Genomic DNA, 448870 nt, shown 5'->3' with positions numbered 1-448870 from the left:
CAAGACTGTTACAGTTCCTTACGCAAAAGAGGAAACCAAGAGAGATATACCACAGTGCAAACCCAGCAAAGAACAGTTGTGAACCCAGTGTGACAAAGGGGAGATTGGTATGGAGAGACTCTTTCTACTTCAGTGAGGAAAATGTGAGGTAATCTAAGAAAGATATTTCTTTAAATTGTCAGAAATGTTGAAAGACTTTCCATTAAAGAGTGAAGGAGCAGAATCTTTTGTGTATGTTGATTAAAAAGAAAATGTGTGCATAGCCCTGTGGGCAAGGAAAGAGCGGTAGAAATAATAACAGGCGACAGTATGTAGCAACCTACTCCCAGATCAGGAATAAACAGGAATAACAAATAAGGGATAAATCCCAAATGCATTATGAAGTGCTATTCTGAGCAGATGCTTAATATAGCGAATCTACCTCTTGCAGAGACCTGAGATTTCAGTCTCTTTTTCAGCTCCAAAATACTTCATATCTGTAGTTCCAAAACTCTGGTCGATAGAAAGCTGATGGTCAATAGAAAGCTGGCTGGACAGATAGGCCCAGATCCTCCAAAATATTTAGGCACTTAATTCCTATTTAAATCAATGGGAGTTAGATGCCTAAATACCTTTGAGGATCTGGGCCATAGTGATGGCTCTCTTCCTTGTTTCCAACTGCTACGTCATATTTAAAGAAGCTAAAGTTACATTAAGTACTTTCTTAATATTTCTTTTCGGTGAAAGCAATGTAGCAGCCATGAGGATGTTATCTGATCACAAATGGGAAGAGAGGTAGTCCACCCACTCACGAATGGGAAGGGAATTGGTCATGGAATAATCTCTATTAAGATGCACTATGAAAATATTTAAGAACTCATGTTTTATTTGCATCATGAATGTTGTCAAAGTATAACAAGGGACAAAGTGCCTCATACATCTCTGTCATATTTCCTTGAAGGGTTATGCACTGTTTCTCCTCATCACTTTTTAATGGAAAATCTTTTATCATTTCTGGAAATTTGACAAAATACTTGTCTCACACTTTTGGACATTGCAGTAGAAATTGTCTTTCCATCTCAGTCTCTCTTCTGTCACATTGGTTGCGCATTGGTTACTTTCTGCGTTTGCACTGTAACTTGTGTCTCCCAATTTCTAACATTAGTTTACAGTTGCCCACGTGAAGAGAGTCTGCTAGCATGATGGTTCTGTATAGAGAGCTGTAGCAATCTATCTTTTTATTTTTGATTTGTTCTCCCCAGAGATTAGCATATTGGGTGCTTTTTAGTTTTAAAGCTAATTATTTTAACATCACTCAGTTTCAAGTGGGATTGTTTGTCTGTTGGTCTGGAAGATAGTGGATTGCAGCCTGGGAATGATGTAGTTGAATGGATTATTTGATGGGGTAGTCTGCCGTTAAAGACAGTAGGGTCTAGTGGTTAGCGCACACTGACACTTGGTATGGCCCTTTAAGGATTTGAAATGTCCAACAGAAACATATGAAGACCTAAAAAGGGGATAGACAGAGAGAGGAAGAGGTCCCAAGAAGGTGTAATGGTTACAAGAAAGACAGCTTTGGTTCTTTAAGGGCCTGGGACCAAGAACTTAGCAGAGTAGGTGAGGCTAGGCTCACCTCTTCCCCAACTAATCAGGTATAAACTGGGAGAAGAGGATCAGCATAAAGGCTGCCTCCTGCCTCAGAATAGGGTAGGGCTGGGGGATCAGTTGGGCTGGGGCTGGATGGGAAGACTGTACAAGCTGAGCTGCTCTTTGTGGGAAGATGAAAGATATAATGGAGAATACTGAAACCAGTCTAGAAAACTATGCAGAAGATAGCAGAGAGGAAGACTGGTCACAGGTTAGGGGGGGAAAAAAAGGATGGACATGCCAGAGCTAGAAGAAGCAACAGCAGGCAGAAAGACAGGAAAGATTAAAGAGAAAAATCTCTTATAATAATGAAATCGCTAGTCAAGGATGTGAAGATAGGGGATATAAACTCTCTGAAAGTGGTACAGTGGATTAAAAAAGTCCTGGAGACATAGAAAGAGCTAGAAAACTACTCAGAGGAGGTCTATTAATCAAATGCAAAAGCAAGGAACAAGAGGGGAAACTATTAAAGATTAAAATGCTAGGAAAACTGAAAATGAGCTGCCAATTGGCTAGGTATGTGACAGAGACAAGAAAAGTTGTATATCTATCAAAATAACTGAAGAAGCAGTAAAGCAAGGCATAGAGAATGATAAGGTATTATGTGTTAAGTGGCTAATCAGCAAGAGAGGAAGGGAAAGGAAGTCTTCCACAGCTATTCTAGTTGGATTTAAAGGAGAAACCCTTCCAGATAGAGTAACAATAGGAGATTAGATTTTTCGGACAAATCCATATGTCCCACCTTTGGTCAGGTGCTATAGATGCCAAAGGTTTGGCCATGTGGCAAATATATGTAAAGGGAAAATTAGATGCAGTAAATGTAGAGGGGAGCACTCCTGTAACATTTGTGTGGAAGGATCAGAATTAAAGCAGCTGTGAAGGAAAGCACAGTGCAGCATATGGAGGTTGCACAACAGCAAAGCAAGTAAGAGAAATGCAAAAAACAAAAGTTAAAATAGCATATCATGCGCAGAAGCTACTGGAAGATAATCTAAGACCAAAAGAGGAAGAGGAAATGAAACTAAGTAAGGAGAAAGAGATAAACACAGAACAGAATAAATCAAAGAATATAATGAGTGATGCTGGGAAAATAGAAAAAGACATATGTATAGACAAAGAGATTGAAGTAATAAACTGCATATCACAGATGGGGGAAAAAACAGAGCAAATGAAAATTATAATTAAAGCAGCAGAAAAATACCTACATGTTAGCAACTTATCAGTAGAATGATGCCATGCTGTTTTAAATGAAGGAAATACTGAAGGATAAATAGAACCATACTAACTATTTACTGTTGGAATGCTCATAGCCTAATAGCACATGGACAGAAACTAAAGAAAAATATCCTTGATAAGGCTCCTAACCTGGTATTGCATACAAGAAACATGGTTAATAGGAAAACTAGATTTCAGAATCCCAGGATGTGGCATTTATAGGCAAAACAGAGAAGTAGGAAGGTGATGGGGAGTACGTACATTCATTAAGGAAAACTTAAATTATTTTGAAATTGATGTGCAGAAACTAAATATAAAGTACAATACTATCGAGATCCCAATGCAAAATAAATCTGCATTTTTTAGACTATATAACGTATATAACCCCTGTGGAAAACCAGAGATTAAGGATTTGACAGAGATAGTTGAAGATGCAACAGGCTCATATATTATATGTGGAGACCTAAACTTCCATAACTTACTGTGGAGAAGTGGAAAAAATAATAAGAACAGCAAATGTCTAGAACAATTCATTGATGAAAATAATTTAGTAATACTGAGTGATGGTACATCCACTAAGTTTAATGCAGCCAATGGAAATCTTTTCCACCTAGACCTGGGAATTGTATCCCAAATGCAGCTGGAAAATCTACAAAGAGGAGGGAGTGGGAAATGATCACTTCCTTGTACATACAGAGTATATCACAGTGAAGATAGTGTTGAGGGTGGAGGAAGGTTTCCTATTTGGAATATAAAAAAGCAAACTGGGATCTGTTTGAAAACAAAGTAGTGAAAATATTGATGAACAATGCACAATAAGTGATGACACTGCAGAGTCTGGTAGCCATAAGGGAATCATGATGGCACAAAGTTAGCTATACCCAAGTTTTCAAGTCACCCTACAGGTAGAAACAATGTACCATGGTGGAATGAGGAGTGTAAAAAGCAATTAAAGAAAGGAACACACCATATAAGAAAGTGAAAAATACAACAAATTGTGTGGACTTGATGAAACATAAAAGAAACAAGGCAATTGCACAGAGGGCTATTAAAAAGACGAAAGCAAGCAAGCTGGAGAGACTACTATGGGAAAAATACCACTCATCTGCCTCAACAGCTCGGGGAACTTGATGGGACAAGCAGTGAAACCTGGTGGACAGTCCCAGCAACAAAGGAGAGAGACACTGCTAAGGGACACTAGGTAGCTCCTCCCCCAGGAGTTTCTGGTACCCATTGGCTAACTAGGGAGTGGGGGAAGAGTGATGAATGGCCATTATTCCCCAGCTCCCAGGATATAACGCAGTGCAGGGGCCATATGGAGCCTCTTTCGGTTCCATTCCAACAGCCGCTCCCTACCCACCCAAACTAGAATAGGAATCCGGCCAGAGAGATACTGTGGTTCTAGCTAATCACTCATTTGGGAGGCAGAAAGTAATTTTTTTCTCCCATGGGCCAATTGGAAGAGGACCAGGGAGGTTTTTTGCTTTGTTGCAGCACAGCCTTGGGGAGACCTTGTGGCCTTTGCAAGCTGAGCTCAGATCTTGTGGGCCAAGGTCCTCACCCTTCTGCACCCTATGCCCCCATTGTGCATGGGGAGGGTGCTAGGACTCAGAGAAAGCTGAGTTGTGGGGGGTAGGCTGAGGAAAGCCTATCCTGAGTTATGAGTTATATAGTAAGGAGCCCTGTAAACCTCACATTGGAACAAATTAAACACCAGGTATAGGAGAGTAGTGCCCCTCCCCTATGTTAAAGTTTAATAAAAGCTGTAGCCTGGCACTTAATTCCATGCATGTGTCTGTCCTCATTTTGCTTCTGTGTTCACATCAATAAATAAAGATACTAAAACAACAAAAAGCAAAAACTGCGCCAGGCAAGGATGTTATATGCCATGAAATGACAAAACATCTGAATGAAGCAAATTTAAAAATACTGCTAAAACAGTACAACAGTATATGGGGAAAAAGGTGAGCTACCAAAGGAGTGGAAACGTGTTTGTAGTTGCAGTGTGGAAACCAGGCAAGCTATGAATAAGACCTGATTCATACAGACCAATTACATCATATATGGGTAAAGCCATGGACAGAACAGTGTCTGAAATATTAACAACATATCTAGAGACAAATGGACTTACAGACAACGTGCAAAATGAGTTCAGGAGGGGAAGAAATGCAGTTGATCATATAGTAAGAATAGAAGCAGGAGCACAAAAATGTTTGAGAAATAAAGAATATAAGATGGTAGCTTTCCTGGATATGGAAGAAGCATATAATACGTTATGGGGAGAGGGCTTATTGCATAAAATTGCATCCATGAGCATAAACAAAAGAATATATAGGTGGATAAAGGATTTTTTAAGTAAAAGAACTCTGCAGGTCAGGGTAGAGAAAATTACTTTAGCATATATACAATCACAAATAGCACTCCACAGGGGAGTGTTATAATCATCCCTACCCTATTCAACATAATGATAAAACAATTCTCAAACAGAATGAGTGCAGGAACAGGCATTCCCTTGTTTGTAGATGACTATGCCATATGGACTAAAAACAGAAATAGCGGAGAAGGGACTTAATTAAATATTTAGGAAAAGTGTAGAATGGGAAAATGTGGCTCTTTAAATGTTCAATTCTCAAAACTAAAGGATTAATATTTGCTAAAAGGAATATTTAAAAAGGTTGTAAACTGTCTTTATGTGGACAGTAAATGGGTATAGTTAAAACTACAAATTCCTGGATGTGACATTTGATAGCAAGCTAACATGGAAGGATCACATTGAAAATACTGTAGATAAAAGTAAAGTCATCTAAGGTCCCACGTATCTAGAACCTAGGTCTGTACAGCTACTAGTCACTTGACAGCTCCAGGCTGTCACCCATCAACAGCAGCTAATGTGTGTTTCACATCCCATGACTCACTGTGGACACAGACCATGGGTAGTTCTACCTCAAGGATTTGACAGACAGCAGCCCATGGCACCTGATTGGCTCCCTGCCCTGTATAAATCAAAGGAGCATGCTAGGAAGTGTCCAGATAACTGTGTGGATCTTCTGTAGCTTCCCTTGTATTCCAGCCCCTTACTCTTCAATTGTTGGCTTTACCTTGGTTTGATTTGGACTTTGCCTCCTGACTCAGACCCTGGGGCTTGAGTCAGGCTCTGACCCTTTGTATTGATCCTGGCCTGGATCTGACTATGAACTTCTCTGCTACTCCCAGCCTCAGACTTGCCCCTGCTTTGACCCTTCACCCTGTTTGCCCTTGTTGTGATCATGACAAATCAATCTATTTAAAAGTATTTCTGTGATCATCTGGAGTGCTGATAAGAAAGCAATGGTAATACTTTATAGCCTTTTAATAGGTTACTTTTAATGGGCTACTTCAGGCTACCAATCATTGAGGATGGATGCCAAATGGTTCGTTCAGCTCCAAAAACAAACCTAAGGAAGCTACACTTTATCCAAGCCTAGGCATTATGCATTGCATGGGGTGCATTCATCAGGACCCCATTGTGTATAATGCAGATAGCTGCTGCTGAAATGCCTGTAAAGCCAATAATTTAATTCTTAAAATTAATCTTTTTGGCAAAAGTCATAGGAAATAGGGAAGATGGAAACACTAAATAAATATCTGAAGAATGATGGGAATTCAGTGGACAACATCTTTGGGAAAAAACACCAGAAATGCCTCATGTTAATAGGATTAAAGTGTGGACAAAGTAACAAAGAAATTTTTTTAGCATATATAGCCTTGGGGAAAATGCATTATACATTGAAATTCACCCCTGATGTAACTGTGGAACTACATAATGAAATTAAAAGGGGAAAAGGAGAGGTAAATGTATTAAATACTGCAAATTGATATATATGGCATAAATGGGGCAACCATTTCTAAATATTTATGAATGGGACACTTGGAATAAAGAAATCCATTAGACTAACAAATTTTGTAGTCATTATGATGGCCTCATTACCAAGGATAATGTTGCCATTATATTGGATACTAGATGTGGGACCTACTTCCATTTCATCTTGTCATATTTACTATCGACTATTGGCAATCAAAAAAGGGACTTCAGAGAGCAGAAATGATATAATTGAGGAAATATTGGCACAGATGGGAATATCCATTGAAATAGCATGGATCCCGTCACATGTTGGAATAATAGAAAAGAGGTGGCAGACAAAGTAGCAAAAAATGCTGTAACATGAAAAAATTGACATAGAAATCCTCTAAGTAAGCAGGAGTTTAAAAATGTAATTAAAATGAACTCTGAGAAGTATCATGAAGCAAGGACAAAAGAAACAAGGGAGGAAAGATTTCATAAAACATACCTTAGAATTGAAAATGCTGACATACTACAAGAACCTGAGACAGAGAGTGAGATAACTCTACTCTGCAAATTTGCAAGAGGCTATCTTAAACAGCAACTTGGCCTTAATTAATAAACACAAAGATGGGCTGTGTGAGACATACAAGGGCAAAGAAAAAACTAATCACATCCTCTAGGAGTGTAAAGAGTGCAACATCGATAGGGGATTTTATATGACCAGGCACCTAAAAATGACAAATTTTACACTAAAATACCTGGTAAGAACATCAGGAAGACCATAAAGAACAGGGCAGATACTGACTGAGGAGGCTGCCCTGCTAAACTTTCTAACAGGCAACCCAGTTAGAAAGGGTGCTTTAGCTGAAGGATTTTATATGACCAGGCACCTAAAAATGACAAATTTTACACTAAAATACCTGGTAAGAACATCAGGAAGACCATAAAGAACAGGGCAGATACTGACTGAGGAGGCTGCCCTGCTAAACTTTCTAACAGGCAACCCAGTTAGAAAGGGTGCTTTAGCTGAAGGAAACTGGGAAAAGACATACAGCTGACTTACATAATGAACCCCAGCTCTAAGAAGAGGGCTGAGCAGTGCTCCTGCTTGAAGGAGAAGATCATAACCCTCAGGCAAGTGGCTTCAGACACCAGCTAGTTAAGGCAGCCTGGAGCTTGAAGTCTAATTAAAGAAAAGGACTGAGCTGAGCTGAGCTAAGCTAAGCTAAGAGAGAAGCTAGTACAGGTATTAAAGCTGGCTAAACTTCATCTCAGCTTTAGAGGGGAGAAACTAAAGAACCTGTTTAACAGAACCCAGCCACTTACTTATGTTTATGACTATTGTTAATAAATCAGGCACTTAGAAGAGGGGGCTCTTTGTTAAAGAAATTTTGTCAGCTGAAGAGAAGAGGGGCAGAGCCCACCTGCCATGCCATGCCTAACTGAAAGGGGGTGCTCTGGATGACCTCCCTGCCATCACAATTATATTTTCAGTTTCCTTTGGTTCTTTGATCGGTGAGTGCTTTGTGGTGAATTTGCATGCTGCTTTGATTGAGCTGACACAAGACACTGAATCTTTTTTTTTGTATATTGATTGATTCCCTCTCTCGACCATCCCAACTCTTCTCTGCAGCTAGTATTGAGTAAATTCATATGTATCCAAAATACCTTACTGAAGCATACGTGTAGACTTTTTATTGATGTTTTTGTCCCAGTTAGTGTAGTTGTATATTATATTTGAGCCTCAGCTATTGCTCCTATGTACTAAAGTTGGATTATGTTGTCATATAGTTTTATTGGGGAACTGTATTTATCCATTGGTTTCTTAATTGTGTGAAAGGCCCAAAGAGCTTTTCTTCTGTAGCCAGTAGGAAGTACAGTACTCTGCTGCTTTTGTTGTTGTTATTATTATTATTATTAGAAATGTACAGTTCAATATGTATTCTATCTCTAAGTTTCTAATTCATTTTGATGGTTTTTGGCTTTTTAATTAATATTTTTGGTATACAGGTTGATTTATGAAACTAAGTGTTAGCAGTATGTTTCTAGTAATTGTAGGTTCCTTTGGATTCCATTTTGTGTGGGTAATAGCCCAACCCCACAGAGCAGGTATTTTATGTCTCGGGTTTTTAGAGGCGGTCCCAGGTTTGAGGAATAGGGTAGATATCCCTGTCTTATTCCTTTCTTGTTTGAAGGCCTCTCTTTGTATATGTTTTATTTGTAGCCTATGTTAGTGAACTAGTATAGACATTTGTCGTATGTTTTCCAACCAGTTTTGCTTTTGTAGCAGTTTAAAGTTCAGACCTCAGTGCCAAACTGAGTCAAAATGTTTTGAAAAATCTGCAAGGCAGGCCACTATTTTTCATTGTCAGGTACCTTTTACTTGGATTTGTTCACTACTGTGTTTAAATAATTATATTATCTGGCCACATGATTTCTTCAGCCTGGGTTTATGGGCTTTCTTTCAGTTTCTGTATTGACATTAGTGTCTACTACTACTACTGGCGCACTATATCCCCCGTGTTTTTATGAGAATGTCAGTTTGCTCCCTTTAGAGTGACCAGATGTCCGGATTTTATAGGGACTGTCCTGATTTTTGGGGCTTTGTCTTATGTAGGTGCCTATTTCCCCACACCCCATCCTGAATTTTCACACTTGCTATCTGGTCACCTTAGCTCCCTTTGAGCTTTTCAAGTTGGATTTCTTTGTCTATCTTTTTTTGAAGTTTCTATCCAGACTTTATTATTCTGGATTCCTAGATTTTGTTTATATTTGTTGGGTTTGATTTTTTTTCATGTATAATTTTTTGCCTGATATTTATTTCTAGGTTTTTCTGATATTTGTTTCTATCAAGTTTTTTTGTTTGTGTCAGTTTCTTATTCACATAATCAGATTTGATTTGAAATATCTCAGTGTTTCATGCCACACATTGCATAGATTTTCCGTGTATTTTTGACTGGAGGAGTCCTTCACTTTCTCTTGGGTTTTTTTTTACAGTCCTGGTCAAAAAAACTTTTCTTGTTTTCCCACTCTTTCTAGGCAACAATTCTGGTCACTGGTTGTGAGAGGTGGGATTGCTTTGTGATTCTGTTCAGGGTCTGTAGTTTTTTAGTGGCGAGATTGATGTCCATGTTTGTGTAGGAATGTTTGGACAGATTGGCAGTCTGTTAGGAGAAGGCACTCCTCTGACTTTGATCTCTGCCTGCTTTGCCCTGTGGGACATGGAGTGGGCCTGCTGGGGTTGTGCTCCTGCCCATCCTGAGGCCATCTGGGCAGAGTTCCTCTGGGCTGTGTCTGCTGACTCCTTAGCTACCTTTGAGGAGCAGTGGGCACTGTCCAGTGTTCTCTGCTCCGTGTCCCCTTTCAGGTTCCCTCCCTTTAATCCTCTGACATTCACACCTGTTCCTGTTTTCTCATTTGTTGTATGGCCCACAACATCAGTTGAGTCGGGGCCCAGTAGTTCCTCCCCTTAAGATGGAGGAGGGGCTTTTAGCCCTGGACCCAAATAGACACACGCTCAGTCCCCGCTCTGTGGCCTGGGCAGAGCATTAGGCTGGCGCCTGGCTGGGTGGAACGAGCAGACCCTGGGCCCCGCCCCTGCTCTGTGTGTGGGGGGCGGGCCGTGGGCGGTCCCGGCCCTGGCCATCGGAAGCCCATTGCCCTGTGCAGGCAGGGGGCGGGGTGCTGAATCCCCGCCCGCCGGCAGTTCCTAGTTGAGTTGCGGGCGGACCCGGCAGGCAGCAGCAGCAGCAATGCTGAGGCGACCGGAACGCGAGCTGGGCTCAGCGCGGCTCCCGCTGCTCCTGTGCTGGCTGCGCCTCTGCCTGGCCGGCCGCGCGGCGCCCCCGCACCTGGTGGTGGTGCTGGCCGATGACCTGGGCTGGCACGACGTGGGCTGGCACGACTCCCTCATCCGCACCCCGCAGCTGGACGCGCTGGGGGCGGGCGGGGTGCGGCTGGAGCGCTACTACACGCAGCCCCTGTGCACCCCGTCCCGCAGCCAGCTGCTCACCGGCAGGTACCAGGTAGGGCAGCAAATCCGGCCCCAGCGCCGCCGGGCTTCGAGAGTTGCTCATATGCATTCCATGTAGGTGAGTGCGCGCCCCGTGCACGAGCCTGCGGAAAACTTTTCTGCCCTAGCAACCCAGCGGTCGGTCTCGGCGCCCCCTGGAGTGGCGCGCGTATAGCGCGGTATATAGGGCGCCACCGACCGCGCGGGTCCCCAGTTCCTTCTTTCCGCCCGTGACGGTCAGTGGAACGTCTGCCCCTTGCCTTTAATCAGCAAGTAGCAACCTGCATTGTATTGTATATAAGTTCTTTATTGTTTTTATAGTATATAGTTAGTGTAGTAAATAGTGTATATAGTTAGCCCCTAAGGGGCTCCTTAGGAGCCATGCCTGGCTCCACCGGGTTTAAACCCTGTGCGGCTTGCGGTAAGCTGTTCTCCGTCAGCGACCCCCATGACCGCTGCCTTCGGTGCCTTGGAGAACAACACCGCAAGGACAAGTGCCGCATATGTAAGGCTTTCAAGCCGCGGACGCAAAAGGACAGAGACGCTCGCCTCCGGGCGATCTTGATGGAGACGGCACTTCGTCCTGACTCCGAGCCGTCCAGATCACCCACGGCACCGAGCGTCTCGTCGTTCCGGAGCGCACCACCGGTACCGACGCAACCACCATCGGTACCGTCTAAGCCGGTACCGAAGAAAAAGAAACGGCCAGCGGCCGCACCTATGGACTCCTCCCTGCGACCGGTACAGCAGGGAGTGACACAGGAGATGCCCCAGCCACGTGCCGTTGAATCTGTCCCGGCACCGGCATCTCCTCGTAGAGAGCCTCCCCCGACCCCGAGGGGTGGAGGAGAGCCTCTACAAGGGCCGTCGACGCCGGAGGCGTTCACAGCGGCACGAGCCCTCATGGCCCTGCCCACGCCTCCATCCCCCCCTCGGCCGAGGGCATCGGGGATAGCGTCTCGGGGTAAGCCCGTGCTGGGCTACTCCGGTGGGAGGTCGAGACGGGACTCGGTGTCTCCCCCCAGACGGTCGGGGAGAGGGAGAACAACATCCTCCCCCCAGCTCCGACCGCGAGTCGTTGAGCCCTCCCAAAGAACGGCACCATAGCTGTTCGGGAAGCTCCCGGGAAAGCTCCGTAACCGAGGTGGGACTTTCGGAGCCCCGGCGCCACTCAACAAGGCGGGATAAGTCCCAGACGTCGGAGACACGGCACCGCTCCTGTTCGTCTTCGGGCTCTCGGCACCGATCTTCACCAGCCCCGGTACCGAGACGTGCGGCTGAGCGTTCCCGGTTATCGGAACGCAGTCCGGTGCGGATCCCGGCGCCCCAGCCACGGCACCGGTCTCGATCCCCGGCATTACATCTAGAGGGGCAGCGGGGCACACCACGCCGGGCTCGCTCGCCCACCCGCACTCCAAGCCCATCCCGCCATTCCTCACACGACGCCCCAGCGTCAAGGGCACCGAGGACTCAAGAACGGTACCGGCGCTCTGCTAGCCCGGTACGTTCGAAGGCGTCAGGGCAGGCATCTCGCCCCTACCACGCCTCCCGATCCCCGGTACCGACCGATACCATCCGGTACCGGACCAGATCGAGATCGCCAGCTCCCTCCCCGGCACGGCGTGCGGCACCGAGACAAGACACGGAGCATCAGAGGCACTCTGGGGCCTCGGTACCGCAGGGGAGCCGGTACCATCAATCCACGCGGGGCCGCTCTCATAGCCCGGCGTACAGCCATCGGCACCGGGAACGCTCTAGATCTCGTTCCCGCACCCCTAAGAGACCCTCGGTACCGGACGCCTCGGCACCGGACGCCTCTACGGTACCGCATTTTTCCTCGGGGGAGCGACGCTCAAGAAGCCCTAGGGCCCACGCCAAGCGCCGTTATAAATCGCGGAGGTACTCCTCCTCGTCCAGCTCGTCTCCTCGACGCAGCAGGCGCCACCACCGCTCGTCTAGTCGCAAGCGAAGTCGCAGATCCCCCAGCCCGGCTCATCCATCTGCGCCCACGTACCCGGCACCGGGCCCGGTACCGGCGTGGGGACAAGGCCCTTGGCAGTGGCCTTATTGGGGACCCTGGCCCCCTCAGACAATCCAAGGCACAGGGTCACTCCCCACCTCCACCAAACCTCAGCCACCCCCCACCACAGGGTGGACAGCAGGAGGAGCGCCCCCAAGATGGGGATCATTCGTCGGACTACGAGTCTGATCCTCTGGAAGGGCCCTCTACAGGCCCGTTGTTACAGTCCTCCTCCTCCTCCCCACCCGATACAACATCTAGGGACCAGAGGACCCCTTTGCCTGATTTTAAGGCTCATCAGGAGCTCCTTAAGCGGCTAGCAGAGAACCTTAACATAGATCTCAAGGAGCTCTCGGAGGAGGAGGACCCCATATTTGGCATGCCAGCCTCTGCAGGCCCCTCCAGGGTGGCACTCCCGGTTCATGACCAGGTACTCAAACGGGTGAAACCCATATGGGAGACCCCTGCCTCGGTAGCTCCAACTTCTAAGACCGCGGAGCGTAAATACTATGTGCCGCAGCAGGGGTTTGAGTACTTGTACAACCACCCAGCCCCCGGTACCTTAGTGGTGGACGCGGTCAATCAGAGGGAGCGTCAAGGTGCCCAGGCCAACACTCCCAAAAATAAAGACCTTAAAAAGCTAGACCTTTTTGGGAGAAAGGTGTACTCCACCGCGGCCCTTCAGCTCCGCATAGCAAACCACCAAGCTCTGTTGGGGCGCTATAATTTGAATCTCTGGGCCTCACTCCAGAGATTTACGTCGGCCCTTCCTCCAGATCTAGCACAGGACTTCACCACCGTCCTCCAGGAAGGGTCAACTGTAGGGGGAGCCACTATCCAGTCGGCCAGTGACGCGACCGACGCGGCGGGTAGGGCCATGGCGTCCGGCATTGTGATGCGCCGGTCGTCCTGGCTACAATCATCTGGCCTTTCCACGGAAGCACAACAGGCCATTCAAGATCTGCCCTTTGACGGTACAGGCCTGTTCTCCGCCAGGACAGATGATAAGCTGCACGCCCTAAAGGATTCTCGCGCCACTCTGCGATCCTTGGGGCTTTACGTCCCGCAGACTACGAGGCGCCAGGGCAGACAGCAGCCCCAGAGGCAACAACAGCAGCAGCCCGCTCCTAGGTTACCCCCCGCCAGACCCAGCCCAGAAGATCAGGGGACCGTTTCCGGCAGAACAACCGCCGGAACCGCCCCGGGCCTGCCAAGGGCCCCCAATCCGGGCCGCGCAAGAATGGCAAGCGCCCTTTTTGATGGGACGCTCGGGAGCGGCAATTCTGCCATTCTAACGACCCCGAGGGTCGACCAGGATCTCACCCTACCCTTCAAAGACAGACTTCGCCCCTTCCTCCGAGAGTGGCGAGGCATAACCTCAGACCGCTGGGTGTTAAGTGTGGTGCGGAGGGGTTACGCCTTACAGCTCTCGGCTTTCCCACCGGACTCTCCCCCTACCCCGTCCCTCTTCAGGGACCCCTCTCACGAGCAACTCCTCCTTCAGGAGGTCCGCTCCCTGCTCCGCCTAGGGGCAGTAGAGGAAGTCCCACCTATGGAAAGGGGCAGGGGGTTTTATTCCCGGTATTTTCTTATCCCCAAGGCAAAGGGGGCCTCCGGCCCATTCTGGACCTCCGCCGCCTCAACAGGTTCATCAGGCGGCTCAAGTTCCACATGGTCTCCCTAGCCTCCATCATCCCCACTTTGGATCCTGGAGATTGGTATGCCGCTCTCGACTTGAAAGACGCATATTTCCACGTGTCTATCCTCCCTGGCCACAGACGTTTCCTACGGTTCTTGGTAGCTGGTGGCCACTACCAGTTCACGGCCCTCCCCTTTGGCCTCTCTTCAGCGCCCCGGGTCTTCACCAAGTGTATAGCGGTGGTGGCGGCCTACCTGAGGCGCAAAGGGGTCCAGATCTTCCCCTACTTGGACGATTGGTTACTTCGGGGAAGATCCAGACTCCATGTGGCAAACAGTTTAGCCCTAACGTGCGAGACGTGCAACAGACTGGGGCTGCTCATAAACGAGCAGAAATCCACATTGACCCCAGTCCAGCGCATAGAATTTATTGGGGCCACTCTGGACGCAGTACAGGCCAGGGCCTTCCTCCCCCTACCTCGTTTCCAAGCCATGACCGCCATCATACGCGAGCTACAGACGTTTCCCACAACCACAGCCAGACGCTGCCTGCAGCTGTTGGGGCACATGGCGGCATGCACATACGTAGTCAGGCTGGCTCGCCTCAGACTCAGGCCTCTGCAGGGCTGGTTAGCATCAGTATATGCCCCAGCCAGACACTCTTTGGGCAGGGTAGTCACCGTCCCACCCCAGGTCTTAGCGTCCCTGAGCTGGTGGACGGACCAGAGACAAGTAATGGAAGGAGTCCCCTTCGCGGACCTGGTTCCCTCCGTAACTCTAATCACAGATGCCTCCGATGTCGGGTGGGGGGCGCACATTACACACAACCTGAGTACCCAAGGTCAGTGGTCGATGCAAGACAGACTGCTCCATATAAACATTCGAGAACTCCGAGCAGTCCTTCTCGCTTGCAGGGTTTTTCTCCGCTTTCTCAGGGGGCGGGTGATACAAGTCCTTACGGACAACACCGCCACGATGTTTTACATCAACAGACAAGGCGGAGCGCGCTCCTCGACCCTGTGTCGCGAGGCGCTACAGCTATGGGACCTCGCGGTGAGAAACGACTTTCACTTGGTGGCATCTCACCTCCCAGGGGTGAGGAACGACGAGGCAGACCGCCTCAGCAGATCGTTCTTTCCCCGCCACGAATGGTCACTTCATGGGGAGGTTACAGCGTTTCTCTTCCGCAAGTGGGGAGTTCCCCATCTGGACCTCTTTGCCACGCTACAGAACGCGAAATGCCCACTATTCTGCTCCCTGCGCGGGCGAGAACAGAACTCCATTTCGGACGCGTTCCTGATAGACTGGTCGGGCCCACTTCTCTACGCGTTTCCACCGACCCCACTGCTCCCCAAGGTGCTCTTGAAAGTCAAGAGGGACAGAGCGAACATCATCCTGATCGCACCGGCATGGCCGAGACAGCACTGGTACAGTATGCTGCTCGACCTCTCCATTGCCACGCCGATCCCGCTCCCGAGACGATACGATCTCCTATCCCAGGAGCAGGGTCGCCTGCTCCACCCGGACCTGGACTCCCTCCACCTGACGGCGTGGAGGCTCCATGGCTAACGGAAGGAGAGAGGGCTTGTTCTGCACAAGTCCAAAACGTCCTGCTGGGGAGCAGGAAACCTTCAACCCAGGTGGTATACCGGGCAAAGTGGAAACGCTTCACCTACTGGGCACAGTCACAGGGCATCGTGCCTTTGGACTCAACTATCCAGGCCATCTTGGACTACCTCCTACATTTAAAGATGCAGGGCCTTGCCCTGGCCTCCCTAAGGGTGCATCTGGCGGCCATCTCGGCCTTCCATTGCCCAGTGGAGGGGAGGTCTATATTCTCCCACCCGATGTCCATCAGGTTTCTCAAGGGAATAGAGAGGCTGTTCCCGCAAGTTCGTGACCCCTTGCCTCTCTGGGACTTAAACCTAGTTCTCACTATCCTCACAGGTCCCCCTTTGAGCCTATGGCTACATGCCCTCTTCTAGTCCTATCATGGAAGGTAGCCTTCCTCGTAGCCATTACATCGGCTAGGAGGGTCTCCGAGCTAAGAGCCCTAACCTCAGACCCTCCTTACACAGTATTTTTCAAAGATAAAGTACGACTGAGACCCCACCCGGCCTTCCTACCTAAGGTGGTGTCCCAGTTTCATTATAATCAGGATATTTTCCTCCCCGTGTTCTTTCCCAAACCACACGGATCGGAGGAGGAGCGAAGATGGCACTCACTGGATGTCAGGCGAGCCTTAGCCTTCTACATAGACCGGACCAAGCCGTTCCGGAAGTCCACGCAGCTCTTCGTCGCAGTGGCGGACCGCATGAAAGGCTCACCTGTCTCCACCCAGTGCATCTCCTCCTGGATCACCACCTGCATCCGCACCTGTTATGAGATGGCGAAGGTACCACTTCCAGGACCGATTACAGCGCACTCCACCAGGGCCCAAGCCACCTCGGCGGCTTTTCTGGAACGAGTGCCCCTACAGGATATCTGCAGAGCTGCAACCTGGTCATCGGTCCATACCTTCACCTCTCACTATGCCATCGTGCAACAAGCAAGAGAGGATGCAGCAGTTGGCAGAGCCGTGCTGAGAAGGGCTTCACGCCACTGACTCCTTCCCACCGCCAACGGTATGGCTATGTAATCACCTACATGGAATGCATATGAGCAACTCTCGAAGAGAGAAAACAGGGTTACTTACCAGTAACTGTTGTTCTTCGAGATGTGTTGCTCATATCCATTCCAAACCCACCCTCCGTCCCCGCTGTCGGAGTCGGCAGAAAGAAGGGACTGGGGACCCGCGCGGTCGGTGGCGCCCTATATACCGCGCTATACGCGCGCCACTCCAGGGGGCGCCGAGACCGACCGAGGGCACCGCAGGCTCGTGCACGGGGCGCGCACTCACCTACATGGAATGGATATGAGCAACACATCTCAAAGAACAACAGTTACTGGTAAGTAACCCTGTTGTTTTTATACAATGCTCATCAATGTAGAAGTTGTGCTTTTGAAACTTTAAAAGAAATATAAAGATCTTATAGTGCAAAGAGTTGATTTAGGCCTTGTCTGCACTAACACTTAGGCTGGAAAACTTTTGTTGCTCAGGGATGTGAAAAAATCATCTTCCTGAGTGACATAAGTTTTGCCAGTCTAAGCACTTGTGGACAGCGCTATGTAGAGTAGTTTTTGAAACTTTAAAAGAAATATAAAGATCTTATAGTGCAAAGAGTTGATTTAGGCTTGGTGAAATCTGCTACTCCATCTGCATCCTAGACCAAACATGACAAATTTTAAAAATAAATGAAGTCTTCTTAAATGCACGCTTAGACTTTATATTCAGGTCATAATGAGTACCCTACATTTGAAAGTCTTCTCTCTTCCTCTATCCCTGACTCTTCAGACATCGAGGATCAGTTCATAGCTTGACTCAAATATAAAGCCACATTTTGATCACTCTAATACACTAGGCCAAATTCACCTACATGGAAAAAACTTCCATGGAACATACAGAAACATGGAAATAGCCATGCAGGTTAGAGCGGTGGTCCATCTAGTCTAGTCTTCTGTCTGCAGCTTCAAAGGAAGATGCAAGAAACCCTGCAGTAGGAAGTTATAAAACAACCTGTCCATAAGGAAGGTTTCTTTTAATCCCCAGTAGTTAGAGGTTGTCTTGTGCATTGAAGAATGAAGGTTTGTATCCTTTCCAAAACTTATTTTTTAAAATGGTTAATTTTATAATTCTGGATAGCCACATTATCCATGGAAAATCCAAACTTTTTTTTAAATCAAGTTCAGCCCTTGATCTCAGTGGTGTCTTGTGGCAATGAACTGCACAAACTAATTATGCAAAAAGCCACTTCCTTTTATCAGTTTTTAAATTTTTTCCTTTTCATTTTAATTGAATGTTGCCTTGTTCTTTTATTCTGAGAGGTGAATAGAAGTTCCCAGTCTACCTTCTATCTACCATTTATTATTTTGTATATGTATCTTGTCCTCTTATTATTCTCTGGAAGGTAAACAATTCCAATGTCTTGTTATATGGGAATTTTTTCATGCCTCCAAATATTCTCAGTGCCCATCTTTGAACCCCCTCTATCTTTGATGTATCCTTTCTGAGATGGGGTAACTGGAACCGAGCATAGTATTCCAGCAGAGGAAGTGAATTGATTTATATAATGTTATATTTTCTGTACTATTCTGTACATATTACTTAAAATTATTATAGCTGAAATCTTGTGTCTGTTGCAGCCAATTGAAGTTTCATAATTGACTTCCAGTATGGTCAGGATTTTACACTATATGCTATGGAATAGTCTGGCTATTCCTAAAGTATCACCATACCGAGTTTTTGGTTGGCTACAGAAACATATATGCTGTCTATACTACTGATGGCTAGCCATGGTACAATTGCAAGCCAACAGTAGTACAAATTATATAGTGTATTTCTTAGGAAGAAAGTAGAGGGTTTTTTTTTGTGTGTGTGATCCTTGTGCATAGTCTAAAGTACTTTCAGAGTCTTCTAGCAAATGCTGTATGTAAGATGGAACCGTGAGACTCCAGACTCATTTTGTGATGCATATACTTTTAAATATCAGTATATGATATATATACAATGCTTTTATTGAATACATTGCCATTATGCTATAACTAATATCTGCATTGGGTTTGTTTTTCCAAGATCCATACAGGTTTACAACACCAAATTATTTGGCCTTGCCAGCCCAGCTGTGTCCCACTGGATGAGAAATTCCTGCCTGAACTGCTGAAGGAAGCAGGATATGTTACCCACATGGTTGGGAAGTGGCATCTAGGCATGTACAAAAAAGAGTGCCTTCCGACTCGCAGAGGATTTGATACTTATTTTGGTAATGGCCAGGTTTACTACTTTAGGGAAAAAAAGTACTTTAACTAACCATATTGAAAGATAATATTTTTCAAGAACAAAAAACTCAAAGTTAACATATAGTCAGTAAAACAGGGTTTTAACTATGGTTTCAGTACATGATACCAAAATACAGTTCTCTAATTTAGCAGACTATACTTGATAGATAAATGTTGATATCCAAAAGCCTGTTGCTGAAAATGGTCTGATTTTTAAACCCACAGAAGCAAATATATTTATATTTTAAGGTCTGCATTTAACTTGTCCCACTGTGCTCAGTTACTCCATGAGTTGCATGAGTATGCTCTTAGAGGAAGCTTTAACTGAATTTCTCTTGTTTCTAGGTGTAGGTAAGACCTTTAACATCACTATAATTTGTGTATTGCTTTTTTTAATAACATCATCTTAACTACAATAGCAATAAGCACTTTACCAGCTTATTGGTCATTTTTATATTTTTCTAAATACAATATCTATTTTTTGAATTTATTAGGCAGTGAGATACTATCATGATAAAAGTGATACAGGAACCTAAATAAAATTACATTTGAAAAAAAACCAGGTCAAGCACTCAAAGGCACTGCCATAATTAGGGTGCCTGCATAACATTAATTTGGCCAAGTTGTGAGTATGCATTACAATACAGTCTTTAATTGCATAAACTTGTACTATTTTTTTCATAGGACCCCTGCCTCATTAAGTGACTGGTTAGTTATTAAATATTTCCTTTTATCTTCCACATTTCATATGTAATCCCAGGCCTTAATGTACACCATCCAAACACTGCACTGAATACAAAACTATTTACTTTCTCTTGGGCTTTCTATGATGCTCTCAACAAAGTATCTGAGTGCTTCACAAATATTAATGAATTTATCTTCACAACGCCCCTGTGAGGTGGGGATAATACCATCCAATTTTACAGCTGGGGACCTGAGGCACAGAGGTTAACACCAAAATTATCAAGTGTCTTATTAATTTTGGGTGCCCAGTATGAGAGGGAAGTAATTCTTTTTCAGCACACTTAGCACTTTATATGTTCAAACCATGACTCCAGTTGACTTTGTTTACAGCTGTGAATGTTCAATGCTTCTGCAAATCTGGCCCCATGTGTCTCAGGCTGAGCACTGAGAGAGCTAGTGGCCCACTATGAACTTTTAAGTAATCTCACCCAAAATCATCAGATGCTTTTTTGAAAGTAAACAAAACCCACAATTTATTTCTTGGTTTGAAGAGCGTATTTTTGATGTTTCCTTTAAAAAGCACTTTTGTGTCTTTATTTGACATCCTCTGCATCTGTGGAATTTTGTGCACATGTACAGTATTATATAGCTGGAAGTTGTTTAGCTAGACCTTTAGTTGTTCGATTTGGCTGGAGGTTCATTAGATTTTAGATGGAGGTGTGCTGTCAGAAGAAGTGTTTTTGGTCAGGTTCCTGGATTTTGAAACAGATTCTCCCCCACACTGAGCTCAAATTTGGTAGCCTTCAGAGTATACTTTCCAAGGTCCACCTGTTGTTCTGGATAATTTTTGAGTGGTAATGTTGGGGTTGATTTAGGGATGAGGTTGCAAAGGTTTTTTGCAAAGGGCAATTTCATTGCTTCCAGTCAATGGGAGCTGCTCAGTACTTTGCAAGATTGGACCCTTGATAGAAGCAAAATTTGTAGGAGAGCCTTATTTTTATAGTTTCCTTTCTTAAGATCAATAACTTACTCTATAAAGAATTTGTTTCTTTCACCAGTTGGTGTCAGTAGCAGATCAGAAATCACCACACAGTTCACCTGGAATGCATCTGTTACCATTCTATAAATGTAAACAGTATGATAATTCCAGTGTTTATAGTATATATTTAGATGTAAGTATTCTCTACTAACAAATACCGTTTACAAAACCATAACTAAAAGTTATCCTCCTTAACTACAGGCTCAGAACATGTGCATCATTTTAACACTAATATCTTTGATTTTATAGGCATGCCAATTTACATGTAGATTATTTAACTGTTCTTAATTTTTCTGGTTTCTGTATAATTTTTTTGGATTTTTGTGCTTTATATTTTCAAATAAATGCAAGATGAGGAATGTTGGACTGATTAGCCGTGTTTTTTAAATAAGTGTTTAAAGTCTAATGGTTCAATTTTTCAAAGGCACAAAGGGCAGTTTGGTACTCAACTCCCATTGTGCCTTTTGAAGTCTTCTCCTGATGTATTAGTTTATATGTAGTAAGTTATATGTTGGGCTGCTCACTTTGTCACCTGTTTCCTGTTCTAGGTTATCTTCTGGGAAGTGAAGATTATTATTCCCATGAGCGTTGTGTGTTCATCAGTGCAAAGAATGCAACACGCTGTGCTCTTGATTTTCGAGATGGAGAAGAAGTTGCAGTTGGATTTGGAAACATGTACTCCACTAACATATTTACGAAAAGAGCTGTAGATCTTATAGCCAGGCATAAAACTGATAAGGTATAGTAGACAGCTGTTGCTTTTTTGATAAGTTATTTTACACATTTTTAATATTAATGCTCATGCAATATTAATCTGTAAGACTTGAGTTTGCTTTGTGCTGCATTTATGACAACCCTCACTGTCTTATCAGAGTAGCTGGCCTTGTGATGCTTTCTGACAGGAACAAAGACCTATGCTAAACCTAGAGGAAACTGATCTAAATAGGACATGCTCTCTTATGAGTACAGGTTTTACAAAATAGAGATTGATCCACTAGAAAATAGGCCCAGATAAGCAAAGTGCACTTAATTAAAAAGTTCAGCAAACAGAAATGGATAGGACTGCATTGATACTTTGCTATTCAGAGCCCTTATATTATATAACTTAATGTACATAATAGTTTAAAGGATTTCTACAGGAGATGCACAGTGTAGGATGGGGCTAGATGTAAATGAGGAAGATCTTAATTGTCAAGTGGAAAAATTATTAACATAGCTTTACTTCATATAAGGGATGATCTTTATACAATGTTCAAACTCACAAGCCAGGAATGTTTCCCTCAATACAATCAACTTCCTTGTTAAGATGCAGTGTCCTAAATGTAATATATCTTAATCTATATTATAAAAAGCAAAACTGAAGTTTTTAATTTAAAGGTCTCAGAAAAAAATCTAGACTCTAGCCTTCCTTCCTCTAATATAAAGACCTTAGACCATGGAAGAATAAACTTTTGTATTAAACACTACTGTCATGTTTTAAAAAAAACAACCCTCAAAACTAATACTTTTTTGTTATTAAATCTCACAAGAAGATAGTGCAAATGAACTATCTTGTTTTGGCAAGAACACATAGTATGCTAGTCTGGAGGCTAATTGATGTATTTATAACAAATGCATTCTTTTCTTTTTACTGCAGTTTAACATAATATTAACTTGTATATGCATGTACTAAAAGGGAAACTGCTTTCAAAAGAGAAGCATGACAATTTTCGGAACTGAAATGTGTTAAAGGCTGAAATTTTTTTGGCAAAACTTCAGCCAAAGCAGTTCAGCTGTTTCCAAGAATGAGTCTAGGGGAAAATGTATTGATGGTGCTTAAAAAAAAAAAAAAAAAAAAAAAAAAAAAAAATCTGGTGACTTTTATTTGAGGAACTTTAGTGGCCCAATGCTTGAAATTTGGCAGAAGGGGGGTGGACTTTGTAAGGGAAGTGCCTTTTGCCATTCTTGTGAAAATTCACCCAAGTTTTGGTCAAGTTATAAACCCTTGAAAAATCACAGTTCACACATGCTCAGTAGAGACTTGCTGGAACTTTGTAGCTACACTGAATGGAAAAGTCTGTCCGCACCAGACATGCTCAAGTCTGGGTTGAGCAGGACATTCCCTGCAATGGTAACTGAGGCACCAGAGCTAAGAGCAGGGAGCCTGTTCTGTCTGATAGGACTGGGATTGTCTAGGCAAGGAGACTGGGAGCTAGGGAGAGAAATGGGGAGGAAGAAGAGACTAGGAGCCAGTGTGTATGTGATGTGGGGGAGGGATGGCCCTGAGGTGGGATGAGGAGAGTGGGGCGGGCTGGAAAGGAGACTGGGAACCAGTGGAGTGGAAATGGAGGCGGTGAGGTAGATCTGACAAGGAGCCAGAGAGAGAACTGGGATTGGTTTGGCAAAGAAACTGGGCAAGGATTAATGGGGAACACTGAGCTTGGATGAGGAGCTCGGGCAGGGATACTGGGAGCCGGCTGGTACAGGAAATGTGGGTGGATTGGATGAGGATCCTGGAAGTGGTGTTTAGGACTGGTTAGTGTCACAGGGAGAATGGGCCCTTTAAAGGGAGATGGGGCTGCAGCAGCTGTGCCGTTTTTAATTAGCTGCATTCCAGCCCAAGAGGGGAGGACCAAGGAAGCATCAGGTGATAGTTCTTTTATAAGGTTCAGGTCTCCATTACACAGAGAGCTCATTCTGGGGGCTGGAATCACAGTGAGTGGGACAGCTCTGAGCCAGGGTTTGTGGGAGGCTGGGTACCTCTGTACTGGAGTGGAGGGAAGCCACAGGCTCATATGGAAGGTCCTGAGTCAGGATCTGAGAATGGTATTCCAGAAGAATTAGCATGGGGCAGGGTGCTCTATACGAGAGCAGAAAAAAGACTCAAGGATAGCCCAGAAAGGGGCTGGGAACAGGACTCAAAGCATGAGCTGAAGAGACACCCCAGAGCTCAGAACAGCCTCTTTTAGTTTTTTATTTCTTTCTGGGTTGTCTGGAGGGCTAAGCCACATATCCAGCACAGTCCCACCTCAGGGAAGGAAACTCAGGCACAGTTGGGGTAGTGCCACCTTCCCCCAGCAGGAGGTGCTGTGGGGCAGCTATGCCTTGACAGTTGGCTATGGTACTGGGAGCAAGGAGGGGGCGATTAGAACATGCTGGACAAGGGGACTGGGCTGAGAAGTTTGAGGAGTGGAGACCGGAACTTGTTATGTAAGGAGAATGGGACTGAGACAAGGAGCCAGTGGTGAGGAGACAGGAGTGGGACAGGACCGTTTGGAGAGGACAGGACAGAATAAGGGGGAATGAGCAGGACAGTGTGTGCTCACAAGAGCATGCTTCCCTCTAGAGCCAGTAATGGAACCCAAGGTTCCCGAGTTTTGCTATTTCTCAGCTGTTAGCAAATATCTGTGAAATCCATTGGTGAAGTGTGTGTCTCATTCCCCTCTAGTGCTGGTCCACGTAGAGGATAACATCCTCTTACTAGTATCAGTTACTCCATTAGCTCATGTGGCAGAGGTCAGTTCGGTGGATTTAAATGTTCCAATTCGGCTGATGACCCATTTGAGGGTCAATGTGATGCCACATTATGGAATTTGTCATGATTTTTTAAAAAAAACTTAGGAAATTACAGAAAGCTTTATTAAAAGAACAGTAAGATTGCAAAGTCATACACTATGCCAGAATTAAGGTTGCCTGTGAAACCTTAATTTGGACCCCCTTCTGTGTATGCGTTATCTTTTATTGTATGATCACATACTATTTTGAGTTGTTAGTTCACAAAACTTGTGCAAAGAATTCACCTTAAGATAAGAGTTATTGGCAAGCCAAGTTGTATTCTAGCTAATAGAACCAGCTGCAAGACGACATTTAGCAAAATGAAATGATTGGATACTGGTTTAAAAATAAACATAAAAACCCCTCTGTCCATGGTGAATTGAGCTCATCAGGTCCATAGTAGGGATGTAGTAAGAAAAATGTAATGGAGATTTTTTTGACAAGTGACACCACCAATAACTAGGATATTTTGCACATAAAATGTGATTATATTTTGTATGATGAATCTGGGATTCAGATTTTCTACCCAAATCCTGTTTACAAGTTGCTATTTCATGACTTACAGGTTTGAGAGACTTTGCTGTAGTAATACAAACAGTATTGTATGTAGTTTGGTCTTGCTTTTGGAAAGAGGATGGGAAGGCCAGCTGGGGGCAGGAAGATCATAAAATCATCTGGCTTTGCTGCTATTAAAATGAAAATATACACTAATATTTCAGTGCCTTTCATCAAAGCCACAATTCTGGCAAAGGTTGTCTTATGCTTAGAGAAATCAGGAGGAAAACGAAAGACAATTGCTGTATTAATTGGTTGATGTGATTTTTTGCATTTAATGCTTGGGTACTCTCTCATCTAAGTTGCATACTGTTCCCCTCCACCCTCCAGCCTCTGTTTCTCTACCTTGCCCTCCAATCTGTCCATGAGCCCCTTCAGGTCCCTGAGGAATACATGAGACCATACACCTTTGTCAAAGATGAGAAGAGACGTCGCTATGCGGGAATGGTGTCCATTATGGATGAAGCTGTAGGAAATGTCACTGCAGCCCTGAAGAGATACGGACTTTGGGACAACACAGTTTTCATCTTCTCTACTGGTAAGACTGTTTAGTCAAATATTCTTCAGGTGACTCATTAAATGTAACATCCAATAAACTGAACAGCGACAAATTAACCACTAAGTGATCCATTTCAGGTTTTAAGTGCAAAGGAGCTATAAAAATAAAAGAAACTTATCCTAAAAGAGAATAGATTTTTCTCTTCAACATCAATAAACAATTTTGAGGGAGTGTTTCTGAAAACGAAGGATTAATACCATTGTCTGGAACCATATGCAGAAAGGCACTGTACAAACTTATTGAGAGCTTTGTGAGAGGTGCTGGGTGTCTTCAGTTTCCTTTGACTTCACTTGCTTTTGAGATTACAGTACCTCTCAAGATTGAGCCTCCATCTCACAGCTCTGTCAGTTCACCTCAGTCCTGACTTGAAGTGCCCATTTTTTTAGGCAATATTCAAATAAACTTCCAACGGGGACTTGAGTACCCCGGGTAGTGACAGATGCCCTGTGGTACAACTGCCTGGCCAGTTTTTGTGGCCTCACGGTCACAGATAGGCACCAGCTGTTATCTTTCACAAAGGTATGTATTAATTCTTTTCTTACAATGTAATGCAGGCTAGGAACAAGGGGAGACTTCCCCACAGCTCTCCCTCCTCATCCTAGGCTCACCTGCTGAGCTTCCTTCTGAGCTCCCTCTTGCTTCCTATCCCTTCCATTTATATCCTTCCAAGTGCATCATTAGCCCAGCTATTACCACCCAGGTGCTCATAGTCCCCAGCAGTGAATAACTGGTTTCAATTAAGCCTGCACTTTTCCCAGTGCCTCTTCAAACTCAGTGACCAGGGTGCTACTAATACTGCGGTGTCACACACCACCTCAACCTTATTTCAACTAAAGTCTTTTCTTGCCTGCAGAAGAGGCTTTCTTTGCTGCCCGTGGTCTTTTGGGTTGGAGAGACGGGGGGGAGGGAAGGGAAGGGAAGAGAAGAGAGAAGAGATTCTACTGGGGGTTCCTGTGCCTTTTGGGGCTGGCCTTCTATGGGCCACTGATGAGGATCTCCATCCTTCCACCCACAAAAAGCACACTTTGAGGGTGGAGGTTTTCCCCACAGCTCCTTCTTTGCCTATTGGTCATCACACTAGTGACCTTCCACAGATCTTTCCTCCAGTTTGCTTGACTTCGGGCTTATATCTACCCACAAATTTTCCCTCTAGATCCACAGTCTCAGGATCTCCCTCTTCCTCTGACTTTTCTTGCTTCTGGTTTGGGACTGTTGTGGTAGGTTCACCCACCAAGGCTTCCTTAACACGACTCTTTCTCTCTCTCGGGCTTTCTGGCTTGTTCTCCATCCTTTGTCTTACCTAGAGCTTGCTTCTCTTGGGAGTCAGTCAAGCCTCTGCACGCCTTCTCTAGGTAGCTCTGAAATAGCTTCCTTGCTTCACTGCCCATTCTTGCTTTTTTCTCCTCCCCATCAAGTCCTCTAGTATGTCACATCTTTCTGAACTTGTTACCATATGTCTAGGGTTATCACACACTGGACCTGGAAGACTCATGGGCTTTTTACACAGCCCCACTGGTTGGGCTCCCTTCCCCCATTGTCTACCCTTTTTACATAAGGGGAGTGGGGTCCAGTCAGTTTCTAGCATTACTGAGTAAGGCAATGAATTCACTATTCCTGTTTGCTGCCATTTAAACTTCCCTTCTATTTCTCAGGGGATAGCTGCCACAGGATAAGGCTCTTCTCCCCACCCACCCAATGTATAGTCTAAATAGTTTTCGTCACCCCCTCCTCTCCCCACTGTAGCCTAACCAGCATGCTCTGTACAAGGGAACATGCTGTTGCTGAATCCACAACACTCCTTATAGTTCTTTAGCTTGCTGGACTGGAATCATCCTTATTCCAGGTCCCCCTTTTACACCTGTCCATCCACAGAACTCTGCAAACCTGCAGTCCATGTAGGGGCAGCCTCTCTTTATGTGCCATTTACCACCGCACTGGTAGCAAACTACTGCATGGGTAGCTGGAGCCATCTTATTCATCCCTGACACCCCCTTCCCATGCTATGTTGCATGAGGTTCTTCACCTTCTTTCACCTGTCCTTAGTCATAATGCTGCCTCTGATGATTCTGGCTGGTGCCTCTGCACCCAGACCCTTGTCTTGGGATGGCTCTATGTAAATTGTTCCAGAATAGTGGAGTCCATTAGGTCCTCAATGTCCTGTCTGTCTGGCCATAACCACCGAGTGGCTTAGTCCAACAGTTTCTGTGCAAAGGCCCTGGGATATATCCTGCTATTCCAACCAGCTGCTCTGGATTTTTGGCAGTATTTCTCCACTGACAGGCCGACCCCATCTAACATAGCGGCCTTCAATGTATCATAATTAAGATTAAGATTTTGTCACTGTTATTTTTAGTAAACGTCAGGGACAGATCTCGGGCAATAGACAAAAATTCACAGAAGCCTGTTACCTGTGACCTTATATCCTCCCAGTTACATTGTTAGCCCAATGATAGGCACCCAGGTGTCCATAGTCCCCCAAAAGAAAGTGTATAATTGACTTCCATTAAGCTTGAAGCCTTCCCAGTGCTGCAGCAAACTCAGTGACCAGGTGTTACCAATATTGTAGTACCCTGTCACAATTTGTTTGAGGCCAAACATCTCTGTTTTTAATTATATACGTTTTTTGGCTTGATTGAAATATTTCTTTGGGCCCTTAACCTCCTGAAGCAAATGTCCACTAATGAAAACAGCTTTTATACTTGCTCATGGATTCTTAATCTATCAGATTTGATTGAAAGATCTTCAGGGCAAAAACTGCCTCCTACTGACCCAATCTTGGTTAAAGCTTCTAGGCTACTACTATAATATAAAAAAATCAATAGTACAGTCTCCCATACTTCTGACCTGGGTAGAACTGAATTTTGTTGAAATCTGGATAGGATTCAGGGAAATAATGCAATGCCCTGCATCCTTCAAAATGTTTTTCCCCTCTCCCCTTTTTGCCGGTTTGGGAGTAGGAATAGCCCTTCAAAGCTTACAATCTCTGCTGTACCCAGGTTTTACCTAATATGGCTTGCTTGGGGGTGGGGCTGGAATTCCTGAACAACTCACTTTGTGCTCATTGAAATTTAAAATTTTAACAGTTCTGTTTCAAAGATTTGAGGCCCCTACTTATTGGGATTGTATTCATATTTGGATCCCAGCTCAAATTAGGCTTGACACCTGTATTATGAAAACATCTTTGTTCTGGGAGGAACCCCTGTTTTAAGATGTATTCATATTTGGAACTTAATATAAGCAAAGCTGTATGGAATCTGATACCAATACTTACTGCAGATGGTAAAATTGTAACCTCCACCCATGTGACCCCGGTACATCTATTTTCAGTAAAATTCTTTCAGTAGATTATGAACTAAAACTAAAGACCTCTGAGCTGGAAACATATTAGTGACACTTAATTGATTAAAAACTTAGTTTATCTTGTGCTTATAAAATGTAGTATTTTTCATACTGTAACAGTATACTTTTTTAATGACCGCTATATAAATAATCAACTACAGATATGTTTAGACAAGTGTTGGGCTGTCAGGAGAAGCCCAAGTCACAGTCTTATCCAATGAGACTTGAACTGTATTGACAATGTAAACTGCCAGAAGTGGAATTTAATTATTGAAACCCAAGGAAACTGGGCCTAGATCAGGCAAATCATAGGACAATTATTCACTTTTTCCAGTCTTCTCACTCCATTTCACATAGCTATTCTCTATAGTAAAAAATTGCATGCGTTAAAGGCACAGCTTCCCAAAAAAAATGTTGAAACTATTAAATATAAAAAACATGAAATCTACTCAGCTTCTTTGTATAACACTTTACTTTAGATCTTTAAAAAAACCATAGGAAAGTGTTTGAAAAGAGAAGCCCAAAGGCCTAAAACTTCATGTCATAGGGGGGACTTTGTGCTGTTGTATCACTGTAAGTTATTTACACAGCTTCAATCTCTCAAAGGTGCTCCCCATAACTGGGAGTGTAGAAGTTTATTTGCAGCTGTAACGTCAGTAAAATTAGATGCTTTAATAGAAAGGAAAATAGAAGCTCAGAATTAAGAAGGGAGTGAGCTACACAAGGAAGGAGGAACTGACTTAGGTTTAATTGTGGAGTTTAAACTCCTGCTGCATCCAAAATCTCAGTTTCCACTCTCAACCCTCCCTCAATGCTTTCTGCATTGTAAGTCAAGCTCTCCCACACAAGTCCCAGCCTGCTCAATCTTTCATGTTCTGCAGTTTACGATCCCTTTCCTTCCTGATCTTTCTCCCTCTGGCTTTTCCTCTGAATATACACCTTCTCTTCAGACCCCAAAGACATGACTTCTCAGGGGAGTCCATCTCATTATCCTCCTTACTGATGGAGTAGGACTTAAACCATAGACCCTCTTTCCCTCTCCCCTGCCCAGTGCAGTGCAATGGACAGATCCTCCTATAGCAGTGGGAGTTCCATCCAAGATGCCTCTTCCCATGCTGCAGAGATTGATTTTACTGACTCGTCTCCTAATTTTCTGTGACCTTGGCCATTCTGCTCTGAGCTCCTCACAACCTGAAGGATTTAAGTAGCAGCTAGGACAGAGAGTATAATGGAGAATCAACAGTGTCTGCAGTTTTAAAAAGCAGGACTCATCCCTTTCCCCCACATAGCAGTTGGACAGCCAGATACCTAAAAATTGGGCTTGTCTTGCCATAGTCCTAACATAATGTGATAACTTGGGGCATTGGCCCTGGTGAGGGAGGAGGGAGTCTTACGATGATGACTACTGCTCTGATGAACACCTACTTTGTCCACAATTCCCATTTAAACTGGAAATTCCTGAAGTCCCTTCTTCAAGGAGGTAAGATCTTGCTTGGTAAGCTCACTGGCTATAATTAGGTAAAAATAGTAAAGCCCACACTTAGATAGCTGCCCCTCATTGCTACAGATCCCAACACAAAATTTTGAATTGATACGGTTTGCTAATGATTTGCTGCTACTAGCTGAGTTGCTTGGTGTTACTGCTACAAATGTATAGTCTTCCTATTGATGACTCCTTTAATTATGGACTCTAATATAAAGAACACTTACACTGGAGTTTCACTAAATTATTACAGAACTTGATTTAATCTTCACTCCCAAATAGAATAGTAGAGAGTTCAATAAAAATTCTTTGTTTCTTCCTCTTTCCATATGATAAGGCCCAACCAGAGTTCCCTTGAAAACATGCCAGTTGGCAAATGCAATTACTGCACATTTTAAAAGGACCTTGTAAAATGTATATAGTGACTCCAGATCCTCTTTAAAGTAGCCTAATGGAAACCTCAGGCCAAAAATGAAGTAATCTAACCATTAATACAGTCTGTCTCCATAAGTACATCACGTAAGTCAACACTTCTGCTGTCTTACTGCTTTTTTCTACAGATGAACTTTTTGCACAAGTAAATAAGGCAAGAGTAGGCCAGTGAACTACAGTGTTACCCCACATTATTTTATATTACGAGCATTTCCACAGTTGCTTTCTGTTAGTTTGAAACCAGAAATAAATTAGCTAAATATTGATTATTTAGGACATGGTTTAAAAAAAAGTGGCTAGTAAATGATGCTGATACATCATGCAGTAAATTTAATTTTATAGAGCATCATACATATTCTGCTTCATTAATGAAATGCATAGTGACAGTGAAATGTCTGTGTGCAAACAAAGCAGATCATATTTATGCAGCAATAACTCTGATAGCCTTGGACATTAAAACATATGTAGTTGAAAAGAACAGGACATTGGGGTTACTTCCTTTCAAAAAGTGCCAGGGAGTCTAACTTTCAATAAATTGAAGGAGACCTTCTTTTAAAATCATAGATAAAGGACATAATCTCTACCAGTGCAACAGCCATCTATCTCAGTGCTCCATGTCTTGTTTGGGAACATGGATCCTTGAATACAGGTTGAACTGAGGCGTCCCTGTGTGTAGCACGTCATAATATCTTGAATGGAAACTTGCGCACTATAGCAAGCTCATCTCATTAAGTTCTGCGTAAGTTATTTTCCATTAAAATAGATACTTTATTTAACCTTCAAGTTGGTCATAATTGCCAAAACACAACTATAACTTTCCCTCCCTCCTAGCCTCTCCTTGACCTCTGTAAACTCATATTTTGGAAAATGTTGCAGTATCTGTTAATTATCACAAGATAGTCTTGTAAAATGTAACCTACAGCTTTTCCTTTTAAAACTTAATTTACATAGCTAAAAGAGAACCCACATGTTATAAAACCTTTCTATAATGGAGCATGTGATAGGACCATTTTTAGAGGAAAAATAATAGTCTATTATTTTACATATGATTAATAAAGTTAAGGGCATAAATTCTGTTCAAATGCTTATTGAGTGTTGCAGGAAAAATTTCTTTTTTTTCCAAAACTTATTTACTTTTGGTTTTTTGACACCTTGAAAAGGCTACTTTGAAAGATTACATTGCTTATATGAATATTAGAAATCTGTAAATGGTGTTTGAGGATTAGGTTAGATGCAGTTGTACAGAGTTGATTAAATATTGTTATGCCAAGGTTTCATTAAACACTACTCTGATTTCAAAATGCTTCCCACATACCAAAATAAAAAAAAAACCAAGTAAAACTCCCCTCTTAGTTCTGCCATATAAAAGAAAAGTAGCCACATTATAAAACAATTAGCTGTTTTAAAGCCCTGACCATACTAAAACTTTTAAAATGTGCTAGGATGGAAAAACAAGTTTAAAGTGGCTAACAAGTTTGTGTCCATAGTACAGTTTTTTCAACTGTTGCTTAGCTGTGTTTAAACAAAATATTTGTACCCTACTCAGTGCTCAAATTGGGGCTTATGAGCAGAGAAGTAAGACAGGTACTTACAGGGTCATAAGGAACATGAAGACACCTTCTATACCTGCCCATTTCCAAGAACTAACTGACCTTGAAAATTCTTCTGTCCTTCACCATCCATTTCCCCTTCTTACCTATTATCTCTCTCTTGTCATATGAACTCTCCCATGAAATTCTCTTTTGCCAGGCTAACCTCCTTCTTGACTTCTGCTCCAGATTAGGTTGGGAACTACAGTTTTGGCTTTACATGCTATTGAGTGCTGTCCTCCTGCTTTCTGGAAATAAGGTCCTAAGCATGGGCTCGAAGACCTGTAGGCCTTCCTCTTACCTTTTTTCCTAATGTCTCTGTATAGTCCATAAAGAGAACACTTCCATCTTTCTGGCTGGTGAGAGAAAGGTCTTCAGAGACTACTGCTCTGAGATAGCATGACATACCAGAAAGGCAGAATGACTCTAGCACAGGGGTTCTCAAACTGGGAGTTGGGACCCCGCAATGGGTTGCAGACTTATTTGAGGGGGGGAGGGGAGGGGGAGGAGAGGAGAGGGTGAGGGATCACGAGCTGTCAACTTCTGCACATGCCGTGGCTGTGACAGTCAGCCCCGTGCATGGCTGACAGCCACCGACCTTCAGAGCTGGGTGGCCGGAGAGCAGCAGCGGCTGCTGGCTGGGTGCTTTGAAGGCAGCGCCACCCCCAGCAGCAGCGCAGAAGTAAGGGTGGCATAGCTTGGGGTGGGGGGGATCATCACTTTTTTGAGGGGTTCATCACAACCTGAAATATTTTCAAAGGGGGTCCTGGGGAAAAAAAGTTTGAGAACCCCTAGTCTAGCAACTCAGTTTCTGATCCTGTAAGAATGCTGTGCTCTTGGACACAGGTTAGCATGAACCTGATTACTTGTGGCATGGACAAACTCTTAAAGGGTTTAAGAACAAAATTAATCAGCCTTCCTAGAGAATCTCATAGTGCACAGCAAGGTATCTGAATTGAGGCTATTTCCAAATTTAGAAATACAGTAGCAACAGGTGTTTTGATTTGAGAGAACTTTCAAGTAAACAGGCTTATTTGATTGTGTGAATCTCTAAGTATTACCCACCTATCTAGAGTTAATTAAACTCATTAAAATATATGCAGATGGTATACTGGGTTATAACACTTGCACTTAATTTAACTGGATGACTCACTGTATGTTCAATATAAACAACCACAGATGCATTTATTTGGATTTACATATTTCAGTGCTGACTCTTAATTTTTTTGTGTGGGAACTTTCCTTTAGTGAAAAGCAGGTTATTTTAAAAGGTTAGGAATAAAATGATATTATGTCACTTTGCAATAACTCTGCGCATTACACAGTACATCAGAATTGATTCCCCAAGGTACAGCGTGAGTTAGAGCAGTGTGAGACTCGGAGGTAGAGCTGGTTGGAAGTTTTCCAACAGAATAACAATGCCAATTCTTGAATGTGAAATATTTTGCAGAAATATTCTGCCCTGAGGTTTGGGTTTATGGTGAAAGCAGAAAATAGGCTAGTTTCACCTAGTATTAAGGTGTAATTTTTTTTGCAGACCTGTAGCGTGGATGCTTTAACTTGGCTGTGAAAAGTTGCTTTTTTCTGCAGTTATTGAGATGAAACTACCATTGATGATATTAATTGTGCTAGATCATGGGTGGCCAACCAGTCAGAGACAAAGAGCCAAAAAAACCTATAGATATCGCAAAGAGCCACATTTACCTTACCCTCTGCCGAAAATTCTCGCTGATCTGTCAATTTCGGGGGCAGCTTGTCAATTTCACTTTTTGCTCTGTGCATTGTATGGGGCACGAGAGCCGCAAAGAGCAAAGAACCACATGCAAAGAACCTCATGCAGCTCGTGAGCCGCGGGTTGGCCACCCCTGTGCTTGATTTTTTTCCTATATGGTCATGTTTAATAAGAAGCGCTTGAGCTGAACTTGGTAACTCCTATCCAGGGTTCTGGCACCCAAAAGTGAGAGCTCTGAACTGAGAGCTCTAAATTCTCCCCACCTGTCTTGTTTAGTTGAGGCTTATGACTGTTCTACCGTTTGTCTACACTGCACCTTTTTATGCCTGAAATTTCCCACTCTTACATCGATTGCTTGCCGTGGTGGAGGCACTAGTATAGATCAGGCAATACAGGAATTTTAACCATTAGGTCTATTGTGAGCAGGTTTAGATGACATGTTCCAGTGCAAACAGCCACTATACTAGGACTCCTACTATTGCTACTACTGGTAACTGCACTGGAGGTAGCAATGATAGGAAATTTCATGGGGAAAAAAGTTTGGTGTACACATAACCTGGGTTTATATGCAATCATATATGCATATGGCTGAAATGTCCTTTTTCTTGGATTTATGTATATCAAGCAATTATTTTTCAAGATTAGCTTTACTTTCCCATTTTCCTTCTAAAAAAATCATAAAAATCTGTAACATGAGTGAGTCTCAAAAACTGATAAACTATTTCATTCCAAACATGACCCTCCCAAAAATTATGGGAAATTTGTAGCGTTCTGACCAGGCAACAAAGAAGGACTAATTAGGTTTGAGTGCAATTGAATTATTTATATTTACATGATGGAAAATTAAAACATGCCATGGAGTTTAAAAAACCAAAACAAATTGCTGAAAACACATTGATGTGGATTTTCCTGCTTCAACAGAAAGGGTTTTTCAATAATTCTTTACCATGTAAAAGAATCTTTATTTAAATGTTGAGAATGTAATAATGCATTTGACACTACTAAAACATTTTTTTTGGCATATCTTTTCCTTAATCATACAGTACCAACAAAATGATAACTTTGAAATGTACAACAGACATTATCCAATAAGTGACACAGACTTTGATTAATATTGATGGGAAACTAAATATATCACTTCAGTTACCAGAGGGAGCCTATTTTGTTCTACGATAGCAATACAAAAATGAGGCACTGGCAGAGCGGTGCATTAAAGCTTTCATAGTATAGCACCTGCTCATAGTGTGCCTGGCTTTAGTTAATGCTATTAATCCCTCCCTTTATAAGCACTAAATTCACCCACAAAATTTAGAAGCTTATAATAATAAAAAAAACCCAAACCCTACATGCTAGTACTGCTGACTTTAGCAGTTCATTCTCATGCTTTATCCAAAAATTCTGCTTGTAGGCTTGCCTTCCTCTTATATTCAGTCCATAACCTCATGTTTTTAATAAGGAAATATTTCAGGAAGTAAGTGTTGGCATCACTCTGTTTAATTATTTTCAGATATTTTTTAATATTGTACTTTAGATTAATTTAATTGGTCTTTTCCCTTTCTAAGGTACACAGGACAAATCTAGCTAATATTTCCTTGTAATATAAATGTCTAAACCCTAGATATGACTTGGTTACTCATTATTGCACTTTTTTTTTAATAACAGCAATTTTCTTCCCACAATAAGGGAACTCCAGTTGTACATAGCATTCAGCTCTTGCCATTTGTCTTACGAAGCTTAACTTCTGATGATGTATACCAAATCTCTTTGCTTTAACTACTCCAAACTTCAGCATGACTTTAATATACTTAACCATAATGACATTTTTGTGACGTGTATTGCAGTCCTTCTGGAATTAGAGGCATATTTAGCCCCTACATCATTTTTAGCATGGGCTGGCAATAATTAATGCAGAATCCTAGTAAACACAGCTTTGCCCCAAGGAGGGGTTATGCAGTAATCTACGTTACCACAGCTGCTAGTACTAGGCCCTGCCCTAGGACTTACCCTCCTCTTGATCCACAAATTCTGAGGAAAGGAAGAAGAAACGGTGCATACAAGTTGTAGCCCAAGGTTTCCGCCTCTATCCGCAGCAGTGGCTTTCTGATGTGAAACTATGTACAGGCTGATACCTGAATTTGATCCAGGATATCTGATTTTTTTTTTTTTTTTAATTTGGTTGCTAATCTCATTAGTTTGCTTTGTGCAGATACCATAACAATAAGGAATTCCATTCATTTTTCTGGTGTGCTTGATTCAGCCATGTTTTCAGTGATGTTTTTAAAAGTCCTTTTTTACTCATAAAATGAAAAACACTGTAGGTGCTAGCCTTGCTTCCTTAGAAAACTTAGTTTTTTAACAGTTTTAGTTAACTACAGAGTAGTTAATAGTTCGTAATTAGTTAACGACAGAGTAATTAATAGTTCATAATAGTACTTAATAACATGGATCCCAATCCTGAATCTGTATGGGCAGACTCTCTCATTGGCCCAGTGGGACTCCACTGTCATATAAGGATCTACCTCCCATCATTCCTTTGCAGGACTGGGGCCTTCCCCTATAAAATTTGTAATAAATTGTTTCACTTTTTTTTTTTTTTTTAATAAAATGTTGCCTAGGAATTTGTGTGCAATCCAGACTGAGTAGCGGTGTCACTCGTGCCATCTAATGTGAGGTGTCATTTACAATGCCTTGCTGCTGTAGCTCCAGCCTTGACTGCTCACAGCCTCAAGTCACTCTCAACTCTGTGCACATGCTGCAGCCAGCTACACCTTGGCTCTTACTAGCCATGGTTATACTGGAGGGTGACCCCAAAGTACTCCCAGTCTCAGATTTTGTCCTGGAAAAGGTATTGCCAGCCCTTTTCCGGACAATACAAACTTATATAAAGACTGTTATTTCCTTAATAGAAATAATACCCACATAACTTGTCACCTTGCGTGGAGTTTCCCAGGCACTTCAATTTAAACACACTGGATTAGATAAATCAAGTTGAACTACAAAAAGAGAGATTTTAAGTGAGTACAGGTAATGAGGCATAAGTCAAAATGGTTACAAGAAAATGAAGTTAACACACTACTAGTGCCTAACATAATAACCTATATAAGATTCAAGCAAAGTTTCTCACTGTATGCTTTCAGCAATCTTGCTGACCAAACTGCTTAGGTCAGGACCTCTTCTCCTCAGAATCCAACAAATGCTTCCATTGTCTTGTCGCTTCATGTGCCATGAATGCGATGGACAAGGAGAGAGAGAGGGAGGGCATCCTGGGATGCTTTCCCCTCCTTTTTATAGTGTCAGTTCCTTCTTGAAAAATACTTCCAGCTGAGAGTCAGGAGACAGAGTCTTAAAGCAAGCTCATCATCTGCTTTACCTCCTGCACACTCTGATCACTGTCCGCAATACCAAAACCTGAAAGGTCCTAAATCCTCTTCTAGTATGCACCAAAAATGGAGGCTTCTTTAAAAGGTTCCATAGCATTTAGAAAGCTTGCCATTGTCAATAACATACCGGGATTTCCAGGTCAGCTGCAGCCTTGAGAGTCTTTTATTCCCAGAGGCCTCAGGTCACCTTACACCCATGGGTCTTGCGCATTGTGTGGTGGGTTGCAAGATCAGGTTTTCAGAATCTCCTCTGGATCTCCAACAACAGTGTTCTATGGGTCCTCAATATCAGCCACTTATGCTACAGGAAGTCCAGTCCCTCCTGGCAAGGAGCGTCATTGAACCTGTCATCAGTCAGAAGAAGGGGAATTTCATCCAGATCTCCGAGATGAGAGGAGGACTGTAGCCCATCCTGGATCCTAAAGACTGGAATTAATATTTGGTTAATAAATAGATATAAAATAAAAAAATTCTGGGTGGTCACCTTCGATGTCATCAGACATCTTACTAGAAGAAGGCAGCTGACTGTGTTCTCTTGACTTTATAGATGCTTTCATGCCTCTGCTAAAGGAGGAATTTTAAGTTAAGAAAAACAGCATGGGGGAATGGCTACTAATTCTAAACATTTGTTTTAAAAAACTTCCCATTGTACTGGATCTACACACGAGCCACCTCTGCCAGTTTTTGACAATGTCTGAGTTGATATTCAGGATAAAATAAAGGTCTAATGCAGAGTGCCTAATATTTGAAAGATCCATTTAAAAATTCATTTTAACATATAGACTAATTGATTTACTTGTAAATTCTCAGAAAACTCAATTATAGAGCAACAGAAGTTAAACCCCTCTTTTTTAAGTACAAACCTTTACTCAGCCTTTCCTATGCAGTCATAACTAACTGATGCCTTTATAATAAAATAACTTTATTTACAAATTTTGGGCTCAGGTAAACTCTTTAGCTTTCCAGTTTTATTCAGATTAAATTCAGTCATCTGAGCTTTAGTTAGGATGTTCAAAAACTTTGTTTCACACAAGAGAAAATGTTACTTTAGATGTTCTGCCTAATTGTGCATACTCTGTAAATGCAGTGAAATGTTAGGACTTGCTAAGAGTCTATTATGATTTAAAAATTGAAAAATGATTTTCTAATTAATGTCTATCTTCCTTCCCATCTGGAGCATGTCAATCTGTCATCAGTACTGAGTAGCTCATTTCACCCCATTTGATTAATCTGATTTCCTGATTAGTTAAAAAAGTTCGATTTCATTTGTGCATGACTGTTCAGTGGGTGTTGCTTATGATAAACAATGAGAAAGTTGTATGCAGTGATGGTGTAGCTGGATTGGTGCCAGGATATTAGAGAGACAAAGTGGATGAAGTAATATCTTTTATTGGACCAACTTCTGTTTGTGAGAGAGACAAGCTTTCAAGCTTACACAGAGCTCTTCTTCAGGTCTTACTCTCCGTGTACGCTTGAAAACTTATCTCACCATGAAATGTCCAATCATCATGAATCCAGGGCAGTTATATGGCCCTTAATGTCCAGAGGTGAGTCACATACACTTTTATAATATAAAAGCAAAAGCTTGGTTTTTTCTTCAAGTAGTGTCCTTAAGGGTGCTCCACTTCAAGTATGCATGCACGCCTGTGGCTTTGATTGAAGATATTTTGGTAGCAAAGCCCATTTGGACCATGCATGTGGTTTACACATTCTCATCCTCATGCCCTGTACCAAGGATATGTTGGACTGCATGGGCAAATTGCCCTTAGTTCCTTCTCAAGTGCTTTTGGCTTGAGACAGTCTCTAGTGTGCCTGCATCGACTGAGTGCTTTTGTATTGTTAGATAGTTTATAGTTTTAAATAGTTCCTTTTTACTTAGTTTTCCCCCTGTTTCAGGGTCATTTTGGACCTTTTATTTCTGGAGTATGCTGAGATTCCCCAGGTGTTAAACATTGTCTTTCCTGCCAGGAAACTATCCCAATTAGTGACAGACACTCTGTGTCTGAAGTGTTTGGGGGATATTCATATTCCCTCAAAGTATAAGATATGCACTTCATTTAAAAGCAGATGTCGTATAAACAGGGAGATAAAGTTCAGGCTCCTCATGATGGGGCAGGCCTTAAAATTGGCTTCAAACCAGGGATATATACTGTCATAATATACATACTGCACCATCTGCTTCCAGATCTTGTTCTCTCAGAGCTTCAGGAGGTAAGACTGCAGATACTCTGTACTTTTGGATCCCGGTCTCAGAAGCCTTATCCATTAAACTCTCAGATACTTCAGTAACCTCAGGATTTTGGTCACTAGAGTATCCAAGAGTTGAAGCAAAAAAATAGTGGCTGCCACTTCAAGATCCCAATCACCAAAAGTCTTTGGGGAGGCATTTGCATCTGTGCCTATGGTACTGAGAGCCTTGCATCCCATGTTGATGGGTACCAATCAAAAGAGGAGGGTGTTAAATCTTCTTCAAAGAGACCTCAGGCCTCCAAAAAAGTGCTATTGAAGCTCCAAGTGTTTTTGGTGCTTCTGTGTCAGGCTGCTTCTAAGTCTGATGCCTGTCTTAAAAAAGAGACAATACTGAAGACCTCCTCTACTTCTGGTGGTCATGTCCACACAAACAGGTTAGCTCTGTTTGACTCCTCAGTACTTACCATGACTCCCCGGTGTGCTGCATCTGAGTCTGTACCTGGCATGATCATTCCTCAATGCTGGATAGCCTGGTACCTACCTCAGTACCGACACCGACCTCCAACATTGCTTTGGTACTGCAAGAGTTCAGGTACTTGATCTTTGTCTCTGAACTGGAGTCTCCACTGCTTATTGGTATTGTGAACCTGTATGTACTGAGATCTTCTGAGTCACCTACTACTTCTATTTCATTGAGACCCTCTACTTTTCCGACATCCACCATCTATGGAGAATAAGTATCCCCTCCTTTAGGATAATGGGCAGGAATATTGTGATTCAGACTCTCATATTTCAGTTCAAGGGTCTCCTGTCTATTTGAGGAGACACTTCTTGCCTCTTCATGCTAAAAGAAGAGAGGATAGACAGCCTCCATCTTCAACCAGCTGGGATGATCAATAGTGCCTACCTCTTCCTATGCCAATGATCCTCCTCAGTTGCCTAATTGAGACCCATGGGCCCTATAACATCAATAGTTTCTTTGATGGTCTACATTCTTCGTGGGAGTCAATCTCATTCTCTTGTATCTTCACTCCCTCCTTATCAGCCAGAAGAGGAGAGTTTTGAGGAGCAGGAGGAAAGGGCTGATAAGCACGTGACACCTCACACAAATATCTCGTTGTTGCCTAATGAGGCTGTAATGCCCCTACCGCGCTCCATGGAGGCTGACTTTCTTCAGTTCCAGGATCTGATAAAGTGAGTTGCAGATACACTTCATCTTCCTGGACTCTGGACTCCCATCATAAAATGCTGGACATCTTATATACTTCAGCCTTATCATGGGTACCACTTCCAATTAATGAGGCTCTTCTAGAGCCAGACAAGACTATTTGGCTAATTCCTTCCACGGCACTCGCTACATGCAAACATGCTGACAAGAAGTACTATGTCCATCCAAGGCTTCAAAATTTTTATTTACTCAGCATTGATTGTGGATGCAGTGAATGAACATGGGAGGCAGCACAATAGCAAGGCTACCCCATGTAATAAGGACCAGAAGTGTCCTGATCATTTTAGTTGCAAGAGCTTCTCCCATGCAACATTACAGTTCAGAATTGCAACTGATCTGGTGCTCATGTCAGAATATGACTACTTGAATTATAACAAGTGTATCACTTTTACTTGAACATTTACCAGAGGAGCACCAGGAACAATTCAAAGCCATCCTACAGGAAGGTCAACTTTTACTGTCACTGCAGGCCTTCTTAGATGCAGTTCATGCTGCAGCCCAATCCATTTTCACCATGAACATGATGCAATGAGCATCTTGGCTACAGCTGCCAGGCTTATCTAGGGAGGTATAGAGCGCTACGGAGGATCTCCCTTTTGAAGGCCACAGATTGTTTTCGGAGTCTACAAATTACTTCCTTCACACCTTGAAGGACTTGAGGGCCATCCTCTAATCGCTTGGGATCTATATTCCTGGAAATAAAAGAAAGTTTAGCAGGTGTCAGTGGGTGCAGAGCTCTCTCCCAGCCCATTGTTCAATCTTCCATAAGCCATCTAGGCCACCAAACAAGAGGCCTAGATATTCAAAATGAAGCCAGCTACTACCACAGCTGCCTTATCCCAGCCATCCGGATCATCCAAATGCCAGTTTTGATGGCTTGGTCAAAATTCTGGATCACTCAGTATGGATTTACTGATCCACCATCCCAGCCTCCTCCTTTCTGCCTATCCCCCCACTTTTAGAAACCACCTCTCCTAATCTCAACCTGCATGGGAGCATAATATCCAACAAATGAGTTTTGTTTTAGTTAGTTTGTTCAGATCTAGTTACACCATCCATTGTCATCCGTCTTCCCTGTCCCTCTTAAAGGACCCATCTCACAATCAGTTGCTGAGACAGGAGGTCTTCTGTGCTTAGGGGCCATAGAAACATTTGCAGTCCAACACAGAGGAAAGGGGATCAATTACATGTATTTTCTGGTCCCTAAAAAGTAATGGGTAAGACCAAAATTAGATCTCAAATGTCTGAACAATTATGTGAAACGGCAGAAATTTAGGATGGTGAACCTGGAAGCTACAGTTTCCTCCTTAGATAATGAAGATTGGTTTGCGCCTCTCTACCTTTAACGGTCCTATTTTCATGTTATGATTCACCCCCTCGCAAGTTTTCTTTACTTCACTTAGTCAACCGTCATCACTATCACTACCACATGCTCCGTTTTGGATTCTCTTCTGCCCCAAGTGTGTTGTTAAAGGTCACGGGGGGGTTATAGCCACCCACCTTAATTGATTAGGGATAATCTGCTCTCATCTCAACAGTTGGCTACTCAGGGGTCAATCTTATCAAGAGGTCACATATGCAATGCAAATAACAAGGTCTCTGCTCCACATTTTAGACCTTTAACTCAATCTTAGAAAGTCTGTTTTGACACCAGTTCAATGGATAGACTTTTATAGGAGCCTCTCTAGATGCTGAGGACAGGTTCATGAATTTGAAAAATCTTATTGCAAGAATTCAGATAAGTCCTCAGACCTTGGCAAGAAATTGTCTTCAGCCGTTAGTTCATATGGCAGCTTTTGTCTTTGTAACCCAACACACCAGACTACATCTTCGGTGCTTCCAGGGATGGCCCAGAACAATTTACATACTCAACTACCACAGTCTCAACAGACAGGTTTCTGTTCGCTATAAGGTTCTAGACTTGTTCAGTTGGTGGAAGAACCATTCCAAGGTCTTTATAGGAGTTCCTTTCTTTCAGATTCTTCAGACATATCCCTCTTTGGATAGGGAGCTCATCTCAGACCACACACAGGGCAAATGGTGGCTCCCCAAGTGTCTTCTGCACATCAACATTCTGGAGCTGAGAGCAGTCAGGAGGACTTGCTTCCACTTCCTTCTGCTGTTCCAAGCCAAATCCACAAAGATCATGATAGACAGTATGCCCTGCATGTTTTGCATCAATTGCCAGGGTAAGGTGCTCTCCCTCTCACTCTGTGCCAAAGCAATAAAACTCTTAAATTGGTGGAGAACCAATCAAATAGTCATTTGAGCTTCTAATCTTCCAGGTATTCAGAACACCATGGCTGACAACTTCAGCAGACGCTTCTCCCAGAGTTACAAGTAGGGTTGGATTAATGAATTCTCAATAGTACATTTCTAACCTGGGGTTCCGGAAGTAGTCCTTTTTTTTTTTTTTTTTTTGCCAACACAAAGTACAAGAAGTTTTGTTCCAGAGGAGGACTCGCTCCTCAGTCAATACGAGATGCTTTCCTCATCTCATGGATGAAGGGCTTCCTTTATGCGCATCAACCCAACACCTTCCTCTTAAAAGTTCTCAACAAGATCAAGCTGAACCAGGCCAAAATCATTTTGATTGCCAGGTTGGCGCAGAGACAAGTTTGGAATCTTTACCTCATTTGACTTGTTTCTCATCCACCACTGCAACTTCCGATCATTTCCTGCATGTTGTGTCCAGATGCCCATCAGATACTTCACACCAGTCTGGAAGTTCTGTGGCTCCAGGCGTGGCCCCTTGATGGCTCTCTGGATTAGAGACTTCTTGTTCAACAGAAGTGCAACTAGTGGCATTAAACAGTAGAAAGGAGTCCGTCCAAGTGTCATAGTTCCATTCAGAAATGGAGGACATGCCACCTATAGTGTACCTGTTGACAGATTTCTGCTGCCTGCTTTTCTGTTTCCACTATCTTAGGATACCTGTTGGAATTAAAAACATCAGGTCTTACAATGAGTTCCATAAAAGTTCACTTGACAGCTATAATTGCTTTTCATTCATCTTAGAAGGCTGTTTAGTTTTTGCTCATCCCACGACATCAAGATTTCTCAGAGGTCTGATGAATTTATTTCCATAAATCAGAAAACCTACTCCAATACGGGACTTAAATCTTGTGCTTAATTGCCTCATGAAACACCATTTGAGCCATTAGTTCTGTGTTTATTGCTTTACCTATCAAGTGAAAACAGCTTTCTTGGTGACCATCTCTTCTGCCAGGAGGGTCAGAGAACTGGGGGCTTTAATGGCAGACCCTCTTCCTCCCCTTTACAATGTTCCTCAAGGAAACGGTATCATTATGAGCAAATCCTAACCTTTTTCCTAATGTGTGTTCTGCATTTTTTGTTAACCAAACTATTCATCTCCCCATTTTTTTTCCTGAAAACACATCAGACTAAGCAGGAAGCTGACTTCCATACTCTGGATGTCAGAAGGGCATTAGCCTTCTGTTTGGACAGAACTTAACATTCAGAAAGTCTACCAAACAGTTTCAATCACAGACAGATCCAAGGGATCCACAGTTTCTACCCAGAGATCCATCTTGAAACATGTCATGTTATGACTCCACCAACATTCCACCTCCTTTCGGAGTATAACCCATTCTGCAAAGTTGCAATTTACTTCCACGTTGAACGTTCCAGTTGCTGAAATTTACAACGCTTCAACCTGGACTTCAATACATGCATTCTCCAACCACTGTGCTTTGACTTCAAGCTTTTAGATCAGCAATGCAATTCTGTCTTCAGTATTAGAGACTGTTCTGAAGCTTCCTTCTCGTTCTCCTAGGGTGCTTCTCTAATCAGTGAGCACCCAAAAGGACACTACTCAAAGGAAGAGAGTTTACTCACCTTGTGGAGTTACTGGAGTTCTTTTAGATATGTCTCTGTGGGTGCTCTACTGCCCACCTTCCTTCCCTTCTACTTTGGAATTTCCTGTGTGGGACTTCATGGCAGAGAAGGAACTGAGAGCAGTTAGCTCGTGCAACCCTATAGATCATTGATACTGGGCATAAGGATCTGTAGAGTGCATGTGTGGTTCCGAACAGGCACTGCTACCAAAAATCTCTGATCAAAGGCACAGGGAGGCATGTGTACCTGAAGTGGAGCACCCAGAGGGGGCACATCTTGAAGAACTCCAGTAACTGCCCAACGTGAGTAACCACATGTCTTCCAGCCAAATACAGAATTATAGAAATTAGAGACAGGAAAGACATCTTCAGACTTCTAATTCCGTGATCCTCATATTTATTTTGGATCTGACTCCAGATATGGCTGAAAAACCATCCCAAAATACCCTACAATCCTTTGCAGGCCAAATAATTGTGGTATTTAGCTCCCAGAAAGGAACATCAGGATGGCTTTGGATGATGTCAGACTTGGTAGATGGGGCTGGTGAAAGGAGTGCTTCTCTAATCAGTGTTGACAATTTATGATTTTATTGCAAGCCTTGTGATATTAAGTGCTTTTCTTAAAGCCCAGATCCTAGACTCATTTGATTAGGGGAGAATCTCCACTTTTTTAAAAAAACCAAAACCTAAACCAAAAAACTTCTAGTTCTGAAGTTTTTTATGAAAGCTTAAAAACATGAATCCTAAAAGCTATAACACGAGAGCGAATTAAAAAAAAAACAAAACCCAAAATTATTTTCTGTAAGTCTGATTTAAAAATCATGACTCTCATGATTTTGGGGGGTTTGGCTTACTCATACTGAGGTTTGAGGTTGGCAGTTTTTGTCTCCCCCACACTTCCTTGCACAGTTTTGAGCTCTGAAGCAACACTGCTTCATGAGGCTACAAGGGAATTCCACAGCCTCTAGAATGCTACCACAAAGCTGAGCACTCCATGTGGGTGAGTGAGGTGGAGTTCCACTGGGAGTAGGTTTTGTGGGGAGCCAAGTCAGAGGTTGCACAGGGAAAAAGCAAGGAACCATTTGCTTCTTCCCTGACTTACCCTGGCACTTGGTAGGCCCTAGTAATTGTGTTTCTGACAATTTCCTACATACTGCCTGTCTTAAACATCCCTAATGATGGGACTTCCTCTGCTTTCCTTGCTACTATTTCCTAGTCTAATACTCTAACTCTCTCTCAACAATTTCTTATTCTGCCTAATTTGCCGTAATTTGAATCCTATTTATGCCTCTTTGCACACCTTTAAATACCTGTCCTACAGACTAGTCTACAGGTGTAGACTATTATGTATTAGAAGACTATCATGAGATGGATAGGTAAGGAGTTAATACCTGTTACCTCTGACATACAGTATCTTAACAGAATTGCAGTCAAGAAAACAGAGAAAAAGCAAATATTAAATTTCTCTTGTAAACCAACTATACTGGATAAGAACCTGCATTCCTTGCACACCTTAAACTTGAGCTTTGAGTGTACAAGGAATGCAAGATTAGATCTTTAGGACCATTAGGATTCACTTTCTGAAAAAGACTGTATTTGTTGCAAAGGACAGTAACACTTGTTTTGGTTTTTAAATCTGTCACTCCAGTATAAATGTTCTAAAAAATAGCTTGATTTGAAATCATCAGCTCAGATCAAGAAAAAGATAAGTATTCTTATGGACGTGCTTAGACCTCTCTGATGAAACACTGAAATCAGGGAGAAATACTAGATTACAGTTTACAGATTAATAGTGGGAATAAAAATGTTTAATAGCTTTTAAAATTTTATATTTTACAGACTTCTTTTGTAATTCATTACCTGTTGGCTAGCACTTAATATTGAGCTCTCTTATACATTGGAAAAATACCTCTATTCCAAAAGCCTCCATTTTGCCAATAAGTGGAATATCCTTGTCCTCATTGATTGATATAGTAAGAGGCAAAATTCCACCATTGATTATTGACTTAGGAAAAAAGCCTGTAATATTGTCTGTTCTGCATCAAGAATTAGTAAGAGGTTGAAGCTGTCACTTGGGTCATTAATGCATGGAGAACATATTACCAGATTCCTGACTGACTCTTGGCATTTATCCTTTCCTTCTCTCATTTTCACTTCCCTTTTTTTGTACCTATTTAAGTATAGAGAGGTTGTGGCTCTTGTTGTTACAGCTCTTTAAAGGTTCAATAGCATATTAATGAAACAAAACAGATATATCATTTCATGCTCTCCTTCCCCTCGGCAATTTTATTTGTGTAAGCACTACATTATTAGTCTGTCTGTTTCCAAATAGTGAAACTTTAACATGTTTTTTCACCTTCAGCAATAAGATTTAGAAGTCACTCTTACTATGAGTAAGGTGGAATTTATGCATGTCAGAATATAGATGTGCTAGATTTTTGCTAGTTCTGATTTTAAAAAGACTTGCAGGCAAGAGTGATACATTTATTCCTAATTAGTTACTTTAAAACTACTGCTCTAATCAAAAATTACTTTTGAATTGTGTAATTTTCTCAAACATTTTTTTAACTCTGGATTGTCTTGTTAGAATTCTAATTTTAAAAACAGTTTGGAAGAGCTATAAACCTTTCATGCTGCAAGTTATAAATCTTTTTCTTAGGAAACTTCCCTTATGGGCAATTTATTGCATAATTGCCCACTTCAAGGTTTCTTCCACTTTCCTGTGAAGCATTTGGTTTTGGCTGCTGTTGGAAACAGGATACTAGACAAAATGGGCCACAAGTCTGACTGTATGGTGATTCCAATGTTCCTGAAAATTCATGTATTTTAATTAATCAGCAAGGTAGAACAGGCTGTTTTTTTTCTTGGTCACTGATTCTTATGATTAATTTACTGCACCCTGAAATGTGCTAGGTCCATCACAATACAAATGAAAGCATGATCCCTGGGCTGAAAACTCTACAAGCTGTCTTTATACATGATAGAAAAGGGTCGATAGGAGTGGGTGTTAGGAAACAGTGGGAGAATTGTGGGAGGAAGGATAAGTGCAATGTAAATAAAATTGCATAGTTACTCAGTGAAATCTTGTGCATTGCATGATGGAATAAAAAATTTCACACCCAAAAAACAATAAAATATTAGCCAGCTCAGATTGTTGTGCATTGCTGAAGAATTGGAATTTAAGGAGATATTTAAGTAAGGCGAGGATAGTGGCTTTGCAGACCAGAATTGGCCTTGCACATATATGGGTAACCATGTGAAAAAATGGAGAGAGATGGTTGTGGGAGAGAAAAACAAACAAGATGTTGCCAAGTGGTGTCATTGGTAAAGCTGAGGAGATGAAAGACAGCACAATAAAAGACTAGGTCGAATAGGGAAAGGAAGACTTGTGTCAGGACAGGATTAGAATTCAAAATGACCTTGACAAACTGGAGAACTGCTCTGAAATCAACAAGATGAAATTCAGTTAAGACAAGGGCAAAATACTACTCTTAAGAAGGAAAAAATCAAATGCACAAGTACAAAATGGAAAATAACTGGTGAGGTGGTAATACTGCTGAAAGAGGATCGGGGGGGGGGGGTATAGTGAATCATAAATTGAAAATGAATCAATAATGCAATGCAGTTGCAAAAAAGGGTAATATCATTCTGTGTTGTATTATCAGGTGTGTCGTATGAGATATGCCAGGGTAATTGTTGTGCTCTACTTGACACTGGTGAGGCCTCAGCTGGAGTACTGTGTCCAGTTTTGGGAGTTACACTTTAAGAAAGATGTGGATAAATTGGAGAAAATCTAGAGGACAGCCACAAAATAATGAAAGGCTTAGAAAACCTGACCTCTGAGGAATGGTTTAAAAAAAACAAAACAAAACAAAAAAACAGGGCATGTTTAGTCTTGAGGAAAAGAGACTGAGGAGGGAACCTGATAGTCTTCAAATATGTTAAAGATAGTGTCCATGTCAGGACAAGAAGTAATGGGCTTAATCTGCATCAAGGGTTATTTAGGTTAGAAAGTTTTCCTTAATATCTAATAAGAATAGCTAAGTACTAGAATAAGCTTCCAAGGGATGCTGTGGAATCCCCATTGTTGGAGGTTAGACAAACACCTGTCAAGGATGGTCTAGGTATACATGGTCTTGCCTCAGCATGGGGGCTGGACTAGATGACCCCTCAATGTCCCTTCCAGCCCAACCTTTCTATTATTCTATGTTCAGGGAATTAAAGGCAAAGACAAGCTTGAACTTGATGTGGTGGAAAAAGAGGAGCCTTTGAAGGTATTTAAAGAGTTCAGTGATATGTTTGGATAGATAAGTGCTGAAATGAGAGGCCAGAGAATAGAAGAAGAGAGATTCAGTAATCAAGATGAGGAGATCCTAAAGGCTTGGATTTTTACGTGTATGGGCAGAAAGAAAAGATTGGAGTTTTTTTTAATGTTACAGAGGAAGTTGTACCAACATTTAGAAATTGACTGCTCTCTCTTCTTCAGCCTCCGTATCCAGGCAGTGAAGTTACCAGGATACATATTTAGATTTCTGAGAGGTTTGCAATGTGAGAAACAGATTCAGAGTAGAAAGGTAGTTTTGCAAGTTGTCAGAATAGAGCTAGTGATAGAAGCTGTGTGCATATGACGTTACCCAAGAAAAAGCTGTAATGAAGGGCCTCAGGAAGAAATTCTTCTAAGTGGGGACCTCCATAGAAAGTGATAGAGGGGAAGAGGAGGCAAACCAAAGGAAATCAGTATCACAAAAGCTGAGGAAGGGCAAGATACCTCTAGCATCTGCTGTAGGGCTGAGACATTCCAGGCAACTGGGAAAGGACAGATCACCACAAATTCTGTTGCAGATCAACTGTATTGGATCCATACCTTTATTGCCTGAATCCCCAGAAAAAGCAGATATTGTGAGTGAGCCAGGGTTGGGGCTTTCTGGAATGGATTTGGCACTAAGAGAACTGGGCAAAATATCTAGGGGTTGAGGGGAGAGAGTTCATTAGAGCGATTGATCTATTGAGTTGATAGAAAAGGACAGCAAAGAGGAGCCTCGGAGTGGCAGAGAAGTCGTACACTGCTGGACTCTATAGACATGGATGTGAATTGGAAATCTCTAATGATGAATTTTTAGAAGCCATTCCATTTTACCAGTAATTGAAATAATATATTAATTTTTGCCTTACTCCCTGGTCATTACATTAAAGGCTATTTGCAGCTCTGTTCTCTCTGTTCTTACTCTGTACATTTCACCTAGTCCTCTCTAATTCTTTTGCAATCTCCTGCCACCCTAGACACTTTTCTTATGTTCTTTATGACGGGAGCATTTCCTTCTTTATCATCACATTTCTAGTTCAATAACATACTTTTTACTTGGACTTTGGACACTATTATCTATTCTTCTGCCTGACCTTTTATTGTTCTTTCCTGAGCTATGATATAGCGAAGACCTTGTACATGCTGTGCAAGCTGACCTTAAATTCTGTGACAAGATTCCTGGATTCTTTGGCACACAAACTGGAAATTCTGCAGCAGCTTCATTTAAATTTTAAAATAGAGGTTTTAACAAATTAAATACAAAAATGAATAATACAATCAGTACAGTAGCCCTTATGTTTGATTATTAATCTGTTATTTTATGCAGTTCCCACATTCTGGGTGCGCCAAAGATTTTTGTATTCATATTTGCATTGTAATGAATTGTACAAGTTGGAGGAATAGATTGCTAGGTAAGGAATAATGAGGGGCTTTTTGATGTCTGGTGAAAGTTGAGAGGCATGATTTTTGTTAAATGAGCAGCAGTAAAATAGCTAACCATGCTGACATTTAAGTTGTCACTTTTTAAAGTTTCACACTTAACAGTTTTAAGAACAGTCAAACTGTTCTTAAACAGGGAACAGTGCTGTCCCATGGTGCAGATTTGCCAACAAATTCTACAGCTGCAAAATTATAACAATGTCTGTTGCATGCTTTTTTATCAAGTTTTAATTTTTTACAGCCAAACTTTTTTAAAACTGCCTTTAATTTTGTTCCTATAGCAAATTTCAGGCACAATCAATTAGTGGTTTAAATGATGAAAATCAATGTCAAACTATCTGATTGTGTCCACAGATTACCTCAATGTCAAAGTGTTGTGATTTGTACCTCCTCCAGTTGATTGTAGATGCAGAATTAGTGGAAGAGGTGAAGTTAGAAAAAATGTCCAATACAATAAATACTTTGTAATGACTGCAGTGGATGCGAGAACCCAAGGAAATACAAACAAATGCTGGTCTGGAGTTAGAATTGACTAGGAAGTTTAAAATAGCAGGAGAAATGTGGCTTAAAATGCCTGATATTTATTAAAGGAGATGATGCTTCATTTCTCACGGATTTACCATAAGACAGTGTTGATGAAAGTGGCAGAAAGGTTGGAGAAAGCCTCTTGGACTTGGCTGGCAAGAAGTCACTGGTGACTTTACTGAGCTGTCCACTCAGTGAAGTGGAGGAGAGAAAAAGGCATACTACAGCTCCTCAAGAAGAGAGGGAACAGTTAAACAAGGCAGCCTGAATAGACATGCTTGAATAGGTCTCTACAGATTAGACAAAGGATTTTATTCTAAAAACTGTGAACATTTGATAAGTGTATTTAAGAGCTTGACCTTGTTAGTCATTAAGTTGAATTTAATAAAGCGTTACATGCAAAAAGGACGTATGCTGTCTGTGTTTAATGAACAGAGCACTCTTGCTGCCATCCTCAGCTGCTCATTTGGATAAAGGGGGTCCAGTCCTTAACTAGCTTATCCCCATCTTCCACTAAACTGGACGAGATGTTGGATGGCAGGTGTAATGGCTAGAAGAATAAAGAACATTAAGGAAATAAATAGCAAATATAAAATATAAATGGTGTGAGACATTTTCTACTTAATATGCAGACACTGTGTGCTTTGCCATTGTGTCATAATAAATACCTGATCCAGCCCTTGATCACAGGTACGTTGCTGACTAGCTTAGAAACGCATTAACTTGTGTTAAGGTGGCTGTGTCCAGTATTCTAAAATGATTGGTACTAACTAAAGAGTTGTTTTATTTAAACTTGTTTGAACCAACAGATGTGTGGTTCTCACCACTCGCTAACTGAGCCAGGAAATTCCTGATGTAGCTAAGGGTCCAAATGGTTAAAAATTCAACCACTCCAGGCAGGAAGGGAGGTGATGTGAAAAACAGATGTAAATCTCTCTGATTGCTGGAATCTAGTCATAGTTCATGCTATATAAAGCCAGTCCATGTGCCTAACTTTTTTTTTTTTTTTTTTTTTAAAGGCTCCTGGCCTATCTTGTGTAGAAATGGTAACATTGATACCACAGCAGTTGCTCCTAGTTATTGCTTAAGAGGCAAAGAACAGCTGAAATTATGGCAAACACTGAGTTATGGCCATGACACAATCTGTGATTAACACTGAACTTTTTAATCCCTTGTTTTTATTGTTGGTGTTCCTGGACTGGTTTGAGAGCTTAGACGCTGGCCAGCTTTCATTGGCTGCAGGAATTGTTATTGGAGTGGCTGACAGCTGTCTGCCAGGTTGTCTGCACAGCCTTCCTGTGCTCTCTGCTGTTCAGCTTCATGGCGCTATTGTTCACGTTGAGCCTTTTTCTTAAAATCTTTCCCAGCTGTATCCTGATATGGTAAACCACTTAAATTAGCTCCAGATTGTTATGTTTATTTTGTGTAAGATAAGCAACAAAATACACAGTCACAGCAGTCTACCTTGAGTAAACGACGAGAAAGGGAGCACCAGGCATTTACAACTGAAAAAAGGTTGCAGACAAAACTATGAAGCATTAGCTAAGCACAGATTAGATCACTTGTCCCTGCCATTCACATGTGATTGTTGAGGGTTTGGCAGCCCCATGTCCTTGGAAGAAAGTAATATTAGTTTTTTAAAAAAGATTAGATCAAAGCATCTTTTTTTTTTTTAAGAATCCAAAGAAAACTGACACAATGTTCCGGATGTAGTTGGCAGCCTGGTCAGTAGCTCCTCCACATTTCTTGAAGCTCTTGTTTTTAAAGTTGGGGAAAACCTTCTGTTGTACATTACTATGATTGACAGTAGCTATAGACCTAAAACTGGCTCAGGCTGGTTCTGATTCTCACATGTGTTAGCATTTGGTCATATTTTCTTACCTTGCACCTGTGATTTAAAAGTAGAAAACAGTAGTTTTGTGTCACTGATACAGGTATTTTCCATGCAGCTGGGAGTATGAATGCTCAATAGACTTGGGTCTTTGATGCTCATACACAGCATCTGTGAAAGCGCAGTAATAGTGGCCTTACTTCCTTTTTTAAAAAATCCTTTATAAAGGTGCTATAAATATATATCCTAATTAGGCTCTTAATGTGTTTCAGATACCAGTAGATGCTGTTCAGAAATGATCACACTGTTTCCGTAAACATAGGAAGAGACCCAAATACAATATTCAAAATAAACTTCCGAACGCCTTAACTGAATAAAAACACCTAAAGGTGCCAGCAAGCAACCATATTCCAGCAGTTAAGAATTTTGAACTATGAAATTCATTACTCCCTGGAACAGGTTCACGACTTGCTATCAGTTATCAATCCTACCCAGGCATCACTTTATCCTGTTCCTATCTACTGTATGTATATAAAGGAATATTTTTAAGGAAGGAGGCTGCATTTTGAAAACTAAACTCAAACTTAAATTTAATTTAGAATAAATATTTACAAAACCTCTTTATTTTAAAAGGGGGGAAACTGTCTTCAATTGATTTTCCTTACAATGGACATGGAAAGAAGATTGATTTTCTTTTAGCAAAGTGAGGCAATCAGTACATCAGAAACCCTGAAACTGGACCCAGCAATATGAATTATTATTGACCATATTTTCCTTATTGTACACTGTCTGTGTGTATTTCATACAGGATTACAGGCAGTTAGTTGATGGTGTTAGTGTATCAGCAGCTCTCAGTTTCTGGAATAGCAGCAGTAGAAGATATTTATAGTATTCTGAAGACATTTTAATTTGTTCCTACATTAAATGTCCGAATATATATTATACAATTAAAATAAACAACCTTTTATACTACTGCAGGCCTTTAGACAAATCCTACAAACAGAATTTGGCATGGTCTCCATATCAGAAAGATGTGTGCAGGATCAATTTACCACAGGGGCCTATGATGAGAAATTCCAGGGCTGCAGGTGTTCTCTATCTCCCACAAGCTCAGAAAAACACAGCAGTTTTTAAATTGTAAATTGGGGTGCATAGGTGAAAAGAGAAAATTGTGTGTATTAGAATGCTGGGTATGAAAGTAAGCACCACGGATACAGTAAGAAGACTAGGAAATATTTTTTGTCAGAACACAATTCCAGGTGTTATAACTGGAGATGAACCTGAAACAAAATACTGAACCTAAACCCCCTCAACAAGCAAGAGGGCAGATCTGATCTACATGGACCCTAATCATATTTAGTTAAAATGCGTTCTTAAGCACCAAATTATGATATAAATTAAACTGTTGGTGAGATGGTTTGCAACATCTAAGTGTTTGTTTATATTGTCGCTGCTACCTAATGCTAAATTTTCTCCTTGCTCTGCTCTCAAGTTTCATTACTTGTAACCATTAACACTTTGTTCAGTAGTGTTATTTTGATTGCCTATAGAGGATATAAAGGTGACTACAGTTTAAAGGATCTTCTCGGCATCTGTGTCTTTATTCCTTTGAACAGAATAATACTATTTTCTTTAAACATTGTATATGACTGTCTGTTCCTTATTCTGTGTATGTAATTATTCCATACATTCAAATATGTATTTATATGTAATGGTTGGCATACAGTCCAGTTTGCAAACTTGGGTGCACAAATGGATTTGGGTGTGTAGCTGTAGGTGCTCACACTTTGAAATTTTGGCTATACTGTGTTAGGTTTATTATCTTCAGTTTTTAAAAACATTTAACATGTGTATTTGATGGGAAGTTAAGTTGTTTCAGTGTTTTGCTAAAAGTTCATTTTCTGGAGTGTTCTTTGAAACTGGGAACACACAATAGTCATGCAGCTAGACTTATGTTGATTGGTAGGTGAATTAGATGCTTTATAATATTGAAAACTGCAGCATTTTTCTTAAGGGAGGCTAACTGTATTTGTCTATATTCTTAAAATAACTTCTTTTAAAACTGTATCACTTTATTCCACAAATGTCAGACTGTTAGTAGATTTATATATTTGGCTCTGGCCTGAAGATGTAGTAAACAGCCAAATGAAAGGGTCTCTGACAGACATAATTTGCTTCACCATCTGTATTGCTGCTAATTCTTGTTTAATGTAATCAGAAGTTAGGCATTGTAGAAAATTGAAAAGGGACACAAAAGGCCACAAGGAGTAATCTATAGCCCACAATGTTAAGGATAGTAAGAAGGAGGTTTTTATTTAAATATAGAGGAATAAAAAAGAATCCTGACAATGGTATTAGTTAATTACTACATGAAAATGGTAGAATTATCAATAATAATGCAGAAAATACAGAAGTGTTCAATAAATATTTCTGTTCTGCATTTGGGGAATATATAGATGCTATAGTCTCACCATATGATGATGAGTATGACTAATATTTCTAGAGGATGTTAAACAGAAGCTACTAATGTTAGGCATTTTTAAATCAGCAAGTGAGGATGACTTGCATCCAAGAGTTTTTAGAGAGCTGGTCGAGGTGCTCACTGAATCGTTAATGTTGATTTTCAATAGGTTTTGGAGCACTGGAGAAATTCCAGAAGACTGGAAGAAAACTAACGTTGTGCTAATTTTTAAAAAGGGTAGACAGATGACCTGGGTAATTATAGGCCTGTCAGCCTGACATCAATCCCTGGCAAGATAATGGAGCAGCAGAGTTGGACCTTGCAAAGGAAATTAAATAGTAAAAGTTTCTATAGCCATATAAATAAAAAGAAAACAAGGGTAGAAGAAGTGGGACAGCTAAATTCTGAGGATGGGGTGGCAATTAAAGATAATCTAGACATGCACTTAGGAACTAGTAACAAGAATTTTTGCTATAAGCTGTGGACTTATCAGTTGGAAGTCAGGGGGGGAAAAGAACCTGGGTGTATTTGTTGATCATAGGAATATTGTGAGCTGGCAATGTGGTGCTTTCAGGAAAAAGGCTGATATAATCCTAGAATACATCAGATGAGGTATTTCCAATAGAGATGGGGAAGTGTTCGTACCATTATATAAGGCACTGATGAGACCTCCTCTGGAATACTGTGCAAGTCTGGTCTCTCATGTTTAAGAAATATGAATGCAAACTGAAACAGGTGCAGAGAGAGGCTACTAGGATGATCAGAAGAATGGAAAACCTATCTTATGAGAGGAAACTCAAAGAGCTTGGCTTTTTTAGCCTAACCAAACAAAGGCTGAGGGGAGATATGATTGCTCTCTATAAATAAATCAGAGAGATAAATACCAGGGAGGGAGAGGGATTATTGAAGTTAAGTGCCATTGTGGACACAAGATCGAATGGATATAAACTGTCCAACAAGTTTAGGCTTGAAATTAGACATATGTATCTAACCATCAGGGGAGTGAAGTTCTGGAACAGCCTTCCAAGAGGAGAAGGGGGGCAAAAAACCTACCTGGTTTCAAGACTGAGCTTGATAAGTTTATGGAGGTGATGGTATGATGAAACTGCCTATAATAGCATGTGGCCCATCTGCAACTGCTGGTAGCAAATATCACCAATTGCCAGAATCAGACATTAGATGGGGAAGGCTCTGAGTTACCTGAGAGAGAATTCTCTGTAATACCTGCCTGGTGGGTCTAGCACTCAGATTCAGGGACCAAATGATTGCTATATCTGGGGTCGGGAAGGAATTCCCCCCTGGGTCAGATTGGCAGAGACCCTGGGATTTTTTTGCCTTTCTCTGCAGCATGGGTCATGGGTCACTTGTTGTTTTAAACTAGAGTAAATGGTGGATTCTGTGTAATTTGAAGTTTTGAAATCATGATTTGATTACTTCAGTAACTCAGCCAGAGTTGGGTGTCTACTACAGGAGTGGGTGGGCGTTCTGTGGCCTGTAATGTGCAGGTCAGGTTAGATGATCATGATGGTCCCTTCTGGCCATAATGTCTATGAGTCTGAGTCTATGATATGGCACTCGATTTTAATAAAGAATTAAAGGACAATAATATAATTAATTCAAATCAACGTGGGTTTATGGAAAATAGACCTTGTCAAACTAACTTAATATTTCTTTTTTGATGAGATTACAAGGTTGGTTAATAAAAAATAATAACGTTGACGTTATATAGTTCTATAGGGCATTTGACTTGGTACCACGTGACATTTTGATTAAAAAATTAGAATGATATAAAATTAGCAGGGCACACATTAAATGGATTTAAAAACTGGCTAACTGCTAGTTCTAAAAATGTAGATGTAATCTGGGAATCATCATCGAGCTGGCACGTTTCCAGTGGGGTCCTGCAGGAATGAGTTCTTGGCCTTACACTCATTAACATTTTTTATCAATCACCTGGAAGAAAACATAAAAGCATCACTAATAAAGTTGAGATGACCCAAAAATTGGGGGAGTAGTACATAATGAAGAGGACAGGTCACTGATACAAAGTGATATGGATCACTTGATAAACTAGATGCAAGCAAACACTATGCATTTTAATAGCTTTAATGTAAATGTATATTACTAGGAACAAAGATTGTAGACCATACTTACATCATGGGGAACTCTATCAGGGGAAGCAGTGACTTCATAAAAAATATGAGGGGAGTGGTGGATAATTAGCAGAACATGAGTTCCCAATGTGCTGCTGTGGCCAAAGGTACTAATGCAGTTCTGGGATGCATAAACAGGAATCTTGAGTAGGATTAGAGAGGTTATTTTTACCTTTGTATTTAGCACTGGTGTGACTGCTCTTGGAATATTTGTGTCCACAATTCAAGAAGGATGTTGATAAATTTGGAGAGGGTTGTGAGGGGAGCCATAAGATTAAAGGATGAAGAAAACATGTCTTAGAGTGGGAAGCTCAAAGAGCTCAATCTCGTTAGCATAACAAAGAGAAGGTTAAATGGTGACTTGATCACAGTCTTTAAGTATCTTGTTGGGGTACAAATATTTAGTAATGGGCTCTTCAGTTTAGCAGAGAAAAAATATAACATGATCCAATGGCTGGATGTTGAAGCTAGACAAATTCAGATTGGAAATAAGGGGTAAATTTTAGCGGTGAGGGAAATCATTGGAACAATTTACCAACGGTTATGGAGGATTCTCCATCATGGACAATTTTTAAATCAAGATTGGATGTTTTTCTAAAAGATATGCTGTAGAACTTGGCCCAAAATTATTCCTATGGCCTGTGTTTTACAGGAGGTCAGACTATATGATCACAGTGGTCCCTTCTGGCCCTGGAATCTGACTGTGTGACAGATTAATTAGTCTGATTCTACTTGATATCAAATGGGAATTATTGTTAATTGATTAATTATATCAACCTTGCATCTTTACAAAGGGTGAATCCTCTAATCAAGACCATTTACTTGCTGAAGCATGGTCAGTAGGGCTGGCACAAAAAGTAGAAAGGCTTGGTAGAGGCTGCTTATTTGGGGGCGAGAGGATGCAAAGGTTGAACAGGAAAAGTGGAGCTGAAATTACATAGCATAGCATTTGAATACAATCCTGGATGAATTTGAGGACCAATACTGGGGAACGTCACTTTGGTGGAGGATGTCTGCTATGATAACCCAGGCACATCAAAAGAACTCAAAGATATAATAGGGCCATGAGAAGCAAAGACAGGAAAAAACCAAGAAGATGATGCCACAGACAGGCTGCACAATCAGAATCTCTATCCTTAAAAACCCAAATCATAATTAGCCCATTTGAGTCCTAGGTAAAATGTGCTGAAGTCTTTGAAGTGCAGACAACATTCTGATTTTTTCTGAGAGACAGTTTGGGGAAAAAACAGTGCCTCTATCCTAGAGCATTCATTTGAGGTAGTCCCCTAAGAATTTCCATCCAGACACAAGTTCTGATTACTTGGGGAATAAGGAAAGCCAGTGGATTACGATGAGTAGCAGGGCTAAGGGTCACATTGTGTCACTGATACTCCACTTTAATGTAGTTTAGTGTTTCTTTCATAATATTTTGACATATAAACAGCAGGAGAAAACATAAAGATCTCTTATAGGCTTCTCAAAATTCTTGCTTAATCAGCTAGCTCCAGGCATTATTTCTTATGCCATCTCACTGCTCTTCTGAAATGCATACTGATCAAACAGTTTACTAGCTATATATATCTCCCCCATTGTTAAATATATATGCTTCACCAGCCAGGAGGTTTAGTATCTGGCAGCTATTCAGAGAAGAGTTCGGTGGAAACAAAACTGCCTATCCAGTTTTATTTATTGATTCCTCTAAGAACCCTAGCAAAACATTGACTATTTACAAATTATAGATTCAATTAAATGTTTCTTTTAATAGAGACAAAAAGTCTCATGTGACTATGAATTAATATGAATGTAAATTACAAGAGCAGTTGTTTGCCAGGAGAAAAAAGTATTGGGCTTCCTTATTAAAGAGACATTCAATGTTTGAGCCTACACGTGAACAATAAAAAAATAGTGTAAGATTTGGGGCCTGTGTGAGAGGAGGGGGCAGCCATGCTGGCTTGGATGATGTGCTCTCTGGAGGTAATGAAGAGAGCATGGGCTTCTAAACATGCCCCAGAATCTTCAGAGAAATCTCTTGGATCTTGAGAATCTGCAGGTTATTATGGCTATACCCCAGCTGGCTCTCTGGGTGGCAAACTCTGCCCCTGCTCTCTGATCTCATGCTACGGCAAACTTGATGGCATCAAGGCTACAGAAATTTCACTTTCACTTTGGCCCTTTCTGCAGGCTTTCTGTGGTACATCTTGTTCTGGAACCTGACTACTTATTCTGCCAACCTTTAATTTTGTAATCTGGGCATGCAGATGGGAGGTGACAGAAGTATATGTTCTTCGAGTGCTTGCTCATGTCGATTCCGTTGTAGGTGTGTGTGCGCCCCCATGCATGGTTACCGGATTTTTTTCCCCCTTAGTAATACCCGTAGGACCAGCTTCGGCGCCTCCTGGAGTCCTGCGCACATGCCACGGTATATGAGGTACCACCAGCCCTACGCCCCCTCATTTCCTTCTTTCTGACACTGACAATTACTGGAGCTATGTTCATTGCTTGCTTTTGCAAGTGTTTCTTAGCCTTTTAGCCTCTTAGTCAAGTATTCTTAAGTAATTGTTAAGTAGAAGTAGTTAGTGTATTGTAGTAAATAATTGTTAATACTTTAGTAGTTAAGGTTTAGTCCCCTTAGGGACCTCCGCCCAGCAGCGGGATATGCTCTGATCCATGGGCTTCAAGCCCTGTAAGTCTTGCGGTAAGCGCTTCCAACTTAGCGATCCCCGTGACTGTTGTCTGAAGTGCCTGAGGGAATCGCATAGGAAGGACAAGTGCCGCATCTGTAAGGTGTTCAGACCAAGGACGCAGAAGGAGAGAGAGATTCATCTGAAGGCCTTCCTGATGGAGGCTGCTTTAAGAGCTGTCTCAGAGTTGTCTTGTTCTCTCTTGGTGCCAAGCACCACGTCGGTGCAGAGTGCCCCTCCGCTACCAGATCCTCCACGGCACTCATATTCTGCTTCATCTTTGAAGAAGAAGCAATGTTGAGAGAGGGGCCGCTCCCCCACACCTAAGAAATCCAGGGATGCGGGGTCAGTACCGGACCATCGCGGGTCCAACAGGCTGAGCAGACTCTGCAGGAGCAAGGCTCACTGCGTGGGGCCCTAAGTCCCCAAAAGAGGACTCCAGGGAGTGGCAGAGGGCCTCCTCGAATCATGGAGCCATGGATGCAGGAAGAGTTTCAAGCAGCCAGGGACTTAATGGCACTGCCCTTGCCCCCAACCTTCATGTCCCAGACAGAGCAAGGGAAAGGAAAGGTTCCGGTGTTGAAAGGGAAGCCCCTGATGGCTGCACTCCTCTCTGGAGCCCTGGCATGCCTCCCCACATCCCAGGTCATCGGGGAGAAGATCTCCTCCATCCTGGCACCGGTCCTCAAGGGTGCTCTCACCATTTCCGGGCAGATCATCAGGGAGGAAGAGCCGACAGCGCAGGCCCTCAGTGGCGTTGACTTGATACCAGTCTCAGTCAACGACCCCTAAGACCTCGGGCCCAGCGGGGCAGCACCGTTCTAGATCGAGGTCTCACAGACGTTCACCATCAGGAAGTCAGCACCAATTACTTTCCCCAGCACCATCGAATTTGCCTGTGCATTCATGGCGCAGAACCCAGTTGCCAGCATCAGGACGTCCTCCCAGGGAGGAGCAGCACCTGTGTCAATCCCTGGCACTGGGGCACTCACCTGCGGAGGGGCGACGTTCCTGATCTTCCTCCCACAGGAGGGCTTCTCCAATTTGGCATTGGTCTAGAGAGCATTATTGCTGGTCACCGGGCTCATGCTCCCCATCACTGAGCCGTCGGTCATCAGAGCACTGGAGGTCTCAGGAGACCAGAGTCTGCTCCCGCTCCCTCCCTGTGGCTTCACACCTCCCTGGTATCAGGAGCACCACAACGGACTGCCTCACCAGGACGTTCATGCCTTGCCATTAGTCTCTTCACCTGTCGGTAGCCAATATGATTTTCCAGAGTTGGGGGTTCCCCCAAGTGGATCGCTTCGCTTCCAGGATCAGCAGGAAATGCAGTCAGTTTTGCTCCATTCGAGGGCTAGATGATCAAGCACTGTCAGATGCCTTCCTGCTCTCATAGTCGGGGAGGCTTCTGTATGCTTTCCCTCCAAGTCTGTTGATTCACAGGATCCTGTTAAAAATCAAATGAGACAAGGCGAATATCATTCTTATAGCACCCACATGGCCCAGGCAGCACTGGTTTACAGCACTTCTGGAGCTGTTGGGTGCCCTCCCCCCTCCAACCCCCCAGATAGGCCGTGTTGGCACAACCTGCTTTCACAGGACCAGGGGTGCCTTCTGCACCCGGACCTGGAGTTCCTGCACCTGACAGTGTGGAGGCTGAGTGGCTGAGCCTAGAGGAATGGGCTTGCTCCTCTCAGGTGCAGGCGGTACTAATGGGTAGCAGGAAACCTTCCACCAGGATGTCATATTTAGCCAAGTGGAAGAGATTCACTTGCTGGACCGCAGCCTAGGCAGTCACGCCCCACCAGGCATCAGTCCAGACGGTGTTGGATTACCTGTTGCATCTTAAACTCCAGGGCCTAGCCGCTGCCTTGTTGAAGGTGCATCTGACTGCCATATCAGCCTTCCATCCACAGATTCAAGGGAGGTCAGTGTTCTCTCATGCCATGGCGGCCAGGTTCCTGAAGGGTATAGAGAGACTTTACCCCCAGGCTACGGACCCGTTACCCCCTTAGGACCTGAACGTAGTCCTCTACAGGCTCACGGGGGCACCGTTAAAGCCTTTGGCTAGCTGCTCCCTGTTGTTGCTCTTGTGGAAGGTAGCCTTCCTAGTGGCCATCACCTTGGCTAGGAGGGTATTGGAGATTAAGGCACTTACCTCGGAGCCGCCTTACACGGCCTTTTATAAGGACAAGGTCTAGCTGAGCCTTTCTCTTCAAGGTGATGTCACAATTCCATGCCAGTCAGGACATCTTCCTGCCTGTATTCTTCCCAAAGCTGCATGCCTCAGAGAAGAATGGAGGTGGCACATGCTGGACGTGCACAGAGCCCTGGCTTTTTACATTGAGAGGACGAAACCATTTTGTAAGTCCACGCAGCTGTTCGTGGCGATGGCTGATAGGATGAAAGACTTATCTGTCTCTTCGCAGCAGATGTCCTCTTGGATAACCTCCTGCACTAGGTTCTCCTATGAGCAGGCGAAGGTTCGCCTTCCGGGAAGCATCACAGCTCACTCTACTAGAGGGCAGGCCTCTTCTGCGGTGTTCCTGGTGCAAGTGCCTATTCAGGACATATGCAAAGCCACTATATGGTCGTCAGTGTTCACCTTTACGTCCCACTACGCCATTGTTCAGCAGGCAAGGGACGACGCCAGCTTCGGCAGGGCAGTGCTGCAGTCAGCTCGTCTGTGAACTCCAAATTCGCCTCCAAGGTATACTGCTTGTGAGTCACCTACAATGGAATCGAAAGGAGCAAGCACTCGAAGAAGAAAAGACGATTACTTGCCTTGTAACTGTTGTTCTTTGAGATGTGTTGCCCATGTCCATTCCATGACCTGTCCCTGCTGCCGGAGTTGACAGCAAGAAGCAACTGAGGGGGCGTAGGGTTGGTGGTGTCTAATATACTGCAGCATGTGTGTGGAACTCTAGGGGGTGCCAAAGCTGGCCCTACAGGTACTGCTAAGGGGGAAAAAAATTCTGGTAACTGTGTACGGGCTGTGCATGTACCTACAATGGAATGGACATGAGCAACACATCTCGAAGAACATCAGTTACAAGGCAAGTAACTGTCTTTTATGCCTTCCCTCCAGTTTTCTTTTGGGGTAATATTCAAATTATTCAGTATTAAAAATTTCAGTACTCTGCTTGCTCAGTACAATTGAGGAGAGCGGAATAGAGTTGTGAGAAGATTCTTGGTGCTGGTATATCTGGTAAGAGTTTCTAAGTGTTTGCAAAATAAATTGATTTTTTGCAGTGACTTTTTCATTAAAGTGGTAGATAGTTTTTTTTGGAAGAGATGAATTGCTTTTGCTGCAGTAATGGCAGATATTCACCGTGGATCAAATTTGAAAACCCTTGTAAAAATATTCTAGAGGAGAAGCAACTGAATATTTCTGAAGCAAAAAATGGTTAGTCTCCTACAGCTGTAGGCAGGCAGCTCACAGAAACATATGTCCTGATGTAGTTATTCTGTGGTTATATGCATACTGAGAAACCAAAATAAAATGTTTACATCAACCTTGTTTATGTAACATTTATGTGAAATAGTTAAATATGGCCAATTCATCAAGATTCATTTTCACTCCAGCATCTAGATTTTTATAGGAACATAGTATTAAAAAAAAAACAAACGGGCATAACTATTTCAAGCCTATAGAGTCTACCTTTGTAAAACCTGGGATGTCTTCCACCCAGATTCCTGGCCCTCAGAAAGGAATTCAGCTCCTTCGATAGGAGCTATTTCTTCTAGTTGCCTGGGTGTTACTGATCTAACTGGTGTGGGTTCACCCTTTTATTTAAACCTCACAGTATGTTTTTCCAATAACCGATGCTTTCAGTGTAGGAGAGACTAGCAGCTGCAGCCTGAAGGGGGTTATTTTGTCTCATTTTATATTCTCTCACTCACTCACTCACTCACACACACAATTTTAAAACTATAACAGCTGTGGGCCCCGCCTTCTTTTCTTACAACTTACTAAGTAGTCTTAGTTTCTATTATGTTTTTTCCTGTCTCGTATTCCATCAGGAATGGCACATCTTCCCAGGATCCCACTAGCATTATACATAACATAATCTCTAAATGATATGGACCGCCACAGTAATCCATGCCTATGTTACATATAGGCTAGGGTACTGCAATGCACTCTTCATTAAAAGCACCCAGAAAGCTAATGTTGTTTTGTAACTTTTGTCATTATTTTGCTCTCTACCCTGTATCCATTTTCTTTAATTATTTTGTTGGTGACATTAAGCAGATATTGCTGTTTTCAGATCCATTACACTAATGCTGGGTCAGCAGTGACTCTCCCCCTGCTTTTCCTTCAGCTGGTTGAAAAGCTGAATTAGTGTTGAGTAGTGTGGGTCAAAGTGTTTATCTAGTTTGTGTTTAGTGTAATGCCCTGGCTTTGCATCACTATCACTTAAGGCTAAGTGCAGTAAAAAATTGCCCTGAAATATATGTGAACATTCACTATATGATCTATTTGGATCCTACATTATAAATAGGATATTTATGATCCATTATAATTATAAATGCGATAACTTGGATATTTGAGTAGTACTCATATAAATCTGAAATATTTACCACCAAATGTTCATGTTCTATTATACTTAGGAAACTTCACTGATAAATAAAGCTATTGGGTAGAAAATTCCAATTGCTCTTACACAACACCCATATTTTGGTAGTTCTCTACTCTTTTGGGTTCCTATAATCACCTTAATTATTTTCAGCAGTAACTTCAGTTGCTAACAAATTATTATTCCTGTCTGCTGCAATGCCAGTTACAAGAAAGTCCTAGAGATTCAGGCTTGTCTTGATCTCCAGTGATAGAGAACTCTGTAGCTGAAGACCTTCCATTGTGAATGTCCATCCCCCTAGCGAGTGTATATGTCAAGTGAGTCATGGTGAGAGGTGGTGACTGACAGGGCCCTACACCACTGAGGGCTTTAAAGATCAGAACACAGACTTTGAAATTGGTCTGGAATTGGATAGGGAGACAACATAGAATGTGAACGACCAGTGAAATGTGCTTATGGGTCTGTTTGATCAAGGAGGCTGGCCAATGTGTGTGTTGACCCAGTGGCAACTTCCATCCATTCTGGTATACTCAGCGTGAATAATAATTGATTTTAAAAAAGGATTTTTTACAGTTTAAATTAAATGTTTATTTTTTAAAATAAACCTATTTAAAATTAAATTTAAAATTGACAGCCTATGTGAAAGCTTAAACTTATAATATACTAAAATAATTTAAATTAAATACATACAAATATTAAGCAGTATGTTTGTTGCCAGGTTTTCTCCAAAGTCAAACCACTGTACTAGTGAAGTCCACTGGCTAAGAGTTGGTTGAAGTGCTGCACCAGCTTTTTACAGCAGTAGCCTCTTCTGCAGGTGCAGAAAGAATATTTTCTTCATTTTGATGTATTCAGCTAGTTCAATTCAATGACTAGTTAATTCAAAGTTAAGAAATCAATTTGGAGTTGAAAAAGCAGGAACGCTTGTTTTTGTCTTCCAAGCTATCACTAAAAACTAGATGTGAGAGGATGAGATCTGCCAGTTTAAAATCTTGAGGGGCATGGTGACCAGAAACAATCCGTTAAATGCACTAATTATATAATACTTACTTTGTTTAATAAATAATTTTAAAATGCAAAACAATTTTGATAAATATTTTCTTGTATCTAGCATATTTAGGTAGTTTTATAAATAATATTTAATTTTAAAAACTGTTTTTATGCATTTTATGCATTTTTTATGCATATTTAGGTAGTTTTATAAATAATATTTAATTTTAAAAACTGTTTTTATGCATTTTTAATTTATTTGAATTTCTAGCCAAATAGAGCTTAAGCCGAATCCTAAGTAAAAAAAATTAATCCTCTAGTAAACAAGAAATGCATCATTCACCATTTTCTAACATAATGAAAAAAATTGAACCACGTAAATTAAGCTATATAGTTACTTAAATTAATGTGTAGAGACATAGTGTACCCTCCTGGTTAACAAAAAGAAGCACCAAATTGAGTGTAAAGACTACATTTAGTTTCAAATCAACATCTTTTAATGGTTATCAACCTTTCTTTAGGGAAATAACTGAAAAGTATTAGACACACTCAAAACAATTATTTAAATCAATGTTTTCTGCTTGCTGATTTAAATCTTGATTAAATTCAGTAATTTATATCACTTTAATTTAAATCAATCAATTTCTGTAATTTAGAATGGATGTGGCAAATGCTGTGGTTGGGTCTGTTTCTTGAAGGAAAATTGCCTGACTCTCTAATTTGGCATTTCTGGCTACTGCTCTCTGAACATCCATGAGCAGTCAGGGTCCAATATAGCTCCAAGACTGTACTACTATGACAACCTGAGGAGCTGTGCCCTCAGTCTAGGCTGAAGTCATTGCTTATCCAGTTTCTCAAAGTGCTTCCCATTAGCATTACCTCTGTTTGATTGTGCCAGCTGCTTTTCATCCAGATACTTATTTCTCTCAGGCACCTTGGTAGTGAAGGAAGGGAATTGGAGCTCATCTGGATGCTAATGTCACTGAAGCCCATACTGCCTTGACATTTTGTATTGGTGTAATGTACACATTGAATGGGAGCTGGGATAGGAGAACAGCACTCCATGTGAGAGAACTCCCTAGAAAGCTATCCTGACCCTCAGGTTTTGAGGAGGGTGCTCAGTTGGTTTTCAGTTTTTTATCAGCTTGATTGTATTTTCTAAGATACGTCAATGTTGTCTAGAACTCTAGACCTGAGCTGCTTTTGTTGTCTATAAATTGTCTGAAGTGAATGCAACTATCCATGCCGGCTATGAAAGTGAGTCAGCAGTCCCTTGTGATCAACTCTCAAAAACTGTGGATATATCTAACAGAATTAGCATGATATTTGCTTACTGTCTATGGCTGTGTGATCATCTGTTAACATATCCAATGACGTCTCAATACAGCCTGAAAGAAAGGGTGTAGGATACTGGTGGGGGATCAAGTGCTGCTTGAATAAACTAGCCACCACTATCTGCACAGGCTTTTCCAAGAACAGGAGGTTTGAGACAGGGCAGTAACTGGTCAAATAGTTTCTGTGTACCTTGAATATGATTGTAATCTTTCACCTATTTTAGCTGACAAAACTTTACAGAAGTATTTCTCATCCGCTACTGACCACAAAACTCTCTATGCATGCACACACTTGAATACAGTTTTCTTGGTTACTATTTTTATTTACAGTGTTTAACAGTATTAATATTTTAGCACTTTGATACTATGGTCTTTCAGGGGTATATAATTTGCTTTTGCTTTTTACATGCTGCTGTTCTCATCTCATTATTGATGTTTGAAGTGATAATTAAGACTAAAAATGACCCAGATGCTACAGAAATAATAGTTTTCTGTTCAGTAGTATGGGAGCTGTTACATCTATTTTTAAAACCATCAGCCAAAGTTGTTAGGGTTTTTCTCACTGAAGCAAACAATATCTGTTGAAATACAAATGATCCTTCCTTACTGTGTTTATCTAGGGGGGGAGAAAAACCAAACCAAACATCAACCTTTTCTCCTCCCCCTCCTACAAAACTTTCTTGGTAATTTAGTCAGGAAATGAAACAAAAGAGGTCTCTTGAAAAAGGATTCCTAATGGGGGGGGGGGGGGGGGAAGAGAAGGGGAAAAGTACTATTATCAAGAAGAAAATGAGAGGCAGTATAAATGAGTTTCATAGTTGTCTTTTTTTTAATTTACATGTTAGGTAAAAGTGACCAAGGAAGGAAACTGATACTGTGCTATTACTTTATGTTGATGTTGATGAACAGTCTGAGTGGTGACAATATTCTGAGCTCTGTGCTGGTTACAAACCAGACTGAGTTCCTGATCCAAATAGTCCACAGTTAATGAAACTGACATAACATGAAGATCCTGAACAAATTTCCAGGAGGACAGACATTGGTCTGAGGAAAATATTATTTAAATATGAGAGAGATTTGGATATGGCCTATGAAATATACAGCTTTTTTCCCTCACTATTCTATAATAAGATACTGTGATCTATCAGAATTTTCTTAATATTTAATTGCAGTTATCTTTCAAAACAAAGTAAACCTGGAAGCATAAACAAGATATATCTTTGTGTTACAAGCAGCAGGTTTAAAATAGCTAGAGTTTGATTTTCTGCTATATCCAAGCTCTGCTCAGATGTAGTGTAGATAGGAGCTGCAGGGAGTGGCTGGGTGATTCCCTGTCCCCGGACATCTGGCCCTAGCATAAATTAAAACTGTTAGTGTAGCAGACTAGAACCCTCTATGTCCTCTCTGTACTACTTATGATTTACCCTTCCCCTGGAATGCCCCTGACACACCCTCTCCATCTGCTTTGACCAAGAACGGAAGGAGCAGCTGTCTCCAGAGGTGGCAGACGTTTTCTTTGCCAATCAAAGTTCCCCAGGCACAATCTCTGGCTGCAGACTTCAGAATGCTGAAGAATCTAGTCTTTCCTGAAACCACAGTTCAGATCCCAAGGGATTCATCCCTTGGCCCTTATGAAGAGTGATAAGTTGAGTTACATGCACTTACTGTGTGGAGATCTTTGATTCCATAAAAGGTAATACGTGCTCTGTGTGTATGTGAGGGCCAAGACTTTCCGCTGTGTGACCATACTCCATATTCAAGAAATTAAATAAGTGGTTTGATTTTTCAAAAGTTGCCGAGCACCCAGCAGCTCTTTTTGAGGTCAGTGAGGGCTGCAGAATGCTTTGCACTTTTGAAAAATTGAGCCATTTCTTTAAGTACCTAAATAGGCCCTTAAGTCCATATCTTTAGGCCATCAGTTTTGTTAAATCTTGGCAGGGATCCCCTTTGTAAAACTTTGGTTTTGCTCTTGAATCCTTTGTCAAATTCCCCTCTCTTCGTTGCTCAGGGTCTTGCATACTGGTTCCATGCTTGGCTGCCACCCTCCGAAAACAAATGGCTGCTTTTCAGAAGTGTTTTATTTCTGTTTCTGAAGCACTTTGGGATGAAAAGTGCTATAGAAATGTACATTTCTATATTTAAAGTTGATTTTATTTATTGTAGGATCAAATTGAAGTATTCAATAAAAATTAGTTTTCATTCCCTTTGAACCCATGTTTGAGATGTCACACAGATAAAGCTCCTTTATCCCTTAGCAGAGAAAATCCCCCGTCTTGATCAGCGTACACTGATTATGTGTCTACAGCAGAAATTTGCACTGATCCCTAGTTAATTAAATAGGAATGAGATCATTTGGCTTTACTGTGGGGATAGTAAGGCTGTCTTCTCTGGTTAATGAGATGCAGCACCTCTTTGTTTCTTTGCTCCCACAATTGTTTCCATTCCTTTTGTTTAATCACAAAATACAATTTGTTATAACTGAAGTAGGCACTAGATGAAGAGGTTTGTGTAGAACAAAACAGCTTTGCTTTGTTTTCCTTTAAAACTTTTGAAAATAGTTCTGATTCTTCTAGCACAGGTGCCCTGAAAACAGTGCAAAGAAACTGACATGAGTGTGTTTCCTTGTATATCAAGTTTAGTTACATAAACCTTGTAGAGCTACAAATAACTGAAACTCACTCATCCACTCTTATAAATTTTGGTATGCTTTTTTGCACCTGAAACTAATATACACTCTTTCGCTCTTTGCTCGCCTCCCACATTGTCTTGTTCACATTTGAATATATAACACACCGCCTTTTACAAGATTTTGTGAGGGTTTTAGCTAATATTTATAATATGCTTTGAAGATGCAAAGCATCACATAAATGTTAAGTAGTATTGTATGTAACTGAAGTTGTTGGTAGAATTTAGCATTGTGCGGTTATTGTGATATCCTTGTATTATGTAAACTTATTTAAAATGAACACATTCTAAAATACTTGTCTTAAAAATAATTTCTTTTGCTTCTCTATATTTCAGACAATGGAGGACAGACTTTGGGAGGTGGAAATAACTGGCCTCTAAGAGGAAGAAAGTGGACGCTCTGGGAAGGAGGAGTGAGAGGAGTAGGATTTGTTGCAAGTCCTTTACTGAAACAGAGAGGAGTAGAAAGTCATGAACTGATCCACATCTCTGACTGGCTGCCGACTCTAGTAAATCTTGCTGGGGGACATATAAACAGCACTAAGCCTCTGGATGGCTTTGATGTGTGGAAAACTATCAGGTAACTTGTATTTCAAATAACTGAGTCAGAATCTTGCTAAGATAAGACTTTTATCAGCAAGAACAACAGACCTGAAATTTGAGAGAAACAAAGACATACACTTGAACCTACAAAATTAATTTGCTAAATAAAAGGAGAGGTTTACATCCAGATACATGTTTCCTTCAGGGGAGAGAACTGGAAGCAGAAAACACTATAAATTATTGATGCCAATCATGTTACTTAATGCATCTCTGGAAGGTGTGCTCAGATACCATGATGAGGGATGCAGCATGATAACTTGAATAGAATAGAAGAGACTAGATAAGGCACACATTTTTAACGATAAGGGTGATTAACAATTCGAACAAACTACTAAGAAATGGTGGATTCTCCATCCGTTGGTGTCTTCAAATCAAGACTGAATGCCTTTCTGGACATTACATTTTAGTCATAGACAAAGTATTGGCCTCAACACGGGGGTAATTGGGTTTAATTTAATGGCCTGTGATATACAAGAGGTCAGACAGGATGATAGAATTGTCTCTTCTGCTCTTAAACTCTATGAATATAGAATTAACTCTTGCTAAATGTTTATTCAGCCCTTTCTTCTTCCAAAGATACAGTTCCCTGAGGTTTACCTTACCACAAGTGGGTTATGGAGCCCTCAGAATCTGAGTTTTTTTGCATGAATTAAAAATCCTTGGCACTTTTTGCAAGAGTAGGGGTTTTCTTGGTGATCTTAGTATAAATTCCTTCATTCCTCCGCTCTACACGTTAGTGACGCATGCTATGTGCTAGCTAGCTAGCTAAATTCTATTTCCTTCTTTCTTAGAAGTGGCTACATTTCAGTGATATTTGAATATACTTTTGAGTTACATCAGGATCATTCAAGATGCTAGCTATATAGCAAGGTGAAATACTGCTAAAATTAAATGAGAGGCTAGACTTCTTAATTCCTACATAATGAACATTGCAGATTTAATGCTATGTGTATTAGTTATTGTTTATAATGCTTATTAAAGTTTTTGGTTCAACTAGTAATTTTGATAAAAGCCTATCACTATTATGGGGGACTCTGTAAGTGGGTATTGTATTTCAATAACAGAAATTATAAAATAGAAACTACATAGCTGTCTTCCCAACAAATTGATATCTGTGAAACTAAAGCTGAACTCCTTTTCCTTTTAGCACCTCACTACTTCCCACATTTTGCAACTTTAACACCCTCCACCACCAAGATACAGACTAACATACACTAACACATATTAGCTTGCACCTTGGTGGTGCTTTTTAGTCATGTTAAACTAACGTTCTACATGACCGACAAATGCATCCCTTTCGCCCATCAAGACAAGGCCCTTCAGGTGGATTTGATATTGATATCTGCATTTGAGGCACACTTGCTCATCTTCGATACCTTTTTTGGTGACAATCTAATTAATGCAACTGATCCTATTCTATTTGATATACACTGTAGTAATCAGTATGGTATCTGAGTGCATTCCAGTAGTATGTTAAGCAACATGACTACCATCTGTCATGTGTGGTTCTTTCTCTCGCCGTCTCCCCAGGGGAAAAATTGGCTGTGCAGTGTAAGGTTTCATTTTTCTATGATGGTTGTTGGTGTTTTGTTTTAAACTACACCTACTTTGTATATGTCAGAGAAGGCTAAGTCAAAAAAACGCGCTTTGTACTTGGAGCAGAAGATTGGAAGATTTATGATGGTCTTTCGTTTCTGTGAGAGTTTACCAGTCTTGGATTGGCCCCCAAGAAACTCTGCCTCTTGAGCTTTAGCCTTATAGTGGAAAGTTTCATTGAGCCCAAAGAGTTCCGTTATCTACCACAATCTTCATTCTGTAGCTTTAGGGAATCTTTTTGATATGCTGGCCCCAGGCCATTAAGCACTTTGAGAATAAGGTGCAAGACCTTGCAGTTGTCTAGATACTTTATGGGAAACCAGTGTAGCAAGTGCAGGACAAGTCTGATGTGCTCACAGTAGCCTGTACCAATTGGAGTTTCCCAAGGGCTGATAGCTTCATGCCCAAGTATACTGAATTGCTGTACTCCACACAGAAGGCGAAAAATCTGTATGTAACTGAGGCCAGGTCATTGTCCACCAGAACAGGATGAGTCTGCTGGCCAGCCAAAGATAGTAGAAAGTGTGTGTTACAAGCAAATGCTGTTGTGTGAGAGCTCAGCATCAACAAGGAATCCAGGAGCATTCCTAAGCTACAGACCGAATGGACCAGTTGTGCATGTGTCTTCAAGTAAAGGGGACTGTACTGTGGTTGCAAACTCTAGAAAGCGCTTTCCTCTGCCCATCGGTACTAGTGCTTCTCCTATGCTTGGGTTCAACTTCAATCAGTTGTTCCTCCTCCCTGAGTTGATCTTGTCCAAATTCTGGGTTATCTTAGTGGTATGGTCACATGTAATGAAGGATAGGTAGAACTGTGAATCATCTGCATATTGCTAGCATTTAACCCACATCAGCTTACCAGTTCATCACCTAGTGGCTACCTGTAATGTTTAAAATGACCGAGAGAGAATTGGTGACCCCAGATTGCTCTAATTTTGCCAAGTGGGAGGCCTCATTCCCAACATGACCTCTTCATAGAAGAAATTAATGTCGTTTCTGCGCATTGTTAGACTGCCCAGTGGTTGACCTATGATAGAAATGTCAAATTTCACCTTTTCCTCAATGAATAGTTCAAATTTCAAGACTGTAGCTCAAAAGATCAGTTGAATGTTGGATATCAGACAAAAAGGACTTTAATGACATCTAATAGAAAGTTCAAATCTGTTGGTTTTTAGTGATTAGTGGCCTATAATGGATGAAAATAACTATAATCTTTCTTTTTAAAAAAAGTAGTAACTTGGAAAATGGAAATTAAGTGCCAGTCAGTTACTATATCACAAGTCAATGTGTGACAGTACAATATAGTACAAACATGAATGCTCCTTGTGGTTTTTGATGGGCTTTTTACCAATATTAGTTAGTGTAGCAGAAGGTACAGTGAGAAAGTCCTGAGCCATAAATTGGGATCTAAAGACTGATTTCTTTAGAGGTTCCATTCAGTCCCATCTCTATATATGCATATTCAGTTTTCAAAATCCATGTTAGGTAAGTCTCTATGAGGTTCCCTTCCCCCCCCCCCACATCAAAATAAATAACAGCTCCAAATTCATAACAAGAAATAATAAATTTTCAAATGAAAAATAATTAATAGTATAAATTATGAATTATACTTTGCCTTTGTCTTTACAGGTTAGATCTAAAGGGCAAGTGGAGGGTCCAGGGCTCTTCACAGCAGCCTGGGCTCCTTGGGTGGCTCCTACCATGGCCTAGCTCCAGCTTCCAGCCTGACCAGGCGGTAGAGCCTTGGGGGGAAGAGGGAGAGCAGGGGGCAGAGCCCCGGGAGAAGAAGAGGAGGAGTGGGGGATGGAGCCAGAGTTCCACCACCAGTGGCTTCTCTACTTCTACACAGATTCCAGCACTCCTGCGGGGGGCCCCAAATTGGCTGGGGCTCCTCAGCATGGGCCTCATGGGCCCATGCATTAATTCACCCCGGAGTAGGAGAGAGGTCCTGGAGGCTAAATTTAGGCTGCTAAGTAAAAGAGTAAAGTCCAAGACCTCCTATCTGAAATGCTTCCAGTTCCATATGCTGGGCCAGAAAAACAGGCAGAATTGCAGGGTCTCAATACATGGCTGAGATGATGGTGTAGGTAGGAGGGTTTTAGGCTAATTAGGAACTGGGGAACATTTTGGGAAAGGAGGAGCCTGTATAGGAAGGATGGACTCCACCCAAACTAGAATGAACTGCTGGCATATAAAATTAAAAAGGTTATAGAGGATTTTTAAATTAAGGGCTGGGGGAAAGCCAACAGATGCGAAGAAGCACACAGCTTGGGCAGAGACATCCCTTAGGGATGAGTTCACTAAGAGACAGAGTTCCCCTTGTAATAAAGAGGAAAGAAAATATATTGGTAAAGTAGGTAGCAGCTAGTGTGGAACAGTCAAATGCGAAAGAGTCCCACTGAAATGTAACAGATGAAGTCAAGCAACTGAATACTGACAAAATGTACGTGGGCTAATATACAAATGTTAGAAGTGTAAATACTAAGATAGGTGAACTAGAGTGTCTGGCATTAAATGAAAATATTGATATGATAGGCATTGTGGAAACTTGGTGGAATTAGTATAATCAATGGGACACTGTAATACCAGGATACAAAATATATAGGAATGACAGAGTAGGTCATGCAGGTAGGGGAATGGCAGTATATATGAAAAAAAAAGCATAGAGTCAAATAAAGTAAAAATCTTAAATGAATCAAACTGTACCATAGAATCTCTGTGGACAGAAATTCAGTGCTTGATTAGGAGTATAGCAGTAGGAATATAATACCAACCATCTGAGCGGGATGGGGATTGTGAAATGCTCAGGGAGAATAGAGAGGTCAGAAAACGCAATAATAATGGAGGATTTCAACTCTCTCTCACATTGACAGGGTACATGTCACGTCAGGAAGGGATACAGAGGTAAAATTTTGAGACACCATAAATGACTGCTTCTGGATCAGCTTGTCTTAGAGCCCACAAGGGGTGAGACAATTCTTGATTTAGTCCTAAGTGGAGCACAAGATCTGGTCCAAGAAGTGAGCATAACTGAACCACTCAGTAATAGCAACCATAACGTAATTAAATTTTACATCTTTCCAGGGGGAAAATGCTAAACAAACACATCACAATAGCATTTATCTTCAAAAAAGGGGAGATACACAAAAATGGGAAAGCTGGTTAAACAAAAATTAAAAGGAACAGTCACAAGTGAAATTCAAACTGCATGGAGACTATTTAAAAACACCACAATAGAGGCTTAAACTAAATGTATACCCAAAAAAAAAAGGGGGGAAGTGAACCAAAAAAATGCGACCATGGCTAAAAAGCAGTGTAAAAGTGGAAGTTAGAGGCAAAAAAGCATGCTTTAAAAATTGGAAGTCAAATCCTTGTGAGGAAAATAAAAAGGAGCTTAAACTCTGGCATTAGAAGTATAATGAAGGCCAAGAAAGAATTTGAAGAGTGACTAGCTGAAGACACACAAACTAATAGCAAAAATATGAAGTACATAAGTAGGTAGACTGCAAAACAGTCAGGGGGGCCCGCTGGATGATCAATGCGCTAAAGGAGCATACAAAGAAAAGACTGCCATTATAGAAAAGCTAAAGGAATTCTTTGCGTCGCTCTTCCCTGTATTAGTTATGGGAGAGATCCCTACTCCCAAGCCATTCTTTTTAGGTGACAAATCTGAGGAACTGTCTCAGATTGAGGTATCACTAGAGGAGGTTTGGGAACAAATTGATAAATTAATCAGTAATAAGTCACCAAGACCAGATGATATTCACCCAAGAGTTCTGAAAGAATTCAGATAGGAAATTAAAGAACTATGAACTGTGGTACATAACCTCTAGCTTAAATCAGCCTCCATACCACATGACTGGAGGGTAGCTAATATAATGCCAATTTTCTTTAAAAGCTCAAGAGGCGATCCTAGCAATTACAAGCCAGTAAGCCTAACTTCAGGCAAATGGGTTGAAATTAAAGTAAAGAACAGAATTGTTAGACACACAAATGAAAATAATTTGTCAGGGAAGAGTCAATATGGCTTTTGTAAAGGGAAATCATGCTTCACCAATTATTAGAATTCTTTAAGAGTGTTAACGAGCTTGTGGACAAGGGTGATCCAGTAGATATAATGTACCTGGACTTTCAGAAAGCCTTTGATAAGGTTCCTCCCCAAAGATTCTTAAGCAAAGTAAGCAGTTGGATAAAAAGGAAGATCCTTTCATGGATCAGTAATTGCCTAAAAGATAGGAAACAAAGGGTAGGAATAAATGGTCAATTCTCACAATGGAGACAGAGATAAAAAGCAGGTTCCCCCAATGATCTATTCTGTGACTTATGCTATTCAACATATTGACAAATGATCTAGAAAAGGGGTAAACAGTGAGGTGGCAAAATCTGCAGATAATACAGAATTACTCTAGATAGTCAGTTTTGGATTTAACTGAGAAGTATTACAAAGGGATCTCACAAAACTGGGTGACTGGCAACAAAATGGAAAATGAAATTCAATGTTTATAAATGCAAAGTAATGCACCTTAGAAAACAATCCCAACTATACGTACAAAACAATGCGGTTTAAATTAGCTTTTACTAGTCAAGTAAGAGATCTTAGCGTCATCATGGATAGTTCTCTTGAAAACAACCACTAAAAAAAGGCAGTTAAAAAAAACAAACAAACCTAACACTGTTTGGAACTATTAGGAAAGGGATAGATAATAAAACAGAAAATCTCATAATGCCATTATATAAATCCATGGTGCACTCAACCTTGAATATTGTGTACAGTTCTGGTCACCCCATCTCAAAAAAGGTATATTAGATTTGGAAAAGCTGCAGAGAAGGGCAACAAAATTATTAGGGGTATGGAACAGCTTCCATTCCATATGAGGAGAGATTAAAAAGACTAGGACTTTTCATTTTAGAAAAGAGATGACTAAAGGGGGGTAAGATAGAGCTCTATAAAATCATGAATGGTATGGAGAAAATGAATAGGGAAGTGTTACTTACCCTTTCATATAACACAATGAAATTAATAAGCAGCAGTTATAAAACAAAGAAAAGGAAGTACTTCTTTACACAATGCAAAATCAATCTGTGGAACTTGTTGCCGGGGGATGTTGTGAAGACAAAAACTATAACTGGGTTCCAAAAAGAATTAGATAAGTTCATGGAAGATAGGTCTATAAATGGGCATTAGCCAAGATGGTCAGGGATGCAACCCATGCTCTGGATGTGGGACTGGATGACGCGACTGATCATTTAAAACTCTGTTCTGTTTATCCTCTCTGAAGCATCTGGCACTGGCCACTATCAAAAGACTGGGTATTGGGATAGATGGACCACTGGTCTGACCCATTATGTCTGTTCCTCTGTTCTAATAAATTTATTTCCACATAGCATTAAGAAAAAGCAAATCCACAATATTTTAGTTATTATAAAGTTCAGATTGCAAAGGAACTTATATTCACTTCCAGAAATCAAAATAAATAAGTAGCTAAAACCATAAAATTTATCTGAAGGTACTCAGAAATGTTGCCTTACTCAAATAGTTGTTGTTTCTACAAAATGTAATACATTTTTGTAACCTGCTGATGTTGGAAGATGAGCATATATTCTGTAATAGTAGTTCATCTTAAAAAGTAAACTTTCTTAATTTGTAGACTTTGTCTCCAACTGCTTGAGACATAGAAAACAAAACAATTTAAAATTACATACTTAAATACCAAAGGTTATGAATGATCCCACAGACTAAATATTTGTTGGGAAAAGATTATCACAGTTGATTGCATTGTGATACAAATTGAAGCTGAAGAAAATGATGTCTTAAGTCAAGCATGTCATAATATTTTTCCAATATGCATAAAAAAAGAATATTTTTAAGGAAGTGTGTGGAAATATGATCCAAGGAAATACAATATGTGGCAAGACAGTTTAAAAAAAAAAAAAAAAAAAAAAGAGCACAAAACATCCTTAGTGACACCAGGTCATTACCAAAAACAAGGCAAATAAATTTACTCTGGAAAATCTTGGACTTCTTCCCAAGGCTACTTTTTGCCTAGTTTAAACAAAACACTGTACTGTTAAAGTTCCTATACAAATGTGTATTCAAATTCATCAATGAATAATAACCTTTCTCTATGCTTTAAAAATATCTCAGGGTAGAAAATAAAGGGCCATACTCTTGGCTGGCATAGCATAGCTCCTTTGATTGTGTTGGAAAAAGATTCCAAATGAGGTTCGTTAGCCCTGCACCAGATAGAAAAGAGATCCACGCAGGTAGTTGGGCAGTCTCCAAGTTTTTATTTCTGCAGAGGTCGGACACTTCCCAGCAAGTGGTCAGTGTGAGACCTCGAAGGCATGCTCTTTTGCATATTTATACAAACATAAACAAAGAAATTACATATGCATAAATTCTTAATGCTTATTGGTACACTCAAATTATTATTATATTACTATTGGCTTACACTTTCTACATCTTCTAAATATAATGAGTATGCATAACATAAAAGATAAGGGCAGAAGATTTCAACTTATCTATCAAAATTGTCTAGTCTATTTCCCAAGACTGAAGAGAAAGCAAAAACTACTACAGGCTGACTCCTCATTTCTCCTGTTAATCTTTCTCTCTGACCTTGGCAGAGATAAGCACCATAAACAAAGAAAAGAGGAGGGGGTGGGTGATTTCAACAGAAAGCAGAACACTAAAACAACTAAAATGGAGTAACTGTGGTCAAGCAAACAATTATTTTTCTTCAATTGCTACAGACTACATCAGTTTACATTAGCTGAGAATCTGGCCCATAGGATCAAGTGCAGCTGTTTTTATATAGACAAAATTCCCTTTGAAGACAACGGGAGTTTTAGCCTTCATTAAGAACACAGAATTGAACTTGTGATGGAACACACTATAATAATCCCAACAAAAAAACCCACTTCCTTTGAGAGAGAGTGAGTGAGTGTGTGCAATTTCATAGAATATTGTACCTTAAAAACAAATATCCAAAAGCCAGAGAATTCTAAGATATGTTTATAGTTTAAAACAACCTAATCATTGAAATACAAAGATAAGGTGTTTCAGAGAGCCTTAATTGAGCCTTCATATCCTTGCTGTCTTGGGCACTTAAAGGGTCCCTGACAAAAACTACAGTATCCAACTGATAGCTGGATAACTTGCTGAAGCTCTGTATTGTGAGGAGCTAAGCTGTATAGGAGTGGAGCTCTGTAACTGGGAATGGTGACCACTTTCCAGAGGTTTTAAGTCCTATAGAAGTGGAGCTGTGCTCTTGTGCATCTTAGGAGCCCAACTGGCAGTCATCTCCTTGTGCAGGCTTCCACTTGCTTCCCCCAGGAGGATGCTTCTGCCCTTTTTCCCCTGACACTGTAGCATTTCTCCCTGCTTCCGCAGCTGGTCAGATTCCAAAAAGAGCTCCTATGTCTTGCTGCACTGCTGGATTTCTTCTACTGTGTAAGTAATGTGTATTGGTTATACACTCTCACTTTGTGGTGTGTTTAGAATTATTTAAATAATACCAAAGGTTACTGAATAATTTCATAATCAATTAATAGTGCTACAGAATTTAAATTAGGGGCCTTTGGCACTAAATTTAGGTATAAGGTACTGCAATGACACAAAGTTTTGTTTAACATTTCCCAGTTACAGGAAACTAATAATACCCATGTCCCTGCCATAGAAATACAAAAAAATGTAACAGATGTGGAGAAGAAAAAGTATGAAAGATTTCACACTGTTCCAGGCTTGATTCTGACCTTCAATGCCTGCCATTCATCAGTCACTCCAATGAAATCTTAGGTTTTTATACATTAAATATACAATACAAAATTAAAAGCCACCACATAACATATAAAACTATTCATAAAATTGGCCCACCATAACAGCATTAATAATCTCAATCCCAGCTACCTTGTATCTAATCTGATGAAACGATTTGCATGATTGGAGACTTTAAATTCCCTGATTATAACCTGTTCAGGAAGGTGAGAGTGGGTTAAAGAGGTGGGGAAGAGGCAGTCTACATTAAAGACACCTTTATTTGTTTTAGTTATGATAAATCAGAAACACAAGGTTTTAAATGCACATTGATATATGTGCCAACTAACAAAGCCCAAGAGGCTTGGCTGGTTGGGGGTCTAATACAGATCACCAAATCAAACTAGAGAACAGAGTTATTTCTTAAACACTTGTCTATAATGGGAGGGCGGGACCGGGGGGGGGGGGGGGGGGGAATTTATGCAGCCAGTAGTAAAACACCATTAGAGTTTCTAAAACTTACAATAATTTCCTAACACAAAAAGATATTGCACCCAACATAAGGTAAGTCTCTTTTGACACCTCATTATGACTGATAAAGGCTGAACTAGAAGTTGGTGGGTGCCCAGGGACCAATGAGCATTACTTGATTATATTCACTGTGAACAGAGAACTGTCCCTGCTAGTAATATGTACTTGGAGCTTCAAAAAGGCTAATTTCCCAAAACTATGGAAAATTATGAGCAAAATTGAGTGAAAGAAAAAATTTAGGCAGAAAAATATTAATGAAAATTGGAAGCTCTATAAGAAAAGTTTACTAGATGTTCTAAAAGTCAGAATTCCACAGTCAAGAAGGAGGACACCTAAAGAAAATGGATAAAACCTCCACTTGGTTCAGTGGCAGAATGCAGGCATCAATTAGAAATTTAAAAAACAATATATAACGGTTGAGCAAGGGTGGAAATAGATCACAATTGATATGAATTAGAATTATGAAGTGCAGAAAACTAATAAAGGGAAGCTAAGGACATCAGGAAAAATCCATGGTTGGCCAGGCTAAAGACAGTAAGAAGAAGTTTAAGTATATTATGAAAAAAAGAAATCCAAGAAATGGTATAGGCCTATTTCTAGAGGGAGGTGGTAAATTGTTAATGATACAGAAAGGGCAGAAGTGTTCAATAAATACTTTTGTATCTGGAAAGTACCAAGATGAGGTATTCATATCATATGAGAACAAAGAAGTGTCTTCTATTCCATTAGTAATTTAGGAGCATGTCAGACAATATCTACTAGGGATAAACATTTTTAAATCAGCAGGCCATGATAATTTGCACCCAAGAGTCCTAAAAGAATTGCCTTGGGAGATCTCTGACCCACTGATACTAATTTTTAATATCCTTTGAATAGCAGGAAAATTCCAGAAAACAGGAAAAGTGCTAGTGTTGTGCCAGTATTAAAAAAGGGCATGCAGGATGACCCAGATAACTACATGCCAGTTAGCCTGACAAAATAATGGAAAAGCTGACACTGGATTTAATTAATGAAGAATTAAAGGATAGGAATATAATTCCAATTAGCATGATTTTATGAAAAATAGGTTTTGTCAAACAAACCTGGTTTCATTCTTTGGTGAGATTATGCATTTGGCTGATAAAAGCAGATGTAATATAATTAAATGCCTTACAAAAGTCTAACTCAGTGCTACAAAATATTCTAATTTTAAAAATTAACACTATACAGAACGATAGAGCACAGGTTAAGTGAATTAAGAACTGGTTAACTGCCAGATCTCAAAAAAGTAGGTGTCAATGGAGAATCATCACTGAATGATGATGTTTAAAATGGGATTTGGCAGGGATTGGTTCTAGCCCCAATGCTATTAAACATTTTCATCAACAAACTGAAAGTAAATTTAAAGCCACTGCTGCTGAAATTTGCAGATGGCACAAAGATTAACAGAGTGGTAGTTAATAATGAGGACAGGGAGTCACACAACATGATCTGGATTCCTTGGGAACCATTAAAACAAAATGTGTTTTTAATACAGCTATATTCAAAGTTTTATACATCTAGGAAGAAGGAATGCAGGCCATATCTACGGGGCTATATCCTGGTGAACTATGACTGCAAATGATTTAGAGATCATAGTGGATAATCAGCTCAACGGGTGCTCCCAGTGAGATGCTATGGGATAAAGAGCTAATGCAATCCATGGATGCATAAACGGGAGTAGTGAGTCCGAGTAGGGAGGTGATTTTACCTCTGCCTACGGCACTGCTGAGACTGATACTGGAATACTTTGTACAGTTCTGGTGTCCACATTTTAAAAAGGATGTTAAAAAATGGGAGAGTGTGAAAAGAACCACAAAAACGATTCAGTACATCCAGGAGGTCAGACTAAATGCTCTAATGGTCCCTTCTGGACTTCCATCTCCAGAATCTATTAACCCACCTTCTTTCCAAATGATCAAAAGATGAAAAGGATGGATTTAGTAGCATGGCTGGAAGAATAACAATTTCAAGCTTTGTTGGGCCAAGGGGAGGTGAGCAGAATCTTTTGTGGAAAATATCTGTAAGCAGTCTCCTCCCTTTTAAGCCAGGGGCTATCTAGCTGAAGCACATCTATTCATTACAGCAGTGGAGCTATTTCATAGGAAGGGAGGCAGACTCACAGACAATAAGATCCTAAACCATTCAGAGCTTTAAAGATAAATCCCAACACCTTAAACTCCACCCCATAAATTTACTGGCAGCTGGTGCATATTACAGAGCACAGGTGTAATAGGCTTTCAGCCTGTTTGACACATCATTTAACAAGTGGGCATTTATTTAACAACTTTAGTCTGGCCTAACTGCAGTTTTTGGATAGTCTTGAAGTTGTAGCACTATGTAGAGCATATTCAAATTAATCCAGTTTCAAGGTGACAAAAGCATGGATGACTGTAGTGAGGGCTGCACCTGAAAGGAGAGGCCTCACTCTTCTTGCCAGGAATAGATGGAGAAAAGCACTGTTGGCTACAGCTGTAACCCGAGCATCCAGAAGCCGTTCGGATTTTAACAAAGCTCCTAAAATGCAAAGCTGTTACATGAGACTGAGGCTAATTTCTTCAGTCAGGAGTGCAACTTGTGGTGCTAATGAGGAATTAAAACACTAACATTTTTAATGAATTTGGGGGGAAACTTTCCTGTAGGGTAGTTTTTGCACACTGAATTTTTAACACTGGAGTCTGGCTGTATATTGACTGAAAGTACTGTGTGATTAGTTAAGTAATGCAAATAAATACCCTTTACTCTCTGAATCAGTCCCAGCAGTAATTTATAATTTCACTTTTACTCAGAATGTTTGGCTTCCAAAGACAATGATACGAAGAGGGAAAAGTACTAATTCCATAATTAGATATTGATACTGAATTATAAAATATTTCCTTCCAAAATTAAATGTTTATATAGTTGTAACATCTTCCTTTCTTCCTTTAAGATTTGCACTGAGTGTTATCTTACCTGTGTATTCTAGAGGGTAAATATTTCATTTCAGAAATTCTCTTTACTTGTGTCTTAAATGCTGTTGCTTAAAATACAATCAAATAAATAATCTAGTTGCTATCTGAATGGTTGCATTAGAAGTTCACTATTACATCATTAAAATGTGTGGTGTGATAAAACTCAGGTTTTTATTTTAATTTCCATAATGAAAACAAATGACTTCTAACTTGTATGTCTGCTGCTTTTTGTAGACAGTGGACCTTTTAAGTAATGTTGGTCATTTTCAGTGTTATGTTTGCATAATATGTAGAGGGCCAATCCTGCCTCCTTTATGAATGTGAGCAGTCTCCACTGACTTTATTGGGACTGCTCACGTGGGTGTGGGGTTTTTGGATTGAGCTAAAATATTATAACTACTGGATCAGTAGGCAACCTTCAAATTAAAATTTCATAATAGTTCATGGACACAATTGTTTCCTGCACATATAACAAAAGGAAGTATTAAAATAGCCCATGCAGATTTCTAGTGGGCTCTAGAAGGAAATTAATGTTTCCCAATGAACTCTGTTTTAGTGAAGGAAGACCTTCTCCCAGAAAGGAGCTGCTTCATAACATAGACCCTATGTTTGTGGACACTTCCCCATGTGAGTATGCAATTCATTGCTAGTCATATTACAGACATACAATTTGATATCTGCCTAATGCATGCTTTTTTCCCCTCAAGCAGAGTTTTCTGTTTTGTAGGTGAAGGGATTTAATTAGATGCCTTCCATTTGCAAATAAGCCACTGCCTTAAAATGGAGTTTCAATAATAGTATACTGTTAACTACACACTAAATCGCTGCCAGACAGGGCTCTCCATTTCCCAGTGTTCTGAAGCACTCTTATGCAAAGACTAATGTACTACAGCCTGTGGGGATGTTGAGAGAGAACCACATGCCTTAGGTGCATAGTAAGGCACGCAGCTGAAGACCAAAGTGCCTCCAGCATGCAAGATTGGCAGTTATCTCCTAACATTTGCATGTCCTATCCTGTGTTATTGTCTATAATAAGATTGTATTATTGACCTTGCAAGTGGAAAACTTAGGGTTGTAAAAGGCTAAGACATTCCAAGCCTTGTGGTTGCTTTTGTGCCATAGTAACACGAGTCAGAGCCTTTGTTAGCAAGTCATGCTGCTCTCTAAATGCTTTCTATTTTATAATTCGGCATTTGCTAAGGACTAGGAGCTTTTTAAAAATGGGGATTTCTCAGAGATTTTCATTGGAATGTTCCTCTTCCAGAGATTTTGTGAGGTTTTGTGTTAATTAAATTAAGATATACCGTGGTATATTAAGAGCTAAACACTGACTGAGGAAAGCAAGTAAAGTGGGGATAGTGACAGGTACCCCCTGAGCCTGGCACAAGTCATCCTGGGGTAGCTGGATGCAATGGCTTAGGATAGGCTGCCACAACGTACATCTCTACTCTAAGCAGGAACACATGATCTCATCTTAGCTGGTTACTGCTGCCTGCTGTGATGATAGTATAAATACTGGTGAGATTAAGACCTTGCCATGTCAATTTCCCTCCTAAGAATGCTCTGTAGGCTGTTAGGGCCCTGCAGGCAGTTCCTGTAGGCTATTATACCTTGGTGTGTTGTTCCAGAGGCATACGTTAGTCTACTTCTCTCTTTGTGTGGTATGGCAGTGGTTGAACTCCATGAGGTGCCCAACATAACAGATTCTAGATTTAAATGTGAGGGGGCTGGAGGCAAGAAGTTTTCACTGCAGAGTCCTAGGCTCAGGAATTTGCTCCCCGCATTAGTTCATCAGTGCCCGAGACTGATGATGTTTAATGCTCACTGCAAGGCCTACTGTATTTACTCAGGATCTCTCAGTGGTGGAAAATTAAGGGGAGCTATTGTATTGGTAGGTGAGATGTGAATGATCATTAAAATGGCTACTGAGCAAATTTGAAAGTTTTATGTATATGTACACATGCCTCTCTTGTGCTTCAGGCACCTTAAAAAGAAAAAATCTAAGGCTGGTCTACACTGGCGACGGAGGTAGATGTAACGTCACTTATGTCGACCTCCAAAAGCCTGCGTCTACACTGGCATGGCGGTTCCATTAACTCAAATCATGGCAAATGTCGACGTAATAAAACCACCTCCGCAAGTGGCATAGGGATTTATTTGAATTTATTGGGTTGATTTTGTGTCAGTGTAGACAGAACATAACATAATTCGACGTTAATGGCCTCCGGGAGGTATCCCGCAATGCCCCATTGTGACCGCTCTGGACAGTCGCGCTCTGCTGTATGTGGTCACGCTACCCAGAAATGGCCCCTCCCCTCATGCCCCGGGAAAATTTGAATTTTCATTTCCTGAGCAGCCAGCATGGAGAGAGCTTTGTAACTGGACTCCTCATGGCTACTGCAAAGCCCAAACACGCTCCAGCATGGAGTTGACAGGGAGGAGTCTGTTCTGGCTCAGCTCAAAGCCAGCAAAAGGAATTTGGACATTTATGGGAAGATATCCCAGGGCATGCTGGAGAAGGGACGCGCAGCAGTGCTGCGTGAAGATCAAGAAGCTGCAGCAGTCATATCAGAAAGCCAGGGAAGCTAACAGCCATTCTGGCTCCTCGCCAAAAACATGCCACTTCTACGAGGAGGTGTATGCAATTCTTGGTGGCGACCCTGCCACGGTGCCACCCCGCAGCATCGATACCTCCGCTAGATCACAGTCCATGGACGATGATGAGGACTCGGTGGATGAGGAGGAAGAGGAAGTGGCGGATGAGGAGAGCAGGGTGCAGGAGACCAGGGTGTCTGTTCTCCCAGGCAGTCAGGACCTATTCCTGACCCCAGAGCAGTCCAGCAGCACACAGGACAGCAATAATGATCCCGGGGAAAGCACATCTGGTGAGTTTTTTTTCTTCTTAGCAGTTCTGTCCTTTTAAATGGGGGGGGCCAGGAAGGGGATTTCAGGCGTTTCGCAGACTTTACTGGGGGCTTACCCCCAAAACAAATTATCGGAGCATATCTCATCACATAAATAATCATCAGTTGATATCTCACGGAAACTTTCCTGTAGGTAATCTGTTATCCTTCGCAAAAGGTTTTGGGGGAGGGCTGCCTTGTTCCTTCCTCACCGGTAGGATACTTTGCTGCGCCACACTGCAATCAAAGGAGCTGACGTCATGGCGGAACACAGCATAGCAGCCTAAGGGCCAGGCTGGTACCCCGCTGCGTGCCGCAAATCTTCCCTTTCCTCATGCGTTACCCTCAGGAGACTGATATCGCTCATGGTCACCTAGGGAAGACGGCGCATGTTTAAAATACCTGAGCTATACAGCAGATGCCCCGTACCTCTGTATTCCCCATTGTAGTGTCCTACCAAGTCATTTTAATAATTTTGATTTGGTTTCAGAAGAGACTATAACACAACACACACACACACACACACACACACACACACACACACACACACACACACACACACACACACACACACACACACACACACACACACCCCCCCCCCCCCCGCTGTCAACAGATCCCCTGGCTTACCATCTCTAGAAGGGCACAGCCAGCCGACCCTTCTGTGATGTTAGGAATGGAATGAGGGTCTGGGTTTGCTCTGTGCACTGCATGGGGAGTATTTTATACATTGTTGCAGTTGTTTCATTTTCCTGCCTCTGCTAACAATGGCTACCTTGTGCATTTCTCTTCATTCTGTAGATACCTTGGCCTTGGCCCAACCCTCTAGAAATGCTGCGGAAAAACTATCGCAGATTAGAAAGGGGGGGAAAAAAATCAAGAGACGATATGTTTGGCAAGCTCATGAACGCCTCCGTAGCCACAGAGCACCGAGCGTGGTGGCTGACCTTGTCCCAGAATATGGACATGGACAGGGAGAGTCACAGAGAAATCCAGGAGCATGATCGCAGTACCACGCAGGAGATGCTACAAATCATGCGCAACCAGGCAGACACGCTCCGGTGGCTTGTGGAGCATCAGAAGGAGCGGAGGCTGGACAGAGTCCTGCTGCAGCCCCTCCATAGCGCTCCTCCACCTATGGCTTTGCTGCCTTGCCCCTCCCCCATTCCCAAGAAGTCTCAGAGGAGAATGGCCAGGCTGCAGTACATGATGCACTCTACCCCGGTGGAGGCGAACAGAAAGCAGCGACGGCCTCGCTGACAGCTGGCCTGCAAGCAACCACACTACCCCTTGAGACTATGAATCCCTTCCCCCATGACTTGAATGTTCATAAATAAAAGTTTGCCTCATTTCAACACGTTTCTTTATTAAATCATATCTTATTTGGGAGGGATATGGAGGGTACAGATATCGATGGTGGGTGGGGGATGTTTAGCAAGGCAAACATACAAGAAGACAAATCAGTCCTGCATCTCATTGCAGAACCTGGTTTTCAAAGCTTCCCTAATGCAAAGTACTCCGCGGTTAGCTGTCAGTGTACTGCTGGCATCTGGCTGCTCATAATTGGCGGCCAGTCTTTCTGCCTCCACAGCCCAACCCTGGGGGAACCTCTCCCCCTTCGCTTCACACACATTATGAAGAACACAGCACGCAGATATCACTGACGGGAGGTTCTTTTCACTCATGTCCAGCCTAGTGAGGAGAGTTCTCCATCTGGCCTTTAAACACCCAAAGGCAAATTCAACAACCATTCTGCAAGTGCTTAACCTCTTATTAAAACACTCCTTGTTGCTGTCAAGGTGCCTGGTGTATGACTTCATTAGCCACGGGAGCAAGGGGTAAGCAGGATTCCCCAGGATCACTATTGGCATTTCCACACTCCCAATGTGAATTTTTTGGTCTGGGAAGAAAGTGCCCACCTGCATATTAGAGAACAGCCCCGAATTCTGAAATGCATGCGCGTCATGCACCTTCCCAGACCACCCCACACAGATGTTGGTGAAACGACCCTTGTGATCCACAAGGCCCTGCAGGATCATGGAAAAGTACCCTTTGTGGTTTATGTACTCGGTTGCTAGGTGGGCAGGTGCTAAGATAGGGATGTGCGTCCCATCAGTGGCCCCCCCGCAGTTTGGGAACCCCATCGTGGCAAACCCATCCACTATGTCCTGCACATTTCCCAAAGTCACTATCCTTCATAGCAGAAGTCTATTAATGGCCCTGCATACGTGAATCACGGCAGTGCTCACTGTAGATTTACCAACTCCGAATTGATTTCCCAACCCAGCGGTAACAGTCGGGGGTTGCCAGCTTCCACAGAGCAATGGTGACTCTCTTTTCCACCGTCAGAGCTTGTCTCAAGCGAGTATTCATGCGCTTCAGGGACGGGGCCAGTTCCGAGCAAAGTTAGAGGAAAGTGGTCTTTCGCATATGGAAGTTTTGCAGCCACTCATCATCCCACAGCTGCATAACGATGCGGTCCCACCAGTCTGTGCTTGTTTCCCAGGACCAGAACAGGTGCTCCACGGACTGCAGATGGTGCGTTACAGCCTGCAGCAATCGGTAATTGTTGTGCACAACAGCTTGTAGCAGAGCAGCCTCGGTGGCATCGCTGGTGCCTGTTCTTCTTCTTGCTCTACTTCGAAAATACTCGATAAGCTGCAATGTATTTGTGATGCTCACAATAATAGTGCAGAGTTGAGCTGGCTCCATGTCTCTGCAGCAATGGCAAGCGTGCGGCATAAGCAAACGGCATGAAAATAGGTTTCCTGTTTGTTTGGGGGAAGAAGGGAGGGGGAAGGAGCGTTGCATCATGGGACAATGAAACTCCTCCCAACAGCCACCGTGGCTAGTTGCACTGTGAGATAGCAACCCACAGTGCACTGCTTTGAATGTTGACACAAGCGTGGTGAGTGTAGACGCACGAGACCCGTGCAAATAGCATGGTGTGTACATGCTGCAGCGACTTCTAAAAATTGGTGGGTGAAAGTCGACTTTAAATCGACTTCACTCTGCAGTGTAGACATATCCTAAGTAAATAAATACTAATTCCTAAGACCTTATTTACTACACGTGGTTTCTCTGTCTCTCTCACTCCCCCCACATGCCATCACCTTGGTAAGTCATCTTTCACAACTCATTTGGCCATCCAGCACCCATTACACATGTGTACAGAAAAAGACCGAACTAAGCCTTAAATGTATTCCTTCAGCTTTTTCCTAGTTTTAATTTTACAGTATTATTCTCAAAAAGGTTGTTTAGAGTAATAAGATGTATAGCTCAGAGATATTATCTGTATTGGTAAGTATTATAAATATTTTCTCAGATGTGTTGTGTCAAAACCTTTCTGCTTCAAATTACCATTTTTTCACCTAATACATGACACTCTTCTTGTTTGACACAATGGAGCATATTAATTTATATTACAGCCTTAAGCGGTCTTAGTGATGAGGATCTCACCTATTCATATTTGGTCTAATTTTTGCATAGTACTGAATGCCTACAACTTCTCTTAACTTAATTGCAAATTGAAAGGGCTGTGTGCTTATCAGGACAAGCTCATTGTCTGGTTGGTGATTCTAGTTTTGACTGTGATAAATGTAGTTACATTCTCTCATAATGTCATAAAACCAGGTAAATTGAGTATTTATATGTCTGTGTTAATAAATAAATATATTTGTACACATCTCAGCCTGTCTTTCCTTAAGCTTCCTTTCTTTTTCATTTTCCAAAAAAGAGGAGTCACATGGTTAGGATAGGCCAGGACACTGATCTTATCAGCTGTGTTTTGAATACTCAGTGTGGGTGGCGAGGGGTGATATGAGACTTAGAATAAGCCTAAATTTAATCATAGCAAAGCTGACCTTATCTTCCCATTCTCTCCTTTCTCCATCACTGTTGACTACATGACTCTCTTGTGTCATGTAAGCCCATAAACTGGGTGTCGTTCCTGATTCTCTTCTCTTTCTCTACACTATACATCCAGGCTGTGTTCAGAACTTGCCTCCAAACAGATAATACTTCTGAAATTCAGCCTTTCCTTTCTATCCACACTGCTAAAATTCTCATCCAAGCCTTCATGATCTCCTCCTTTATTAGTGTGATCACCTTATCTTTGGCCTTACTGACATCCATCTTGCTTCTCTGTAGGTTCATTCTAAACACTACTGCTAAAATCATCTTCCTGGCCCATTCTTCTGACCATGCCTCCCCCCCAGGTGTAGAAATTGAAATAGAAAAGTTAAGGAGAGATGGTTGAGGGACAGATTTTGCCCTCTGTTCTACCCTGTGAATGTACAAAATATGGAGTAAACTAACATTGTTTGGGGATCTGGAAGCAGAATCCATACTTAACAGTTGAATTGGCTGGCTTTCTTCCAGCCATTGTTATTCAAACAAATATCACAGAATCTTTTTCAGGGGATAAGACAACAAGCCACGTTTATTGTGAATACAGAAATTTGGTAAATAGTATCAATAAAAAGAAGTATCAACACTAACAACATCAATATTGTTCTTTACTTAGTGAAATAGTATCAATAATGTAAATACTAGGAAAACCATATCAACATTGTGTCAATACTACAATTATAGAGATTCTTGTTAATTAAATATATTTTGTTGACACATGTTTCAATTGGTACTTTCATTCTCACACACACTGACAGGCATACACAGACAGGGAGACAGACAAACATACATAGGGGTCTCACAGATGTTATAGTTACCAACCTCTTGGTAGTCACTGGCCAGGTGACTGTGGCACAAGGGTAAGGAGCAAAGTTCTGCCAATGCGCACCAGTACTCCTGGCTGGTGTGGTGATGTAGACCCGAACCTCCAGCCTTCATCTTTCTGTCCCATTTTATAGGAGAAAAAGATTCCATGTGAGTCTATGGGTTTTTGCTCTGTCATGCTGCATCTGCATTTGGTGTGATCCTCAGTCACCCACATTGTTGCAAGCCTGATCAGATTTTATTCTTTGAAGTGGGCTGACTCCAAAGTTTTCAGGGTGGGCTCCTCTTTGGCCAGTTGAGTGGTAAAAATTATCTTTGCTCCTTTCTTCCTTCCTCAAACGTTATAGGTGAGGCTGGTGTTTTCTTCATCTGTTTGGACATCCCTTCCTCAGACCAACTGTTCAATCAATCACTCTCCCTGTCTACACCCACCTCAATTGCTCAGCCATTCACACTTCAATCACTCAGTGCCAACTCCTAGCTGAAGAAGTCACATTTTTAAAAGCAAACATTTCATTTTTGCCAGTGTCTTTCACAATTAGGTAGGTAGATTTCACAGTGTGGCTTCCTATACTTAAAATAGGGTGTTTATAAATATATTGAAAGTGGGTAAAATTAACAGATAAAATGGTCAGTGGAGTGATTTTACAAACAATCTTAAAACAAATAGAATTATAAAAAGTAAAGACAGACTAATTATTATGCAGTAAATGGATATTTTAAAAAGGCTGAAGTGAATATTTCAAAGGGTAGAACAATAAGTCAGTTGAGGTTTTAACTTTTGATTAAAGTTAGTGTATCAGGCTGAAGTGCTTCTTGGTAGGAAGCGGGGGTGGGGTGTTTGTGGCTCTGTTCTTTCATGTATTTCATGAAAACAGGATTGGGCCAACACCACTGGAAAATAGAGATCTTATCAATACATCTTCCACAGTTATGATGCAAACCATGAAAAGGAGGAGGCCTGAAGCCAAAAAAAAGGAAAAGAAAAGAATTTAACAGAACATGTGTATTCTTCTTAAATTACCAACTGAAACAAAACCAAATTATTGAACATAAATTTGTTAACCTTAGCTGAAATAACAAGCACTCAAAGCCTCTTTAAATGCTGAAAACTGTTTCAGTACCCCATGTGGGAGAGAACACAGCAGAATATAGAATGTTTAAAATACATATTGATCGAATATATCTTATTATTGGCCTCAGTACAAGCCAGGAATTCAATGAGAATTGGGAGGGGTCGGGCTAGTGTTAAATGTATATATGTTCCAGGACAAAAAAACCCACTACATTAAACTGGAGTGAAGGTTAAGAGTATTTATAAATAGAGATGATAAACACTATGGGAATAGTGTAATTATCCTCAAAAACACACATAGTAACCTGTGGGAAGTTAATGCTGCTGACAAGATGAAAACTGAAGCTTTTGAAGTATGGTGCCAGCAAAGACTCTTGCATATTTCCTGGATGGAAAAGAAGACTAATGCCGATGTTAGAAATATTATTGGAGAGCAGCAGACCCTGATGTCAGAAATCTATGTATGCAAACTTATGTACTTTGGAAATAACCTTGACAAAGCTATAATGGAAGGAATGGTGAAAGTCATTGTAGTAGGGTACAGCTAGCGAGGAGATAGATGCAGCATATCACTGAAAGGTCAACTGCTGAGTGCTTGAAGTTAGCGATGGATGTAGGGCTTCTGAAAATTCTGCTATGACATCACTGATGTTCAGACATGAATGTGTGAATTTATTTACTTAGTAACCCATGAGATTGAGTTCACATAAACATGTTAAGGATCAGTGTTTAAAACGGTGTGAAGCGATGGTCAGTCTATTTTTAAGAGGCTGCTTGAATTATTTTTGGCTTACAGGTTTAGTTTTCCTGTTCTGGATGTTCTAGTTTTGTGTGATGTGAGCTTGTGAGTGACTGTGATGTGATATGTTAATTGCTGTGGCTTGCTTTCTTTTGCTTTCTCTCTGTTCTGTCCAAATGACTAGGAAAAGGACAAATACATACATATGTGTCCAAGCTCCTGCTGGTGATTGTGTTGTTACTATTTACTGGAAAAGCCAGAGTAGCCAAGCCCTGCTGCAGGCACAGGTGCAGCAGGTTAACAGATGGGAACCAAAGGCACAAGAAACAGTATAAAAACAGATCCCTCAGGAGGCTGGAGACAGCTAGGGAAGCTCTGATTCAGAGCTGGCTAGTGGACCTTGCATAGTTGATGGGTAACAGCCTTATATTGATTATACTTAATTTATAGGTAGTTGGGAATGGGGGTGTTTTCTTGGCCCTTTCCCCAAGGCACTATTAAATTCAGCTTTTTTTCTTACTTGGACTGAAACCAACCCAGCCACTTAGTCTCTGACAGGCTGTCAAACAACTTTAACTCTGTCCTGTAGCGACACCAGTATCTAGTCTTCTTTTCATTATTCTTCTCTTAATTATGGTTTTATCCTGTAAACTGGTACTTGTGCAGTTAGGCACCTAAATACTTTTGAAGATCTGGACCTAACTCCCTTTGAGAATCTGGGCCTTAGTGTTTTGCAGAATCTACATGTTGTAATATGTCATTTAAGATCAAGGAATTTTCTTAGGATTTAAAGTATACGCAACCATAGATTTGTGAACTCCTTATAGTTTGAAAAGCCAGTGTAATTGTTCAACGATCATACAATTCTTTGGTCTCATTCATTGCTCATCTGGAATATTTTGACTTGCATGGAACCAGTATTTTCTGGCACATCAAGAATAGCGTCTATTTGGAGAGGATGCTACATGTCTGACATTTTTCTCCCTAATTTGAGAACTGTGATCATGTAATTTAAAAAATGTGTTATACTATAATACATGCACATACTGGAGGTGGAGTTAAGGTTACACATGCTTTCTTAATTTTATTTCCTGACTTTTGAGTGTTTAAACACGTAATGTTTATGTTCTTTTAGTATAGGTTTTTTCTTTCATGGATTGTGGGTGTATATATTCCTCTGTGCATACAAAAACAGATATTATATACCTCTGAAAATGCAGCTCATGAGGTTCTCGTATTGTGCATGTTTCTGATTCTGTATTTTGTGACTTTTGGCTGAAATAGGAAAACTGTCTGAGCTTTGTCATCTCATCTCCAATTTTTTTACACCAGCATAATAGTTTTTCTAGTAGAAAGGCACACATACGATGTTATTGATATAGTTGTCACTCAGTTGCTTACAGCAAATGATTTCAGCATAAAACTAGGTTAAAGATTGAAAATATTGACTATTGTCACGATTACAAAGTCAGCTGCATCTCTCTCCCTTATCTGGGATCTCAGTGCACCCCCACAGGGGCCTTGTGTCTTTACCTCTCCTGGAGTGACATCATTCAGTTCTACCATGCTTAGACTGGGCCTTGGATTACAGTACCCAGTGGATTCATCGTACTCCAACTGTTCTCCCCTTGGGGAATTTATAACCAATGGTAAACAGTGACTAGAAAACATTAAATAATACTTTGGTCTAAGAACAGTAGGAATAAAGTAACATAAGAGAAAAATACTTTAAAATAATGCACAGTCTGTACGCAAGCCTATCTTATCTATTGGCTTGCCATCATTTGGCAGAGACTCTAGGCAGGCCTCCCTTTACTGTCTCCCCCAAATAACTGCCCTGCCTTGTCTTGAGAGAGAATCACTTTTATCTAGCTTGTAAGCCAGTGGCACGGTCCAGCTGGGGCATCATGACCCTTCCTCGGGCCCAGGCTCCGAGGAAGGCCACAGCGCCTTCCCCTGAGTCGCAGGAGGCTTCGGGCCGGAGTTGGGCATGGAGAGTCCGAGCGGGGCCACCCAGAGTGCGGGCTTCCCTGTGCCCAGCGAGCCCAGCCCACAGCGCCCTCCTCGGACCAGACCACAGAGGAGATGATGCCCATTCTGCCTGCCTCCTGACAACCCCACCACCACCACCACGCCTTGCATTCTGCAGCCCTCCTCCACTGGGACCACGCCTATCCTCCATCATTGTTCCCATCCAGCTGAATGCCCTCTCCTACCTACTTGACAGTGCCCTCCTGGGGGCCTACTCTGGAGGCCACAGGTCATTGGCCACAGGCCACGGTGGGCCTGCCCAGCATGCACCGGGCTGCAGGTGCCAGCCACACTTCTGCTGTGCCCCCCAGCCAGTTTGTGCAGAACCCCAGCAGGCTCGAGCGGGGTGTTGTGTGTCTGGCGCTGTGAGGCAGAGCAGTGCCAGCTGTTCCCAAGAAGCACCAGGGGCAGGGCCAAGTGGCAGGACTCCTTTCCAAGATGTGATTAGCGAGGATCCCCAACATTGCCGAGGGGCAGGGGGAGAACCAGCGAGCAAGGGGGCAGAAAGATTTCAGTGGGCCCTGGAGCAATGTGGATTCCACCCCATTGAAGGTGGGGCTCTTGGACCAAGGGGCAGCCCTGGACTCAGATTATGCGGCAAGAACTGGACCAAAGATGGCCATCCCGGGGCAGAAGAGATGGACTGACTAGTGGCCACAGAGACGGGGGTCCAGCACAAGGGAAACTGAGGCAGCCAAAGCAACCGAAGAAGATGCCAAAGCCACCAAAGAACATCAGAAGGCAGATTATTAGGGGGTCTAGCACCCAAGGGAGTGTCGTAGAGGAAGCCAGGTCTTCCCAACCCAACCTATCATCTTCCCAAGGAGGAGAAGACTGGGAAAAGGAGTGTGAAGAGTCCAGGGAACCCCCCAGATCAGTGCCTGGTATTCCCCCTCTTCCAGAGGTGGCTTTGAAGGCTCAACCAGCCTCACTCCAGGAAAGGAGAATGCCCCGACCACCGAGCCAGGACAGCCTCTTATCTGGCTATGGCTAGATTAACTTCTCCAATCCGCCAGGGTGTCCAGCGCCGTCACGGAGCCATGCCAGGAGAGACAGCCCCCTGGGGCCGCCACTGAAAGTGGGACACGGCCCTCAGTAGGAGGTGGAGGCCGACATCACCAGGTGTCTGCCGAGCTTGGTGATTTCACGGCCAGGCATGGTGACTTCGTCAGCTCCGCTGTGAAGAACAAGCACAGAGCATGAGCCCTGGGCCGCGGAACAAGGGTCCCACCGTCCAAGCTCCTGTCCTGTCTGAAGCTCCGGTCTCGTGGGCTGGGAGCAATTTCTGCAAGGATTAGTTTGTTGATAATAAATTTAGAGGAATAAACTGTGGCCATTTACAAGTCTTTAGCCCTGGCTGGGGCGGGCTTCCTTCCTAGTCTGTAGCCCTCCAGCCTTCCCGTAGGGCAGGGCTGATTCGGGGTCTGGTGCCCCCTGGCCTTGCAGGCAGGACGAGGCAGGTAGAGCTTGGGACCCTCTGTCTCCCAAACACAGAGGGTATCAAGCACTCCCAGGGTGGCTAGGGAAGAGGGGGAGGGGGACTCAAGTCCATCCGACTCCACTGCGTCCCAGCCCAGGACCCTAGCAGTGGCAAAGCCATTTGCCACTGTCAGCAGGGATCAAACCGTAACACTCTGACGGGGTTTAGCCTCTGCCTCAGCCAGTTCCTTGTTGGCTATGCCTGGGCCACTTCCTCCCACCCTGTCCCCAGGTACCTGCTGGTCATAGTGTCCCTCCGAGTCACTGGGGTAGAAAGCAAGTGGCAGTCCCACAAGTCCCTCACCATCAACTGGTGGCAAGTCTGGAAATCCCTCTGGCTCATCAGCGGAGGGCAGCTACTCCAGGTCCCAGGGGTTCCTCCAGTCCACGGGGTTCCATCAGCTCCAGGGGTCCCCAGCGTCAGGCAGCTCCTCTAGGTCAGGGCCGGCCTCGGGGTATTTCTCACCCAGGAGTCTCAGGTGGCTCATTCCAGCTAGTAGGGCCTAGCGGCCCGGTCCAGTCACTAGGGCCCAGCAATCTGGGCAGGTTTTGGATGCACCGTTCAGTGGGGCGGTTGATTCAAACAACCACTGAGTCTGGGTCATGGCCTCCAGAAAGACACATCTGCCACCAGCAACAGCTTCCCCCCTACAGAGCTGTTAGGCCCGGTTTTTATAGTTCCCCTTCCTGCCTTGGCTCCACCCCTCTGTTGTCGGGCAGTTTGGCCTGTAGGGCCCGGTTCTGCCCAGCAGGGACATTGTGACCCTTCCTTATGCCCAGGCTCTGAGGACGGCCCCAGCACCTTGCTACAGGGAGCTGTGGAGCTCCTCCCTCTGCTGCAAGGCCCAAACCCGTGCCCCACACTCCTTGCTGCTGCTGCTTGGGGGCCCCTCTGGTCTGGGACCCTCCTGCCCTCCCCGGTGGGCCGGGAGGGGGTGAGTGGCCCCTCCACCACCACCACCACCTGTGGAAGGGCCTTTCTGGCTGGCTCCTTGCTTCCGCTGCTGCTGTGAGTGCCCCTTCCCTGCTGTGAGTGCCCCTCACCCTAACCGCCTGTGGACGCCCCTGACCTTCCCTTTCTCTGTCCCCCCTTCCCTGTAGCTGCCCCCGCTGACCAGTCCCCATCCTACCCCCCTTTGCTGCCCTCCTCCTCCCCCCCTGTGGTTTGGAGGACCTGGGCGTACAGGTGGTCCTCACCTCTGTCCCACCCTTCCTCCCCAATGCCGCCCTTCTGCCTCTCCTTTCCACCCTGGGACAGCCCCTCTCCACCATCAGCCCGCTTCCCCTCAGCTGCAAGGACCCCATCCTCCGCCACGTCCTCTCCTTCTGGGAGCAGTGGGCGCTGTCCGCGGTTCTCTGCTCAGTGTCCCCTTTTGGTTCCCTTTGTTTAAACCTGTGACCCCCATGCCCACTCCTTTTTTCATTAGTTGTCCCACACACTTAGTTGTATCCTAGGTCCAGTGACTCCTTCCCTTCAGGGGGAGGGGTCTTTAGCAGTGCCCACCCACTTCCCGCGTTACAAATAGTACATAGCTACAGATACTTTGTCTCAGTTTCCTAGGATTGCATCCTGCTACCCAAACCGGTTTGTTGAGCTCCTTCAGGAAGTCAAACCAGCATCCTCCAGGCCAGTTGTGCTCCCATTGTTTTGTAACAACCCCCAAGTGTTAGTGAGGGGTGTTTTATCCCAAGCCATTGTTTTACTTTCCTCTTTGTTTCCTTGCAGCCCTGTTGATTTAACCCAGTATATTCATACAGTAAAAATTCCAATGATTAGGTAATTGTACCATATTCATAAATTAGTACAGAGCAGTCCCATGTCCTTCACAAGCACATGAAAGCAGAAGATTAAAACAAAATGTCTACTCCCTGCAGTTCTTTTTTCGATCAGAACAGTCCCATTTGCAAATTCAGTTGAGTTTTTTTAATAACTCAACAAAATTACAAACAGCAGGGGTAAAATTATATTGAATTTAAATGAATACACATTCTTCTGTAACATTAATGTTATTGAGAAACCAAATAAGATGCAGAAAATAACTTTAAAGGTACTTCAAATTAACAGCATTTATGTGCATTGGAAGGAAACAGCAGAAAAACTGTCTTACACATTTTTTTAAAAATAATTTTGCTTCATCTCTTTAAAAAATAGCTTTCCAAATTGTTGATGGTTTGGCAGCTGGAAGGGTGACGTCAGCTCTTCCATTGTGAAAGATCTGCTTTCTTTTAGACAGTCTTATGGCATTTCATCAAGTTTTGGTGATTCAGCTGAATTAGAAACCCACTGTATTTCAGTCTGAATTCCCCTAACTGCTAAACCAAACATATTCCTTTCCACAGAGTCATCGCTAGATGGCCTGTCTTCAAGCAGTGCTGAAATTCTATATCCCACAGTAGTCAATTTTATTTTCAGAATCAGAATTAAATGACACAATTAAAGAAAATGTACTGTTTAATTCGGAGTTGTCAATCAGAATCTGTCAGTACCCTCTGTATTATCTTTTAATCTGACTAGCTAATTCATTAATGAAATGCAAAAGCTTTACAAAATCTTGTAGATTATTCTCAGGGAATCACTTTCTTCTCTTCTCAGAGAAGCAGCTTGAAATTTGGTTTCGTCAAGTGAATTTAAAGGATAGGGTATGCATCCAGAATAAACATGTTGATGGGTGGGGTTTTTATATTGAAGAAACTTTCACCTTCATTTAAAATTCCAGGTTTACCATAAACTAAAACTTCAAAGGCATAATAAAACTGTAGGTCTACTAATTGCAGTCAATTTATTTTGGAGAAAAAACATTCTTAAAGGCAGAAATCCAAGACAGAGAAATTCAGAGTTGTAAAACCATTTGTGACTTTTCTTCAAGTTCTTACTCGCTCTGGACCAAATTAATCCAAATTTAAATTATTCTCCTTGCCATTTGCAAAAAGGCATTACCTCATGTGTTGCGCTGTTAATTGCCAAAATAAATGGTTACATACTAAGGGGTTAGGTCTGCTCTATGGGGGGAAAAGTAGAACACTCATGTAGTCTACTATGAAGCAGAAAGCACTTCCTTTTTAGTAATACTTTATACATGGACATTAATTCATAATAAATTGCATTAGAATGGCTATAGCATTATATATTAGATCTACAGGAATACCAAAAGAATTCATCTTGATTAAGGGACACTGTAGACTCCTTTAGGCCCTATTTTTTACTTACTGTGACTGAATGAAAAACGATTCTATGAGTCATTACAGACCACGATTGATTTCTGCACATTCTATTCCTGATGATCTGGCAGTTTTGCAACTAATAAATGTTGGGAAAAATAACCCTCTGTTAGTATAGTGACACAGTAGCAGCCTTGTGTGTGTAGTAGGTATGTGTATGGATAAGCAATCTGCGTGATTGGATTGGGATAAACACGCACAGTGTCTATCTATGTCAGTGTCTATGCCAGATTGATACCTGGCATTCACCATTCAAAGAATCAAAATGTGAACAAAACCTATTATTTTAGTGTAATCAGCTGCTTGAATTTATATGTTGACTGTTTGAAATGGGAAAATGGCCTGGAATAACGCCCTCCCCACCTCCACCCCCAAAAAATGTTCCGTTCTCTGTGCTTCCCAGAACCTCTGCTTGTTTGGAAAAGAAAAACACACCAAATGCTTGTCAGCTAGCCTATGTTACCTTATTTTTACCAAGATACCATAAATTCAAATGATCTATGATTTATTACAAGGCATTAATTGCCTTACCTGTCTCCAGTGTCTTAGCTTGGGCCATTGTCCACCATTCCTCTGGTCACCCCGAAACCACTTTCTTTTTCTTGTAGTTCCACTCCACCATTTGTCATTTATGGGTAGCAGCATCTTTCCTCATAATAATACTAAGCATTTACATAGTGATTTGCATCTTCAGAATGGTCATAAACGTTAACCCTTGTAGTTCACCTGGGAGATAGATGTGTGTTATTCCTGTTTCAGAAATGAGGAAATGGAGGTAGAGAGGGTAAATAACTTGCCCAAGATCACACAATGCCAGAGCCATGGTTAGAGTTCAGGAGTTCCTAGCTTCTGGTTCTGGGCACATACCACTAGACCACACACCACTTTATTGCCAGCACACACACTAACATTTTATACTTTTGTACAAATCTCAATGTAAAGGCTAAACTACATTTTAAAATAAAATATTTTTGAGTTGGGAACCAGTTAAGTGTTAATCTAGTGCAGAGTCAGGGTGAAGTTCTAAACCTCTTAGCCTTTCATGGGAAAGAAGAGACACAGCAATTGAATGCCTCTCCTTACCTGATACACCTTAGACTGCAGTAGTGCAAATGGGTGTTTCTATTTCACATCTGAGTCCAAAGGTGTCCTTCGATATTTTTAAAAGTTCTAAAACAAATGCAGCTAAATGCACTTGAAATATAACTGGTTTCATAGATAAAATTAAGATTTCACACACCCTGATATTTTTCACATTTTTGATGGGCAGAAAGAGAAGGGGGCAACCTACTAAATCATAATGTTGAATTTTATGGAGTTTGAAATCATAACATTTATTCATAAATTTACTCTTGTTCTGATTTACTATAGTTTTTCTAGTGTTTAAATTGTGCCAGGTAAAATGTAATATTCTGAGTGAAATCTTGGCCCCCCTGAAGTCCATGGGAATTTTTCTGTTGACATCAGCAGGACCAGGGTTTCATCATCTCTGTATATTATTCTATTTTCAAAGCTTCTAATCCAGGGGTGTCAAACTCGCTGATGGTGACGGGCCAAATTCTGATAAACTGCACTTCACGGGAGCCATGCAATGCCCTCCACCAAAAAATTCGGGCCATCTTCCCCTTTTCGGCGGCGCAGCATCAGCCCTTTTCAGCGGTGGGATTTCATGGGGGACCGTGTCGCCGGACAGAGTGCATTGCCGCTTTCAGGGATTTCTCTGCGTCCGGCATCGACGCTTTAAGACATTTCACGGACTCTTAAACCGGCAATGCCAGATGCAGAGAAATCCCTTAAAGTGGCAATGCACTCACTTTGGGCGGCAGCACGTCTCAAAAAAACTGGACGGACGCGGGCCAGATCAAAAAGGTTCGCGGGCTGCATCCGGCCCGCGGGCCGTATGTTTGACACCCCTGTTCTAATCAATTAACAAAATTTGGGGAACAGAATAATTTGAAAAAAACGGAATGTTTTTACATATTGACGTGACCCTTGAAATGAAGCTTTGGAGAACACGCAGCCTGTAGTATATCAGGCTGGTGCTGCTAATCTACTATTTCAAATCCTTCATCTAGTCTCAAAACAGCATTGTGTAACAACTAAAATCACCATGAAAGGGTGATAAATAGTGGGATTTGAGTCTAAGTATCCAGAGTTGTAGTTCAGATACATTAGTTAGGATAGTTTGACTTCATTGTTTGATTGTATAGGTATAGCACAGATCTATGTGTTATCGACATGACAGTAAGAAATTATAGTCTGGATAATGACCAGAGAGCCTGATCGGTTCCTTCAAAATCAGTATTCTATTAATTCTTCAAAGGTCAAGGTCATGGCTATTCCTCAAACAGTCTTATTTTAATAAAGTAACTGAAAATCTCAGAGTTTTGCAGAAAATTCATTATCACCATAAAGTAGCAAAAGGTCACAAAATGTCTTTCCTCAATGAAGTAGCAAAAATATCTTATTTCTTCAATAATTCATTGCCTTAGAGGAGCCAAGAAGAGCCCTTGACATTTCAGCTTCCTCCTCCTTCAGGAGAAATAATTGTTTCATACATCATGGTATAAAAGATGACAAATTACAAAAAACAAAAAGAGGCACACAAACTTTGCTAGTCTGGGAACCATCTGCATTTACAAAAGCATATGTTATAGTGAGGGTTTGAGTTGTAATGAGTTTTGAACTTCCCTCTGGGATGACACTGGTAATCTGGTAATGAAGGCTGTACACCCACAAACACATGCAAAAAAAAATTTAAATAAATGTATCAGAAAAGAGAGGAGGAGAGAACTTTCATACAGCTGTAACTGGAATGGAAAAACCATTATTGGCAAAGCAGCATTGAAATCTTGAATTAATGAGAGGAAACATTCTGGAAATAATTTTTTTCCAGCATAAAGGGAAAAACTGTAGGTTTTAAATGATTTAGCAGAACAGTAAAAAATTATATATACTTTATCTGCATTTCTGTATAGAATACTGGAATTGTAGATGGCACAGATATATTATAATTCAGATGGATTTGGTACCTTAAATCTTCCAGAATATATACAATTCTTTGGACATTTCACCTTGGGTCACCAATCTTTCAGGAATGTTTGTGATACATAGGGGAGGATTTCATGTGTATGTGGTGTAGTTTAGACTGTCCACACAGGCTCTATTGTTGTTTACACTGTAGCCCTTTTGGAAGCAGTAACCATGAAGAAGCTATCTTGCTATCATGTTGATTATTTATTCTCTTATATAGAAAGAACATTGGGTAAACATTTTGTGATCCAATGTTACCACAGAACTTTTACCATTAGATTTATTAGAAGTTTTCCTGTAGCATCTTATAGGAAGAAAAAACCTGTAGCTAGAAGTGATTTGTTAGTCTGCTTTTTATACATTTAAAAATGCATATACATTAATATCTATGTAAAACAGATTAATCACAAACTGGATGCTATTTTTACATGAAACTCCATTTTAAACTGTTTAAATAGTGATACTGTATATAATATCAAAATAACTAGAATCGCAAAACATTATTAAGTTATTAAACTCAGAAAATAGATGTTTTTAATTTAAAACTAACTTTTTTCCATTATAAAGCAGTTTCTTGTGTCTCTAGATTTCCTTATAGATTTTATTTCAGAAATGGACTCAACCAATTGCAAATTAGTTATACAGGGCAAATGTAAAGTTTATCATAAGAAAATATTTCAAGACATGCAGTAGGAGCCAAAGGCTGGTCTTTTTGAAGTCAGTGGAAGTCCTGATATTGACTTCAGTAGAACTAGGAATTGCTCGTGGACTGATAGCTGATGCTGGGGAAAAAACCTGTATCAGATGCAGGCTTTGTTATACAGCCAATTTTTATTTAATGAGAATTAAATATACAATCATGCTTTGTCTTTTTTAACATAAATATTTTTTCTCCTGCTGACATTTTGCTGCCTATTGTTCCCCCCTCCCACCCTCCATTGCAAAACTCCCTTAGTAAAAGTGTATTCTAGTTGCAGAAATGAGAGTTCCATATTCTTTTCAGGCAGAAGAAAATATATAGTAGAGCTGTTACAAAACCTATATTTCAAGAAATGACAGGCTAAACATTTATACAGCACATCTCCGTCTATTGTTTAGGTTGTAATTATTGCTATATTTTTAAATATACACACACACTCAGCTTAGGATTCTGAAAACATCCCTCTTTAGGAAGAAAGTTAGAATAATTCTCCTGGGTTACGTCTCCTGCTCATTCATTTGTGGGGTCATTTTCTAGAGCACAAATAGGAATTAGGTGCCCAACTCCTCCTGACTTTCAATGGGCGTTGAGCACCTAATGGCCATTTGAGTTTTTGAAAATAACCCCCCTCTATTCATTTGTTTAAAAAAGCTGTTTTTGTTTGTTGTTTTTCTCCATCATCCTGTGCGCCAGCCTTTGCTTGGTTAATGTGTATTGATATTGTCTTCTTTTCCTTGCCTTCCATTCTTTCCTTCCCCCTTGTCTCATTAGTTCCCTCTATTCTTTAGGGATCTTGCTTGCGATTTTGTGCTGTTCATCTCAGAGGCACAGTGCACAACTTGTAGCCCAAGGCCAGGGCAATGTGGGCTAAGGTAGCATTAAGCCAACGTAGTGCTCACTCAATTCTAGGCCACCAGCAGAACTCAGAGAACTCGGGGGGTGCTACATACATTACGGATGCCAGCCTCCAACTGTCAGTGAGTGACAGTGAATTTCCTGCAATGCACAGCACAGCACAGCACATCTGTCCCCTTGCATCGCTGGCATGCCTCTCCTGCCCCCTGCATTTCCCCTATACCCAGGCTTGTGTCAGGGTCCTTGTAGGCCAGCATCAGGTTATCTTCTACAAAGCCTATGCCGGGGGAAATTCTCCTCTGGCCAGATCTGAGGCTTTACATTGCTACAGCATAAGAGAGCTGTAGTGGAGGATAGAATCTCTCACCATGTCTTGTATATCTTTGTTTATCTTTATTCAAACCTACCCAGCAATAGTGCTGTTAAAATAATAAACAAATGAGACATAAAAAAGGAGTTTAATTTCTCAAATTATAGGTAGAAGACACACACTGTAATATTCAAAAGCTCACATGGTATTGAATCTCTCAGATCTGCAAATTTTGGTTGCTCCCGCTGTCTGTTGATTTGCCTTTGTTTTTTTAGTTTTAGTTCCTCAGTAAAGAATTTTCTTTGGAAACTTAATCTTGCTTTTCTCTCACATATAAGTAGTTATGTTGGTCATCTGAGCGGTTAAAGATTTCAGTGACTAGATAAATTGTATTACTATATTAGGGCATATATTCAGGTCCTTTGAGGAGTTTAGAAGAGATCAGATTAAGATTCATTTTTAGATAGAAATGAAAAATGCAGGATTTAGCACTTCCGAAGTTTTCACAGTTTTAGTCGGGAAGTAAATGGCTCTTTCCTGAGATTGGGCTGGAAAATATAAGTATTTTTGAAGCAATGTAATAGTTTCCAGCTCAATCTCAGGAAAGAGCCATTTACTTCAAAAGGAGATCTCTGAACTGAGACATAAAAAGAACAAATGATCTGCCTTTACAAATTCCTTACATATTGACAGCATCTCCTGACAAACAAAGGATAGTTATGACAAATACTGAACGTGCAACATTTCAGACACAATTTTAATGATCAAAAAGATTTGAATAGGATATGCTTTATGTCGAAGTCTAAGAAATGCTTCAGGAAGGTCTAATTCTCATTATAGTTATATATGGATTAGGCAGTGTCTGCTTATGAATATATAATATTGTGATTCTTAGCAAGATTAACTCCACTATGGTATGCATTAAATTGTGCAGTGAGACATAAATTTGTATTGGGTAGTTTCTTACTTGCCAAAACTTACTCACATGAGCAATCCCATTTATTTCTGGGTAACTACTAACGTAGGTAAAGTCACTCTTGGTATAAGTGTTTGTGTTTCTCTGCTTTCAGTGCATCTGTGTCTCCATCCTTTTTTCACCTTTTTACTTGTTAATCCTTTTACAGGGCACTTGATAGTTACTGTGTTTATACAAATCTCATTCTGTTCAGTTTTTATTTAGCCAGTTACTGTCTTTGGTATTTAAGAGCATGAAATGAGCTCAACATTATATTATACTGCATGGAATCAGGCGCCTAATAAAATCCAAAGACCCTATTGATGGATGTAATTTCTGTTATGAAACTTACACATTTTATAACCATAGAATTTTGTCATCTTTTCTTAATCTTTTTTGCAATTATAGTTCTTTCTGTTTTGGAATGAGCTAGAAGTTTTGGTTTTTTATTAGCGATGTCTTTAATGGTAGAAGAAAACTGTAACAGGCCAATCAGGTGCCAGAGTAAAATGCTATTTTAATATTTAGATAAGACAGTATTGCTGTGTGTATCAAGTGCTCATGTGCAGTTCTCCAAAACATCAAATAACACTGTATTCCTTATTTTGGATATTTCAAAATATAATGCAACTACTTTTGTTTTCTGGTTTAGAGCCTGATTCTTTAAAGTTGCTGATGACTTCTAGCAAGCACCCTTAAATCTACTGAAGTCACTTCAGCGTCATGTAAAATCAGGCACTTGTTTCTGTAGTCAAGGTGAAATAAACTAATAAAGTGCATAATAGGGGTGAGAGTAACTTACCCAGAGTTCAGAAACAGTTGTTAATTTGGCTCTCTGCAAAGGAATATATTTACTGCAATGCACATGCCCTGTCATGGAAAAATAGCTTGTAACAATACACAGGGTGTTTGAATCGGAACCAAAAAATAAAAATAGCCTCCCAAAGTAATCTTATTTACATTTACTTTTTTTAATTTTTGCTATCTTTTATGTCATGTAAATGAGTGTAAAATCAGTGATTTAATACTCACATGAAATTATATGAAATGGATATCAGATGATTAAATACTAGAGTACCGTTTGCTGTAGCAGGTTAGTATCAAGTTAATACATTGAGCCCCTCTACATGTCATAATATACAAGTATAGTAATCCAGTATATCATGATTTAGCATGGTGGATCTAACTTGATCTGTCTTTTGCCATCTTGTGGTGTTTTAATAAAACCAGGAAGATATTTCTATTGCACAACAAGAGAGTTTAGTGGGCAGCCTAGTGCACATGTTCATTCCTGTAATGCAGGAGAGCTGGATTTGATTATTAGTCTCATTCTGTTACTGTTGACTGTGAACACACCAAAAAGGCCCCATTCATCAGCTTGCAGATTGAGGGTATGGCAGTCAGCTTGTTGTTTATAGGTATTGCTGATCATAGGCAGAATATGAACATCCACTGTTTTAAGCCCCTTACATATAAATAGTAACAGTGAAGTTTTGGGAGAAAAGGAGGTCATGACTAGTTTGTAGCCAGTTATTTTTTCCCTTTTCTATTTTTTATCTAGCTCTTTCTAGCAATGTGTTCATGACTGCAGTCTCCACTGCTGTCTATGGAAGTCCATTGATTGTTATTGTTTATTTTATTATTTGTTATTTCCAGTAATGCTCAAAATGTGCTAAGCAATGTAAAAGAAGACCTAGACACTAACCAAAAGAGCTTCAGAGTAAAATTTTAAAAAGCACCTATGTAACTTAGGCTCCTAAGTTCCGTTTTGAAAAATGTCTTAGGCATTTAAGAACCTAAGACCTCATTGGCTTTCAATGCCAAGCTACATCCCAAACTGCCCAAAGCACGTATGAAAAATTTACCCACAGTTGAAAGACCCAACAGCAACAGAGGGATGAAAGGTAGGAGAAGGGGGACAATATATAATTAAAATGGTCAAGGTGGCCATCAGACACATCTTGCTAATACAGTGTTTGGTAACACAATTATTGTGTTCTTTATAAGTCTGCACGTTAAGTACCCAGTGTGTAAAACAATTCTTTGTGAATTCTTAGCTTCAGTTCATTTCCTCTAGTTGGATATATCTGATGGTAGCAGAACCTCCAAACTCTTTCCCATCCCTGCTTATATCTCTTCATTATTCTTGTTTTACTCTCCTATACCTCTTTCATTTCTTTAATATCCTCTCTGCAGTGTGGTACCCCCAACTGCGCACAGTTTTCTATTCTGGCACATTTCTTGCTCAAAATATATGGTATATGAGGCCACTGGAGGAGATAGTGAGTTGGGTTGTGGTGCCATCAGTGTGTGAATTGTACACAGCTCTGCATCTAAAAGTATGAGGTTCTGTGTCTCCTTCTCGCCCAGATGATGTAATATCTCTGCTTCCTCGGTGACTGGCAAAGATACAGAAGTGAATGAATGTTCATTCAGACTCATTGTAAAGAAGAATGAGGTGTTGCTAGTTGGTGGAAGGAAGCAGCTTGAGAATATGGCGGGGATTGGTCTACCTACCCGTTGCCAATAAAATTCACAATGTAGGGAGTGCTCTTATCCCAAGTTCTGAGTATTCCATGTAGCATCTATATTGAGACTGTGACTGTTTTTCTTGGATGAGCCCTCAGCCTCTCTCATCTAGGTCTTTGTCACCTGCAGATTGAGATACTGCTGTTTGTGCTACATGACGCTGCATTTGAATATATACAAGCTATACTGGCTGCAGAGTATGGTGGCTTATGTGGGACTAACTAGGGATCATGTTACATCTGTGCACCATAGATTGCACCTGCTTCCTATTTGCTGCTGGGTACCGTTGAAGGTGTTGATTATGGAGCTATAAAATATCATGTGGTTTGGATCCCTGCTATCTGAGAGATGGCCCTTCTTTCTCCTGGTGTTTCATTACTGCAGAGGAGATCAGCTGATGTGTTTGAATAAAGAGTTTCTAGATTTGAGCTTCTGAGGTTGGTGCAGTGCAGGAAAATTTGATTCTGGAATTTGTTTTCCCTATTGATTCAAGGCACTCCACATCTGTTAGCCTTCAAGAGATGGTGTGTAACCTCACTGTCATCTTAGGCTTTTGACTATGAAACTGGGGACAGGATGTATTGGGTGTTTAATTTTGTTCTTGATTTCCAGGTTTTGAGAATCTTTTTAGTTAATACTGATTAATGTTTATGGTTTTAAAATAATGTTATGTGCTCTCAGAAATGACTGTAATTGATGCAATTTTATAAATCCTAAGTAGAGGCCTATATGAACCATAGCGTCAGTACAGAATTGCATGAATCAAAAGTGAACTAAATTTCATTTGTTTGTCCATTTTAAGTTGAAACCTAATGACCAAATTTTCATAATTGCAGTAATAAACCTCCCATTAATTTGTTCATGCAGATTGGACAGCTGTGTATGTCAATAGGCAATGTCAATAGGCAAGTTACCTGTGTGTTGGGTGCAAAAATGTGTCTGCCTCTATGTAATTTCTTTGAGTTTTTTTGCATTTAATGTAAAGCGTTTGAATACATAGCTGCTTTATCTACAACATTTTACATGCTTTTAGATTTTTAACTACTTTCTTGTGTATCTGATGATCAAGTGAAGGATTCATAGCTGATAGGGCGTGAGCTCCCTGCACATTACTTCTGATGCCTCAACAGCTTGGTCCAGAGCCCACTGAACTCAACGGAAAGACTCCACTGGAGGCTTTGAATCAAGCTGTTAAATCCTGAGCTGCATTATTTCTACTGTTCCAGATGTAGACATTAGTCAGAAGAAAATGAATCTGCCAAACATGCATGAAGTATGGTATATGTGATGACTAGGTGGGGTTTATAGAGGTAAAAGATCACCTTTACCACTTAAACTGTTTTTCTAGTTAATTTTTGTCAAGCTAGTATTAATTCCATAATATTGAAGATGTTCCGTCCTCCTTCCCCATTCATCATTTCTGATATTGTAGTGCAAAAACCAGACTCCGGTGGATTCATGGTAGTTTGCAGTGCCTGTGACTGGAAAAGTATTACCTCTGATTTTGCACCACTGGGGAGCAACTCTTTCATTTAATAGATGTCATATGAGTAGGTGTTTCGAACCCTGAGAAGACAGTAAAATTATTTCAATGAGGACAGCAGCTATGATGTGCAGAACCCTGGATCTGTTTTAATGGAAGCTACAGGAGACCATGTTACCATTTTTATAAGAACCTATGAACTGCTGAATACAGTCAAAATTTCTTGGGCAATTACAATGGTGTGACAGCTTTAAAGATGCTAATGGAAATACTAGTAAACATTCCCACTCCTTTCTGGTCTCATACCTGAATGGTTTTTGGTTTGCCAGTCCCTGACTTTTGTCTTAATGGATCTCCCAGTTTTATGGACTACTTATTATCTGCTGATCAGAAAGGGTATGAAGGATATGTAAATCACTTTTTAATGACAACTATTTCTTTGAGAAAAAAATCACAGTGACTCTGTAAACTATATGGTTTTATTTAAAGGTCCCTTTCAAATATTAAATAAGAGACTGCTCTGAGATTTAGCAATCCATTCATCCCTCTCAGCAAAAACATTGATACAAATTTACCTTTTTTTTTTTTTTTACTCATTGCTAATGGCTTGGATCAGAGTCTTGGCAGAATAAAAAGAAGTTGTAATTACAAGGTGAATTTATCTTTTCTGGATTTGGCAAATGTCAGGTGATGTCCAGCCTTTTGAAAGCTGTCTTTCCATTAACGCATGGAAACTTGCAGGTTTCAGTCTCTAAACACGGAAGAAGAGAGATCACTTTAAAGCCAAATTGTGACTTTAAGTAGCTTTTTGTTTTAGTTTTCACACTTTTTAGCCCATGTCAACTAAAAGATTAAGGACTTGATTGCATTTGTCCCTGCATGGCACGTGATAGCAGGGGCCTTCCTTTACACCCTTGTGCAGGGGCTGGGAACAGTCTGGTCCTTGTGTTCCCTGAGCATGTGGATTCCCTGAGACCCAAGGTTTATCTCACTCTCTACTGGCTACCTATCTGAATCTGTGTTGTGGGGGGAGTGTCCAGTGCACCCTTGCCAAAGGTGGTGCAGGCCTACACACCCTGGACCCTGCAATCTCTCACTAGGCCTCCTCTTCTTCCCCAAAGTAGGGCTGACTCTAAATAGCTCAGCAGTAGTGCATTGTTGATCTGTTTGTCCTAGTCAAGGAGAGCTGTGTCACTTTTATCTCTCCCTTCCCTCATTAGTCCACTTTAAGTGGTTTATACTGTACTGGGGAAAGACTTTTGATCCCCTGTTTGGATCTTGTTATGAGTTACTTGGATGTAGGTGAAGATATAGAAGAGGGAGTAAAGGGGGAGGAGGAGGGTCATGTAACCAGAAAACCTGGCAGAAAATTTCAACTAGCAGATGTAATTTTCTCTGTTAATTCAGGAGTCTCAATATGTAGAGATGACCTGTAGTTATTAAGAGAATCCCTAGGGAATCCCCTAGCATGGTACACTCTTTACAATTCCAAGGGGGGTGGTGGGAGGAGAGATGGATGGAAGGGGAGATGATGATGGCATCTCCAGCACTTTCTAGAATTCATTAAATGCCCATTATGTAACTGGCTTGTAGAACAATAGCACCTGTTTAGTATGTGTCTCCGATCTGTTTCTAGTTTTTACTGGAAAGAGTGAGAGTCAGTTCAGAATCCCATCTCATCCTGGATTTCAGTGGTTTTTCATAATACATACTTTTCAACTTTTTAAAGTATGACAGGATCTGTTCTGCGGTTATGCTAGAACAGAAACAGATCTAAAATAATTGCTTTATTCTCTCTTCCATCAACTGGTTTGTGATGAAGCTTACAGCCTTTTGTGATTTGTATTTTCCCTGTCATATAGTTGTCTGCAGTCATATTGTGTGGAAATATTATATTACTACAAACAGAAGTGTAACTGTGGAAAATGGTAATTCGCACCTTTTCTCTGAGTAAATGCAATGCACTTCCCAAAGATGGGTAACTGTTAACATCCCCACTTCATAGATAAGGAAATGGAGGTTTCAGTTTAATCTGCTTCTGCTTTCCACATTGGACACCATTTGTATCTAGCTCATTACAAATGCAGAAGTTTGTTGTTCACCTAACATTATGGAGGGTGGCAACACAGTGGAGAGGCATGGCTCGTCCAACAACCATTTTGGATTAAGTCCTTGGGCGGGGCTCCCTTTCCAAACTAAGTATTAAATTAACATTATTTCCTCCTAATCCACAACTATTCTCAAAACTCCCAGATTTATTCCTTACACACTGGAGTGTGAGACCACACTGCATAGGAATACAGTGTGCCTCAAGCAATGTTTTTTTGGACCCTCTAACTCTGTGGTTGAGATTTCACAAAATGCCATGTTAGAGAAAACTGCAGTCTTTGATCTCTTGCCATCTAAAAAACCCTCCTTCAGTGTGGTTCATTCTCTTCATCTTAATCATAGACTGAAGGATAATATTTTAGGTTAGTTTTCCTTTTCTTTCATAGATGTACTGGCTATTTATATCTCAACTCTTTAACATTCTACCAATTACTTGAACTAGCCTTATGTTTAGGGAGAGAAAAGGGAGGGGGGAGAAGTGAGAGACATGTACATTCACTACGTCTCTTGTAAGTGTTCTGTACACACACTGGTAAGTGAGGGACTGTATCCAATAGTACATTTTTGAAAAATGAAAACTTTTATCTGCTAGCTAGTCTTTTTATGACTGAAGATTAGAGAACAAAGTTCAAATTAATATTCTCTATAATTATTTTTATCACATTTTAATGAAACTCCTTCTACAAATGTATATATCTAACTGGGGGACAGGAATTTGAATTTTGGTTCAAAAGAGTTGAAGTTCCAATTATATCTGTTCTCTGTCCTTTAAATCGACTCAGAACAGACAATGGCTATTGTGAAACTTTTTATATAAATTGTCACAGCATATTTGTCTGAGATGTTTTGTTTGCCAATTGAAAATCTAAAGATTGAATCAATTTGAAACAAGTCATATGGAATATACATGATAAATGGAAGAGAGATTTGAAATTTCCAGCCTTGATAATAAATACCATATGTAGTGCTTTTTTTCACCATTTTCTGATTCAATTTGTGTCTGACATACTTTTTCTTACACTCCAATTTCATGTGGAAATGGTCCAGAGAAAGGAAATGAAGACTCTTACAGGCACAATGAGACAGAGAGAAAAAGAGGTGACACAAACCAGGATCATTGAGCCTGGAAAGGAGAAACATTAGAGAGGACTTGATTGAGATATTTAAAGATATAAAAGGTGGTCCCTTTATAATTGGATCAGTCCCTCCTCTCTGTATGTCCAATAAATAATATCAGAAGAACCAAACGGTCACTCAGTTATTTTAAATGGACTAGTAATTTAGAATAATTAAAGGAAATTATATTTTATGGAGCATATATGATGCTTGTGGAATTGCTGGACATCATAAGTGAGAGTCAGATACCAAGAAGAGATACTAAGAGCTGGATAAATGTAACCAATAACTATAACTGTACATGCTAGAAGAACACAAATCACATGTCATGTATGTGCTGATCACTTCAGGGGTCAGGAAGGAATCACTCTCCCGAATACCCCTCTCGATAAAGCACAGCACACTGGTTAGATGTGGTGTGTTACTCAGAGTTCTGTAAATGTATGTGGCACTTGATGGAAGTATGTAGAAAGATAAGTTCTCTGTCTGGAAGAGCTAACAATCTAACCTGAACAATGCATGGAACAGAAACACCTAGGGGATCCTCCGTGAGGAACAATAGGCAGTGTAAGGGATTTGATGTGGGGCTTTGAAGGAGGAAGGGGACGGAGCTTGGCACAAAGTGGGATGAGGGATATTCTTTTTCCAAGCATTAGGGATGGCATGAAAGATGATGCAAAGTCAAGTGAGAGAAGGTAACAGGGTGAGCAGTTAGGAGAGAAGATAAGAAGGGAAAGTAAAGAGGTTTTGGAATATTTTCACTTTTATTCAAAGCATCAGATATTAGTCATTTCTAGAAGCAGGTTGCTTGATTGGATGTGCCCAAGTGCTTTTTCTGTCTGGTAAATCCTATGTTTTTACAATGATAAATATTAATTATTAGTTGATAGTCCTGGTTTTGAACGTAAAATTGTACAAATATAACTAAAATATAATCTAAGGGGCAGGTTCTGCTCTCAGTTACACTGGTATTCATTTGTAATAACTCCACTGTCTTTAATGAGGGTATTCTAGATTTACATTGATGTAAATGAGATTCAAGCCTTAAGTGAATACCTGATTTGTTTCTTAGATTACATTGATATAATCTGTTGTTATCTGTGTGGAAAGCCATGGTCAACGTTCATGTGTTTGTTTACTCCATCGGTCCCTTAAAAATAACTCTAAAAGTTAAGGGTTTGTTAGCAATGCTGCCACATGCTTTGTGTGAGTTATGGCTCAGATCTCTTTGGTGAAACCACTTGTACAGGAAATGGGACTGTCTTTTGAGCTTTATTTTAAAATTATCATTATGCTCTATATTTAATTTTTAAAGATACCGTAAAACCAGTATATTAATATTGAGTTATTCAGTATTCTTATCTTCTTTGCAAGGATTTACACCTGTGCAAGGATTTTCTCACACTTTAAGATCAATGTACGCAAAAGTCTTTCCACAAATTCACTTGTGCACATAAAAAATGTATATAAACTATTTTTTTTTGGTTCATCCAAAATTGAGTGGTTGGCTTGTAAGTATTTCATATGGTTGTATACTAGCAAGTTGAATTACAGGTGTAATTAATTGGAAGATCATAAGCTTCTATAAAAAGAAACACCCATTCTGGTCAGCATTCAAGCTTTTATTTACATAATTTACTCGATTGTGCTTTTTTGGACTTCCAAACTGAAGTGTGTGTATTTTGAAATATACCAATGGTAAAATAAAATATGACTCATGCTAGTAATTCAGCACCTTAATTTTCAAAACTGATGCATTTTTGGATGATTTTTTTATGTGCAAGTTGACACATCTTAAAGGGGCCTGATTTTTCAGAAGTTCTGAGCACCTGCTCTTTGAACATCAGGCCCCTTTAAGATCCAAATTAGGCACCCAAAATCATTAGTTACTTTTGAAATTTTAGGCCCAACTGTGTAAAGTACATCTAATACAGAGATAGACTATGCACAGTAGTAGAAAAAAAGATCTAGGATAAAATTTCCAAAAGTGCATAAGTGGTTTAGAAGCCTGTGTCACATTTATTGAACTGACATAGGCACTTGGGAACCTAAATCCCACTGAGCTCTTAAGTGCCTAAGTCAGTTTTGAAAATAGGACATAGGCTCCTAAGTCAGTTCAACTAGGGATAAAATTTTCAAGTGCCTATCTTTCCTACATGGATAAGTTATTTAAATGTTTTCTTTCGTAACCCATCAAATATCTACACTAAATATGTTACATTTGATATCAATATATTTGATGCAATATATTGCAGCTTTTGAATGAAGCTTCACTTGTTTCTTATAACAGTGAAAATTCTAGTGTCATAAAACAGTCAGGCATTTGAGAGGAAAGAGTGCTGTTGGATAATGCTCTGTAGGTGAGCTGTAGCGAAAGGGAGGCTCCTATTTGGAATTAAGGTAACTGACGGGAGAGAGAACACTGTGTATGGAGAAGGTGGGCTGTAGTATTTCATCAACCACCAGTGCATCAGTGACCAAAGGGCAGAGAAAAACAATTTCTAGTCCCTTTTCAAGGTAGGTTATTCCAAATGTTATAATATATGCAGAGAGGGAGGGAGATTAAAGGCAAACTTCATTAAGCAGATCCATAGAAGGCATCTGTCATCTGGTTGTCAACATAATGCATAGGTTTGAGGTGTTAGTTTCATCACTGCTAAAATACCAGTAAATGCGACTATCTCCAGTTTCTCAGGAGAACTATGTCTGTTCCTTTTAGATTGATAATCTTTGTATTCATCCCTCTGGAGACTGAATTATTGTAAGGGTATTACAGTAGGTAGGTTAACATGACTGACAGAATTCTGTGTGTGTATAAGTTATTCAAAATACTTCAAACAAGTTGTATACAAGTTCATACTTTGTAAATGTGTTTGCTTAAACAAATCTGTATTAAGAGCCAAAAAGTTACACTATTTGAAAAGCTCATTTGGACTTGACTGGCAAAACAAAATTACTAATAAAATCCTGAACTAAACTAAACTACTTTTGTGTTCTTTTGAAATACATTTACCTTGCAGTAACAAATAATATATTGTTTAATGGAAATTTGTGTTTGAGCAAAAATTTTGTTTTACAAAAGGTATATGCGCTCTTAATTGATTTTATATCTATATCTATATATCTATAGATTTAAAAAAAAATAAAATGTATTTTACATTACCTCATGTGATTTGCAGGATTTGTTCTCTCCTTAATCACCAGTACTACTCTCAGCATCCAGTCTGACATAAAAGTCATGCCAGCTGTAACTCACATCCCACTGATTCTGTTGTGAGCTGTAGATGCAAAAATCAACCACACCTGTCCCTGTGGCTCCCTAATTTGATAGTTTATAACTCAGACCTTATAATAAAACTACCTTCTGAAAGATGCCATAGTACCAAACTGGGTTATTGTGTCATTTCTTCGTGTCATTGTTTCTGATCTTATCACAAGAATTCCCTTGTTAACAGTAGATGGTGGAAAACAAACAGAGGCTGATACATCACATCAAACTTTTAAAATTTGGGTTCTCAGCTGCAAAAATGCACATGAATAGGCTGTTACATATGCAAATCCTGTATTTGCATGCTAACTGGTATTTGCACATGCGGCTACCTAATGTGTACATATAAATATGTTGTTTGCACATGCAGTTTACCTGGGCACGCACACCTTTTGTGGGTATAGCTTAAGACCTGAGAATTGAAATATTAGACAATTATGTTTGAACAGGTGTATAAATAAGTATCATGATTGTTAGAAACAATCATCTTAACTTTCTTTCTTTCTTTTGGCTTTTTAGATCTAAATTGTAGTGTAGCCACTTGTACTTATATGGAATAAGTATCTTGCAGAATGTGTTTCTATTCCAATATTGCATAATATTGGTTTCCTAACAAAATCCTAAAAATATAACTAAATGTAGCTTATTGTTCCATTAAGGTCCTGGTATTGACAATAGGACATCTTCACCACAGGATAATTCTTTTTCATGGGAAGATTCAATCTTCAATATATCCATACATGCTGCAATTAGACACGGAAAGTGGAAGCTACTAACCGGGTATCCAGGTAATTAAATGATTTTTTTCCCTACAGGTTTACCTCAGCCGCCAGTTCATCCTATTTCATATGTAATAAACGTTGCATAATTTATTCTCTCAACTTTCATGACTTTAACATGTAATGTAAAAACTGAGAGGCCTCGTTTAAAAGTAGGCAAACATTTACAATACATACCTTGAAGTCATGGTTTTTGAATCTGGGTTTCTGTGCTTACATTGCATTGGGAAAACCAGATTCCTGGACAACTCTAGTTGAATCTCTTTGAAATTTAACAAGTCACATTAAACACTGAATCCCAAGTATGAGGCTACTTTTGCCCTGTGTGTCTGAGAACTAATCCCTTATCTGTTCCTTTTTCTATAGGCTGCAGCCACTGGTTCCCACCACCATCTTTGTTCAGTGAGTCAAAGATTCCATCATCTGACCCACCAACAAAGAAACTTTGGCTTTTTGATGTTGTTAAAGATGCTGAGGAGAGAAACGACTTGTCTGAAAAATATCCTGGCATTGTGAAAAAGCTGCTCTCCCGGCTGCAGTACTACTATAAACATTCTGTGCCTGTGTTCTACCCTGATGATGACCCCTGTTGTGACCCAGAAGCAACTGGAGCCTGGGGGCCTTGGATGTAGAATACTACATTTGCAACCTGAAAAATATAACTGTGGTGGAAATTGTGGACTCAAGATCCTAGTCACGTATTTTGACCTCGTTTCTTTCACCCTTTTAACTGTGATTTCATCCCTTCTGTTATTCAATTCTACTGCTTCTTAAGAAGTATTGGGGGATCTAATCTCACCCCTTGATTGTACTAGAAACACTGTTAAAAACATAAATCTGTCACGTTGATGTGCTTTGTCAGTGATATGGTCTCTAAATGGAGGGAAAATGGTGCCTTCCTCCCAAAGCTGCTGTCCAGCTGGGAAATATTACTTCACTTGGAAAGTTCTAATGAGTCACAGAGACAAGGCTATCCAGTTCTTTCACATTTAAAGTCACATGTTTGATTTCATACTTGCCAGCAGCCAAATCTTATAGAAGACTAACCCACAGCTTTAAAAAAAAGGAGAGAGAAGCTAGTTTCTGAGTTCATGTGGCATTACATTCTCTTACCTTTGCCATGAAAATCTATCCGATAATGGGAGCATTCAGAAATCTCTGAGTACAAGCCTCCTCACACTAGGCAACAAAAAATCTAGCTATAACCTTGTCCACTGTTGAAATATGGTTAGAGCATTGGTTTGATTATATGCTCACATTGGCTGAGAATACCAATTCTTTAGGGATTTTGTGCCTTTATTATCACAGCAGAGACTGCCTTCATCTAAGAGTGGGCTTTAAGCCAGCCCTTCATTTTGCATTGCCTTTTTCAGTTCTTTTCTTCTTTCTTCTGCTTCACAGCACAACTTCAGTGCAGTTTTGAACTCTCATCCAGGAGATTTAAGCACTTTTCTTTGCCAACCATGGCATCAGGTGGAGGTTACAAGTGATGCAATACTGCTTCATCTTTCTGGTAGCTATTGCATTAGCTCAATAAAGCTATCGACTTCTGCTGACATCTCTGGAAAACCTTTTCTATTCCATATTCCTTTTCTAAGGATACAGCCTTTTCTATTTTGTACTGATGTAATGTTTCTTACTGGTTTTTAGAGACAACTTTTAACTTTTGCATTAAAAATTATAGTTTTAATTTTCAGGTCTTAATTTTTTTGTTGAGATGAATGATGTTTCTTTATAAATGTGAATGTCTAAAGAATTGATTAAGAGAGGAGAGGAGAAATATTGATGTACCCCTTATATTTTAGTTCTTAGTGTTGTTGTAGCTGTGTTGGTCCCAGGATATTAGAGAGACCAGCTGGGTAAGGTAATATATTTTATTGGACCAACTTCTGTTACGAAAGAGACAAGTTTTCGAGTTCTGTCTAAGCTCAAAAGCTTGTCTCTTTCACCAACAGAAGTTGATCCAATGAAAGATATTACCTCACCCACCTTGTCGCTCTCATTTTTAGAGATATTATTTCCATCCATTGTAATTTATTAATTATACATCTGGGGGAAGAAATAAAATACTTCTTATTAAATGAAGCCTCTGATTGGCTATAAAAGGTTTCACCTATTTGGCTCTCATTTCTACATTTCAGTGAAGTCTTGTTGGTCAGTTTATCCTTCTGGAAATCATAACACCTCTGAAAGTGTGAACGAAACATGAGGGAAAGAATCTAAAGGTATTTTCATTATTATCATTTTAAAGTTATTTTTTCCCCGAAAAATATCCGTAGGACTCTGACTACAAAAATGTGTAAGACTAGAAAACCCACTACTTTCAGCTTCCAGTCTACAGCCACATTTGATATGTACAGATGTCATCCTGACAGCTTTTGAACTGGCTACAGGGCTGCCATTTGCACTCATGTTATCATGAGAATAGATAATGAATCAGTGAAAACGTAAGAAATTTGCAGTGGTATACTCAGAGCAGGTATTATGTTTATTGATCTGACATCCATTTTCATGGAAAAGAGCCAAAATAGTAGCCAACTTGCAAAAGGTCTAGCAGCTAACATGTTTGAACTTTATCAATTTCACTATCTGGCCTCTCGTTTAAAAGGATTAAGGAATTTGTAGACTCAGTTGCAGAATTAAATATAATTGTTGCATGTTTGTTCTCCTTCCCTTCCCATCTCACAATCTACACCTTTACATCATGCTGATATGACTCCACCTACTAGGAAGAAGGAGGTAAGCAACTGTCAGTCACTCAGCCTTTCATAGATTGAGACTTCACCTATTCTCCTCACTGTTTCCAATCAAAGATTTCTATTATATTTTAAAATCATAAGATTCATCATTTACTCAGCTTTTCTTTAGGCTGATTCCTCCTGAAACCTTCAAGCTGACTTGGGAGTGGGGAGGGGGAAATGGCTGTCATGTTCAAGCTGGCAGCAGCAAAGAGAGAATTTTAAACTCTCCATTGAGCTTTCACTTCTGGAAGGGCAGACTTCTTTCTACATTTTGTGGTTTCTTGAGTAACAGTCACAAACACAACCATCACGATCCCTCAGAATAAAACTTCATTTCATCACCTTCCAAGCCTGCCTTACAATCCTTTCTTGATCCAACAAAACTCTATACATGTTTCAAAATTGAAAGGCTTTTCTTTTTTACACATTAAAAATAATTATTACATTTTAGAAAATCAATTGCACTTCAGGAAGTGTGGTTATACTAGCTACACACTATTGTGCATTATTACTTAGAAAGATATAAGATGAAGGATGGGCATGGTCCAGGATAATGAACAGAAGAACTCAGGAGATCTGGATCCTATTCTTGAGTTTATGGTCCCATGCCACTCTGGAAATAACCTACTTAAAGAAGTGGAAACTCTGAATTTTTGTTTATGCACTTTTTTAGGAATTCTTTAGAGAGGTCTGGGAGGAAGCCTTCATCTTACTTCTCAAAATCTTATAGCAGAAAAAGCTAGGATTTTAACCTTCAAAATTTGCATAGGTTTAGAGATCCACCAGCAATCTCTGTTGCCTCAGTTCTGCCTCTGGGATTCTCTGCTCCCTATCTTGCTCCTTGGTAGTATAGCTCCATGAGAGTCATATTACTACAATGCTCCCACCTATTACTCTCTTCAAAATTCTCCCACTCCGTCCTTTAATAGGACATACTGGCCTTTGAGGTTTATGAAGAGAATCCTGTTGCATCCCTTTAAGAATACCGGCATGACAAGGAATGGGGGGCATTATCACTGAAGGGGCAAGAGTGATCTCAGGGAAGGAATCTTGGAAAGCTGGGCAGAGGAGGTTATGTATGGCAGCCATGTTTGTAGTCCTCGATTTTGGCAAGGCCACCTGGGAAATAGACATGCATGTATATAAACAGCACCATTCTCACAGACCAGAGAGACTTTGAAGGAGCTGGGCTGCTAAGGCAAAACAACAACAAAAAAGAGCTAAATGAAAATGGCACTACATGGCACACAGCGAAACTGCATAGGACTGTGTGGATATCTATCTTCAAATGCAATATAGTCTGTAATGGAAACATACTGCCTTGTGAACTGAGAGTGTTTTAAGAGACCAAAAAGCCAGTTTAAGATGTGGCTTAGTTTGGGAAGTGCTGATCAGTGAGTTATTTTGCAAACAGTTTTGAAAATGACTGTACATATCAAAACTACCACTCTCTCAATTTATTGCAAACAGCCCTCATGAAATGCTGCAAACATTCAATGAAATTTATAATAGAGATACAGATTTGGGTGTCATGTTCAAAGTTCTATTTGGAGATGTTGTTTATATAGTTTAGAGATGAAATTGGGGGCCAAAATACATTGCCTCCCTGTGTTTGGTGCTCCTAGATGTAGTCTTGCAGTGCTACACAATGCATATCTGAGATCATGCAGACAGATTAGCACTGCTACAGACCACAGCAAAAAAGATTTTGGCATAGGATAATCAAAACGATTCAGTCATCCAGTCATAGACCAGTACAGTTACAGCCTTTGTGATAATTACATACTGTGGTTAGCTGAGGCCAACAAGATGATGCATTGTTTTCATTGTGCTGGTCTTCCCTGCTGCCAGTGTTCTAAAAATTGAACATCTGCTGCAATCAACAAACCAACTCCCAGTTGCTGGTCCCTTTCTTTTGGCTGAGCTCAATGGCAGCAAAAGCTGCTGTATTTTGTCTGCAGAGCTATAGTTAGAATCAGTACAGTCTAAAAGAATCACTGGATTTGGTTGTAGGGAACATAGTGCTCATATGGCCCTGTCTTCAAATCCTCAACTACTCCAGCAAAGCCACAGTTCTGTGCTGACAAATTCTGGCATCCAGGACAGTGATAAAAATACAGAATTGTATTTTGTTGTAGTGCTTTTCATCCTCAAGATCTCTTAAAATGCTGTGTAAAGCAATGAGTTAGACTTCAGTGACTGTACAAGAAAAATAAGTAGGTATAGTAGTGCCTGACATACAGCCATGGGCATGGATCCTATTTTAATGAGTTAAGGAACTTTGACTAGGAGACCAAAAAGTGTCATGGGATTTTAACTTCTGCCTGGAACACCACTTGAAAAAGAGCATTAGAGTACTGAGTTAATGTCTCATTAAAAGGGTGGTCCTTCTAAAAGTGCAGCATCCTCTCCTAGTACAATATACATTTATTGGTCAGGACATGCTTAATTGGGAAATCCACTTAATTGGGCTATCTTCCAGAAAACCTGTTTAAGATGGAGATTTAAGATTTAATAGGAAGGAGAGCTACTTAATTGGGATGTCTTCTGATGATTTAGTGGTGCTTAAATCTTCTGGGTCTCACTTTTATGCTGGATCTGCCTTTTTGCTCCTTTGACTCTTGTCTCAGTTATGATACAGCTGGAAAGCAATAAATTTGATTCACCATTGCCCAGACCTGGATGTTAATTTGTTCTTTCTATGCCAGCAGGGCCAGGTTATGCATCTCTCAGCCGATTCTATCTATCTTAGATTCTTATATGGCCCATAGTACTGTCTTATCTGATCACCTCACAATATTTAATGTATTCATCCTCACAACATCCCTGTAGCGTAGGGAAGTGCTATTATTCCCTTGGGGAACTGAGGCACAGAGAAATTAAATGATTTGTCTAAGGAAGTGTGTGGTTGAGCAGGAAGTTGACCCCAGGTCCCCAAAGTCCCAGGCCAGCGCATTAATAACTGGACCATCCTGCCTCCGCTGTTGCTGGAACTGAGATGTGTCACAGATCCTAGCTAGCGCTCCCTGCTGGTTACCTACCAGGACTGCTGCGCAGGAAATTCAAGTCTCTGTGCTTTGGCTCTGCTGGAGTTTGTTAAGCTTCTGAGTCCTCAGCAGGTTGCAACACTGGTTCCTCCTGTGGCCTTTCTGACATACTTCCAGGGCACTGATGCTCAGTATGTTACCCCTTCTCAGAAAAGGGACTCCTTAGCCAAGCTGTGTAGGCCCCCAGGACCAGCACTGACCCCCAAGAACCCTAGTTGCCTAAATACATCACAGCCCAGAACTCCACCCCAAAGGCATGAAGTATCTGGTTATAATGTAACTCGGGTCAGACACACACACGTCTGTGCTCTTTTACACATAATCATATAAAGCACAGGAAAGTACAGTTCACACAAAACAAACACTGAATGCATGTCCTTGCCTCATTTTCATCACCATTCCAGAGCATTCTTTGGGCTGGGGTCGACTCCCTTGGGTTATCCAGAGTCTTTGAGGCCATCTGGGCTCAGGAAAGCAGGCAGGATCCTCCTGGCCCATGTGGGTGCCTTCTCCATCCTGGAGCCCCTAACCCAGATTCTGTGACAGGGCACTTTCCTGCCCCACGCTTCCTCTTCCTATCTGGCCCCATTCCTGTGAGTTTCTTTATTTAATCCCCTACTGGTCACCTGGTCTCTCTTTTCCATTCTTGTTAAGTTTCCGCTGCTCCTATCTTTCCCCCTTTCCCTTGGAGGATAACTAAACTGGATTTCCAAGGCTTGAGCTGTTTTTATGCATAAAAAGGTCTACGTTCCATCATTTTTCCATGTGTATCTGTCTGCATTGTATAAGCTACAGGCCTATCAGCAGTGGTGGATCCACCTACATTCATGATACAGCAGTCTTTTATACAACTTCACATTGTCAACCGGAATTCATAAATTATACAGACTATGGCCCTAACTCATCACAAGCAGGCGGCAAGCTTAAACCCTACCCTCATGCTGATGAGGCCTATTCCCAGCTCAATGGGCTTGTCCAGGAATATGACAGGTTCTGCAGTGCCTTGAAAAGCAGCATTACTCTAAAAATGTTGCCTTCCATTAGTTGTGAATTACTTTTTAATATGGATGAAAGGATGTTCACAGGGGCATCTTGATTAAAAGAGTTTTTATTTTATTGCACTTAATGTATGGGCAAGACACCCTGAAAATGAAATCTGAAGGAAATGGGGTCACATGTTCTCAGGGATGAGCCCTGGCTTCTAGGTTTCATTCTTACCAGAAACACATCTGAGCCCCAGCCTGACCACTTTCAGGGCGTGATGACACACATCTTTTCATCCATGCTTTTCTTTAACAGCAGACACTTACGGTATTTAATTTTCTGGATGCTGCCCACCATTCTGCATCTCTTCAAGAAAACTGAGTCAGCTTCTGTGGTGATTATATATGCTGCTTTACACTTTGCCCTTATGTCAAGTGCACCTGGTAGTAGGTGACTTTTAAATGCATGTGAAAAACAAATACCCTAAAGATCAGGAGAACTCTGTTGCCTAGTAAGTGGTCCTTGGTGGCTTCGCTGTATGTTCATTCTATTTCCTGTCCTCACCAATTTTTTTCGTCTTCAAAATGTTCAGTTTTCTAAGCAGTGTTTTAATTGGTTACTCTCTGAACTAAGCCCATGGTTGCTATTACCATTGCTCCAATCACCCTTCCGAGCACTGTTACCACTGATACAATATTGCAGGACACAAACTAATTCCTTCTGTTGCTCAAATTTGTTCCAGCTTTACTTTCTGGTGAAGAGGACAAGGTTACAGTAACAGTCAACAAATGGCTAAAAGCACCATTACATTAGTTATTATTGTGCTTCTGGCTTAAATTCATAGACTAATGCAGTTGGGAAGCATTGGTAAAAACTAGCTGATAGTTTTGCCTTTCCATAAACTCAGTCTAAAAAAACAAGCAAAATAAGCAAGTTGAAAAGATACAAGTTTTGGCTGAGTAAAATACTGAAGTTTATATAATGTCAAAGCAAGTTTAATTAATTAAAACATCCAGATTGGATTTTCTTTGAATGAAATTGGAGGGAACTGAATAGGTATGGGTAAGATATGGATAATTGTATTTTTCATTTATATTTGAAGTAGAAGCAAGTCCCCCCTGAAGGAACATTTACAAGATTGAATGGTTGAGAGATTGTCTCTCTTAGTGGCAATTAGGTATATACAGTGTCTCTGAAATTTCTCTGATGTATAATATCTTGTTAAAGAAGTGGACTTTTCTACATCTCCTCTGTCTAAAACACATGGGGCATTGATCTCTCCCTGTACTTTTGAGGCTGTATATGGAGAATTTTTTTAGAGTTTACATATTCTTATGACAGGGAAGCTTTTCCTTCCAAATATTTATTATATTTATAATGATAAACAAAGCTGCAATAAATTGCTCCGTTCCTCATCTTGGAAATGACCTAGCAGGTCATTGTTTTTATTTAATGAGCAACAGTGATTGAGTACCCTGTTAGAAAGAAAGTATATTTAATAATCCACAAATATTCTTGAAAACATTGTACTGTTCATGAAATGATACATATGTCTTGAGACACATAAAACAGAGATGAACCGAACCCCAAATCCAAACACCCTCAACCTCTATCTACTTTGTGAAAGTTCAGATCGGGTTCCAAATTTCATATTTTGGGACCATCTCTAATACCAAATGATTACCATGTGCATTAGCCACACATTAATCCACATAAACATTCATATTTTGTCTCCATTAGCGGTGATGATGCTGATTAAACTGAGATCCTGTTATAATAACTTGTATAACAATTATTCTTTTCATATCCTAGGGAAATACACTAGATGCCATTAAAACATATATTGTAGCTGTGAGCAAAAATTAATTTTTTTTAATGGCAGCCACCATTCATCTTTTTAATTAATGTGATTTAACATGATTTGTGTTTCAGCACAGCCAAACAATTTAATAGTCTTTTTATAAAGGTAAAGCTAGTTTTATTTATATTTTAGCCTCATTATATACTTCAGATAAATGTACTGCTGATGTGCATAAGAAGAAAAGAATGTATTCAGGATAATTGGTGGATTCAGTACCTTTAAATTTTGTTCTAAATGATAGCCAGACTTGAGGTGGCTGGAGTATGTGAATCTATTCTCAGAACAATAAATATGCTAGGGGTGACAGTGGGGTCTTAGTGGGTTGAGCACAAGCATTGAAATCAAGAGCTACTGAATTCCAACCCTGGCTCTGGCACTAGTCAAGTAAGTAAAATCTGTCTTTATAAAATAAAGAAAATTATAATTGCTTGTCCTATACATCACAAGAATATTGTAACAAATACAAGCACGAAGACCTTATCTATGCTACAAATACCATCATGTCAGGAAACATGGTTCAAGACAGTTATCCCCAAATCTGATTTCATCGATGGTTCCAGTGTGTGGTGTAGACTGGCCAAGGCTTTAGCCTCATTACAGAACTAAATTAAGATCCAGTCCATAGTATAAATTAGAATCATATTGGCTTAGGGAAAACAGTTTTGAGCCAAGTTTCCTGACATTATAGTGCAGCCAGAGTCTTAGGGCTTATAAATCATGCTGAAGAAGTAAAGTGCTAAATATTATCATTCTAGGATCAATGCAGGAGGAAGAGAAACTTGTGTTAGCAGTTGAGTATCTGATTCTATTTTAGCTCTGAGTGTTGCACATATTCTATTCTTATTTTATTTTACTTTATTTTATTTTCCAGTGTTGACTTTCTCTGTGTAGTTAAAAGCAATGTTATCTAAAGCTATCTCTGGATAATCTTCCCCCATTAGATAAAGATATCATACACGTGCATTTATTCATACAATTATTGCCTTGATAGTACCATACCCTCCAATTCCCCTTCCCCTCTTTCAAAATCTGTAAATGAAAGAAGTTTTTCATAAGGATCAAATGACAATAACTGCAAACCCTAGAGGGTAAAAGATACTTTCAAAACTGCATTTTCTTAGGGCAAAGGCATAAATAGTCCTTTGTAGACTGATTTGTAAGGTTTCTATAACTCTAAATCTTGTCCATATTTAATATGGTGATATTGCTCAGAAATAAATTTCCGGAGAAACATAAAGGTGACTCTTGTTCTGTCCCTCAGCCCTTAGAGTCTAAACACAGTTTTCTCTGGCCAGCAGTAAGAATATTGCTTTGCAATCTACTTAGATGTCACTGTAATCTCCACACTTCACTGAGGAGGTAAAACAAAAGATAGAAAGCAGTGCAGAATTTTTATATGCTGTAGCAATTGCAAATATTGATGCAATTAGATCCTTTTTATGTTCTACTGTCATAAGAGTACAGCGGGGTGAAAACTGAAAAACCTCATGTGCTTAGGGCCAGATTCTGCATCCTGAACATAGCGGGTCCATGTCCATCTCCCTCAGTATACGGAGCTGCTCTGTAGCTGCTGAGCTTTCACTGTTCTGAGTGGAAGTGCAGAATTTCAGTCCTAAAAACAGCCTTACAATATTGTTCCAAGCTCTTAGCAATGCTTCAGTCACAGTGTGAGCCAGCTGGTGTGAACTGATGTAGTTCCACTGCAGCCAACTGAGCTATGCTCATTTACACCAGCTGAGGATCTGGCCCTCTGCGTTCAGGAGGGATGTATCAGAGTCACTTTTCTGTAGCTCCAGTCTCTGGCTAATAATCAATGACATCACAAGCCTCCTGTATACTTCAAAGTAATATCTGCTATCATGATGACTCATGTAAGGAGCAGATCTGCTCCACCAATAAATGGAGAGGACACAGCATAGGAGAAAACTCCACAATCCTGCACGGACCTTCTGCAATTTCTTGCTGAGAGGTTCATTATTTCCTCAGCTTTTGCTATGGACTCCACTAAAGCCAGATGTGCAGAGTAAGATAAATAGCAAAACTCCTTGTCTTTTATCTGTGTACATTTTTAATGTGTAATTGTGTACTTTGAGCTCTTCTTCAGCATTTCTGATGCCAGAGGTCACAGGCATGAGGGATAAGAGAGGGAAAAAAAAAAAAGAAACTGCATCTATTCCCTGCTGGGTCCAGAAATGGCCTTGGAGAGGAGCAAAGAAGGAAAGAGAGAGTAACTGCAAACTAGCTTGTCACGTGAGACAGAAAGCGATGATGGAAAAAATCACTGGATTTCTGGGAAACTTGCAGGGGCTCCAGTGAGGTAAAGTATAATTTTTGGGCACAATTTTTAGAAATTTGAGTACCATTTTAGAAGCTGAAAGATACAACTGGACTCCCCAACCCACTGGAAAAACTAGCTGTTGGGGATGAAGTGCACTCCTACATCCCACATAGCCCTGTATGTCTGTTGCATAATGAATTTAATCTCTGGGTCCTTATTTTATATTCTGATGACTGATTTTGAGTTTGGGATATTGGTGTATTATTTAAGATTTAAAAAACCAAAGAAACAAAATTCTGAGTCAAAACTTAATTTTATTCTCAGTTCTGCCACTGATTCACTGAGTGGTGTTGGATAAGTAATTCAACCTCTCTGGAGCTCATTTTGTCTTTCTATAAAATGGTGATCATGATCCTTATCCTTTGTTTTTTAAGTGTGTTGGCCCCCGTGGATGTATATATTCTATGTAATTGTAGCATAATTCACTGGATTGAGATTCAGTGAATCCTAATACTTTCGCCATGAGTGGTCCTTATGTAAAACCATGTACATAACACCTTTTGACTAGTTTGGCTCCTGTCAAAATAGGTGGAGAATGGATGCAACTATACAACTGGTCTAGCAAATTAAAGCCTGACATTTTAGGGAGGGTATTGCTGCATCCGCATGGAACCCTGTTGACATCAGGGAGGCTGGCATAGCAAACGGTAGCATTAGAGTCTTCATGTTCACAGGAGATTTTCGTGGGTGTTATGCTGATGAGGGAGTACCTTATGACAGAAATTCACTACTTAAAAAAACTCAGACTGCTTACCAATAAAGCAGTCACTATACCATGGAGTCAGGCAGGGAGGGAAGGGTGTTGGGGAGTTCTGCATCCCCATTCATAATAGCAGCCAGATCCCTTAAGCTTTTTCAACACACCCTGGCACCAGAGAACATTAGTGGTAGCATGAAGCCTGGTGGCATGGGGAGAAAAGTCAGTATCTCACTATTTTCCTTCCCTTCCCCACCCAGGCTCCACACTGCTATCAGCGTCCCAGCTGGTGTCAGGGTCAGGTGAAAGATGACTTTGACTATGTTTTGTGTTTTGTTCATTAGTTTCCTGCTAGTGCAAAAAAGTCAGCTAAAACTGAAATACTTTGGAAGAAACATCAATATTGTCTTTTGAAGTTTTTTAAAAAGCCTTTCCAAACCTACTTGTTACGACTGTTCATTTGTGAGAATAAAACGAGTCATCAAACTGTGCATCACCAAACCAAACAAACATTATTGCATTTACATTAATAACTGTAATCACTTCTTTTTCCCACACTCTTTTAAAAAAAACTTCAAAGTCTCCAAATTCCTCTTGATTGATGCACTGATATTTTAACAATGTCTTTGGTGTGTGCTGCAATCAGACAAGTGCTAATCTTCATGAGGAAACTGGCAGGCCTGTGGGAATCCTCCAGCTATTATTGCATTGCTCAAAAGTGATGATATCATCAACTTCAGCTGAGCTGACATAATGTATTATTTGTGTTCAGGGTGTGTTATGGTAACTTTCATTGCTGACCTATATGCTCAAAGATCATTCACATATATGTTATTCAGTGTCTTTGGGATCTTGATTGCTTTAGTGTTTTTTAGGATGTCATGAAGATAACGCAAGTTATGTGTAAGTGTAGAAAAATCATAATCAGAAAAACTAAAAGAAAAAGGCAAGAAGAAGTCCTGAATTATTTGTTTAAGGTAAAAACTAAGTACTTTAGAGTGAGTGAGAGAGAGAGAGAGTCATAAACAATGAGTTAGAATCTGAATGAGCATACAGCAGTGGATAATTGAGGCAATTTATATTTGATCAAGAGGAACATTCTGAGAGCAAAATCAAGTAATAGAAAGATATACAATCAAATTCTGTCCTCAGTTACAGCCATGTGACCTCACATATTCCATATTCTTATCATAATATTGTCATCCAAGTTGTCTTAATTGAACTCTTTATTACATTATTTTACATTAGACCTTCAATGTTCTGTGCAATTTCACTGTTCAAGCATTTTTGTGTAAATGAGATCACAGCTGATTCTTAAACTCTACCTGTTTGTGCAACCATTCACATATATCATGATTTTGACTCTGTCTCCACCTTTGACTACCTGTATCTCTTCAAAATGAGGAATCCAGCATCCAAACTTGCCATTTTCCTTGTGAGATGAGGTGGGTGACTTAATGTCTTTTATTGGACAAATTTCTGTTGGTGAGAGAGACAAGCTTTCATAACAAGCTCTCTCTCACCAGCATAAATTGGTCCAATAAAAAATATTACTTCATCCACCTTGTCTCTCTAATATCCTGGGACCAACACAGCTACAACATTGTATTTTCCTTGTAATCTTATTGCTCTACCACAGCGTTTTTCCAAGTATGAAAAAATTCTTAGAAATTATTTCATGCTCCTTGACAGCCAGAATTTTACAATTCTGGTTTCTCACCACTCACATAAATAGAGGAAGAGAGTTCTGCCTATGATTAGCAATAGAGCTGGTTGAACTATATGTTAGCAAATATGTATTCACTGGATTCAGCCCTTTTTATATTCAGACTGTCCAGGAACTAAGCATAGCTTTTAAACATTGGTTAGTTATTTGTAATTGCATAATAATTAGTTTCTAAGAATACATTTGGGCTTATTGGTTGTTCACAAACTTTTTGTATATGGGACTTCAAGTGTATTTGGATTCCACTTATTGAACTGTGTGATTACTTAATAAATTCATGTGATATGGTTTCTGTTTCCTGATTGGATGACTTAAGTTGCACACTACCAGCACAGGAATATTCATTAGGATAAATAAAAGTTTCTTACCAAATATTCATATGAACAAATACTGCTGGCAGAATGTTCATGGAAGAACAAACTAAAATGATACAAAGGATTGAACTGCAATTCAGATTAAGCTAACACATCTACTTTTCCTCATTGTAAAAGCAACTCTAGCCAGTGGGCACCTGGCAAGGGACTTGAATAAATGTAGAACTTAGTTGCATATCAAAAACAGTAGGCACTTGAACAGCTCAAGAGGTAGAAAAGTGACTAGTGGAATGTTGTAAGGATCATATAAACAGAAGTTTAATTTCACAAATAAATCACTGGACTTGGGGGTTCTTTGAGGTGCAATAGAAACATTAAAGGACCTCATGTCTGATTAACATGACTGTTTGGTATTATTCATAGACAGCAGGGTGCTGTTCCAGAGATGGGGCTGGCAGCCCCTCCCACCTTCCTGGGTTAGGTGGAAGTCAGATTTTAGGATTAGACCTTCTCCTTCATTTCTAGGTTGCAGATCTCACTGAGGGAAGGGGAAAATACAGGCTCTATAGTACTGTTCCCCTTCCTTGCCCAACCCCTATGAAATGTCTTCAGTGGGGGGGCCAGGTTTGAGTGGTAAGGTAAGGAACAGAGTAGTAGCTGCTGTCCATGGCACTTTTCCATTAAGACCCCAGATATTGGCTGTTGGACTCCTCCGTGGCTGGAATTGCACTGCATTAGATGGGAGAGAGGTCAGTCAATGGCAGCATGGTTTCTTTATGGAAAGAGGGCTGACAGAGTAACTAGACAGAAGCAGGAGATGACTGCAGATCCCCTGAGATTCACACAAATATCAGGAGCTCTGCAGATTTAGGAAACTGAACCTCCAGTCATGGCAAATCCCAACACTCCCAAGGAATGATTCAGAGAATCTTCCAGGAGCCATAATTTGCAGAGTTTCCAATCCTCTACGAGTTTATCAAAAGCTTTAATAGCAAAGGGTATCTTGTTTCCATTAAGAATATTAGGCAATACCTTGAAATAGTGATGTTGGGAACTCCACAAATTTCTGGAAAGAAGCAGCATATAATGTAAATATTGTTGCCCCTTTTCATCCCAAGCAGCTAGTCAAATTTTGGGGGCCCGTGGATGTTATTGTTGGAAGCAGAAATTGGTGGTACTCAGCTATTTCTTTGATGTGGTTTTATTTACAAAGACTGTACAGAGTCCTGCTTCTCCAAATGCAGGAGGAACCAAGAACAAAGGAGCAGCTGTGACACATGTGAGACCTGAGATGCGCAAGGAATTCAAACAACTGAACTGAAATGTACCAGATAGGCATGGACTTTTTGACAATGTATTACATGCATTTCTTAGGGAATCTCTGAGGAGTGGTTATCGCATAGTCACACACACCCAGGTATGCAAAAACCCAGCCTTTTGAAGCTATGCCCTGATGAGAGAGCCATTGAGTGGTGATTATTGGTTACAGGACACTGGAGATCAAAGGCCTGAGCTGAACTGTCCAGTTGGGTTTTGGTTCCCGATCTAAAAACTGATGTGAACTTGTAACCAAGGGGACAAACCCAGCTGTGGGGTCTGGAAGATTGACATCTACCAGAGCCCTATGCTGGCATTGGAGGTGACTTCATATGCATGTTTATATTGTTTTTATATGTTTTCTGTGTAATGTTTTTGCCCTAAGAATAAATGTAGTTTGCTTTGTGAAGGCTAGTTGGCAACTGATGTACACTACTCTAGCCCCTATAGAAATAGTTAACCACAGATGCTGGACCTCACTGGGATTCCTATGCGTTCCCTAATGGAACTTAAAGCCACCCCTTTCCAAAGGAACCAGTGAAGAAAATTAGTGGTGGAAATACTGTCTTTCCTCCTATGGAGCTCACTTGTTCCTCTGGCAAGGGTGTCATTGAGTTCTATTAAGGAACCCATAGGAATCAGGCACTGCTTCTAGTTACAAAACCCCTTACTGGCATAAAGCAAAGCTCTTTCAATAAAGTCTGTCCTCCAGTGCTCCTGTTATTGGCAAGTGCTTTCAGGGAAGGTTCAAATACATGCTCACAAGCAAGACTTTCCAGAGAAAGGTAATGATGGTTAATAAGCAGCCAGTCACAGTTTAAATTCCTGTCTCAATGTTACATGTATCTGCAGATTGAAAATTCCTGACTTTTCAAGAAGCAGATGACCAGAATCTAAGAAAAATGGATCATCAATGTGAGCTTCAAACACTAACACTCTACCTTTTCATATTTTAAAAAAATGGACACTGAAGTACTTAACATGTCAGGGTAAGTAGGAGATCTCACTGCAGTAAGTCCAGCTTCCTAGAATGTTCTTCTCTAGGCCTCGTACTCCATTTTTTGTATTGCTCTGATCAGTGTCCTATCAAAGATGTGTAACTGAGTACAGCTTGCATAGAAGTCTCTAAGCAAAATTTAGTAATGATTAAATAGTACGACTTTCACTTATTTGGCATTCAATGGCTCTGCAAAATAAAAGTAACTCTCCCACCCCTGGAATGGAAGGGAACTATGTTATAGTCCCATCCACGTACCACTTTATTATACAACTAACTTTACATTTCTTTTCCTGCTACACTTTAATCTGTCTCCTCAGCTTGCACAGCTACCAAATACAAAATCAGTGGATGTTGGAACTAGATGGAAACTTTTCAACAAAATGTTTTTCATTGAAAAATGCTGTTTTGTCCAAACCAAAATGTTTAGCAAAAAACATATAGATTTTGAAAAGAAATTGATTGGATGGTTTCTCAGGCTAGAGTGGACTATCTGTAGAGAGAGGGATTGCAAACGTGAGAATCTTTCAATCTGAAAACTGACATTCTGACACAATTCTGTTTCATGGAAACATCTTGGTTTTATTCCAGTGCAGAACGAAAGAAATTTCAAGACCTCCAAGGTTGTCACAGAACAGAATTGTTGCTTTCCAGCCAGTTTTACTAGAAATTAAATTACTTTACCAGTTACACCTGATGTATAATTTATGCTATACTTTATGTTACCACGGAATTTGGACTTGTCTCGCCCTAAGGACCTAGGTGAGATTTTAATCAGATTTTATACTCTAAACATAGCACTTCCTTTTATTATGCATTATTTTTCATTACTTTTCAGCATCTTCTTTACCTTATTCACTGCAGCTGTTTATTGTCTTTTGGCACTGGGAGAACGCATGCACTGATAACACGTACTGTACAACTTCTGGTCAGCATGTGCATCATATTTTGCTATTACAGATTTCTTATGTTTTTTTCTCTTGGGTTTATAGTTCTATAATTATCATCATTTACTACATTTGCTTTTAACTAGCCCTGGTATTTTAATTATCTTCATTAATTTCTCTTTCATATTCTTTTCATATTTCACGGGGTTCTTTCTTGTTTGCTATGCTACTAAGATTATTACCATCTGCAGCTATTTGGAAATATTTATTTTATTAGTCCTGTCCAACCCATCTGTACAAATAATGAAAGCATGGGCTCTTAGTAATAACCACTTCAGTGTTCCATTAATGACTTCTCTAGCTAAGAGTTTTCAAATGTGTTTTAATGTTGGATAATTCATAATTTTTAAGAAGTGAATTTTGTGCTTATGAAAGCTGCAAAGCATAACAGTGCAACCTGAAGTCTTCCATTTATGCATAAAACAGGTCCAGCATAAATAGTGGCAGTGTGAGTTTTCTGACAGTGTTTTGCCTTGACTTTGATCTAGGTGGACTATTTTGGGGGTAAACATGTAGTTTAGTGCCTGCAACTATTCAATCTGTGATATCTTTGACAAAACTGTCAATAATGGGTGTGGTTTGTGGAAACAGTCTCGTGATATAGCCAGGGCTGTGCACCAGGACTGGACTAAGTCCACTAAATCTTTTCATATGTCAGGTCACTAACCATCCAGGAGTTGGTAACATTACTAAGTTCAAATTTGAATCAGTGACCTAAAATTCTTTTGTAATGGATTAACGAACAATAGCACACATTTTCATACTGAAGCAGTGACAACTTCCTTCCATTAGAATACCTAGTCTGTGTGTGAGTCAGGGAAACAGAAAGAGAATTTCTGCACAGCAAAGGAAAGGCCTGAGCTAAGATGCTCTACTGCATAACAAGCTTCCAAACTAGAGTATATAAACCAGCAAAATAAATAAGCAAGAAGATTAAACTTACAGAGCAGAAAGTAACCATCTTTATTGTAAAGCAAGGACCAAAAGTAAACAGAAGGAAAGAACTTTAACAAGGCTGGATTAATCAAAAGACTGATGGGCCTATGGTCCAGCCTCCCATGGGTGTAGAAGGGCCAAACTTGTCATATTATTTAGATGTTATATTTTTATACTAAAGGGCCACAACAGATGCCCCAACAGAGTCCCAGAGCCCCATACTTTCTTAGTTTTCTGTTCAGCATAGTACTTTAACATTTGGACACAGTAAACTAACCTATAATATGGGTTGTTTTTTAAATCAAAGAACTCAGTGAAGTGAATTTAGGTTAATAATAATGGCTTGTATTTATATTCAGTAAGCTGTCAGAGAAATTTCTTTTATATGAAATGTACAGCATTATCAAGCAAGTGCCCAGGAACATCACATACTAAGCTATACATGAAAATCAAATAAACAAAATTACAAATTAAAGTAAAAATCACAAATTAAAACATGTAACATGTGAAATGAAAATCTAATTATACTGTTTCTTTGGCCTTGGCAGTATTATCCAAAAATTATCCAAAAATAATTCCAATACTTTTCTGTGTATTTTCAAGTGTATTTTGTACTTTTCAAGTCCTACAACAATATAGGTTCCCTAACACAAGCTCTTGAAAAAACAAAGATCGCCTGTTTGAGCTCTCAAAATAACTTATGAGGTTTTATGTTTTTCCTCAAACTAATGTAATACTGACAAGTCTGTAATTTTCCTAGTTTTAGGAAAAGGTTTGGTCCCTTTTCCAAATTTCTTCAGTTTATGCTACTTGCAAACATTTTTCTAATGTCCAGCCCTACTGCCTTTAGTGTTGGACGATACACTATACAGTGAAGCTTTGCAATTTAAAAAGCTTTTGGCACATTTATATACCATACACAAGCTACCTCTTACTTCTCATTTGATTTTTTTCTCCTCCAAGTTCAGAATTCATGCCTGTGTCCCTAGAGCTCCCAAGCATTTTAAAGTTCTCTATTCTCCCCACTTGCAAGGACATCACCACATCCTAATAACTCTTAATGATTGATTGTGATTAGTGATTGACAGAAGCTCAGTCTTAGAATTGAGAACTGCTGTCAGTGACTAGACAACAAATGGAAAATACAGTGTGTAATTTTAAGGACATATTTTTGCTTACTTTATAAATAATTTCCTTTTAAGAGAGTATTTTTCTTCCTACTAATGAGACATTTATCTGAGTCTCCACATTGAAAGATAATCCCCAGTTAATAGCAATGTGTGCTGTGAATATCTTGCATTTTTTGGAAGAGATGTGTTGTAATGTGCCACCAGATTTATCTAGGACATCTGAATTTCATGTTAATATGACACGTTCCATATTACTCTAGAAAGTCTATAAACATGATAAAATTTGTTCCTACAGAACATGAAGATTAGCCATTTCATATGTTGCTACTTCAAGAAATTGTCACTGGTTTAAGAGAATATTTCATCTAAATAAATCATGACTTCTTTCCAATTAATATTTGAAGAATGGCAAGAGTACTCATTAGCTAAAACAAACCATGACATGATTTTTGAAATTATATCTGTAATTCTACCATATAGTATTGCATACAACACTATGGTTCTCCAGGTTTAATTCATGTGGTTTAAAGAGTATGTCCCCAAAAGGTTAATTTCTTGATGAGTCTTGATTATATTGAACTAGCTTTTGTGGAAGCGCTAGGGTTTGTGTGGCTGGAGAGAGAGAGTTATTCCTCAGGAGGCTAAAACTTAAATATGGAACAATCCTCTGTGTATTGGATTTATTTCAAAAGTTCTGATTTAACCAAAATATACAGACTTGGCAAAAGTTTTGGCTGCATTTCTTCAATACAGCTTTATAGTATGTAAACTACAAAACATAGAATAAGTATTCCCAAGCAAAAAAAGAGTTAAAATTGAAAGAGTGATTAAATGGAGTCCATCTAGCACTGAAAAACAATATTACACTTTCTTTTTTAAATGTCTACACTTTTAAAAAGGCAATATGTTACACTGTCTGGAAATGACCAGTTCTGAGATCCAGCTAGTACCCCACTCCCATATAATCCTTCATCACTTGCTATCAAAAGCACAGTAAAAAGAAAAAAAAAAACATTTAATCCTGCCACTTTAGGGAAGAGCTATCACTGTACACAGCATTTCTCCAACATCACAGATTAGATTTTATAAGGAATACATGAGACAGACGAAAATAATAACAAGCCTTGTTATGGTGATAAGGTTATGAGGCACAAGTATGAAGTTAACTAATTGTTAATGTGACTATTTGAAATAGTGACAATATATTGTCAGCTCTGCAGCCATAACTAAATTGTAACCAAAGAAGATATGTAAGCATCTGGCCACTAAGAGAGAAATCACAGAAGTATAAGATTAGTTTAGATTAGCTACTTATATTATAGTTATTTTCTTATATTAAGAACTATTATTTTAGTATTGCTTGATACATTTTATTAGTATTGACAGTTTTTATTTGCATATTGCTCTATCTTGATTATTTTCATTGCTTGGTTACAAAGGTAGGACTGATTTGCATTGTTCTGATTATAATTGTACTATATCACATTGCAATCATAAATGTTGCCCTATTGCTGCTACTTTGATGTATAATTCTATTCAGTTCGGCCATAGAATTCACACAGTATTACTTGCTGAGATGTTTCTCTGTAGTACACCAAATACATAAGGCCAAATTCAGAGATGAGTCTTGATGGAACCTAAATTTGATGTAGTACTTTTTCTGCCTTGCTTTTCCCCTCACTTCCCTCTAATAAGAACATTATACCAACTTAGACTTCCTGGATGAAATCTTGGTCTCTTATCTCTTAGTTGGCTCATTGAATTGGGGTCTTCGAAGGCAGTATCTAGGGCAGTGGTTCTCAATTTGCGGCCCAATCAGCATACAACTGCAGCCCATATGACATTCTCAGGGCCATACAGGTAGTACTGGATGCAGCCCACAATGGTAAATAGGTTGAGAACCACTCATCTAGGGCCTTGTCGTTTGCAGAAGTAGCGTTCAGGGAAAGGTGAGCATAGTGATTAGGAGCATAGAAAAACTCATATAAAGAGAGATTGAAAAGATTAGGATTGTTTACTTAAGAAAGGAGACATGAAAAAAGAATACAAAATAACAAATGGCATCAAGAAAGTAGTTCAGGAGCTTCAGTTCTCCCAGCTCCATAACTCAAGAACAAGAGAACATTCAATTAAATGTAAAGGTGATGAACTCAAAACTAAAAGGAAAACATTTTCCACACGCATGTTGTTAGTGTGTGGAGCTCATTGCTACAGGATGCCATTGAGGCCAGGAATTTAGTATAATTCAAAAAGGGATTAGACATTTATATGGACAACAAGAATATCCAGAGTTATAATAATGCTATGTGTCTACACAACAGTTTCCATTGATTTAATTAAAACATTTTTTTAAAATTTTGACTTAAACTGTGCAACTTTTGAGTTTAGACAAGGCCTATCGGAGTCTAAACTGATGTAGCTCACCAAGGATCAGAAGAGAGGGGATCATAGCAAGAAAAACAACAAACTGGAGGATGTAAGAAGGTATCTGTAAAAGTAGACTGTCCTAGTAAGCATATGTATGTAGGTATAAAGCATTCTGAGTTAAATAACCTTACATGTCAGCTCAAAATATAGCTGAAAGACTTTTGGACAAAAGTTATTAACTAATACAGGAAACTATAGAGTACTGTAGCAAGGCGCTGTGGCCTTCCTCGGAGCCTGGGCCCAAGGAAGGGTCACCCTGCCCCTGGTGGACAGAACCGGCCCCTGCAGGCCCAGCCACCCGGAAGCAGAGGGGTGGAGCCCGGCCTAGGCTTGGCAGTATAAAAGACAGGCCCCAGAGCTCAGTCTGGGATAGACCACCGCTGGAGGGAGATGTACTGCCCTGCCGGCTGAGGCCTAGGTTGGAACAAAGATGCCGACCATCCCCGGACCAACCCAGGCCTAGAGACTGGGTAGGGCCTTCCCATAGCTGGACCAGGCAACCCAGCCAAAGAGACTGGGCCGAGATACCAGAGCCCCAGGGCCGGACTGAGTCCCCTGAACCCCAGGACTGGACTGAACCCCCGGAGCAACCCAGGTGGGAGATCCCCCCTGAGGCTGGATGGGACCTGGAGGAGCTGCCGGCTGCCGAGCCCCCAGAGTCGGAGCAGGACCTGGATGAGCTGCCTGAGGCCGGGCGATTCCCCCAGCTGTGTGACCTAGAGGAGTTGCCCCTCGCCAAGGAGCTCCCTGCATTACCGCCTATGGACGAGGAGGGACTGATGGGCCTACCCCGGACAGAGTGCTCCAGCAACCCTGAGGAGTCACGTATTGGGGGATATGGGGAGGAAGTGGTCCAGGACAGCTACAGTGAGTGGCTAGGACGGGGGCAAGCCCTGTCGGCGTGTTGCAGCGGGATCCCCGCTGACTGAGTGGCAACACCTTTGCCACTACTAGGGCCCTGGGCTGGGACGCAGTGGAGATGGGTGGGCCTGCGTCCCCCTCTCCGCCCTTCCTGAGCCACCTGGGAGAGCCTCCTCCTCCTGACCCCTCCCAAGAGCGGACCCACGGCTCGCTCGCCCTGCCTAAGGGTTAGAGCACTTCACTGCTTGCTCGCCCGCCCCGCCTGAGGGCCGAGGCCATAGACTGCTTGCTCGCCCACCCCGCCTGAGGGCCAGGGCCATAGACTGCTTTGACAGCCCGCTGGTGGGAAGGCCGGGGGCTACAGACTCCTAACAGACTGCTAATTCCCCTTAGCAGAGGCACTGTGGCCTTCCTCGGAGCCTGGGACCGAGGAAGGGTCACCACGCCCCAAACGGGCTGCGCTGCCCACCTATAAGTACTAATAGAAATCCACACAGTAATTTAATTATGCACTCACGCTCATTGTGGTGATCCAAATTTATTACTGTGTCTAATCTGTATCTTTGAAACACATTATTGTAAGCAGTCTGAGGAAAAAAGACTATCTAGCCAAATAAATGCTGCATGACACAACAGCAGCAACAGCTGTTTTATCTTCTTTGCCATAATTTTAGGGCTCTTCGACAGAGTATTTTTAAGTGCACATCAAGAAAATAATGAACAGAAAATTAAATTACCCAAATTCCTTATGTTGGGCACACTGTGACATTCACTAAGAACAAAATGAATAAAAAGCATCAGTTTGAAATCTGACAGAATTACTGAAATTCTCAATACATACTTGGCTAAGCTTCCATATTTCTCTTCTAATGTCTTAAAATATTTATGCATATCTATAAGATATGAGATCAGAGAAAACATACACATCCAAATAGTTTCATGATCTTTTTGTGCAAGTTAATATGCACACAATACTAGAAATGATGCCATCATTTCATATGCATAGTTACAAAAATCAATCTCAATATGTTCTCCAACTACTGGCTTAGTTTATCATGAATGAGTCATTTTCTAGGACTAAGTCCAAAATAGACTTCAGAACTATTGGGTGTGTTACAAATTGTAAAAGGAAATAGTCCATATTGTTTCTAGGAACTGTATATCTCAATATTTAACATTTATTCACCCATCAGCATTAACATCATTAGAGGTATGAAAACCTCAAAAGGTTTAAAGTTCTAATACACTGTGGAATTTTTCATAATAGCTTAAAACTGCAGAACAATGAACAAGTTATATAAAAATTGAGTGTATGGCAGGGAGCAATTGAGTGAAGCTGTTTATGGGAAAACAGAATTCAATAATTCTGAAAAGAATAATTTTTCTAATCATATCGATAACATCTCCTGAATATTTCTACTAAAATCATCACTTGTGATGGAAAAAGAGAGAAACTCTGACACCATTGGCTTGCTGTCTGGAGTTCCCTCCTCTAATTCCATCCTAGACCTTCTCCAATCAGGCTTTTGCTCCTTGCACTCCACTGATTCTGCTCTTGCCAAAGTCCGTAATTACCTCTTCCAAGACAAAGCTCAGAACCAGTGTTCCATCCTCATCCTTCTTGTTCTGATTGGAAAATATGCTTTATAGTGAAAGACTTAAGAAGCTCAATGTAAGTAGCTTATCAAAGAGAAGGTTAAGAAGTTACTTGATCAGTCTATAAGTACCTACGTAAGGAAATTTTATACGCTAGCAGACAGAGGTTTAACATTGGAAGTCGAAGCTGACAAATTTAGACTAGTAATAAGGTGCAAAATTTTAACTGGGAGTAATTAATAATTGGGACAGTATTCCAAGGGTTGTGGTAGAGTCTTCATCACTGGAAATTTTAAAATCAATATTGAATATTTTTCTAAAAGACAAGCTGCAGGTCAACCACAGCTACTGGACTTGAAGTATAAATTAATACAAGGAAGTCCTATGGTCACTGTTATGCAGGAGGTCAGACCAGATGATCACAGTGATCCTTTATGGCCTGAAAAATCTATTCATCTATGTGAGCTGCCTTCAGCACAGTGGACCTTGCTCTTTTTTCCTTGATATCTTGTCCTTGCTTGGCTTCTATGATTCTGGCCTCTCCTGGTTTTCTTCCTACCTCTGCAATCGCCCCCTTCAGTGTGTCCTCCACAGGATCCTCCTCATTCCCCCTCCAACTTTCTATGGCAGTTCCACAGGGCTCAGTTCTTAGTTCCCTTCTCTTTTCTCTCTACACTTTATCTCTGGGTAATCTCACCTGCAACAAATTCAACTACCATCGCAATGCCAATGATTCAGAGATCCACCTCTCTGTCCAGACTGTTCTCCTTCTGTCCAAAATAAAATCTTGGCCTGTCTCTGACTTCTTCTTGTGGATGAAAACAAAAGCAGAGCTCTTAATCAGCCCACTGCCATGTCTTTTCTGGATCACTGTGGATAGCTCCACCATCCTGCCTGCCACTCGGGCCCATAACTTGAGCATCATCTTCAATCTGGAGCTCTAACTAGGTCCTAACATCCAGGCTATATCTAAATCTTGCAGATTCTTTCTGCGTAACATCTCTAAGTCTATGTCTACACTTATAGCAGTGTGCAGAGTACAGGCACTAAACATGTAGCTAGCAACATGTTGCAGTGAAAGACAGGCTGCAGCCACTCTTGTCACTGTGTTGTGTTGCTACACTGCTAAAAATTGCAGTGTAAACATGGGAGGCAGTGCTTGGGCATGTGGAGAACCCTGTGGGTTGAGGCATATAGGGCAACTCTACTCACCTAAGCTATGTCTCACCATCCACACTGCTATTTGTACCCATGCTAGGTGGGTGTGCAGTGTCTATACTCTACATGGCACCATAAGTGTAAATGTACCCTTAGTTAGAGTCTGTCTTATCCCTCCGCACAACTAACAATCTTATCCAGTCTTTCGTCATCACATACCTTGATTACTGCAGCAATGTTGTCTCTGGTCTTGACAATACAGTCTTGCCCCATTCATATCCATTTACATTACTACTGCAAAGATCATTTTCCTAGCCTGTCACTTTGACCATCTCAGCCCTCTGCTAGCAGCCCTCTGCTGGCCCCCTCTTCTCTGTCAAATCAAATGTAAGCAGCTTGTTTTAACTTTCAAGGCTCTTCTCAACTTATCCCCATCCTACCTATCATCTCTCATTCATTATTGAATTGTCAGTCATGCTGGCCTCCATTGCCACTTGTTAAATGTTCAAACAAGTACCTTAGTGCTTTCTCCCAGGTTTCTCCTCGATCTTGGGAAAATCTCTGTAAACATCCACAAAGCTACCTCATTATCCTTCTTCAAATCCCTTGTCAGAATTGTTCTTTACTGTGATGCCTACAAAAAACTTGTCAGTGGTTGGGTTGCTGGTGTGATGTTACCACTGCTTCTCATGCTGTCCAATATTTTAATTGTTTTCCTGTAATCCCTGTCTGTCTCCAGGGCCCGCACATGGTGGGGGGGAGGGAGAGAAGGGAATACTTTACCGGGGCCTGGAAGCCCAGCCCAGGCTGCAACCCCCATGGGTATGTGTGTATCACAAGTTTGTACTGGGCTTGAAAAAATTATGCTTGGACACTGTCTTCATCTGTCGTCTCTTGTCTTAGATTTAGATTGTAAATTCTTTGGTGCAGGGATTGTCCTTTTGGTCTGTGTTTGTCCAGCACCTAGCACAATGGGGTCCTGAACCATGACTATGGCTCCTAGGTGCTATGATAATGATAATACCAATAATGATAATAGATGGATTTCCCGGAGTCAGATGCTTCAACAATCCCCCCACCTCCCCTTTCTTTTTAACTTCCCTGCTCTCAAGGTTGGCCATGGAGTAGATGGGACAGATTCACAGTTTCTTTTTTCTGTAACACCATGTACTAGTTGACACTGGAGGAGTGAACTGTTACAAAGCTAAACATCAGAGATAAGGGGTTATGGATATAGGAGTCAGACAGACATTCTAAGGCTGTAAGAAATAAGCATTACTTTAGAAGGATAAATCTTCTCTAACAGCTCTTTCACTGAATGCTTCGAGGCTTGGTTTACCTTTATGTAAAAAGATCTCTTCATTCTCAGCTTCTGTATCTCCATCCTTTGCTTTCTGTATTTCGAAGGAGTTCAGTCTTCCTGTCTCTTTGTTCTCTTACATCTCACTACCCCTCCTTCTCACTTTGTGTCTCCTCTTCCTCACTTTCTTCTGCATTCTCAGGGTCAGTTCCGATTCTACTAAGTTCTTCCAAATACTATTCATCATTGTTCCTTGACAGAATCCTTTCCTCTGATATGTTCCCATATTAATGTGCTTCGCTCCAACAGGTATTTTCTGCCACAGTGAGATGTTTTTGGGTTCTTCCATATCACTGTGGAAAACCAGCAATGAAAAAAAATGTAATCAAAGGGACAGTAATGTGAATATATCTGAAACCTACAAAGTTTGGATGGGTTTGCTATTTAGTCTAATTCATTCTCACATTTGCAGTCTAGAAATGATACTCCCCTTGATCATTCTTAGGCTTTTGCATGTTCTCCAAAATGTCTCTAATAGTTTCCAATAAGTGTTCACATGCTAAATCAGTCCTTCATTTTGAGCCAAATAATTTTCCTCTGCTTGCCAAACTATACGTTGTTTGATAATTATTTGGATACAACAGCCTCTTTGGTTACACTTTCCGCTATCCTGTTTTGTCTGCCTGGTCTATATACTATTCTTGTATCCTCCGAATTATGTTCATGGGCCACATCCACGCGCGTGTGTGTGTGTGTATGTGTAAAAAAGCATTGTGTAAGCCTCTCTCTCTAATATGCCACCCTTGTCCAAAGTATACTTGTTTGTTTGATAACTGAGCTTCCTGTTTGTATTGTGCATTGCAAAAGTGTAGCTTCTGTGAGTAATATTGATTAACCGTTTGTGATACGATAATATCAAACTGAGAAAACAAGACCTTCAATTGTATCCATGTGGAACCCACAGAAGTCAAAAGGACTGTGGGTGCAAGAGTCTACAAGTACAGATTCAACTGCAGGATCAGGGACTAATTTATCAGTTCATGCGTGGGATCTTGTGCACAGAGGAACTAATGCCCTTCCTGCATAATAGCTACACCCATCAACACTTATGATTATAAAAAATATCCTTCTGACCATTAATGTTGATTTTTCAATAAGTCTAGGAGCACTGGGGAAATTCCAGAAGACTAGAAGAAAGTTAATGTTGTGCCAATGTTTAAAAAGGGTAAATGTGGCAAACTGGGTAATAATAGCCCTATGAGCCTGATATTGATCCTAGGCAAGATAATGGAGCAGCTGATATAGGATTTGATTAATAAAGAATTAAAGGAGGGAAATGTAATTAATGCAGATCAACATGGGTTTATGGAAGACAGATCTTGTCAAACTAACTTGATACTTGACTTGGTACTGCATGACACTGATTAAAAAAATAGAATGATATAGCGTTAACATGGCACCCATTAACTGGATTAAAAACTGGCTAACTGTTAAAGTCTCAAACTGTAATTGTAAATGGGGAATCGCCAAGTGTGTTTGTTTCCACAGGGGCCTCTCAATGTTTGGTTCTTGGCCCCATGCTATTTAACATCTTTATCAATGACCTGAAAGAAAACATAAAATCCTCACTAATAAACTTTGCATATGATTAACAAAAATTGGGGGAGTGGTAAATGATTGAAAGAACAGATCACTGATCCAGAGTGATCTGGATCTCTTGGTAAACTGGGTACAAGCAATACGGCTAAATGTAAATGTATACATCTAGCAACAAAATATGCAGGCCATACTTACAGAATGAGGGATTCTATCTTGGAAACAGTGACTCTGAAAAAGATTTGGGGATCAGGGGGCTAATCAGCTGAACATGAGCTCCCAGAGCTAATATGATCCTGGGATGCATAAATGGGAATCTTGTGTAGAAGCAGAGAGGTTATTTTATCTCTGTATTTGGCACTGATGCTACTGCTGCTGGAACTGTATCCAATTCAAGAAGGATACTGAAATTGGAGAAGGTTCAGAGAACCACCACAAAAATTATTAAAAGATTAGAATACATGCCTTATAGTGATAGACTCAAACTTAACAATGAGAAGGTTAAGGGAGTGACTTGATCACAGTCTATAAGTATCTACATGGGGAACAGATATTTAATAATGAGCTCTTCAATCTAGCAGAGAAAAATATAACATGATCCAATGGCTGGAAGTTGAAGCAAGACAAAATCAGACTGGAAATAAGATGTAAATTCTTAGCAGTGAGAGTAATTAACCATTGGAACAGTTTACCGAGGGTCATGGTGAATTCATCATTGACAAATTTTAAATCAAAATTGATTTTTTTCTAAAAACATCCAATTAAGAATAATTTTGGAGCAGTTCTTTGGTCCGTTATATAGGAGGTCAGACTAGATGGCCACTATGGTCCCTTCTGGTTTTGGAATCTATGAATTTATTAATTACCTCCAAAATATAACACCTAAAAAGGCACTAATCAATTTATTTTACTTTTCAGCAGTTCAGTGTATTTGAATTTTTTTATTTCTTTATCTCTGAGTAAGTTTTAAATTTTGTTATAGTCTTTGTAAGTGCACTGCTCCAAAAAAATTAAAGCAAAACAATACAAAACTTGCCATGCAAGTACTGAGTATGAACTCTTGAAGTTCCTTTCAGTCACTTCACATACTGCTCTTCCAAGCCCAAGAACAACTATTTTAGCTCAACATAACTAAAAAGTTAAAGAAACTGAACCTGACATTGCTGCAGTCTGTGGGAATTACTATTTCTGGGTCTGGATATAAGTCTCTCACAAGTGTTGCAATAAGCTAAGTGGTTATGATAGCCTTTATGTTGCTGTTCAAGGAGATCAAATGTCCATTCTTGAATTGTCCTCATAAAATATGTGTGACCTTTAGCATGTCTGGCTTTCTGTTGACTCAGTTGGTAAGTTTAGGTTATTTTTCTAATGGCCATCATGACCCCAGACAAAAGCTGTTCCAGTGCATGCATCACCTGGGCACATTTAACCAGGTAATTTACATATAATTAATATTTGCACACTGTTTTGAGGATATTCAGCACTGTATAAATGCTACATACTGTTATATATATATTATACTAACCTTCGGCCTCATCCTGCAACCTTTGCTTACATGAGTAGCTTTTCTATGCACAGATAGCTCCATTTAAATCAACGAACCAGAGTCACCAAACCTAACTAAAGAGATGTCATTTACATCTCCCTCTTCCAGCTGACCTTTCTGTGCTCCTACATAGAGACTTCATCTGAATTGAGCCCAGTGAGATTATTCATGTAAATAGAATTGCTTGCCTGCTTAGAGGATTTGGGATTTGTCACCTTATTCGTACAATTTTAGGATGCAGAATACAACATGAATGGAAAGAAGGGAGTGGACCTGTAACACAATGGAAGGTAACAATTCTTGGTCAGGTTCCTGTAAATCCATCTCTCTACCCATTTAACTTACTGGAATGACTCCCGTTGTCTGGAATGAGCTTTGGATCATGCCACCAGTGGGGATGATTTTTTCTTAATAAATCCTGATATCCTAGTGTAGCATGGCAGTGTGGCCTTTCTTGAAGCCTGGATGGGAGGAAGGTCTGCGATGCCCCTGCTGGCCGAATCTGGGAACTGCAGGGCTCAGACTCCAGGAGCAGAGGGCCGGGGCCAAGACAGGAAAGGGAAGTATAAAAGGCCAGCCTAGCAGCTCAGTCAGGGAGAAGTTGCTGCGAAAGAAGGATGTTCCTTCCCTTGGGCTGTGGCCCAAGCCCGACCTAGGCCCCCCGGCAGGACAGCGCGAGTCCTCCACTGCCCAGAGTCTCAAGAGCCTGCCAGGGCTACCAGGCCCTAGCGAATGGGAAGAGCTACCGGAGACTGCTGACTGGGAAGGACCTCCAAGGCCAGCCACGACCTAAAAGAGCTGCCTGTTGCCTGGGACCTGCCAGAGCTGCCTGAGCCCTGTGGGCTGGAGGAACCACCAGGGCCTTGTGACCTGGAGGCTGCCACCCGCTGACAACCGCAAGGAATTCCTGGACCTGCCACCAGCCAATGGCGAGGGACTGGTGGGACTCCTGCTAGCCACCTATCCCAGGGAATCGGAGGACAACCCCTGGCTCCAGGTACTCGGGTTCAGGGTGGCAGGAAGTAGCCCAGGGGCAGCTGACTTAGATCTGGCTGAGCTTGCACTTGAACCAGTGTCAGCGTGTTGTGGCTGGAGCCCTGCTGACTCAGTGGCAGAACCCTCAGCCACTGGTAGGGCCCTGGGCTGGGACGCAGTGGAGTTGGGTGGGCCTGTGTCCCTGTCCCTCCTTTCCTAGCCACCCCTTGGAGCGCTTGTCTCCTCTGGGCCCGCAGCTGCGGAGAACACAAAGTGTTTGTTTATATAGCCCAAGGCCAGAGACTGCCAGACTAAGGGCCCAGGCTATGCCGTTGCAAGCCCTATCCTGCCTGGGGCCAGGGGGCTACAGACTCTGTTGAAAGCCCTGCCCCGTCGGGGAGAAGGGGGGGTTTCTGTCGGATGCAGGCCTGAGCCGTGACCAAAACCACTAAACGTCCCTCCATCGGACAGCTGAGACTTTCTTGAACAGTATGGTGCGGAGATGTGGCCTTCCTCAGAGCCTGGGTGCAAGGAAGGGCTGCGACACCCCTCTGGGCGGGTTAGCCGCTAGCCTACACCTAGCAATGGAATACAAAAGGCTGGGGAGATAACAAGTAAAGTAGAAAATGTTAAAATAATGTGGTGTTCTGACATAAATCTGTTCTTTCTAAACTTTCTAAGTCACCAGCTTGCCTTATCTTAATATTCTTACAATGGCATTTTTAATGTCAATATTGCTCTTTCACTACTGATCCTTTTACTAGAAATACCCTGATAGTGTGCTCTACCTCATGGCATGATTCATTTGAAAAGATAAAATAACAACAGAAATCTGAGAAGTGCAGAGTGCCCTCAACGTCCATTGAAGTCAATGGGAATAGAAAGTGCTGAGTGCCTATTAAAAGGCATTCAGCAGTGCATAGGATCCATCTCTAAGAGAGCTAATTTTAATTATATACATAACTGCATATTATCTCAAATATGTAATCATGGGAATCCAGAAAGGATTCCAAGATCCTATGAAGAAGAGGGTTGAGAATGTTAACTTCCATCAAAGCAGCATCCCACTGTTGACGGATAAATACGAACTGTCTCATCTTGCAGTCCTAACATAAACATAACTGCCAGAACTAGGATTGGTCTCTAAAATAAAAAAAAGACAATTTTTTGTTTAGAAAATCTCATTGTTCTAGTCTCAGTTCCATTTACTGTGAACCACTGCAGCATACAATGAACATATTCTTGATACATTGTCATTTATTTACATGCATTATTGATTAGCTTTATTACATCAATAGTCCTGTTACTTAATATTATTTGGGAGTTTTTAGATTATCAATAACGTGGGAAAAATATGTATCTCAGAAAAATCCCATGTAAGAATATTTGCAATGCTACCCTTTTTAACTTAAGTTTTATGTTAGCTGTATGACTTGCCTTTGAGGATATACCAATGCTCTGACACATTCTTATCCTCTAGAAATGGATACCTTGTGAAAAATTATGACCAAAACCAGTAATATCCTATACTTACAGACACTGGCTCACCACAAATTTAGAGTCTGGAATGCAAGAGAATTTAAAGCCTTTCAAGGTTAGCAATTTTTCATTTACATTCTTTTGTATTATCAATAAATAATATTGTGGTATTCTTTCCATTTATCTGAAGTCTCCAGGGTTAAAATGCACTTTAAACAAATGTTTATTTTTGGACAGGCCTGTTGAATTGTCTTCCATTGTATGCGAAAGTAGTTACTTTCTGTGAGGTCAAAGAGAGTTCAGCTTTAGAAATAATATGTGAGTCTTTAATGGGAGCAAGCAAAATCTTTTCAGTAGAAAAAATGTTTTTAGAATATTTTCATTGATGATTTGTTCAGAATGAAAGAAAAACTTAAACGCAAAGATGAAAGTTGGGTAATAAATACAGACATTAAAGCTTATACTTGTTTTTAAGAAGCGTGCACTTCAGTATAAATTTTTATATAGTATTAAAGGATTATTCTTGTTTGTATATTCTGCTTCCTCCCTTTCTTTCCCTCCCCCCCACACTTAAGAAAACATTGTCTGGGGTTGGGAGTTTTGAGCTATTAGTTACAAATAAGGCCTAGAATCTGCAATGGGATCCACATAGATGGATCACTGTATCCACATGCAGCCCCATGGAAAGTCAGCAGAGCCCTGTTGTAAGCATTAGGGTATGTCTGCACCGAGCTGCTTGCAAGATTAGGGAGTAAGAGTGTAATTCAGGGCTTATTTTTTTGTTTTTGTTTAGTTAATTTAGTGGTCATGAAAAGTGGCATGTCAACCTTCTAGAGGGAATGGCTCCGGGATGAGTATGTCTATTTACCGATTTAGGTGCTGGTTTAGCTATTTCAACTGCCAAAAAGTCTGTCAACTGTCTAGCACCACTTGACAGTTTTGAGGTGAGTTGTATGATGTGTACACACCTTTTCACTTGGAACTGGACTGACACCATTAACACATTACATATAGGTCTAGAACACCAATCAAGCTGCTCTTGATTTGGGCTGAATTTGAACTGGTAGCTCCTGTGCAGCCTCAGCATATATCCCTTTACAGGTCTCCTTTTCTGAGAAGAGCAAGGTTGCACAATAAAGTAAAATACATTTTAAGGAAACATTCTTATTTGGTGTAGAAAGAGCTACTGCATGCTCAAAGTTGAAATATACATTCAGATAGCTCCTTCACTGGTAAAAGCAAACTGACAAACAATATTTTACTACATACGTAGAGTAGCAGGAAAATAGTGGAACAATGAACAAAGTGAACTGATACCTCTCTGGCCCAGATCCTCAGAGCTATTTAGTAGCTTAACTCCCAGAAGTTAAATGCCTAAACACCTTTTGAAGAGCTAGAACTCAAACTGTGGTGATAAGCCTAGTTTAAGAGTCTAGACCAGGGGTTGGCAACCTATGGCACATGTGCCAAAGGTGGCACGTGAGATGATTTTAAGTGGCACTCGCTGCTCCCCCCCCTTCCGGCTCCACCCCTTTCCCACATGGGCCCAGTGATGCCCTGGCTGAAGCTGTGGCGCTCCTGGGCCCCAAGCACTGCTGCGTGGCGGTTGCTCCCCCCTCCTGGCCCCGCCCCTCTCCCACGTGACATCAGGTGGGCCCAGCGCTGGGAGAGGAGCAGGGCCGGGATGGGGGAGTGGCCATTGTGCAGTGCTGCTTGGAGCTGGGAGAAGCTTCTGGCCAGGGCACTGGGCCCATGGCATGTGGGAGACGGGGGTGGGCTGGAAAAGGGGGGAAGATGGGGCACGCCACGTCCAAAAAGTTGCTGACCCCTGACCTAGATTTATGAGCAGATGGGGCTTAATTCTTGGTTGCTCTGCAACTTGTGTTGTCATTTGCACTAGTGCAAAGTTGGGGTAATATACTATCAAATCAAAATCAGAATGGTAGTGCACTGGTGTAAATGACTACACGTGGTGCAGAACATTGGAGAATTTGACCCCTACACTTTAATCACAGAAAAATCTAAGAACAGTTAGCATACTGTAAAATTGTATTTTGTATCTAAATTACTGAACATGGTTAGTGTAAATAAAGGACTCAATCCCTGTTTCCCCAACTTCAGGTATATTCAAAATCATCTTCAAGCTTGTAAGGCAACAAAACAAAAATCAGAGCATTTAATGTATATTGTAATATGCTCCATTGCAGGTTCATATTGGTCAGATTTTCCCCAATAGAAATACAGAAACTGTTCACAAGAAAGCTTTTACTATAAAATCTGGTTTAATTAATTTAATGTGTTTCTGCCATTATTATGGGCAGAATATTTAATGAATAGCACAGCATATTATTATTTTAAAGTGGTATAAATGGCTAGAATATAAGTTAGGAGTGCTTCAGCATATGGGTGTTAGCCTGGACCCACCCACACCTTTTTTTTCCACTGCAAATATTTTTAAGTGTATTAAATGAATATTGACATTAGTGGTCAATCTATATGTGCTTGGGGTCAGACAAAAACAGATTTTAGAAATTACAAAAGATTTGTAAAGTTATTGAAAAAAGTGCTGTCATCTTAACATTTTTTTTTTTAAATTGGGCCCTTTTTTACAACTGTAAACATTTTTATTAGGATTTATATGGGGAGAGCACAGTGCTGGGGGAATTATTGAGAGAAAAGCTCACACTGACTTTGAATGACAGCAGAAAGTGTTCATCAGAGCCTCTCTAAAAATTCAGCCATCACACAGCAGCATAACTATAATAGCCTAAATCAATGGCTCTCAACCTTTCCAGACTACGGTACCCCTTTCAGCAGGCTGATTTGTCTTGTGTATCCCCAAGTTCCACCTCACTTAAAAACTACTTGCTTACAAAATCAGACATAAAAATGCAAGTGTCACAGCACACTATTACTGAAAAATTTCATACTTTCTAATTTTTACTATGTAATTATGAAATAAATCAATTGGAATATAAATATTGCACTTACATTTCAGTGTATAGTAATATAGAGCAGTATAAACAAGTCATTGTCTGTGTAGCCGGTAGGGGTGGTCCCCCTCTGAGGAGGACCCAGAGGAGGAGCCAGACCCACCCTGGCTGACAGAAGCCTGCCCCAGGGAAACACCTGAGTGGAAGCAAGGGGGTGGGTCTAGGCCTTTAAAGGCCCCTGTGGCCCCACCTGACCGGAAGCAGGGGGGTGGAGCTAGGCCTTTAAGAACCAGGCTGGCGAGCTCAGTTGGTGGGAGGTGACTGAAGAGGAAGGATGTGTCTCCCGTGCCGTGCCGTGCCGTGCCGTGCCGTGCCGTGCCGTGCCGTGCCGTGCCGTGCCGTGCCGTGCCGTGCCGTGCCGTGCCGTGCCGTGCCGTGCCGTGCCGTGCCGTGCCAGGGCTGGGGAGTAGGGCTGAGAGGGAGTGGCTGGCCTTAAACTTAGCCTGGGGATTGACTGAGGTCTCCCCCAGGTACCCTACGGCCTGGGAGTTGGAGGGACCGCCAGAGACCCCCTCGGCCTAGGAGCCGGAAGAAGGCCTGTCGGGGCTCCAGCGGACTACGAGCTAGAGGAGAACCCCCTGGAGATAGAACCAGACCTGCCAGAGCAGTGCTGAGCCTGGGACCCTGAGGATCTACCGGCTCTGCCTGAGGCCTGGGGGCTGCAGGACCTGGAGGAGCTACCCCTGAAGATGAGCCCATGGAGCTACCGGACCTGCTGCCTGTGGACAATGAGGGCCTGGCCGGTCTACCCCACCTCAGTGACCCAGAGGAGGCAGGTACTGGGGGTTTCGGGGAGGAAGAAGCCCAGGGATAGCCGCACGTTGGTGGCTGAGTCGGGCAACCCGGGTGGTGTGTTGCGGCTGGATCCCCGCCGACCCGGTGGCAAACGCCATTGCCACTACCAGGGCCCTGGGCTGGGATGCAGTGGAGATGGGCAGGCCTGCGTCCCCCTGCCCCCTTCCCTATCATCCGTGAGGAAGCCTTCCCGGCTGTGTTGTTCCCAAGAGCGGCTTGCTCACCCGCCAGCCCTGCCGGAGGGCCTGGCTCTACACTGCTTGCCTGGCCAGCCCTGCCGGAGGGCCTGGCTCTACACTGCTTGCCCTGAAAAGGGCACAAGACTGCTCCTGGTGGGAGGTAGCCGGGAGGGGTGGTCCCCCTCTGAGGAGGACCCAGAGAAGGGAAAACCCGGACGCTGCTCCCCGGTTCCAGGGGCACGTCCACAGTCCATATGAAATGTTAGTTTGTACTGACTTCGCTAGTGCTTTTTATGTAGCTTGTTGAAAAACTAGGCAAATATCTAGATGAGTTGATGTATCCCCTGGAAGACCTCTGCATACACCCAGGAGTACAGGTACCCCTGGTTGAGAACCTCAGGCATAAATCAACCATCTATTCCCTTCATGGTGGGAGTAAAACTTTTACAAAATAGGTTGCAAGAATCAAAGTAATTTTTCTCTATTGTTTTACAGAAGCTCTAAGTGTAAAGGTGTGCTGAGAGGTGGAGGAAGTTGACGTTTTGCTTTTGCCCTTTGTATTTTATGCATCTTCTAAGAATAGGTCAAACTGAGAGAGGTGGAGGAAAAGTGCTATTTGGTGTAAGTTCTAGAAACAATAGAATAATTAGTTGTTTCTGCTAAACTGATCAGCAGTGCACTAGCTAACATTAGACCTGATCTTGTTGTCATTGAAGTCAATGGCAAAACTCTCAAAGCCAATGAGAGGAGGGATGACCCAAATGTTGGTATTTAAATGGTCATCACTGTGTGTCCTGGTTAACACTATATTGAGATACAGAGGGCAGCTCACAGCTCTTTTTTTCTCAGCACTGTCATTGGGATATATTTCAAAATCTTGTGTGCATAAATAATGATATGCAAATACTAGAACATACATATTTACATGCACCAGTAGAACACAAATCAGGCACAAATGGGTTTTCCAAAGGCATGTTCTGTCATTTGTACAGCAGGTCATCATTGCACATATGGAGGCCAGCTTGAGGGTTCTTTGAAAATATGCCAGTCCTGCACTGGGTCACATTTGGAAACTGTTTTTTATATCTCCAAGGGCTTAGCACATTGCCATGTGCACACTTAAGGACCAGTCCTGCAAACCAACTGCATGCATCTTTATTCTTGTACAATTTTATAGATATCAGAGATTCTGCTATGTAGAAAGTTACCCCGAGGGTAATCAAGATCAGCTTGTCCATTTGGGAACTGTCTTCTATTTCTTGGCTAATGCAGAGCATGCAACCAAGGTTTAATAATTGTAGCGACAACTAAAATGTTTTTTGCAACATTTAATTACAAGTCACTTTAAAAAAAAACCTAACCAACAAGGAGCAGGCTCTGCATGTGCTCTACACCCTCTTCTGCTGTTGGTGCCTGTAAGGGCACACCGTGGCCCGACAACACGGATTTCTTTAGCGTTTTTTTCCTTGGTAAGCATCCAGGGCTGGACGCCTAGAACTTTGTCCCCCTTCTCAGGGCAGTATTTGGCAGGGAGGCAGCATTAAATGCTGAAAAGCAGCAGGCGGGAGAGAAAGCTCTCGGTAAAGTCCGGTTGTGGGGGGGGGGGGAGGGTTTCCACCCTCTAGGCAGCTCTCTAATGACTGAATCCCTTCAGCTGCAGCGCTTTGCCAGGCACTGGGAGAGGCTGAGTCCGGGAGTTCCGTCACCCCGCGGCGCGCAGCCTTTTCTCCTGCTCGGTCCGTGAACCCGGATTGTGTCTGCCACGCTCGCGCTCGCTCCTCCCCCTTCGCGGCGAACCCGGGGGCTCCTAATAGCGCTACGCTTTGGCTCCGCTTGGGGGCCCCCCACCCTGCCATGACCCTGCATTTCCTCTGCAGGACCCCCCATCCCCTATCCACCCCCACCCCCTCCCTACCCTCCTCTGCACCCTCTCTACCCGCACTAATGGGGACGCCCCCATTTCCTGTCTGCCAGCCGCTGACATCCCAACCCCAGAACACCCCCTTATGCCCTAGGGTACCCCCACTGCACTCCCCCCACACTGCACCCTTCCCTCTCTCACTGCCCGCTCTCTGCCACATTAGGACACCCCCCTCTCCCCTGTACCCCCCCACCCGCCATTGCACCTTTTCTACCCAAGGTCACCCACAGACCCTTCCAGCTCAGGACACCCCCCTCCCTCCTGTGCCCCCAGGACGCCACCTACTCCGTGCTACGCGCCCCCTTCGATACTCCCAGCAAACCCGGCCTTGCTCCCCTAACCCCCACTCCCGGCTCCTCTCTGTTCTCTCACTCCCCCGCTGCCCAGCCCAGCAGACGCGCCTGTGTCTGGCTCGGGGCGGGGGGAGGCGATGGCGGAGCGGGGGACGTCAGTGTGAGTGGGCCGGTCCTGGGCAGGGCAGAGTCTCCTCGCTCCCTTCTCTCTCTCCCTCCCTCCCTCCCGCTGCAGTGAAGCAGGTCAGTGCTAAGCTCCCAGCCCTCTTCCTCCCTGAATGGTCCGTCCGGGTGCGGGCTGGGGGGGCGGGAGAGCCCGGCCGCCGTGGGGGGCGGCAAAGGCAGAGGGGAGCCGGAGGGAGAGGACTTCCAGCGTTCCGTGCCGCCCGGCACCGGGGAGTACCAGCCTGGGGAGCCTAGAGCAGCCGCACGCTGAAGTTGCAAGGGGCGGGCGGGTAAGTTGGGGAACAATTGGGCTCGTTTCCATTCATTGCGTGTGTCTGCACCACTAGCAAACCAGGGAGGAACTAGCGAGTGGGGGCAATTTACGCGGCAAGCTTTCCTGCATGTGGTTACCCTAGCTACAAAATAGACGTGAGAAACAGCATGAGAGCGCCTTTCCTTAGCTGGCGGGTGCAGACGGGGGTTTGGGGGCTCACAGGTACTGTGTATAGAAACTGGAATGTAGAAAGAGACCCTGAGTGCTTATTGTTCGGTGGGGGTGAGAAAGAGAGAGGGATGCCGAGATCCTGCTAATTTACAGGGTTTGGTGCATTGGAAACAGCTGCAGCACAAAAAAGTTGGGATCCCGCACACGGGTTTGGGCAGAGGCGATGGAACGAGTTAAAGCCTTTTACAATCAGTGAAACTCCTTTAAATAACAAAAACAAAACACTCGGCAAAACGGTGTAACTTCTCAATACATTTCCCTCAAACTTCAGATCACGACTTGGGCGGAGGACCCCTTCTTGGCATAAAACTTTTGCAGCTGCATCTCCTTTGTTGTAAAGCTGTGTGTGAGACTAGGTGCAAAATGCATAGTCAATCCAGGGTGCTTCTCCTGCTCTCTGGCTATAATGACTCTGGCGTGGTTGCTGGAGCAGTTCCCTCCCTTCTGATCCATGAAGCAAGCAGATAAATCTGCCACTCGCTTTATTGCTCTGCTGCCTGCTGTCTCTCCAGTGTGTAAAACGACTCTGAGTGCATTGTTTGCCCCTGTGATCCTTTTGGCTATGTCAATATGAAGGAACCCTTCATGTGGCACACACACTTCTGATTGGGAATGAAAGCACTTTCTGCAATATGAGCTGTTCTGTTATGCATTCTGTTGTATGAATGCACAATTAACAGCATGTAAGAAATTTATTTTTATATAATATATATATATATATATATATAGCACTGGGGTTTTGGTCAAGTCACCCATTAACAAAACATCTGCAAGCTGCTTTTCTTATTCCTGCTACATTTTTGTGGGTAGTACAGAGATTAAGGGAAAAATCACAGTTCAGATGGTTGGTTGGGTGAATTTAGTTTGTGTGAAGTGTTGAATTGTGCGTTGCTATAAAATAAATAATTGAATTTACTTAAGCACAGGTTTTTTGTTTGTGTGTTGCAGTATTTATTAGTTCAGGAACAGTAAAAGATCATTGTCTAACAGGATCCCAGAACTGTAATGGTCAGATAATAGGTTTTATGAAAGTGATGAAAATGAGTGAAGTTTCAAGTGGGGGTGATGGGGAAATGAGGGAGTTATAAGAATAAGGCTTGTCCCCACCCACACTCCCCAGGCCTTTTCTGTATTTTTCATGTATTCTGTTCTTAGATACTTACACTCATCAGTCACTGATTGCAGTTCACATACATGCTTTCCTGTCTCAGAGCAATACTTTGAGAGTGCTTGATAGAGCAGCCATGAATAAAACCAGACTTGGTCTAATGTTGGATTGTGTTGATAACTATGCCCTGTCAGTATTATCAGGATTCCACTTCTGCCTTGGGCACTCATTTGTAGTCACAATCCTTTCCCATGCTGTGTTTAGAAAGCAGAGATTCATATTTCCTTTCAAATCTCACTTTCTTCCCCACCTCCAGTATCTCTCCGCCTTTGGCTTTCTAGGCTTTGGTTTAAACTAAACTACAAGAAATGTTCAGGGGTGAGGGGAGGAAATGGATAAAATAAATAGCAATAAAAAGTGTATTTGTTACTTTAGTTGTCATTCAGGGAAAACTTATTAGTACATCACATGTATGCAGTGGTGGTATATTCGGTCTTAGTAATTTACATACAGAAAATCAAACCACAGCATGGTATTGACTCTGCTACATGCACATGCAGCCACATGAACTCACTCATTTCTACTGTAGTGGTAAGTCTTATGTCAGGATGAGGGTGAGGGGAAGGGAAAAAAAGGGAAATTTAGTAATTGTTTTGATCTCTTTTTCATGTTATGGCTTGCTGTCATGGAAATTACCTCTGTTGTCCTGTAGTAATCAGTTTTTAACTTATGATTTATTAAATGCCTCACTATTGGCTCAGTGAAAACTTTGTCTGTATTTTGTGGTGTTTGCACTAAACTAAGACCTCAATAATACTGTTAAACTAGTCTTTCATTGTCTTGCATACTCCAGGACTATAGAGGTTATTTAAATATTTATTACTTCTATAGGTGGATGCATTCTTTCAAAAATCAGTTGTCTTGAGGGATATCAAGAATAAACTGTTCTCATTTATCAACCCTTGAATTTTCAGTAATTTTATTTTTACTGTGTGAGGCACATCTGTGTAGAACAGTTTCTCTACCCATGGGTCATGACCCAAAACTGAGTCACCAGAATTTGTCAGAGGGTCGGGAGGGGAGGGTGGAGGTGGGTCCTTCTCTTGGAGAGGGGGGTAGTTGCGGAACCCAACCCACACTCACCCTGCAGTGTTGGTCTGCAGGGCTGGCTGGGCTCAGCTCCCCACTCCAGGCATGGGGACCGAGTGGGGACCATGGAGTTGCACTTTGCTCAGGTTTCACCCTGCTGCCCCTCTGTCAGGATGACAAAAGGCCTACTAGGCTAAATTTAAGTGAGTGGCACTGTGACCCAATGCATCAAGTTGCGATAACACTCCATTGCTGACTTTTTAAAAATCAAATGATACGCTTTAGGAATTATTTTGGTGAAGCTCTATGGTCTGTGTTCTACAGGAAGCCAGGAGATGATCACAATGATCCCTTTAGACCTTGGAATCTATGAATCATACAAATTGGGTCCAGCTGGGGGCTGATCCGAACCTGAGCGATGCTGAGACCTCAAAGGTTGCAACATCCGGAGCAGGGAGCTGGGCCAGCTAGCCTTGCAGGACAGGAGCTGCTGTTATAGCACATATGATACATTTATTTAGTACTTATTAAGTAATGTATATATTATATATCATGGGTAAGAAATATTTAGTAAACAGGTGGTATTTGCTGGGTCAGGACAGGCCACCAAGGTTTACAAATGGGTCCTCAGCCCAAAAAGGTTGAGAACCACTAATATAGAACATCAGTCAGACTGTCATGTGATGTGTGAAAAGAAAGTCTATTCCTCAAAACAACAACAACCCAAAACTAGGTTTTAAATGCCTGTTTTAACATGTTAATACACTGCTGAACTGATTTTTGTTGATATTGTAGAGATTTGTAGGCTTTTAATAATAAAGGCAATGATAACATTTTAAATAATTTTAATTTATGAAGAGGATGTAATTGTCTTAATACATGAATGATCTCACAAATTAAATGATAGCAGTTGGTGGTGGTATTACCCACAAATGTAGCGGAATAGTATTTCCATTATAAACTGACAAATATTAGCCTGGAGACTCAATATTTGGGGGAGGGGACTCATCCAAAACTGTCTTTCTTTTGGCCGTTGCTGGATAACTGAAAATTTATCATCTTATTATTGAAAAGTGTATGCGTGTGGGGAAAATATGTACCCAAACTTACTTACTTTCTCCCATCCTTCTCCCTGTCTATCTATTTAGATTGTAAGCCATATGTACGTACAGTACCAAGCTCAACTGAGTCCTCATCTCGGTTGGAACTTCTAGGAGCTATTGTAATACTACTTATAATAAATAAGAGTGCAGGTATTTAGTCTTCTCTAGTGCCTGATCTACATAAGAGCAAAGGTATACTATACTTGTCAGCTAATAGAGCAGAGTAGGTGGGTGAGGTAATATCTTTTATTGGATCAGCTTCTGTTGGTGAGGGAGACAAGCTTTCAAGCTTACACAAGAGTTCTCTTCAGGTCTGGGAACTAGAGTGCCACAGCTAAATACAAGGTAAATACAAGGTGGAACAGATCGTTTAGCATAAGTAGTTAGTTTTATTGTATTTCGTTAGTTCAAACAGTATCAGTTCATGCTTTTAGCACTGATGGTCCTAGTTTCAAACCCCATAGGTGACCAAAGTGAGAAGTAGTTGTGTGTGTGGGTTTTGGTGGTTTCTCATAACTAACATTGCTTTAGCAATGGATTTTTATTGTCAGTAAAGAGCATAGATTATATAAAGAATCATGATGTTTGATTTTTATATTGATTCAGCATGTAGCAGACAATCATTTTCTTCTAATATATGCTTATCAGTAACAGAGAAGAGTTGCAATATTGTGACATCTGATGAAAGAGGTTCTCATCACTATTATAACTTGTGCAAGTACAGAATTATTTTAAAATTGGGCAAACAATCAAGCATGTCTGTCTGGTGTGGGAGGAGAGGAGAGGTGTGCCTGGAGCTACTGCTCCTGGGGGAGAGGAATGTCTCTTTCATTGGCAGTAGCGGTGGTCCACTAGCTCTATTCCCAGTATCTGACAGATTTCTAGGCCCCCATTCCAAGCAGCAGCAAGCTTCTGGGAGTTTTCCCCTCCAGCATCCCAAAGCTGGCTCCTTACTAAGGAAGAGGAGGGGGAGCCTTGTGTCTTACATAGAAACAGCCCAAACAAAGTAGCTAGGGCCACCGTGCTGTTCTAACATCCCTGGATCCAGAACTGTGCTGAGTAGAGCCCCTGGTGCTAGGACCCATGCAGTGCTTCCCTTCCCTTCCCCAAATATGTGGCCTCTGGGAATGAAACTGTACAGAGAAGCTAGCCAGACACTGGACAGACTGAAGGACATTGATCATATTTCTACAGTTTTCACTGGATTTTCTCTGTGCTGCACTTACTGGCTGTTTGTTGTCTTCTCCCCCACTCCTGTCATCCTCCAATGGTCTCTTCACCTCAGCTTCACCCCACACTAGCCCCTAATACCGTCTTCCCCTCAGTCTTCTCGCCTGGTTTGTTCCCCTCACCTCCCTTTTCTTGTCTTTCTATTTAGCTAATCCCCTCTTAGCCCCCATCCAATCCCACAATCATGGAACTAACATGACATTTGCTGCCATCACATTGATTGCTCTGCTTCTATGTTGAATCCCTTTCTCCTACACTTTGTCTTGACCACTTAGATTTTAAGTTTCATAAGACACGGACTGATGACTGCTCCTGTGTTTGTACAGTGCCTGGCACAATGGGGTCCCAGACTTGGTTGGTCCTTAGGCATTACCGTAATAGACACGATTAATTACTAATAAACTGGAGCTCTGTTTGATTTAGCAGATTTTTCTGCCCCAAGGATAATTAGAGCAACCCAATCCTCCCCTTCCTCAAACCAGGAAGCAGAAAATTGGGCTGCAGCATGGGAAATTAGCTCTTTAACATTAGGCATAATGTTAATCTTCTTTTTAAAAGAAAGATAAAACCACCAGTTATGGGTCTAAAATACATACTCTTTACAACTTTACTGAATTTCAGTAGGATTAAAAGTAGTACTACCTCCATTTTAAAGATAAATTTAAAGGCTGTTTACTTCCTAAAACCAGAGTTCGGGGTTTTATGTGGCATCTTCTGCAGCAGCTGAAGTCATAACTTAAAGCAAAGTGGAAAGTTGTATTCCCTTCTGTTTTTATGGTGTTAGCCCTGGCATTAACAGTTGCTGGGGAAACTGGGCAAAAATTCATGGAAGTCATGACCTGTATGTGACTTCTTTTAAAAATAATGGGGAGAGGGGCTGACCAAATGCCCAGAGGGGAGGATGACAGTCCTAGCCCCAGTGCAGAAGGGGGCGGATGCAGCAATCATGGGGAGGGGCACTTCGTCCCCGGCCAGCGCTGAGGCTCCCTGCTCCCATCCACCCCAGCCGTGGGTGATGTCTCTGGGGTCCGTTGCTGAGGCTGGCGGCTGCGGGGTATCCCCACAGCCTGAGGCAGGTCAGGTGCCAGGTGTGAGCTATTGGGGGCCCTGGGGTGGCTAGGAGCTGAGAAGGCCAATGGGGCTCTGGGGTCCCCCCACTTCCTGCCATGGCTTGGGGGTCCCCTCACCACTGCCCCATCCCAGGGCTACCTGCAGCAGCTGGGGGCTTCAGGGTCCCCACCATCTGTGGCAGCTCAGAGCCAGGGGATCCCACTACCCACACCAGCAAACAGCAGCGGAGTCTACTGCAGGCAGTGGCTTGGAACCAGGGGTCCCCCGCTGCCCGCTCCGGCAGCAGCTCGGAAGTGCAGGCCCCCTGCAGTGGCTGAGAGCTGCCCCCCCTTTCCAGAGCTCCAGGACCCTTGCCACCCATGGTGACTGAGAGCTCCAGCATCCCTGCAGCCCTTGTAAGCTGAAGAGGATAATTTCACGGAGGTCTCTGGAAATCACAGAATCTGTGATCTCCGTGACAAAATCTTATCCTTGGTAATGATTTGTACAACTAAGGGGGTCATAAATTGGGTTGCTGCATAGATTCCAAGACCAGGTGGACCATTGTGATCATCTAGTCTGACTTCCTGTAATACTCCAGCAATAGAATTTCCCCAAAATAATTCCTAGTGCAGATCTTTTAGAAAAACATCTGATCTTCATTTAAAATTGTCAATGATGGAGAGGCCACCACATCCCTTGGTGTGTTGTTCCAATGGCTAATTACTCCGACTGTTAAAAATGTGCACCTTATTTCCAGTCTGACTTTGCTTAGCTTCAGCTTCCAGCTATTGGATCACATTATACCTTTCTGTCCTAGGTTGAGGAGCCCACTATTAATTGTTTCCCATGTACGTATTTACAGACTGTACGAAGTCACCCCTTAACCTATTTGTTAAGGTAAATAGATTGAACTCCTTGAGTCTTTCACTATAAAGCATGTTTTCTAATCCTTTAATCCTTCTCATGGCTCTTCTCTGAACCTCTCCAATTTATCAATATCCTTCTTGACTTGTAGGCACCAGAACTAACACACCAGTGCTTCTTTAGGCCGAGCCCATTGCATACACGAGGAGCTCCTTGTATATCTCCATTCTCCCCACTGTGCACCATCCTCCCTTCCCCTTCTATTTCAGGGACTCCCTGTAACCACCCTCTCCCCCCCGTCCTTCATGCCCAGGCTATATATGCCCCATTCCCCCCTGTCCTCCATGCCAGGCTCCCCAGTTATGTTCCCCAAGCTCTGTGTGTGCACGTCTCCTTTTTCTCTCCCCTCTAAAGTACCTTTCCTTCTCCCAGTCTGGAAGATCAGATGGGTGCCTAGTGTCTTCTCTTCTCTCCCCCCAGCCTGGAGCAGGCTTTGGGGAGGCAATGAGCTAGGAGGGAGGAAGCAGTGAAGTGCATCCTTCACTCTGCTGCCCCTCTGTCTCCCCCAGTGGTTGAGCATGCACCCCACAGTTAAGTGACTTGCTGCAGAGAGAGCAAGGAGCAACTTTGTAACTGCTAATTGCTTTTAGCCATGCTGGGTCTCTTTGTGCCCCTTCCAGCCCTCCTCTCCCCCAAACGCCAGGGGCTTTGTGTGGCCCCTCCATTTCCCACCCCTACCATTCTCCTTTCTTTTCTTTCTATCTGGGAGATAAGTTCTTCAGAGTGTCAACATTTATAAACTCAGTTGGAAAAAGGGCAGAGGTCAGATAGGGCATCTTGTTATGCATGATATAATGGCTCTGTCAACTGGATCTCTGATCTGTAAACGGTTGCAGATCTGATTATAGCTGTTCGGTCTGCTAACCATATTTCAGGAACAGTGTGTTCCCCATTTTTCCCCCTTTCGGTTTTCTAATTTTCACCAATAACAATAGGGTTCTGCCCTAGAACATTCCTGAAAATTTGGAACTGATTGGATGTGGTGTTCAAAAGTACCACGTTACATCCAAACACAGGAAGGTCATCAAATTGACTGTAGGGCCTTGAAAATTTTAAAAAGCATTAAAAAATTAGGATCCAAAAATTGTAGTGACATCCTATTTCTTTTATCAAATCTTTAAGGGAGCTTTGAAGTCTGATATTAACATGTCACTATTACAATATACACCACTGAACATTTACTTGAATGGTATGAGTTATGATGATGATGATTAATTTAAACTAGACAGTTCACTTACTTAGAAAATTATGTATATTTTGGTTATGCCTTATCCTTGCTTTTTCATTGTTTGTTCACCTACTCTCTAATTACTAAAGTACAGTAACTCAGCAATGGAGTCCCAGTCATTAGTCACTTTTACAATGTACTGTTTTCAAAATATGTTCATTTTTAAGTATAGGCATTTTGCTATTGATTTGGGGTCTTAAATAGTTTATGCAATTTCATTTTGATTAATTTTTAAGCAAACTCCTGACTTTTGCCCTTCTATTTAGACTTAGGAGGTCAGATATAGACAATAGGCAGATGATTGTTAAGCTTTTTAGGCAGTTACTTGAATGAATCCAAGACTCAATACAGTGCTCCCAAGGTGCTTTCATACAAGAAAGTACTTCAAGGAAGACCAAACCCAATTTTACTGTGAATGCCAGATATTACTACAGCTATACTCTAGCAGATCCTGGTTTTGAAAGTGTGAATATTTGTTGTTTGTTTCATACTGAATATATTTTAAAGGGGATAGTGATGGTGTTTGGGACTGGTCAGTCTTGACCATATGAGTCTAAAAATTCACCCCATTGGTACAAAGTGAGCTTATGCTTCTTTGTGGAAAGCAAAGGCTTGGAGGATAAATTTGGCGAAAGACTTCCCCAATTTTCCTTATCTTATTTTGTCAGTAATCACAATGTCTTTTCCAGCTTAAAGCTTCACATTGATCTTGGACATCAGTTTTTGGGAAGAAGCCAAAAGGTTTGGACACGTTTTTGTGTACAGAGCTGTACAGTAAAATTTGTTCCTATTTTCTTTTATTTATATGGTTTTTAATTTTTTCCTCTTTTTTGATACTGAAGATAGCAAGAGTGAAAACTAAACAAAAAGCAATATGTATAACTCTGGTAGAAACACGTTGCATACAATCAGGTATGGCTGCTGTGTAGCAGCCTACAATCTGCTGCAATCAGATATGGCTAACAATGACAAATGGACACAGTTGCCCGCCACCCCCCATTTCAAATTATTTTGCTGACAGTATTATTTTGTCATCTGACAGACTGAATGATAATTTTTTTAGTGGAAAAAATGCCTTTTATGTGAGATCATTACAATTCATGAATTTATATCTTTTTACTATCACCTGACACATTACATGTTTCATATTTATGTATAGTTTGATAACTCAGTAATTAAGAATAATGATGGTCTGTTTCAGATAAATAACACCAATAATTAAAAAAAATAATGGGTTTCCAGTCTAATAGCATAATTAATTAAGTTTATTAAATTACATTGCATATTCTTGGCCCTTCTCACCTTGAAAGAGTACCTCTGATTCCAAGCATTTCTTGAGCTCCTCTGTTAAGCTGGTTTTTATTTTTGTTTATTTTTAAATAATATTTCATGTGAGCTCAGTGGTGGAAAAATTGTCATATTGACAACCTTCGTGATTGTAGCCCTATTTTTTCTGCCGAACAGATGCGGATCATTCCTAGTCTAAACAAAATTGTAGACTGATTTATTTAAAGTTGTGTTTGGAAACTACTTCAGTTTCTCTGTGTAGACAAAGCCTTGAATAGGTGTAATACAAATTTCTTCACACAACTTCCAAACCTGTTCTGTAAAGACCAGCTCCAAGGTGGGAGGGTAATTCAGTCTTCATATTTGATTTTTCTGCAGAGATTGCTGATAGGGATGCTACTTAGTGTCATTTGTGATTGTAGCTTTTATAATATTGGCTCACTAGGCAATTAACTTAGAACCAACTAATTTTACATAGGTCAATGAATTGCTATTAGCAGGGATCACTTCGAAGAGGAACATAAGAAATATTGAGTCTTTTGAAAGACTTCCTCTTTTCCCCCCCCAAGCAAACACTATCAAATTTGCTGCATTTCACAATTAGTTAGTATGGCTTTTATGAATAATGCCTATTGAGGCTGTCTAATTTCATTCAAACTCTACCAGAATATGACATTTGTGTAAAGTGTCGCCCTCTGACAAGATTAATTTATTTTAGGCAGCAGGCAGAGCAATCAGTAATCTTAAATTAAGTCAGTCTAATAACATTTGTCCTTTAATGTGCACAGAAAAGCCTAGGAATAATTTAAGATTTATGAGAAAATTCTTGTGTGAAAAACTGAATGATTGAAATGGGATTTTCATTGTGTTCCAAAGGTGGCAACTCATTCTCCAATTTTTTTTAATATGTTGAAAATAACAGGGTATACTTGGATTTTGAATATACATTTTAAGTCAGACTTGGGGGTTTTCTTTTAGGTATATAAAAAGAACATTTAAGTTCTGTTCTCACTGTTATGATCTCAGCAATAATCTGTAGGCCAAATTCAGCACTGTAAATGAATTATATTTTATGCTCAATAGAAAACCATATACAGTTCTGTATGTTTTGTGGATTTTATTTTTCAGTAACATTCTTACTGTGATATCATCAGTGCAGTGGCTCTCTGGTATGGCTTACCTTACAGAGGTTAATGACGGCATCTATTCTGTTCAGCTTAGATATTTGTGCTCACAATGGGCATAGTACATTAAGACAGCTGGAGTGCAAACTTTCCCAGAGGCCACCCAGCTGATCATTTGTGAGGTGCAAGGTAATTTAGCAGGGGCTGCCAGTTTTGTTGAAATGTGTATGGTGTTGTGTATATCTAATCATTAGTCAGAACCGTGACTGCATAAAGTCAGCATAATTGCTTTCATGCAGTGCTTTGTAGACAGCTAGATGACACAAACACCATTACACAACAGCCCTGACAGCTTGAAGTAGAGTTTAGTTTTCCTTTCATTTTAGCACTAGACCTGAGCTCAGTGCAAGATTAGAACATGGCTGGTTACAAGGATTGCTCTAAGCCACCTTTACTCTTCTGCTGATCAGGGGGCCAACAAAAGCCAGTCCAGTCTCCCAACGAAGCATCTTTAGGGATATTCTAACTTGAGCTAGGTTGCTTGTGTATCCAAAAGATTTGTTCCAGCGGCTGAGGATCGCTAGAGCAGTGTTTCCTAATCTTTTCTGGTCTAAGGCACACTTACTTCAATAAAAGATTTGTGCAGCGCACTCTCAGCCCTGCACTAAAATTATTAAAACAGAACTTACTTTTAACGAGAAATTTGGGTTTGCCTTGATATGTAGAGTCATTTAATCCTAGCAGGAAAAGCTGATAGTGCAACTCAGAGCTCTTGCTCCGCTGATCTCAGATGGTCTCTTGGTTTGTTTTTGATGTAAGTCAGGCTTGAAAAAGACTTAATTTGCATAGATACATTGTTGAAAATGGCAACACAATAAATAGCATTGTCTGAGATTACTGGGTATTTGTCTCTCACTCTCAACCAGAATGAGTCCAAAGGCATGTTGCCAAACTTAATTTTAAAAGAATGGTCCATCCTTAATTCAGCAAGTTGCTTTTGAGCCATTATTGTAAGATTCTTACCACTTTCTATGGCAGAGGAAATCCAAGGATCCCAGACCCAGTTGAAATCTTTTCTATAGGTTGAAGGAAAATCCAAGCTGAATTTTATTTTAGACTTTTCAGATGCTCATAAATGACATTGACCAAAATGCTCCCAGTAGGAGCATTTCCAGAGGGAACATTTCTGTTGTGCCTTTCGCTACCTTTTTCACATCAGAGGGATAACTTGGTTCTAAACCTATGCAGTTTACCCATGTAGGAGAGAAGATTCCCATTTCTACCTTGCATTTTCCTGCTCAGTTCATTGAGGTGGTAGAATATAGGCAAGTTTTGCACACCATGCCACATCAGTGATCAAGTCAATATATACAGATTCCTCCAAAGTTAACATTTTTAACTCCTCTCTCAGCTCATACAAACATGAGAGAACTTTTCCATGGGAAAGACAGCGTATTTCTGTTTGCAAAAGTTAACTCTGGTGTTCTGATCCCATTTCCTCACACAACAGCGAGAAAAGGCAACCTCTTAAGGATCATGATTTTATGAAATTCACTATCTTTACTGCGCCATCTAATGTTAAAGAAAGTTCTTCTGTCCGTGTTTTGGCCACAAGAGCATTGCAGTGCAGGAAACAGTGGGTCTCCAGCACATCTGGATTTTGTTCTTTGACCTTGCTTAGAAACTCCTTCACTTTGCCTATCATGGAGGCAGTTCTGTCCGTGCAAACACTAAGACAATTTTTCCAGTGCAATTCTCCCTCCTCAGGGTAGACCATTGTCACCCTGAAGATTTCCTCTTCAGTTGTATGACCTGGCAGTTGTTTGCAAACTAAAAAAATTCTTTTATACTATCTCCATTGACGTACCTGATGTTAGCCAAGAGTTGAGCATAACTACTGATATCTGTTGATTCATCAAGCTGCAGTGCAAATTTTCCACTTGATTTGATTTTTTTCTCGAACGCAGTCTGTCATCTGAAATCATTAATGTGGCAACTTCAGATATTATCTGAAAGGGGAAATCTTACAATTCCATTTGCACCTAATATTACTCTTGCCATTTATTTGCATGCTGGTAAAATTAATGTTGCTGCGACTGTATGCAACTCTTTTGTCTTCTCTGTAAGCTCAGCAACTAAGTAACTTACTTCTAGTGGTTTATCAGAAACTGTTACAGTTTTTCATCATTTGCACTTGGTTTTTATTTTGATCCTTCAAACACTCAAAAAAAATTTGCCCTTGTTGGCAAGGAATGGATGTATGCTTGTAAGGTGTTTTAACTTACTTGGCACCACTGCGTTGAGCGTTTCTTGCCACACACGAGACTTTGTCGAAGAGGGCAAGATCTGTAAATGAAGGCAAGACCTGTAAATGAAAATCCAAATGGCAAATAACTCTCACAGTAGCATCGGCTCACCACTTTGACTTTCTTGTGTTCATGTTCAGCTTCATCGCTGAAAGTTAGATGTGGAGGTATCACAATCTGTTTTTCAAATATTTATCCATTTTTGAATCTTCAGTTCAAAATTCACCACTGTAACCTAACGGTTGATAAGAAAACGCAGCTACCACGTGATACCATGCAAATGGTAAGGTCATTTGAGCGTAATGTGTGCAATGTCTGTCTTTCACATGTACACCCAAAGAGCAACATCACAAAATGCAATTTGGTTATGATACTAATTAATTTTTTTTTTTTTTTTCTCCTCACAAGGGACTCTTCCAAAATTCTGTGGCAAACCTGTTCATGCCTGTCGGCACACCAGTGTGCCACGCCACACTGGTTGGGAAACACTGTGCTAGAGCACAAGGATGTCATTCATTTTCACCCCAGGAACACATCTTGAGTATGAGACCGGATGGAGGGGCTGGCTTTGGTAGTTTTACTCCATGTGTGAATTTCGGATGGAGGGGCTGGCTTTGGTAGTTTTCCTCCATGTGTAGATTTCCCTAAGATCCAGCATGTAAATTTTCATTCTGAAAGAATTTTTTGTTTCAGAAAGTTATGAGCAATTTAATGGTTTATAATGAGATGACTGAACTTTTACATATGCTACCCATGAATACATTTTTAAAAATTAGTAACTTTCCTGTGTTAAGGTCTTAATTTGGAAAATAATTTCACATAGCTAGTGTTTATGGATATTTCCTTCTGTGATTGTTTTATACTTGGGATACTTTCTTGAAGAATTATGTGATAGAAGCTAATTTATGGACCTAACTACAAATTCTGTAAGGATTTATGCTGTAGAGAAGTACCACCAAATGATATAGTTTGCGTAAACAATGCTATCTGGTAATCTGCTTTACTTCTTAATTCCTTCTAGGCAACATGGACCCATTTGGCCTGAGTTTATTAATCTGTGTCGGGTTGGTTTTGAGAATAAGTGATCATCTTTAGTGTTTGAAGGGGAGGCATGAGCATTTGTTGTATCACATATGTAGTTTATAAAGCTAAAAAATAATGAACTCTAATCTCGTTACAGATTAAATGTAATTTTATATTAGTTTAATAGTCATAAACAGTGCTCATTTGACAGCCTGGTGATTGAAGTCCTATGTATCCAAAAAACTGGAAAAGTACAGGAGCAGCAGTGTTTCTCCACCAACATGACTCCACCTTACTGTGAAAGGAAAATCTCTAGAGATGAAAGGATAGTTCAGACAGCCAACAAGCATGCCAATTATGTTACAGATTTCTGTGATGTGCATTGAAGACTACACGGAAATGACTATGCTTATTTCACTGACAGCTGTTTAGCTATTAGTAATTTTCTAGGCTAGATTTGAACTAGCAACCCAGAGGTGTAACGCTGTGTTTCATTACCATTCAACCCCTGAGGCATCCACCCTTTATTTTCTTTTAAACAATTGGTTCCCCAGTTCGAGCCTTAAATTTAAAAAGTAATCTTGACAGTGGCTGGCAATAGCTTTTAAGACATAAAATTTAAACCAGAGTTGACTAAAGGTAGAGAAAAGAGACACTTGGAACTGATGCTTTTCAGGGAGATTCTGTTTACAGGGATAGGAGAAAAGGACACATTATCAGATGGGGAATCCTAGTGCAAAATATCTCTCAGCATGCAACTGGTTTAATACAGCCATTAAAGTTGAAGAGCTATAATCTGGGTTTGGAAGAATGTACCAGGTTCCTAGCACATCAGGTAGAATAGAAGAAGAGGGCCCCTAGTAATCGGGTAGATTAGGAGAAGTGGTCTTCCCCCAAAGAGGTTTAAGGGTAAATCTCTGTAGAACTGCTTACCCTCTTTTTCCTCTTCAGCTGCCTCCAGCTAATGAACAATGGGAGGTGGGCAGGATTCCTAATAGGGAGGCCCTTTGTCTCTGTCATTGCTCTGTGGGATTGAACCTCAGAGAATTCCATGTACATACTGACATGAACATGAATTAAGAAGCATCTGAAATGGAAGAAGGGGGTAAAAATAAAAAAGGAGATACTTCCATATTAAATAAGATTTCACATAAGGGATGGAGAAAATAAGTTAACACAACTATGTCAGGATTATAAGCATAACAACTTAGATTTTCCTAATGAGAACTTGTATTATCTCATTTGGCAGTTTAGTATGGCTGAAATGAAACAATTTGCAGATGATGCCAATTGGCAGGAGAGACACAAATGTTCATGGTATTTCTTTTGTTTCGTTAAAAGTACTTCTGTCTTAAATTATAAAGAAAATGAATAGGAAGCATTTGGCTCATAAAGTACAACTTTTTGCCGACATTACCCTGAATCCCTAACTCTAAGCAGATTGATTCTTGCAATCTTTACAATTCAAAGAAGGATACACAATTATATTTTCTTCACTGAAATCTGTATTTTATAAATTGGCGTCATTAGGAAATTACCTCTGGCAATTTAAATACGAACTGACAACAATGCTGGGTGTCGCCTTTGAGTAACTCCACCCATCTGAGTATTAAATGCATAAACTCAAACTCTGAATAGTTCAGTGGTTTCATCCTTTAATACGTAACAAAATTTACATGTATAGCACAAAATCCGAAAGTGCTTTATATAATCCTTTGTATTTCACTCCTGGCAACTTCATATTATCATCTTTATCACGCCACATCCTTGCCCCTTTTGATACAGATGTTTTATTTGCTCAAAAAAAAAATTAATTTGTTGAATATGCTTTCATTAAACTGGATTTAGCTTCCTGTTGTCTCATAAATCCTATAAAACTGTTTGGAATATACACGTCAGGCTGCTTTTTTTTAAGTTAATTTAGTGCTTGTGCAAGATACTAACTTGATAGCAGGATCAAGTCTTAATAATGTAAAAGTTAAACTTATTTTTATTTTCATACCATTTCTGTCTTGTCTTTAAAATATACAGTTTATATGAAAATGCTACAGTAGGGTTCACTGTATAGTCCTATATATATTGTTTAATATATTCAGATTTGACAGATTCTTTGTGTTTTGAGCTTTGAGTGGAACTCAGAATTTGAATGTGATACTGATGACTGATGTATCTTTCACAATGTAAAATGTCTTTTATTTTTACATTGTTTTTATAGTGTCACTTTTTCTCTTTGCATAGAAAAACAGGGTTTTCAGAAGATAAACTAGAACATGGAGTTTATACATTCTTTCCATAAATACTTTATTTGAGCTTTCTGAAAGTATGCTAAAATAAATATTTAAAGAGAAAAATTGCGATGTCGGAATATGTTCAGCCCAGATGTGTCTATGCCACAGAGGTGGTTCCATTTCCTGAGGGGCTCCCATACTACCACAGCGGGGTAGTGGTGAGTTCAGCTTCATGCAGTGGCCTGTCCCCCCTTTTGAAAAGTCTTAATTCGGTTGCACTGTCACTCCCTCACTGTCAGCCAGATAGACAGAGTGGCCATTGGGTCAAAGGTTTCAGGTCATCTTCTTCTCTGGTTAACACGGAGTAAACACTCCCTTTCATCACGAGTCCATCAGTTTCTCCGCTCTTCTTGCACAGCAGCCTGTGTGGGTGTCTGTTCAGGGTCTGGTGTGGTCTCCCCAGGTGCCAGGAGGTAGCAGGTCTGTCAACACCTGCTAACCATTCTTGCCATTGACTGGGAATGGGGAGATCTCAGCCATCCTGAGGCATTATTTTTAAGTTTAAAAAACAAGCAATAAACAAATGAGTGGGCTAGGACTTGGTCTCTTCTTTCCAGCCTCATTGGAGCTCCGGTGGCTTATGACAGTCCTAGAGCTGTAACAACTCTCATGTCTTCAAAAGCTTTGCAAGGAAGAGAGGGACTGATTCAGAACTTGCGGTAGTGCTCGGTGAGTTGATTAATGTGTGTATTCCACCCGTGAGCCACTATGTAACTCCTTGCTGAGTGCCCACATTTATTTTTCTGGCCTTATGTGACAATCTGAGCTTTTTCTCTGAACCGGCTGCCTGCTTCATAGTTGTCATATAGGATCTTTGTGAGGTGGGGGAAGAAGGGAGATTCTGTGGGCCAGATGTCTGCATATATACATTTTCCTGGATAGAACCCATAGTGGTGTTGCTATCTATTATTGTGTCCTCTAAAAACTTGGAAGCTAAACTTCTTTCTGTAATGATTTGGTCTTTTCCATATGTTTAAACTATTTTCTCTTTCTGGTGGGAAGCCATGTTGTTCAGCTCAGCTGTAGTGTGCACAGATCTGAGCATGGTGTGAGTGTTTGCAACAGAAGTAGACAATGCACTCTTGCTCCATATAAAATGCGGGTTATTTAAAAAAACTTCTTTAAGGGCATGCTGCTAAGTGATGCACTATTGCTATGCAATTGGCTGCAAATGTAATGGGGTTTCTTGCTTAATTAACTTTTTAAAGTATATTTTAATCATACATGTTCATGTGATTTTAATTCATTTTTAGTGTATGAAAAATATGTAACTCTTGTCACTGACATATCTTTATGAATACTTACTATATTTTAAATCTTGCAGTTGACTTTGGTCTGGAGATAAAATAAACTTCCCCACAAAAAAACAAATACAAACTTGTTCCTGATATTGAACAGGGGACAACAGAGGACAGGAGGTTAAAAATATTAGTTAAAAGTTACCATTATGAGTTTCAGCTTGGACAAATGAAATTTCATACTGTATATCCGAGACAGTTAAATTGGAGCACAAATATTCAGTGGGATGGAAGAACCCGAAATGAATTAATATTGAGACCTGGGGTGATGGTGGACAGCAAATTAGAGATGAGTCTGCAGTGGCAGTGAGAAGGGCAGTTCCAGTCTGGCCTTGTATATTCAGAAGCGTTATGCCATGGAGCAGAGAGAGAGCATTCCCTCCCTGTTTTGACTGTGGTGTAACTGTATCTGGAATATTGCATTCAGTTGGAGACACTTTATTATTAAAATATATTGATAATGAAGTGGGGATATAATAACAGTCCCCAAAGAGCTTAAGTAGCAGGAAGGAAGGTTTATTTAAGATGGTAATGGGTTGAAATTGAGATAATTTAGGCTGCAGATCAGTAAAAACTTCATGAAAATGAGGTTTTCCTGGGGAAGAGTATGCGAAGAGACTTGGTGAAGGCCCCATTTTAGTTCTCAAAATAAGACTGCATATTGCAGTAACAAAATAAACTGGTAACAAACAATCTTGCACTGGCAAAGAATGACCCAGATATTTAGTTTTCATCTCCAGTTTCTAAGATTCTGTGATTTCCTTGATAAACTTCAGCTCAGCTATTAGAGCCCAATTCTGCAATCTCTGCATGTGGGAGTAAGCCCAGTGAAATCACTTATAGGCTCTTGCCCTTAGTTTGCAATCTTCCTCCATCTTTTCAATGAATTGGAAAGTAAGATTCTAGTGAACCATTTGATCTCTTGGTTCTAGAGAATTTTTCCCTTTCATGGAACTCTTTAAATTAGAGGGAAAAAAGGAGAAAATCTGACTTGTTCATGTTAAGGGTTGTGGCTGTTTCCCAGCCACAACCCTTAACATGTGGATTTTTTCCTTTTATGATCTTTTTTGTTTTCCCTACTAATTTTGTTTTGACTGCTTTCCCTAAGACTTCTGCTGTTATAGTATGATACAGTACATAGTATGCTTGCTAACTGTAACAGCAGTGATCCTTCTTTTCAAAGCAGGGATATTAGAAGTCAAATGGCTCTCTGATAGTAGGGTGACTTATTTATGAGTCTGTACCATGTAAAGAGTGTTGTGATACAACCAATAGAAAGGGAACTTTTTTCAAATCTCTAGCATTCTGTCTGGGATACTGCTAAAGTGATAATGCTTTATAACATCTTTTGGGCTGACGATCTCAATATGCTTTAAAAACAATGACTGGAGTAGGCAATTATTAACTCAGTTTTAAAGATGGGGAAACTCTGGTGCATAGTGTTTTAAGTAACTACCCAACGTGAGATAGTGGGAGCAAGTAATAGAACTTAGGACTCTAAATCCACTCCCCTTCTCTAACCACTTGACCAAACTTCTCTTGAGCCTGTTGTAAATTAATAACTATTGCTCACTATAGACTTTTTAGGTAAACATGGAGCTAATCACAGATTTGCAATTGTGCTCTTCTTCTACTGACGGTATTTTGTGAGTGTGTGGGAGACTGCTGTGTGTACACAGCAGTAAAGTGTTGTTTGTTAACTTAACTACCTACCACACATGTGGTTGGTTTTTTTTTTTTTTTAAATACCAGGGGCATTTACAACTACATCTTACTCAAAATCCAAAGAACTGTTATGATTTTGACCAGTTTTAATTTTTTAAATGATAATTTTACATTTGACACCTTTTAAAAACTAAGTTATGCTGTTTTTACTGTTTTCCTATCATATTGTTGACTTAAGGTGACTTCTTATCACATGAATGATTTGATTAGAGTGATTCAAATGAAACAAAGAAACCCCAAACCTAATCCTTCCATTTTATGGCATTGATAGTGTTGTGAAAAATGACTTAGTAGGCTGAGTCTGGAAACCTAGTGGTTTATGACTAGTAAATAAGCTCAGCAGGACTGTTTTCTGATTTTTTTTTTTCATTTATAACTAAGAATGCTTTTGGGAATAAGACGGTCTCAAATCATTTTCATAAACTAAATCAAACATTTTACAAATTTATTCTTAACCTAAGGTCTAATAGAACCTTTATTTTTTCTCATGAAAGCAGATGAAGATGTAAAGATATATTTGAAACTGGCCATTCTTTGGATTTAATGGTAATAGGGAAGCAGAGTGCCCTTATATGATCTTCACTGGTTAGCTGCCTGTGAGTTTCTAGTTATACTCTAAAACCTACCAGAGAAATATTGCCTCTCTACCCTTGTTCTCCCACAGTTGAGATCATTGAAAGTGCTTGAGGAGATCTCCCTTGGCCTAAATGAGTGTATTCTTCAGGAATGCACATCAACTCTAATACCTGTATATGCTTTCCTTTGATCCCTCTGATCCTTCAGAGCCTTGATTGTTAATCTTCTTGTCACTTTACAAAGTAGTTGTGGTTTTTTTCACTCTCTCTTGGGCATTTGGGGGGAAAAGTAGCTACAGAAAGTAGGTGAAATTGAGGGGGTTAGTTTTTGGTTTACTTGGAGTTCTGTTAAAAAGTAACTAAATTTTGACTCTCCTGCTGCCAATGTTGTATGAGCATATGCTCTGGGCACTCTTTTCCCATATGAGGTACTTTCAGATAGCTTTGTATTCCTAAAATGCATTGATACAAACACTGTTAGACAGTACAGAGGTGAAAATATAGCTGTGATGGCAGAAAATTTGTCTTTTCTCATTAAGGAATGAGAATTCTTGAAATTTGACTCATTCACCATCCTGACCTGGAGATCTACTATTTGTACTGTGACCAGTGATTGGACTTCATTTATTAAATCCGAGTGGTGTTACTTGTGAACAGGAGACACTGTTGTTGCCTTATTTATTCTTATCTGTTATCTGAAAAAGATCCACTTTCTGACATAACCTAAACTACCATTACTTTCCTTTGCATGTGAAATAAAACATGAAAGTCAACATATTGAATGTCAGGAGGTAAGGAGGAAAAGTTCCAATACTGGAGTTCCATGGGATTGTTAAAAAAAAGCATATTAAAAAACCCCCAAACAATTAATGACTGCTTTCATGCTCTAGCTGGGAGCCATATTCTGTATGCAAAATTTGCTTTTTATCTCCAGGTAGCCAAGGGAAAAGTTGACTGTCATCTTTCAGATTCAAATCTTCTTCCAGGAGAGAGAGAGACTTCCTTTACTAGATTGAGTTGGCAGATAAGGAGATTTTGTTCCTCTCTGTCTGTGATCTATTTTCATCTAAAAAGAACAAAAAATAAATGTGTATTTATTTTAGGGTTAGGGTAGACAATATCTACTGAATGCATTTTCTAGTGTATGTGAATGTTTAATGTACAGATCCTCTCATGAGAACCACAGGTGTTGGAGAATAAGGAAACTGTTCTCTAAAAAAGCAAACTGGACTATGTTTGTGTGGTGTTAAGTGCAGAACCTAGAAACACTGCATGTGCTTGCATTTGTCCTTGTGGGAAGTTTACTAATCAGCATTAAGTTGTCTTGATTCTTCTGTGCAAAGGAGCCAGGCAGTATTGATTTGACTGAGACAAGGTTGGTTTTATTTTAATTTTAGATACCAGCTGACTTTCTTTATAGGAAGGTCACAATGCAGCATCAACTATATGAGCTGATGCCATGGAATTAATAAACCTAGGAATAGTTGAAGATTCTCTAGAGTCTAGATCTTGGGAGCTTTGCTGCTATTGTAAGTGAAGTTTGCACTGAATATGAATCCCTTTGATCTGAAATTAAAGGAGACTGATTTTCCTGAGTGTTGAAAGACAGTGGCTGCCCACTTACCAGTGTTTGTGGGGATATGGGGTTGGATTAGAAAGGTAGTATGCAGACTAATGGGATATGAAGTGAAGAGTGGCAGTTTCCGCTCAACATAATGGATACCAGTAACACATTCAAACTCTGTGTGTACATGTATGTGATAAGAAAATAAATTCTGCATGTTCTAGAATTTCAAAATGTTTCACTATAATGTGAAAATACTTTTTAAAATGGTGGATCCAATGTGGAAAGTCTCTGAAGTGGAGTTACAAAGATACTATATTTAATTTTCCAGTTCAGTTATAAAGGTTTGAGGCTTATTGCATGGGTGGATCCTTCTTATTCAGTTGGCAGGATTTGGTGAGAAAAAAAAGTTATGCAAAAATCTTGATGAAGTCAGTATTAAGTCTCCTGTCTCCATCATCCTGGCCTATATTCTTCTTTCCATCTGCCATAAAAATATAAGATAGATCTGAACATTTCTCTTCACTATTTGTACATTTCTAATGCACCATCACTTTAATATCTAGGTGCCCATTAGATAATTAAAAAGCATAATTTCTCTCTTGGATGAATTCCTTGTATGGCAGTCTTGGATCATGTCTTAGTGCTTCCAGCAGACTCATCTTCTTTCATTTCATCTGTAAGTGGGCCAAGGTGATCTGTGGAAGCATTGCAGGGGACAGACATTTGGGTGCTGATAAGAACAGCCATATAACACATCAATGGTCTCGCCCAGTATCTTGTCTCCCGACAGTGGCCAATTCCAGGTGCTTCAGAGGGAAAGAACAGAAGAGGCAATCATCAAGTGATCCATCCCATCCCATTCTCAGCTTATGGCAATCTAGCAATCCTAGCTGACTATCTGATGTCAGTGATTGCAGATCAGGTAGCTGTAATATACAACTAATACTTGAATTCACAACTGCACAATGTTCTTCTCTAAATGTTCTGAAAAATCTTTGGGTCTTGTCATGGGGTGACCACTCCACATAGGACGGAAAGGGGCTAAGGTGGCCAGGCAGGTTGGTTGATGCCACAGGCTGCACCTGGAGGAAGATCCAGGGAGCTAATTGGAAGCAGGTTCAGCTGTCCAGGAACAGGTGGAGCCTGTATAAAGCCAGGTAGCTGACAATAGATGGGCTGCCGAGAAAGACCGTGGGAAAACAGGCAGCAGTCACTCTCTGGGAGGGAGGGAAGGTTTTGGAGTTGGTACTTCCAGAGGGGGAGGCAGGAAGCAATCCAGGGAAGGAACAGTGAGGGCTGAGAAATGAAGGCCTAGAACTGCTGAGCTGAGGGTCCCTGGACTCTCCGCCATTGAGGGCGTGGGTCCATGGGGCAGTGAGAAGGAAGGCTGCCTTGGACTGCTAAGGAGAAGGGACTTTGCTTCCTTGGAAGCAGGGAACAAGGAGTGACCTAGCCACAGGGCCATGTAACAAAGAGGACGCTGCAGACCTTGGGGCTGAGAGAGGGACTGCAGGCCAGGGGGAGGGACAGAGTGACAGTGTGCAAACTGCGGATGGGGGCATTGACCTCAAGAGCTAATCCCCAGAGTGACCAGGGGGAGGCACCAGACCAGCATCCACAGATCTCATGAGGTCCATGATTTGTTCACCATCTAGGGGTAAGGGAGATTGGAGGAGTTGTACCATGGTATGGTCCTTGTGTCAACACATAGACAGTTGATCAGATCCAATAGGTCTTTAGTGGTGGTTATTGGCAGAGAGAGCATCTGGACTCTAGCTTTGATGTGGCAGACGTAAGATTCTGAGTCACTCTCTCCAAGGCATAATAGACGTAGGTATTGAAGTCTTCTTGGATGAGGTATTTTGGGAACGCTAGAATCAGACTGGAAATCTGTCTAGTAGCTAATTAGGACTGATAGGAAGCTGGCATTGCTGCAGGATTGTCTGTATGCTAGTTAGGATACCCATATTAGGTGTGTCTCAAGATGCATGCCATAGAGGTGAGTGCATTCAGATGAATTTATTTTGGGGTTGTCTCTTCTGCATCAAAGATCAGATACACACAGATGCAGTATTACCCTGTTTACCTAATTTCTGATGAACCAAAACTCTTGGTAAACCCAAACAATATGCATTGTTTCCCCAGCAAACATAAATTTTTTTCAGAAGGGCATGAATGTTTCTAAAAACCAGTTTGCATTGAACTCTGATAATACTGGCTGCAGGACAAGAAAAAAATTGAAAAGGAGGTTTTATATTCGGGAAAATTCCACTATATATACATCTCTATAATAATAAACACTAGTAAATGATGACTGCTTTATTATCTATTTTTACTAAATTTTGGTCCCATTCTTTACCATAACATATATATTTGATTTCTTAAAAAAAACTTACACAGCTACCACACATGAACTTTGTTAGACAGAGAATGTGTATTTTCTGGAAAAGTTGTCAGTGTTGTTCCATGGATTGTCCATCATGGGTACTGCTTTTTGGCATGGTCTCAAGAAGCACACCGCGGTAGTGTCCGAATTCTCTTTGGGCTTGAATCTTTTTTTTTTTTTTTTTTTTAACCTCTGACAGCATAATTACTTCTAGTTCTTAGAAAGCAGGCAGAATTGCTGATTTCCTGCTTATCTTTTTTTGCCCCTCTCTGCCAAATTAGCTTTCTTTAAGTTCTGCTGTGGTTACTGTAAAATAACAACAAACCTTGATCTGATTTATTGCTACCAAAAAAAAAAAAATCCAATGTACTGAGTTATGCTGTGCATTAAAGATCATATAGTGTATTGATCTGAATTTAGATTGCTTTCAGGGACCCATCTGGAGAGTCAACTTAAAAAATAGGTAGTATTGTATTTTATTAGTTGATCTAATACTTGTCATGTGTTTAATAAAAAGTCAAATAAAAACATCTATTAGAATTTAGTGGTATTTTGAACAAAAAAAAAAGAAAAGAAAAGAGAGGCTAGAAATTTCAAACAAAGCCTGTTCATGCTAAGGTTACAACATGAACACAGTTTCAGACTTAATCTAATGTATATTTAATTAAAGAAAGAAGCAAAAAGTGGGAAGAGGAATCTACTGACTTTTTTTAGTAGTGAGTTTCTCTAGTTAGGTCACTGCTAGGAAAAGGTGTGGGTTTTTACCCTACGGTAGCTAATTCGCCTGGTGTAAAAACACGGTAGAGACAAGGCACTTTAGTTTTGCTGTGAGGTACTCTAGATGAGATCAACCACGGGCAGGGGTATAGTGCTGTCCTTGCCTGGTTTATCTTCTGGTAAAACTAAAATGAAGACAAGGCAGTGTAAGGTACTAATTAAAATGATTTATGTATGTAATGAGAGAGACAAGGTGGGTGAGGTAGTATCATTTATTGGACTAGCTTCTGTCTCCTTTTTATTTTTATTTTGCAAATCTAAAGTTTTAATATTTGATGCTTTATGAGCAAACTCCCACACAATTCCTAGTAAGTTCAGTTCTGTAAGAGAGAATAAAGTTTTCAAAGACACCTAAGTCACATAGGTACCTTAAGTACTGAAGTATGCTTGAAAATGTTACCCACTCCATAATAGAAAACATGGAATTATGCAATATTGTGTGATGTATTTGAAGAAGAGTGTCATGTAGATAGAAACTTTTTGTCTTGCATGACCTTGATGCGTTTCTAGGAATTCAGGGCTTAATTTTCAAAAGAGCTGAATATCTACCACAGCTCCATGGAAGTTGACAGGGAGATGGTACTCAGCCTCTCTGAATGCTTTTTACTGCACTTCAAAGAGAAGCAACCTTGATTTATTTACACTTGCTGGCGTTAAAGGTAAAAATGATCTATTACCTGTCTATACCCATTGCTTTCAGTGTCTCCTTAATGCTGTTTACTTGAGCCAAATCCTCCGCTGATGTACATCAGCACAGCTCCAAGACTGTGGTAAACAAGATAAGCAAGTTTTTGGAATTCAGTGATCTTATCCTGAATTCATATAACATGAACTTGTGCTGTCTGGTATTTGTGGAGTTCAGACTTCTCCACTGTCAGAGTTCAGATGCCTGTGTAGCAACCATTTTAGTAATTTTCTGTTAAGTGCAAAAGTGACTTTTAATCAAGAAAAATGTTTGTTGGTCTCTCCATAGCATGAAGGATCAGAAGCTGTATTGGACACCATGTTTTTAGTTGCTAATTACAAATTTTAATTTTTTTAAAAATTATTTTGCTGGATGGGTAAATATAGCCATTTTCTAGTGGCTAGTGTGCACATTTCCACATCAAAAGCAATGGACCACAAACAGCATTAGCTAGTTTTGAGGCTAAAAGGCTTATACTTGTTGCAGACTGCAAATGTTAATGATTAAACACATTGGGATTTTTTTTAGTGATCATTCAGGCTTTTAAAAACATTTTTTTAGAAGCGTTAGAGAGACTTTATCTGGCCCTCTCTCAAGAAAACATGTTAGAACATGGTCATTTATAGGTTACAGTTAGATCCCACAAGGGTTCTTTAAAACAAAGCATGCAGTCAATTAAATATTGGCCCCTTACAACAAATGTATTTCTCATTGCTGCTGAAATGTAGCTGCTTTTTTGTTTCTGAGCTGGATAGCAGGAACATTTTTTACGTAGTGTCTCAATGATTGTACCAGAAATTTTAAATCTACTTAAATGCCGACAGTTGTTTGTTACAAAAGATGATATGCATACAGATCCAGAAAAGGATATGTATTGGACTAATTTCTGTGCTTGTTTACATAATATTGGTGTAAATCTAGAGTAACTCACCTGAAATCAAAGGTGTTGCTCTGGATTTATACTGACTTAACTGAGAGCAGAGTTTTGCACAATATATTCTGTTGCAAACTATCACCAACCAATTGTATACATATTTCCCTGTCTGTGGCATACTGGTTTAGTGTAATGGCATTTTTGTGAGTTTCCATTGCTTTCAGGATCAAAGGATTCTCTGTCAGTAATTTGCCAGGGATAAGAGTTTGTCTACTTAATTTAAATTAACTCCCTTTGTAAACTTGGGTTAGTGGATAAATATTTCACCTGGAAGACTAGAAAGACCTAAAACAGCAGGATCTCTTTGTTAAATCTCTGCCCTCTCAGAGGAGGGATAAGCCAGTCTTCTTGCTGGGGGAGGGAGGCAAAATGAAATGATTTCTACCCCAATCTGGAGAAAGAAATGAGGATGGAAAAGAAAGAGGATTGAAAAAAAACTTGTCAGTTTCAGCACTTTGCATTATTGCCATGTGCCATGAAGTCCTGTTACTGTCCTTATACTAATGCTCTGGGAACTGAACTGGCTGCCTGTAAAATTCTGGATGGAATTCAATTGATAAGTGGTTTGAGGACACTTATCGGGGAGAGACCACCTTTCTTTCCTACCATATTGCGGGAGTTGAGATCCATGACGGTGGCTGAGCTGGACCTCCGTTGCTGTAAAACAGATGGAGGAGAGGTCGTGGCTTTGAAGTTTGCTCTCTTGACTCACCAGAGGCTGGATTTGTTGTTGTTCAGTGAATGCTGAACATTATCCCAGGCATTTGGGATAGGGAATTAAAACCAATAGCAAAAGCTTGTATAGCCATATAAATAGGAAGAAAACAAAGAAAGAAGTGAGACCACTAAGCACTGAGAATGGGGTGGAGGTTAAGGATAATCTAGTCATGGCCGAATATCTAAACAAATACTTTGCCTCCATTTTTAATGAGGCTAATGCTGAGTTTGTGGATAGTGGTAGGGTGTCTAATGGAATGAGGATATGGAGGTAGAAATTATCACATCCGAGGCAGAAGTCAAACTCGAACAGCTTAATGGGACTAAATCGGGGAGGCCAGATAATCGCCACTCAAGAATATTAAAGGAACTAGCACATGAAATTGTAAGCCCATTAGCTAGGATTTTTAATGGGTCTGTAAACTTGGGCTGTACTGTATGACTGGCGAATTGTTAACATAATTCCTATTTTTAAGAGGGGGGAAAAAAGTGATCCTGGTAAATACAGGCCTGTTAGTTTTACCTCAAGGTCAAGGTCTGGAAAAAATGTTGAAAGAGAAAGTAGTTAAGGACATGAAAGTTAACAGTAATTGGGATGAAATACAACATGGCTTTACAGAAGGTAGATTGTGCCAGACCAATCTGATCTCTTTTTTTGAGAAGATAACAGATTTTTTAGACAAAGGGAATGCAGTAGATATAATTGACCTAAATTTCAGTAAGGCATTTGTTACGGTTCCACATGGGGAATTATTAGTTCAATTGAAAAAGATGGGGATTAATATGAAAACTGAAAGGTGGATAAGGATCTGGTTAAAGGGGAGACCACAACAGGTCATACTGAAAGGTGAACAGTCAGGCTGGAGGAAGGTTACTAGGGGAGTTCCTCAGGGATCGGTCTTGGGACCAATCTTATTTAACCTTTTTATTACTGACCTTGGCACAAAAAATGGAATTGTGCTAATAAAGTGTTTGGATGACACAAAGTTGGGAGGTATTGCCAATACAGAGAAGGATCGGGATTTCATACAGGAAGATCTGGATGACGTTGTAAATTGGAGTAATAGAAATAAGATGAAATTTAATAGTGGAAAGTGCAAGTTCATGCATTTAGGGACTAATAACAAGAATTTCTGCTATAAGCTGAGGATGCATCAGTTGGAAGTGACAGAGGAGGGGAAGGACCTGGGCATATTGGTTGATCACAGGGTGATTCTGAGCCACCAATGTGATGTAGCTGTGAAAAAAGCTAATAATGCGGTCCTTGGATGCATCAGATAAGGTAGTTCCAGTAGAGATAGGAAGGTGTTATACCATTATACAAGGCGCTGGTCAGACCTCATCTGGAATACTGTGTGCAGTTCTGGTTCCCCGTGTTTAAGAAAGATGAATTCAAACTGGAACAGGTGCAGAGAAGGGCTATTAGGATGATCTGCAGAATAGAAAACTTGCCTTGTGAGAGGAGGCTCAAAGAGCTTGGCTTATTTAGCCTAACCAAAGGAAGGTTGAGGGGAGATGATTGTTCTCTATAAATACATCAGAGAGAAATACTAGGGAAGGAAAGGAATTATTTGAGTTCAGCGCCAATGTTGACACAAGAACTAATGGATATAAACTGGCCATGAAGTTTAGACTTAAAATTAGATGCAGGTTTCAAACGATCAGAGGAGTGACGTTCTGAAATAGCCTTCCAAGGGGAGCAGTGGGGCAAAAAAACTGACTTCAAACTGAGCTTGATAAATTTATGGAGGGGATGGTATGATGGGGCAGCCTTGTTTGGCAATTGACTGATCTTTGACTCCTGGTGGTAGATATACCAATGGCCTGTGAAGGGGTGTTAGATGGGGTGGGTTCTGAGTTATTACAGATAATTCTTTCTTGGGTGTCTGGCTGGTGAGTCTTGCCTACATGCTCAGGGTTTAACTAATCACCATATTTGGGGTTGGGAAGGAATTTTCCCCCATGACAGATTGGCAAAGGCTCTGGGGGCTTTTTGCCTTCCTCTGTAGCATGGGGCATGGCTCACTTGCTGCTGAATTCTCTGTACCTTAAAGTCTTTAAAGCAGATGGAACCCTTACGACTGCTGAGTTTAACTACCCATCACCACAGGCAACCATGTCATACACTCCAACTAATAAATTTATCAAGCTCTTTCTTAAAACTAATAACATTGTTTACCCTCACAACTCCTATTGGGCCTCACTCCTCTGATGGTTAAAAGCCTTCTTTTAATTCATAGAATCATAGAAGATTTGGGTTAGAAGAACCTCAGGAGATCATCTTGTCCAACCCCCTGCTCAAAGCAGGACTACCTCCAACTAAGCCAGGCCTAAAGATGGAGATTCCGCCACCTCCCTAGGTAACCTATTCCAGTGCTTCACCACCCTCCTAGTGAAAAAGTTTCTCCTAATATTCAACCTAGACCTCCCCCACTGCAACTTGAGACCATTGCTCCTTGTTTTGTCATCTGCCACCACTGAGAACAGCCTAGCTCCATCCTCTTTGGAACTCCCTTTCAGGTAGTTGAAGGCTGCTATCAAAACCCCCTCACTCTTTTCTTCTGCAGACTAAATAAGCTCAGTTACCTCAGCCTCTTCTCATAAGTCCTGTGTTCCAGCCCCCTAATCATATACTCCAAGTGTGGCCTCATCAGTGTCAAATAGAGGGGAATAATCACTTCCCTCGATCTGCTGACAGTGCTCCTACTAATGCAGCCCAATATGCCATTAGCCTTCTTGGCAACTAAGGCACGCTGTTGACTCATATCCAGCTTCTTGTCCACTGTAACCCCCAGGTCCTTTTCTGCAGAACTGCTGCTTAGTCAATTGGTCCCTAGTCTGTAGCAGTGCATGGGATTCTTCTGTCCTAAGTGCAGGACTCTACGCTTGTCCTTGTTGAATCTCATCAGATTTCTTTTGGCCCAATCCTCCAATTTATCTAGGTCACTCTGAATGCTATTCCTACCCTCCATTGTATCTATCACTCTCCCCAGCTTAGTGTCACCCACAAACTTGCTGAGGGTGCAATTCACCCCATCATCCAGTTCATTAATGAAGATGTTGAACAAAACTGGGCCCAGAACTGACCACTGGGGCATTCCGCTTGATATTGGCTGCCAACTAGACATTGAGCCGTGCAAGGGGGACTGAAAAACGGAGAGGAAAATTGGCAACATGTGACCTCCAGAAGAAGAAAGAGGGGAACCATCTACCCCCAATGCAGATAGAGGTAAGCAACTGTTTTCAGGCTCTCTACACAGGTACTAGTGTGGAGAAAAGTTTGGAAGAGTCATCTGAGGGAAGGGCTCAGAAGGAGACCCTATCGATAGGACAATGCATCCCATGCCTTCCGAGAGATGCGGGTTCCACAACCACCACTCCCAAGAGGAGGAGATGGATGGTGGAGGTCCAGGACAGAGTCTTCCATCTGCCATCCAGACCAGGAAGCTGAAGTATGCTGCTTGCCTGGAGCTAGAATTCAGGATGTGATGGAGAGTCTGCTAAGACTCATCAAGCCCTTGGACCACTATGCCTTTCTAGTTCTCCCCATGGGCACCAGTAATACTGTTAGGAATAACCTTGAGCGGATCACTGCAGACTATTTGGCTCTGGGAAGAAGGATAAAGTAGTTTGAAGAGCAAGTGGTGTTCTCGTCCATCCTCTTGTTCTTGCTCTCGTCCATCCCTGTTGAAGGAAAAGGCCCAGGTAGGGACTATCGAATTGTGGACGTAAATGTGGCTTACGAAGGTGGTGTCAGAGAGAGGGCTTTGGATTCTTGGACCATGGGATGTTGTTCCAAGAAGAAGGATTGCTAGGAGAAGATGGGATTCACCTATGAAGAGAGGGAAGAGCATCTTCACAGACAGACTTGCTAACCTAGTGAAGAGGGCTTTAAGCTGTGTTCACCAGGGGATGGAGAGCTAGGCCCTGAGATAAGTGGGATACCAGGAGGAAACACAAGGAGGAGGGTGCAACAGGGGAGGCTGCCTGATTGCCCTACTTTCTCAGTATGAATCGGCTAGTTATCTTAGGCGCCTGTACATGAATGCGAGAAGCCTGGGAAACAAGCAGAAAGAATTGGAAGTCCTGTTAACGAACTATGATGTGATTGGAATAACAGATACTTGGTAACACACATGACTGGAGCACTGTCCTAGATGAGTATAAACTGTTCAGGAAGGACAGGCAAAAGAGGAAAAGTGGAGGAGTTGCACTGTGTGTAAGCGAGCAGTATGATTGCTCAGAGCTCCAGTATGAAACTGGAGAAAAGCCTGTTGAGTCTCTGGGTTAAGTTTAGAGGCAAGAGCAACAAGAGTGATGTCATGGTGGGTGTCTACTATAGACCACCTTACCAGGAAGATGAGATAGACGAGTCTTTCTTCATACAACTAATAGAAGTTTCTGGATCACCGACCCCAGTTTCATGGGGGACTTGAATCACCCTGACGTCTGCTAGGAGAACAATACAGCAGTGCACAGACAATCCAGGAAGTTTTTGGAGAATATTGGGGACAGTTTCCTGGTGCAAGTGCTGTAGGAATCAATTAGGGACTGTGCTCCTCTTGACCTGCTACTCACAAACAGGGAAGAATTGGTAGGGGAAGTAGAAGTGGGTGGTAACCTGGGTAGCAGTGACCAGAAGATGGTCCAGTTCAGGATCCTGACAAAAGGAAGAAAGGATAGCTGCAGAATGTGGGCACTGGACTTCAGAAAAGCAGACTTTGACTCCCTCAGGGAGCTGATAGGCAGGATCCCCTGGGAGGCTAATATGAGGGGGAAAGTTGTCCAGGAGAGCTGGCTGTATTTTAAAGAAACCTTATTCAGGATGCAGGAACAAACCATCCCAATGTGCAGAAAGAATAACAAACATGGCAGGTGACCAGCTTTGCTTAACAGAGAAATCTTTGGTTTGGAAATCTTAATTACCAGCCTACATTTATTCTTGGCCAGTTTATACCCATTTGTTCTTGTGTCAGCATTGTCTTTTAGCTTAAATGGCTCTTCTCCCTTCCTTGTGTTTTACCTCCCTGATGTGTTTATAGAGAGCAATCATATCCCCTTCAGCTTTCATCTTGCTATCTGTTCATGACCATGACTACTAGTATCTTAGATGGAAGTGCAACCAAATTACACTCCTACAGGATTTTCAAAAACGAAAGTGTTTGATAGCCTTCAAAGGGGGATTGGTTCACAGGAGGAGATGCTGCCTTTCTTTGTCCAAAGCCTGAAATAAATTCTTATTTATATATTTGAGAGAAACAGATAAATTGTTCAAATCATAGAATCAAAAGATTGTATGAAGCAAACTTTTTATTAAAATATGTCCATATATTTCCTTCCTTTATTTGTTTTCTAACTTTCCTTCTCACTATTTGTTTTCCTGCAATCATTGTTTTCTGTCTTCCTTCTTGTTCCCAAACCTCCCCCCCTCCCTGCTTCCTCCTCCCCTTCTCCCTTGGTTCCTTGGGAATGCAGATAAGAGGGGGTTAGAGCTCAGCTCTTGACAGATCGCAGTTTGCTTGTGGTGATATTTCTAGAGGAGATACTTTTGAGGAGTGCCACCAAGGTTATTAACATCCATCCTGAAGGGGTTTAAATGACCAGAGGGTTTTAGACATTTAACGTCAAGGTTGGTAGATGGTCTGTGTTCTTACCTTTGCAGAAGGGCAGGTGATACAATCACTGTCATGTCATACTTTGAGGTACATGCAAAATGTATTTTTAAAAAAAAGCTTTATAGACTTGTCTACTGGGGGCTGGAAGGCAGGGGATACTAAGGGAACCAGACATGCAAATTACTGTGAAACTCACTGTAATCAAAGCTGCACACAGACTGGTTTTCCAGAAAAAATAAACATCTGTACTATTGAAGTAAGATTTTCCAGATGGGACTACGCTGAAGGAAGTCCCATTTTAAGCCTACCCACCAGGAATGGGTGTCTTTTTTTTAAATATATTTTTATACTGAAACCCCCAGATTATTAGCCAATTGTGTTACTTTTGTCTATTTAAAGATTAAATATGGGTACTTAGAAATTTTTCATACAAAACAATATCACTTAATTCCTGAGCAGAACTTGGATTCTGAGCATCTTTTATGGATATAAAAACCACTGAAGACAAACATTTATTTTCAATAGTGGGGAAACAATTTAACATGTGATGGCTAAAAATAGTTTAGGAAATATCAGAGACTTTTGAGTGTAACTGTTGAAAATTTCTATAGGAATACAAGCAGTGTGATTATCCAACTTGTTGAATTTTATAAGGGTTCCAACAGTAGATTTCTGTAGGCTGAATTTCTGCCTAGAGAATAATATAGTACACTTTTCCTTTGATGACTGAGTTCTGTAACTCCTCACTTTCTTCTACTTTCTTTCCTTAGATGTGCTCTGTAAATAACATAAAGAGTAAACAATGGTCTGGTTGCAGCAGACATCAGGAGTCTGAGACTATAACAGCAAAAAAGCTGACACTGATTCTGGTGTTACAAGGAACATCTGTCTGTGTTTTCAAAGAGCTGCCAGTTATCAGATAGAGAAAGGTTTGGCAATATGAGGTTTGTGTGAAATTGTCTATATTGTAGCTGCTATTGTTCTCCTGCTGTGAAGTGACAGATGCAGGTGTTCATTCTGAAAGAGCACTGGTAAATTTGCAACTTTTGCCTGGCTTGGGCTTTTAGAATTCCTACATAATAGGGCTTGCTCCATTATTTAAAAAAGCATATGGGGACCAGCCTGTGTCCTGAGAACATCAAATAATAAGGATTCCTTTCTCCTTGTAGGAGTAATCGGGGAGTTATTTTGAAACTTAAATTCCCTTTATATTGTCTCTGCTTTATCTATTTAGAACTTTTTAAAAAAAGAAGAAATAATGTGCTCATGTATTTTCTTTAGCTTTACAGTACTAATGTATTTTGTTTTTAAAGGTGATTTGATTTGATGGTATATAACTAGTGTGTGTAATTTCATGTAAGCTGTGCATTTATATATTTGTGTGTGTGTGTGTGTGTGTGTGTGTGTGTGTGTACGTACAGAGGGTTTATCTGGCAAAAATGTATTAAAACCAGTCATTTTTTACATTTACTTACCGAAGATAATTGTTTTTCCTCCTAAAAAATTGAATGTAGTGTAGTTTTTAAAAAAATGGAAGATGAATTGCAAACTCAGCCTGATCTTGCGCTTACTCAAACAAAAGTTTCATTGAAGTGGATAGTAGTGTGGCCTGAGAAAACATTTGAGGATCACATCCTCTATTTGCCTAATTCAGTGGGATTAACATTCTGAATAAAACTTAATTCATTTTCACTGGATGCTGGTGATGTTACTCATTGTGCTATTGGTTAATTCAAAAGTTGAAGGTTTTGCTTGTTTAATGTAGTTGTCATGGTACACCAGATTTTCTTCAGCAGATTTATTATTGTTGCGCTGTATTACTGAGCTCTGTGAAGATGATCCATTCTTCAAATATCCAATATCAAACTGGAAGCTACAAAAGTCAAGATCAGAGTGTGGTATTATTTAGACTTTAATATAGTATTGGTCGAAGTCCTAAACTCTAGAGAAAAATTAAGAACACAACAAGAATTATGTATTGCTGGGGGAGAAAGCATGGCCCAGTAGAAAGGGCACTGGACTGGGAGTTGGGACACTTGCATTCTTTTCCTGGCTCTTCTGTTGCCGTACTGTGTGACTTAAGAAAAAGTCACTTCTCCCCGCTTCAGTTTCCCTATCTGTAAAATGGGATTCATGAATACTTGTCCTTCTCTGTAGAATACTTTGAGATCTCCTGATGAAAAGAGATTTTTATCATCATCATCTATTTGTTACACTTAAAATACAAATACAAGGACCCTTAGTCCATACACACACTATAATATAATAAGCTAATACTGTGTTTAATTTGTCCATATAAAATAGCATCCACCATGCGGAGTAAGAACGCACAGTCCATCCCTTCCCAATTGTGTCAGAGTAGCCCAGGAGAATAGATTATGTCATTTGCAGTATACCTTGATTCATTGCAAAGATACAATACTATGTCTGGTAGAGGTTTATCGTAGCAAGAAGTGAGTTCCAGAGTCAGGGAACCTGCATAAAGGACAGCCTGCTCTCTCTCACTCCTTCTTAAAGCAAGGGGATCTCAGAATCTAGTGCCTTTACTCATCACACCTGCCGTGGTATTGCCTGAGAAATGGTATGTTCCATCAGCTAGTTGTGGCCCAAGCTGCTGTGATGTCAAAAGTATGACTTTAAATTCCATCCCAACCTAACTGAAAGCCAGGATAACTCTTAGAGCACAGTCTTCCACTGACTTCAGTGAATTTTAGATTAGGCTCAAGTAGACAACAGCATTCTGTGTCAGTTACATTTCTGAATAACCTTATGGTGTTACCTCCTATAGAACACATTTCAGTGCAGAAATCATCCATGCTTTTGTCATTGAAGTCTGCCTCAGAGTAAAGGTGCAGATGGAAAAATAATCCTGATCACCACTTCCTAGACATCTAGGAGCAGCTGAGAACTTAACAAGATCCTCAAATTACAAAGCTGAATGATAAAAGATGGGGCATGCTGTCAGTCAAAGGAACTGATCTAATCCATGTTTCTTCTGTCTCCCTCTCCCCATTTTACATGCATTTGCTTGGTTCGCTGCAAACCCAGTCTTCAGCCAATCATTATTCAAGTTCTATTCTTATAGATTGGCTTTGGGTAAGTCCCTTAACTGGTCCAGCAGGCTTATAATGTGATGAAGAGAGAGCACTGTGTATTGTCTCCATACTGGAGGTATGGAACCTCTACTGCCTCAAGGCATGTTGAACAAAAAGGGGTGATAAGCTAGAGCCCTGCACAAGACAGTCTTTTGGCATAGAGCAGCTGCTGGAGCTAAAAGAAGCAGCATGGATACGTTGATCTTCATCCAGTGCCAAGAGACTGACTAATTCTACCAGCTCAGTTTCTGTATCATGCTTAGGCATGAAGCCAGACTGAGTGGGGGTTAAGGAAATTTTGAGTTTGCTATTTTATGTGACAGCCACTGTAAATGCTTAAGAAAAATCTAAATACGTAAAAACTAACCACCTCAGGAAAAAAAGTGCTGAAACACATGAGAGGAATTTTGGAATGTATTCTCGTTTTGCACTTGAGTGCAAGTTCTAAAACTGTACAGTGTCTCTCACTCTTGCTGCTTTTGTTATCCTGTGAACCTCTCCCTTCCTCCCCCCCCCCCCACTCTTTTTTTAGGAAAATAAGGGAGGGGATTTAAAAACACCTACAGATCTAGTGGCTTATTTACCATAAAATGTGCATTTGTCAAACTATTTTTTTAAATATGCATATTTATGATTGCTACTAGAGGTTTTGGCAGGATCCTTCAATCTGTTAATTCATAACAATACAGATTGGTAGAGTAATGTCTTTCTCATACACTAAATCAACTGTTCAGGCCCTTACCTCATCATGGGTATCCTGCAATTTCCTTTTGTCTGGAGGCAGGTACTTACAAGTTGCTTTTTTCTCTGTTGCTGCTGCATGCTCCTTCTGCTGGCACCTTGCCAAACTGCTTGTGTGAAATCTGAGAGAGACAAGATGGGTGAGATAAAGAGATAAAGGTTGGTGAAAGAGACAAGCTTTTGAGCTCCACAGAGCTCTTCTTCAGGTGCCTCCACTTGTGTTCTCTCAGTTTAAGGCCAGATAGCAGTGAGATGCTATCTCAGAGAACTGCTCCTGTTAGACCCATCTGTTTATGTCTTGGGGAAAAAAACATTGGAAAGAGACTGTCCAGGTTGCAGTTAAGAGCTGACTGGGGATTTCCATTAGTACAATGTTCTCCCTCTGTCACAGTCAGTAATGCCTCAGATCGGAACTTTAAAGAGACACTGGCTTCCTGCCCTTTCCCAGCAGTGCTGCCTGGAGGAACAGACCAAGAGGCCCCCACTTCCTGAATATAGTCAAAGGAGTTTTCCAAGTAGCTCAGAAGTGCCAGGTTTAACATCTGTGTAGTCAGTCTGTCTGCTCTTGTCCCCCTCAGCTCGCCTCCCAAGCTAGCCACAAAGGTGAGCTTTGGAAAACTAATTTGGCCTATGGATAAACCCTCAACTAGCTACATTATTAGCTCCTTTTTGGCAAAGGGAAGTTCTTACTGCCCATTCTCTTACAATATCCTTTTCTGTACTCTCCAGGGACTTCAGTACACTTTCAGCCAGGGGTCCCTTTCACCCAGTTAATTTCACTGTCCCTTTCGCAAGCTGCAGGTTATCATCTACTTCTAATAGCTTGCTCTGCTCAGGTGAGGATCAAGAGGTTACTAAGCTCAGAAGTCAGCATGATCCTGCCACACTTTTGGAGAAGCCAAGAACTCTCTGTTAGAGCTACCTGTATTCTGGGAAAGACAAACCTGCAAGCTAACTGGCTCCTCTAGCCAGATCTAGCACTAGAAGAAAGGGCACTCATTCAGAGGATTTAAGGCCAGATAGCAGTGAGATAGTATCTTTCTCCAATGGGTCAGTTCATGAGCAGGACCAACAGAAAAGTATAAATAATTCTGCTCCTGTCATTAACTTCTTCAGGCAGGTATTATGGAGGCATTCTTATTTGCTTGGGCTGGTCTGTGAGGTTACATCATCCTCGGTTGTCTTTAATAATTAAAGTAGCCAGAAAAAAATCAGCTTGGTCAAAACTATTGTCATCCTGATCACAGCTTACTCAGTGTAAAAGGAATGGTTCCTGAGACTGGTTGTATATCTGTGTTCAGCTCTTTATTTACCTCATGGTCAGGGACTTCTGACTCACCCCAGTGTTCACAAGCTAAAGTTTTCTTCTTCCTGGCTATTTACCATAGTAGAGCAAGTCAGCAAACTAGGAGCCTTTTCCATCAAAAGACCTTATTTTCAGTTATTTATTGACAGGGTGACCTCCAGAAGAACCCTGAATTTGTCCTTAAAAAGAATGCCACTGTTCACTTATCAGACCATATTTTTGCTCTTTTTTTCTGCTCTTACACAAGTTAGAAAGACACTATGGCATCCTAGTGTGGTAAGAGCTATAAAATTCTGCCTTCACAAAATGAAACTGTGGAAGAAAGCTGATGCTTTGTTTGTATTATTGGGGAGGAGAAGCTCAAGCAGGGTTATAAGACATGCAAAGCATTCTTCTGCTGATTAATTTAGCTGATTGGTTGTCAGACTTTTAAATCAGCCAGTAAGAAATCCCTAATGAGAATTGTTACAGTCCACTAGAGGCATGTTAACATCTTGGGCAGAAAGGTAACAGAGCATTTTATAATGAAGTTGAGTACTTTCTTCTCCTAAGTGCGATAAGAGATGTGTATTAGTCTGGGAGAACCTTCAGAAACAGCATACAACAGCCTAGTCTCAACTCTGTTAAGCAAAAATAAAAAATTGAAAAATGTGTTTTGACTTAAAATGATTTTAAGCTTCTTTTGGGGGGAGGGGTGATTCAGGGGGTTTAGCTATTGATTTTAAGTTTTGGACCTCTGTCATTTTAGATTAGATGTCTTATTTCATTTGTTTCCCTAACTGTTGGCTGTCTGATCACTGCTTGTTTCCCAGCAGTAAGGGAAGTGGATCCTACATAAGAGACGTAAAATTAGTTTTCTTTTTGTAGATTTGGTTTCTCAAAGTAGTTATACATGGCTCTGTCCATAACCCTGCATTATATTATGTAATGCCATTTGTAGACATGGAGTTAGTTCTTGTTTGGGAGTTAGGAGAATAGCTGTCATATGTCTGCATAAAATTCATGCCTGTTACAACCATTCTGGAAGTTAAATCAAGTCAGTATCTCCTGCCTGTCTCAGCAGTTTTAGCAACATCCCAAGGCTGAATCTTGCAACACTAATCCTTGATACAGTGCTTAAATACTTTGCTGGACTGGAGCTAGAGTCCTCAGCACCTTGCAGGACTGAGCCCACCGTGAGCTGGCAGCAGCAACAAAGGAACAAAAAGGGAAGATCTTTTTAGTAACTAGCTCTGAACCAGTAAAGAAATAGGAAACCCAGCAATGAAAGCCAGAGCCATGGATACTGTCTGAGAGAAACAGAGAAGATATTCTTGTGGTTAAAGGACTGAGACTCAAGATCTGGGTTCAATTCCTGATTCTGCCACAGACTTTCTCTGTGCTCTTAGCCACTTTACTCTTTCTGTCTGTGTTCTTGATCAGTAAAATGGAGCTAATACTCTCCTTTCAGAGGTGTTGTGAAGATAAATCACTTAATATATGTTTTTAGTTACTACAGTGATGAGATGCCGTATACAAGTGTAGACAGAAACCAAGATACAGATATGAAAACTAATTTTCATAGAATCATAGAAATTTGGAGCTGGGTGGAAACTTGAGAGGTTATCAAGTCCAGTTCCCGAAACTGAGGCAGGACCAAATAAACTTAGACCATCTCTGAGAGGTGTTTGTCCAATCTGTTCTTAAAAGCCTCCAATGATTGGGATTCCACAGCCTTTCTTGGATGTCTGTTCCAGAACTTAACTGCTCTTAGAGCTAGAAAGTTTTTTTCCCTAAAGTCTGACCTAAATCTCCCTTGCTGCAGATTAAGCACATTACTTCTGATCCTATCTTCAGTAGATATGGAAAATCTCTTTATAACAGCACTTAACATATTTGAAAATTATTAGGCCCTCCCCTCAGTTTTCTTTTCTAAGACTAAATGTGCCCAGCATTTTTAAAACTTAACTCAGAGATCAGGTTTTCTAAACCTTTTATCACTTTTGTTGCTCTCTTCTGGACTCTCCAGTTTATCCACATCTTTTCTAAAGTGTTGTACCTAGAATTGGACACAGTACTTGATCTGAGGCCTATTAGGGCCAAGTGGAGTGGGACAACTTACCTCTCATGTCTTACATACAAAACTCCTGTTAATGCATACCCAAGAATATTAGCCTTTTTCACAGCTGCATCACATTGTTCACTCTCATCTGTGATCCACTGTAACCCACAGATCCTTTTCAGCAGGACTACCACTTAGCCAGATATTCACCTTTTTGTTGTGTATTTGATTATTTTCCTTCCCAGGTGTGATACTTTGCACTTGTCTTTAGTGAATTTCATCTTGCTGATTTAAGACAAATTCTCCAATTTGTCATAGTGGTTTTGAATTTTGTTCTTGTCCTCCAAAGTGCATACAAAATCTCCCAGCTGGGAGTCATCTTCAGATTTTATAAGCATACTTGCCACTCCATTATCCAAGTCATTAATGAAAATATTGAATAATACTGGACATAGAACTGACCCCTGTGAGACCTCACTGGATATGCCCTCCCAGTTTGACAGTGAACCTTTGATAACTACTGTGAGGACAGTCTTTTAGCCAGTTTTGTGCCTGATAGTAATTTCATCTAGACCACATTTCCTTAGTTTCCTAATGAGAATGTCATGTGGGTCTGTTTCAAAAGTTTTACTAAAATGAAGTTATATCACTTCTACTGCTCCCCCCTGTCCACTAGGCCAGTAACCCTATCAAAGAAGGAAATTAGGTTGGTTTAGCATATCTTGTTCTTGACAAGACTATGTTGGTTATTCCTTATAACTCTGTTATCATCTAGGTGCTCACAAATTGATTGTTTAATAATTTGTTCCAATATCTTTTCTGGTATCAAATTTAGGCTGACTGGTCTATAATTCCATGGGTCCTCTTTTTTTCCCCCCTTTTTAAAGATAGGTACTAGATTTGCTGTTCTCCAGTCCCCAGGAACCTCACCCTTCTGCCAGGATTTCTCAAATAATTACTAGCTGTTCTGAGATTGCTTCAGCTAGTTCCTTAGGTACCTTAAGATGAATTTCATTAGGCCATGCAGACTTGAATACATCTAATGAATAATCTGTCTTACCTTTCTCCAGTTGAATAATATTATTGTAGTTCCTCCCATTGATATCCTACATGTAGTTATTAGTGGTGGTCATCTGTTTGATGGGAACTTTATCTCATATGTGTTTTCATGGGGATTGCCATTGCTAAGATAGTGCTGTCAGGTAGCTATTGCTGTTAGAAAAAGATCATACTCAAGATGAAACAGTTAAAAACACAGACAAACTCAGCGAAAAGTGTGTATTGACTTTTCTTGGAAGATAATTTGGGGCCCTACCACATTCACAGTCCATTCCAATCTATTTCATGGCCATAGGATTTGAAAATCGGTCAATTTCATGATTTCAGAAGTTTTCATCTAAAATTTCAGTGTTGTAACCGTGGGGATCCTGTTGCAAACCTGTTGTTGGGGGGTGGCAGAATTGCCACCCTCACACTGTGCTGCCTTCAGAGCTGGGCTCTGAAGGCAGCAGAGAGCTGAGTCTGATCCCCCTGTCCTGCTGGGAGCGCCCCAGCCGGGCTGGGACTAGCAGCTAGGGGCTCCCAGCTGGAGTGCTTCCAGCAGCATGGGGGAGATCAGACCCACCTCCGGTATCTTCCCCTGCTTCAGGAAGCTCCGGGGCTGGGCAGCTGGATGTTCTAGGAGCACTCTAGCCCAGCCAGGACTAGCAGCTAGGGGCCTCCGGCTGGGGCGCTCCCAGCAGTGTGGGGAAGGGCCAGTTTGATGGCCCGTAAAGCATTTTTCATGGCTGTGAAATTGGTAGACCCCTAAAGATAATCAATGGAATCCTGTTGTAGTATATTGATCCGTTTAAAAAGGTCTTGGTGAACAATTAACTTAGTCAATAAATGTAATTAACCTAAAACTTCAGTTTGAAAGGTATAACGGAGTCAGCTGTTTTAGAGTTTTATTATGGTTTTAAATCAATTCATTTCTGGTTCCAGAAAAGACTGGAGTCGCTCAATACGTAGGTTAGAAGAAGCTAAATTATTCTACAGTATTTTAGAGAAACTGTGATAATACATTCTACTTTGTTGTATTGTTCATGCAGGGAAGTGTGGTCTATGTGCTTTAGATCAGTCCCAGGCACTCTTTTTTATAATTTTTACTTTTTAATTACTATTTCACATAGCAAAAGACTTTTTTATTTTATAAGGATTTATTTTAGATGATTTTCAATTAGCAGCTGAACACAGCAATTTAAAATTTCATTTTAACAGTGCATACCGGTAAAGTTGATGAAGGCTAATGTTTTATATAAAGAAAAATAAGTTGCCTAGTGGCAACATGTTAAGCCATGATGCAATGGACCACTTTATCGGTCCTTAGGGCTGCTGGGATTGACTGTTTATAGGACTATTGGATACATAATGAGGCTCTCAGTCCTAGGTTGAATGTTTTGTGCTTTGACCAGGGCATCCCTTGCTATACTGTTTTTGAGATTGTCCTTGCTTGACCTGAAATAGGGAGGACAAATGAGGCACTGCTGGAGATCTGATTAAGAGGGCCTATTAGCTAGGAACAACTTGTGGTAGGAGGTGTGTGTGTGTTGTAGTGTTGAGGTTAAAGTTTGGGATATTTTTTGCATCCCTTCCTTCTGTAAGTAATACTAAAAACAATTAGTACCCTTCATGCACTAATGGCCTGAGAAATTGTTGTTGCTGTTTTGAGTTACAGGAATGGAAAACAAACTTTAATTTTTAGTAGATACTCAGATTTCAGGTTCAAGCTGCTAGTGTGGTGATGTGAAGAATGAGTATTAACATCTGGCTTTGAAAATGAATACTTGTCCTATATACTCTAAATAACTTGGTTTACTTAATTACCTCAAGTCCTGTTTAACTTTGGTGATCCAAACCCACTGGCTAGCTTTGTTTTTAGAAATCATAGTGTTCTGGTTTCTTTGAAAAACAAGGTCCCCCTCACCCCCCAATAGATCAAGCACATGTAAAATTAAAATGTGAAAGTACTCTTCATGCTTTGAGGCTGGCATTTTCAGAAGCACTCAACAATGGCCTAAATTTGCTTCCTTTGCAGCTAATGGGAATTCAGTTAATCCGGCGCTGAGCACTTCTGAAAATCCTACTCTGAACATACAGTGTAATTTTGTGTTTACTAGATTTCCTTTAAATCTAGATCTTTTTTTCCAAACGACAAGTTTTGCACGTTTTTCACAAATGCAAAATAAGACTGTCTACACTATCACTTACATTGGCAAAACTGAAGTTGCTCAGGGGTGTGAATATTCCACTCCTGAGTGACATAAGTTACACTGACAAAAGTGCTGGTGTGGACAGCGCTATGTTAGCAGAAGAGCTTCTCCCACCAACATAGCTATTGTCGTTTGTTGGGGGTGGATTAATGAGCTTTATGTATAACTAGCGCTATGTCAGCGGAGAGCTTTCTCCTGTCGGTTTAAAATGGTACAGCTGTGCTACTATAAGCTCTCTAGTGTAGACATAGCCTTAATCTGTACTATAGTGTTATACTTTGTTGCTGTGATGTACCTGTTGTTTTAAAAGAACAGTAGAATGTGGGTTCTTGGTACCATGAGTGTGGCAGTTAAAAATAGCCTGAAATTGGTCAGTTATATCTGTTTATAACTTTTATTCACAGCAGTTATTTGTAACATAAGGACAGATGCTCAGTCTTTTGTGGCAGATAAAATATCTAAAATGGTTAATTTTTTCTCTTTCAAATCTACCTTTATCATTTCAGTGGCCCACCAGGGCTATTGTACATGTTCTTATTCTTGCTGAACTGTCTACAGTGAAGAACAGAGTTCTTCTTTGAGACCTACTCAAATTTGAGCATTTTTCTGCATATCTGAGGCTTCCAAAGAGGTTAGTGAGGTTAGGGGGCAGAGAACACTATAATTAATTATAAAGAATTCATAGAAGGTTAGACCTCACTGCAGTTAATATGAGGTGAAGAGTTTTCTCAGGATTGTTTGGATAAGCCTATGCTCTGATTGGATTCACAGTACCCATGACTGAAGTTTATGGTGCGTGGTAGATACCTTTAGGCAGAGAATGAGAAACCGTCTTTGCATTAATTTGTAACAGAGACTGGTGGGAACATTGTCCAATGCAGCTGAGAATTTTCAGTGAATTCCTTTGACATTAAGAAAGCAAAAAATCAGTGTTGTAGAAAATTCAGACTGTAGCTTAGCTCTTGTTTTTTCTTAACATTTGAGCAGAGATAAAAAAAATAGTTTAAGAAGTAAAAAGAGCTCTCTCTGCTTTTATTTTAATCTTTAAACTATTATGCCATTATTTACATTTAGGAAAAGAGATCTTAATTGTTTGTTAGTTCTGTATGCAATGTGGCTGTGATGATTTGAGGAATCTGAGCAATTTATGAAATCCAGTTTGATTTTATGAACTGTGTCCTCATGTCTTATGGCTGTCTTTTGCTCTATCTTTAGCTCAAACTCCATTGGCACTGGGGCATCTGTCTATGAATATGTTGGTTGTTAAAGACTGTCAGCACCTAAACATATCTTTCCTGGGAAAGCACAAAAGAAGAACTGTGTTCTAGATAAACCAGTTTTTTCCAACTTTTCTGCAGAGAGCTAGAGTTTGAAGGAACACAGTTTCTCCAGCAGAAGGAATAAATACATGAGATGTTGGTATAGCTCTTTAAGAACACAGTGATTGAGTGCGTCAGACAGACAAAAGAAGATTGGGGCAGGAGAGAGGAGACTTCTAGACTGCAGGACCAGCCAAGGCTGAAGAAAGGTGGCAATGGAAAAAGGCACCCTTTAAGTCAGAGGAGAAGCTAAGAGTTGCAGGAGGGAGATCCTGGATTCCTAAAGGACTCTGAGCAAATCCCAAAGAACATTCGAGTGGAAACTATGGTAGGGAATGGTGAACAGATGTTTTATTAGTTTTTTTACCTAGATCTGTGTATCTTTTGTGCTGTCCACAGTAAGGAAAAATAGTGTTAGAAGCCCTGTGCAAAGCCTGTATCTTTTTGCTTTCACTATCATATCTCTGATGTAAATTGTAAACTAAAGTGCCCACAGACACTCTGGGAAAGGATGCTTAAGCAACTGAGGAATCTGGGGGAGCCAGCACTAGTCCAAAGACCTGGGCAGTTGGACTGCTGGGTCTCAGCTTTTTGAAGGGGTGCTAGAGAATCTGTACCCCAAGACTGTGCCTAGAGAGGCAGAGCCTGGACTCTGCTCAGACTCAGAAAAGCTTAAAAGCACATGGGCCCAGTGTGTGGAACCCAAATAGAGTGGGCTGGTGACGCCCAGGAGTGGGAGTTTGTCTAGGGCTGTGATGGTGGCACACACAGATTATCTCAAAAGAGGATGAAATAGAAATGCTCTGCTGTTACATTACCCTAGGGCAATTTTCTTTTGCAATTTATTGAATCATTGGTGTGCTCTCTTAAATTCTTAATTACTGTCATAGTACTTGAGCATGCAGCTTTGGTAGGAGGAGTAAAGAAGGAAAGCAAAGCTAGAAAGAAATGATGCCAGATAATGAGTTAATCTTTTCAGGGGCCCATGGATATGGCAATAATGCAAGGAATTTATGCTGATTTTCTTTTTGAAAAAGTTATTAGCGTTGTCAGTTTGAGTGGATTTGAACATCTGGAGCAGAGAATTAAGCCAAAATTAAATATCTGTTGCAAAAAATGATTATAACAAAATAAATTGACTTTTTAAATAAATGCGTGGTGTTTGACATATTGTCAGAGGCGACTTTACTACTACTAATATACTTTCCATCTGAGTATTTAACTTTTTTAAAAAATTGGGTATTATCCATCCCCGTTTTACAGAAGATGAAACTGAGGTACAAGGAGGCTAAGTTACTTGCCCGAAGAGACACACTGAATTGGTGGCAAAACAAGGAATAGAATCTGTGGCACATACACTTCTAGTGGATTCTCAGCGTAGAGGATAGTAGCTTGCTACTGTATCTCAAATAGTAGAGATCTGTGTTGTAGATTTAAAATCCCTGAGTTCCAACCCTGCTGATGATCCTTGCAGGAAGTCTGTCTGGTTTCATGTCTTTGTACAGAACCTAGAGCAATAGGGTCTCTGAATTTATTGAGATTTTGAGCTCTATTGCAGTACAAATAAGTCATGGTTACTGCCCACAAGAAACCATATAGTTAACACAGTCAACAATGAAAATCAATTTCTAAAATATAGTTGAATTCTTCCTTTTTCATGTCGTCATAACCACTTCATGAAATCTTCTTGGGCCAAATCTGAAGTCCTTGCTCTGGCCTGCCCATTGAGAATTTTGGGGAATTGTCTAGACAGTAACCACCCAAATTGAATTTATGATCTTTCTGTGTTTCCACCTGGATTAAATGATAGGCTCATCTGTTTCTAATCCATTTCTATCCCCTTACAGTTTTATTTTCCAGCTAAATACAATTATCACCTCTTATTCCACCACTTCTGTTCATATCCTTTGATCTCTTTTGACTGTCATCTTTTGAGTGTCATCTGATCATCTTTTCTCTTTTATTGTTTTAACTGCTTACAGGTAGCATTCATGGCATCCTTCATTTTCTTACATTTCACCTTTATGCCATACATTTTATTTCTGCACTTTTTAGCTTAAGTATCTGTTTTTTCTCCATGTCTGAAAACATCCTTACAACTGAAAGGTTTTCTGTTTTCAGCAAAACTAACATTATTTTGTGACTGACCAATTTGTGCAGTGTCATATAGATATAGATAGTCATAATAAATTCAGTACCTTTAAGTGTTTGCAATGATTTCTGAGATTTTTTTTTAATTGTTTGTGGTTGCAGTTTTGGAAAGTGGCCTTCCATACTGAAAGTCCATTTTTCTCTCCCACTGTTATTATCTTTATATTGAAACAGGTTACATTTTTTTCTTGGGATGTGAATACATTACAAATAATTGATATTGTGGTAGTTTACAATGAAATCCCTATTTTTTTAATTAAAACAGAATGCTTATCAAGAGTACAAATGTAATATCCACACCAAATTATCAGAAATGTGAGAAATGTAAAGCTATGGTCAAAGAAGAATGACCTATTATCTAATAAAGCAGCAAGGGAATGCAGATATACCAGGGATTGGGAGAGAATGAGATTTTAGATTGGAACACAGAGCTATCTGCTTATTAATTGACTAGCTCATATCCGAGTTGCAACTTCAGCAAGACAAAGTGGACAGTACATCTGACTCAAGCAATACAGTCTCTTTAAAGGAGATGTAGCAGAGTCTCATCAGCATATTGATAGCGCTGCAGCCCAAACTGCCCGTCTATCCTAGCAACTTCACACATGTAAACTAGAAGCTTTCAGAATTTGTATATAATACCATCTCTAGAGACCTCCACCAAGATGGAGGTCCCATTGTATTAGGTATGCATTGTTGAGATGCCGAGAGAGACTTGTTCTAGTCTAAAGACCTTACTGTCTAAATAGACAAGACAGACTAGAGGTGTGAGTAAGGAACTATTATTATCATCCCCATTTTACAGTTGAGGAAATGAGGCACAGAGAAATTAAATGAGTTACCCAATGTCAAAGGAAGTCTGTTGGAGAGCTGGGGGTTGAACTCCTGAAACTATTCCAGTGTGTTAGCCAGAGAACAATCTTTCCTCTCCAGTCATCTGCCCATAACCGCATACAACACGGTCATAGTCTGTATGACCTTAGAAAAATCTACAGCAAAAGGGGACAAGTTAAACTGAAGATCCTAGTTAATGGTACGGCTACCTCTCCACAATCCACTTAATCTTCCCTGAAAACAGATTAGCGATTAAGTGACAATTGGCAAGACTGTTTAAAGAGTTGTTTTTTTGAGGATGGCCTTCACAATTGCACCAGCTAGGGATGCTGGCACACTGGCCTTCAAAATTGCCAGCCTGATCCGGAGCTTTCTACTTTAAGGTCACTGGTTTGAAAACTGTTGAGGTTGTTAGTAACTACAGTTCCTTAATATCTGATAACTGTGTAGTGGTCTTCATGAACTAAATTAGTTGGCTTGATCTAGTCTGTAGTGGACATGTATCCATATAACAAAAAAACCACTCTCTCTCATTAGAGAGGCCCAGGCTTTAACGGACATGGAGACTGAACTGTTCTCTGACCCACGATAGTGATGCTTCTAGAACACTGGCAGGACACCATGAGGAAACCTGGCATTGCAGCTGGCTTGTACATAGTCAATAGGTGAGAATTTTACTCTTCAGGTTAGTCAAGCTAGATCCTTTCTCTAGCACGAAATTTACTTTCAAACTCGTATGAAAGAGATGGGGGGTGGGAGAGGTAAAGTGTAATAATATAAGTAACAGAAAAATGAAAGGAAAATAAATAGAAACTAGGCAATTGAAATTACAAACAAGAACTTCGAGAGGAACAATTTTATGATTGGGGCTTATTGATGGTGGGTGTGACACATGTATTTTGCAGTTGAACTCCAAAACACATCATGAACCTCAGTAGTATTTTCTTAAATCATATTCTCTCTCCTGCCCCTTGTCTCCTATAGGGATAGATAATTGCTACCACCTTAGGGGGCCTGCCTCTGTTAGGAGGCAAAAGATCAGTCACTCATTCTGAGATACAACAGGGACTCTCTCCATTGCAAGCAGTTTTCCCCCTTTCTCCTTCTAAAGGCATATTAACCCCAAACCTCTGAAGCTCTGTTAGTCTTCTGTTTTCTTAGATTCCAGTGTTTAGAGACAATTCTGAGTGGTTTTCCAATTTGTCACTTCAGACTCAACTGACTGATCTCTAATGCCTTCAGGAACATTATTTGAGAGATTGTGTGATATAGGGGCTCCTCATTTTCCCTGCATACTGCTGGTCATAGACTCTAAGGTCTGTTATCTGTAATCTTGACTGTGATTAAGGGGATGCCTGGAAGAAAGACAGATTTCTCAGGTCTTGGCCACACACAAATTGGCACTGATTTAAATAAAGGTGTGATTTTTGTTTTTAAACCACCTTTTTAAACAGATGCAAATCCAGTTGTGGATACTCTTTAAACCTGGTTTGTATTGGTTGTGTTGGAAAAAGGACAGGTGCTAACTAACCCAGTATAACCAGTGATATAAGTGATTTGTGTATGTCCACCCGGGGTTTACACTGATCTAATTAAGTAGGTTTTTAAACCAATTTTACTTAAATCAGTGCAGCTTCTCCATGCAGACAAGTCCTCACACAAGAAAACTATTAGTCTTTTTGTTGTCTTCTTTTGGTACATATAGCCAAATTCTCTAGGGCCATGATAGCATGTCTGTTCATGGATTGGTGAATGGAAGGAATATGAAAACACCGTGCATTAGAGTAAGCAATTTTACCCTTAAAATGAATATTATATATCTATCAATAGTCCTTAAGCAACTAATTTGTACAGCAAGTAAGTCCATGAATAGTACTTCTGTCATTAACTCAGAATAAGGTCTGGCAAAGAGAATTCCTTGATCTCGTTCATAATATGCAGAAATAAAAACAGCTAATGTGCATTTATCAGAAAGCCCTTTCTTAAAATTAAAACAGGAAACAAATGAAAATCCCATTAACATTGTGTTGAACTAGGAAAATACCTTTAATTTGCAGATATCCTTTTGACTGAATACTGTAATGAGTTTGTTTTGCAAAACTGGGTAGAGTCATTGAATTTAAAAAGCTAGGTCCGTGCAGTGTAAACACATTACTTAATCAAAACACTTCAACTAAGGAAGTGTGCCCTTAGAGTGTGTATTTCATGCTTTCCCTTAGGAATTTAGTGCTGTAGTTAAGTGGTAAGAATTTTCAAGGGCCATAAATGTACTAAGCAATGTAAGCTAAAGAGGCTTTAAGGGATTTCTCCTTTCTTCATCTTTTTTAACTTTATCTTATTACTGCAGATCAGTGACACTCAGACCTCAGTGGTTGAGGAGCCAAATTAGCAATCAACATTAACCAAAAGAGCCACAATAGTGTGAATTCATTATTTCATTTACTCTGTGCATGCGTGTGTGTGTGTGTAGTATTCTCACAGCAAAATGACTGACAAATTATTATTTTATCAACTGCAATTGGTTAATAACATATAGTAAAAGCATTCTGATTGGTTAATAACTTAGATTGGTTAATAATTAAATCTCACAGTATTTTAATATCATGTTCTGCAAAGAGCCGCAGGAGACGCATTAAAGAACCACTTGCGGCTCGCAAGCCTCAGTCTGAATATCACTGCTGTAAATCATACTTCAGCCTTATTAGTAAAGATAGTTGATGGGTTTTTAATATTTCTCTAATAGTCCTACCACTTTGAATCCTTCCCATAATTTACTTCGTCTTGGGTGGACTACTTCTGAGTGCGAGTCTCCAAGATCATTGACCTTTCTCCTGAGAGTGCCAACAAAAGTATCAAGCAGTGATCGCTTTTATAATGTAGACATGTATCTACCTGGAGCCAGGGATAAAATCTGTAATTCAGCTGTAATACAGACATCATGGAAAAACTTTTGACTACTACTGACCTGGGCTGGATTAAAAATGGTTACCTAGAGGAGAAAGTTTGTGTTCCACTATAACTCTCCTGAGCCAGTCTTTCTTTCTTTCTTTTCACATCTCCAATCATTTTTGGTTTCTGTTTTAATTTTTATCCTAAACTATCTCTGAATATTTGTGTCCTGAGACTTTTTTAACACAGATTCTTTTGCATTATTGGTGAAAATTATCATTTTTAAGTTTGGCAAAAAAAAGCATGTATTGTATGCTTAGTAATGGAAATGTGTAAGTACTAATACAATTCAGAATTAGTAAATTACATAGCTGCTGAGAACCAAGAACAACATGGCAGCATGTTAACCACATAGACTTTTTGCAGTCTTTAAACTTGTGAATTGGCAATACAAAAATACTCCAATGTGTGAATTAATCCCCCTTATATCAAATTGCATAAATATCCCAGAAGAAGTTACAAATACCTTCAGTGTACCCATCAAGAGATAAGCTACATTAACAGTAGTTGTTCATGGTTTTTAGTGCCATTAGATTTATTAGTCTTTCACTCAGATTGTACTTAAAAATGATGTCAACATCTGAAATATTTTTAAGTGAGAATATCAGTTAGCCACTTTACCAAAGGATGAGATATATTGCTAGTTGAAATCCTAAACCACTGTATTTGCTGGGTAGTGTGAACCAAGGAATTCTTGCTGTATAAGGTTGCTTAACCTTAAAATACCATATTTACAGCACAGGTCCGGAGGAGCATGCCTTTCTGGATCAGCTTGTTGTTTTCAGAGATGTGGAAGAAGTCATAGAAGCTGCAATGTGCACACGTTTATGTGAATTCTTATTTACAGGATATCCACTGTGGAGAAGATCTTCTGTCCCATACATGGCCAAATAGATGTGCCTCTTCTGTTAACATAATGGGAGTGACCTCTCTTATCTGCCATGCACAAGGACATGTTTTCAATATCCCTTCCTTAATACATTCCTCAGTAGTTGTGGATCCATCAGTTTACAAACACGCTGGTATTGATTTTCATAATGGGTAGCTGTATGTATTGCATTCGAGGAGCCCTATCAGAAATCTGGCCCATAGTGCTGAATGTGATGAACCTTTGCAAATCCAGGGTCACTCAGTCTGCTAGGAAACCTACAGACTCGCCTGTAAACATCTGCATCTTTTCATTTTCTAAGTGTTAACAAGCATTTATCCAACTTTGAATTTGCTGTGATGACCCTTAATTTTATTGTCGGATTTTATCCTTTTGAAAACATTTAGTGTCAGTGATCATGTGCAAACCAGTAACAGAATTTAGTTTTGACTGTGCTTTTGGAATGCAAGAATGTGACCCTTCTGAGGGGTCATTAACATAAACCTGATTTCCTGGATCTTTGTGATAGACTCGTACAACAGAAAATACTGTCCCACTTTCATTGGTGTCCAACCAGAATTTGTAAGACTGACTGGGATAAAAGATATTGATGCCTGGTGGAACTTCAGGTGCTGTGGGAATGCTCTGTGGTTAATGGATTTGGTGAGGAGGTGAGTTCAAGTGTTCTCTTCGTCCTCCAAGTGACTGCTGTGTCCACATGAAAGCTGCTCATCTAGGTAGCAATTTCAAGGTCTTTGGCTTCAGGCTACAGAAAATACTGGCCTGTGTCTGCCCTCTCTAATGTCTAAAAAGCTAGTGCTGGAGAAATGGAAGGCATCAACATGTCCATGCAGAGGAGACTTAGTTTATGAACTTTTTGTCATTTTGCAGCCTATGAAATGGTTGTGTACACAAGATGTAACTCTCAAATATTTTGAAAGCATATGGTCTTCAGTCCTTGATATTTATGATCAATGATCTGTTATAAACTCTAAAGTTCTGCATCACACTTCCATTTTGCATGCCCTTTATATACCCAATACTTTCACTCCCTCCTCTTTCTCTTGTTTTCTTTCTCTAACAATTCCTTCCTCCCAGAGGCCATGAAAACCTTTCATCTTACCTAGAAGAAGTCGCAGGATGTTTCTTTTCCAAACCATTTAGGTGAAATTAAGTTGTGGATTTTTCATCTCACTAGCCAATATTTGGCTGATACTTCAATGGAGGTTGTTTAAGTCTCAGAGGAGCTGAAGAAAATGAAAGATGTCTTGTACAAGCAGGTCACATTATCAATTCATAAACTCAAAACTAATTAGAAAAACAGACAGAATAGTGAAGTGTGCAAATCAACCTATTCCTGGTAAGACTGATTCAGACAGCAGAATAACCAAGATCTTGCTGATTTTTGTGTATTACTACAATACTTAGAGAGAAACATTTCTTGAATGAATTACTCAGTGTATTTGGCATAAACAGATTTTCCTTCCATATAAATTGCACAGTTTTCTGTTGAAATTGTGAAAGTAAAAGCCTGCTAAATATTGATGTTTGTCCGTCTTTGTTCCTCTCATGTTATTCCAGGGTATCAGTGTGGAGTAGGAGTTAGTTCAACAAGTGTGTGTCTTGTAGATCTTATTGATCGAGTAGTTTCTGTTGGAGACATTACAAAATAAGGAATATTTGTTTTAAAGATAGAATATGGTGGTAGTCCATTGTTGAATGGAACAGCAAGAGATGTGAAGGCAGCTTTGTGTGTACATGCAGTTTGTGTTCCGTACGCAAGTATATGTGAATCACACTCAGTAACAGCACTTCTCATTCATATATGGCTGTTGAGCGGTATAGGCATGTAGCTGCTGCTGTCTCTCTGAGTTTTTTTTTTTTTTACAGTAACATCTGGACGCTTATCTTTTTTGCCTCATCAACCTTCTTGGTTCCCTTCTTTTCATCCTTAGAATCTATTACTTTGAGTCTTATCTCTCAGCTGCCTAGACTTAGCTCAGAAACATTATACCATCTGCTATGATGATACTTCAAAGTAGGGGTTGCAGTATCTGGGATAAATAACCCTTTCCTGGTTTCCTTCTCTATTTCAATCTGATGAAATTGATCATCAGTAAGTTGCATGTTATACTGGTGCTTCCTGTTGCTGAAAATTAGTGCAGACTTATCCAGTCCAAGACTGCTTTAAAGAGTCTCCTTAGTCTGCCTCAAAGTCTGTTTGAGTCTGAATCATTTTTATGAAAATATTGGATTGAGTTTCAGGCTTCTAGTCCCTGCTGGAGCATTAAATCCTTTGTGGTATTGGCAGGGGAAAAGGGGGAATCTTTGTTTAGCCGGATAAATATAAAAAAGCATCAACTCCAGATGCTCTTAGAGAGACTCCGTATAGGCTTTTGGTACAATTTCAGAGGGATAAAATGAGTCCCTTGGGACTACTGCATATATGACTTTCATGTAGCCTTTTAGTCATGAGGGCAATTGGAAGAAAAGGTGATAGGGAATCGATAGAACATATTATTTGCATTCACGCCATCATACAAATGCATATGCACACTCTCTCTTCAATGTAGCTATACGCATACTGTGGTTTTTAGGTTGTAAAAAAATTGTTTGGCATTTTCAGATGGGCTACCCTAGGTACATACGGGTCAAGTATTTTTTCCACAAAGTCAGGGCAAGCTGCAAAAAGGAGAGTAGATTCTCCCAAAACTGGGTGGCTAACTGAAGTTAGATTCTTCAACTAGTAGCAGTGCTCCTGATTCCCCACACTGGTTGTCAAGAACTCCCAAAAAAGAAATACACAGGCCCCTTTTATAGCAGTCCAGTCTCTGGCTCCCAATCAGCAACTAAATCCAGTAAAGTGAGAAGTTGTTTGAAACTCTGCTCACGGTATAAAATGTTCTCCTGATCCCCAAAGGATCAGCCACATTACCAGATCAATACTATTTGGGCTCTTACCCAAATACCACGCTGCCAGCCAGTCCTTCAGTATATAAAGCTAAAGGTTTATTATAAAAGAAAAGAAACAAGATGAGAGAAATTAAATGGTGAAAGCAATCAGATAATACAAATGACTTTGAAGTCCTTATATATCAGATTAGCACTATTGTGGAGATTGCAGGCTTGTTCAGTTCCTCTGGAGTACAACCAGTACCTGGATGGGTCTCTCAGTACTTTGTTTCAAAGCTTCAGTTATAGAGTAGTAGATTCAAAGGTAGGAAGCAGGAATAAGGACAAGATGGAGGTAGTGCAGCTGCATTTTATAGTCTCTCCCATGTGGCTTACTCCAAACAAAAACTCACAGCACGTGGGCAGAGGAAAGCACTTGCAGTTCTTCCGAACAGGGCTGGATTTACACTGTGTCCCTATGTACGGACTCTTCAGCGCCCCTCCCCCCTGCCTATAACTGACCTTTGTGTTTTCTGCAGGGTAGGGGTAGGGCTGGGGTGACCAGCTCAGTCAGCTGCCGGTAGGGGGAATATGCTCAACCCTGGGTTCCGGTTTCCAACCTGGCCAGGGGTGGGGCCTTGGGGAAGAGGAGGAGCAGAGCCCCAGGAGAGAGGAAGAGGAGCAGAGGGTGAGGCCAGAGTTCTGGCACTCATACAGGGCCCCCAGACTGGCAAGGGCCCCTGGGCACAGGCCCTGTTGACCCCATGTGGTAATCCGCCACTGTTTTGGTAACCCTAGAGCGCCACCACCCAGGCACATGCCTACTGTGCCTAATTGGAAGTTCAGCTCTGCCGCTGACCACAGGCATGTCCCTACATTTCCTGATGACTCATAGGTGCAGCCCCTGGCTTCTCTCTCTCGGCTCATTGTATAGCTGATTGCCCTCCAGGAGTCATCAAGCAGGCAGGATAGTGCTGATGATGATCTGCCTGGGGGTTGTCACCCAGTAGCACAGCACAAGTTTTTGGATACACATTTCCATAACTTACAATACAAACAATATTATCATAATTAGCAAATTATTATCTTTCCAATGATACTTTACATGGCATATCTTGTAATATCCATTGCAATTTTATAATATTGGTATTAACAATGTTATAAATGATCACTCATATTTCAGACAGCATCACAATGGTATCTTGCTTTCAAAGCAGAATTATGAACTATGTTAAAAATAGTGCTTTAATAGTGCAATCTTGTCTACTTGGTTTGTAGTATAATACTTAAGTGTTTGTCATTCAGAATTAGTACAGGCTGACCTGAGACACACCTCTGTCCTCAAGGTTTTGGCTTCGGCCTGAACAAGTTTGAGCAGACAGAAACCTTCTTAAAAGGAAACAACTATTTGAAGAATGTTAGAAAAGAGTGAAAGTACAGACTGGACTGGGTAAGTGAGGCTGAGGTCTCGTGTGAAGAGTAAAGCATGAACCACTGGATGAGCCAATATCTGTGTCTTTGGGTCTTTCCTATTTATTGTGATGTTCTGTTAATGGTTATACTTCCATCATGTGCATTAATTCAAAAGGGGCTTCAGATTTAATTTGGTGCATGAGAAACAAATGTATTAACTCCTTTGAGCTCAGGAAGAGAATTTTCCTACCTCAAAGTCAGTGACCATTTATACACATTTGCTGGGTGCAGTCAGCCTGAAAAGATTTAACAGCGCTTTCCCTTTTTTTGAAAGGAAATTGCTGTAGTGCAGCTCCACTCTCATTACTGTGCAACTTTTTTTTCTCTGGAGCACCTTTAGGGACAGAATGTCCTGCCCTTATTCATGCTGAGTGGCACCTTACTTTGAAAGTACTTTGTGGTCAGCTGAGTAGAAATCAATCATTATAGTATCTGAGCAGGTCAGTAGGACTCCCCACAGAGTGAGATTCTACCCAACATGAATAAAGTTGGCAGAATCCGTTCCTTATTTTGTTAGCATTTAAATGCAAGGTCTGTGATGAGGTAGACACAATAAATACTGATTTTTAATATGAAATGTTTTATATAACAATAATTTGCTTTATTTCTAAAACCATTTTCAGATACAGATTTTGGAAACCAAGGAGCTACAGGACTCTCGTTGTGTTTGCTGTATACAGACTAACACGGCTTATTAAAGAGAGCCCCTCTAGAACTTATTAAAGAAAGTATATCTCTGTAATTTCCATGTGTAGTCTAGTCTAAACCTTTTGGATCTGACAATTGTTCAATATTGATATAATTTTCTATTCTATTATAGTTTTATTGTAGTTCATTTTCCCTGTTTGGATCTCCATAGGCGTCTGTCACTTCCATGCCATTGTTACAGACTGACCTAACAATATAAAAGCTGGACTTCAGCTGGCTGAGTACACCGCCTAGGCCACTGGCAATAACCTATATAAACACTAAGTTCTACATATTTTTCTTTCTCAAGCAATTACTGATCTCCATCTGAGAACAGATTATTTTTTAGTATTTTTAAATGAGAGAAGAGAAATATTGCCTTTCAGCAAAAAGGCCTTTTAAGACTTACGGTGTTTGTCCTGCACTAAGAATACTGTTACAGATGCTTGTGATTATAATCTTTGCAAACAACTGTCAGAAAAATTCATCTGATTTCCAAAGACTGCAGAACAACAGATGTGGATTTAAGTTTCAAACAATATCCTTAATCACTTACATGTGGACACAAACAGAACTTGGAGCTCAGTGGGAAGTGATTGGATGCTTTGTTAGTCTGGTTTACAGTAGAGAGATGCATTTTTCATTTATCCGCCTTTCTTTGATTGCCCTTTTTTGAAGCAGAGCTAATGAAAGAACAAGAAAGAGGCTCATTTCAAGTTGACTTCTGACTCTTTTTGAAATCAAAAGCCTTTGGGACCACCTAAGATGGTTTAAAGTATAACCTGATAGATTCCTTCATCTCTTCCTTTTGATAGTTTATCAGCACTAAAAAGGATGTTGGAGAATAGAATAGCTCCGTGCCAGCAGCCCATTTTCAAAGGCAATGTTAACAATAGCCAGTTCTGCCTCTAAGAGGTCTTAAACGAATGTACAGCCACTGGACGCTAATACTGTAGGTAAGGAATGAAAATTTGCTCTGGTCCAGTGTGGAAACTCAGTTTATTAGAAAATCCTTTAGAAAGCTAGTTTGTGCAAGAGTTTCAGCAGTGTACATAACTTAGGGGGCAGAGGGAAATGGAATTCAATGGCTCTTCAGCTCAGTTTCAAGTATATGGCATAATTAGTATTGGCAGTCTCAAAGGCTCAAAAATCATGAGTCAGACCACTAAAAATTCATGAGATTTAATAAGAGTTTTTTACAAAAGAAATTCCTCTGCCAGTGTGTGATAATTAGTGTTGTCAGCATACTCAAATTCAGTCCGGTGATTTTTGGCCCCCAGTGCAGGAGGTCTCATTCCCACATCTGTCCATCCCCCTGCCCAGCAATTACTTCTGCCCCTACCACCCCATCAATTCTGTCTCCATAAAAGTTCTGTCCCACAATCTTCATCAGTTTGGCCTCCATATCAGTTCTGCCCTACCCCCAAATCTTCACCCCTACTCCTTCTGTAGTTCCTGGGGCTCTTCACTCTCCTCCCTCCTTCCAGGCCTGAGGAAGCTACAATGGGGCAGCTTCTCCCGCTTCTAAGGTTGGAGGGAGAGAGCTCTGCCTACTGCTGCAGCAGCTGTTTGATGGCTGTATCCCAGGAGGTGGGGCAGTGGGGAAGATAGCCAATCAGAAGGGTTTCTCCTAGGGAGAGTTGAAATTCATGAAGGGACTGGAGCGTTCCACATCATGGAGAAATGGACTCCAGCCCTGGCTGAAGCCACCATTTTTTTTTTTTTTTTTTTGCAAGTCAGCGAGAGTTGGCAACACTGCGTAATTGTCTTGAATGAGTGTCTTTAACTATATCAGACATGCAGAAATATTGGCTGGTTTGAGTTCTTGGAATTATTTTTTCTTACATATTCAGGAGGGATACAGTCAGGAAAACCAGGGAATTCTTTGGTATCTTTCAGAAGTTGATCCAGGGCATTCTGTATGTTTTTGTAGGCCTTGGGAAGTAGAACCTCTGTGTACTTCTATTCACCCATCTGTAGAATGGGTATAATACCTAGCCTCAAATCATTGCTGCTTTCCTGCTTAATATTTCCAAAGTGTTATGAGACAGATAATCAAGATGAAAGGTGCCACAGTACATAAGTGCAATGTACAATATTAGTATTCATATTTTACATGTGTGTATAATATATTCTTGGAAGTTTCAAAGCATTTTATAAAGTGTGTGTGGATCACTTAATCCATCACTTTAATATCACCTTCGGGATGGAATGTGACACTTGATTACAATGCACAAAAATTCCATATAACTTTTTAATATGATGTGGAAAAGACTATTATCGAGTTGAAATGGCATAGGGAATTAACTATATGCTGTATAGTTAACCAATTTGGAGTTTGGGCAGCACATATTAACATCAGACTGATACTACTCCAGCAAAAATTGCCATAGGATCATTAATGATCCATATTTAGGCCCTCAGTTTTACATCTCTTGCAAAAATATCACTCTAATGTTGTGCTTAGTCATTATTTGAGTACCAAATCAGAGAGAAGATAGCCATCTAGTGATTTGCCAACACCGCTTTCTGCAGCCCCTGTATTTGGATATTTCAGATCCACATATTAATCAAATCCAATCAATCCTATTTCTAGATTTAAAGAGAACAGCGCAAAATGATATTTATTACACTGATACTAAAAAGTATTCAAATGCTGTCAGGGCTAGTGCTGCCTTTATTCATGAGGTGTTTGCATTGGTGTCTTTAATTCAAAGGTAAATATCAGATACTGGTGATTCTATCATTTAAAACTTTTCAAAAAGTAGTTGTCATAGGATAGCAGTCAATTCTGATAGCTTTGGTGATTACAACCATAATTACAATGCTTAATACTGATTGATGAGCAAGTCTTGAAAATGCTATTTGATCTGCTGAATGAGGAGACCTACACTAATAATTGCTATATAATTTAAGCTTTCATTATTCCTGGGAGAATTCTATGCCACTGCTCAATGCAGAATTTGTGCAGAAATAGTATTCTGCACAGAATTTCATTTGCCCCACAGAATTGGTGCTGCAGCGCTGCTGGCTGCCACTAGTGGCTGGTGGACCTGGTAGAACCTGGCTCCCCAGCTCGCAAATAGAGGACATTGCTGGGGGGAAGGAAGGGGAAAAAGTAGGGTTCCTAGCAAATGAGGCTCCTGACATGTGTGCTGCAGACTTGCAGTGAGCGGAGTGTCCAACCTGATGGGGATGGAGGCTCTGTGCAGTGTCAGCCCTGCATAGTCCAAAACTGAAATCACCACAGGAAACTCCATACAAGCCCAGTCTGACAAGCATCAGGCTTTTTCTCCCTCTGGATCCCTGGACTCTAGGGGAAGGAGTTGCAGGGTGTCTGAGCTAAGGTGTGTCCCATGACTGGGCTCTGGGGGGAGGGGATGCTGGTGTCTAGCCCTGCAGCATGGCTCTGAGGGGGAGAGGGTGCGGTTTCTGGGCTGGGGGATCCCTGTGCAGCCCCACAGACCCCTTCCAACTGTACCCTCACAACTCCTTCTTCCCCTCTCCCCGCCAGTGTACTCTATTTGGGAAACTCTATATAGTAACCGTACAGGGGCCAGGGCAAAAAAATGAGAATCGACTAAAAGGGTGGAGGGGCATTTTCCCCCCCAAGATGTGTCCAGCCAGCACATGTGGCACACCCAGACCAAGGCGCCGCACAAAAGCATAACAGAGAAACAAGAACTGGGTTGTCTAAGGGTTTCTTTAACTCTGTACTCCTGGGTGAATCTTTTTTGTTGTCTGTATTGTTACAGACATACTTGCTGACAGGTATTTTGAAATAAATCGCCAAAATAAAAACACTATTGTGGTGTTTTCACAAATAAAATTTTTAATTTTTTGGCACAGAATTCCCCCAGGAATATTCATTTAAAAATTAAGTCTCTAGCTCTGACCCTTCCACATATCTTCACGATCATTTGATCCAAATGAAAACCAGCGATTGAGTGTCTTCCTGAGTTTGCAGAGAAAAACCTAGTGCATATGCACCTGCTTAGTTTTGATAAGTTGTAGCTGAGTAAAACTGACAAGATTCTAGTCAGTTTCACTGTTGCTATTCAGAACCTTGTGGGAAGTACTGAAATTATAATCATGTCAGTTTTATGTTGCTTCTTGGTGGAGCTCTAAGCAGCAACAGAGTCTGCATTTCATGTTATTTCAGGTTATTAACAATGGAAGAGGACCCCAAAAATGGAGACTGGGCGATGAAAAGAGTGATAGGGATGGACTTCTTCCCCTTCACCCTGTGACACCCTATCTCAACATCTTTCTGAAGCTTTGAGGCTTTTCAGGAGAGATCACAGACAGAAAACTTTTCTCTCTTCTAGTAGTGAAGCACTGAACTTCAAAATTTGAAACCTGCTAGCGAGAGACTGATATGAGCTATGTAGTCATAAATAAAGGTCCAGAGACAGCACCCTCATAGAATTTTCAGTATTTTCCCCTTCCTATCAGCTGGGGTGACAGGAGTGCCTGGCTCCTCATGATGATGTTGATCCTGACCTAGTCCATACTAATGGTCCTTCCTTACTCTAATTCTCCACCCTACACATTCATTTTTTCTATCCATATCTAGCTATTAGATGTAGCCTTCTGGCAAGTAGTTGTCTGGTAAACTTTTCAAACCTTCATGATGGCAATTAAAATACGAAGATAACATAGCAAAAACACTACTGGGGGAAGGATACACAAAGATCATAAGGAATTCTTTGAAGTAGTTATTTTAATTAAATGTTCTAAATGCATAAGCAATATGCTGATTTTAGGTTAAAATTACTGTCATTGAGGTCAGTCCTGAGTGATGGTTTGATTGGAGTTTATATATACTTACAAAATCTTTTCATATACATTTTCTAAGAATGTTCTGTCAGTACTTTACTAAATGACCAATTGTTTTCTCCTCCTATCTGCCTCTGTATGACCTTGGTCTGCTTCTGTGTGACCTTAGTATTTCTTTCAAAATAGATGTCTTCATGGATATCATTTTGTTTATGCATTTTTCAAAACAAAGCAAACCTAATGATGTCCAAAACAAAATTTCTATAACCAACATGTTTTGTAGTTTTTACCCTTGGTCTAGAATGACTTAAAGGGGAAGGATTTTTCATTAAACATGACTTTACAAACATTGTCAAACGTGATTTAAAGGTTAATATATTGAGGTTTTTCTGCTCTATTTAATCTACAGCAGGAATATGGATTATTATGGACAACTTGCTGCAATGCATACAGTACATTTATAAAGCTAAAGTTGGTAAAGTTCAGTTGAGAATCTGCCAATGTTTTCTCAAGAAATGTGTTGCTGGAGATGTCAGCAGAATGAGATCAGAATCTAGTGTAAGGTGTCTGAAATCTTCCTTTTTTCAAAAAGGAGAAAAGTGCATATTAAAGGGACACTGTCTGAATCTGTTGGAGAATCTCATCATAATTGTAAGAATCTTTTCTTCTAATTCATAGTTTCTCAACCTGTGGTACAGGGGTATGCGAGACACAGGCAGGGAGTACCCAGGGAAAAACAGAGTGAACGGGAGGCGGGGGGAGCCCCCGACTTCTGAGGGAGGCGTGCGGCAGCCCCCGCTTCCCACCCAGTTACAGCTCCCAGCTGGGAGACGGATGGCAGCTGCCCGCTTCCCGTCTTGTCATGACTCCCAGCTGGGAGGCGGGTGGTAGCTGCCAGGTTCTGGGGGAGGTGGGCAGCAACCCCCCCCTTCCTGCCACCGGGTCCCAGCTCCCAGTTGGGAGGCGGGCGGCAGCCTCCCTCCCTGGCTCAAATCCCAGTGCCCAGAAAACTTGACCATTATGACAGCCCCAGATTTTACCAGTTACGCTCTTTTCCTGTCTCTCTCACCCCTTCCTCCTCTCAAATCTATGGCAAAAAATTTGGCACAGCCCGTTATGTTCCCCAGTATTGGCATGCCGCTCAAAACCTCCTAGCTTTGGCCAACATCACCTGTAGCCCAGGGACATACTTGAGTTGTGCACCTCTGATGTAAAGGTGGTAACCCTATCCACATTAGATCTAACATCTGTCATTTCATGGTCTTATATACTCAGCCCTCCTTCCAACATATAGCTCACATTAGTCTGGAAACATAAAATCCTGTGGAAAATTGAGCGTTGGGGTACTTATTAAAATTCAGAAGTTAGGGGGTACTTGCTACTTAAAAGGTTGAGCAACACTGTTCTAATTCACTACTTTCACCAGAAACTTCATTTTAATTTAAAAAGTCAGTTTATTCAGTATGTATGGATGTTTTGTGCTTTATTGATACATGGCCAGCAGCGGGAGCATAAGTTAAACAGCCAACTGACTCTCTCCTCAGAAATGAACTGACATAATTGATGAGAGGCCTCAAGCAAGGAAGTAAACAAACGCTATGTTAATTTTAAGCCCCATTTAAAAATATGAAAAATACCAATATTTGCTTAATAGAAAAGAAAGTGATTGTCAAATGTTCAAGGCAAGAGGATGGAATGAAAAACAAAGTTAATAAGAACTCTAAAGAGGACCCAAAAAAGTGGATGCTGGAGGGTGAAAAAATGAATGTTCTTGTCATCCAAATATATAATTGTCTGTGCTTTGACATCTTTTGGATCTCTTACTTTTTCCAGTAGAGGCTTGAAATGGCATGGGCCCCCCCCCCCCTTTTTTTTCCCCTCCAGGAGATAAAGCTTGCGTTGGAGATCAAATGAATATTATTTCTTGGACCAACTACTAGATGGGTTGAGGGTCATTGATGATGATAGCACCATCCTATAGACCTCAAGCCTGTTTGTGTCATCTTTAAATGTGTCTGAGCTACAGTGGGTCCAAGAATATTCACTGCACCGATATTTTCTCTGCCACCACACTCGCCCACTCCCACCTGCTTCCTATTTAAACTCACTTTGATAAAAGCTTTTAGCAAATTGCAGTTGAAAACAAAGGATGAAATCCTGGCTGCACTGAAGACAATGACAAAACTCCCATTGATTTCAATATGGCCAGGATTTGAGGCAATGTTTTAGAAAGAGGGGAGTGAACAGTTAACAACTTTGTATGCAAAAGAAGTAACCTGTTTTTTTCTGAGCCTGAAAATATATTGATGAACCATAATACTCTAGTTATAATGTGTCCATCTGTAGAAAGAATACCTTTTGGCTGTCAGACATCGATAAATGAGTAGATTCAAGTTCTTCGTGTTTTGCCAGTTGAGGATAAGCCAACAGCTGTACTTTGCATTCACTCCCCCCAGGCATTACAACAAGAAGATTTCAGAGAATTAAAAACAGCATTTCTATCAGGCTTTAAAATTTTGGGGTCAGATAAACATCCCTTTTGAATTTCAATGAAAAATTCCAGGAGGCCAAGGGTGATCTCCTCATGACTTCCTACATGGCATAGGATACTGTGAATTTTTTTTTTTAAGGTGGTGAATTTCCCCCATTGGAAAAAGGAACCCTTCAACATTGCTTGATCTAGTTCCTAAGGTTCATTGATTGATTGATCTTGTCAAGCTGTCTGGAATGGCTCATGACTGACTGCCAACTTCATTGCAGATTGTCAAGAAGCAAAGCATAAACCCCAAACTGGTTGTGAGGTCTATTCTTAGATTTTTCTAATCAAATATCAGGTGTGAACTCCTCAAGCACTATAATAACCCATCCATGGAGTCACAGACAATCCCCTTGGGTACTCCAGTCTATCTTGCCACTTAGGCAAACTTATCTTTGTGTTGGATGGTTCCTTATACCAAAAATCACAACAATATTCAGGACCAGTCACTCACCCCAGATCCTTCGATCTCTCACCAAAGACAATACTTATAGCCAATCCTATATTAAATTAACTAAATGTTTATTAACAAGGAAAAAGAAATGTGTTTACAAGGTTAAAGCAGATAAACATACAGGCACAAGTGAATGACAGTATTGGATTTCAAAAAGGAATAGAAGCTGCTACCGTAATGTGCAAGCTTGATATGTCCTTTAGGGCTAAAACCAAGCTAAGTACCTTGGGGATCCGTTGCTTATGCTTAGAAATATTGCCCTCTGCAAATTCCAAGCAGCAGAGAGATACACAGATCCTTCTCGTCAGGGATTTTTATTCCTTTTCCCCCACAGTTCAAACTGATGGGATGAGGGTTTGTGCACATCCCCCTCTTCATGGGTGGGAAAACCAACAATTTTTTTAAAGAATTAATATTAATTTGGTAAAAGCGGAGGAAAATCAGTATTGGTCTATTTTCCCCTCTGTGTCTGGAGAATTTACATGTGTAACTCTCCTGTTTTTGTGTGTGTGTGTGTGTGTGTGTGTGTGTGTGTGTGTGTGTGTGTGTATTTATATGGTGACTATAGTAACTGGAACTACTGTTTTGGGCAGTGAAAAAAGTAGAAATTTAGGGAAAATAAAATGTATTCACCAGGAATTCATAATGTAGTGATAAATTTGCTATTTACAGAACTTAACTAAATGAGTTTAAAGAAATGTATTCAAATAGTACTATTTGACATGATGGGACTTTGGCAAAGAACTAAAGCCTGCTGTCACAGCTTTCAAACAGGATTATCTACTTTTATCTACTTTACTACTTTATCTATTGTTTACTTTGACTATCTGCTTTACAAAGCTGATGACAAAGAGCCAATAAAACATACAGATTTTATTACCAGAACAGATTGTGTAATTTTCTGAAAATGAAGATGATAGTCTGTAGCAGTGTTTAAACAAACTGGCTCCAGAATCAGCCTAGAATGACAAAATGAAAAGGCAAAGAAAAGGTTCTTTGTGGTGCACAAAACCACAGTTAACATATTTCTTAGAGGCTGTTGAATTCCCACTGGCCCTGGGGCTGGCTATTTCACCATCTGCAAAACTGAGTACAGTTTTTAACTCCTACCAAACAATGGCAAACTAATTTTCCCTTCCTCTGGTTGGCATCAAAGAAATACCACGTAATGGGCTTGTAAGCCCCCATCAAAAGGGCAGGCTGGTTGAGAGATGTGGTTGCTCATGATTTCCAGAATTCTGTGCAAACTGTGGGAGGTTTTTGACAGGCAGGAAAATGAGAGAAAACTGAGTAAGGTTCTTATTTTTGGTTAAATGTAACCATAACACTATTTTACTGACACATGAATGGCTGTTAGTTTTTCTCAGTACCTTTTTCTTTTTTTCTTATTAATTTTGCATTACATTTTTTTAGGAATATATTTTTAATTTGCTCCTTATATTTGCGGTCAGTGAGAGCTGAATAGAACACTTCTCCCTTATCCATTACATCCAAGACAGTGTTGAATATGCTGCTTCTGCAACTTTGTAAGGAATTATTATAATTCTAATATTCTGTAAAACCCTTTTAAAGATGATTAACCTTTTTGGCAAATGTTCTGTGTAATCTTTGCCCCAAAAGCTACCTCCTCACCATCAGGGTTTTGACCACAGCACCTGCAGCACTTCCAGCCAGCAGTGTGAACTCTTTGAAAACTAAACCTCAGCTTGAGAATAAAGACTCTTACAGGACACTGTGGAGCTCCCTGCCTTACTTTTGTTGCATTTTAGTTGGGCTGTGAGAGGAGTGGATGAATTTTTTATGCTTTGTTCTATTCTACCTTGTTTAAGATAAGGGAGCTGGGCAAGGGTTGTTTGTATGGGTTGAACTCTTGGCTCCACTTACATCAATGGCAAAATTCTCAGACTTTAAGTGGGACAAGGATTTCACCCATGATGTGCAGAGGAGATGGAAACTGTGTGAAAGATTCAGATTGAACTTTTTTCAAAATGATAGGTGTCCTCTCACCCAGGCGACTACATAAAAAAGTAAATTGGACAGGAGACTACAATCCCTTATCTTCCAAGTAATAAGTGTAAATTTGTCCAGTTCAGTTATTTTTAAAATGTATTCTCACACAGGATTGAATCTTTCTTCTCTCTCTCTCCCCCCACTAACTGGGTCCACATCAGAAGCCAGGGATGTCCCATGTTCTCTCATTGAAACTGCTAAAGCAGACATTTTGACATCAGCATGTTTCCAGAGGTAGCTTTCCTTGCTGGTCCCTCCATCTTCCACTCCTTATAGGCTCTCAATCACCTTTCAGAGATGCTTGCCATCCAGTTTAGTCTACAACTCTTGCCTATGAATTTTTTCCCCTTCCTTGGGATGCAGGTTTCGGATCGTTCCTGCAACTTTGACTTGATGTAATTCCAAACCTCCGCTGCTTTTAGATACATGAATTCTTCTGTCCAGTCCACTTCCCCAACTAATTCCTTTAATTTTTTTAAAATTAGTCCTCTCTGGTAGGAGTTAAGAATTAATCAGATTTAGTCCTATATTTTTCCTGATCAAAAAGCAACTCATACTTAACATCTGTCTTCTAAATAAAGATATAGAAAGTCAGTTCCTTTTCCAATTTGAGATTTTTAAAGCTTTAAAATGTCATTTTTAAACTACAGGGGATTTTTGTTTTCTGTCTATAAAGAAACTGTGCAGTTGTTCCTTTTTATATTGTACTGTAGTATGGTTGGCCATCCCTCCCTATCAGTCTGGGAGGGAGGCCACACACCCCCTCACTATCCTGCTTCGGCAGGGGTAGTCCCAGCTCAGGGCTGGGGGAACAGTCCCCGAGCTATAACTAGTTGAAAGGCCCTGGGCGGGACAGCAAACAGTTCAAAGGCCACTGGTGTGGTTGGGAAAGGGGGAGGGGGACACAGGCCCACCCAACTCCACTGCATCCCAGCTCAGGTCCCTATCTGTGACTGAGGGGTATGCCACGGAGTCAGCGGGGTCCCAACCGCAACACGCTGAGTCACCGTATGGGTCCCCGGACCATGTGGCTCCTCCGCTGGGCTACTTCCTTCCCCCTGTCCCTCGGGTACCTGGTGTCCTGGCGTCCAGCCGCCCTTGTCGGGGTAGGTGCCCAGAGGTAGGTTGTAGAACCCCTCGAGCTCATCAGTGGGCAGCAGGTTGGGCAGCTCTTTGGGGCTGTCGGCGGGGGGCAGTTCCTCCAGGTCCGGCCCAGTCAGGGCCCATGCCCTGCTGTCGTCCTCTTGCACTTCCAGGGGCAGCTCCTCTAGGTCAGGCCCTGTTAGGGCCACCTCCTCCACGTCGGGCAATTCCTCCAGGTCCTCGCCTCTTGGGATCACCGGGTCCAACGGGGTGGGTGGATCTGGAGGTACTGCTGGGCCCCAGGCCTTGCGCTGCTCCTTTGCCTGCACCCAGATGCTGGCCCTGGTCCGCTTGCCTGGGTACCAGGCCACAGGCAGCGCTGGAGGGCCAAGAGGGATGTCCTTCCTCTCTGGGAGCCGTCCACCAACTGAGCTCCTGGGCCTCTTTTGTACTTCCTGTCCCACCCCCTCACTTCTGGGCTGGCAGACAGGCACTCTGGCTCTGCCCCCACAGGCCTGGTCTGATGCTCCCTATCAGTCTGGGAGGGAGGCCAATACCCCCTCACTACATGTACATTCAGGTTGGCAGAGTTTAAAATTAGTTTAAAGTAAATATTTACTAGATAGATTTGTGTATTGTCTTGTATTTTAGTCTCTCTCTGAAAGTTTCAGAGAGTTCAGAGCTATTTGGGGGAAAAAAAGTACTGAATTAGCTGGCCAGTCAAACTTAATTGTAGTTTTAAAACATATATGTTTAGACCCTTTGAGAAACTATTTGGAGAAATGGAGATAAATTCCTCAGATGGATGTTTCCTACAAAGGTAGAAACTGGGTGTCAGTTGTGCTCCATAATGCACAGTATCTTGCATGTTGTGAACTGTGAGATCTGAAATGCTTTACCACTTCAGCTGGCTACTTTGTTAGATGTAATTAATTTAAATGTTTTATTTTTATTAATCAGCTATGAAGTCTGTTTTATTACTTTTTATCCATTTATTTACCATTGGGGTTTTTTGTGAAGAGTTTTCTTCAGGTTCACATAATAAAACTAACATATTTTCTAATTAGATTGAGAGCATTTCCTACCTTAAAAACAAAAATAGTCATAAAAGTATAAATAGTGAGGAGGCAACAAAGTTAACAAATTCCGTATGTTGTATGGACTAAAGGACTCAGGATTTTGGTAAGGGAGTCATTACCTTTTAACCTCTAGTTTACTGGACTGGCAATGAGAAAGTTGAGACAATCTGTGACTTTTTTAATGTTCTGTATGAAATGGTTTTAGGTTGAAAAATAATACCGGAAATCAATAGCTCTTCATAATTCTGGTTCCTATAGCACATTCACATTAAAACAGGATTGTAGAACAGCCACATAATGCTGTGAGACAGCTAGAGCTACCTAGGAATTTGACAAAATGGCATGTTATTTACTAAAATCTTATCAGATTTGCCATTGCTGTCTCTAAACTGCATGAAAAGGTAATTTCCTAAACTATTTTGTCCTGAGATCTCAGAGCCATTCCAATCCAGTTTCTGCAGGCAGAGAACTTCATTCCTTAAGTTTTTCCTTAGGGCTTCATAGAGGCAGGGCGTCTGGAAGTTTTTGTGCAACAGGTTGGATAGTGAAAATTGGGCTCCTAATTTTTTTTTTTTTAAAAGACAGACTGGCTTAAAAAGAAGAGAGACAGAAGAATAACTCAAGGCTATGGAGGGATTCTAGATTGTTACTGTAGAACGTGGAGAAATATCATGGGTAAGGACAATCCTGAAGGACTGGATAGCCCAAGGGATTTGGTATAGGGGTTCAGAGATATTCATCATTTTAAGTTCTCTTCAAATCTGGCCCATGTCAGTGGTAACCAAGCAGCTACCATCCAGTGGCCAGTCAGTGACCCAATTGAGTCCTAAGGTGAGTTGTCATCGTAGTTCCATTCGGACAGAGATCCACATCACTATAGTGACCCTTTTTTGGCAATCACAGGAAGGCTAGTAACAATGGCCATTGTACTGTTAAGGTGCTGTGCACTTTGAAGGAATGAATGTAACATTATTAATCAAGAATTTTTGAACTCTGATCTTTGTTCAACTCACTATGCAGGCATGGGAAATTCATTCTCTCTGCAACAGTTTCCCCATCTGTGAAATGGGGATCATAATACTTAAGAAGCATGTTGTAAAGATTAATTAGTTATTGTCTGTAAAGAGTCTTGTGTATACAAATATAGGGTCACTTTTCTACTCGCATTGATTTCAGTGCATGCTGGATTGGAGTCTTAGTTAATACTTCATATTCTAAATTTTCAAACTAATAAGCTTAAGCTTAACTAAATGTAGACCTAAATAAAGTATAGAAATTAATATTCATTTAAATGAAAGCTTTACTGCTAAATACATTTGTCTATCTTTACCTCAGATAGTTTGTTTTGGCATCTTTGTAAAGAAAATATAGTAACTTAATTAAGTGGTCAGCCAGATGTTTATTTTACTAGGTAACACACTGAGCGAGATATTTCACATTCACAATGTAGGGTCTGTTAAAATGCCTCAGTATTTATTCTGTTTAGTTTTGTGGGAATCACCAGGATTGTAAAATTTTAATCTTTGCTTTAAACTCTATTAATGATGTGTAAAGATTTGCTATGACTTTTTTTTGGGTGAGGTATGGTGGTAGGAGAATATGGATTAAGGGCATTGATCAGCAGTTTATTATAGGCACATCTGGATTTCATTGGTTGCAAGCTTCAGAGCAGGTGAAGGATTGTATCAATTAGTATTACGTATGATGTGTTCCTTTCAAAGAGAAGAGTAAGAATTCTTTCTAATTTTTGTCCTTACCAGTATAACTTGTAAATTATAATATTAGTGTTTTCTGTATGCTGATTTGCCTTTGCTTACATATATGAAATATACTTACTCTTCTAGCTCAATGTAACTTCAATTCTTGTTTTTTCTTTTCACTGTAATGTACCTTACCTGGTTAAAATAAAATCAAGTATATGTCTGAGTGGCAAAACAGAGGTGAAAAGTCCACATAATAGCTGACAAAAGATTTTAAAATATCCACTGTATGCTTGGAGCTGTGAAAATTTTATATTGTTGAACATCCGAACAACTTTTGTTTTGTTAACATGTTAGTAGAGTCCCCCCTCCCTTAATCAAAACATAATTTTTTCTGTTTTGCTATTGTTTCTGAAGCTAGTCTTAATGACAGTTATTCAGTACTAAGGCCTTTTTCTTTCAGTTTTGTACTGTACTAAACTGATGCCAGGAGAACCAGTTGAACAAGTTATTTCTGTTCAGAGTGATGTAATTTTAGTGACTGGACTAGATTTGTGTTTCTTGTCAACAAACTTCCCTGAAAGAAATACATTTTCCTTCATATTTGATTTAGATATTTCCTTTTGACATAGTACTATATGTGCAGTGCTGCCATGGATTACATATAAAGAAAAAGCTACTTGAAAGATACGGGATATATCTGTTACTTTCCTCATTTTGCACAGAAGATTCACTATGATAGAAAGTTATGTATCAATCCAAACTCCTATTGTATAGAAATACTATGTATGTAGCAGCAGTACTTATCGAGATATTTAGGTTTCCGTTATTAGTATGTGCCTTTTCTTGATAAAATTGTGAAACGGATTTTAAGTTCATATTTCTGCCTGGTGTAGAATGACAGGACTGTGCCAGTTTGTCTTTAAAGGTTATGTCAGAATGCTGCTTTACTAATGCATGAATGGTTGAAATAGTTGAAAATGACGGATTAAATGTTTTCTTCTTGGTGGTGGTGGTGGGACAAACGGTGCAGCAAAATTTACAACTAATTCAGTGGGAAGGAAGAAATGGTGTATTTCACACATTTTCAAACCAAATTAGGAGTCATATAAGCTTCCAAATTCATTTTGTGTGATTTCCATCCCTCTCCTACCGCCTTAATGTGCTTCTTTGGGGGATCCTTTTTCCCCTTCCTTTAATATACTAATCCTCTCTTCCTGGTGCTGCATCATGCCACTATTTTCCTGAGTGTGGACCGATAGATGGAGAGATCTATGTTGAGTGATTCAAGGCTTGCTCACCAAGAAGCAGAGCATGTTGCTTCCATAGCATTGTGTCTGCATGAAAAGGAAGGACCTGGTCCAGGAAAGCACTTAACCACATTGCTCAGTTTTACTCGTGTGTAATGCCATTGAATTCAGATGCTTAAAATAGTATATGGTTCAGTACTTTGCTGAATTACTTTTTTCAGAAGTAGGGTTATCACCTGATTGGTATTTGACCAGCCTGGCTGGTTTTTTTTATGGATTTGCCAGTTGCCAGAAAAATAATTTAATCTGCCAGGTCTTTCTGACATGGGTCTAAAGATTTCCATTATTACCACAATACACTGGGATAGCTAATGTTAAAAGTTTCTGTGTCCAGCTAAAGATACAGAAGTGTTCCCATTTCCACAGTTTAAGTAAGAAAATGATGTTATAAATCTTATCTATGTGAGTTCTCTCTAGATACTATAAATGGCTGTTGAAAGGGGTGGGGTTTGCGGAGTTGCCTTGTGGTTGCGGTTGTGGTGAGCTTGCAAAACAACCGGCACCACCCCCATCCACAAGGCATTTCAAAGGTGATCACCTTTTTTTTTGGAAGTGTAGCTGGTATGTTCCTATCCAAACACAGCTATTTTCTTTTTGCCATAGAACTTTATATTCTTAAATAGTTGGAATAATCTGAATTTATTTTAATCAATGCTCTGTTGATTTTGACAGGTGAGGGCAAATCACAAAGTAGTTATTTCCACCCCTGTCCAATGTCTAATTAATAATTATTAAAAGCTTACCTGATTTATAAAGAAGCAGCAGCAAGTGGACCTGGGAACTGGAGCTGCCACCACTGTTAGAGGCTGTCCATGGGGGCAGAGCATGAGGCAGTCCTAAGGCTCGGTAGTGGCTCTTCATGCATATACATAGCACTCACCCCATGGGTGAGAGGGCCAGGGCACAGGTCCATCCCTGCCCATGCAAGCCCCCTGCAGCCAGGACTCAGCTGCTACAAATCCTCCCATGGCCTCTCCAAGCATTGGTTACCACAGCAAACCCCTTATATAAAGAGACTTCTGGGGGTGGATAACAAAACAGCTTCTTGAGACACAATTAGCTATACCAGTGATTTTCAAACTTTTTGTATTGGTGACCCCTTTCACACAGCAAGCCTCTGCGTGTGAACCCCTGGCCCTGATGGGAAACTTCCCCATTGCTACAGAGGAAGGCGAAAACCCCCGAGGGTCTCTGCCAGTCTGCCCTGGGGGAAAATTCCTTCCTGACCCCAAATATGGTGATCAGTTAAACCCTGAGCATGTGGACAAGACTCAACAGCCAGACACCCAAGAAAGAATTCTCTGTAGTAACTCAAAACCCATCCCATCACAGGCCATTGGGCATATTTACCACTAATAGTCAAAGATCAGTTAATTGTCAAATTAGGCTGTCCCATCACACCATCCCCTCCATAAACTTATCAAGCTCAGTCTTGAAGCCAGCTAGGTTTTTTGCCCCCAGTGCTCCCCTTAGAAGGCTATTCCAGAACTTTCCCCACCCGAGCTGCATGAGGGGAGGGCAGGGAGCAGCAGCTCCTGATGCTCACCTCACAGCACTACCCAGGTGAGGAAAGTGACCTAGGGGCAGGGAGCCCTGATGTTGCTCCTTGCTGCCCTCCTCACAACTGTCTAGGGGGCACAGAGGAACGTTGGTGGGCTGAGTAATATCTGTGTGTCACTGCTTGCCTCCATCCCCTGATGTTCCTCCGCTGGGAGGAAGCAGGGAGGCTCATAGCCCTGTAATTGGTGACACTCCGAGCACACAGCCGTGTGCCTGGCTGGGGTCGGGGCTCACTGCTCGCGACCCCCAGTTTGAGAACCAGTGAGCTATAGCAAGATTTGAGCCTGATGCTGCACTACATTCTTCAAACTTTCCGGCATTGTGTTTTGCTACTGGAGAGAGTGAGTTGTGACATTTAAATCAAATCACAATGTGTCCTTCAATATGTATATATTTATGAATTAAATAAAAAAGAATCTGCACAATGTTTTTTGTGGCTTTTGGGAATTCTTGGTTAGGCTTTGCCTCACGTGCCTGGACTGACGAGCTGCTCCTGAAGCCAAGGCATTAGTCCCTAGAGGGAATTCCAGTATTTGTTCTACCAATTGTCTTCAGCACCTCACTCTGGTCAGAGATTCTACACAGCCTGGCTCTGAGACCCATTCCTCCCAACTGCCATGGAACGTTTCTCACATCTCTCCAGCAGATTCATGGCGCTGCCTTCTGCTGACATACTGCTGTTCAGCACGTTCATCACCTCATTTTCCTTCTGCAAATGAGGGAAAAGTCATAGTGGGTCCAATCCCACTAAACATATTCTGGAAATTGAGGGTGATCTTGACATTCCAGGAGGTGTCCAGAAGCTAGCAGAGTAGTATCTGAAGTCACATTCTACTATTTGGATTAATTATATTTTCCTATTTTAGAAGCTTTCTCAAATTTATCATGAATGTCACCTAACTAGAAACATTAACTAAAATGGGAATTGGGCATCCAAATCCCTTAGCCATATTTGAAAATCTCTGCATAAATTCTTAACATGGTAGAGGGGAATGGCAAAGGTATGATCTTGAGCATACTTAATTGTTGATGCATTACTCTTTCTCACATGCTTATTTTTCTTGGTTCATCAGTGTTTGGAGCGGTGTCCACAATGTTGCATTTCTTTGTGAAGTAGAAATGTCATACTAGTGAAACATTAACCATGTGCTGCCTTTTACAAGCAAAGCTTTAAAATTCTAGGTACTATTAGTAGTCCTAAATCGTGTGGTTAATATTTTTGGCTCCATAAATAATTTCTTGCATTTCAAATTTTTCTCCAGATGTTGCTGGTTTTCTGAAGTGGTCAACCAGATTCCCTTAAAGTGGTCCTCTGAGTTATAACACAGGTGAGTAAAATAAATTCAGATTGCATAAGTTATTGTTTCCATATTTTGTGAGACCTTGAAGTTGGGTAACTGATCAGTGGATGGAAGATGTCTAGATTCTTCTCCTTTTAAAGATCCTTTCTTAGCACTGAATACCGTACATCTGATTATAAGCGCAGATAGATGTTGCACCAAAGCTTTAAGGAAGTTACAGAAAACATGAACTTGACTACTTAACAAAATAAATAAAGGAATAAAATCTTAGTTTTCGGTGAGTTAGAAAACCTTGAATTTGAATTATTGAACTTAAATATTTTGAATAGGTGAGTTACAGCAGCACCTGTTGCAACACTAGTATATATTGAGACCTGTTGTATTTAGGATAACTGGTTCTTGAATATTAAATTACAGGAATAATGAAAATATATAGGATAAGTAACGTTTGTGAAATATGTGTGAAACATTTGTGAAAGTAGGTCTGATGGAGAATATCTAGAAATACAAGGTGACTTAAGAAGTTCCGGCAAACTGAGTTTCCTTGTAATAAAAATCTTATATTTATTTCAGTGGTTCTTAAATTTTTATTTTGTCTCTTTTTAAAGATTGATCATCTTCTGGATCCTCTCCTCTCTCATTGCAAATCTCTCATGTCTTCTGTGGCAACATCATGCTTAGAGCAGGAGGAAAAATCTTTTAAAAATTCTTTCATGTGAAATTTATAGAAGAATTTTTTGTAAGCATCTTAGTCTAATTGTCAGCCTAGATCCATATCAGGGCATGAGAATAAGGCAGATAGACAGACAGAGTACATCTTCTTAACTCTCTCCAATATACTACCTTTATATAAAAAAAAAAAAAAAAAAAAAGATGCAAAAAAATGTTACTGTTCCAACTGAGAATTAATTAGTGATGCATAGAGGAGAATTCCATGCACATTTTACACCTGATACTTTCCACTTTTTGGAAGTACAACATATCAGAGTGTCGTATTTAATAATGCGAACCAATTTAACATTTATCATTACTGAATTGTATTTGATTTCAACTCACTGCTGTAATTTATCAAGAGGATGGCTAGGATTGATGATCTTGACAAACTGGAGAAATGGTCTAAAATAAATGTGATGAAATTCAATAAGAAGTGAAAAGTACTACATTTAGGAAGGAATAATTAATTGCAAATATAAAACAGGAAATGACTGCCTAGAAAGCAGTACTGCAGAAAAGGATCTGGGGGTTATAGTGGATCACAAACTAAATGAGTCAACAGTGTAATATTGTTGCAAATAAAAGAAACCCCCACAACATTCTGGGATGTATTAGCAAAAGTTTTGTAAGCAAGAGACGAGGAGTAATTCTTCCATTCTACTCAGCACTGATAAGGCCTCAAATGGAGTTCTGTGTCCAACTGTAAGCACCACACTTCAAGAAAGATGGACAAATTGGAGAAATTCCAGAGGAAAGCAACAAAAATGATTAAAGATGTAGAAAACATGAGGAAAGATTGCAAAAATTGGGTTTGTTTAGTATGCGGAAGAGAAGACTGGGGAGGGTGAGACATGATAACAGTAGTAATGGACTTAAATTGCAGCAAGGGAGATTTAGATTAGACATTAGGAAAAACTTTCTATTTGCAAGCATAATTAAGCACTGGAACAAATTACTTAGGGAGATTGTGCAGTCTCAGTCATTGAAGGTTTTTAAGAACAAGTTATACAAACACCTGTCAGGGAAGGTCTAGATAAAACTTAGTCCTGCCCCAGTGCAAGAGGTAGGCCAGATGGTCTATTGAGGTCTCTTCCAGTCTTACATATCTATTGATTAATCTTGACTTTCATAGTGTTTGCAATCCCTCCCATCTTTTAGCATCCACAGACATTATTGCATGTACTATCCACTCTAATGACTGAGGATAAAGATAACAAATAATGGTGTTTGATTTCAAAATATATCTGACACCAAGGTCCACCTTTACTCGGCATCTTTAATTATCCTCTGTATTTTGATGTTTTAGACTATGTATACATCCTACATATCATGTTTTGTTAGTTTAGCTTTTGCTTCCTTATTACTATTGATAGAGCTTCCAGTGCCAACACAAATGAAAGATAATGAGCAGCTATTGTCTAGTTTTCTTTATGTTCCCTCTTTCTATTATGGCTGCTGGATTCTAAAAATAGAATTAATCCTAACTTTTTTTTGGTGGGGGGAAGTATAAATAGTTTGTCGATGGGTATGTCATCTAGAACAGTTTTTTCCTAAAGTATATTGTAGTGGTGCAGAAGCGCCACTATCATTAAGGTTACTTTGTGACATCTGTTTAAAGGTCGAACCTTTCTGTCTTCTAAAATCATCATGCTAAATCTAATTTCTTTGTTGTGCTTCAAGCAGGTGTAGGGTAAGATTAGTGATCCAAATTTGGAGTCCTTTGAGCCAGCAGTTCTGGAGATGTAAGCTCCCCAAAAATAGCCATTTAAAAAAAAGTTTCCAGATGCGTTTTTCCCCCAGAGCTAGAGATCAAACTGTTGATGTGATGCAGGTTAAAATGGTCTCAATCTGTTGAGTTTTATCTAAGGTAGTACATGGCTTCCACTAAATCTTTGGGAGACTCACACTGAAGAGAGTATTTAAGAAAATTTATTATATCGCGCACAAGTCAACACTGAAAAACTGCAGAAATGGAAACCCTGGAGCTATTTTATTTGCTTTAAACTTGACTCCTGTAAGTGCTCTAGAATCCAGACGGTTACTCAGATTGCTTGGAGATTTGGTGCACCTCATGGGGTAAGGAGTAGTGTTAGTTTTCCAGATATGGGGTCATTTAACTGAGGGGTTGCCGAGTTACAGGACCCTCCCAAAACCATTTTCCTTCTGAGGGCTTGTACTGCTAATCTGAGAAATACTAATGACTGAATGAATCACACGCATCTTGATGGCTGTGAACTCACCCCTCAATTAATATATCCAAGGATAGAATAATCACAAACAGCCACTTGAGGGCTAGTCTACACTTACAGCTGTCCCAGTGTAAGTTTTATCAGTACAGCTGTGCTGCTGTAAGAGCGCTTGTGTAGCTGCATTATGTCTATGGGAGAGAGCTCTTCTGCCAACTTAATAACCACCTAAATGAGCGGCGGTAGCTATGTCTGCTGGAGATGCTCTCCCCCTGATAGAGCGTTGTCCATACAAGTGCTTATGCCAGCAAAATGTATGTCGCTCAGGGGTGTGTTTTTTTTTTTTTTTTTCAGACCCCTGAGCAGCAAAAGTTTTGCCGGCATAAATGCTAGTGTAGACAAGGCCTAAGATAAAAGGAGTTTTGGACTGAGTGGCTGGAGCTTGCTGCAATTTGTGAGAATATGTCTGCTACAAGCACCTACAGTAGCACAGCTGACATCTCCTTGCCTCGTGCGCTGCCTTTCTCTTCACTGGAGTTGGAAAGTGAGGGAGAGGACTTCAGTTCCCACCCATCTTCTTACCCATCATATGGGACCCAATCTCATAATGGGCACCAGGCATATCATCCATCCGACCCTTAGCTTCCATGGTTTGGCCAACTACGGTACCAGACACCAGCCCCCTACTCTCAGTGACTGTAGTGAGACCCTTAGCAGGCTCAGAGGCAGCAAGCCTCTCAGGCCCTAGCATGGCATACCAACAGGCAAGGAGGGCCCCTCCTTCCGCTGGGGTTTTGAAGACTTTGGAACCCCCTGAACATCTGGGGTAGGAAGTTAAGGCAGAAGAGGAAGACACTCCTCTAGGTCATTTCTCATCATCCTCCCCAGATGAGCTGGTGATGCCCCCTCCGCCATCTGTGGCTGATGATTTTAAATCATTCCAGGACCTAGCTCAGAGGATGGTAAATACCCTGCAGATACAGTTGCAGGAAGTGACTGAACCTCACCACAAATTGGTGGACATTTTACATTCTTCCAGTTCTGCCAAAGTGGCCCTCCCAGTGAATGAGTCACTCCTGGACCCTGCCAAAGTCATATGACAGACCCCTGCTTCCATCCTATCAACATGCAGGCAGGTGGACAAAAAGCATTATGTGCCAGTAAAGGATGCAGAATTTCTATTTTCCCACCTCCCTCCCAACTCCATCATTGTGGATGCAGTTAATTCTCGGGGCCGCCAGCTCCAATCTAAATCCACCCTGTATGATTGAGATGGGAAACGTCTAGACCTGTTTGGCAGGAAGGCATATTTATCAGCCACTCTTCAGTTCCACATAGCAAATTACCAGGCCTTGCTGGCAAAATACGACTACCAGAATTATACAAAACTCAATCCCTTTATTGAATAGCCCCACAGACTCCCATAAAGACCAATTCAAGGCCATAATCAACAAGGGCCAGCTGATGGCTAAAACATCTCTTCAGTTTGCATTAGATGCAGCCAACACGTCGGCACGTTCGATTTCCACAGCCATTGTTATGAGATGGATTTTGTGAGATGGATTCCTTAAAGAGGTTCAAACCACAGTGGAGGACCTTCAGGGTGAAGTTATTCGCCGAGAAGACCAACGCATCTCCACATGCTGAAGGATTTGCAGGCAACTCTTCAATCCCTAGGGATATACATGGCAGCCTAAAAGAGAAAATACAGCCCTCAACCGTTGTTTAAGCCCCAGTCATCACAATACATGTCTCAGTACTCCTCACAAAGTGCTGGCCAACTACCAGGCATCTCTGGCAAAATATGACTATCTGATCTGATAAAAAAGTTTGGGGGGAAGGGAACATCCCCATATTCCCACCCCTGGACAAATTGTCTCTTTATGAAAAGACTCCTGCAAGAGCACAGGGAAAAATTGAAATCCATCATGCTAGAGGGCAGCTGAGTGCTAATATTTCCTGTGGGCTGCTTCAAGACCACATTGATGGTGATGTGCAGATCTTTCAAGCTCCTGTCATCAGGAATACACAGGGAGGGTCCAAAAAATGACAGACGATCTTCTATTCCAGGGCAGTGATTTCTTTAATTCAAAGGCTGACATGGCCTTTCACTCAATAAAGAACTGTAGGACCACTTTATGTTCTCTAGGCTTGTATGTTTTGGTCCCAAGAAGAACATAACCCAGACCTCTTTCAGATAAGAGTCCCTCTGCTCCATGGTATACTGCATACATATATTGCACCTGAGCCACCAAGCAAGAACCAGAGGCTCTAATTCAGATGCCTGATTGCCCCATCTCAGCTACAGCATGGTTGATGTACTCCTCTCGGCATAGGTTTCACACCACATTTGAGAGCCTGGCAGAACCTTTGGGGGAAGCTACCTTTTCTCCAACTTTCTGGCAACTGTCTTTATTTTTTTCTCAGGAGGGTGAAGTTTTTTTTGGACTGGGGTAGACCAATAGACCAGTGGGGCTGAGAAGTTGTTGGCAACTGTATGGCATATAATTCTAGTCCCTTTCTACCTGCAGTCCACCTTCCCCATCCGTCTTCAGGATTCTGTTTCATGAGCTACCATTAAACTGAGATAGACCACTGGTTCCCAACCTGTGGCCCAGGGCCAAAGGTGGCCCGCAAGGTCTTTCAAAGTGGCCCGTGGCTCCCGTCCCTCTGACTGCAGAAGAAGCTGCTGCCTAAGGACCCGGGCGGAGTGCATTGCTGTGGGGCTACCAGACTGGTGCAGGCTGCTTGCTGCAGCCAAGGGGATGAGAGACCAGTGTTCCCCTCCCCCTGGCTATAGAAGGGAGCATGGCAAAGCGCTCTGCCTGGGTCCCTAGGCGCTGGGATCCTTGCTGGAGCCAGAGGGAGGGGAACACTGATCTCCCATGCTCCTGGCTGCAGAAGGGAGCCATTGCTTAGGGACCCAGGTGGAGCACACCCACCATGCTTGAGGAGTGGCAGGACTCTAAAAAATCAGTGCCTTCTGGTTTGTCAATCACCATGACTTAGCTGCCTGACCATGTGCTTCAGTGTGTAGTGACATCACTCGTCTACAGTAGTGCTTTGTTTGTGAGCGTGTGAAATACTGTGAGTAATTTGCAGGTGTAAAATATTGAATATAAAAATCTGCACAGTAGCATCAAAATGTTTATTTTAAATATGTAGTGATTTGTAGCCCTTAATGGGGTATATATGAGTTGATAAACTGGTGGCCCTTCAGGGTTGTAAAAATGATATTTATGGCCCTCGAGCCAAAATGTTTGGGAACCTCTGAGATAGACTCTCTCCTCAAATTGAGTATTCATTGTTTCAAATGCGTTTCTCTAAAATGAGATGCTTAATGGATGTTTTTACAAATAAATATTAACTATATTGTGGTACTGCCCCTATGATCAGTCAGGATGGGGGGATTGTTTTGCTGAGCACTGTACAAACACACAGGCATGCTTTGTCCCTTCCACAGAGAACTTGTAATCTGAAACAAGGCAAGAGTGACTGTCAAACAGTAGGAGGGAAGTGCGTGTGTGGGGGGATGAACATAACAGAAATGAAGATCAGAAAGTTAACCTTATTAACTCCATGAACAGCTTGGTTACTCCAAATTGGTTGAAAATATTTTAAAAATATTTTTCTTTTATAAATACAGTTGTCTCCAATTGTTGTTCAGCCTAGCAGTCAATAGTTGACTGATTTTCCTCATAGGCATCATATCATAAGCGACTCTCGAGGAGGGATTTGAAACTTGGTAAACTCTGAGTCAACATAAGGGTTTATTAGCAGTTCTGTAGCAATATTTTTTTATAAACTTGCAACTGGAGGGAAGAAATGAAAACGTTAAGATTGATTCTAAATTTAAAAGATAAGGTTATTTTCTGCTACATGCATAATAAAATCTGTCATGTCACTTCCTATTTCGTCTCGCTTTCCCCTATTGCTTTTTTCATTGTAATTGCAATGAAGGAGTTTTACTTCTTGTCATTATGTTTGTTGTACTTGTTGCTGCAATATGAACAAGATTCGATCAAATGTTTTGATCTTTGAAAAAAGGCTGACCTAAACAGTGATGGACCTGGATGGTCTCAGCTCTGGATGGAATCCAGTCCTTCTGGCCAATTGTTGACTGTGACATTTGGAATACCCTTCTCCTCAGAATGTATTTCAGGCAGTGTCACATGAGATCAGATCAGCTGCTTGCATCCACCAGAAAATGACTGTTCAATTACAACAATAAATCAATGTAGTCTTAGAGGAAATCTATTTACAGTTGTACCAGAAACAAGGAGATTGCTTGTGTGACGATATATTACTAAAACAATGATTGTAGGGTGTCTAACACATTTGCAACAAGTGATTCAAGTATATGCTGTCTAAAGAGCTAAATGGCTGACATTTTAGAGTATATAAAACCAGAACAAAAATGCATTTTCAGTTTCACAATGTGTAGCATAGAGATTTCCCCCCATTGGTCGCCTTAGTAGTTAGAACATGCAGTTGTGGTAATCATTGAAATTGAGCTCCATTTTTTGGGGGAGGAAAAAAACGAACTTGATGAATAAGGCCTTGATTCAGCAAAGCCTTTAAGTCCTTACTTAATTTCCACTATGTAAGTAGTCCTATTGAATGGGACTACTTGTGTGATGAAAATTAAGCGCATTGCTTTAGTGAATCAGAGCCTAAAACATTTAATCATTATTTAAACCCTAATTACATACCTGAATGCCCGTCACTCGAATTGTGGAAATGAAATATAAAGAGGGTTTTTAATATAAAATAGATTTAGTGCAAGTAAACTTGGATTGTTCTACATAGTATTTACATGCATGTCGTGTGTATATATATGCAACCTCATCCTCTCTAATCCATCCATCCCTGGCGGGCTGCCCTGCTCCCACCCTCCCCATTTACAGGCTAAAGACCAATCTTACAAACGTTGATACACACGAGTCACTTCTCATTCATGGTACCACAATAAAGTTACAAACATGCATATGTTTGCTGGATCAGGGCCTAAGATAGTCTGAAGCATGGTTGATTTTATGAGTCTTTGCATGTTTTCCCAGTGAATGCATTTTAGTGAGTAGCAAAAGTTCTGAAGAAAAAAATAGGACATTCACAAAATACCTTTACAAACTCTTTTTTGGTTTTAATATTTTTAAGTATAAGGTAACTCAAAACCTGGTCCCATTCCCATTTAAACTAATGGGAAGTTTTCTATTGACTTCAGTGAGAGCTGGATCATACAGCTATAAGAAATATATCTCAAAACTATGATGAATCTGAGGGTTTTTAAATCTAAACTTCTGACTTCTGTAAATACAAATCAAAAGTTTCTTGCTGCTAATAGTTTTGATCTAACTAAAAGCTCATTTTCTTGACTTCTGCCTAGCATAAAACTTAATTATAGAATAGACAAATAGTGTTCCTCTCTTTTTGTATGAAATAATAGTGACATGGACTTTTTTCCAGTATACTTTGTAAGTGGTGCCATGACCAACTTATTTTGTCTTAATGGCCAACAGTAAAATGGCAAGTTGTGAATTTGTATCTTATTTTTTCTATATTAGCTATATTGCCTAAGGCTATTAATATTCAATCTTTTCTCTGAATTTTTTTTTAGTATTTTGTCTGTTTCATATCTACTTTCATATGTTCTTTTTTTTTAGAATTTTCTATAATGTTTCCTGTGTTAATGCAGAACTGTAGGTCTCCTACCAGCTAGTGGAGACAGAAACAACTGTATATGCTTCCTTGGTGACTTTTTCTCAGCCTTTGTTATGCCTCATTAGGAGAGAGGAGGGGATGTCAGTGAGCAAAGAAAAAAGGCATTAGAGTTTAGAATCCTTTATTTTTGGCAAAGGATCAACGACTCTTAAGATCAGCAACCTGATTGGATTGGTAACTTTACCTTTAAAACAATTCGTGCAATCATTGACTAAGTTGGCTCTTTCTTGAACCTGATGTATTTGTAGAGTGCCTAATAGAGTTGTGTTTTTGTACAGTGTCTGTTGAGACCATTAGCAGCTGCTACTACTGCTACTACTAATAAAGAGCTATCTTCACTCTTACAGAATTCATTTTAGGCGGTGAGATTGCATTATAGGAGCTTAATCACAATGTGACATGGGATTTTGTTTAACTGAGGATCATTAACAGTGCCACTCAGTCAAGAGTTACATTTTTACATCTAGATTTCAGACCTACCAAAACAAGGGTTTATAATGAACATGATAATCCAACTTCAGCTCTATTGATGTTAGTTGCCATTCTTATAAAACTTTGCATTAGAGTTTTTTTTTCTGGTGTTTCCATATAATTGGCTTTTATGTAGAAGAAATCACCTGTGTGTGTCAGCTTACATTTTCTAGACATTTTTTATCCATAAATATAAAATATCTTTACTCTAATTGTATGCTTTTTATTCTACAATATTAATTTAAATAAGTTCTTGCAGTTTAAGCCGACACTAGCTGCCGTTGGTGTGAGATGCACCATGGTGTTTTTATTTATAATTTCCCCTTTAAACTCTGTCATGGAACTACATTCTTCTGTGAAAATGATTTCTACAATTTAAATAAACTCTTTGAAGGGCATTTGTCACCTACTTCTCTCTCTTTAAAATATGTACACTCCTGATTAGGTTGTTTCCTTTGATCCTATTTTCTTTGTGAGCCTTGTGTAAAGAGATCCTGTGCCGAGGGGATCATCCGGACTCAGCTCAAATCTCTAAGTAGTAAGTGGAAAAGAATGATAAGAGAGAAATGAAAAGCTAAAATGATCTTGGAAAATATGGTGACTAACTTTAATCAAAGGTCCGTACGCAGAGCCCACGCATGTTTGTAAGGATATGAATGCTTCCTGTCAGTTACATTCCCCGCTGAGGTCACTGAATAAATTCAGTTAAGCAACAGAACTGCTGAGGCTGCAAGTAGACCTCATGGATTCAGGAAGACTAATGGGAACTCAACTTGAAAGCTCAAACTGAACTAGCCAATGATATTGGTGAAACATCACATCTGTTATTTTTTACTGACCACTTTTCTGGCAATAGCCTGTCTTCATTCTTTCCATTATAGGCAGCTGCAGGAGCTCAACAGAGTTCAATTCCATTTTAGATACACAAAATTAAGCAAAGAATAAAGAAACAAAAGATGTAGTATGGTTGCTATGTATTTGACAACACTGATTTCTAGAAGGTATTATTTAGGCGCTGAACTATTTTAACTGTATGAAGGCAGACAGATGTGTCAGGATACTCAGCAGGCATGTGTCTTGAAATATAGTCATCAGAAACAAAGTCCAGGATGAAGAGACAGGCATCCCAATAGTGGATAGACACTGGAAGAATTAGAAGAGAACTATTCTTTCATTGCTGTTTTTGGTCAGGAAGCCAAAGTTTCTATAGATAATTTAAGATTAAAAACAGTTTTCATTTTCTACAGCCTTCTGCCTTGTACCCAGGGGGTATGGGTTAAGAGTGATGTGTGAATTTCAGATATGGATTCTAATACTTATTCAGAATGACTCTCCATATTTCACATACAGATGTGGAGTTTAAATAGCCAAATTAAAATATGAATTCTTACGTATTTTTTTCAGGGTGTTGTGCCCTATTCCTCAGTGAGTCACCAGAGCTTTCTCTTTCCTGGCATCTCTGATCCCCAATATCCCTTCTACCTACTCTGTTAAAAAGGAAAGAGACAATGGCTGGTCCTCCAAGTGAGCACATAGGTTGCTCTATTAAATTCAGTGGTACTACTTGCATGCTTAAGTACTTCTCTGCATTGGGGCCTAAGGAAACATTAGTTGATAAAACTAACACAGAGACATACTCTGTAAAAAGTATTGAATTAGAGGGTCTTAGGACTTGCCTAAATGGTGCATTAATCCACGTCAGAGGAGTTGTAAATTCTAGTCCCCAACAGCATGTTGTGCACTAACTGACCCATGTGGACCCTGTTGGTATGTGTTAATGTAACCCTGTTTCAAACAGAATTTAGGTAATTTTTAGTGCACACCAGCAGGCTCTGCAGAGGCCTATTAGTGACATGCAGACGCGGACTAGAAATTACACCCCCACTAGTTTGGACTAACACACCATGTAGACAGTTCCTAAAACACTCTAATTCAATATTTTTTACAGGGTATGTCTCTGTTAGTTCTTCTTCGAGTGCTTGCTCATATCCATTCCATTGTAGGTGTGTGCGCACCTCCGTACACGGTTATTGGAACTTTTTTCCATTTAATAATAGTACCCGTAGGGCCAGCTCAAGCACCCTCCGGAGCTCCACACACATGCTGCAGTATATGAGGCGCTGCCAGCCCTCTCAGTTCCTTCTTTCCATGTGTGATGGTTGCTGGAACTGCTATGACTTGCATCGCAAGTGTTCTAAATCCCTTTTGTTCTCCTTAATGGCTTGTTGTTTGTCTTAGTTAGGTAGATTAGTCCTTAAGTGTTGTTAATAGTGGTAGTCAGTCACTTAGGATAGTTACCGGAAGCAGGGCATGCCCTGGTCATCAGGCTTCAAACCTTGTGCCTTCTGTGGGAAGGCCTTTCCACTGAGCGACCCCCATGATAGTTTCCTAAAGTGCCTGGGGGAAGCTCATTATAAGGACAAATGCATGATTTGTAAGGCTTTCAGACCTCGGACCCAAAAAGACAGAGATCCGCTTGAAAGCCTTACTAATGGAGGCAGCACTCAGACTGGCCTCTGAACCAACCCATTCTACCTTGGTACCGAGTGTGGCATTGATGCAGAGTACACCATTGGTATCGGCCCCACCTCAGCACTGGATTTCTTCTTCTCTGTCAAGGAAGAAACAGTAAAAGCAGCGTGCAGAGTGAGACCGCTCCCCTGTACTGTCCAAGAAAGCGGGGTTGAGCATGGGACCACACTGAGGTCAGACAGTGGAGACTTGCTTACCACCACCACAGCCTATGTCTCCAACCAGAGAGCCATCCCTGACTCCTGGGATTGGGAGGGCGTCTCTGCACCTGCCGACGCCATTGATGCTGGAGACATTTCATGCGGCATGGACCTTGTTGGCTTTGCCCATGCCTCCCCCGCCCCGCCCATCGCCCACAGAGAAGGGGCTGGTGCCACAGGGAAAGTTTGTGTTGGGTCCCCCTGGTTGGCATAGGTGATCCCTGGAGCCTGGGGGACGATTCCCCCAACAGCCCGGTTGCCCCGCTTGGAAGGGTCGACACAGCGCTGCTCCCCGAGAAGTCGCTCCAGGTCACGGTTACTGAAGTACCCCGCACTGGCAGGGCATGGAGCAAGGTCACCCTCTGGGCACAGGTTGCCGTCCCTGACACTGGGTAAAGCTTGTTCCAGGAAGCAGCGCCTGTCTGGGTTGCCTGCAAGAGGCCGCTTCCCAGAAGGAAGCCAGCACCGCTCCTGCTCCCTGGCACGAAGGAGTTCACCCACACCAGTGTGGGGCAGAACTCGGTCGCTGGAGGTAGACTTGGCACCAAGAGGGAAGCAGCACCATAAGTCATTGGTGCCCAAGCGCTGTTCCAGGCGTTCCAGTTCATGGTTGGAGCATGATTCCCCACGTTGGCACTGGTTGTGGCACCGGGGCTCATCATGATTGATGACGGTAAGAGGTTGTTCTCCAGAGCGCCGGAGCACCCACAGGTCGAGTCATCGCTCCCCCTCCACTCAGCACCATACAGTGGGAATCTCCGATGCAGCCCCACTGTGGTCATCTGACAGTGAGGCGTAATCTTGAGAGGATGGCCACTGGAAGAGTCGTCGCCACCAGCAAAAGATACTGGAGCACTCCTCTGCTCAGACAGCCTTGGGATGGCCTCAGGGGCAGTGGCCACCCAAATGGCCATATTGAGGACCTTGGGGGTTTCTGGTGGGGCTGGGTCTGCTGTCGTTCAGGTTGTCTGGGGTGCAGTCTGCACCACCGGTGCCGGAGAAGGGCCATAATTTGGCCTCTGACGATGATTCGGACCCCCAGGAAGGGACCTCTGTTGGAGCCCCTCGTCAGCGGGAAGGGATGCCACCACCCACCGCACCCCCTGATCAAAGCAGGACCAAACCCCAGCCAGGGCTTTGATCCACATCACATAGTCACATGATCCACATTACTCTGTATCAGTGTCCTGTCTTCTTCGTCATTTACCACTCTCCCAATCTGTGTGTTTTCTGCAAAATTCATGATTTTATATTTTCTTCCAGGTTATTGATATAAATATTAAATGGTGTAGGAATAAGAATGAGTCCCTGCAGGATTCTAGTAGAAATACTAGAGTCCCCATTTACAACTACATGAGACCTGTCCAGTTAGCCAATTTCTAATCTATTTAATGTGTACCATGTTAATTTTGTATCATTCTTGTTTCTTAATCAGAAGTCTAAGTATGTTACATTAACACTATTACCTTCATCAGCTAAATTTGTAATCTCATCAAAAAAGTTGTCAAGTTATTTTCCATAAACCTCTGTTGTTTGGCATTAATTATATTATCTTTTAATTCTTTATTAATCAAGTTCTGTATCAGCTGTTGTCATTATTTTGCCAGGGATCAGTGTCAGGTGGGTAGGTGAATAATTACCAGGTCATCCTGTTTACCTTTAAAAATACTGGTACAACATTAGCTTTCTTCCAGCTTTCTGGAACTTCCCCTGTGTTCTAAGACTTACTGAAAAACAACATTAACAGCCGAGAGAACTTCTTGGCCAGCTCTTTTAAAATTTTGGGATGCAAGTTACCTGGACATTTAAACTTAGTGTTATTTCTCATTCAGTGTGTAGGAAATACTGCATGTAGACTCTGGTAAAATCAGATACTGCTATGTGGAAATTATTTTTAATGGTACCAACTGTACTGATGTTTTTATTTTGTATATTATTTTATGCATATTACAAATACAGGAATGGTCTTGAGCAGATCTGAGCTGTGTGCATTCTAATACACATTTTATTGCACGCACAATGGGGTTCTGGTCCATGAGCAGGCTCCTAGAAGCTACTGCAATAGAAATAGTAAATATTAACTATTTTTGGAAGGAGACGTCAGCTTTTATACACTTCTGGTGATGCTCACTGCTGTGCAGTGTTTTCTGTGTAGTTGTCTATGTAGGAAACTAAAGAAAGAATGTGTACAATAAATACTAAAATATCAGAATAACAGAGCAGAGTCTTGAGCTCAATATATCTTAGTTCTCTGAATTACATTTTTCCTGAATCAAATCTAGATTTAAAAATCCCTGTTCAACGATTTGTTAGTTTCACAGGCTTAAAGTTGTTTTTGCTTGGAGCATCAACCTTCCTAAACCTCTCTTTGTCCTCTTATGTTTTGTCTAGCTGGTACAATGTTGCAATTGTACTTTACCAGATAGTTGTTAAATCCATCCCTTAGAGAAGTAGTACATGAAGACAAAATATTTTCATAAAGATTCTTTGGGGAGTAAAAATTAATGCATTTGAAAATTAAAGTGCACTTAGGTAGTCTCTAAAGATTTGAAATCTTTATTAAACTAGGGAAACCCTTCCCTGCAGATAATTTTTTTATTTGTTTGTTGGAAAAGTTGACGCTGAGAAGAACAAAAGGAAATTCAATACTTGGGAGGTTGAAAACATCAGTTGGAATCCAACTAGTTTTCCAGATCAAGTTAAGCATATTTCTTCCTGGAGACTGGATACAGTTCAGGTCACTTCCTGAGGCTGTCAAACTCATTATAAATATGGCAGTAAAAGGTTCTTTGATGCACATATACCAAGACAGCATTTTATTTTAATGTAAACATTTACTAAGTCTGCTTCCCTAGCATTCCTACAAGTCCACCCTCTGATGACTGGTTATCAGGTTGCTTTTCTGTATGTGTTACTGAGTTTTAATGATGACAGTTTCATCAGACTGCTCTAGGCACTCTATCTCCGGGGTATTGGTAGTGTGGCTTATGAATGTATTACTTGTGCAGTGAGATGGAACATTTGCAGCAGTTTACAGACAGTCTATGTCAGTGAATGCAAAAGATGATGGATCAAATGCCATTACCCATACTTTATGGTGGATAGAGTATTTGGCAGGGGGAGGGAAATGAAGACATTGTTCTGGTAATCGCAAGTCAGTATGTGACCTTCCTTTTTATTAAAAGAAATCAATTATAAATATCACTAACTTAAAATGAGAAATCTGTACTAGCATGATTTTATGTTAACATATGTTAACCTATTAAGTTATAATTTTATCAACAAAGTTATTCAGAATTTTCCTTGCACTCAGATCCAGAAACAAATGTGTAATGGAATCTATAACAACAAAGCAATATAGAAACCTTCCTAATTAGTCTTACCATAAATGTAGGAAGTACCATGTAAGAAGAGTGTAGCAAAGCTTGTAGAAAATAGAGGAACAGAAGAGGACTAGCAAAGTGATTTGGAATGTATTTGCTACAGCTGTAACTTTTTAATATTGTGGCTGACATGTTTTCCTGATTTTTCTAGCACCTTTTTCTTAATTCATGTAATGACCAGCTCTGCCCTGACTTGGACAGGGTATAACTCAGAGTAGAATTTGACCCATAGTCTCCTTGGATACTGATTTTTCTCGCTTTTCTCCAGAGGCTATTGCCTTCTTGCAGTAGCATCTATTGTCAGCAGTTTTGTGAAATGCCAGTTGTTTAAGGTTCAGTAATGCTGAGAGTATCCCATCCAGTTAATATAGTTAAACTGGAAGGTAAAAATAATATAATACAGATAAAATTTAACATGAAATATTAAAATAATTTAAAAAATCCATTCTGATACAAGTAATCAGGGCAATAATGCCTCAGTTCTAACCTTTTTACTGTATTGGTAATCATAGTAGTCTATGAATGAATGCATAACTCATTTTCACTTACTAGAGTGTATAACTACAAGCCGAGGAATGTGAGATGATTAATCCTTGAGTTCTAGTGCCTTTTCTAGGTTGGTATGAATAATAATAATTCAAAAGCCTATATAGAATGAACTCCCAGGAACTTTCTCAGTAGTCTGAGGGAGCAGGTCAGTCTTTTCTTCTCACTTTTCTTTCCTTTCTTTTCTCTGTGGGGCTGGAGAAGCAAAAGGTGATATATAAGGAACTTGCAATACAATCCAACGAGACATTTTGGAAAAGAATGAAAGCTATGAGGGGAAACAACAAGCAAACATACAAGATAGTATTTACCCAAGAGTTCTGAAGGAACTCAAACATGAAATTGCAGAACTACTAGCTGTGGAATGTAACTTACCATTTAAATCAGTCTCTGTACCACATGACTGGAGGACAGCTAATATAATGACAATTTTTAAAAAAGGCGTCAGAGGTGATCCTGGCAATTACAGGCTAGTAAACCAAACTTCAGTATCAGGCAAATTGGTCCTGACAGAAATTGGGAGAATGCTGCATGGGCTTTCTCTCTCCTTGGCCAGGAGCCTGGTGGTCTTACCTAAACTTTATTCCTTCCTTGCGAGTTTTAGGTAAGATCCAGATGTATAGGCCTTTTGTTGTGTTATCCTTTTTCTCTGCTTGCTCTGTATCTGTGGGTGAACGATTAATGCTTTGTTTAGAAGCTGTTTTTGAGTCACTTTAACCAGCTGGTGGTCAGAGGTTCCCAGAGAAAGAGGCCTTACAGGTGCCAAACTCAGTTGGGCCAGTATATAGTGGGGACTGCAGCCCAGAGACCCATTCTAAGCGGTAGGACTGCATGGTTCCACCGGAGAAGGGGTGAAACCTGTGGCTAAATAGGTGTGCTTGAGAGGAACTAAAAAAGGGATTTAAAGCACAGGTCACTCTGTAATAGTGACAGATGTGCAATATGTTCTGACTGGCTCTGTTGCATAAATTAGTTCCTTGTGAATAGAATATTTAATTTACTTGTTTAAAAATTTGATTGTTTAAAAATTGAATCCAGACACACCATTTCTGGTTTCCTTATGGTGTAAGTTGATGTACAAAGTTGATTTTTTTAAATATATCTTTCCATTTCAGAAGGATACAGTAAAATATGAAAAGTCTTTGTGCCAAGACTTCTGCAGAGACTTTTAAAAATACAATAATCTGGGTGTGATGAACTGTTGGTTTCTGTTCTGATATTTGATGTATTAAACATGTTATAGGCCCTGATCCTACAAGCACTTATTCATATAACTTTATACATATGTGTAGTGCAGCTGAAATCAGTGGGACTCCCTGAGTGGGTAAAGTTAAGCATATGAATAAGTGCTTGCAGAACTGGGCTATAACTGATACATAGTCTTTGCAGTGGTGCATCAATTTGCTTTATGTTGTTCAAGATTTTCCATTTCATTATGTCTTGACCTGTGCCTGTTAATTCAATAAACCTGATAAAATATTTTGAACGTTTAAATGGAAAGGTTAAAATAAAACCTTGCTGATAATGTAAAACTTTCTTTTTTCCTTCTTGAAAAAGTTTTAGATTTAAAATCAATATTTCCAGCAATTTCAACTTACTTTGTGTATTAATATAAAAAATTAACTCAGAAATTACTAGTCTCTTACTCTGTTATGGGCAACACAAGGAAACCATGCTTTTAATTTGAGTGAGTGATCCGGTTTATATATGGAATATTTGCAGTATGGCTGCTGTTACCTTGCTCAGAATTGTTCAGTGCACTGACTTGAAGGGACCTTAGCCTTCCTAGCTGGTCCAAGTGACAGTTCTGAAGAAGCAGCTGCTGAGTAGCACAGGGCTCATTCTTATTGCTGAGGCAGTCGGCTTCATTTAGGCCTTGTTCCTGCAGCTTAATAATTGAATGTGAGTCATTTTCTTCAGATATAGTCCATCTGTTCTGTTAGCTGCCCAGCTGTGGATATGTAAAATCCCCCTTCCATGTTGCTCCCTGCAATAACAGGTTTAATTATTACGGGCTTCTAGGAAAGAATCAGATTAGCAGATGTTAAAAGGGGGCATTTTCAGCAGGCCTTTGGTTGTGAAGTAGTAACTTGAGAGGACTTGTGTATGAGCTTGCTGAGACCTTATTGATGGGTGCCTGGCTCTGGGAGTGCTAATGCCTTGGAAATTACATCAGTTTTATCCCCAGTCAGCTGAGGCCAGGTGGGGATGTTTATATGAACAGCAGCCAGAGTACAGTCTTACTCCCTGCAGCTGGAAGATTGCTAGCCATAGCAAATTAGAGCAAACTCTGGTAGCTTCCACCCTGCTTGTAAGGGCTCTGTATTATAGCAATCCAACTGAATGAAATTCTTTTAAATTCATGCTCACTGTCAGCTCCTGTGACTTTCTAAGGCCAGGCTTGTGCACTTATATTGGTATAACTATAGTTGTACAGGGGTGTGAAAGATCCACACCACTGAGTGACGCAGTTATACTGACCTAAACCCCCATGTAAACAGCTATATTGACGGGAGGATTTCTCCTGTTGATAGAGCTACCGCCTCTCGCGGACATGGATTGACTATGCCGACAGGAGAAGCTCTCCCATTTGTGTAGTAGTGTATTCACTGAAGTGCTCTAGTGTCATAGCTGCCCCGTGTTAAGTGTAGACCTGCCCTAAATGTTTTGTTCAAGTAAGATGTTATAAAGGAAGTGGAATGTCATAGAAATTACAGAGGGAAGAGCCCCATTAGTTCATCTAGTCTGTCCCTTGCTAAAGCAAGATTGTTCCCTACAGTATATTTTTGTGAGCTTGGTTCAGCCTGAGAGCAAGTCTTTGTTTTTTTGGGGTGGAGGATGGGCCCGAACCATTCTCCCCTCCCCCCCTACTCAATTTAACCAGCTCTTGTCCATCAATGCAACATTGCTATACACACACAGGTCTAGCCCTTGTGGTTTTGGGGGAGTCCTGTACAAACCTTTAAAAGCAATTTTTTTTAAGCGTTTGCTTTTCATAAACACATAAGTAATTAAGTTTCACTGGAAAAAACTTGGAAGAAAGTGAATTTTAAAGTCTCATGTGTATTCATAGAAGTTAAATTTTAAATTTACGTGCCCATTTTTCATCAGAAGCATTTGTGTTCTGTTCCAGATAGGTAATAGAAACAACAGTGTGATTAATCACAATTAAGTAGAGTAGCTAAAATTTGTTGTTCTATGGAATGATTTCAAAACAGAGCAAAAAAGTTCATTTAAAAAAAAATAAATTACTCATTGTAGATTACTCACTTTTGGTTGAGATGGCATTTTACCCATTACCATAATACTTCTTTCAGGTTAAACAGATAAGGCCCATTTTCAGAATTCTAAAATAGGAGCCCACACTTGCAAAAAATGTGTTAAGAAATGCAGATACCAGGAATGAAACTGGCAGGGAGTCTCAAAATCAAAGAGAGAAAAAGATGCAGAAAAGAGAAGAAAGATAGTAAAAAACATTGTGTTTAGTGGAGAGGTGGTATATTTGTCAGCTACCAACCCAAGCTAAGACTGGTTTAACAAAGAGAGAATCTCAGCTCCTCTATCATTTTGCAGTGGTTCTCCCGTGTGTGCGTGTGTGTGCGCACATGGATACAAGTCTCATGTCATTACTCTGCATGCCATGAAGGAATGATACTCAATCTTTGTGTTTATCCAACAGAAGTTTCTTGGTGGCTTCCTTATTACTGAAAGTACAAGGTGCAATATGTTATCCTCTTGGCTCTATGCACATGGTTTTTATTCAAGAATTTCTAGTGAAAATTCTTTTAATCTGTAATTGTGATGGTTCTCAGGGAGCCTAAAACTGAGTCACCTTGTTACTTCATGCCTCCATTGAAAGGGAGCCTTGGGTATGTCTACACTGCAGAGTGAAGTTGACTAACTGAAAGTCGACTTTCACCTGCCGATTTTTAGAAGTTGCTGGAACATGTACACACCACGCTCTTTGCGCCGAGCTCATGCATCCACACTCACCATGCTTGTGTCGACATTCAAAGTATTGCACTGTGGGTCACTATCTCACAGTGCAACTAGCTGCAGTGGCTGTTGGGACGAGTTTTATCGTCCCATGATGCAACGCTTCTCCCCCCTCCCTTCTTTCCCCAAACAAACAGGAAACCAATTTTCGCGCCGTTTGTTTATGCCGCGCGCTTGCCATTGCTGTGGAGACATGGAGCCAGCTCAATTCTGCACTATTATTGTCAGCATCACAAATACATTGCGGCTTATCATTGAGTATTTTCGAAGTACAGCAAGAAGCTGAAGCACAGGCCACTGCGATGCCACCGAGGCTGCCCTGCTACAAGCCATTGAGTGGAACAATTCCCAATTGCTGCAGGCTATAACGCATCATCTGCAGTCCGTAGAGCGCCAGTTCTGGTCCCGGGAGACAAGCACAGACTGGTGGGACCGCGTCGTTATGCAGCTGTGGGATGATGACCAGTGGCTGCAAAACTTTCATATGTGAAAGGCCACTTTCCTTGAACTTTGCTCGGAGCTTGTCCCGTTCCTGAAGTGTGTGAGTACTCGCTTGAGACAAGCTCTGACGGTGGAGAAGAGTCGTCATTGCTCTGTGGAAGCTGGCAACCACTGACTGTTACCGCTTGGTTGGGAATCAATTTGGAGCCGATAAATCTACAGTGGGCACTGCCGTGATTCAAGTGTGCAGGGCCATCAATAGACTTTTCTGCTACGAAGAATAGTGACTTTGGGAAATGTGCAAGACATAGTGGACGGATTTGGCGCGATGGGGTTCCCAAACTGGGGGGGCGGGAGGGCATTGATGGGACTCACATCCCTATCTTAGCACCTGCTCACCTACCAACTGAGTACATAAACTGCAAGGGGTACATTTCCATGGTCCTGCAGGGGTCATTTCACTGACATCTCTATGGGGTGGTCTGGGAAGGTGCATTGCGTGTGCATATTTTGGAATTCAGGACTATTCTCTAACATGCAGGTGGGCACTTTCTTCACTGACCAAAAAATTCATATTGGGGGTGTGGAAATGCCAATAGTGATCCTGGGGGATCCTGCTTACTCCTTGTTCCCTTGGCTAATGAAGCTGTACACCAGGCACCTTGACAGCGACAAGGAGTGTGTTAATATCAGGTTAAGCACCTGCAGAATGGCTGTTGAATGTGCATTTGGGCGTTTAAAGGCCAGATGGCTACTAGACTGGACATGAGTGAAAAGAACCTCCTGTCAGTGATATCTGCGTGCTGTGTTCTTCATAATGCATGTGAAGCGAAGGGGAAGAGGTTCCCCCAGGTTTGGGCTGTGGAGGCAGAAAGACTGGCCGCCAATTACGAGCAGCCAGATGCCAGCAATACGCTGAGAGCTAACCGTGGAGCGCTTTGCATTACGGAAGCAATGAAAACCAGGTTCTTCAATGAGATGCAGGACTGATTTCTGTTCCTGCCTGTTATTTGCCTTTGCTCAACAATCTCCCTACCATCAATATCAGTACTCTCCAGATCCCTCCCAAACAAGATATGAATTAATAAAGAAACGTGTTGAAATGATGTAAACTTTTATTTATGAACATTCAAGTCATGGGGGAAGAGGGTAGGAGGCGAGGTAGTGTGTTCATTCAGTCTCAAGGGGTAGCGTGGTTGCTTGCAGGCCAGCTGTCAGTGGGGCCGCCGCTGCTTTCTGCTCGCCTCCACTGGGGTGGAGTGCATCACGTACTACAGCCTGGCCATTCACCTCTTGAGAGTGGGGAAGGGGCAAGGCAGCAAAGCCACAGGGGGAGAAGCATTATGGAGGGGCTGCAGTGGGACTCTCTCCAGCCTCTGCTGCTCCTGAAGCTCCACAAGCCATCGGAGCATGTCTACCTGGTTGCGCATGATTCGCAGTATCTCCTGCGTGGTACTGCAATCATGCTTCTGCTTTGCTCTGCGACTCTCCCTATCCATGTCCATATTCTGGGACAAGATCAGCCACCACGCTCGGAGCTCTGTGTCTGTGGCCGCGGAGGCATTCATGAGCTTGCCAAACATAGTCTCTTGATTTTTTTGTTTCCCCCCTCTTTCTAATCTGCGATAGTTTTTCCGCAGCATTTGTAGAGGGTTGGGCCAAGGCTGAGGTGTCTACAGAAGGAGAAGAAATGCACGAGGTTGCCATTGTTAGCAGAGGCAGGAAAATGAAACAACTGCAACAATGTATAAAATACTCCCCTTGCAGTGCACAAGGCAAACCCAGACCCTCATTCCATTCCTAACACCCCAGAAGGGTCGGCTCGCTGTGCTGTTACAGAGATGGTAAGTCAGGGGCACTTTACTGTGCTATAGATAGGATTAATGATCTTTAAAAAGCTCATTTCAAATGCCCTGTATTAGAGGGGTGCCTGGGCAACATGGTTTAATTTGGATGACTGTTTTGTCACGAGGCGGCCACAGGGGATCTGAGGACAGCGCGGGGGGGGGTTAATAGTCTCTTCTGAAACCAAATCAAAATAATTAAAGTGACTTGGTAGGACACTACAATGGGGAATACAGAGGTACAGGGTATCTGCTGTACATCTCGGGTATTTTAAACATGTGCCGTCTTCCCTAGGTGACCATGAGTGATATCAGTCTCCTGAAGGTAACGCATGAGGAAAGGGAAGATTTGCTGCACGCAGTGGGGTACCAGCCTGGCCCTTATGCCGCTATGCTGTGTTCTGCCATGATGCCGGCTCCCTCGATTGCAGCGTGGTGTGGCAAAGTATCCTACCGTGGAGGGAGGAACAAGGCAGCCCTCCCCGAAACCTTGTGCAAAGGATAACAGATTACCTACATGAAAGTTTCCTTGAGATATCTCGGAGCATATCTCTGCACATAAATAATCTGTTTGGGGCGGGAGTAACCTCCCAGTAAAGTCCACTGAATGCCTGAAATCCCCTTCACGGCCCCCCTTCTCCCTTTAAAAGGACAGAACTGCTAAGAAGAAAAAAAACTCACCCAGATGTGCCTTCCCCGGGATCATTATTGCTGTCCTGTGTGTTTCTGGACTGCTCTGCAGTCAGGAATATGTCCTGACTTTCTGGGAGAAGGGACGCCCTGCTCTCCTCAGCCTCCTCCTCCTCATCTACGGAGTCCTCATCATTGTCCATGGACTGTGATCTAGCGGAGGTATTGATGCTGCAGGGCGGCACCGTGGTGGGGTCACCGCCAAGAATTACATGCATCTCATCGTAGAAGCGGCATGTTTTTGGCGAAGAGCCAGAACGGCTGTTAGCTTCCCTGGCTTTCTGAAATGACTGCCACAGCTCCTTGATCTTCATGTGGCACTGCTGTGCGTCCCTCTTGTGTCCCTTCTCCAACATGCGCTGGGTGGGATATCTTCCCGTAAATGTCCAAATTCCTTTTGCTGGCTCTGAGCTGAGCCATAACAGACTCCTCGCCCCACAGACCGATGAGATCTAAGATCTCTGGTCGACTCCATGCTGGAGCACGTTTGGGCCTTGCAGTAGCCATGAGGAGTCCAGCGACAAAGCTCTCTCCACGCTGGCTGCACAGGAAATGAAAATTCACATTTTCCCGGGGCATGAGAGGAGGGGCATTTCCAGGTGGCGTGACCACATAACTGCAGAGCGCGAATGTCCAGAGCAGTCACACCGGGGCATTGTGGACACCTCCTGAAGGCCATTAACGTCAAATTACATTATGCTCTGTCTACACTGATGCAAAATTGACCCAATAAAATCAAATTAGGCTCTACGCCAATTGCGGAGGTGGTTTTATTGCATCGACTTTTGCCGCGCTTTAAGTCGATGGAACTTCTGTACAGTGTAGATGCAGGCTTTTGGAGATCGACGTAAGTGACGTTACATCAACCTTTGTTGCCAGTGTACATCAGGCCCTTTATCTTGTGGTATCTGGGTGCTTCCTAACACTACCAGCTTTCAGCCACTCAATCACTCTCCCCTGGGCTGAGCCAGTCTTAACTTCGTCTTCTTGAAAAAGTTTTCAAAGTTGTCTAATTTGGTAATTGACTGATCTTTGACTACTAGCAGTAAATATGCCCAATAGGATATTAGATGGATGGGTTCTGATTTATTGCAGAGAATTATTTCCAGGTGTTTGGCTGGTAAGTCTTGCCCACATGCTCAGTTTAGCTGATTGCCATATTTGGGGTCGGGAAATAATTTTTCTCCAGGGTGGATTGGCAAAGGCCCTGGGGGTTTTTCGCCTTCCTCTGCAGCATGGGGCACAGGTCACTTGCTGGTGGATTCTCTGTACCTTGAAGTCTTTAAATCATTATTTGAGGACTTCAGTAACTCCGTCCTAGGTTAGGGATCTATTACAGGAGTGGGTGGGTGAAGTTCTGTGGCCTGTGTTGTGCAGGAGATCAGACTAGATGGTCATAATGGGTCCTTCTGACCTTATAGTCTGAGTCTTGCAGGTTATCTATAGGTACACCCTAATCCCCAATGTCCTGTGAATCATTAACCTGTGATACCCAGCCCCGACACTGTCTAGTCATGGAAATTCCAGATCCTTTGCATTCTTTGTCATTCTGTACACCAATCTACCAGTTGTACCTCAAACCACCGCTCCTGTAACCCACACAGCACTTGTGAACACTTCTGATCAAACAAAAGTAGGTTTATTTTAAAAAGAATAAAGATTCAAATAGAAGGGAGAGAAGGTGATGGAAGGTGAAACAGTTGGTTACAACACAAAACAAAATAATAAAACACAAACCTGGGTCTACTCTTCCCAATATTACCTTTCCTATATAATAAAGTAGGTTTCCCCTCCAAAGTTCAGTCTCTTGCAGAGCTGGCTGGTTTCACAAGAATCAGGATCCAAATGCTCATGAAAGCCCTGTACTGCTTAAAGGTGTCCACAATGACTGGATCCAGAGTGCCTCTGTTATTCTGAAACAGTCTGTAGTCTTAATTCATAGCCAGGGTGATCTCCTGCCTTCTATGATGTTCCTTTTCACCTCCAGGTGGCTTTGATCATTTTGCGATTGTCGTGGATGGTTTTCCATTTACTGTTCTGGGATATGGCAAGGACAGAAAGTACAACCTTGCATTACCTCATTGGCTGACTACGGAGGGATGACAGCTTACTCTTGCTTGAATGGGTCATCACCAAAACACGTTACCCTTGGTGGCCAATTTTTACTCAAGTGTGTAAAGCATATTTTCAACATAAAGCATACTTTCAATATAAATACATTTCTTAAATATTATCCATACATGCATCCTGTAGTGACTGAGTCTAACAAATTTAAAGCTGACTGTAGATATCTAACATTACTCTTTATGGATGAATATCCTGAAAGACGTATTTGGTATAGTGAGTTTGTCAGATCTGAGGTGAGACTTGTTTAAGGGCAGAAATCCCGACCTAAGGCATTCTAAATCATGAATCAGTCTCCCAAACCCATGAGATTGTTTAAAAAAAAAAAAATACACATTTTGAGGTAATCTTTATTTTCCTTCTGGTGTTCAGACTTTTTGGGATTCAGGTCTCTGCAACCATGAAGGTTATAAACATTTGTAAAATGAATTTTGAGATTCTCACATGATTACATGACTCCAGGAATGTGGGCTTTTAGAAGAATGTCAAGTTCTTGTAATACAATTGCAAGAGCATGTGACCAACTCCCATTGATGTCAGTTGCAGTTGAAGCTGCACAGTGCTTTGCAGGATCACACTTGTATAATCACTATTTTTCATTTTGCATATCTTTTTGATGTTACTCAGTAATAAAAATAAAAGTACGTTCACTTGGAGTGATGCAGTGGAATTTGTACAACAGAACTTTGCTTTATGTGGCATCTGATGATGTCATAAGCATAGATCCTTAAGTAATGGTGCCACATCCGTCCCTTAAGGGGCAACAATAGTTTAACTTCACAAAGTTTGATTAAAAACAAGTTACCAAATAGTGAGGCACAGAAATTTTCACCTATTAGCTTTGTGGATTTCATTTATTTTGAAGTCTTGGAAACTAATGCATTATAAAGACATAATGCATTTAATGACAAGACGATCTTTTCAGAGGTTTCCAAAACGTCGGTCCTTAAAACTGGGCTGTCAAAAGTTTTATATATGAGTGTTTCCATTCATGTTCATGAGAAATAAGAGTTAGTGGGAATAACAGATCAAGAGGAAATGAGTCCACTTTACACTTGGGGTTACTGTGTAGATTAAATCCATGTTCTGGGTTTGTGGAGGAGGGTTTTTTCACTTCAGTTGCTTTAATATTGACCCAATTAATGTAGTCTACACCAATGCCATGTAACGTAGCACTTACGCCGTTTTCAGTTTATAGAAAACTACTAGTCTTAGCGAAGCTATTTTGTCTTTTGGCAGACTTTCTAGCCAGGGTGTGCTAGTCCGCCCGTAATTATACTCTTTAAATGTTGGCTGCATTTAAAATTGGAATAATCAGCACCACTGTAGGAATTATTACATCATCCACCTGGGTCTGTTGCTTTGAAGTCTAGGAACAGCTGCAGCTTTTTCAAAGGTCTACTCCTACAAGACTCTGTGCACGTGAGTGAGCGAACAATAAAGGGAAATAGTTTTGAATCTTAAGTAATGTTAGTAAAATAATCCAGAACTTGATCCAAAGCCCACTGAAGTCAGGAGAAAGACTTTCATTGACCTCAATGGGCCTTGGATCAGACCCTGAAAGAAATAAATAACGTTACACCAAATTCCATCCTCACTGACATGCATTCAACCCCACTGCATTTGGCGTCTTATTTGACAAATCATGCAAAGGGTTGTTAAATCATTATCAAGTCATTTTATTTCTTTCACATCACTATATTTCTTAAATATTTTCTTCCCTGCAGAGTATTTAAAGTCTAGAAACCACTGGATTAAAAATAGGCCCAGAGAGAAATGTAACAAATTAGTGTAATTTATAGTGACAGATGCTTTAGAAATGCTTAGAGAGAAATATAGCAGATCTATAAAACAGTAGAGAAAAGGTTGCACTTTAGTCTTTGTCCTAATTATTGTTGGAACAAAGGCAGCATTTTCCCCATCTGAAGTAGAAATCTGTTGAGATGGATAAATATGGAGAATTATTGTGAGGTGTTCCAAGTCCTTCAACTGCTTTCCATTTCTAAATCATTTTGGAATTTAAAGCTGTATGTTTTGTTTTGTTTTTATTTCAGGGAGATAGAAGAGATTTTCCAACATCATCTTAAATTTGTTTCCAAAATTCACAAAGGTCTTAAGTTTCTGTCTCCTGAGGGTTCAAGTTCAGAGTTAAACTGTGTTCAGAATTAAACTTTGTCTTCACTCAACCTAAAGAAATTATTATAATGGTAATTTTTCTACAGAAGAATACTTTAACAAGTGGTGGTACTGAATTTAATAGAACTCTTTTGGTGTCCTACTGTGGTACCAGTTAAAGAAAACACTAACTATCCTTTGGTTAAATGAGTACTTTAGTCTTTACCCTTCTTTTAATTATTATTGTTCTTATACTGTAATGAAGGGCCAGATTCAAAGTTCTTCTGTTACTACAGCAAAAACAACAAGAGTCCTGTAGCACTTTAAAGACAAACAAATTAAATTTCTGTAGTCATAAGCTTTCGTGGGCTGCAACCCACTTCGTCAGATGCAGATGCTACTATAGTGGTTCTCAAACTAGTATGCAGGCTGGGTTATAGTATCACAATAAATTACAAAGGTGATACACCAAGTATTTATGAGGCTTAAATGTGGAATATTAGGTCTTAAAGTTTGAGAACCACTGAATTACTCTTATCTATTGCAGGATTTTTTCTTGATTTGTTTAGAAGTATGAATTGAATTGAGTTGTGTCTGCTTCTGCCAATGGTGAATTCATCTCTTAGCTGTAGAAGATTTGGTCCTCCCTACTAGCTGATTGTTCTGCCTTTTCTGGTATGTATGGTGGGCACACAGCATTACAGGAGAACACAATGCTGACAAATTAAGTTCTTAGGTCACTTTCGGCTCTTTGGAAAATGTTACACATTGTGTGTTTAACACTCCAGAATACTGAGCAAATGCATCCTCCCAGGGGCTCTGTGAATGTCTTCCTAGGCAGGTGTTCTTAGACAACATTTAATGTTGCGTGATCTGTTTTTCTTTTACATAGTAGTAAATCTGGAATGTCTTGGAGAATCTGCAGTACTGTTTGAAATATGAACTATATAGCCATTTTCACTCTTACTCCATAATCTTTAGGGATCCATTTATGTAAACCCAGGAGTTGCTGACTTCAAAGTAAGGAATTAAGCTTTCTGCTTTCAGGACAAAATTTTGATGCGATGTTGGCTAACACTTATAAATCACGAAATAGTTAGTTTTAATCCCCATACATTAACTTTAGGTCTGAGAGGCAATATTAAACTGCTTCTGTATAAACAGAACACTGGTGTCTGTGTGTATGAACAGACCACCACCTTTTGTTCTGTGGTGGTCTGGGACTGGAGGGAAGAAAGGGAGAGGAAGTGAAGCTTGATATATAAGCAGTTAGTTAAGGGAGGTGTTCTCTCTAAGTGGGTGGTGGGGTTTTTATTTTATTTCTTTTCAGGACTATTAATGAAGCCATAGTTGTTAACAATCTGTTGCTTCAGGTTATAAATCTACCCAATATTCCACTTCACATTTTTAAAGGTGAATATTATCTCATAAAGGGCAGGAAAAGGCACAGAAGGTATTAAGTATTTAGAGACTTGGAAGCTTACGCTTGTGGGAAGATGGTAACAATTGAGATGTTGGCCAGTGGGAAGTGATTTGTTCAGACAAGTATATCAAGTATATCATAAAACAATCTATGAACAGATCTTCTGTGAAGCTATTGTTTCCTGCACATAAGTCAGCTATTGTCCAAAACAGCTGTTAACATTTTTAACTGTTTCAACTTCTTATTTACTAGTTAATGCTAGTTACATAGATTCAACCACAACACAACCCCTGAATGCTTATAACAAACAGAAATGCACTGCATGCTGGTACCAAAATTCACCATAAATAACATACTGTCCCTCTCTATTATATTCGTTGGGAAATTGGATCACCTTTGTTTCCTCACTGCAGTAAAGATTAGTTATATTTTCTAATCGCAACCAGCTTGTTAGACTGAGAAAATACTCATTTGATTAGGAGAAACAACGATGGTTTATTGAATTTTCTGACAGGAGGCAGGCTATTTAAATCTTAGCTGATAGATGCTGTCTGCATTAGGCTCCTTTTGGGTATGTGGAACTGCAGAAAATCATGATTTAAGAATGAGTAGTTCTCACATCATTAGGGTCTTTGCTGCCTGGGCTTGTTGGAGTCAACATGTTTTAGCCCATGAACACATGCCTGCCTCCCATGAACACATCAAGCCAAGCTATTTTGTGTCTGCATGCACCCTTCAGCCAAGGCCTGATCTTGGATCCTGCCCAGTGGAAGAACTTCTTTGCCTCATGCTCTCAATCCTATTTCTGGACACAGCTGGAGCATCTATGAGATGCTGGTGGACATTTCAGCAACAGTTTTTGAATTGCTGAAAGCACCTCTTGGAGGAGGGCATGCCAGCTCCAAACCCACTGATGCTGCTTATGCCTGTGGTTGCCTTAGCTGCAGATTCTCTTTGTGTAGACCGGCACTTCTAGAGCAGGGCCACCAGCACAGACTGGTGGGACCACACTGTCATGTGGACCTAGAATGATGAGCAGTGGGTCCAGAACTTTCACATGAAGAAACAGACATTCCTGGAAGTTTGTGACTAGCTTGCTTCAACCTTCCAGCTCCAGGACACCCATGTCAGGGGAGGGCATGCTAGTCCGGAAGCAAGTCGCTATGGCTGTCAGGAAGCTGACTATCCCTGACAGCTACAGATACAATTTGGATTTGGCACATCAACTGGGGGGTTGCTGTGGCAGAGGTTTGTGGGGCTATCAGGATTGTGATGTACCCAAAGCTGGTCGCCAAAAAAAATTCCTGAAATAATTGCTGGTTTCTAGAGAATGGGCTTTACAAACTGCGCAGGGGCCATTGATGGGACTCGCGACTATCGCTTGCCTTCCACATGGAGCATATCATTACATAAACCACAAAGAGTTCCACTCCATCATTATGCAGGCCCCGGTCGACCACAGGGACGGATTCGTGTACACTAAAGTGAGATGCAGTGGCAGGATGCATGATGCCAGGGTGTTGTGGAGATCAGAATTTTACCTTCATGGACAAGTGAATAATTATTTCCACAGAATGACTTTGTTATAAATGGAACCTCTCTCCCCACTGTTATTCTAGAGGATCCTGTTTACCCATTGTTGCCATGGCTGGTGAAACCATATCCTGATTTCAGAGCACCTGGCAACAGAAGACTGTTGGAAACATATTGTATGTTCCTTGCTGAACTCTGCAGAGCTCTTGTATAAAATATCATGATCACTGAAACTGAGCACCTAAGTACAGTCTAATTTTTGTTTTAATGTTTAACGGGCAGAGTAACTGAATTTCATCTTCTTTTCATTTATTCTGAAGAGTATATCTGAGCAATTTGATAAAATAATCTGGCAGAATTTCATTCTATAACAAAATAAGATTTGAACTTTTGTGTTTATCTGATATACATTTTAGTTCATCCTTGTGACTAAAGGGTTGAGGCTTTTGGAAAAACAGAGCAGCTGCCTTTGCTTGGGGACAAGACAGGTAGAAAGGTTAGTTAGTAAGTTTGTATAGGAGAGAGCGAATCTTTTGCAGAAAATTCTGTCGCACTAAGCTTGGAACCTATTTTCAAGTCTTCTGCATAAACTCTCTGAATAATGATGTACATTGCTGTTATACTGACCCAATGTTAGCTCAGCTGTGTTGCTATTCAAAAAATGCATGTGAGCAGCATGCCCAACAAAATGAGGAAGAGAAAACACAGTCCATGGGCTTTAAAATCACTGACTGGCTGTGATGTAAAGGGGGGTGAGTACTGTTGGCATGAGATTAGTGGTTGTAGTATGGAGCCTTGTATTGTATGTTTGTGGTTGCAGAGGGGTAAAAGTCCTCGGGGAAATTGTTAAGACCCAGGGAATTTCATCTGAGGAGTAGTTGTCTTACTGAAGGGTGAGGAAATGCTACATGTAATTATGTATTCAGGCTGTCCTTTTACTCAGATGTATAGACACTGTGCCTGTAAATGACATCCAAATAGAATGGAACATATGCTGAGGTTTTTGTAAGGGTGTAGTGAAAAGACAGAAGGAGACAAAAGCAGAAAGCCTGATCAGAAGGAGGTTTGCTACATACAGGATTTTGTGTACACTATGTGGCCTAGTGTTCTTGTCATTACATAGCTTCTATGCTATTTGTTGTTTACAGAAGGTCCTCCTGTACATACTCAGGGTCCTAGAGCTGTTTTAAATATTTATAATGAACCATCTTTGTAAAAATAGCCTTTTTTCAATATGGAAAATGTAAATTATTTTTAATGTTCCATTTTTGTGTGTTTTTTGACAAAATTCAAAAATAAAAAATTAGCTGTTTTTTTTGTGTGGTTGATATTGTTTTTTCCTTATACCCCACTTTTTCTTTTGCTCCTCCTCTTTAGTAGCAAAATGGAATAAAAGAAAAACGGAGAGGGGAAGAACGGTGGAAGATAGAGAAGAGGAGGGTAACAAAAACCAGAAAAAAGTTGAAAATGGACATTTTGACATCTGAAAATTTTGCTGCAAATTTTAGTAGTCACAATATCATTCCATTATGAAACGAATGGAACAAAATAACAGCTTGACAATATGCAGATGCAGAACTCTTTATGGGGTACCACATTTACCTGTTTATGTTGGATGAGGAGCATGCTAAAGTGAAAATGGCTTTTTCAGGCCTCAGATTTTGGTGTTTGGGCAGACATTTGTTACCTTGAGATCATCACTGGGGGACATTTAGCATATGATATATATTGCATATGTTCACTGGTACGTATGCAGAATCCCTAAGAGCCTCATTCTTTACCTCTTACTGAAACTTTTAAAATCTTTTCCTATCTGATAACAGATTTGAGCCCTATGCTCACTTAGTCTAGACTATCTGCCTATTTGAAAATTTTCAGCTTCCTGTGATGTTGGTAGCTTTTGTAAGCACATCCATTGTGTTCCTATGTGAATGTGTGCCCTTTAACATGCAGAAAGTGGCAGCCTGAATTCTGAAATTTGAAAACGTGGCGTGGGATGAGGGGGTGATTTTGTAGCCAGAGAGCAATCCAAATAAACAAGCTCTGTTAGACTGTGGAATAATTTTCCTAGGCAAAATGGTAGAATACCCATTACTTAAGGGTGGGGTTTTCAAAGGATCCTAAATCAACTCCAAATGGGATATGGGCAACTAATTCCCTTAGGCTCCTTTGAAAATCTTAGCCTAAATCATTTAAAACTGGACAGGAGAAAAGCATTTATTATGCTGGACAGAGCAATCCTGTATTTACCAGGAAATTGATTAAATCACTTAAGTCCTTGCCATCTCTAATGTGTATTATATGTATTTAATAATTAACTCTCCATATACATCAAAGGGTTGCATCAAAGTTCAGGTGACACAAACAGCTTGCAATAAAAGTTCAGCTTTAGTTAAAATGTAAGAATTAATGGAAGCAATAGTTAGTTTACTAAAAAGGGAATATATAAATGGGATTTAATTAAGAAAGGAAACATTTTGAGTGAATATCAGGAAAACTTATCGAAAGTGGGATCTATTAATCTGTGGAATCTCCTTGGGAGGGGTGACAGCTGGAAGCCCAGTCTCCAGTGTCTGTTAAAACTAGAGTAGTAAATGTACAGTCAGGAACCGTCCTGCAGTGTCTAGGCGTCTAAATGTCTTTTCAAGCTCCGGATTCTATGGTAAATATTTCACTTGAAACTATCTGTAAGGGCTTTGATGTAGAGAGAAAGGGAAACAGATGTAGGTATAATCCTTCTGACTGATTAGTGTGTATTGCAGAGGAGCAAAGATTCAAGTGGCTTGGCAGCTGTTTCCAATTAGCCGATGACTTCTTTTGTAATCTGATGGTAACTCTTTAATCCAGGAGAGGAAGAAGAGTATGGGTTATATACTTCTAGCATTAAAATTGTAAATATTTGGGCAGAAGAAAAAATGATTATGGAGAACACCAATGCAGTAAGACAATGTGACATCCAAACTCCGTGTTAAAGGTAATTATCTGTAAAAGGCTCTGTTTTTAGTAAAGACAGGCCTCATAAAAACAACCATGGGCTACAGAACATAATCTTTTCCAGGCCCTTAATACTCTAGTTCTACTCCATCCACTTCCATGCTTCTTTCCTTGCTTGCTTTTGTTGTTTAGATTTAACCATAATAAAAATATCTTGTTCTTATATAGCACTTTTCATTGGTAGATCTCAAAGCACTTCACAGTCTTGAGTGTATTTCTCCTCACACAACCCTGATGAGATAGGGAAGTATTATTATTGTATTATTGTGTTGCATTGTATTATTTGTAAAATGGGGAACTGAGTTCAGAGAGAGTATGTGTCTCACCCAAGGTTACAGGAAGTCTTGAGCAAAGCAGAATGGAACATAGGATACTGTATGTGTCTATTGAAACTACCTGAGTCTCAACAACATTTTCCTTTATTCTTCTAGTACCCGCAAAACTGGAGTAATTTGTTGTGTTTATACTAATATTTTAGATCTTAATGCAGTTGGTTAGGTTAAGATTTGTAGACTCTTAAAAATGAGGAAAAGAATGACTGCAGAAGGTTGGGTCTCATCAACACCCAGAGAAGAAAATTCCAGGAGTGTTAAAATATTGTCATGACAAGTCTTGTAAAAGGTCAGATTGGCTACTAGCAACAGAAGTTTGACTCAGTGGAAAAGGAGAGAGAGCTGATTTTTCATTTAAAACAGCAAGAAAATTAAAAAATTGTACAATATGATACTAAGACAGTGCACCTTTCACATAAGTTCTTAGAGAAGGCACTTCACAACGAATATTTTGCATTTGGAGTACTCAGTTTCTTTGTGTAGATGCCCTGTGTGTAAAAAGTCATATTAGTTGAGTATCTGAGAGTCAAAAAGACTGAACTGGCCACTGGCAAAAATTTAAATAAGTCGTCTGTCTGATACCATGCAGTTTTGTTATCTTGGCTTTCATAATGCCAAGAGTTAGGAATGATTTCATTCTTCTGTACATTAATGACTTCACCAGTTTCTCTTTTTTTGTGAGTAGCTGCTTTTATTAGGTAGTGGATCTACAGTCTTTCTGTTTAATGTATTTATTAAACTGCCCTCATACTGGATATTAAATAAGGAATTTAAAGTGTAGATAATCTTCTTGGCACATGGTATAACCTTTAACAGACCATAAAGTGACATAAGGAAATTTAAATTAACTTTTCATCCTTTTTGTCTAAAAAAAAGTGAAATCAAACCTTAGAGTGCCATGTCTATTGTGTCAGGAGTTGTTTTCATTTGCAAAAAGATAGGGGGTTTTTGGAAAGAGCTTTCCATCTCATAGTTACATATGCAATATCAACACCATTCACATATGGAAATTCTATGCTTTGCACTTATATTTTAAAAAATCTCCTAAATTTTATAATTTGTAATAGCGATAAAAAATGTTGTGGTTTCTGTCTCCATATATTTATATCTATATTTTGAGGGATGAGAGAAACAAGATTAAAAGAAAGATAAGAGCTAGTAGGAAATATGTTGTAATATTTTAATTCAGGAATTTAAACCGTTGTATATAATTGTTCCTGGGTATTAAATGAAATGGAGACATTTGTGTACTATCTGTTTATTTTATATCCAGTGACTAGAATGGTTTCATTATTTTTTTCTGATGTCGATGTAGCACAATGACAGCTGTTTATTTTTATTATGAACCAGAGAGATGTGAACATTACCATATTCAGATTTGTATGTTACCCAACTGCATACAGTATTATACTGTAACTTTCAAAAAACACCATCACCAAAAGCTATGGTTAATAGTGAGTTCAAAATCCTTTATAACCCCCTTTTCAGTTGCTTATAACATGCACAAATAAATTCCTCTTGAGCTAAAATGTTCTCCTCTTCCATGAGGAAAACTATTCAAGTTTCCATAAAATCCCTTCAAGTCATTTCTTGAGTTTTAAGGTTGAAAAGAATATTTTCCTCATATCTCATCATCAGAAATGTTGTACACAAATAACTCAACAATTCCTGGATGAATTAGGATGAGACGTGGCTTGTTTTGTAGATCTCATTGAGATATCAGGTACAAGCTCTGTTTGATATTTGGACCAGTAGTTTTTAATATAGCAGCATTCTGTTTTTTCCACATCTGTGCAGTACAGTTGGTTGTATATAATTTGTGTACATTTCACCATTTGAAACTTAGAGTGTTGCAGACAGAATAATGGGTCCAATTCCAGTTTTCTAATCGGTCTGCTGTTCAAAATGCAGAAAGTTTGGAAGCAGTGAAACCTAACTTGCAAGGACTTAGCAAGAAAGTCAAACTCTACAAAGAACTTATAGAAAGTTCAGTAAGAAGATCCTCTTTCTCCTGCTATCATCCCCAAAAGGCCCCATTGCCTAGAGGAATGAGGAGAGGGCTGTTAAGCAGAAGAGCCTAAATTGTGTTCCCACTTCTTCCACTGTGGGCCTCAACACACTAGCCTTACATATCGCTTTACAGACATTACTTAGCTATGTCACCATACCCCTTTTTAAAGAGGCAAATATCTGTATTCCTCTTTGATACATGGGGTGATATGATAGTGAGAGTGATCCTTGCAGAAAGGATCAGGGCCTTTCTGTCCCATGATGACCCTGTGGGGAATACCTGGGAGCAATCAGGTTCTCCATGTGGTGCCCTGTTACCTAATTAGAAGTGGAGCATCTGAGTTAGAGACTGGTAAAAAAAAATATAAAAAGGAAGTTACCCAGGGGAGTGGGGAGACTCTCTCTAGGGAAGCTCTGCAGCTAGAAGAACCATCAGGAGATGGAATAGGTCTCTATGGTCAATGAGGACATAGGGCATCTCTATGCGTGCAGCATGTCTGGTGAAGACGCTCTATGCTGATGGGAGAGAGTCCCACCTCCGTGAGTGGGAGAAGCTGTCTCACTGACATAGCACTGTTCACAGCAGCACTTATGTCAATGTAATTTATGCCGCTCAGCGGGATAATTTATTCACACCCCTGAGCGACATAAATTCTGCCTACATAAACTGTAGTATAGAAATAGCCTTAGAGTTGACAGTAAGAGTCCCAGGAGAACTATCAGAGTCCCTGGGGAAGGAAGACAGAGGGGAGATGCTTTTACTAAGCTCCAGGAAGAGAGCTGGTGTCTGTCTGCCTCTAGCCCAGATTAACAGATTCTAAGGCCAAAAGGGACAATTATGATCATCTAGTCTGACTTCCTGTATAGCACAGGCTGTAGAACTCCACCAAAATAATTCATGGAGTATATCTTTTAGAAAAACATCCATTCTTAATTGAAAAACTATCAGTGAGAGAGAATCCATCATGACCCTTGGTAAATTGTTCCAGTGGTTAATTACTCTCACTGTTAAAAAAATTATGCCTTATTCCAATCTGAATTTGTCTAGTTTATACTTCCAGCAGTTGGGTTGTGTTATACCTTTCTTTGCTAGATTGATGAGCCAGTTATTATATATTTGTTCCCCATGTAGGTACTTATAGATTGTACTAAAATCCCCCCTTAATCTTCTCAGTTAAATTAAATAGATGGAGCTCCTATAAGGCATGTTTTTCTTTTAATAATTCTCGTGGCTCTTCTCTGAACACTCTCCAATTTATCAATATCCTTCTTGAATTGTGGGCACCAGAGTTGTGTGCTGGATACAGTATTCCAGAGACAGTTGCATCTGTGCCAAATATAGAGGTAAAATAACCTCATTGCTAGGGCCCTACCAATTTCACAGCCATGAAAAATGCATCAGGGATCATGAAATTGGCCCTTCCGCATGAAATCTGATCTCTCCCATGCTGCTAGGAGTGCCTCAGCTGGGGGCCCCTTGCTGCTAGTCCCAGCTGAGCTGGGGTATTGCCAGCAGCACGGGGGAGATCGGACCTACCTCTGATACATCCCGCTGCTGCAGGAAGCTCTGGGGCTGGGCAGCGGCCCTGGAGGCTCCTTCAGCCAGAGGAGGCTTGAGCACTCCAACCACACCAAAACTATCAGCTAGGGCCAAGCTCTGAAGGCAGCACAGAAGTGAGGGTGACAATCCTGCCATCCCACTACAACTAGTTTGAGAGAGATCCTCCACAACCACATTTTGGGTCAGGAAGCCCACTGTGGAAATTTCAGATGAAAACATCTGAAATAATTAAATTGACCAATTTTCAAATCCTATGGCCATGAAATTGACTCAAATGGAATGTGAATTTGGTAAGGCCCTGTTCATTACTCCTAATTCCCCTGTTTATGAATCCCAGTTTCCCATTAGCTCTTTTGGCCACAATGTCACACAGAGAGCTCATGTTCAGCTGATTATCCATACTCACCCCCAAATCTTATTCAGAATCATTGCTTCCAAGGTGGAGTCACCCATCCCGTAAGTATGGCCTGCATTCTTTGTTTCCAGATGCATACATTTACATTTAGCCATATTACAGCATATATTGTTTGCTTGCACCCAGCTTACCAAGTGATCCAGATCACTCTGCATCAGTGACCTGTCCTCTTCATTATTTGCCACTCCCCCAATTTTTCTGTCATCTTTAAACTTTATCAGTGATGAGTTTGGTTCTTCCTGATAACTGATAAAAATGTTAAATAGCATAGGGCCAAGAACTGATCCCTATGGAACCCCACTGGAAACAGACCTGCTTGATGATTCCCTGTTTACAGTTACATTTTGAGACCTATCAGTTAGCCAGTTTTTAGTCCATTTAATGTGTGCCTTGTTAACTTTCTATCATTAAAGTTTTTAATCAAAATGTCAGATAGCACCAAGTCAAACACCTTACAGAAGTCTAAGTATATTGTCAACACTATTACCTTTATCAATCAAACTTGTAATCTCATTAAAAAATCAAGTTTGTTTGACTGGATCTATTTTCCATAAATTCATGTTGATTTGTATTAATTACATTATCTTCCTTTAGTTCATCATTATTAATTGAATCCCATATCATCCACTTCATTAGTTTGTCCAGGATTGATGTCAAGCCTATAATTACCTGGGTCATCCCTTTTATCCTTCTAAAAAATTGGCACAGAATTTGCTTTTTTATAGTCTTTTGGACCTTCCTCAGTGCACCAAGACTTACTGAAAATGAACATTAACAGTTCAGCGAAGTCCTCAGCCAGCTCTTTTAAAATTCTTGGTTGCAAGTTATCTAGACCTGACGATTTAAAAAGTCTCACTTTTCTATAGATTCTGTTTTACATCCTCCAGAGATACAAGTGGAATAAAGAGTGTTATCACCATACAATGAGACTACATAATCTGCTTTTTCCCCAAATACAAAACAAATATTTATTGAACACCTCTGCCTTTTCTGCATTATTAAAAATTCTACCATATCCATCTAGCAGTGGGCCAATACCATTGTCACGATTCTTTTTGTTCCTAACATATTTTTTAAAACTTCTTATTGTCCTTAACTCTGCTGGTTATAGATTTCTCCTTGTGTCCCTTGGCTTCACTTATCAATTTTCTACAATTCTGAACTTCTGATTTACATTCATTACTATCAACTTCCCCTTACTTTCATTTGTTATATATTATTTTTTTATTTTTTACAGATGCCTTCACTTCCTTTCTAAACTAAATTAGCCTTTTTAACTAGTCCAGCCTTCATCCTCAGTTGTGGGATTGTGGCTTTTTGGGGGCATCTAGTAAGGTGTTCTTAAATGATTCCCAATTATTTTCATGACCCTGTGGGGAATAACTAGGAACAATCAAGTACTCCATGTGTTGCCCCTTTAATTGATTAGAAGTGGAGCAGTGAGTTAGAAACTGCTAGGACAGTATAAAGAAGAAGTTACGCTGGAGAGGGGGGAGACTCTCTAGAGAAGCCTGGGAGCTCTTGCAGGCTAGAAGAACCAACAGGAGGTGAAATATGTATTTTGGCCAGTATTAGATCCATGTAGCACTCTTGGATTTAAATAAATTTGCTTCTTTTTTTCTGACTTCAAGACATCATTCTCCAGAATGTATATTTATTCCACAATGAAGACAAGATTTAGAGTGAGGTAGAGTTGAAAAATAATTGCAAAATTGATTTTGGAGAATTTACCTAAAGTTTAATGTGAAACAATTTGAATGGATGTTAAAATTATTTCATTGTAAGACGCAAATACAAAGGCCATAGAAATGTTTGCATCCCAGTGATTCAATCTGTAAGATTAATCTTTTTTCCTGGGAACTGTCAGTGTTGCAAACATTTAGTCATATTTAGCTGTTACCTAAATCCTTTAATCTGTATCTTTTCAGTAATGCCTTCCATGTCTGTTATCTGAAAACCAAAATACTTTAATCAGCACCAGGTCATCTAAAGACAGAGAGAAGAGGCTGTTTTTAAGCACCAATTTCCTGGTTTTCCTACTATTTTGTTACTATAAACTTAGACTATATGCCATAAAGAAAGCAGCAGTTTGTAGAAAAAGGGAAATAGCTCATCTTTTCATAGGATGTAAACTTGCAGCACTTTTATTAAATAGTAAAAATTACAATGAAATTCTAAATTGCTGACTTCTAAATATGTATTTTTGCTTTGTTTTTTAAAAACTTAAACTGTATACACATAATATAGCTTAGGAATGACGCATTCAATCCAGCTGGCTATATGATAAAGGCATTGTTTCTATTATATAATGCCCTAGATGTCCATGGCATTTTACAAACCAGAAGAAGATGGAGTTTCTGCCTGATCTATGGAATCCTGCAAAGAGAACCAAGCAGACTCTCTTGCCATCATGGAGTCAAATTGTGTTCAGTAAGGGCCCACCTACACAGATTCCTTTTCAGGGTTAGGGTTTATGGTCCTGATAGGGAAAGAACTCCATCAGAAGCTCCTTGCATGATCAGGGTCTTTGGTAGGATGAAAAAAACAGAATGAGGCAAAGTGAGTTGTTAGAGGGTGGTGGGTGAGGATTTAAACAAAAACAAAGACTATGACTTTGGGCTCACTGGGGGGGGAGGGAGGGATGGGCTTAATGAATGCTGTCTCTCAAAGGTTATGAGAATTTTTAAAATGCTTGTATGCCTATAATTTATAATCCTTAAGTCGCATTGAAGAAGTGAGTTTTGAAAGAGGATTTAATGGATGATGGAGTCATGGCAAATTAAGTTAGGAAGTGTTCCTGCCAAAAAGGCCCCAAGTCTGGCATGAGAAAAGACCATGTGACCGAGTTTTTCACTTGTGCTTTCCAAGGTGGTCAGTAGATGCAGGCCCCTCTATGGTCATAGCTTGCATTTAAACAACACTTGTTTCATCCAGTTATCGCAGAGCATTTTACAAACTAATATACACCCCTTTGAGGTGGCTAAAAGTTGATTGTATAAATAATAAATGAACACATTCATGCACAGTTAAGTCAGTTGACCAAGGGTAACAGGGCGTGATTCAAAGCCCCCCTGAAGCCAGTGGAAAGACTCCCATTGACTTCAGTGAGCTGTAGATCAAGCCCATAGTGAGTCAGTGGCACAGTGGGGATTGAATGTTACATTGCTGGACTACTGTCATTTCTGGCCAGCTAACCATTGGCCAAGACAGTGTCCTGTCACTTAAAATAGAAACACCTCAGCACAAGGTAAGTCTGATGCTGTAGTGTATTTGTGGTTAAATAAACAAAATAATAGCCTTGGAGATGTTTTAAATTTAGTGCGGCTTTGGGAGAATATTCCTTTACTTTTTCAATGCTTTTTTTATTTTTGAGACATTCTTTAGAACACAGAAATTGAGGGGGGGAGGGGAGAATAAATGTATGGAAATAACGGTAAATGTACTTCTGACTTGCATGGAGTACTTTTCAGTGTCCTGAATACAAATACAAATGTAACAAGAAATGGAGAAACAAACTTGTACATATATTGGATTTTTTCATTTTCATATATATAAAGTGGATGTCACATTAGTAAGAGTTAATGTGACAGGGTTGCAAAACCAGAGCAACAAAAATAATTGAGACTAAATGAAACTTTAGGACATTCAAAACAAATACAAAATGGGTGTAATATACACAATAGGCTGCTGCTCTTTGTAGGGAAAATTTTGCATGCAAGCCTACATTATGGAGGGACATTTCAGTCACTCTAGTACTATTCAAGTGAAAGGATTTCAATGGATGATTCTTGAGTTCCTAATCCTGCTAGTGACATTTCATTAGCCCTGTCAAAGCTTTTAGTATAAATCCTTATTTTCAGAAGTTAGAAGCAGTTGACCCTGTGATAAAGTTCAAGGGATTTTTGTTAAATACTATTTCTGTATAACTGCTCCCTGTATCTGGAAAGATGCTCCAGGATGAAAAGAGGAAGAATTTAGGATGTCTGTGCAAACTTAATTCAGCGCACTTGCGCATATGCATTATGATGCAGTCTTTAATCACATGATCAGATACTATTTTTACTACTGGTCCCAGCTTCATTCAGTGCACAAGATGGATGGCACTCAGTTAATGAGCAGCTATTCAATATTTTATTTTATCATCATTGAACAATGTGTGGCCCTGGCCTTATTTATTACAAACTATTCAAACTTTGTTCTGAATACAGTATTCTTAATTTCTTCATGGGATTTTTATGGTGTTTATCACAATAGTATCAGTGCTCTCTCACATTAATTAATTAATCTTGACAACACCACTGGGAATGAGGGGGGGATATTACATTTTACTGGTGGGAAGCTGAGGCATAGAGATTGTTTAAAAATATCCACTAATTTGGGTGCCTAATTTGAAACTCCTAGGATCTGATTTTTCAGAATACTTAGCATTATATAACACTTTATATATTCAAACCCAGCTCCCATCGACTTCAGCTGTGAGTACTGGGCAATTCTGCAAATCCGATCCCATGGTCTCAAATTGGGCACCTAGGAAATGAGGAGCATGCAATCACTGAGCACATGTGAAAAGTTTGTCTTCTATGACTTGCTTAGTATCATGTCGGAACTCTGTCAGAAACAGGGCTAGAATTCAGTTCTCCAGGACAGCATTCAGCTCTCTTAACCATGAGACCATCCTATCTATTCCTGAACCTCTGCCTTATTCAATACACACCTTTCAATTTCTGCAAGAAATGATACAGGGGTACATTAGACAACAGTTTCCTTTACTACACAACCCTGATTCTTCTGGGGAGCAGGTCCAGCATGTGCAGTGAATGAGTCAGAGGTCAAATAGCTATATGATCATGTAATTAAAGACTGTATCATAATGTATACTCATAAAGGGGATTGAGTTAAGGTTACACAATCTTAATTCTGGCCTTTCTTATCTTTTGAGTGTTTGACTTTGCAACCCAGTCATAGTTTCTCTCTTCCTCCTCCTCTAACTGCAGTCTCACCACGTAGTCCCAGTCTACTCCTCCTCTTCCAGTATTGGCTTTTGTCCTCTCGGTATTTGAATCTGGCACCTTCCTCTTCCACACTGCGTAAGCTGTTGGAAGAGTGGGGAGAGCAGCAGGTGGTCATTGAGAGCACAGGAGAGACTGACTCCCTGCTTTAAGTTCCAGTGCCCAGCCCCATCCCAGAACCAGCTGAGAGCAGCAGTTATAGGAAAAGTTTGCTTTGTTCCCTAGCCCTTCTGGGTTGGAACATGATCCTTGCTCTGTGGTGATGGCACATGTAGTCTGTCCAGTACTATGAGCTGAGAGGTTTTTGGTGTATGCTCGGTGACGGTGGAATTGTCAGGTTTTAGCTGTTAAATGCTAAGATTTTTTTTCGGTGCCCTTATAACATGGGCAAATTTGGGCAGGTTTTTACAGGAACGTCAAAAGGCATATGTCTGACACAAAGGCTGCCCCTCCTGTCAAGTTTCAAGTCCTTGCTCCAAAGTATGAGTGTGCTAGAACTTTTCAGAAAAGGTCACCAGAATTTCTTTTAACATTGCAAAACAATATATTTCCCTCTAGCCTTGTTCTCAGAAATGGTTCAGCTGTTTGGGCTAAAACTTAAAAAAAAAAAAAAAAAAAAAAAAAAAAAAAAAAAAGGGGGGGGGAGGGAGAGAAAAGCATAGTCTGCAGCAGACACCTGGCATCGAAAATTTCATTACAAATGGTTAGTTAGCAACTGAAAAGATGGTCTGACATGGGGAGTTTCAGGCAATGTCAATCATAATAGGCAATGCTTACCAGCCCCATCTATAATGTAGTATACTTTGTTTGGATGCAAGACAGTACATGCTGCAGTTGAAGGCTGAATTGCAGCTTCCATTTGCTTTCCTTCCAAAGTCATAATTTTCTCAATCAAATTCATATGGTGATGGCAGGTCATAACTTGGTCACAGCACAAAGTTGATTTTTTTTAATTTAATTTATTTATTGCATTGTTTGTTATTGGAGAGTAAAAAGGTGCACTGTCATCAGAAATTCTGTACTAAGATAACTAAAACCTCTGAAGCAGTACTTCTGGACCATTCTGGGGATGATTACCTGGGCTTCTGGATAACTGGGAAAAGCTCGAGGCTTCTTGTTTGCATTGAGGTAACCAGTAACAACTGAAGCCATGAGATGGCACTCTGTGCAGACACAAGAGCTGCCCTGTTCATATTATTTTGGTTTGGTTTATTCTTTATTATTTGTTTTGTAGTTTAGAGAGTGTTAGACTAAATGCAGGCAATGTGTCTAGAAACTTGACTTAGGTTGACTTGACTTAGAAACTTGTTAGGTTGATTGCACCAGAGAAAAAACTCTTTAAATAATCGTGAAAATCCAGCTGATTTTCAGTCCAGCTACATAGATTCTAGCACAACCACAGCTTATTTTGTAGATCTCACTGAGGCTTAAAATTGAGCCCACTTTCCTACAAAGCTCTTATGTGCTGCTTGGCTGCAATTTTTTGCCATTTAAAGGAATCTACTATGTTAGCTAAAGATAACTTTTGTTGTCAATGAGTCAGTTTCTTAGTGGATGGGGGCCTGAGGGGACCATTATAAATAATATGGGATATTCTTCTTGTTCATAACTCTCCCATTTATAATTGTTTCCAGTTTGAGAGAATCTGTGGAACTATCCTTTATTTTGTCTATTTCTTTAATATTTTCTGTTGAGTAGTATCTTGGAGATGATTCTAAAGAAAACTCTAAAAAGATCTTTGACTGCATCATCTTTAAAGGTATATATTTTAGATAACAGATTTCAGTGAGGGGATATTTAAAGAGCACAGCACACTAATTGACACTGCTCCACTAGGGAAACCATTGTCTCAGTACAAGGTATCTTGAAGAGATTGTGCAACAATATTGCAATCCAGTCAACTAGCATGGTAGCCTCTGTGCACAGGTCTGTGAAAATCAGAAATCTCATGGGAGCCTGTCTTGCATAATTTGAGACCAAAAAGGCAAAAACAATCATCCAATTTTTTAGGATGTTTTAGTCTTTGAGCTTTTTCAGACACACCCCTCACTGGAAGTAGGTTGTACTGCATAAAAAGTCAGTCAGTTTGGTAGAAATTGTTTCAACATTATCTGCTTTTTTCATGTTCTTGTGAGAAGAAGCTGTTTCTCAACATTTTCATTATACATATGTGTATTTGTTATGTATGAATAGATTAAAAAGGCCATTCATCATTTTAAAAGTTTTTTCAGATGGTTGCTAATCAGAGTCTAGCTTCCTGAATACCAGACACCGAGTGAAAACATAGTAACTGAGTCAGTTTTTTGTTTTGTTTCCAAGACTCATTTGTAGATGCATATTAATCCTCAGAATGAAACCAGCATTCCTGTGAAAGGAATGATTACTCAGATCAAATAATGAGGCAATCCCTGTGAGAATGGTGAAGACAAAATTTTGGCTTTGGGGGTTAGAATTTTTTTCGAATTGAAATAGGCATTTCTAAAACTACTAAGAAATCTTTCTGCTAAAGGAAAAAAACTACACAGAGTTAAGAGTGATAGTTAAAAATGCCAAATTTCTAAGTTTCCATGTTAATTTCTTATATGAGACCACCTAGTCATAGAAATTTAGGCCTTGATCCTGTAATTAGATCCATTTGGCACATCTACTGACATAGATTCAGTTGAAGGATCATGGCCATAGTTTGTAGTAGTTTTGCAGTTTAAAATTCAGTTTTATTTTGAAAGAATCTTACTGTGAGTTAAATTATTTAACTGTCCAATGGAAGTTACAACAGACTATAACTTAGTGCTTTTTTAAAATAGTGATTGTTGCTTAAATTTGATGTTAGGATCAAATAGAATTGAATTTCTTGCTTTCCTGTGTGAAATAATAAAGGATTTTTCTTTATTTTCTGTCTTGTTCTTTCATGCATTTTTGTAACAGACTGCTTATTAGAATCAAAATATCACTAGCTGCCACAATGGCCCTGTGTGTGAATATGGCTTTGTCCTAACAGAATTAAATTAACTGCATGTTTAGCTGCATTATCTGCCATTTAAAATTGGTGTACATTAGTTTTATTTTCCTAAGTAAAGCATAAATAGCTGTTTGTAAATAAATGTTTCAGTGTATGTTAGTTTATAAAACAAAATAAGTATATGGTACATTTTTAAATTAGCATAGAAACTTCTTAGGGAATAGTATAATAGCTTGAGCATTATAACATCCCTGGTTGTTCGGTATTAATGTAAATATGACTTGAATCTATAAAGAGAAAACCCTTCCTTGCATTTCTGTACTAATTGTTTCCGTGCCTTATTTGTCTTACTAAGACCTCAGTTGTTGTTCTAATGAGTGATTAACTCCAAGTTAAATGCAGTAGAGTCCCTATGAATCTAGTTTGCTCTTTGACTTTTTTCTTTGCTGACTCAAAGTGAGAGAAAAAGGAGATTTGAAAAAAGTCATCTTGTTTTGCAGTATCCTGCTACTACATAATTACTTCTAAGCTGTTTCTAAACCAAACTTGGGATGCTCTTGACTTTTGAACAATAAGTAACAGTTTACAGTCATACTTTTCATCAAGCCATGAGTTTGCAGTATTACGTAAAGGCTGTGTGAATCATAAAAGGAGTACATAAACTCTGTATTAATCATAAAAAGAGAATGTTGGGTCTTAAATTCTGTTCTGTGTGTATGTATGTGAGGGTATATAGTTTGTAATTTGAAATTCAATACTTCTAAGAAACTGGATAGTTCAGGTGACTGATAATGGGATATAGAAACTTTCACTTCCCGGCTGCAAATTTTAATCCAGCCCAGGCTGGACTAATGGCTGCTCTGTGGCTGTATGAAATAAGTTATGTCTCATACTAGTTCCTTTCAAGTAAGCATCTACATCACATAAACCACCACTGCTATTGTTGCCACTGATAGGCACGCTACATTACTAGCAGTCTCAGACACAGAACTGTGATTGAAAGAGCATAGAGGATAAATTACCCTTTCCCCCCCCAAAGGATGGTTATTGTTGATGGCAAATCTGGGGTTTATTCTGTCATCCTAGAGCAGTGTTTCTCAATTGGTGTTCCACGGAACCCTGGGGTTCCGCAGGAACACTGTTAGGGTTCCGCGAGAAAGTGACAGCGTGCCGCCGAGAGCAGCTGTTCTCTGCGCCGCTGAAAAAGGGAAGATGTCCCGGATTTTTCGGCGGAGGGTATCGAGTATGAGTGTAATTTCCCCGCAGAGCCTAAGGGTTCCGCGGGGAAATTTAATTGAGAAACGCTGATCTAGAGCAATAAACCATGAGATTAAGGTTTGATTTCCATAATCTCTTGCTCCCCACTGTTTTTTTTGCTTTTAACTGCTTTTTAAGAAACTTTTAGGTTGTCTTATAATTTGGTTCTGTGTTGAGGTTAGACTGACTAACCAGCCTGTGATTTCTTTAACTTTCCTTTTTCATCTCTCCTGAATTTCTTTTGTAGAGGGACTCATATCTGCTGTGCTTGTATCATATCCCTCTTTGTAACCTTTCAGACAAGATATACTTCCTAACCCCATATCACCTCTACACCGGAGACTGAAACAACTAACTTCATTTCTCAGAACTTCCAATACTGAAATGAAATGTCCGTGCATTGCTGTCCTATGAGCTCATCCACAATTTAGAGAATTTTAATCCGTTCACAATAATTTGCAATCACTTGTAATTTCAAATTTCTCAGTCATTTCCTCCCTGTTGATGACTTCCAGTTCTAAAATAGCTTTCGCTTCTTCTATATCAGCTTTTTTTTTTTTTTTAAGTTCTTTACTGGGCTTCTTCTCTAACAAATATTTCTGTGGGTAAAATCCCCCTATGATTATTAGTGGCCTGTAGTTTTGACACATTGATACTGGTTCAGGAGTAATTTGTCTCTTATGTCTTGATTCGGTGGCCCAGAGTATCCAAATGATTTCCCCATCTTTATTCTTTGCTTCTTTCATATTAAGATAAAAAGCATTGTCCAGATTCAGTACCTGTATTCCACTGTTTGTGAGCTGCCTGTGTCAGAAAGCCCACATAGAGTGGCAGTAGAGTGCATCAAAGTGTGCAGGGCTATCATAGGCACCTATGAGATGTGGTAGCTTGCTGTGTTGCATGGGCAGTCTCCATCAGCAAGGCTCATTCGGAGTCCTGTCTGGAGTTTAATTCTGTCCTCCTGTGATGGACAGTAATGGCAGTACTATCACCTTATTACTCCAGAGAATGAATCCATCTCCACTCAGGTACAGTTGCCCCAGCAGGTGCATGAGTACGAAGTGCATCCCCCTGCACCTTCTAGAGTGAATCAAGCTCTTTCTTTTCTGCTGGTTCTTTCCACCCTCCTTAAACTTCCTTTAAATAACATTAGGCAGCAGCTGATTTTTTTTTTCTCATATCTCCTTCTTTTTACAGGTTGTTATAACCTTCTGTGTTAGCATTCCAATTGTGTCCTTTGCTCCATAATGTCTCCCTAAGATCAGCTGATTCCTATTTCCCTTTCTTATGAATTTTTTTTTACATCTACTTTTATATAAAGACATGGACTTTTATGGATCTTTCCTTCCTTACCACCCTCACAGCTACTTCCGGTTTATTTTTAGTATTCTCCCTTATCTTTTCCTTGCACTCACTAGTGGTTTAATTACTTTTTGCTTTATTGTTTCTTTTTATAGCTTCATGTGAAAGACTCCTTAAATAATGAATTTAACAAAAGAAGCTTAAAAACAAGAAAAAACATGTTTTATAAGCAAAACCAATACTTGTGTAAAATTTTAAACTTATAAATATGCTTGTCCATCTTTCCTTGTCCCGTTTTGTTTTATTTTTTAATGGTAGTGTATTTTTTTTTAAGTACTTCTGTGCCCATCCCAAGCTAGGCTCTTTGGTTGTTTTAGCAGTTTAGAAAAAATCAAATCAAACAAGAGTACACCTAAGGACAAGGACCAACAAGACTTGCATCTGGGGAAAAAAAATCTTACTCCTCTGCCTCCCTGCATCTGCAGTGGCGATGCACCCAACTACTACGGCAGGTCGGCAAGTTTAACAGGACTTTTGGGAGCTACATCAGATCCAAATCAGAAGCCACCTCACCACATTCCATGGGGTACACGATAATATCAGACAGATAGGTGCTATAGTTCATCATTATTGCTTCTCTATCCAGTTTACTCTTCACGCTATGCCATACCATCTTCCTTGTCCTTCACCTGGGACCCTTCTCATGAGAGCCTGTTACAGGCAGACGTGGCCTCATTGCTTTGTCTAGGAGCCATAGAGCAGGTGCCAACAGAATTCAGGGGAAGAGGCCTCTATTTACAGTATTTCCTGAAGAAGAAAGAACATCTTCCTCCTATCTTAGACCTGGAAAGACTCAACAAATAAATACACCATTTCAGGTTCAAGATGGTAATGCTTGCCTCCATCGTTCCATTTCTTCAAGCTCAAGACTTGGTTGATGGCTCTTGTCTTGCAAGTAGCATGTTTCCATATAGCAATCTGTCTGGCTCACAGGAAGAACCTCAGATTCACAGTGGAACCCAAACATTGCCAGTACAGGGTACTGCCCTTTGGCGTCTCCATGACACTAAGAATGTTCACCAGATGCCTGGCAGTGGCAGCTGTGCATTTAAGGAGAAAGGGAGTTCACACCTACTCATACTTGGATAACTGGCTGATCAGAGGCAGGTCCCAGGAGGAGATCACAGCAGCCCTGGAGTTAATCCTTTCCCTGTTCTCCCAACTAGAACTCATTGTGAAGCATGAGAAACAGTTGCTTACACCATTGCAGATGATAGATTTCATAGAAGCCATGATTAACTCTTGATCAATGAGAACTTACTTACCACACTTACCACTTCTCTAGTCAGTGACAAAGGACCTTAAATTGAATCTGTCAACGATGGTTCACACACGTCTGGGCCTATTAGGCCATATGTTGGCATTCATTAATGCATGTGTTGCTGCCCGCTAGATTTCATCCTCACCACTACAGCTGAGGTCATGTACTCCCCATCTAGACAGCACACGAACAAGAGAATCACGGTCCTGCTCTGGTCCTCTGAGAAATCATTTGGTGGCTAGACCTGGGGAATATACAAAAGGGGGTCTTCCACAGCCTGCTCCCCAAGAACGATGCTCATCACAGGCATCTTGGGGATAAAATGGAGTGCCCACCTGAACCATCAGCAGATGCAAGGGATCTGGTCCCAGAAATATTTTATGCTACATATGAACATCCTGGAGCTTGGGGTGGGCCATCCGGTTGCCCTGCATGGTGTTCCTGCCTGTTCTACAGAACTCCATGATACAGATCTTGATGAAAACATGTCCACAGTGCATTGGATAAACAAGAAAGGAAGTGCTTGGTTAGCCCTTCTCTGCCAGGATGCTGTCAGGCAGTGGGCCTGGCATCCTCACCTCAGGGCAACTCCATTGGTTCTGCACCTTCCAAGAATGACCAACAATTTGGCAAAAGTAAACAGTCAGCACTTATTGTGAAAAAGTGAATTAGAATTTAAAAATACTTTCATTTAACAGCCTAAATTGTTTTTAACACAGATCAGGATATTTTCTCTACTCTGTTGTCAAGCTGGATTCACCTTGTTATAAAATTTTGTTTTCAAATAGCCCAAACTTGATGATCTTCCGGGTGTGCTGCTAAAGCTACTTATTTGACAGGGTTTGGGGGGAAAGTTAGGGTGTGTTTCTGGGTGTATGTGAAAGTAGCTTTCCTGATGTTTTAATTTACTGGCTGACTGAGTTAATTTGTTACTTGTGAAAGGGTATTTAATGTCACAAGGTGGTCATCAAGTTATTCTAATTTTAATTCACTGATAAGAGTTCTATCGCTTTTTATGTGGATGATTTTTTATTGTTTAACTAATAAATAATAAACTAAATACTCTGACAGTGTCCCGATCTCTTTTCAGATCTAATTAAAAATCAATCAATAACCCAACCCTTGATCCAACTTTTTTTTTTTTGGGAAGGATGAGGGGAAATTTTGTCCAGAAGCAAAATGTTCCTATTCTTTTCATAATCGTAATCATTTAAAAACAAACAAACAAGGTGAAAATCACAGGTCACTCCTCTCTACTAGTTAAAATGTCTCTATTATGTAACTTCTGGAGCTTAAAGAAGGGATGAACAGCAATCATGGAAAATGTTTCAGTAAGTTGTGCAATGATTTAATTTAACTGCTATGTGAACTATTGTTAAACTTTCTTGCATAGCTAACATCGCACATTTTGTGTATTCTCCCTTAAAAAGCACTTACTTACTAATTGTGTTTGCCTCTAATTTTTGTGGGTAAATTTGAACTAGCAGCAAAGGAAATTGGCTCCATATATGATTGCCTGGATTTTTTATTCTTTACCTGAGTAGTACTGTCTCCTCTACCTTAGGGAGCTTTTTTGCCATTCTCTTTTCCTGGTATTTGAACCAACTTAATATCATTATTACTGTGACCGGTGGGAGCCAGACAACATCATAACGAACATGGTATGAAAACTTAGACAATAATAGTTGTGCTCAGTTGATCCATTTTTTAAATTTTACAAACAGCAAACCTCAGTCAATGCAGATTGTTAGTCAACGCAGATTGTCAGTGCAAACTGATCATAGAGAAAGCAAAACAAAAAGAAAAGTTACTTTTGATAGTGTAAAAGAACCTCACCAAAACCAACTTCATACAAATCTTAATGCTATAACTACATTTCATTACTTCTTATGGCACTAGTTTCCTAATATAAAAGGGGACAGATAGATCCTCAGGTGGCATAGATTGGTGTAGCTACATGTATTTCAGTAAAGCTATGCTGATTTGTGCCATCTGAGGATCTGGCCCAATATTTGTAACTTTTAAACTGTTCAAATGTTGTATTTTTAAGCATGATGGAAAACGAAATACTGAAATAATAAAACCAGCTAATCTGGCTCTTACAACAGTCTTGGCACTGGGACTTTCCAAAAAATGTACTTTGCAGCAAAAAAAAAAATTGTAAATGTGCTTTTTGTAATGCACAGCCTACCCAATTTTAGCTGTAGAATGACTCCATCTGAGCTCTGACTTTTAGGAATCAGATATTATAACAATAGTGGATTTATTTGCAAAGCTCGTTGGTAAAAGTTGAAATGCCATGCTTTCAGGGAGGTGGAGTTAGCCCAGTGGACTAAACTTTTTACTTTTGGTTATGAGTTAAAATCCTTTCATGGATCAGAAATAAGTGGTCTCATCCTAGTCCATAGTGGGCATCAGTTCATGTCACAAAACCCAACAGAGTACTAAATTCACCCAGGTAATGTACCTGTGCCTTGGTGAAATCCTTCACACACTTCTTAAGGTAAAAATAAGAGTTCTGTTTTTACTGTATACAAACTAACATGGCTACCCCTCTGGAACACTTCTTGAGGTAGAAGTTCTGTTGGGGGAAGGTCACAGCAATGAAAAACAGCTACAACTTTGTCTCTACTGGAGGGCAGCAGAAGGGGTAGTGGAGTGTTGGGAAGGATGAGGAAGTATCTTTGTTGCCCAAAAATTGGCTGGGAGGGGGCAAGACCAGAAGATGCATTGAACCAGCCTCCCACAGCAAGCTTTCTTTGGAACCTATGCCTCAGTCTAAAGCTACCCACCAACAACAAAAGAACCAGATGGAGGGCAGGCTGTAAGAACACTATCTATCCTAATTCAATATGTTTTCTCTTGCATCCAAGTAAGTGAAAGTCCAAAGAGGAGTTATCTGTCTATCATGTATTTCTAAGACATACAATTTTAGGAGATATGGGACCTGATGTGATCTATGCAACACACAGGAATTCAATGGGAGATGCAGATGCTTTGTCCCCCTGAAAGCAGGATGGTTGTTTAGGTGCCTAATTTTAGGTGCCCAAGTTTGAAAATTTAGACCCAAGACACTTCAGATTGGTGATTTGGTCAGGATCAGTTAGCCTTTGGAAGGTCACATAAACTGACAAACAGACCATACAAAGCATTTTAATCCATTCCTGCTCAACAAAGCAATTAAGCACATGCTCACCTTTAAAGTAAGAGGCTAGGACTTTTCACCAGCCCTTCTCAGCCTCCCCCTCTTTAAATTCTTACCTACATACATTTGATAATAGATTTACAGATTTTAAGGCCAGAAATGGACCATTATGATCATTTGGTATAATATGCCAAAATCACAACACAGGTCATAGAATTTTTACCATGGATTCCTTCATCAAGCCAATAACTTCTGTTTGAGCTGGAGCATAATTTAGACTTCAAATGATGGAGCATCCACTGCATCTCTAGATAAGTTGTTCCAATGCTTAATTACCTTCACTGTTTAAAAAACCAGCAGCAGCAAAATACATCGTATTTCTTATCTGAACTGGTCTAACTTCAGCTTTTAACCCCATTGGATCTTGTCATGCTGTTGTCTGCTAATTTAAAGAGCCTTCTACCATTGGAAATCTTTTCCTTACATAAATACTTGGACTGTGATCAAGTTACCTGTCTCTTTGATAAACTAAATAGATTGAGCTATGTTAGTCTTTCACTGTAAAGCAGGTTTTCAAGACCTCAGTTTCTTCTAGCATCCATTCTAAAGTGTGTGATACCAGAACTCAATACTTCTGAGGTAGTTCTCTATGGGAGTCTGTGTCCGATGCTATACAGTGACCAGACAGTCATCTTAAAACCAAAATCTTGTTTGTTTCACAATATGAACCAAAGCATTCAGAGAAAAAGGATTTAAAAACAGTCTGCATGCATGTGTATTTTACGCAAGGATTTACCAATCCCTGATGGTAATCTAGGCAGGCCTGACTTCTACAGATACCACTGTTGGTGCGTGTGTCTTGGCCTGGTTCCCCTGAAAACTCTCTTGAGAGTATGTTCCTTTTTAAACCTACCACTGTTCCTTTGATCTTCTCTGTTTGTGGACTTTTTCCAGTCCTGGCATTGTCTCTTAACAGCTCTCAAGTATTTGTTGAGAAGTGGCTTATCTCAATCCACTGTTTCTGTTCCTGCTTGTTTTTTCCAAAACCCCCTTATTAAACAAAACTGATATGTTCATGTAGTAAAACATCCCAATAACCAGGTCAACATGCTGTATTCATGAATCATTACAGAGCAGCTCCAAATCCGTCACTGTGATCATATGAGAGTAAATTGCTTTTTACTACAAAAAGGACTTAAGTATTTGCTAGACTAATTCTGCAAAGCATTTCGGTATGAATACTCAGTCAGTGTACCCTGCCTTTTCTTTAAGGTGAAAATCTTCAATCAAGAAACAGCAAATTAATGTTTGCTAACAAATGTCAGTGTTTCAAACTGCACTTCCCCCACCCTCCCCAATAAAGTGTTTGCTATAGCAGTCTTAATTAGAGTTGAAAGGCATTACAAGAAGTTCATGCTAATTACAAAGCAATGAGTATTTGGATCTATCTTGACAGATGTGGTGGTGTAGACAACCAAGGACAGAGCTTCAACTGGGAATCTTGAGACTTTAGTGACTTCATACAGAATGAAAGAAAGCTCATGATTCCACTCCCAGTTGGTAAATTCCTGAACAGTTAGGCTATCTCAGTAGCTGTGGCCAAGATTGTTCCCTGAAGTGATGACTTTTTATGTGATTTGTAATTTTCTCTTGAAATACCAACAATAGAAATACTACACCTTGGCTTTTCTTTCTTCATATGTTTTAATAAATGTTGGAATTACAGAAGATCTTGAATAAGTTTTCAAAACATAATGTAATGGCTGTAGAGTTAAGGAATTCAAAAAGTCAATAAATAAGGAGTAATGGAACAAATCTGCTTGAGAATTTGTAACCCCGATTTGGAGATGTTGAAAATTCTAGTTAGCTTGTCTAAAGTGCAAGAATATGAATAATTTGTTCTAGTGAGTAAAAGATGGAAATTAATCCCTATTTTTTTAAACCTGCCACAGTTGTTGAGAATCCTGAGTGTTTGTACTTTAGGGATTTTGGGTGAAATCCTGGCCCCATTAAAGTCAATGGCGAAACTCCCATTGATTTTCATAGGGTCAGGGTTTCACCTTTTATATGTGGAATAACAGAGCAATTGAAATGGACATCAGTTTTCTGTACATTTATTATAATTTGTGCTATGCTGGAAGCAAGTCTATCTGGACTTGGGTGCTGTCTTTATCACAGTACCAGGAAATGTGAACTTGCACGATGGAGTGAACAGGGGTTCCATCAGTAGCCTTATGGAATAACTTTAGCACAATATTCTCTGTCAACTTTTTCTCTTACCCTTTGGCACATGTGTAATTTGGACACACAAATGGCAGGCTTTAAGGTCTCACATCTGCAAGCTGTATTTTTGACAGGACAAAGCTGAAATAAAAAGGGTGAGATACAAATGGAACAAAAGGAAATATGAAATCAGTTAAGGTAATTCAGCTGGGTTTTAACAGTTTTGCAAAAATTGTGTTAGTAATATTTCACATCTTAGACTTATGTTTTCCCTGACAAAGCACTTTATAGACATTACATGGTGCATTTTGGCATTACCTTCCTTTCCAGTGAAATGCAGCTGCTTGGGTAGAATATGTCAACTGTTTTAACAGCATATCATGACGCATATTCTAGGGAACCTTTGCAAGTTTACAGCAATAATCAATATATAGCTGATGGTCCTGCCTCGGGGTTTGGTAGAGAAGCATGGCCTAGTGATGAAAGCTGCATACTGTGACCAGAAGGGGAGTTGTGGGGAAGGGAGCCTGGGCCCTCCCACTCTACCGGGCTCCAACCCAGGACCCTTTTGGGGGCTACCAGTGGTTTTGCATCCAAGGCTGCTTAAGGCTGCCCTCCCTGGGCCACTTCCTCTCCTCACTCCCCTGCCTCTGGGTCAGCTTAGTACAGGTCTTTCCCCTGTTGGGGAAATCCAAATCAAGTAAGTGAGAGGGGATTACTAGTATCTTGGGGGGGGGGGGTACTTCTCTTCTGATTATTTCTGGGGTGGATCTTCCTTTTCTTCAGGGGCAGCTGTGTCAGAGACTCTAGGCTTCCCTCTGCTCTGTGCTGCTGGAGATGTGGGCAGGTCTATTCTCTTCCAGCTCTGCTGCCCAAATGAGCTATTTCTTTCTCTTTTAATTCCTGCAAATGGAGCATTTGCTGCAGATGTGGTGGGGCAGGGCTGGCAGGGCCCAAAATAATACCTTAACGCCTTGTTGCCCAGTGTGGGGTTAGTATACCCCATCACACTGATGCAAGGGATTTTTAACTGAACACATGAAATCCAATTTACACTTGGTTGTTTTCTGGTTTCTAAGGAACAGGTGATATTGCTCATATGCAATGTTATTTTAGTGGGGAATACTGGGAATAAAACCTCCTTGGATCACTCCTTTTTTGCTGTCCTGTGCGTTTGGAGCGCTCTCTCCAACCAAGTTATTACAACTCAACTTAGTCTTCCTTTTTTCATTATATTATGAGTGACTCTGTCAAGTATTTTGCGATGTTTTAATGAAGTGTGCTAAAAATTGCAGATGTGAGACTGGCCTTCCCTTTTACTCTTCCTGAGCAAGCTTCATTTTCCTGTTAGGAATGCATCTATACCATGGATCTGTAACTGCAAGAATAGCGCTACATGAGTTTTAGTAAGAACTGGTGACATTAACATTTTTTTGAAAGCTCACTCTCGGATGTTTACTGAACTTTGATATTGGTCCTCATTTCAGCTTTCCTGTTGCAGCGGAATGTGGTGTCTGCATCCCTTCCAACATTACAAAGCTATAAATACAGATAGCTGGGGAGAAAAATAGAGACACACTTTTAACCTAATGAGTTGGTATTCATGGCTGTCACTTCAGTGATGACGTGCATGACACACTGTGCAACACTCTGAGGTGCATGTTGCCTGACAGATGAGATTCATGAGATGACAAGGGCATGGTTATTGAGCATTTCTCCCTTGCAAGTCTTTTTAGAAGAATACCTGGCATACTTTCAAGGGACTGAAATGGGATGAGAAAACATGGTGCTGTTCTTACAAGTCAAGTCTACATTTCAAGAATTCCCCATTTGCTTCTCTCATTTTCTTTCTTCATCCCTCTCACTTTGTGGCTTCTTGGAGAGAGATTCTATCCTTTCTCCCTTTCTCATTCGTAGCTCCTAGGATAGCGGGGTTCCTTTCTTCCCAACCCCACCTGGAAACAGAGTTCTCTCTTTCCTGCCTCTTACATCACATTTCCTGTGAGTGCTCTCCCTTCTGCCTGAGAGACCAGGGAGCATTCCTTCGATCAGTGGCCCATTTACTCTGCCTGAGCCCAGCAAGAGTGAATACTACAGTGATCAACTCACTTGCCCAGTAGACCCTATTATATGGAAGATGTGAAAATTGTGGTCTCACAAAGACCTGGGTGGGGCTCTGTGGAAAGTCACTCAGACTTAGAGCGTGAGCTTCATTTATTGTTTGTTTAAATAGTGTGTTCGAAAGCACCAACATAAATAGAAGCTACTTTCATTTTCATAGTCCAAAAGTTGCAATATCATTAATGAATAACATTTCAGGAAAACTAGAACCAAGACCCTTAAAGGATCTGCCCATTTTAGATTGTATGATGCTCAAACTTGTATTTTGTAAACAAAAGGTATAGAAACTCCTTTGTATAGTTTTGTTTTGGACTGTACCAAACATGAGGAAAAAAAGATCTAATTGTGCCTGCAGTTGTTTTATACAGTGGGACTGTTTTGGCTTTCTGTGTGGCCTTCCATTCAACTGTTTGTTTAAACTGAGCCAAAAGCCACTTCTCTAAAGATGATTTATTTTCACTCTTGAGCTGACAGAATGAGGGGGGAGCTAACTTTCTACAATTTGGTGTGAGTGTTCCATCTTCAGCTAATAGGATTCAAAAGTACAAGGAGATCATGTAGAACTGGCCATAAAATCATTCTAGAAAGTAGTTGCAGGGCTCCCACCTTGTTATTCTAATGTCTTGATTTCAGGACTTTTGGGTTGTTTTTTTTAATAAGCAACAACTGTATGCAGCTGACTCAGATCTGAACTTTGCAACTGTACTTCTCATCTCTGTGATAGGCCTAATCAAAAACTTGCAACGGAGCACTTCTGAATGTAAGGACAAGCCCTGGATTCAAATGTTATCATTTGGATCTACCTCCAACTTTAATTTATTTTTGCACAGATAAGCAAAATGGAGGAGAGTACAGTTCTCTAATACAGATAAGTGGAAAGAGCATTTAGTTTTATTTATCTGATTGGCATTTAAGAAAATTATGCATTCAGAAGTCACTCTAAAAATGAAAGTTTTTTCTGATTAAAAACAAAAAGTGGGAAGTGGTTAGACATTGGACCTCACTTTGCTTTGTGTTAATGTAATTTAGGGCTTGTCTACACAGTAGGCTAATATGTACTACAGGGGTGTGATTTCTAATGTGTTGCACATTAATTAGTTGCGTAGACCCTGCTGGTGCACACTAGGCTCCATAATGTGCTTTAATATAGTGCTGTACTATGTTAAATGAATTACCCCAGGTCAGTTGTTCTCAACTCACTCTAGGGCAGTGGTTCTCAACCCCAGAGGTACGCAGAGGTCTTCCGGGGGGGTACATCAACTCAGCTGGATATTTGCCTAGTTTTACAACAGGCTACATGAAAAGCACGAGCGAAGTCAGTACAAACTAAAATGTCATACAGACAATGACTTGTTTATTCTACTGTATATTAGTGTTTCTCAACCTGGGGGCTGTGATTTATTTTATATGGTAAAAATGAGAAGGTAAGAGATTTTTCAGTACTAATGCGCTGTGACACTTTTGTATTTTTATGTCTGATTTTGTAAGCAAGTGGTTTGTAAGTGTGGTGGAACTTGAGGTAGGGAAGACAAATCAGCCTCCTGAAAGCGTACACTAGTCTGAAAAAAGTGAGAACTACTGCTCTAGGGGTATCTTTGGTACTGGCCAGCAGGGTCTACACGGACCAATTGAAACACAACATGTTAGTCCACTTCAGAAATCACACCCATGAAGACAAGCCCTGCGGATAGCATCTGGCCAGAAAATCTGGAACCTCTTAAAAGGAAGTGAGTATGAGTGATAATTTTGGGGTAAATCATGTTATATCTGATAAAATAATAACCAAAAGGTTGTTACCCCTATACATAAGTGACATTGTGTAATTACTGCTGTTTCTGAGCAATCTACGGATCTCAGGGAGGAGAGTACACTGAACACTGCTGTAGACTTCATTTAAATTGGATTTAGATTGTCCATGTGACTCAGTAACCTGAACAAAGGCTCATTTTTTCAAACCAAATGAAACTTACTTTCTGTATGATTTGTGCTAATGCTTGCTGAGCGGTGGGGTCTAGTCAATCTTTCTCAAAAATGATGTAGCAAATACAGTGGGAGTTCGGAGACTGGCATGAGAATGATTTGAGTCATGGAAAAATCTTCTCCGTGAAGGGAAATGTAAGTGTAGGAATGCTTATTTTACAGAGGATGCAAATGAAGGGAACATAATAGAGGTATACAAATAATGCATGGCATGGAGAAGGTAGGCTTGGTAGTTCTGTTTACCTTTTCTCCTAATATAAGAACATTCAATGAAAATGAAAGGCAACAAATTTACAACTAATAAAAGGAAATACATATTTTCACACAGTGTATAATTTGTTTGTGGAATTCATTATCACAATCTATCATTAAAGCTAAGGGGTTAGTAGGATTAAAAAGATTGAGCAGTTATATGTATAAAGAAAACATCCAGTGTCGTTAGATAGGATTTTTGTTAATAAGGGATATAAACTCACATGCTTCAGGGCACAAGCCAACTACTAAATCATAAGAGTTAGGAAGAAACTTTCTCTCTGAGCATGTTATTCCATTGTTGTCTACTGCAATATTTCTTGCACCTTCCTCAAAAGTGTCTGGAAAGAGGCCAATGTTAGAAACAGGATTGTGGATCACGTGGGCCAGTGGTCTAATCTACTGGGCTGAATAGAGGCTTTTGGGAGCCTGGGGCAAAATCTGAAAATGAGGCACCCACTCTTTCAAAAAATTACCACTGAGGGAAGCTTGGGGGTGGGAATTGGGGATGGGAAGGGGCTGGAGAGTGTGTCCTCTCCACACTCAACTTGCAGCAGCAGCTCCTATCCCTGGCTCACCTCATGATGGAGGGGCAGGTAGCCAGGCCAAACCTAAATGGCCCGGTGACCCTGAACACCAGTTGCAATGCCACTCACTCAGATTTGGCTCGACTGCACCTCCATTGTGATTGAGGCACCACTGAGCCAAACCTGTGTGACACTGCAACCCCATGTACCAAGTCACAAGGCAAATTCTGTTATCTTTGGGCCACATGTGACAAATCATAAATTTTTAATGACTTTCCCTTCCAACATTCACATGAAATCTCCACCTACTTAAGTAAATGTGAACCTCGTTCTCTTCTATCTTTGTAAACAGTATTTATTTGCATTAGTCACTCATACAGTAAGAAGAGAATTTCTCCATTAAACTCTTCCTTAAGAGCGCAGGCGACATCAGAAAAATGTATTGTTACAGTGTACTTTCCCTGCATTCCAATTATTATTTAAAATAGAAATATTGAGAGAATTCACTTTTGGGCAGACTAGTGCATACAGACTAGTGTATGTTGTTAGAAAGGGTGTATTTGAGTCAAAAGCACATCAATCTGCCCGAAAACTTCACTCTGTTTTCCCCCCACCCTTTTGAGAGTCAGGTAGTGAACTGAACTATTGTTTTAATTATACTCATAGTTACAGTGAAATATTCTTTTTAATTGCCAAGTTTTATTAAGAAAATGTATCAAATTGCATTTTAATAATTTACCTCATACAGCTGTTTATATGAATTGCCTAATTACTAGAGGAGCAGATGCCCTCTTTGCTGCTTTGCCGTTTCAGCTATAAAGGAGAGGGTTTGGGCAGAAAAAATACAAAGTTTAGTTTTAGTTATGTTAATGTAAATTGTTAGGAAATCATCCAGGAAATTATGTCATCGACAGTCTGAAAAACAGGCCGAGTTGTGGGACTGGACTTGAGGGAAGCATTGATTTGAGTGTCATCAACGTGACAATGACAGTTGAAACAAAGTACTTGTATAAGGTTATCTGGGTACATCTGCAATTGTAGATAGAGAAAAAGAAGGCACCAAGAACCGAGCCCTGTGAGCCACCACTTACACTGGGAGAGGAGAAATCCAAATTCCTAGAGTAAAATCCTGAACCCACTGAAGTGAGTGGATTTCCCATAGACTTCAATAGAGCCAGGATTTCACCACTGGTCTCAAAGCACTCAAATTAAATGAAGGCCTCATTTCACTTTACTGACACATCATGTGGTTTGAAAGTTTTGAGACAGGTGTAATAGGAATGTCTTAGTGGAACCCTCTAACCGTCAGATATTTGGCAATAGTAGTAATTTTTCAGTGGCTTTCTGCTTTTAATGAATGGCAGTAAGAATTATTTTGGGTTCTAGGTTCTTTTTCCCCTCAAGAACAGTTGGCCATTAGTATTTTATTCTTTTTAAGTATGCTTTTAAAAAAAACCTATGTTCTCATCTCTGAATAGCTAACTTCAATGTATTTCCTGCTCTCCCCTCCCCCTCTCTCCCCACCAATGGCATAACTCAGGCAGGCAAAAAAGAATGTGTTATGCACCATTTCTAATTTTAAGGAAGCAGTTTGAATGTAAACTGAGGATGCCAGTGATCTCAATTGTCACCTTTATATGATGTTTTCGTTGGTATTAAATTCAGAATAATTCTGGAATTTGCACTAGCTACTGTTCAAATTTTTTTCACTATAGCTTTTGGATACACTATCAAAGTAGATATAGGGCTTGTCTACACAGGCAAAAAGTCTGCCATGGCTATTCCACAGTAGCTCCGCAGGTGGATAATCTTATTCTGCATAAGAGTGCCTATGTGCAGTTTATCTTTAGTGCATTAAGTGGACAAGTGGATTAAGATAAATTGCATAAAGGCACTGTTAATGCAGAATAAGAGTGTCCACTCGAGGAGGCAGTGAGTGTGTTTTAACTCCACACCCTAGCTTATTTTGTAATCGCTTCCTCATGAAGACAAGCCCTGACTGTAATAGTTGCACAACAGTATCTTTGCCCAATTGCAAGCTCTGATGCTGGTCACCACAGTTTTTTCTCGGGTGAACAAACCAGAACTTAAGAGCTGTTGATGTCTATAAATAGAGCAGTGTAATAGCGTACTCCATTTCAAATGGGTTAGTTACCAAAGGCTTTCCATTGCCTCTTTCAGCATCAAAGTTCAGATTTGGATTGAGATTTTTGATGGACCCTACACAATATAAAATCTTCAGGATCCCATCTAAATTGCCTCACACCTGCATTTGGTTCACTCAACTCCCATGAAATCATCATTCATCCTGCCTCAAATATAGAGAGAATAGGAAAGCTACAAGAGTATACAGCCATCTGATCTGGAAGGAGCAGAAATAGGCAGGGGAGTTAAGGCATATCTGTGATGCAGTCTCAGACTGCAGATGGAGATAGAACAGATTGACTGAGCAGTGAGTAGGAGTTAGGGTGCTGAGAGAGTGTGCAGTCCATTGACAGCCCTATTTCTGGATCTGTAAGCTGCTTGGCAGTGAGGGGATCCTGAATGTGTAAGAACTTCTGCAGCAACATGCATCATCTAAGGCTGTCACACTCAGCACTGATCAATGTGTTACTAACGGCGGCAAAGTCGCCACCATCAGATCGATTTCTTTGGATCGACTGAGCGGTCAGTGAAGACCCGCTCAGTCGATCCAGAAATCAACATTCTAAAACCGCCTTCACAAGTGGCGTAGCACTGCATCGACGGGAACGCGGTTCCCGTCGGTGCGGTGCAGTGAAGATGGCGCGCTGAAGAGGAGCAGAGAAGTTGACGGGAGTTACACAGTTTTTTTGCGTAGCTTGCATAACTCCCGTCAACTGCCTCCGAATCTCGGAGGTAAGTGTAGACAGGGTCTCACTTAAAGCTAAACAGATTAAGAATTCAGTGCGATATCAGTTCTGCAGAACTATTTCAAGGTCTTGGAACTGTGGTACGTTTCCATAGATCTGATGTGTTCCAGTGGATGGGTTATTCTCAGTTGTACTTCTGTTTTGCTTGCTCTTCATTGAGACGTAAGCTGGAACAGCAACAGTAGGCAGCAGTCTAGCTATGAAGCTGTTTCAGTGAAACAGTATGAGATGGAGTTCATTCACTGCACTGAGTGTCCCATATGATCCTGACATGAAAGGGCTTGTATACTGCCTCCTTCGCAGAGGTACCCAATGTCATTCTGCTTGTTTGAGTCCAGCACCAAATACAGGGCAGTACTCTAACAATGCACTTAAGATAAACTACCTGAAGAAGTGTGAACATTTTACTGGATAACTCCCAAAAGCTAGTAGTTTCAACGAGTGGGTTGTGGGTGGGGGTGGTGTTGGGGTGGCTGAGTACGTTTGGAGTTGCTGGGACTTTACGTACAAAGTTTTTGACAAACAGCTGCAAGTAGGATGGGACAAAACAGATACTGTAAGTACAGCACCGCAGCAGGAGATTAGTCACTCCATTGAGTCTAAGCTGGGAAGTTTCCAGCAGGCTGTATTTGACAGGCCCTTGTTAGAACTTTCACATATTGATTTAGATCTTTGCAAAACACTGGATTGTTCTCTGAAGCTGCTGAGGTAGAGCTGAGCATTTTTTTTCTCTGCTAATATTTTCTTCTTCTTTCTCTCCTCTAGGTGTGTGATGTAAAAGCAGTGGGCAGTCCTTGGGCCCTCCCCCGCAGGATTGTAACGTCATGTGCCAGTATGAATATTAACACAGAAACACGTACTTCAGTACTCAGCAACCAAAGAAGAAAAAGGAGAAGCTAAACACTGAGAACAAATGACTGGACTGCTTGCAAAACTTTGGGAAGCTAACTTTTTCTTCTCTTTCCCTGCTATTGTGAAACAGCTGGGAGAGCAGAACCAAAACAGCATTTTTTGTGGATATTTTTTCTTTTTTTAATTTAATTTTCTCCCCTTTTTTTGGATTTCAGACTCTCAAACTGCACTGACCATAAGCACTGGACATCAATATGTGTCATGTCATTGTAACTTGTCGCTCAATGCTGTGGACACTCCTGAGTATTGTCGTGGCTTTTGCAGAGCTTATAGCTTTCATGAGTGCGGATTGGCTAATTGGCAAAGCCAAGCCTGTGAGCTCCGAAGATATGGACAACAGGACAGGAGGTTCACAGGAGCCTTACCATCCGACTTTGGGTATCTATGGGCGTTGCACCAGAATCCCCCACATGCAGGTTTCCAGACGAGACACACTTTGTGGTCCCTATGCAGAGAACTTCAGTGAGATTGCCAGTGGGTTCTGGCAGGCTACTGCTATTTTCCTAGCTGTGGGGATCATGATTCTCTGTGCTGTGGCATTTGTGTCTGTTTTTACTATGTGTGTGCAGAGTGTTATGAAGAAAAGTATTTTTAATGTCTGTGGGCTGTTACAAGGGATTGCAGGTAAGTGTGATCTGACAGCAACTAAAAACTTCCCCAACTATTTTATACACCTCTCTTCTGTATGCCACTGTTTATGAATTTAAGTCTTGTTTGACTAGCTAATTAGCACATAATACACTGACGTTGGCAGGAGGATTAAGGATTGTGCTGTGCCAAGGTGAACAGACCAAGGTTTCCTATGTTTGCTGTTCAAGTCTTTCCTCTGTTTGAAAAGTGTGTTTCAGTAACAAGAACTTCTCCCCTTAACTTTGCTCTGGGTTGTTAGCAAACGCTGGCACCAACATAATGGCTCTGCCTCTCACTATGTTAATGATTTTTCCATTAGACTGAAGGCAGTTCTCTGTATCTGTGTCTCACACTTCAGGGTCATGGTAAGAGTAAATCCCAGTCATAGGGCTAAATTTGTGTGCACAGTTCCCATTACAGGCACTTATCCAAGAACTCAATTTGACCCATGATGCTTTCTGGAAATAAGACCCTTCCTCACTCATCAGGGAGTTCAGTTACTTTTGAAGAGTCTAGTGATTTTACCTTTTCACTGCCTAAGTGAGAGTCATTTCAACTGAACAAATGAATTGACTTCTGCTGGCTTGTCCTTTCTGAGTTTCCTGAGAAATTTGGTAAAATATTGTTCAGTTTTATTGCATATTTCATGGTGCTTAACAAAAATTCTGTGCAGTCAGATCAAAAAATGAATGCTAAATTCTTTCTTTTCCGATGGATGTTAGCTAGTAGTTCTGGGAGCTTTCACTAATAAGTATTGAAACCACTGTCAGATGAAAGTTTTTGTATTATACACTCTGCTCTAATCGTTTCAAGGCAGAGGATATTCTTCAGACATAACCATAAGGACCTAAATGGATCTACTTAGGAGTCACCAGGGTGGTGGCAGGGAATAGGATATATGCAGAGGTTTTTTCTTCCCCCTCTGGGCAGTGCTCTTAACCAGATACGTTCAAACAATAGGAAGGGTTTTGTTCAAAAGAAGGTTGGAGTTTCAAATTGATTCTCATTTTAGGCAGACCAGTTTGCCTGAATCTAGTAAATGACTATGTAACCAAACAGTGTCCTGTTGACTTCAAGGTAAGATGAGATGCCAGAGTGCAAATTTAATCCTTTTTAAAGTTAATTACATTTTGTGCTCAGTTGTGGGCTAGTTTATGCCAAGTAGCAGGATGGATATATGGGGGTGTTGGGAGTGTGTAAGGAGCTTCCCCTGGCTGCATGCAAAGGCGCTCCAGGACTCTCTGACGCTAGCACCAGCTATTTGACTCATGACTCCCCAAGATGGGATGAGGAGGGGCCTGGCAGCAGCCAGCAGAGCTAGCAGAGCACAAGTGCATTGTGCATTGCATCCTGAAACTGGGTGGTGTAGCAACCGTGGTGGAGCACCAGAGTAAAGGCATCATGCTTGCTTGACACTATCCCCAGTGTAAGGCTGTGCCCTCAAGGGATGATAGAGCCCTACATTGGCTCCAGATGCACCTGTTTAGATAGTGGCATACAACTAGGAAAGGGATTTTTAAAATAAAAATAATATTTTTGGTCTGACCACTCCCTGTTTTGGAAATTCACCTTCACAAATGTGAAAAATATACAGATCTGAATGTAAGAGCCTTCCCAGGTATGACAGATTAGTATCTCATTGTAAGTTTTAGCTTGTCACTGTCTTAAATTGCCACTTATTTCAGAAATTAGCCATTCATCTCTCATTTTGCTGAATTGATAGTCCCTTCTTTTTAAAATGAGGAACATTTATAAATATTCTAATTTCAAAATGGCAGGAGGCAGATTTCTGTATCTTGAGAGAGTGTTCTGGACTGGAGACCAGTTCTACTCGCCTCTGAAAAGGGAATATAAGAAAAAGAATTGGAGCTATGTTTACACTGGCGGTGGCAAATTTGCTGCCGCCAGATTGATCTTTTATGATCGATTGAACGGTCAGTGAGACCCGCTCAATCAATGAGGGAGTCGACTGAATAAGTCCACCTCCTCAACTAGCATAGCGCAATGTGAACAGTGCGCAGAAGCAGTCGATGGGAGTTATGCAAACTACTCTTCGTGATTTGCGTAACTCCTGTCGACTGCCGCTGAATTTCTGGGTAAGTGTAAACAAGCCCTGTGTGTTTTATAATTGAGCCAGCTGTGCCTTTAGGAAGAATTATGGTTTCAAGAATTGAGCTATATGATGGGTGTAAAGCATTTCTCATGTGTTAGGGAAGACATCAATCAATTTTGAGTAGTGCTATGAATGGAAGCACTTTGTTCTTATAGTGTAGATAAAGCCACATAGCATGAACAAGGGTTATTGAAAGGTCACGTTATTGAAACTGTTGCTATGATAAAGGCCCATATCAATATTTGCAGCCAGCCATCTTGTAGCTAGTGAACTGTTCTCTATTTTTCTGTTCTCAATTTTACTGAATTCATTGCTACTTTGTACCAACACTATTGCTGTATCTGGGTAGCTGAAAATGTTTTTTTTTTTTTAATAACTTGTCACAGCTTTGAGGTTCGATTTGTTCAATTCCTGACTTTGGAAAATATTTAACCAAATGGCTCAAGTAGGATGGCTGTCAGCATGATTGAACTTTAAGTAACAGAATTATAATAATAGTCCCATATCTAGAGTAATGTCCCAGCCGTCAAAGCTCTTAAAGGATAGCCAAGCGTGGCCCTGACCCCTTGTTTAGATTCTCTGATCTTTCTTTCAAAAGTGATTCTGTAAATAAATGAGGGGAATAACATTCATAAAGTAGCTTTGCGTGTGCGTGTGCGTGTGCGTGTGCGAGAGAGAGAGAGAGATTTGCAGTTATGTAGTACATCTTTTCTAGGCTACAACCACAGCACAAGCATTTACAGGAACTAAGGATCTGGCAGACTTAATCACATTTAAAATCTCTATATCTTTACTACAAGGACTTAATGTAATTAAAAACATTCTGCAAGTTAATCTATTCCTGAAATTCATCGTGGAAAAAAAAAAAAACAACTAACACCGGATGTATCATTTCTGTCTAGCATCTTGAGTTGTGACCTGGGTGTTGTCTAAGGTGAAAAGATGCATCTCTTCTGCTATGGCATTGGTTTAACTTCTGCCCTTGAACAAATGTGTGGTGCTGCTCCTCTGTGGGAGACGCACACATATCTGGTCCACAGAGAGTTTTTGTTTGTTGCAGACAATCGGAAGTATAAAACTTAATAGGAAAAATCTGCTGCTGCTTTTAAAAAGGTCCTTCCAAAATCTTGGAATTCCTTTGTAGTGGAGTAAGTTTTTCAGTACTTTCTTTTAAGATTGCAATTCCTTTTATTGTGGAAGTGCAGAAATATTAACTGGCAGTCTTAATTTTGTAAACATATCATGCCACCAAGAAACAAATCCGTCATCTGCTCCAAAGAGTCCAAAGAGTGGAACCATGTCATTAGATAAATAATTATCGCCTATCATGTAGGAGACTGGATAAGCATTCATTTGAATGTCTTTGTGAAGCATGCAATCTGTTTTTAAGGAGATTGGAATGCTGGGGTAAATGAAACACTGTTCTACAATACAGAGTAATTGATAAGCAAATAATTCAAGGTAGTTTGTCATAAACTGTCTGCTGTAGGCAGTTAATTATCAACAGTCCATGGGTGGTATGTGCATGTTATCATCATTTATTTATTTGTATTACAGTACTGCTTAGAGGGCCCAATCAGGACTTGGGGACCCCATTGTGTTAAGCAGTGTACACATCCTTAATGAAAACATAATCCTTGGCAATTTTAAGTAGATTGTGTTAATAAATAACCTTCCAATCATGGCTTTCATGTTTACCCCTTGTTCTTGTGTCCCGATTGACACTGTAAATCAGGGGTCGGCAATTTTTGGGAAGGGGCGTGCCAAGTCTCCCGTGACCCTCTTCTTTCCCCCCCCCCCGCCCCCGCCCCGTCCCTCTCCCATGTGCCATAGGCCCAGCGCCCTGGCCAGTGGCGTATGGGTGTCCGGCGCCCAGGGGCCACTATTTGTATTTGGGCCCCCTCTCTCCATTGGTGGCAATGGTGGGGGTGTGTGTGTCTGCAGGCCCATTTCCTGCTCTCCCTCTTCTCCCCCTCTGGTGCGGGGGTGGCGGGTGCAGTGGCAGTGGTGTAGCCTGTGTGCTGGCCTGGAGAGGGCGCTGCCAGGCCCTCCTCTGAGGAGCCACCCCCCACTGACATTCCTGGCGGCTGCGCCAACCTGGCCCCTCTGGTGGGGAGCAGCAGTGAGAGGAGCAGATGCCCCCAGGCAGCCTGGCGGTGGGGGAGGAAGAGGAAGGCTGCCTGGTTCCTGTGCACCCTGGGTCCCCATGGCTCCGTCGATGCGCCCGGCGTGGGGGCAGAGGAGGGGCCGGTAAGACGGGAGGCTGAGAGGCCAGGTTGGTGCAGCTTCTGGGGATGTCAGCGGGGGGTGACTCCTCCTCCAAGGGCTTGGCCAGTGTCCCCCCACAGGCCGGCACCCAGGGGCAGTCGTGTCGTGTGTCCCTCCTTCCCCCCCCCCCCCCAGCATGCCACTGCTGCTGGCCAGGAGCTGCTCCCAGCCCCAAGCAGTGTCCCCCCAGCCCCGGCCTCTTCTACCTGACATGGGCCCAGTGCACTGGCTGGGAGTTGCTCCCAGACCCAAGCAGCACTGTGTGGCAGCTGCTCCCCCTCCCAGCTCCACCCTTTCCGCCACTCCGCACCTCTCCCTGTTCCTGACGCATGCCACTCAAAATCATCCCGCGTGCCACATTTGACACACGTTCCATAGATTGCCGACCCCTGCTGTAAATGGTTTAAAAAAAGCAGAGTTTCCTACAGTGACATCATATTTCAGTCTCTGATACGACTTAGTTTTATTATGAGATTGGTCATGATAAACTTTTTTTTTAAATCAGCCTTATAAGTATATTTAAAAAACCCCACAAAACCTAGTGAAGCTTAGGCTCTAAATAGGTAGCAAATAGGCAGCACTAATTTGAATGCTAAGTAGATACTGTCCTTCGTTTATATGAATTTGGCTGAAACAATAATCTGCTTTAATGATTTCAAGCTGGTTTATGTATGTGTGGGCTGGGACTTGTCAGCAGAGGCCTTCAGTGACACCCTAACCAAGTCAGAACAATGGAACCAGATTAGCAGTGTGAATAACTTGACATTATCCGAACTCTGAGACATCAACAGGCCAGTCTCTTTCCGTGTGGGAGCAGCACAATGTAACTCTGACAGAGCTTTAAAAACAAAAGAAAAATGTTTCTTAATATATTAAAAAGGCTGTTTAATTTGTTACTTCCATTTGAATTAGAACTGCCTTTCTTTGCTGGAACAAGAATATATTACCAGTCAGGCCTATTCAATGGATGGTATAGTCCAGAGGTTCTAAAATCTTTTCATAGTTTAGACTGTGTTTTATTAGGGAGTCATCTTGTGAACCATCTTTCCTTCTCCTCCCCTGCTGCCAAATCAGGACACCCATACTTCAAAATCTGTTTTCCCCAGACCATTACATTCAAAGCCAATTCCACTCAATATTATTTAACATTTAAACGGCATTAGCAGGTAGAGTCCACAATCAGTTGGGGGGACTCCATTGTGTTAGGCACTGTACATACATATAATAAAAGTCCCTGCCTCAGAGATCTTAGTGCCTAGAAGGCAAGACATAACAGGTGGTGAATTAAACAAGCAGGCCCAGGTGGAATAGGGCAGATGGGATAACACAGCCATAAAGGGATGTGCAAATTCTCAGCCTGTCACTAGTAGGGATCACAGCTCTACACTCACCAAGTCATTATCAGGTTTGCAGTTTACCATCTGTTCCTCACAGTTTCCATCACCTGAGAACAAATTGAAAAAAAAAATCCCCACTCCAAGAGGATTAATTTCCTCTCCACAATGAACATCTATTTTCCTCACTGAAATTCAGCGCACACTTGGAATCAATTCCATTCTTCCCAGCTGAATCTGAGTTTTCTTCTAAAATTGTCCCTCAAATGACCAGACCTCCTCCCATCTGAAGTGCTTTCCAGGATCCTACTCCCCCATACATTAGTGTCCACAACATGCTCTCCTTCTCCCTTCATTTAGTGTTCCCTCCTTCTTATCCTATCCTCCTTTCCAGCAGCCACGTTTCTCCCTGGTGCTCCTCCTATTCCCTCCCTCAATTCAGGGCCTCCCCCCCTCAATTATTCCTCTCCTTCCCAATCCAAGCAGATTTTCCAGAGCACCTTCTCCTATCCATTCCATTCCTAAACACTCATGCCTTCAGCCCTATTTGGTTCCTTTCTTCTTCAATCAGTGTTCTTTTTCCAGCACCCTGGCAGTAGTGGTTGGCACCTCCTGCCCCCCTCCTGGATCAGGGATGGAGAGAGAGTAGCTGCAGCTGTATGCTTTTTGGAGTTCTGGCTGGAGCTGCACTAAGGGGGAGCAGGATGGGCAGCTCCCTGGGGCTGCCCAGCTCTCCATAGACCACGATTGAAGCTCTCTCCAGAGCACAGTTTGGGAACTTCTGATCTCATCTTTTGTTAATAACAATGAATTTGTGCCTCTCTGGATTTATCTTAAGAAGAAAAACTCTATTTTTTCAATTGTTTATATTTGCTGCATCTTGGTATAATAATCCCATTTCTGATTATTTTAATAGCGGCTCTTTTTCATTCATTTTAATATGTTATGACAGCACAGTGGGGTGCCCTACACCCACAAGCTTTGCTGTATCAGTTCCGGTTTCCTTAGCAAACATCTGTCCAGACTCTTTTTTTCCCAAACAGTGGCGGTTTTTAGCTGATGCAATGAGGATGTAAACTAGCTGTTTGTTGTAGCTATACAAGTTATGCCTCAAAAATTGTTGATGTGGACTTCAAGAATGCAAGTGTTCATCTGCCAAGTCCAACAGTTCCATTCTTCTAAATTCTTTTAAACTATAGAACACGAATATCCAGTAACCTAGTGAAAGGCAAAATTAAGAGCAATCAAATAAGATCATCCCTTTAAAAAATCTATAACCACATTTGAATCCAGCTGTGCATAACAGCATAATCACTGCTGCCAAAAAGGATATTGGTAAAATAACTCTTAGTGTACGTGATGTAATATGTTGTTTTTGCTGAAAACTTATTGACAAAAGAAAGAGACAATCTTTTAGCATCTCTCCTTGTTGCCTCAGGAAAGTTTCAGACTTAAATGTGTTCCCTCTTTCAAAATATTAAATATAATATTATTGAAGTTAATTTAAATTATTGTTTAACTGGCTTACGCTGACCAAATAAATAAAATACAGTAAACATTTAAAAAAATTAAGTACTAAATGCGCTTGAATTTTAGTGCTAGGTTAACACCACTGGAAACTGATCCAGCTAGTCTGGCACTAAAATTCATATTATATACATATGCACACAAACTGTTCAGTGTAGACTTGAGGTTGTTAGAGGAGTGCCACAAAGGTCAATATTACAGTCTCATAACAGATCAGAGATTTGGAGGAATAAATGTGCAGTCAGTTGATTAAATGTGCTGATGACAGAAAACAGGTTGTGAAGAGAAAGGAAGGTGCAGTCAGGATAAAGGGAGGAGATCAAAGTTCAGAATTAAATAGACTAGAAGTCTACCGATATAAGCGGCTAATATAATTTAATATACAGAAACAAAAGATAATCAGGCCAAGGACAATCAATATTTCATATGTATGGATGCATGCATAAAAAGCTGTTCAAATTCTGCCTTTGTGACACTCCCCTAACAACCTCGGTCCACACTGAACAGTTTATGGGCACCAAAGCACCCTCTTCTCTCTTTGATATCCAAGTTATTTTTATTGTTTAATTTATTGCTTAATTATTTCTCCATTTACATGGACAATTTGAAATTTTACTGGTCCTAAAATGTAGTTACTCTTCAAAGATTTTTCTCACCCTGTTATATTTGGAGGCATAGTCTGTCATTTTCTAGCACTCTTCAATGTGGCAAACCCACCCACAACTTGCATGAGCAACTAAAACCCCACCAAGCTGGAGGAGTTTGTGAGCATGTTTGGGTGACTGATGAAGTGGGACTTAGGCTCTGCAGCTTCTGTCCTCATTCCCATTTGGGAGATTGTTTCTAAGAGAATAGGAAGGTGATCTGAACTTCATGCATTTGTGTGTATTAGATGTCATCTATTTGTGGCTGGGAGCCAAGAATGGATGTGGAATTGCATGTAGCAGGTGGCGGAATTCAGATGTAGTAAGGACTGAAAATGTGCAAGGGAGGAGTAGAGCTGGCTCATTCTCTGGGAATTGTGGTGTGGCGGGTAGGTGTGATTGAGAACTGCTGGGATGCAGGGTGGGAATTGGGAGTTGCTGGGGGCAGGTCTACATTACCGCTTAAGTCGATCTAACTTGTGTCACTCAGGGATGTGAAAAAGACACTCATTGAGTGATGCGAGTCACCGCGACCTAAGCGCTGTCCACACCAGTGATATGTTGGCAGGAGACGCTCTCCCGCTGACATAGCTTCCGCCTCTCGTGGAGGTGCAGTAATTATGCTGATGGGAGAGCGCTCTTTTGTTGGCATACAGCATGTTCACCAGACGCGCTACAGTGGCGCAGCTGCATCCATGCAGCGCTTCTTGTGTAGACCTGCCTTAAGAAAGTTGAGAAGAAAGAAGTAGTCAGTCAGAATTTGTTTCTGAGACTGGAGGACGAACAGAGGGGGTGGAAATATACTGGAGCTTGTCATGGGGTTGGGAGGTAAACTGGAGGTAAATAGGATCTTGTAATGGAGTAGTGCTACTAGAACTTGCTGTGGAGCTGCAAAATGCATGATGGGGGCTGTTAGAGCAAATCTAAGGCAGTTGTTCTCAACCTGCAGCCCAATCAGCACACAGCTGCGGCCCCTGTGACATACTTGGGGCTATCCAGGTAGCATTGGATGCAGCCAACATAACACGTTGTGGGCTGTATATGCGGCACACTGTGGTAAATAGGTTGAGAACCACTGATCTAAGGGAAGAAGGATTTTAGAATTATGATCAGAAGTTGTAAGTGGAGGTGGGAAATAAGGTGGAAGACTGCTGGGGAAAACAGGGACATGCTAAGGAGCAGGGAGGTAAGATATGCCTGGAGTCTTGCTGCTTGTGGACTAATGGAAATAGATGGTAGACAAATGGGGTGGAGGAAAAAGATGCAGCATGTTGAAACAGAAGCACCAATTCAGTTAAATAGGTGCAATCGGGCACCCAAACCCAGTAAGCCTCCATTTGTTTCACAAGTGTGGAAACAAGGCCAAACTTTTATTTTATTTTGAAAACAAGTGTTTCCTTCTAACTTTCGACCTATAACGTTTTGTCTAATGCCAGCATTCTAAATTCTTCAAAAAACAAACAAAAAATTGTGTGCACATATGTACATATGCATGTGTGTGAGAGAGGGTGTGAATGAGTGGGGGAGGGGTGTTACAGTGGAAATCCTGACACAGCCTTAACTTCTATAACATTCTGACTTACATGGCCAAATGCCAGTGAGACAGCTAATACATATTTGGCTGCTGAAAGTTCAGACTCGGGAGACTACTGTATGAAGGAAGGAGAGGGGAAATATGCCAAAGAAGGAAAGCTGTGATAACGTTAAGTATATAACATGCTAAACAGCCAGTGAAGTAAAGGTACAGTACGTGACTGACTTTAAAGAAACATTGTACAAATATATTCCTATAAAAAACAGTTGTGCAGAGTTTTTGGGGGGGCAGTGTTTTATGTGCTCTGGTTCATGATATAATGAGGATTTGTTCATATTGGTGTGTGTGTTGCTTGTTCTATTATTTTTATAACCATTCAAATTTTGACAAAAGTAAAGTTTTTGGCTATTGTGCAACTTTTCATTTCAGTGATGAATGATGACAAATTGAAATAACAGGGAGGTTAATGTGACTGGGTATGCAAACAGAATGTTAGTTTGGGCAAGTGGTGTGCGTGTGTGTGGGGGGGTTTTGACAGCTAAGTTTGGGGAGCAGGAACAGAGAGAGAAAGAAAAGGGTGCTCAACACTCCCCTCACTTCCTTTTTAAGAATAAAACTAGGTGCAGTATAGGGCTTTGTGAGAGAAAAACAATATATATCACTCTGCATGCCTTTGGTTCTTTCTCTGTCCCAACCTTTTTACGGTATTTTTACTCTTTATTTGCAGACCCATCACCTCTGTTTGTTTTTGTATATATACATTATGTATATATAAACCCCCTGCTCTACGTACTGCCTCTTTTTCCTTGCTCATCTCATTTTCTCTCCTCTACTGCCTGTTCTCTGCTGCTCCTTTTTAACTTCCTTCTGACACTCACCGCTCTCCTCTTCTCTCCCTGGTTCTCACCTAGCACTCTCTCTCCTAGCAATACTCATTCACTCCCCATTCTGTCTGCTGTAGTAGTTCTTTCTGAGCCTGTTTTCCTTTCTCCCACCCTTCCCTCAACCCCAGCAGTCAGAAACAAAGGCTCTTTAGTTCCTCTGTACCCAGCCACAATCTGGTATTCAACAGGGAGCTGAGAAGCCTTGCTGCTGGGTCAGGAGCCAGTTGGATCTCAATGCGGCTGAGTGGCTTGAACCCATCACAGCATAGCATGGAGTCAGAGTAAGCTCTAATGGCATGTGGGTCTGAATCTAAATGTGGGAAAAGAGCTGGCTTGAGGTCTCGTGATGGGGGCCAATTCTGAGAGGTATTCTAGAGTTGAGGAGGAAAGGTGGCAACACATGAAACGTTGGGAGTCAGACAGGTATCTGCCGTGAGTGTCACAAGCTCAGCTGGCTGATGGGTCCTTCAGGTTGCCATAATCTAGAGGGGTTCAAAATAATTTGGATAAAAGAAACAGTAAAACCAACCAGGATATCAAGACATGCCTACACACACTGGAACTGGTACTATTACAGCTCATGAGATTTTATTTCAAAGACATCACTTCTATTAGGCTGGATTTCATGGTCAGTTCATTTCAGGTGTTGCCAAGATATGCCTGTATGAACACACTGATCCTTTATTGGGGTCATAGTAACTCTTGGTGTGTCACTGGAGACCCAGTAAATTATACACTTTCAGTCTTCACTGATTAGGTTTGGCAATGACATTATTTTGTTTTCACTCCTAAGCAATGTAGTTTGTAAATTATAGAATAGGTCTAGGCCCAGTAATAGGGTTGCATTGAGTGTTTTTTTCCCATTGAATAACGTTTTATCTTGCCACACACGAATATCAAATTCCATTAACTTTACCGATGTGTGCTGGAAGTCTCTAGTAGCCAGGCTAACGGGATAATGGGGCACTTCTTAAAACCCTTGTTTTTTATTCTAAGATTTTAGGTAATAACATTCTGATTGTCTCCTTTTAAACACTGGGACAAGGATAATAGAATAGTGAGTTTCCCTTTTCTAGTGAGTTTCCCTTCCAGATCTCATCAGGTACCTCTACATTGGAATAAAAAACCCAGGACACGGCCTTGGCTGGCCTGGGTCAGCTGACTCAGGCTCATGGGTTTGGGCTACAAGGCTAAAAATTGCCATGTAGCCATTTGGGCTCCAGCCTGAGCCCAAACTTCTACACAGCAATTTTACAGCACCGCAGACAGAGCCTGAGTCAGCTGACCTGGGCCAGCTGCAGGTGTTAAATTGCTGTGTAGACATAGCCGTAGTCTAACCCAGTCCTGCTGTAATGTAGGGTGCAAACAAATAAATAGTTTATATATTTATAAAAACCTATAAATGTTGTTTATAACCACTGAAGGTTTGTTTTCATTGAAATTAAAGACAAGACATTGTTAAAACATCCCTGTTAGCTCTGAGGGCCTGACAGTCGGTTAGTTGCTCTGTTCTTGGTCTTGGAGGGAGAGGTGGGTAGAAACAAGGGGGCTTTTTTTCTTTATTCTTTATCATAGTCTGGGGCCTCACTCTTTGATGTCAGGTAAAACAGCGTCAGCTGGCACAGCTTACACTCTGCTTCCTCTAGCCGTGCTCTCTTCTTCTGTCTGTCTCTCCTCCCACCCCAGCACTGGGGCTGAAGAAGAGCTACTCCAGGAACTCTGTAGCAGTGTTATAGAGGAGGAACAGAACACTCCTGGGGTTCTGTTTTGGCCATTTTACAATACTGGCGCTGTGTAACAGGGCCATTGCACAATAGAGAATCAACCCATACGCCTTGTGAATTTTTTAAGAAAACCAGAATGTTGATTTAGCTATCCCTAAGCAGCATGACAGGCATGTGCTTTTTACTTTTCAGCTGAGCAGGATACAACTTGTATATGTTAGTAAGGGGGCTGGCATGCACCAGCGTGGCAGTGGTGGGAAAGGTTATAATCAAGTGTTGTGAAACACCCATTTTTGCTTTCCTTTGCTGCTTCTATGGACAGAATAATTCAGGTTGATTTGTGATCAGAGAGCCAGAGGTCCTGTATTACCACTCATAACTAAAGAACATCCAGAATCTATCATCCCCAGTACAAACTGAATGTTTAGTTACTAATTTATCACAGATTTGTATGGCAAATAGTACTTAATGGAAGCAGACAGCACTCCCTTGTCGTTGAAGCTCCTTAGTCATTACAAATATTGAATGCTCCATTTTGTCACAGTAGGTCAGAGTGAAAACTGATTTAAAAATGAGTAGTGGCTGGATTAGTGGTTGTATCTACATGGTGGTGCTGGAGATGTGGGTCACAATCCTTTCCTTCTCTACCTTTCTTGCGCTGCCATGGGCTGGAAAGATTGGGGTGGGGCAGCATATTCAGCTTATGAAAAGGAAGAAAGATGGAATGCTTTGTGTTGTTCAATGGCAATGACTCTCACTAATTTAGGAGTTGATCGGTTTCAGAGGCATCCCAGGAGGTTCTCTGTGGGAAAGAAGGTAAGGTACTGATGTTATCAGGACCTCAAGAGGAACTAGATAAGCAAGAGAAAGTTTGAATCCTTAGGGCTCCACTTCCATGAGAAGGGTTGGAATGAATGAGGAGAACTTAGGAGTATTTCATTATTATTTATACAACACCCGAGTTGTACATAGCATTTAATACATCCTTTTGTATTGCCAAAATCTTGCGAACTCTTCCATTTTCATGGATGTGATGCTTATTTTTTACTCCATCAGCAGGGCTCCCACTCTCTGAACCATTCAGAAGTGCACCAAGGTCAGTCCACACACCCAGGTTGGGTTATTTTTTATCAGTTGGCTTCCAATTTTCTTCCCCTCAATTAACGGGGAGTCTAACAGTGTTAAAAGGCAATGAAGAGTGGGTGCTTATGCACTCCTTTATCATTAAAAGAATTATCATTTAGCATTATCATTTAGCAGGCCACGGAACAGGTGTGACAGAAGTAAGAGCAGTTACACTGTACCAGTAGCCAAAGCTGTACAGGCAGCACTTGACTTGTTATCATTCTGTCAAAAGAACCCGCATCAAGGGTTACAAGCACTCTGATTTAATTGTAGTTTCTTTTATTAGTGGCAGTGTATATTTCACTCCCACTGTAGCACATAGTATTATTAGCTTTCTCTTCCATCTCTCTCTCACACACACACACCCCCTTGCATTCCCAACACCATTTCTGCACTTCTTCCCTCCCTCCCCCCAATCCTATCCCTGTTTTGAATTATTAGTGAGCTTACCCAGATTGATTCTAAATAAAAAATCTTGGCATATTCACAATAAAGGGTTTATGAACAAAAGGATTAGCTTAGTTAGGACTGAAAGTTAATAGCATTTATTCTCTTGATCAGTTGGTTTTGAAGAAGGGAATTGTTAAGGAATTTTTTTTTTCTGATAGTCACATGGGGTGGGGACTTCTTAAAGATATTTTGGAGAGACCGTCTAAGTGGTTTTGAGAATTTGCCTGGCCACTGTTTTAAACATTTCAATCTCGTCTCAGGTGGGAGCTATTCTAGATGCATTTGTATCAGTATGTGACTCCACTAGTCTGGAATTAATTAGTGGGCGGGCCTCTCCTTCTTCTGATCACTCAAGTAGGCTGAGCAATCTGCTGAGTAGCATTTTGTATAGCGACTTCCTCTTCAACCGTCCTGCTTCCTAAGTCTCCTGTCTCCACTCTGCCTTTGTAAGCCTGAGATATGTTTTATGATTTAAATGGACACTGTCAATGTGGCTTTTTTAAATCAACTGACTCCTTGAAATTGTTACGTGTTTTTTCTTTCCCTGTTGATGTTTAGAAGGGTCTTTTGGGCAAGCCCTGAGATTAACATCACCAAAGGTGCTCAGGCCCGCTGCTCCTCCTCACTCTCTCCCCCCCTTTCCCACTGTTCAGTGTCCACACACCTGCCTGGTTCTTGCTGTCTGTTCACCTTCAGTTTCAATTCTGCTGCTGCTGTTACTAGCAAACTCCTTCTTGCAGACTCCTTCTTGGAGAAGGTATGCACCAGAAACAAAACAGTCAATAGACTATCTGCAAAGTGGTGTCAAATACACAAAATAAATTGGGGGTGGGAGTTGGAATATTTCACCTCCCCCAATCTCTGTCAGTTGCAATAAATGTAGGGGTTGTGGGTAACAATAGTTACAACATTTTCAGAAATAAACACCATTTCCAAGTCCCTTTAATTTGCTGATGGAACATGGGGGAACCCTTCAGGAAAAATGCTGTAATTGTCTATCTACACAAAGGTCTTAGGCTTAGTACACACTAGGAAATTCGGCGGCAGTCGATGGGAGTTACGCAAACTACATGGAGTAACTTGTGTAACTCCCGTCGACTTCCTAACTTTCCTTTAGCGTGCCGTCTTCACTGACGGGAAATACGTTCCCATCGATGCAGCGCTACGCCTTTTGAGGAGGTGGTTTAATTGAATGGACTTCCGGATCAATTGAACGTGCCTTCACTGCCGCTTGATCCGGGTAGATCGATCTACATGTTTAGATACCCTTAGTCTGGATTTGGAACAGAATTAAAATAGCAGGATCCTTCTTACAGCCTAGGTCTCTCTCCAGATTTGGAGAGATCTGCTATGCACAGAAGTCTGAGGGACTGGTTATTGCACAGTGTGCCAGGTAACTTAGCCTATGTTTCTCCTCTCTTGTTAAGAATCTCTGTTCAGGGCTTGGAATACTGTAAGGCTTAGTCCAGAAATTCCCCAACTTCATCCTATCTCAGATTTGGATTTCTGTGACTGGGTTCACCAGTCTGAGCCCACACAGTTTGATATAATCAAATTAAAATATAAATGGATCACTTATAAGTTATAACTGAGGAAGTATTGTCTAGAGACAGAGCTACTGAGTAGGAGGCTATAGTGCAAATTTTTTGTCAGTTGACCGCTCAGTACCTGAGTGATAAGAAGGAGCAGAACAACCATTAATTCATGGCTGGTGAAGTCCTTCACAGAAATAGTTTGTTGGAAAACACAATGTGTCTGTGAAAAAGAAGTCCTGGTGCCTGGTCTCTTTGGGCTAAATTGAGATTGCTCCTTTGTGCATGTATTCTAGACAGAAAACCATCCAGATGTTTGCCATTTATGTTTTGACAGAATGGAAGTGTGACATTGAGTAATGGAGGCAAGTTTACTTTTTCTAGTTGGTTAAATGCCTTTGGGGCTAGAGGTCTAATCTCCCATCCTCCTATGCTGGTGATGAATGCAGTCAATACCATTAGTGCTGATGGAAGCTACCTGCATAAATTCCCCCATGCATTTATGAGAGAATGATCCCCTCACACATTCTTATCCTTTTTCTTCCTCCTCTTTTTAAATAATGCAGGAAGGCAGTGCTGTTCCTTGGGAACTTGCTACATTGTCACTTCATTGATCACATCTGGTTAATTTCCTGTTTCCTCAAGTTCAGAGATTTTTCACAATTTCTTTAGGGAATGAGAAGATAGTTTCAGGATTTGCAATGGAAATTGGCTTTGTTAATATACACTGTGTTTAATATAGCACAACAGCAGCTGCATGGGAGACTGTCAGAACTAAATAGTGCGCCTCCACTTATCCAAATAACAGCAGGGTAACTACATTCCGAAAGGGTTGTTTTCCTAGGTCAGGCCAGGGGATCTGCTTTATGTCACCAAAAAAACTGCTGTTCTGCTGCAGCTCAGATCTTACCCCAAATGCTGACTAGCACACATGATGACAAATTAGTGCTGAAATTTGTTAATCAAATTGCTGGTTTTCCACAATGGTAGCCGGCATCACCCTACTGAACTGTATCAAAACCCAGAGTAACAAGTTTATCAGTTTCTGTGTCTTCAGGTCTTCTTAACCAAAGGAGGGGGCGGAGGAGAGACTCCAGTACCAATGCACTAAGCAGGGCTGTTTTCTTCAAGAGATTAATTTTCACAAAAATACATTTTGCCTGTGTGTACTGATAATTTGATGCAGCAGCCAAGAGCTTTTTGATTTTGTGTTCTGAGGTTCGATGGAGTGTTTGCTTTTACATCATCCAAATATAGAATTACGTGTTGTTCGACTACAGCAGCGTTTCTCAAATGCGGCCACCAGGGGGGTTTCCTGTGGCTACAATAGCCTCTTGGGCAAAGCTGCTTCCCCTCCCTGCAGCGCCCAGGGGCTCCGGGAGAGGGCTTCAGTTCCCCCTCATCTTCAGCCGCAGGACTCCACGGGCAGGCTTCAGTCCTCCTCCCCTGGTTCAGCTGGAGGATCTTGGGGGGGGGCGGGCTTTGCTCTCCCCCATACTTTAGCTGTGGGATTCCAGGGGCAGGCTTAACCCTCCTCCCCTCCTTCAGCCTTGGGGCTCTGACGGCATGCTCTGTGCTTCAGACTGCCCAGCTTCAACCATAGGGCTCCGGCTCTGGGCTTCAGCAGGGCCGGCCTTACCAGGCGCTGTGGTCAAGAGCAAGGAATGGAATGAGCCTGTGGTGCAAGGCTGTGGAAGGGATGTTGGGGCAATGGGGGTGGGTGAGCAGCAGGGTTGGGAAGCCCAGGAAGGCAGCGGGGGTCAGGGGAGATCCATGGGGGGAGGCAGTGGAGGCCAGAGGCGATGGGTGGGGAGCCCGGGGAGATAGCTGTTGTCAGAGGCACCAAAATACAATGGTACATTACAAAACTACGTAAGTAAATTACAATGATTTGGATTGTATATGTGCTTATTTATTTGTTTTTCCTAAAATGTAATTAAATATTTTAGGAAAATTTGTCAGAGTGGCGACCAGCAAGAGTTGGTGGTGCACTCGGGCGCCACCAAAACATTTGTTGTGGGAACCCCTGGACTACAGTATGTTTTTTGAGTAGAAGCAATCTAAATAATGAAGTGGCCTTTTCCACTTCTTAAGGCTTCTTTTGGTTCAAATAAAAGGGCTCTTTGCCAAATTATTGCTGTTTTCACTGATATTCTCTATTATGTATCTCAAACTGGTAAAAACTTTCAAGCTGATAAATACGTTTTAAGTACAACCTGTGTGCTTATGAATCTGTGGTTTGGAAGCAGTACTGTGCACTTAGGCAGGGATTCAAATCCTGTGCCTTTATGCGTAACATCTTTTCCTATCCATTCATGCAGCTAAAACTCATCCAGGTACCCCTCTCAGTCACTGCAACATCCTTTTCTCTGGTCTTGACAAATGCAATCTTTTCCTATTCATATCCATTCAGAATTCAGCTGCAAAGATCATTTTCCTAGCCTGTCACTTTGACATCTCATCCCTCTGTTTGCATCCCTCCAGTGGCTCCCCCTTCTCTATCATATCAAATATAAGCTACTTATGATTACTTTCAAGGGCCCTCACAGCACGTCTCCACCCTACCTACCATCTCTCATTCACTATCAATATGTTAACTCTTGCCTCTGATCAGCCCAGGATGGCAGCCTTCATTGCCCACTTGTTAAATTTTCAAACAGGTACCTTTGTGCTATGTCTACTATGCTGCCCCTCACACTTGGGAGGAGCCCCCCTATAAACTTCCACAATGCTACCTCATTATCCTCCTGCAAATCCCTCCTTAAAATTCTTCTTTTGCATTGTCTATTAAAAAACTCCACAACAGTTAGGTCACTGGCATGCTGGTACCACTGCCTGTCATGCTGACCCATATTGTCCCATTGTTTCCTTGTACTTCCCTGTCTAACTGCCGGTATCCACCTGTTTTTCTCTTGTCTTGCACTTACATTATAAGCTCTTGAGGCAGGGACCTTCTTTTTGTTCTGTGTTCGTACAAAAACTAGTATGGGGGGGGGGGGGGTTCTAGTCCATGAGTAGGGCTCCTAGGTGCTACCATAGAACAAATAATAAATATTAAAAGATGGTGACAGGCAGCAGTCACGTGGGCTGGGGCAGCACTGCAGGAAAGTAAAGAAAATAGAAAATAGAATAGTATGAAAATAATTGTCTGCTGAATGCAGGGCCAGTGGGGGCATATGGCCAGATATAAGGGATGCCAGGCACCCACATCTCCCATGGAGCTTTATCCTCTCTCAGCATCATGCCATTGGGTAATATTTTTAATGGTTATTTTCAAACTAATTGCAGTAAATGGGTGTGTGGCATTAGCATGAAAATAAACCATCACCATCAAACAGGGGCTTTATGAAGAAACATAAGGAGCACTTACGCTGCAGCATGAAGGCTGGTGTGGGAAATTAAGGTTTAATGAGACTTTACTATTTTCTGAGTAATTTTTCTGGTTGCCAGTCTGGCCACAGACAGTCTGCAATTGCTTTTTGTTCACATGCGACTGCCTCTGTTTGTCTTAGATACAAATCAATAGACCAAGACCACAAATTTAACCATGGAAACACCACTGAATTTTACACATTGCAGAGGCCAGGAGTGTGCTCTGCTGCACAGATAGCAGTACGTTGTGTCAGGTGAGGGGAATGTACAAAACCTCTGGAAATGCTGTAATAAGAATGCACATTTAATAATCTTATCTGTGCAAGTTTGGAGTGTAAGGCTCCTACCTCTCAACTATCCAGTATAGAACGTTACTAACAACCCCCCAACATATTGTTTCTCCTGCCTCCTTAAATTGAATTTTTGCCCCTCTCTTCTTTCACTGCCTCTTCATATTTTCTCTTTCTTCCACATCATTGCTGCTCAGAGTGCAGGAGCACCATTTGTGTCCCATGGCCTATGCCTCATAACAGAATGCAGATCAGAGGGAGCAGAGGAAATGTAGTGGTGTGGGAGCTGTGAACAGCATAACTACACTGCAGAGTTGAGTGGCAATGGGAGATTACCAAACAAAAATCCATTTCTCTCCTCCCCCAAATACAGAAACACATTTAAATTAACTCACAGGCGGGGGCATACCCAGACAGGGACAATGTCAGGCTTAACATAATTAACAGGCAGCTGCTTTCCCCCCTCTCAGTTGCTAGGAGCTGCTATCCTAGCTGCATCTAGATTGGGTGGGAGCTGAGTGCTCTTCCCCTGGCAGCCCACAAAGGCACTGGTGCATTGAGTCCCTGGCTGCACACCCTGCTTCCCTTCATCATTGAGCAGGAAGGAGGGAATGCAGGAAGCAAACTGAGCAGACGGCACAATGAGCAGCCAACCATGCAAGAAAATACTCTCAGTTGCCCTGGAACCATCAGCAATCCTCCTTCTCTCACCCCTAGTGGAGTCTGGACTGTTATGGGGATGAAGAAAGTATGTTGAGGAGAGTGGATTGAGAGGAAAAACAGACGATCTCAGGTGATGGGTAGAGTAGAGGGTTAAGACACCCCATATGGACACTAGAGAGGAAGAAGTGGGCCTGCCATTTGCCTTTACAGATGCTGCAGGGTAGTAGACTTTGGCCACCAGCATTCCCACAGGTAGAGAGGAGCAAGGGTTAGTTTGTTGTGGCAATGGAAGGGTTGGATGAGCATCTGAACTGATCCTGCACTCACCCTGTGTTCATTTTGGGGAGAAGTTAAGATGTTTTTTTGCTTTTTGCTGCATGGCTGTACATGTATTTTTGTAATGCTGAGGCTGGTTTTGTGCATGTTCTCATCTGGTTTTGTAACTCTTGATTACGATGATAAGATGCAGTACATGGGATCAGGAAGTCTAGTGTGAAAGTTTATCTGAAATACCCCATGCAATGAATTGTATGCCATTCAACTTAACTAACTTGGAAGGACAAGGTCCTCTGTTAACCCCACCAGGATTTTGTTTCCAGAGACACCAAATATTTCAAACCTGATGCTAGATTACTAAGCCACTCTCTCTAGTAAGGAATAGATGGGATGTTGGCTCTTCCTGGTTCATCTATGTTCCTTTATACCTTTTTTTTTTTTTTTTTTTTGTCACAATTTTCTTGGATTCTTTCTTAACAAGCAGAGCAGTCAAGGCAGTAGGTCAGTAGACTCTGTAACCACTACTCCTTCAGATGACCAAAAGAAAACAACATGAGAGACTCCTTTCACTCTACCCATATGAACCTGTTACCGTTGCAGCCTTCTTAGCTGGGAGAGATCAGAGATGGATCTTTGATCCAAACTGCTCAACTATTAGGCCAGTGGGCTGGCCTATAGAATAGTTTTTTATGCTATAATAGATGGAGGGAAGTGCCTCCGTGTGACATTAAAGAACTCAAGTTTTGTCTTAGCTGTAAATTTTAATATAAATAAATAAACATTTATTATGCTTTCCTACAAATAGGAAACAGGTGTTTAATATTAAAGTTGTTAATGATGGTAAACATTAATATATCTAATAATAAGAAAGGGGTGGAACTTTTGAACCAGTGTCTGTTATAATATGTTGCATGTTTACAGAAATTGAGTGAAAGGTGATTTGGCAAGGAAAAACACCTTAAGAATTTTTACTTTCACTAGTTGTTCGTAATACCAATCTAGGACATGAGAGTTTACCTGTGTTTAGGAAGCAGAGAAAATTGACCCTATACACTCTTTATTCTGGACTTTCCTAATTTTTTTTCCAAAGACAGTCCCAGTTCAGTTAACTGTATGCTATAGTCAACTTTATCTTTTTTTCAGAAACCACTGCCCCTTAAAGTAAGCTGACTCTTAGCGCTATGGGAGTTGAGGGTGCTCAGTACTTTTCAGGATTAGGCCATTTATTTAGATCAGCTAAATCAAAGCATTGTAGCATTGTGGTTCAGGTGTTCAAAGTGGCAGAGACATTAAGTCTAAAACCTCAGAGGAACGGACCAAATTGGTATGTGGTATTCCATAAAATCCAGGCAGGTACACACGAGAGTACAACAAGCTTCAACAGTTTGAGCTTTGGTTAGGAATTATTCAGATTTGAGAAGTATGTGCCAAGAAACAATTCTATCCTTTTCAGGGGCTCTTCTTCCAGTAGGTGGAGACAGATGTTAAATATTAAATTAAATAAAACTTAAATATTGGCATAGAAGAGTGTAGACACCAAACTTGTAGCTAAAAGTTCTTGCTAGGGCATATAAACAAAGTAGTTTCTTGATGCAGTTTTAGAAGCTCACATGTTGTTGGCTGCATAGACACTATTTAAAATTCAAGGATTTTTTTAATGAAAATCATCATTAGTGAGCCTTTTGCTGTTGATCAATAGAAGAAACAGCAACTGTGACATTAGTTGTACAATGAGAAGAAATATGGTTTAATCATTCTGGTTACACATTGAACAGGAAAGTTCTGATGACTAAAGGAGGGGAATTGTTGGTGTTTAGTCTGAAATGACTGGTGGGCTCAGCAGGATGGAAGCACAGCTTATCCAGATCTGCCCTAGATTAAACAGTACTTTATACTTGATGTACTCTAAGCATTCAGACAGGAAGCACTACATAAACTTTGTCATTGTTTCTTATTGCATATAGAATGGGAAAGAAATCCCTTCACTGAGAATAGACATCATTCACTGAGGATTTCATTACCCGGAGCATACAGTTCATTCATGTAATAGCTGTCCCATTGTTAAGAAATGCTTTGTGAAGGAGTTTCTTTTATGATACAATGGACATTTATAGAGATTTTTAGTTAGTTAGGGTTGAGTTTTTACATTTTATAGTCATGTATTCAATGGTTTAAAAAACTGGGAACTGTAGTTTGTTTTCACTGAGGGAAAATCTTCACAGCTGGCTGAATTTCTTTCAATAATTAAGACAATCTAATATACTAGAGCATGTAAAGTCATAATTGAATTGAATGAGACAGGGACTAGTCCTTACATCTGTTCTTGCACTGAAGATTTACTGAGGAATAAACAAAGACTGGCTGTGATTTATAACTTAGTGGAAATTTCAGGGTTGGAAGAAATATAGGAATGAATTAATATTGGAGGTAGGTGGAAATATCTACTTTCTCCGGATTCACTTTTAGACCGTGATAGCACTGTTTACAATTTGCCTTTCCCAAAATGCTGCATTGTATGAGAGGTTCAGAAAAAACAGGTAATATTTAAAATCTTATTATTGACATGTGCAGTTCCCTAATACATTTGCTACACATAATTGAACAAAAACATTCTGCATCTTCATAGTATCATGCCAAGCAAAATTCAGAATACTATAATATGTGACTATGTGGAGGCAATTCTTGATTTAGGCCTAAGTGGAGCACAGGATCTGGTCCAAAAGGTGCATATAGTTGAACCGCTCAGAAATGGCAACCAAAATGTAATTAATTTTAACATCCTTGCAGGGGGAAAAATGCCAAAGAAACCCACCACAACAGCATTTAACTTAAAAAAGGGGAACTAAATGAGGAAGCTAGTTAAATGGAAATTAAAAGGAACAGTCACAAGAGTGAAATGCCTTCAAACTGCATGGAGACCATACTAGAGGTACAAGAGATATTCAAACTAAATGTATACACCAAATTAAAAAAAACCCAACCAAACAGTAAGAGAACCACAAAAACACCACCATTACACAGCAGCATAAAATAGGAAGTTAGGGGCAAAAAGGCATTCTTTAAAAATTGGAAGTAAAATCCTTTTGAGGAAAATAGAAAGGAACATAAACTCTGGCAAGACAGGTGCAGGAGTATAAAGGCTGGCCAAGAAAGAATTTGAAGAGCAGCTAGCTAAGGACACACAAACTAACAGCAAATATTTTTAAAGTACATCAGAAGCAGGAAGCCTGCCAAACTGTCAATGGGGCCACTGGATGATCGAGATGCTAAAGGAACACACAAGCAAGACACGTGGTGGAAAAGCTAAATTAATTCTTTGCATCAGTCTTCACTACTGAGGATATGGGGGAGATCATCACACCTGAACCATTCTTTTTAGGTGACACATTTCAGGAACTGTCCTAGATTTAGATGTCAATAGAGGAGGTTTTGGAATGAATTGATAAACAGTAATAAGTCACCAGGACCAGATGGTATTCACCCAAGAGTTCAGAATGAGCTCAAATATGAAACTGCAGAACTACTAACTGAGATATGTAATTTATTGCTTAATTAAATCAGCCTCTACCAGATGACTGGAGGGTAGGTAATGTAACACTGATTTTTTTTTAAAAAAAAAAGGCTGCAGAGGTGATCCTGGTAATTACAAGCTGCTACTTCTTCACACTACACTACACTACACACAGTCAACCAGTGGATTCATTGCCAGGGAATATTGTGAAGGCGAAAAATATAACAGGGTCCAAACGAGAATTAGATAAGTTCATAAAGAATTGGTCCATCAATGGCTGTTAACCAAGATGGTCAGGGAAGCAACCCCATGCTCCAAGTGTCCTTAAATCTTCAACTGCCAGGAGCTGGGACTGGACAACGGGATGGATTACTCAAAATTACTCTGTTCTGTTCATTACCTCTGAAGTATTTGGCACTGGCCACTGTAAGAGAGAGAATACTAGGCAAGATGGACCTATGGTCAGACCAAGTATGGCCATTCTTATTGCCTTTCTAAGTTCAAGGATCAAACTTGGGTGAATTTGGAGAAAAACAGCAAAGATGTTGAAGTGCTAGAGGAATTCATTTATAAAGGAAGATTAAATGTGGCTTGGTTAAGTGAGGATTCTAAGCAGAATACGATAACCATTCACGAGTATTTGAAGGGTGTAAACATAAAATATATAAAAATACTGAAGGGTTTCACAATAAGCGTGTAACTAGGGGTAACGTTTGAAATTAAAAGAAAAATGAAGACTGAATAAGAGGAGAAAAATTGACAATGAAATAGCCTCTCTCAAGCAAAGTGGTGAAAGGACTAGACATTTAGAAAAAGCACTACGCAGTGTACCGTAGGGAACAATCCTTGTTAGCAGGAGATAGACTAGATGGGCCAACAGGGTTTTCCATCTCTCATTTCTGTTATTTGTAGGGGAGCAGGTGTGTCAGACTATTAGTACATTAGAATAATTGCAAAATGTTATATTTGCTCTATCTTGTATAGGTTGTTAAATTGTTTTTATTCTTTTTTTTTTTTTAAAGGCCTCTTCCTTATCTTAGGCTTGATGCTGTACCCTGCAGGTTGGGGCTGCCAGAAGGCAATAAGCTATTGTGGACATTATGCTTCTGCTTATAAACTAGGAGACTGCTCATTGGGCTGGGCCTTCTACACAGCTATCGGTGGCACTGTTCTGACATTCATCTGTGCAGTCTTCTCAGCGCAAGCAGAAATTGCCACATCCAGTGACAAAGTGCAAGAAGAAATTGAAGAGGGGAAAAACCTTATCTGCCTCCTTTAAATACAACGGAAAAAATATCAATCAGTGCCTGGGAAACACTGACTTCAGTCTATGTTGATTTTAAATGACTTGATAAAAGGATCCACTTACTTGTTTTCACCATTTGTGTGATTAAGCCTTATGCAGTCTAGCCTTGAACTACTGAAGCAATATTCTATCACTTGCTGGGCGAAGAGGACCAGAGAAAGGAGGATCTCAAGCAAAGAGTGTGGATATGTAGGAATTTTTGCAATGTGGCTGTATTGTCAGGATTTAGCAGAATATACAAATTGAGAGTGAGGCGGTGGGAGTGTACATAGTGTACAAACGTTCTATACCTGACAATTTCTGATTTGATCAGATTGCATTGTCCTCCTTGGTCACTTTGATGGATCTGCATTAAAATAATAAAAGCCAGCACATTTCTACTATGTACAGGACTAGCCTATTTAATCAGGTTTTGTTTTCAAGGGCTTCAAACACTTGTGAACATTTTATTGCCACCTGGTTTGGTACCATAGTTAATATAGTGGTGCTTGTTGATGAGTTTTAAAATTACTTAAAGCACAACAGCATTTTTTGGATAATTCAATGCATGACTAAAAGAACAAGGTTGACAGTAAGACCTTGCTAAAAGTCTGTATAAACTGAAAAGAAATTGAGGCAGGGGCTCAAATTATTTAGTTTGTTCTGGCATGAAATATCAGTAACAAGTAGTAGGTACATTACATTTCAGCAGCATGATTTGAAGTTGAATTACTTTTGTTTCATAGCAGAGTTAGGGGAACTGTGGTTATGCTGGAGATTACCTATATAAAATAAAATTGGTAGAATTAATGCTTTAGTACCTAATATGTGAAACACAGAACTTGGATACAGAAATGGTGCCTTTACTAGAAATCACAGGTCTCCTCAATATTTAGGGAAAACACTATATTATCTCTGCAGCACAGCTGACAGTGTTATTTTGTGAATGCCAACAAGTGTTGATACTGCCTCACTCTTCAGTAAAAATATGAATCGTATATTCAGTTACAATTACAGTATTTCTCTGTTTGCCAAAAGAAACCTCATTCCTAGTCCACAGACCAGTGTCTTGTGTCTCAGAGCCAGTGTAGTCTGTAATAAATGTTCACCCATCAGGAGACCATGCCTAATTCTAAATGTTTGTGGGAAAACCTTTTCCCATTCTTTTAAACCACATTTGGTATGGATACATTTCCAGCACAATCAGCAGAAGCAGAAATATGGCTTGCCACGAATGACATTTCTTTCCAAAAAGCATTCAGTTCAGTCATATTACTTGTGTTGTTTCTCCAGTTTCTAGAATTATTCTTGAGTAGATTAAAAGGATACTAGAAGAGAGAACACTGTACTGCCTTGGGGATGCGTGAGCGCAATGGAGGGTTTATTTAATAGATAACATTTCCTATCAAATGACTAGTTAATTTTCAAACAGTTTATTTGATTGTGGTGAAATACCAGCAGGTGCTGAAGGCTGAGCCTACTGTTAAAATGCTACAGAGAACCACCAAAGCTGGCTACTAGTTTTATCAATTTTTCTGTAATGTTACAATCAAGTAACTTCTATAGATATAATCCATGGGGTTAATCATATTCTATGTGATTTATTTTAGAGAGAACAAATTAGTATAAAATGTGTGAAGGTTTTGTGTTCTTATTTTTGCTGCATCTCTTGTGGTGATCTAGAACTGAGGGAAAAGCAGCTTGCCTTAACCATGCACAGTTTTACCAATGTTTTACCATTAGAAAAGCAAAGTCAATAAAGGTTAAAGGTTTCTTTGGAGCTGATGTGGTCTCTACACTTTTTTGAACTCTGTATCAGCTCCTGTGGAAGTCTTTCCCAGTACTTTGTGAAGCAGGACACTTCTTTAGAAATTATTGATTTGAGGGTCCAGGCTTCAACTATAGAGGTTTAAAAAGATAATGTCACTGTGTTTAATAAATGGTTGGGTAGTTTTTAAACTCCAGTTTACAATAATGCTGCCTCTCTAATCGGTTAAATCAATTAATTTACTTTTTAAAGTGGAATAATTTTGTTCTGGTCTGTTCCTGAAAAACCAGAACTGTTACCCTGGACCTATTAAATTGACTGATTATGGAGTACTACTGCAACTTCTGCTCTCCGCTGCACATAATATGTAGTCCTGACGTAAATGCAGGGGAGTGGACTGGATGACATCTCGAGGTCCCTTCCAGTCCTACAATTCTATGACTCCCAATGTCAGAGCAGAATGATGTGGAGGATGTTATGCTAGCCACAGGGTGAATCTTCCCCCTTGGTGGCAATTAAATTATTTTCACCACGGCAGTGTAAGAACCCAGCCTTTCCTCATTTTAACCCAGAATTCACACTTGAGAAACCTGTGTTTTCCCCATGCCAATCCCATTGCACTCTATACAAGATTTTAAAACGGGTAACTCACTTTTCTTTTAAATATTTAATTTAATAAATTAACGCTATGGGCTGGAACCATTTATGCCAAGTGTCTGCATAATGCAAGATGTTTTAAAACAAATTATAACCACTTGCAAAAATTGGTGTTAGGGCTAAATCGCAGCCAAGGCATCATAATTTGCCTTCTTTGCACCTGTGCTTCTTTGAAATGTTTACTTGTACATACAAAGAATACCTTACAAAGCACACACTCCAAATTTACTACCATATTCATACTTGGATGAATCCAATAAAAGAACCCTGTAAGAACCATCTACCTTTAGAATAGGTTCTGCAGGTGCTGCTACTTTAGAGCCCCCAACTAATGTGCACAATACAATCTGGGGCACTAACACAGCTATCATATGGAACTTTTAACTGGAAGAGAATCTTAAGTGCTGTGAACAGCACATGGAATTGGGGGGAAGATAAATTATATTTTTTAAATCTTGTGATTTTTTTTTCCTTAAGAGGATGGTGCGCCAATGTTTAAAAAACAAACCATTGCCTCCAGATCGTGACTCTCTAGTGTTACAAATATGTTAAAATCCAAGTACTATATTAATCAGTGTAAGATTACTATTTTCAAAGGTGTAGTGCAGTGCTTAAATGAACTGGTTTGGACTGTGCATGCTCCATGTACTGTGTGAATTAAAAAAAGTAAGCCGTGAACAATCATACAATATATTATTAGGACATAACTATGTTAGTTCTTACAGTGCTGAAAATATTAATGTTGGGTTTTGTAGTCTGCATAAAATATAGTTTTGCATATTTTTTTTAATTTGTAAAGGAAGTGGACCAGCTTTTATTATTGTACTACTATAACATCAAACCGACCTTCACTAATATAATCAACTCATCAGGTCAGATCAGTGACTGGCATAGATGGAAGGAACAACTCAGCCTCTCTGCTTGCTCAGGGTTCTGTTTTTTCTGACAGGTGATAAGATGGCTTTATATCACATACTGATTTTCTTCATGAGCTTTAAGATATGTGACCCATTCATTGTTGGATAGCTGTTGTTCCTGAATTTCAATTCCATCAGAACCGTGGCCTTCCGAGACATTCTGTGAAAATGATTTTTGTCAGCTTCATGCATGTTTAATTAGTTTCATGATGGGCCATATAGTGTAACTGCTTCTTAATGTACATGTAGTGCTTAGGTGAAAGGAATTGTTTGCTGTGGCATTGTTAAAAATGTGTCTGTTAACTCGCTCAAAGTTGTAACATATTAACTTTGTAATTATTTTAATATAGAAATGTTCTTTAAACAGCTGTGGTTTGATCACCTTTGTAAACATATATTCTGTAAAGTGCCAGTTTTTTTGGCGTGTAGCATATTTAAATATATATACACAAATTTGTGTGAGATGTGCAATAACAAGTGTGTCTTTTAAAAAAAAAAAAATATATGCTTTAAAAAGGGACTGTCCAGTGAAGAAGGGTTGGAGTTTTGTTTTTGGACAAATTTATTGCTCTGTCTGATTGTAGTTGAAAGATTTATCTAAAATTTCTTTTCTAGATTAATTTGAAATACTCAGATCTGGGTAATCCAGGCCTGATTTATTTATAGCCTTAATTCCAACTGTGAAGCTGCACCCCTCCACACTGCTCAATATCTAGGAGTTGAAAAGATCAGCAGTGCTTGGTAATGTTTCCCAATGTGCTCTATAGACTACTAGGCGCTGCTGCTAAGGTATTATCTGCAGTCTGGCACCAGTACCATCTTTTTGCCTAATGAACACTTAGGCACCTCTGGCTCCTGGGATTTTCAGATAAATCATTTCAATTTTGTATTAGTATTCATGCCAAAATATCCTCATTTTCATTTTTAAATGCAATTTCCTTTGAAACCAATGATGGGGGAGGACTGCTACAGAGGGAGTAATCAGTGGCTCTGTTGTGAGGGCAGTTCTACATGAGACAACTGGGCAGTAATGTATGAGACACTAACTGAAGCAAAAAAACTGAATAAGAATGTAGGCTGTGGTAATCCACCTAGACTAGTTTGAGCCATGGTTTATTTGTGGTACTATTCTTGAGTGAGCAATGCTTTGTGTAATGTTTTTCAGCACTGAATAGGTATCATCTATTTTTATTATCTAAATCTGACTTAAAGTGGAGTTTGCAAACTAATTCAATTAACATGGGTCAGACTACCTCAGTTTGAACATGCTTGGATATTTTAAGGCTGATATAAGATGCGTACATTAAAGGATTTATACTTATACTTACATTAGGCTATTGAGATTTTACAACAACTGACACTCTAATTCCAATTAAATATTGATCACCAAGTGTGTAATCTTACATCATAGCCATGTTTTATACAAGAAAGTTGCATTAAAAGCAGTTTTTATAATTTTATAATTAAATATAGCTCTGCTAAGCAATAGATCTGCAAGATAAAACCTGTGTAACACTGACCAATTGTGCGTGTAGTGGCTTTTAAAACAATGTAGTATGATGATAATAAAGCACATATTTCTTCTCATCCATAGAGTTAAAAGCACTTTATAAAAGGCAGGTAAGCAATGCATTTTACACACAGAGCACTTGTCAGAACTGAAAAGAGAATCCAGGCTTAGTCACTCCCAGGGTAGTGCTGCCTCCAGGCTAGTTTTCTGGTTAAGTGTTTACTATTTGCTGACACCAACAGCTAGCACAAGGGAGTGCAGTGAAAAAAAAACTTTCCACTGTCCTGTATTTTAAGCTGCTTAAAAATTCACTTTTATTATATACCTTTAAATAGACTCATTGATGTTCTGGCTGTTCACTTATCTGCACCTAAGCTGGCATTCCAAACCAATGTGCAACTTTAAACCCTTGCCTTTTAAAAATATTAAAAACCTGCCTAAGAATGTAAAGGGGGAGAAGGGTGGCACGAGGTGTGGGTTTTGAAGATGCTGGTATCTATGTGGCAAAGCAGTTAAGCTTTTAAAAAAAATCTTTCATACTGCATGTGGAAGCTTTTCCTCAAATACTTGTTGTCCCTTCAGAGTAATGGTCCTATGAACTTCACCTGGCAAGAAAAACGACAAAATCCATGACTCTTCACCACCTTTAACAGTACTCAGAGACTGCAATGAGATGTAAACTCTTTTTGGCCTGGCTGGGAAGGGTAACAGAGGAGAGGAAAAGCCATGTCAACCCAGCCAGTTCCAGGACATGTAATTAAAATGAAAAGATGCAACACCTCTTCCATCTATCTTGAGCAAAAGAATCACACATACCTCCAAAGCAGACCAAATATATAAAACTTTCCTGAGAAACATCAAGAGACATGCCATGGAGAGACAACAGCCCTTCACCAATATACAAGAAGTTCCTAATTGCACTGCCAGCATCCAACACATGGGCCAAGAATGAAACCTGCAGGTAAAGTGTCTGACAAGATGACCAATGCACAGGTAATACATGCCCATTTCATTAGGCTGGTGTCAATTTTACTTATGTGCCTTAGTATCTTCTGCAGCAAGACTAAAAATGCAGTTGCCACACTCAATTTAGCTGAGACTTCCAACAGCAATAATAGTTTTTGAGCAGAACAGTGGCAAATTAGCAGCTGCCTAATGTGTTCAAAGGCAGCTGATTACCATAATTGGATGTCTCTCTATCCTCGACCTATCCATCCAGCTCCAGCCGTCTAACCTGCTACTACCAAGCAGTGCTCCCTGCAGCCTAAGGGAAAACCCTATTGGATTGAGAGCAGCAGCTACAGCAAGAAGCAATATCAGACACAGTACAGAAGTTGTGTTCCTGGTAATTTAACCCTGTGCTAGCTTTAGGCTCCAGGTTCAGTCACTCCAGCACCTTTTGCTAGCACTTCAAAACCCAACATTTGCCTCTGTCCCTTTCAGCATGGGAAAGTTTCCTTAACTGAAACAGGAATGCTATGCATAAACAACCCATGGGCAGAAGCAAGCACAACCATTCCTCTTGCCAATGTCACGTATGTGAATTCCTTTCTGTCAAGGCTTTTTGCTTTAAGAGGGGGTGTTATAACATCAACATGTTAAAGTAGTACAGTAGGTTTCCAATGAGTACCATACACAGTCATTACCTGAGGACAGGTATTCTGAGAGAAGACATACTATAAACAACTGTAGGAAAATGTGAAAGTTTTAGCTAGAGCTGCCTATGCTTCTGTTAAAAATTGGTATTGTAGACTTTTGTTTCAGAATGCTCGTAGAGCTGTGCTCCTGTAAACATCAAATATTTCTCAGAAATGTCATGATTTCCATTTCATAGCTAAGCTATTATCCCACAATTGAAGTAAAAGGTGTGCACTGTTTCATCTCATTTTTCTCCAGGGCAGAGTAGATCACTATGTGCAGGGACAGAAGCATTTCATGAAAAAAAATAACCCAAAACCCTCACAAAAGCTAATATATTTCACTATTGAATTTAATTTTCTTCTTCACTTGGTGGAGGGAAACATTAAACAGACACGTATCAATTATTATCTGATCCATTCTGCCCTGTGCTTGATTTGTGAGTGGCATGTTGTCAGTTCAGGCTCATTTATTTAGAATCAATTTGCATTCACCTTACAAAGCCGGCTAGGACCGGTACACTGTGAAGAGTAAAAAACATTAGGCTCACATAGGTAAGACACCCTCTCCCCCTATAAATGTCTTGATAATTGTAACTACTCATTTTTAAACATATCCTATTAAGAATACATGCTCACTTGGTTGCCAGCAATAAACAAATCGTAGTATTGAACTATTCTTACAATATTCTTCCTCAATAGCATTTATAATAGTGAAAACTGAATCAAAGCATAGCCTTTAACTTTTTTTAAAATCATCCTTTAACTACCACAAGGATGAGCAAAATACTAGGAAGAATTAGATCCAACCTGGTAACTGAAATCATGTTTTATTTTATTTCACCACTGTAGTGCTCAACCACAGCAATCACTGAGCTGACAGATGTACTAAGAAAATTTTCAAACAAAAAATAAAAACAGAGGCAAATACAATGCCATGTGCAAATCTAACCTACATACATACATACATAATGCATGGTTAAAAATCTGGTTGTTTCTGCATCTCTCCAAGCAAAAATGTTAACAGGTAATGCTTCTACTAGAGTGTAAAAAGGTTGGTGGTGCTATTCTAGAAAGGGATGAGAGTGAATACAGCCATAAAATGCTTTCCCCAAGAAGGATACAGCTTTAAAGGGAAACTGTCAATCTGTATTTATTTCTGAAACATGTTTCCTGACAAAACATCCTTTACATGAACTTTTTTTTTTTTTTTTTTTTAAGTTTTTGTGTTTTTCTGCTCCCTGCTGATATTTCTTTATAAGGGTCTTAGAGAGCAGCCAGTATTCTGAGGCCCACACCTTTCTTTCTCCTCTTCTATTCTCTGTGCACATGCCTTCCTCTGCTGTTTTTTTCTGGTAAACCTCCTCAGGCAAAGATTGGGGCGCATAGGATCTCCTCAGGAGCAATGCATGAAAGTTATGTGATCATTCTAATAATGAGAAAGGAAGTGCAACTGTATCATAACTGACTATACACAAAGCTGTTTGGCCATCGTAAATATTACTTGTATGCCCAAAACTATTGGATAAGTGTGATTTTAGATTTGAATGTGCCCCCTTTAAAGACTTTAATCTGCTGCCAAATCATCTAAATACAGAATAAGAAGGGAGGGGGAAAATTGGTGATAATTTCACTTAGTGTTCAACTCTCTTGAACAAGTCATTTCTGATTGAACGAGTGGCTAGAGAAAAAGGTGGTTACAGATCAGAACAGGAGTATTACTGTACTGTGCATTTGCAAAACACTACTACAGTACAATGGTCTACATCCACTGCAAAGTTAACTGTTTACAAACCCTTAATATAAGATGGTAACAAATCAAGTAACATACTTCACATGTTAATTATATGAAACAGCAGTAGACAGCAATGTTACACTTTAATAGAACAAAATATTGATACAGAAGTATCAATTCAGAAAATAGAAAAATAATCAGTAGCAAATCAATATTTTTCAGCAGTTTCATTTTACTTCCAGTAAAATCCTAGGTAAGTTTTAATCCTTGTAGAGTTTCATTTAGCACTGATGGAGGTTGTTTTGTTTTTTAAACTTCCAATTTATACCACAAATACAAAGTGCTGCAAGCAGTGCTGAGGTTTTCCTTCATACTATCTGAGCAGTCCAATTCTAGTCATACTAATTTATTCTGGTAATGAACATCTTACTTTCCCATTTCAGCAGATTACAGAATTTATATACAGATTATAAAAACCAAATGATATTTTTTATACAGAGCAGCCTTCCTGCATGTTTACCTGACCTTTAAAAAAAATCCCTATCTTGTTTAAAACTATTCTGAGCAAACATCCAGGAAACAATATTTTTATTCTATGATCCTGTGTTAATACAATAAATATACAAAACTTTTGAACTATTCAGCCATGCAACATCAGAGGGACAGAATGAATGTGTTTGTACAGAACCATGACAGTCACTAGAATGGCAGAGCATTGTTAGTAATTTACAAAATATACAAACATCCCTCAGACAAATAAATCCTAAATTACGAATCACTGACTATTGACATTCCAGTGTTTAAACTTCATACTTTGAACCAAATTTGTCACAAAATGACAAATTGAGTAGGTGCATACTATGTTAACTGATAAGAGACTAATTTAACAAACATCAGCCTTCTGTGTTCACATCTAAAATGAGATTTTTTTTCCTTTGGATCACAAATATATTCATATATATATATATGGATGAATTTTGTAATGTCATGCATTTAGAGTGCAGCAGTAAACATGATAAAAATGAAACAGTCATATGTACATATTCTGTAAGAATATTCAAAAACAGATTTCCTTAAGAATGTACCTAGGGATGTGCCTGTCAGTTTCAAGTTGCTTTTTAACATTATCACAGGCTGGTAATCTACTATTGTACAGCATTACAATAAATTTAACTGTGAGGTGTACCTTATACCCCATGAGACAAAGAAAAATGCTTACAGGCTCAAGATCTACCCTGAAAAGGAACTCCTAAATACAATTTTCATATTTGTTTAAAAAGACTCAAAGTAGGACCTGCTCTAGAGAGGCTAGAAATGTGTTAGGCGATCACAACACAGAATGGGGATCTTAAACTGTAAAATTAAAATTCAGTGGAACACTGAAGTTTAAACAGATTTAAAAAACCTAAAACCTCCTTTGCTGAGAGAAAAGCTTTACAGAGTTCCTGTTACTCTGTTATTTCAATTGTATTATTTACCTCCTAGTGAAGAGAATTCTAGCTGGAAACAATACAACTACGAACAACAACTTCGGTGCTTTCTTACCAGATTTATCTTTACTGCTACAATTGGATTCCGAGACATTAACAAATTAAGAATTTAAGTTGTACTTGTAATTTATGCAGGGATTTACGTATGCAAGCACTCCGCTGCTCCAGATATTAAGCTGTTTAAGGATATTTTTTTAAGGGTTTTATTTTACAATATCCATAAATGGAAGTGAGAAGATTATTCCTTTATCAAAACCAATCCACGTTCAGAACATTGGGCCTCTCTGAGCTTGTCTACATGTAAAATGCTGTAGCGCTTCGGGTGAGACTCTATCTACACCAACAGGAGAGGTTTTCCCATCAGCATAGGTGCTCCACCATTCTGAAAGGTGATAGCTAGGTTGACAGGAGAATTCTCATCAACCCAGTACTGTCTGCTCTAGGAAATTAGGTCCGTATAACGGCATCACTCCAATCTGGATTTTTATACCCTTGAGCAACATCACAATACCAAACTAATTTCCTAGTATATCCCAGGCCTTTATAAATGTTAAGGTTCCATATTGCAAACCTTTTTTACTCATATGAGCAGTCACACTGATTTCAAATAAAGTATATTTGTAAGATTTGGGGATCAGGTCCTTAATGATCTTGCTTTCTGAAATGTGCATTTTTCAATTTTAAAAACTTAGTCCAAAGTACTACATATATTTTCATCCAGTCAATCTACCTTGGAATCTCAAATGGCCTTAAATAGATAGGATCACGATTTTAAAGTAAGAGCTGATTAAGATTTGGAAAATTAAGAAGGTAAGTATGAGCATGTATTGCTGATATACCACAGCATCAGTTTAATCTATTAGACAAACATCCATTTCAACAATGAAAAAACATATTTAATTACTCTTTCTTCATGGACATAAAAATGTTTCACTTTTCCAAGTCAAAATAATTAAGAATCTTCTTTGAATCAAATCACAAATGAAGGCTGAGGTGCGTTAAAAGGAATTCAAGTATGTGTTAAATGTCAATTTAAAAAGTTTGATTAGAGAAAATATTCCTGTAAAAAAATTAAATTAAATACTGTATATTCGGATTTTTGGACAAGCAGTAAACAGTAACTGACCAGGCTATAGATTTAGTACCACTGTTAAACTAACACTCAAAAAAAGAACACCCCCCCCCAAAAAAACAAAAAACACACAAAAAAACACACAAAAAAATCTTCACTGCATTTAAAAGGGGGGAAACAACTGGTTATGGGAGTGTTCTAAAGGTTGATAATTTTCCTTTAACAAAACAGAAATTAACAATAGCAAATATAATCATTTAACAAGAGTTAAAACCATCAGTTAACTTTTCTTTACTGTACATTGCATTAAACATTCTGTCAGTGAGAATGTGCATGCAATAGTCATTTCTGATTTAGAAGAAAGTATGCCACGAAAATGGATACAAACCAACACTTATGATTATACGTGGTATAGATAAATCCTGGACCAAAACACTAGTTCAGCATGGTCAAATAATGCAACAGCACTCAAGCAAACTTATAGATTTATATCAAAAGACCTATTGCCCTTAAAAAAAGAATTTACACTATCTACCACACTTATATCTGTCCATCAGCTGCTGAAACTGCAACAGTCAATCTTAAGTCTCAAACTGTCAATCTACTTCTTACAGTAAAAACAGGCTCCTAGGAACAAAAAATAACTGCTCCAAAGTACTTTCCTTAAGTTAAAATGAAAGATTCCAGAGCGAATTACTAGAAATACTCCTAAATACATTTAACAGATCGCAGAAAATACCATATCAATTTCAGATCTATTGCTGAAGTTTCCACCAAAATACTGCTCCTCCAGAAAATATGGAGAATTACATATCTAGAATGTATTTAACTTTTTAAAGAGGGCAAAAAAGGTTGGCTGTGGGTTTTTTTTATTTTGATAAATAAATGTATAAAAGGAATAAAACAAGAAACTTTTCCTGTTTTAGCCCATGCACATCTAAAGAAGAGACATACATGCTGTGTGTGTATTTTGAACGCAAGTCTTTAGGAATGGAACAAGTAGATGGAAAAAGTATAATCAAAGAACTGTAGTGATTTTTGTATTTCTCTAAATTTGGTTACCCTTGAAAGCATTTTGAGCTGCACTAGTTGCTGCTGTAGATGCTGCATTTGCTGCAGCTGTTTGTACAGTTTTGTTGGACATCACACCTGTTGCAAACTCTTGCTGGGCTTTCTCAAAACTAGCACCGGTTGTGCGGTACAGGCCGTGCACCTAAGACAGAAATGGAGGGTAAATGGGGAAGGGAGAAGAGAGAAACAAAAGAGTTAAAAAGTGTTACAAGCATTCTAGTATCTATATTTGTAGATGGGACACCAAAAGTCATTAGACAACTTAACGAATAGAGTGATGGGGAAATCTGATTGTTGCCTGCTTATAGCTGTATGGTGGATAATCAAAGGGGTGAATTTTAGTCCACAGCATCCACAGCAATATTCGGTCTAAAACATCAACAATGTGCCTTTTAATTGGCATTAAAATGGCAAAATCTTAAACAATTAAGAACTGGAAATCTATTAAGTATTGAAAACCATTTAAGGCAAGATAGTCATTCAACATTAAGTGACGCTCAAAATTAAGCAGTTCCTAATGCATTAAAACTAAAAAAAAAAAAAAAAAAAAAAAAAGGAAATGATCTTTATGGAAAGAATAGTTTACCCTGCCAAATGTGTTACCACAGCAGACTGAGAAAATTGCTTGGTAAGGGTAAGAAGAATTCATATTGATTGTTTGAAGGAAAGGAGCTTTTGACAGGGCAGAGGAATGCTTCCCAAGACATACAGTAAGGACAATTTATCCCCTGAACCGCTCCAGGTTATAGTGGCAAAATGCTTTTTCCCACTGCTCAGAAACCAGCAATCTGTTAAAAAACAAAAACAAATAAAGACCTGGGCTCTTGCCCATTTTTCTAGCCTGGAGTTGCTTAAGGAATCAGTCTCTTTCATCCACTGACGTCGTCAACATCTTCCCTCCAATCCACATCTACGGCTGCCCACTCTGAATTGGTGGGATCAGTTAAATACTCCTCAAGTGACTGTAAAACACCATCCTTTCTGTTGCTTCCCCAACAGATGGATCATCACCTTTACCTCAGTGAAGTTTAACTTCCTTTGGGACACTGCCAGATTCAGGGAGCTGACATAAGTGGCAAACAAACCATCCCCAACCTCCAGGAAGGAAGGAAGGAAGGAAAGTAATCCTAAAAATTGTTTCTTTTAAATATCCAATTAGATTCCAATATAGGTAGATCAACTATCCAGATTGTTTGGAGGACATTTCTGAATTAGGGGTAAATCAGGATTTATATAATTGGAGTTTATATTTTAAAAAGTGTAGTGTGAAAATACCATACCCATAGTTCCAGCAATTAGTAAAGATCTGACCCATTTGTGGTTGCAACTAATGGCTTCAATGTATGTTGAACTTAGAGGAAGAGTTAACCACGTCTGGAGAGTTGCTTTAGCTTACACCTTCTTGCCTCTGGCTCTAGAGGGCCATTCTGCAAACTTTACAGTCTTTACATTTCATTTTTTGAATTAACAGATACAAGGGCAAACCTTGAATACCTTCCAAGTTTCTAAATATTAAATTACCAGATTCATGTTTCCAATCTAAGTTAAGTCTCTAAAATCTGAAACACCCAAACTTATTTAATAGCCTGAGCAGGCAGGCACTCCATGTTGGGAAATTACAGCCAGAGAGCCCGGCACCTCAGTGCTGTCTCCAATTCTTCCGCTGAGGGCAGGTTGTGTCACATTCTCTTTCTCTCCCCACCACTTACTGTCTTTACTATACCCCCAACCCAAAGACCAAAAGGAATATCACTTAAGCTTATTGATTGTGAAGACGCAGGAGAGGACCTCCCTAAAGCAGACAATTAAAATCTAGATCAAGGGACAGCAGAGTAAGTGCAAGTGTGAAATAATAAAAACAAAGCAACCTACCTTTTTAAACATAACTAGTGAGATGACAGCAGATGCTGTGAAAAGTGCTGCTATGATTATCATCATAATGCCAACAGGAATACTCTCATTAAGACCAGTCAGAGATGAAATCCATCCACTAAAGAAAAAAAAATGACAAATTTTATTATAGTAGTGCACTATATATTTTCCTTTTAATGGAACCTTTGTAATCGTCTGGTTCTCTTCAGATTTGAGAAAAGCAATGGAAATTATGAAATTTAAACATGCTCAGTTTTATAAAGTACTTTTAGAAGTTTAGTTTCTAAATTATGTAGTCTTAAAGTTAGGGGAAGTCTATAAAACAAAAAACTTTTGCCTATGCAAGTTACATATGCATAAAACTGCCATAGTTAGTTTATCGCCTGCGTACGTGCATACGTGGCTCCTCGCATCAGCACTATGCATACTCACCAGCAGTGCTTGTGTCGACACACAGTGCAGTGCACCAAAGGCAGGTATGCCAGTGTGCAACTCACCAATGTCCAGCCCAATATCTTTTGGGAAATTTTGGCAATGCATGATGGGGCAGAAAAAAGTCATGCAGGAGTGACAGACTGCAAGTCAAGTTCCTATCATTTACCTTTCTCCACCCCATAATGCCATTTCTACTCCATAATTTTCATGCATACTTTGAAAAGCCCACAAACCCACTTGGGAGCCTGCACAGTTCTGCTCTACTGTCATGAGCATTACAAGTATAGGATGCACAATCCTCTGGTATTTGCAGAGCCACAAGAAGAACTGCAGATAACATGACTATTTCCTGGAGGACAGACTGCTGTGGGACATAGCATGAACCAATTCAAGATTGTTGGTGGAATTCACAGAAGAGCCATAAACAATGGCACGTCGCTCTGGGCCTAAGAAATGGGCACTGACAGGTGGGACTGCAATAATGAAGGCTTGGGATGACTAGCAGTGGCTGCAGAACTTTTGTATGCATAAGGCTACATTCCTGGATCTGTGTGCCGAGCTCACCCCAGCGGTCCAGCACAGGTACACCAGAATGAGAGCTGCACTCACAGTGGAGAAGCAAGTGGTGATTGCACTGTGGAAATATGCAATGCCAGATTGATACTTGTCGGTGAGAAATCATTTCAGAGTTGGTAAATCCACTGTGGAGGCCATTATCATGCAAGTATGCAGTGCCATTAATCATCTCCTGCTGCACAGGACTGTTTAATCTCAGCAATGTGCAGGACATAATGGATGAATTTGCAGCAATGAGGTATCTGAACTGTAGTGGTGTGATAGACAGCACACGTGTCCCTATTTTGGCACCAGACCACCTTGCCAAAAAATACGTCAACAGAATGGGCTATTTTTCTATGGTTACGCAAGGGCTAGTGGATAACTGGGGACACTTCATTGATATCAGTGTTGACTGGTCAGGAAAGGTGCTCACATCTTTAAGAGCAGAGGACTGTTCAGAAAGCTATAAGGGACTTTCTTTCTCTACTGGTGGATTACCACTGCCAATGTTCAAATGCCAACAGTGATCCCAGGGGACCCAAAATACCCCTAACTCCCCTGATTCATGAAGCTGTCACCAGCCACCTGGACAACACAAAGAAAGATTTGAGTTCCAGCTCAGCAGGCGCAAAATTACAGTTGAATGTGTTTTTGGTAGATTGAAGGAGCACTGGTGTTGTTTACTCTCAAGACTGGATCTCAGTGAGAGAAATATCCCAATGGTTATAGCTGCCTGCTGGGTCATGCATAATATTTGCGAAGCAAAGGGGAATAAATTGCCATCATGGAGGAGAGCGGAGCCAGAGAGGCTGTCTGCTGAGTTTGAACAGCCACACACCAGGGCTATTAGAAAAACTCAATGCAGAGCTATACAGCACAGGGAAGCTTTGAAAGAGCACTTCAACAGCGAGCCACAGTAATCAGTTGTAGTGTACTGGGCTCTCTCTGTCCCTGCAGTTCGGGGGCCTGCTAAAAATTGTGGAGTGCACTAGGTTGCAGGATCTTGCTGAATGTCATCCAGAGTCCTCTTCTTTCTTCTCCGCCTCATCTGGCTTAGGCATTCCACAAGTGTGGAGGGGGAACTCCCAAGTGCCAAAATGGCAGCAGTGTTACAGATAAAACACAGAGGTACTACTGTCAATAGAGTCACAACGGAAAGTGAAAGTTAAGATTCAGAACTCTCTTCCCTTGATCTGCTAAAGTTTTAAACAAGACATGCTTATTGATTCTTCTGTTTCGGAGTGCTTGTGCACAGTGCCATTCACAGCTCCAGCCATGGTGAGTATGGCTTGCCAGAGGTCATGGAAATGAGGAGGAAATTGCTTGGTTGCATGAAACAATGAGTATAGAGAAATAGCACTGAATACTGGCACCATTTTCCATAGGCAATGGTGATTTTAGCTAATATCTCACTCCTGAGGGTAACAAAGGCACAGCTGCTGCTGGCACCCCAAAACCATCTGGGGCCTGTATACTGCTGGCCTGTTTACTACAATGGTGCCTGTCAACGTTATTGCTAACTGGTATGGAAAAGTGTTCTACCACAGAGATGGAAATAAGGCTAGCATCCCTAGAAACCTTTGGGAAAACATTGCATGAAAGTTTCATTGAGCTCTCTCAGGATGATTTAAGAGACATTCCTGTGAACATAAACTGTTTTGCATGCTTCCCCCTCAACACTACACAGGAATTGAAAGCAGACAGCAACTCTACCTTATCCAGTCTGAGGAAATTAATGAAAAGTCAATAGCCATATCCTACTAAGTTGGAAACCCCGTCACAGTAAAGGGAAATAAATTTATACACTTATCTAAGTTTCCTTCCCTTGCATCAGGCTTGCCCATGTGCGACTGCTGGTACTGACTGGACTGCAGTGGAGTCTCAAAAAGATCCTGGCTCACGGCACAACTGGACCCCAGGGCTGCACGTCCCCCATCCTCCTCTTTGCTGTTCACTCCTTCACTTTCACACAGCACTGCTGCTGATCCCTGCATCCCCTGTGCAATCTAGTTGTAGATATCCATGTTTTTACACCTGGGCTGTAGCTATGCTTGCACAGCTTCTCCCCACAGGCCCCCATCTCCTGCCTACTCCAGGCCAGAGCACATGTGGAGCATGAGCAGTTGCACACAACAATTGAGAGTTGTTAGGTGTGGTCGCCAAGATGGACAATCAGGAAAAGCCATTTAAAAATTTTTTAGGAACTTCAAAAGGAGGGGGGAAGGAAGGGCCAGTCTTCATGACTCCTGGACAATGTTCAATTGTGACCTGAGCGGTCAGTGTCGGGTATTGTGGGACAGCTGCTAGGGGACTATCAGGGTCAACAGCTCATGTAGTGTCTACATTTGTGCTGCATCAACCTCAATACATTGACCATAGCTCAACACTGCCTGGGGAGGTGGCATTACAATGGCGGCATAATAGAGAGCTTATACCGCTGGGAGACAAATTTAAGTGTGGACACATGCACAACTAGATCGACACAAGAAAGCTTACATTGACATAACTTTGTAGTGTAGACGAGGACTTAAACTTTTAAAAAATTCAAAACGTTTCAGAATTTTTGAAAGGATGTTACTTTTTTTGGATATGTTTTGATGAAGAATGGTAGAACAGTCATGTAAATTCACACAGATAAACAGTTCTTTATTTTCTGATCAATAAGACATTTGTTTAAGAAAACATACCAGATTACTTAACTGAGCAGTGTTTAGCTATATTGCTGCAAAGTGGCTTAAGAAACAAAGGATTGATGAGAATGCTGATAATATCAACAAGTCCCATCTCCTGAAAGTTTCCTGTCTTGTTTCTTAATAACTAACTGAGTCTTCAGGATGGTCATCCTTACTGAGGGCATCACTGCTTCAATTCCATTGCATTCAATGCAAGAGAGTATCTTTTCCCAAGGGCAACCTGCTTTCCACTTGCAAAGGTTTTGAGGAAAGGGCAGCCATCTTAACTGATGGCAGAGCATGGCTTCTCTCCCACTGAAAACCATGGGATAAAGGGGGGAACTTTTCAAGAGGCAGTCTCATATTCACATGCAACTACTACATTAGAGATAGCATCATTGCATCACTGAAGTGAACAAGATAATTTCTCACCAAAATAAACTGGATGATTTTATGGTAGAACAATTTAATTTGAAACTAACATTAATATCTGTCTTTTCAATCTCAATTTTAAACATTTTTTATAAATAGGGAAAGGCAGGAAAGAGAGAGTATAATGCCAAACTTAACACAACAAAAATCAGGAAATAGAGTGCATCCACATACCTACGTCACCTTCTCATAAATATATACCCACAGACACTAACACAAGCTGTCCATTCCCCTAACAAGCAAATCAACCACTGTCGCCAAGGTGACATCCATACACCATTAATTCTGCCTTCTGTAGACTACAGTATTATCAACCTTAAGACATGAAAAAATCATGACTCAGACCTCCAAAAATCAAGAGTTTTTTCTTATGATTTTTTGGGCCAGACTAGATTATGCTGGTTTTTGGTTTGTTTGTTTTATTGGGGTGGTGGTGGTGGGTGTGCACTTGATTCTGACGAAACACATAGCTTCTTCAGCCCAGTCAAGAAATCTGGCATCAAAACATTTGCTAACATGTCCAAGACAACCAAATTTGTCTGACAAGGGAGACACAATCACAGCAGCTACTAGTTCATAAATTGTTTTCCACAGAGCCCTGTCCTTAGCAAGACGAGGAGCTGATGTTTCAATGGCAATTTTTCTTAGTCACCCTGTGTCTCTCTCTCTCTTCCATGCTGATGGATCGATGAGCAGACAAAGCTGAATTAGAGTATCAACTGGGATCTCAAGCTGAAATATTCCATAAACTAAGAGCATGCAACAAAGAAACCACAGTGTACATCAGCGAGATGCCATGGTTGGAGTGAAATTCCACACATTCAGTGAATTGGCTACTGAGTACTTGAGGCAGGTCCTAAAAGGATTTGACAAAGCTAATTCTGTAATCAAAGTCTGACAGATATGACAACAGTAGCACTGTGAAAGCTGCAGAAAGACATCACCGGACAGGATCTAAGGTTGGATGCAAGAAATACCAGATGATCGGTGGACACCCTGTGCCCCCATGGAAAAAGGTTCTATTATGACATCCAACAAGCAGTCACTAGCAAAATTCCTCTGTGAATGTAGGGTTCAAAATGCACCTGAAAGCATAGGAGCACACTCCACACAAACATTCCACTTTCCTGGAGGCTTTTTTACAGGTGAAATAACAAAGTTCATCACAGCAGAGATGCTGAAGAAGCCCAAGACATGTACAGTACTCAAAAGGAAGCAGACATAAGGATGCTGCCGTTATGTGCCAATATGGTTTTTGGATCTCCTGGTGTCAAAGGAACCATAAGAATTAGGTCACCTGATACAGACATTTTGGTCCTTGCTGTTCACTACTTTAAGAAAATGGAACACATAGATAACATGGATTGTAATAGACATCATTACCAGTGCAACTGAAAAGCACCCCATCATATCTGTACATGCAATTTGTGACACACATACTCCTTACTTCTGCAACTTACGTCTGACCTTGTCATCCCTATTTGGTATTGGGGAAAAAAATCTGTGTACAATGTCAAAACAAAGGGAGCTGACCACTTCAAAGATCTTGCCAAACTGGGAGAGTGACAGACAAGCTGCAATTTTTGGAGCAAGGAAGTTAGAAGCAGTGTTGTATGACCAGAGCAAGAGAAAAAAGGAGACCTGCAGAGATCTGAATTGCTTGCACCTCAATCTAGCCATCACAAAGGACAAGTCACTGGCCAAACTCCCATCATGTGAAGATAGTTTTGAAGAACATATCAAAAGAGCATCCTGGCAAACAAAGATTTGGATGTCTTCACACATAGGTAAACCAGATATTGGATCACCATTGCAACACAAATGGAAAAATGTGGATGATGAACTGGTTCCTGTATTCTTCAAGGGCCCAATGGCATCTGAGCTTCTACATGTTCTTATTTGTGCCTGTATCATTAGGGATTGCTGCTCAATCAACTGTGGCTGTAGTCAGAACAATCATCCCTACACAGAACTGCGTATATACCCAGGCAATGAACCCATATATTCTCAAAAGAGATCATAATGATGAACAAGATGATGATGATTAGAAACATCACCAGCTCTGTTACATTTCAATGATACCTGTACAAATTTATAATTAGATTTTGTTTTACCCTTTAGATTGTTGTTGTGAAGTCCAATTTTATGTCTTGAAATAATACATATCGTCATTAAACTAACAAACAAATATTTCAAAGTGGTCATTTTAACATGTTGGTATCATTCTTGATCCCCATTTATCTGGTAATAGCACCACTGGTCCGCTCCATATCGTACCCTCATCTTAAAGTAGACATAATAAGCTTTCAAATTGTGTGTGTGGGTGTAGAGAGGGTTCATTATGTCAACCATTATGCCACGCTCCTAAAATCTTTTCCACTTTTGGATAGTATTTTGGATACTTTTGGGAATCCTACTAATTGGAGATTGCCTCTAGACTACCTCTAGGCCAGCTAAGCTCTATAGTTCTGTCACAGTGATGTGAAGTCACAGTTCCTGTGATGTTTGCCTCCACTGGGGATCTCAGGATCCACTGAGGTTGATTTACATGCAGACTTGACATAGCTATTATGAATATGGCTGCAGCCCTGCCTGCCAGTATTTGTAGCCTGGTCCAGGTTGATAAACACTAGTTCTGACATCTGCTGCATCAGACTAATGTCCTGGATCCTGCTCTGAGGTAGGACGATCTCAAGTTGAGCCCTGTCTAGTGAAGTTCCTATGTATTTCAATTGTCTATGGGAGACAAGCAAAGGATGACTGTGTAGTTTATCATGACTCCTACTTATTCCAGTGCCTTGGTGGTGACATGTAGTGATTCTTAGACAACTTCCACAGTGATGTCCTTGGTCAACCAAAAACATTCCAATAGATTAAAACATGTAATCCCAATCCTATACATATGTAGTCCTTAGTATAGTCATAAGTATTTCATGAAAACTCGTGGTACTGAAGCCAGCTCATAAATCAATTCATGGAAATAATCCTATTCCTCTATGATGACCTTAGTCAAATTTCTGGGAGTCTCTAAGGATGCTTCTGAGGGGGCAGAGATTTCAGGCAAACCCAATGGGTATCTGAATGACATCTCCAAAAAAGTCTTATAAATCATGCTTGTCATATTTGACTCCAAGATTTAAAATGCATCTGTTATCTTCTATGAGAGAAGCCTTCCTGGTACAGTCACACTTCTTGAAACCACTGACCTGCCTGCCTTCCTTCTTTGCAGGTGAGGAGTACATGGCACCAAAATAGATAAAACTAAAACCTGTGTTGAGTGCTGAAAATACATTGATGCATTTGTAAGAGTGCTGAAGGCTCACAAACTGAGTACTGGTGAACTGAAACTCCAAAAAGAATCCATCCAAAAGGTGCTCAATGTAAAACTTTGATTCAGGCCTCAGAATATCAAATACTAATAGATGATTCAATTAGCTGTTGGTTCTATGTGCAAAGCCTCGACGTATAAGAGCAAATGCACCGAGACAATGATACTATAAATGATAGCATAAACAAAAACTTTCCAAAAGAAAACAAACAAAAACTGTGAGAAAGAAGTTACTGACACTCGCAGACCAGCAGATTAGACCGTATTAATCCAAGGCTTTGCAACATTCAGTGCTCTGGGATCATGTAACCAGAAGCATCAACAAGCTAGCTGGAAATTGGATATCAGAAAAGGATACCATCTTGATAAAAGACAGAATATACAATTCCCTTGTCTGCTGGCTTTCCAAAAGGAACATACTGGAAGGTTTTAAACAATGGCAACTGCTGGTGCACAACAGGCCAGTAAAAGAAAGGAATCTCTCATACTATCATCCAGTACCTCAGATGAGTAAAATGTTTACAATTGATGAGGTCTCCCCTGCCTTGTGTTGCAAGCACAAGAACTAAAAGCAAGAATCCTGTGCAGATGTTTTGTTTAAAGATGAGCACTTGATCCATAGTTTTATCTACAATTACTAAAAGGATTTGAACTGGTATATAACAAACACCAAAAAAATTACTTACCTGTTTTGTACCCTCAAAATTGAGATATGGGTGCAGATGTGCATTCCACCAAGGCATGTTTGCACCTAGCACACCAAGAGACGGAGACTTTTTTACCACAGCAGCACCTGTCAGAGCAGCATGCATGCCCTGCGCCTCTTTGTGACCCCTCCTGAAGTTATATAAGGGCAGCAACACACCTCTGTTCCTTAGCACCAGAAAGACATACTAAGACTCCAAAGAAGAAGGGACAAAAGGTGGGTCATGGAATAAACATCTGCATCCACATCTCAAAGAACAGTACCAAACAAATAAGTAACCATTTTTCCTTCATCAAGTGGTTGCAGACATGTATTCCATTAACGTGACTCACCAGAAGTACCCTTTGGAGGTAGACTCAGATTCTAGTTAAACAGTGATAGTAATGCTATTTTGCCAAAATTCGCATCCAATATGGATGCGGTACTGATTGCACAGCAATGCATGAATGTCTATACTGAGAAGCACGCAGCAACCCTACAAGCATCCAACATAGCAACATCCCTCAGGAACATGACTGATGTAGCTTGAGCCCGTGTTTAATGGGCTGAGAGTCATTAAGTGGGAAGTGCTGGCTATCCCATGCGCCGTCATGATACAGAAGGTGATCCAGGTCATTTATGCTGATACTGCTTGGCCTATCATATGATCTGCATAAGACACACAGGAGATTGTTTGAAAGTTTTAGTCCTGTTCAGATAGAAGGCCAATGTCCTCCTAACATCTAAGGCATATTGTATTATCTAAATGAAATGCTAACACTACTTTGGTTTAAAATTTTGGATGTGGCTGCAGAACTACCTTGTCCTTGAAAAATATCGTGTAAGGAGAACCCACCATTAAAGCTTGGAGTTCAGACACTCTCCTAGCTATGAGGAAGATGATCATCTGACTTAGATCGGGCCAAAAGAGCAAGTAGCCAAGCCCTCAATTGGCAGGGCCATAAAAGCCACCAGCACAGTGTTAAGGTCTCAGGTTGGCACCATATCCCTAATGGATGGAGAAAGGTGCATCACTCCATTGATAAATTTAGTAACCATGGAGTTGGAGAATACCAAGCTCCCTTGGACTGAAGGATGGATAGCTGAGATTGTCACAAGGTGAACTCTCAGGGAACTCATACAAAGGCCTAAGAATTTCAAATGAATGAGATACTTAAAGATGCCCTGGATCCTTGCCTCTGACGGCTGTACCCCATGATAGGCGGACCACATGGAAAACCTTTTCCACTTAGGCAGGTAAGTTGCCCCCCATTGATTTCTTTCTACTGTTAAACAGAACCACTTGAACCACAAAGAAACACACCACTCACAAGCCATATGGTGAGGTGAAGACTGTTCAGATCCAGATGAAGTGTATGTGACCATGCTGCTGCACCAGTAGGAAAGGCAGAAGGTGAGGAGGTTGAACTGAGAGACTGTGACGATCTGAGAACCAGCACTGCTGGGGCTATGAGGATTAACCTGGCTTGATCTTGTTTTAGCTTGTGAATGACCTGTGGGATCAGGGGAAAAACGTACATTAGACCTTGTCTGCACTCCAAGAAGGACGTATTGGCAAAGTAGTCCAGACTGCACCCCACACAAGAACAAAACTGGCAATGCTTTCTGTTGTCTTTCATGGAGAACGGGTCAGCTGAGGTAATGTCTTATGTCCAGAAGATGGTCTTCAACACTCTGTTCTTGACCACACGGGGCTGTAGGAGAATCTCCTGCTGAGGAAGTGAGCAAACTGATTCTGAAAGCCAGGTAAGTGTGCAGCTACAACAGTGATATCCTCTGTGAGGCAGAGCTCCCATAAACTCATTACTTCTTGACAGAGCTGCATGGAGTGAGCCTCCATGCCCACCCCTGTGTTCGGCTAGTACACTGCAGAGGTCTTACATTGCAGCAGTATTGTCAGTCAAAATTTGGACCAACAAACTCCTGATAGGAAAAAGGAAGTATCAACATGATCTGTGAATCATCTGGAGCTCAAGGACATTGATATGCGGTTGGAATCTTGCTTAATCTTGCCTAAAGTGTTTTAATTTATGACTTTCTTGGTAAACATCCCAGCCTATTAGAGTCTCATCCATTACAACTGTCACAGCTAGGGTATGAGGAGAAAAGGAAATGCCCGCACATACATTATCTGAAATCATCCACCACTCCTAAGAAGGTAGTAGAGCAGGTGAGAGCTGGACCAACCTGTCCAGGTGGTGTCTGCTCATGTGACAAATTGATATCACCCCTGACTGAAAAGGCAGTCTTGCGTACCTGGTTACATAAGAACAAAAGGCTATGTGGCCCAGCAATCTCAGGCAAGTCTGGCTATAGTGGAAGGGTGAGATCTGAAGGACATGAACAAGTTATGAATTGTTTGAAACCTCTGCTGAGGAAGAAAAGCTGGTAAAATTCATAGAATTATATAGGGCCCCAATGAACTCGAGTCCCTGAATTGAATAAGTGTTGTCTGGGATTCATTCTGAATGAGGGAAGTCAATTGAACAGGTGGATGATGAACCTGATGTTGCACCAAACCTGGTCCTGGAAAGAACCTTGTACCAGCCAATCATCCGGGTAAGCCAGAATGTGAATACTGTTCTTCCTTAAAAAGGCCGCCACTATCACCATACATCTGGAGAATAAACACAAGGAACTGATGGCAGGTCAAACAAGAATACTGTGTACTGATAAAGACATCCCCCACCACAAACCTGAGAAACTTTCTGTGCCTGGGTAATACCGCCGCATGAAAATACTTATCTCAAAGATCGAGTGCAGTGAACCAATCATTTCAGTCTAGGGAAGGTACTATGGATACCAGAGTAATCATGCAGAATCTCAGTTGCTTGATGAACTTGCTGAGAACCTGAAAGTCCAAAATGGTCTCAGTCCTGCCTTGGACTTGGGAATCAGGAAATAACGGGAGTAAAAGCCACATCCTTGAAACTGCAAGGGAACTTCTCCAAGAACCCCAAGGATGAGTAGATACTCAACTTCTTGAAGGAGCACAGATTCATGATTTTAGTCCCTGAAAAGTCACAAGGGTTGTTTCCCTCATAGCAGGTTGAGGGCAAAACGATTGGGTAGACACAGAATTGGCTGACCTCCTCTTCTAAGGCTTTTGATCTATCCTAGAAGAGTCATAATGCCTGATATTGTTGAGGATGCTTATATTGGCATTTCTTGATGGCCAGGGTATAGGACTCCCAGGAGCAAAGCATAGCTCACTGGGTGCAATACCTCACCACCGGTGGTCTTGTCTGAAAATGGATACCGACCATCAACAGACTGCTGAATGTCCAGAGCTACCATGAAATCACATATAATAAGGACATCCTGGTTAAGTGTGTAGGCCACAGTCCTTGAGAAAGTATCTGCAGCATCTAGAGCAGACTGAAATGAAGTCTGTGCCACCAGCTGTTCCTCAATTAAGAAGGCCCCCAACACTTCCCTTTGTATCACCCAGCAATCTGTCTGAGAACTTTGACATCCTCGCAGTTAAGAAAATCATATTTTGCTAGAAGGGCTTGCTGGTTCCTGTCCTCATCTGGAGTGAAATAGAAGAATAAATATTTCTCCTTAATGCATCCAGTTTCTTAGCATCTTTTTCTTTTGGGATTGACTTTAATTTCCCTTGCCAAGATCTCTCATTAGCAGCAGTGACAACTAAGAAGTTTCATGCTTGGTGGGATTAAAAACAGAAACCTCAGAGAAGGAACATGATACTGTTTATCAGTATGTTTGGCTATGGAGTGGTGTGAGCCACAAGGTTTTCGACGATTGCAGAAGGGCATCATTAATCGGGAGGGCTACCCTTCCTGGAATAGATGCTTGGAAGATGTTCAGTAACTTGTGAGTATTTTCCTGTACCAGTTCAGATTCAATACCCAGGGCTGTAGCCATTTTCCTAAGCAAGTCTTGGTAGGATTTATAATCCTTCAAGACTGGAGGAGATGAAGTCAGCAGTGTTGAATTGTCTGGAGAGGATGAAGACAGAATAGGTAGGGCCGATGGTGCCTCTTGAGGCAAAGGTTGATTATCTGGCAAGAGCTCCCCCACAAGGAGGACACATATTGCACTTTTCTTTACTGTGCTCCTCACAAAGACACAATAAGCAGTGTGTATACAGATCACTATTAGGTCTCTTTTCCTCACACCCACATACAGTGCTTAAAATTGAGAAACCATTACATAACTCACTAAAACTAACACTACACTACATTACTACAGGTACTAACTATTTACACTACAAAGTTTCAGCAAGTAGCTGTGACACAAGAAACAAACTATGAGGAGAGAACTGCACAGGAAGCTTTGACTTAGGCCACTAGCAGTAAGAAGGAACTGAGTGGGAGTTGAGTATGGCACCTTTATAAAGCCTCGGGAAAGACCAAGGAGGTGCAGGGCCCATGTCCTTCCCCTGCAACTACTGCTGCAGGAAAAAAGGTTTTGGGCTTTAGGTGACTAGGCGCAAACACACCTGAATGGAATGCACATCTGTGACCACTCAAAGAACAAAGTTTTTTTCTGTCCTCCAGATCTTCTGCAGGAAGACCACTTAAATTTACTGTCAAATGTGAAACCTGTCTGGTATAAGCACACATTCTCACCAATTCAGAACACTTATCTACTTCCTTGTATCATGCCCATTTACTTCTAAATCCTTTCAAAATAAGCAGCTAGGATGTATGCCATTGGTTAGCAAGGTATCCCCAAAATAATAATTTTGTTTTCACATTCCAATATGTTAATATAAACTGAAATTGCTACAGGAGTCTGCTTGATTCAAATGTTAGTTATTTCAAGTAAAGCATAACTGAAAATTAGATTAGTGAATACATTAAGTCTCATACTCTATGTTATTACAACCCAAGTTAGGCTTAAGATTTCTTAGTTTTATTCCAAATACAAGGCAAATCACATACACATACACAGTTGATGTGGTGTCTGAGCAGAGTTGATATGAAACTGGGTCAGTTAGGGGTTTAGGATGAAAAATTATAACATTGTGGCCAACCTAATATCAGGAGCACCTGCCTTGGGATAGATTTTTCCTACAATAAGGGACACTCTACAATGGTATCCGGCCCCCTCATCACCAAAATGCCAAATGAAAATATTACCTACTAAATAATTTCTCTGAATACACTTACTATTACACTATGAGATTTTATTGCAACTCAAAACACCAATTTTATTCTTTAATATGTAACACAAAATTGAATAAAGCTAATCACTCACCAGTTACCCCATCTTTGAAATCCTGCAGCCTGGAGTACATGTACAGCAAACTGACAGATATATACAAAGAAGAACACAAAGAATCTGAAAGAACTGTCACTCCTGAAAGAGAAAATGTTAAAGAAGCTGATCAGGAAGCTAAAAGCATATTCATCAAATACACAATCACACTACCAATGTAAGTTTTTCTAGCACCCTAATTATTGGAGAACTAGTTTTATAGACTGATGTATACCATCTTTAAACACCAAATGGTAATTCTTTTTAATATCTACATGGGGTTCAACTCTGAAAAGTGAATATGTAAAAATGTTATCATCTTAAGTCTACAGATCTGCTTCTTTGTATTTAGAATCATAGAAATGGTAGGGCTGGAAGGGACCTCAAGAGGTCCTCAAGTCCAGTCCCCTATACTGAGGCAGGACCAAGTAACCCTAGACCATCCATAACAGTGTTTGTCTAACCTGTTCTTTAAAACTTCCAGTGATGGTGATTCCACATCTTCCCTTGGAAGCCTATTTCAGTACTATCCTTACAGTTAGTTCTTTCTAATATCTAACCTAAATCTCCCTTGCTACAGTTTAAGTTGATTACTTCAGTGGACATGGAGAACAACTGATCACCATCCTTTTGTAATAGTCCTTAAAATACTTGAAGATTGTTATCAGACCCGTGGCTCAGTCTTCTTTTCTAAGACCAAATATGCTCAGGTTTTTTAACCTTTCCTCTTAGGTCAGGTTTTCTAAACCTCTTATCATTTTTATTGCTCTCCTCCTGACCCCCTCTGGCTTGTCACATCTTTCCTAAAGTGTATAGCCCAGAACTGAATACAGTGCTTCAGCTAAGGCCTCACCAGTGCCAGACAAAGCAGGACAATTACCTCCTGTATCTTACATACTACTCCTGTTAATACATCCTAGAATAATAGGCTTTTTCATAATTGCATCACATTCTTGACTCACTCAATTTGTGATCCACTATAACCCCTAGATCCTGTTCAGTAGTACTACTGCCTAGCCAATTATTCCCCCCCATTGGTAGTTGTGCATTTGATTTTTTTCCTTCCTAAAAGTAGTACTTTGCACTTGTCCTTATTGAATTTCATCTTACTGATTTCAGACCGGTTGGCCAATTTATCAAGGTTGTTTTCAATTATAATCCTATCCTCCAAAATGATAGCAACCTCGCCCAGGTTGGTATTGTCAGCCCCCACCACTTAGGAACCCTCTCCAAGAAGAAAATGAGGTTAATTTGGCATGATTTGTTTTTGACAAATCCATGTTAGCTATTCCTTATAACTCTATCATCCTCTAAGTGCTTTCAAATTGTTTAATAATTTGCTCCAGTATCATTCCCCGTATCAAAGGCTGATTAGTATACAGTTCTTCTTTGCTCCCCTTTTTAAAAGACAGGTACTATGTTTGCTCTTCTCCAGTCCTCTGGGACCTCATGAATCCTCCATGATTTCTTAAAAATAATTGTTAATGGTTCTAGGATTGCTTTAGCTAATTCCTTGAGTACCCTAGGATGAATAATTGCATCAGGCCCTGCCAACCTGAATACATCTAATTTATTTAAATATTTAACTGTTCTTTCTCTATTTTGGATTGCATTTCTTCCCTCATTACTAATATTAATTGTGTTGAATATCAGGTCACCTTTTAAAATGAAGACTGAAGCTAGGTAGACATTAAATACCTCAGCATTCTTGATTATTAGCTCTCATGCCTCCAAATTCCTCTTTCTCCTAAAATATTTATAGAACCTTTTTAATGCCTTTTATATCCCTTCCTAGGTGTAAGTCATTTTGTGCCTTAGCCTTTCTAATTTTTGTGCCTACATGCTTGTGCTACTCTTTTGTACTCATCCTTGGCAATTTGTTAATTTTTCCACTTTTTATAGGATCCCTTTTTGATTTTTCGGTCATTAAAGAGATCCCGATGGAATCATATTGGCCTCTTACTATTCTTCCTATCTTTCCTTTGCATTGGGATAGTTTGCAGTTATGCCTTTAATATTGTCTCCTTTAGAAACTGCCAACTCTCCTAAACTCCTTTTGCCCTTAGATTTTCTTCCCCTGGGACCTTACCTTCCAGTTCTCTGCATTCATTAAAGTCTGATTTTTTTAAATTCATTGTCCTTATGCTGTTGCTGTCACCCCTTCCTCTCTTTAGAATCATGAAATCTATCATTTCATGATCATTTCCACACAAATTGCCTTCAACCTTCAGATTACCTTCCATCTTTTGGCCTTAGCTCCACTTGCAACGGCGTGCAGGGTACATGTAACTACATGCCACAGTAAAAGGCAGGCTAAAAATAGCAGTGTAGATGTGGAAGGCTCTGCTTGGAGTGTAGACAGCCATGGCTGGTACATACCCTGGGATTCTGGCATGTCTGTATTCTACTTGCCTAAGCAGTGCCTCATCATCTACATTGCTACATATATCTTCATCCTAGCTGGGCGTGCAGCGTCTGTACTCTACACGCTGCCATAAGTGTAGACTTACCCTGAGATTTCTGTTTACAGTGACAAAAATAAGCCTTTACTGGTTTTGCCTCCATAAGTATTGCACAGTCAACAAAGCTCTGAGAGGGAAAATTAGAATCTATTCCTTCCTCTGCATGCATCTTCAACAGAATTGTTTACCAATTTCCTTTCACTTACACCTGTGCAAACTCACAGAATGCAGTGGGGCTCCATTGGTGTCTCTGAGGGAATAATTGTGGGGATAATGCATAAGAAAGAAACTCTGATCAACTCTGATTGAAATTTGCAAGGTTGGTAGTTAGGGGAAAAAAATCCCACACCTTTTACTTCTAAATTGAGAACATCTGACATGGAGTCAGTAAGACATAATATACACAGAACCACAATACATTTCTACAGTTATATTTTCACCCACACTGGTTGAGTCATTTAGCAGCAAAAAATTCTCATATATTTTATATTTTACAACCAGTTTATATACACTATCTGAAAAGAGGGACTAAAAACATGACCAAAAGACAACGACCTAGTTCTGAAAGACTGCATAGGTAATATTTTCTGGCTGAACTATCTAGAGGTTGTGGAAGCTAGAGGAATTTGTATCACCAAAGACAGAGAAGGGGAAAACAAAACAAAAACCTACCATGTATTCCCTTTCCTTAACAAAAAAATTGTTTTTTCTCCCCTCCAGTCTAGTTTTAAGAGGCGCAAGCAATGGGTTTTCCACTGCTTCCCTGGAAAAACTATTCCACAGCCAAATACATCTGTCTTGCAAATATTTTCCCTTTCTAAGCTTCCTTCCCATTTTTCTTAGTTATTCTCTTATGTACCACAATAAGTAATTCTTCATCCTTGGTGTGTTTACACCCTTCAAGTATCTGTAGACTTATGTTCACCCCATTTGTCATTAGACAAACACTATACGTTTAATTCTTTTAATCCTTCCTCATAAGTCAGTTCCTTAAGTTCCTAATCATTTTTATTGCTTTCTTCTGAATTCCTTTCAGGTTCTTTTGAGCTCCATATACCAATATCACTCCAATTCATCTTATTTACCTCTTTTCCTACTCCTTTCCTGGTATGTTCAAGAGGAAAAGGTGCATGCCAGCCCTGGCCACCTCTGACTTCACACTGGTTAACAAAACACATTCACTTGCATAGAGTACAAGGCAGAGAAGGAAGGAGACTGAATACAAAAGACTCAGCAGGAGCTGCTCAGCAGCAGAAGTGTAACTTCCTTTCCTCAAAGCAGCAGAGGTGAGGCAAACACCAATGTCTATTCTTGGTTCCCAGGCAGACTTCCTGCTTAAGCAGGAAAAAGACAGACACTAATGTCTATATTAAAAACACTACAAAGGCATACCTGCAGATGAGCTGCTGTTGCGTTGCAGTGTAGACACTACCATGGTGGAAAGGGTTCTTCCATCCCTGCAGTAAATCCACCTCCTTGAGAGGTGGCATACCAGGCTTAGGTCAGCTTAATTACATCACACAGGGCAGGAAATTTTTCATAGCCCTGAACGATGTAGTTAAGCTGACCTAAGTCTGCAGTGTAGACCACCTCTAAGTAATAAATGGGAGCCCAATGCAATCACATGGATTCCATGCCCTTAAGACCAACGATGCATCTAAGAAGAGTAGTATCTTTGAAAAAGCTACAGTGCCTTTTCTCACAACACTTCATAGTTTACATTTCAGTATGAGATTGGGTATTAGCCCTGTGAATGGAACTTGAACCAGAAATAATATCCTGGCTTACAAGGATGTGTGGTACCAAATGAGTCAATTGCATTACAAAGAAGTGACTGTGACTCCAAAATTAAAGCTGAAATAGGGTTTCTGTTTAAAGTCCAATTTCCAAACTTCTCTAAAATCCAGATCTGCAGTCAGATCATCTTGAAAACTGGTATGCCAGTTCAGGACTCAGGGTAGAGCAAAGTTAAAACTATTAGGACAAGACATGCCTGAGATAAGCTGCCCTTAAAAAATTTCACCTTTTTTTTTGTGCTGAAGTAGGGGGAATAGGAGAGAGGAACATTAAACATCAGTGAGAGCTCATGTCCAGAACCAACAATTTTAAAACGTAAAAGAAATAAGTTTGTTCTTGGCTCTGCTAGGTGGCAAAGGAGGCAGAGGGAAGCAGAGCTGTAGCTATGAGTAGTGTACAAATTTGTACACTGAGCTGTAGCCCAGAGTAGTGTACAAATTTGGGAGGAAGCTGGGAGGTGGGAAGCCTGATACTATCCACCACTCTCTCCATGTCTTCCTCCTGTTCAGTGCAGATCACCCTCCATAAGCCTCACCCTGGAGAGCGTGGGCATGCTGGCTCAGAAGCAGGAAGTTCTGGCCCCCAGCTCCAAAGCATACTGGTTTTCTAATCACCAGGTGGTCTCAAGCCCTTGGGATCCCCAACGCTATGTTTTAGGCTCCCCAGCACTCCCCTATCCTCTACAACCGATTATATACAATATCATGGGTTCACTGTTAATCAATCTAAATTTGCAGCTAACTTAGCTTTTTAGTTAATCACATCATCCCTTGCACAGCATATATTGAAAGCTATGCTGTTGGTTAAAAGGAAAATATACAGAACATGGCAGCTGTCTAAGTTATTGAAATATAGGCCTGAGAGAGAAGAGAATTTTAAAGTCAATAAAAATATAATGCTTCATTAGGACAATGAATAGGGTAAGCACTCAAGAATTTCAGAATACATGCCCACTCACAGACTTGCATCAATACAAACTGTGTGAATTAAAACTAATTTAGTTATTTCAGTGCAAGTTTGTGTGCAGACCAGCCCTTAGACCAAGGTGTACTTGCTGAGAACAAGGTAATTCACGGCTTGTTGGACAGGGACCGCTGAAAAAATTTAATCGTGAACATTTAGAGTTAGGAATGTAACTGTGATAGTAAATGCTCCTTATTCATGTATATGACAGGGAAAAAAGGAACGAAGCATGAGAGCTATGAAGGTTATTTAAACTTTATATTTTTCCTTTGGCCACTTTACTATTTTTTAGAAAAATAAAAGGAAAATCCCACAGACCATTTGAGCCCTCAAGAGAATCTTGTATATATAATCAAGGTATCAAAATCTTTACCCATTAGCAATCATTTGCTATAGCATTTCTTTTTATATTAGGATTTAAAACAGTATTGATCAAAGTTCAAATTAAATCCATTGATAAGCTCTCAAGTATAATCCAAACTCAAAAAAGTTCATTTCACATACACAGTTTAGTTATATGCAGAGCTCCAAAATATTTAACTATGACACTATTTTTTGAAAGACATGACTCAGTTAGGTTATTTATTAATTTACTATATCACATTAGGGAGTAAGATTTTATCTTTTAAGAAATCGAGAACTCTAATTTAATTTGATTAATGTACATCAATCATGACTATGGATTTGCACACTGATGCATTCTTTTTGTCAATTAACCACAACAAGTAAGAGTTACCACTGCAATTCTAATACCATAAAATGATATTCACTGTATATGCTTTACTGAATGAATCAATATATTAGGATGAAAAATAAATAAGTTGCACTTAATATTTCTAGTAACATCTCACGTTGTTACAAATGTGCAATGGCAGTTCACTTGTCAATGTATGAATACTTAAATGTATTTTATAAGCTCATTAGAAACTTCAAGTTTAGTCAGCACTTCACATGTTTAAATACTACCCTTATTCAGAACTGATGGTGATTTTAGAGGTGATAGGACGGAAGCTTGGTGAGAATTTTATTGATAATTAAAGTCCAGCGAACACAGTACATCATATATTCTCTACAAATATCAGTTCTATGGTAGTAATTGCTATCTACATTTTTTTTAAATGCCATTCATAATTATTAGTTTCCTAAGCTAGCCTTTCATCATCAATTTATGCTTTGGCTGCAGCAAGTGAGTTAATGTGACAAAAAAAATACTACTTGCCTCTTCCGACAATTAATAATAATAATTTAGGTTAATATGTCAAACTAAGTTGAATAAAGCTCTATTTAAAAATGAACACATTTCAAAATGCATAATGTGCATTAAAAACATTCAAAACCAGATTGGCGTTACCTGAAGGCTCCATAAAGTGGTCTGTACCAGCAGACAAATGAACAAGGAGTAAAAAGCAAGAACCAGAGGATACTCAATCCAAAATCAACCCCTCGTCCAGGATCAACACAAAACCAGGCCAAACATCCAAAGATATTTAGAAACAGTGTCACTGCATGGACTGTAGAACAAAAAAATAGTTTGTATTAACCTGAGTTAATGAAACAAATATTCCAATTGTTGAAGAATTACCCAAATAAATGTAAAAACTTTAAACAAAAGACACCAACATCACTCTTATATCAACATCCCATCTCTGTAGTAGACTAGTCTCCTAGTTTCATACATCTTCAGACTGAAGAAATGATGAAGTTCCCAGTATAGGTAAGTACTGAGCAAGTAAAATCAAGATTTCCAGAAAAAAATATGTAGTATAGAGTGAGTGAGAGTGTGTGTGTGGGGGGGGGGGGGGGGGGGGGGGGGGAGGGAGGGATAGGGATTCAAGATTTCATGAAAATAAAACATATTAACCCGAGGCACTGTATATCAGGATTTCCAGCACCAAAGAGTTAAATAAATAAATAAAATTCTCTCAGCAGCAGTTGCTGACACTTCTGCTACAGTAATTACTGGATACAGATCTTTGCAAACACCTTCTTATATACGTTTTAATTATTTTCTCTGAAAATCAGACCAGTAAATATGTACAAGAACATCAGCTACCCTATTATTAGATATACAGAAAGTGTGCACTATTCAAGTCTTTTTAAAAAAGACTCAAATTATACAAAGTCTGTATTTAGCAAGTGAAATTTTCTAATTCAAGAAGGAAAGAATAATTATAAATCCTTTTAACATAGATGTTCTCTCTCAAGTGGAATAAAGCAAATTTAGTATCCTAAAACAAAAGTATTTCACAATGAAACAAAACTATGAGGATTAATTCTATAAAAATGTAAATTCATATTGTATAGTGTAATATTTCTTAAAATGAGAAATATCTGTCATTTCACACACACACACACACACACACACACACACACACACACACCCTTTACTAATACTCAGAACTATAGTTCTCAGTCTCCTATTTTAGTGAGTACATGCCAATGTCCTACCAAGTAAGAGATATCAAAATAGCTATTAAAGGTTAGCTTTTTCTAAGGTTTGCTGAAGAATTTAAACCAACATTATAACCCAAGAATTAATGAAAATGTATTTAGATTTTTCAGGGTAGAGAATACACAGGAGAAGTAAGAGACACTGGAACTCCTACTCTCCAAACTGTCTGAGGCTAAGAACATTACAGTCAGTGTTATCAGACACTAGCTGCTAGATGAAGACATGTCCAGGCCTCTCTTTTCAACACTACCCAGTGGCCAAATCAGGAACAAGTGTGACAACAGAAGCGATGAGACTCTGGCCTTTTGGACATAGGGCAAAGTGCAGTAGTTATGACAAAGTGTCAAGCAATATTACAACCCCACACAGGATTGGTTTTTTTTTGTTTTTTTTTTTAAATCATAGAAACTTTGAGCTTTCTCAGCCCTTAACTCAAAGGAGAGGGCAATTAATAATTATCAAAGTGTTTTTTTCCATTGAGCTATCGTATGGTTTTGTGAAACTTGTGTTAAAAACAAATCTTTAAACAGTCTCATTCAGGTTTCACTATTTTGTTACCAGTGGTATGTGATAAATATACTAGCTCTTCAGTCAATCAGTCCCCCAGGAAAAGCAGAGTGGCCAGATCTGAATTTCTAACGTAAAACACAAAACCAAGCAAAATGTTTTTGTTTAGTAAACACATGGAGCGAACCATATAGAACATACAGAAAAAAAACAAAAAAGTTGGGGTTTTGTAAGAGTTTATTTTTACAAAATCTAAGACCAAGAAAACCTGATGCTTTTCTCAATAAAAAATAAACATGTTTTATATACATGCACAGTCTTGTCATTTTTAATAAAAGTTTGGGGGAAAGTGTTTCAGGCTTTTTAAAAAAAAACAAAAACAACAAAAAAAACCCCCATAAAACAAAGCATCAAAAAAGGGTAAAAACCCCGGTCACCATCAAGTCTTCCTTCTTTGGTGGGTATGAAACAGTTTACAGGTTGGTAATTGCAGGTCTTGGAAAAAATATACTCAGCCACCCATCACTGGAAAATGGGAAAAGTCCACTGGCTAGTGAAAGGGCCAAAAGCCATCAATTTATGTAGAGTAAGTTTTCAGCTAAAAAAAGTGAAATGTTTAGCCTCTGTAGTCGCAAAGATATTTCACTTGACATTTGGAATGTAAGTCAATGCAGCATCGTCTTCCTGAGTTTGAAAACTATTTCACTATCTCTGCTGATGCTCATGGCAGTAGCACACTGACACCGACAATAAAATGATCTGTTGCTATTTAGAACCTTGTCAACAGTGAAAACACAGTAAATGTCAGTTCCACTCTGACACTGCAAACTACAGACTCATCCAAACACTGGAGCAATTGTTGCCATTGATGGCTCTCCCTTCTCTATCTATCTCTGGCAGGTAAATTAGAGTAACTGATAAATTTAAGCTCTGGATAATAGTTTTAAGCACCTTTCTCCTATTTACCCCTTCAAATCCAGACCTGGTAAGCAGTTTCTGAAAGAGTATCACCACCTTCCAAAGCAACATATTCTAAATCAAAAAAGCCACTCTGATTCCAGAGTAAGTGTGTCTATACTGGGAGTAGTATCAGTATATCAATTGCAGTTTAAATTCAGAGTTTACTTTACACTGGTATAACTTTTCCATGTAGATATGCCCTTACTTATCTTACCTAGTTCTCAGTAGACATGCATCCCCATCATAATTAATAATATCTTAAAGCCTCGTTAACCCTGAGCTCTCTCTCCAACATTGAGGCCCACTGGTAGGAAAATTTGTATTGCTGCTGCTTGTGCTACACATATTTTGTGGATAAACGGAGGATGTCATTTTGCAGACCTACCCATATGGTACCTCTGATGAAAAGAAATTAATCTACAGCTGTTTTTGTAATAATCTCTGCTTGAACAGGCTAAAATTTACCATTATTATTCTGGAGAAACAAGAGCTTTGCCAGAGTACATTAAACGAAGAATTAAATTCTCCTTTCTCCCTCAGCTCCACAGGACAGCCTACATCTGTTATTATTTAAAGAACAATTCACTACTGCTAACTCCAGAAGACACTCTTTAAAATGAGGACTCCTCAATTACACCAAAATCCTAATCTGTTTTGTTTTTTAAATGCATTTAAATCTACCTTGTAATTTTAATAGAGCCCAAAACCTACTGGTTCCAGGCAGAGGCATAAAACACCCTTGAAAATCAGAATGGAATGACTGCCAGTTACCTAACTTAGCAAGGGAAGGGTTCATGAGGGCTGTCAGAGGAGAAGAAAAATGTGGGGAAGGAGTTGTCAGATCTTAGAGAGAGGATTTCTTACCAGGAATTGTTTGTCTTTTTGTCTTCTTTTCCCATTCTACAACAGTGGATTAGAGAAGAGACAATGAATGCAGCAAACAGTACCCCACATGAGAAGCTCTCTTATTGTGACAACAAAAATGCTTAAAAACCACCTTTCCACAAAGATTTGCAGATATGGCAGGCAGATTACAAGCATTTATGCTCACCCACTCTCCTAACTGAGATCACTGCAAGAAGGAAGGCCCTGTTAATAAAGGGAGCAAACTGGAAAGTCTGTTCTTAGGACAGAGTCTGAATCTACAGGACAAAGTGCTAGTCTCCTTGCTTCCAGTTGTTGACATTATAATGCTGTTTGTTCCTTAATCCACCGTTGTAAAATGAGAGGAAAGAGAAAAATACAGTGTGAATACAATTCCCATCTTGTTTTCCCCACTCTCCCCATGCTTGAAGTTTGACATTTTTAGAAATCAATCCCATAAATGGCTGGAGTTAGAAACTAATGCTGATACCATTTGAAATGCTGGATTCCAAGCTTTCAGACTGGATCATAAACCTATATCACTCTTATTAGAGTGACTAGTTTTGCACTTTACAAGTACTGGGTTTTTTATTTGTTTGAAAGAGTAATGATCCAGTAATAAATATAGCAAGTTGGGGACATCAAACTAAAGTGATTTTCATGGTTAAGTACTGAAAGCTGACTATGTTTGATTCATATATGGAGTTCAGGTAAAAAAAAATATTTTAAAGAAAGATTATCAAGTAAAAGTGTCCATATTTGCTCAACCTCATCTAATAAGGAAAATGCCAGTACACAGACACTACAGTTGTGGTATCAACATACCATATCGAAGCAGCCACCAGCAACTGGAGACAATGACAGTGATCACAGTGCAATGTACATTAAGATCTTGTATTACATGTTCCCACTGGTTGCTGGCAAGCTGCTCTATTAAAAACAAAGCAGTGAATTTTGAAAGAGTGCAGATTAAACAAAGCCTGCAGAGACTGCTTTGAGCACCCCGGTGTAATTTAATGTGGATTATATTCTTTTGTTTATTTACACAATACTATTTATCTTTTTAAAGAGAATAAATCCACATTTAACTGTAGGCAAATTATGGTACAAGTATAAAGTGAATGATCACAAGACTATAAATTCTAAATATGTCTGAGCAATTGGAGTACTAGATGGGGACTCAGGAGACCTGAGTTCTAGTCGTGGCTCTGCCACTGGCCTGCGTGTTAACTTGGGCAAGTCACCTCAGTTCCTCACATCTCAGTTTCCCCCATCTGCAAAATGGGGATAATGATACTTACCCTCCTTTGATCTATTGATGAAAATCACAAACAGAAGAGCTATTATTATTATGTAACTGGAAATTTTAAGAAAAGCTTTATTTTTTTAAAAACTTCATGTATGTATAAAAACAGCAATAAGAATATTATTAAGGCAGTCAACACTTAGACTAGTTTGAAGAGGGTAGACATGTTTTAAAAGGGGAAACTACAATATACTACAGCAGCTCTACAAACAAATTTGTATGGTAATTTTTCCGTAGATATCTAATTATTTCATCTTCAAAAACAAAATTAGAACAATTTCTATGTTACAGTTTTCTATAGCACTTTTCACGATAAGTTACTCACCTTGTGCAGTAACAATGGTTCTTTCAGATATGTGTTCCTATGAGTGCTCCACTGTATGTGTGCTTGCATCCCTGCGCTGCTGATCAGAGAACTCTGGTAGCAGTATCTGTTGGGCCCGCACATGCATTTTCTGTCCTCATGCCCCACCACAAGACTAGCCAGTGCGCATGGCCTAACCCCCCTAGTTCCTTCTCTACCACAAAGTCATTGACAAGACTCTGAAGTAGAAGGGAGGAGGGTCGGTTGTGGAGCACCCATAGGGACACATCTCGAAGAACCTTCATTACTGCACAAGGTGAGTAATTTCTTCTTCAAGTAGTGTCCCTATGGGTGCTCCACTGTAGGTGACTCCCAAGTAGTATCCTCACTGGAGGGCTGTGACTTTGAAGTCTGGTCAGTTACAGATGACAGTACTGTGGAGCCAAAGCTGGCATCGGAGGCAGAGCTCCCAGTGATCACATAATGTTCTGTGAAAGTGTAAACTGACGTCCATGTCGTCACTCTATTGATCTCTGAGATAGAGACATTCTTGAAGAAGGCGATGTAAGAAGAGGAGGAGGAGGAGATCGACTTTGTGGAGTGTGTATGAACAGTGTCTAGAGGAGGTATATTGCGAACTTGGTGACATTGTATTATGTACTTGGAGAGTTTTTGGGCGGATATTGATTGCTGAGCCCTTGGATCTTTCTGAAATGGAGAGGAAAAGCCATGGTGACATCTTGAAAACCTTCATCCTATCCAGGTAGAAAGCTAGGACTCTCCTGACATCTAGAGTGTATAATATAGCCTCCCTGTTGTCTCAGTGAGGTTTGGGGTAAAAGGTTGGAAGGTGAATCAATTGGTTCATGTGAAACAGGGAGGAGGTTACCTTAGGAGTGAATTTCAGAAGTGGTCTGAGTGCAACCTTATCCCAAAAGAATACCGTATAGGGGGACGTGCCATAAGAGCCACTATTTCTCTTGTTCTCCTAGCTGAGATAACTACTATCAGGAAGGCTGTTTTCACTGAGAGGCATGTAAGCGAACAGGTGGCCATGGGTTCAAAGGGAGGCCTAATCAGTCCTTTCAGTACAGGCTTAGGTCCCATGTAGGAGTAGGAAGTCAAAGTTGTGGGAAGAGGTTTACTAAACCCTTGAGGAACCTTTTAGTGGTCGGATGTGATAGCAGAGTATCCCTCTACTGGTTGGTGGAAGGCTGTTAAAGCCTCTAGGTGGTCTCAGAGAGCTTAGAGTTAGCCCCGATCTTTTCAGGGTCAGTTAATATGTGGAAGAGTTGTGGCTGTCGGAGAGATTTGTTGGGAAACATGGATCATTTTTGCAGGTAAGTACATCATGTCGAGTACCTTCTATTGTATAACAACACCTCTTGTACCTCCTTCAAATAGGAGCTTTCTAGAAGTTGGAAACAAGAAGGAGCCTGCCTTGAGACAGAGAATCCCCAGATTGGGATGTAGGGTATGACCTCTGTTCCGCGAGAGGAATCGGTGGGCATGTCGCAAGCTGTGACAGGTAAGTGTACCAGGTCTGTCTCAGCTAAGTAGGAGCAATCCATCTCTTTATTTTCAGCAGGACTTCCAGCAGTAGGGGAAAAGGAGGAAAGGCATAGAGAAGGTCCCTGTCCCAAGGGAAGAGGAGAGCATCACCCAGGGAATGCTCTCCTATCCCTGCTCTGGAGTAGTAGCATGAACATTTCATGTTCAGGGAAGTGGCGAACAGATTTGTGGTCGGTGTCCCCCACTGCCGGAATAGATCATGAAGTACTATTGGGTCTAGCTCCCACTCATGGTCGTGTGGGAATTTGCGACTGAGACTGCCCACTATCGAGTTTTGTGTACCCAGTAGGTATGCTGCTCACTGTGACGTCATGGGAGATACACCAGTTCCACAGACTCATTGCCTCCACACAGAGGGATGGCAACCTGGCTCTCCATTGTCTATTTCTGTAGTACATATACAGACTATGTTGTCTGTTAAGACTCTTGTGTATGATCCTTTGATCAGTGGGAGAAAGTGGGCACAGGCATTCCTGATCACCCTTAGCTCGAGGAGGTTGATGTGAAGGGATATTTCTGTGGGTGACTGCTTGACTTGGGTCATGAGGTTGTTTGGATGTGCTCCCCACCCTGTGAGCAATGCATTGATGGTGAGAAGCAATGATGGGGCGGAGGGGAGTTGCAAGAAAGAGATCCTTTTGAAAATGTTGGATGAGTCTTTCCACAAGTCTGAGTTCTTGATCCTGTAGCAGTGACAGGGATTTGTCTAGTCAGTCCCTGTTTGGTCTGTAAACAAAGATGAACCACATCCGGAGGCATCACATGTAGATTCTGGCATGTGGTATCACTGTTGTACTTGCTGCCATATGCCCCATGAGTTGGAGGCAATGTCTGGCTGATATTTGCGGGCTGCTTTGAATGGTCTCTGAGTGTGGCCAGGGACAGGAATCTTTGTTGCGGTAGCAGAGCTCTGGCCTGTAATTCCAGGTCTTCTTTGTATGGCTGACGTAAATATAGAGCAACAACTATAATTTTACTTTCAGATGGTTAAGCCAGATAATTGCGTCTAGATGTAGCACAGCATTTTGCTGTGATGCCCCCTTTGTATTTGTGAATTGGGAATTGAGTTGTTATATGTTCCATGGTCTGTTTTAGGTGACCACAGTTGCACACTGAAGAGTCTTTAATTTTCCTTTTGTACAGCAAGTACCCACATCTGCCATGGTTTGTGTGGATGAGCTTTAGGGTTGCCCATAAGTTTCGTGGAAGATCAAAGACAGGGATCTTCTGTGTCAGGTCTTTTACAAGGTGCTTATTTGTAATTTCTTGTAAACTCCATTCGGCTTTCCAAGCTTCATCAGGGTTGAAGTTGCATTGTTGAAGGTTAGATGCGTACATCCAAAAGGGCTTATGAGACTTCAAACGGTGGTGAAGGACATTGTTAAGGTCCTGGTGGATGGGAAGATGTTTGTTTTCCACGATCCTCTGGAATTCTCAAAGGGGTGTGGGCATCACGGGGAATGGATGGAGGAGCAACGTGCAACAGCACTGGTAGCCAAGGTATTGGGATTGACTTGAGGGTTCCAGTGATACACTGCATTGCAGTGTTCAATTAGACATCAGCAAGTAGAGCATGGCTACTTCTGGTCCATACTATTACACAGTACTCAGCTATGGAGTACATAAGGGACATCGCTGATGTCCGTAGCACTGATACTGATGACCCCAGCTTGTGCTTGGCCAGTTTCTGGACCGGGTTGACCCGTGTCTTTATCTTGACAGATACCTTCTTCAGATGGTTGTGGAAGGTTAGCATGTGATCTAGCTTCACTCCAAGATAGGTCAGAGATGCATCATGTCACACAGTGCTGCGACAGGAGGTCACTTTCAGAGTGCACTTAGCGTTCCTGTTATCAAGATGAAATGCAGTGACTGTTTGGTGAGGATTTGGCTTGAGCCTCCATTTCTGGAAATAGTCCTCCATGGTGTTTAGGTCCCCATTCAAGGTAGATTCAGTGTCACTGAATGTGGCTACTTGCATTGCCAGAGCAAGATCACCTGCATATGCAGAACTGCACGACTTCATTGAAGGCATGTTGCTTGTGTAAACATTGAAAAGTATTGACAAGTACTGAACCTGATGGCAGTCTTTTGTTGAGGAACTAGGGCAAACTGACTTTCTTGCCCAAGTAGACACGTAGCCGCCTATTGCTCACCATCGTCCATAACAAACGCAGTGTTTTGCGGCAAGGGATGATCTCTTAGGCTTCAGCAACAAGCCTTTAATTCAGACCGTGTCATAAGCCAATGACAGGTACAAAGGCTGCGCTGCTCTTAGATTTCCTCTGGAATCCAGCCTTGATGTACATAACAAGGGCCAGAACTTGGTTGCAACAACTGTGTTTAGGCCAGAATCCCTCTTGTTCTTCAAGGATCACTGACTCGACCAGAGGACTTATTCTCCCAAGGATGATACGTCCCAAGAGTTTGTAGGTAGTGCACAGGAGTGATATCAGCCTATATCTTCTGGGATTGTCAGTCAGCTTGCCCAGTTTTGAGTATGGCAATGATTACTGCCTTCCGCCAGGCTTTTGGGATGCCTCCAGATTCCATAGTTTTGGTGTACAGTTTTACCAGCCATTGGAGTCCCCCAGGACCTAGTTGATGATATCCCCCTGGAATTTCTTCATCTCCACCAGCCACCTTCCCTATCTTCATTGTGGCTAAACCCTCTTTCACTTCATGTGTACTGATGGTGATGGGGTCTTGTGGAGGGATTGATGTCACTGTCCAATGTAATTGACTATGGATCTCTCACTTGGTGTTTTTGTCAAATGGTCCTTTTGTGCTGTCCACCAATTTGGGGGCCATGGAGTTGGACCGGACTTTTGAGGACCTATATTCTATTGGGTTAGCGGCTTCAAAATGTCATAATAAGGCACAGACATGGTGACCAGAGTGTGTGAAGTTCAAACCTTCAACACACTCAATCCACCACTGGTGGATGGCTGAGTCTAGACGAGTCCAGATGTTACACTGGAACAAGGGTTGATTTTTGGGCATTGAGTTGTAGGCCCAGTTCTGCGAACAAGTGCATTGAAGCTTTGGTGACACGGCAAGCCTCTTGGAGAGACCGGGCTCTGAGGAGGCAATCATCCAGATAAGGGTGAATCTGGATCTCTTAGGAGCGTAAGTGTGTGGCCACTACTGAGAGAACCTTAGAAAATACTCTTGGAGTCGATGATAGTCCAAAGGTAAGTACTCGGTGCTGGTAGTGATCTTGTCCTAGAGTGAGTCTGAGAAATCATCTGAGAGTCGGGACTGAGATATGAAAGTAGGCATCCTGAAGGTTAAGGGCCAAAAACCTGTCTCCCTGTTCCAGTGCTGGAATGATTGTTGCTACAGCGACCATCTTGAATTTTTGAGCTTGGACAAACTTGCTGAGAGCTCTGAGCTCTAATACAAGTCTTCATCCTCCCTTCCTCTTGTGTATTAGGAAACAGCAAGAGTAGGACCCTTTGCCACATAGATGTTGAGGTAGTGGTTCTATGGCTCCTAACTGGAGGAGATGATCTACCTCTTGTCATAGCAAACTGTAGTAAGAAGGCTCCCTGAAGGAGGATGGGGAAGGCTGTTGCAAAGGGAGCAGGGAGGTAAAATGGATAGAGTACCCATTGCAAAAGATATCTAGGACCATTGGTCTGATGTTATGCATTCCCAGGTGCTGCAGAATGCCATCAACTGGTGGCCAAATGGGTCAATAGCGGTGGTCGGCTGTAGAAGTTGGGGAGAAGTAGTCTATCAACACCTCAACCAACACGTCAAAATTGGCACATGTACGAGGATGGCTGGGACGAGGAAGGTTACAGGCCAGATAGTTTATACCTCAAAAATTTATTTTTCTTCCTCTGTGGCTCATAGTAACGTTGAGCTGGGTATTGGAAGGTGCTTAGTTTGAGCTGGAGCTATGGACTAAACTTCCTCTTTTGTCCTAATGTATAGATGCCCAGTGAACAAAGAGTGGCCAGAGAATTCTTCAGGGTGTGAAGAAAGACATCAGTCTTTTCCGAGAAGAGTTTAGTGCCTTCAAAGGGAAGATCTTCGACAGTCAACTGTACCTCCTTTGGGAAGCACAACAGATGGAGCCATGACACAAGTTGCATCAACACTGCAGTGGAGATGGACCTGGCTGCTATGTCTGCTGAGTCAAGGGCAGATTGTAGCATGATCTTTGCCACTAACTGTCTCTCCTGAATATTGGCCTTAAAGTGGTTGCAGTGTGACTCAGACAGCTGCTCAATAAAATTGTTCAGTTTTGAATAATTTACTTAGTCATATTTTGCTGTCAGGGCTTGGTAATTGACAATTCGAAACTGAAGCATGGCCAAGGAATATGCCTTCCTCCCAAAAAGGTCCCAATGCTTCTAATCTCTATTGTATGCAGTGGACCTCATCTGGTCTTGACGGCTACAGGAATTAACAACATCCACCACAAGGGAGTTGGGTGGAGGATGAGAGAAGAACTCAAGTCTCCTTTGCCGGGACATTGTTTTTGGGTTTTTTTTGGTCTGCCGACTTGCAGGTAGGTGCCACTAACAATGGGATCTGCCAAATGGTTCTTGCCAGGTCCAGAATGGCCTTGTAAATAGGTAGGACAATCTGAGATAGAGGACAAGTGGAGTATATCAAGGAAACAATGACAAGTGTCCTTGACTTCTTTTAGTGGTATTTGGAGAGTGTCCGCCACTCTCTTCGTTAGGTCCTGGAAGAGGTGAAAGTCATCAGCCAGAGACGGTGGGGGAGGCATGACAGCCTCATCCACAGAGGAGGAGAATATGGTCCTCAGAGTCAACACTGCCCTTCTGTTCCTCCACAATTTCTTCTGGAGATTCTGAAGCTTTTGATGCCACAGCCAAAGGGGTGCACCTTGAGGGTTCTCAGGTAGGGCTAGCAGCTCAAGAAGCATGGTGGCAATATGTAGCCCAAGGGTATCAAATATTACTAGTAGGGGGTGGGGGCACAGATGGTAGTGGTGATGGCCATGGGTGGTGAACCAAGATGGTGGTGGTGTGGCCATCTGAGAGTACGTTCAAGGGCCCTGTTGACACTGGGAACCATAAGGAGCCTGGGAGGAGTACTATGATGCAACCTCCTCGGGTTCGCTACCTAAGATCTCACTAGAGAGCGGGGAAGCATGGTAGGGCAGCAGAGAAGTCTCCCAAGTTGGGCAAAGATTCAGTGAGGAGGTCCCAGTACTGAGGAGACTCCGATACGTCAGATACATGGAGGTCCCAAGAATGTAAGAATTCCAGTGGTACCGACCGACTCGAAGCATTTAGCAGTACTGGGGGAACACAAAGATCTTATCCATACCAGTCGCTACTGAGGACTTCCCAGTCCAGTACCCATGGCTCACAGAAGGTCTTGGTGCCAACGGTACCAAGCATGCTGGAGAGTGCTTGTGGCTGTCTCAGGGCTCCCTCTGGGGACCTCCTGCTCTCTTTTTTGATGATTTGTGAGAGGGGTCAGCAGCTTGTTTCTTTGACCCACAGCCTTTAGATGGGCTGTGGAGAAGACTCACGTCTACCGGGTGGCTTGGGGTGTGTGTCCAGAGAGGGTTGGAGAGCCGCCTCCGTGAATCTTCTGTCTGAGCTCTCTATCTTTCCACGACCAGAGACTGAACTGCTGGCAGAAATCACACTTTTGTTGAATGTGGCCTTCTCTGAGGCACCGAATGCACTGGGAGTGCTTTTCTGTAACAGGGATCATCTCTTTACAAGAGAGGCATTTGTTGAAGCCTGGTAAACTGGACATCCCCCCCCCCCCCCCCAAATGGGGTAAGAGTCCCCAGCGAGGGAAAAAAAGTTGGGGAAAAATAGTTTTTTTTTTTAAAAGGAGAAAAAATAAAGGGAAAAACTACAACTATAACTACACTAAGTACTAAGATTTAACTAACTATAGAAATTCAAAATCAAAAGTTGTAATGGACTGTGAACAGCTCCATCTCTAGTCAGGGGCAGGTTGAGACAGAACTGAGGGGGGTTAGCCCACGCATGCTGGCTAGCTTCATGGCGGGGCATGAGGAGACACAACCCATGTGTTGACCTAATGGATATTGCTACTGAAGTTCTCCGATCAGCAGCCAGGGATGCAAGCACACCTACAGGGGAGCATCCATAGAGACACTACTCAAAGAACATTTATTTTCTTGGAAGGATTTTTTTTTTAAAATGAGGAATACTGTTAAAAATGTTTATGTAATTTCTAAAAAATAAAACTATTCTCTTAAAAATGAAGCTATCCTAACCCATAAAAAAAGGATTATTTCACTGCAATATCTCACTGGCTTTAAAAAAAAATCTTGTGAAATGTAGATGTTGATTAGATCAAAATAACAAATATACTGACTATTAGGGTTCAGTAATTTTTTACTTACACATCCACAAGTAGTACATAATCTTTACTGTCTTCTGGAATTCAACAGGAATGTCTACAGAAAAATCCTGGTAGAAACAAGGACCCACTGGAAAATTCCCAGGCACAGGAGGCCAATTATTTTTCCTGCCTGCAAGACAAGAAAACCAGAAACAGTTTATAATGAAAATAGTAAAATTGTTTCTCTCTGCATGCTAAAAAGAGATTTGCCTATTAAATTCGATCTGCTCTGTTCTCCAATTGTCTTATATATAGTATTCCTGCAGACCCATTGATAGACTATTTCTTTAGCTCAAGTTAACAATCCACTCTATGATGATGACAAACAGCAGAGCTAATTGATAATAGAATACAGCTGGACCAAGGAGAACATGGTTTTCCCTAGCCTGTGCAAAAGACTGTGCAGGTGACAGATGGATCTTATAAAACAACAAGAAAAGAGAAAACTTCCCCAAATACTTCAGGTAAAAGAAGCAGAAGCAAACAGAACAGAAGCCTCAAAGATCCCTGGATCTACAACTTAAACATACATTCCCCCTCCTCTGGTCCATGCTCAGCAGGGTCCTATAGAAGGTTGGCAAAGCAAAAAGCATCCTCTACGCTCATAGTATCAGATTGACTGAGATGGCTGTGACACCTGGATTTGATAAACAAGTTCCTATACTTTTTCTGACTTCCATTAATTCTAGATCTGTGAACAAAAGGCCCAGTACTTTCATGCGGATCTTGCACAGTTTGGGGTCTTAATTTTGCTGAAGAAAGAAGGGTGGATGAAAATCAATTATTTGTTGTTTTTATCTTTAATTTTTTTTTTTAATTTAAAACATTTTTATTTAAAATTAAACGCATTTTTCTTTTTAAAAATAAAATTTAAAATTAAATTTGAAATTATGACAGCCTATCCAACTTCCCAGAATCATTAAAACATTTAAATTAAATAAAAAATAATATTCAAGCCATACACATTTGCTCTAAGTTTTAGAGACAATAAAACCACTGAACTGGTGGAAGTCACTTGCTGGCTCAGCACATGAACCAACATTCTATTGATGGGCTAAACCAGCTTTTGACAGCAATAGTCTCTTCTACAGGTGCAGAGAGAATATTTTCTTCATTTCAACAAACTCAACCAGTTCATTCAAATTTGAGGAAATCAGGAGTTGAAAAAAGTTGGAAAGCTTTTTTTTCCTTTCCAATCTATGAATAACAATAAAGTATGAGAGGATGAGATCTACTAGCTTTAAAATCTGGAAGGACATGGTAACCAGAAACAATCAATTCAACGTTTCCTTTTTTACTTATGTATATAGAACATTTAAGGTGGTTTCATTTAACCATTAAAAACAATTTTAAAATACAGTTTTTCTGGATTTTTCATTGAATTCCAATTTCCAGCTAAATGCATCTTGACAAAAACATCACAAGTAAAACATTAATCATGTAGTAAATAAATTCATCATTCACCATTTTCTAACACAATAAAAATGTAAAATTGAGAATCTGAAAATGTGTATGTTAAGCTAACATAACTGCTTAAATAAATATGTTTAGGATATAGTGTATCTTCCTGGTTAGGAAAATGTATCACCAAATTTAGTGTAAAGGCTATAGTTAGTTACAAATTAATATATTTTAATGGTTATACTAACCAATAACTCTCTCTCTCTTTGGAAAATAACTAAAAAATGCAAAACAAGATTAAAATCAATGCTTTAAATCAACGATTCCTGTTAGTTGATTGAAATCATGATTCAAATCAATTCGCCTGCTGTTAAGTGCACATGCATGAAAAAGAGGGGCTTATCAAGTAAAGCAATCTCTACTGTGGCATAGTCAAGCAACCCATACACATCAAGGGCATACTACTCTAACCTTTGGAGAACCTTTGTGAGCTTGTGTCACAAAGCGAGGATAGTGTTGATCAAAGACATGGCACCAGTCATCCTGGATTTCCTGCAAGCTGGTCTAGTCACCAGCTAGAGTATCTGTCCCATTAGAGTTCAGGCTATAGCAACTGTGGCGCTCAGAAGTTCAATAAACAATTTCAACAGCATGTTACCCTAATGTTTCCAGGTTTCTGAAGGCTATAGATAAGCCAAGACTGCCAATTAGTTATCTGATTTCCACAGGGACTTGAACTTTTATCATCATTTGTTATAATTTGTATTAACATTGCATCTAGGAGCCCTAGTCATGGACCAGGACCCAATTGTGCTTGGTATTGTACAAAACAGGCATCACAGCAAAAGAAGAGTTTTGAGGAGGGATATGAAGGAGGATAATGAGGTAGCCCAGAAGATGTTTACAAAGAATGCCTCCGAAGTGCATGAGGCAGCATGAAAGAAAACAAAGATCTTGTTTGAAAATGTAATAAGTGAGCAATAGAATCTGGCATCATAAACTGATCAGAGGTAAGCACTGACCCCTCAGTAAAAATTAGAGATGATAGGCAGACTAGGGATGGACCACGTAGGGCTTTGAAAGAGAGTCCCAGCAGCTTATGTTTGATGAAATAGAAACGGGAAGCCAGTGAAGGGATTCAAAGAGAGACATGAGATAATTTTCCTAGCCTGTAGCTTTGACCTTTGCTTCAACAATCTGAACTGATATGAGTGGGGAAGAATGCATTTGTCAAGGCCAGAGTAAAGGACGTTGTAGTAATTGAGGTGCAAGACTATGAGAGCTTGGATGAGATTTTACCTGTGTGCATGGATAAGAAAAGCTGTATCTTAGATATACTATGCAGAAGGAATTAGCAAGATTTTGATATAGCATAAATACAAGGACCTAGAGAGATATCCAAGTCAAAGATGATGCCCAGGTTACAGGCCTGAGTGACAAGTATGGTAGCATTGTTCGCAGTCATCAAGAAGGGAGATAGCAGTGAGGGATTGGGTGCATGGGAGAAGATTAAGAGCTCTGTTTTAGCCAAGTTTAGCTTGAGCTGACAACCAGACATCCACAAGGAGATGTCAGAGAGAGATCAAGACTTTAGATTGAACAGAAAGAGAGCTAGACCTGTGAGTTGTCAGCACAGAGATGACAGTTAAATTTGCGTTTGTGGGGGAGGCTGCCCAGAGATAAGGCACAGAGGGAGAAGAGAAAGGGAACAAGGACAGAATCCTATGGAACCCTCACAGAAAGTTGGTGGGCAGATGAGAAGACTCCTCTGAGGGACAATACTGAAGGAGCAATTAGGGAGGTAAGGAAGAGAACTAGAAGAGGACAGAATCACAGAAGCCAAGGGAGGACAAGATTTCAAGAAGAGGAGTATGGTTGACTGTGTCGAAGGCAACTGACAGGTCAAGGAGGAAGGAGATGGAGTATTGGTTCTGAATGGTAGCTAGGAAGATGTCAGAGACTTTGGTGAGAATAGTTTCAGTGCAATGTGAGGGGCAGCAGCTGGATTGGGAATGGTCTAGGATAGGATTGGAGAAGAGAAATTCCTGACAGTGATTGTAGAGAGTGCATTCAACATGCTTAGAGACAAAAGCAAGCAGGGAGATGGGATGTTAGTTGGAAAGGCAAGTGAGGCTAAGGAGCTGAATGGTTCCTCCAACCTTTCACCTGTGATTTCGATCTTAAATTCTGTCTTTATTAGCAGTATGTTTAGTGAGAAGAGGAAAGCGGCAATTTTCCTGGACACACACTACTGCAGCGGTTCCCAAACTGTGGTCCTACTACAGGGGGTCCAAGGAAAAGAAAAACAACAACATTGCAGGGAGGGATGATGTGGGGGGCTGAGACACACGCATGTGCAGAGGTCTAGGAGAGAGCCCCGGCGGCGGCGCCAGTTGAGTAGGCAGCAGAGTAAGTGAGCCAGGAGGCAGCGGCTGAAGTTTCCCCAATCCTGGGGCACTGCCAGGAGCACAACGCGGTGGGTGGGGGGGGACAGATGGGTTTGGGAGGTGGGCAGGGCGCGGAGGTGCTTTATTGCCCCCTCCTATGGGCTGGGGGGCGATGGGCCCCACGCGCCTGGGGCAAAGACTAGGAAGTCAGGGGGGAGGCACCTCCTTGCTCCAGCCGGCATGACAGAACATACTTGCAATTGTGACCTTTTGCAGAAGGTGATTCATAAAGTACTGGAAATAAAATCCCACCCATATTTAAAAAAAAAAAAAAAAAAAAAAAAAAAAAAAAAAAAAGCTGCTTTGGAAAGTACCATGCATCTGGACAGATACAGAAGACCTAAGAACAGGGGAAATACTCTTTTCCAATTAATTTACTTAGTTTGAGATAATCTACACCAATTCAGATTCTTATTCTGTAAAATTTAGGTGACTACATCTCTCATTGCTGAGAGTTTTAATGCAGAGTCACTGACCTGTTTAGATTTCTCATAATTATTCAAGTTGTTAACAACTATTAAAACAATAATGTCTGAATTTTTTTTTATTTGGTACAGCTTTCAAAGTATTCAGCAGAGGGTTACAAGATGGCTAGAGGGCATACAAAAGGGTTTGGCATCCCATGAGAGGGTTATGTCTCCATCTACTGATTGGAAAGACATAATCCAAGATTCAGTCTCGATGGGCAAGATTATGTTTTTCAATTAAGTTATATTAGCTAATATGTGTTAACTTCCCCAAGGCTAAAACAAGGCCAGCTAACAGCTTCAAGTGTGTTCACCTGCATCTTAACTGTGCTTTTCAATATTGTTAAACTAAGTCCAATGAGACTACACATGAACAAACACATACCCAATATACTCATCAAGACATACTCCAAGCAAGATTAGGAAAGAAAATTTCTCCTTCACGTGTGTCAAATAATTCCCAATCTGCTATGCCTCAAATACCCAAATGATAAAACCTAATGTCTCCCTTTTGATCCTCAGGGACTAATGTTTTCTTTTTCCAGTGATCCAAAAAGGAGCCTTCGGATTTCTCATATATATCTCAGAACCCTTGGTGCTCACTGCTGCAACATAAGGGAAGCATAGTAAGAAACAACAGGTTCCACACATCCTGAAGCATGTCTGGAATCTCAAAGTTCCATACTCCTTAAGATGCAGTAAAAAGGAATAAAACTGTTCCTAAGTCTAGAAGAGACAAGCTGAAGAAACAGGGCATGTCAGACCGTTAATAAAATTTATCTGAGAAAAGAATGAAGGGCAATAGGTGGAGGGGGAATTTTGAAAAGACTGCATAAAAACCAATGAATAAGGAAAGAAAAAAAGACAAGATTACCAAAAAAGTTAAAAGATGATTATAGAAGGAAATTTTAAGAAAAAATCCCCAACTCCTAAGTCTTTGATTCTAGCAAGTGACTGGCAGGAAATTCCCCAAAATATCTGAATTCTCAAGTCACTAAGCCAGCTGAACCAACTGAGTTTGTACAGTGGCCTGTTGTGCTTCCAAATGTCAGTTTCTTTTCTGAGCACTTGGAAATTCCTTCCAACCAAATGCTAAGGGCCCTGACCAGGTGCAAAAATCTTACCTTGAGCAGAAAAAATAAAAGTCACACAAATTCAATATTTTTTATTTATATTTTTCTTGTTTCAGCCTGAACTTTTTCTTTTAAAGCAGACCATTCCCTCATCCCAACTTTCCAGCACAATGTCCAGTTCGAACCTCACCATTTTTATACCCTGCTCCTCTGTAGCAGGTTTCTGCCATTAAAAATTTGTAGTAGAAACACTAATCATGCTGCACATCACACTTACTAAAAAGCAAAAACTAAACACAAGTGAACCGATAGTGAAATTTGGTAATGAGGTAGATAGCAGGATACTGTCACCTTACAATCAAGCTTTAGTCTGAATTTTTTTTAACCTATTACTGTTACAATTAACACATTATTATAACTAAAAAAAAATCAGAGCAAAAAGTTATTTTCACTTTTCTTTTTTCAGTTTGCATACTCCGTGCATTTGAGAACACAGTAAGTTTTACTCTATCAGCTCTTCATGGAAGGAAACATCTACCTTTGTGTTTGTACAGTGGTGAGATTCTCATCAGGGGCTCTTCTGGACACCACCATATTAAACAGTAATTGATAATCACCAGAACATTTCCTTTGTTTGTGTGGATCTCTCACACAGCAAAATAGGATAGAAAAATATCAAAACTAGGAATATTATTGTACAACAACAAATATTAGCAGAAAAGGAATCAGGCAGGTGCAATGTATGAAATGACTTTTAGCAACATTTTTAAAATTTTGACCGTCTCAAGTTGTTAGTGTTACTTTAAGTTCAACCAAGAATTTTTAAAAATAGTTAATACAGTAAAGTACTGATCCAACAAAAGGTTGCACATTTGCATTACAGAAATTCACACACGACCTCAAAAGCTAAGTGTTTAATTGTTTTATGCAGTCTTCTGAAAGGAATAGCATATTTCTTTCATGAATGAGACCCTAAAAATAAACACCTCAGACCTTTATTTTAAGCTGGCAAGCACAAAACAGAACTACTTTCTCAGAGAAACACAGAACTTCAGAGTTTTAAAACTTAAACCTTTAATAGAAAAGAATTAAGATTTTGATGCATACCACCCTGTCGATTGAGATTCTGCATTTCCCTTTCTCTGCGATCTAGCTCTGCTGCTTTTCTTTCTAGTTCTTCTTGGCGCTTAAGCAATTCAGCCTGGGCCAACGCATGTTCCTGAGGTAAAACAAGCACCATAAAATATCAACAAATGCACAAACTTGGAGTTTTTGTTCTTTTGTATATGTTCTATAATTATGTTGCATTCTCAGTCATGAATCAAGATAGACCTGCTATTTTAACTAATTAATGCAACAACTTGTATCTAAATACAGCACTTGTTTCTCTAAAGCGTAGTATTGATTATGGAAAATAATGCTGCTTTATAAAATTAACATTGATCTAAAAGAGTACTTTTAAATATGCAATTAGAATTTCTTTTGCAATTAGCGCATTCCCAAAATGTTACATACAAACCTTTGCTATTTGAGTGTAAGCAGCTGGCTCCTCTGTTGGTTTCATTATAGCTGGTTGTGTACTGGGTGCAGTAGGCATTTTCACATTTCCTGGTGGAGGCTAAGAAAAGAAAGTGAAAATAATGAGACACTTTCACAAACAGATGCTTTATATTATGGAAGACTGTAAGGGATAATCTATTGCACTTTTTTTTTTTTTTTTTTTTTTTTTTTTTTTAAAGGACATAACAGAAACAAAAAGTCTGTGGTAAGCTGCCTGAGGTATCTATGATCTTTAGAAAAAAATAATTCCTTCTTTTATTATAAAATATTATTTATACAGTACATTGCATGCCAGAGATGCAACACATTTTATAAATAATTATAAGTAACATAAACACAGGAGTTTAAACTGATTCAGATATGAACTAGGGTGAATGTAGTTATCAATTATGGCCTAGGAATTTGAAGTGATCTATTTATATCATAAATAGGATGAGGATTATTTAACAGTGCTCTCTAGGACTTTTCCTAGCACAGACTTATCTCACTTATTGAATAATTAGAAGGATAATATACCGTCCTATTCAGTTTTTCAAATCTGAAGATAGACTATGAACACTGAACAACTATTGTTTTTAGATCTCCATCAATACCTGTTTTTACAACTTATACATTTCAGGCATTATAGGCACTTTTCAATTATCTGCATGAAGGACCAGTTACAGTTTACTCCTGATTGTTACAAAATAAGCTTTTTCTGGTTGTGCTATTCCTCTCCCACTAGTTTCCAAATCCTTTCCTCTTCTTCCTCTACAGACCACTTACCGTCCACATTGTGAAACTGTTACTTCTCAAAACCAAAGGAATAAATACTAGCTAGAAAAAAGCTGCCAGCCAAAACTTTGCTAAAGCAGTTCAATCCATTCCCACTAACCCCAGGCTATTTTACTTTTACAATACTCTTCAGCAGATACTACCTTCCTGTGTAACATTTGTGATGTGGATATGAAACTCTTGTGCTATTATCTTCTAAGAAGCAAAGAACCACCTGACTTTCACATGAATTAAATCCAAAACATAAAAATAATGATTTTGATTAACAAAATCCAGACCACAAAGTGACATCTAAAACAAAAAGTACAAAAGAATGACTAAAGGAAAAGAACACCAACCTAGCAGATGATGACCTGGCCGTTGTCACATATGATTTTGTCACCTGCCTTCTGAACTACAGCAATGCAATATACCTGGGCATGAAGCCACAAGTCCTTCAGAAACGCCAACTAACACAAAATGCTGATCTTCAATGTGGGCTATTGTGTGCACCAAACCTGTCCTCTGGTCTCTACACTCGTTTCCCAAAGAATGCTGAGTCAAGTTCAAGGTCTCTGATCTTCAAGGCACACAAAAGCCCTATGCAGCATATTTAAAAGATCACCTAAAAACCATGATTGACAACTCCGCTCCTCAAGCACGATGGAACTCTCTCCCATCAAGGGTAAAGCTTGGCTGTGCAGAAGACAACATTATTGAGGGCCAATGGAAAGAACTACTATGAGAACAAAGGACCGCCACAAAGCTCACCACCTTTTACTCCAAGTTCAAGATGCACTTCTTTGATCTTGACTTCAAACATATAGAAGTATATCCATTTTTAAAAAATACTACTAAAACAGAACACTATGTATGCACTACACTCCCTCCGGAGAGAGGATGAGAAAAAATAAATCTTACATGACAGATGTTAGTTACATTACTTAATGCGCTATTAAAAGGAACTCAGATAATCCAGTGATGAGGGAAGTATAGGAACTTTTACAGAATAGAACCAATAGCAACATATACAACAACAAAAGAAGAGTCCTAATTCTAGACCTGAGGATAAAAAGACAAGGATTAGCTCGTCTCATTCTCGTCACTAAGTATCATCTTAAAATGATTTGGCTGTTTTGACCCCATCCCCTTTCACCTCTCACTAAGTGCTAGTCTACATTAGAAGCACTGCAGCTGTGCTGCTGTAGCATGTCTGGTGAAGATACTCTATGCCAACGGGAGAGAGCTGTCCAGTTGGCATAATAAAACCACCTGTATGAGAGGTGATAGCTAGAGGCTCTCTACATTGCTTGGGTTGGTTTAATTTACGTCACCCAGGAGGGTGGCTTATTCACACCCCTGAGCGACATAAGTTATACTGACATAAGTGGTAGTGTGTACAAGTCTTCAGAGTCCCTCCACTATCAGCTTCCCTATTCTAATTCCTCTTCACTGCACCACCGCCACTTTCTTCTTCCCTCTTCTTGCACTCCCAACACTTATTCATTAACTCCCTAATTCCTAAAATCCCCTCTCATACTACCTTTGCTTTTTTACTTCAGAAATAAAATACTAATTTTTGGCTAAGTAATTAATTATTTTATAAAAACAATACTAACAGCAATAAAGCCATTAGCATTTTAGCTATGCACAAAGAAAGTTGGTATATCTGTGGACTTCATGAAATGCTGTTTTTGCGGGATGGGGCCTGTATCTCAGGAAGCATGTCTCTTGGGAAGTCCTTGGTCAAATGACCCCAAATTTGGAACATTAACTGTAACCCATGCTCTCAAGGTACATCAAATTTCAAGGCATTCCAACTAAACAGATCACTTGGAAGAGTCAAGCTTTAAAAAGACAGCTGGTTTAGACCTTAACTACAACAGACCTTGTGGTCCACCATTATACTGAAAGGGGGACTTTTCAGGAAAGATAGAGTGAAGGAGCTCAACAAATCCCATCTGCAGCATAGGAGTCTGTGTGAAGCCCCCACTCAACTCGATGACGACATATTCTCAGCTGGGTGGGGTAGTATCTTTTATTGGACCAACTTCTGTAGGCAAAAGAAAGAAGCTATTGAGCCATACAAAGCTGTTCTTCATGTCTGGACCTGAAGCAGAGCTGTGTGTGGCTCAAAAGCTTGTCTCTCTCACCCACAGAAGCCAGTCCAATAAAATTTTACTTCACCCACCTTGTCACTCTAATATCCTGGAATCAACATGGCTACAACTACACTGCATACATGTTCTCCACTGAGTGAGAATGCCCAGGGAGATTAATACAGCCTGAAATAATAGATCTGAGACGTCTGAACTGCTCCATTCATGTCAACGGGTGCTCCCGTTTCCCTGTGAATGCAGAGAGGGGGAATAGACACCACCCCTCCCAACTGAGGCAACCCTCCCAGATCCATGCAACATATGGGAGGAGAGTAAGAGACAGACAGAAGTTCTGCCCCTATTCTTCCTCAGTCGTGTCACTCACCTCCATGTCCTCTTCTAATGTCCCACTCCTGCCCTCCCACTCCTTCACATAAGCCCCCAAACACTTCTAGTACCCTCCCATTTAACCTCCTCCCAATAATCTCCCTAGCAGCAATCCTAAACTCCTCTCAGTCTTGCTCCCCCCACTCCTCCAACCCCAATCCCTCTCCCCTGCCAAACATTTGCATGTCTAATTTTTTCCAAAAATACATTACATTGCCCAAAAATAAATAACTTCCCAAACAGAAATAATGCCTTCATATTTTTCCCAGATTTCTGCCCAAAAGGGGGCTTGAAATTACACTGGCTGGGTAGAGTAAGGTCAAAGGACTATAAATTATCCCTTTGAGCTCTCGAACAGCAGTGAACCTTTCAAAGCTGGAAACCTTACAGGCTCCTTTTTCTACATATGTGCTGTCCTTTTACTCCATGGGCTGTAGAAACATTAGGCTTTAGCCTATCTAGAGATACAAATTCTCTTTTGAATACCATTTTCAATTTTGCTCCCCCAAAGAGTTAGTGGGGTGCCATGTACTCTCTAAGGGTAACACTCAAGCAAATGATATTCCTTTCCTAGAAGCAGAGTCATGATTTGATCCCCAGATCTGAACAAAAAACCATCAAAAACATAAGAGCAGCCATACTGGGTCAGACTAATGGTCCATCTAGCTCAGTATCCTGTCTTCAGACAATGGCCAACACCAGATGCTTCAGAGGGAATGAACAGAACAGGGCAATTATCGAGTGACCCATCCTCTGTCGTCCATTCCCTGCATCTGGCAGTCAGAGGCTTAGGGACACCCAGAGAATGGGGCTGCATCCCCGATCATCTTGGCTAATAGCTATTGATGGGCCTATCCTCCATGAACTAATCATTTTTGCTGACCATCTCTGTACCGTTTTAAATTCTAATATATCTTTTGGGGGATGGCAACGAAAACTGCATGCGGTATTCAAGATATGGGCATACCATGCATGGCTTTATATATTTTCTGTCTTATCTAGCCCTTTCCTAATGGTTCCTAATATTGTTAGCTTTTTTGACTGCTGCTGCACATTGACCAGACGTTTTCAGAGGTCTATCCACAATGATCCCAAGATTTCTTTCTTGAGTGGTAACAGCTAATTTAGACCCCATCATTTGTTTGTATGTTTGGGATTATGTTTTCCAATGTGCATTGCTTTGCATTTATTAACATTGCTAAACTGCCAACCTTCAGAAAAAGCTAAATACCCAACTCTTTTCATCAATATCTCAAATAACTTTACAAAGAGAGGTCAGTATTATTATCCCCATTTTACACATGGGGAAGCAGAGGTACAAATAAGTGAAGTGACTTGCCTAAAATCACTAAGCAGTTTAACAGAAGAGATGGGACTAGAACTCAGGTCTCCCATGTCCCAGTCCGTGTTCTATGCACTAGACAACACTGCTTTTCCTCAGACTCCACAATAGTGTCAATCATTTTGAATCCACCCCCTAATTTTAATTCCTAACTCATATCCATTCTTGTGCCCAAAATTCAAGAAGTATGTTAACAAATTGGAGAGGGTTCAGAGAAGAACCAAGAAATGATTAAATGATTAGAAAACATTTCTTTGAGTGATAGATTGAGAGAGTTCAATCCTTTTAGGTTAACAACAAAGAGAAGGGTAAGGGTGACTTGATTACAGTCTAAAAGAATCTACATGGGGAACAAATATTTAATAACGGGTTCTTCAATCTAGCAAAAAAAGGTATAACACGATTCAATAGCTGGAAGTTGAAGCCAGACAAATTCAGACCGGGAATAAGATATACATTTTTGTCAGTGAGCATATTTAACTACTGGAACAATTTACCAAGAGGTCATGGTGGATTCTCCATGAATGACAATTTTTACATCAAGATAGGATGTTTTTCTGAAGGATATGGTCTAGGAATTATTTTGAGGAAGTTTTATGGCCTGTGTTATAAAGGAGATAAGACTAGATAATCACAATGGTCTCTTCTGCCTTGGTGTCTATGATCCTTCTATGGAGCATAGCTGAGTACAGTAGAAAAGAGAACTTGGAAAAAAAAAAAACCCTCAGATATTTCTCCTTGATCTCTCCCTCTGGTGCAAGTCTGACTGAGTTCACTCTCTTACAATATAAAGTTGAGATTATGTGTAGTAAAATATTAAAAATAAACGAAATAGTAACAGTCAATATCCTAATCTGATACAGGATCATGGAATCCATGAGGCATATTAAATATCAAAGCTTGTTTGTAAGCGTTGATTAAAAATAACCTTGTGTAAGCACTAAGAATAATGGATATCTTTTCTGGTCACCTCCTGAATAAATTAGCATAGAAGAGATCAGAATTCTCCCTCTAGTTTACCAGAACTCCTATACATACCTCTAAATAGACTTTAGAGTAATTAAACTGGAATGTAAATGTAAATGCTGTCCTTTAACTGAAGCAGGTTACCTGGCCTAAGAGAGTGATGAGGATGTCTATTTAAATTCAGTAATGCTCTGTTGGCATGACAAATTATACAAATGTTACCAAAACATACAAAAGAGAAACCTCAAGAATGTGTGACTAGCAGGTACAATCGGACCAAGATTATTATTATTTGTATTACATTAACACCTAAAAGCCAAACCAAGATCAAGGCCTCATTGTGTGCACAGTATCCATTCATAAGACAGCTCCTGCCCCAAACAGTTTACAATTGAAATATGCTAGTATAGACATGGCTTCTGTTTGCATGGTATTTTATGTACCCTAGTCGACAGCTCAAGTTTAAGGTCACTAATTCTATTCCTGGCAAGGCTGCAATAACTGTACATTTTACTGTCTGAGGTAGACTGCTAGTACATACTGCTAAGTAGCTATATGTAAGAATCTAGCTTGCTACTTTTAATTTGTTCTTCCCTTACGTGTATATTTGATGTTCAAAAATCCATTCTCTTGATCATTCTTCAGTTTAGGATGAGGATGTGTGCTCCATTGGAAAATAGGTTATTGTCAACATGAGCTATTTAATATCATTTGTAGAAAAATGTGATAGTCTAACTTCTTAGGGAAGGCATGATCAAGGGAGACAAGGTGGAGGGAAAGGATGAGGAAGATCTAGATCTATTCCAGAGTCATTGTTACTTAAGTGTGTGCGTGTGTAGGTATGTGTGCAAAATACTGGTTTACAAAATAGTACATTTATTATCTCTTGGGTTTTCATACCAGTTAATAAGAGAAACACAGTTAATAACTGAACAAAACAAAGAAAAATTGGTTTCCCAAGAACATCTAGAATGCTGACAGCATTTGTCTAAAATAAGACACACAACCACTCAATCAAACAATGAAAACCCACAGGAGCAACAAACACAGGCTCCAGATAGCAAACTCGGGCACCAGCAGAGGGATCAATTTTGAAAACAAAGAGTGGGCATATGAACACAAAACCATTAAAGTTCACAGATACTGAATAAGTGCCAGAGTACTACCCTCATCTGTCAGATTGTGTACCCTGACCTTCATCCTACCCATCTATTAGTTTTATTGAGTTTTCATTTATATTATATCTTATTTGCATTAGCATTTTTCAAAAGAAATGATTTACTAGCAGCTCCTAGAGTCAGTGAATGCCTTGCAACCACTTATAACCTTGATTAATGTCATATGACAGGGCCAAAGAAAAAGTATCTTCCAAAAACACGCATCTATCATATTTATTACAGATATCTATTAAATAGATTATTTTTCAGGTGTTTAGTGGAAGTCTTGAAGTTGGGGAAGATTTAAGCTTGCCTATTAGGTCATCACATAGACTGAAAAGGGTAGGGCTGAAAAAAGAAAACCTGTTTTATTCCAAGCATATCAAAGTAATTTAATAGAGCTAATTGAACCTTTCATTTAAAAAAATTATTTTTTCTAAATGAAAGTTTTCATGAGGTTTTTTGTTTAAGAAGTCCCAGCTTATTGTTGGTTTGCGTGTTTAAAAAAATGCTGAAACTGGAAAGTTTCTGCAAAAAATGTACAATTTAATTTTCCAAAAATCTCAAGAATCCAAACTGGTTTAATTGATGTAGGGCTTGAGGGAAAGCAAGAGCCTAAGAGATAGCAAAGAGGCTTCCTCGCAGGCTGAAGAACAGGGGAAGAGAAGACTCCTACTGAGAAAATGTGAACTGTCCTCTGATCCACTGTAACCAATTTGTGTGTCTTAGCTCATTTAACTTTTCAGAGTATTAATCTAATTATGACATTATGTATGACATCCTTCTCCCCCCCACCACCATTTCTTAAATCTGAAATGAAATCGTGATACTAATTAAGTCAATCAGCATACCCCAACTGATATCTTTCACCACTAAACAGAAATTAAGAAATCTTTCTAAATAGGAAACAGATTCTAACTGCAATTTCCTGGGACTTGATTCAGTAAGGACATCTCTAGGTACACACTGTGGAAGCCCAGACACAGTCATGAAAGCTATACAAGATGCATTTCTTCATAGCTTTTATTGTAATGAAGCTGAGCATGATGGTTGCTCAGAAGCTTTTAGCAAGAAAACCTATCAAGGAAAAAAATCCCTCCAAATAAATGCTGCTCCTGTTGCTCTTCAGGTATAACGTGTATAAGAATTAGTTTTATGCAAAGTATTTGTAAAATTGACAACATCTCATTGACCCTAAAATGAGTAACTGCGCTACTACTACGCATCTTTAGTTTATCTTTCACTAAACTCAAGCTTTACCGCTCCCTTACCACTACCATCAAAAAAAAAAGAAGTTACTACCCAAATTTTGTTATGTGACTGTCATCTAGGATGAGGCCTATCTGGATTCTTTGGCTATAAGCCCTCAAGCGCCCAATTAAGGGCTACTATGTTTAGCTGCTCCCCTTGACAGAACAGATTTAGAGATTAAAGTGCATTTTATTATCACATGAGCTTACAACAACAGCATAGCTATAGCTCTGGAATTCTCAAAGAGGAAGAATATGAGGAAACTACAGATTGCTAGATTCATTTTGCACGTTTCCCTGGGTTCGTCTATGTAGACCTGCAGCAAGATTGCTATTCCAGTTCTTGACTTCTCCAACACATTGACTACCAAAACTGTATGACAGTAGTACAAGATAGATAAATGTCAACCGGAGAATAAGATGTCAAATTGTAAATAAAATAAATCTAAGTCAGATTTTAATTTAGGACTGAAAGTCATCATACCACAGAATTTCCTTTAAACAGTATTTTAAAGTTGCAGTTTTTTGTTGCGACAAATTATATAATATTACTTTTAAATTTCAGCAATAGAGTGGGTTTTGTGCAGCCGCCCCCCATATGTGCACACACACTGATTCCTTTCAGGTAGTTTTTGAATAGCAATGGCAAGGCAAACAAGCAACAAGTCATATGCTTAAGTCCCACCTGAAGTCCACCCACTTGATAAATCCAACACATAGTAAGGGCCTATCTTCATTTATATAACTTCTGTTTTTCCTCATTAGTCTTTCACATTATTAAGGTGCTACTTCCAAATTTTCTGTAAAAGAATTTCCCAAAGAACGACTTAGGAGCATATTAAAGAAATAAACAAACGTACTTACTGTTCTGGAATCTGAGAAAGGATTGTACTCGTCTAATCCCGGTGGAACATTTCTTGTCACTTGCGTAACCGAAGGATCCTAGAAGAGAAATATCATATAAAATGTGCATATACTTACTAACCCTAGTAATATTGCCTATACAAGAAGTCGAGACTTTCATGTTATATTTTGTTAGCAGTATACAACCACTTTCCAGATCATATACTTTTTGAACCACAAGCATGCTCTCCCGTCTATATCTATAATCTATATATATATAAACTGCCCTGCTACATTTCCTGAGCTCACAATATTAAACAAATTACTTAGAAAAAAGATTAGGAGAGACCAACTGTTGGTCCAGTTTTACTTAGGATCTTTCCCCAACATATATCTTACGGTCCAAGTGTTCCATTCATTTCCATAGAAAGTTAATCAGATTTCTAGATTACCACAAAAGGATATTGATGTATTTCTTCTCTTGATAAATATCCGTGTGTGTGTGTGTGTATTATATATCTATATATGCATGCATGCATGCATGCACGCGCACACACACACACACACACCCACCCACCCACCCACCATTTTTGGTAATAAAAACTATGCATATCATATCAAAGATAAGACAACTGCATTGGTGCATTAGGTAAGGGTTATCTAAATGGATACTCTCAGTGTAAATTTAGCCTGATATTTAAAATTTTGTAAATACACACTTTTTTTAAATGTAATCAGCTGAGATGTTTCTACATATTTTTTAGTTCATTGCTCAAGCTGAGAAAAAGGCATAAAGTAAATGAAAAGTGAATTTGTATTTCTAACATGTTCACGTATTAGTAACAGATAAAAAATTGTTCACAGATATGATTTAAGACATCGTCGCTTTAAAAAAAGATTCAGGACAGGTCAATGATCACTAGTGCACAGAAAGTACCTGAAACTTTCTTTGCAAAAAGTCTCTGCTAGTTCCACAGTAAAGCTGGTTTTAATTTTTGTAAAAAACAAACAAACAAGAAAAGCTCTAAAAATATCTGTCTTTCCTCTAAACCATATCATTCCATGCTGATCATCTAACACCACTAGACTGACATGAGCTAAAAGCTGCTCCAGACAGCTGATTTATAATAGGAAAGCCCTTGAGAGAGAAGCTGTTGAAGGCCTCAGGTGAGGGGGAAAACTGCATCCTATTCACAGAGCCATCCATGCTCCTCAACAAGACATTCAAAAGGAGGGAAGATGGAGGAAGAGACCTTTCATTTTGCCTCTGGCTTTTCTCAGCCTAGGTTTCTCCCTGAAGCTTGCTCAGAAAGAAAGCAGAGCTCAGGAGAATCTCCCCAAAAGGTAAATGCAGCCCTAGGACATGGCTGGGAATTACACGGACAAATGCTGAGCCAATCGGTCAAACTAGCAATAAAAAGTTGATGTGTTCCTCAGAAAAGCTCTGCAACAGGGAGGGTCTTGTTCCATACCACTGGCTATGAAGGCTGCTTCAGGGGGCAGGGCATTCCCATACTGCCAGCAACCAATAAGTTTAGTTCTGCAAGCAGGCTGAAGTGTAATGGATCTGTGGATCACAGTTGGAATATATACAATTCTTCATCAATCTGAGATCTCCTCTTTCCCAAACACAGTTTTTGTTTTTTTATAAAAAAAATCTAGTTTTTAGAATAATCTAGTTTATGTAATCTCGCTGCATAGGGAAACGGGATAGTTATGGTTGACCTCCACCATGTTATCTCCATAATATATTTTTAATTATGGAACCAGACTTGAATGTAGTGTTCCAAGTGAAACCTCACCAGTCCCTAAATAAAAACTGTCTACACTGCTGTGGTGACAGACATTTGATGCAGTGACATCGATTGAATAGGTCTATGTAGACCCACTCAGTCAATAGGAGAGCACTCTCCCATCGACTGGATTAGTCCAACTCCCTGAAAGGCAGACGGCAGCATCGACAAGAGAGCATTGTGAAGAGACTGCGCTGCATAGACATAAGTACGTTGACGTTAGATACACTAATTACGTTATGTAACTAGCATATCTCACATCAACCCAGTGTGGCAGTTCAGACCAGGCCTAAGTCTCCCCAGTTCTCAGGATTGATACTGATTGCTGCTGAAGTTAAAGCACTGTGCTTTAGCACATCAGAAAAAAAAACAAAGTTTCACTTCTCAAAGTTCAACTGGAGATCATATAAAAGCAAGCTTCTTGCTAACTCTCTGAATGTAGAGACAAACATCACAATGAAGGATTAAAAATGCAGTCAATGAAAAAGATTGACTTATGCACGAGACTTACTTTGAAAAGAGGATACAGAATAATTTTTAACGAAATATTTGAAACTTTTATAATTTAACAGCATAATAAAATATTTAATAGAAGCCTTTCAGGCTGGAAAGAGCTGTGTAATAGAATCTTATCTACAATGGAGAAATTTACACCAGTCAATTAAAAGAACATTGCAATACATAGGTGTACCTAAAGATTGCTGGGAGGAACAAGGAGAGAAAGAAAACTGATCTCTGAAGTTTTAGGAGTAATCCCCAAATCTCAATTATGTGCTAGCGTAGACTCCAACAGCTGTTATCTTTATGTCACCGAGAGTGTCCTCTGTACCTTCCTCATGCACCCTATTATCCATCCCAGACATGTCCCCAGCTATGTTCTCTCACACATATACACAGGCCATATATGTACCTCCTACATTATCCTTCTCTACTCTGGCAGTCCACACCAAGTGACCCAGTTTTGGATCACCACCTAAAAATGCACTCTGCCCCATACCTACTCTGTCCAACGGTATTCACACACATACTCTAGTAATTCTCTGATCACTAGATCTGCAATTCCTCAATCAGCAAACCACTGAAGTTTCAACAGCTGTGAGCAGTTTGCCAGAGTAACATCACCATAAGGCCCGCAGAAAGCAGGAGGCAGCCAAGAGCTGAAGGGCTATTAGGAGTTAAATTACCAAGCTATTCATCTCCCGCTACAGGCTGAGCCAGACAGAAAGCTATCTATGTCTTACCAGCTGATGTAGTTCAGAACAAAACTTCTAGTGACAGTTTGCCAGCCAAGGAGTTCCACAGCTGGAGGAATTACTGGAGTTACGTGGGGGGAAAGAAGAAATAAAAGACTTTTACAATTCTGACATTAGGCAGAGGGTGAGAGTGCAATCTTCACCTTGTTATCCACAGTAGGATTTCGGAGACCCTGCAGAGCCATAGCAGAGTAAATACTATAGAGCATTGATTCTCAAATTGGTTCAAACTCCCACAGGGGGTCGCGATGTGGTTAAGGGGGAGTCACAATCTGTAAGTCCCAACCCCGACCAGGGGGAGCAAGCCATGACACACAGATACTGCTCACACCCCAAACATTCCTCCATGCCTCCGATGGGGCTGTTGGGGGAGGGGACGCGCAGCGAAGAGCAACACCAGGGCTCCTTGCATCCAAGTCACTTTCCCTACCTGGGCAGTGCTTTGAGGTGAGCATCAGGAGCTACTGCTCTCTGCCCTCCCCTTACCCAGGCCAGTTGGGAAGAGTGACATGGATACAGAGAACCCAGACGTTATTATAGAAGATACATAGAATCATAGAAGATATGGGTTCAAAGGGACCTCAGGTCATCTAGTCCAACCCCAACTAAACCATCCCAGCCAGGGCTTTGTCAAGCCACACCTTAAAAATCTCTGAGGATTGAGATTCCACCACCTCCCAAGGTAACCCATTCCAGTACTTCACCACCCTCCTAGTGAAAAAGTTTTTCCTAATATCCAACCTAGATCTCTCCCACTGCAGCTTGAGGCCATTGCTCCTAGTTCTGTCATCTACTACTACTACTGAGAACAGTCTAGTTCCATCCTCCCTGGAACCCTCTTTCAGGTAGTTAAAGGTTGCCATCAAATCCCCCCTCATTCTTCTCTTCTGCAGACTAAACAAGCCTAGTTCCCTCAACCTCTCCTCTTAAGTCATGTGCTCCACCCCCCTAAACATTTTTGTTGCCCTCCGCTGGACTCTTTCCAATTTGTCCACATCCTTTCTGTAGTGAGAGGCTCAAAACTGGACACAGTACTCCAAATGAGGCCTCACCAATGCTGAATAGAGGGGAATAATCACTTCCCTTGATCTGCTGGCAATGCTCCTACTAATGAAGCCCAATATGCCGTTAGCCTTCTTGACAATAAGGGCACACTGTTGATTCATATCCATCTTTTTGACAACTGTAACCCCCAGGTCTTTTTCTGCACAACTGCTGCCTGGCCAGTCGCTCCCTAGTCTGTAGCTGTGCATGGGATTCTTCCATGCTAAGTGCAGGACTCTGCACTCGTCCTTGTTGAACCTCATCAGATTTCTTTTGGCCCAATCCTCCAATTTGTCTAGGTCACTCTGTATCCTATCCCTACCCTCCAGTATATCCACCACTCCTCCCAGCTCAGTGTCATCTGCAAACTTGCTGAGGGTGCAATCCACCACATCCTCCAGATCATTAATGAAGACGTAGAATAAAAACGGCCCAAGCACCGACCCCTGGACACGCCGCTTGTTACCGGCTGCCAACTAGACATCAAGCCATTGATCACTACCAGATGAGCCCAATGATCTAGCCAACTGTCTATCCATCTTGTAGTCCATTCATCCAATCCATACTACTTTAATTTGCTGGTAAGAATACTGTGAGAGACCGCATCAAAAGCTTTGCTAAAGTCAAAGTATATCATGTCCACCACTTTCCACACAGAGACAGTCATCTCATCATAGAAGGCAACCAGGTTGGTCAGACATGACTTGCCCTTGGTGAATCCATGCTGACTGCTCCTGATCACCTTCCTCTCTTACAAGTGCCACAAAATGGATTCCTTGAGGACCTGCTCCATGATTTTTCTGGGGCCTGAGGTGAGGCTGACCAGTCTGTAGTTCCCTGGATCCTCCTCCTTCCCTTTTTTGAAGAGGGGCACTATATTTGCCTTTTTCCAATCATCTTGGACCTCCCCAAATTGCCACAAGTTTTCAAAGATAATGGCTCCGCAATCACATCAGCCACATGCATTGCATCCAGCCCCATGGACTTGTGCATGTGCAGCCTTTCTAAAGAAGCTCTTTGCTCTCCCTTCCTGCCCCCCCCCCACACAGCCTCCTGGGGGGCACAGAGGAGAAGCATTCAAGGGGGAAAGTGAGCAGCAAATGCCAACTGCTGTGTGTATGCAGGTCAGTTTCCCCAGGTGGGTGTGGGAGGCAGCAGGATGCAGGGATTAGCGGCAAAGGGTGCACAGGTTAAGGGTGAAGGGGAGGAGTCCATGGGGGGCAGGGGGTTGCACTCAGAGGCTTGGTGTGTGGAAGGAGTTACCAATACAAAAAGCTTGAGAACCACTGCTATAGAAGGGACAGGGAGGGAACATGCTCCGCAGCTGAGAGAGCTGTCAAACAAGAATCATCCTACCTAATAGGTGTAAGTGTGGGCACAAGGGCAAGCCAGTGGCTATGTCTACACTGGGAAGCCTATGCTGGCTTCCTAGTGTAGACACAGCCTACACTGACAGAAGGAGTTTTTCTATTAGTGGAGGAACACCACTTCCACCGAACAACATTAGCTACGTTGAAAGAAGCATTCTTCCACTGGTATAGCTGTATCCACAGTAGGGGGTTTGGCAGCATAGCTATGTCTGTCAAGGGTGTGGTTTTTTCTACACTCTTGATGGATGTAGATATAACTTTTAAACAAAGATCAAGCCTTACATGGACTGATGTTAGCTAGCTGTGGATGCATTCAATTGTTTGTACTTCAGTCAATTGTTTTACACTATTTGAAGCACAAACAATTGTGTACTTTAGTGTAGACATGACCAAAAAGTCTTCCAAGCAGGAAGGTTTAAGGTATTTATTTGTTTAGTCACTATGAAGTATATTATTTTCTTACCCAATGTTATAGTTCTACGCTAAAGATTTTGATGTCTTGGACCACAGACAGAGCTGCAAAGAACACTTACATTTAGCTAATCCATTTGAGAATTATTATATGTTTTCTGGTGTGTTGTGAGCCAGATATCTTCAATCATCCCAGACAAGCAATTATCTCAAGAAAGTAACAACTGTTTCACTGCCATTATAAAACGGCAAGAGTAGGAAGTCAGACATGTCTATATCCCATACAATAATGGATCACAGTAACAGAAAGAAAGCGGTCATTTTAGTTTGTAGTGATGTGGAAGGCTAGACACAAATCCAGTGGTTGACTTAGTAGCAAAGCACCTACTGAAGCATACAGTTAGAGCCCTGGGCAGCCGATCTGAGATCTGCAAAAATGGTCCGCGGATATCCACATCTGCAAATGCGGATATAAAACCAATACCCACAGATTTGCAGGGCTCTATATATAGTCATTACACAATTGTCCTAATGTAGTTCTAAATTAACTTATTTGCTTGAAGAGCACATTCTAAATTTTGGCTTTTTCCAAAATGATCAGTGCACTATTTCATAGATTAATTCAGTCTGGTTCCCACATTTCCAGGATGGCAAATGCAATGAGCACAATACCTCCCAATCTAGCAACCCTGTCTGAATAAATGGATCGATGACATGCTACAGAGATAGCTGCTCAGCTCCAACAGACTGAGTGAAGACTGAAAGGTAGAAAGAAATTAAGGCTGTTCAGGCTCAATTTAGAAGAGTGGTTTGTATTTACACATAGTACACATATTCAAAGGAAGAAATAGTGAGAAAAGGTTATTTCTGCTGCTCCTCCCAAAAAGAAACTGTTTTTGGAAATGGGTAAAAACCTCAGGAAGATTTACTTTCTTTCACCAAAATGTTACCATACCATTTCCTTTTGATGCAAAGATAGAAAGGAAGCGAATGGATAGTCTCTAAGGATATGTCTACACAGTAAAGAAAACCCATGGCAGGCCCACACCAGCCAACTCGGGCTCGCTGGGCTGTTTCATTGCTGTGTAGACTTCTGGGCTCAGGCTGGAGCCTGAACTCTGGGACCCTCCCTCCTCGTGAGTGTTTAGTTGCTGTGTAGACTTACGCCAAGAAGGGACTGATGAAGTAAAATCAACCACTCAGGAACAGAATCTATGAACAGTACATGCAAATGTTTCATTTTTGCAATGCTAATGTAAGTGATTTTCCTTAAAGCAGTAACTTTATACTTCTAACTTACTGAATAGTGCTTCTTCCTCAAAAAAACACTATTTTTTCCTATCTTAAGTCATGCCCTTCTTAGGCTCACCACACACCCTTTTTATTTAATGGAACAATTTCTGTACTATACTTGAAGAATGAGACACAGCCCTTGTTTGGTCCTCCATCCTTAAAAAGCTGGGGGAAAAGTACTCTTTCAATTGTGTTGAAAGAGGGCCTCTAGTATGTGTCACAGCTCATATCTCCAGAACATTTCTAGTGTTAAGAGATGGTTAACTAATCATGGCTTAACTAAATCTAAAAATGACGATTTCATGATCTCCTGTGGTAGCTTTTTCTACTCCCTAACTGTTCTTAGAAAGCTTATTATAATACTTAACTTTTCCCTGCTGCACCTTAAAACTTTTACTTTTTGTTCTGACCTCATTCACTAAAAATAATTGATTCCAATTCTCTTTAGCAAATTCCTTTATGCATTCATAGACAGTTCTGTCTCTCCTCAGTCCCCCCCTCACCTCCCCAAATGACTGAACAAGCTCAGTTCTCCTACCACTTCCTCATGGGTCTTATTTTCTACATTTTATCATCATTTTTGTTGCTCTCCTATGAATTCTAATTAGTCTTCTTAAAATGTGATGCAATACCACATATAGTACTCCAATTTTGGCTTAACCATTTTTCCAACTAGAGCTGAACTACCATCTTCTTTAATACATAATACAGCTAATAATACAACCCTTGCTTTTTTGTGAGTGTCTCATTGTTTATTCATTCAACTGATCATCCAATATAACCCCTAAATCCTTTGTGATAACAGTGTAGGCAGCAATATGTATGAAATTCCTTCTTATATTTGAATAAAGCTAGTAGAAATATAAAGTAGGTAGGGGAATATCTTTGCTACATCTCATTTTTACAGGTTTGCAATCTATTTGACCAATTTATCATGAAGGTAACAATATTATACACTCTTTCAAAATAAATAAATCTGTGATTGGAAATTTGAGGTTTTTATTTAGTTTTATTTTACTGTAGCAAGTAGGTGCAAGTATTAGGATTGAATTCAGTGATCTCCTATGGAACACCAAGCAACTCCAAACAATATTACTCTCCACTTGAGGTTAATTAGTTGTGTTTTCTTAAGTTTCCTTAATGCCAAGGTAGATGACGTGAAAAAATGTTGCTTTTATTGCACAAGCTCCTCATGTGGCTCTAGTGCAAAAGTTCTCCAATTTTTTTTGTTGACAGATCCCTTTTCAAATGCAGTGTTAATCACAGACCCCAACTGAGACACTGACAAAGGTTATATGTACTTCATATAAACACTGTGACAAAACTCTTCCTTTACCTTTGTGGGGCCAGCGCTTCCTTCTAGCAGTAGGTCAGGAAACTGCTTCACCCTTCAGTGTTCTTCCACAGGTGGTCCTTCTCAGTGGTGGGGGAGGGTAATACAGCCTCTCTAAAATGGCCACTCCCTGCTGGCTCCCAGTCCTGTCTCTGGTTCTCACAGGCCCTTGCCTCTTTGCTACGGCTCTTGGCCTAGTCCCACCCTTGACTCCAGGCCCCAACCCAGGGACCCTACAAGTAGCAGCCTTGCGCTGTGGCCTTCCTAGCTTCCTTGCCAAGGAAGGCTCTTGAACCAACTGCCCCACTGAGTGCGGCAGTGCCGAACCAAATGTCCAGTTCTATCTTCCCCTTCTGGCAGGGCCTTTTCTCTTAAACTGCAGGCAATAAAGAAGCGAATGGATCAAGCACTAACTCCACCTCATTTTTTTGGGAACATTCTCGACCCCAGATATAAGGGTAGATGTCTAACTTCTGAAGGTGATGCTGCCATGGCATGGGCATCTCAAAATCACCCCTCAGTTATGCCAGTCATAATAAATTTCAGGGCTGCAGCGGAATCATTTAAACAGTACATGTTTACTGATGATGTTTTGAACAAAGTCACTCCCCTGAATTGGTGGAAATCATTAGTCAGGCACCTTGAAACAGAGTTCCTTAGGTTGCTACGCCAACTTTTTCACAACAGTAGCTTCCTCTGCAGGCACAGAGAATATTTTCATCATTTGGTATTAATCACTCAAAGCTAAAATCGATTGGGAGTTGAAAAAACAGGAAAACTCGTATTTCTGTTTCAGTCTATGAATAAAAATGACAATGGGAGTGAGGAAGATGAGAGCTAGTTGTAGAAGTTTTAAGGACAGCATACATTTAGTGTTGTGATGATTTGTCTGTTAGAGTTAATAAAATTTGAAAATTAAAAAAAAAAAAAAAAGTTTAAGGACAGTCATCAGCCGCAACTCAGGAGACTGTTGCAATTGCAAATATGAAACATTTATGTAACATTTAAGGTTTAGTTTAATAAAATATAAGTGCTATTGTGTTTGTGTGTGTGATTTAGTTCTTACCATTCCTAATGTACTGCTGCTGCATCTGCAGTTTGACACAGGTAATGAGTATTATGTACTATTTCCTAATCTAAAAAAAATTACACAAAGTATACCCTCCTAGATGCTGTAAAATACTGTTTTGAGTTGTACATTAACATGTTTTAGTGATCAGATTTGCATCATTGTTTAAGAAATATGTGAAGTATCAATGGGAAAATTGATTTAAATAAATGATTTTCTCTTGGTGATTTAAATCATGAATGAAATCAAGGATTTAAATTACCTTGATTTAAATCAATCCACCCTGCGCTAATATGAAAGCTCCTTGAGCTTTGTTGATAAATGAATATCCACACCTTGTGTTACAGATGTGCTGCCCATACGATCCAGCTTATCACTGATCATGATCTGACAACTTTCTCATCACGTGTCAGAAATGAAAAGCCTTGTCAAGTTTTTCAAAACCTAACAAGTATCAGCAACCATTTTTCAGCATCATTTTGCATAGCACTCCATTTCATCCACCCTAAATCTTGTCATATGTCTTATTTAATGTCTCAAAGACATTCAAATATGCAAGAAGGCTCTTCAGTCAGCTGCTGTTGAAGGAGTGGCCAGGTGTTGCTCCCAAGTAATCCACACTAACATTCTTGTCACAATGTCTTTTGGATGCAAATCTCAAAATTCATTTCACTGCTCTAACCCATTGCTCAGTCCATTCAGAATATGGAAATGATAGTTCTATATTGTCCAATGCCAAGATTTAGTTCCTGAATGCTAAGAAATATATTGGACAGCATTCAGTATTCTAATCCCTTGACAAAGCTCAAAAGGAAAGCAAAATAATATTGTGGGGAAAAAAATCAAGGGATAACTCTCACATACACGGTCTACCTTCTTTTAGGGCCAAGACCTTTCTGATGATGAATTCAGTTCAGCTTGTGACCTCCCAGTGGTTGTATTGCCTGATTTATTTGTTATATTATTGACTTAGTTTCCCCAATTAGCACTCTGAAATTTGGTAGGTTCTTGTCCCAAGATCAGGCCCAGCATTATCAGAAATATTGTTCAGTTGGGAGCCCCAATGTGCATGGTTGCAACACTCATTTAGGAAATCACACTATATTTATAACCGTTTTATTAACGTATTTAGCTAAGTTAAACACTTTAACCCAGCAAGGCAGGTAAAGAAAATAAAGAATGAGCTGAACATCTATATATTTACACCATTATTTGCAAAACAACTTTGTCTTCCTCATCTTTTCCCCATCACCACCGTCACCAATGGTGATCATCCTTGCATGTCTGAAGGGCTACCTATCTCCTTCCCAAAGCACACAGGTTGGGATACAACTTTTATAATGTGTTACGCTGACGCCATTATGCCTAATGCACATTCAGTGTGGGTTTTAGACCCTTTTCCTCACCCTACTAATGTTGGGGTGCCCTTCTTCCATAGGTTATTAATCCTTTTACCTCAAGCTTATTAACATATGTCAATTAGTTACCATGCATGCCTGTGGTCAGACATCTGCTGATGTCCCTAACTAAAAATACCACAAGCTAGTATAAACTAGCATCTTGTGTTTACTTAGCAGTTTAGTCATTACAGTATTCTATCTTGTGATCATGGTTACTCTTGGTTAGCTGCTTATGCTAAGGCTTTTATGCCTTAATTTGACAAGAACTCCATCACAATGGAAAGGATTTTGTCCTTCTTGCATTCTAGCTACAAAGGCAGAAATTCTTTTAACAGTGCCATGTACCATTTGCATGTACAGAACAAAACTAATCCGTTTGGAGAATCATTCATTCAAAACCAGAAATAGAATGAAGACCTCCACTACTGGGAAGTTGGTGACCATGTATTATAATTTAAGATCAGAGAAGAAAATGGCAGATGAGTTGAATTAATATTCATCAGATAAGGAAGGAGATACTGATCAATTTAATTATGATGACAAAGATCTAGATGAGCAGCTGAAGCTGATGAAGAAAAAGGTAATGAAAAGAAAGGTGCCTCACTAGCATAAATGGATTTTAAAATTAGGATTTTGTATAGTTGCTGCGTTTAATTTTCTTTTGTAACTGTTGTCTTGCTAACCTACCTTTGCTAAAATGTTAATTATTCTTTCATGTTGTAGAACTGCCTTTCATTGTGTGTTGCATTTTTCTGAGTTAAAAATAACTCAGGTAAGTAACTTTTTTTGTAATTAGGCATAAGTACTCATCTAAAGCTAATTCTACTGAAGACCATAAAGTCTTACTCTCTTGTTAGTATTCTAACAAATTAGTGCTTTAAAATATTTTACCGTTTTTTACATTTTTTACATTTAACAATATTTGACCAGTCAATTGACCAACCCTACTTGCACAAATATCTCTTCTCTATTTCAATTACAAACTATTCACTGGATCCCCTTTCTTTCCACATTCTATTTTGCAATTAAATTGTTGTACATATCTTCTGCAATAACCAGCAATTCACTTACCTTTATTTATTAGATGTGGATGATGTGAATACGACATCTATTAATGCAAAGCCCCCGAGTCTGACACTGAAGAACTGCTTAGAACCATTTTATAGGGCATACTGCCTACCCAATACACTGGGGATTCCCCATTTTGATGCAGGTTTTCTCTGCTCTTAGTGCCAACTACAATGCTAAAATCTTTGCTCAGTAGGAGACAGGCTGCTGCTGGAGGCAGACCTGTCATGCCGCTGGTGGCAGCATAGGCCTGACCCCTGCCGGGCCGCTGCCCTGAGCGAGCGCGCGCGCGCCTCCCGGAGCAGAGGCACTGGGAACGGCCCAACCTATCAGGCCCCAGTGACTGGGCTGGGCCTCTGGGCCCCAGTGACTGAACCAAGCCCCCTGAGACTCAGGGGCCCTGACCTGGAGGAGCTGCCTGACGCTGAACCCCCGGAGCCCTGCGACCTGGAGGAGCTGCCCTCCGCAGAGGAGCTCCCCAACTTGCTGCTGGTTGACGAGAAGGGACTGGTGAGCCTGCCACGGGCTGAGTACCCCAGCAATCCGGAGGATAGAGGTACCTGGGGACAAGGGGAGGAAGTGGCCCAGGGACAGCCATAGCTAGTGGCTGAGTCAGGGATAAGACCCCATCAGCGTGTTGCAGCAGGAGCCCCACCAACTCAGCAGCAAACATCTTTGCCACTGCTAGGGCCCTGGGCTGGGACACAGTGGAGACGGGTGGGCCTGCATCCCCCTCCCTAGCCACCCTGGGAGAAGGTACTCTCCCCTGCCGCTACAGACAGCGGACCCACTGCCTGCCTCACCCTGACTGAGGGCCAGAGGCTACAAACTCCTTACCAGTCCCACCCCACCTGAAGGGTTGGAGACCCTAGACTGCTACCCGCCTCCCCCGCCTGAGGGTCTGAGGCGACAGACCATTCATCGGTCTCAACCTGCTTAAGGGTTGGAGACCCCTACACTACTTGCTTGCCTGCCTCGCCCTGCCCAAGGGCCAGGGGCGATAGGCTACTTGTCAGCCCACCCTGCCTGAGGGCAGGGACTAAAACTCGTGCAGAGACGCTAATGCATTCCCCTTGTAGGAAGGTGCAGTGGCTCAGGCCTGCAATGACTAGGCTGGATAGGACTACCGGCCTACGCTCTTATCTAGGAAAAGTTAAAAGAAAACCTGCATCATTAAAATCTCCAATAATATAGAATTTTGCAAGGATTTGAAGAGATGAGAATATATCAAAATCAAAGTGGAGATGTAAGAGTATAGCAGAATAGTAAAGATCTTACATATATGCATTGAATTATAGTAAAGAACTATATACAGAGAAATTCACTAGGTATATTTTCTGTGTGCACCAGACAAGCCTTAAGAGTAATGCACGTACACTTAAGGCAGCAAGGACAATTCTGGGATTTAAAAAGGGCTTTAGAAGTGCCCTATGGAACAAACTATGGACCTGACCCTGCAAACACATAGGGCTTCTCTTCACTGCACTGTTAGCTTGAGTAATGTATACTCAAGTTAACTCCTCTTGAGTTAGCTTAGCTTGTGAAAGAGGAATCACACTGCGAAATACTCAAGCTGCCCACAATGTTTGTATCAGCGGCACAGAGTAGCTGAGTCTCTCTATATTACTAGCTCCAGCCCCATCAGCACTCAAGTTTAAAGCACCACTTAACTCAAGCTACAGACTTCTGTACAGGGGAGTCTGGGTTAAGAGTAAACACTTGAGTTTACTTCAAGCTAACACTGCAATGAAGACAAGTCCTTAGTCACGTGCTTGGCTCTATTCACATAAGTAATCCCACTGAGTTCAATGGGACTACTCACATGCATGCAGTTAAGTATGTGCTAAAGTATTTGCAAGATCAGGGCCCATGTCATAATCTAGCAATATATGCTGTATTCTGTTCGTGTTCTCTTACCACACCCATTACTTTGCAGTATGTCTTTAGACCTGGTCTACACTACAAAGATAAATCAACCTATATTAGGTCAATTTACAGTCACCGCATTAATTACTGCAGTGCCTGATGTCCACACTACCTCCTCGGGTCGGTGGTGCGTGTCCTCACCAGGAGCGCTTCCACTGACCTAAGAGGGGCAGTGTGGGGAGCTGAGAGCCTCGTCTAGCAGCCCCCTTCCAGGAGCCTGGCTGCCCCACAGGCTCTCTGGCTACCCCCCCACACACACTCCCCAATCCCCACCAGGAGCCGGGGGAAGCCAGCCAGGGCTTCTCCCCTCCCCATTCCCCGTCTCCCACCTCCATAAGTTGAGAGAAGCCGCCAGGGGCTTCTTGCCCCTGGGGAGCCAGGTCCAGTTGCCAGGCTCAGCTGTGAAATTGACAAGGCTGCCCTGGCTCCTACCAGGAAGTGGGGGGAGAACCCACCTGGGCTTCTCCCCTCCCCATTCCCCACTAGGATTAAGGTTCAGCCATCTACCAGGCTTTCTTGTCAATTGACAAGAATGACAGCCAACAGCCAATGTAAGGAATGAGTGTCTACACTGACATTGCATCGCCCTACTTCACTAACATAAGCCCTACACCTCTTGCTGGGGTGATTTCATTAAGTCAGCATAGCAGAAGAGATAAATCAGTGGGAGGAGCATTTCAGCATGTATACCTACACTGTTTGGTCAACAAAGGTTGACTTTTGTCAACAAAACGCTGTAGTGTAGACAAGCCCTTACTGTAAGAGCATTAATTTTCACACTTCCAAATTAAGCCTATTTTATGCTCCAATCCCACACTGAGCTCTGAACTCGTAGGCCTTGTGTGTCTGCTCAGAGTCTCAATGAAGTCAACTGGAGACTGATTGAACTCTGCACTATGAAGGATACAGAGCTCAAACCTGTGGTGAAGTAGAGGCAAAACCTTCTGAAGGCAAAAGGAGTATGAAGCTACTGAGGAAAAGGAAATTTCCTATCTCAGTAATTATTCCTATTCTCTGAAATAATGCCAATATATTTATTGTAGAGTGTGATGGGGCATATACTCCACACAGGTGGTGATAGGGTTAGTGTGGGCTTGATGTACCAACAGACATACCAGGCTGCACCTGGAGAGTGGGCCAGGCTGAATTGATGAAGCCTAGTTTTTGGTTAGGTGGGAGTGAGGGGGAGGAGAGGGGCACTGATAGAAGACTATAAACAGAGGAAGTTTAGAGCAGAAAGGGCTACAGGAAGAGAGAAAGGAACTTTACGTCACTCTCTGACAGAGAGCAGGGAAACTAGGAGGTTAAGGAAGGGAGAGCAGGAGAGTAAGCTCTGGAATCCTTGTTTGAGTAGAGAAGGCTGGGAAAAGACATGGAGAGAGACCTCTGGTGCTGTGTCCTGAAAGAAGGGCAGGAATCGGACATCCTGGTAGAGAGCCCTTGGAGGCAGTTAAATGGGGAATAGGACATGGGAAACTAGAGGGACAAAAAGGTCAAACCCAAGGAGGGCAGAAGTGGGTTTAAATGTATACTTGCTGATTTGGGATTTTGTTGAGGGATTCCAGTCGAGGGGCCTGAGAGTCCTGAATTTGAAATTAGGGTGGACCTAGAGAGGTTATGGGGGAGAAGGCTACAGTAGGAAAGAGTCCAGTAGGGCAACAGAAAGGAGCTGAATAAAAGCAGAAATTGACCGCAGATTATAGGATCTCTGGACAGGAGCTGGCATAGTGGGAGGGCCCAGGTTCCCTTACTTGCCACTGCACTAGATCCTCAGAATTATGAACACCTTGGGAATGGAGGTTGTTCATAACTCTGAAATGTTCATAACTATGAACAAAACGTTATGGTTGTTCTTTCAAAAGTTTACAACTGAACATTGACTTAACACAGCTTTGAAACTTTATTATGCAGAAGAAAAATGCTGAATTTAACCATCTTAATTTAAATGAAACAAGCAGAAATAGTTTCCTTACCTTGTCAAAAAAAATTGTAAAACTTCCCCTTTTTAGTAGTATACATTTAAACACAGTACTGTATTTCAATTTTAAGGAATTTCTTGCTTCTTTTTTAGTGTTCATTATCCATGAAAAATGCCAACAAAAGCCCACCAATGTAAATGCCAATTCAAATAGCACTAAAAAATGCTGCAGCAAAACGTACCGGCACTAGTTTTAGAATGGCAATTAAAAATTAAGTATCCAAACTTAATTTTCCTCCTTAAGTACTACAGGATAAACTATGCAGACTTGAAAAAAAAATATTTAATGGTACTCTGCTTGAGGTTGCTAATATGCATTTTTGCTGCCAAAGTTCAAGCCATCAAAAACACTCTTCTGCTTGCATATGAGATTTTCTGGACATTCCCTCCCTCCTCGTCACTGTCCAGTTATGCTACTTTTCTCTACAATACACCAGCTTTTTACTGCTCTGCTGTCTTTGACTTCTTTTGCAAATTGCTTTATTTTTTCCTGACTTTTCGGAACATCGGTCACCGTTGATATCCTGATACCATATTCTACTGCTTTGTTGCTAAGGTTACCACCATTGTTGAGGGTTTTTTGTTTGTTTGATTGTGTTTTTTTTAAACACTATTTCTAGCTTTTTGTCAACTGAAAGTGTGACACTTTATGCTTCCTACTGCTCGCCATTTTGTTTAGTCATACAGTACTTGCTTTGGTCTCTGCTGCTGCCTGATTGCATATTTCCGGTTCCAAATGAGGTGTGTGGACAGTGCAGTTGACCAGTCAGTTTGTAACACTGGTGTTCGTATCTCTGAGTACATAAAGTTAATTGAGGAATAAAATATATTTTATTGTAGCCTCTGTATCTGCTCTTTAGTTTAGAGCAGAAAGGGCTATACAAACTATACTATACTATAGTATAGTATAGGGCTATACAAATGAACAGCTTAAAGTATTATTGTGTTTCCTAGTGGAAGAAAATTGCCCAGAATAATTGTATTTAATACTTGAAATTACATAAATGAACGCCAATAAGTGAAAAAATACAATTCAAAATAGTTTGATAGTATTAGCGTTATAAAAATATCAAGCGTGATTCCTACTTCACTGAAATAGTACATTGAATGGATTTTTTCTAGTAGTTTTAACTACAGAATGAACCTCCTGAAAAGTTCTGAAACAGCTGTTAACTACTGCCTGTTTTATTCTTTCATTTTCTCTTGACCCTCAAAACATTTGAGCTTGGAGTTATGCACTCCCATTTTAAATATGGATACTATCAATCTGAAGGCTAATCAAAGCTAATTAAAAATTCAAAAGTTGGTATGCCATGTAGCAGTATTTTAGGCAATCCCTAATTAACACTATTCTGTGCAGTATTGTTTACATGTGCCAAAAATATAATACCACAAAGACAGAATATAACTTGAAATCTAACGTGTTACATTATAAAATTAGTTCCTTTAGTTCCAGCAGATGCCCCATAAGGGAATAGTTTAAGGCTTAGCTATACTTCAAATCTCTTGTGGGTTAACTTCAGTTATTTCACATTAAAATGTCTTCTATCCAAAAACATGTTTGTTGTTGCAAATTGTTTGGTGTTTTAATGCACATTGAACCCACACTGCAAGTGGGTTTATAGATATGCAGGATGAGTTTACCCACAGCACAGCAGGTATGGATGCATCCCCATCCTAAAACAACTGTTGCACTTCTTCCAGGTCCTCTTATTGTTATCCCACACTACTTTGCTGGCTACCTAGGTCATCCCATCTGTTTACCTGTGTGTTCTCTAGTACTCTGGGATATCATGACTGGATGTCAACTCCCTATTCAAATGCTGGAGTGTGGCAAGATTTTGTCTTTTGCTATTCCACCTTGTGTGGCATTCATAAGCCTAATTATTGATCAGCCATGACTCATGCTTCACGGTAGTCTTGTGCTGAGATCCAGTACTTCATTTACCTCTGGGGAGAGACGTTTGGCGAATCACATGTGAATGGCTGTCACTTACCAGCTGTACAAGCAGCTATAACAATAAATGCAGGACAGGGGACATGTCAGAGTCACAGTAAAGGAGAGGAGTTCTGGCTGGCGCATAGGACTGGGACTATGGGACCCTTGGGAGACCCATACTATGTACTAAGGGACCCTTGGGAGACCTACCAAAATCTGCTGGTACTAGGAGAAGCAGGACCGTATGTTTGCTGGAAATCACCCCACTCAACCACAGCATATTGTGGATTCCCCAAAAGATCCTCCAAACCAGGATCTTGTTGTGCGTGCACACACGCACGCACAGACTTAAGGGTCACTCTTTAATCTTAGAGTATGCAGCCTCTCATCAGCTTTTCCAGGAAAGAGCCCAGGACTTTGAAAAGGGAGGTCTTGGATGGTCTGATAAACCTCTGGGGGGAAACCAGATGACTGCAGCCAAGGACACTGTCACATAGTGATGGCAGAGGCCCGTCTCAAGCTCCAGGGTCAGAAGCATCTAGACCAGCCTGCAAAACCATTCTGGCAACTAATTTGACCTCATCCACTATTGCTGTAAATTCCTGTTTCAGCACATCTGAAAGCTTGTCCTTAAATTTTAAAATGTTGTCCTATATGGTAAAATTGTAACTAACTAGAACAGCCTGATGGTTTGCAATTCGAAGCTGTAACCCCCCCGTGGAGTAAAACTTTATTTCAAATATGTCCAGTATGTTTGCTTTTTGGAGTTGATGACTGCTGACCCTGTCTCTTCCTTATGTTAGTCTCTGCAGAGGCCACCAGGGAGCCTTGAGTGAGATGATTATAGAAATGTTCAACGGCCTGCAAAGGGACATAGTACCTACACTGCCAAACTTATGCATAAAGTTATCAAACATACACAGAAAAACTGGAAAAAAATTCTTACTGCTTTCATCTATAACCTTCAGCATTATTACAACTATTACTACCACCACCACCACCAAGTTCTTATATAGCACTTTTCATCGACAGATCTCAAAGTCCTTTACCAATAGTAGGTAAAACAGTAGATAAATCACAACTGTGTTTTGTGTTCTGAAGTTTAAGTTGTCAGTGTCCCTTTTGGAGTTCACTAATTCTACATATTGACAAAAGCCTCTTACTGTAATTTAAAAATTCATAAAGCCAATGCTGTATATGTGATGGAAGTTTACAGGTACAAGAATAAATCCTCTCACGAACTTCAGTAGTGGGCAAGGAAACTGACGCTTTCTGCTCCAAGTGAAGACCTGGATTAATAAAAGAGTTGAGACTGTCCTTTTGCTGATTGGTGGAATGACACATTGGAACTATGACAGGTAGATTACAGAGTTGAAAGATGTGAAAGTTTAAAAAAAATAAAAGTGGCCCAGAATGGGAAAAAAAGGCAACCTCCTTAAGACTAGTTCGTCACTACCAAAAAGGTGTATTTTCACAATAAGACAACACTTTAGTTACTTCACTGTAAAATCCTAGTGGAGACAAGGCTCTCTAGTCTTTAATCATGATGTAGTTAGATGAAGTTCACTGTTGTTGAGGGGGATAGATTGTTGACCTGCCTAGCTACATCATGACTGAAAACTACAGAACCTTGTTTCCACTAGGATTTTAAAATGAGATAGCTATCACACACACCTCCCCGCTCCATTTTTAGAGTGAAGGTATAACCTAAATGTCACTATGCTATGCAGAGTGGGAAGAAAGAAAAAGGTGTGGTTTTAAGGCACTGCAAATTTGTTTTTTTGACACATAAAATAAGATGTCTCTCACAAATTACATTCATCAAGGTGATCACCATCAACATAACACCCATTTATTTCCAATAGCCCTCATTGCAAATATATGGCTCAACAACTGACAACTCAATTTAAAAAGGTTTCCATTCATCCAAGTGATATCCTAAATGCAGTGAAATTTAACACTAATTCGGGCCTTAAATGTTGGTAAAGGAAAAATATGACAGCAAGATATGGCAAAAATATAAGAACAAATAAGATAAAATGATTTAAATAATTAGCTATGGCTGTGCAGAAAACCAATTGGATGTGACAGATATGACAATATCCTGGACAAAACTTACTGAATTGAGTTTAAGTATTTTAGGAGCTCTTTGTATTAAAAATGCAAATATTTAAGTGCTATTGTGGAATTACATGTAACTTATTTTAGGAGATATGCAAATGCACCTACTTCAGGTATGCAAGAATTGAGCCTTTTGAAGCTTCATCCTGAGAGGGAAACCCATTGTCTAGCTAATTACTTGTTCACAGTCTCTATGAAGACCCAAACTGGATAAAGGAGGGACTCACCTATTCATAAGCTTCATGTGCTTATTCTGAGCTGAAGCTGTGATGAACTTGTGGGGGCGACGGACAAAAAACCCCACACTTTCACTAGGGTTCAAAGGACTAATCACCAACCAGAGCCCTTGCTGGGGTGAGGGTAAATTAGGTGGGGAAATAACACAAACTCGAATGTCTGGGGAAGGTAGGGCAATCAAAGGAAGAGTCCAGTAGCTTGTCATACCAAAAACGTTTTTGAACTTTAACTCACATCCAAGAAAACCATGATTTACAGTTACCGCAGCAGTTATAAATACTTGCATTATAACAAAACATCTAGTGGAGACCAGGGGAAACGGAATCTTTGCTAACATAAGGGTGGGGGGGAAGACTGCATATGGAGAAACCAAACCTAAAAGTAAAAAATAGCATATATTTCCTCTGATGTGGGAGTTTTTACGGGTATGACTGTGGAGTGTTGTTTTTTTGGAAGACTTACACCAGTTCTAGGATTTGTTTTAGATCGTCATGTTGCCTTTCTGTTATTACATATACCGGCCAGATCAGCTAGCCCTTACTGCTTGGAAAGGGGTGTTGTCACTTGTGCACACAGATCCGCCGCGCAGCATCTACTGCCTGATGCCTATGGGACAAGCCTCAGCAGAGTTACTACAGCGATCATCGGCCCTCCCCCGGGACGCAGAGCTACAGCCTCCTCCAGCAGCCCCCCTAGTCCCCTCCCAATAGCCGCGGCTGGGCGCCGGGAGAAGCTACAGTGTAAGAGGGCAAAACGCCGCCCCGGTGTTCAGGCTCCTACCCAGTCGGGGGGCGGGGAGTGGAAGGGGGGGCAGAGCCTGCGGGAACCTCATACCGCGGGGGTGCTGGGCAGGCCTGGGGATAAGGACCTGAAGGCATCTCTGCCTTGCTTTCCTGGGCACAAAGGCAGCCCCCCAGGGCCTAAGGATGGATGGGCGGGCTGACAGGCAGCCTCCCGCGGGTGCTTTCCACCTCAGGGCATAAAGGAGGCACCGGCGGGTCGGGTCCGGTCCCCGGCGCAGGCTGAGAGGGGGAGGGACGTTCCTCCTCGCGAGTTGTCCGAAGCCCCGGGGAGCCCGGTAGAGGGGCAAGCCTCGCCCTCACCTTGAAGGGGTTGTTGAGGTCCGGGTCCGCGAAGGGGTTACTGTCGAAGTCCGACATGGCGGGGGCTGCTGGGCGCTGTGATCCCCGGGCGGCGGCGGCTCCACTCCAGCGCCCCCAAGCTTAACCTGTCCCTCGAACCAACGTCACAAGCAGATCCGGCCCAGATCCCGCCCCCTGCCGCCGGAGCAGCCGGCGAAATCCAAAATGGCCGCCGAGGAAGTGATGTGTGAGGCGAGACAATACCATCTTCGTGCCTGGAAAGGGGACATGCCCTTGGCGGCAGGCTAGCGGCGAGCCTAGAGCAAGGAAGGGAGCGGAGTCCACTCAGCGGGGAGGGAGAGCAATGGTATCGTCTCATGGAACCCAGGATCATCCTTCCCGCCCTCTCAGGATCCCGCCTCCTGACACTCCGCCGCTCTCATGGAAGGGGCTGGGGCTTCTCCGACGCTGCTGCCTAAAAGCTGCTCATCCGCCTGGGAGTGGGGCTTTGTCCCGTCCCATTCCTGACCCCTGCCCAGCCCCTTTCTTTCCCCACCCTGTGACACCCCCCCCCCCCGCCAGCTCAAAAACGGGGCTTGGGCGGGAACAAGGATCGTGAGTCAGGCTCCCGCCCCGGGGGGGTGGTTTAAGAGTCATGGGATTTCTTCTCTCACACAAACTCTTCGTTTGCCTTTGGGCTTTGAGGCCGCCGCCTGAGTTCGCTTCGGTCACTTTTCTCTGGCAGTCGCAGGGCTAGAACTTCGCTTTTTTACAGAAGGAGAAAGCGGAGCCCCTGAGTGAAGTACACTGTGCCGGGAGCGTCAGGCTCGCACACGACTGGCCCTGGCCCGGAAATCACAAAAGTTGGCTACAGGTGCCCGCCCCACCTCCAAGAGATTCTCACTTTTAACCCTGCCTCTTCCCTCAAAACGTCGTGAAGAACTGCCCCCTCCCCCCATCAAAATGAGTCATGGGGTAGCAGGTCAGGTCCAAGGACTAAAAGAAGATGTTAATTACCTGTACAGTAATGAGTTCTTCAGGATGGGTTGTCCTTAGGCACATTGAACGTTAGCAGGTATGTGCCCCACGACTTTTCAGACAGCAGTTGCCAGGTGGCACACCTGGCCCCTGACACTCCTGGTCAGCCAGGATCTAAGGGTAGGGCACAGCTGCTGCCATCAGTTTCCTCTGGACTGGAGTCCAAGTGAGGACTCCAAGGTGGAGCGGTGGGAAGGTAGATGGTAAAATATGCACATTGACAACACCTCTCACGGAATTCTAGTTACAGTACGATGTAAGGAACTTCTGTGCCCATGTCTTTAGCAAACTTCTTGACTCCCACATCACACTGACAAGGTTAGGGTAGGCTCACCCAAATACTTCCTCAGCCATTTTCATGAGTTCTACTTGTATGTTATCCATTCCAGGGGCTTTACTGCTTTTCAGGGTCTATAAGCGACCCTCAATTTCTTTGACCATACAAGGAGATTCATCAGGATAAGTAGAGTTTCTTGCCTAGATCTTCTTTGCCTCTTTCATTTCCAACTAACAATTCATTCAGTTCATATTATACAGGCTCTGATGGTTCCTCTTTATAAAAAGGGGAACCTGGCTGTGGAAACTACCTCACTATCTAATTCATACCTCTCCCCCACAGCAAAATACTACTGTATATCACCCTAAAGATAATTGTGCCCCACGCACAGAACTTTCTGACTAAAGAATAAGCTGGGTTTAGACCCAAAAGAGGTATAGTGGAGCAAATATTAAATCTGCATATGCAATATCAAAGCAGTGGAGAATGATGGCAAGGTGGTCCATCTTTTTGAGGATTTTGCTAAGGCATATGACAGCAATAAAGCACCAACTACTCTGGGCAATCTTGGAGCTGATTGGAGTTGGTGAAAATGTAGTAAGGCAAATACAAAAGCTCTACAGAGTTAATGACTGACTGCTTCAGTGTTTGTGGGGCATGAACAGAGGAATTGATTTGACTTGAGGCTAAATAACAGATGGGTGCATACTATCACTGACTCTCTACAATTGTTATCTTGAACAAATTTTAAGAAAAGCTACTAACGGAAGCCTACAGGAGGGTGTAACTAACAGTTGACAAAAAATTAGTGACCTGTGTTTTGCCAATGATATTGATCTAATCGGATTGTTGTAAGAAGAGATGCAAAAATTGCTAGAAAGAGTAGTGGTGAAAGCAGAGAAGTCAGGTCTAAAGATATCACATGAAAAGATAATTGTGACATCTGAGGCTGTTGATAAGGCAAAGATATCATATCCAAATCTGAGGAGGCATTGGAGTATGAAGAGCACTCCAGATATTTGGGTATAATGACTACAAGGATGGTAAATATCACTTAGTGATCCAACTTACTTACAATTGGAGTTACAGCTGCTGCTCTACCACCACTCACATTTGGAGAAGCAAAGGCATTGCTATGAAGTACAAAATGAAATTGCTGCAATTGCATCATCTGCTCCTTGCTCTATGAATGTGAGATGTGGATGATAAGGAAACAGAACATAAAGAGGCTTTGAAATGAAATATGATTGGTGCGCATTAGCTATACCTTACACAGTGAAGAGATAATCACTCTAATTTACAGCATAACCAGAATGATTCCTGATATTGTCAAGACAATCAGATGTCCTACAAACTAAAGTTTTCTTCGTGTGGGTTGGATAAGCAGAGGAAGATTGCAGAAGCAAGGTTTGTAGGGACTGGGACAGAAGGTGCTCCTAGCAAGAGTTGTTCAGTGATGTGGTTGAGTGAACAGGATGTAGTGGTGCATTCGTCAAGGCTGTATGAAAACTGAAATATAGAAGAAGACTGCTGACCAATGATGCCCACGTGTGGTGTTTACTGTTCATTGTGATGTGTATTATGAGAATAATAAAAAGAAACACCATTCTCCTTTATCCATATGCACGTTGCACGACTGGTGACTCCCTAGCAGTGGACCATGATAATGAAGTTAGGAGCTCCGAGTCTAAGAAAGAAGAGAATGGAGAGTAACATTACCACAAATGGCACCTGACCTACAGGCTTCTGTAAGTGCCTAGTGTTTGGTAAATGTGTACATAGAGCCACAGGTGGCCACCTTACATGTGTTACTCTGGGGGAATTCTGCGCCAAAAAATTAAAAATTATGCACACAATATTTTAAAATTCTGCATATTTTTGTCAAGCTAATACAATGTAATAACACCAGTTTCAATTATTTTGGTAATTTATTTCAAAATACCTTTCAGCAAGTAGGTCTTTAACAATACAGACAAAAAAGAACAGGAAATGTTTTTTGACAAATAGATTCCTTATTAGGCATATTAATACAGAACTTTGGAGTAATTGATTTAGATTAAAATACAGAAACATATTTCCCACATCCCTCAGAAGAAGTGCAAAGGCTGTGGGAGTCGGGTAATGGAAGAGCTGAGGGAAGGGAAGTAATTGCTGGGCAGGAGTCTGGGAGTGAACCTGGAAGGTTGTTGGGTGTGGGTGGGAGAAGTATGGAACAGTTTTTTGGGGGGGGATTGTTAGGGAATTGGGGAGCCTCCCCTATGCAGACCCTGGCTGACCCCTAGCCTCTCCCATTCAGTCAGGCACATCTGTCCTTGCACCATCACTCCCTTTCAGTCCCTGGTCAAAGTTATCACCCCACTAGCTCCTGTGCCCCCACCCCAGTCTGTCCCCTACCCTAGCCCTTCTGAATCTGTCTGTGTGACCCCTCAGGCAGCGCCTTGTGCCCCACATGATCCATCCCTCCATATCCCATGCCTCCTCACCTGGCCCAATAGGCAGGGTATTGTAAGGAAGACAGCCTCTGACCTCTTCCGCTATGCAGCTGGCTGTTCCAAACCCTGAGCCAGCTGTTCTCTTCAGGCACTTCATCAGCCCCTAAAGAGTGAAAGGTGTAATTGCAGCTTCCGTTCACCTCTCCTTCAAATCATTGTTTAAAAATTTCAAGTTACAGAATTCAACACTTGCACTAGTTTAAATCTGCAAGTGATCTGAGCCTCATGTTGCAGAGGAAGGCGAAAAGAACCTTAGTGTCTCTGCCAATCTGACCTGGAGGGAAATTCCTTCTCAATTCCAAATATGGTGTTCGGATAAACCCAGAGCTTGTGGGCAAGAGCCATCAGGCAGATACCTGGAAAGAATTCTCTGTAGTAACTCAGAACCCTCCCCATCCAGTCCAGTCTCCAGCTGTTGGGAATATTTGCTACTGGCATTCATCGATAAGCCATTGTAGGCAGTCCCATCATACTATCCCCTCCATAAACTTATCAAGTTCAGTCTTCAAGACTTTTGAGTATTTTTGCCTCCCTACTGTTCCCCTTTGGAAGGCTGTTCCAGAACTTCACTCCTCTGATGGTTAGAAACCTTCACCTAATTTTGAGCCTAAACCTGTTGATGGCCAGTTTATATCAATTTGTTCTTGGATCTACATTGGTGCTTAACTTAAATAACTCGTCTCCCTCCCTAATATTTATCCTCTGGTTTATTTATAGAAATCAATAATGTCTCCCCTCAGCTTTCTTTTAGTTAGGCTAAATAAACCAAGCTCTTTGCGTTCCCTCTCATAAGACAGGTTTTTCCATTCCTCGGATCATCCTAGTAGCACTTTGCTGCATCTGTTCCAGTTTGAATTCATCTGTCTTAAATATGGGAGACCAGAACTGCACACAGTATTCCAGATGAAATCTCACCAGTGCCTTGTATAATGGTACTAACACTTCCCTGTCTCTACTGGAAATACCATACCTGATGCATCCTACGACTGTATTAGCCTTTTTCATGGCTGCATCACACTGACAACTCAGTCATCATGTGATCAACCAATACACCCAGACGTTTCTCCTCCTCTCATTTCCAATTGAAATGTTCCCAGCTTATAGCAAAAATTCTTGTTGTTAGTCCCTAAATGCATGACTTTGCACTATAAAATTGCATGCCAGTTCTATCACACCAGTTTGAGGTCATCCAGATCTTCTTGTATGATATTCCGGTTCTTCTCTTGTTGACAATACTTCCCAACTTTGGTTCATCTGCTAATTTTATTAACACTTTTTGTGAGAAGGTCAATAATAAAAATGTTAAATAAAATTGGTCCCAAGACTGATCCCTGAAAGCAAAGCACAGGCACTGGCCTTTAGGCAGACTGGCTTGATGGGAATATCACAGTTTAAGGCAGGGATCTGTGCAACCTTAAAATCTGCTAGTCAGAAGAGAGTATGTATGACAAGAGTCCCTATCCAGAGACAGGTGACAGCTGGAGACCTGACCAGGTACCCCTGGAGTCAGGGCTGGTCTTAGAATGGGCCACTTGAGCGATTGCCCAGGGTGCCATGATCAGGGAGGCACTGTGTAGCAGTCAGAGGTGTGTTGCAAACTTGCAGAGGCAACACGTGGTGAGGGAGGTGCCCAGATTTCTTGGTTTCCTCCCAGTGGAGGAATGTGTGGGGGCATGAGCAATGACACAGATATTGCTCACCTTCTCAACAGCAGCTTCTGATGGTCGCCTCACAGCACAGCCCAGGTGGGGAAAGTGATCTGGATACAAGGAGCCCTGGTGTTGCTCCTTGTCCCCCCCCCCCCCACAGCTCCCTGAGGGTGCACTGACAAGCAGCGTCAAGGGAGAGCAAGCAACAACACCAGCTGCTCCATGCATCCAGGTCAGTTTCCCCATCTGGGTGCAGGAGGGGGTTAGGCGTAAAGGGGGACACAAAAGGGGTTAAGGGAAAAGGGGGAGTGCAGAGGGAGTTAGGGGAGTGAAGGGATTGGGAGATGGGGTTATTCATTATTATTATAGTGTATTTTACAAATAATTTCAGATATACGTCTCAGATTAGATGCCTGAAATCATGCTCCATTTTATGAATGACTACCATCTCTCAGCTTCTCTGCACTAGCCAAGATGGGTCCATCTTTCCTGTCTGCCTGGGTTCTCTCCTTCCCTTTACTCTATTCTTGGGAGCACGCAGAAAGCAAAGTAGGGGTGCCAATACACTATATGCTATGCCACCTTTATGACTGCGCTGCTGGTGGCACTGCCTTTAGAGCTGGGCGCCCAGCCAGCAGCCGCTGCTCTCCAGCTGCCCAGCCAGTTCTAAATTTGTGCCCAGGCTTGCTGGGGCTGAGCCCCAGCACCTCTTTCAGTATAGGTTGAGCAATGGGGGAAGGCAGCAGGGACCTGGGGAGCGGGGGGAGGAGGAAGAGCCCACAGGGACCAGAGGCACCACAACGTAAGTTTGCTCAGCATACTATCTCCCCTACAGCTAGCCCCGCTTGGAGTGGACCACAGAGGTGGGAATACAAGTGCAGTTACCCTGGAACTGTAGCACAGGATAGGAAGACACTAGAGAAGGAACTAGCAGTGGCAGAAGTGAAGCTGAACAACAGGAGTTCTGATAGCTGAGGAGTATCCTGAAGATTAACCAGCATGTACTTCTTGGGTGTCATCAAGAACAAACAGTTGACTAGTTACTAGGTTAATGTTGTAAAGAAAACAGCAAGAAGTTTGGTTTAATTGGGATGGGTGTAATTCTGCTACAGCTGTATTCTGTGGGGTTGATTTGTTGTTTTTTTTTTTTTTAAAAGAAAATTGGAAAAGAGGGGCCTTTAGAGGTTTTGTGTAAATCATGCCATAAAACTCAAATGATCAGATGGTAATCTGTCCCTAAGGGCAAGGTCCCATAGGGGGAGAATGTACCTCACTTGGATAACTGCTTCTCTTGCAATCCAAGTGTTCATAGAAGAATTAAAAGGGTTTAAGGTTCAGCAAAGCACAGGCATTTGGGGGACTGATTTATATGTTTTTTAAATGAAGGGGTATGCAGGGGAGGAAAGGATCTAGGGAGCTGATACAGGAAATAGCTATGAAAGCTTACAAACAAAGCAAACCATATTCAGGCACACAACTATGGATACAACATAATTAGAAGCGAAACATCTGCCACATAGGGTTCATGCCAGACGTCCAAACAACTACACAACTGTTCAGCCTATTGAAAGACTTGAAAGTAATTAATACCATTTCCCTTTAAAGTAACATTATTTAACACTGAGATTTAAAAAGTGTCATTAAAAGGAAAAAAAGCCCTGGCACAATTAAATAACTCACTCTTATTTTAAAATCAAGAAACTCAGTTTCAAGAGGGGCAAATTGTAGGCATGAAATGAATTCCAGCTGTCGTTTGTTTCAGCCAAAGAGTGGGCATATATTTGCTAAACATGTACCTTTTCAAATTAAAGATCCATTTAAAGATAAAGATACAGATTAAAGGGCACAGTTGCTGGATTTAATACTGGGCTTAGTATATGCTCCCAATTAAAAGCAAAAAAATATTTCTTTAAAATACCGCAATATTTTGGGGAAGGGGAAATTTATACTTGAAGGAGACTGATTGTACACACTCTTCCCCCCTGGGAAAGATCTGATAAAAGACAAAGTTGATAAGGAAACAGGTGCAGCATTAACCTTTCTATACCAGAAATTCAGTCTCTCAGATAGCTAGAAAAAAATTGCACCCAGAGGGACAAGAGTATACAGTTTATTTACATTCCTTTATAGGTTACAAGAGATTTAATGTTAGTTTTTAAATCCTTAATGAAATAGGCAAGATCTGCAGAAATTGGCTCCATTATATACCCAGATCATGCCCCATTAGAAATAATATTTGGTATTGAGATGGGTCCTAAAGATCACTTTTTTGAGAAGAGGAATTGTTTGCTTTTCCAGGACAAAGATTGAGTGTCAGCAAATTAACGAGGAATTGTTCAATACTTAAAAAAGATAATATAAAGATAGAAGAGCCATCAGATGCAGCTAAAGCAGTATTTAGGGGTCAATTGATAAGCAGAACTTTTCATTTGAAGATATAAAGGGCTCAAAAATTGAAACTAGAAAAGGAAATATGATTAGATTCACTCAGGTTCAAAAAAGTATAGCAGTTAACCATCATTAGGAGAAAACAATGTTTGACAGATGCAATTGAAAAAGCCCTTATGTATACAAAGCAGATGTTTTATGAAAAAGGAAATAAGTGATAAGTTATTGCCTCAAAAGGATTCAAAAGCAGCATATTATTCCAACAATTAAAAATAATCAGCAAGACAGCATATAGAATTATGGTGTGTAATTAATTATAAAAGTCTCTGTACTTCAAATACTCCAAGATCTGATGCTATTCAAAAATATCAGAATGGCAGGCTTATGCATGAAATAAACTATATTAATAGAAGAAGAAATCTTAGAGGCAGTAGCAAATACGAAGAGTGGTAATATCCTGGACTTGATAACTTTCCAGAGGAACTGAGGTATGTATATAAGGATATCAGTAGGGTCCTTGAGGGATGCCTCTAATGCCATTCAATTGTTAGTTTGTGGGATACCCTCCCCTAGGGAAAAAAAATTCTCAATATAATTAGAAGAGACCTTTCCTAAAGCAGCTCTTACTGGCCCATAACACTGCATAATCATGGTATAAAGCCCTTCATTGTCAAGGCAGATGCTTCCAATTATGCTATTGGGGCAGTACTGTCACAACTGCAGGGATCACTGAGCCTTCTCCATCCTTTCTACTCCAGGAAGCTAAGTCCTGGGGGAGGAGAAAATTAAAAAAAAAAATTGAACTACAAAATATCTATGATAAAGAGCTGCTAGCCATCGAGGCCACCTTTGGGGGGGTGGCATCACCAGCTGTAAGACGCACATTTTGCCATCCAAGTATTCAATTATCACAAAAAGTTAGAACACTTGCTATCTGTGAAGCCCCTCAAGCAGTACCAGATCTGATTGTCCTTTCAGTTTTTGTGCTTTGAGTTCACGTTACAAACCCTAGGCACACTCCCACTGGGAGAGTACTTTGAAGGCAAGGAAGCACTATCAGAAGCTAAATTATTTTGCTACCTTATTAGTGAACACAGACCTGTTAGCCTTTATAAAATCCTCCCTACCAAGCAACCAATTTGCAACTGACCAGATGTCACCCAATGCCAAGCCTGACCCAGGCTTCTCTGTTAAAAGTGGGATACTTCTGTTCAAGGGCCCTCCACGTCTCACCCCCAAAGGGCCGGCCACATCTCGTAATTCTCTGACTATGCCACAACTCACTTTTGGGTGGCCATTTTGGACATTGGAAGACAATAAAATTGATCACACAACACTTCTTCTGGCCCTGATTGGATGCTTCCATGAGGTTGTTCATCGACTCCTGTGAAGTATGTTGCTGCACAAAGGTCTCCCTACTAAGCCCCTGAGTGCTTTGGTCCCCCTACCCACTCCTTCCTGACCCTGGAAGTGCCTAGCAATAGATTTTATTATAAGATCTCCCTAACACTCAGAACTACACTGCTGTCACATTCTGGAGTATAATCCAGACCAGTGAGGGATTGGGTCACCACCTGCCCTGCAGCATTGGTTGCCTCACAATGCTTTGCTGTTGTAGCTCCCAACCTGGGCTGTTCACAAATTGCATTCAGGTCACACCCTGAGTGTCTGTGTCTAGCTGCAGCCCTAGTCCAGCATCTCTGAGTCCCCAGCAGTCTGTCAGCAACACACCAGTTACACTTTGGCTTCCACCAGCCTTAATTACTACCTGCAGGGTGACCCCAGTACCAGCTTTTTCCTACAATGTGTTTTCTGCACTGTCCAGCTCTCTTCTGGAACTCTTCAGATATTAAAGATTCATAGTCCCTATTAAGGGTCAATATTCAATAGTTTGCTACTTTAATGGGAGTTACCAAACACTTCAATTTAAACATAGCACTGGATTGGTTTGGATTAAAATATAAAACAAGTTTAACACAAGATAGGATTTTAAGTGAATTCAAGTATCCAGTATTATTAAAGTCAGAAATAATACACACACAAAAAATAAGTATTTTTAGCTACTAGAAAACATTTTAACAAGCTAGACTTGATTCAAGGTAAAATCCTTATGTCACAGAGCGCTAGCGAGCCTGCCCTGCTTCTCTCTCACAAAGAGAGTCAGAGATCCTCGCTTCTGTAACCAGTGGCAAAAGTTTATTTATAAGTTGTGCTCCCACCACCTTTTCTCATACACAGCTTGCCCTCTTAGTAGCTAGACCCAGGAGGAAAGAGCCACCGGTCTGCTTCCAATCCCCAGCTCCCTCCTTCCTGCTTTCTTCCTTTCAGCCCTTTAAACAGCCCCAGGCTAATTGTGCTGGTAGCTGCCTCTAATTGTCTAATTAGGTGCTGGTTTTCTCCAGTCAGCTCCCATTTACCTCCCTAAATGGGAGCTGGCATGACAGAGATTCAGCAGTCCTTGCTCAGCACCCTGTCACATACTTCCCCCTTCTCTAACCACCAGGTTCGCCCACCTGCATCCTCTTCTCAGTCTTCTGGCTGGGGCTCTACAGGGGAGGCCCCTCTCACCGGTCTGGTGACTCATGGGGTCTTCCTTGTAGGGTTAACCCTTTTGGGGTTCATCCATCCCTCACGCACAGAAACTACATTGTGTAGGGGGTGGACGCCCCCTAGCTCCAATGCCCACACTGCCAGCAGATGAGTGGTCTGGTCCTAGTAGGCGCTTCTCAGTTGTTCCCCTTTTCTCTGGACCCTTCCTGGTCGGGGGTTCTCCGGATTTTCTCCCAGATTCCTCCTCCTTATCCGGGCATCCTTCCTTCCTGAGGAAGTCTGCCTTGGCATGCTTCTCTGTCAGATTTACCATGGCCTCTACCGTATTTGGTTGGTGCTATCTAACCCATACCCTGATGCTTCTGGGCAGGCCATGTAAAAACTGTTCCAGGATGAGCGCGTCTATGATCTTCCCCACAGTCTGGGTGTCATGTCTCAGCCATTGGGTGAATGCCCAGGGCTGTAAACCTCCCATCCACCTTGCTGCCCTGAATCTCTGGCAGTACTTCTTGGCCCCTCCCGATCCAGGATGGCCACCTTTACTGCTTCATAGCTCTGGGCTTGTTCTTCATCAAGGGCCATATAGGCCGCTTGGGCTTCTCTGACCAGGTAGGGAACCAGCTGCAGGGACCATGTTGCCCTATTCCAGCCTGCCCCCATGGCCTAGGAATGCATCGGGATCATCTGTAGGACCCATTTTACATAGTCCAAAGACCGGTGCCTGAATGCCATTCTCCACTGTAGGACTCACCATCCTCTGTAGGAGCTGCTGCTGATTAGTGGTCTGCTCATGTATAAAATCCTGCAAGCTCTTTTGCTGCTTGGCTTGCCATTAAGCCTCTCCAGCTGGTGGGATTGCTGTAAGCTTTGCACAACCTTCTGTACCTCCTCCTGATGTTTCACCAGCCATTGCAGGATCTCTTCCATCCCCAGGCTGCCAAACTCTTGCTCTGGAACACAAGCCCCGGACAAGACTGCACATGTCACAGGGCGCCAGCGAGCCTGCTCTGCTTCTGCTTCTTTCTTTCACAAAGCTATCAGAGATCCTCGATTCTGTAACCACTGGTGAAAGTTTATTTGTAAATTGTGCTCCCACTACCTTTTCTCATACACAGCTTGCCCTCTTAGCAACTAGACCCAGAAGGGAAAAGCCATTGCTCTGCTTCCACTCCCCAACTCCCTCCTTCCTTCCTTTCAGCCCTTTATACAGCCCCAGGCTGATTGGGCTGGTAGCTGCCTAATTGTCTAGTTAGGTTCTGGTTTTCTCCAGCCAGCTCCAATTTACTTCCCTATATGGGAGCTAGATGACAGGGTGGATGCAGCAGTCCTTGCTCAGCACCCTGTCACACCTTACCACAGGTTCCCATCAACATTGCTGACCAAGTTCTAATGTCAGATACTCCACTCCTCCAAAAGTCAAAGGCTAGGTTTTTTTTGTCTTCTTATGTGAAAAAGAACCACCTTGGGTGTTTTTCGCCCCTCACCTTTATAGTCCAGTCACCCTTTGAAATTGCATTTTCTTGAGGCTCACTTCTAGATAAAGTTCATTCAAGCAGTGAGGAAGGAGACATGGAGTCTAGTGATGAAAGAGGTTTCATGTTGTTGTTTGCTAAAATGCAGATCCATCTGTTCCTGCCTCCCTTTATTGCCAAAGAATGGCAACTTGACAGGTCAATGCCAACCAACTTTGACACCTGGCTAGAGGCATCAGCTTGTCCTTTGTCTTTGAGAAACTGGTTTGCCCCTTCCCAAGACTTGTCTGGTCAAACACATTGTAGTCATAACTTCAACTTATGTTCATAACTCTTTACACAGTTTGTCCATACATTACACAAGAATATTGATGGTCGGTGTTATTTATTTTTAAATGATACCTCATAAGACATACTTTGCAGAGATTACTACAATAATGCATAGTGTATGAATACAGTGGTTCTTTCATTCACAACAGCCATATTAGTAGTCATAAACCTCCTATCCAAGATGTCCCAATTTATGCCCTGCTACAAGATCCTATCCCAGACATGGCAGCCCATCTCTTTTTCAACCATGTTTTCAAGCTTCCTAGGTTACCTTCCAATATCATTTCAGACAACAGTTCATCTCCCACTTTTCCTCTTCTTAGACGTTGACCTATGTCTCTCAACTGCTTATCATCCCCAAATGGGCAGTTGGAATGGGTAAACAACATTTTAGAACAGAACCTGCAGTGTTTTATTAAATTCCACCGGGGTGACTCGGTCCAATATCTATCCTTTGCAGAGAGTTTGTCTACAACAACTCTGAACATAAGGCCACCTAGAAGAGCCCCTTTTTTTTTTTTCTAAACTACAGTTTCCATCTCCAGTTCTACCCATGCCTCCCATCAACATCCCATATCCCAGCCACCTCTGATGTGGTCAAACACCTCCATCATACCCACGAGGAACTAACCCAGTGGGACACTGCCAAGACAGATTACAAGCAATTTGCTGACTGCCACTGCCAGGCTAATCTTTCCATTACCATTGTGGACAAGGTATGGCTCTCCACAAGACACCTGGACACTTCCTGCCCCTCCTGCAAACTTGACTAGTGATACCTTGGTCCCTTCCTCATAACTCAGCAAATTAACCTGGTCACTTCCTCCCTCCAGCTACCCTCAATGATCATAGAATCATAGAATACTAGAGTTGGAAGAGACCTCATCTAGTCCAACCCCCTACTCAAAGCAGGAGTAACCTCAGTTAAATCATCCCAGCTAGGGCTTTGTCAAGCCACAGCTTAAAAACCTCTAAAGATGGAGATTCCACCACCTCTCTAGGTAACCCATTCTAGTGCTTCACCACCCTCCTAGTGATAAACTTTTTCCTAATATCCAACCTAGACCTTTCCCACTGCAACTTGAGACCATTGCTCCTTGTTCTGCCATCTACTACCATTGAGAACAGTCTAGCTCCATCGTCCCTGTGTTGGAGGCCCAGTACAATTTGAGTTGCTTGACCACTGTTTTATAGGCTTAGCATAGCATTTAGGGGGTGTTCGGACAGCATATGCTTGTAAATACTGGTGCCACTATTTCATTAATTAATGACCACTTAGTTTCTGCAACGGTCAAGTTAAAGGGAAATCACTGGCAAAGGTTAAAGGGGTTTAAAGGTTCGAGCATAAATATGCCCCTCTCTCATCCCCTTACTTACACCATTGTAAGAAAAACATGAACAGGGATTTTTGGTTTGGCACATGCTGAAGAAGCAGCTATTTTGGGCATAAATTGTATGCTTAAAATGCAGGCTGTTGTTGATTTAGCTAATTGGGTGTTGTGAATTGAATTAAAAATCCCTAAAGTTGTTGCAGCTGCGCACAGGGTGGCAGCTCTTAAAGCACCACAGCCACTGTCAGTTACAGCAAAGCAGTATTCTTTGGATGTTGCTAACATAGTACAAGCACACCCACAAGTATGGGCCAATAATAAATTAAATTGTGGCTGGGTAAATGCTTGTGTTCTTATTGTAGGATCTGATCCACCACCCCAGAAGCAGTACAAATACCCAAAGAAGGCTGAAAAGGATTGTTACCCACGATTACTGCTTTCTTGCAGCAAAAAGTGCTAGTAAAAACTAATAGCATAAACAACTCCCCCATATGGCCAGTCTAAAGCGGATGGGAAAACCTGGCAACTTACTGTAAATTACAGGGCTTTAAATACATGTACACCCAAGACAGCCTGTGGTGGCTAAGTTACCAAAAGTAATGGCTACAATAGGTATGGAAGCTAAATGGTTTTCAGTATTGAATTTATCAAATGCATTCTTTGCTATTCCTCTGCATCCTGACTGCTGGTATAAATTTGCTTTTACCTATAGGGACCATCAACTCACTTTCACGCGTGTTCCACAAGGTCTACATTGTTCTCCCATGATTTGCCATGCCCATGTTATTAAATTATAAAATAGGTGCACAGCACCAATAAATGTTATCCCCATATGCTCTGATTATTAAGGGTGCTGAACATAATTGCCCTCTCCCTCCAATAAAACCAGCCCTTCCCAATCCTTTTCAGTCTGTAAGTGGATGGAAAACCATAAAATTTCTACCTGAAAAGCCAAAGGTTTGGTTTGTGAATGAATCCTCTTACATAATACAACAATCTCCCAAAACAGGGTATGCAGCAATTCGCTATCCAGATGGAATCCTTATGGCAAAAAGCTGCATGCCACACTCTGTACAAGCAGCTAAACTTGTTGCTATGCATGCTGCCTTAATGGGTGCTGGGACTAATACCACTGTAGTTATAGCCTCAGACTCTGACTGGGCTATAAGAGCATGCTTAAATTGGATGCCCATATAAAAGAAAAAAAATCATGCATAACTTAGATGGTAAACCCATCTGTCATGCTGAAAAAATTAAAGCATTATGAAAAGCCGGCTGCAACACCAAGCTCCAATCTGGCTACTAAAAGTACCTGCCCATAAAAAATTAAAAGTAAGAGCAAAATAAAACAATAAGGCAAACAAAGCAGCCAAGGAGGGGGCACAAACAGGTGCAAAATGGCAAACACCAATCACTCCAATAGCTGTTGCTCAGGGAATTCAAAAAAAATCTGTACCCATTATAAATTTAACAGGTTTGCAAAAAAGTAATGCTAGCCTACGACAGTTACTGCAATAAGGAAAGGTAAAGGGGTAAAAAATTAAACAAAATTCAAGTGGTTTGCTTATGGCCAAACAGGAAAATCAAGAAGTACCAGTATAAATTGTTCCAACAGAACAATAAAATAATTTAATACAAGCAGTGCATAAAAATGGCCATTTTGGTATAAAAAGAAACTTTAAGCCACTTAAAAACAGTAAAATGGTGGCCCAAATAAAACAAAATGTAAAATGCTGAGTAAACAATTGCCTAGCTTGTGCAGTAAACAACCCAAATTTTTTTTTTTTTTTTTTTTTTTTTTAAAGAAACAAGACCCACTAGGCCACCAGAGGCTTAAAGGACCCTAAAGTCGCATCCAAATGAATTATATAAAGTTACCCACCAGTAAAACAGGCCATCATTATTGTTTAGTAATTATTGATCCATTTACCAAATGGGTTAAGGCCTTTCCCACTTGAAACAACACTGCTCGTACCACACTAAAATACTAGTAAATCACGTTTTCTCCAAATGGGGGCTCCCAAAAAAATTAATAGTAATAATGGTCCTCACTTTATTAGTAAAATTTTAAAATACACCTGTAAAGCCATAGGCATAAAACAAAGATGGCATATACCATATCATCCTCAAAGTTTAGAAGCAGTAAAAAGCACTAATCGAACTTTGAAATTGGCTTTAAAAAAATAATCAATGCTCAAGGCAAAAATTAGAATGCCAAATTGTCCTTGATACTCCTGGCTTTAAAAGTAGCCAAAGCAGCCCATGAGTATTCCCCCTTTAAAGTTATGACAGGACGTAAAATAAAATCCTTAAAGCACTGGTGAACAAATGGCCCTCCAAATAAGCTCCAACCCAAAATGTTGGCTAATCAGTATGTGTCGCAGTTGCTACAAAATATTACACGCATACATCAGCAAGTGGCCAATGCACTTGGTACAAATATTTAAAAAATAAATCAGCAATTTGGTCCCATATTAAAACCCCAAAAATGGCAAATTGAAAATCAAGTGCTGTATAAAGTTGCAAAAAAGTTTGCACATGTTTTAAGCCCACAATAAATAAATCCTGTGTTTATAGTAAATAAAGCCAGCCCCACTGTATATCAGGTCAAAAAAACAAAAACCCAAAACTTATTGGTTTCATTCTTCACAGCTCAAGGCATAAAAAGGCAATACCTAAATTAAGTGCAATAACGGCCAACTCATGTGGTTCTCAGCAGAACCAACAGAGTTTAAGTAAGGGGAATTATAGAATACCACAGTACAATTCCTCTATTATGCCATATTATTTGGTAGGCCGCTTGATAACAGCAGATATGAAGATTAAATATATGTTGTAAATAATTGATACTAATTGGGGTCTATAGATCCCGCTTTTGTTTTGTTTGTAGACAGATCCAAGACGGCACACAAAAGCACAGGATCAAGGTATGCAATGTGAAGAAGAGTTGTATGGTGTTCTTGCTATTGTTTTACTGTGTGTGTTTGCTGTGCTATGTTGGTGTGAATGGGAAAGATGGTGCAATCTCAGACAGATGTTGTGTAATGGTACCCCTGCCCACTAATGTATGGCTGGGGGAAGATGCTTTGAAGCTTAAGATAATTACTTTTTGTAATTTTGAGGGGCAACTCACAATTAATGTCACCAAAATGAGTACTCCCCAAGAAAAGCTGGCCCAGATGATTTAATTTATTTACACAAAATAAATTGGACCAGAAAGGAACAGAGAAACACACTGTTATGGTGTCAAAATTGGTCTAAAGTAATTTATAATAAAGCCGATTTTAGCTATTACTGCATGGGGATGTTCCACCTAATAAAGGGAAAGACACCTGTTACTAAACTGAAGGTATACTATCCACAATGGGTTTTAGTTAATCCCTCTCCAAGTGTAGTGATGTACATAAACACCTATCTGAGTGTAGTTGTACATTGTGCTCCCAAGCTCAGAGAATACAATATTGGGGACTTGGTGTTAAAAAAAAAAAATTATAAAAGCCAAGTACTGGAGACCCCAAAGGTACACATTGTGAAAGTACTTGTAGGCATACAAAATATTAACATATCCCGCTTACATCCCCATTGTGCACCGTTTGTAACACCCTTAGTACAAGAATGGCTGCACTGGATGGACACCTGGGTAACACACAACGCTAACACACATGCACGTTCCAAGCGAGACATTGGAGGAAATATTTTGGGGGGTATAGGAGCATCAGCAAGAGTGCTGAATGCAATTAATAAAGAAGTTTTGACAAACAAGTTAAGCATCCTAGGCAGAAGCCTTGGAGCCCTATCAGATCCCATAGAACACACATTCAGTTTTGGGATATGAAAAAAGTTACTTGAAAATATATTAGTACCCTGGATAATGAATAATGAAAAAGCACACCTGAGCCTATTAAATCTCACAAAATTATGATAAATGCTACCTCCAAAGCTTTAGGTTGCATACAAGCACAACTTAGGGTTCAAGGAATAGGCCAAGGTCTCATCAGACAAGGACTTAGTAAAGTCCTGCCTGATGAAATAAAAAAATTAATTTGGGATGATGCCACCACCCAAGAAAGGGCCTTACGTCATTGGTGGAAAATGTTAAATTTCATAGTAAATGCCCAGGCTCAAGTGATTACAGCGTATGTAATGACAATATCTGCTGCTCGCATTATAGACATACACAAAGTAGTCCCCCTAGGCCTCAATGTAAAAAGTAAAGTGTTATGGCCTATTAAACACCTGACATGGGGATTAAAAGAAGGAAATAAAACTCAATTGGTTAGTTTACAAAGCTGCACACATAAAGCCATGTTGGGATCAAAATTGGGATATATTTGTGAAGAACCACTTACACAATTTACATACCTTGTAAAAAAGATGAATTGAATGTATAAAATTGTCAATATGCTTTGTTACCCAATAATAGCATTAATTCTACTATTGTGTACATTGGACACGGTTGTGTACACACGCAATGTACCCAAGTTATAATGAATGGAATTTATAAAAAAGATGTTAATCCTGCCCAAAATAAATGTTATTGCAATGTTGCTGTATTGGAATTGTGTAATGTAGTTTATGAAGTATCAAAATATATTTCAGTTAATAAGAGTAAATATTAATGTTGTAAAATATGTTCAACCTGTGATATTGGAAATCAATATTGATTTGGTACAACACATGCTAACACATTCAGACATGATAACCCTACTTTCACACATTCAGGAACGATTAAAGACTGTAAATTTGATATTTAAATATGATGGGACTAAAGTTATCAAAGTCCTAGATGCTGCAAAAGCTGCCACAAAGCACAGTTGGTGGAAAACCCTGTTGGGGTGGTCCCCCACTGCCACTGGGATTTTTAATCTAGCCCTGCATCCCATTGTGCTCGTGTGTGTATTGCAGATAGTTTCTCTGATGGCTGCAGTGGAACTCTTTTGGTGAACTAAAAGATCCCTAAAGCGATTCAAGGGCCTAAAAGACCCCCGCATACGAGTAAGGCGACGCTCTACGATATACCCTGCCGACGAGAAAACACTAATCGTTCGGACCCCTGCTGCGGTGCCTTAAACCATAGTCGGAGCTGTGTATCAAGGAGTGGTCGTGGTGGCCTATTAAGTTATGACAGCCACCAAGGAGGGGAATGTTGGAGGCCCAGTACAATTTGAGTTGCTTGACCACTGTCCTACAGGCTTAGCATAGCATTCAGTTACTTGCTTGGCTATTCTGACCCCTGTATCATGACATCTTTCAGTTGGCAGAGACTGAATAACAGTATAGATGTCTCAGTTTCTGCATAGCACAGCACATAAGACAAAATACAAATACTGTATGCTTGCAGCTGCACATAGATAATGGTAATTGGAACAAGAAGCTATCCTTGAACGTCTGGGGTACACTGTTTTATTGCCAAGGGGCATACTTTTACTCCGCCCCTTCTATCACCAGATGTTGTTTTGACGACCCCAATTATTATGGTAAAAATAAAATGTAGTGAAGGGTAAAAACCCAATGTAGGTAATTAGCATATATAATGATAAAAAAATAATTAGGTAAAGGTTGTTTATAAAAGGGTATAAGTAGTTATCAGTTAAACAAAGGGGGGCGCTCCATCAACACCTAACTCCACGGAAGGTACTGCCGGTTGAACCAAAGGCCACTAACTCCCTGGCAGGGCCCCTAAAAAAAGTCGTACCTGCATACAGCCTTCTAAGTAACTGCTTAGCTCTCCAGGCTTAGTAAGTATAATATATTGTAGTTAATATTAGGCTTTGTATCTAACTAGTATATTTATAAAAAACTTTGCACATTAAACCTTATTAATCTGCAAATTGGGCGTACCATGTCGCACTGGTATTCACACTAATCACAAAGTGTCCAAAATGAACACCTGGAACCCCCTTTCAGGTAGTTAAAGGCTGCTATCAAATCCCCTCTTATTCTTCTCTTCTGCAGACAAAACAAACCTAGTTCCCTCAGTATCTCCTCATAAGTCATGTGCTCCACTCCCTAATCATTTTTGTTGCCCTCCGCTGGACTATCTCCAACTTGTCCACATCCTTTTTGTAGTGGGGGGCCCAAAACAGGACACAATACTCCAAATGCAGCCTTGCCAATACCGAATAGAGGGGAATAATCACTTCCCTTGATCTGCTGGCAATGCTCCTACTAATGCAGCCCAATATGCTATTAGCCTTCTTGGCAACCAGGGCACACTGCTGACTCATATCCAGCTTCTTATCCACTGTAAACCCCAGGTCCTTTTCTGCAGAATTGCTGCCTAGCTCATCGGTCCCCAGTCTGTAGCTGTGCATGAGATTCTTCCATCCTAAATGCAGGACACTGTACTTATCCTTGTTGAACCTCAGATTTCTTTTGGCCCAATCCTCCAATTTGTCTAGGTCACTCTGTACCCTATCCCTACCTTCCAGGGTATCTACCACTCCCCCTAGCTTAGTGTCATCTGCAAACTTGCTGAGGGTGCAATCTACCCCATCCTCCAAATCATTAATGAAGATGTTGAACAAAACCGCACTCTACTTGTGATCGGCTGCCAGCTAGACATGGAGCCCTTGATCACTACCCACTGAGCCCTATGCTCTAGCCAGTTCTCTATCCATTTTATAGTCCATTCATCCAACCCATACTTTAACTTGCTGATAAGAATACTATGGGAGACTATATCAAAAGCTTTGCTAAAGTCAAAGTATATCAAGTCTACCGCTTTCCCCAAATCCACAGAGCCAGTCACCTCTTCATAGAAGGCAATTAGGTTGGTCATGACTTGCCCTTGGTGAATCCATGTTGACTGTTCCTGATCATCTTCCTCTCTTCCAAGTGCCTATAACAACACCCACCACGACCTCACCCTTATTGTTCTTGCTTCTAACCTTAACCCAGAGACTTTCAATTGGCTTATCTCCAGTTTCATACCGGAGCTCAGAGCAATCATAGTGCTCTCTCTTACATACATTGCAAATCCTCCATCCTTTCGCTCCTGCCTGTCCTTCCTGAACAGTTTATACCCATCCATGACAGTGCTCCAGTTGTGTGAGTTACCCCACCAAGTCTCGGTTATTCCAATCATATCATGATGCGAGTATACCCTGTGTTCCATATCTCCTTACAGAAAATAACTCTCTGCTAGAATGAACAAAGGTCTTGCCTTCTCCAGTCATAGTGCAAAGCTAGGAGGAACACCCTGTGAATCAAATCCTCAGTTCCAAGGAAAGCTCCTGTACCTCATAGATTGAGAAGGTTATTGCCCGGAAGGGCATTCCTGGGAGCCAGTAACCAACATTCATTCCCCCAAACAGCTCTGTGAATTCCATCAGTCCCAGAACAACAAGCCTAATCTAGGGACACCCGGGAGGCACCCTTATGCCAGAGAGGGCAGGGGGTGACATGAGATTGCTCAACTGCTGCAGTGATCATCACCAGGGTTCCAAGAAATCAGTTTTCCATGGAAAAAACAAAACAAAACAGTATTTGCATTTTTACAGAGAATCTTCAGTTTTTACATTTTGTGAAAAAAGTACCTAAATTTCACTGAAAATTTAGGAAATATGGTCATCCTAACTGAAAATGGGACATCATACAAGGCTGGCCTGAGGCTCCCCACCCATATGGGGCTCGCCGCAGCCCTGGGGTAGACAACTTGAGTCCCGCTGCCTGACCCCAGGGCTGACAGCCGGCATCACCCCAAACATTCCTACATGCTTTTTTGGCAAAACTGGGCATTTGTCCCATTTGCTCTTGACAACTGATCATCAGTTGTCAAGACCAAATGGGACAAATGCCTGTTTTACCAAAAAAAGGGGGGGGGGGGGACTGTGAAGACAAAACGGGACATATGGTCACCCTACTTTAATTGATACCTATATATTGTGGTTAGGGAAACTAAAGTTCAGCATTTCATTTTAATATCAGAAAAACAGAGGTAGGTTTTGTTTTGTTTTTTTAAATCTGAGGGGTTTTTTTTTGTTTTTTTTTTAATCACAGAAGACTAGGGTCCCTGGTCATCACACAGGTGTGCAGAGTTCAACAAAGCCTGCAGTGATTCAGCCTTCAAGCATGCAGCAGCAGCCTATTCCTGAGCAGAGTCCAAGTCAGATGATCCCCAAGCTTAGGTATTTCCCCAACCCAGCCAGAGCTGCACATCAGCCTGTGCAACCAAGAAACTTCCCGCTGCCTTGCAGTGTAACAGACTCTTCAAACTCCCAGCCTGCTCTTGATCCAGATCCTCTTTCTATCCTAGCCTTGCCCAAGCCCTCTTCCAATCTGCTCCAGCTGTTACCCTGGAATTTGTCATTCCTGCATGTACCCCTGAACTTGGCAGTACTGCAGTCCACCACAAACAGCTGATAATCTTAAATAATCTTTAAAAAAATCTTAGGTCTTTGTGAGTCAAGGTGAGACAGCTGCATACTTGCAGTTTGCTAGTCAGAATGGGAGGATGGAACAGAAAGCTACGGAAGAGAATGAGTGAATTGCAACCTGGGTTTTAGGTACCCCTGACATATTGTTGTTATGGCTAGAATACTAGAAATGTTTTGAGATGAATAGTTTGTTAAAATTAGAAGAATTGGTGACCCAATAGGAGTTGCTATAGGTTGTGTTTTGTTAGAGTTAGCTATAAAAGATTAGGTAAAAGTAAATACCTCAGAGCAGTGATGAAATTTTTCTTCCAGCAAGAAGCTGACACCTAAACTCCCCATCAGTTGGATGGAAAGAGAAGCCCAGCTGTTAATCATTCAAAGCCATCTCCGACTGTGGGTATGTAATAAACTGTGGGTATGTAATTATCTGGGATGTAATAAACCTATTGCGTATATGTGTGTGTGTGTTTAATATAAAATAAGTAGTAGTTTTAGATAAAAGCATGCTTGCTTGCATCAATCAGTTATCAGATGGAAGTGCTGTGTTCCCCTTGATTTATTCCTGACACTGCCTGGAGAGAAACAAATAGTTAAGTTACCGTTGCTTTGGGTTCTGAAAAAGCCCAGATAACACAACCTTGTCCTTACCCTAGTTGCTTACCTTGCTCCAGGCTTGTTACTGCTCCAGCCCTACTTCTAGGTCTTATCTTCCCCCTGGATCCTTGACTTCCACATAGCTTTGACCTTTGACTTGCCCCTGGACTCTGGCTATGGGACTGATATTGGCTTGTATATGGACTCTGATCTTGGTTCTGACCCCGGATCCTGGTTCCAGTGCTGCCCATGGCCCAGTTCCAGCCCCATGTTCGCCCCACTCCAATGTCTGGGCCTGACTACTGGGAGGTAGCACCTGACAGTACCCCCCAAAAGTCATAACAGCAGCTTAAAAACTGGGAGATTTAAGTAACTGGGGTTCTTTTAATTTGCCTTCTATTTTTTGAACTTTTAAGTTACAATTGCATGTAGAAATGGAAATGGAAAATTACCTTTTTTTTTTTTTAAATGTAAGCTGACAATATCACATAATCACAATTCTCCAGGGGCTGAGGCTTTAAAAAAAGCCTTAAATGTCATAAAACTTCTGATAAAACCTCAGCTGATGCCGGTTCTGTTTTGGTTTTCATTAAATCCCAAATTCTGATGCTTCAGATCTCATTTAGTTACACTCTTCACCATTATGTCGCTGATGTAACTAAATAGTCTGTTTTAATGTTTTTAAATATGTTCTATCTTACACAGCTCACGTGCCTCCAAAATTAAAATGACAAATGAAGCAATGAAAGATATGACATATAGTCATAACTACAGCATATGGCTAAATTGAAAATTTTAAAAAAAATAAATACCTCATCACTCATATTGACTTGCCTGTCTTGTTTGGATGGAGATGTCTCATGGCTTTACTGTGATTTCACTTTAATAACATCTACATTATGCTGATACCTGTTGAACACATAGGCATTATTTAAATAATGACACTTCAGCTAGTGAATTAGCTTTCTCCTAAGCAATTAAATAGCAGTTCTTCACATTACTTAGTTTCTAAGTTGTCTTTTAATATCTTCATCATTACATATTAGCCACCCACATTAATTGCTCAGGCAAAGTGTGCAATAACTCCTTTCCAGGGTTAGAGTTGAGTACATCTTGTAAAGTAAATGATGATTTTGGGCAAAAGAAAAAGAGAACAACTACTTATTCCCAAAGCTGCCCAGATAGGTTACTGCTGATGTTAAGGATAGCTACATATCTGACCCAGGAACCAATTAAAAGATATTAAACATATGGGTTATTGTAACAGGATCTGCTATTCACCACTCAGCAGCACCTCTTCAGGGCTCAGCTGTGAAACTAGCTCATAACTGTCCATGCCCATCCTGCAGTTGCTCAGCTCATTGGCTCAGTCACTCATTCTACAGCCCCTCTTCTCTTGCTAGTCAGGAGCTGCAGCACCTCTCCTTTGTGGCTTAGCCCTCCAGACAAGTCACCCTCCTCTTCCAGGGTCTCATCAGAGTTTCTCTCCATAAAGTCTCAGGCAATCTCCCTACCAACTGTTCTGACTGCAGTACTCCCACAGTGGCTTGGGGGGGGAACCTGGATCTACCCTCTACATTAGGTTCCAATCCAGGGACCCTTGAACAGATAGGACTATAGGAAAGAGCAGTAAAGTCTGGGAGCATATAGACCTGACCTATTACTTCCTTCTACTTTATCCCCTTTCTACCAGGAAGCATGACTGGGCTTTCTCACTGCAACCCTATTCTTTGTTGCCAGCTCCCTGGCTTTATAGAAGTACTGCCTGTTTCTGCCCAGGTGAGCTTCATCCCCAAGTAAGCCTCATTTCATCCTAGCTCACCTTCAGGTGTAGCCTATGGCAAATTGGCCTCTCTTGCCTATATTAACCCCTCCAGAACTAGAGTGAAGATTTGCTTAGTAAACAAAGAAATTAATGTTAAAATTCAGGAGGAATGAAAAGTTTATAAGTTACTGTAAAATCTCCCTAAGATTCTGAATTAATCACTGGTGTGGAAGGTAGACTCACTGGGTTTGATTCAGATTTCAGTAGGAGTGCAGAACAGAATCATAACATTTTGCAAATCTTCATTTTGGGAGGGAGGACAGATGATTATATTGGAACACTAAGCTGATGTATTTCCTTAAATATTTTGAAGGAGCACTGCCATGTTTAAAAATCATGGGTCAAACTCTCAGCTAGTGTAACTATGTAGTTCCATTGACTTCAATACGGCTATCATGATCTCTACACCAACTGAAGAGCTGACCCTATATACTGTTTAGGTGTTAATATGCCATATTTTAAAAACATGCTAGGAACCTAATCTTTTTATCAGTTTTGTTGCCTTTTTTCCTTCATAAATTGAATGAAGTCATAAAGGAAAATATAAATGACAAATAAATGTAAAAATCTTGAAGAGAAAAAGTATACATGGTTCTCATTTAATGCCATTACTCTGTCATTTATATCAAGTAGGGGGTTTCCAAAAAATGGAGAGACATAGATTCATAGACTATAAGGCCAGAAAGGACCATTACATCAACTAAGCTGATCTCCTGAATAACACAAGTGATAACATTTCACCCAGTTACCCCTGTATTGAGCCCAATACATTTGTTTAACTAAAGTATATTTTCCAGAAAGGCATCCAGTCTTGATTTGAACACAATAGGAGACAGAAAATGCACCACCTCCTTTGGAAGTTTGTTTCAAAGGTTAATTACCTGCACTGTTAAGCATTTGTGCTTATTTCTAATTTGAATTTGTCTGGCTTTAACTTCAAGTCATTAGTCATTGTTAAGATTTTCTCTGCTAGAATAAAGAGCTCTTTATTACTCTGTATATTTTCTTAATGAAGGAGCTTATATACCAACAAAGCTACTTCTCTGTCTTCTTTTTGATAAGAGAAGTGAATTGAGCTCTTTATGTCCCACACTGTATGTCATTTTCTCCAGCCCTTGCATAACTTTTGTGGCTTTTTTCTGTACCCTCTCCAATTTTTCAACATACTTGTGGACATTAGAATGGGACACAGTATTCCAATACCAATCTCATCAATGCTTTATACAGAGATAAAATCACTTCCCTACTCCTACTCACTACTCCTCTGTTTACATATCCAAGGATCACTGTGTCATTCCCCATATGTAATTGGGATTGATGTATTACTGTGGCACCCCAATTGCTCACTCTTGGAGCCTGATTTATCCTGCTCTGCTGTGAGAACCTCCCACCCCTCAGGTGTCCATACACAGCCACCAGCAAGGAAGGTGCTCCCAACTAGGCGAGTGAGTGATTCTAACTGGCCACTCTTGGATTACACAACAGAGTGACCCCCACCCGCAACCCCCAGTCCCAGATGCAACCCTAGGACCCTCCATCTTACAATGTTCAGTGCTGCTCACTGAACAATTCAAGCTCATAATAGTTCATCAATTTAACAAAGAAATTGATATGCCAGCCTTGTTACTCCCAGTGAAATCTTCAATACACCTCAAACCAAAGGCACTGCTTTAGGTAAAACAAACAAACAAATGTATTAACTACAGAAGGATTTTAAGTGATTATAAGTCAAAGGGTAACATCAGATTTGGGTGAGGTAAACAAAGCAAAATGCATTTTAAACTAAGCTTAACACTTTCAGCAACCTTACAAACTTTGGTGTTTCTCACCACAGGCTGGCTGGATTCCCTTCAGCCATACTCTCCCCTTTGGTCAGCACTTCACTTGCTTGGTGCTGTTTGTAGATGGAGGTGGAAGAGACAGAGCATGACAAAAGTCTTCCCTTTTTAAATTTCCTTCTCCCCCTGGGACTTTGCCCGCCTCTTCAGGATCAGGTGACAAACAATGTCCTTGTATGGTTTCATCCATGTCCTGAGTCAGAGAGCATTATCTCATCATGGTTTCTTTGTTGACGCCTACTCCTTTTTTCCTGGAATGCTGAGCTGTGTTTGTTCTATACATGCCTTAATGAGGTGCAAACTGCCCCTCTGCTCCTGGAGAGTTTTGTCTGGATCTGTTTCAAGTCATGAGGACACATCTTTGGGAATATTACATAATGGAGCCTCATAACCATACACGACATTGCAGCAAACATATTACTATAACAATAAGATCAGTACATCATGAGCATTCAGAAAACATCTTATATGACATACTTTGCATTAAACACTACACAATTACACTATAAGGATGAACATGGGGGTGCAGGGTGTCACAATCACATTAGTCCTTTTTTTCCCCCACAGCATCACATGGGGAATTTGTGTTCAGTTGCTTGTCCACTATGACCCCTAAAATCATTTTCAGAGTCACTATTTTCTAGGATACAGTCTCCCATTCTGTAGATATGGCCTGCATTCCTTGTTCCTAGATGTATATTTCTGCATGTGGCTGTGTTAAAATGCATTATGTATGAATGGGCCCAGATTACCAAATAATCGAGATCGCTTTGTACGACTACCCAGTCCTCATTATTATTTACTACTCTGCTAGTCTTTGTGTCATCCACAAATTTTTTCAGCACTGATTTTATATTCCAAATTTATTGGTAAGTATATTATATCTTTACAGTTACCATTATCAACTAAATCTATAATCTCATCAAAAATAAAATCAGGTTTGTTGGACAAGATCTATTTTCCATAAAACCATTATGACTGTCATTAATTCTATTCTTATACTTTAATTCTTTATTGATCGAATCTCACAATCAACTTTTCCATTATTTTGCCTGGGATTGATGTCAGGCTAACTGATTTATAATTACTGGGTCATACTGTTTACCTTATTTGAATATGGACACAATATTAGCAATCTTTCAGTCTTCTGGAATTTCCCCAGTATTCCAAGATTTATTAAAAATGAACATCAGTGGGCCAAAGATGTCCCCAGTCAACTCTTTTAGGACTCTTGCATGCTAGTTATTTGGACCTACTGATTTAAAACTATTTATCCAGAGTAGATGCTATTTAAATTAACCTTGGACTCATCTATTTAAGTCCTTGCACATTGTGACCATTAATTTCACATGGCAGTCAGTGGTAACCAGTTCAGAAAGCAGAGGTTCATCTCATTCAGAAGGTGAGTAGTTGTATTCTGGAATAGTCAAAGCTTCTGAATGGCTTTTACAGTCCCCGGTACATATTATTACAATAGTCCATCCAAGGTCTTCTGCAATTTCATAGTCTTTCTTCTTGGATAGCTTGGAGGCTGATAGTGGTTGGAATATGGAATTTTTACTTCCTGACCATTGGTTCTAATCTGCACCTACTTACCATTTTTTGATTTTACTGATGACCTAAGGTGGCTTTTCAGGGGCCTATATGAAGTATCTAGTTATCTTTCACAACACAGAAACCACCAATTTGATTAACATCTTTGCTGACAATCTCAACAGACAATCTATGGAATATAGACCCTAATCTGCTCTTGCTGAAGTCAAGAGGAGTTTTGCTATTGACTCCAATGAGAGCAAGACTGAGTCTATTATTAACATGGAAAATGAGTTACCCTAAAAATGGTCTCTTCAGGTTAATGGGAAAAATTGGCAGGAAGATTGCACTGCTGTATGTGATCCATAGTTGGAAGATTTAATTCCTCAATGCTGACAATCTAACAACTTTCATAAGATCTAGTGTTGCTGAAAAATATTCAATAAAATGGGCTTCAAATTCACAACTAAAGTAAATTATTCTAAGATACTTAGAACTCACCAACCCCCTTTTTTGGCACGAAGCTGTCTTCACTTACAGAAAATTCTGGTACGACCCATCATCAGGAAGAAATCAACCAATATACTTATTGCAGTTCTGCACCATACTGAGGTTGGTACTCAGATTCCCAAGGCTCAAGGAAATCTCAGCTATTTACATACTGTGAGAATAGTCTTTCAATAAATTTAACTATAGAGGGAAGAATAGACATAGGACAATAGTTAACCATGTTAGCTTGTTACATGAAAAGAACATAGTCAAAGAAATTGTAAACAAATCAAGCAGGTAGAAATCCTCCTCAGTCTGCTAATGTATAGCGAGAAAGGAGAAAAATTATGTGTGGGGATTTCAACACTCATGATATGGACACTGAGCTTTAGCTTGGCACTTTCCATTTAGAAAACTCAAAACATCAATGCCATAATGCTTTGAAATTTGTAATCATTTCCATAATGCACTCTAGTCTTGGAAACACAGGTGTAATGTATGGCAACAACATGGACATATAGTTACCATGTACACAGGAAAGCGCATCTTCTTATGAATATATAAATATATACATATGTGACTGAAAAAGTATATATATACACACACACTTTTTCAGTCACATACACTAATTGTTCCTTCTTTTCTTACCTCTCATTCCATCCCATTCCTTCCCCTTCCTCTCTTTCTGTGTCACTGTTAGCTTCTTTCCTACCTTCACCCTTTCAGTCTCTCTTTTCATATATCCCTTTCTCTTCCATGCCCAATTTTTCCCCACTCCTTCAATTTAGACCTTGTTTACTCCTTCACACAATCCATTAGTCACTCAGTGCTTACTACGGACACACACAAATCACATTATGGGTATGTCTATACTGACAGTGGCAAAGTCGCCACTCCCATATCGATCTTTCTGGATCGATTGAGCCGTCAGTGTAGACCCGCTCAATCGATCAGGAAGTCGACTGAGTAAAACCACCCCCTCAAGTAGCGTAGCACTGCGTCGACATGAATGCGGTTCCCATCGGCGCAGTGCAGCGAAGACACCTCGCAGAAGGGAAGCACAGCAGTCGATGGGAGTTACACAAGCTACTCTGCATAACTTGCATAACTCCCGTCGACTGCTGCCGAATTGCGAGGTCAGTGTAGACCAGGGCTATGTCCCTGTCACCCACAAATACTCAGTGCCCTAATATTCACATTCTCTCTCTTCTCTGACCCCTAGACCTATAACTCCATCTCTCCTGCCCATCCCAAACCCAATGGAGCCAAGACAAGGAAAACAATGTTGGGGATGTTTGGAAGCAGAGCCTTTTGGAATGTTTTAAAGGCCCAATAGATTATTTTTCTTATTGGCCCCGGCAGTAGCTGCTGAAGGGATTATTTCCCCCTCAGGTGTCAGCATAAATGACACTGATCTGACAGTTTTCCAATCTCAGAATAGATAGAGTTGAGGTGAGTCCTAAATAGCTGTTCTGTGCTGGCATTAAGGGCGAACTGTTACTGGTAAGGGGGTATACAAGGATAGGAGACTGCATTTGACAATGGGTAGAGAATGGAATTGGACTGTGGTGTTAGGAAAAGGAAGAAGAAGAAGAGTGAGGGTATGGAGAGATGGGAGAAGGAAGGAGCTACAGCTAGGAAGGAGTAAAGGGTAGGATGGGCAGCAGTTGTTGGTAGGCAGGGTAGAGGGATAAGTAGGTAGAGGAGGGCACTAGAACAAAAATTGTTTGTTTATTTTACTAGGCTTGTTTGTTCTGCCCCTACTTAATCATTCAGCTCTAGGAAGAGGCATGAACTCCCTGTTCTGGAGACTCATCCTGTATCTGGAAATTAAAAAGACAAAGTCGTGAGGTATTATCTTTTATTGAACCAACTTTCAAGCAACACAGAGCTCTTTTTCAGGTCTGGGAAAGGTACTCCCAGGCCCCAGCATCACAGCAAAATACAAGGTGGAACAGATTGTTTAGCGTAGGTAGTTAGCACATTTTGTAAGGCACCACTCAAAGTTCAGCATAAGTAGTTGGCACAATAGGTGCTAACTACTGATGATAAACAATCTGTTGCACCTTGCATTTTGCTGTGATGCTGGGCGTACCTTTCCCAGACCTGAAGAAGAGCTCTGTGTAGCTCAAAAGCTTCTCCCTCTCACCAACGGAAGTTGGTCCAATAAAAGATATTACCTTGCCCACCTTGTCTCTCTAATATTCTGGGATCAATACAGCTACAACTACACTGCATACAACAACGGAAATTTAAAATATTAATAATTCAGTGTAGCAGGGTGGTCCGGCCCTCCCTGTCAGTCTGGGAGGGAGGCCACACACCCCTCACTACACTGCTTCGGCCGGGGTAGTCCCGGCTCGGGGCTGGGGAACAGTCCCTGAGCTTTCACTAGTCCAAAGGCCCCAGGCGGGGCAGCAAAACAGTCTAAAGGCCCCAGGCGGGGTGGTCAGGGAAGGGGCGCGGGACGCAGGCCCACCCGACTCCACTGCGTCCCAGCCCAGGTCCCTAGCTGTGGCTGAGGGGTATGCCACGGGGTCCACAGGGTAAGCCATGGAGTCAGCGGGGTCCCAACCGCAACACGCTGAGTCACCATCCAGCTCCCCGGTCCCTGGACCGTCTGGCCCCTCCCCTGGGCTACTTCCTTCCCCCCTATCCCTCAGGTACCTGGGGTTCTGGTGTCCAGTCACCCTCATCGGGTTAGATGTCCGGGGGCAAGTTATAGAACCCTTCAATCTCGTCGGGGCAGTAGGTCGGGCAGCTCTTCGGGGTCATCGGCGGGGGGCAGTTCCTCCAGGTCTGGCCCAGTCAGGGCCCACGCCTCACCGTCATCCTCTTGCCCTTCCAGGGGCAGCTCCTCCAGGTCTGGCCCCCATAGGGCCACCTCCTCCACATCTGCGTCGGGCAACTCCTCCAGATCCTTGTCCCTCGGGATTGCCGGGTCCAATGGGGCGGGTGGATCCGGGGGTACCGCTGGCCCCCAGGCCTCGCACTGCTCCTTCGCCTGAACCCGGATGCCGGCCTTGTCCGCTTCCCTGGATACCCGGTCTCAGCCAACTTACCTGGGTACCAGGCCGCAGGCAGCCCTGGAGAACCAGGAGGGACATCCTTCTCCTCTGGGAGCCGGCCCTTGACTGAGCTCCTGGGCCTTTCTTTTGTACTTCCTGTCCCGCCCCCTCACTTCTGGGCTGGCGGACAGGCAGTCTCTGGCTCTGCCCCCACAGGCCCGGTCTGGTACTCCCTGTCAGTCTGGGAGGGAGTCCACACCCCCTCACTACATTCAGACATAAAAAGAATGTTAAATTAATGTCCCTAAGTACAAAACAGGAAGATTTCAGGCTTCTTTTCTTATTTTCACTTTATTTATTTTTTTCCTCTCCTCTTATTCATTATTCTTTTTCATTTCCTCTTGGCTTTCATTTATTTACATTACAAGTATAAGCAGTTTTCCACACTGCTGTGAACAAAGTATACATATATTGTACAGAGTCCAACTTGGCTTTGTTAGTAACTCGGATAACAACAACAAAACATTCACCTCAACTTAAGCTCTCTTCCCAAGTTTGTCTACTCCATGTGTTTTCCCTGAAGGACCATTTCTGTCTTAGCTCCCTCTGCCAAGAAAGAGGCTCTAAACACACATATCCTGGCTGGAGTGAACAAAATGCACATGCCACTATGATTCCACAGTAATTACCCTGCATCTTACGCAGGTAAGCACCTGATGTTAAAATGACTCAAAAGAGGAGCTCTGCAGTTCTGTATAAGATTCTATAGTATACCACACAATTACAAAGAGGATGCAGAATATGTACATTTAATTTCATATATACGGGATTGTATTGGTTGGTGTCTGTGTGTTCCCTTGCTCTCCACAGCATAAAATCACAATTGTAAAATTTGGTATCATAATTAAATTGATAGAAACTGCTAAAAACTAAATACTCAAGTAGCAGGGGGCAGTGCTTTTGAAACAAGAAGATTTGAATTCTATCCCCATTATTACTGGGAATTTTTGAGAGGCCGTGGAGTAAAACATAGTGACAACCATTATGTCTATGTGGCCAGGGATTTGTCATCTTTGAGCATCATTTAAACCAGATTCTGAGAGACAGTGAACTTTTTTTAAATTCACTGTCATTTGTGCACAAGGACAACTAAAATTGTTTTTCCATAAGACACTGAAGAACACTGTACAATAATAAGTACAATAATACAGTGTTCATCCTCTTTTTTTCTAAAACACACTACAGAAGTGTAAACTGTAAACCCTATTTAGTACTAAAAGGTAGCATCTATACTAAAAGGAATGACTTTTTTAAGAGGCATGATCTTGTGTGTAAATCTTGTGGGAGTAGTCACTTTGGCCTATATTTTCAATTGTATCCATTAATTTTGGTTACCTCAGTTTTTAGGTGTGTGTCCAGCTATAACTCAAGTTGCACACCCATAAACTGAGGAACCAACATTTTGAGAATTTTGAAAATTTTGGTTTTTACCTTTTTGTGCCTAAATTTTCCATGTGGATAATGATAGTTAAGTACCTCACAAAGATGTGAGGATTAGTTAGTTAATGTTTATAGAGAGATTTGAGATCCTCAGATGGAAGATGCTATGTATGTGTAAAGAAAAAATATTATTAAATGTACTTAGGTTAAATGATCAATGCTCTAATTTCTGTAGTCAACTGTCCCATGCATTGGGGAATAGGTTCAAGCAAAACTAAATTAAAACATTATCCTATGTTGTCTTCATTTCTCAGATCTGCATCTTCCTCATTACAAGAACCTGTAAAAGGGCAGAATCATTAAAGTATTTTGCATACTTGAAGCACAGAGAACAAAAGAGCTCCATAAATAATACAGTGAATTGTTGGTGCTAATCAGCTCTCCTGCCCAGTTGCTCACTTTGAATTGAGCTAGAGATTTTCTTGGTTGACCCCACAAAATTTACATTTTGAACACACTGTATTAATTGCTGTATGGTCTTATGCCTGAACTAAGAATCAAATAAAAATTGAAATGGCAGTTTCCACATGAATGTGCGTTTCAGCATTAGAGAAACAGTCATGTTCCTTTGTGAAACTACAACAGAGCCAGGGTACTTCTTCTGGGTTTTTTTTGGGAGTTTAAAGAAGTTACTGGTAAGTAATTTTTTAACTAGTATATTTCATAAACCTGCACCCTTACTTATAACAAACAGCTGTAACTCCCAGCTAATAAATACAAATGAGAAATTAAAAACGTTGCTTTGAAAAGTCAACTCTTACTCACTTGAATAATCTTTACTCACACAAATAATTTCATTAAAGTTTATGGAATTACTCAGGTGGGAAAGCATTGCAGGATTTAATGTATCATAGCAGCTTCTCATTACTGTCCCTAAAAATATTAAAACTGTTAAGATACTGAGGTTTTAGGAAGATAAAATTGTTCATTAATAATGATTCAACAAGTTTATTTTTATACATTGGAAATTGTGAATCTATGGTATACTGATTTGTACCATTGTTTGTCTGTATTTACACATGCAATGCTACACTGTACTATATATTGTGTAGGTATAAAATTAAGACAGAGCATACTTTATTTGTCATTTAATACACAGCTAACACAAGCTGTAGTATCTATATAGTTGAAGTAGTATTTGTATTATTATGTGGATTATATATATATTCCTGTTTTTAAAAAAGCTTTTTCCATAGCTAATAAAATCATTATCTATACATATAGATATAGATGATATTCATTATAATACTTATTTAACATATCTGTCAATTCCAGAAAATGCTGCAATTGCTAGCAAATAAATAAGAAGGAACAGAAGAAAAGGATCTCTATCATCTTCTGTTATTTATAATTTGGTATTTTACAAATCTTTGTTACCTTTCTGCCAGGTAGCAATGGAGTAACCAGGACTGGGTTTAATAATATGTCAAGGGGATCTTACAGAAAATAAATACAATAATTGGCTCAAGCCTCCATTAAAAACGTATCCACTCCCATGTTTTAGGAATATAAATATCCAAATACCCTGGTCACCTTTCCATGTGTTTCTTCACAATTCACTACAAATACCTTTTACTGAGAAAAAAAACAATAATCATATATTTACATAAAAGATAACATTGAGCAAAGGGTCTGGATGACTCCACAGTTCTAAATATTAACTTCCCAGTTTGTTGAGACCCAGAACTCTTTCACAAGATATTCTTCACCCATCCAAAACTTCATTATCCAAATAGAATTAGGGGAGGTCAAATGAGTGCCGAAGGGTAGCTTTCTTTCAGTCCAGTTCAGTGAAGCCCACATCCTGCTGTTACCTAGTCCAGTTCTACAAAGTCAATTTTACCAGCACGGCTGTTGCCTGGTCCGATCTGGTCTCCAAGTCACCTCTGTCACTGGTGCACTGGTCCCATAGATTCCATTATACACAAGGTTCAAAATCTGTGGATGTAAAACAGAAAACAAAACAAGTCACTACACCCCTGACCTAGTCCCTGAGGCAAAGGCTTTCCGTTCCCCTTGTCAACTATGAATACTCTACCTCACCAGAGTCCACTATAGGTCAGTTCAGGATGACCCTCTTGCACAGGTCATACCTTTCACAATTTCTTCTGTCTTGCATAAATATTACATATCATATTATATCACTTCCAAAAACAGCACACAAACTCCTAACAATACAAACAAATAGTGTACTGAAATGTACTGGGGCTGAATTACAATGTATGTAAATTAAGTCAGCCAGAGTTAGCTTATTTTCCCTTCTTATATTGGTGCATCATAGAGTTTCTAAGTCTTCTAGCTTTTGGGCTTACATTTAGGTTTTTAACCCCCTTTTTTGGCATGAACCTACAACATTCACATCATTCATTTCATTGACTGAAATGGTACTAAAAGGAGTAATCACATGAGTAAGAGTTAGAGGATCCAATCCCCTTGTGCAGTAGAATTGTAATCTCTGCTGTTTCTGCCTCAGTTCTCTTTCTCTCTCTTGACTCTCATTTCTCTTCTCCTCCTACTTTCTTCTTTCCATTCTCTGCACTCAAATTTGCTCAGAAAAGGCACTTTTAAGTTCCTATTTTCTTCTGCTGAGAGCATCCTCACCTGCAGCTTCATCAGCAGCATGAAGATGACTGGATCTTCTTTTAAGGTAATTTTTACTGAACTCTGACTTCAGTGGAACTAGGATTTGGCCATTAATTGTTTGCACTACCAGGGCTTTAACTTTATACTTTCATCAGTGTTTCCAGGACTAGGGGTCTAAATTAGAAGCAAAAGTAAAACTAAAAATGCAGCTCAGAATTCTTGAAGTGCTCTTAAGCCAGCAAGAAGTGAAATGAGGTGTTTCTCTTTTGCGTCATCTCCAATATTAAATTGACAATGGGTCCTATCTTATGAGGTTCCAAGTGCCCTGATAAAGTCTGTGGAAGTTGATGGTGTTCACCACTTTGCAGAATCAAGCCTTTTATTTGGAAACCATTTTAAAAGCTGATCTTAAAAACTGATTTCATCTAGCAGTTTTGCTGCCAGTGTGGATGGAGCATAACTTCATTTAAAATAGTTTTTACCTTCACAGAATGTCAGCCCCAGCCCTGGTTTTACAGTTCTTATATACATGAGTACACTCAGTTTGGGATTTTCTGACATTTATGATATTTAAGTTCTCATGACATTTTTGAATGGAATAAATAATTGGCTCTGCTGTTCAGCTGTGAAGTTTTAAGGATGTTTGTGATGAAGCAAATGACATTTTGCCCTACGTGAGGGCCGGGGACAACAAACTGCACACCAGTCCTGCCCTATGTAAGGGCCAGGGGCTACAGACTGCACACCAACCCGGTCCTACGTGAGGGCTGGGGGCTATAGACTACTTTACCAGCCCTGTCCCACTTGAGGGCCAGCGGCTACAGACTGCACACCAGCCCTGCCCTACGTGAGGACTGGGGACAGACTGCTTACCAGCCCCGCTCTACTTGAGGGCCAGAGGCTATAAACTACTTTGCCTTGCCTGCCCCGCTTGAGTGCCGGGGGCTACAGACTGCTTGGCTGCCCCGCCCTGCTGGAGGTCTGGGGGCTATAGACTACTTTGCCTGCCCTACCCACTTGAGGGCTGGAGGCTACAGACTGTGTTGCTAGCCTGCCCTGCCTGGGGGCCGGGGCTAAAGACTTGTATCCTGACAGCTTTTTCCTGTAGAGCATGGCGTTGTGGCCTTCCTCAGAGCCTGTGCCCAAGGAAGGGTTGTGATGCTTCTGCCAGGCCGTGTCGCCAGCCTACAGGGAGGTTGGACTGGAGTGGCTTGATTCATCCAAGTCCTCTTATGGTGGCATAGCAAGCACCCAGATGTAATCTCTTGTAGTAGTCTTCTTGCTTCATGGCTTAGATGATTTATCTCAAAGTAAGAGGAGCCAAGAATATTAAATTATGAAAGTTAGCGACCTTGACAATTAAGTTTCCATTGGAAATTCTTTACCGTATGCAATACATAGCTTTTTGTGAGGTTCTATTTTTAATAAGTTGAATATCCTTTGCAGAGTGAAATTGTTTTGTTTTTAATGCTCTAATTGAAAATATAAGATACCGTTTCTTTCAGTTCACTCGATAACAATTACCTGTCAGTCAGGGATATTTCTCTGGGGAGGAAAAAGAGGAAGAGGTAAAGAGAATGGGATAAAAATATGTGGCTTTTCATGAAAAAGACACCTTTCACACTACTATAGCCCATGAATTGCTGGCCTCTTACCACTGCAACCGACAGGGGTTAGCTGACCCTGCTGTGGAATGGGATGTATCATCAAAATCAGCAGGTGATTTGGAGGTTGGTGAGGAGGTGGCTAGCCAAAAAAAAGCATTATCATTTACATTATAACTTACTATATATTGTTTTGGCCGAAGGCACTAATGGTTTACACATTAGGGGTCACTGATGTATAAGCAGTCAGGATGAAACTCCCCATAGAAAGAGCTCAAAAGATGCCATGTAGTAATCACACCACAAAAATTGTTGTGTGTTAAAGCACATATCTGTCTAGCCATTGAAGTTCCTTTGTGTCACAGAGCAGCTGCACAAAAGGACAGATGCCCAGGTCACTTGTCTAGGCCATATGGTGAACAGCCTTGGACCAAGGGTTGTCAGGTAAAAAGTGAAGGGGTTGAGGAAAGGAAAGGACCACAGAATTTAAGAAGTTACACTTGCGTGAGGCCCTGGAGAGAGAAGAGGTGCAGGACAACAGCTTCTGGAAACAGGACAGGGATGCCTGCTACAGTTTCTGCAAAGGGGAGCTGGCTATGTGCTATTTGTTATCACCTCTGTTCCAAGAAATAGGACTTCTGCACATTTTCTAAATAAATACATTACATTAAAAAAACTGCTGTCTTCTGGTCCACACTGGAAATTGACCTACAAGGCACCCAAAACCTGCTATGGCACAGCAAAAGAGCGACCATATTTTCATCTCTGTTCTGGAACTCACACAACTGCCTTGAACTAGAATTCCCTTGCCAAAAGGCTGTTATATTTCTGTTGTTTGTATTAAGTATGTTGGGTTAGCTATTGTCATAAAATGAAGACGGTGGTATTATTGTAGTAGAACTGCTTCCCTCAACTCTCACGCATAAGGTAGGTCTACACTGAAATCAGGGGTGTGATTGCAGCTTGTGCAGGCATACCTGTGACCCATCCGTGCCTAGGATAGCACAACTGAGAATGCAAAGGTCAGGGCAAAAGGAGAGCAGATTCTCCCAAACTGGTGGCTAACACTGCAGTTAGATTCAACAACCAGTTACAAACAGCGCTTCTGATTCCCCACACAGTTATCAAGAATCTAAAAACAAGAAGTTACACACACCCCTTTATTGCATTTCAGTCTCTGGCCCTCAGTCCAGTAAAGAGAAGTTAGTTAAAACTCTATTCCCTTTACCAAAATGTTCTCCTTACCCCATAGGGTCAGCCACATTATCAAATCAGTATAAGTTTGGTTCTTACGCAAAAAATCATGCTAGTCAGCCAATCCTTTATTAACTAAAAATAAAGGTTTATTATAAAAGGAAAGAAACAAATGAGAAGAGAAATGTTAAATGGTCGAAGCAAGCAGATACATACAAGTGACATTAAAGTCCATGTATATCAGATTCTCAGGAAAATTGTGGAGTTTGCAATCTTGTATAGTTCCTCTGGTGAACATCAAGTACCTGGATGGGTCTCAGTCCTTTGTTTCACAGCTTCAATTGTAGATTAGTTGATCCAGAGGTAGGAAGTATGAATGAAGACAAGATGCAGCTGCCTGGTCTCTGCTCTGCCGTCGACATCTTTCAAACACAAGTTCACAGCACATGAGCAGGGAAAGGCCTTGCAGTCCCCCTGACCACATAGGTGCCACCCTAGCTCCTTTCCCTGGTCTCATTGTAAAGGTAATGGCCCTTGATGAGTCATCAAGGCTGACACTAACCTGACTGTAGGATGTAACCCATTAGCACCTCACAAGTTTTTGGATACAGATATATTATAGCTATCCATAACTTACAGTATGAAGACGATACATACACATAAACAAAATAATCATATTTAGCAAATTGTAACCTTTCCAATGGTACCTGACATGGCATATCTTGTCTGAATTATTATAATTTTGCAATATTTATATTAAATAATATTATAAATGGTCACTCCTAATCCAGACAGTGTCACAATACCCTAGGTTTAATCTAGCTGCACAACTAAAAACAGCACTGAAGACAGAGTGGCATGGTCCCTAGGGCAGGCTAGTCACATGAGTATGAACCGGTGGGCTTGTATAGCCTGCTCTGAAACCTGCACCACTGTGTCACCAGCGCTATCTATAGCTGTGCTAGATTGAAGCTAGTGTGGGACCGTGGATATTCTTACATGAGCTGCATCTCCAATTGCTTTAGACACCCATAGTGAGAGGCACACTCCCACTCCAATCCCACTCAGCACCAGGTTTGATGGATGCGTCTTGTGGAGGGGGGACACTTCCACCCATGACCTGCCTCCTTCCCTACTTCTGCAGCTGCTAGCCCTCACACCCACCTGTAACTTCCTGCATGATGGCACAGGAGGGGTAGAGGGGCAAAGACCCCTCTCTCTCAGCTAAATTGAAAAAAGAGCAGGAATTGAACTCCCATATTAGGGCCTTCTAAACACTGCCACCTAGCCCTGATCTAATATATGGAGCTCTAGACACTAGTAACCATTTTCTTCTAGCAACTTCGGCAGTTTTATTTTAGCCAAGAAGATTCTATCATGATAGTTCTGTGCTTGCAGCAGGATAAGTGCTTAGTAAGGAACTACTGTGGCCAGGGGTACTGGAACAATTTTTATAATGGGGGTGCTGATGATGGAAACCATGCATTTGGTGTTGTCATTCTACTTAAAGCCGGGGGGTGCGATAGCATCCCCAGCACTCCTAGTTTCCTAACTGTGGTTGTAGTCCCTTTCTGCAGTCATTTCTCTGGATATTACACTGCTGCTTAGACAGGAACACAAATACATTTATTTAACAAAATAACTACCTAATTGCTTTCCAACTGTAAATTTCTGTATACATCACTTTGTTTTTAGTGCCAATTTTGGTAAGCATATAACATTAATTGCTATTTAGCTAACTGACTTCAAAGTAGTGAGGGGCAACTGCTGGGTCATCCTGTTGGTGATCAATCTCTCAAGAGATTTCAATGCAGTGTAATGGAGAGTGATAATGATAAAAAAGGAGAATATTTGTTGTATGTTTTCTGTGAAAACATCTACCTCTGGTGCCCAAAGTTGGAATTACCACTGAAAAAAGAAATCTGCTATTTCATTATCCATTCCAGAAAAACCTTAGTTACACATTCCTCTCCAGCACTGATACGTACCTTAATGGTAGTTGTGTACATATCAGGAGAACATAAGCCTTGGGACATCAAGTTCTGATCTAACTATCTGTGTCTTCATAAATACAAACATAGCATGGTAGGTTGATTGTAGATAATAAATTCTGCTTGTTGTCTCAGAGACCAGAACTAGGCACTTTATGAGTAGTGCTCATGTTGCTCCCATGCCATTAGCTGAGTTTCTATCTTTGTGATCAGTACAACTCTCTCTGCCTCTAATATGGGGAATCAAATGCCATTCTGAATGAGTAGGAATGACCTAACGATGTGTAGAAGGAAATTAGTGAAGCATGGGAGTAGGAGGGGAAGGGGAATGCAGATAGACAAACAGTGTAAGAGATGTCTTATAGAATGTTAGATGAAGCTTGAAAGATATGCACAATGGGGTAAGCAGGGGAACATTAGCGTGGAATTCATGTCTTGCTTAATGTTTAAAGAACCAATGTTACCTCCTGGTAGACTTTGAGAAAACATTCTATTTACAGACTATTTTGTTGCTATACTGTAGCATATGTTGAGTTTTTCTTTCAAAAATTTCCAAACTTGAGTGCCAGAAGTTAGGCAACTAAATCCATGTTTAGGTACCTGAATAAAAATGGCCTGGTTTTTAGAGGTACTAATTTCTGCATTTTAAAGAGGTTTTATAAGTCCTCAGCTTCTTTGAAAATCAAGCCATATAGGCAGCTAGGATTGGATTTTCAAAGGGGCATATGATAGTTTGACACCAACTCACAACTGATATCAGGTCTATACTGCCAGCAAAATTCGGCGACAGTCGACGGGAGTTATGCAAGCTACTCTGTGTAGCTTGCATAACTCTCATCAACTTCGTAACTTCTCTTTAGCGCACCCTCTCCACTGCACTGCACCGATGGGAAATGAATTCCCGTTGATGCAGCACTACGCTTTTTTTGGAGGTGGTTCTAATAAATTGACTTCCGGATTGATTGAGCATGTCTTCACTACTGCTCAATCGATCCAGAAAAATCGATCTGATGGTGGCGAATTTGCCGCCATCAGTGTGTACATAGCCTGAAATGAGCACCTAATTCTCCTTGTCCCTCTTTGAAAATGCCTAAATTTTAGGCATTCAAGTTTGAAACATTGTGTTTGTTGTGTGTTTTATGTCTTGCCTAATTGCCTAGGTTACCATAGCAACAGAGTTTAGCTTGTTGCCATAGCAATAGAATTAGACTATTAGGGGATAGCTCAGCCAGTCCTGGCTGGTTTTAGTGTTAGTTCAATAAAGACGCTCCATGTGTTGCAGCTCTCTGTGATCCTATGCTGATTTTTCTCTGAATACAAGCAATTAAAAATAATTCAACATAACAAAAGTGGCAATGAGGATGGGATTTGAACCCATGCATGCATCAGCAAAAAAGTAAAAGTCAATGTAAGAAAAAAACTGTTTTGGGGGCTGGGCTGTTTACACTGATGTTTCAAACTGAAACTAAAACAGGCCCTGCTTTGTTCTGACTGAAGTGAAGCAGACAGAAACAAAGCAGTGCTAGTGAATGGAAATTACCAGCAATTGTGTGTGAATGACCGCACCACACATGAAAGAAACATAATTTACATTTGTGACATTTGTGACATAAAATTATTTGAACATAAAGTAATATGATGTCACAACCAAATGACTGTGATTTCAAATGAAGAACAGGTAACAGGAATAGATTAGCTCATGCAACAAAAACATGGAGATTGATTTGCTTTCAAGTAGCTGGCCCCCAGTAATGAAAGTCTGTCTGGAGAACTGGTCACAGTAGTGCAAAGTAGTGACAAGATCAGATCCAAAATTGCTGGTGCTGCTCAGGGAAACGATATGGGGCCTGGGCAAGGTACCCATGATATTTATTGACTTAGCACATCTCCCAAGAGCTTCTTTAACCTATATATTTACAGCTGTATTGGTTGGAAGCTGTTAACGGCTTCCATCAATCACAGACCTGGTTAAAGAAGATGGGCATGGTTACTAACCACCTTTCATTCAGGCTAAATGGAAGAAGCAATTGGGACCCTTTTATATAATGACAGCTGAAACAATCGAAACCACCACCCATGGCACTGGGTCATATGGCAACACAATTGTTTCCTGAGGACAGATTGCAAATGCATGGGCCAAAGGATTGTTTGGCAAACTCTGTGTGTGTAAGAGGCACACAGCCTGTAGACAGTGAGAGAAACAGTTGTCAGCATGGCCCTGAGAGAAGGCAGAGAAACCGCTTCTTAGGGCACAGGACTCACTAGAAAGGCAGGCTTGAAAACTGTGAGCAAGGAAACTTCCTGTTGCTGTTTCTGTCTAGTGTGTTCAGGATGCAAGGAAGGGATCTCCCAGGGGCTGGAGAGGGGATCCCAGGTCCCCAACATCTGACTGCACATCAACCCCTCCTTTGGGAAGGCAAGGGTTAACCTTAGGGACAGGCACCACGCTCAGCAGGAGGGCACTACTTTAATCTGAAGGGAACAAGCCCCAGTCACTGCCAGGGGAAATTACAGGGGCAGATCCCTAATGTGAGTTACAGCAGACACCAGTCAATTCCAGGAGCAGACTCCAGAATACAATGCACCAAGTATTTGATGCCTAAATAGACCAATCAATGCTCACTAGCCTGAACAGACTTGCCAGCAGTCCACCTTCCACCCTGCTCTGTGCCCTAGATCCCATCACTTGTGAGTTCAGAAGCTACAGTGTGCTGTGAACTTAGAGTGCTATTCCTAGGTTCTGCTGCATAGATCAGAGCTGACTCAGGCTGCTGTGGGTGCTGAGTCCGCCTGGCTGTCCTTTTTGTCTTCCGTTAGGCTCCCTCTCCTTCTCCAGCCTGCCAGCTGTGGGTGTGTTGATCCAGCTGAAAATCCTCACACTCCCTAACATCTGCTCCTCTGTTAGTCACTGGCTCAGTGTCCAGTATATTCTTTGTAAAGAAACAGGATTGCACCAAAGAAATACCTGACTTATACCATCAGTTTTGCTTCCTACTGGAAACAACCCTGCAAGGCTGTGAATACTGGCTAACCACTTGGGCCAAAAAGGAGAAACAACTTCTTCCCTGAGGACTACCCAAGGAAAGGAGACAGTATAAATACAGCCTGTTCGCCCTTATTGGTGATTGACCTCATTGCTGCAGGTGCAGTCTTCATTTCCTGTAACAGCAGGGGTGAATCAAGCCCCCAGATTTTATATAATAGTCATTGCTGATAAAAAGAGATAAAGAGAAGCACGGACATTATAGATCACGTAAGCAAATTTGCCTCTAAAGTTAATATTTTTCAGAGGTTTTCATGAGTTGTCAAAGAAGCATTTCATCAAAATTTGAAGAGAAATCCATTGCCGCTTTCAGCTTGGTTACCAGCTGCCAGATTGATCTCCTTTTTTGGTAATACAGTAAAACCTCAGAGTTATGAACATCTCGGGAATGGAGGTGGTTCATAACTCCAAAATGTTTGTAACTTTGAACAAAGCTTTATAGTTGTTCTTTGAAAAGTTTACAGCTGAGCACTGATTTAATACAGCTTTGAAACTGTACTATGCAGAAGAAAAATGCTTCTTTCCCTTTATTTTTTCAGTAGTTTATGTTTAACACAGTACTGTGCTGTATTTGCTTTTTTCTTTGCATCTCTGCTGCTGCCTGATTGCATGCTTCCGGGTCCAAATGAGGTGTGTAGTTGAGTTCGTAACTCTGGTCAGTTTGTAACTCTGGTGTTTGTAACTCTGAGATTTTACTGTAGTTACATGTATAACTGGAAGTCTTTTCCTAGAGAGCTTCTGTAAGAAAGCTTATCTGATCTGTTGGGCAAGACAAAGTACAGACTAGCATCGGTTATGAAGCAGAACTGTATAAAAGTATATAGTGATATTATTTTTCTCTCGAGTTTTCTCTTTTCCATATTTCTTCATGTGAGAACAAAATCACTGAAATTACTTGGAGTTTAGGAATGAAAAGTTGAATTTTTAGTTAACTGCCTCAGGTATGGTCTACACTTCAAAATTAGACTGACCATCTACTTTGCTTAAGGCTGTGAAAAATTTCACACCCTGAGTGACATGGTTAGGTCAATCTAACCTGCAGCATAGAATCAGCTAGGTTGACGGAAGAATTCTTCCGTCAACTTAGCTACCACCTCTTGGAAAGGTGGATTAACTACATATATGGAAAAATCCCTTCCATCAATGAAGGAAATATCTACTCTACTGTGCTATAGCAGCACAGCTGCAGCACTGCATCTGTGCTGCTGTAGTGGCTGTAGAATATACATACCTTCAGAGAAAAAAGATTCATAGGAGCTGTTTGGACTGAAGTACTGAGTAGTAGAGTTAAACTCCCTTGTGGAGCACTTAATGTGAGAACTCTGCAGCTCAGAACTGTGGAAATGAAAGGACTGGACTCCCCAGGAAGCTGGGACTTTAGCGTCTCTGAGCACAGAGTAGAAGAGCAGTTATGGCTATAAATTCTCAAGTACATTTTTAAGTCAGTTATAATAGTATTATAATATTTTAAAAAGAACACATTGGAATGGCTTGGCTTAACAGATTTCCTTTCTTTCCTTCAGAGATAGAATTGGGAATGGGACCTGAGGAGATAAATAAGGCTGAGAACACTAAGATTTACAATATTTACAGGAAGCCACACACACATTTCAACTTGTGCGAAATACTGTGAGATGCCCAGACCGAATAATCATAGTACTTGCCTTTTATACAACATTCTTCATCTAGAGATCTCAAAACTTTTCACAGAGACAGATAAGTATCATTATTCCCATTTTACATGCAGAAACTGAGGAACACAGAGGTGGCAGGACTTGCTCAATGTCACTCAGCCTGCTGGTGGCACAGCCAGAAATAGACCCAGGTCTTCTGATTCCTAGCCCAGTGGACTAACTCATAACACCCACCAGTGATTTGTGTAAACTAAACTATTTGTGCTTTCTCCATAGCAAAACTTTCTAATAGCAGGGACAAATATACTAGATCTGAGATTCCCAACTGTGATCCATGGACAATTACTGGTGGTCTACAGAGCACTTGTGGGTGGTCTGTGGAGAGCTGGCTTATCACATGGTGATGACTCCTCCTTATTTTCAGATGTTAAATTGCATTAAAAGACAGCTAATATTACATTAAATACTTTTCTAATGTTACTTTTTCATGTGCTTGCTGTAGTTGCCATAAGGATTGTGAAAGGTGATCCATAAGACAATCACTGTATTTAAATGTGGTCCACATTATGAAAAAGGTTGGAAACGTCTGTGCAAGATAATTTTTAGTAACATTATTTCCATGTGTTGCATTTTTATTCTAATTTCCTTTGCAGTACAGTCTGTAAATAATGTAGTAAATATGAGAATTACAACTTCCTTTGTATCATATTTAAGGAGGTGTCTTCTTAGAGGCTTGTTAACCAGTATCATGGATCATGTGATTATCATAGTCACTTTCTTCCAGTACTGAACAAGGAGCTTAATTAAATAAGGAAAACAGTGCAATTGTTAAAGTCTTTCTCTCTCTCTCTCTCTCTCTGTTTCACTGTAGAGCTTATGCATAAAACCTTCCCCTGCCTGGCTTCCTGCAGCAGATTTAAAGAAACAGTACACATATATTCATGCCCTAGAGATAATTGGTGCATTACTGGCAAAATTGTTCTGATCGAATTAATTGGGCAAATGGAATGGCCTTTGAATCACAACCTCAAAGCACAGAAAAATTATTGTCTTATTCCTAGACAGGTCAGAGAGACTGTACCACAAGGGCACAATTTTGAATGTCCCTTTCAGTTTCAGGCTACATCACATGCTAAGGTCTTGAACGGACACTGTAATGATGTGGCTGCAAGTGGAGTCTGTGACAAAAAGCTTGTTTAAATGTCTGCTAGTCTGAAATTACCATCTGTGTATTCAGTGTTGTTTCCAAGATAAATCTTTCAACTTCCTCATTCTTGATCTGCCAAGAAAATAATTTATTGGCCTTTTCACCCCTTTTCATATACAAGTGCGCTTGAGTGTAGCACTGTTTACAGACCTGATTCCCAGCCAATTTGTTACATTCCTCCCAGAAGCCATTTATAAATTATCAGATATTAGAGAAGATTTTCCAGAAGGGCAAATAACTGAAGTGTTTCACCCTTAGGAAAATGTCAGGATATAACTGTTCCCTAGCTGTCTGCACTCCTTTGCCCATTCCATTACTCATCCAGCAATAGCCTCCTCAGTGTTTCTCCTCAAAAGCACAATACAATTGGAGTGGAGTCTTCTCTTCTGCAGCTATTGCTCTCTGAAAGAGCTATTTAATACTTCTGGGCCTCATTAATTATCCATCTCTTTTGAAAGCTTATCTCTAAACATAACTTTCTACCTTGCCTATACATCTTAATTTCAGTCTCCCACTGTGTTCATGTTCCATTTTAATTTTGTGGGACAGATCCTCTTATACCATCTGGTCCTTTTGAATCACTCAAATTGTGCAAAAGGAGCTGAAAAGCAGGTGGCTATTCCCAGCTGGAGATTCTCCGGGCACAAGGGAGTCTCCAGTGTGAAGAGCTGTGTCATATGCCACCCATTGGGACTCCATGGAACAAAGGACATGTTGAATGCAGGGATAGGCAAGAAGTTCATGTACCTGGAGGCCATTAGATTCCAGTAATCCACAGATGGTGGAAAGCCCTTTAGCACTATATCCAGTCAGTGTAGATAAAAGCAGTCCCTATATTGTACTAGTCTATGCTAGTGCTAGTGTAGAACTGACCCCAGGATAAGAGAGGTGAAATGTAATCCTTTGCAGTCCCCTTCCTACAGCTGCACCAATTATTCAAAATTATTCAGTGAATAATTTCTCTAATTATTGCTTCTTCACAAGCAGCTGACTGTGAGTTTTCTATATTCAAAATTCAAGTTCTTTTGACTAGACTTATAGGTCATATGGTATGTTTCTGTTCACTGCTTTAATGAGTACACCTTAAAATGGAATGTTATTGTGGCCATGTTGGTCCCAGGATATTAGAGAGACAAGGTGGGTTAGGTAATATCTTTTATTGGACCAACTTAAGTTACACAGAGCTTACACAGAGCTCTGCTTCAGGTCCCTCATAATAAGGTTTCCAATTTGAGTTCTCATTATTATAAATTTGAAATTATCTTTCTATGACTATTTTCCAATGAGTTCATGAATATTCCTGCCAGACAAATATTTGCAAATATTAGTGGAAAGTAAACACAGAAAGGTAGTGCAGATGAAGCTTCAAGACTGTTATGTAGAGAGTTAATTGTTTTAATATAGCAGTTGGAAAGTAAAGTCACTACTGGTATCTGGCTAAATAAAGAACTAATTGAGAGATGTTTGTACATAAGGTTCAGAGAATGCAAAGGCTGAAGTTATGTGTAAGTGCAGAGTGATTTTGTTTCAGAAACTCAGCACTGATGCTTTCCTTTTACTCCTCTTTTAGATGTGTGATGCAGAGGGAGGCCAAATCACTTGACCTTTTGGAGCCATGGTTGGGGAGCAACACAAAGAGGATAGGCAGGTAGCCAACAGTAACCCCATCAACAATGCATCTAAAGCCCTCATGGGCCAAAATGGGTCTTTCTAAACTAGGATAAAAGGTGTTTTTAAAAAATAGGTTAGCTAACACATTTTAACTAACAATTTAAAAAACATTAGTGCAGACAAGGCATGTCTACACAACTAATGCATTAGGTGGTTGAGGTGAACCCTACAAGGGAGCCTAAGACTTGCCTCAGCCAGAGAATCTTGTCCAGGTAAACATGTTATAATACAATTTGTCTTGTATACACTAGTATTGTAAAAAGCGTTAGTTAAAATGTGTTACTTGTCTTAATACATTTTTAAAAAATCTTTTATCCTAATCTATACAGATTCTATTAATAGATTCACAGATTCCAAAGGTAGAAGGGACCATTATAATAATTTAGTCTGACCTTATGTATAA

At 40.8% G+C, this 448870-nt stretch overlaps 3 protein-coding genes across 5 annotated transcripts; 2 read left to right on the top strand and 1 right to left on the bottom strand.

Annotated features, from left to right (window-relative positions):
• Nucleotides 1–10416: 10416 nt before the first annotated feature.
• On the top strand, nt 10417–120798 carry ARSB (arylsulfatase B). The gene is made up of 8 exons (XM_067568660.1): nt 10417–10689; nt 19007–19193; nt 21481–21671; nt 25352–25559; nt 70127–70370; nt 83801–83871; nt 116442–116570; nt 116928–120798. Exons 1-8 carry the CDS (start codon nt 10417–10419, stop codon nt 117191–117193), a joined length of 1569 nt encoding a protein of 522 aa, XP_067424761.1. The 3' UTR covers nt 117194–120798.
• Nucleotides 120799–155061: 34263 nt separating this feature from the next.
• Nucleotides 155062–322045, top strand: LHFPL2 (LHFPL tetraspan subfamily member 2). The gene is made up of 4 exons (XM_067568939.1): nt 155062–155170; nt 228808–228873; nt 291830–292600; nt 316876–322045. The coding sequence occupies exons 3-4, from the start codon at nt 292171–292173 to the stop codon at nt 317130–317132; spliced, it is 687 nt and encodes a 228-aa protein (XP_067425040.1). The 5' UTR covers nt 155062–155170; nt 228808–228873; nt 291830–292170; the 3' UTR covers nt 317133–322045.
• Nucleotides 322046–324441: 2396 nt separating this feature from the next.
• SCAMP1 (secretory carrier membrane protein 1) lies at nt 324442–402020 on the bottom strand. Of its 3 annotated transcripts, XM_067568495.1 has the most exons (10): nt 401523–402020; nt 400870–401165; nt 379553–379630; nt 370694–370792; nt 370282–370393; nt 363788–363916; nt 350798–350957; nt 344225–344326; nt 330868–330985; nt 324442–329137 (listed from the first exon to the last, which is right to left on the bottom strand). In XM_067568495.1, exons 2-10 carry the CDS (start codon nt 400924–400926, stop codon nt 328973–328975), a joined length of 1020 nt encoding a protein of 339 aa, XP_067424596.1. In that variant the 5' UTR covers nt 400927–401165; nt 401523–402020; the 3' UTR covers nt 324442–328972. The 3 variants fall into 3 exon arrangements, with proteins under 3 accessions (XP_067424596.1, XP_067424597.1, XP_067424598.1); XM_067568496.1 differs by lacking the exon at nt 401523–402020 and having other exon boundaries at nt 400870–401468; XM_067568497.1 differs by lacking the exons at nt 400870–401165; nt 401523–402020 and adding an exon at nt 382566–382710.
• Between the last annotated feature and the right edge of the window lie 46850 nt (nt 402021–448870).

The sequence above is a fragment of the Emydura macquarii genome, unplaced genomic scaffold (genome assembly GCF_026122565.2).
Source record: "Emydura macquarii macquarii isolate MOO-44397 ecotype Brisbane River unplaced genomic scaffold, CSIRO-AGI_Emac_v2 contig_2897, whole genome shotgun sequence".
Classification (NCBI taxonomy): Eukaryota; Metazoa; Chordata; order Testudines; family Chelidae; genus Emydura; species Emydura macquarii.
The sequence above is the reverse complement of the archived record's forward strand: the minus strand, read 5'-3'. Positions and strand labels throughout refer to the sequence as shown.

Coding starts and splice junctions, on each gene's coding strand:
- ARSB (XM_067568660.1), top strand. CDS start 10,417: ATGCTGAGGCGACCGGAACGCGAGCTGGGCTCAGCGCGGCTCCCGCTG. Junction 25,560..70,126: donor AGTTTTCATCTTCTCTACTG/GTAAGACTGTTT, acceptor TCTATATTTCAG/ACAATGGAGGACAGACTTTG. Junction 70,371..83,800: donor GATGTGTGGAAAACTATCAG/GTAACTTGTATT, acceptor ACTCTGTTTTAG/TGAAGGAAGACCTTCTCCCA.
- SCAMP1 (XM_067568495.1), bottom strand. CDS start 400,926: ATGTCGGACTTCGACAGTAACCCCTTCGCGGACCCGGACCTCAACAAC. Junction 370,793..379,552: donor CTTTCTCAGATTCCAGAACA/GTAAGTACGTTT, acceptor TTCTTTTCTTAG/CCTCCACCAGGAAATGTGAA. Junction 370,394..370,693: donor CTTACACTCAAATAGCAAAG/GTTTGTATGTAA, acceptor GTTTTACCTCAG/GAACATGCGTTGGCCCAGGC.
- LHFPL2 (XM_067568939.1), top strand. CDS start 292,171: ATGTGTCATGTCATTGTAACTTGTCGCTCAATGCTGTGGACACTCCTG. Junction 292,601..316,875: donor GCTGTTACAAGGGATTGCAG/GTAAGTGTGATC, acceptor TTTTTTTTAAAG/GCCTCTTCCTTATCTTAGGC.